The sequence below is a fragment of the Rhyacophila brunnea genome, unplaced genomic scaffold (genome assembly GCF_057557595.1).
Source record: "Rhyacophila brunnea isolate RB1 unplaced genomic scaffold, BYU_Rbru_1.0 scaffold_11, whole genome shotgun sequence".
Lineage (NCBI taxonomy): Eukaryota > Metazoa > Arthropoda > Insecta > Trichoptera > Rhyacophilidae > Rhyacophila > Rhyacophila brunnea.
Window position 1 is genome coordinate 35645755 of NW_028232763.1, and position 576716 is coordinate 36222470.

Sequence of the window (576716 nt, forward strand, 5' to 3'; positions counted from 1 at the left end):
TAAACGTGTCTGAAAGAAGTGATTTTAAGTGCTCACTCCGTCCCGAGACGGAGCCGCACGAGACCGATGCTGCAACCATGCACCGTAGTGCTTAAAGAAGAAAGTTAAGAAAGAAAATGTTTGTTTTTTGGACTGGCTCTGCTGTCCGCTGACGTTAAGCGCTTTGTGTACCCGCATACTGAGTGTCACGAATTGAAATGGATAAGTCTACAGAAGAGTCGGGACTATCCCGCTCCCCATACGACGCTGCAAATTTCTCAAATGCCGCAAAGTTGGCCTCGGTTGCTACCAGATCTCCATGACCAATTGCGGTAGGCTTTGGTATGCGAGATCAGCGCTGCCCGCTTAGTAGTGCTAATAGAACAATACACAGAACATTAAATGGACGCATGTTGGATTTATATGACAAATTATATTTCGTTCGGCATGCGCCATTTGCACCCGCGACCCGCAATCCGCGCGTCGTCTAGCCACGATCTTTTTAGACCATACTTTAACTGAGGTACAGCCTTAAATGGTAAATCCATCCCATTGGATAGGGACCTGGACTATGGAACTTTTAATGGTGATTTAACATACCGATATTGTAAGCTGAAACGTAGGTAATATTTTTTAATCTTGGAAGTGACGTTTGAAAACTTTAGATTCTCTAAAATAGTCATAGAAAACACATCAAATTGGCCCGTTATCTGAGGATACAAATCTATCGAAGATTGACGATAATAATACGACGATTTTTCACAACATATTATAAAGTATTTTCGTAGAAAATGATTCATGAAAACGAATGGTACTAAAACATCATCCGCGAGAAAAAGAAAATAACCAAATGCATCTGGGAATCCCGGCCTGAAACAGACATTCCGATGTTACCCGCTACAAACGAAAATATTATTTCCCTTTCAAAATCCGGGTCAGTATATTTGCCAGAAAGGAAATAATACAAAAAGGAGTTATCAGTAAACAAAATGATGTGTGGGTAGGTACCTAGTATTTTTAATGTGTTATCCCATACCTTTAATCAACAATGTCTTTACTGAAATAACAGGTAAATAAGAAGGTAGAAACGTTGTAATGTTGTTATCTGATGAGGATTTGCATAATTGAAAATGCGCATTTTAATGTTGTTTTGAGTGTAATTTATTCACAGATGCTAGTATGATTTATGATTTCATCTGTTGTGCCAAAAATATGATTGATAAAGTATTCACGTCTCGTAAAAAAATAGTCAATGAATGAGATTGCATTACAAGTTATCTACAGCTTTTAAGTTACCGTCTTACCTTACCTATTATGATTATCCCATACTACAAGAATTCATTCATGCAAGTACCTCACACATTATGTAAGTATTTAGCATAATAAAAAGATTTGTATTAATTAAACATTACTCTGTCAAGAAGCTGGCACGGTAATAAAATAGACAATAGCAGAAAATAACAACCGATGCACAGCCGAATAGGGATACAGACTATTATTTTGTTGTACATTTTTTAAACATTTGTTTACAAGCCGTTACTTATTTTATGTTATTCGAAAATAAATGATTGCTATCATTTTATGTACACATCAAATATTCGTCGAATTAAAATAACCGACAACACAAACAAGGACACCTCCAAATCAACCCGTCCCGCATCACACTCGGTCTTAATCAAACGTATCATGAGGCCCCATATTTGGATGGGGAAAATCAGCACTCTTGCTTACGTCTGGTAATGTCCCGGAGCAGATGCCAAAAACTGACGTCGCCACACATCCGAGTGAGCTTTGGCTGAGTTAGCAGTGACTTAATTGAATAATAATTACAAGATAAAAAGAACTTTTTATATACGTTTTTAAATTTTCTGTTGAACCATATAAACTTGACTTGACTAGCTTAAACGATCAAAAAAATTTGTACTTGACATGTCATATTGATTTCCATAGTAACGCACGTATATATTTATAATTTAGTTAATAATGGTGTCGAAATAACTTTTCATACAAAACAGAATTAACTGAAAATGAATTCAATTCTACTTAAAGATGGCTAAAAGATGGTTAAATTATTAAAAAAAAATGCATTGGCATCGTGTTCTGATATATTCTAATGGTACGTTTACATCTGACACTTATATTGTCATATTTATGTATGACACCATATTCACCAAGTGTAAACAGTAATTATATTTGTACCAGCCACTTATTTTGCGTGTGTCGACACTCACCTGTCACTTATTCAATCTACTTATATACGCAAATGTAAACACCGCGTATTCGACAATTCCGAACTTGCCGCGATATATCACCGAAGTTGGACCACCGTCTACTTTTATATCAAATACCTGACACATTATTCGTAGTTTGACAGGTACCTAGTGAATTGCATAGGTATATTTCTAAAACAACGGACAATCAATTATCATAGGTACACCATGAATGTATGCCCAACGTTTACGTCATGTTTACGTTAATAAATGTACTGTAGCGATCTGTCAAAAATCATAGACAGTGAGAAATAAATCGGATGTGCCGTGTTTTATGGATTTTGTTCGAAAATAAAATATCGCTTGTTCTCGGCACATACGATTAATTCTGATGCACTCTGTGAAGAAAAAATGCGCTTCAAATGGTATTACCTAATTCATTTTGGCCCACACCTGCACTCGTAATACGATAATATTATATTGAATATGCAATGACGATCAAGTGCTAGATATCGCAATGTTACTGTTAATCGTTCTTCTAAACTTATGGCATTTCTAAATTGTGTGTCTTATTTTTTGGCAAAAGGTCCAATCTTGCAAACTAAAGTTCACAAATTGAGTTAGATCTTCGATTTAAACTCTGACATTAAACGGAAGGCACCTAGTTCTACTCGTCGCTGAATCCATTCCCGCACCCATCTAGACCATTTTTTCTTCCTTTTTGTTGCCAAAAGACTTAAAATAATAACACTCGCTGTTTTCTTTTTTAACATTCCCATATTGACAACTGACATAACGTTTTTGAGAAGTATACAAAATAAGTGTCCGAATAAATTACAATATCATATGTAAACACCGCATATATTTATTCCAATGTTGCCATTGAATAAAGTGTCGAGACTTTATTTCAACGAGAAGTATACCAGAATTTTATGTCAGATCCATGCAGGTGTAAACAGTAAGTGAAATTTTATGTCAGACACATAAAATAAGTATAACGGTATAAGTGTCAGATGTAAACGTACCATAAAAGTTTCAAATGTCTAGCTAGTCGGGAAGTTAGTTAAAAATCGATTGCAAGATTTGTACCGGACAAAGAACCACCGGACAAATAAGAATACGAGCTAAGAAAAACATTATAAAAAGTGTATACGGCAGACAGGAGCACGGAGAACTGACGTAGAACAACGGAATCTAAATAGTTGTCATACGATACAAAAACAAAGCAATAACAATACGGATATACAAAACTACGTGAACAGATCTACTCGTGCGCGGGCCTTTGTGGTCAGTCGGACGTCCAGACGGGCCCACCAACTGGTTGGAAGCGACTTTAACATCTCTTCCTTTTCTGAATACATTCCCGGACATTCCCAGGGGATGTGGTTTGCACCCTGTAAATCTCCACCACATGGACACCCAGCGCTCGAAATGGAAAAGTTTACGAACCGGAGCGCTCGACAGTTTTCTGAAGATATTTTCATAGTTATCAAATTTTATGGGTGTTTCATAAAAATAAGTGTGACGGAGCGATAATTTTACCGATTTCACGAACAGGAACGGCGCTCCGGTGCACTCCTGTCCATTTCGAGCCCTGTGAACACCTTGATCTGGTGACAAGTTCAAGCTCTTAGAGCTTAGCCGCGAATCCACCGTTGCCAGTCAAAAATTGACTGTTGAAGTGGCCAGGAGTTAATTTAATTATTTCAAATCGGTGTTGTACTGTCGGAAAGAACAAATAAATGGTTGAAACCGCTCCTGCTTGATATTAAATTATTTTGGTTAATTCGTGTATATTTTGTTTGAATTTACTTCGATTATTTAATTATTAATTAATATGGTGCTCATTTGGTTATTCGAATTATTTTTTTTCTAGTCATTAAATCAATATTTATTATATTTCTCGAATTGCTCAGCGTCTGATTCACCATGTTTACACAGCCGGCGTTGTTCACGGAAAATATGCATACCAAAATATGGAGTAGTCACCGTTGTGCAGTACATTTAAAAAACAGACAAATTAAATATGTACATGGACTTCCCTTTCACTTCAAGCTCGAAATTTCCCTTGATCCAGTACCAAATTGTGTAAATATTGTCAAGTAGACCATCCATGTCACATATTTGACGAGGTCGTGATTATAATTGACTTCGATTCAAGCAATGACTATAATTATAAAATAATCGCATCGAATGTCTTTCCCCGCATTCCCTAACATATGTACTTACATAGTAACTATATCCACGCTTCCGTCATCTACACTCTGCCTCATGAGACATGACAATATGTTGGCAGTATAATATTATGTTATCGTTGATGCACTTTGTCTCTTCTTCTTCAATGGCGCTACAGCTAAAGTCGAGCCCTGGCCTCCTCCACCGCCGTCCTCCAGCCGGAACGGTCCTCCGCACGTCTTTTCCAGTTCATGATTTTTAGCAGCTGGTTGGCATCTTTTGTAGTGTTATCACCCCATCATTTGCGCGGCTTTCCCACTGGCCTTTCCCCCCTGGGTTTCCTTCGAGGATCTTCTTCGGTATCCGTGACTCAAGCATGCGCTGGACATGGCCTGCCCAGTTTAGCCTCTGGAGTTTTATGAAGGTGGAGAATTTTAAATCTTGGTAGGTATTAGCGGTATAGTTCCGTGTTGTACCTAATTCTCCACTCCCCACCATCAATCATCCGCCTCAGGATCTTTCTCTCAAAGCAGTCCACCATTTCAGCTGCTTTCATATTTAGCGTCCATGACTCGCACCCGTATGCAACGACTGTGCGTATGACGGTTTTATAGAGCCGGGTCTTAGTTTTTCTGTGGACATTTCTGGATTTGAATATGGGCAGCAATGAGAAGTACGATTTATTTGCAGTGGTTATATGGGCTTTTATTTCTTCCAGTTCCTCGTTCTCTTTTATAATATTGGAACCCAGGTATGTAAACCGGTTGACAACCTCAAATTGATGGTTTCCAAAACTGGAACTTTGGCCCAGTCCACTCTGATTTTATTTGTCGGCTTTGTACCATGACTTTAGTTTTGTTTTCATTTACTCTTAAGCCAATCTCTAGTGCGGCCTTTTGGAGGTGGTCAAATTCTTTCTTCACAATATGTGTGGATCTCCCATCATGTTGAGGTCGTCTGCGTAGCCAACCAGTTGCCTCGGTCTGCAATATAGTGCCGCTCCTGTTCACTTGAGATTTTGCACTTTCTCTCAGTTATTGCAATATATTATCTTAAAAAGAGTGAATGGTGGCAACAACATTAACTGAACGCCTACGAATAAAGCGATAAGCCGATGCGTTTATTTCCCAAACAGTATTTTTCAAAACCTCAATATTATTCAATATTAATTTGATACGTAAGGAATGGGGGAAAAGGGAAGTAATTTATTTCCTTGTGACCATTATCATATCTCCCAAAATTGGTTTCATTATTAGTTTCAAGTTGGACAAAAGGAATTTAAATTTCATGGGAAAATAACAAACCACAACCACGTGATATATTATATATATTTTGAGTCTTCTTCATTTGTGGCTATAAGGATACTAATCGTATGTTTATTTAACTTACTTTATCCTTGTCATACTTATAATTTGTATTTTAAAGGATTTAAATTCAAATTCCATCAAGTACCTTCGGTCGATAGTATTAATATTATATTTTATTTTATTATATATTATATTATATTTAGACCTTCATTTGGTTACGTATTTTTTCCGACTCTCCTAGTAGTGTAAATGAGAAGAGCCTGTCATGTTAGTGACTATCTAAGATAGCTATCAGTTTTAGTTCTTCCGGTGTGTATTAAAAGAATATGGCATTGATGATGCCAATATCTATGTTCAAGAAAATTGGCTCTGTTATCGATATATCCCACTTACGTGAGACGAGCAGAACGTTTTTCTATAATTTCTTCGGATAGGTTTTTAATAACTCACTCGATATACTTCCTTATGTATATTTTTACATCATAATGTGGACTATATTATGATTATTGTCTGCGGTCCCATGAAAGAATATTAGCACCAGGGAACTCAGAAATAGCACCAAAAAGAAAAAAAAAATAAGACTGACCCACTGCTATTTTCTATCATGGTTAATTAAGCACTCGAAATGGAGAATTTTACGAACCGGAGCGCTCGGTAATTTTATGAAAATATTAACATAGTTATCTAATTTTATGTGTTTTATAAAAAATAAGTGTATGATTTTTTGTTATATTATGGCCATTTTAGCTCAAATGGTAAAATTATTTTTTCCATGAGACGGAACGACAATGTTGCCGATTTTACGACCCGGAACGGCGCTCCGGTGCGTTACGGTCCATTTCAAGCCCTGGGTTAATTTATAAGTACACCATTTACAGTAAACATGTTATAAGTACCATATTTTTTATCTAACAAAGAAACAGTGTACCAATAACTTTCCTTTGCATCTTCTACTAACTATATTATTAATTATACATGGTAATAATTGACTGCTGGTTTTCTTCCAAATCGGCCGAAAGCCATATGAAAATACAATTTCAACTCGATGAATACACGATGTTTCATGGATATTATGGTAATTTTAATAATACGTCTACTCTACTTCTTCATATCATACAGACGTATAATTACGAAGCTACAAAACATTTAAAGTGCTCTTTGGATTCGTTTCGTAACGTTATTTCAACCGATTTAAGGGGTAAAAAAACAAAAACTAAAATATGCAATATTCTTATCTTCTTTCCATTGTCCACTAGTCTTTGCAAGCATACATTTAATAATAATAAATACACACCTACAACATATCGCTAAATGGATGGAGTGATGGAATGCAATGGTTTCTATTTTCTACATGAGACCACAAAATGTCTTGCGGTAATACTAAAAAACGCTCTGCGCGATATTTGATATTTTCAAAATGCCTACAAACATAATAATATGTTCAAATAATAATATATAATACGAGGGTGGGTCAATAATTCCTTAGAAAAAAGCATTAAAACAGGTTTTATTTTTGTATTTTTTTTTTATTTCTCAACATAATTTCCTTGGAGCTCAATACACTTGGTTAGACGTTTCTCAATTTTTTTTAAGCCGTCAGAAAAATAAGTTTTCGGAAGGTCCTCAAAATAAGCATTTGTCCGATCGATGACTTCTTCATTTGAAAAAAAACGTTGTCCACTTAGCCATTTTTTTAAGTTTGGGAAAAGGAAAAAGTCACTGGGGGCTAAATCTGGCGAATACGGTGGGTGGTCGACCAATTCGAACTTCAATTCTTCAATTTTAGCCATTGATCGTAAACATGTGTGAACACGGGCATTGTCCTGATGAAAGAGGATTTTTTTCCTGTTTAAATGAGGCCGTTTTTCTTCAATTTTGTTTTTTAGCTGGTCCAATAAAGATGCATAATAATCCCCTGTTATTGTTTTTCCTTTTTCCAAATAGTCAACGAAAATAATTTCACGTGCATCCCAAAATACAGTAGCCATAACCTTACCAGCTGATTTTACGGTTTTCGTCTTCTTTGGACATGGTTTGCCTTCGCAATCCACTGCTTTGACTGTTCTTTCGTCTCGGGAGTATAGTGGTGTATCCATGTTTCATCTACAGTCACAAAGCGACGAAAAAATTCATCCGGATTGCGTTGCATGAGCGACAACAGGGCTTTAGAGGCCACCACTCTACTGCGTTTATTGTCGACTGTGAGCAAACGCGGCACCCATCTTGCAGAAATATTTTTCATGCCCAATTTGTCATGTAAAATAGAAATGACGCTACCTTTTGAGATCCCTGTAACCTCAATTATCTCACTCAACTTTAATCTTCGGTCACTTAACACCATATCGTGGATTTTATTGATCATTTCTGGTGTAGTCACCTCTACAGGACGTCCTGAGCGTGGTTCATCCTTTGTTGATGTACGACCACGTTGAAATTCATTTAACCAGTTATAAATAGTTGCAAGTGAAGGAGCAGATATGCCGTGAACTAAATCCAACTCATTTTTTATTTCCTTTGCTGTTAACCCTTTTATATTAAAATGTTTAATAACAACTCTAAACTCAATTTTCTCCATTTTCCATTTTTCCATTTTCCACAAGCACAATTTTTTTTTAAATGTACGAGAAACACACAACAACCCGACCAATATGATTGAAACTTCGCAGCATACTGAATCGGTAGTGCCGCTGCATGAAAACAAACCGCTTGCAGTACTAGTCGCGCCACCTGTCGGCTTTTCTAAGGACTTATTGACCCACCCTCGTATTATCTAGTTATTTCTAATAATTGAAGTTGATGAAAAAAATCGTTATTTATAATAAACCAAAAATAATTTTATAACCGCAGACTGGGATTTTCAAATTATCTACCACTTATAAATATTATAATATAAATCACTTTGGAATATCCTAGAAGATATTATAGATCTTACTTAATTTATCGAATAATGCAATGTACATATATATTACTTAGCACAAAATTCCATCATACTTCGAAAGGGAGTAGGTACAACACCAGTCATCAATACTGTTCCCGATCGTTACCTAGTTATAATAAACCAAAAACAATTTTATAACCGCAGACTGGGATTTTCAAATTACCCAACACTTATAAATGTTATAATATATCACTTTGGAATATCCTAGAAGATATTATAGATCTTACTTAATTTATCGACTAATGCAATGTACCTACATAGTATGTAGGTACATTGCATTAGTCGATAAATTAAGTAAGATCTATAATATCTTCTAGGATATTCCAAAGTGATATATTATAACATTTATAAGTGTTGGGTAATTTGAAAATCCCATAATTAATTTTTGTGTGTGTCTCGTCTTGTATACAAATCTAACGAATTATTTTATCTGACCTTATCCTGGGCCAGTATCCTCCATGTAGCTCTGTAGCGACTAGCGGCCACCCGATCGCCGAAATTTGTGTATATCAGGACACCTGCGAACACCCGGCCTGATATCCAGGATACCCGTCGGCTGCTGGATATTGTCCATTCTTGTTTCCATCCCATAGGAGTCTAGCAAGTTTAACGAAGTTTAAAAGGCAAGTTTAAAAAATCTTGGAAGCGGATAAAAAAAACTCCAGGTAATATCGTACCTATATAATTTTAATACCTACATCATCAGTAGGCTCTACAGGCTCAGGAGGGGCCTGGCGAGGCGAGACGACCAGATAAGTGAGATAAACACATATAAAAAATTAGCTTTAATAGTAAAAAAAGTCGCCTGCGGCGCTATTTTCATTTAGCATTATTATGATTTTAAGTTATCTGGTTGTACGATACTATTTTTAATTGTGTATCAATACTCGACATCTCCATAATTCAAATGGATGTATTAAAATATACAATAAAACACTAAACATACACATTAATTTTACCGCGTACACCATTTGGAAAACGCTACTGTAGAGCGTCACACTGGCTTTATCCTTAGCAATAGGTAGGGGGGCCCGCCAAAGATCCTAGCCTGGGGGCCCGCTTCTCGATGTGGGGCCCATGACCTACATACACCATTCGCCTCATAGATTCTCCATAATCAATATTTTTTAGCGTAGAGGGGAAGGCGATGGGGTTCTGCCAGACAAATAAAGCTAAGAATATGGCATATCTTTTTTTAAATGGTCCATCGAAGTCAACATAGAAGCGGTATTAGCGTAAACAGAAATTACGAGAAATTTAACCATGATCCCCGTTTTTTACATAAATCACTGCAGTTGGTAAGAGCTAAACTCTGTTAGTTTTTATACAAAAAAAAAAGATCGATTCATAAGACATACCACATGTACTATTAAATTAAATAATTAACGCCAATTTGTTTTTAGGATAGATATATAAAAAAACACGTTTATATATTACTGCATACCTATTACCTGCCAGGCTGTATGTGTGTTATGTATGCTATGATTACCAAAATGCCAGTTCCATATAAAGTATCACTGAATTTACATATTGATGCCAATGGTATATACATATATAACATCATCGATTGATGCAGACAGACATATTTTTGTTGTTTTCCTTATGGAAAATTATAAGAACCTCGCAAGTTAACAATACTACATAATTATTATATTATAACCAACTATCTTCTGTAAGTAGGTTAGTAGGTATGGTTAAATTTACAACTAAAGCCGCGTTGACACGGTCCAAGTACGATCCAAGTACACTTGGACCGTGTGCCATCCAAGTGCACTCGTATGAGACATCTTCATACTAATTATTCCTATCCAACCTACTTGGACCGCGTCTACTCATCCAAGTTAGCTTGGATAGGAATAATTAGTACAAAGCTGTCACTTGGATGGCACTCGGTCCAAGTGTACTTGGGTCGTACTTGGACCGTGTCAACGCGGCTTAAGTAACTATGTAAAATAGTTTTGCATGATGATTGGATATTGTAGGTAGTGTGGTGTGGTCCCTACTCCCTACTGAGTACTGACTATGTATTGGCAGATCTTGATTTGGGCTCAATTTTGAAAGTTGGACATATTTTTCTAGATAAATTATTTTTATGATTTGTAAATCATATTATGATTTAATTATTTCATGACCATCACTACGATGTGGGCAATGCGGTTTTTGACCTTCTCCTGGACAAGTCTCCACTGCCCTCACTCAGTCCCAATCTCCCTCCGCTGCCTTATCGTCAGGGCTACTGTGTTTCTTTCTACACAGTCCAACCGCTACTAATCCAGGTCACCTCACCGTTATTTTCTTTCCATAAAAGAACCCTTTTGATGATAGGGTATCTTCATGGCCCCCACAAGGGAGGGGGCTGACAGGGCTCTAGCCTGGGGGCCCGGCGTGGCGAGGCTCGACCAGATAAGTGGAATGAACACACATCACAATGCTCTAATAGTAAAGATTATTACGGCGCTATTTTCCTTCAATGATATTATTTAAAATTATGTGGTTGTAAAACACAATTTTTAATTGTGTATCGATACTCAACGTTTCCATAATTCAAATGGATGTATTAAAATATACTACAAAACACTAAATATACCTACACATTCATTTTACCGTGTACACCATGTGGAAAACGCTACTGTAGAACATCACACTGCGTTTATCGGTACAGTTCGGTTATGAGGACCAAACCTAACCTAACCTAAGCTAACACAAACTAACATATAATCCAATATATCTGGTATTTTCAAAATGTGTTTTCCGCTGTATTCCTCATAACCGAACTGTACCCCTTTATCTTTAGTGATAAGCAGGAGGGCCTGCCAAAGATCCTAGCCTGGGGGCCCGCTTTAGGATGTGGGGGCCATGGGTATCTTCCATCCTGCAAACATGGTCTGCCCAACGAATTCGTCTCACGTTCAAGGTGTGAGACGATTGGGGATGTACCTTCCTATTCACGTGTCATCTACTTTGATTACGGCTCCATATACCTACCCTTATCAAGTTATTAATATCCAGTTACATATTTTTATTGCATTTTGACAGACATATTATTATAAAATGTGAATTCATAACGGTACTGAATTTCGTCAAAAATATTGCGTCACTTACTCATTTTTTTTCTTATTAATTTCATATTTTTGAATTATTTGTATATTTATTAGATATTGTATTTGTATGAATAATTTATAGGTATTGGGTTACATCATCGTATTATTTAGCCTCAAATCGTCTGTGGTTTAGTGTTTTTTATTATCATTGTATTCTTTCAAAACAGGTGCCTATATAGCGATCCATTACTTACTAGAATATTCTTTGAAACATAATATTGAATGTCAACATAATCTAACCTAACCTAACCACAAAATGTCATTGCACCAACCGCGGCTTCACATTCAGAGAGATGGCGGGATTTCCATTACCATATTCAAATACTTAGGTAGGTACTTAAATTGACTTTTGAAATTATAGCGAATATTATAATATTTATAATAGATTGTTTATGGAATTAAACTTTAGGCATAAAGCCCACCAAAAAAGCGCTCGACGCGCTCACTACTGAGTAGGCCCCCTCCCACCCGCGCATTACCCTTCACCAATGTAATAAGGGGCCCAAGAAGCACAAAATAATTATTATTACAGCGTCTCTCATAACAAAGCAATAAAACTATTATATTATTTCTAGGGGCTTGTAATTAAAATCGGACACGCAATAACTAAACAAAGAGTACACTGTTCTTATATAATGGCTTCTCGCCCGTCTTATCGACGACGCATCGAGGAGCGTGATTTTGCTTGCTGTGTTCAATGAATGAACTACGTTGTATTTTCGTTAATTCGTATCGTTGAGAAGCGAAAAACGGTGACTCATGGGGCAGGCGGGCACAACGCGTCGTCAAATCCAGTGTGCGCTGGCGTATTTGATAACGTTGTATTTCCGATGATTTACGCGCCACTTTTAGAAATTTTGCGCGAGCGCCCCACTCGCTGCGTCAATGGGCTTTATGCCTTACGGCTACCAACGATAATAACAACGATATCTTGCCATTTTATAAATGAAAAATAAAAAAAATCTATGATAGTGGTGGAAAATAGTTTGAATGGGTCAAAACGCAACTGCTCGTACGGTGACTGTCATATAATTACACAATACAGGAAGGATTGGCGCCAATATTTTAATAGGTAAACCGCATTACGCAAAGTGTTCCGGTTCCGGTTATCTCAGGTGTTTCCCGCATAATTGAAGTTAATAATATTATAACTATGCATGTGATATTTTTTCTTTTAAAATGATTTACGGTGAGTAACAAAATATTTCATATGGGATTAACCCGGCGATACTCAACCTGCGGCCCTTTAAGCTTTTATGTGCGGCCCGAAACACATTTATTATCTGGAATTTCGTATATCTTGAGATTCGTTTCGACTTTGACACACAGATAGTGACACCCGAAGAGGATTGTCATTATGGTCCACATCAGATCTGGTATAAGAGTGTTGCTATTGCACACGATTAATTTAAAAAACACGCATAATTTTTTAAATCTCAAAAATGGTTTGTAAAAAAGGGGGGTTTCATGATTTTTTTCGTCACACCAGTAGTGATGCGGCCCGCGTTACTTTACAAATATATGTATTTGGCCCGATGAAAAAAAAGGTTGAGTATCATTGGATTAACCTATGCCGGGTTCATGAATTTTATCATTTGTAGGTATCTTTTTATGAAAAAGGTGGCACTGGTAATTCGACGTAGGTATATACATACTATGAATACTCGATGCCGAATGGACGCGTTGCAACAATAATATGATAATATAACTTTACAGGTGATACGGGTAAGTAAAATAATATTTACAGATTATGATTCTCATATTGTCGTCTTATATCGAATTACAACCAAAGATAATGTAGTTACTACGAATACTGTGCATGAAGCATATACGGACAGCGGCGCACCCAGGGGGGGCAAGGGGCCCTGGCACCCTCCAAACATGAAAATTATCAGAATGATTTTAAACATTGAGATTGAAAGCCAATAAACTATACCTTGGGCTTAGACAAATAAAAACACGGCAAAAAATGATTTTAATTTCTAACATAAAAATTTCGAAACACTAAATGTCGGGTTTTTTTAGAAACCAATCCTTAATGGAACTGTAAAAAAAATCTCGGTGTCCACCCGAATTCCGGAGTGGTGTAAATTATGGCTGGGGATGGCTCTAGCCTGGGGGCCCGGCGTGTCGGGTTGACATCATAAATTAGCTTTAAAAGTAAGTAAGCTATTATACTTCATGGCCATGAACATTTTAGATTATATAATTTTGCAATATATTTTCTGATTATTATGTGTCGATACTTGACAGCTCCATTATTAAAGTAGATGTATAAGTACTCACTGTATAAGTAGATACCCTTAATTTGAACTAAAACACAATTTGGAAAACGTTAATGTAGTATTTCACACTGCCTTTAATCTTAGCGGTAGGTAGGGAGCCCGCCAAATATCCTAGCCTGAGGGCCCGTTTCAGGGTGTGGGGGCCACGCTGTAGGTACACCGAGTGCAATAGACAAAAAACTAATAAACGAGAAATTAGGCAGTGTTGTGTTGAGTAGGTTTGTGTATAAGTTAAATGCACTAATACTTTTTTTGTCCATTTTCAATTAATATTTTGGAACCTCAATATTAAAAAACCAAAAATCGACGATAAACATTCGGCAAAAAGAACGACTAGTCGTTAAGACTAGTTACCCGGTCAGTCAGATGTGAGCTGGAATCCCAAATACGCTGTAGTTTAAGTTCAATATAAAGAAAATCAAATCTTGTGTATATTCAGAATTAAATAAATCATTTCAATTTCAATTCAATTTCAATTTCAATTTTTCAATTTATTTATTTTACATATTGTAGACATTACAAATTATAAGTTTAAGACGTTCACAACATGACATTTAGAAACAAAGAAATATTATTATAACAGTTTTATGTACATAACACAATGTGTAAATACAAAAAATATTAAGTATATAGGTACAAGGAAGTACACCGGATGAGTTAAGCAGACCCTATTTTAAGAAATTAAAAAAACAACGTCCACCTAAATTCAACCTCACGTAAGTGGAATATATCAATATCCGAAGCGATTTCATTAAACATGGTTATTGCCCTCCCAATTGGCATTACTAATGGCAGGTTAGTTCTACACCGTGGGAGAACAAACAACGGATGCCCTCGATTCCTAAGGTAATTATCAGAGACACACAATCCAACACCACCAATAATGGCAGAGTTCACATTTACGCCGCGTATAAGTCTGAAACAATATGTAGCTAAATAAAGATCCCTTCTAAATTTTAAGATACAGTATGTAAGCATCCCTAAGAGAAAATCAGTCGGATAGAGCCACGGATAATATCCATACAGCCGAAAGTAAAGGAGTCTCAAAAAATTCTTTTGGACTCTCTCCACCATAAGGCCGTACTTCAACTGATGCGGGGCCCAAACGACAGACCCACTCTCAAGTCTGCTTCTAACTAAGGAGTTATAGAGAATTTTTAGTACCGTAACATCCGAAAAGACCCGGGAAGTACGCAAAACAAAGCCCAACATCAACTCAATTCAACTCAACAGCTCAACATCATATACATACATATCCGAGACATATTATATTTATTATATTAATATTATGATATTGCTAATAAACTACACCGAATACATTTTAGGCGTTTTAGTAATTTAGGACAATTATAATAACACCACACCTTATTTACTTATTGTATTTTTGAAAATCCGACGCAGTAACTTTCTATAATCTAAGGCAGTAACATATTCTTGAAAGAGAAAAATCAGTGTTAAAATAGGAACTCCAAAGTCAAAACATATCATTATACATGCACGTTTCACATGCAGGTAGACCTCTTATTATTGCAGGTATATATTATATAATATCAAGACACGTCCTTGAAATGACAATCTGATAATTTAGGCCGAGACCAATCAGTAGATGACTAGGCACTTAGAAAGCGACCTAACGGAAGTGTTTTAAATTCCTTTACATTTTACCTGCGTTATCGCTAAACTATCGTCCGTTTCCGATACCCACTTGCCATATAAGCGAATGATTTCATTTACTTGCAACAAAACGATTTTTTTATTTTAAAATCTATACATTACTGGCTGACTGATATCAAATACAATTAATGTAATAAGGCGTGTTTTGAGATTATATTCTGGCACCGAATATATACTTTGAATTCTAGGAATTACAATATACAATAACAATAGCATAATCTACCGTCAACTTGGTATAAAAGAGAAGGGATTAGGTATATCAAAAACACTCATGTTATGGGACAAAAACATAAATATTACAATTCAAGATTTTTGTATACTTATGTACGTATATTTATTAATCATCATCGTCAGCCGGGGTCGATCCACTATTATATGAAGGCCTCCCCTAGCTCCCTCCATTCTTATCAGTCCCTAGTTCTTTACTGCCACTGGGTATTTATAAATATTTGGTAGTTATTCCGAACCCGTGCCAACTAACCTTATGCAATACCGGTTGAAGGTGTGAGTGACATATGGGTGGTTCACAATAATTATGGATCAAGTCCATCAAAATGGAACCTGAGATATTTGGACATAAAGTTAAAACTCATTTTGTAAAATTCTGGAATGTTTTTCACTGGATAAGTATACTTACCATTTTTTGATAGTACATGGATCATTTTAAATAAATAGTCGAAACATAGTGTAGGTATATTCAGGCTTTATTAATATTAGTAAATTAATGTTAGCAAATCCCTCTTTATACTGTTGAAGGAACTGTCAAAATGGACATGATTTACATTCAATTTGATGCAGTGATGTCCCAAGACAAAATGCCGCCCCTAGGCAGCACCAAAATACCACCCCATTTTTTATACTTACCGTATTTTTATCATCCTTTCATGACACCAATATATAAGACATGTGTTGTATGGATACATTACCAACAAGACATATACCTACCACTAAGTCTAATTTAAATGCCATCTCTGCTTCAATAGACAAATATTGCAAGTCCACGGTTTCAGATAGGTACATTTTAAAATACATGTAACAACTTCCAAAACTCGCAGGTGACTGGTAATAATATTTTGATAAATTTTAATGTACCTACCTATAATTCAAATGTAATTCGCAAATCTGCGCATGTGATTGTTGATTACCAAGGACGCGACGTCCAAGGACAACGGAAGTTAACTAGACATCGCGAACCCGACAAAAAAGATACAGTCCTGTTAAACCTTTTATGGTAATTAATACAATTTGTTTCCAACCAGTGAGCTGATTTTTTAATGGAAAGATATCCTTTATTACTAAGTTTAGGTAGCTATTTGATTCTCCTCGATTTTCCGCCCTTCGGGTAACTGCCGCCCCCAAGCGACGCTCAATCTGCCTAACCCCACGGGACGCCACTGATTTGATGTCTTATTAATACTTGATAGTATTGCCATTAATGCGGAAAATTGTACAGCTGCGATTGTGATATTAAGGGCGGACATGCTCAGCGTTGGTCAAAATGGAGCTTTTATTGTATTTTCAAAGCATGATCCTGGACATTCCTTAAACGTTGTAGATAATCTATTCATATAATTTTGAAGCCTTATTATCGTTTATATTTATTTTAAACATTTGATGACTGTATAAAGTATTTTTATTACATAAAATAGTATTATTTTAAACCTCTCGCTCTAATGTTTTAGAATATAGTCATATTTCAGTACATACATTTACATGTGCAGTGGTGTTAAGATTTTTTACTTTTATTACTTTTTAAACGCATTTATAAAACCATTAGTATAATTATATAAATAGTATCAAATCAAAATTATATAATATACTAGCTGACCAGGCAAACGTTGTTCTGCCATATAAATTATTTCTAGTGAATATTTTGGTTGTTAAATAAAAAGTAACGAATGTATCGTAAGTGTGTGGGGATGGGATCTATGACAGAAAGAGGAATAGAGCACTGTAGACGATGACCGCCGATAAAAACAAAAAAACATCAACCATTCATTTTCTCAATTCAAAATGAGTAATGATGTTCATAATGAATGAATTACCTGTGACAGGATCTGGTTGTTTAATGTTTGTGCAATATCCGTCTTGTCCCTTCCAGAAAATTATCGGATATTGGAGAGCGTCGTATGAACGGTGTGTGTCAGCGATGAACTCCAGATTATTGTTTCTTCTTCGAATCACGATTTCTCGCGTCGATGTGCGGTCGCCAACCATGATTCCAGCAATGTCGTCAACAACAGGCACCAGAATCGACGCACGTGCTCTCCAGCTGGTGTTTTATCAGTATTGATGACAATAGCGTGATTGTCACTTTGCAATTCGTGCATGTGTGCTTTGAAGAATTTCAATAATTCATTGTGCTCATTCAACAGGGCGTCCAGTTCGCCGACGATGCACCTGGCATTAGGCGAATTGAGGCTATTGTAGCTTTGTAAAAATGTATGTGGTTCGTTTGGCATTAGCAGCAATGAGCCTACTTTGTGGTATACTTGACCTTTGATTTTGAACGTAGAACGGAATTGTTGACCATTTGCCGCAGTATTGTGAACTATTTCTGTTGCTCCGGACGAAGTCATTTGGAAGCATGCATTGAATGTGCGAATGGACTTCAGGAACAGGTTTGAATCTGGAACCGTGCCAATGAGCAAGCTGTTCAATGGTTCTGGTGGTATCTCAATTTCTGGTAGTTGCACTTTTCCTGATGCGCAACACATCCCGGCTGACTCATGTTTGAATTTGAGCGCATGACAATGGGGACATTCTTTGTCCATAGCACCAATCAGCACTTTCGGATGAGCGGAATATTCAATATCTGGCTCGTACTCGAATGCGAGACGAAGGAACGAAGCGGATGTAAATGTTCGATGTACTTGTTGGCGTTGTCGGTCATTTGCTCTGCGTGTGTTAACTACGAACCGGCGCGCTTGGCTCCGTTCCAATTGTCGTTGTTGATTTCGTTCAGCTCGTGCCTCTTGTGATTGAGATGCACGCAATTGCGACATGCTTACACGCACGTTTTTGTTATCTTGTTGGATTTGTTCGTCTGTTCTCTCTACTCTACTATTTCGCATGTTTGTTGCTTTATTCGTTCGACGGCCCAAATGGCCCCCCTTGCATCTTGCTGGCATTGTGCACTGTAATACATGCACATAAAAATAAATAAATTAAAATAAATCGTACAAAATTTTGCACGCACTGCGTTGTGATTTGCCGAATGAAATGTCAAAATGACGCGACGCTTCTCTTGAATTCTTCTCGGACGTAGTGCCATCTGTCATTCAACCACATAAATAATTTCGTTCTGTTTGAAATACGAACGACGGTTAAATTTGTTCATACAAAAATAATAAAATCGCGATTAAAAAATGGGAGGATGGGGGTAGGAATTTGAAAATTTGAGGTTATAGGTATTTTTTTATGTCAAATAATAAAAAAAATACAAAAAAAAATTGTCAAAAAAATAAAAGAAAATTTTTCTGGATAGAGATACCCTAATCACCTAGCGGTATGAAATATACTTGTTGACCTATTCTCATACCTAACAAATATACATAAAAAAAATCATAAAAATCGGTCGAGCCATTTCGGAGGAGTTCGACCACAAACATCGTGACACGAGATTTTTATATATATAGAGAAGTAAATAGATTATCTACAACGTTTAAGGAATGTCCAGGATCATGCTTTTAAAATGCAATAAAAGCTCCATTTTGACCTACGCTGAGCACGTCCCCCCTTAAGACACAATATAGAAATCTGTTTTATCTAGCCACTGAAATAAAAAAAATAGAATTTTATGAAAATTGGACTTAATAATTATTATTATTAAAATAATAATTATTGTGAACCACCCATATATAAAAAAAAACTGCTTAACAATCGGTCATGGTCACAGAATAGATAATTTCTATTCCCTGGTCATGGTATAGAAGTGTGCAAAATAGCCATACAGTTTATAGCATAACGACAAGAGACGAGAAGAGACACCGTCTAATCTCTTTACATATCGACGATGTTTTATTCAATTTTGGATGTTTTATCAAAGAGCGGCTATGGCGGGAGAAGATATGCAATTTATATGATATTTAGACTGGTTCGTCACCGTGTACCAGATGCATAATCTTTAAAAAAAATATTGGTCATGGCTAACGTTCCGGGGAGAAGACTCAAAATCCGTGCAATTGTCGTGCATCGATTGAGTCTGACTGAAGTGATCGAGTGAGACTATTGGTAGGTACCGACCTTCAATATTTATATCGCAATAAATAAATGACAATATAATGGGATGGGTAACCTTTAAATACCTACTCAATACATTTGTTTTTTTGACCATGTCCGATCCTAATAAGATCATATGGGCCTCCATAGCGTGGAGGTTTGTATTAATAGATTTTGTTTTCACGAGAAATGGGTGTCAGCCACTTGCTCAACCTAGTATGTCCATACTCTGACTCATACACAAATTGAAAAACAATATCTGTACTTGCCAGACCCAGGATTCGGACCTGGGACCCACGTCGCTATAGTCCGACGCTTAAGCCGCGCGGCCATCGTGGGTGTAACAAATAATAACAACATAATAAATATAATAGGGTTCCCTATCTATTTAGCAGAGCGGTGGAGCGGACCCTTTTTTGAGTTGCTCCGCTCCACTCCGCTCCGGGACCTAATACTTGGTCCGGCTCCGCTCCAGGGTCTGCTCCGCTCCGGGTAAATAGTTTTAATAAGTAGGCATTATATGTATACAAATGTTAAAAAAATAAGTAGTTTTAAAATAATCGTCATTTTCATTATTAATTTTATTAAACAAAACCGACAGCAAATCGTCTCTCATTATTTACCTCTTTTGTCAAAAAAGTGAGGTTATTTATAAGTCGGCAGTGTTGCCATATTTGTATGCCAGTGTTCAAAATGTGTCAAAATATACTATTTTCATTGGATTTTAGGACGAAAATTTAATAATAAAAAAAAACATTCGGAGCAGTGGAGCACTACATATTTTAGGTGCTCCGGGTAAATTCCCATTGCTCCAGTACTCCGTGCTCCTGCTCCGAGCTCCGCTCCAACTCTCTTCTATTTAGGAATTAAATTAGGAAAGAAAATAAAAATAATGCTTATTGCCAAATAACAAAAACCTGTCTAATAATATTATGTACATACTTGCTCATATATAAATCTATTTTTAAATATTGTCAGTTTACCAAAAAACCCAGCATCAAGTGTTTATTTTAATTATTATTTGTCACAGTAGCCGATCTGATGATTGATAATTTATTCTTTGTTTTTTTTTCATATTTTAAAATTGAATTCAGTGAATCAGACAAGGTCGACAGTCGACACGCCAATATCGTTATTTTATAGAATTTTCCACAACGCACATTATAAAGAATCGTAAAATCGATTCATCACATAAAAAGAATTTCATACAAAAACTCTACTTATATATTGTGTGATTTTTAAGAAAAACAGCCTTCAGGATGTCAACGATTCTTCTAAAGACGTATTCGTCATACAACATTCTTGCGGCTGAGATTTACGTAATATTGTAAATTTACAGAACATTCTGCAGGTACCAAAGCAATTTGTAGCTATTCAATAATTATTCTAGATAAAACAAAACATCTTCTATGGCTTGTACCGCCAATATTATAATATTATTTAGGTAAGTACTTACTTATTTATTACTTATTATTTATTTTGAATAATATATAAACTACATACTTACATATTTTGCAAACATCGTATTAACTAAAAGCAGGCGTAAATCTAAATTTAAAATAACTTATCGTATAGGTCGTACGTATTAGAATATCTTATTTGCTGACAGGGCCATAATGCCGCCCCATTTCTTTATCATCCGTGCTCGTGTCGTTTCTGGTCACCAAATACGCCGAAGGGCAACGGAAGTAAACTAGACATCGCGAACCCGTCAAAAAATACTGTCCTATTAAACCTTTTATGTTTATTAATACATTTTGTTTCCAACCAGTGAGCTGATTTTTTAAAGGAAAGATATCTTCGTTATTAAGTAAGTACTGCTTAGGGAGCTGTTTCTATATATACCAAATGATTCTCCTCGATTTGATGCCCTTCGAGTAACTGCCGCCCCCAAGCTAAGCTCATTCCAACTGGAACTTAGTGATCGTGATAAATGCATTTTTTAAATAGCTATAATAATAATTTATAATGTGTGAGTAAATAGATAACTTAATTTACATTACCTAATCATTTTTTTTTTTTTTTAATAAATCAATGGACTAAAATAATAGTATTTTTTAAAACTTTGAAGAAAGTCAAACATCATAACGTCGAATGGTTAGAAAATGGAATGGTAGGTAACAAAACTAAACAGGAAAACAAAAATACAGAGAACTGTCCTTTATCATTTTCATTACTTAAGAGCGTACATAAGTGAAACGGCAAATTATTTTAAACTGTAATATGTAGAACGAAATTACGGCCGCGTTGTCATTCGGAAAGCGATAGTCAAGGTGTCTGCACCTCGATTCGTTTTGTCATGGCGTCGGATAAAAATATTCTTAAATCGTGTAAAGATGACTAAAATAGTATGTACTTAAAAAAGAAAAAAATGTCAATGAATATATTATTATTATTACGAATATAATAATAAACATAACGTAAAAAGGACGCATGTTGAACTTTTATGACAAACTATATTTCGTTCGGCTTCCGTCATTTGCACCCGCGACCCGCATTCCGCGCATCGCCTAATCACGATCTTTTTAGACCATGCCTCAGCTGAGGTATATAAGCCTTAACATTTTCTTCAGCGAATAATTCGCAAGATTTAAGAATGTAACATTCTTAGCGCTTCAGTTGCATGACTTAATTTAATTAAACTAAAATAATACACTTAAGAGTTAATTTCAACGTAGCACATTGGCCAGAATCCGATGAACGGACACCATGTTTCTGAGGTGTTTACGAAGTAGCTACCTAGCCATGTATGTTTTATCATTTTGGTATCCTGAGCATATGCATCTAAAGCCAAAAATCTAAACATTGTGAGACTTGTGAATGTTTATAGGTAGCTACAGGGCTCGCAATGGACCGGAACGCACCGGAGCGCCGTTCCGGTTCATACAATCCCCAAAATTATCGCTCCGTCTCGTGCACATATTAATTTGACCGTCTGTGCAAGTTATCATATTATTAAAAAAATCTAACAATGTCTTTTTTTTAAATACATATATGTATAGAATTAGAAAAGTAGCAGTGTTAATATTTTCGTTAAATTACCAAGCGCTCCGGTTCGTAAAATTTTCCATTTCGAGCGCTGGGTATCTATAATTAACAAAAACTTCGTTTTGAAACCATTGAGATATTTTGCCCAATCAATGACTCTTCCGTTTTCATCATTCACACCATTTTTAATCTCACCCGAAATGCCAAATTCTTTTCATTTTTATTTGTCACAATGATTTAAAAATCGAAGGTCAAAAATACGTGTTTACAAAAAGCGTACAATTGAAAACAAATTACTGCGAAATAATGCAAATGACCAGTATTTAGGTCGAAGATGCTTAAAAACCTGAAAAAACAAGTATAATTAGACACGCTTCATTTTTCAATACGATTATTTACGACGTGAATGAAATGCGGTGTCAAATTGCCGGCCATTGAATGCATCGTGTCTGTTTGGACTGTAAAAACAATGGCGGATAAGTTAAACATTTTGCATAAAATGGCCGCCGATATGGTTCATGGTTGACGAAGCGCCCACCTCTCATGCATGTTTACATCCTACCGTACGTGGTGTCACACCATTGAAACAATTTATGAAACGGTTCGACCGAACCGGATGATAGATTATATTATTATCATATAAATATTAAAAATGTGATATATGGTAATTTATAATTTTTTATTGGTAGTAGATTTCTGTACAAATATTATGCAATCCATAATTCGAGAAACATGTTGTAAAATTAAATGGCATTTGTAACAAATTTATCCTCGATAGACAATTTTAGTTTCAAATTCGACCGGCTGCCAACTTACGATGGTAGATCTTTACTTATGCCGTATCCAGCCACTCAGGGAATCTTTCCCTGATATTATTATTTGGTACCTACATGAGGGAGGTTGAGCACGCCTAGAGTATACGTTTTATAACTGCACTTTTTACTACACCGCTACGTCTCATGCCTGATTAAATCGCATAAAATTAGATCAAATGATATTCACTTGTATTAATATAATAAGTATGTAGTATTAAAAAAATCGGTGTGTGTACTTATGTACGCGCGTTAGAAGTTATACTTCTTTGGCGTAACAAAACAAAAACAAAACTTGTGATAAACTAGATTCTTTGACTAGCTCTTAATTATCTTGTTAAATTACACTCTCAAGAAAAAGGACCGCTTATTGGAACGCCGTTGGCTTATTTCTATACACTTTAACTTATATTACTAAATTATATAGTGGTTTCTCGTTGTTTTTATTTTTAAAGTACCAACTATCACTCAGACGTTTAATCGTTTGTTTACGTAAGGAATTGCAAATGGCTGACAATAATAAATTCGCTGCCTAGGCAACGGAACAATTCTAAACTATATTATTATACTGTATATAATCGTCACGATTGCAGTATCATACTGTGGCGTAAAGGTAGTGCGTTCGACTGATAACCGAACAATCGGTGGTTTTTGGTGTTTAAAATGTTATTAGACTGATGGTCTTAACCCGTAGCCCGTTTAACGTAGCCCGTAGAACATTTAAACGAACATTGTCGGCAAAATCTGCCGCAATCACTAAAACAACAATGAGGTCACCTCACGTTGAACTGCACTGCATCGACACCTGAATGATGTTTTGAGCGTTTTTATCATATTCCATATGCCTACACTTTTCGAATGTCATGTCAAAATCACGATTTTTTCTTTTTAGCGGTTGGCACTATGTATTTTCTATGAGAATGTTGTCCATTATCTATAGTCACACGTAGAAACTGTTAAAATTAATTGAAATTAGGATGATAAATTAATAATAATTCAAATTGCTAATACATTATAGTAGGCACTCTTCATCAGCGACATTCTTCAGTGAATTTACGGAGATGGTGCACGTTCAAAATATTCTGCAAAATGACGAAACCATAGACTAATTTTTCGCCGCGACAGCGTGACAGTAGGCGACAAGCACCATGACATGCACCTCAATGTGGGTTGCGCTTGAGAGGCTATTCATAGACTGAAAACGTATCCGGTTTAAAACCGTGTGCCATACTAATCTTATGATTTCTGTTCATGAAAATATATTATCACTAAGTTTGTAAGTGTAAATGTATGGTATAAACATAAACGGATTTGATCTTATGATTATAATATACTTTGTTATCCCCCGAGACATAGAACATGCACATAAAGCACAAAGATTATGTCTGATTTTGGGGGGCATGTCAGGGGTCGAAATGGACCGGAACGCACCGGAGCGCCGTTCCGGTTCGTGAAATCTGTAAAGTTATCGCTCCGTCTCACGGACAAAATAATTTGAGCATCTAAGCTAGATATACAATAGAAAGATATACCAAAAAATCTAGCACACTTATGTTTATAAAATACACATAAAATTTGATAACCTTGTTAATATCCTCAGAAAATTTTCGAGCGCTCCGGTTCGTAAACTTTTACATTGTAATTACTCCATAACATGATTTCGAGACTTAAGTACTTACCAACTTTTGGCAGTAACCCCGCGATTATTATTTCCATCGAACTGGATGATATTATTGGTTTCGGACACAACATTTTAGATTTCAGAACAGCGCCAAAAGATAATTGCAAACCACTACCGGCGTTTTGTATAAATTTGCATCGCAATTTACGAACCAAAAACAGATTTGCGCTGAACAAAAAATTACATGTCTTGTGATTTTGAATGCAGAATGATTTTGTGATGAATATTTTCTTTAATAATAGCAACTGTCACGTTGTATTTTTTTATCTAAATAAAAATATAATCTCACACAAGCATAATATGAATTACACACCTACCTACTTAATTATATTTTCATATTTAATCAGTATCGCCGCCCAAAGAAACCTGTCCTTTGATTAGTGACACATCATATTATTTTTATCATTATCGTATTTTTTTTTATACTTATAGAATTATTAATAACCATGTCCTTGCTTTTTCGTACAAGGTGGTTGTTAGTAATTTTGGACAATCACAAACACCCAGGCTTTGAGACAAACACATAAATATTGTGTGTCCGGGAATCGAACCCAGGAACTCTCGGGTGGCAGGCAGGCGCCTTACGCACTGCACCACGAGAGCCGCCTTTCATAATTATCGTATTGAGTTAATTTAGTAAGTGAGTACAGTAGGCATGTCCTCCACAAAGGGAGGGGATGACATGGCCCCAGCCTGGGGGCCCGGCCAGGGGATGCCCGGCGTGGTCGACCAGTTAAATGAGATAAGCATACACCACAGATTTGCTCCAATAGTAAATAAAGTTGCCTGCGATGCGGATCGGAGATCGGACAATCAATACACTATAACATACCCATGTACCTCACAATTTAGGTGGACGTTGTTTTTTAATTTCTTAAAATAGGGTCTGCTTAACTCATTCGGTGTACTTCCTTGTACCTATATACTTAATATTTTTTGTATTTACACATTGTGTTATGTACATAAAACTGTTATAATAATATTTCTTTGTTTCTAAATGTCATGTTGTGAACGTCTTAAACTTATAATTTGTAATGTCCACAATATGTAAAAAAATAAATTGAAAATTGAAATTAAATTGAAAATTAAATTGAAAATCTTGAAGCGGGCCCCCAGGCTAGGATGTTTGGCGGGCCCCCCTACCTATCGCTAATGGTAAAGGTAGTGTGACGCACTACAGTAGCGTTTTCCAAATGGCGTACGCGGTAAAATTAAAGTGTATTTTTAGCGATTTTTTGTAGTTTTAATATGTACCTACATCCATTTGAATTATTGAGTTGTCGAGTATCGGCACACAGTTAAAAATTGCATCGTAAAATCAATTTTTTTAAATTATTAACACTATTGAAGCAACATAGCGCCATATTTTTTTTACTATTAGAGCAAATTTGTGATCTGTGTTTATCTCACTTATCTGGTCGACTCGTCACGCCGGGCCCTTCCTGAGCCCGGGCCCCCAGGCTAGAACCCTGTCAGCCCCCCCCCTTTGTGAGGGCCATGAACATACCATAGTGTTGTAATTTCATTTGATCCGCTCAACAGAAACGTTCCACCGACACCATGTTCAGGTACCTACTTTATATTATATAAGTACCATCAAAATAATGTCATCGAGTACCATGTATTCATATTAATATTTATCGTACTACCATTATTGGCTCTACAAACCGATGTAGATCTTTATCGCCTTCTGACTGAGGTTTCTGAATAGCTTTCTACGAGAATGGCTGTTCTTGATCTGAAGTTATAAAAAAAGATGCTTCACATGTAACGTAGGGTCCCGTGATATGCCCGATTAAGACCGGATGTAGTTTGGTAGGGCCATTAACTTCAATGTCCTCTATCTTAATCCAAACACAGATTGAATAGGTACTTACAACAATATTTCAAAAGTCTACCGTATTAATTAATATCATTTTGGTAAGGAAAATTAACTTACAATTTTTAATAAACTGATGCTGTTAGCTGCATGTTTTGTTGTGACCAAAAACTGTTTGTGCTATTTTTGTGTGTGAAGCCAATTGGCAGCGGACCAATGAATCCGTTGGGAGTGAAATATCGTCGATTGTTTGCATTAAATTTCTCATTTTCCATTTGATTCCTCGTTCGCGTGAGAGAGATTGACGTGGTCACTGGTCAGTGAACCACATCAATCAAAGCGTCCGCCACTCGACACCACCGCCACCGTGATTTTGTCAATTTCATGTTATTCTTTTATAATTTTGTTGTGCAATTCGCTTCACTGTGGCATACATGCGGCTACAATAAATGTCATCTTCCATCGAAATGCATTGTCCTGGAATAATAATAAATATTGTGGTATGTCCAAATCAGTAACACCGAACCTTTCATATTTTGTCACCTCAGTAATAGTATGGTGTACTTACTATTACATACAATTATACATCAAAGATGGATCTACCCATTGCCGACTCAAATAGAAAGCCGATACATTCACAACTAGTGGTCCAACTTTTTCCGCCCCTCCTGTTGTTGTCTATAGATGACCTGTCATTGTTCTATAGAGTGCTCATACTGACGCGTCTGTCGTGTTCAAACAAGGAATGGTTTGATTTGGATAGATGAGATACATGATAAATAATACACTAGCATTAACACACATTCTACAAATGTAATGCATAGATCAATGCTACATATTTTTTGGAAATCGATATTACCACCGGTTTTTGTGTGAAGGACTAGTCTGACTTTGACAGCTGATGAATAACAGAAATGTTTATTATTTTTAAATAACACTGATAGTTCATAATATATTTGATTTGAGATTGTTTTAAAATTCAATTTCAAACGAGAAAGGGCGAATCAATATATCAAGCAATCTGGGATCTAAAAAATTTGTACTTGATAGAAATAATACTGAATTGTCATTTTGACATTCATATTGATTTCCATAGTAACGCACGTATATATTAATAATTTAGTTGCTAGGACCCCAGACCCCTAGCAACCAATAATAGTGGATTGGATTACGGATTTCTTCCGAAATAACTTTTCATACAAAACAGAATTGGCTGAAAATGATTTCAATTCTACTTAAAGATGGCTAAAAGTATTTAAAAAAAAATGCATTGGCATCGTGTTCTGATATATTCTAAAAGTTTCAAATGTCTAGCTAGTCGGGAAGTTAGTTAAAAATCGATTACAAGATTTGTACTGGACAAATAAGTATACGACCTAATAAAAACGTTGTTAAAATGAGAAAGATTGGAAAAAAACAATGCTTCACACTATTAACAAAATAATTCCACCATGATCTCATACGTTTTATGGCAGTTTCATATTTGGCTGACTAATCAGATTTATGAAGCGGAAAGGCTATAAGTACACCATGATTTGCTTTACTATTTTAAATCTCGCTAACCCATTCATTAAGTCTTTACTATCAGAAACAGCAATCTCATATTAAATTCACATTATTATTTATATTACAATATTATGTACACCATTAAGCTTATGTATTTCCAAGATTGAACGTATACAATATTAACAATTAATGTCTTAAATAGTATAAATTATACTAGATTTGTTTTTGACCGATTTTATCAATGTTATTTGTAAATATAAAATTTTTATATTAACAATGGAAAAAATGCTAATCCCGGGATTGTCAAATTGTAATCCCGAAATCGCGGGATCAGAATTTTGGCTCGGGATTGGATTCCCTACTCGCGATTGTGGTGCCAACGGTTGTGCATTACTAGTAACAAGTGGGCGCTGCGTGTGGTTAAAGGCATCCATGCGATGTAATCTGACAATGCTTAATGAAGGATTTATTGGAGTCAAGTGTTCGTCATTTATTTATATCACTGCTTAATTTAAGGCTTAAATGGATATCAGATACATATAGGTATTATCATTTTCTTTCGTTTTTTATAAAGTTATATCATTTAAGTCTGTAACAATTTCAAACAAACTTTACTCGTTGGCAAAACATATATTGTTTTAATTTAAGCATAGCTGAATAGGTATATATATTATATTGTAGGTATATATATATATATATATATATAATTATGCGATAGGTACCTACACACCTATCTGGTTTGGTATTCCGTGTTTTTTCATTCCTATCTAAATGGTAACTAACTCGATGCACATGAAATAAATTTATTGTTTGTTGGCATTTTGTTGATATATTATATTCTTCTTCTTCCACCCCGTCACGTCTCAACATTGGGGCATAGGTTGGCACTTCCCTCGGTCCATCGCCAACTCTTGCGCCTCCCGCCATGTCAGACCTGCAGCACGTAGGTCGCTCTTGTAGCACCGCTGCAGGGTGAGGGAGTGCCGGACACGGCGATGGAGCCCCTGAGGCTGTGCCACAAGGGTAAGAAGTGTCGCACTCTTTGGCGGCATCCGGAATACGTGTCCCTGCCACATAAAGCGTCTCTTCGTGATAACTTCAATCACCGAAGGCTGTTGTGTCTGCTCACGAACTCGGGTGTTTGTAACGCGGTCGTACCAATGTACCCCTAAGATTCGGCGGAGACCTCGATCCCCAAAGCTCAAAAGCCGAGACTTGAAGTTTAGTAAGATGCCATGTCTCACAGCCATGGCCCCCACATCCTGAAGCAGGCCCCCAGGCTAGGATCTTTGGCGGGCCCCTCTACCTATCGCTAAGGATAAAGGCACTGTGATGCTCTACAGTAGCCGTTTTCCAAATGGTGTAGGTAAGCAATAAAAATAATGTGTATATTTAGTGTTTTTTTGTATCTTTTAATACATCCATTTGAATTGTGGAGTTGTCGAGTATCGATACACAATTAAAAATTGTATCGTACAAGCACATAATTTTAAATAATTACGTTATTGAAAGAAAATAGACTTTTTTTACTATAAGAGCAAATTTGTGATGTGTATTTATCTCACTTATCTGGTCGAGTCGCCACGCCACGCCCCTCCCTGAGTCCGGGCCCCCAGGCTAGAGCCCTGTTAGCCCCCCCCCCTATGTGGGGGCCATGTTCACAGCCATACAGGAGCACATGTAGCACGGACGCGTTAATTATAATATTACGATATATTATATTACAATGAAAATATTATTCTATGAGGTACAGTGGTAAAAACAACTGTATCATTTTGTTATCTTGTATCTGTAATTCCCATTTAAAAAATACATGACATATATTATGATTTATAATTTCCACTTTTCTATGTTATTAAAAAAATAAAATATTATGTTCAGTCAACTCAGATGAAGCAAAAAATCAATGCTCATTCACCACATTACATTTTAAATATACTTAATATCTTAATTTTGGTTATATCATAATCATAGACAGAAGAAATAACTTTTTAATCTATGAAATTCGTAGTGATGAAAGCACGAATTCATATGTACATAATACAGTATGCGGCGGGATTACTTCCACGTCGTCATGTTGTTTTCGTGCTGTGCCATCTACTGTATCCTAGGTGTTTGATACATTGATACTTTCTTTCGACCATGTCCGATCCTAATAGGATCATAATACGGGCCTCCACAGAGTAGAGGTTTGTATTAACAGATTTTGTTTTTTACGAGAAATGGATGTCAGCCACTTGCTCAACCTATTAGGTCCATACAGGGCTCGAAATGGACCGGAGCGCACCGGAGCGCCGTTCCTGTTCGTGAAATCGGTAAGTCTATCGCTCAGTCTCGTGGACAAAATAATTTGACCGTCTGAACTAGATAATCCATATAAATAGAAAATCAAACACACTTATTTTTATGAAATACATATAAAATTTGATAAACATATAAAAATGTCGAGCGCTCCGGTTCGTAAAGTTTTCCATTACGAGCGCTGGGTCCATACCCTGACTCACACACAAATTGAAAAACAATATATGTGTACATACTCTGCCAGACCCAGGATTCGAACCTGAGACCCACAGCGTGATAGTCCAACGCTTAAGCCGCGCGGCCACCGTGGGTGTCATTGTGACATTGATACAATATAAAAACTGCCAATTTCATTAGTAATATCTTAAATAATGTAGGTATGTAATTATTTTGTGACTATCCTTTCACATGACTGACTATAATAATGGTAATTTCAATGACACAATTATCTAAATTGCACAATATGCAAATGCTCCTTAAGTGCAATCAATCTTAAGTAGGATTTTGTTTATTGTGATTGTTACATGTGTATGCACTTACGCTTGTGGCTCTATTCCAGATTATGTGAAGACCCGATGTCTGCCACCATTGTGTATTAAAATACAGTAATAGTTGTTGCTTATATTTTATTTCGTAACTATATAATATAATGTTAACGTGGAAATTTTGCCGCAAATTGATTACCAGCCTGCCTTACCATACTTTTTCACCATACTTGCCTACTTTACCATACTTTCATATAACCTGCCGCCCCTGGGTATGGACCTAATAGGTTGAGCAAGTGGTTGGCATCCATTTCTCGTAAAAAAAAATCAAAATCTGTTAATACAAACCTCTACTCTGTGGAGACCCTTAATGATCCTATAAGGATCGGACATGGTCGGAAAAAAGTAATACTTGATAAGAAAACAATGCGGATATAATTGAACCTGCATATTATAGGTACATTTACTTGATTTACTCGTAACTACAATAAATTTATTAGTATAAACGAGGTAACTTTCGGAAATACAATAATTATTTGCATACAGTTTTGTTTGTAATGCTACATGTAGCAAGTGAAGCCCCTAGCATGCGCAAATTGGTTTTTATCAGTGTACAAAAATCATTTAAGTAACATGCCGGTAATAACACCTACATGTTTTTTGCATAATTTTAAGCAAATCATATTATGAATAAATAAAAACATACTGCGCATGAATGATTTTTACTTGCCCGTATGTTTGCACAACTAGTTATGTAGGTAACTAGGTACCTACTTAATTATGAAAGTTTTTTTTTAATTATATATATATAGGTACGAAGGCAGGCTGAAAAATTCACAGCCTCAAAAGAAAACCTACTTGAGTATGTTTCGAAATATGTTTATTTTTAATATGATCGATCTTCTTGGAGCTCAATGCATTCAAAAGATGGTTGATAGCCAATATCAGTTCGATAGAAGGCTTCGTCAAACACTTAAATGAATAAATGTAAATACGAAAATTATTTGCATTATTTTTTTCTTATATTTATAGAACTATTATAATACCTATCCATTGTTGCATAAAATGAGTAAATACGAAGCAAAAAGACTCGTCTCCATTTTTGAAATACAAACTAATCACTCCTTGATATCTTATATTATAATGACTTCATTATTTGTAATTTAAACAATGATCAAAGAATCTTGATACCTTCACCATAAATCTAATATAATAAAATGAATAGTGTATTAAATTTATAAATACCCACAAAATTGTCATTATTTTAATGTGTAAGTGATGGAGAGAACCCCCTTTCATTTTTACCTACTCAAATAACATTGTTATAATATTATATACAGGCCCTTATTGGTTTAGTTGTAGATTTCAGCGTCGTTGATTGCGGAATCTAAAAACATAGAAAATAAAACTTTCATGCATAATTATTATTCTAAATGCGTTCATCAATCCCGGAAAGTGGGATGGGACATGGTTTTCAATCCCTAGCCACATAGGCCATGTAAAATAATATATTGGTATGTAATCTGAGAGCGGAATGCACAATCTAAGATTTCAATCATAAGGATAAGTCGCCAAAAAGCATGACTTAACTATAGACAATCCTGAGTATAGAGTTAAGGAATCCTTAACCATAGATTACTTTTGTTATGACCACGCCCCCTTCTGTATTACCATTTACCACTGACAGCTGCTGTCAAAATAAATTCGCATGTCTATAAAACAGTCCATTCACTTAAATTCATTTAACAATGTACGAGTATCTCAATATGGATATTGATAGGGTAAATTCGTTTGGCATGTACTTGCAGGATATTATTTTACTTTTATACGCCATCCCGCAGAAATACAAAATGCCAGGTGAAGAATGACACTTGACGCTAGTGTTACCATGTTAAAAAAATATCTTGCGGTGCCTGTGGAATCACGTATAATGACTTATAACGGAAGCGTCATAAGAGTATTATTATAAAATATTAATATGTATTTATAGTTATTGCATTTATAAAATGCAGTTGTCATATTTTTGTCATCGTTTAACAATTATAAAATAATTTACCTGAACTATAGGAAAGAGAATTTTTAAATATGGTATCATTTTCAATAGAAATGATCTTAACTAAGGACAATGTTTCTGCATAGTGTTTTCTGCTAAGGAAATTTTAGTTGTGACAAATGTTTCTGCATTCCGCTCTTACGTTGTATTATTATACATAAGTATATTTTTATGTGTAATAAATAATATTCGAAGAAAAATAAACAAGATTACTCCGTCTACATTCTACAATGTCCATTACGAATTGCATGAAAATATTCTTTAGCCGCTGCGAATTGATCGTACACACTTTAAAATAACTTGGGTAGGTATTTTTTATCATTCCAACAACAAATACCATGAAATTTATTATGAATGGAAATGCAGAGTCACTTTAATAAATTAATGTAGGGCAATGCAGAACCATTTTGTTTGTATGTGCATGATTGCATTTTGCACAATGAATAAATTAAATTACTACCATAAATTATATTATTATGGTATATATAAATATACCTGAGAATATTAACATACTTTACGCGCAATTAATAGGTAGGTACTTGTCAACTATTCTCCCATCCAGCGCCATCTTTAGATTAATAAAGCCTGAGCATATCTTTTTGCACAAGCAACGAGTGGTCCACAGTTCAGCTGTCAAAATCAGATCCCAGATTGATTGACATATTGATTCGCCCTTTCTAGTTTCAAATTGAATTATAAAAAATTCTCAAATCAAATATATTAACTAAATGTATTATTAATTATAAATAATATACATTCCTGTTATTCATCAGCTGTCAAAGTTAGACCTAGTCCTTCACACAAAAAACCGGTGGTAATATCGTTTTCCAAAAAATATGTAGCATTGATCTATATTATATGAATTACATTTGTAGAAGGTGTGTTAATGCTAGTATATTATTTATCATGTAACTCATCTATCCAAATCAAACCATTCCCTGTGTGTACACGACAGACGCGTCACTATGAGCACTCTATAGAACAATGACAAGTCATCCATAGACAACAACGGGAGGGGCGGAAAAGGTAGGACCTATCGTTGTGAATGTATCAGCGGTCTACTTGAGTCGGCAATGGATCTCATTCGACCACGATGTCAGGTACGTGTTGTCCATCAAATAACTGCTCTGACGTGGAGTAAAACTGTATTCCGTCCTAATTACTCTCATAATAGTGCCCTACAGACAGGTGAATCCGTGGTTTGTTTGTTGAGCAAAATATTCTGAATAAAGAGATCCATTTTTAACACTCAATGTCTACTTTTCTTAATGTCTTATTACCCAATGTCTACTTAAATAATCAGAATACAATATCTATTTACGTATGTGCCCAATTCTAGATTACTAAATAAAAATTACAAGATAAAAAGAACTTTTTATATACAACGTTTTTAAATTTTCTGTTGAATCATATAAACTTGACTTGACTAGCTTGAATGATCAAAAAAAATTGTACTTGATAGAAATAATACTGAAATGTCATATTGATTTCCATAGTAACGCACGTATATATTAATAATTTAGTTGCTAGGACCCCAGACCCCTAGCAACCAATAATGGTGTCGAAATAACTTTTCATACAAAACAGAATTAACTGAAAATGAATTCAATTCTACTTAAAGATGGCTAAAAGCATTTGAAAAATGCATTGGCATCGTGTTCTGATATATTCTAAAAGTTTCAAATGTCTAGCTAGTCGGGAAGTTAATTAAAAATCGATTGCAAGATTTGTACCGGACAAAGAACCACCGGTCAAATAAGAATACGAGCCAAGAAAAACGTTGTAAAATACAGTATGGACTACTGGTACGTTTACTGTATCTATAACGATTCGTATTTGAAATCAAAATGGAATGTATATATAATAATATAATATGGTTTTTTTCGGTAATACTTATATTCTAATAATGGTCCTCTCAATATTGTTTTAAAAATAAACGTAATGCAGTTGATTAAAGTAATATTGACCCAGCTGTTCACTTTTTTCGTTATTTACATATTCTGATGACAACATTTTTTTTCATCAAAGATGTTTGAGACTTTCACGGTTGTTTTTTTTATCGTAATAGATTTTTGGATTTCCACCTGTGTACTTCTTCCTTCCTTTTTTCTCGACGTTTCGGGCTCGTTGCAGAGGCCATTATCAAGAGATGATATGTGAAATTATGAAGTGTAGTATTATAGGTGTATGAATGTAAACGTCGCTCTAAGAATGTCAAGAAGAATCCGATTAGTTCAGAGCAAACGTTGCGCAGAGTAATGTGTCGATCGTTACGACCAGAGATATCGGATCGAATAGTACAGTACCGGAAGCCATGACGTTTTTAACCGTACCCTATCATCCCTATTAATATTTTCAGGGTTTCTATGGATTTCGATGGCCTCCTTTACCAATCGTGTGAAATATCCTTTATTCCGACCCAGTATATTGGTTTCGAAGTCAAATAAATGTGTGTCCTATATCCATCGAGTGCTTGGCAATTGCTGACATCGTGTAGTGTTTAAGTCGGTATGCCCTCTCGTGTTCACTTATTTATACGTTTCTTTACCGTAAGTTCAGCCGATATATTTTTTCGGGCATCCTCGACAACTTAACTGGTACACACCTGCCGACTCCAAAGGCTTCGTGTCCTTTGGTGGTTCTAACATATTTCGGACCTTTATCGATGTTGAGAATATTGTTTCGATCGTGTTTCCGAAGTATCCTGGAAATGGTATCGGTAGTGTTTTTAATATAAGGCAGATTGGCCCGGCCTTTGAACTGTTTAGAACTGCGTTGAGAAAAAAGGAAGGAAGAAGTACACACGGTAGAAACCCAAAAATCTATAACGATTTCATCAAAGATTTTTTCAGATAAAATATATTAGGTATACTGACATCGATATACTTTTAAATTAAACACATTCACTTTTATGGCCTCAAGGTTTATAAGACTATAATATATAAGATAACATAGAAACACGTACCATAGCCATAGGTAGCCATATATTATATGGTCTCATAATCATTTAATTTAATTACTAATAAACAATCATATCTCACTGGAGAGTTATCCACCGGTGAAGACTCAAACCAAGCCGGCGCATTCTCGTCAGCTTGGTGGGAGGCACCAGGACTCACATACAGGACGCTGGACTAAATGACATGCTCAGTGGTTTGAAGAGAGTTAAACCCGGATGAGGCTCAGGATGTATTTACGGAGAAGCTGGACGTCTGGAATTAAATAATATTACTCAAAATATATTCAAAATGTTAGTTGAATATTAAGTCTACCCCAGGGCTCGAAATGGACCGGAGCGCACCGGAGCGCCGTTCCTGTTCGTGAAATCGGTAAAGTTATCTCTCCGTTTCGTGGAAAAAATAATTTGACCATCTGAGCTAGATAGGCCATATAATAGAAAATCTAACACACTTATTTTTATGAAATACACATACAATTTGATAGCTATGTAAATATCTTTAGAAAAAGAAAACTGTCGAGCGCTCCGGTTCGTAAACTTTTCCATTTTGAGCGCTGGACTCTACCTACACCGTAGACTGTAGGTCAATCTTAAACAAATGAGTTAAAGTTACCCGAGTTGACTATTGAATGTCCTTCTGTCATTCATTATAAATATATACGCAACTGTGAGGTATTGTAGAATATTTTACAATAGAACATCTACGTAACAATGTACCTACCTAAGGTAGAAAAATCGTGGGCGACGTTTTAGTTGACGAATGTTGTGAGTCAATGACACTCCAAGTGTCACACTTCTGACAAACACGGGGGGGGGGGGTATCACTTTTAATTGCAACATGAGATATTAAATACATAGGGTGACGCACGCAATTGTTGGCACTCCACCAATTATCAGCACCCTTCAAGTTAACGTAAAAATATAAGATATGTAAGCATAGTTAAGTTTGCCAAGTATAAAAAATGTGTTTAGCAATTAATATTGTTTACGACAAGCAACATTCATCACACCAGGATTAACAAAATAGCGAGAAAATAGTGCGTCAAAAGTGCTCCGTTGTGTTTTGTGATTTTTTCCGCCATTTTCTTTCTGCCACGGTAAGAAAATGTTTCAATAGCCTTGCTATTTTGTCTACATCTAAGTGTTTATCAATAAACTGACGATTTAAATGATTGCGGGATAGAGCCAGGCATTTGAATTTAAAATTTAATTTAAGGTTAATTGTTCGTTGTCTATGTTTAAAGGGTGCCAACATTTGGTATCGTGATTGAGTAGTTTTCCTATTATTGGCACATGTGCTAATAATTGGTTATTTTGATAAAGTATTATTTTTAACAGATTTTAATTTCTATAGCCTATATCATTAAGGCTCTAAGTAATTCCATTGATAAAAATATGTTACACTCGTTTTTTCCAAATGTTAGCCCCATGCTAATAATTGGTTTTGGCTTGTGCCAATAATAGGGTTAAATTATAGCTTGTGTCTTTATTTTCAGACTGAAGTATTCAAAATGGATCCAGTTAATGTGAAAAAGAGGAAAGAGAAGAAGAAGACTCTCGACAACACAATAATAAAAAGAAAAATATACAACCATGATAACTTGGTAAAAGCACTTGAGGCTGTAAAGTGCGGTATGAGTAAAAAACTGGCCGCAAAAACCTTTCATGTACCGAGAGGAACTATTCAGTTCAGGTTACGGAAAGTAGATCATCAAGACCTTCCAGGACCAAGTACAGTATTAACCAAAAACGAGGAAGAGACTTTGGTGAAATGGATTAAAGACTGTTGCCGCAAAGGATTCCCTAGAAGAAAACTAAATGTTCAATTGAGTGTTGCACATTTCATAAAGAAAGCAAATAGAAAGAATCCATTCAAAGATGGAATACCTGGTAATAAATGGTACCAACTCTTTTTGTATCGTCATCCCGGATTAAGTATACGTACAGCTGAGGCAGTCACAGCATCAAGTGCGGCAGTGTCAGAGCAAGATATAAGAAACTGGTTCATTGGAATTGAAACCTACTTAAAAGACAACAGTTACTTTACCATTCTCTCGGATCCAAGTCGCGTGTTCAACGGTGACGAGTCAAACTTTCAGCTATGCCCAAAAAGTGGAAAGGTTATTGCAATGAGAGGTGAGAAGGATGTTTATGAAGTAGACCATGCATCTGCCAAATCTGCTCTAACAGTTCTATTCACGTTTTCTGCCAATGGAGATACCACGCCTCCAATGATCATATTTCCGAATAAAAGGTTGCCTAAGGATATAACATTAAATGTGCCAGGAGACTGGGGTATTGGTTTGAGCGATTCGGGATGGATGAAGGCAGAGGTATTTTATGATTATATAAAAAACGTTTTACACCCTTATCTATTGAAAACAAAAAGACAACTCCCCGTTTTACTTTTTGTTGACGGACACAAAACGCACCTCTCTCTGGAAGTGAGTGAACTGTGTAAAACCTTGGACATAGTTCTGGTAGCTTTATATCCAAACGCAACAAGATTGTTGCAGCCAGCCGATGTTTCAGCATTCAGGCTACTTAAGCAAGCTTGGAAAGAAAGTGTATTGAAGTGGAGGCGTGAAAACCCCTTAGCTGCACTCACAAAAACAGATTTTGTTCCTGTGCTCAAGGAAGCTGTCGTAAACGGCATTAAGCCTTCTACTGTTATAAATGGTTTTAGAACCACCGGTTTATGTCCATGGAATTGTGATGCAATCAATTTTAACAAATGCCTAGCACGTCAGAAAACTGTTGAAAATTCAAATACCGAAGAGAAGAACAATGACAATTTCAAAGAAAAGTCTCTATCAAAAGATACGTTTTATAACATAGTGGGAGAGAAAAAATTGAATGTCTTACAAACTCTTACCGAAGACTTTCTAATAGACAGTGACAAAATCCTGAAAAAGCTTTTGAACTATTTCCAACATGATGAAAAGCACCAAGAATCAGAAATATTACATGAGGACAACCTTACAGAAGAAATCACTATAGAAGAGATGCCAATTTTATTTATGGATATCCTTGATAACTCACAGTTTGATTTAGTTACTGTGCAGAAATCTATTGAAGAAATGGGAAAAAACAAATTTGAAAGAAAAGAACACAAAACTTTGCTTGAAAGTGACTTAGTTACTTTAGATAAAAACGAAATGGAGATTCCAGAAAGTGGTTTAATAGCAACGTGCAAAGAACATGTAGTTAAAGAATGCGAGATTATGGATATTATTAGTCAACAGAAAGAATATTTAACCCCTGTAAAATTAAGTGACGTTTTAGTAAAACCGAAAACACCTCAAAGAAAAGGCGTTAAACAAAGTGAAAGAGTTTCCTTTGTCTTAACTTCAGACGAATGGCAAAGCAAGGAAACCCAGAAACGGAGAGAAAAAAGTCTTAAAGAAGAACAAGTCAAGAAAAGAAAAGAGGAGAGAATCCAAAAACAAAAGGAAGTGAAAACTAAACAAGGAGAAAAGAAAAACCTTACAAAAAAAAACAGCAGCAACGTTAATAAATAAACAGAGTAAGAAAGTGCAGTTCGGACCTGTGCAAAATACAACTAAAAGATAATGTCAAGTGGAAAGAGAACCTAATGTAAAAAAAGAGAATATGATACCCGAAACGAAAAGAATCAAAGTACTGGCCGATATAAGATTGAACAAGCCTCTGGTGCCAATAGTTAACCAACAAGTCTCGAATCCCATAGTTGATGAAGACAAGAAAAATGATGGGATTAGAGATCCTTTTGATAAAATTTTAAGCAGTCGTAAGAAATCATACACGGTGGAAGAACTTGAAGCCATTTTAAATGATGATGATTAAATATTTAAACGGTTAACATCATAAGAACTTACGTAATTTATTTTAGACACCTAAATATTTTTTGAGAATTTTTGATCTCAATTAGTTCCTGAATTTATTTAAATATAATCATTATTTCTTTTGAGGTTTTTTAAAAATAATGTTACCTAATAATAAATGTATGAATACTAGTGTAAAACGTGTTTAATTTGCATGATTAATACACTTTTTTGGATCTCTATTAACTGTGCCAATAATTGGAAAAGGTTGTGTCAATAATAGGAAAAAGTATGCCAATAATTGGAGTAAGGGCCAAACTCAGGAAATATCACAATTGTGTGCATATGCACAATACAAAAGTGTTATTGGAAGTATTCAAATAAAAGTTAAGTAAACATATTATTTAAATCAGAAACATAGGAACTTAGAAAGATAATTGATAGAATACTGTGCGAACTTGAACTGCTCAGTTCCCTTAAAGTGCCAATAATTGGGTGCATATTAAGTAAATGAAATTGAATAATGTCCTCATTGTTTTCCGTCGGTCATGGCGAATGAATTTTGTGATAAATACTGAAAACTCAAGGTACATAATATTGTATTGTGTAAATAATTGCTTTACCAAGGAAAACATAAAAAACACCGGGGTGGGTCTTAACATAATATCTGTAGGTATATTATATTTTCTTAAATAAATATACAAACTGTTTTACTTTCACATCATTATTTATATTACAATATTATTTACTCCATTAGACCTGTGACCTATGTATTTCCAAGATTGAAAGTAGGTAAGTACACAATTTTAACAAAAATGTCTTAAATAGTATAAATTATGTATTCTAGACACATTTCACCGATTTTAGGCTATACTTCAGCTGGGGCACGGTCTAAAACGATCGTGACTACGCGACGCGAAGATTGTGCAAATGACGCGTGCAGAACAAAACATAATTTGTCATAAAAAGTCAACATGCGTCCATTTAATGTTATGTTTATTGTTCTATTACTAATAATAATAATATATTCATTGACATGTTTTCTTTTTCAAGTAAATGGGTAACGCTTTTTAGTCATCTTTACACGATTTAAGAATTAATTCCCCCGTCGCCATCATAAAACAAATTGACGTGTTCACAGCTCAACTTTCGCTCTCCGATTGCCAGCCAGTCCGAAATTTCGTCACACCTATAGTTGAAAATTATTTGCCGTTTCACTGAAGTACCGTCTTAAATTTGTACTTATATATTATATATAATATAAATATATTATATTAACTATAGAAATAAATTCCAATAATCCCCGAAATCCTTGGATCAAATTTTTGACTCGGGACTGGATTCTCTAGTCATGACTCCACTGTCACGACGAGGAAGAGATAAACATATTTTTGATGTTTGAGAAAAAGAATATGTATATAAAACATAATACGAGTATCTTCATTTATATTATCTTAAAATTCATTTTAGTGAGTTGTATCACAAAATTTCAAACTTTTATGAGACACGTCATAAAATTTATTATCATCGTTTTGAAAATAACATTTAAAAAAAATATATATACAATAACATAATAAGTGTTTATTATAAAACGAAGATTTTTTGTGAAATAGACTACGCAGTGATAACAATACAGTAGTACCCCGAGTTACGCGAAATCGGAGTTACGCGGTTCTTGATTTTTTCGTTTACCATTGATTTGGAAGTCAACTCATAAAGCTTGGGTGACAGCTATCGTTTTTAGGACTGGTTTGGTCACCACTCCATACCTGAAGTCGAACCTTATTGCAAGTCTAAACATATTCCATTAAAAGTAATGCTTGAAATTCTGCGTGAAAAAAGAAGGCATCGTGACGTCAGATGAATTTGTTAGACTTTACGAAGCCATCGATATCGAAATAGCTTTTTTACGTACTTAACTCATTTATTTTTTTGATATTTTGTACATATTAATATATAAAGAGAAATGCAATTTTATTAAATATTTTTCTTCTGAACAACATTTACCTATATGCATTTATATGCAAAGTTGTGACTTACGCGAAAGATTTTCGTCAGACCCACCTATCGCCTAACTTCGAGGTATTACTGTATAATAATACCTATGTGTATAAAAATTTATAATAATAACAATAACATTTAATATTATGTATTAAAGCATTATTATTACTTATTCCATTCAAATCTATGGGTTTCATTGTAAACAATAATTATTGATGCTTTGAATATATTTGATAAGCATTCATTCACTTATTTATTGTAAATTTAAGTTGCTTTGTATGCTTGTATGATAATATTGATAATATTATGAAGAAGTATGCGTATTAGTAGATAATATCTTTCAATACATCACCATATTCTGAATAAGTAAATAGTTATTTAGAAGTTATTAATTAATTCTTAATTATTTCAATGCTTCCAAACAATGTATCGCGGGTACTTACCATATATAATATACGTATGGACCTACTTCAAGTCATAGATGGTAGGTGTTAACTAATTACGAATAATGCATAATTACAACGAATTCTTATTATCGCATCGTGAAAGAATGTCGCTCTAGTGCAATACTATTGCAGTTTAAGGTAAAAATTCGGCATGAAAACAGTCCCAGAGGCGCCATTATTCAACTATCCGGTTCCGGATGCGCGGTTTTATTAAATGGCGTCACGGTTTCCGGATTGGACTCTGGAGTCTACCTACGCTAAACGCTAGACAACTCAAGAGACGTCAAATACAATAGAACAGTGTGACAACATTGTTTTTATTTATAAATGATAAGTCAGATTGCTGTTTGTATTACACATTCAGTGAATTGTTTGCGCATCGTACGCGCCGAAATTTCTAGAACAATTGTAATGTTAAACTAAAAATAATTTGTGGTGATATTCTAGCAAAATAATACTACTAGCCAGCCGTTAACAAAAAAAATTAACAGTTGTTGGGGGTTACTACTCTAACTCGATAAGTTAATGTCATATACCTATTGTGCGAAAACATCTTCTTGGCTACGTGTTAAAACTGTGAACTACCATGCTCCTCCAATTTTTAACCGCAATTCCATTATAAAGTAACAAGCTCCTCCCATTTAGTCGCCAAAAGCGCTTCCTTGCGTAGCCAAGAAGATGTTTTCGCACAGTACTAGTAGGTTAGATATTTGTCTTTATGTCCGTTGTTTTTATTCAACGGTGTTATCAAGGCTTGTCATTGAACATGGATGGATGAACATGTACGGATAGGGGCGTAGCGAGGTGTCTCAGCACCAGGGGCAGAAATAAAAATGCGCCACTTACGTAATGCGAAACGTATACCTATGCACATTTTGTACCGATCCTATATTATACACCAAGTTCAAGTATAATATCTCAATAAACAATAATGGGAGCCGATTTTTTATAGTGATAATACAATCTAAGAGGATTTTCACCGCAGGTGATTTTTTAACATCAAAACATTTTGATCGTACTCATAAGACTGTTCGTTTCCTGTAATTTGGTCATTTTCCGATGAAAATTCCCTTTCACTATATCTACTCTTAAAATTTCCCACAATCTGGAAATACTGCGCTGATATTTAGTGAAAATTAAGATCTATAACAGCACGGAGAAGGCGGAATCCCAAGAATAGAAGTATGCTCGTTATTATTAGCTGGAATCCAATATCAAACTCCTCTCTTATTGGTATCAATTATACTAAACACAAATACTTGACTTGCTAGATAACTGCACAACTATAAACATGGTGGTACTGCATTGCCTTTTTATTAATATGTAGGTATATGATATTTTTTCTTTTACATGTTTTAATTATTTGTGTGATGTATTTGTGTATTGATTATTTAAAACTGCAAAAATGTAAATACTCCGTAAAATATAATAAATTGCATATTTCTCTTTATTTGATCGATAGATATGTACCTTCAATGAACCCATAAAAAGTACTGACGATCGCACTCAAGGGACAATAATACATCATTACTCATTCTAAATTAATGAATAGCGTAATTTTATTTTATCATACTATAATAATTATTATTAATAATTTGTATTCAATAAATCTTTGTTAAAAATGGTTGCCCTCTATAATTGAAAATGAAAACCAGTCACTGTAACATTTTCCCGCAACATCACTAGTAGCGCTAGTATGCACGGACAGATAGGTGGTCGCGATAATCAAACGCAATAATTTTTAGTGACATCTATGATGATACTTTAAAGTATTGAATTATTAATAAAACTTTTAATAGTAATTCAGTGGTATATCGTTAGAGTACTCTTGCCATAATTTTTCTATTTGATATTTATTGTATGATAATAATAATGATGATAATGATAATAATCAATAATAAATAAATAATCTTTTTTCGGTCGAGTACACAGAACAGATTTTGTATTTCCTGGTTTTGAGTGTGATTCATAATAGTTATTGTAGATACGTATACTGTAGGGCAGGGGGTATCCAACTGAAATCATTTGATGTGCCAAATAAAATATTGCAAGTTTTTGGTGGTCGCACATATAAAAAAAAACATAAAACACTCAATCAGAAATATTTTATAACTTAATAATTATATAAAGTTTTTTATATTAAAATTATACTTGTCTTTACATATTATTTGTTATTTTTTTTATATCAACTGGTAATTTAGACGTCGCGCATCGCAGTTGATTTGTTAGGTTTTCATCGGTCAACCTGTTGCGACGCTTTGACTTTACAACTATTAATTTGGAAAAAAAAATCTATTCGCAGCGATATGTCGTACCAAATGCAGATATGATGCATATTGCTAGTTTCCTTACATTTGGAAATTTGTCCTCAAGAATAAAATTTTGGTAAAACTCATGTAGGTATTTAATATTTTCCCTTCGAACATGGATTTCATATCAATGCTTGATTGCACGTCTATAAGCTCCATTTGTAAATTTGTAGGTGTAGATTCCACCTTCACGTCAAACGGGGTTAAGAAAATTGTGAAATTTCCTCATGCTTTTGCATGTATGAAAATCAGTCGTCGAATGCATTAATTAATTTTGTGATTTCATTTGCATATTTTTGAAAATCTTTACAGTCACTATTAAAGTCATTTAATAGTTTTAAATGAATGGCATTCTTTAGCAGTAATTGTTTTTCAAAAAGCTTGAGTTTTTCGACGAAAGCTTTTATTTCTTGAAAACATTCTGTAATTTATTTGTTTTCACCTTGCAGTTTCTGATTTAATTCATTTAACTTCGTTGTTATATCTGTTAAAAAACATACATCTAGATTATCATTCATAAAAATCATAATTTTTTCCCTCAATTTCCATAATCTTGATAAGCAGTCTCCACGACTAAGCCATCGAAATTTACTATAAAAAAATAGATCGGTGTATTCTGATTCAATATCGAGAAGATATTCTTGAAACGTACTGCGCTGCAATGAGATATTTTTAATAATTGAATCAACCACTGTAACAACAACTGACATCACATCACATTTAATACTTGTGCACATAGGTTTTCAAATGAACATTTCAATACCATTTGAATTTTTCTTCTGAACATTATTTGTCAATTCCAAAGAGAGTCCAATCTCTTTGGTCAATTCTGATTTTTTTTCTGGGGTGTTTATGTGTTCGAGAATTAAATTAACAGCTCCAAAATTTTTTGCAATAATCGAAGGGGCGCCATCTGTTGTGATGCCAATGAGATTTTTCAAATTTATCTTTGTGATCTTTCGCGCATTTTATGACGGCTTCTTTAAGATCTTTTCCGGTGGTTGTAGCTTTCAAACTCACAAGATCCAAACGTTCTTTTGTCACATTTGACTATCGAAACCCAATGAAAATAGCAAGCTGGGCAGTATAATTGATATCCGTCGTTTCATCCAAAGCCAACGAGAAATATACGATGTTTTCTGAAGTTGTGTTCATCAATGCCCAAATCTCTGTCGAAATATCGTTAATTTTATTCTCCTTGCCACGGTCTGGCTTGAGAGACTGATCGTGCTGCACAGGGGGATTATTTCTGGACAAATTTCTTCTATTGCGGCAACTCTTTTTGACCGTCTTTGTAGTCAACATCCGTAAAGGGTTTCATTTTTTTCGCAATAATATGAGATATTCGTAGACTGGCACTTTGTAGCCACGCATTATCAGAAATATTTTTTTGTTTTTAGGCACAATATTAAAAAATGTTCGCTACCCCTGTCCTAGGCCATAGAAGATTAAAAAAATATTTAAAACTTGATAATGATCCAAGAACTAAGTCCAGGGCGTTCCGTGATAGGAGAATTAATCATGTTATACTATAAACAGTATAAACAGTGGTTTATAATTATTTTAAAGTAAATGGCTTAGTGAGCTCGGCTTATAAATGATGGATGTTGAATGCTAAATTGCACCTCGTGCCAAATAATAGTGGTGTAATAACATTACAGAAGGCAATAGAGTTAATGCACTGAATACTAAAACAAATTAAAAACAAGTTTTGAGGTAAATTTGGAAACTTTACATAAACAAGATTGACTAATCAGAGTTAGGTGTGCATTTTTTCAGCAAACACAAAGTATCGATATATGCGTCAAAACGACTCTTATTATTTGATAATCAGAGTAATAATATAAAGAGCGTGGATATTGTTCGGCAAAATGAAGCCGTGTTTCTTGCGTACAACGCGCAGTAGAACATACATTTTATTATTATTAACTTAAATATGAAACGTTATAGTACCATGTTGCTTCTCTATACCAGGGGGGGGGGGCAAACTTTTTGGATGGAGGGCCAAATTCAAGAATTCAAAATGAGCGGCGGGCCGCAAGTAAAATTCCATTTTTAGATATACACTATTTATTATCACGAAAAATAAACATTACAAAAAAAAAATGAGAAGAATGAAACTGTTGTGCATTTTTGAACATTTTTTTTTAAATTCAGGTGTTAATTTTGTAGTTGATATTCTCAAAACTGCTTGTAAATGGGCATCGGAGATATTTGATCGTAAATAATTTTTATTGAGGTTCATGATCGAAAATGTTTGTTCAGATATATAGGTTGATTAAAAAATAATGAACATTTTTCTTGCAATAATGTTTAAGTCGGTCGAATTTGTCTGAATTAAGGGCATTGTAAAATTTGGAGATTTCTTCACGACGATGCAATTCTCTTAAATCAGTGTCACAAAGTAGATCAATAATCTCAAGTAGTAGCTCTGTCGGTACACTATCAATATCTATTGAAATCGATGTTCATCGTAGAAAATAGTCATTACATAGTGTGAGACGAGACGCAAGGAAGACATACTGAGCTAATACATTTACGAAACAGCAAATTCTTCAAATTCAAATCTATTGTCAATGTTTTTTTAAAAAAATTATAAAAAAGTTATTCGTAATCAGAAGTACAATTAATGATGGCGGGCCGCAAAAAAATACCCGGCGGGCCACATGCGGCCCGCGGGCCGCAGTTTGCCCTCCCCTGCTCTATACGAATACCAAATTTAAACACAGCATAGTTAATCATATTTTCTACAAAAGTAACTAGAAACAATAACCACTAACTTTATATATAACAAAAAAACAATAAAGTTATATTATAAACGTATGCATAGTAGGTACGAGTGGCAATGCCAATGGCAAATTTTGAAGCAATTCATTAACGCTATCGATCCATATTATTATTATGTCATTCTATTACAATTATGACATAATAATGTGGAAAAGGGAAATATGCATAATAAACAATAGCATCTGTATCTCTTTCCCGTAAAATATGAATGGTGACTGAACATCAAGGTAGGGCAAGCTATTAAAAAATGGCATCCATACTTGTCTTATTTGAAGTGTAATTTTACAAAAAATCAATGTTAATATTATGTTTTATATAAAATACAGTTTATATGTACTTACGGTGAAAATCAAAATCTGTTAATACAAACCTCCACTCTGCGGAGGCCCATATTTGGATCGGACATCTTAGGGTCAACTTACGGTGCGATAGTTACCTTTACTTATTTACTTGTAATACGTAATATTACGTTATTCTGATCTTAATAAATCTAGTACTTATACGTCATGTAAACCGGTTATTGTATGTAGGTATCTCCCAAGACCTAGAATCTAGATGAATAATTATTTGTATTCGCTAATAAGTTCTTAGTAGCATAATATAGGTACCTACCTACGTAATTATTTAATATGAATGTAAATAGTTGATTAGTTGATGTTTGCAACAAATTGTCAATGTATTATTAATTCATGTCAAACATTGTTTCAAGTATAACATTAATCACTAGCAAATATTTTCGTACATATGATTATACTTAGGTATTTAACAAGATACTTAGTTAAACTTCGGTTTCCTGTAATAATCAGCTACCACTATTAAATAATAGGTAGGATCTACTTTGGTTCTTCGATTGTGGCCCAATAAATGAACAAAAAATAAAAATTATATTGGAAGGACGCGTTTTAAAAAATGTTGCCCAGCCCTGGATGATATCGCCCAGATTAGCTGAAATTAATATCAGATACACAATGCCGTTGACCTATATAGAATATTCATTATCAGGGCTGCCTGATTTCTTGCTCACTACTACGCTGTAGAGGTGTTTAAAAATATTGTTAGTAGGCAGATCTCAATTCCTTTCGATAATTCGTAACATGATTATTTTCAGACTGCCTTTCTACAAGGCATGCTTACTTTTCACTCTCTTGAATCTCGTCGGTCTCTTCTGCTTTTGAAACACTTTTGCCTGTTATCGCGAGGGATGGTTTCCAATCATGGTGTCCTAATGAATTTGAATTTACATGCGCCTGTCAATTACCTACGTGGTCGAAGCCATCATTTATTCTGGATTGGAACCGTTTCCTCGTCTCAAGCCTATCAGGCACCATTAGCGAGGGGTGGAAGATTAGTAAATGCGCTCCCTAAAGACATAGACATTTTCAATGATGTACTTTGCATTTTGTTTTTGAAACTGTATTTTTCTGTATAAAATTGTATGTTTTTTTTGTTTTCAAAAATTATATTTTTCTGTATTAAATTGTACTTAAGTATGTTTTGATTTTTTTTGGTATTATTATTAATATTATTGTAATTACATTTTTTTCTATATTCTCTTCTTCTCTCTTGTGAGGGTAATGTTTGACTTATAATGTAAATCTCATGTGTACGTCTTGAATTTAGATTTGTTATGTCCACAATGTTTTGTATTCTTAAAGAAATAAATAAATACAGCACAACGTTTTAATGCATTTAACAAGAGAGGGACTTTTATCAATATGTGAACAACAGCTATTGCACTATATATTTGTTTTGATTTCTATATCAGTCTGTTTGCAACGCATACGTAAATATGTAGGAGAGAGCGAGAAAGGGAGAAGATGCATTAAAGGACGCAGTGTGAGAGAGAACAGGCACGTAAACGCAAATTCTTCTTCTTCTTCGATGGCGCTACAGCTCAAGTCGAGCCCTGGCCACCCTCCCAGCCACCGCCGTCGTCCAGCTGGAACGGTCCTCGACACGTCTTTTCCAGTTCCTGATTTTAGGCAGCTGGTTGGCATCTTTTGTAATGTTATCACCCCATCGTGTGCGTGGCTTTCCCACTGGCCTTTTCCCCCCTGGGTTTCCTTCGTAGATTTTCTTTGGTATCCGTGACTCAAATTCTAGACGTGCAAAATAAACTGACACGCAAATGAAAGTATCCTTCATTTGAATCAGATACACTCATAATAGTTTGACAGATGTTTACAGTGCAGTACCTACTAGCATATCGGATATATTATAGAAAGTATTAGACGACATTATAATTAATTTGTGTCAGATTGACGGATAGGTACAAAAAAGTATGGAGTCTGATAGGAAACACGATTTTCAAAATGATATATATGTCTGAAGCGTTAGAGTCCAGAACGTTGGATTTTGTAGCTTTGTGAAATATCTTCGACGAAGTGCGGGGATGCCGTCGCAAATAATCAGTAATAGGTTATTATAATATTATTTATAACTAATATTTTTTTCTAAATGGATCCTTTCACAATGTGTGCTGTTACACCCCCGTATGTAGGGCTCGAAATGGAACGGAACGCACCGGAGCGCCGTTCCGGCTCGTGAAATTTGTAAAATTATCGCTCCGTCTCGTGAAAAAAATATGTTGACCGTCTGAGCTAGATAGGCCATAGAATTGAAAATCTGACACACGTATTTTCATAAAATACACATACGATTTGATGACATCTTCAGAAAATTTGTCGAGCGCTCCGGTTCGTAAACTTTTCCATTTCGAGCGCTGCCCGTATGGTCCCCATTTGGGGATGTCTCCGAGATGGTATCAAATCCAACAAATAGTAAAGCGCTGATTATGAAAATAAATAATAAAAACAATAGAGCCCGGCAATGCCGTAGCTTATGACGGTTGAAAAATATTTGCAACGTCGCCTTTTTAACACTGCTTCTGGTTGAAAGCAAAACACAAGATGGCGGGAGAACGCTGCAAGCAGCTAAATCGCAAACACGTACATTTCGTCATCCGTAAAATAAATTATTAAAAATGTAACTATTATATAATATTAACTTAAATATACCTTGCCGTTTCCAAAACAATTCCGGTGTGTTACTTGTTCACCTCCAAATCCTAAAATCCAGACGAAAAACCATACTAAAAATAAAAGTGGCAGTTTGCTTTTCACTTTCGAAAATGGAGGGAAGTGACAGTGCGCGCCTGCATTTGACAACCCTATCAACATTTACTCACGAAATACGTAAAAATGTCACTGATGCTTAGCATCTTGTGCCAAACGTATCGGTAAAAACACTCTGTTTATGAGTTGTTATAGAATATAGATACTTAAACGAATTTTGTTAAAGTATGGCAAAATATTAAATATTACTTATTTTACATGGAACGACGATTTTTTTTAAAATAATTGTTAGTTGACCATAGATGTCCATAGTGTTCTTATCGCTTATCGCTTATCAGTGTTTAGTGAACAATACAGTTTTATGTTTCCAATACAATGACAGTATAACATGGTTTACTGTTAATTAATTTGTGAAGTTTTATTGAAATTTTAATGTAAGTACCTACATCACATATTTTTTTAATAATATGTAATACCAATCAGGGATGATTGTATTGCTTCTGGATTTATTATACATATCTAGGTAATTTATTGTTTGTAGAAAATTTTATTGGTAATGGTATATTACTTTATTAGATACCTACCTAGTTTAATATCGTGATTTTCATGATAAATAACTGATCCATGGAAATCAAATCGTCGATACAGTGTTAAAGTAAATAATTACAAGATAAAAAGAACTTTTTAAATTTTCTGTTGAATCATATAAACTTGACTTGCTAGTTTAAACGATCAAAAAAGTTTGTACTTGATAGAAATAATACTGAAATGTCATTTTGATTTTCATAGTAACGCACGCATATATTAATAATTTAGTTGCTAGGACCCCAGACCCCTAGCAACCAATAATGGTGTCGAAATAACTTTTCATACAAAACTGAATTAACTGAAAATGAATTCAATTCTACTTAAAGATAGCTAAAAGTATTAAAAAATGCATTGGCATCGTGTTCTGATATATTCTAAAAGTTTCAAATGTCTAGCTAGTCGGGAAGTTAGTTAAAATCGATTGCAAGATTTGTACCGGACAAATAAGAATACGAGCTAAGAAAAACGTTGTAAAAATCACATATTATATGATATTATTTGAGACTTCCACGGTTGTTTCTCGTAGTCTCTGTTCATTAGCTCATCATCGTGTAAGCAACGTAAGTCTTCCTTTTCCAATGTTTTGAATTCTGACACGCCGATAAAGGACACAGAATATATCTTCTAAACCTGTCAATACTCTCACAATACTTCGATAAACCACAAAGCTTTAAGATAAACTTGTCGATCACATAATGTAGTGATAAACTACTAATTACTTACCTGACCACAAAACTCACATTTTCTATAAAAACGAGGATACAATATTGCTATTCGTTGTAAAAGATTTCTTTGTTTATATCTTTTATATTTAAAAAAATATATTCGTAAAGTAATACATACAACATACTATGTTTTGGTTTCTTCCAAATTTTCTCTTAAAAATTGTTTTTCTTAAGGCTACTTATACTACAGCTGAGGCAAGGTCTAAAAAGATCGTGACTACGCGACGCGCAGATCGTGCAAATTAACATGTGTTGTTATATTAGTAATAATAATAATAATATATTCATTGACATGTTTTCTTTATCAAGTAAAAGCATAACGTTTTTTAGTCATCTTTACACGATTTAAGAATATATTCCTCCGACGCCATCACAAAACAAATTGACGTCCTCACAGCTCGACTATCGCTCTATTGGCAACGAGTGCGAAATTACATCCCACCTATTGTTGAAAATTATTTGCCGTTTCACTGAAGTATGCTCTTAAGCCATTTTCAAACAATTATTTCAAAAAAATGTATATTTATAATGTCCAATTCGATTTGTTACTTTTATCTTACAATAAAAACTATAATATTTATGTTATAAATAAAAATTACATCCTAGTACAATATTAGAATTATTAGATAATATAGATATTCCAAGTAAATAAATAAAATATAATAAGTAAGAAAAGGTGAACAAAACATGAACAATAAATACATTATAATTAAATAAAAAGATAACACTAAAAAAATTGAGTAACTCCCAAGAAACGAAGATCATTTACTGTAGGTAGGTACAGCATGAGTGCCCGAATGGAGTTATAGAACATGTCAATGGATGAATTATTAGAAAGAGGACGATTCTATCAAACTGAAGATTGCGTGGAGAAATTTGAATTATTAAATTCAACATGAAATGGGTCACACTATATTTCCATATTATTTCAAGTGAAGCTGGACCATGCCCATGAGCTCGGGGCGGTCAAGAATAAAGCAACAGTTATAAAATAAACCCTTGGATTGTATGGTGAAAATATCTTGCTTTTTCAAATTGGTTTCAGTTTCTAAACGTTCTGGAAATATTATAATTCATGTTGAAAGACATAAGAACTCAATATACCAACTAATTTTATTTTTATTAATTTTACGGCAGTTTTACAACAACAGTGTATTTTTACAACGTTTTTATTAGCTCGTATTCTTGTTTGTCCGCCGGTTGTTTGTCCAGTACAAATCTTGCAATCGATTTTTAACTAACTTCCCGACTAGCTAGACATTTGAAACTTTTAGAATATATCAGAACACGATGCCAATGCATTATTTTACTTTTAGCCATCTTTAAGCTGAATTGAATTCATTTTCTGTCAATTCTGTTTTGTATGGAAAGTTATTTGAGAAAAATCCGTAAAAAGTAAAAGACTATTATTGCTTGCTAAGGGGATGGTCCTAGCAACTAAATTATCAATATATACGTGCGTTACTATGGAAATCAAAATGAGATTTCAGTATTCGATATTTGTTTGTTTTTTATTTACTTCATATCAAGCACAAGTTTGAGCATATTGAGCATAATAATTAAACAGAAAATTTAAAAACGTTGTAGGTAAATAACAAGTTTTTTTTTATCTTGTAATTATTATTTCCTTTAATTAATCCATGTCGTTCCAGCATAAAACTGGAGTAAATAAATTATTAATAACAAATTAAGTTAAATAGGTGATTATATTATATGAAATTGACTCACAATAATTATTTTGTCCTTGCGACGTATTTATTATTATTCTAGCTACAGTTTATCGTGATACAATTTTCCGAGTAAAATCGTGAAAAACTGACAATCGCGCCGCTATTAACAAGTTGAATACCTTGTAATATTGTCTGATTTGAATAGATCGTCATTTTTATTCTTTACAATCGACTATATTACAAAGTAAGCAACATTTAATAATACTTACATTGTTATTTAATTTAATTCTAGGTAGTTATTTAAGTTTAAAATATTTAGATTTTTTTTTGCTGTTACATCGTCTAAAATGTCTATATCACCGCCATCTTTATATTAATAAAGCCTGAGCATAACTTTTTGCACAAGCATCGAGTGGTCCACTGTTCAGCAGTCAAAATCAGATCCCAGATTGCTTGACATATTGATTCGCCCTTTCTCGTTTCAAATTGAATTATAAAAAAAATCTCAAATCAAATATATTATTAACTATCAGTGTTATTTGTAAACAATATACATTCCTGTTATTCATCAGCTGTCAAAGTCAGACAACTCCTTCACACAAAAACTGGTGGTAATATCGATTTCCAAAAAATATATAGCATTGTTTTATGCATTACATTTGTAGAAGATGTGTCAATGCTAGTGTATTATTTATCATGTAACTCATTTATCCAAATCAAACCATTCGCTGTGTCAAGACAACTAGAAATATCGATTTGTAATGGCATTTTAAAACTCATATTTTTATTAGCAGTGTATCTATATTATATGGTTAGTGTAGGAATATTATGTTTTCTGAATATAGAATGGCTTGTAATGAATGAAACTGAAATCAAGTAAGTCATACGTATTTTAAGCGTATGGTGTTCTACCAATGTGTGCTACCAACGCTCATGTATGCATGTGAAACATGAACTTTTAGTGTAAAAAAATCTAATAATTACGAGGAGCGCACCGTGGGATGGAAAGGTGCATATTAGGCATAATGCGGAAAGACCACAAAATGAACCAATGGATAAGAAAGCTTACAAGAGTGCGCGATGTGGCAGAGGTCACTGAGCAAATAAAATGGAAATGTGCTGCACATGTTGCTCGGCAAGTAGACAATCGCTGGATAAATTTAAGAATTTAAGATAAAACCCAAGAGACACTAAACGACCACAGAGACAAACACAGAGCTAGGTATGGAGCAGAGTGGAGGGAGCTAAGGGAGGCAATCATCCAGCATTGGATTAATCCCGGCAGATGATGATTGTGATATCTGATAAATACATATTAGTTATAATTTTTAAATAATGAAGTAGGGTAGCAAGGGGTAATGGAAGCTTGCGGGTAATGGGAGCGACTGCAAAACAGGTACCATCTAACACTAAAATGACTCGGAAATAACCAAAACATCTTCGTCAATCGTCGGCTAAGCCCATCGATCGCTGTCGGCTGCTTAGTGGCACGTGCACGCGGGTGGCGAGTGGAAGTGTGTTTTGGGCTAGGTGCTTATATCAATTTACAATACATAAACATCAACGTAAGCAATAGCGGCCTTAAGCCTGGCAACGGGGTAGGTCAATTTTGAATATATTATTTTAATTTGCCTTTTCGTTGTATACTTAAAAGACGTATTGCAAATTAGCTTTTTATACATTATAGAAGAAGTACTATAAATTTTTATATGTAGGTTACTTATCCTTAAAAAAAATCCATTTTTCACGTTGTCAACTCATCGTTAACCGAAATTGCACCCAACACGTTATAATTTTTTGTAAATTAGGTCAAAAAATAAACTTTGTGTGTCTATTTATACACCTAATAACTGTTGTACTTAATACTATTTAAGAACATAAGATTAAAACAATCAAACACATTTAATAAAAACTCCGTTATAATACCTAGTGTTATGGAATGGCGGGATCATTTATATATAAACACTTTTTATATTTCCACTGATCTCATTAGAAGGTAACTTTATGATTAATATAGCAGATTACATTTTAATCGGTAACTTGTACACAATGGTTTAATACAAAAAATGCAGTCGATGGGTTTTAATCAAAGGTTGGATTTAAACTGAACTACAAATTAATAACATATGAAACTTTCAGAGAACAATGGTCAGTTTGAAATAATAAGCGACAACAAATAAGAATAAAAAGGTTTGCCGCACAAATGAGACCTTGAAACCACAGAACAAAACTCTTGAAACATTTAAGGAAAAATTTATATCATTCTGTTTCATTTTACATATTGAAAATAGTATAGCTGTCTCGTTTTCGGCAATGACCAAAATTTAGTGTATGCAAGCGATAAAACAATATGAAAAAAAGGCGTGTTTTGTGCTTTCTTTCCGTCTCACATATGGGAAATGAGAGAGAAAGAAATATTATTAAGAAATATGAATCTTGGCGTTCATGAAATTGACCGAGAAACGCTTGTGAGAGTTGAGATACGTGTGTGTGTATGGTGGTTAGATACACGTACATACAAATTAGCGTGCGTCACGTTACAATCGCTCGCCAAAACGGAAGAAGGCGTAGGATAATAATATATAGGAGATAATTGACATTTTATAATGTATATAGATTGTAAGATATTTATTTTTGGGAGGTCATTGACTATTTGACCCTAGGAGCCAGCCGCCCATGAACGTAAGTACTTAAAATTTTACTTATTTCATCATATTTTGTGTCCATTGTATAGCCAGATACATGTATTTTTGTTTAGTAGTTTCAGAATCAAGGTTTAAAATGGTTTGGTTACGTTATTTATCAACCTTCAAAGTGGTTGACATTCGGGTAATTGGAGCCTAGGTGGCTCCCATTACCCCTATATAAATTTCACACCTCTTTTACTAGTAGACAAGATTTTAATTGTTCCAGGTGCCCAGAAATAGCAAGCTGACGACTTTCACGGCTGGTTGGACGGTGACTTCGTTGGAAAATGCCCTCCGAAACCAGAAAGATTATATTTGTGTTTTTTGCTTAGTTCCATAACATGACGTATTGATTCTTTTTATATTTTTAGTACTAGAGCATATTTTTGTTGAATTACATTAGTAAATATTTAACATTTTATTGTACCTATGTCTGTTATAATGTGTATAAGTGTTTGTAAGCATATTAAAATATGAAACTCCCATTACATATTTGGTAAATTTTTGGCTCTCATTACCCTACATGTGGGGTAATTGGAGCCAAATGTGTTTTTTGGGAAAACGTTTTTTTTGTACCTTAGTTATAGAATTTTTGAGTGGAAATTGCAGTAATATAATTACTATGTAACCAAAGGACTCATTTCAAGTCTTAATAATAAACGATTAGAACATTTGTTACTTTTTTTCAACAATTTCCTTAGTAGGCTCCAATTCCCTCTTGCTCCCCTACCTATTAATATAGTTTTAAATATTAATTTAAAGTATTATTAAATATAATGAAACAGATAATTAGCAATATATAATTATGTTTTCACTTATCAATATATATTTGGACGTCGTATGAATTCTTTAGGAAGACATTATATAATATAACATATTTTTAATGAATAATATTTGTCATTATTTTTTATCATTGCATAAATAAAATGTTTCACAAATTATTAGCAAGTGTAAGCAGAATGCTGGGTACTCAGCCAAACAGGATGAGAGAAATATGTATATCTTCGAGAGGAGATTTTTGAGAAGAATCTTTGGGGCTGTTCAAGAAAGTGAATTTAATCCATTTTTCATAATAATGGTAAAAAGAAACGGAAGTAATACAATCACAACAATACATTAATACCTACACAAGTGAAAGAAAATATTTTAAGGTTTTATTATTCAAAAAATCTACCTAAACTCACACTCACATAATAAATATGAACATATTAATATATCAATCAGCAATCCGAAGCGAATTGCTCTCCCAATTGGCATCACCGAGTGCAAGAGAGTTCTGCTCCTTATGAGAACAGAGAATTTCGCCTAGGATCGGAAATGGTAATTTATTTTTATATGTGACGCGTAATATCAAAATGTACTGTACCTACATTTTTTTTATCGTACAAAAATATCTATAACTACCGCTTATTCACTTTCAATGTTACTTGTGAAATGATATTTTGATAAGACATTGATATATTATTATGACTAGAAAATTGACGACAGATTAGTAAATAAACGTCCTCGGTTTGAATATTTTAAAAGTTAAATATTTTTATATTCTGTTATCGGTACTTACCTAATAATTCAAACCATATTTAGCTGTCTTATCTACATAATTTGTTTTCAATTCCAGATATATCTAATGATTTTTTTAAAAATATAAAAATAAATTAATTCTCTAATCACTCTTGATAAGTTAAGGTTAGGCGAATATACGTTGACAAAACAATAATATAGACAGATATTAACAAAAAAATATTTTTAAGGTCCTGCAAATGCCCGAAAACTAAGTCCAACGTGGAAAAAAAATAATGTTTCGTCATCTTTAAAAATGTTTATTTGCGATGTGTGTGAAATAGATAAATACAGATAGTTAGTATTTGTGTGTAGGTACAGTGTAAAAGTCAATAAATCATTTATTTACATGAAAAGTAATATGAAAGTAGTGTATTTTTGTGGAAATATAAAAAAGCACCCTTTTTGCAAATGAAATATTCATGTGACATCGAAATCTTCTAAAAAGTCTTTAATTAACGTTATATTATGAATTTTAGACGTTTTTTTAGTTTGATAACCAACATTATAATATGGAAGGCAGCAATGGTGACAGAGGTGCAAAAACATCACAGATCGACGAACAAAAACAATGTCTGAATACAAATAATGTGGAAAACTACAATCACACACCTTTGAATATTACTTTTGAAAATGTGTGTTATAAAGTGACGTGCCAGAAAAGTAAGTCTTTATTTTTCTAATTTAAATAACTAAATACCTACCTTCCTATACCTATTAAGTGGCAGATATTCATGAATATGCAAATTATGTGATTTAGTGATTAGTCTAATTAAATTATAATTAAATTTCTTAGCATTGCATCATTAATCACAAATTCTAAATAACTATTTTCAGAAATATTATATAAAATAGACTTGCTTAAATTGGGCCGCATAAGTATTTCAATGTTTCGGATAAAAATGTACTAATAACTGACGGCATAATTCGACATGACAGCACCATTGTTTTATCGATATATTTTTGGCTTGTCGATTATGAATTCTCACTTGTCGTATTTAAGTTATATCTTTTACTCAGATAATATATTTTATTAATTTGAAGTTTTAACTCATTTTAATAAAAGATGATGGACTGAAGTTTGAAGATGTCTAACAACGAGAGAGCACAAGTAACGGCAATGAGTTAAATGAGTTCGCCGCAGTTTTCATATATCTAACACTATTAATGATAATATATGGGACTGATTTAGAATATGCAAAGTGGTTAACTTACTTGTGTAAAAGTGCTGTCAGATTAACTCGAATTTTCATTAGGGTACAACGGTAACAAGTAGAGTAAATGTTTATCAAAGGATTGTCAATGGAGTCGTGTCATTTCATTTGTAATTTTCGTTCAATGCATGGAAGAATATTATTATTTTCGTAGTTACGTGGTATTCACGTATGTATATGATTATTTTTTTTAGTGTTATTTGTATCATTTATCTTTTTGGTAAAGCAAATATTTTGGTAAGCCTAAAAACACCAATAAATATCAATAGTTTCTATTGGCACACTAGTTATGTGTCTTTTGAAACATGCTATTATATGCAGAATGTATGTATAATATTGTACAATAGTATATTTTATATTGACTCTCCCGTCTATCTTCAGTCGCTCAATTATTAGTATAATATAAGTAGTAGGCAACATAATATTTTGTTATAAGGTTATCGGCGCCTAAACGCACACTCGACACAATAATATCTAAGACAGTGGTTCTTAACCTTTTCGAAGTCACGGTGCACTTTTGATAATAAGAAAAAAATGCGGTGCACCAAAATCAAATGGTCAGAAAACAAAGAAAAATATGCGGACATAATTTTTATTACAAATTAAATAGATTAGATAACAGTTAAATAAAAGATATTATATGCATAAATGGAAAACTGTAACTAAAATTACCGTTTATAAAATGCAATTTATTTAATTTGAAAATCAATTAATGTGATACCTGGGCTTTTGCAAATTTCAGAAATATTAGGTCGAGTATTTGATATAGCTACCCTCAATTCTTCGTCTAAATTCGTAAGTCTTTCTCGTTTTTTAGTTTTTATATTAGTTATTGTTGAGAAACCGAACTCACACTAATATGATTTTAAATTGAAATTGTAACTGTAAAAGGATTTTCAGTGCACTCAAGTAGAGCTGGATATTCTAGGGTCCGTTAAGTGGCGCCTGTGAGGCCAACGGAAGATGCGTGCAATCGATTCGGTAAAATCGAGATCACATTATTTTGATCTTTCGTCGGCTTTCATAATTTTTCAGGACTTTTTCAGTTTTCACTATTTCGCGGATTTTTCTGCTTTTATCAATTTATTCGCGGTGCACTTGCAACAAGCCAGCGGCGCACCAGTGCTCCGCGGTGTACCGGTTAAGAACCACTGATCTCAGATAACATATATAATGTTAAACACATTTTAATTTGGTTTGTTGCAGAAAAAACAGTAAATAATATTTTGACGAACGCATCTGGAAATTTAAATTCTGGGAGGCTTATCGGAATTTTGGGTCCATCGGGTGCCGGAAAAACTACTCTGCTAAGTATTCTTGCCGGGTTTAAGTAAGATCAACTTATTTGCACAACATTATTCTTATTGCCTTGTTTTGTATCATTATAATAAAGTATCACTCTATTCAAACTGCAAAAGATTGTGACTGTAGGTTTGCTGCCATCTACATCTTGCACTGCATAAAGTGAATAAATGAAAGATGATGAAAAGTATATAAACCAATTTATGGCTAGGTACCTCTCCAAAATTTCAATACAAGCATATTTTATATATAATACAACTGCAGGTACAGACGTTTTAATCTACCCGCGAACGACGAACGAGAACGAGTATAAAAAAAATTCTTTGAGAATTGTATTAAGTACTTACATTTTCTCCCGTATTAGAAATCATTTTTTTTAACGAGCCAATGGATCGGGATATTACAAAATCTTAAAATATCGTAGAAAATTACTTAGAAAACTTTTTAGAACTGAATGTGGCTATAATTTAAGTGAGATATTTTATTTTAAAAAATTACTACTAGTAGGTATTTAACGGCCCACATGCTCAGCGTAGGTCAAAATGGAGCTTTTATGGAATTTTCAGAGCATAACCCTGGACAATCCTTAAACGTTGTAGATAATATATTTATATAATTTTGAAGCCTTATTATCCTTTATATTTATTTTAAATATTTGATTACTGCATAAAGTATTTTTATTACATAAAATAGTATTCTTTTAAACCTCTCGCTCTATTGTTTTAGAATATAGTCATATTTCAGTACGTCCATGTGAAGTGGTGTTAAGATTTTTTAGATTCATTAATTTTTAAATGCATTTACAAAACCATTAGTAAAATTAATGTTAACATTATATAGTGACATATTTACGATAAAAAATTATATTTTATAATCTTTTTGATCCCAAATTTGACAAGAATTAGGCATTTTATTATTCAAAAATGGGCACCATTAATATATATGAAGATAATTCTAAAGATACTGATTATAAGCTATGTTGTTGACCATTCAAATGTGATAAACATCCTACGAATAATGTTTGCTTTATAATAATTATTGATCAAGAATAAGGTAGTATTTTTTTGGAATACGCCATTTCTATTGGCATTTCCCAGTGGTTAAGCTACAACATACGGCTGTAACCATAAATTGACAAACGAGTAGGGAGTAAGATCATGGTAACGCGCGTGTTTGAACATGTACCGTTTTTATTTATATTACCGTAAATATTTTTTTTCGGTTAGGTAAACCACTGGAAAATGCCATTAGAAATGGCTTATTTAAAAAAAAATACTACCTTATTATTAGGTCAATAATTATTATAAAGCAATCATTATTCGTAGGATGTTTATCACATGTGAATGGTCAAATACATAGCTTATAATCAGTATCTTTAGAATTATCTTCAAATGTCGTGTAAAAATGTAAAATAATCGTGCCCATTTTAATTAATAAAATGCCTAATTCATGTAAAATTTGGGATCACAAAGATTATAAAATATATTTTTTTATCGTAAATATGTCACTATATAATTTCGACATAAATTTTACTTATGTTTTTGTAAATGCGTTTAAAAATTAATAAACATAAAAAATCTTAACACCACTGCACATGGATGTACTGAAATATGACTATATTCTAAAACATTAGAGCAAGAGGTTTAAAAGAATACTATTTTATGTAATAAAAATTCTTTATGCAGTCATCAAATTTTAATGTTTAAAATAAATATAAAGGATAATAAGGCTTCAAAATTATATAAATAGATTATCTACAACGTTTAAGGAATGTCCAGAGTTATGCTCTGAAAATACCATAAAAGCTCAATTTTGACCTACACTGAGCATGTGGGCCCTTAAGAAATATTACGATAGCTACTTACATGTGCGGAAATAATTGTATGCAACATTTAATAATGGTAGCATAATTATCATTTCACGTTGATCAGGACAACCGATGTGACCGGTGATATATTGATAAATGGAGAGCCTAGAGACCTCGACGATTTTCGATGGCAATCCTGCTGCATCAGCCAGGATTCGGCAATGCTTCCACTACTCACCGGTCATGAGACAATGATGACCGCCGCTAACCTGAAGCTACCCCATCAAATCTCTCTCAATCAGAAGGAGAGAATTGTAAGTGTACGCTATTCTACCTATTGCGTATCGTAACTTTGCGAATAAATCCGAATAGAAAATGATTTTTTTACCATTCTGCCGATTTCAACCAAATCAAATGTTCAACACACGACATCATGTTATAAGAAATCAATCTCTTTTCATTGCATGTGCTAGTTACTATAGTAAATATTAAAAATGTATACGCAAATAGTAAATTTCAAATCCAATGTTTTTGTCCTTGAACATATGTAAGTAAGTATGCATTATAACGCAGGGTTGGCGAACCTTTTTACGTACGCGTGCCAAAATTTCCCCAATAATATTTTTCGACTGACTAACGTGCCAATCAGTTTTCCATGGCGAAAAATAAAGTTTTTAAGAATTCCATTAAAATAGCTTCAAAATTACAATTGAGTTCTTAATATTCTATCTTTCATCGTATTTCTAGCCGAATGCATATCTTTTATTATTTGAATATTTAAAGAGATCGTGTAAGCATTTAAATCACTCTTCTTTCATATTATATTCTCCATCACTGAACAGTTTTCCATTTTTAGAGATAAGTTTGAGGCAAAATAACAAGCAGTTTTTATATTTGAATGACTGCCGATAATTATTTTCATAAGGTTTGTTGATTGAATATTTTTATTTTTAATTGCCCGATCATAAGGACCGACCTATGCAATTGTATATTTACATTAAGCATAATTATTATTCTTGAAAAGGATTTGCCTGCAATTTTTTTATAAAATGCGATTTGTCATTTATGCATGAATTTTGACGTTTCCGTTTGCAAAATGAAAAACCGAAGAAAATACGCATGGCTATGTCGTCATTATTTTTAATATTATTAATTATATAAGTAAATACCTACTCATATATTTATTTGTAAAACTTTTTTATAAAAACATTTTTTAAATATATATAAAATAGTAATTTCTTTTCTCTTCGAAATGAAACATTCCGTGCCATGCAAAATCGTCTCGCGTGCCACTAGTAGCACGCGTGCCATAGGTTCGCCATCCCTACATTAGGGATTGCAGTAGAATTTATTTTTTCAATCCCGGAATATTTGGCTTACAGATAAAACATGTGAACTTTTGCACAAAAAAAGTGCATATGACATATCATATTATCATAATATATCTACTATAAAACGCATTTAGATTAGTCGAGATTGAATTCGTGATTATAGTCCAAGGGAGGTAGAGCTGAAATTTGGTAAGAATGTGGCTCCGAATAATGAGGGGTTTTTTTATGTGGGGTTGAAGTTCTTTATTATGCTGTTTACGAAATGTCGTCTGTCATGATTTCTAAATCTCGTAATTAAATATTTTATATACTTATCGAGATAAAGCTAGACAATGAAGGTATCGCACTGTACCTATAACGCAATTAGATAACATAATTATTAATCAATTACCTACTCAATATACACAATAAACATTTATTAAGGCTATATTTCAGCTGGGCCACGGTCTAAAACGATCGTGACTACGCGACGCGAAGATTGTGCAAATGACGCGTGCAGAACAAAACATAATTTGTCATAAAAAGTCAACATGCGTCCATTTAATGTTATGTTTATATTTCTATTACTAATAATAATAATATATTCATTGACATGTTTTCTTTTTCATGTAAATGGGTAACGTTTTTTAGTCATCTTTACACGATTTAAGAATTAATTCCCCCGTCGCCATCACAAAACAAATTGACGTGTTCACAGCTCGACTTTCGCTCTCCGATTGCCAGCCAGTCCGAAATTTCGTCGCACCTATAATTGAAAATTATTTGCCGTTTACTGAAGTACCGTCTTAAATAAAAATTTTCAAAATCACACCAATTTCCAAAATAAATGACAAATCCGAAATTATATTAATTTTATATTTTAATCAAAAAATATGTAATACGTATCCGTTTAGATTATGCTGATTCCAATATTTTCAATTCCGGGATTCCAGAAAACGATCAGGTTCCCGGGTAGGTATGTATATAACGTCTAGAAATATTTCTACCCCTGGTGTACTCGTATTTTACACACTAATATGCAGGTATGGCTAATAGGTAGGTCGCGGCCGTTATTTAGCAACGCAAATATTGGTCGGTAATTAGGAATATTTTTCGAGCTTCACTTTATAATTCACAGAAACTACGTTTAAAAACGTCATAGCTTCCTGCACTTTCTGAAAAATCTCATTAACCACTCAGTTAACTCTGGTCACGCAAAAATTTTTCTTCCAAATTCATTTCATAAAATATAAACTTATTGTATTGCAGGTATCTGAGATAGCTGATATATTGAATCTTAAAAAAATTATGAACACGAGAGTATCAAACGTTTCAGGAGGAGAGTTAAAACGTCTTTCCATTGGAGTGGAACTTATCACAAATCCTCCAATCATGTTTTTCGATGAACCTACAAGGTAAAAACTTCCACATAATATACTTAATTACTCCAAAATATAGCGGGCATACTCCAGTTATGGCCATATTTATAATGATCCTTTGAAGTATATGATGTATGTAATTTAAAATTTATCTCGACTTTCAATTCATCCGAGGGTGGTCAGAACTAGAGATTCCAATCCCAGGATCCCGGGATCTCGAGCTATTTTCAATACCTATGAATCCCGGGATTGATAAACATAATCCCGGGATTTCGGGATTGATTTTTTTATCAATTTTTATGGAAAATAAAATAAAAGCGAAAATATAACAGAAAAAATACTTTTAATAAAAAATAACTACATTAGAAATAAACTGAGTTTGAATGAAGTTTGATTTATACCCATGTGTAGGTTGCCGATTCATTTTATTTTTTCACATAAATTATTAAAAATGAGAAAGACTGGAAAAAAGCAATGCTTCGCACTTTTAACAAAGTAATTCCACCGTGACCTCATACGTTTTACGGCAATTTCATATTTGGCTGACTAATTAGATTTATGAAGCGGAAAGGCCATAATTACGCCATGCTTATTTGCTTTCTATTTTAAATCTCGCTAATCCATTCGTTAAGTCTTTACTATCAGAAACAGCAATCTCGTATTAAATTCACATTATTATTTATATATATATATTTAATATTATTTATTCCATTAAACTTATGTATTTCCAAGATTGAACGTAGATATACAATATTAACAATAAATGTCTTAAATATTATAAATTATACTAGATTTATTTTTGACCGATTTTATCAATGTTATGTGTAAATATAAAATTTGTATATTAACAATGGAAAAAAATGCCAATCCTGGGACCAGTCCCGGGATCCCGGGATTGTCAAATTGTAATCCCGAAATCCCGGGATCAGAATTTCGGCTCGGGATTGGATTCCCTAGTCAGAACAAAGCTGTTATTGCGTTCAACTTCTTAGTAATATTATTTCACCTTTACCTTTCAGCAAACCCAAACTAACATTTTTAGGATTAGATCATAGTACACAGTAATGTATAGCGAGCGTGATTATAGTAGGTACTCACGGTTTCAATTGATAGTTGAGTATCATTATTTGTGTATATTTTTATCTATTCCAGTTCAATATCATTGATAACTTTGTTTTATAATAATATTAATATAATTTGGTGTAATAAATTTATGGCAATTGTGTATGTTTTAATTCTCTATTAAATTTTGTCTCTACAATAAAAATTTCAATAACCAAATATTATATTTATAATATATATACACATATATATATAAATATATTCTGACTCGACTAATTAAATTGGTGAGATAATTTCAGCTCTTCTAGCAATTGTGATAATAATAATATGAAACCTGTATATGCAGTCATTATGTCGTCTTTGTCTTTACTCAGGTCCAGATTATAATATCTGAATATAATTATTGAGTATTAGTATTCTTGAACACTTTAAGAAAGTTTTAAAGGTCACCGTAAGGTTAGGTTAGGTTCGCACATGCAATTGTTATAATGTTATTTTTGACTCTCCATTGCATATTATATTATCTTTGTTTGAGTTATATTATTATAATATAACACATGGCGTATATCTGTCAGTGACACAAAACTGTGTTAGATTTCACGAATCAAATCGCGAATGTATACTGCGTATACCTACTAACTGTCGACCAGCAGCCCGATTTCCTAACTATCGTCTCGTGTGGCACCAGACGACATGACGTAATTGTGACGTCAGCCAATGCATGCCGCCCGCTCGAGCGTGTATTGGCTGACGTCACAATTACGTCATGTCGTCTGGTGCCACACGAGACGATAGTTAGGAAATCGGGCCCCGGCACTGTCAGCAATCTGTATATTGTCATCATTGGGAAAACGCCAGACCGTTGGGCATAATATTTACTTTATTCTTCTTATGCTTGTTGTAGTAGTAGCAGTGACGTCCCTAGATAAAATGCCGCCTCTAGGCAGCGCCAAAATGCCGCCTCATTTTTTTATACAGTATTTTTATCATTCTTTCATGAGTCCAATATCTAAGAAATGTGTTGTATGGATACATTACTAACAAAATATCAGACTAATTATTCACAAATCCTAAAGTTTCTGAACACCAAGGACGTCGAAGGACAACGGAAGTAAACTAGATATCGCGAACCCGATAAAACCAGTGAGATATTTTTTTTAATGGAAAGATATTTGCGTTATTACTAAGTTTAGGTAGCTATTTCTATATATTCCAAATGATTCTCCTCGATTTGCCGCCCTTAGAGTAACTGCCGCCCCCAAGCGACGCTCAATCTGCCTACCCCCACGGGACGTCACTGAGTAGTAGACACTGTAGAGTAGACCATTCGATTTCTTTTTATTCAAGTTTTTGCCAAGTTAAATGTCAGCTATTTTTTCATCTTTTGTTAAACCTGCTAGTAGGACGGGTCTAATACCTAACATGCAACATGATGACGTGTTGAATCCTAGTTTTGCTCGTTCATTCACGTATGCATTCTAGAACATTCGTTGTCTTTCCCATCTGACATCAACTTTGCAAATTTATCAAATTTGTTCATTATTTTGTGAGGGCTTTACCTACAATGAATCTGAGTATTCTTCTTAATAGAATTTGCAACAAAATATCTATATTGAATTTGGCTGTATCTGCTGTTGCTTTGATTCCCATGTCAGAGTTGGTACTGTTTATTCTCATGTTTTTGTTTATCCAAACAATACTTTTTAGATATCCTGGTAGAGCTTCATCTTTGTTTACTTCATCTAGGTCAGCGCTCGAAATGGAAAAAATTACGAACCGGAGCGCTCGGTAGTTTTCTGAAAAAATTTACATAGTAAAGTTATCAAAGTTTATGTGTTTTTTTTCCATAAAAATAAGTGTGTTAGATTTTCTATTATATGGCCTATCCAGCTCGGACGGTAAAATTATTTATTCCACGAGACGGAGCGATAATTTTACCGATTTCACGAACAGGAACGGCGCTCCGGTGCGTTCCTGTCCATTTCGAGCCCTGATCTAGGTATTAGAATTTATTGGCTGGGCAGATTTATCTTCAAGTATAATATCAGAATTGCATAACCTCTATCGATGTTGTTTTTTATTATTGTTGAATGGACTTAATTGAATTTATTAATCGAATCGAGGACACCATTGGCGATCTCTGCTGTAAACTGAACGTATGTTGAATACTATAATATGTCAATACAGAAGACAGTATTGAAAGTATAGATGGAATTCGGATATGGTCAATAGTGTTGTAAATCAAATATTGATTTAACCAATATCTAACATGTGACGAAATTTATCCATACTTGATAATATTAGTATTAATTTTATTTTACTGTGTAAGGCAATATTTGGGTGATTTTAGTGTATGCTTTTTAATACACATTGAACAATTAAAAATGTAAATACATAACAGTAAGTATGTAAGTAAATAACGAAATTTTAATTATGTAAAACATCTGTTTGCATCATTTTGATCAATATAAATATTATAATGAGATGAATAATTATTATTTCATATTTTCAGTGGTTTAGACAGCGTCTCCTCTTGCCAGGTGATTTCTCACCTGCGATCTCTCGCACTCGGAGGAAGAACCGTCGTCTGCGTCATCCACCAGCCGTCTTCCAAGATCTTCGACATGTTTGATGACATGATTTTAATTTCAAATGGCAGAATTATATACGGCGGTCCTACCTGTGAAATTATACCAGTATTCGAATCCGCCGGCTTTAAATGTCCGCAGTATTATAACAGAGCTGATTTTGGTAAGGAAAACCATGTATTAACTAATAATTATATATATGTTTTTGTTTTCTACTCCAAAATCCGGAGATCAAAGTTTTATTGATTAAAGATTAAATAATATTATACTGTGTTCTATCAACAAATTTCTGCAAAAAACGTGTTATTCACAAAATAACCAAAGCGTTATTTGCGCTGCACGGAAAAGGGAATTTCATATAATAATATCACAATTATTATGTCTTCAAAATTAGATAAATAAAGCTTATTATTTTTGTAATAAGTTTCACAAGCTATATTAATAATAATTACTTATTTTGATTTTGTTTTAAGCATTGGAAGTAGCGAGTCATGAAATTGAGGGTGATATCGATTCTTTAGTAAAAACCTCAAATGCGATGAATCCAGAATTTCATTCGTTTCGTTCAAACCATATTGAACGCGCGTCACCAGGTAACAAAAAATTTTTTTTTATTATTAAACCTGTATCGCAGAACCAGAGTACCTTACATCCACTTTGGCATTTTGTCCAAATACAGATTTTGTATCTCTACATTATTATATCTGTCAGGTTTCCGTAAACGTACAGTCATTTTATGCATCTTACTTTCGATTTACATGTTGTTTCCACACCGCGAAGGCATATGGAAAAGACTTTATATTAAAATACATATTAGGTATATAATCTGAGGTGATACCTAGAGTTGGGTATTTCCCGAGAAAATCTCAATCTCGAGATTCAGGATTTCCCGAAATTATGAAATTTTGAATTCTCGAAAATCGGGATTTCCAGAAAAGAATTCTCGAAAATTCTCGAGATATCGGAAAATTGACAAAAAAACCTGTAAAATTCTAAAATCAGTGTAAAAACAGACAAATTCTAAAAAAATATGATTTTTTTTATTATTTATGTAAGACAAACAAAATAGATGTATTAAAACAAAAATAATTCAAAACATTACTTATTAAAATAGACTTTCAAAAAACACAGACTGTCAATTGCTGCACCTGACAATCGCTTTTGAGACACAAAATTCCCTGATATTGCAAAAATTGCGCTCATTTTGAGTCGACGTTGGCTTCATTGTGTGAAATACCCCGATCAGTCTTTGAACGTTTTGTGTTTTCTGTCCACTTTTTCCATATAGAAAATCGTTTTTTCAAATAATATTTAATAATGAAGAAATCCCGAATCACGAGAAAAGATTCCCGGGGTTCCTGGATTTCCCGAAATGTTAAAAATTTATATTCTCGAGATTCGGGATGGGAAATCTCGAAATTCCCGAAACCCAACTCTAGTGATACCTACTTTGTGAAATATAAACATAATCAATAACATGACGTGTTCGGGGTTTCATTGAAAGTAAGTATACTAATATACATAATCTTTTTGTCACATAGTTTTTTTATAATGTTCAATACGTAATAATTGATTGACAGAGCCGATAAGCAGCGGAAAACAAACTCAATTTGGTTACAATGATAATACAAATGGAATATACAACAAATTAGCAACACGCATTTCTATTGAAGATCTCAAAATCGAATGTAGAAAGACCTTCGCCGTATCACAATGGAGACAATTTATTATACTACTGAAAAGGTCCACAGTGTGCACATTCCGAGATATGGTAACTATAAATTTACATATTATTATAAAGTAATGTTCTCATAATCACTATAATTAAATAAAAACTATATTGAACTGAATCGTCAGAAATAAAATAATGTACTAGAAGTGTTTACCAACATTTAATTAAAGACAACAATACATATTATACGACCACTACAAGTTGTGCCTGTCCTAGTGTTCCACGACAAATTTTCCTGGATTTAGAACACTAGAGTTTGACTTAATTTGTTACTTAGAGTCTTTGTGATTGGAGACCTTCTCTCACCACAATATGATACGGTACATTTATTAAATGGCCACTAATTTTTCGTCGTGGACCCCAAGTTGCCAAAGGATCTGGTTCAACTAAATGTTGAACAGAATTGAGTAAAAGCGACATATAAATAATTACAAGATAAAAAGAACTTTTTATATACAACGTTTTTAAATTTTCTGTTGAATCATACAAACTTGACTAGCTTAAACGACCAAAAAAATTGTTCTTGATAGAAATACTAAATAAATATAGAATACTGAAATGTCATTTTGACATTTCATATTGATTTCCATAGTAACGCATGTATATATTAATAATTTAGGACCCCAGACCCCTATCAACCAATAATAGTGTTTTACTTTTAACGGGTTTCTTCCGAAATAACTTTTCATACAAAACAGAATTAACTGAAAGTGAATTCAATTCTACTTAAAGATGGCTAAAAGTATTAAAAAAATGCACTGGCATCGTGTTCTCGTATATTTTAAAAGTTTCAAATGTCTAGCTAGTCGGGAAGTTAGTTAAAAATCGATTGCAAGATTTGTACCGGACAAAGAACCAGCGGACAAATAAGAATACGAGCTAAGAAAAACGTTGTAATAAAATACAGTACATTTACCAATGGAAACTTAAAACCTTTCTGAAACTAAACTTCAATAAATAAGGAATACTGATAGTGCATACTGTTATACTTATTTTATGACCATGTTTTGATAAATCTTATTATTGAGCATAATATACTAAAAGAAGGCGACACAATGTGTGTTACCAAAAGAATATTAGTTTGCAGTGCGCTATTCAAATCTGGCTGGTAATGTTTTATAAAGGTTATAACTACTCCTTAATAGTACCTTGTCTGCAACAAAAGTGATATGCGAAGCATTTTGCTATTTCTATAAAATGAAAATAAACCCAAGTAGATAAACTAAGTAAAGGTTTTAAGCGGGCAGTATCTGATATAATGTATCGTTACATACTCATATATTAGAGACAGAGACGGTTATTAACATGACAATAAATATATTTTTGAGACTTTCTCGGTTCTATGTTATAATTGCCTTATGATCTCATTTGTCATTCCTGTACATATTCTAATGTTTCCTGTGCGAAGGAATTTCTTGATTATTCTCAAAAGGTGGAGTTTCAACTATAAAAATAGAGGGAGAAAATCTTAGCGAATAGATAATATTATTATATTTTAGAAACTGCATTTATTTCACATCTATCGTGTCTTCATTATTATTCACGCTGTGCGCGTGAAAGATAATTAACTATTAATTATGTATTTCTAGTTCTTGACAAGACTAAAGATCATAGTTCATGGCCTTGTTGGAGTAGTCTACGGACTAATTTACTACCAGATTGGAAACGAGGCTTCAATGATCACTACCAACACGGCATTCTTATTCATTATATTAATGTTTCTATTCTTCGTAAATGCAATGCTATCAATTATAAAATGTAAGTAACATACTGCAATATATTCGAGGGTTTCTCAGTCATTGTATGGCAAACCCGGGAATTACAGCAAGCGTTGAAGGGGTAGCTCTCAAAATAAAATATTTTACTTAGTATTACAAAAAAGAGGGAATGGGACAACTGGACGCCAGGACAATTGGACGCCGCATTGTCGTAGACACGTATACAGAACGTAGACGAGGAATTTCAATCAGTTTCTATCTACTACTTCTTAGTTTTAATTCATTTTACTCTTAACATAATGTTTTTTTTATTGCGAATTGAGAATTACCATGCCTAAGGCTTTATATAAAATAAAAAACTCTTTTTTCGTTGGGATAATCTATTTATATAATTTTGAAGCTTTATTATCCTTTATATTTATTTTAAAAATTACATATGCACGATTAAATCATTATTTTCGTGTGCATATTTAAATTCTCATCAACTATTAAATCATAATATAATAATTTAAATATAAATAATAATATTAAATATTTTTTTAAAGTATCTATAAGTTTCTAACGTCTATTTAATTTTTGAATTACGTCCAGTTGTCCGGCCCCAAATCGTCCTAGACCCCAAAAAAGAACAACGCGGGGGCATAATATACAATGGTTATTTTGGAGATTACAGTATAGGTACATTTTGGAGATTACAGTATAGGTACATTTCAGATTGTGTGCTTGTGCATAGTATTAGAAGTATAAAGTAAATGAAGAAAAAAATCATCACTAAATTATGGAAAAGGTGAATCTTCATTTAATCCGATCCATAGAAATGTTGTGGTAAATTTAATACTAATTTACATGAGAAATAAAATCGTATTATTGTACTTTTATCAAAGATTTATAGTAAAACGATCACTAAACGTTTTTGTTTGGTATTTTGGTGTTCATTAGATATCATTTTAATTATTAATTATGAATGGGGAGGGGTCAGTCGAAGAATATATAAAATAAAAAGGGATGTATGGGCGTATGGCTGATATATGCAGATATAATACTTTATAAATAATAATAATCATAAAGTAATATATATATATTCTTTTTACCACTACAACAGCCGTTGAAGCCCAATGACAGTCGTGTATTTAGTAATAGAAGTGAAACAATCACAAACACCCAAGCTTTGAGAAAATCACATAAATGTAATATTGTGTCTCACCGGGTCGACCCCGGAGCTCCCGCATGAAAGGCCACCGCATAACGCACTGCACCACAAGCCGCTTATATGTTTTGCTATGTCATAAAAGATGTCCTAAAGGTTTTGGTTGCTGCATCATCCAGGAGAAAAATCTCGTGCATTTTCCTACAAAGTTATGCGTTCAAAACATGTGTACTTACATGTGGCTTTACTACAAAGTACTCGTAACATATTGCGTGAACTTCACTAAAATATTTTTATACCTATTTAAATTGTAAGTTACTTGTACCTAATTATGATATTTATCAGACAAATCATTTTATTTTCAGTTCCTGCTGAAACACTGGTATTCCAAAGAGAACATCTTAATAATTGGTATTCTTTACCATCGTATTACTTTTCAAAACTGTTGGCTGATATACCTCTACAGGTAAATACAACATGATAAATTCTGTTTTATCAAAATTAGAATTAAATAATGGAGTAATCCGCGACGTCGATTAGTAATTCAGCAATTCATTGATAGCTACCTTAATTTTATATACTAAAACCGATAGCCAACCTTATAATGCAATTCGATAAGCATTTCATGTAACAACTACTACTTAAAATCGTAGTAATTATCTAATGCGCCCGTAGTTTAATTGGTAAAACATACTGGCGCGGATCCAGCAGATACAGGTTCAAGTCCCGCCGGGTGTCGTATTTTTTTCTACAAAGCGATTTTTTCTAGTGTGTATGTGCATGAGATGTTTTCAAATTCTGTATATTCAGTATATATAATGCTAAATTCTTAAATCTTGTGTCTTATTCGTTGAATAAAAGAAGTAGTCTATTAAAATTAGAATTAACAAAATAATTCTTTAAAACAGTTACATATAGGTACAATATAGTTTTCGTAAAATAGTCTTAATAATCGTATCTACTTTGTTTGTTATTTTCTAGCTCACCTGTCCGACAATATTTTTGTTAATAGCATATTTGATGACAGGTCAACCTTTTGAATTCAGTCGAATTGCTTCATTATGGCTGGTGTGTTTTATTTTTACCATCATTGCACAATTGTGTGGACTGGTGTGCGGAGTAATATTCAATGCCGAGGTAAGAACAATCTAAATTAATTGACTGATCGATCACAAAAGGGACAATAATTGACCGTTTTATCAACAGTCGTATTATCTATATTAATGTTGATTTTAAAAAGGTTTAACAGCTAATATTTATCATTTAGGAAAACAACATAGACTAAATTGTGTAGGTATGTAGAACACGTTCAATGGTAGTGAAACTTACTAATCCGATAACGCCGAAAAGGTAAAAATTCCTTTTCACTCAATATACCCCAGCGAAGCAAAAGGTTAGACAAAATATGTACCTATGTTCTAACAGAAAATTCATTGTGAGGAACGTGCTTATTTAATCCCGTAGCCAAAAGGTATCTCGTTTTAAGGCGCCAGAGTTTCGCCTTGCACCCTTCTCTATTAGCTACAGATATGCTGCATTGTATTGAATATTATCTGCATTGCCCGAGGGACGCCGCGCGGAGACTAGATATAGGATTTTTAACATTTTTTAGAAGTATACCTATTGGCATCAGTATACCCCATTGAGGCCATAGTCGGCTTTTATTTGTCATTATAATGTCATGTACCAAATTTAATATCATTTATCGTTCTATTTACAGCTTGGCCTGTTTCTATTACCTGCCTTGACGATACCTATGACGATATTTTCTGGTTTTTTCATACGATTTGAGGAAGTTCCAGTTTATTTAAGATTCATGTCGTACATCTCATACTTTGGCTATGCATTCCATGCGATAATGCAGAGCGTGTATGGATACGACAGACCGGATTTACACTGCTCCGATGTGTTCTGTTTCTACAAAAAACCAACGAAGTACTTAAAAGATATTGATATGCTAGAGGGTAGCTACATTGTCGATATTGGATGTCTTTTAGCTTTCATGCTCTTTATGCAAATATCATTATACGCAACCTTAAAATATCGAGTGTGGAAATTGCGATGATAAAAATAAGTTAACAACTTTATTAGTGCCGGTTTATGATATTTTGTATATAATAAAACAAAATAATGTAATATACCTACTTACATATATGTGATATTTAATGACAATATATATTACGCTCTCCATTATGTAAATAATAATACATATGTTTAGATAGTGATAAGGGACGGTGAGGCTACGTTGGTACCTAAAATGTATTTTTTTAATAATTTTTTTACTATATACTCGTACCTACTTATTTAATTTGATTTATTATTTGCATATTTATAGTACCTACTATCATTTCCCTCCATTTTCGAAAATGAGTAGCAAACTGTCACTTTTATTTTGTTGTCTGGTTTTTCATCTGGGTTCGGGATGTGGAGGTGAACAAATAACACACCGGAATTTTTTTGGAAACGGCAAGGTATATTTAGGTTAATATTATATAATAGTTACATTTTTAATAATTAATTTTACGGAGGACGAAATGTACGCGTTTGCGATTTAGCTGCTTGCAGCATTCTGGGCGCCATTTTGTGTTTTCGCTTTTCAACGAGAGCCGTTGTCGAAAGACAGCGACGTTGCAATATCTCAACGGTCATAATCTACGGCATTGCCGGCTCGGTTCTGTTATTATTATTTATTTTCGTAATCAGCGCTTTACTATTTGTTGGATTTGATACCGATTCGGGCCTCTCCAGATACACAAAGACATCCCCAAATGGGGTCCATACGGGGGTGCCACACTACCAATACTTATACTTTAAAATATTTTCTAAAATAATAAAATTGTGTGAATTTTGGTATGTTCTCGAAAGAATAAAATGTGCTGGTTTTGTGTAGTTCTAAGTTGAGGTACCAAATGCATTTTAAAATAAATCATAAAGGTGTGACAATTGACTAGATTGCTGATATAGCTACCTACGAACCTCCAATACAAACAAGCAAAATTTATAGAAAGACTCATGTGTAAAAAATAGTTTGCTGCATGCAAGGGGTTAGATCGAAATCCCAAAATCTAAAATCCCGAATTACCAATCCTAGAGCCATTTTTTTCTAGATGCCTTTATGGATACCTTTCAATTACTATAGAGTTTTCTATAAGGACTTAAGCACAAAAACTACTCTACTAGATGCTAGTCATATGAAAATTGTGCCGGCTGAGAAAGATGCCTTATTGAAAACCATTCGTCCACCCGCATCGGGTATTGCTAATTTGAATTAGCAATACCCGATGCCCAAGGCCCAAGGCCCAAGGCCTATGAAACCACCTTGCAACAACCCTGGAAAATTCTTTGTGCCGCAAGGCGGTGATGATTCTGAAGAATATTTCGTCGTATTCATTGGGAGCTGAGAACTGCGATTTATTGCCGAGTTTTTCCCGTGGTAAAAGAGATGTCGTATAGGACTGATATTCTGAGCATATACTTATCCTAACTGCAATCACTGGATCTGAAAGGCATGAATCATCATTACATATCACCGTTTATTATTTTAATTCTTTTTATTTCATCAATATAGAAATTAAAAAGTGCATCTCTTCTGGCCTCGTTTGCCATGGTCCACGAAAGGTCTCGAATGTCTGCATCTGGCATCTGTAATAAAAAGTTCAGGTTGTGCCGCCCCTTGCTAAAAATTGGACAATCGAGGAGTAAATGTAGAACTTCACTGGTCACTTGGTCACTTCCGTCTACGCATGGGCACTTGCTGTCAGATGTTATTTTAAGCCGGTGGAGGTATGCTCGTATGACTCCGCGAGCTGTAAGGATCTGAGTCATCTCAAAACATTGACCCTTGTGCACCCTGACGTCTCGTGCTGCTGAAATGGAAGGTATCGTATAAAAACTTTCCGGTCAACTCCTCTGCCGAAGAGTTTAAGTATTGTGAGTTCCATTATTGTTGTTCACCATATCTGAAATTGTAATTTTTATGTACCTACTCGAGAGAATATCTGGTATGGAGACAATAAAATATCGTATATACGATTTTGCTGATAATTAGTTTAGTACAGATAGGTATTTTACCTAAGGTAACATTATCTTTCATACGCAATTCTTCTTTTGAGCTAGCTCTTCCTCGTCTTCTCGATCTGACCCAGGTTCAACAGTTTCATCTTGCATATGTTTATCTTTATGACCGTCAAGTCACTTTTTATTTATATTTCTAATGGGTTCCTAAAACCAAAAAACCGAAAGTTCATGAATTGCGTTTTCCTGTAAATGTTTTTTGGGCGTACAACACACTGACTCTCATGCTCATCTCTGATGCGCATAGACCTCGAGGCCAAAATACCCACACGCGGTACGGATTTCCATCCGGTCAGGCGAAACTGAAGGCAAAACTGACCGTGGATGGGGCCCTTAAAGACGACTTTACTTGGACGGTGACACCGTGGCCCCCACAAGGGGGGGCTGACAGGGCTCTAGCCTATGGGCCCGGGCTTAGGAAGGGCCCGGCGTGATGAGTCGACCGATAAGTGAGATAAACACAGATCACAAATTTGCTCTAATAGTAAAAAAAAGTCGCCTGCTAAATATTTGATTGTACGATGCAATTTTTAACTGTGTGCCGATACTCGACAACTCCATAATTCAAATAGATGTACATATTAAAAATACAAAAAATCGCTAAAAATACACCTTAATTTTACCGCGTACACCATGTAAAACGCTACTGTAGTGGGTCATACTGCCTTTACCTTTAGCGATAGGTAGGGGGGCCCGCCAAACATCCTAGCCTGGGGGCCCGGTTCAGAATGTGGGGGCCATGGGTGACACCACCGGATTTCTGAATGTGAGAATAAAGTCGGGTGGTGAATTACTGGTTACACAATATAGTTTCATAAGTAATTTTAAATTATCCTGACTGATCGAATACAGCTATTTTAGTGTGATGTAAATATTGTTACCTATCTTTCTTTAATCTCTTTGTCAAAATAATTTCTTACAAAAACAAGCCCCCCCTTGCGGAACCTTGCGGAACCCTTAACTTTACCTGACGGAACAGCATTAAATTTGGAAAACGCTGGTCTACTTACCTATATGTGTTATTGTAATGGAGTAATGACAATAAATCATACGACATACACAGAATTCTGATATGCGTTCAGTGACGTCCCGTGGGGGTAGGCAGATTGAGCGTCGCTTGGGGGCGGTTACTTGAAGGGCGTCAAACCGAGGAAAATCATTTGGTATAATATTATACAGAAATAACTACCTAAACTGAATATTTAATAATGAAAATATCTTTCCTTTCAAAAATTCTGATCACTGGTTGGAAACAAAATGTATTAATTATTAGCATAAAAGGTTTAACATGACTTTAATTTTTTGTCAGGTTTGCAATGTCTAGTTTACTTCCGTTGCCCTTCGACGTCCAGAAACGACATGAGCACTTATATTAAAAAATATTGTATAAAAAAAATGGGGCGGCGTTATGGCGCTGCCTAGGGGCGGCATTTTGTCTAGGGACGTCACTGTATGCGTTACATTCTGGTTCATAAATAAAACTTAATATTATGCTTTGAGAAAATTCCCGTCCACTATCGTCCTCTATGAACGTACATTAAAGTTACCTGCTTGCGATTTTTCATATTCTCGAGAAATCTATAATGGTGCTAATTACGCGTATTGTAATATAATATCAATGAGAGTGGATATAAGATGTAATAAATACATAATTATATTGACGAATAAATTTTGAAAATAATCAAATGGAAATTTTTTTTAACGACATCTATGAGACTTTTTTTAATTGTTCATTTAAATTTATTTAGTATAAATACACGACAATTACATAATATTCTTTATGTGGGATGCCGGAAGAGTACTCTAGTCATAACTAAATGAAGATAATAATCCTTGATAGCTTATATCGGCATTCTTTTTATCATGGAAGGTGTAATTGTAATGCAAAATTTGAACGAGAAGCTTGCGCCTTTTTACTAAAGGACATATTGTGTCAGAAAAGTTTGACTTTTTATTAGATTTTATAAGATTCACCGTAAATAAGATGAAACCTTGAAAATAAACGTCGTGTGCACTTGAGTGCCACGACTACCTACCATATGGCCCCCACATCCTAAAGAGGGCCCCCAGGCTAGGATCTTTGGCAGGCCCTCCTGCTTGTCACTAAGGATAAAGGCAGTGTGATGCTCTACAGTAGCGTTTTCCACATGGTGTACACGGTAAAATTAATGTGTAGGTATATTTAGTGTTTTGTAGTATATTTTAATATATCCATTTGAATTATGGAAATGTCGAGTATCGATACACAATTAAAAATTGTGTCGTAGAACCACATACTTTTAAATAATATCATTGAAGGAAAATAGCGCCGCAGGCAACATTTTTTTACTATTAGAGCATTGTGATGTGTGTTCATCCCATTTATCTGGTCGAGCCTCGCCACGCCGGGCCCCCAGGCTAGAGCCCTGTCAGCCCCCCCCCCCTTGTGGGGGCCATGACCTACCACCATACCAACATAACGCTGACAATAAAATTGTCATCGACCTTTGTTTTACTTTTACAGTGTTACCCATGTCCTATTTAATGATCACATAATATTATGTCGCTCTAGAAAAACTTGTACCGGTTTCCACAGAATAACACATTAAAAAATATTGCAATAGATAAGAAGATAAGAAGAGAAAAAAATATGAACATAATTTTTAACGTATGTAATACCTTAATACCTACATACTAAAATATATATTTTAAATTAAATTTATTAAATTAAATGGAGTTAATATTTCAATAAAAATGAAGATATTATGTCAGGGTGGGCCAGCGATTCTTTAGTATTGCCACTTATCTCAGCAACAGACAAAGAATTTTATAATGTCTACCCTAATATTGGTAAGTCTCATTTTTAAACTCATCAATCTTTTATTGATTGATTATTTCTACGATTTCTATAATATTATGTATATTTTTGTGAATTAAAATATAATAGAATCTGCCGGTGACATTATTAATTAATATTACATACATACCTAATATATTTAAAGTTATATGTATAATAAATTAAAAGTAGCTAAACTTTCAAATTAAATTGTGTCATAAACACTCATTCGCAAAGAATTATTGCGCTTTAAAAATTTAACTGTATTTAACGATGTACAAGAAGAAGTATGAACAAAACTTCTAGTCGAGAATCTCGATGCAGCGATGGCCAACGTATTATTCGACTCGAATGTATTAGTGTAATACAATAAACGGTTGCGTGTCAGACTAATATCATTTTACACCTTTAGATGCATTATAAATATAGATAAAATTATACCTACCACAAAACATATATTTTCTAAATTACATAACACAAAAAATGTTTTTATTTATAATTAAGTATTTTTTATTGCTATATCCGTCACATATATATATAATTAATTATTCATCGTTTATCATTGCCTTAGAATTGTATGGCGAACATAAGGTGTGTAGGGAGGTCAATACCCTACCATCCACATGACTCGGCAGGAAACCATTCATTTATAATTACAATGTATCTTGCAACATAATATTGTTGAAATAGCAAAATAAGCAATTTTTGTGAATCAATCAATTTTTAACAGAAAGCTAATTTAGCAAAATAATTCAATAATTATATTAATCAATTATTTATAATTTACAAAATAATTCAACGATTTATCATGATATGCACAAAAAATTTTTATATGAAAATCAATCTTGCCTAATTATTAAAACTGCTTAATCGTTCAAATTAAAATCAATTATTTATAAACGAGCCATGCATTACACAATAAACCTAATAAGCATGATTATCAAAATATTCAAGTAGTGATAACAGCATTTTCTATTGTATCGAATCACTATAAAGACGCTCAGTACATGAAAACCATATTGTCAGTCAGTTATCAAAGATATAACCGTAAGGTTATCGTTCCACTCCGCCCGATCGACTTCGCAATTCGTCAAAACGCATAACCGTGATTTCACCCATCTAAATTATAATCTGTAAACGTACTTGTAATAATTAAATTAATATTTATTTGGAAGGAGATAATAAAACCAGGGTTTATTTCATTCACGCATCAATCTTCTTATTATTGGAGTCAAACAAACCTACACTGCCTGTTCCTTATATCATCTCCTAACAAAAGGTGTAAGGATAAATATCTGAATAAGGGGATAAAGAAACATAATAAGGGTATGAAATCGTTCGCAGAATAAAGTTGGACTAGAGTGCTTTTGGCTATCTGATTAATGCACTTATATACCATCCTTTAAGATTATAAAACACGAATTGTTCAAGCAGTGTGTATTTGTGGCGTGGAAGGGATCAAACAAACGTATGCGGAGTAATAGAATAGAACAATGGAAATGGGATGGATACATAGGTCAAAAAAATACGAGACAATCTCTGGGCATATCTACAAAGTCATCAAGTGATACCCGAAAGGTATACAAATTCCGATGTAAAAAAGAATAGATATCCTAAAAACTACTGGATAGACGAAATAGTATAATGATAAATTCTGTGTTCTAAGTGAACTCAGTTTGGGGAGGCCTTCACTAAGGATTAGATAGATCCAGACTTGATGACGATGTTGATAATTGAAGACTTTATCCACCTATCCAGCAGTCAAATCTTTACCAAGGCGATTTATCACACCCGACTTGATAAACTACATCAACAAACATAGTTTGCCACCCCAAGTTAGTTCAAAGTTAGTTCACCCCAAGTTAGCTAAAAACTAAATGTTTTTTTAGTTTATACGTATTGTTACATTATACAGTTAATATTAAGTACATTATTTTATCATATAAACGTATTCGAAGTAACGGGTGACTAGACTTCTACATTTCTGTGCTCATAAACAGATCACAATAATTACTTATTCATATAAGTAATATTTAGTTTTATATAAAAAAAAAATTGAAATGTTGAAAACAACATTTTGACGTTTCCGCGTATTATTGGTTCGCCATGCCCAGTCCAGAGTAACGGAATAATTATTCATTGTACCGGTTTACCAATTTTGGCAGTCATTCGAAGAGATCAAATGAATCTGCATCTTGGCGACCATCGTCATCTGCTAGTACGGGTAGGCCTTTACACATTGCAAGTAGGATACGCGCGCGAACACACTCCTCTTGGCCATGCTCAAAAAAGCGTATTTTATTAATTAAATTAATCCAAACCGCAATAGAAATGTTAGCGTTTTATCTGATCTAGAAGGTTATTTAAATATTCTATACAAATTCGGAATATTCTGTATAATGCTTTATGCAGGAAGTTTTGACAACCTACCTGTCACGAGATACAAACGTATCGAAGCGTTACCTGTTTGTGTTTTGCTCAAAAATAAAATGAATACAATTAAACGTCCAGTTTATTAAAGATAAAACATCAGTTGATCGACTACATTAACCGTACATGGTAGTGATACCAGTGTTTGTTAGCAATGGACAATATTCAAAATGTTGACACATCAATGTATCTACTTTCTACCTGTGAATTAGTTGTGAAATTTAATGCTGCACTATTTACAATTTATTCAGTTATAATTTTGGTATTGAATTACACGATAATTTATTAATTAGCAAACATCGTTAAGAGTTATTTTTCAGATCAGTTTAAATCTTGTGTCAGAAACGCAATAAGTATTGTTGACGTGTCGTTGCTATGTAACCAAGCTATTGTTTTGAATTCTAGTACGTATATCAATCCATTTTCTTTTGCTTAGATTGGTATTCTTGTTTTTTAAAAAAAGTGTTAGTAAGTTTAATAGAAACTACCTATGTAAAAATTCAAAAGATTATACTGTAACATGTAAAAAGAGTGCATTGTGACGTTTCAAAAAATCGCTATGCCATTCGTTTGGCGATAATTTGATGATTAAATTTTAGTATAATATATGTAAGAAGTAGTTTAGTAGTAAAAAAACTTTTACATGTATAATATTACAGATGTAAAATTTATTTTCTAGCATAAACCATCATAACTTTGAAGGGAACCATAATAATTGATGTGCGAATTCAAATAATTGCTTGAAAATGGACGAGTTACAATGTTTAAATACTACAAATAATGTGAAAAATCATAACAATACACCTTTGAATATCAGTTTCAAAAATATATGCTACACAGTGAGGTGCAAAAGAAGTAAATATTTTCTACAAAATATAGTTTTGTTTTATATGACACCTTAAATTCGGATATTAAATTTGCCTAAAATGCTTAAAACACATTAGCAACAATTATTGGCGACAATTCGACGCCGCTGTGACAGGTTGCAGAAAATGGTGAAAATCAATTAAGACGGTACTTCAGTGAAACGGCAAATAATTTTCAACTATAGGCGCGACGAAATTTTGGACTCTGCTGACAATCGGAGAGCGAACGTCGAGGTGTGAATACGTCAATATGTTTCGTGATGGCGATGGGAGTATTAATTCTTAAATCGTGTGAAGATGGCTAAAAACGTTACCCATTTACTTGAAAAAGAAAACATGTCAATGAATATATTATTATTGTTACTAATAGAACAATAAACATAACATTAAATGGACGCATGTTGGATTTATATGACCAATTATATTTCGTTCGGCATGCGTCATTTGCACAATCCGCGCATCGCCTAGCCACGATCTTTTTGGACCATGCCTCAACTGAGGTATAGCCTTAAGTATCATAAAATGTTTAACTGAAGTCGTTTAATGGAAGGTGTATAGTTATCTCTTTTAGATGCCAATAAGATAGAGCCCAACATAATATTATGTCTAGAGAATTATTTGGTAAGAAAGTTCGATTTCGGTTTGAATTATCGAAAAAATGATGAGCCGTTCGGTATAGATATTTGGGAAAGTAAAATAACGTAAAATGGACCTCTATCTGATATACATTTTGAAGATTTATTATACCAAGTAATAATTTTAGTAACTATGTATTTACCATCCGCCTTTTATCTTCTTTTAGACAATATTTTCTTAGTCCTACTGATACAATAATATGCCAAGTAAATACTATAAAATATGGTTTAATTTTTTAAATCTTTTGCCATAATTTATTGAAAAAATATTAACCCAAAATATTTAAATTTAGATAATAATTATTACATCAAATCGTTTGTTAACTGCGTTTTTTTCCAATGTGGCAATCAGCGGGAAGGGAAAACACATTTTATCTTTTGGAAAATTATAAATTCGTCTGTTTTGTTATATTAAGTTTATAAAATAAGTCATTATTATTTTGAAATATTAATTATTCTTAATTTGCCAATATATGACAGTATTTATACTAATTTCAGTTATAATTGGCATCTTTATAATATAATATATATTTTAGGAACGAACTTAGCGATTTAAATTTACAAACGAAAATTATCTAATATTAAAGTGTAAATGACATATTTTAATAACCGGTATTTTATTTCAGAAAAAATAGTAAACAATATTCTGACGAATGCATCAGGAAATTTCATTTCTGGGAGACTTGTCGGAATCTTGGGACCATCCGGTGCCGGAAAAACGACTCTACTTAGTATCCTCGCCGGTTTTAAGTGAGTCATCTGTTTAATAATGTATATTATGAAAAAGTTGGTCGGCGATAAAAATGTAAGTATCGATTAATTAATTATTATTGAAACTCGCATACGACTAGGTCGATAATTTCGTTTCAATGCTGACAAATTTAAAACTCATACCTACGTGCCTAAAAAACAAAAAGAAAACATTTTTTTTATTAGGTAGGTACTAAAATATATATATCATTCAATCCTCATCGAATTATTGCAAATATTATTTTGTTATGTTTGATTATACATTATACAAACAATACCTATTGCTTCAATGGAATTATATGAACAGATAACTATTGTTTATTCGTTCATATAAGATTTATTAGCGCCCCATCGTAAATCCTATTCTTATAGTCTTTCCTAAAAATTCTTGGTGTTTCATGCCAAAGAAGGTTTAAAGCAGGGCTTGCTTAAACATATGAAAAACATCAGATTTTCTATTTGATCTTGATTATGATAATTTGTCATTTAAAATTAACCGATTATTCCAATAAAAATGTTGTCTTCTAATTGACCAACCTATTTCTTTTGTTTACCTATGTTAAAAACCTCGAAAACAACTTTAGAATAAGTAGATATTATGATGTTTTGTCTATTATTAATCAATAATTATACTTTTGATGAAATTTTACTTACCAATAATATCCATACCTACCTAGGCACTAATTATATTAACGCTTTCGCTGCTGAAGAGATAATGAGATTTTAATTGCCCCCTTTAAAATGCACGTTAATTACATCGATCGGCCGCCTGGTCATTACGCGCCGTGTGCGTCTTCCGCGTCCAAAGTATTAAGTATAATAATACTAATTTGGTAAAAAAAATTGTTATTAAATTTTGACTCATATTTTTGTTTATAAGATATAGATAGTAGATATAGTAGATAGATAGTTTATAAGTGATAATATTGCTTATTACAACGTTTTCCTTAGGTCGTATTCTTATTTGTCCAGTAGTTCTTTGTCCGGTACAAATCTTGCAATCGATTTTTAACTAACTTCCCGACTAGCTAGACATTTGAAACTTTTATAATACATCAGAACACGGTGCCAATGCATTTTTTAATACTTTTAGACATCTTTAAGTAGAATTGAATTCATTTTCAGTTAATTCTGTTTTGTATGAAAAGTTATTTTCACACCATTATTGGTTGCTAGGGGTCTGGGGTAGCAACTAAATTATTAATATGTACGTGCATTACTATGGAAATCAATATGACATGTCAAAATGACATTTCAGTATTATTTCTATCAAGTACAATTTTTTTTGATCGTTTAAGCTAGTCAAGTAAGTCTATTTGATTCAACAGAAAATTTATAAACGATGTATATAAAAAGTTATTTTTATCTTTGTTTTATTGAATTATTAGTCAAATTTTATTTTGTTATTAAATAATGATTAATCATAATTAATATTTATGTTATATAATAATATTGAATTGTTATTGTCAGTGCTTTTTGCTTCATTTTTTGTTTTGTGTAATTTTAGAATATTTTTTGTAGTGTCCTTAATGATGTAGTAGTATTAAATATTAATATCCAATCGCATTAATTAAAATTTAATTATTAGTGAAAAAGTACCTACTATTGAACGGATAATGTTATATTGTATTGGTAGATTATTTATGTCGTCTTTTTTAATTTGTTTTCGTAAATACCTGTTTTATAAGTATTATTATGTTGAAAATGTCCCTCTGAGGCGGACGAAACTGGTCCAGATTTATTAAATAATACAATAGGAATAAGTTCAAATTTTTTTTTCGTTTTATTAAAGTAATCAATAATATTCTAATATAACTGATAATTAAATATGTATCAATTTCTACCAAAAAGAAACCATTATAATTTAGATTAAAATGACACCGTTTATAATAATTCCTTATTTGTTATAGCAATTTACAATCTGAATCGATTTTTAAAAAACCTTATTAAAAAGATTCCCAAAATACAGGTTAATTGTCACCTATGTAGGCGTAGATTTGTGATGTCAGTACCCGAACCATATAGAAAATAATCCTTCGTATGTAACCTGTTTATAATATAAGAACATACAGTCATGTCTTGAAACTAAGTGATGATGGCTGAAACCTTGTTGATATGTTTGTGATATCCAGATCTACAGGTGTGACTGGCGATGTATTGATAAATGGAAAGCCGAGGAACCTCGATGATTTCCGCTGGCAATCCTGTTGCATCAGCCAAGACTCGGCGATGCTACCACTTCTCACTGGACATGAGACAATGATGACTGCTGCTAATCTAAAGCTACCCGCACATATTCCCTTTCATCAAAAAGAGAAAATTGTAAGTCAAATTTATTTTATACTATATCGTAATATTGTATACAACGTGTTAATGCAACATTCTATCAGTTGACTATCCAGATAAAAAAGAATTTATTTTGAATTTTATTTTAAGATTCAAGTACCCACTCTGGATCAGGACTATAAGACTTGTCTCTTATTTGATTGACTGTGGATTCAAAATCCATGGCTGGGTCGAATTCACATCTCAATCAAAGTGTGTTGTCTTTGAATCCATCCCATGGATCCAATAAAAGGAATCTTCTTCTTCTTCTTCCACCCTGTCACGTCCCAACATATATAGGGAGGGGCATAGGGCAAGCACAAGTTGGCGCCACTTCCCTCGGTCCATCGCCAACTCTTGAGCCTCCCACCATGTCAGATCTGCAGCACGTATGTCGCTCTTGTAGCACCTCTGCAGGGTGAGGGAGGGCCGACCACGGCGACGGAACCCTTGAGGCTGTGCCACAGCGGTACGAAGTGCCGCACTCTTTGGCGGCATCGGCATCCAGAATACGAGTTCCAGCCACGTAAAGCATCTCTTCGTGATAACTTCAATCACCGAAGGCTGTTGTGTCTGCTCACGAACCCGGGTGTTTGTAATGCGGCCGTAACAATGTACCCCTAAGATTCGGCGGAGACATCGATTCTCAAAGCTGAAAATCCGAGACTCTTGAAGCTTAGTAAGATGCCATGTCTCACAGCCATACAGGAGCACAGGTAGCACGCACGCATTAAATAAACGACATTTAGTCCTCACAGAATACAGCCTTGACCTCCATGTGACTCCAAGTTGGTTGAACGCAGAGCCCGCCATACCCATGCGGATTCCAAGCTCATAAGAAATACCACCATCATCGGCAACCGTGGCACCCAAGTATTTGAACCTGGACACCAAGTCGACGGGCAGACCGTAAACCCGCAGAGGAGTGTGTGCGTGGTTGCATGCATCACTGCACATGGATTTGGTCATAGCCGCATTCAGATGAAGACCCACACGTTTCGAGTTCGTGGCGAGCCTGTTCACGGTTACCTCCAACCGTTCGATCGTCGAGTCAAACACCACTGCGTCATCTGCATACTCCAAGTTATAAGTTATAATAAGTTGAATAACTACCAATAATTCTCGAAAATATTAGCTCTTTATATTAAACATCTATACAGTTAGATTAATATGTATCCCAGAAATAGTGATGTACCTTTATATTTCACAGTGATTGGTTTTAGAGAAAATCCATAAAATCAATATATGTTCACTATTATAAATCATGAGTAAGTTTACCGAAAATAAAACCAAAATAAAATCAATTTGTTTTACTCCAAATAAATCAAATATAAAACTCTTGTGTATTACAGGTGTCCGATATAGCTGATATATTGAATCTTAAAAAAATTATGAACACGAGAGTGTCAGAGGTATCTGGAGGCGAATTAAAACGCCTCTCCATTGGAGTGGAACTCGTCACAAATCCGCCAGTCATGTTTTTCGATGAACCTACAAGGTAAACATTTTTAATATACTTACTGCAAACTTTTTTTTTTGAAACCAAGAAAAATCGACAACTGAAACCGCCAATTTGTGGGATCGAACATGCTAAATAATATATTATAATATTAAAAAATGTGACCAAAATAATTGCACTGTTAATCAGAACATAAAATAGAGGTTTCAATTTGTTTGATTTAATTTGCCAAAATTTCAGTAATTATTGGCTTCTTCAATAAATGTTCGCATACTGTTTTGTATATATTAATAAGATTTGGATTCAGAAACTTGTGTGTTGGATGGCCATTCTCCGGCTATATATTATGTACCTAATATAATAGCGTGGGTGCGAAAAATCGGATGCAGATCACTCCATATAAATTCATCGAGGCCTTAAAACACAATCACTGCTTACCTGTTAATTAATATTTAACTACCACATTTAAATATCATGTTAATTATATCTAATGGCAAGGTAATGCAAACGCGCCAGTCGCGTTGTCAGCACTAAATGAGTTAATAAATTATTTGAAATGCTTTTTATTAATCCTCACATACTGAATCACAAACATATACATTCCTACCAAGCGTATCTGTTTTTTTCTCATTAGATTACTTTTTTGCATAATAATATACTTGGCTACTAGTGTGGCATTTATTTTATTACACTGTGCTAGATTTCTACCAACATATTATTGTTTCATTTATCGCGTAAGTTGTCAACCAGTGGTCGCCAACCCTTCCGCCACCTAAGGCACATGGATACATTACTAACTGATTCACTTATTGATTTTAATATGTACTTAAAATAAAATTTAAGTATATAATTTCAACATATTTAATTAAATAATATTAAAATGGCATCGGAAAATACTGATGAGTATTTTAATCTATTAAAAATACATGTTCTGACAATTATTTCGTATATTATTATTAATTTATCAAAATTAGAATACAACCAAATTATAACAGGTATTTCTACGTCACAAAAATGTGGGGAATATAGTTTGCTACAAGGGTGTAGGAAAAAATATTTATATTTGACTATTCGTCACTGTACATGCCAATTGCCGTAACCCTCACTTTTCACCAAAGTGACACTTTGATGGTTTTGGACTTATTGCATACTCTTACACGAACTGGCCAAGTATCAAAAATCCCAAAAAAATAATTCAAAATTATTTTTAAGCTATTTGTAACTTGACTAAAAATATTCCAGCCAAATGCTGTAACCCTCTCTAAACGTAAGCCACGGGTTACGTACAGAATAAGAAGCAATTCAATTTGTAATAAAATAATATATATAAAATAATAAATAAATATTATATAAGATAATAAGTAAATCCAATGCCCACAGTTTTTTTCACTTCCTGAACAATTTGAAGGTTACGCTACTTGGCCTTAACAGTGACGAATTATTTAGGGGAAAATGTGGTGGAGTTTCTTTGCAATATGGAATGGAAGGAACTAAACTTGATGTTGATTGTGTAACCAATGAGCATCGAAGACCCTACATGAACATCGTGCTGACATTGCCCACTGAATATTATGTATATTGCATAATATTTATAAATTAATTAAAATAAACAAAATTTTGTGAAAGTTTTATTGGTGTTAATATGTTTTCCACTAAAAATTGTAATACTAATTACATTAACCGACGAATTCACCGAAAATTATTAATTTTATATAAAAATATCATTTATTATAATGCAAATTATTATAAAGTACGATTACCACTGTTGTCCAATCGCTTACTATACTTTTTTTTACTGTACATAGTTATTAGAAGCTGGTATTAATTATTGTACCTAACTATTTAAAAAAAAAAAAAGCTAAAGCCATCCACATAACAAGTTCAAGGTCTCGGAATAAAACGGATACTAGGTACGGTGTTGCGGCTGGTAAGTACTTAACTTACATTTGCCAATTTTAATATCATCTTGATAAGTACGTCTTATAATATTGGTATATTCGTGCTCAGCGCTCTGTCGGCGAACTGGAAACACTAATTTTAAAGTGGCCAATGAGAGAGTGGGAGTTATTATAAAATTATATTTTATAATGAAACATTTATTTATTTCTTATGATTTTAATGTAGTTTAAGATTGTATTGTAGTAAATCATGGTAACATATATTATATATATCGTGACTAGGGATTCCAATCCCAGGATCCCGAGCTATTTTCGATACCTATGAATCCCGGGATTGTAAAATATGATCCCGAAACTTTCGGGATTGATTTTTTTTATCAATTTTTATGGAAAATAAAATAAAAACGAAAATATAACAACATATACTTTTAATAACAAATAACTACATTAGAAATAAATTGAGTTAGAATGAAGTTTGATTTATACCCATGTGTAAGTTGCCGATTCATTTTATTTTTTCGCATAACTAAATAAAAATGAGAAATATTGGAAAAAAACAATGCTTAGCACTATTAACAAAGTAATTCCACCATGATCTCATACGTTTTACGGCAGTTTCATATTTGGCTGACTAATTAGATTTATGAAGCGGAAAGGCCATAAGCACACCATGATTTGCTTTACTATTTTACATCTCGCTAACCAATTCATTAAGTCTTTACTATCAGAAACAGCAATCTCATATTAAATTCACATTATTATTTATATTACAATATTATTTACTCCATTAAACTTATGTATTTCCAAGATTGAACGTAAGTATACAATATTAACAATAAATGTCTTAAATAGTGTAAATTATACTAGATTTATTTTTGACCGATTTTATCAATGTTGTTTGTAAAAAATATAAAAAAATTATATTAACAATGGAAAAAATGCCAATCCCGGGATTGTCAAATTGTAATCCCGAAATCCCGGGATCAGAATTTTGGCTCGGGATTGGATTCCCTAATCGTGACAAATATAGATTGAAAATGATAGAACGTCTTCTAAAGTACGAGTCGATCACAAAATCTAATATAAAGTGTTACTGAATATACCTACATATAATATGTATGTTAAGTTGAAATTGAAGTACCTACTTATATAATAATATAATACGCGTGTTCACAACATGATTATTCGAACAAATGCAAATAACCACTGACAGCATTTTGCTGTGGGCGAGTAAATTATAAATATACCTTATCTCAGATAATATCCGGGTGCATCTTAATGAGTGAAAGTCCGTAATTAATCTTATTAGCGCAAATCCCGATTCGTTACTTATTTCAGTATCGGTAATATGAGATCATAAAAAATGTCATCTTTCGTAGAAAATTGTAGGAGTAAAAGAAAATAATTACAAGATAAAAAAAAACTTTTTATATACTTACCACGTTTTTAAATTTTCTGTTGAATCATATGAACTTGACAATTCTATGTATTAATGAATACTTTTTTTGTACTTGATAGAAATACTGAATAAATATAGAATACTGAAATGTAATTTTGACATTTCATATTGATTTCCATAGTAACGCACGTATATATTAATAATTTAGTTGCTAGGACTGGACACACAAGAAAAAATATGTACTGGACAAACAAGAATACGAGCTAATAAAAACGTGGTAAAATGGAAAATATCTTCTCGTAAGAAAAAAATCTTAATATTTTTAACACAAACAAAATATTCGTGCAGGTAACTAACAGGTAAAAAATAATAAAAAAGATGACATAATAATTTTATTGTAAATTTAGTACCGTTGCGGGATTAAAACAAGTAACCCAAAGATCAATAACCGACCAATAGTATTACTTAGCAAGATGTATTTTATATTTCCAGCGGATTAGACAGCGTCTCCTCTTGCCAGGTGATTTCTCACCTGCGATCTCTCGCACGCGGAGGAAGAACCGTTGTCTGCGTCATCCACCAGCCGTCGTCCAAGATCTTCGACATGTTTGATGATATGTGTCTTGTTTCAAATGGTACAATTATATACGGCGGTCCTACCAGTGAAATTATACCAGTATTTGAATCAGCCGGTTTTCAATGTCCACAATATTATAACAGAGCTGATTTTGGTAAGGAAAACTTTCATATCCGACTTCTAGTATCCGAATATCAATAAAAGATAGTAAGAAAGTAACAATATAATGTTGAAATAAAACACATAGACACTACATTCTACTAAAGCATGGGTGGCCAACCTTTTTAACAGCCGGGCCAGATTCTAAAAATGAGACTTCCTACCGGGCCGGTTTATTATACAAAACAAAAAAGAAATATATTTATATATATATATTACATATTAATAAAATAAAACAAAAATGAAAATGCAACATATTTATTAGACTAGACTTTTTTTTGAATAATAAAAAATAAACAAAATAATATAAAAATAATAAATTTTAGTGAGAAGTTTGATTTTGTGTGGCAGAAATAAGTGCACCAATATCGATATCGAGTGAGGTTGTTCCTACACGCAAACAGTTTTCCAAATGCATATCGTTCTCACTCGGGATTTGATATGCTTCATTGATACACCTACACGAGTGAACAGCTTTTTAGCTGTTCACTCGTGTAGGTGTTTCCAAATAGCGAAGTCATCATTATAGCATGTTTGTAAAATGCAGGATATTTCTCCTTGTTCAAATATGTTTTGTAAAACTCTCCCAAACTAACCTGATGGAATTTCTCCTTCAACTGTCCATCGCAACATATTACACAATACAGATGCAGCAAAAAGCACACGGTGGTTTAATCTTGAGCCAATGTCGAATCTCAATTTGCGAAATTAGCATATCTAGCAGCAGCATTTGATATTATTTTTATTTTCTCACTGCTCCACGGGCCACAAGTTGACACCCAGTGGGCCGCATGCGGCCCGCGAGCCGCGGGTTGACCACCCATGTACTAAAGGAATGACCACACGATAACATTAACACTAGGATTCGGGATCCCGGGATCCCGAGCTATTTTCGATACCTATGAATCCCGGGATTGATAAACATAATCCCGGGATTTCGGGATTGATTTTTTCATCAATTTTTATGGAACATAAAATAAAAGCGAAAATATAACAGAAAAAATACTTTTATTAAAAAAATAACTACATTAGAAATAAACTGAGTTTGAATGAAGTTTGATTTATACCCATGTGTAAGTTGTCGATTCATTTTATTTTTTCACATAAATTATTAAAAATGAGAAAGATCGGAAAAAAACAATGCTTCGCACTTTTAACAAAGTAATTCCACCATGATCTCATACGTTTTACGGAAATTTCATATTTGGCTGACTAATTAGATTTATGAAGCGGAAAGGCCATAAGTACGCCATGATTATTTGCTTTACTATTTTAAATCTCGCTAATCCATTCGTTAAGTCTTTACTATCAGAAACAGCAATCTCGTATTAAATTCACATTATTATTTATATATATATATATATTTAATATTATTTACTCCATTAAACTTATGTATTTCCAAGATTGAACGTAAATATACAATATTAACAATAAATGTCTTAAATATTATAAATTATACTAGATTTATTTTTGACCGATGTTATTAATGTTTTGTGTAAATATATAAATTGTATATTAACAATGGAAAAAATGCCAATCACGGGACCAGTCCCGGGATCCCGGGATTGTCAAATTGTAATCCCGAAATCCCGGGATCAGAATTTCGGCTCGGGATTGGATTCCCTAATTAACACATATCTGAGGTATTCAATATTAATTGATATTTTTTATTTGTGATTTTAGTTTTATACATCCTATATTTATTTTAGTGCATTGCTTTATGTGTCTGTATTATTAAATTGGACTCAGCCATAATATTATATAAAATCACAAGGAGACACCCACACCTATGTAGATTTACCATATGACTTAAGTGAAAAGGTATACCTATTTCTAGATTGAATCCACGAATTAAAAACCATTCACGCAATAGTTTCAAAAGTGTTCACTTACTCTAATATTAATAGAGAATAATATTAGGTCCAATTTATCAGTTTTCATTTGTTGTCTACCCTCGCATCCTCATTTTATTTACCAATAACTTTAAAGTACCACTGCAGGCACACATTATTACGCTCGTATTATGGGTATCCCATAAATCCATGCCCAATGGCAGTATTATAGTGGAGTGTATTTTGCAAGGACTCAAAACCTTACTAGATTTGAAGATTTATTTAAATTACCACGAATGATGTTTCATTATAAACATAACATTATCAAACGAATGTAAGAAAAAACTTTTTTTTGCATACTTCTTGCACTTTCGAATATAAAATTACCTAGCTTAGAAATTGTTGTCAACTGTTTCACTATCTGCCTTAAAATTGGTCATAGTTCTATGTCGTGTATGTACCCACCTATATAAAAGTTCAAAAAACCGTATACATATTATGTTCATGTGCTGATTTTATTTTAAGCATTGGAAGTAGCCAGTCATGAAATTGAAGGTGACATTGATTCTCTGGTGAAAATGTCAAATGCAAAGAATCTAGAAATACATTCGTTAACATCTAATTTTGATGGAAACATTCCTTCTGAATCAGGTAACAGAAACATAATTGTATTTAGTTATTATAATATATTAAATATTAACCAAGCACATAAAACTTTTATAATAATGGGCGACCTAAATGCAAAAATATGCCAACCCATACAAGACGAATACTTAGCTACGAAATCAAACGGGTATGGAGAGAAAAACCAGAGAGTTCAGAGATTAACACTTTGGAGGACGCCTTAACCCGATGAGGGGTTCTTACAAACCAAACAAACTAATTACATACCATTGTTATATTACATACAATAAAAAATCTTAATATATATATGTATTATAATTAATATTATATAAACTATAAAATAAGTAGATAATACAACCATAGATAGATATATATACATAATAGATATATTCATAGGTTATATATATATATTCATTAGATATAGTCATTTAACTGTCATTTACTTTTGTTTGTAAGAAATAAAAAGGCTTTTTATTATTTTTTTATAATATATTAAAATATATAATTCGAAAACACTTCAAAAACACATCCATTAGAAAATAAACTTTAAAATACAGATGCCAGGCGGGTCTCGAACCCCCATCCATCGGATTCCGGCCTATGTGCTTTACCAATTTAGCCACCTCCACCGTGTCTAATTATAATGAAGTTAACTAATACATATGCAACTATTTATAGTGCCAGTAAGCAGCGAAAAACATACCCCATTGTTTTGGAACACAACTGCAGTAGATAAAAAATGTGCAGCGTCTTTTTCTATTGAGGATATCAAAATCGAATGTAGAAAAACGTTTGCCATTTCACAATGGAGACAATTCCTTATATTACTGAAACGATCCATAGTTTGCACGTTCAGAGATGTGGTAATTATGTCCTTACATATTATAATAATTTTAGTTTTTGAATCTATATAATATATTTTTAGGTAAACTCCAATGACATTATTAATGGACAACACACTCAGTACAGTAGCTAGCAAGTAATATAGTAGAAGTCGAGTCATTCCTTCAGAATATATATTTTTAACTAAAGGCGAATTCAATCATATGAAAAAAAATATTGTTTACCCACTTAATTATAAAAACAGTAATGTTGTATAGTTTTCCCTTTACAACACGTGGCATTTAATCATGTCATATTAACTCTTCTCAAGAGCGCGACAATAAATTGTAAATAATTACAAGATAAAAAGAACTTTTTATATACAACGTTTTTAAATTTTCTGTTGAATCATATAAACTTGACTTGACTAGCTTAAATGATCAAAAAACTTTGTACTTGATAGAAATAATACTGAAATGTCATTTTGACATTTCATATTGATTTCAATAGTAACGCACGTATATATTAATAATTTAGTTACTAGGACCCGTGACCCCTAGCAACCAATAATAGTGGATTGGATTACGGATTTCTTCCAAAATAACTTTTCATACAAAACAGAATTAACTGAAAATGATTTCAATTCTGCTTAACGATGGCTAAAAATATTAAAAGAATGCATTGACGTGCATCGTGTTCGGATATATTCTAAAAGTTTCAAATGTCTAGCTAGTCGGGAAGTTAGTTAAAAATCAATTGCAAGATTTGTTCTGGATAAACAACCACCGGACAAATAAGAATTGATTTCCATAGTAACGCACGTATATATTAATAATTAAGTTGCTAGGACCCCATACCCCCTAGCAATCAATAATGGTGTCGAAATAAACTTTCATACAATACAGAATTAACTGAAAATGAATTCAATTCTACTTAAAGATGGCTAACAGTAATTTTAAAAAAATTCGTTGGCATCGTGTTCTGATATATTCTAAAAGTTTCAAATGTCTAGCTAGTCGGGAAGTTAGTTAAAAATCGATTGCAAGATTTGTACCGGACAAAGAACCACCGGTCAAATAAGAATACGAGCTAAGAAAAACGTTGTAAAAAAGCTTTATTTGCAAATATTATTTTGTAATGCGAGATCCCGGTATTGCAAATAATTTATTATATCTGTAAATTTTATACATATTCTTTGACAATTGTGGGATTCTCCATTATGTCTGATAATTTATCTCGTTATAACATCACGTCGTAATATTTCTATCGAAAACTCAAGCTCGAAATATCGGGATAGAATGACATCAACACAAGCGGTGGTTATCAGAAATTACAAATCAGACAATCAAAATATTAGTATTAGTAACATTATAGTATAAATTTATTTTAATATAATATTCCCCACAAATGTGTCTTTTTGCATCATTTGAGTAGGTATATACATCATGAAATAATTATTATAAATTTCTTTCTAGTTCTTGACAAGGATGAAGGTTTTAGTTCATGTCCTCGCTGCAACGATCTTAGGACTTCTTTACTATCAGATTGGGAACGAAGCTTCGATGATTACCACCAACACGGCTTACTTATTTATTATATTAGTCTTTCTATTCTTCGTAAATGCAATGATAGCAGTCATTAAATGTAAGTTAACAATACAATATTTAAACGGTATGAAATTAATTTATTTGATAGTTATTTCATTTCCACAAATTAAGGTAATAATCAACTAAAACCTAATTTGTATAATTTAATAGTTTATTATACCTAATCGATCTGTAGTAGTGACAGTCACCTACATATTTTACTGTTGGTTTAATAATTGGAAATTATAATGGTCAAATACCCATATATTTTTTCCATACAAATAATTCGATTAGTATAATTATTTACATTATTTTAAAGAGATACCCTTCTCGCAGTGACGAAGGGTGGAAGTAGGCTGTTGAGATACGACATAAATAGTCCACAATAAACTTTGCCAGTCATTCGTATTTGTTTTCATTGAACTAATTCAACAATTTACAGATGGTGTTGGTTAGTTTTTTAATATTCAATTAGTGAAAACCAAGCCAAAATAGATAATAGTCAATCTACAAAATATGCCATTAAATCATAAGTGCATCATTTTTGATATGTATATGATAGAATAATATTTTTTTATCCACTATGATTTGCTTTAGGCAGGCCTTTGAATTTTAAATAAACTAACCAACAACATGTGTAACAAACGAAAACAAATAAGTGTGAATAAAAAAGTGTGCACTATTTTGTCGAATCCCCCATAACATACCAAAACTATTATGTTTTGGTTTAATGGTTAAGGTTTATCATTTTTAAAAACTCGTTGGACAAATCTAGTCATCCAGTGGTATCCAAGAAGTACAAAACGTCCACAAGGTAGACCTAGAGGCCGCTGGATCGATGAAATGATAAAGTTCTGCGGAAGTACGTGGCAACGCAATGCACAGGACCGAGAGAAGTGGAAGCAACTTGAAGAGGCCTTCATCCAGCAGTGGATGGATTCAGGCTGATGATGATGAACCAACGCCATCTGGAAAGTGTAGTCTTAGTTCAGGGGTCGGCAGTTTGCCAAGTGAGAAGAGCCAAATTGTCAAGGAAACAGGATTACAAAGGTACCAGAGAGCCGCATATAATATCTAATATACATATGAATAATTATGGATAGGGGAAAAATAACTGCGTCTATGCATCGCTTTTGATAGCTTTACTATATCTGGAAAATAGCTACTAATTTTTAATTGAACACATTATTGTAAATTATCATCCATTATTATGCTTCTAAGTTTATTTTTTATTTTGTTCATAGATGAGAATGTTTGTTATGTAGAGCCAAAGATTGTGAGAATACCAAAAGCTAGTTTTTTAACGGTTCATATGTTTCAGGCAAACTATTGCTTGAATCAAAAATTGTTGTTTGTATTTTAGGCAGTTGTTTTATAGCTGTCCATTTGTGCTGATAAATCAAAACTCATAAGTTATAAGGCTGCTTGAGATGAGGTGAAAATGGAGTTTATAACTAATGAGCTGAAAACGTATATGCAAAGAGCCGCTTATGCCGACCCCTGCCTTAGTTCAATAAAAACAAATACGAATGACGACAAAGTTTAATTTGCACTGTTTATGCCGGATCTTAACAGCCTACATTCACCTTTCGCCACTGCCTTCTCGTGTGTCGTAATGAGTACTTAAAACAATGTTTACGGGAATTTACGGTGACATCCCTAAAGTTACAATAATCCTTAACGGCCCACATGCTCGGCGTAAGTCAAAATCGAGCTTTTATGGAATTTTCAGAGCATATCCCTGGACATTCCTTAAACGTTGTAGATAATCTATTTATATAATTTTTAAGCATTATTATCGTTCTTCTAATTCTTGTCAAATTTGGAATCAAAAAGATTATAAAATATATTTTTTTATCGTAAATATGTCACTATATACCTAATGTTAACACTAATTTTACTAATGGTTTTGTTTTGTAAATGCGTTTAAAAAATAATAAATCTTAAAAATCTTAACACCACTGCACATGGATGTACTGAAATATGGCTATATTCTAAAACATTAGAGCGAGAGGTTTAAAAGAATACTATTTATGTAATAAAAATACTTTATGCAGTCATCAAATGTTTAAAATAAATATAAAGGATAATAAGGCTTCAAAATTATATAAATAGATTATCTACAACGTTTAAAGAATGTCCTGGGTTATGCTTTGAAAATACCATAAAAGCTCCATTTTGACCTACGCTGTGCATGTGGGCCCTTAATAATTATATTAAAAATTGGTTAGCATTTCGACTTGTGTGGCTATTTATTAGAAACATTATTTGCAGTTCCAGCTGAAGCAGCGGTATTCCAAAGAGAGCACCTGAACAATTGGTATTCTGTGTCGGCGTATTACTTTTCGAAACTATTTGCTGATGTACCTTTACAGGTAAATTATATTATATTAAGTGAATACCTATAGCTCTTTTTACTATAATAAAACCCTGCATCACAGTTTACAATCCACAAATGTATTTATAATTTGTAGAACACGAACAATTTTCATTAACTACTAACCGAATATTTTTCTTATATTCTAGCTCATCTGCCCTACAATATTTTTATTGATATGCTACTTGATGTCAGGTCAGCCGCTTGAATTCAACCGAATAGCTATATTTTGGGTGGTGTGTGTTATTTTTTCTGTAATAGCACAACTGGTTGGGTTAGTGTCTGGCGTAATATTCAATGCAGAGGTAGGAAGATACATAATCAATAATATTAATACTATCGACCGAAGGTACTTGATGCAATTTGAATTTAAATTTAAATTTAAACAGTCAATCAGTCAGTGTGTATTTGCCTTTTGGTGAGTGCACATAGAGCCTGAAGATGCCGAAAGGCGAAACCCGGGTCGCAAAAAACGACTCAAATGGAATAGTACAAAACATAAATCCATCATAATCAAGAGCTTGAAAGCACAAATAAAATACGTTATATTATTTATAAAAGGTTATGTATTACAGTATTATTACGTTTGTATATGGTATTATATGTTTTGTGATACATACGTTAAGACGGTACTTCAGTGAAACGGCAAATAATTTTCAAATATAGAGGTGCGACGAAATTTTGAACTCGCTGGCAATCGGAGAGCGAACGTCGAGCTGTGAACACGTCAATTTGTTTCGTGATGGCGACGGGGGTATTAATTCTTGAATCGTGTAAAGATGACTAAAAAACGTTACCTATTTACTTGAAAAAGAAAACATGTCAATGAATATATTATTATTGTTACTAATAGAACAATAAACAGAACATTAAATGGATGCATGTTGGATTTATATGACAAATTATATTTCGTTCGGCACGCGTCATTTGCACAATCCGCGCATCGCCTAACCCCGATCTTTTTAGACCATTCCTCAACTCAGGTATAGCCTTAATAATAAAATTATTGAATTTATAACGATAAACAGTATCATTTATTAAAATCTGTATACTGTTCGATCATGCATTGCACATTTTTTTTTAATAAATTGTGGTCGTGTTAAATGTACCTAAGACTTTATTTTATTTTTAGCTTGGTCTGTTTTTGATGCCCGCCCTGACGATACCAATGGTGATATTTTCTGGATTTTTCATACGCTATGAGGAAATTCCGGTTTATTTAAGATTCATGTCGTACATTTCATACTATGGCTACGCATTCCATGGGATGTTGCAAAGCGTCTATGGAAACGACAGGCCGGATTTACATTGTTCACAAGTATTCTGTTTTTACAAAAAACCAAGCAAATACTTAAAGGAGATTGATATGCTGAAAGGCAGTTACATTGTCGATATTGGATGTCTTCTAGGTTTCATGTTATTTATGCAAATATCATTATATGCAACGCTCAAATACCGAGTGTGGAGATTGCGGTAAATGGACGGTTCGGAAAAATTACATCTAGGTATTATATTGTCACTTCCCTCCATTTTCGAAAGTGAATAGCACGCTGTCACTTTTATTTTTAGTAAAGATTTTCGTCTGGATTTAGGACTTGGAGGTGAACAAATAACACACCGGTATTGTTTTGGAAACGGCAAGGTATATTTAAGTTAATATTATATAATAGTTACATTTTTAATAATTTATTTTACGGAGGACGAAATGTGCGTGTTTACTGTTTGGCTGATTGCAGCGTATTACCCGCCATCTTGTGTTTCGCTTTCAACGAGAGCATTGTCGAAAGACGGCGACGTTGCAAATATTTTTCAACGGTCATAATCTACGGCAGTGCCGGCTCTATTATTATTATTTATTTTCGTAATCAGCCCTTACTATTTGTTGGATTTGATACCGATTCGGGTCTCTCCAGATACACAGAGACATCCCCAAATGGGGGACCATTCGGGGGTGTAACAGTATCAATATTAATATTATGATCTTATGTGATAATCATTGAAAAAATAAAACATTATGAATACAAACTATATGTGCATGTACGTAATAATTGTATCTATTAATGGCATGGAAATTATATTTCAATTATTATATTATATTATAATGCATACTTCGGTATATATAATATATTTTATGTTAAAATTGTTAATGAATAATACCTAATAGCCATATTAATTGTTAATAAAATAGTACAGGCACAATGTTTCGGTTTCATTATTAAGTATATAAAAAGTCAAAAGTGCCTAAAGCGCAAAGTGTTCAGCCAGTGTGTGCTTCCCGTGATCACATATGCGTGTGAAACATGGACCCTAAGTAAAAGAGAGATCCAGAAACTTAGAGTAGCACAACGTGGTATGGAGAAGTGCATGCTGGGCATAACGCGAAGGACAAAAAGAGGAATGAGTGGATAAGGAAGCAGACAAGGGTTAGCGATGTAATATAGTTTAAAAGACTTAAATGGAGATGGACTGGACACATAGCTCGAAGAAGAGACAATCGATGGACAAATCTAGTCATCCAGTGGTATCCAATAAGTACAAAACGTCCGCAAGGTAGACCTAGAAGCCGCTAGATCGATGAAATGATACAGTTTTGCGGAAGTACGTGGCAACGCAATGTACAGGACCGAGAGAAGTGGAAGCAGCTTGAAGAGGCCTTCATCCAGCAGTGGATAGATTCAGGCTGATGATGATGATGATTAAGTATATTTAATGTACATATAATAATAATATACATAATATGCTATATTATATACATAATAATATGTATTATTGTTAATGAATAAAATGATGGATCAACAGTAATAAGTCTGAAAACGGTCTTTGAATGAAAGATCGTGGGGGCGATATTTGGAGTCAAGAATGAATGACCGTGGCGCATGCGACGCAACTAAGGCCGTCTATTATAGTCAGTTCCGATGGTAGTGCTAGTTTTTCTTACCTAACTTCGAATAGGTACAATGCGGTACTTCTTCGGAGTAAATGAAGATTTTTGATTGTATATTTCGTTTATGTTAATTAACGTATTTCCACTTTTTTTCAATATGAAACAATCACTATTTTCTGCAAACAGTTAACCATATTGCATTCGAAGTATAAGCAATAACTACTCCTACATCCGAAATGTACAGTTTCATGCCGCGGTCTGACTATAGAGAAACTTGGTTACAACCACGAAGTCTACGGGAAATAAGGTAAACCTAGCAAAATCAAAACCATCAAAATATCCCGACATAAAGGGTGGTCATGTTCAACGAATGGACTTGGGCCGACCAGCCCGCAAAGTGTTTGACGCAAAGATATTTGGACAGAGGACTGTTGGAAGACCGAAATTTCAGTGGTATTATGGTCTGGCCCAGGATACGTTAGCGCTCGTATTACCGGAGTAAGAGAGGATTGCGGAGAAAGGAAAACGTTTAGTAAGTTAATATCTTTGAAGGCAATAAAGATTTTTTTGACCATGTCCGATGCTAATACGATCATATGGGCCTCCACAAAGTGCATAAAGATAGGTAGGTACGTAAGTAAAATTTATTTTAGTATTATTATTATTATATACCTAAAGGAAAGGTTTTGAATATATTGTAAATACAAGGATGTTCACATAGAGATGTTTCCTGTCTAATTGCTGGTAGGTATGAAAAATCATGGTAAAATGAACTAGTAAATAACTGATAAATTTAAAATCTATTAGGTATCTACATGATAATTTATTAACAAAACTAGGAGAGACGTTAAAATATTGTAGTGTTCCTATTAAACTTATAATAAGGTTGAAAATACAAAAAAATATTGTATCATTTTTGATTCTTAAAAAAAAGTGGTAAATATATAAATAATTTATAGATTGTGTTTGATTTATAAATTCTGTTATAGCACACGCCCACGATATTCAAAACAGATTAGACAATGATTCTTACCATGCTTTCTTGAATTTATATATTATTTTTTGGAATAAAGAGTGCAAGACTGCCAGGTATTTTTTTTATTGTTGATTACTATTACGTGTAATAATGCTTATTATTACATTGCAGGAGAATTATAGAAATTGAAAAAAGTTGAATAACATAATATTTTAATTTGTTTCAATCATTATAATGATTTACAGAATTACTTATCGATATCTGACGCACGCACATAACGAATTATTAAGATATAAGAACAGTTTTTTTTTGTGTTCCTCGGATGAATTAGTACGAAATTACATTTAGTAATATGTTTTCCAAGTTAAATCCTTAGTAACTGCATTTTCACAATGTATTCAGTAAAATAAGAGTTCACAGTGGTTTCATGGTATCTCATGTCGCAGTAAAAAGGTACCTAAGTGTAACTCGTCGCTTCTGAATTCAGTTTTTTTACAACGTTTTTCTTAGGTCGTATTCTTATTTGTCCGGTACAAATCTTGCAATCGATTTTTAACTAACTTACCGACTAGCTAGACATTTAGAATATATCAGAACACGATGCCAATGCATTTTTTTTTAAGTAGAATTGAATTCATTTTCAGTTAATTCTGTTTTGTGTGAAAAGTTATTTCGATACCATTATTGGTTGCGTATAAATTATTAAATAATATATACGTGCGTTACTATGGAAATCAATATGAAATAACATTTCATTATTCAGTATTTCTATCAAGTACAAATTTTTTGATCGTTTAAGCTGGTCAAGTCAAGTTTATATGATTCAACAGAAAATTTAAAAACGTTGTATATAAAAAGTCTTGTAATTATTTTAATAATATTTCAAAACATATATATAAGTATATATATTTATGTATTCCGATTTATTTTAACACGGAATTCATGATAAATCTCTTCCACACTGGTCAAATTTATTAGTAACTTGATTATGAACATAAATTACAATGGACATTGGTGAGATAAGTAAATATCAGTAGGTATATATATATATATATATATATATATATATATATATACTGATGTACAATACATTGATAAGTGTCATTTCATCATTTATAAAAGATAACATTATTTGTTGTGTGATAATTTGAGTTTTTATACAGTAGTGAAGAAGCGCTTTATCTATTAAACGTATTTTATTCAATTTTACGAATAATTTATTTCAATACTCCCGGATGTTTATTATATGAAGCGTTATATTGACAAATACTTCATAATATAATACTCAAAATGGATAAACTTGTAAAATCTTTTAATACGAATAAACAAAAAAAATACAAAAATCCACATATAAATATAAGTTTCGAAAATGTCTGTTATAAAGTGATGTGCAAAAAAAGTAAGTAAATTCATTAAAAAAAACCATTAGTTATTATATTAAATTTATTGTCTATGTATATGCATGGTTGAAAATAATACATTCGGTGATCTTTTTATTTTAGAAAAAACGCCAAAAAATATAATAACAAATGCTTCTGGTAATTTCTATTCCGGTCGACTCGTTGGAATTTTGGGTCCGTCAGGTGCCGGAAAAACATCTCTCCTGAGTATTCTTGCCGGATTTAAGTATGGCATGTTTTACAATATTATATTTATTATTAACTTTACTAAGATGTGGTACTAGTAATAATTTTTAATAGAGAGTTGAACTTATTAGATTTGTCACGTTATTGCCAAACCCTACCAACTGCTTTACCGTCATTAAATAAAAATGTCAAGTTGAATGAAGATACGATACGGGTCACGATCTTGTAATCTTGCCAATCAAGTAGAGTTTTAAATTATAGTTCATTAATTAATCGATTCTGTACTATTCAATTTAAAATAATCTTATTTACAGATTAGGCATATTATAATAGGTATTATATTAATATAGGTAGGTACTTACGAGTAAGTTAGAATTAAAAAAAAATAATTTGTTGCATTAATCAAGTTGCTTTTTGGACTAACTTTCCTTTATTGTGATTTGACGTATACCACCGCCATCTTTAGATTAATAAAGCCTGAGCATAACTTTTTGCACAAGCAACGAGTAGTCCACTGCCATACTATTTATTCATAACGTACTTGCAAGCAGAGTTTGGTATTCTATAATGACTGAAGAGTATAAATAAGTTATTAGTTATTGTCGTTTAGAATCGACTGTCACATTGACAAACGTCCTAGTGTATTATGATATTATTATACACAGAAGAAGTTTATTTACTTTGATCGTCACTTCCAATTATTGATAACACATAACCACTAAATCAGATGAACTCCAAGGTCTCCAAGATACGTTAAATAATCTGAAAGAAATCTGATACTAAGAATACTCCGACAAGTGAATACGACAGACGCGTCAGTATGAGCACTCTATAGACAATGACAAGCAATGACAGGTCATCCATAGATAACGGGAGGAGCGAAAAGTAGGACCAGTCGTGTAATGTATCGGCTTCCTTCTTCAATGGGCAATGCGTATACCCATAAAAATGTAAATTTATCCAAAAATGTTGCGGCTTCTTAGTCAGAACGAACGTAATATTTTTCACATTGGCAGATTTGTCAATTGAATTATCCAACGATTATGTTATTATTAATGGGCAGGTCTACTGGTGTGACTGGCGATATCATGGTAAACGGAAAGAAAAGAGACCTCGACGAATTCCGATGGCAATCCTGCTGCATCAAACAGGACACGGTGATGCTACCTCTCCTGACTGCTCGCGAAACGATGATGACTGCAGCTAATCTCAAACTACCCCCTGAACTTTCTCTCGACCGAAAAGAAGATATTGTAAGCATTCTCGCGTTAAATAATTTACATATAGTTCAAACATAAATTTAGCAATCTTTTTTCAGCTTAACACAAACTTCATTTTTCGAAATCCTTTGAATTTTCCAGGTGTCGAACATCGCTGAAATATTAAACCTTGAAAAAATAATGAACACAAGAGTGTCAAATATTTCTGGAGGAGAATTAAAACGCCTTTCAATTGGAGTCGAACTCATCACGAACCCTCCAGTAATGTTTTTTGATGAACCCACAAGGTAAATTTTTCTACATCATTCCATATCACGTAATAACGTACGAGTAAAATAAAAATGTGCCTATAGGCTTATATACCTATAGCCTCATGTGTTGATATTGTATGCGTGTGTTTTTTTTTACAATGCATGTGGAATGTATCCGTGAAATGTATAAAATTAGTTGAAGCCTTTGGCTTTTTAGATAGTGTTTGTGGTATAACTCGTTACGTATCAGAGGAATTGCTACGTGCCGTCTTGTTGTCCAAGTCGACAATCAATTTATTATATATAAATATATATAATTTGTTAAACCAATTGCTCTAAATATGAATACGGTAGACTGATGTGGGTTGACACCAGTAGCAAGGAGTGGTGGTAGGCTGTTAAAATCCGCCATAAATAGTGCATACTAAATTTTGTTAAACTAATTGTTCTGAATATAAATAGGGTAGAATGATATGGGTTGACACCAGTAACGAAGGGTGGAGGTAGGCTGTTAATATCCCCCATAATTAAGGCATATGAATTTTTGTTATACTAATAATTGTTTTAAATATGAATAGGTATGGTAGACTGATATGGTTTGACACCAGTAGGTATGTTCTTAAAATCCACCATAAATAGTGCACACTAAATTCTGTTAAACTAATTGTTATAAATATAAATAGGGTAGACTTATATGGGTTGACACCATTAGCGAAGAATGGAGGTAGGCTGTTACTATCCGCCATAAATAGGGCATATTAATTTTTGATAAACCAATTGTTCTAAATATGAATACGGTATATTATATATATCTGCAGACAGATTTCTTTGGCAAATTATATAATTTTTGCAGAATATAAAATAACGAAGGTATTATTTATTAGTTAATTGGCAATTAAAATTTATCTTTATTACGAAGGTAAGCTTTAAATAATCGCGAAATAATATGGAGTCATCGCCACTGATGTACAGAAATATTTACTTAATTTGTATATTGCTATCTTCCAGCGGGTTGGACATTATCTCGGCATGTCAAGTTGTCTCCCATTTGAGGTCTCTCGCGCGCGCAGGAAGAACCGTGGTCTGCGTAATCCACCAGCCGTCGTCCAAGATCTTCGACTTATTCGATGACATGCTTCTCATGTCAAACGGTCAAGTCATATTCGGTGGTCCAATAAGCGCCATGATACCAGTCTTCGAATCAGCCGGATTTCAATGTCCAGAATATTACAACCGTGCTGATTTTGGTAAGAAAAATATTATCATACTCCATTATAGGTTTAAAGTTAAATTTTATAAGAATAGTGAACCACATTAGACTAACGAATTTTCAACATTTTCTCTCTCTACATCTTCCGAACGAAGGAAAATATGAAAATTCTATGAATTCTTGACAATCCCAGTAAAAGTTTTTCAGGAAATGAGGATGAGTTTGGATAAATTTTTAAAATAGGGAATTTTTCCATGTATCATTTTTTTATATTTACTCTTTATACCTTGCCTTCCTTAGACTATATTTATACGCTTTTTAGACTGTATATTTGTGTTTAAAAACCGTTTTTTATATTTTAGATTGTGAACATCCTAAATTTGTAATTTCATTTCATTATGTGTAAATAAATAAATTGTAATATAATTTAATTCAATAACTGAAAAACTCTAAATTAAAAAAAAATCGAATAACGGGTATAAAGGATTCTAATAATTCTCAAGAATTCTCGACCACCTCTGTGGGTCCATTCTATACATCTTATCGACCCGACCGCTAAAGTGATAAAGTGATAAATATTATCAAACTTAGGGTAGGTTTGTATCAATTAGCACTTATTGTAACAATTACAGTAAGATGGTACAATAAGTGCAAATACTTTGATAGAAACCTACCCTAAGTTTGATAATATTTATCACTTATTTTCATAGGTATCTTATAAAATGGAATTCTACCAAGTAAATGCTAACCCAATTAATCACTTTAGCGGTCGATAAGTATAGACCAACTGATCTACGTTGATTTTTTCAGCATTGGAAGTAGCAAGTCATGAAATTGAAGGTAATGTCGACACTTTAGCAACGAAATCAAGTGCAAGGATCTCAGAATATTATTCCAACATGACCAACGAAGAAATTTCTTCTGTGTCAGGTAAACTAAATGAAGTTGATTGTAGATATAATATACATCATTGTAAGGGTTAAACCTAGTATATACCTGCACGCTATATACATATGCACGCATACAAATAAACAATCATGTAAAAATAATTTATATCACCGACCGCAACAGCCGGTTTGACCAAATTGAACAAGATTTCTCTTTCGGTACACATTTCAGGACATTTTCAGAGGATATGATTTGCGGTTCCATGACAAAACAGAACAGTGACAAAACAGAACAACGATAAATATAACTATTACATTTGATATATAAATTCAATATTGAAATAAATTGTCCTATCTCTATTATGTTGATAGATTTTTAAAAGCACAGATTTTCAACATGCGCCATGATAAATCAAATAATATACCTAATTTCTGACACCCACGATGGCCGCGCGGCTTAAGCGTTGGCCTATTGCGTCGTGGGTCTCGGGTTCGAATCCTGGGTCTGACAAGTATACATATTGTTTTTCAATTTGTGTATAAGTCAGAGTATGGACCTAACAGGTTGAGCAAGTGGCTGACATCCATTTCCCGTAAAAAAAAACAAAAATCTGTCAATACAAACCTCCGCTCTATGGAGGCCCATATGATCCTATTAGTATCGGACATGGTGTGTTTTAATTTCTGCATTCCTAATCGCTAGAAAGCCTCAAATAAACGGGACTTAACTCGGTGTTGCCGGCAAGCTTAGGATATCTCATCTTAATCAATATAATATGTTCAAAATGATTGGGTGACTAGGTACAACGAAATAATGACCTAACCTAACCTAACCTAAATAGATTCCACAAAAAAATAATGTTTCATTTTTCCCCTGGCTGTTCTGTTTTGTCCGGTTACCATGATTTGCGTCATGTAGTCTCAAAAGACTCAATCCACTAGTTTTGAAAAGTCATTATCCAGAAATTTCTATAAAAGGTCGCTGTAGGCTTAATTATTATAAAAAAAAATCTTTATTCAGGGTCCACAAGCCAAGAAGAAAGTACCATATCAGATTGCCATGGGAGATTGGCCGATATACAACAAATGTTAGCATCATCCGATTCTATGAATGGTGATAGAAACAAATACAAGAAAACTTTTACCGTGTCACAATGGAGGCAATTTGTTGTTTTAATTAAAAGGTCTGCTATTAGTACAATTCGTGATAAGGTAAGATACTCCTATAATAATTTAATAATGATAATAATTACTAGATAAAAAAAACTTTTTATATACAACGTTTTTAAATTCTGTTGAATCATATAAACTTGACTTGACTAGCTTAAATGATCAAAAAAAATTGTAATTGATAGAAATAATGAATAAATATAGAATACTGAAATGTCATTTTGACATTTCATATTGATTTCCATAGTAACGCACGTATATATTAATAATTTAGTTGCTAAGACTCCCTTAGCAACCAATAATAGTGTTTTACTTTTTACGATTTTTTTCCGAAATGACTTTCCATACAAAACAGAATTAACTGAAAATGAATTCAATTCTGCTTGAAGATGGCTAAAAGTATTAAAAGAATACATTGTCATCGTGTTCTGATATATTCTAAAAGTTTAAAATGTCTAGCTAGTCGGGAAGTTAGTTAAAAATCTATTGCAAGATTTGTACCGGACAAGCAACCACCGGACAAATAAGAATACGACCTAAGAAAAACTTTGTAAAATAAGCAATATTATCACTTGATGGACAAACAAGAAATAATTTGTACTGGACAAACAAGAATACGAGCTAATAAAAATGTGGTATTAATAAGACATTCTTCTGCCATCTCCTAACGGAGGTCGGCCACAATCAGGGCGAATTTTTCTTTATAATCTACTACACAAAACGGTTTGGTAGAGCTGCACCAGTACCAATCGCGGATGTTTTTAAGCCATGACAAGCGGCGTCGTCCTTTGATACGTTTCCCATTGATCTGTCAAGTTGCGGAATGCTGTACTTTTGTCCTTTCATAATAAATAGGTATTGTAGTTTTCTGGTTTTGATACAACGCTTAGCTTTTTGGTCCCTTCCCATCCGATTCATCAGGATGCGTCATCACACCAACATCTCGAAAGCTTCAACTCTCCTGGACATCTCCTGGTTTGGCGTCCATAAAATATGGTATTGACAGTATTAAAAAATAAATTCCAAACTATCGTACTCGTAAGTTAAATATTATGATGTCTGCGGATTTACCATTTAAAAGCAACAAATATACCCAGAACCTTTTTTCCAGAAAAACTAACTTTTCCGTCATTGATTATGACGATCTATTACAAGATTGTGGCATAGGAATAGGATAGGATAATTAAATAGGAATTAAATTAAATTAATCCCACAATCTTATAGTAGCTTGCAAGTGATGATACAGGTTTGCGAGCTGTTTGAAATTCTTGTTTTATTCACATTATTAATTTTGTTTTCAGTACATGACATTCACAAAGATAGTGGTTCACGCTTTTGTTGGGATAGTCTTAGGACTTATTTACTTCCAGATTGGAAACGAGGCCTCAAAAATCACTACAAATTCAGCTTTCCTGTTCTTCGTTTTGATGTTTCTATTCTTTGCAAATTCGGTGTTATCAACTATTAAATGTAAGACATTTCATTTTACAATATTTTGTTAGACCAAAAATAAATATTGTTTTTATTTTATAAATTTTCAGGAATAAGTCTATTTTCATTATGGCATGCATTAATATTTTTATTTGACTCCCGGAGAATTTGACAGGAAGTGAATCGACGCGTTCAAGAAGTAGTGTTTACGAAGGATGCTTCAAATTTCATGAACACCTGGGATCTCAGTGATCACCATCCTCAATAATGAGAAAGGATATGAAAAAATATTTCCAATACGATGTTACCTAGTATGTTAAATTATATACATAGTTAGGTACATATCTAATTCATTGTTAAGGTCTATCCACACTGGAGAAAATATTATAATTATTACATGTTTTCAGTTCCGATTGAGGCATTAGTATTCGAAAGAGAACATCTTAATAATTGGTATTCTTTACCGGCCTATTTCTTTTCAAAGATGTTATCCGATATACCGGTACAGGTAAATTGAATTTTTCTTTCAACTGATTTTCAATTTGTTTTTATTTTAATATTATCTAATTCGGTGGACTTTTACGAATTCATTCTATAGTTTTCCGAACGACTTTATGTAATATAGAATTAGCAGGAAGTTAATATTTATCAATGAAAACTGTTTATAGTTATCCGATATGAATTATTCAGTTTTCTTCTATTGCAGGTCATCTGTCCGACAATATTTTTGTCAATAAGCTACCTTATGACAGGTCAGCCTCTGGATGCCTATCGTATATATCTGATGTGGGTTGTCTGCATACTCGTAACATTCATTGGTCACTTATGCGGACTGGCCACGGGCGTTGCATTCGATATTGAAGTAAGAATATATATGTACCATCATAATGAAAAAATCCTATTTATTGTTTTTTTTTATTTATATATACGTAGTTTTTTAAAGATTATGTTTTAAAATTGACTTTAATGACCAAATTAAACTATTGGTAAAGCCATAGAAATACTTTTTATGTCCCAGGACCATGGCCCCCACGAGGGGGGGGGGTGACAGGGCTCAGGAAGGGCCCGGCGTGGCGAGCCGACCAGATAAGTGAGATAACACAAATCACAAATTTTCTCTAATAGTAATAAAGTCGCCTGCGGCGCTATTTTGCTTGATAATATTAGTAATTAAAACTATTTGGTTGTACAATGCAATTTTTTACTATGTGCCGATACTCGACAACTCCATAATTCAAATGGATGTACTAGTACATATTCAAAATATTAAAAAATCGCTAAAAATACACCATATGCATTAAGCTACTGCAGCGCATCACACTGACTTTACCCTTAGCGATAGGTAGGGGGGCCCGCCGAACATCCTAGCCTGGGGGCCCGCTTCATGATGTGAAGGCCATGCCCAGGAAATTGAATTGTTATAATATATTATTTTTAAAGTCCGTCATTCAACACGTCAATGAATATTCGTAACATATTATTCTGATATTGTGATCGTATATATTATTATTTCAGTTTTGTTTTCTGATTATTTTTGTTATATTACAGCTCGGTTTGTTTCTATTGCCTGCTCTGACGATTCCGATGCTGTTATTTTCCGGATTTTTCATTCGGCCTGAAGAAGTTCCCTTTTACTTAAAATGGTTATCGCACGTGTCTTACTTCGGCTACTCTTTCCATGCTGTCATCCAGAGCATCTATGGCTACGACAGGCCAGATCTGCATTGCTCACAAGAGTTTTGTTTCTTTAAAAAACCGAAAAAATATTTGAAAAGTATCGATATGGTGAATGGTAGTTACATGAATGACATTTCTTGTCTGTTAGCGTTTATAGTATTCATGCAAATATCCCTATATGCTGCGCTAAAATATAGAGTATGGAAATCGCGACGGTAGTAGACTATCTACATTTTAGTCCTGGCGTCCGGGATATTTCGGCAATCTTCGGCATCCATCGTGAAATAATAGTCATATGAATGTTTCTGCACTATAATGGTCCTCTTTTTCAAAACCACCCGTCGCCACGACTAATACTTAATTACATATAGGCATAAAGTCCACTAAAGCAGGCTTACGGGGCGCTCGCGCATTTTCTATGTGAATCATCGAAAATACAACGTAATCAAATACGCCAGCGCACACTGGACTTGACGCATTGTGCCCGCCTGCCCCGTGAGTCACCGTTTTTGGCTTCTCAGCGATACGAATTAACGAAAATACAACGTAGTCCATTCATTGAACACGGCAAGCAAAATCACGCTCCTCGAAGCGTCATCGACAGACGGGCGAGAAGCCATTATTTAAGAACAGTGAACTCTTTGTTTTGTTATTGCGTGTCCGATATTAATTACAAGCCCCGAGATATTTAATAATATTTTTATTGTTTTGTTATGAGAGACGCTGATAATAATAATTATTTTGTGCTCCTTGAGCCCCTTATTACATAGGTGAAGGGTAATGCGCGGGTGGGAGGGGGCCTGCTCAGTAGTGAGCGCACCGAACGCTTTTTTGGTGGGCTTTATACCATAGAGGTACCGGAATAGATGCGAGTAAATGCAAAACCCAATAAAATACCTACATAATATTATATTGATATGTTTGTGCGATTCAAAAACATAGGAAAACGCAATCGGATCTGTTACCAGACACAGATTTAAAAAATCGGTTGATTTGCGATTGGTCATACAAGAATTTACATAATATAACATTGTAGTCATTAGGTACTATGCGATTTTGGAATCAGCCGATGGTTTAATCGTTCAACAAGTAATCTAATAATATATAGATAGGTATATAGTAATGATACTCCAATATTCATATGCCAGGATTATATTTATGTATTGTACTGTAAGAGTCTGAAATTTTAAATAAATAATATTTTATTTCTTTGCTTTTTAAAAGTTGTTTTTTTAGTTGTTATTAAATCAAATAAACGACGTTTAGTTGACTGATTTAAAATGAGCTGCAGTCATAAAGCGAGTTTATTATTCAATGTTTAAAACTGACCAGCAATATTAATTAAAACCCAACAAATAATTATGATAAGCTCCATTAATCTGTCCATATTTTCTCGTGCATAATAAAATTTTAGCTTTGGTACTACATTAAGCTATTTTATTTAAAGAGTCACATCAATTATAAATTATAATAATAATTACAAGATAAAAAGAACTTTTTATATACAACGTTTTTAAATTTTCTGTTGAATCATATAAACTTGACTTGACTAGCTTAAACGATCAAAAAAAATTGTACTTGATAGAAATAATACTGAAATGTCATTTTGACATGCATATTGATTTCCATAGTAATGCACGTATATATTAATAATTTAGTTGCTAGGACCCCAGACCCCTAGCAACCAATAATGGTGTCGAAATAACTTTTCATACAAAACAGAATTAACTGAAAATGAATTCAATTCTACTTAAAGATGGCTACAAGTATTAAAAAAATGCATTGGCACCGTGTTCTGATATATTCTAAAAGTTTCAAATGTCTAGCTAGTCGGAAAGTTAGTTAAAAATCGATTGCAAGATTTGTACCGGACAAAGAACCACCGGATAAATAAGAATACGAGCTAAAAAATCGTTGTAAAAACGTTGTAACATAAAAAAAAGAAACGAGGTTCATACAAAATTAATACAATACTCTGATATCGTTCTGATGAGCGCAGCGTCAAACACATACTTTCTGGTGTGTTGTGTGATTCTACATTTGTTTATGAATTAAACTGACATTTACGCGGTCATCTTCGTATAATGTGGTTATAACAAATTATGGTGTTACAATAAAGCATTTGTTAATTATCAAAACAAGGTTAGTAATTAGTAATTACATTGAAACGCCATTATAAAATGTATTACTGCTGTACTACATATGAACGGTGCTAGTGAAACTTACAAAAACGATTTTGCGCAAAAGCGCTTTTTTTCAAAAAAGATTTTTTCTATCGGTTATAATATATTTTCTCAGAACTGTTTTCAAAATTATGTACTAGTATGTTCAATAATTAGAATGTTACATTCTTAAATCTTGTGAATTATTCATTGAATAAAAAAATAGTTAATTAGATCATTTTATTTGTTGTCCCACGGTCCCATTGTTTGCCCACGGTGGCCGAATCGATATATCTAATGATTCTCCTCGATTTGCCGCCCTTCGAGTTACTGCCGTCCCAAAGCGACGCTCAATCTGCCTACCCCCACGGGACATCACTGTATATAACAGAGGGTAATAGATAACACCCACGATAGCCGCGTGGCTTAAGCGTTGGTCTATCATGCCGTGGGTCCCAGGTTCGAATCCTGGGTCTGGCAAGTACACATATTGTTTTTCAATTTGTGTGTGAGTCAGGGTATGGATCTAATAAGTTGAGCAAGTGGCTGACATCCATTTCTCGTAAAAACAAAATCTGTTAATACAAACATCTACTCTGTGGAGGCCCATATTATGATCCTATTAGGATCGGAAATGGTCGAAAAAAAATTGTTGTATTCCCCTGAGATGTGGAAGAAAAAATTATAAAACTGCAACCGAGGCGAAGACCACTGACGATGCGTAGCAACTGGCAAAATTCCCTGGAATTCTGGATGTATATTTCTTTTCGGTGAAAAAGCTGATTGGAAGAAAAGCTAAAGAGAAGCTTTAAGACACGCATGTCATTGGGCGGAAAAGCTAAACATATTGAAGATATTTTTTTAAGTGGAAGAGGAGCTCGTCTTCACTTAGTGTAAGAGGAAAAGCGCTTCATGGAAGCTAAAAATGCAGTCCATAATTATTTTAAAACCTTGGCATGCCACCGCCACCATTAGTACAAATAATATTCTTTTCATTTTTTGGTACCTAAGCATTAAAAAGATTTGCCTTTCTCGCATTACATAATGGAAGTAATGTATGACTTTTCGCTCGTTATTTATCATATTCATAAAGAAGTGGAAGATTTCTGCTCTACTTTATCGTGCTGCATGGGTCCTGACTCCGACATTGAAGTTAATCCCTCTAAACCAAAACCCGCCCCGCACCACACGGGGTTAATTGAGCGTATCACAGGACCCTACAGTGACGATGTGAAGCATATATTTCAATTTTTCCTGGGAATGCCCTGGGAGAAAATACCCAAGACTGAGGTTGCTACGCTCAAAGTGAGCTCTGACTGAGTTTAAAGAATTTACTCTAATGCAAGGTGCCAGGGACAGAAAAGCACATGGAAATTAAAAAAATTAATTTAAGGTATATATGACAAAGAAAATGAAGCTAATCATAGTCTTGACTCCGACAATTGAACGTAAAGTTGAGTCTCGTTTGAGTCTTCTTATATGTACTTACATACAACTAACACCCACGATGGCCGCGCGCCTTAAGCGTCAGCCTATAGCATCGTGGGTTGTAGATTCGAATTTTGGGTCTGGCAAGTACACATATTGATTTTCAATTTGTGTATGAGTCAGAGATGTACCTAATAGTTGAGCAAGTGGCTGACATCCATTTCTCGTAAAAACTAAAATCTGTCAATTCAAACTGTCCACTCAGTGGAGACCCATTTGATCTTATTAGATCGGACATAGTAAAAAAAATGTACTTATGAAACCAGTTTTATTTGCATATATTTGACAAATCTTCGTCCATCTTGCATTTGTGCCAACTCTTCATGTTTTCATCGGATCTCTTGTCGTTCAACAGGTCATACAGTTGCTATATAAATGATAATAAACGAGCTATTTTCATGGATTCATAATTGTATATACGAAGCGGTTTGGCAACTTGTAAATTCAGCATATTTTTAATAATTTCAACCATATCAAATTCAGGACATTTGAACGACACGTCCACCTCATTAAAACCGTTACAAGTAGCTGATAGGTCATGGTGCGCAATATGCGATGCAGACATTAGGCCCGTTTCAGACGGGACACCGGTGTCGCGCTCGTATTAATAAAGGAAGCCTTTGTATTCGAACAAACACGGGCCTTTGTTTTATGTTTATGAACGCCCCAGAGCTAATGAGTCAACCCGTGCCCGGTACACTTATCCGTCGGCCGCTACATTCTCAAGCCGCCGAAACACTTGTTTTTATTACCGCAGCCAGTTTTATATTCTAATTTATAACGTAAAATTATGCGTTGACTCATTAGCTCTGGGGCATTCATAAACATAATACAAAAGCCTTTTTATTCGAATACAAAGGCCTCCTTATCATATACGAGCGCGACACCGGTGTCCCGTCTGAAACGGGCCTTAGTGACTCCGTCGACTGACTGACGTATCACTGGCGATTGATATTTTTTCCTTGAAGTATATCACCAGTTTTATATATTATTGGTTTTTTATTTAACTGTATGTCGTGAGCGAAATATGTTGTTGTGACATAGGTACCTAATTGTATAAATAACCGTGAAAGTTTCAAACACTAAATAAATAAATATTATTATACTACACAACATTGTATGTATACTTACATATTATTTTGATATAGCTACATAGATGCAAATAATTGATAAATCATATTGTACAATAATTGTCTTATCAGTGCTACACTGTATTAATAATTATGAATGTAAGTACATACTTAAAATGATTTAAATTAGTATCTACAATTATAAATCATTGATTATACGTTCATAGATAAGAAAATTAACTTAAATTCTCACCTGCTAATACCTACGTCTGCACGTCATTATCCAACGAAATCATAGATAACAATGTTGATGGTCCATATTCTATGGTAATCAATCATATGTCATAATCATATTGGGGGAATTTGTTTAAACATATATCCTGGTTTAAAGAGATAAGGAAGTATGAGTAACGTTTGCTAACTGTCCTATCTCAAGTGTACCTAATCCTTTGGCTAATATAGGTATACCTAATTATTAATTCTATCAATCGGACTTTTCCCATTAATTGTTCGATTAGCCTCATTCATATTAATGTAAGTATAGTTTTTTTGATTTTTGACAGCATGCATATGAAGGGGTGGACAAGTTCACGTATCTCGGATCCAGCCTAACTACCCAAAATAAGACAGCAGAGGAGATAAAAATCCGCCTTATCTCCGGAAATAAATGCTGGCATGCCTGCAAGCGACTGGTGGGGTCGAAAATTCTAGGCCGAAGAAGTAAACTTCTAATTTATAAAGCAATTATAAGGCCAGTGGTCACTTATGGCTGTGAGACTTGGTGCTTTACTCAAAAGGAGGAAAACAAATTAGCTGTCTTCGAGCGCAAAATACTCCGCAAAATCTTTGGACCCACGTTGAAAAATGGGAACTACAGAATAAAAATGAACCACGAGTTGGAAGAGCTGATTGAACAGAAAACAATCATAAGATACTGTAAGTCCCAAAGACTACGATGGGCGGGACATGTGGAGAGAATGCCTGAATTTAGAGCGCCAAGGATCATGACGAAGTGGCTACCCCAACGGAAGAGTCCAGAGGCCGTCCAAGAAGGAGATGGGCTGACGCCGTAGAAGTGGACTGGCTTCATATATGAAGACCCGGTAACTGGAGAAGTATGGCGAGAGACCGGAGTGAGTGGAGAGTGGTTGTGGACGAGGCCAAATCCCACCCCGGGATGTAGCGCCGTGGAAGGAAGGATAGTTTTTGATTTTTAAAGGAAAATTACTACTAAAATTATAAATCATGTAAAAAAATCACAAAACAATAATTTAGTCAAATGTCAAGTCAAATGATCCAAACGTAACCGAAATATCTAACGACCAAAAAATATGAAATGTAATATTATAATAAATGACATTATATTATGTACCGTTTATGTACTACGTATCTGGGTACGTAAGGATTTATTCTGTCTTAATTTACCACCTCCACGTCTTTACTTCGGTATGCCCAATCCTCTGAGGTATATGTAAGTTTTTAATTATCAAAAAATTATACACGTAGAACAGTGATTCCCAACGTGAGGCGTACGCTCCATCGGGGTGCAATTTGAATGTTTTGGGGGTCATTGCGCAAATTATTAAAAATGGCTAAATGACTTAAATGACAGATTTCCAGATTTCAAAGAAATTGCTTTCCCACCTTAGATAACTCAACTGATGTTGCTAGATATAACTGGTGTGGCCATGCAGTATCAAGAAGAATTCTTAGAATTGCAAAATAATGAATATTTTAAAACAATTTTAACATAAAAAATACAATGGCGTGGGTTTGTATTGAGACGGAAACAAAATACCTAATTATGACAAATTTAGCAAGAAAATCACTGTTGCCATTCATATCATCATATTAAGCGCTGTAGGTACCTACATGATTAATTGTTACTGAAAAAAATAAATCATTTTGATATCACAAACCGTAGAGATTTAAGATTAAAATTGACCAAATTGGTACCTCACATAAAAACTCTTTGCACCTCACACAAAGCCGATCGCACTAATTTTCTTCCGAGTTGTACATTCTAAGTAAATATACATATTTACTTACGAAAGTTAAATTAAAAATAGTATTGCATATGTGCATTTTTATTTGAAGAAATTCATTTTTTTTTTCAGAATCTGTTAGGTAACTATAAAATTATGATAAGGGGGGGACATGGAGATTTTTTTAGCGTTGAAGTGGGGCATGGCACAAATAAGGTTGGGAAACACTGACATAGATGAAGAAAGCTATTCATTTCATTTAAGAAAAACATTTTTTTAACACTTTATTTGCATTTGATCATTTCTCACAGGATTTACATTACATAGGAACAATACAAACATATAAAAATGTAAAATAACTACTTAGATAAGTGATTAAATTAAATAACTATACGTCTATAATAATAAAAAAATATAATTGAGTGCTCAATTTCATCGCTCCAGAGAAAGTATATGCATAGCTACAGAATGCGGATGTATGTTCCACTGCAAAAATTTATTTACGACGATTTACTATTAATCATTCTCTCAACCCCTATTCAGAAGGGTAAAGTAGTTGATAGAGGAGCACATTGTGAATAGTCGTAGTCTAGATTCAAATAAACAAACGGAACACTGACAAGTCCGCAAAATAACTACACGAGTAGTTAGTTGTAGCCTCTACATTTACGTAGGCGGCTAAAAAATTGACTAATATAATATAATTTGACTTATTATCGTGATATCCATATTCTATATTTCAACGAGACGAATAGTATTATTTGCATTAATAAAATAAAGCCTATAAGACATGAGATATCGGTAATGAAATTTCCTTTTAACATGTCAATATCTTCTAGAAATTTCTTCGGTTTTTTATGAAAACAAAAATCTTCCGAGCAATTCAGGTCTGGTCTACCGTAGCCGTAAACACACTGCATTATGGCATGGAATGCGTAAGCCAAATACGAAATGTATGACATAAATCTGAAATATACGGGGATTTCTTCGAATCGAATGAAGAATCCGCAAAATATCACCATTGGTATCGTCAGAGTAGGAAATAGAAAGAGGCCATGCTGAAATTTGAAATAAAACATTTTTTTTATATATCCGTCTAGTTTCTTTTTTTTAATGTATTTAATTTATTAGGAACCATTCCCATGCTTTTTCATAAAATGTGGTTCTCCTTATTCCTTAGTCAACACATCGTCACTGTACATGTCAATTCGAGTGCTTAAAGTCAGACAACGTTATCTACAAAAAGTGTTTTTTTTTTTTGAGCTTTTTGAACATTTATGGCTACATGATAGTCAAACAACGTTATGTCAATCTTTTCTAATTTCTTATTAAATCGTCAGTAAAGTTTAACGCTAACTACATAAGTTACCCTTGTTTTCATATTTTTTTAAAACTATCCCTATAAATTTTAACATCATCATAAGCAAGATAAATGTACAATACCCAATAAATTATAAAATATTGACATTAGGTTATAAATAAACATTTCCCTTGTTGAGTTACAAGAATCTAAAATAACGATCTTTGGCTCTCCTGTAAAGTTGCACTTTTGTAGATAGTGTTGTTTGACACTAAGCCCTCGAATTGTCGTAACCTCCACTTTTAACCGAAGTGACATTTTGATGGCAATGAACTTATTGCATAATCTTACACGAACTGGACAAGTATCATAAATCCCAAAAAAATAGTTCATGTCAAAATAATTCAAAATTATTCTTTAAGCCATTTGTAACTCGACAAAAAATATTCCAGCCAAATGCTGTAACCTCTAAACATAAGCCACTGGTGTGTCAATAAAATAAAATTCTCAATTTGTAATAAAATAATAAAATAATATTATAAAAAATAATAAGTAAATCCAATACCCACAGTTTTTTTCACTTCCTGAACAATTTGATATTTGAGGGTTACGACAAAAAGTTGGCCTGTATAGTGACGATATTATTACAACAGTAAAAAATTGATTAAATCGAAAAATAATTTAATTATTAACACAGAAAACAACAGTTTTACACTAAATAATCTCCCCATTTATGATGATGTAAAAGGGCTCCATGAAACTTGTACGATATCTTTTGTATCAATGTGAATAATAATTGTTAAACATCATCATACCAATTCACAAATAGTAAAAATCCATTAATAGCTAATAACAATTTCATCAATCAAGCCTTTTGCCGACAAATTAATTTGTACTAGTTTTAAAAATATGTGTCATTTATTTGAGATAAGTTCATTTTAAGAGATGATGTTCTATCTATATATTAGACGAAGACAATTTGACATCACATATGTCATAATAATTATGGCATAATATATACTAATGTACCTACTTATCTTGTAGTCATTCTGAATGCTATTGGTGGGTTGGTAAATACGATTTTACAACGTTTTTATTAGCTCGAATTCTTGTTTGTCCGGTGGTTGTTTGTCCAGTACAAATCTTACAATCGATTTTTAACTAACTTCCCGACTAGCTAGACATTTGAAACTTTTAGAATATATCAGAACACGATGTGCCAATGCATTTTTTCAGCCATCTATAAGTAGAATTGAACTCATTTTCTGTTAATTCTGTTTTGTATGAAAAGTTATTTCGACACCATTATTGGTTGCTAGGGGTCTGGGGTCCTAGCAACTAAATTATTAATATATACGTGCGTTACTATGAAAATCAATATATGTCAAAATGACATTTCAGTATTATTTCTACAATTTTTTTGATCGTTTAAGCTAGTCAAGTCAAGTTTATATGATTCAACAGAAAATTTGAAAACGTTGTATATAAAAAGTTCATTTTATCTTGTAATTATTTTTAAATTATTTTTATAATAAATAGTTTTGTGCTACATTTTTTTTTGATAATATTATTAACGACACATTACCACTTCTACTAGGTTCTATTAATTTTGTACAAATATATACATTTTATTTTACCATTGATTTTTTGTCGATAAATTATAAATAAATGAAATGATTATAAAAAATGGCTAGATTTATTCTTACCTCAATATTAAACGCAACACCCGCTACAAATCCAAATAATTGTGTTAATATAGTTGTGAAGACACACACCAGCCATATTGAAGATATTCGGGCGAAATCAAACGGTTGACCTGTCATCAAATAGCTTACTAGTAAAAATAAAGTCGGACAGATAATCTGAAAGTCAAGAAAAAATATATTATCGAGGTATAGTTGTAGAAATTTTATTCAACACGTTGCTTCAGAAACGGGTGTTATACCAACTACAATAAAATATTCACATGACAAAAAGATTTTCATATTATTAAAAACTATATATAACGAGTAATAGTCGGTACTTAACACTAGTATGATATTTGGTTTCAAATATAATTAAACTTACTTGTAGTGGTAATTCAGCTAATAATTTTGAAAAGAAGTAAGCTGGAAGGGAATACCAATTGTTCATATGCTCTCTGTGGAAAACTGCTGCCTCCGAATGGACTGTAATACAAAAAAAATGAAACAAAGGTAATATTATGTATGAAAATAAACTATATAACCAGTGACGTCCCTAGATAAAATGCCACCCCTAGGCAGCGCTAAAGAGCCGCACCATTTTTTTTAAAAACATTAGATACCTTTTATCATCCTTTCAGGACCTACCTAAGAAATGTGTTGTATGGATACATTACTAACAAAATACCACTAAATCTTATTTAAATGCCATATATACTTCAATAAACAATATTGCGGGTCCGCGGTTTCAGATACATTTAAAAATACACCTGTCAACGTTCAAAACTCGCGAATGACTGGCAAAAATATTTCGATAAATTAATTAAGTAAGTACTTGTATATCTAAATATAATATAATTCGCAAATATGCACGCGTCATTGCTGGTCTTCAAGGACGGGACGTCCAAGAACAATGAAAGTAAGCTAGACATCGCGAACCCGACGAAAAATTACAGTCCTGTTGACCAGTGAGCTGATTTTTTTAATGGAAAGATATTTCCGTTATTACTAAGTTAAGGTGCCTATTTCTAAATATATCTAATGATTCTCCTCGATTTGCCGCCCTTCGAGTTACTGCCGTCCCAAAGCGACGCTCAATCTGCCTACCCCCACGGGACATCACTGTATATAACAGAGGGTAATAGATAACACCCACGATAGCCGCGTGGCTTAAGCGCCGGTCTATAGTGTCGAGGGTCCCAGGTTCGAATCCTGGGTCTGGCAAGTACACATATTGTTTTTCAATTTGTGTATGAGTCAGAGTTTGGACCTAATAGGTTGAGCAAGTGGCTGACATACATTTCTCGTAAAAATAAAATCATCTGTTAATACAAACCTCCACTCTGTGGGGGCCCATATGATCCTATTAGGATCGGACATGGTCGAAAGAAAGAATAGATAATTATTCTTATGAAATAAATATTGAGAGGCTTACGACTCATTAGGTATAGATAATTAATACTCGAATAAAAATACATATTCCCATTTTTCACATTTTTACATTATGCATAAAAAATCTATCTACTTATCTATTTTTCAGACAGGAATATTATGAAAATGAAGTATGTATACAATTTGAGTGTTTTAGTACGAGTTAGTAAAATCGAATGAAAAATAGTACTTTTTTTTTAAAACCTAACACTAACTTCACTAACACAATGAATTATTTTTTATCACCTGTCATAGGATTTTTAAGTTAGTTTATATTATAAAAATCGTCCCTCATTTATTTCATGCTTAATGTAATAATATGTATAATTTACAATAGAATATTTTACTTTTAACTCAATTTACTAATGTAATAAAAGTGAAAAATATGACTAAAAAGTTAAACAAATAATATGTATCTTTCTGCATCTTGTTGACTGCGAATTTGGTCTGACCCAAAAAATATTCTATTGGAAGCATGACTTATCCATTTTTGATTGTCAAATTCTCTTTTGAATATGAGATTTAAATATCTCTTCTTCTTGGTTGTGCACTCATGACTGAGGATCGTGACCACATTTAAATTTCGCCATCCTCTGAGCGACCAAGACTTTCCATCCTTCTCGATCTCCCGCTTCTCTCAGGGCAGTATGGATGGTGCCCCCAGTCAGCTCTTTCACTTGGTCACTCTATCGTGCAGACGCTCTTCCTCTGCTTCGCCTTCCTTGGACGCTACCCAAAACTACCAGTCTCTCCAGGTTGTCCGGTCCGCGCCTGACAATATGTCCAAAAAATTGCAGAATTCTTCTCAGACATATCGTCGAGAGCCGTTCGTTTATCTCCAGTCTCTGGATGATTGACTGGTTCGTCCTGTGCTCCGTCCAAGAAATGCGAAGCATTCGGCATCAACTCCACATCTCAAAGGCATCAATTGTCTTCCGTTCTCTTGCCTTCAGGGTCCACGACTCAACTCCGTATAGAAATATCGAGAACATTAATGTTTGCACAAGCATCATTTTTGTGGCAATCGAAATTCCCCAATCCTTCTATATAGTGGTAAGGCGTGTCATCGCATTTTTTGCAATCTGTGTGCGCCTTCTTATTTCCGCTTCGCATCCGCTCTTTCCGCTGATGGTCGATCCGATCGACTGTTTCGAGGTTTTGGAGTGTACTTGGTGTTGGTAGAAGGTTGGCCCGATCAACAACCATTAACTTGGTCCTATTAATAAGGAGTCCGTATTTGCGACTCTCTTCCTCTACCCTGTGTAGCAGCTCTGTGAGTTCTCTTTCATCAGCAGCGATTAGTGTGGTAGTGTGGTATTACTGTGGTTTAAATATAATACCCTACTAATACAATATGAAATTATTATTACTTAAAAATATATAGCTATGTTTTAATTAAAATGGTTTTATCTTACATCTCAGAACTGACGGCGATGAATTTGCAAAGAATATGAACATTAACATGAAAAATAAAAATGATGCATTCGTCGTGATCTTGGATGCTTCGTCGCCGATCTGGAAGTAAATTAATCCTAAGACCACCCCGACAACAATATGGGCTATGATCTTCATTCTTGATAATTGCTGAAAGGAGAATTACAATACCTGCGTTATTAAATGAATGCAGCATTTTCATGTTTTACATAATTATAATGTAGCTGTAAAGAAAACGGGCAGGTAATTTTTTGCGTATTTGGGAAACGACGAAGATGTATTCGCCATTATTTTTTTTATATAAATTAATTCATATTTTTATCCATGCATTTTAATAATATCAAATAATAGAAATGTAGGTAAATACAGTAATTAACTATATAACATAGAGATAAGTATCGTGCATAATTAACGTGACCATTTATTTTTTCCCCAAAACCGGGACACCTAAAAAAAGGTAGCTACCTATCCATTTTAGGCGTCTCACACTTTTATACAATACAATTGACAAGATAGTAATGTCTTTTTCGTGTCATAGTAGGTTGCCTATTTTATTTATTTATTTGAAGATTATCGGTATGTTTCAGTAGGCGCATAAAACGCACGATGAGTTCCCACATATATTTTCATAGTACATAATATTATTTTATGTATTAATGAAAAGTACATACAAGTATATGAATACATAAAAATTTATTCAATTCAATTCAATTCAATTCATTTATTTTTTTAACATATTATGGACGTTACAAATTATAAGTTTAAGACGTTCACAACATGACATTTAAAAACAAAGATATATAAATATAACAGTTTTACATAAAAAAAGAGATATATCAGTAGATGAATTAGATAGGTACAAGGAAGTACACCGGATGGGTTAAGCAGACCCTATTTTAAGAATTTATAAAACAACATCCACCTAAACTCATTCTCACGTAGGTGGAATATATCAACACCCGAAGCAATTTCGTTGAACATAGTTATCACTCTCCCAATTGGCATTACCAGTGGCAGGTTGGTTCTGCACCTTGGGAGAATAAAAAACTGATGGTCTCTATTTCTAAGATAGTTATCAGGGACACACAGGTCAACACTGCCCAGAATGGCAGAGTTCTCATTTATACCTTGTATAAGTCGAAAAAAATACGTAGCTAAATAAAGATTTCTTCTAAATTGCAGACTGCAGTATGTAAGCATGCCTAAGAGAAAGTCCGAAAGTTCCGAAGAACAAATTTTCTTATGTATATCAGTGGGTCTATTCTATACTTATCGCACTAAAGTGGTATTTTTGCACCTATCTTGCTGCTGTTAAAATATCGCACTTATTGCAACAATAAAAACCAACTTTGTGTAATTGTTACAATAAGTGCTAATATTTTGATACAAACCTACCCTAAGTTTGATAATATTTATCACTTTATCACTTTAGCGGTCGATAAGTATAGAATAGACCCACTGGTGTATGAAATTCTTGGCAGGATTTTTTCGAATTTACTTTTATAATTAACATTCCTTTAAGGACACCTACTTTCAACTGTGTTTTTTCACTCGTCCACAACTTATTCATAAGAGAGAAGACCCTTTCTATTGGTGCATTAAAATATATTCAATATTTATATGAAAATTCTTGTGAATCAAATTATTGGCGCGAAAGTGTTTGAACAATCCACCCAACGACTTTCGGTTGAAACATTCCCAGTGTTCCATTCAGACAATTTTTGCGGTGTCATGTAGCTAGAAATAAGTGAATACTCGTCAAATATTTCTGTATCTTGGTCACAAGTTTCTTTCTTTTCGAAAACGGGGCACTTTGGCGTTCCGAAGCTGTGTTCGGGGACACCGGGACACGCCGCCTGAAAACGGGACTGTCACGGTGTAAACGGGACGTCTGGTCAAATTATGCATAATGCACCACCCTCCCTTCTCAGGCTTTACTCACTTAATGTGGGTAAATGCATTGGACTGAGAAATACGCAATAAATGATTCGGTGGTCTGAATTTCTTATTATTTGTAGCCTTGATTATTTCTGTATTGTTGTTAATTTTATTGGTTTTTGTTGAGAGTAGACAGACAGAGACACACGTATATACGTCTGCCGATTATTCAGACCCTATCGGTCGGGTTTTCTACTGTCATCTACTTTAGAAAGTAGTGAAAATTTAGCATTAAATTATCCATTTCAGTGAATATTACTTACCTTATCGCGAAATATACAAAGTGTGGACCTTTTTAGTAATATAGTAAATTGTTCCCATTCTGATATTGCATATGTGTTCTTATAGTTGCATTTAGAATCGTCAACAGAAATAGTCACTGACAATGCTTGGCCAACATCAACATTTCTTTCACTCAAATGTGGTGAAATACTTTCTTCATGTCTTAATATGTACTCACGCTCATCTGTAAAATATAAAAATGGTTAATCATTACCGTTCATGTATACTCTAAGATAGACGACACGGATTGTTTGGAGTAAGGGATTATATTATAATTTGTTATCCAACAGTTTATGGCTTGAACCTGAACAGAACTAGTCGCTGTTCCATGCAAATTCTTCTTCTTCCGATCATGTCCGATACTAATAAGATTATATGGGCCTCCACAGAGTGGAGGTTTGTATTAAAAGATTTTGTTTTTACGAGAAATGGATGTCAGTCACTTGCTCAACCCATTAGGTCCATACTCTGACTCATACACTAATTGAAAAACAATGTGTGTACTTTGCCAGAACCAGAATTCGAACCTGGGACCAACGGCGCTATAGGCCGACGCTTAAGCCGCACGGCCATCGTAGATATTGGAGTCGCTGTTCCATGCAAATTGCTCAAAACAAACTATGCAATATAACATAATTACAGTAAGTCCATCTATCGAATCCTCTCTCACTTTATAGTTATCATGAACATATACGAAAAATACAATACTTTTCGGTCTTTTCTTGATAAGTTCCATGGCGCAATAGGAGCATAATTAATACATAACTATACAATGGATACATAGTCATGGATTCTCACTTACTCACTAATGGTGGTCTGAGAGATCTCAGATAAATATCAAAACATTTGAAAAGGCTAATCCATCCTTACGATATTTATACAAACTAAGCATTTGCAATAAAATGAACAGGTATACAATATTAAATACCTGATACCAGAGATTTTTCTTCAGTACTTTTTGATATGGAAGAATTGTGATATTGGAGTTTTGTATTAATTATAGATCTGGCCATTAAAGCATCGATATCACCTTTAAGTTCACGAGTAGCCACTTCCAATACTGAAAATGAAATCGAAATAATTCGGATTATAATAATTTAATTATAGCATTTGTATCCAAAATATTATCTATAATAAAAAACCAAGAAATGCAACAACTGTGTATCATTCTTCACAACCCGAAGTACTATATCACGCACACACAACGTAACTTCCAGAACAGATATCAATAACATCGAGGCTACCTCAGCATCTTCAAAGATACCTCTGATACATTCGACACACAAACGGTTTTAATGAAATCTAAGCTAAATATTATTATTATAATATTACATGCACACAAATGTTGATTTGCATTTGGCAAATAAACTAAAAAGTTACTTCAATGACTGACTGATTAATTACAATGATTTTTTTAATAAATAAGTCAAAATAATAATATCAATTGGAAGAAAAATGCGTACGTCAAAAATATCTATAGAGATAAGCATCGCTAATTACATAGTCTACGAAATCGACAGAAATTTTGGAATCAATGTGCAAATCGGAAAAATTTACTGCCACAGAATAGGAAGGTATGCCATGATTTGGTCGTCATCATTTGATAGATGATTGCAGAAAGAAGAAGAGAAATTATAATAATAATAATGTGTCGCTTACCAAAATCAGCTCTATTGTAATATTTCGGACAGCTGAATCCGGCTGATTCAAATACAGGAAGCATGGAATTTATTGGACCGCCGTACAAGAGTTGGCCATTTGACATTAGGAAAATGTCATCGAACATGGTAAAGATCTTGGACGAAGGCTGGTGGATGACGCACACCACGGTTCTTCCACCGCGGGCGAGAGATCGCAAGTGAGAGATCATTTGACACGAAGATACGATGTCCAAGCCGCTGAAAAATACCAAGCACCCATGAAAAACTGTAACCAGACAGAATCATTATATTGAAAACAAAGACACAAAATTTAGCTTATCGGTCGAACTTTATTTCTTATATATGCGTCTTATTTTCGCGTGTATCCTTAAGAGTTAGATTCAATAAACTTTGGACCCATTATTTAACGACATTTATTTTGAATGATCAATTTGATAGCTGCTATCAAACTCTAAAAACACGCTGCCGTATTTGAAATAATAATTCTGAAAAATTAATTATTATTATATACATAGATACTTACATATTTTTTGATCAAGAGCGGATGGAATAGTTTAGCAAAAAAAATTTAGTTAATTTTCCGACTATCAAATTTTTGTTTGGAAATATTATGGGAATAAATGTTTTACCTTGTAGGTTCATCAAAAAACATGACAGGGGGGTTTGTGATGAGTTCAACTCCAATAGAAAGCCGTCTTAACTCTCCTCCAGAAATGTCCGACACTCTCGTATTCATTATGTTTTGAAGATTCAATATATCAGCTATATCGGACACCTGAAAACAGTCAATATTTTTTAAAATATTCCCAAATCACATTTTATAATGTCCTATATTTGTGAGAAATAAATTTAAACCATACAAAATTACAATCTATTATTATAATAGTCCAAAGGCTAAGAGTCGCACAGCGAGGCATGGAGAGGCGTATGTTGGGCATCACGCGAAAGGACCGAAAGAAAAACGAATGGGTTAGGAAGCAGACAGGAGTACGCGATGTAATAGACGTTTCCAAACAGCTGAAATGGAGATGGGCGGGGCACATTGCTCGCCGAAAGGACGGCCGCTGGACAAATGCCGTCATCCAATGGTACCCAAGGGGCACGAAACGGCCACAGGGTCGCCCTAAAAGCCGCTGGATTGACGCACTGGTAAAGTTTAGCGGAAATACGTGGCAGCGAATGACACAGGACCGAGAGAGTTGGAATAAGCTTGGGGAGGCCTTCATCCAGCAGTGGATTGACCCCGGCTGATGATGATTAAAAAATGTATGTTATTCTCTCCAGATTTTAGTAATAAATGTTTGTTTTGTATAATATTCATTATATGTATGGTATTTATATGTTTTAACTTTACTGTTTTTACAGATTTTTATCGGATACGATTTTTAATAAATTATCAATATAAAATCACATACCTACTTAAGTTATTACTCATATGTTCATTAAATACAAATATGTACATACATGTGACAATATATTATAACATAACCAATAGAAAAAATCTTTTTGAAAAAATCGGTGCGTGTACTTATGTACGCGCGTTAGAAGTTATACTTCTTTGGCGTAACAAAACAAAAACAAAACTTGTGATAACCTAGATTCTTCGACTAGCTCTTAATTATCTTGTTATTTCTCGTTGTTTTTATTTTTAAAGTAATAACTATCACTTTGACGTTTAATCGTCTGTTTACGTAAGTAAATTTCAAATGGCCGACAATAATAAATTCGTTGCCTAGGCCAGGGGTCGGCAAACCACGGCTCGCGAGCCACATGCGGCTCTTTGGGTATTGGCGTGCGGCTCTTAGCCAAATTCCCAATTCCCAATTTTTACAAAACTTTTTCAAAATTCACAATTTTTATTTTTTATCATGGATTTGTACTACACTTATTATATTATGTATAATGACATTATCGCGAGACTAATTTTCCCTCCGTGATGGCTGATGCAAAAAGGTATGATTGTTGTTGTTTTGGACACGAGCACTTTTAAAATACAATTTTATTGGTGGATTTAACAAGCAAAGAGTTATGGAGCCCCAAATTTGTAGGTTTTGCCACCAAAATTGAGGATTTGGAAAGAGAAAAATGCAATTTTATTTGTAAGTGGAGCGCTCTAAAAGATCGACATAAGGTAGATACTACGATTTTTAATATATGGAATAGCTTTCCTAACTCATATTCGAGTCTACATAATTAATATGTATGTGAACAATCATTTTCAAACATTAACAATATAAATAGCATTTAGAGAAGCCAAATAACCGATGAGAATTTGGAGTCGCGCCTGAAATTAAAAACTACAAGCTACATACCAAACATACAGAAACTCTCCAAAGAAATGCAAGGAAGGTAGGTAGGTCATTGTTCACATTAGTTTTAAGAATGCGCAAAAATTGTATGTAATTCATATTCTGTAAAAATGATATTTATAATTTCAACAATAAAAACATATATTTACGTTAGTATTTTTCGGGAAATCTTCTTCGCTTAATAAATAAACACTTATAAAATATGATTAATTCATATAAATAAATCATATTTATATAAATATACGTATGGCTTTCGATTTTTTTTAACCGTTGTGCCACTCATATTTGGCTCCTTTGGTCCAAAAGTTTGCCGACCCCTGGCCTAGGCAAAGGAACAATATTTTTACTATCAAACTTACGTTTGTATACAGCTGACTGATTCACAGCTATTTTCATACTGTCGTAACGGTGTGCGCGTGCAGCTTTCAATTTCACTCTCGCCTCAAAAGAAGTATAACTTCAAAAAAGTAAGACGCCCCGCAGGAATCGAACCTGCATTGTTCGAGTATTGCGTATTGTAAATTATTCGTTGAATAAAAAAATAGTTAATTACAAATATTTACACTTATCATAAAGTAATAGCAACCTTATGGCGTATGTGTGAGTTACGATTTAAAAATAATTTCAACAAAAATAAAAGTACCTATCTACTTTTATTTAAAGACACAACATTGTTTTTTTTTTAAATTTTAATTTAAGTCATGCGGTATGACTTACAATTTTCTCTTTTTGACTGGGAAGAAGTCGGGCTGATAGCTTTAGATTAGCAGCAATCATCATCGTCTCATGGCCAGTCAGGAGTGAAAGCATTGCCGTTTCCTGGCTGATGCAGCACGATTGCCACTGGAAGTCATCAAGGTCTCTTCGCTTTCCATTTATCATGATATTGCCACTCACACCTGTCGTCCTATTCATTATTTAACGTGAAAAGCATTATGATGACTTAAAATAACTTTACAGCACAGTGCTTGTTTAATAGTATTATATCTAAATGATGAAATAAACGTTCTCCGAATAATACTTTGTTTTCATCAATATTAAATTGTAAATCTTTTAAATTTTTGCTAGGAAATTAAAATACGGGTAGCTACACAATAGTTATTTTTGAAAATACGTAGGTACAATCAAATAACTCTTATTTTTTTTAATTAATTAAATATCTGTGTAGAAAAAATATTTTCTTCAACTTCGGTAAAATTATAATATTATGTAACTTACTTAAGTCCTGCAAAAATATTTAGCAGTGAAGATTTTCCAGCCCCTGACGGTCCTAATATACAAGTCAATTTTCCAGAATTAAAAGTCCCCGATACGTTTGTAAGAATATGTTTTTCACCTTTTTCTGCAACATACAACAAACGTTTCACACAAAATTATATGCTTTGTCGCTATCATACGTTATCAACAAAAGGTTCATAAAAAATAAAATCCAAATAGATAGTCACATCATGCGTAGAGAATAAATAGGTACAAGAATGGGCCCCTCTTCCTATCGCTAAGGACAAAGGCAGTGTGATCCACTACAGTAGCGTTTTCCAAATGGTGTATGCGGAAAAATTAATGTGTATATTTATTGTTTTATTGTATATTTTAATACAACCATTTGAATTATGAAGATGTCGAGTATTACATAATTAAAAACTGTATGGTACAATTACATAATGTTAAATAATAATATTATTGAAGGAAAATAGCGCCGCAGGCGACTTTTTCACTATTAGATCAAATTTGTTGTCAATCAAAAATGTTTATCTCACTTATCTGGTCGACTCGCCTCGCCAGGCCCCTCCTGAGCCCGAGCTCCCAGGCTAGAGCCCTGTCTCGCCCCCCCCCCCCCTTGTGGGGGCCATGGATACAAGTGAGGGTAATCTCTTTATATATTATTGCTTTACAATATGTACTACTATTTTTTTAGTTTCAATTATGTGACTTTTAGTTTTTATCATCGATTCAGACCTTGATTTTAAACCATCAATAATGTTTGTTATTATCCTGATATTATACCCCTAATACCCATGTATTTAAATTTTTAGTGTGTTAAGTGATGCTAAGAATATTAGTACAGATAAATAGGTACTCACTCTGTTTGCATGTCACTTTGTAGCATACGTTTTCAAAACTGATATTTGAAGGGGTTCTATTATAGTTTTTGAGATTAATCACATCGAGACAGTTTAGTTGTTCATCCATTTTGATAAGTTGATATGTTTTTCCAACTATTTTTCTGCTTTGAGTCAAATCGATTTATTAGGTAAACTAAAAAACATATATAAGTTTTAATTGATAGTAGGTTATGATCATATATCAAATATTCTTGATTTGATGTTGCAATGTTTCATATAATATATTATACAATAATATATAAAAAAAAATGTAAAGCATTCACTAGTCTGGTAGAAAAAAAAACAATCATTGATATTTTTTATAATATGTTTATCAGCGCACCCGTTAATTCAACGATTACATAAAATATAATAGTTTAACCTACAAATACTTTATCAGAACATCAAATTGAATACTTAAATATTGAGAAATTTAGTTAGTTAGACTGGTCCACCACCACTAGACACCAGATCCGAATTATTTTTCTCCATTCGGTTGCACTCTTTGAAGAAATGTTTACTAAGAAAAATTAATTGTTTTTTAATATGAAATTTCCCATCAAATTGTTGCCTTGATAACAATTCTTTTTAGATATTATTAAGTACTTCATATTCAACCCATTATTTTGTTTTATTTACCCCATTATTCAGGGTAACATGTAAGTTGTACGTATGCAGTTAATCGCGGGACACATTCGTGCGCCGCAGTACGTGAAACATGAGTTCGTATAACATTTTATCAAATGACGATTTCTTCATTGAACATTTCACCGTGGAATACATTTGTACGTATCTTACAAAATGCAGCGATAGTTTGCAAATAGTACTGTTCCAATTAGATTAACCCTTACCTAACCTAACCTAACCTAGTAAAGACATCTCATAAAATTCGCCACATGTTGTAGCATACGTACAAATATACTCCACCGTGAAATGTTCAACGAAGAACTCGTCATTTGATTAAATGTTACACGAACTCATGTTTCACGTACTGCGGTGCACGAATAAGTGTCATGCGGTGAACGATTACGATTCTTCAGAAAGAAAATGTGACAATCATTATCGTCTTGTAGTAAGTTTGTTCTTTGTTTTTAGGTTAAAATTATGACATTTACAAGATATCTACCATAATTATGAGCATAATAATGTGTACGTTACTTACAGTTAAACGCATCACTAACTGTCATAATTTAATCCAATCGATACACTTTTATGACGAGGTCAATATTTTATTTATATTTCAATGAAATTTTCGTAAGACATTTCAAATTGATGTCACTTCTCGGACACGTGTTTAAAATCACTTATGACTCTCGTTAGATAAAATGTCTCGTTTACTGATTGTTTCGTTAGTACTAAAAAGGTACAAATAACATAATCTTATCATAAATATGATAGTAAGAACCTCTCAATACGAATTTATAAAAACGGTAGTCGATTATCTCAGTATTGTGAGGAAAGAATTGAACCTTTGATCATTAATGACGATTATTGCGATAAAATTGTTTCAACAATGATACATTTTACGTTCATGTAGATTTAATAGATTAAACTTAATTAAATTTCCTTGCGGTTTTGAAATCTGTGTTAATTATTTTATGACACAAATAATTTTCTATCATTTACATCAAAACATATCGCAATTATCATATTATTTGCGATGAAACGAAAAAGGCCGAATTTAGCAGCATTTTTTATACAACGCTTTGAAATTTTTATAAGTAACTAGCGAGTACCCGGCATGCGTTGCAATGCCACTAAAAGAAAGAAAGTGTTTGTGTTTTAGTTCTGTTTATTGAAGTGCTACGTATATACACAATACGAATAGATCAGAAGATTTTCCAATGCGTGAGTAGGCTACATACTGCTGTCCATGTGAGAAGGATGGATTTCCCAAATTTAGTGTAGAAACGCATACGAATAGAAAAAAATAGAATATAAGAAGAAGAAGATGGTTCTACTAATTCAGAAACCTTCGTGGGTATGCGCACAACAACTCACCAAATTTTCATCGCAATCGGATGAATGGTATAGGAACGCATACGGGACAGACAGACAGACATTCATTATTATATATAAGACCTACTGTAATTTACTATGCCTATAACATTTGCGCAAGTGCAAGCAATAAGTTGACAAAGTTTTATCGCAATCGGATGAACGGTATGGCAGAGCATGAAAAACGAACAAACAAACAAACGTTGATTTTTATATATTAGATATGAGCAAATATTATTTTTCACAAATATTTGACGAAACAATAAAACCCATTATTGAGGTAGATTTGTTACTTTGACGCTAATTTTATGCAAAAAATATGTCCAGTAGGTAGTTATGTGTAAACTTATTGTTTAGAGAAAATAGAAAAAGTACAATGGGCAAGTTGTAGGTACCTATGTACGAGGGTGGGTCAATAATTCCTTAGAAAAAAGCATTAAAACAGTTTTTTTTTTTGTATTTTTTTTTTTATTTCTCAACATAATCTCCTTGGAGCTCAATACACTTGGTTAGACGTTTCTCAATTTTTTTTAAACCGTCAGAAAAATAAGTTTTCGGAAGGTCCTCAAAATAAGCATTTGTCCGATCGATGACTTCTTCATTTGAAAAAAAACGTTGTCCACTTAGCCATTTTTTTAAGTTTGGGAAAAGGAAAAAGGGCTAAATCTGGCAAATACGGTGGGTGGTCGACCAATTCGAACTTCAATTCTTCAATTTTAGCCATTGATCGTAAACATGTGTGAACACGGGCATTGTCCTGATGAAAGAGGATTTTTTTCCTGTTTAAATGAGGCCGTTTTTCTTCAATTTTGTTTTTTAGCTGGTCCAATAAAGATGCATAATAATCTCCTGTTATTGTTTTTCCTTTTTCCAAATAGTCAACGAAAATAATTTCACGTGCATCCCAAAATACAGTAGCCATAACCTTACCAGCTGATTTTACGATTTTCGCCTTCTTTGGACATGGTTTGCCTTCGCAATCCACTGCTTTGACTGTTCTTTCGTCTCGGGAGTATAGTGGTGTATCCATGTTTCATCTACAGTCACAAAGCGACGAAAAAATTCATCCGGATTGCGTTGCATGAGCGACAACAGGGCTTTAGAGGCCACCACCCTATTGCGTTTATTGTCGACTGTGAGCAAACGCGGCACCCATCTTGCAGAAATATTTTTCATGCCCAATTTGTCATGTAAAATAGAAATGACGCTACCTTTTGAGATCCCTGTAACCTCAATTATCTCACTCAACTTTAATCTTCGGTCACTTAACACCATATCGTGGATTTTATTGATCATTTCTGGTGTAGTCACCTCTACAGGACGTCCTGAGCGTGGTTCATCCTTTGTTGATGTACGACCACGTTTAAATTCATTTAACCAGTAATAAATAGTTGCAAGTGAAGGAGCAGATATGCCGTGAACTAAATCCAACTCATTTTTTATTTCCTTTGCTGTTAACCCTTTTATATTAAAATGTTTAATAACAGCTCTAAACTCAATTTTCTCCATTTTCCATTTTTCCATTTTCCACAAGCAAATTTTTTTTTTAAATGTACGAGAAACACACAACAACCCGACCAATCTGACTGAAACTTCGCAGCATACTGAATCGGTAGTGCCGCTGCATGAAAACAAACCGCTTACAGTACTAGTCGCGCCACCTGTCGGCTTTTCTAAGGACTTATTGACCCACCCTCGTATCTTAAAAAGTGTTTTATCTTTTCAATCTTTATTAAACCGAAATTAGACCATTGGATTAAACCAAACAAAAATTAGATTGCATTCATAACACTTGATGACGATATATTTGATATCGTATCTGGAAATTTGTACGTAAACAGTTCACCGCAGTACACTTATTAGTGCGCCGTAGTACGTGAAATATGAGTTCGTTTCACATTTAATCAAATGACGAGTTCTTCGTTGAACATTTCACCGTGGAGTATATTTGTACGTATGCTACAACATGTGGCAAATTTTATGAGATATCTTTACTAGGTTAGGTTAAGGTTGATCTAATTGGAACAGTACTATTTGCAAACTATCGCCGCACTTTGTAAGATACCTATAAATGTATTCCACGGTGAAATGTTCAACGAAGAACTCGTCATTTCATAAAATGTTATACAAACTCATGTTTCACGTACTGCGGCGTACGAGTAAGTGTCCCACGATGAACTGCACACGTACAACTTACACGTAACCATTTGATATTGGCAATAAAATTTGTATTCTGAAATGCATCCGTCGACAACAATTTACTAATATCATGTTGAAACAAAACGTCTAATTAGAAGCGTTTTGCTTTGATTAACATTGTTGCTGAGATAATGTATATAATATCTTATATTTACCCATGAACGGATTCAAGGAAGGGAACCTGGGAGGTCATACCCGCCCCGTTGGAAGAACTCTTCATCTATGAAGTGAATCAATCTACAATTATTGCTTTTTCAATAAACCAACATCGATGCAATAATTATTGCATTACTTTCAGCGCTACGCGTGTTTGATCTCTTTTCCCAGGATTGCAGGAACTACTACAGTAGGTACACAGTAAAATAAATCATCAAACTGATTTTCCAGACTGATTTTAATTTAAAAGCAAATCATTCAAATGGTCGTTTATCGCAATAGATGTGTGTTATAAATTAGTTGATTGATTAAACGGTTGCAGTAAATATCATCTAGGTAATTAAATATTTGTTCACGCAATATTATTCAAACCCGTCTATACATAATATTTTAATATAAAGTAATTACTTGAATATAATATCTGATATCACCTGATCGTATATTCAATAAAGGTGTGGTGGTACTTCACTTTAAACTAACTAACTAAACTGAAAAATGTTGTGTAAAATTCAGTTGTGTAATATACTTATATGTAGTTGATAGTGCATAATAATATGTTAGTAATAAATTATCTATATTCAATAAAAGAATGGTACATTCATAAATATTGCGAATTATTTAAAAAAAAAAAAAAAAAGAACAATTGAATAACGTCTGAAAAAATTATAAAATGTCTCGTCTAGTAAAGATTAATATCTTAACTTCCGTTGACTTTTTACTAACACGCAAAAAAATATATATAATATACTTATCAGTATAACAAGGCATCAAAACAGCCTACCATTTTGTATGTACCCACCGTATTTGAAGACACCAACGTATATCTAAAGAATATTAATTCGTCTATGGCTAAAATATTCTGATAGTGTTGTAACAATACAGACAAGTTCATATGAATCCTTCTACACGTAGTCGTAGCTCTCAAGTAAATCAGGTGTAGGTCTAATTAAGTATAGTATGTACTCACTACTTAGTATGTATTTACTACAATGTATGTTTTTGTATTGAGGAGTCGGTTAGAATTATAAATACTCTTATAAATTATTAATTGCTTAAAAATTTCAAATGACATTTGCATTGTTAGCGATGTTTTTTGAACATTATAATTTCTCAGTTTTTTTCTTGCATCAATGTCACTATAAAATCGTAAAATTGAATATAATTAACCGTGGAGGTGTAAAATGTAGATACCTACATATCGCTACCTGAAAGCAACAGTGATATAAGTCTAAAATATTAGTTCCGAGATAATTGAACTTTAAAGTTAATGTGTGATTTTAATGAAATAGTTAAGACGGTACTTCAGTGAAACGGCAAATAATTTTCAACTATATGTGCGACAAAATTTTGGACTCGCTGGCAATCGGAGAGCGAACGTTGAGCTGTGAACACGTCAATTTGTTTCGTGATGGCGACGGGGGTATTAATTCTTAAATCGTGTAAAGATGACTAAAAAACGTTACCCATTTACTTGAAAAAGAAAACATGTCAATGAATATATTATTATTATTACTAATAGTACAATAAACAGAACATTATTTGGACGCATGTTGGATTTATATGACAAATTGTATTTGGTTCGGCACGCGTCATTTACACAATCCACGCATCGCCTAGCCACGATCTTTTTAGACCATGCCTCAACTGAGGTATAGCCTTAACTATACTTACGTTTATTTTGTTTTTCTTCGGTTTGTATGATAATGGTAGGATTTTTTTGTATACCATTATTAAAAGTGAGTTATCTCAGTTATTCCCACTGGTGCTTTAAAATTACATGAAAATTTTAATAAACGCAACAGTGACATTTTTATGTTTTACATTTTCAGTGACATGATACGTCTTATTTATATTTTATAATATCTTTATGAAAATTATAAAAATATATGAACTTACTGCAAAATATATTTTTTAAATGTGACAAAATTTAGAATAACCACATCAACTATGAGTGAGTCAATGTGCATCAAGTCATGCATGGCGAAGCCCCCTCCTCCTCCAACTCTTATCTCGGCATTGTATTTTCTTTGAGCTAAATCCTCCACTGATTATAGTGAGGATCTTCTTTATAACAATTCACTTAACGAACACCAGTTCCACCAGAATCACCAGTTTTTCAACACCTGTCACATCACGTACGCTTGTTGTACGGTTCGTTCACGATATGCCCAACATGTACCTATGATTTCATGCCACATAAGTACATAAGTATATTTTTATTATCCAAGAAAATTGTTAGGTTTATTCTTCAAACTATATATAGGATTTGAAAATAGTATATAAATAATACAATTTTTATATAAAACAATCTAGGTATATTAGATTAATTATTAAAATACTTAATCAGTAATTATTATTTATCATTAGTCTTAACAGTTATTAATTTTGTTCAATCTTAATATCATGGGTATATTATTATTTGCATCACTAATTCATTATAACATAAATAGTACGGCCACAATATTGTATAAATAAATTTAAAAAAATCTCATTCCATAAATTACATTAATTATTTACAATATAACTAAAATAACACAGCAAAATAAGTACAGTCTATCACGTGTCCATATGCAATGTCAAAAATTCTTCTATACGAAAGCCAACGTATTAATTATTGGGGAATGTCATAACCACCTCGCTTAGGATTAAAATTACACGTGGTTATCGGAAGTTTATAATCATTATTCTTCCATAAAAATGTTTAATAATGCAATAGAACATAAATCAGTAAAAATATCTAAAACTGGAAGGCAACCGAAAATTTGTTTATGATTTGATTTTTCTTTTGAGACTTGCCATCTTATATTTAATTACTATTGCTAATAACAAATCTATACTTATGCTGTTGTCGTATCATAAATTTCTCCACATCATTCTAAATATTGTAAAAAGCATGCGCATCTTGTTTATTAGGCGATACTTATTATTTATTTTCCAAGTTTTTCAATGTTACAGTTGACATGAAATTTCAATTTCAATTTTTTTATTTTTTTAACATATTGTAGACATTACAAATTATAAGTTTAAGACGTTCAACATGACATTTAGAAACAAAGATATATAAATATAACAGTAGGTATTACATAAAAAAAAGAGATAGATGAGTAGATAAATTAGATAGGTACAATGAAGTAGGTACACCGGATGAGTTAAGCAGACCCTATTTTAAGAATTTATAAAACAACACCCGAAGCAATTTCGTTGAACATAGTTATCGCCCTCCCAATTGGCATTACCAGTGGCAGGTTGGTTCTGCACCTTGGGAGAATAAACAACTGATGGTCTCTATTTCTAAGATAGTTATCAGGAACACACAGGTCAACACTGCCCAGAATGGCAGAGAAGAAGATTCGCCATTGCTTGATATACAACAATAATTTCAATTGTAAATACAACTAATCTGTGACAATTTCAAAATTAGCTTATTTAAACTACGTTTTATAATATTATTATAATATTATTGGGATTTCCATATTCGGTATTTGAGCGAGCAGAATAGTGCTATTTGCAAAAACACCATGTAACCTATAAGAGCTGAAATATCAACGGCGAAAGTGCCTTTCAGCATATCAATATCTTCTAAATACTTGGTCGGTTTTTTATAAACACAGAAGTCCCGCGAGCAGTGCAGGTCCGGTCTGTCGTAGCCGTAGATACTCTGCACTATCGCATGGAATGCATAACCAAAGTATGAAATGTGCGTCATAAACTTTAAATAAAATGGAACTTCTTCAAATCGTATGAAGAATCCAGAAAATATGAGCATCGGTATGGTCATAGCAGGCAAAGCAAACAGAGCAAGCTGAAACAAAAAAAAATATTCTTTAAATCCACTTCAAATCATTCTATGTAGGTTGTTAAATTACAAAAACAATTTTATCTCGACTCACAATGAATCAATAAGTTACATTAAAAAGTCTTGCAACTTATAAATCTATTTCAATATTACAAAACTGTATGTAAATACGTCTTTCGTAGGTATCTACGTTTATAAAGTATTATTGGACATTAAATTCCAATTTGCTGTTCGGCTCTACACTATCATAAGTGTGAAATTCCCACAGCATTGATTTAATCCTATTTTTTAGAATTATTAATAACCATGTCCTTGCTTTTTCGTACAAGGTGGTTAGTAATTTTTGAACAATCACAAACACCCAGGCTTTGAGAAAAAGACATAAATATTGTGTCCTGACCGGTAATCGAACCCCAAACTCTCGGGTGGAAGGCAAGCGCATTACGCACTGCACCACGAGAGCCGTCTAAAATTTAATCCTTAATTCTTATTTACTTAATTTATTTAAGACAAATTGTGGAGAAACAAATAATTAATTCAAGACGTCCACGATATATATTTCGGTTAAATAAGAACAGGCCACGACTAAAATACAACGCAAAAATTAATCTAAAAAAAAGACAAATATTACAAATTGAAAAACAAACATGCAGGTGATGTGCAGTCTTTATTTGTATATTTGGTGCCGGATAATCCTGACACGAGGAATAATTTTTGATCCAGAAGAGATCATGGTTACGACCACCCAGGTAATTGACAAGTGCATAGAAATTCATTTTCCCCCCAAAACATTGCGAATAAAAACCATGTCACGATTTTTAAACAATCAAAAGTGACCAACGTGGAAAAGCGATCACACATTGAAGAAATGTAGTCGAAATTTACTTTTCCTTACCTTAACATTGAAAGCAACGCCGGATACCAGTCCACATAGTTGTGATATAATGGTAAAGACCACACACACAATCCAGATCAAACCTATTCGATGGCAGTCATTCGGCTGACCTGTCATAAAATAGCCAACCAACAGGAAGAATGTAGGACAGGTGAGCTGCAAAAAAATACTTAATATCTGTTATAAATGGTTAAGAAAATTAATTGCCTTAGTTGCAATGATATCACTGATCACTGTATAGGTATGTGCCAATAAAATATAATTTGTCAGTAATAAAATGTACTAATTTGATATTGATAGCAAGTAACGATGAAAGTTTTTTTTGCATTTCTAACGACCACTAAGTAATATGTAATATATAGACCTATTCATATTGTTAGGTGGTGAATTTTTTTTTATGAGAAAATGTAATAAATAAAATAAAGTGTAATTTACCTGAAGCGGTAGATCAGCCAATATCTTCGAAAAGAAGTAAGCTGGCAATGAATACCAGTTGTTTAGGTGCTCTCGTTGGAATACTGACGCCTCTACGGGAACTGTAACAGCAGATAATAATAAAGCTATTATAATTAAATTAATAATATTATATAAAATCACATTGACGATTAGGCACAACGTTTCTTCATAACGAATCGAAATCTCAACCAAATTAACGCTCGATTGGGTAAAATTAAATATTTGATGAAGTAGTTAAGTGCTATTTCCTGGTTAATATGTCGTACCTATCATATCAGCGCTCAAAATGACCGGAGTAGAGATTCCAATCCCGGGATCCCGAGCTATTTTCGATACATATGAATCCCGGGATTTATAAACATAATCCCGAATCTTTCGGGATTGATTTTTTTTATCAATTTTTATGGAAAATAATACTTTTAATAACAAATAACTACATTAGAAATAAAGTAAGTTTGAATGAATTTTGATTTATACTCATGTGTAAGTTGCCGATTCATTTTATTTTTTCACATAAATTAGTAAAAATCAGAAAGATTGGAAAAACAATCCTTCGCACTATTAATAAAGTAATTCCACCATGATCTCATATGTTTTACGACAGTTTCATATTTGGCTGACTAATTAGATTTATGAACCGGAAAGGCCATAAGTATACCATGATTTGCTTTACTATTTTAAATCTCGCTAACCCATTCATGAAGTCTTTACTATCAGAAACAGCAATCTCATATTAAATTCAAATTATTATTTACTCCATTAAACTTATGTATTTCCAAAATTGAATGTATACAATATTAACAATAAATGTCTTAAATAGTATAAATTATACTAGATTTATTTTTGACAGATTTTATAAATGTTATTTGTAAATATATTTTTTTTTTATTAACAATGGAAAAAATGCCAATCCCGGGACCAGTCCCGGGGATCCCAGGATCGTCAAATTGTAATCCCGAAATCCCGGGATCAGAATTTGGCTCGAAATTTAATTCCCTAGACCGGAGCGCACCGGAAATGAAACCCTCGAGATTATCGTCTCGTAGAAAGAAAATTTTACCGCCATATAGCAAAAAATCTAACGCACTTATTACAACGTTTTTTATTAGCTCGTATTGAATATGTTGAAACTAACATGCGGATATTAAAAACCCACTTTACGGTATCCTAGAATATTATAATATTATGTATAAGTACATTATTTCATTAATCTTACATGAAAGAATTGTTGGCATCGAGTTGGCAAAGAATATAAACATCAATATAAAGAATAAGTATGCTGTATTGGTTGTGATCTTCGAAGCTTCGTCGCCGATCTGGTAGTAGATAAGTCCCAAGGTCATTCCAACAAGGCCGTGAACAATAACCCTCAGACTTGCCAAGTGCTGAAAATAAAAGATTTACACGTCGTTAATAACTTGATTTTGCTACTTTTCAATACAACTACGTATTCAATAATACGACGTTATAATCGTGGGGACTTTTAATCAATTCGTCATACCTATTTTAATTTGATTATCTTGTTTTATATATCCAACTTCACACGAGTATTTCAAGAGCAAAGTCTAATTTTTAGATAAAAGATATTGTTTAAAAAAAACACAATGCAATAACGGGAAATAAATGCACAAGATTGGGAGTACAAACACTATATTGAAATACAAAAAATGCATCATTTTGAGACCTTTTTTAGTGTACCAATGCCCTTCTATCTTATAAATAAATCAAAATTGTGATCATTTTGAAAGACTGGCATATTTCTCTGAATACGAACTAAATATTTTTTAAATTGTCGATTACTTATCCAAAGTTTCAATACTGACTGACATGGCCTCAATCTGTTCAAGCGGGTTTCCATTAGCTGAGTGGTGTATTTAGATAGTGATGTATTTTTGGGGAAGCTTTGTCATTCACTGTCCGACTTTTCTAGATTCATCATTTATTTCAGAAAGGCTTTTTTGATTTTAATGATTGGTTATTGAACAATCGCAAAATTCATGGTGTATCTAATTATATACACTAAATTTAATGTGTTGTAAAGACAACAAATTTAATAATTAATTTGTAAAAATGTCTTCAACCTTACCATATCGCGGAATGTGCAAATGGTGGATCTTTTTAGTAATATTAGAAATTGTCTCCATTGTGATATGGCAAATGTTTTCCTACAACTAATACTGACGTCTTCGATTGAAATAGATGTTGCCAATTGTTCTTCTTCTTCTGCGATTCTTCCACGATAATCTGATGGGGTACTTCCATCGCGGGTTATTGATACTGCGGAGCATTTAGCAAACATTAGACAGTAATAGATAGTTGTTAGTACCCGCAGTGGAGTACACGGTAGACAAAATTTTCGCCACTTTATACGTTCATTACGGGACCACAAAATTTACTCAAACGGCTAAAAACTAGTTTCAAAAGAGAACACTCCGTCAGCTGAATGCAGAACTATTCTAACTCACATTAGAAATATTTTGCAGACGAGTTTTTTGAAACAGCCTACTTCAGTTATTTATTATTTATGTAGACAAGTGTATGCACCATGTTTTTCATCAATAATCCTACTAAAATATGATGCATACATTTATCCATAAAAATAATAAATAATTTCAGTAAGTTGTTTCAAAAAACTCTCTCCTCAAAAATTTCAAATGTAAGTTGGAATAGTTCTGCATTCAGCTGACATGTCTCATTGTATAGTGAATTTATTTAACAAATGCGTATCTCTACTCGGCCAACCATGTGCAGTTGTTGTGCAAATATTTTTACTGAGCAATGAGCATTCTGCCTAGTACACTGACAGCGATTCTTCGTGGAACACTATTATACATATATGTACTGTGGACTGTAAAATTATAAATATACTATACCTAGATGTACTCACAGTACGCATATATGGGAAAGGGAAAAGGTAAGAATTGAGAAAAGTAGATGGAACAAGAGAAGATCCTCGTTCCAGAAAATATCAACCCCATCTAAAGTTCAAATTACATTGGCAAATCTAATTCATCAGGTCGACCGTCTGGCCCGATTCCCCAGAGTCGTAATCAAATTGGAATAATTCCTATTTTTTCGACACGATCTTGTCTAAGATTAAAGAAAACGTGCGTTAAGCTTAATAACAAAAAAATCGGTGTGTGTACTTATGTACGTGCATTAAAAGTTATACTTCTTTGGCGTAACAAAACAAAAACAAAACTTGTGATAAATTAGATTCTTTGACTAGCCCTTAATTATCTTGTTAAATTACACACTCAAGAAAAAGGACCGCTTATTGGAATGTCGTTTATAAATTATATAATGGTTTCTCATTGTTTTTATTTTTAAAGTACCAACTGTCACTCTGACGTTTAATAGTTTGTTTACGTTAGGAATTGCAAATGACCGACAATAATAAATTCGCTGCCTAGGCAACGGAACAATTCTAAACTATAATACTATACTGTATAATCGTCACGATTGCAGTATCATAATGTGGAGTAAAGGTAGTGCGTTCGGCTGATAACCGAACAATCGGTGGTTCGAATCCAATCGAGTGCGTTTTTTTCGTGTGAAAAAATAAATTATGTGTTACATGTCACACGCCAAAAATACACTCTGATCTGATTTCCCAAACGCGTCAAAAGAAGTATAAATTAAACAGAGGATATGTATATATTGTACCTGCTCCAGACGAGATTTCTTCAATAGTATTAGATGTTGACGAATAAAAATCTTGACTCCTCGTAATCGATTTCGCTGCCAAAGTGTCAATGTCACCCTCAATTTCAAGACTCGCTACTTCCAATGCTGCAAAATAAACCAAAATCGAATAAGTTTTTTTTACAATAAGATAATATTAACATGATAATAATATAAACACTCATGACCGAAGATTTGTTTAAAATCTCGATAATCATTTAATGGAGTATTAATTTTATTTTGAAATCAAATATATTTATAATTAATTAAGTACTTATACAGTTTTAGAATGGTTAGAGTAGGTAATTCATATATTACACTTATACTAGTTTATTCAATATTTCGAATGTACCTACATAATGATATAGCATATCACAATACACCACACATTGTGATAATTGGATGTATGCAACAGTTTTATAAAACTGCTTATTAACTAAAAATGTTGTATTTAAATCACAAAAGTAAATGGTGTAGTTATCTAAATTTCACATGTTTAATGTGAATGTTGTAATCTGTTATTGACTGTATGGAAATCCGAGGAATATAATATATATGCCATATTATGATAGGAGCCTCGCAAGTCGTATATCGTATATATTTTCAGCCGGAGTCGATCCACTGCTGGATGAAGACCTCCTCCAGCTCACTCCACTCCTCTCGGTTCCTTGCTCTTCTCTGCCACGTACTTCCACCAAACATGACAAGTTCGTCAATCCAGCGGGTTTTGAGCCGCCCCTGTGGCAGCTTAGTGCCCCTCGGGTACCACTGAATGACTGTATTCGTCCAGCGGTTGTCCGTTCGCCGTGCGATATGTCCGGCCCACTGCCATTTCATCAATTTGGTGACCTCTATTACATCTCTCAATCTTTTTTGCTTTCTTATCCATTGGTTTCTTCTGCGGTCCTTACGCGTTATGCCCAACATGCACCTTTCCATGCCACGTTGCGCAACTCTCAATTTTTGGATTTCTCGTGTGTCGTGTGTCGCAAGTATATGTTAGCACTGGTAGCACACATTGGTTGAATACTTTACGCTTCAGGCATATTGGAAGGTCGCTCTTGAAGATATTACTTAAGCGCCCGAATGCACTCCATGCTAGCTTGGCTCTTCGAGCAATCTCGTCATCTATGTTTCCATCTACAGACATTTGTTGTCGTATAGGTTGCTAAAAACTATCGATGTTATCTTTTGGATACGGTACCGATACCGATATCAGGTATCGATCTCACGCACATACCCAATACTTTCTTTATATATTCCTGTTTTTTGTTAAATGAACCTAAAAAAAGCTCTTGCGAACCAAATAAGATACTATCTCTCGATATGGCATCCTTAAATTCGTGCCATCTTCTATAAATTAAAAAGTGCACCTACAACGACTGTAGTACAAATATTTGTTTACAAATAACATTGAAGAACTATTAATACCATGAATATTATTATACGTCTAAATAAATCTTTCGTAATAAATCAAACTACAAATATGATCTTCTTTCGAGTAAAGTTTACAGCACAATTTTTCTAAACGAGACCTTCGGGTTTGGCTACATTTTCCAGTGAAACCGGTTCGCCCTTCATGCAGTTGAGTAACTGCAATGTGTACTTTGTTAGAATGGGGAGATGGAGGTGCAGCTGCAGTGTACGGTAGACATGGTTACCTTGAGTCAATAAGCCCGCCCCGACTTTGGATATTACGCATGCCAATTATATACCTAAGTACATGCAGTCTGGAGCAGGCATCAAATATACAATTAGTATCTTCCTTTGTTAGGTAGGTACTTTAGATACAATATGTGGTATTTAAGACATTTTTTGCCATATTGATAATATCAAAATAATTACATACGTTTGATTAAGAGCGTACTTCAGTGAAACGGCAAATAATTTTCAACAGTAGGTGCGACGAAATTTCTCACTAGTCGCCAATCGGAGACCGACAGTCGAGGTGTCCGCACGTCGATTTGTTTTGTCATTGCGTCGGATGAAAATATTCTTAAATCGTGTAAAGATGACTAAAAAACTTTACGTATGCACTTAAAAAAGAAAACATGTCAATGAATATACTATTATTATTATTAATATAACAATAAACATAACCTTAAATGGACGCATGTTGAATTTTTATGACAAATTATATTTCGTTCGGCACGCGTCATTAGCACAATCCGCGCATCGCCTAGCTATGATCTTTTTAGACCTGAGATTGTCATAAAAATTCAACATGCGTTCATTTAATGTTATGTTTATTGTTATATTACTAATAATAATAGTATATTCATTGACATGTTTTCTTTTTCAAGTATATACGTAAAGTTATAAGTAAAGTACACAATATACCTATGTCCTGCACTGTTGTTGTTTATTTTGTCCTGATTATCTCGAGTTTTTACACAAGAAAATAAACGGTTGTATCCATTTGCTCACTATTTTTTAACTATGATTTTGATTCACACTTACCAAAATCGGCTCTGTTGTAATACTGCCGACAATGGAATCCGGATGATTCAAATACCGGAATCATATCTCTTATAGGGCCCCCGTATATGACCCGACCGTTCGCCAATAGGAATAGGTCATCGAACATGTCGAAGATCTTCGACGAAGGTTGGTGGATGACGCAGACTATGGTTCTACCTCCCAGAGCGAGGGATTGTAAATGGGAGACCACTTGACAAGACGAGACACTGTCCAAACCACTAAAAAATAACAAATAATAATACTAATAAAAGTAGTAGTAATAATAATAATAATAATAAAAATAATAAAAATGAATTGTGTTATCATGGGGTATCTACTACTAAAGTTTCTCTAGTGGTAGATGCTTTACTCTAAGCCAGTGATATTCAACCTTTTTTTTCTTCGGGACAAATATATATATATATTTGTAAAGTAACGCGGGCCGCATCACTACTGGTGTGACGATAAAAATCATAAACCCCCCTTTTTTACAAAACATTTTTGAAATTTTTAAAATTATGCGTGTTTTTTAAATTAATCGTGTGCAATAGCAACACTCTTATACCAGATCTGATGTGGACCATAATGACAATCCTCTTCGGGTGTCACTATATGTGCGTCAAAGTCGAAACGAATCTCAAGATATACGAAATTCCTGATAGTAAATGTGTTTCGGGCCGCACATAAAAGCTTAAAGGGCCGCAGGTTGAGTATCGCTGCTCTAAGATATTATAATGGTTTACGGTGGTTAGTGACAAAGATATGAGTTATAATAAAATTCTAATAAGATAAAATAATCTGGAACGAAGATTTAGCTGACAGTTTAAAATTACATACACGTATTATAAAATATAGTAAAATGTACCTACATGATAATTTGTAACCATGCGACACTTATATTATGTTGTTTGTTTATATACATAATTATCAATGCACACAATTAGCAGAGGTTATTTTGTAAGTTTATGTAGGCACTAGGGATTGCAAACCTGAGTATTACAAATTGGAGTTATTTTAAAATACGCGATTAATATTTTTTGAATTCATGGATCACGAGAATGGAGGGGACAAATTAAATGCTATCCATTCAGTGTTTTTTTTTTTTTTAATATGAATGTATTGTAAAGAAACGGCATACCATTGGTATGTATATAAAACTTTTATGGTCATGGGTGAAAAATATATTAATCTTCTTTTTACTCCAAAACAAAAATAAGTACGTACCAGTGGAGGTAGGCTGTTAAGATCTGCCATAAATAGTGCACGCTAAGCTTTGTAACTCATACGTATGTGTTTTCATTTAAATAAGACTACAGTTTACAGATGGTGTTGGTTAGTTTTTAAAATTCAATTTATTAAACCTTGAGAAAACTAAGCCACAATAGATAATAATCAAAAGATACTCGTCTATCTATAAAATATCTAAAATTATGTAATTAAATCATACATAGCTTTGGATATTTTATAGATAGAATAATATTTTTATCTATTATAGTGTTTGATTTAGGCATGTTAATGAATTAAAAAAATGAACCAACAATGTGTGTAATATGTATTTTAATCCAACGAAAACAAATAAGTATGAATGAAAAAGAGTGCACAATATGTCGTATCGCTCAAAGTATACCAAAACTATTATGGTTTGGCTTAAGCAGGGCTTAATTGATTTTTAAAAACTAACCAACACCATCTGTAAATTGTAGTCTTAGTTAAAAAAATAAATAAAAACAATACGAATGACTAACAAAGTTTAATGTGCACTATTTATGGTGGATCTTAACAGCCTACCTCCACCCTTCACTACTAGTACGTACATTAGTTTGATTTACGATCATTATGTTAAATCAATATCTAAAAAAATTGACAACCGAGTCTACTTTATTTTCTTGTAAATATGAAATTTTTGGATTTTAATCGCTATTTACAAAGAAAATATGGTTTTTCAATCCTAGTATCTCGAAATCGAGTGGAATATCAGGTTGAAACCCCTGGTACCTGCCTACATAACCAGTGAATCAATATTTAAATATACACTTAATTTATACTTGTAGTTTGTTAGTTAACAACTGTATGATATTTTTCCAAGAATCTAACACCTTGACAAAACATCTGGAAACTGAAGACTGTCCTACCTTGTTGGTTCATCGAAAAACATGATTGGAGGATTTGTGATTAGTTCTACTGCAATTGAAAGGCGTTTTAATTCTCCTCCAGATATGTTTGACACTCTTGTGTTCATTATTTTTTGAATATTTAATATATCAGCTATGTCGGATATCTGAAAAAATGTTCATACATTCTAAAATAATAATATATAGATCCAATAATACATTGCTTGAAAATTTATCAATTGTTTTCTGCGTTATAATAGCCATATTCAGTATTTCTTTCCTCCTCTATCAACGTTTGAAGGATGCGCCAAGCATCATGCTGGTGGCGAATATCGAGAGTCTCGTGGACGAACAGACGAGTTTATCGTCAGCGAGCTAGAAACGCTCTATTCGATTTGTCTCTATATTAACTATATTTGAAGGGGGGTTATCGCAAGAAAATGATATGCCACATAATTATGAATTTGTTGATTTTGGATAAAACCAATTCCCAGGGCATACACTCACGTTTTACTTAAGACACTTTTAAAAAAAAAAATTAAAAAAAACACAGATATCTCAATAATTATGATCAATGTGTAGTTCTTACAAACTCAAATTTTGCTATAAAAATGGTTATAACAATAATATGATATGCCATGCCAGTCAAAATTGATATTGGTCAGTCATCCACGCCTTCTGCTCCAAACAGAATAATTAGATGTGAGATATATCGAATATTTTTATGAGGATAGTAATTTTTCCTCTTACTTGTTACTTGGTCAGTAAAAAACTTGGCGCACATTCGGCGTAACATATCCAACAATATTTTATATTAATATTAATTATTGTGCCGCTAACTTTACGGTAGTTAAAACTGTCATGTCGATTTTTTTCAGTGGCGGTTTTAGATAACAGGAGGTTTGGGGCGCAGATAGATTTAGGCGGCCGATTACAACAATATTTTGTTTATATGACAAACTTTCATCGGGTGTTGAAAATAATTTTACTGATAATTCAGTTTCCAAGATTTAACTCTTAGATTTACGCTTAGATTGTTAAAAATACACATATATATATCGTTTGAGACTAACACCGTTGTTTTTTATTTATCGTAATAGGTTTTTGGGCTGTCACCGTGTATTTTTCCTCCTTGCAACGGACCTGAAAGACAAGACACACGGTACCAATGCAAAATATTTTTTTGTACTTTTTGATGAATCGAATGTTTCATCTGCTTCATACAATATGACAGCGCGGTCTGTACAAATTAGACGCATATGAATTTTCTCATTAACCATCTACTATATTATAAATCTAATACCTACCACATAAGCACAGAAAAATTAAAAAGCGTTTAATAAAATTTGAGTAACTATATACTATCACATACTAATCTAAAATAAGAAACTAATTATGAAGGAATTTGGATAAGTAGCGTAGTTAGTATAAAGAAGTGAGAAAATATATTCCATACAGAAATTTACAAAACTTTAAACTCGTTTACACATATAAGGTATGTTGCGAATATTTATCTACGAGATATGTATGTATACGAAAATGTATACAATATTTTTCATGGGTAGGTAATATGTATACAAAGTGGCGGAGACTCCGTTGTATCTTTAGCTGATGCTTTCGTCTCCACAATATCTTATTCATAAAAATGGATTAACGATTTAAATAATTTATATAATTACTTACATTAATTATCCACCGTATTTATAGAAACTTTGTATAACATTTAAATAAATATGCATCAAGGAGGAATAATAAACCGGCCCTCGATTTTACTTTTGAACATTAAGGCCCGTTTCAGACGGGATACCGGTGTCGCGCTCGATATAATATAGGAGGCCTTTGTATTCGAATAAAGGGGCATTTGTATTATGTTTATGAACGCTCAGAGCTAATGAGTCAATGCATAATTTCGCCTTATAAATTAGAACACAAAACTGGCTGCGGTAATAAAAACAAGTGTATCGGCGGCTTGAGAATGTAGCGGCCGACGGAAAAGTGAATCGGACACGCGTTGACTCATTAGCTCTGGGGCGTTCATAAACATAATACAAAGGCCCTTTTATTCGAAAACAAAGGCCTCCTATATTATATCGAGCGCGACACCGGTGTCCCGTCTGAAACGGGCCTAAGATTTCAGGCAGCATCCTGTTGGTCGGATATTATTAATCAACATATTTTTACGTGATTTGTGATGCAATTAATTAAAATGAGTCTTAATTACCTATTGTTATGGTTGTTATGAGTGTTATGACTTACAGAATTTAATTTTTGGGAGTTTATGAATCATCGGGTGGTTGCGTGCTTTAGCGAGTATTGTTTATTAAATTTATTTTATTCTACGATGTAAATTAGTAAAATCATAATTTAATTAGTCATAGGTTCTCAACACTTGGGCACTTACGATCTTCTGTTTCTGATGTATAGGGAGCTTGACGGGTAGTTTGAGATTAGCTGCAGTCATCATCGTCTCGTGAGCGGTCAGGAGAGGGAGCATCGCCGTTTCCTGGCTGATGCAGCACGATTGCCACCGGAATTCGTCAAGGTCTCTCCGCTTTCCGTTCACCATGATATTACCAGATGCACCGGTCTTTCTGTTTATTAAGTGTTACGATCAAAAATAATGAGACGGCGTAATACATATGTGAGAATTCTGAATTAACATGGACATGGGCAATTTCAATATTAAATTTATATTTTTACTGAAAGACCATAGTTATATTTATCGTTGTTCTTTTTTGTCATGTTCTGTTTTGTTTTGTTCTGTTTTCCGGTCACCGTTATTTAAAAAGTGACAAAATGATTTTTGTGAATATCATAGTTTTAATGCACTTATTCGTTTTATAAAATATAAAAAAATGTAGGTAGGTACTTATCTAAGTTGATTTTTTCATTTATATCAAATCAAGCTTTGATTCAGTCAAAATACCAAAGCTCTAATCGATATAAATGAAGAGGATTTCAAGTTATATAAATTCATTTATATAAGTATTCTAGAAAAATCGATTTTTGTTTGAATTAGAAACAAGATACGTTAAAACTATCAATTTTGTGTATCTTCTAAAGAATCTATCAAACTACAGTTGAATAATATTATTGATATTCATAAATCATCGTGTGCTTTCTAATAATAATCTGACTTGCAAGCACGCACTTTTATATACTTTTCTCTAAATTGTAAGTTTATTTTTAAATTAAAATAAAATATTTTCGATACTTATGTGTTGATTATTTAAAATAAAAGTTATCAAATTGAAGTTTTCAAATTCACTCGAGGCACTACCCCATCACCCTTAGGGAAATAATACCATCTTCGATCGTTGCAAACATGCGATACAATTTTCAATCGAATGTTGGTAGACATTTATTATTATGTATATTTTTTTAATATTACACATTATTCAGATTACATTATAAAACTAAATGCCTATTTGGAGATGGACTTGTTATGCACATTAGTAGGAAAGTATTTGTGATTCTTGTATATTCTTAAATAATTCATAATACAATGTTTTAATAATAATATAAGTATATAGGTAAGTAAAATTTAAATAAACATTTAAGGGCGGACATGCTCAGCGTAGGTCAAAATGGAGCTTTTATTGCATTTTCAAAGCATGATCATGGACATTCCTTAAACGTTGTAGATAATCTATTTATATAATTTTGAAGCCTTATTATCCTTTATATTTATTTTAAACATTTGATGACTGCATAAAGTATTTTTATTACATAAAATAGTATGCTTTTAAACCTCTCGCTATAATGTTTTAGAATATAGTCATATTTCAGTACATGCATGTGCAGTGGTGTTAAGATTTTTTACATTTATTAATTTTTAAACGCATTTATAAAACCATTAGTATAATTTATGTCGACATTATTATAGTGAAATATTTACGATAAACAAATATATTGATAATCTATGTGATCCCAAATTTAGAAATAGACATTTTATTATTCAAAAAATGGGCAAGATTAACACATTTGAAGATAATTCTAAAGATACTAATTATAAGCTATGTCTTTGACCATTCAAGTGTGATAAACATCCTACGAATAATGATTGCTTTATAATAATTATTGACCTAAGAATAAGGTAGTGTTTTTTTTAAATATAAGGCTACGGATACTAAGGCTTCAAAATTATATAAATAGATTATCTACAACGTTTAAGGAATGTCCAGGATCATGCTTTGAAAATGCAATTAAAGCTCCATTTTGATCTACGCTGAGCATCTCCCCCCTTAATTAGTCTGTTATTATTAAATTTGTTAATTGAAACGTATTAAATTAATAATAACGTTGAAGATATATTTTTGTGCTAGGTATTTTACTAACTCTAATGCAACAGCAATTCATCTCAAATTTATATTTCTCTTTTGACCAATTGGCATGTCCGATCCTAATAGGATCATATTGTAGGCCTCCACGGATTGGCGGTTTGTATTACCACATTTTTGTTTTTTACGAGAAATTGATGTTAGTCACTTGTTCAACCTATTAGGTCCATAATTTGACTCATACACAAATTGAAAAACAATATGACGTGTATTTGCCAGACCCAGGATTCGAACCTGGTACCCGCGAAATTGTAAGCCAACGCGTAAGCCACGCGACCATGTATAATAATTATAATATGGAACATAAATTCGCACTGATTCCAAACAACTTTTACAAATCCTTCAAACAGCTACAGATTGTTCTATAAAATCGAATTTTCAGCTTCTTAGTATATAATAAACTGAAATGTAAACATTAAATTGTTTTCAGAACAATTAATTTCACTATTCTCTTAATGATTCCTGGTCATTAAAAATTGACGTACCTATTTTAATGTGTTTCTAAAAATGATAAATAATATTAAACACAATATAACGGTGATCATAAAAATGTGCCCTTGAAATATCCAACATGATTATTTATTTTGCCATATACCTAACCAAAAGTCAAATATTTTGTTATGCAAACAATATGAGTCGTGTATCACAAATACCTTCATGTAATATTTGCGCACAATTCATAATAATTATCTACTAAAATACATGTTTTCAAGTATTATAATAATTATAAATTCATTCATAACAATAAAAGAGCCCTGACTATAAATTAGTATTAATTATAAGAATATTATGTAAGTAAAAGTATATTAATTAGTAACATGTTACTCGTAGTACCCATACATTATAATATCAATATTATAGTTAACTAGAAATGTGTTGAAATGAAATCAAGTAAATAGAATTATCTTCCATTGAAAAATGATATTGTATATATAGTTAAAATATAACCATTTTTTAATAAAGTTTTTTTTTAATTAATTATAATATTCTTAAATACTTAACTTACTTGAAACCAGCGAGGATATTCAGTAGAGAAGTTTTCCCTGCTCCCGATGGTCCTAAAATTCCTATGAGTCTCCCAGAATTGAAATGTCCGGATACATTTGTGAGGATGTTTTTTATTCGCTTTTCTAAAAACACATTAAACATTCAGTTTCATTATGCGACATCGCCAAGTAATTTAATTGAAAAGTTTCTTTTCTGGGTCAAATATTTATTTGATAATATTTTATTGGAAGTTATCATTGCGTAAGTAATATAATATTATATTATAATAGTTTTGTTATTTTTAAATTTACAGCTTTGTATTATTTATTTATTATGTGTTCAGATCTCAATCTGATGACGCATTATAATGTTTTTAACCACAGTTTAAATATGGACCATATTCGACAAAAAGCGACTGTCCCACATTTTTTCAATGATGATCCAACGAACGACATTAATCTATTCCAGATGATATTATTTCCATAATAATTGTCGTATCAAAACCAACTCAATTTTGTCGAATTTCTATATGAAACAAAATGAATCTTATGTTTTAATACTCATTTCACTTTAAAAAAAAAACAATCGTTTTAATTGGTTGAATTCTCGTAATAATTATTAACAATACAATATTATGTATGCAGAATGTTATTAATTTACAAATAATGAGGTTTCTTAAACAACGTACATAATAGATATGTAGATATATTACAAATATATCATCATCATCATCAGCCAAGGTCGATCCAATGCTGGATGAAGACCTCCACCAGGCCAGAATGGAAGCCTTAATTACACATATTTATTATTTTTAACACTACAACAGGCCATGAGATACAATGACAGTGGTGTATTTAGTAATAGAAGAGAAACAATCACAAATACCCAGGCTTTGAAAAATTTACATAATATGTATATATATTGTGAGTGAATTGTGACCTCACTGAATCGAACTCGGGGCCCCCAGTTAATGCTGTTAATGCCTATTTTACAACGTTTTTATTATCTCGTATTCTTATTTGTCCGGTACAAATCTTGCAATCGATAGAACACGATGTCAATGCATTCTTTTAATACTTTTAGCCATCTTTAGGTAGAATTGAATTCATTTTCAGTTAATTCTGTTTTGTATAAAAAGTTATTCCGGAAGAAATCCGTAATCCAATCCACTATTATTCGTTGCTAAGTGGGTGGTCCTAGCAACAAAATTATTAATACGAGTATATACGTGCATTACTATGGAAATCAAAATGACATTTCAGTATTCTATATTTGTTTGTTTGTTTTTTATTCACTTCATATCAAGTACAAGTTTGAGCATATTGAGCATAATAATTCAACAGAAAATTTGAAAACATTGTATATAAAAAGTTATTTTTATCTTGTAATTATTTATCCCATAGATGGCGCTTTGATACAATTTATTTTACGCTCTATAATCATTATCAAATAAATAAATAATATACAATCACATACTACATATTTAATAAAGTCGTCCAAATGAACCATCCGGGAGTCCCAGATCTGGGATGAGAGATGTAATGGATATGTACAGAAAAAGGAGTAAGCGCACGGAATTAAGTCCAGGCTCGCTTTGTATTGGTAGTCCCGTTGAAGATCGAGGGGAGAAACAAATTATGTTCATATTATATAATATATCAATTTACCTTTTTTACATGTGACTTTGTAGCATAAATTTTCAAACGTGAGATTTAATCGGGTGTTGTTATAATTTTTGAGATTATTTCCATTCAGGCACCTCGATTGTTCGTCCATTTTCAGGTATATGGTATATTATGTTCTCCGGTCCTCTAATTTGGTTTTTGTAATTACTAAAAATAACACACATATAATAATTTTTAAAAAATATAACATTAAAAATATCAACAGAAAATTGTGAGATAAAATAAATCGACATTATCATTTTTATCGTAATATTTGGTAAATAAATTGACATAGGCAGACACTTGCAATACCTTATTGTCAACTAAATTTTATAAAGCACATTATTTTCAAAAATCATCATTTTAAATTAAACACGACATCATCGATTAATTATTATTAATTGAGAAATGACCACTTCGCAATTTATTCATAGAAAATTTCACATACTTACGCTTTCAAATCAAAAATGCACTACAAACAATAAGATGCGTGAAATCAAAATACATACATATGTAAGTATTTATAAATAATGTATTTTGTTCAGTTGTTGTTATCAACAATTTGAAATAATGAGAAGATAAGAACTAAAATCACGCCGTAATGACAACAAAAGTTGCCAGGTACCCAAATATCGACAATTATGAAGATTTTTAACATTCCCTGTTCACTCGTTAATATCTGAATGCGTGTATTTTTAGTTTTAAAAATAATTATAATATATAATAATTTATATCCAAATACGTTTCCACAAATATATTTGTTAAAAGTCTGATGAATTGATCATCAAGCAATCATTCAAGTATATATTATTATGTAAGTAGTACAAATTACAGTGGGTACTGGAATTCTTCTTATCGTGTGAATATAATCTATTGATTAAATTTCAATGATTTAAGATACAATATCACCGCACAGGTGCCAAATCATGAGCTGCTTATAAGCCCTCCTTATGTGTAAAACTCCTTAAACTAATTTATTTATACGGTTTTGATAGATAAGCAGGTATGTAGGTACATTGAAAAGATGCTGGCTTTTACACTTTATTAAAATTCTAATATTATCAAAATTGATTTGTGCATTTTTATCAAAGTTAATTGTATTGCTGATTCAGTTTATCCACGCCTTATTTGACAAATAAATTGACAAATAAATTAGGCATAGCATTTTTTTAAAGTTTAATATAATAACTACCTACCAAAATGTATAAGTAGTTAAATCATTCGAATTCGGAATATAATAAAAATGCTACCACATCAAATCATGTTATCGACACAGACGCATTGCGACCTTGTCTATGTAAAATGTCTTTCATCCTTTGTGTAATCAATGTAATTGTAATCCTACTTAAGTAATCAAATTAAATCAATGATCTATCTATGATAATAAAATTCAGAACTATTGAATTCAATATTTTTATATTTTCAGAAGATTAAATATACGAGTAAATTTTATATGTTAGTACAAGAAAATTATTTTTCATACTTGTGTGGGCAATTAATTTTTCTAACTATTTTTTTGCATAAATATTGATTCATAAGCTTTTTGTTTGTTTACGTGTTTTCCCAGAATTTTTAACGAAATTAAGTGCTAGGCGAAAAAAAATAACAAAACGAAATAAAAATTACAAATAAAACGCTGAACAAACATGTGCTCAAATAATACGAGTGTGAGATTAAACATTTCTCTACTGACTTCTAGCTTTTGATAATTTAATTACGAGTACCAACTATAAATGGAAAATTTTGGAAAATTCAGATTTTAATACTAAGTGTATATAAATTCCACAACCTAATCTCATGACGAGAAAAGGAATCCTCATCAACAACGATGAAATACTTATCATACTCTTGATTCAACGATATTACATTCTTATCTAATTATGGTTAAAGATGTTTCTTTGCTTATGAACTTTTAATTTTGTGAATTATTAGTACCCCCGATACAACGTTAAAGTAGCTTTAAGGGGGAGACGCATGCCAGCAGAGAACCTAGCGGAAATATACGAAGCTTGCATTTTGAGATTTTTTTTTTGATAATTTACAATTTCAACTGTATTAATTAATAAATATATATCCGAAAACATTAAAAAGATTTTTATTTTTTTTTTAAACTTAAAGATAAACTTACAATTATAAAAAAATGTAATAAAATGTGAATTCGTCGCAAGTAGGGAATCCAATCCCGAGCCAAAATTCTGATCCCGGGATTTCGGGATTACAATTTGACAATCCCGGGATCCCGGGACTGGTCCCGGGATTGGGATTTTTTTCCATTGTTAATATAAAATTTTTATATTTACAAATAACATTGATAAAATCGGTCAAAAATAAATCTAGTATAATTTATACTATTTAAGACATTTATTGTTAATATTGTATACGTTAAATCTTGGAAATACACAAGTTTAATGGAGTAAATAATATTATAATATAAATAATAATGTGAATTTAATATGAGATTGCTATTTCTGATAGTAAAGACATAATGAATAGATCAGCGAGATTTAAAATAGTAAAGCAAATAATCATGGCGTACTTATGGCCTTTCCGCTTCATAAATCTAATTAGTCAGCCAAATATGAAACTGCCGTAAAACGTATGATATCATGGTGGAATTACTTTGTTAAAAGTGCGAAGCATTGTTTTTTTACCAATCTTTCTCATTTTTAATAATCTATGTGAAAAAATAAAATGAATCGGCAACCTACACATCAAACTTCATTCAAACTCAGTTTATTTCTAATGTAGTTATTTTGTATTAAAAGTATTTTTTCTGTTATATTTTCCATAAAAATTGATAAAAAAATCAATCCCGAAATCCCGGGATTATGTTTATCAATCCCGGGATTCATAGGTATCGAAAATAGCTCGGGATCCCGGGATTGGATTCCCTAGTCGCAAGGTCAAACCTTATTACTGCATTATATTTTATTGTCATAATTATCATTAAAATTTAGTTTATTAAGTTTTAGATTTTCTGTCGCTTAGATTTTTGACTAATTCATCGTTTTAATATATTTTATATTTATATTTAAAAACATCGATCTTAATAAAAATATATATGTGTATAACTTGAAATCCTTTTTATTTATATCAACTTGAGCTTCAATATTGTGACCATGCCTAAAATAAAATTTGATATAAATAAAAAGGATTTCAAGTTATACACATTTATATTTTTATAAAAATCGATGTTTTTTTTAAATATATATAAAAAATATTAAAACGTTGAATTAGTCAAAAATCTAAACGACAAGAAATTTAAAACTTAATAAACTAAATTTTAATGATAAATATGGCCATAAAATATAATGTAATAATAAGATTTGACCCTGCAACGAATTCACATTTTATTACATTTTTTTACGATTTCCAGTTTATCTTTAAATTAAAAAAAAAATAAAAATCTTTTTAGTGTTTTCAGACACATGTTTATTAATTACTACAGTTGAAATTGTAAATTATCAAAAAAAATCTCAAATTGCAAGCTTCGTATTTTTCCGTTAGGTGCCTCTTTTCGCCTCTGATAGTATAAGCATCCCCCTTAATGTTAGCTCGAGTTACTGACTATTTCTGCTTTTTATGTTACCTGTGCAGTTAATGCCAATCTCTATCTGGTTGCTAATTATTATGGTATTTCTATCAAGCTTATGCAATTATTTTTTTATGACTGAACGGACTGAAATATATGCCATATATATATATTATATGCCAAATAATTTATGCCATAAAAAACATGGCAAAATGTAATTAAACTTTATTGATATATAACTCGTTTTTCTGCACGATTGAATTGAAAAAAAAATATGATGTCAATAAATTAATACTTTGGTTTATTAGACCCGATTCTTTCGAAATAAAATACAGTATAACCTCGTTTTTACGTGCCCGGAATTCACGTTTTCCCGGCAATTGCGTGTATTTTTTTCAGTCCCGATGTATTTCAGTACATTTAATACCCGCATTAACGTTTTTCTTTCCCGCGATTTACGTCGGAAATATTCAAAATATGTGAGTTACGCGCACTTGACAATGATTGGGTCGTGACATTCGAACGATTTTTCAATAAAAATTTTAATTGAATGTTGTTTTTTAATAAAACGTTATTTTTTTAGAAACATAAAATTTAAATGTTCTTTTTTTCAATACTTTTACATTTTCCCTCCAATTAGGGTTTTTTTCTTCAGTCCCTTAAAAAACGTAAAATAGGGGTTATACTGTACTTTAAAATAAGAAATTACGCAATCCGCCGACCATCTGCCACGATAATCTAGAAAGCTTTGTGAATCTGTTTTGGTAAATAATTTCCTTATACCATTCGCTACGTTTCCAACCCCCGCCAGCGTGTACCGTAGCGTAACGAACGATGTGCGCCTGTCAATGTTATTATGATACACCAAATGTAATTATGATGCAATGCCTACCCATTTATATCGTCATTATCGTCATCAACCTATATCAATCCACTGCTGGATGAAGGCCTCTCTAAGCTGATTCCACACCTGCGGGTCTTATAAATTTCTATTCTTATCAAAATAAGTCTATTTTGTTTCGATATAAGTATCCCTCACCGGGAAACTATAAGTATTGTTTAAAGTTAAATTTTAATTCAAAATTTGATTTTTTAAATATTATTCTACGGCTGCAAGCATTTATTTTTTTATAGACAATGAAACACAATAATGTTTAAATTTTTTTACACTGCTAAACTTCTTCTATTATCTAAATGGGACCCGCGGGATATTAATATTCACGTTATATTGGATTGCTATTTATGATAATCACATATATTGCTTTATATTCGAATGATTGAGATGTATTATTAATTATATTTAAATGCACGTGACTTAACGAAACATTTATATACCTACACATATATTTTATAAAATTGTCAGTGGTAGCAATCGCCGATTGCGAACGGTTCTGCTAGGTCTAGCAGCCTGAGGTGGTGTCAGACGACATTCCGAAGGCAAGACTCCAGAATAGACTAGGCATAGACCCCAAATTTTAATTTATATTGGCAGTGCCGACTTGCAAATCGTAAAACTGACAAATCAGTGAAATGTTAAACTGTCTAAGGTGAATGAAAATCCATCCCGAAGGGAAAACTTTGGTGCCGTCTATGCATACTTCACATTTTTATTGAAATCCAATAGCATGTCGTCATTAGGACGTCAAGACTGGCACTGCTAGTAATCTATTATTTTATGAGTTATTTTCAAAAGTATTAATAGTGCAATTTTGCATGTATATACCTACATATTTAATTATTTATTATGTTAGAATGTGAATTTGTTATGCAATATTAAACGCCAATATGTGAATATTATTTGTAGTAATCTTATATATTTATATTACCTAGACCCTATATTATATTAAGTCAACAAAGATAAGTACTCATCTATGATGGTGACGTATTAACGATAAATAAATCGTTGATGAAAATTTATCTTAATCCTGATTTAACTTATTCTGACACCACTCTGATCTCTCTTATCTTGGCAAGTTTTAACTTTGTAATCTATTAATCCCCGAGTAAATTTAATTCTATAAAAACCTGTTCTTTCCCTAATTATCGTCGTATAATCTTCAGTCACAATTAGGGAATCCAATCCCGAGCCAAAATTCTGATCCCGGGATTTCGGGATTACAATTGGACAATCCCGGGATTGGCATTTTTTTCATTGTTAATATAAAAAAAATATATTTACAAATAACATTGATAAAAGCGGTCAAAAATAAATCTAGTATAATTTATACTATTTAATACATTTATTGTTAATATCGTATATGTTCAATCGTGGAAACACATAAGTTTAATGGAGTAAATAATATTGTAATATAAATAATAATGTGAATTTATTATGAGATTGCTGTTTCTGATAGTAAAGACCTAATGAATGAGTTAGTGAGATTTAAAATAGTAAAGCAAATCATGGTGTACCTACTTATGGCCTTTTCACTTCATAAACCTAATTAGTCAGCTAAATATGAAACTGCCGTAAAACGTATGAGATCATGTTGGAATTACTTTGTTAATGGTGCGAAGCATTGTTTTTTCCAATCTTTCTCATTTTTATTAATTTATGTGAAAAAAATAAATGAATCGGCAACTTACACATGGGTATAAATCAAACTTCATTTAAACTCAGTTTATTTGTAATGTAGTTATTTGTTATTAAAAGTATTTTTTCTGTTATATTTTCGTTTTTATTTTATTTTCCATAAAAATTGATAAAAAAATCAATCCCGAAAGTTTCGGGATCATGTTTATCAATCCCGGGATTCATAGGTATCGAAAATAGCCCGGGACTGGAATACCTAGTCACAATCAACCATATTGGAAATATTAATTTAAGTAAGACATCTTTTTTTTCGATAACTTATTGTGCATCTTGATCACATATCTCCATCTCATATATGTGTTTACTGACAGGTACGAATATGTTACCAATGTAAACAAAAATTATGACAGCATCGATACTTAAAAATATGCAAATCCGTGTTTATTCACATCGTTCCAGCCAAAAGCGTCCGCTTTATTCTACGGTGATATTAATTTGCTATGAGATACGACATAGTAATATATTCCAAAACATGATGATTAGGAATACTGGTATTTCAAAACCGCTATTCCAATATTTATCTATACCGAAATATCGGCTTTTAAAATCCAAAATACCGGAATTTTCGGTTTTAAGAAAGCACACTCGTTTACGTTTTTGAAAATGAATTATAAGTTACGTGCTGCTAAAATGCAAATATATTGAGTGAATCCAACAGAGGTGGAAAAATAATTTAAAAAAAAATCATCAAATATATTTATATAAGTAATTGTCGCGATGAATAATCGAAATATTATTTCGAAATAGAAAACATCCGTGACAAAAATGTTCAATTATTCTATTATTATTGACGATTGTACAAGCATTGAATTTAAGAAGCTTTTCCTGCCGCCGGACTTATTTGCACTTGATGAACTTTTGAGAGCTTTAGTTATAATTATCATATGTATACTGAAATTATTTGTAAAAAATCACTAGTTCTACAATTATGATCAATACATATTTTAAAATTTCCACATTATAAACGTAGGTATGTATGTATGTTTTTGCTATGAAATAATATTTTTAAAATATTTTAATAGCTATATTTATTGATAAGCACCTACTTCTGTTTTTTTTAATGTTTAAGAAACACCGGTATTAATACCGGTATTCAATACTAAATACCGAAAAACCGGCATTGACATTTTTATTCAGTATTGTAATCCCTATTTACCCTCAGTGATTACAAATAAGAAATAAAGCGAAGGATGTATGTTATGAATTATAACATAAAATACGTTAGGTGTACTATATTATAAGTTGTCCTGTTTTCTGACGGACACAATATTATTATTCTAGTGGTTCAGGTCACTGCTCAACATTTTAATAAACATAGTATTTATTTCATTGTTTAACACTTAACATTACATGCATAATATGTTTAGTTGATTTATTCTTTGGGCCCATATTCCGTACGTGCAAAGCTTTAGGTTCAGAGTTAGAGTATAAAGAAAAAAACATGCATTTACGTATTTTTTAGGAGATCAAAATCTAAGATCTTAAGAAAGCAGTGGTTCCACCGCTGGATAAAGGTTTTCTCATAACTCTTTTCAACTAGCTTCCAGTAGTTTTTGGGAGGGACTGCATTTGTCTAGTAGTTGACCGCTCGCTCAGTGATAATATATTCAGCCATTTACCATTTCATAAAACATATCAACATTTAATATTCAATAGGGGAAAAGACCCTAGTTATTATTGAAATCGACTAAAATATTAAATTTAAAATAATGAAATAGATAAATTACAACCTTTTTGTTAGCAACCAACGGAACATATTATTTATAATAGCTGCGTATTTTTTTCGACTCATACGAGGTATAAATTAGAACTCTGTCATTCTGGACAATATTGACCTGTGTGTCCCTGATGAGTATCTTAGAAAGAGAGAGCATCAGTTGTTTATTCTCCCAAAGTACAGAACCAACCTGCCACTGGTAATGCCAATAATTGGGAGAGCGATAACTATGTTCAACCAAATCACTTCGGATATTGACAAATTCCACCTGCGTGAGGATGAGTATAGGTGGGCATTGTTTTATAAATTCTTAAAATAGGGTCTGGTAAGCTTATTCGGTGTACTTCCTTGAATCTAATTTATATATATTAAATATATATTTTATATATCTTTGTATTTACACTTTTCTACTGGTTTAATAACTTTGATTGGGAGGAAAAAGGTGTTCCAATAAATGGGGAACACCTCAGTCACCTGCGCTTTGCAGATGATATTGTTATACTCTCACAAGACCCAAAAGACCTCCAAGGTAGAATGCAAGAACTCGCGGATGTCAGTCAAACGGTCGGTCTAAAGATAAATGTCTCAAAGACAAAAGTGATGAGGAACTGTTTTTCGGACCCTGCGATTATCCGTATTTCTGGCACCCAACTCGAGCAAGTCAGCAGCTACGTATATCTCGGACAGCAGGTGTCCATAGACGGAAGCATGCACGATGAAATTGCTCGAAGAACAAAGCTGGGATGGAGTGCTTTCAGACGTCTGAATAGTATCTTAAAGAGTGACCTACCAGTATGTCTTAAGCGTAGGGTGTTCAACCAATGTGTGGTAATCGTGCTCACGTATGGCTGCGAGACGTGAACCCTCAACACGAGAGATGTCCAAAGGCATGGAGAGGTGTATGTTGGGCATCACGCGAAAGGACCGTAAGAGAAACGAATGGGTTAGGAAGCAGACAAGAGTACGCGATCTAATAGACGTTGCCAAACAGCTGAAATGGAGATGGGCGGGGCACATTGCTCGCCGAAAGGACGGCCGCTGGACAAATGCCGTCGTCCAGTGGTACCCAAGGGGCACGAAACGGCCACAGGGTCGCCCTAAAAGCCGCTGGATTGACGAACTGGTAAAGTTCGGCGGAAATACGTGGCAGCGAACGACACAGGACCGAGAGAGTCGGAGAAAGCTTGGGGAGGCCTTCATCCAGCAGTGGATTGACCCCGGCTGATGATGATATAATACTGTTTTAATAATATTTCTCTATTTATAAATGTCATGTTGTGAACGTCTTGAATTAATAATTTGTAATGTTCACTATAGGAAGGGGAAAAAAACAGCTTATCGACACGTATGGAATAAACTTTTATTATATGAGTGAATATTTACTCACTAATTTTATTGTAATAGAATCTTTTATCAATGTTATCAGTTATCACTTATCAGTTATCGCGTAGGTTAAGGCCAACGTAGTATCGCTAGGTCAAGTTGTCTGGAGGAAGAGAGGTTATCATAATTATGTACCGTAGCCAAAATATTTCGATTTAGTTTCATAGAGATACACGACGAATCGATTCCTGTATGAAGAAATCAATCTTCACTTATGTTTTATATTTTTTTTAAATCTTACAAAAGTTGTCGTTTAGTGGCTTAATCATGTTTGCCATTACTTTCACACGTTTAGGCTCCGATTATAATAACATTTTCTATAGGCACAGGAAGAAAACTTGTTAAGGGGGGACATGCTCGGCGTAGGTCAAAATGGAGCTTTTGTTCTATTTTCAAAGCATGATCCTGGACATACCTTAAACGTTGTAGATAATCTATTTTATAATTTTGAAGCCTTATTATCCTTTATATTTATTTTAAACATTTGATGACTGCATAAAGTATTTTTATTACATAAAATAGTATTCTTTTAAAACTCTCGCTCTAATGTTTTAGAATATAGTCATATTTCAGTACATAAATGTGCAGTGGTGTTACGATTTTTTACATTTATTAATTTTTAAACGCATTTATAAAACCATCAGTATAATTTATGACGAGATAATTTTTATATCGACATTATTATAGTGAAATATTTACGATAAAAAATTATATTGATAATCTCTGTGATCCCAAATTTGACAAGAATTAGGCATTTTATTATTCAAAAATGGGCAAGATTAACACATTTGAAGATAATTCTAAAGATACTCATTATAAGCTATGTCTTTGACCATTCAAGTGTGATAAACAATAATAATTATTGACCTAAGAATAAGGTAGTGTTTTTTTGAAATATGCCATAAATTGACAAACTATAATTGAAGTAGGGAGTAAAATGATGTTAACGCGCGTGTTTGAACATGTACTTAACCGATTTTTTTTAATGTAACAATTTTGAAAATTTCAATACAAAAAGCGACTGGGCCGGGTAAGGTCCCATTCGTCCAAATTAGTATGTTATCTTTTTTATGTATTTGACCACCTATATCGGTGGTTTCCGCAGTGAAGTTATATCTTAAGTCTTAAGGCAATACCTCAGCTGGTGCACGGTCTAAAACGATCGTGACTACGCGACGCGAAGATTGTGCAAACGACGCCTGCAGAAAAAACATAATTTGTCATAAAAAAAATCAACATGCGTCCATTTAATGGTCTGTTTATTGTTCTATTAGTAACAATAATAATATATTTATTGACATGTTTTCTTTTTCAAGTACATGGGTAACGTTTTTAGTCATCTTTACTTCGCCTTTCGCTATCCGAGTCCAAAATTTCGTCGCACCTTATAGTTGAGAATTATTTGCCGTTTCACTGAAGTATGCTCTTAAGTGGATAGTAATACCAAATAAAGCTAGGCAAATTACGAGTACCTAGTTTCAAATATTCAAAATTATGTTTTTTTTAACCTAAATTATGTTCGGTTTACTTTAATTATAATTTTTGTATATAATCTTCTGCATCTGTCGTATTTATCCAAAGTGAGGCACTGCTAATAGTTATTTTTATACAAATATTAATAACGTTTACAGATCAACAATTTCAAACTACTTAATTAAATTAACTATTTATTTTATTCAACGAATAATTCACAAGATTTAAGAATGTACCATTCTAATTATTGAACATACATAATTCTGAAAACACTCATGAGAAAATATAGCCAATAGAAAAAATCTATTTCGAAAAAAGTAAGGCACCCGGCAGGATCGAACCTGCGTCTTTTGGGTATCGCGCTCTGTCCATTACCACTATGCTACGACTGCCATGCTTAATTGCGACAAATTTTAACTATTGGATTTTATTAATACCTGCTCATTAGTGCTCTCCAAATTGAGTTACGGTAGGCGGTTGATTTTTGTATTCTAAATTAAAGTATTTATTACTTTAATTATTTTCTGTTGCAACTTACTTGAACTTGCTAATAATTTAAATTAACTATTTCTTTTATCTATTGCGATACCCAAGAGATGCAGGTTCGATCCCTGCCGGGCGTCTTACTTTTTTCGAAAAAGATTTTTTCTATTGGCTATATTTTCTCATGAATGTTTTCAGAATTATGTTCAATACTTAATTAAAGGTGTCGTTAGTTTCTACTGTCATTACTTATGGATGGAATAATAAATCTATACCCACTTTCCGTCACAGGTGTATAAAAAATTCTCGTAGGTGTTTAAATATTGTTTTTCAAGTCAAGCCGGTGTGCAATGTGTAATTGTACTCAGAGTATGGACCTAACAAGTTGAGCAAGTGGCTAACATACATTTTTCGTACCATTCCACTCTGTGATATAATTATAATACCATATAATTTTCTGTGGATCGAACATGGTAAAAATAATAGTACGTCGCCACAGAAGTTGCACGATATACTTAGGTAATGTATGATTACATTGTAAAAACTGCGTGATTTCTTCGAATCAATTCTTAGCGGATAAATTAGCACCACTTATCAATGGTATTCGTAAGGATTATTTTTATCAGCTTGTTTTTCAATTGTTTACGTCTATATAATAATTAATTGTTTACATAAGTATTTGCATTTCAGAAATAATATACTTAGACCTAGATCAAAAATATTATTATATATAATATTATGCTTATGTTTAGTCTAGTTGTATTGACTGACATTAAATTTGCTAAACTAGCTAAAAATTATCTTTGTTTTAACTAAGACATTTTTTTTTTAAATATATAGGTATTAGATAAGTCGTAATATGCTTATCGAACTGTAAATATAGGTATATATAATATACATAGGGAACCACATGAATGATTGTGAGATTCTTTAAAAATATTTGAGGGGCTTAATTATTTCGCGCTCACAATGGTCGAGTGGCTTACGCGTCGACTTATAACGTCGTGTGTCCCAGGTTCGAACCCTGGGTCTGGAAAATACACATATTGTTTTTCAATTTGTGTTTAGAGTCAGAGTATGGACTTACTAGGTTGAGCGAATGGATAACATTCATTTCTCGTAAAAAAAAAAAAAAAAAAATCTGTTAATAAAAAACTATGGAGGCCCATGTGATTCTATTAGAATCGGACATGGTCAAAAGAAAGAAAAAAATACTTAATTATTTTGAGACAATTGCAATTTCGTTATATATTATTATTATAATGTGAATAAAATCTAATAATGTTTTGGCATATAAAAAAGTTAATTTATTTAGGTACATTACATTATATTATTGTAACGGGACTTATTTGGCTTATTTATTATGTTCCGAATAAATTGACACATAATTTTTTTTAATTATTCATGAATAATTAAAGAGCTATACATTTATTAATAATTAAAGTAATGCACTCTGAATAAAACACCAACAACTACTACACAACGGTAAAAATAAACTGACTTAAATAGGTACGCTCATAATATAAACAATAAAGTGATGATAAATTATATTAGTAATAATATGTAGCATATTTTGTTCATTTACATGTTTTTGAAAGCTTGTTGAAACGATCATTATAATTTTTAATTGATAATTGTCTGGTTTTGTAATAAAAATGACGTGAAGTGACGTGAATATGAATTAAAAGTATATTAATATAAATCAAGGTTCTTCCGAGAATTATTATTGTTTTAATTGTTTCACCATAATGGCCAAAATAACAATGCCATACCGTGTTGCCATCGTTTTTCATATAATTTTACTATCTATAGTACATTTTAGGAAAAGTGGGTCAACATTATGATATATATTATATATATATCTGAAAATCTATAACCGTGTGTTGTTTTTCGTTTTTAATCGTTTGAAATTATAGTTTTTTGTTTGTGAATATTTGGCATACAATTATAATATAACTTAGTATGTTACAGTTTAAACGACCATCTTATCACACGCCAAAATCACAAAATTACATTATGTAAACATTAATTTTTCATAATGGTACATATTCAGCACTCGAAATGGAAAATTTTACGAACCGGAGCGCTCGATAATGTTGCGTAAATATTTATGTTATGTGCTTATTTATACACATGTAAATACACAGTTATCTAATTTTATGTGTATTTCATAAAAATAAATGTGTTAGATTTTTATTTCATGGCCTGTTTAGCGCAGACGGTCGAATTAATTTTACCAGAGACGGAGAGATAATTTTAGGGATTTTATGAACCAGAACGGCGCCCCGGTGAGTTCCGATCCATTTCGAGCCCTGTACATATTGTCCAAACAGAGAATGCATTTTTAAATAATCAAATCTAAAACGATAATTTTATCATAATAACAACTATTTATTCATTGTTTTTTTATCAATTTGGTTTATTCTTATCAGTTTTATGGTTATCAAAGTCTGTTAGTTATGAGTAGAACGTATGTAAATCGGGTATTAGTTAACCAAACTTAATCAGTTATACCCTGTAGGGGTAAAATAACATTGCAATAAATTATAGATTTTATATTTCTCACAAATAGTGAAATAAGATTAAGACTTATCTGATCATTATTGACTTAAATTTAACATAATATTATTCGTTGCGTTGCATCATAAAACCCCGTTTACTCGTGCATGGATATACTGTTGACAGTACGTATTATCACGGCCATAATAAGACAATTCACGTGTAAACACATTTTATCGTGCAAGTTGCAAGACTCCATGCGTGGATCAAAAAAGTTCATAAACTTATGAATTTTCACGAAATAATAATTGGTACTCGCATTGCGGGTGCGCATGCGCAGTAGAACGATAGTGGCTAACCTGCCGGAAGAATTATGAACTACACCACACAAAACATTTTGTGGTTTACCGATTATCTGCGAACCTGTCAAATGGCACCGTACAATGACAACGTCGCGTCTCGCTCGCGCTTGAAAAATGAGATTGGAGAGACAGTCGGCACTTTGACGTGTGAACAGTTATTATCGCGATAGTTTAAAATCAGGGAACTCAGAAATAATGGGAACTGAAATACCTAACGGGTAAGGCGATAGCAGGTAACCGACTCGAGGAAGGAAGAATCCGGACTAAACTTACACACGTGTCAAGAATACGTTGTACGTCGAATACTGAAAACTGCTCTTGGTTTATGTATGTATGCTCATTTAATGTTGCTGTATTATACACACTATTGCACGTACATAATGCGTGGTTCATTTTCGTAGGACACTCACACATTAAAAAACCCTACATTAACGTGCGGCGTATTAGGTATAGCCTATCGGTATTCTATTTATTATCTGTTTTGTGTTTAAAATACACACTATCGGTGCCGGTGAATCCGTGTACGTGTAATAGGCGCTATAAGGATATTGGGCTTTATTGCATTCAATAAAACAATGTATTAAGTAACTCACTTTTTATAAGGAACTAGTTTTTTTTTTAATTATGTTAAAAATATTTTGTAACATCAGATTGTGTTCACTGTGTCGAACCGGTTAGGATGTAAAACAGTACCGCAATCTTAAATAAATGCATCGCCTGCGGTAAAAAATAATGTTACATAATTAATTCACAGTGAACTAGTTTTTATGGCCATTACAAAAATTTATAACCGCATAACCTAGACCCGTATCAGTAACGAGACTCGAGAGCTCGTGAGCTACTTTTTTCCCCAAAAAATCGCAAAATATTGTGGGGTGCTTAAATTTAGTTTCCATGTCAAAAGTCTACTTTATTACCTACATATTATTGTCTACTATCTAGTCATATATAATATTTATATAATGTGTGTGGTTAAATGCAATATTTTTTTAAATAATGAATGCATAAAATGTCAATATCAATTTCCTATCGTACCTACTTACTTGCGTGTTAAATTTACATATTTTACAACGTTTTCTTAGCTCGTATTCTTATTTGTCCGGTGGTTCTTTGTCCGGTACAAATCTTGCAATCGATTTTAAACTAACCGCTACTAGCTAGACATTTGAAACTTTTAGAATATATCAGAACACGACGCCAATGCATTTTTTTAATACTTTTAGCCATCTGTAGAATTGAATTCATTTTCAGTTAATTCTGTTTTGTATGAAAAGTTATTTCGACACCATTATTGGTTGCTAGGGGTCTGGGCTCCTTGCAACTAAATTATTAATATATACGTATTATCAATATAATTTTTTATCGTGAATATTTTACAAAAATTATCTCGTCATAAATTATATTAATGGTTTTATAAATGCGTTTAAAAATTAATAAATGTAAAAAACCTTAACACCACTGCACAGTTATGTACCGAAATACGACTATATTCTAAAACATTAGAGCGAGAGATTTAAAAGAATACTATTTTATGTAACAAAAATACTTTATGCAGTCATCAAATGTTTAAAATAAATATAAAGGATAATAAGGCTTCAAAATTATATAAATAGATTATCTACAACGTTTAAGGAGTGTCCAGGATCATGGTTTGAATATACAATAAAAACTCAATTTTGACCTACGACGAGCATGTGGGCCGTTTAACGATTATAGAATACTGAAATGTCATTTTGACATTTCATTTTGATTTCCATTGTAACTCACGTATATATTAATAATTTAGTTGCTAGGACCACCTCCTTAGCAACCAATAATAGTCTATATATTATTGGTTATACCAATAATCTATAATAATATATATTATTATACCAATAATATTCTAAAAGTTTCATGTGTCTAGCTAGTCGGGAAGTTAGTTAAAAATCGATTGCAAGATTGGTACTGGACAAACAACCACCGGACAAACAAGAATACGAGCTAAGAAAAACGTTGTAAAAAGAAATAACATAAACTAATTAATCGAGAAACCTTTGTTTAAAACAAGTTGTACGATAATACTCCACCACATCCCCGTCTCACAAAAATCACTGAATATAAACAAAATTTTAACAAAACTGCCGAATTAAAAAATAAATTTACACATTTTTATTTACCTTCACTTGTATTGATGGTGTGGTGTAAAAGAAAACACATAAAATAACACGCAGAGAAACAAATTGTGATGAAGTTCTAGCAAGTAACTTCCAGTTAAATCAATATATTATCACTTTTATAACACAGCACACGTTGATTAATTTATTGATATATCAACTTGCTAATTAAATAAATTATTTTATGTACACGATATAAAAATATAAAATTTTAGACTACATTATATTTTACTTTAGGCACTGTATTATTCCGTAGTTACCGATTGCTAAAGGGTTGGTGATTGGTAGACCGAGTCGAGTGCTAGAGCGGTTACCGGCTCAACATGACTAAACACACGACTGAGAATAGTACGCCTACACTGACAACCGGTTTCTCCTCTATTAGGCATTTAAATAAAACAAACAAACACAAAATTCCGATAGAAGTGCACAGCTACGAGTGGTTTGTTTCCGTCTCCCGTACTAATAACTGATTTTTATGTCTATCACTTTCACTTTTCCACTGTGAATTATTGTAATTCAATTTTGTTGAATTGATCGATTCGGTTCATTCACCTTGTATAACAATAAAATTATAACATTTGGCAAAATAAAATATAAAACGTTGCATCGTACGCATTACTTCATATCGTCACTGTTCTGGCAAAAGACACTAATTCGAAAAAATTACATATTGAGTTAGTTATACCAAAATGTTCCTTATTTCAAACTTTACCGTCTGGAAACCTTCTTAATAAATAAACAGTCTTTATTTTAAAGTCATCCTTTTTACGATTACTTAATAAACTCGCATGATAGACCATTTCAAACATTTTAACAACTCCAAAGTCAAATTATTTAAAACTAGTATTCTCCAGTTTGTGTGTTCTGCCAGAACAGAGACGATATTATAGACAACTACTGTACATTGTGAGAGGGTTGTGTTAGGTACTGGTTATGTCAGAATAATTTTATGTTATTTTGTTTGCAATATTCACGATTTTTGCTCTATATTTTTAGTTTCGTAAGTTATACTCAGCTGCTACTCGGTTAATACATATTGGGAGTTCCAAAAATGAATATTAAAGGGCACCTTTTTTTAAAAAAATAATTAATACACTGTTTCTTCTTTGTTTCTCAAATCTTATATTATTTAATGTTTGAGACTTTCACATTTGTTTGTTATCGTAATAAATTTTTAGATACTATTAAATCAATTGAAAATAATATATTTCACATGAATGGAGACAACCAACAGTTTGTTGGTAGAAAGGCATATAAAACAATATAGATTGTATTATAAAAATATTTTTTTTTTTCAATTAATGTTTTGTTTAACTTTTAACTGGTAGGGCCGGGCCCTCAGTTCGCTATTGAATGCAGTACAGTAGCGCACCCAGGGGGGGGGGCAAGGGGCCTTTCCCCCCCCCCAAAAACATTGAAATTGAAAGCCAATAGATTAGACAAATAAAAACACGGCAAAAAAAATATTTGAAATTCTCCAGCACCCTCTAGAAAAATTTCTTAGATTTTAATTTCTAACACAAAAATTTCGAAACACTAATGTCGGGTTGTTTTAGAAACTCAATCTCTAATGGAAATGTCAAAAAATTCTCGGTGTCCATCCGAATTCCGGAGTGGTGCACACCGAGTGCAATAGACAAAAGTCCGATAAACGAGAAATTAGGCTGTGTTCTGTTGGGTAGGTTTGTGCACCTATAAGTTAAGTGCAATAATACTTTTTTTTTCCATTTTCAATTAATATTTTGGAACTTCACTATTAAAAAACCGAAAATCGACGATAAAAATTCGGCGAAAAGTACGACTACACCCACCACCATGGGCTGACAGGGCTATAGCCTGGGGGCCCGGGCTTAAGAGGGCCCTGCGTGGCGGCTCGTCTAATTGTGAGATAAACACACACCAGAAATTTGTTATATTATAAAAAAAATCACATGTGGCGCTATAGATACTACTTCATCAAAATTAACATAAAAAATATGAAGTATGATGAAAATAATATGATATACGTAACTACATGATAATAATTCACGTGTATCATTTTATATTACAATTATTTTTAGTGTTTCTAGAAAAATAAAAATGTTTATTTATCCAATATCGATGGGTCGAATGCAACTTGGCTACCACAAGAGGGGGTCGTGACCAGTGGACTATAGTATGATAACGATCGATAATATGATATGAGGTCCGACAAATCAAGAATTCAAGGGAATTATTTAACAATGTAGATAAATCCACGGAATACCATTTGGGAACACTACTGTAGAACATCACATTCCCCTTAACCCTGGTGATAGGTAAGGGGGCCCGCCAAACATTCATGATGTGGGGGCCATGCCCACCACAGTCGGTGGTGGTGTAAATTTAAAAAAAAATCATTTTTTCGGTGGAATTCAGCATAAATATTGTGGCTCTTGACCAGTGGTTCTTAACCGGTGCACCGCTGGCTTGTTGCATGTGCACCGCGAAAATAATGATAAAAGCAGAAAAATCCGCGAAATAGCGAAAACCGAAAAAGTCCTTCGTGAAATTATGAAAGCCGATGAAAGATCTAATGTGATTTTGATGTTGCCGAATCGATCGCACGCGTCTAAAATCTAAAATATCATGGAGGAATTTGTATGGATGGTGCTCCGTCAATGTTAGGCTCATTTAAAGGATTTGTTACCCTCGCAAAAACAAGAAATCCTAACATTATATCTACGCACTGTTTTATTTACACAGGGAATCTATAGTTTCGAAAACATTACAGCAGTGCTAAAACCTGTACTAGACCAACATGGTAAATTTCATCTAATCCAGACCTTTAAAAACAGGCATTTTAAAAAAAACTTTGCATTTCTATGGAAGCTAAGTACGATTGTTTGCTTTTTCACACTGAAGTGAGGTGGTTACAGTGGCGCAACCAGGGGGGGGGGCAAAGGGCCCTGACACCCCCCAAACATGAAAATTATCAGAATGATTTTAACCATTGAAATTGAAATCCAATAAGCCTTTGGGCTTAGACAAATAAAAACACTGGCAAAAAAAACACAAAAATTTCGAAACACTAATGTCAGGTTTTTTTAGAAACCCAATCCCTAATGGAACTGTCAAAAAATTCTTGGTGTCCACCCGAATTCCGGAGTGGTGTAGGTCATGGCTGAGGAGGGCTGACAGGGCTCTAGCCTGGGGGCCCAGGCTGTTGGGGGCCTGGCGTGTCGGGTTGACCAGATAAACACACATAATAAATTAGCTTTAATAGTAAAAAAAGTCGCCTGCGGCGCTAATACACTTTTTGACCATGAACATTTTCAATTACTTATATAATTGTGCAATATATTTTTTGATTATTATGTGTCGATACTCGACAGCTCCATTATTAAAGTGGATGTATTGAAAATCGCCAATTCTTATGTATAAGTACCCTTAATTTGAACTAAAACACAATTTGAAAAACGTTAATGTAGTGTTTAACACTGCCTTTAATCTTAGCAGTAGGTAGGGGGCCCGCCAAGCCTAGCATGAGGGCCCGTTTCAGGATGTGGGGACCATGGTGTGCAATAGACAACGAGAAATTAGGCTGTTTTACATTCTCCTCCTTGGGCCCCCCCCAATATTAAATCCTGGGTGCGCCACTGATGCAGTATAGTATTATTGACCTCTTTTCTATCGGAGTGTCGATATATTTGATACATCTATTATTGAATAATAAACCGTATACGTTCTTAATATTATAATGATTACTGATAATAATTATTTCTTGCATTATAAGAAATACATACGTTGTTATCACTGTTATCAGTGTTGCTGTATGATCAATGATCATTTGATGCATAAGTACTACAATATATTATTTCAAAGTGCATTTATTATCATTTGGTCGATGTATTATAAATATATCTCATGATTTATTATTCATTTTTCTCATCTAATGTGTATCTATGGATTATATTTCAATTATGCAGGTATATGAATCATTTTATATTAAATTCAGTAGTCACGATCATTCAAAGCATTGTCTTTACCACTACACACGAGGGATTATCATTTTTTACCATGTTTTTATTAGCTCGTATTCTTGTTTGTCCCGTACAGATTTTTTCTTGTTTGTCCAAGATTTTTAACTAACTTTCCGACTAGCTAGACATTTGAAACTTTTAGAATATATCAGAACACGACGGGAATGCTTTTTTTAATACTTTTGGCCATCTTTAAGCAGAATTGAATTCATTTTCAGTTAATTCTGTTTCGTATGTTTCGGAAAAAATCGTTAAAAGTAATATTTACTACTCACTATTATTGGTTGCTAAGTGGGTCCTAGCAACTAAATTATTAATATGTGCGTTACTATGGAAATCAATATGCAATGTCAAAATGACATTTCAGTATTCTATATTATTTATTAATACATTGAATTGTTAAGTTTATTATGATTCAACGGAAAATTTAAAAACGTGGTATATAAAAAGCTCTTTTTATCTTGTCTATCTTTCTCTACATATTATTACACATAATAGGTAATGCATTTCACATAGTGCGATGCTTAGTGAAAATTGTTTTAATTTTGTATCGGAAATGTACCTACGATTATGTAAATCGGTTGTGTGCTCCTTTTTTGAATATTAATAACAGGGAACTTAGAAATAATGGGAACTGAAATACCTAACGGGTAAGGGGAAGCAGGCGACTGATCTCGAGTAAGGAAGAATATTCTTTCTTACTCTTATACGAACGGATGTCTACATTTGAAGTACGGGTTTATAGTAATTAGGAACATTTAATCCTCTTAAGAGATATAAAATTATTCATTATCTTTTAAAAGTATTGAATCAATGTGAATCGCGGGTTTAATTAATTGTTTTCTTATAAGTCGGAGAAAACTGGTCTTAACATCAAAGTAAAATCTGTGGAAGAATTATAAAATAGTCTGATATTATATTATGATCACTATGACCTTCCAAAATTATATTATGCATAATTGGCATTCATAAAATTGTTATTGACTGTATTATAATATTATGCATTTTACAACCATAGTTCCGACAATTCATGTCTGGTTCTACGATAATAACATTGGCAAAAAGATGACGACAGCTGACTTACTAATAATCAGGGTAAATAAACAAAATAGATATTCAAGGTTTTTATGTAACCCAGTGACGTCCCGTGGGGGTAGGCAGATTGAGCGTCGCTTGGGGGCGGCAGTTACTCGAAGGGCGGCAAATCGAGGAGAATTATTTGGATTCTAGAGAAATAGTAATAACGAAAATATATTTCCGTTAAAAAATTCAACTCAATAGTTGGAAACAAAATGACGTATTAATTAACATAAAAGGTTTAACAAGACTGCATTTTTTGTCGGGTTCGCGACGTCTAGCTTACATCTGTCGCTCTTCGACGTCCATTGTGAACATAAACGACACGGATCATAAAAAATACTGTATTCAAATTGGGTGGCATTTTGGCGCTGCCCAGGGGCGGCATTTTGCATAGGGACGCCACTGATGTAACCTATTAATAAAACAATGAAGCTTTCTGAAAGATTAAGATTAGAGGTTGATTAAATGTTCGAGTGATGGTAATTATTGAAAAAAAATATAAAACACCTTTTAAATTAACACAAAAATCATTCATTCACGTTTATTATTATATCAAAGTGTAAAAGACAATACAGTAAAACAAAGCCACAGACGCCAACAAAAACTCACATTGTCAGAAATATTTCACATTGTAGAGGCATAGATAAAACCTCAATTAAAACATATTATTTGCACAATATTTGTTTGTTCTTTCCTGTTAAAAAATATTTCAAGGAACGCACATAAACAAACCACAAACACACAAAAGTAAATTGTGTTTGTTATCAGTAGCACTACAGAAAGGTTCTATGTTAATATGACTTGCAACAACCCTACTGAAACCGGGAGATTTGTGTATTTTTGTTCCCATTATTGGCTGAATTAATTATTGAGTATCACTGGTTGACTATTTGAAAGCACAACTGCGTCGGCCGACAATACGTTTTGGAGTTATTAGAATTAAATTATATTTAACTAAATGGATACAATGTATGTCATACACGTGAAGTTTACGTTCATTTTGCTGTGTGTCAAGTGAAAGTAAGTATTTATTATTTTATATCAATAGATACATTAAGATTGTTAAATGACATTATTCTTTGTAACTCTATTCCAATAAATGATAATATTTATTTTATGTAGACGCGTATTTTTTCCCAACAGCACAATTTTATTAGTTGCTTTACATCACATTGTAATAGGTACGTTTAAAATTACACATAACAGAAGCACATGTTATAAATTTTAATTCTATTTACGTCCCAAACACTTAACATATCTATCGAAACATAAGATTCTGACAAACAACTTACGTTTTACATTCAAATTGGTCGAAAAACAGATACCTAACTATTTCGCGCCTATTTTTATTGGACTCACTGTCAGAGGACGAATTAATCGGAACACAACATGCTGTGGGCTCCCGGTATCTTTGTACTGACGAATCTCACTGCGAGATGCGTGATAATATTATTGTGTCGAATCTCTCCCACACGAGACTTGAATGGTTCAGGCGAGCATTTGCTCCTTTCCAATAAAACTGCTTGATTAACAAACTCTTATAAACGCACCCAGTACTTAGGATATCTATACTAATATGTATAGGAACATGTAATGAGTGGGAGCAGAGGTGAACTCAGCAATGGGCGAATCTAGTAAGGTACAACTAAAGATAATAAAAACCATATTTCGTAATATTATTGTAATATCTTCATTGCTAGGGATTGCAATACCGGTATTTCAAAATGGGTTTTCGATTATTTATCGATACCGAAATACCGGTTTCATAAATCCAAAATACCGGTATTTTCGGTGTTAAGAAGGCATACGCGTTTGTGTTTCTCGAAAATAAATTGAATGTTATTTTTCATTACTTATTGTATATTAAATTTAGTGTATAACAGTAATGCTGCCTAAACGCAAATATATTGACTAAAACCAACAATAGTTATAAAACAAAATCCCTCAAATATATTTAAGTATAGAATTGTAGTGATGAATTAACATATTTCGAAAAAGAAAACATTCGTGGCAAATATTTCCATTTATTTTATAACTATTGATCCAACGCTGATAGAACATTCAACAAAAGTTGAATTTGAGAAAGATTTTCCTCTACCTGGACTAATATTATTTGTAAAATTCTCGCAGTTCTAAAATATTATTATATATACATATATAAAGGTCAACATAATATATATATATGTAGGTACTTTAGGTTGCTATAAAATAATGTTTTAAATAGATTTGAAAGCCATATTTATTGATAGGTACTTCTTTTTTTCTACTATACGTTTTGACAAATGCCGGTATTAATACCGGTATTCAATAATAAATACCGAAATACCGGTATTGAAATATTCATTCGGTATTGCAATCCCTAATCATTGCGCCTTCATAATCGGCTAAGTATGTGTTTTTCGCCAAACTATACAACTATATTAGAAAATATCATCGCTAATTTCAATTAGCGAGGTCATGGAACATGATTTTTTTTTTTAAATCAGAATATATACTTGAAAATAAATCAAACTTCCAGGATGCAGTTATTAATATTAGCTAAGTAGGTATATTGTTTGCTACCCCTGTAAATTTAGAATTCGACCATAATATGAGTAGTACAATAATTAAAGACATCAGGAGGGCTTTTTTGTCATGTAACGCGGCGGAACGGCGTTTCGGCACCTTTTTTCACGGTATGTTTAATGGCTTCAAAAGCAATTAGATGAAACAATGTTCCCGCTTATATAGTACAAGTTAATTTTCCTTAATCATTTCATATGAAAAGACATAGGTATCCTGAAAAATTATCGCGTTTGATATAATACCTATGCATTGAATTCTATTACCATTTCTGCAAGTAAATGTGAATGCGAATGTTCGCAAATGAATCTAATTATTACCCCAATAAGAGTTTCGTTGAAGACCAAAACAGTTTCGGCACTTTTGTTCGTCAAACTCGTTGGACTACCTTTGACACTTTTCGATCCTTCAAAATACGTTGATCGGTGGTTACTCAGTGGAATAAATTCGGCCATAGACTCTACACTAAGAAAGGAATCAAGACGATTTACCGGACGAATTGGACTGAACTAGCCCCCACAAAGGGTGGGGGCTAACAGGGCTCTAGACTGAGGGATCGACCAGATAAGTGAGATAAACGCACATCACAAATTCGCTCTAATCGTAAAAAAATCGCCAGCGGCGCTAATTTCCTTCAGGCGTATTAACATTTTAAAACATGTGGTCGTGTAATTACATTTTTTGGTTAATGTTTGTTAATACACTGAATATCCTTAATTTTACCTCGAACACCATAACTATAGAGCAGGGATGGCCAGTGCGTCGATCGCGAGGGTATTTTTGGTCGATCGCGGACATAAAAATATATTGTTCTGTCTTTTATTCGATTGGTTTTTGAAGATTTATGTCAAGATTTATGAAAAAAAAAGTGTAGCCACCCCTGCTATAGAGCGTCACACTGCCTTTAACCTTGGTGATAGGTAGGGGACCCGCCAAAGATCCTGGACTGGGGGCCCACTTCAGGATGTGGGGGCCATGGGAATCACATGGTGTCACAAATATATGATGTTTTGACAACTTTAGTTGATTATTTGTTTAATTTTTATGCGCTTCGTGGCATAGGAAAAGTTGCTTTAAATGATATTTGAATATTATTTTCTTTATTAGGTAAGAAGTTTGGCAAGGAATGAGTTCCGGCATCTTTGTTTTTTTTTTTTTTTAATCAGATATCATTTATTCGCGGGCGCAGGTGTGATTTACTTTGGAATGATCGAATTGCACAGAGATAAGCCGAAATCTATTATTTTTTTTAATTGAAAGAATATTTTTAGAATTGCATAAAATACGATTATACTCGTATCAATCATGGCCCCCACAAAGGAGGGGCTGACAGGGCTCTAGCCTGGGGGCCCGGGCTCAGGGAGGGCCCGGCGTGGCGAGTCGACCAGATAAGTGATATAAAATACACATCACAAAATCTCTCTAATAGTAAAAAAAAAAGTCACAGTCAAAGATACAATTTTTATTTGTGTGTCGATACTCGACAACTCCATAATTCAAATGGATGTATTAAAATATTAAAAAAATAGAAAAAACACTAAAAATATACACATTAATTCTACCGCGTACACCATTTAGAAAACGCTACTGTGGAGCGCTACACTGATTTTATCCTTAGCGATAGATAGGGGGGCCCGCTTCAGGGTATGGGGGCCATGATATAAATACATAAACTGCGATTTCTCATCTGCATCTGCGTTATGTGCACGCGTTGAACGCGGCGTGTTATGTGTACCTATAGAAAAGTCCGATCCACGCATACCCATTACGGCAATAAGTATTAAACTAGAGTTTGTCTCAGCTCCTGTTTTGGTAACGCACGCGTTCTACGTATGAGACATGTTTTAATATTATCATACTTATTAAAATGACCTCAACCTAACCTAACCTAGCCTAACCTAACCTAACCTAACCTAACCTAACCTATAATAAGTAATTCATCCCGTTCACTTGAAAAGTTATTAATTAGATAACCTACATGTCCGTTTGTGAAATAATTTGACTAAAATTAAACCACTGCGTTTAGGGGGAGAGGCACGCCAGCAGAGAACCTAGCGGAAAAATTCGAAGCTTACAATTTGAGATTTTTTTTATAATTTACAATTTCAACTGTATTAATTAATTAATAGGTATGTATCTGAAAACATTAAAAAGATTTTTTTAACAACGTAATATACCTACCGTACCGTAAAACGGGGTGAATAGGAATAACGTGGTGAATAGGAACAGTTCCCGGGAAAAGATTGAGAGTGCTACAATTACTAAAATGCTACTGTTTGTATTCCAATATGTACGTTAATTGACAGATAATGTATTTTTCTGCCTTATTGAAACTCCGATAGGTCAGGAAACGTGACCGTATGTTATTCGTCAGACGTGAAAATTTTGTTGCGATCCGCATGTTTTGCATGTCTGACAAAACTTTGTCTAACGACTCTAGCGTGTCTAGACTCTAGGCCAGTGGTTCTTAACCGGTGCACCGCTAGCTTGTTGCAAGTGCACCGCGAAAAAAATGATAAAAGCAGAAAAATCCGCCAAATAATCTAATGTGATTTAGATTTTGCTGGATCGATCTGTTTAATTTGTAATAAAAGTTATGTAAGTACGCATATTTTTCTTTGTTTTCTGACCGTTTGATTTTGGTGCACCTCAATTCTTTCTTATGATCAAAAGTGCACCGTTAAGTTAAAAACCACTGCTCTAGGCCAACGCCTCCCTTTTTTCCAACTAATCCACTGATTAAAGAAATGATACAATTAATATTTTCTAAATAAATGTTCCTTTATTTAATCATTTTTTTTTTTAAATAAAAGTTTCAGTTTTCCCTTCCCGTTCCTATTGACCCTGTTTCGTTGGTAAATAGGAACAGACTATAATTTTGGGAAAATATTGATGAAGAGTGAATAACGAGCATTCCTATTCACCAATGAATAATTTATTGCAAGCACAACTTTTGGCAAGTAAATTTAGCTTTTCGTTCATCCAGCATAGGGTTTTAGTTTAAATTGAATATGAAATCTGAAAACTGAAAGCGTCCCTATTCACTCCTGTCTACCGTACTTCAATTTAGATTCTAGAATGCTCAAGCTTTCAAATATTATTTTTATGTTTATAAACTGTAAGCTTAAATTATAACAAACATTAGTTTCACACGGCATTTAATATTCTCTGGATACTGATACAAATCGAATGAAGACAAAAATATATTTTGCACAATATTTTCTAAAAAAAATCTGTTTTGGAATAAATAATTATGTGACGCGGGTACATAATATAAAATATTTATATTACATACCGCAATATATTGTTTTTTGATTATTAAGTTATGTATCGATTTTCTTTAAGTTAGAGAAAATGCGTAGTAGTTGAAGTGTCGTCTTTCGATGGTGATTTGTCGGGCTTCGTGACAGTTTGAGTAATTTGTTAACTTTTTATAATACGTGCCTTTAGGCGCGCACACAAAACAATGGTTTAGGGGGGTCAATTTTGAAAAAATATCAAAAACATATTTTTATTAATTTTTAAGGCGGTGTGAGGGAAATTAATAAAATCTGCCAAAATAAAGGTGCCATTGACTTTCAAATTTACTCCGCCTATTAATTATTATAGATTCTCATCCAAGCAACCGCAAAATACAGCAAATTTCCAGATCATTCCCCAAACACCAAAGCACTTTGAATCTTGCGATAAATATCTGACTTGAAGGTATAGTTAGGAGTGTTCACCAACGAGTTATTGCGAGCTGTCGCATCCACGAATGGTTGTCGAATCGCGTGGCTTAACGGTCATAATTATTAGGATCGTTATGTCCGTTTGTGTTTACCGCGCTGTCTTGTCTTTTAGAAATGTCTCATGAGAATATGAACGCAAACATTGGATACCTATCATAGATAATTGAATCAATTTGAGAGGGGTGTGGCCAACCCGTTGATAGACTGGTCGATGGCCAAATCAATCGGATTACGATCCTCAGTCATGAAGTCCTGATAAAGAATAAAAAGATGTAATATTGCATTTTCCTAAATAATTTGTATTTTTTTCCGTTTCTGGGGGGGTCTGGAACCGAACATCACCCCCCTTGTCCGCGCGTCTTAGAGCCAGTATTATACAGCCAATACTAATACATTTACCAATACACATAATTAATAATAATTATAACCTAGGTGCACACGTCATAATATATTTGTCATAGCTACAACTTCTATTCAACTAGGTACTGAATTAGGTTCTCAATTATTTGGGCCCACAAAAGTATTAATACACAACTGACTGTACCTACATATTATAAAATCATGGACCACCATAATAATATTATCATTTATCAGACAAGGCGCGTCGCAACTGTGACGTTGTAAATTGTCATCTTGACCGGGCATGTCCAGAGTAATCAATGATTATTTTTTTGAAGTATGTAATATGATATGTAAATTTAGTACGTAGATTTAAAATATATAATTATATAGTATGTATGTACTTAAATATTTTCAACTTACATACATAATAATATATTACATAGCATAAAACTTATTATCAATTTGCAACAAAGAGTACAGGGATAGTTATCGTTAAACTGTATTTGTAGTGAATAAATAATATATAACTATTTTATATTAATAAATAACTATTTGGCTTCGCCTAATTTTATTTTGCTCGCCCATTTCAGAATTCGTATGTAAGGTGATATGAAAATGTGACTTCTGTTAAAAATGTTCACTTTTCCGGATTACTCCCAGCTCCAGATTTCCTTCTCATGAACGAGTTCGACAACGTAAAATATGACAACGACAAAAATGTATACTTACATACCTCGTTCATTTGTAGATGTTACGCCGAATGTGCGAAATTGACTATTACATAAAATGGGCAAAATTTTGCCTAAATCATGAAAAATGCAAGCCCGTTGCCTTATTCGTGAATTAGACAAAATATCTGCCGAGTGCGTAAATTCGGCAGTAATTTTTCTGCCTAGTTCATGCATTGGGCAAATTAGATAGTAGCGCTACGGTGGTATTTTTTGCAACTAATCCAAATGTGTCAAGTGCTCATGCATTGGTCAAAATAGATTGTCGCGCTCCGGTGGTATTTTTTGCAACTAATCAAACTAACCAAATGTGTCAAATGTCATTGATTATATAAAAATATACCGATCAATAACTACAATGACATTCATATCCATTTACTATGCCCAAAGATATCTAGAACTATTATAATTATAATTTTTTTAAAAGGTATTTTCGCGATTTGATTCGTGCTTGGGTATCAATCGTGCAACGGTCGATTGTATGTGTCCGATAGTAGGTATGATTTGATAGTTTGTTGACACTTGTTAGCTAACCTCAAAATGGACATTCAGTTGAATTCAGAATTAAATAACCTAACCTAACATAACCTAATAATAATATTATTATATTATGTCCAATTATAACTAATAAAACCATCCGTATTAAATTTACTTTTTCTACTGTCATGTTGACAGCTTAAGAATTCCATACCCTGGCGAATTCACGCACTCAGTAGATAATTTACCTACTTCATGAATATGGCAACGGGCTTGACTATTACATGAATTACCCAAAATTTTGCCCATTTCATGTAATAGTCAATTTCGCACATTCGGCGTAACATATTATACAATTATTACATAAAAAGTCGTTTTCTAAAGTCAATAAGCAATAATACGGTACAATAATTATGTTCTGACATCTCTTATTTAAATGAAATGAATAGATGAATGTATCAAAATACATTTAATAAATAGATTGGCCAAAAGTGTTTTTTTTTATATACATTTTCATTTGAGTTTGACACGTAATCGCCGGACTTTGACGTTGACTAACATTTAATCAAAACTATTTAACTTCACATTACTACGTATTAGGTATAATTTCTACTATAATATGTACTAATTTATTTAAACCCTTCATTTTTTTCTTGACTAAAATGGTACATACATATATCTACAATCATAGAGCATAATATCGATATGACAGCGAGTCGCAGTCAAAGCCTCGATAGAATCATAAAATAATTAATTCTATTTATTTGTAGATCTGCTTTAATTTCTGCACGGTTAATGTTATAACATCCTCTTGAGACAATTAAAATTACAAATATATATAAGGGTTTTTTTAATACATTTACTAAAGATCTACCATCGTAAGTTGGCAGCCGGTCGAATTTGAAACTAAAATTGTCTATCGAGGATAAATTTGTTACAAATGCCATTTAATTTTACAACATGTTTCTCGAATTATGGATTGCATAATATTTGTACAGAAATCTACTACCAATAAAAAATTATAAATTACCATTTTTTTGTTAGTTATGGTAATATTATCAATGTCATACTAGCGCCCTCGCTGAAATGCCAATTTATTATGGTAGATCTATAGTACTACATATTTCAATTTCAATTTATTTATTTTTAACATATTGTGGACATTACAAATTATAAGTTTAAGACGTTCACAACATGACATTTAGAAACAAAGATATATAAATATAACAGTATTACATAAAAAAGAGATAGATAGTATGTTACTCGTATTAAACAGTAGAAATCTGTACATACAAAAAATATTAATTAGATAAGTACATTTATATTATAGTACTAGTACTATAATCATGGGCCCAATATCTTGAAGCGGGCCCCCCTACCTATTGCTAGTATATATTTTTTTTTTGTATATTTGAATACATATAGGTATCTACCTATCCAATTGAATTATGGAGTTGTCGAGAATCAATACACAAATAAAAATTGTATCGTACAACCATATAATTTTAAATAATAACATTATTAAAGGAAAATTGCGCCGCAGGCGACTTTTTTTGCTATTAAAGGAAATTGTCGATATGTGTTAATCTCACGTATCTGGTCGACTCGCCACGCCGGGCCCCCAGGCTACAGCACCCCCCCCCCCCCCTTGTGGGGGCCATGACTATATAATAGTATACTAGTTTCCAGTTTTCGAGAGAAAGGATTTCAAGAGGTGGTTGAAAAATTGTCCAGCAACCCAGAGCGGGTACTAACTTCCTCCACCCACCCCTCCTTTCCTGCGCCAGGTTTGCACCGGCCCCACTCTAGCACTTAAAATGCATTCCCCTTCATTGCTAGTTTCGAATTGACTGCAGTGAGGTACCTAATTACCTATTATGTTACTTATTTTCGGCGTTCTTAAACAGATAACTAAACCAAAAATCTTTCAAAAAATAATTAGGCGAAACTCACTCTCAAACAGTGGTGATTTTAGGTACACGGAGCTTAGTGGCGCTGACAAATTTGGAGGCACTCCTGTGAACAGTTTGTTTGAGTGATTAACCGCCATTGCAACAATATTTATGTTAGGATTTTTTATGCTTCGATTATAACTTTTTAATAAAGCGTCGGCATCGTCTGCTATATGGAAAGCCACCACTGTTCTCAAAAATTGTAGGTAATATTTGTATTCCTTCCTTCAACGTGCCGCCCCTATGCAACGCCTGACATGCCTACCCTCACGGGACGTCACTGGCAGTATAGCGCAAAATTCACAAAAATCCAAAATAAAATCATAAATTGTCTTAAATTATATGGTTGTAATAGTTATTTATTACATTAGGTACAATTATTACAACAAACCTATATTCATTATTGCATATTTTGATAATTTTAGTGTAATATGCGTGGATGTACAATTATTATTATTAGGTGTGTCACGAAAATTGTATAATTTCAATAGTGTGCCGTGACACGAAAAGGGTTGTCAAGCACTAACCTAAGGTACGAGTACTTACCTAATTGAAAAACCTTTCGTAAAAAATCTGTAATAGTACTTTAGTAATTATAGTACAATACTATAATTTTGATTCCGCGAAAAATGCAAAATATTATAAATATGTCCAAAAATACTAAGTATAATTTAAAAGGATTCAAAACGAAAAACGTTCGTGTACTACTTGCAGTTTTTTTTTTCAAAAATAGTATATTTTTTACTTCTTTGTACTACAATTGAAGATCTTGGCATAAAAACATCAAATGTCCACTTTTTTCCATTTTCATTTTATTGCATTTCTATATTCCCTGTGTATGATTACATACAACTGTGCAAAGATACATTTTTAAAAAAAATTATAAGTCCCTCAAATCTGCTCTCGAAAATATGCCACTTTTCTAAAAACCGCAATAGTCCAGGCATTTTTGTGTGAAAACAGCAAAGGTCCAGTAGTTCTACACTTTTATCACCAGGCGGCGTTAGTAATGTTAGTATACATTCCATACAATTTAGTGTCTGAGCTGTCAAATTATCCTTGATTCGTTTAATTATTGCTTTTTATAACGTTTTCTAATGATTGTTTTTATATTTTATCATGAATATTCCTAGCAAGACATCTGAAACGTCTCGAAAGAGAAAAATTAACAAAACTATGCAACGTTTTTACCAAATAACGGTGACTTTCATTATTATTCAGTTTGATGCAATAAGGAAAATTCTGGGCCCTTCATTATAAAATCTAAAGAGACCGGAGAAAAAATTTTTTTTAATATGAAATATAGGTTATTTGTAGGCTAGTTATAATGTACAAAATAGACCAGGCTAGTAAGGGAGAAGTGCTTTGCGAACATTTCAGTTTCTCTCTAGGCTGTGGGATTGATTCAATGTAGTGAATAAAAATCAAATGCAAGTCACGATTGCATTTAAAACAACATATGGTGGATTAGTTCCATTGAAAGTAGCTTAATAAAAAAATATTTTAAAATTAGCTAAATATTTACAAAACCCAATAAATGTAACGTTTAATTTGCTGATAGTGAAGGTGTCAGACGAGGCTCATCGGTTTTCTTTTTTCATGTTAACTATCAATTCATGGTAGAAATCCATTGTGTTAATGATTTAATTTATTAAAACACATTTTTTTAGTACTTGTTCCACTTTTAATAAATAAATCTGGATAGGTTTCGTCCACCTTATAGGGACATTTTCAACTGTTGAAAACAGTTGGCAGAAAAACAGAGGCGGACGAAACCGGTACAGATTTATTTATTAAAAGTGGAATAAGTAGATACTAAAAAAATGTGTTTTATTAAATTAAATCAAAAATAATAATATGAAGCTAATCAGTATTAACCCGCACATGATTAAAACATTTTTTCAAATATTTAATTCTTGATTTTTTAGAAACATTGAAGTCGTTTGTTAATAGGTAAATAATATGTCCAAACCTTATTAAAAGTTGTATTATGATAAAAAAATAACAGAAATATATATTCTTTATTTTATTTAATAAAATTATAGTTTTAATCATACTATTTACATTTCGATCTTTTCAATTTTGCAATAAAAACAACAAATGTCCAAAAATTGTGTAAAAACAGCAAATGTCACACTCATTCTTTTTTAAATATCTATTTAACCGAAATACATTTAATATTTTTTTTACATTCATATAGTGCATATACGGTTTCTCTATAATTTCTCATTGTCAAATTAATAAAATTTCTTTTGATAACCAAGATATTATGTTTTTACCCTCTCCTGAAAAAAAAGTGTTTTGTGACATTTGCTGTTTTTATGCCAAGATCTTCAATTAGTTTATAAAAAGATGGCTACACAAGTTTATGGTAACCACAGTATTTTATTTTTTATAACAATGTTTTTATAAGATTGTATTTACTATTTAACCTTCATCGTAAGAAATATTAAATGAACCAGTTTTTATTGAGTTTTTTTTAAACACACGTTATATTATTTAATATGAAAATGATCAAAACATTATTTGGCTTGCGAAGATATAATATTATAGATCAGAGATGGCGAACCTATGGCACGCAGCCACCTGTGGCACGCGAGATGATTTTGAATGGCACGCGAATCTTTCATTTTGAAGAGAGAAAAATACCTACCTACCTATAATTTAAAAAATATTTTTTTTTTATAAAAAAGTTGTACAAATAAATATACTTAGGTACCTATATAATAATTTAAAGAATAATGACGACGTAACCATGCGTGTTGTCTTCGGTTTTTAATATTATTAAAAAAATAATAATATATAACCAGTAATATTTACCAATCGATGTGCAAACGGAAACGACGAAACTCATGCATAATTAATTGACAGATCGCATTGTATATAAAATAGAAGGCAAATACTCTTCAAGAATAAGCATTACGTTTAATGTCAATATATAATTGCATAGGTTTGTCCTCAACCTTTATGCATCACGCATAATATTATCGCACTGACCTCATCAGGCGGCGGAGAAAACCGTATTGCGAACCTCTGATTTTGATCGATTTACAATTTTTAAGACCACTGTAACGAGAGAATGACTCATGCCGATTGGAGTAATTCTGCTGCCAATTTGTGCGTACAAAACCAAGCTAAGTAATACAGTAACAAACAATTTCATTGCTACTCACAAAAGTGGTTGTACCAAAAATAAGAAACAAAAACATACTGGAGCTAGTAATAGTAATTCTGGCAGACAGTGAAAATGGAAAACCGTTCAGTTATGGGTAGGGATCCCGAGCTATTTTCGATACATATGAATCCCGGGATTGATAAACATAATCCCGAAGCTTTCGGGATTGATTTTTTTTATCAATTTTTACGGAAAATAAAATAAAAATGAAAATATAACAGAAAAAATACTTTTAATACCAAATAACTACATTAGAAATAAACTGAGTTTGAATGAAGTTTGATCACCCATGTGTAAGTTGCCGATTCATTTTAATTTTTCACAGAAATCAATAAAATTGAGAAATATTGGAAAACAATGCTTCGCACTATTAACAAAGTAATTCCACCATGATCTCATACATTTTACGGCAGTTTTATATTTGGCTGACTAATTAGATTTATGAAGCGGAAAGGCCATAAGTACACCATAATTTGCTTTACTATTTTAAATCTCACTAACCCATTCATTAAGTCTTTACTATCAGAAACAGCAATCTCATATTAAATTCACATTATGATTTATATCACAATATTGTTTACTCCATTAAACTTATGTATTTCCAACATTGAACGTATACAATATTAACAATAAATGTATTAAATAGTATAAATTATACTAGATTTATTTTTGACTGATTTTATCAATGTTATTTGATAATATAAAAAAATTATATTAACGATGGAAAAAATGCCAATCCCGGGACCAGTCCCGGGATTGTCAAATTGTAATCCCGAAATCCCGGGATCAGAATTTTGGCTCGGAATCGGTTTCCCTAGTTATGGGGAATATATGAAAGAAGAGTGGTTTAAATTCTCCCACGAAAATTGAAAACAAGGAAAATAATATTCGAAAAATAAAAGATACTTATGCTTTCGGCTAGAAACATGTTGAAAGATAGAATCTTAAGAACTAAATTGTAATTTTTAAACTTTTTTAATAGAATTCTTAAAAACTACTTCCTAGTAAAATAAAATAATAAAAATAATATTTGGGAAATTTTGGCACGCTTACGTAAAAAGGTTCGCCATCCCTGTTTATAGATAGACCCACATGTAAGTGCATATTATAGTTAAGGCTTGCGATACTGGAACTAAATGCTGTACAGCACCGGTACGTTTATAATATTATATTGTTTTCTTTTGTATCGGGAATCAACTTGTTTAATACAATATGTTTATTTTAATGTCGGCTCAGAATCAGCGCTCGAAATGGAAAAATTTACGAACCGAAGCGCTCGACAGTTTTCTGAAGATCCATTTCGAGCCCTGCTCAGAATGCATTCTTCGTCGCGTAGAGTCTTCAATGGCTACAGCCTCTACAGGTCACAAGGTCTCGCTCCATCAGTTGGCAAAGGTAATACCATTATCTTCAGGTTGTATACTCTGGTTGAAATTACATTTTAGCGGGCATGCTTTATGCTTTGCTTTTCAATAATTATTGTAGACTTAGTAATCGTGGTGCAAATATGAATATTTCTACCAACCAAAAGTATATAATTTTCCTTCGTTCTTTGAATTATGTAGGACCTACATACCACCTTCTGAAAACGCGTCGATTGTATTTAATTATATACTCAGTATGGAATTTGCAAATTACTCTTGCAGGCAGTGTCATAGGGGTGTAGCTCAAATTGGGGCGCAGAAGTGGAATTTTATTGAACATGCAGACACAAATATCATTGTTAATTTTCATTTGTAGAAAACTAGTGCTTACTTTATTACAAATCACTGGTCAACGAAACGTGTTTCAGAACAATGTCTGCACATTTTAACTTTCGAAAATGTTAATATAACGGCGGCGATAATATAACAAAAGAGTTATTGGACGTATTAGGCCAATGGTTCTCAAACTGGAGGCGCCGACGACTACATGGTCGTCAAGGTTTTCCCAAGGAGTACTTGGAAAAAATCTACTTTATATTATTGTAAATTTTTCAACGGAGCATTTTTAAATAGCATTATACCTTACCATTTGTACAGTTGACCAGTTAGTAAAAAAATGTTGTTCACATCATCGTGTTCAGTTAAATCGAAACAAATTGGGAGACCCTTGAATTTCTTGTTCAGTTTCAGGGGCCGTAAATACATTTAAAATACCTATATAATTAGTTACTTACTATAAAAAAATACCAGGTGGCGGTGCTCCTTAAGACGATACATCAGTGAAACGGCAAATAATTTTCAACTATAGGCGCAACGAAATTTTTTGGCTCGCTGGCATTCGAAGAGTGAACGTCGAGGTGTGAATACGTCAATTTGTTTCGTGGTGGCAACGGGGGTATTAATTCTTAAATCGTGTAAAGATGACTAAAAACGTTACCCATTTACTTGAAAAAGAAAACATGCCAATGAATACATTATTATTGTTACTAATAGAACATTAAATGGACGCATGTTGGATTTATATGACAAATTATATTTAGTTCGGCATGCGTCATTTGCACCCGCGACCCGCAATCCGCGCATCGCCTAGCCACGATCTTTTTAGATCATGCCTCAACTGAGGTATAGCCTTATAAAACTTGTCTATACATCACAGAAAAAAACTTAATTAACTTAATTTTAATAATAAACATGATTATAAATAATAAGATGGACACATAGCTCGAAGAAAGGACAATCGTTGGACAAATTTAGTCATCCAGTGGTATCCAAAATGTACAAAACGTTAGCAAGGCCGCTGGATCGATGAAATGAAAAAGTTCCGCAGAAGTACGTGGCAACGCAACGCACAGGATCGAGAGAAGTGGAATCAGCTTGGAGAGGCCTTCATCACGCAGTGGATAGATTCCGGCTGATGATGATGAATAAGATGGGATCCTTTAACGAATTTATATTTTATAAAGCTTTTTTTTTAAATAATTGGAGTTTAATTTCAGACTTTAAATAAAAAAATATTTTTCTTTTAAATTGTACTAAATACGTATTAGTCACACACGGTAGCCGCGCGGCTTAAGCGTTGGACTATAACGTCGTGGGTCCCAGGCTCGAATCCTGGGTCTGGCAAGTACACACATTGTTTTTCAATTTGTGTGTGAGTCAGGGTATGGACCTAATAGGTTGAGCAAGTGGCTGACATCCATTCAGTCACGTCACGTGGGGGTAGGCAGATTGAGCGTCGCTTGGGAGCGGCAGTTTCTCGAAGGGCGGCAAATCGAAAAGAATCATTAGGTATAGGTATATAGAAATATGTACATAAACGAAGTAATAACGGAAATATCTTTCCATTAAAAAAATTAGCTCACTGGTTGGAAACAAAATGTATTAATTAACATAAAAGGTTTATCAGGACTGTATTTTTTGACAGGTTTGCGATGTCTAGTTTACTTCCGTTGTCCTTAGACGTCACGTCCGTGATGACCAGTAATGGCACGTGCAGGTTTGCGAATTATATTTGAATTATAGGTAGGTACATAATTAATTTATCCAAATATTTTTGCCAATCATTCGCGAGTGAACTCGCAATATTGTCTATTGAAGTAGAGGTGGCATTTAAATAGATTTAGTGGTATGTATAATAGTGTTACTTATGTATACATGCAACACATTTATTAGATATTGGAGTCATGAAAGGATGATAAAAAAATGCTGTATATAAATGGGGCGGCATTTTGTCTAGGGATATTTCTTTGGATACTGCATCCATTTCTCGTAAAAAAAAACTGGTAATACAAACCTCTACTAGGATCCCATATGATCCTATTAGGATCGGACATGGTCGGAAAATACGTATTTATTAATTTAAACACTTTAAAATTTAAATTATCAAAAACATATAGTCTCAAATTGCAAGCTTCGCATTTTTCCGTTAGGTGCCGCCGGTAGGTAGATTATTAACCTTAATACTTTCACTATAGGTACTCACTACTCGTTGAGTCAATATCCTAGTACCGCACTGTATGCATCTGTCAAACTATTATGAGAGTATCCTATCATTTGTTTTCTTTCATGAGCCGTATATTGAATATTGTTTTTTTCTTTATAGACAACCAGTTTGCACCCCCCAATTTAATGATGAAAGTATTATTGTACTACTGATAGGTATACTTAATTACTCTGCTCATTCAGTACAATGTTAACTTTTATTTCATATATTCAATAATAAGACCACTCAAGTTCAAGTCTTGTTCTATCTTTGAGATCTTGTCGATCAATATTTTTGACGATAGATAAGAGCATATCGTCACTATTCTGGCAGAAGACACTAATTCGAAAAAATGACATATTGAGTTAGTTATACCAAAATGTTCCTTATTTCAAACTTTACCGTCTGGAAACCTTCTTAATAAATAAACAGTCTTTATTTTAAAGTCATCCTTTTCACGACTTAATAATTAAAACGACTTAATAAACTCACATGATAGACCATTTCAAACATTTTAACAACTTCAAAGTCAAATTACTAAAAACTAGTATTCTCTAGTGAGTGTGTTCTGCCAGGACAGAGACGATATTATGTGTATTGGTAATATGTAGGTATATTAAAATTATTATATTTTTTTGGGGTCAATTTGGCAAACATGGCCACATTTTATTTTTTCTTCTTCTTATTGTGCCATCCCCTAGCGGAGGTCGGCCACCATCAAGGCGATCTTGGATTTGTTGTCTGCTACCCGGAACAGTTCAGTGGAGCTGCACTCGTACAAATCACGGAGGTTCTTAAGCCATGAAATGCAGCATCATTCTCTGCTACGCTTACCATTGATCTTTCCTTGAATGACAAGTTGGGGAATGCTGTACTTTTGTCCTCTCATAATGTGGCCGAGGCATGGGCCCCAGATCGTGAAGCGGGTCCCTAGGCTAGGATCATTGGCGGCCCCCCCTACCTATCGCTAAGGATAAAGGCAGTATGACGTTCTACAGTAGCGTTCTCCAAATGGTGTAGGTATGCGGAAAAATAATGTTTATATTATTTAGTGTTTTATTGTATAAGTATTTTAATACATCCATTTGAATTATGGAGGTGTCGAGTATTGATACACAATTAAAAGTTGTATCGAAGATACAACCACATAATTTAAAATAATAATATTATTGAAGGAAAATAGTGCCGCTGGCGACTTTTTTACAATTAAATCAAATTTGTGATGTGTGTTTATCTCACTTATCTGGTCGACTCGCCTCGCCGGGCCCCTCTTGAGCCCAGGCCCTCAGGCTAGAGCCCTGTCAGTCCCCCCCCTTGTGGGGGCTATGGGCCGAAGTACTGTAGTTTCCTGGTTTTGATCCTACGTAGAACTTCTCGGTCCTTCCCCATTCGATTGAGAACTTCAACATTTGTCACCCGGTCAGTCCAAGGAATTTTGAAGATGCGTCTATACAGCCACATCTCGAAAGCTTCAAGTCTCCGTGACATCTCTTGGTTTAGCGTCCATACTTCCATACCATAGAAAAGAATTGATAGAACATAACAACGTACAATACGCTGTCTCAGACCTAGGTTAAGGTCTCGTTTGCTAAGGAGGCGTCTCATTTTGAGAAAGGCACTCCTTGCGATCTCAATTCTAGTTTTTATTTCCTGAGACTGGTCCCATTTTTCATTGACCCATGTACCTAAATATTTATAATGGGTCACACGTTCAATTGGTTCGCTGTTAATGAGAAAATTTGTGTTGGTGTCTGGTGTCGCTATTTTTGATAATAGTAATAGTTTTGTTTTCTTGTGGTTCATTTTTAAGCCATAAGAATTACTGACCTTTCTACCTTTCTACCAGTTGATGTAAACTCTTTAAGCTATCAGCAATCAGCACCGTGTCATCGGCATATCGTATATTGTTAATATGTTTCCCATTAACCAAAATACTCACCGATTCACCTTGTAAGGCTTCCTTGAAAATAGCTTCTAAGTACAGGTTAAATAGCAGAGGTGATAATATACACCCCTGTCGTACACTTGGACGAATTTTTAACTCTCCACTGATTTCGTTTTCGATCTTAGGAGATAAATTTCAGATGGCACCTTTTCCTAAACGTTGAGGACATCATGTATGCCAAGTTTTGTGGTCTACCGAGAGAAGCTTTTTTTCCTTAGTCGTACTCTAACGGAAGGATATAATAAAATTAAAAATTTCAATGATGAAATTCAAAAAAAGTTTTTAATACAAAGATTTTTTATTATAATTTTATTTTTCATCTCGATCGATGATCGTGGCACATTCAATTTAAATAATTCGTGACACATAATTTCAACGAGGGTTTATTATTAAGCATTACAATACAAAGTACAAAATATAACAATATCTTAAAACCTGTGACCTTAGAGTACCTACAAATATAATCATTATCGATAATATACTTTATTAATATTTAATGACATTGACATATAATAAATATAATATTGTATAACACAGACATTGAATTATCACATTCAAAGTAACATAAATAAAATTATTGCAGAACCACTGTTGATTAGTGTAAATTTGTCAAAGTTTTATCTGAGACTACCTAATATGTTTTTTTATCGAATGCTAGGTGTCATTTTTACACCTGGCCTTAGTAAAAAATATTTATAAAAAACTTATAGCAGGTATCATACTCTTTGGTATGCAATCGAATCAGCAAAAATTGACCACAAAAAAAAATATATGACTGTCTATATCAAATGTTTATATGTGAGGCTTCTATTTGCAAATGCGGCTTGTTCCAATATTCTTGAAAAGTTAACCTTGAATGAATTTTTAGATAGTAGCTTCAAGCCCGGCTTAATTACATACATAATATCAAATCAAAATAACGCGAAACTTTCAAATGTGGCTTAATCCACGATCATTTTGTTTCAGAGACGGCTTGTTTCACGTTAGCCAATTAGGAGTTCAACTTTTGGGTCATGTGACTAACATTTTAGTGGTATATGACTGTTTGGATACTTGCATAGGTGGTTAATTCAAATTGTTAAGTTGCAGAAACGGCTCAGTCCAACTATCGCTTTCATACCCGGCTTGATACAAGCATTAAAATGTAAATAGATTATTTATTAACATAGAATTGAATAAGTTTCCCTTTGTTTTCTATTTTAAATGTACTACACTACAAATGAATGAAGAAATCAAATAAATTAATCTTTAACAATTAATCTGTAAAACAGTTTATTGCATTTTGCTGCAAAATATGTTTTTGTGGAATGAGCCATGTTTGCAAATAGTAGCCGCAAGTATTCAATTTAAAACTCGTTTAAAACAGCGATAATATTGACAATAATTGAATAGGCAACCACATTGGTATAAAAGTTTTCATAAATCTAAAAATACAAATTGCTGAAAGTTTCATTAGGACCTATTATCTATTCGAATTTATATACGTACAGGATTTATATCCTTTGTCATTGCATAATTATTGATTATTGTCTTCCATCCGCTTCAGCACTGTTCTTTGTGCGAAACACTTAAGGCATTTATTTTCATTTGTAGCAACTATATACCCCCAATTAGGGCCATGGCACATGGTGTTACTATTTGCTTGCGACTTGACCCTTACATATGAATTAAATATAGAAATTGATATTGCATTAATTGTATATTAAGATATATGTACGAGGGTGGGTCAATAAGTCCTTAGAAAAGCCGACAAGTGGCGCGACTAGTACTGTAAGCGGTTTGTTTTCATGCAGCGGCACTACCGATTCAGTATGCTGCGAAGTTTCAATCAGATTGGTCGGGTTGTTGTGTGTTTCTCGTACATTTAAAAAAAAAATTTGCTTGTGGAAAATGGAAAAATGGAAAATGGAGAAAATTGAGTTTAGAGCTGTTATTAAACACTTTAATATAAAAGGGTTAACAGCAAAGGAAATAAAAAATGAGTTGGATTTAGTTCACTGCATATCTGCTCCTTCACTTGCAACTATTTATAACTGGTTAAATGAATTTAAACGTGGTCGTACATCAACAAAGGATGAACCACGCTCAGGACGTCCTGTAGAGGTGACTACACCAGAAATGATCAATAAAATCCACGATATGGTGTTAAGTGACCAAAGATTAAAGTTGAGTGAGATAATTGAGGTTACAGGGATCTCAAAAGGTAGCGTCATTTCTATTTTACATGACAAATTGGGCATGAAAAAAAATTCTGCAAGATGGGTGCCGCGTTTGCTCACAGTCGACAATAAACGCAATAGGTTGGTGGCCTCTAAAGCCCTGTTGTCGCTCATGCAACGCAATCCGGATGAATTTTTTCGTCGCTTTGTGACTGTAGATGAAACATGGATACACCACTATACTCCCGAGACGAAAGAACAGTCAAAGCAGTGGATTGCGAAGACAAACCATGTCCAAAGAAGGCGAAAACCATAAAATCAGCTGGTAAGGTTATGGCTACTGTATTTTGGGATGCACGTGAAATTATTTTCGTTGACTATTTGGAAAAAGGAAAAAAAATAACAGGGGATTATTATGCATCTTTATTGGACCAGCTAAAAAACAAAATTGAAGAAAAACGGCCTCATTTAAACAGGAAAAAAATCCTCTTTCATCAGGACAATGCCCGTGTTCACACATGTTTACGATCAATGGCTAAAATTGAAGAATTGGTCGACCACCCACCGTATTCGCCAGATTTAGCCCCCAGTGACTTTTTCCTTTTCCCAAACTTAAAAAAATGGCTAAGTGGACAACGTTTTTTTTTCAAATGAAGAAGTCACCGATCGGACAAATGCTTATTTTGAGGACCTTCCGAAAACTTATTTTTCTGACGGTTTAAAAAATATTGAGAAACGTCTAACCAAGTGTATTGAGCTCCAAGGAGATTATGTTGAGAAATAAAAAAAAAATACAAAAATAAAAACTGTTTTAATGCTTTTTTCTAAGGAATTATTGACCCACCCTCGTATATAAATCCAAATAGATAATAGGTAATGAAACTTTAAACAGCTTTTATTTTGTCAGCAATTTGTATTTTTGGATGTATGAAAAATTTTATACCAACAAGCTTGCCAATTCAATTGTGAAAATTATTGTTGTTTTAAACTTTGTCAGTCATACTTATTTATTTTCGTTGAACTAAGAATACAATTTGCAAGATAGTGCTGGTAAAAATTTTTTTTATTTTATTTAATTTAATTAAACACTGCCTAACCAAACCATAATAGTTTAGGTAGATATAATAAGGGCAATTCGACAAAAATAGTGCACACTTTTTCAGTCATACTTATTTGTTTTCGTTGAATTAAGAATACATATTACACATGGTGTTGGTTAATTTTTTACGTTTTTATTAGGTCGTATTCTTATTTGTCAGGTGGTTGTTTATCCGGTACGAATCTTGCAATCGATTTTTAACTAACTTCCCGACTATCTAGACATTTGAAACTTTTAGAATATATCAGAACACAATGCCAATGCAATTTTTAATACTTTTAGCCATATTTAAGTAGAATTGAATTCATTTTCAGTTAATTCTGTTTTGTATGAAAAGTTATTTCGGAAGAAATCCGTAATCCAATCTACTATTATTGGTTACTAGGGGTCTGGGGTCCTAGCAACTAAATTATTAATATATATGTGTGTTACTATGGAAATCAACATGCATGTCAAAATGACATTTCAACACATATACGTTTGACTGACAGAGTTCAGTGTGCACTATTTATGTCAGATCTTAACAGCCTATCTCCACCCTTTGTCACTGTAATATACAGATCATTATCTGAAAGTCATGCATTATCGGATAATATATACTTTATTCTGTATAAAATATACTTATTATTGTTTTATTAGTAAATATATGAATATATTTATTTCTCAAAAAATATAGGGGGTAGTTATAAAAATATTTTCATTTTGAGATAAGAGTATCTAATGGATTTCATTTTTGCATGATTATTCATTTTTTTAATTAATTTTTTAAGACAACCTTCATACATTCCCAAATTAAATTTTTACAGTAGGTAATTTATGCAATCCCCAAATCCAAAGCTTTCATATATTCATCCAAAATATCCTATTTTAGGAAGCATCACATATTTTATATATAAAATGGCTACATTTATTTATTACAAAGAATTATTAAAATATTGCAAAAATTTAACTCAGCTTGTTTGTACATTCATTTTATTATTATGTGATTATTCGTGATATTAGTGATTGTCAATCTATTTCATTTCACGGCGCCTTTAGTCTATAAAGATATTTTTCCAGATGCTTGGAACAATGCCAATAAAAAAAATTGTTTACAGATTTGGTAATATTTTTATTTTTAGCTTTTGTTATCGGCTGGGATGTGAAATCATATCGGGCTTTGGCTTTGCCTCCCTGCATAATGTCGCAATAGGAGAATAAAAAAGGGGTGTAAATTTTCTCATCCGCCTGTAAAAAAAACTATTGTGATCTTGCATAAGCGCATTAAATATACATTTTCTTCGAAAAACCTGGGAATTTTTAGATTTCAGACACATTTCTACTTTCTAGAAAAATCGATGTTTTTAAATAAAATAAAAAATACATTAGTCATTCAAAAGTCTCAATATCTTTTATCTTTTAAATATTTTTAGATAAGTACCTATTATTTAAAATACCTTAAATGTACCATTTACGCGTAAATTGTATAGAATTTCATCTTTGCAATTCTGTGGCCAGATGCCCCGAGTAGCACTACAATCCCCCTTAAAGATTGCATTAAAAAAAGGCTTGTTGATAGTAAATATTGACTAATGTGTGATATTTTTGGAATGCAGGACAGGAATATATCTGCCAGATAAATTGTTATAAAAATTTGACACAAAGCATTAAAAAAAAACAATCAAAATGTTTAAAAATGATGTCATTTTTCGATATTTATAAAATAATAATAAAACTAGTGTGTAAAGAGTTCAATTACAATATATATTGGCATATTGATTTATTGAAATACCAGGCTCTCATGTTTTCAGGATCAGGATTGAAAATTTCGAGATTAAAACTTCTGTCGGAATTGTAATACCTAGTACCTACCTACCTGCACAGTCAACCTGCTATGTATTAATTTAGCAAGTATTTAAAAAAATATATACAACTGCTGTTGTAATTAATCGTCTATTACTATACTGGTATATTATTATACAACTATACTTTTAGATGACGGACCAAAAAAAACTACATGGGATTTTTTTTTATCTCAATACATCAATCGATCAATTAGACATTATTTAAAGTCGCAAAAGCTGTTGCGATGCATGTTCGATCGTCATAGAATTTATGTTTGTTTTATTTAATATACATACCTAATATAAATAGCCATAAAAATATATTTTCATTAATTTGAGCATTCCTTTTGGGATTGATAGAATGAATGAATCCGATACTAATGCTTATACATAACTATGTAGAAAGTTACTTCTAAGTAGTCAAAGAATATGGTGAGGAGTAAAACTACTAAACTCTAAATATTAAAAAAATATTTGATATACATACTATTTTATAGTTCAAATTATACAGTGTACCTAACCTTAAATGATCTATCATCACTGAAGCAATCGTTGTATACGCGGGGTGGGGTTGTTAATTTGTATAGCTTAGTCTTTTATTTATCAAAATTGAAGGGGTTATCGCAAGACAATGATATGCCACATAATTACAAATTTGTTGATTTTGAATAAAACAAATTCTCAGGGCATACACTCACTTTTACTTAAGACACTTTTAAAAAAAAAAAATACACTGAAGTCTGAATAATTATGATCAATGTGTAGTTCTTACAAATTAAAATTTTGCTTAAAAAATGGTTATAACAATAATATGATATGCCATGCCAGTCAAAATTGATATCGGTCAGTCATCCACGCCTTCTGCTTCAAACAGAATAATTAGATGTGAGATATATCGAACATTTTAATGAGGATAGTAATTTTTTCCTGTTACGATAGTGAACGAACAAGAACATTAAACTGCTGATATCTCCAAACTATGTTTCTGTGGCATATCATTGTCTTGCAATAACCCCTTCAATTGTAAATTGACGTGTGCCCCGAACAGAATTCTACTTAGTCCTCAATTTATTTTACTTCACAAAGGTTCACTGACACTCCTTAACTGCATTATCTCTACTAAACGAACTGACTCTAATAATTTTCAAAAGGAATTTCCATTTCAGTATCGGATACGGCGCCAATTGGAGGAAAAGCTTAGCACGATGTGTAGTTTAATTAACGTAAATTTAGAGACTGCGACGGTTAAGTCACAATCACCGTAAGAACAATCATGTGAATATCAAATAGAATAATAACCAATAGTCCTGCGGGGTGCAACAGCGGCAGGCCACAACTGCAACGGTGACTACTATCATATGCCCGGGGCACCAAATTATAGATCCACTTTGACAACTCAGTATAGAGGCAGGTAGAGAGAATTACCGGAGAGAAACAGAAGAAACCAAAACCCACACCCGGTTAACATGCTCCTAAAGACGATCATGTTTTCTTAATAATCTTTTTATTTCGTTGTTTCTCATATTTAATTATTCGGAATCTTGATTAAACAAACTGATAAAAAAATTATATATAATTAATAATTTCTGTGTATAGGTAAATGTGCATAACTTTACAAGGAATTAAAATATTAAGGTTTAGGTAGGTACCTACTTTAGAAAATGTCTATAAGAAACTAAAGATAGAAAAACTTTAAATTTCAGTCTTGTCCTTGGAAATTGATAATCACTGTGGTAAATTGTTATAATTATATTGTGGTTCTTTTACAAATTAATTATTGCTAGACATACTTAATATAAGTGTATTTTTCCATGAATACAATTAAAATAATATGTACAAAACCTATTAAAGATGCCTTAGAGAATGTTACCGTTACTGTAATATGATATTAAACTATAATACTTAAAGCCTCGATAAGATAGAAAAAGAATACATTAAGATTGCCACTCCTTTGACAAGCAATTTCACAAAACGTACCTACAACAGGTTTCCAAAAAAAAAAAAAATATTTGGTACACTATGACAACTGAGAGACCTAAAATAACCAATCTCTTTCCAAATACATGATATTATCTAATATTGAGGCAAGTTTATAAAATTAAGTATTTTTGCTATAACTTGTTATTTTTTTGGGAAGCATAAGCACAAGAAAATAAGTACTTATATTATTACGATGCATTTTATTCTTACTCTCTAGTACCTACTTAGGGTATATACAATCTTTCATTCTTTAAATAATGTAATAATAAGATAATAATTCATTTTATCACTATGAAAGATTAATTTAATAATATTTCTTCAATTCTCATTTTACCCACATAATTGCATTTGACTAGCAGGCAACTTACTATGGGCACATGCTGAGTTTTCATGAAAATTTTAATTGAGCAAATACATTGTGTTCTTTCATATCTAAAACTCATTATGTGCAATAATAAACTTTGTTTTAAAATAAAACCATTAAATGTAGGTATTTCTACCATGTAATAAACACCAATTCGATTAATAATAATAAACTATTGCACTTAATGAATTATACATCTGGCACTTCAGGTAACTCTGACCCATCCGCCTAACTTTGGCCTACATTGTTTTCTCCGTATATATTATAACAATTATGTACTTACTGGGGATACCATTATAGGTTTTTAGCAAACATCACACATCCCTGTTTGAATCCTAATCCAATTATTCCATATGTTTATTGTCCTTATGGCCGGCATGCGCCTCTCCATAGTCAACTGTGCCACTTCCGGATCTCTCTTTTACAGAAGGTAAATGTTTCGCAAGCGTATGTAATTACGGGTACGCGGTGATTAAACACATTTGCTAAAATGAAAATGGTCAGGGCACAGCTCGAAGACGAGACAATCGCTGGACAATCGCTGGACAATCGCTGGACATATCATTCAATAGTACCAGTAGTAGGGTGTAGACAACGTCCTATATATACACCTGGAGGACCCTGAATTAATCGATTGGTTAAGTTCAGTATGTCAAAAGCAGCGCAGAGAACTGAGAGGAATGGAATCAGCTCGGAGAGGTCTTAACAGTGGACCGATCCAGGCTGATGACGATGAAGATATTAAATAACAAAATAATTACTAGTGAAGTATGAAAACAAAGTGAAAAACCTGTGAACTAATGGAATAAAGTTTTGAATTTCCATACCATAATATTATATGACATTGGATCACAGTAATTTAAGGTTCATGGAAGAGTATTAATTATATTTAAGTTACTACACATTTCAAAGTGTGATATGTAAATATTTACTTTTGTTTCAGCACCTTATAGAAGTCTATATTTATTTTATATGAATAAGAGGTAGACAAAAAACTGTTAATACAAAATGTTGAGTTCCATTACTTACTTATATTATTGATAAAAATATACATAAATCACAATATAAATATAAATATCTTTCAATGAAACACTATAGGACGGTTTAATTGGATGCATTTAAATGCAGTGTTCGACTTTTTTTCTTTGTGCATCTGCTGACATATGGTTACGATCACTGAGTTGACATGAAGTTAAAATCTTTATTTGTAGTATGGAGAGTGTACTATGCGTCAGCCGATGATGAATCTGCTGACAGGTTCTTACAAGAATATAATAATATGTAGTACATACCTATATGTATCAAATTATCAAAACTGTCCAAGAAAAGATTCTTCTAGTAATGTAGATTTGGTAATACCCATAAACAGCTGAGTCAGAGAGCATAAGAATGATGAATTATGTAAGTACCTACATACTGAATAATCTCGCATGCAAGAAAGTATGCGAGTAATCTTTAAAGTTAAACGCCATGCCACGCACACAGGTATACCAAAGAAACTATCACGAAAAATAGAATAAGTTATAAATAGAACGTTACAAGGTAAGTTATGTATATAAATATATATTGTATATGTATAAAATTGTTTGATTTTTAAGTCATTATAGCACATGTTTGGTAACATTATGGTGACAATGATGATAGAACTTTTATTTAATAAATGAATATTCATTCAACATAAATTACGATAACAGAAAGATTCAATACAAAAATAATAATGCTTCAAATACACTCTATGACGATCGGTCATATATATGTCGAAAAACCCGTTTCTTATGTTGGCGTCCTGTGTCACAGAGTGTAAATAGGATGTCATAGCTGTCATACAATATGTATGTATAATATGTCGTAATGGCATAGATTTGATCATAGATACTAAAACGCTCTTAGCATATATGTGCCCGATCGTCATATAGTCTATTTGAACCTTAAAGAATGTACAATTAATGGGTCATCTTTTCGGTGTTGCCCCATTAAAAGTAGTTATGAAAAATATATAATCAAATAATAATCACATTTACGCTTTTATAAAATAAAAATTGCAACTATTAAAACTAAATGGTCCTTAATTTAAAATACGTCTACAAAATAATGTTAATATTAGATTTTTTCTTAAATATTCCATGATGGGGGTCAACGTCTTCTATGTTTTAACCTATAGTTTAACGTGTAGTATGTCAGCATTCTCACAAACACGCACAAAATACACAGGGCCAGCACTGAGTAACTATAGCTGGCGTCGTCCATGTCCACTTCTTTGAGGAATTTCGATGGGAATTTGTAATGGCAGTATATTTCAGAGCAGGCCAATTTGTCACGGCTGTATCCGAATATGCTAAGCATGGCACCCTCCAGACCGTATTTGATGTACGAGGTGTGAAAGAGCCACTGAAGAAAATAGGGGGCGTCGTTTAGGCGTACAAAGAAGCCCGAGAATATGGTAAACGGCAACATAAATAGTGGTCCAAATATTACGCCATTCTGAAAATAAATATGTACAATTTATTGTTAATCTGTGATATATTCATTTTTTCAAGAGTTAGAACAGTCTTTCTTAAAGTGGGCGATAACGCCCCCTTATGGGTGCTGGAGGCTTTCAGGGGGGCAGTAGAAGACTCAAAGAAAATTATTATTAATTAAGGAAATCTGAAATAGTTCTGTGCAAAGACGAATTGATGAGTTGGCTAAAAACTTTGAAGAATCATTGTGCAATAATCTTAAGACTTGTCAATTTTCAATTCAATTGTTAAGGGTTTTTCAAGGTACAAAGACTTCATACTTATATTTTACTGCCAAAAATAGTTGTATAATAATTTTGTCATGGAATAACTCTTGCTGATAGAGTTTCGGCAGGGCTCGAAATGGCTCGGAGCACACCAGAGCGCCGTTCCGGGTCATAAAATCTGCAAGATTGTCGTTGCGTCTCGTGAAAAAAATATTTTTACTGTTTGAGCAAGAATAACCATGTAACAAAAAATCTAACACATTTATTTTTATAAAACACACATTCAATTGAATTTTAACTATGTTAATATTTGCAGAAAGTTATCGAACGCTCCGGTTCGTAAAATTGTCGATTTTGAGTGCTGAGTTTCAGGACGCTAAAAATAACATTCAAAATAATGTAACCCTATAAATAATTATTTTTTTCTAACCTAACCTAAACCCTCGAGTGGTGAAAGCTTTTTATGAAGAATCATTGATAGTCATTCGGCAAACCAATTGAGTTTACACTCTGGGTCAACATAAACATTCAAAAAACAACATTATATTATGACTTTGATGTAGTCGCAGTACTTCATACCTGCTACCCACTATTACACTACAGGTGGCTAGTATTTTGAGTTACGTGACGATATATAACGATCAAAAGAGTAGTTTTATAATTACCTGAATATTAAAAATGGCACCGTTGAATAGTCCAATTCCTTGAGCAACAAACGACACCAGTAAACAAATAATAGAAAAGTACCATATTCTGAATATTTCTATTGGCTGCCCTGTCATTAAATACGTGATGATGGCGTAAACAAACGTGCACAGGAATTGGACGGGCGCATCCGACACAGTTATGGCAACATAGTACGCCTTCAATGAGTACCACCGATTAAAATGCTCTCTAGTTATTATCGGTAACTCCAAAGGAACTGCAAAAGAAGGTAATTTGTAGATTATTTATCACTAGGGCCCGGATTTATATGCTAGTGCATGTTTTGTTAGGGTGTATGCACAGCTATGAGAGTTGCACAGAAATCTGTTTTGAAAGACACAGAATCCATAAATAAAATTTTATTGTGCATATAAATGCATATTTGAGACGTTAGAGCATATTTGAGACATTAGTGCATATTTCATAAATAAATGCATATTTTAGAGCTTTTGAATTTATAATTTTAGTTTTTTAAATTATTTTATCTAAATATAACTAAGTTAGGAAGGAAGATAGTTTAGATGCACTTGCATTTTTAATGCCGTCTCCGAGCTGTGGATTTATCAGTGAAAAAAGTGAAGTTAACTCGGGCACTATTATTTAAAGTTTGCCCAAGTGGACGTTGAGAGGTGGTTTTCCGCATATAAACAAAATACTGACAGATACCGGAATATGCGGAAAAATTTAATGCCAGAGCATAATATTGAAAAAAATAATGAATTTTTTTTTTGGACAAAAAACAGAAAATAATATTTAGGAATAGTTAAGTGTGTCGTTTTTGTTTTTTAAGTTATGTTTGGTTTACATTGCATTTATTATTCAATTGTTTGTAGGTACTTGTGAAAAAACTATTTTGAAAATTGTAATTGATTAACTTTATATTCTTTGTTTGTGTTTTTTGTTCTGATATCGTATTATGTTGAAAAATTATTAACTAGTTATTCGATTTTTTTGTCAGTAATGTTGGGTAAAGTGGGTATTTACAATTTTTTCCCACAAAAAATGTCAATTTTTAACTGCATATTTCTTCGGTTTTAGTGCATATTTTATTGATTTTAAGTGCATACGTGCATGCATATAATCATGTTTTTTGTTGCATACAAATCCGGGCCCTATTTATCACATACATCATTTTGTATTCCAATACATGGTATTAATAATTACATGTTATATGATAGTATTCAACAATGAGTAGAGTATGACATATTAGTACTTATCTTTTTTACTCATAAACATTTTTAGTGCATAATATAATTTTAATGTTATTCTAATGAAATCTTGTACCAAAGAAGTGACAATATATGGGACTATTATTTATTTTTTATTCAATATTGAATATACGCAAGGTTGTAAGAATGTATAATTCTTTATTGTAGAAATAACATAATTTTGAAAAACCTCCAAAACATACATATTAGAAAAAAAGTGATAGTAAGTTAGAAGATACTTACATGTTAACATCATCGAGTTGAATGAAGTGAACATCAAAAACATGATTGTAAAAAAGACAAAATTGAAATTATCCATCGTATACTTGGCATCCTTGCCAATTTGAAAATATAATATGCCCATTATCAGAGCTATACTCATGTGTATGAAGAACCTCATATATGACAGAACTCGATCTCTGGTCAATATCTTTAGATTCCTCACTATCAGAACGGAGAGTTGGGTTAGGAAACTCGTCGGATATCTCTGTTCGTCTCGGCAATACTTGCTGGGGCTGATTGTTAATGTTTTCCTGAAGGGGTTTTTGAGAAATTTCTTCGGGTTGAAGGGCGGAGGAGAGAACGGAGCCGTCTGCAGTTTCGGTGCTTGTACCGGAGTCAGTAAGCCGCTTGACATCATTTTGTCTGTGAACATACATGAAGAAAGATTTCATTAACATTTCAAACCGAAACTTCCTTATATTATGATGTGTTTAGTAACGATATCCATAAAATTATCCTTTCAAATAATGTCCATTTCCTTTATTTTGTTAACTGTCAATTCATGGTGGAACTGCATTGTATTGTTGTTTTAATTTAATAAAACGCAATTTTTTTTAGTACTTGTTCCACTTTTAATCAATAGATTAGGACCGGTTTCGTCCGCCTCAGTGGGACATTGTCAAATTGAAAATGGACGAAACCGGTCCTAATCTATTGATTAAAAGTGGAACAAGTACTACAAAAAAATTGCGTTTTATTAAATTAAAACAACAATGTCCATTTCCATTTATGATTTTAGATATTTTTATATAAAGCAGATAAACCGCAACGTGGTATGGAGAGGTGCATGTGGGGCATAACGCGAAAGGACAAAAAGAGGAATGAGTGGATAAGGAAGCAAACAAGGGTTTGCGATGTGATAGAGTTCATTAAAAGCCCCAAATGGAGATGGGCTGGACACATAGCTCGAAGAAGAGACAATCGTTGGACAAATTTAGTCATTCAGTGGTATCCATGAGGTACAAAACGTCCGCATGGTAGACCTAGAGACCACTGGATCGATAAAATAGTATAGTTCTGCGGAAGTACGTGACAAAGCAACGCATAGGACCGAGAGAAGTGGAAGCAGCTTAAAGAGGCCTTCATCCAGCAGTGGATATATTCAGGCTGATGATGATATATAATTTGGAACTTTGTAATCGTTCCTAAATTAGGCTGTAGTTATGACATTGTCTAAAATTCTGCATCAAACCGTGTCAATACCCATTGGCGCACAATCATGCACACTTTAGAAAAAAAATTAACAGTGTTTGATGTGATGATAATAATTAAAATGGAAGACAGATAAGGCTATACCTCAGTTGAGGCATAGTCTAAAAAGATTGTGGCTAAGCGATGCGCGGATTGCGGGTCGCGGGTGCAAATGACGCATGCCGAACGAAATATAATTTGTCATATAAATCCAACATGCGTCCATTTAATGTTCTGTTAATTTTTCTATTAGTAACAATAATAATATATTCATTGACATGTTTTCTTTTTAAAGTAAATGGGTAACGTTTTTAGTCATCTATACACGATTTAAGAATTAATACTCCCGTCGCCATCACGAAACAAATTGACGTGTTCCCAGCTCGACGTTCGCTCTCCGAATGCCAGCGAGTCCAAAATTTCGTCGCGCCTATAGTTGAAAATTATTTACCGTTTCACTGATGTATCGTCTTAAGTAGGACTAATGTTAAAAATGTTAAATGCTTACGTATATGTATTATGGTATTGATTTGTGTAGAGTCGGGTCTTCGTCTCCTCCAGCCATCATTCTTTCCATTGTTACATTTTTCTATTAATTTATTATTGTGATATCCATATTCACCTGTGGCTACTTCCAAAACTGAAAGAAACACATACTTAACATTATCTAAACAAAAATATTACTGGTTTAAATTCTTATTTATATAACATAATATCGTCACTGTTCTGGCAGAAGACACTAATTCGAAAAAATTACATATTGAGTTAGTTATACCAAAATGTTCCTTATTTCAAACTTTACCGTCTGGAAACCTTCTTAATAAATAAACAGTCTTTATTTTAAAGTCATCCTTTTTACGATTACTTAATAAACTAACATGATAGACCATTTCAAACATTTTAACAACTTCAAAGTCAAATTACTCAAAACTAGTATTCTCCAGGTAGTGTGTTCTGCCAGAACAGAGACGATATGAAGCTATCGGTTTGTCGAGCACATTTAAACGTTAAAGCGTGTGATTTAGTTGAGATTCACAACACACAGGTAACTTAATGTGCTGCCTCACACAGTATGGGCTGATCGGCACGACATTGTTTGTTGGAAGGATGGCTTCCGACGGCTGCATGTTAGGTTACCATATTGGTTATCACACAAAGAAATTTTTGTCGATCAACTACCTTTCCACAAACAAAGTTGAGCAACGTTTTTGTATATTGCAACACATAATTGGTATAAAGACTCTCATGCATTGGCTTCAGCCATTTAGGTTGACCACCATAATCTTTTTTATATCTTGCCTCACTTTGCTCATGATCCATAAATAAAAAAATTCAATAGAAAGGCTTGAAATGGCTATTGATATAAACCAAAGCCGTTTTATCTACCCTGCGTATTAGCATTATTTCTATTCAATTGTACAGAACTGTCAACAGTCAAAGTGATGTAAGTGGGGGTACTTACTGACTCCAGGTATTACTTATTTTGCTACTGTGCATAGAAACAATAGGTAATCAACATAATTTATTATCTTTGGTAAAGGCAAAAATTTGATTACTTATATTATATTGTATTAAGATTAATAGATAAAATTGTCATAAATTTTAAAATCTCATTTAAGGGGACGCTCTACAGAATCGGCCTTGAGAATTGAAAATATGATTTTTTTACATGTGGTCCATAATAACTGGTCTACTAGTTAATATAAAAAGGTTGCCGCCAATGTTTGTCTCAATAAACTCCCTCCAAGTGAAGCTTGTGAAGTGAAGCTATGGGGTGACCAAAAAATAGTACTTTCTAATAAATGTTACTAAATTCAATATGTTTATCAGTTCTTTGGTGGGAAGTATTGGAACCTGATATGATGGATATGATAACTTTTTTGATTGTGTTAGCCACGATATAAACTTAATAATATATTAATAACTTTTTAACCTGAAATTGTCCGAGAACTAAACATACGAAGGATGTTGAAATACATATCTACCTACATTTTTATTTCATGTGCTATCCAAAAAACATTACTAATGAATAGTGTTTATTTGTAATGTTTAGGACCTACGTATTAAAAATAATAGGTATTGTTTAATTCTAATGCATATTTTTTAAAATGTAGAATTTAGTGTCTGCCTATTATAAAAAGAAAGCGACTTTTTATTGCCTGCGCAACTTCACTTTTATACTAGTGAAACAAGTGGTAGGTAGTACCATTATTGTATGTAAAGCCAATGGGCGAAATAATTTATATAATGAGTGCCTAAAAATAATTATTAACATACAGTCAATATACACATTACTTTTTTATTCGCCCATCCGATTGGCGGCGGCAAATAAAAAATGACGCCAGGGCTGTCGACGCAATTAATTGTTTTGTACTTTTTAAATTTTATTTATAATATATTTTATTTAAGTTTTGAGCATCTAATGCCGGGTCCACACTGGCAACATGTCGCGCGACAACCTCGATAAATTTTACGAAAATTATCATACTTATCGTAAAATTTAACGAGGTTGCCGGCGACATGTTGCCAATGTGGACCCGGCATAATATCCACTGTGGTTCACGTAGTGGAATGGACCTGTTGTTTCTGGGGTCAACTAATTCAAGAAGTAAGCACCCATGATAGAATTTTTCCAGTTTTAGTTGCATCATATTCCAAAACTCATTTCCGATTTTATAAATGGAAACTTCTTGGTGTACATAGTAAACAAACCTACGAATAAAAAAAGACAGGAAGGAACATACTGATTCATCGCCATAAAAACTGGCAACCAAATTCGCCATTTTGGAAAGCGATGACTTTGCGTAAACAAATATCGCGTGGTCTGCACGTGTGGGGTAAACTTAAATAGGTAATTTTGTGTATCATGCGTTGTTGGCCATATTTTCCGGCCTTTCTTGATTGCCGTGACACAATATGTTCCTATTCATAGAAAAAAAACAGTATGTTCTATTAGTTATATAATGTATTATGAATTTGTAATAAAATAATACACAATTAAAATCTTTTCAAATGGAAAAAAAAACACATTTTCCAAGCTTTGAGCTGTGCTCACTCATGAATGTCATTCTTCATTTAGGTAAGTATATACAAATTTTGATGTTATCTTGCAAATTAAACAGGTATCTGACCTTTTCACTATATTATAGATGTACCTACATGCAAATGTAATGTTTTCAAATAATTGATATGGATTATATACCATCGTATTATTTTCTCGAAATCATAAACATACTATAATAGTATTTGAGTATCAACCTATGCTCAATTTGAATTGGGTAATAATAATAAAATACCCGTAGATATATCAACAGTATGTTTGCTACGATATCCACCCAAGTTATCAGTATGTACTTGCACGGTGTTGATTAAAAACTATGATGAAATTAACATTTTAAAAATATTAATTCAAGTATTATTTTGACAGCCCTGTTTTCTGATGACACTTGCAGGTGTTTATCAAATAATAATTTGTAAGATGGCCGACAATACCAATAACAATAATAAATTTTTTTTTTTTTTAAATAAAATCTCCGATGATTAGTGATTTTTGCGAAAATATCGATTTAAATTAACGCCCTAACGACGCCGATGTCCTTTTTATACTAGATTATATTTCAATCTCCTTCTCTTGAGCCCACTCTTAAGATGTTGCACATCTGTTACAGTGTAACATATCAACATTTTGAAGGTGCCCCATTTTATCTTGACACAATAGAAAATCTGGTGTTAAATAGATTTAATAATGTTGTTAATTAGGTAATTTGATTATGAAGATAACAAATGTACGCACAAGATTAACTTCCGTATTAGTTATATCTCTCTTCTGCAATGATTTCAGTTTCAAGACAACTCTATGTCTCAATGCACACTGACGGTCGACTCGACACCGACAAAATCCTAACTTAGAAATGCCTATGAATACAAACAGTGGCGGCTCGACGACTTTCTAGGTGGTGGGCTAGTCATTAATTATCAAATATATTTATTATATACAAGTATCTACCTACCTACATTCTCATATTATTATAGGTACATTATGTATGAAGCTACTTATAATAATATAATTTTATTAATGAGGAAATGATTAATTTTTCAGAATAAATAATATGATTATCTGAGTCGTTACTTAATCACATCTAAAAATTGTGCTTAAAAATATAAATTTAATTAATAATAGTAATTATTATAGATTTACTATCATCATTCATCGGTTTTGAACAAAAACATACAACGAGCGTTTTTACTTCCTAGTCCCTAGTATGCGTATAATAACGCTAATGCATTCACATACTTTGTAAAGAGATTTGTACTGCAGCAATGGGATAGGACTGAGTGACCCCTATCAGCGAAAAATAGACACCATAGCTTTCTTAATTTGTACATAGGTGTCACTGTGAAATAGGGCGTATTTAATTTAATAAGTTATTAATTTTTAATACCGCGTAATCATTATTTTATTATTACATAATTTACAATTATTGCTTTATTTATTTGTATAATAATAATAAATATCTCTCTAAAATTGCGACGGGTTTAGATAGATGAAATAAATTAAATAATTCATTTAATCATTTAATTAAGTCGGTATATTATGACAATGATAAAATTATTGTACGTTTTTTATGCATTCTCCACATGATAACGATGTGATGATGGTCCCTATGGACCCTTAAGGTAGAGCCGCCCCTGAATACAAAGTTACATTCACTCCTGCATAAACATGTGCAACTTATTCCATAGAGCCGAAACATCAAAACATTAACTGTCATAATTCAAGATATAAATGTCATTGTACATCAGACAAATACACAATGATTATATTGTATTGGCGCTTATAAAATGGCGAACATAAGAAATATACAGAAATAAATATTGCGTAAATTTAACAAATAAAAATCAGTTTTGCTCTATATCAGTATGATTCGAAAGGAAACACCGCGCACTATGAATAGTATATTATATTCTATGGATGATGACGGCGCGGCGGCTTTTTGAGATATATGCTGAACATTTTCAACTATGCCTTATGTGCCAATAGATGTTTTTCCAACTGACAATGTTGCATCAACACTGTGTGCAATATTAAGTTACATGTGTTTTGTGAATGCTAACGAATATGGGTGTATGTGCTACCCTCTTATATGGAAGATTGACCGAGAGTGCCCGTCGGAGGGAGGAAAGCTATGGGTGATTGAAAAAAATATTTCATAGATGGACACTCATACATACTGGACATAATAAGAAAATAATATACTGCAATATTAGGACACATTAATGACAATGGACCAATGAAATTAATGCATTTTCAAAAACTCATTGACAATAGAAATTTAATTTAAATTGTGTATTTGTTAAACAATAATCAGGTAAGTAATTATTTTAGTAGACAGAAAATATTGAACAATGAATGTAGTAAATAATAATTATTATAGCCTGGATTTTAAGAGTTGAAAGTTTTGTTAGTCAACAAGCTAGAAGTTTCTGACTGAGCACCTATCGATTTCTAATGAATTCAGTGACCATGGTCACCCATATATTTCATTAAAATTACATAAATGCCACTGTGGCTCATTTAAACATGCAGAAATATAATATCAGATTACACATTGTGGTTCATTAATTTTCAGAATAAAATGATTTCTTTACAAGGCAAAGTAGGAATTGTTCGCTATCCAGGCTTGACCACTGGTATTTATTAAGGTAAAAGGTAAATAGTCACTTAGGAAGGAGTTTGCGCCACTGATAAGCAGTACATAGTAGTAAATGCATATTGCGACTAAAACTAAATAAATTGAATATATAAATCTATTAGTTTGGAAATACTTACAGTAATCTGCAGGATTATGGTATGGTGGACAGTAAAATTCCAAGTCTTCGAGATAAGGAACTAAACCTCTAATACTGCCTTGGTATATACATTGACCATCGGCGACTACATACAGGTGGTCGAACATCTCCAAGATGAGAGCGGACGGCTGGTGGATGGTGCACACGACCGTTCTGCCTTCTAATGCCAGCTGACGCAACAAGGCAATGCATTGTTTCGACGTCGAACTGTCTAACCCACTGAAAAGATTAAAAAATATAACTTTTATTATTCAATTTTCATGATAGCCGAGCCGTAACATGTTGGATTATAATGTCACGGGCTCCGGGTTGGAATCCCGGGTTTGGCAAATTCATATCTATGCATACGTGTTGTACCCTTTCTAATGCTCGTTCAAAATAATAATGTTGTGTTACTATACCCATGTGGGGCCCGAAAGCTCGCTAAATAAAGTATACTTAATTGCTGAGGAGAAAAGGTTTTCCAGATTACTATGAATTAAAATGCCTAATAATAATAATAATAATAATAATGCATAGATTATGTTCACTTCCTATAATATCAATAGAGTCTGAAATATGACCCCCACAAGGGGGAGATGACAGGGCTCTAACCTGGAGGCCCGGCGTGGCGGGTCGACTTGATAAGTGAAATAAACACATCACAAATTTTTCCTAATGCGGAAAAAAGTCGCCTGCGGTGCTATTTTATTTATAGAGTCAGGTATATCTGGTTGTGTGATGCAATATTTGATTACTGTGTGTCGATATTCGACAACTCCATAATTCAAATGGATTTATACAAAAAATCACTAAAAATACACCGAATACCCGTAATTTTACCAGTAACAACATTTAGAAAACGATTCTGTAAAAAGTCCTACTGCCTTTAACCCTAGCGATGGGTAGGGGGGCCCGCTTCAAGATGTGGCGGCCATGGTCTGAAATGTTGAATTTAATGTACCTATACGTGAATGTGATTTTTCGAACACAAATCATGAAGAGATCGGCATGTGTTAACACTATTTTTGTGCCCAAGATGTATATTAGATGGTAAATTCAGCCCTGCTCAAACAGTATTGAATATTAGTTGCAATATATTTACCCCTAAACTATTACATACAAAACAATCTGAGGCTCTGGCAAGTTTTGAGGCCTCATTGCGAAAATTTTGCTTGTACTAAGCCACTACTCCATTGTGAAAAATATACATTTTTATAAGATTCCTAATCTGCTTCATGGAAATCCGCCACTGGGTCAATTAATATTCAGATTAGGTAGCCCCGGGGTCCAGGCTCCGGGTTCGATTCCCGGTAGGGTCACAATATATTTATGTGGTTTTCTCAAAGTAATCATTTTACTTCTATTACGGCACTACTGTTTCACTACACTACTGTTTTTGGACCTAATGCCCTATTATATTTAGATATTATATTGAACATACGGTATTTGAAAACATCTCATGCATACCCACTAGAAAAAAATACAACACCCAACAGGACCGTAATTAAGTAGGATGCCATTAGCTTAATTGGACAAAAAGCGCACTGACGGGAATCTAGCGCTTACAGGTTCATGTCTAGTCGGGTGTCGTATTTTCTTTCTAAAAAAGATTTTTTCTAGTGTTTATATGCACGAGATGTTTTCAAATTATGTATGTTCAATATATAGAATGTTACTTTCTCAAATCTTGTATCTTATTAATTGAATAAAAGAAATAGTTTATTACATATATAGGTGAGCGTGGGGTAATGGGGGCCGGCGAGTAATGGGAGCGACTGCAAAACAGGTACAATCTAACTCTAAAATGACTTGGAAATAACCCAAACATCTTTGTCAACCATCGGCTAAGCCCGTCGATCGCTGTCGGCTGCTTAGTGGCACGTGCACGCGGGTGGTGAGTGGAAGTGTATTTTGGGCTCGGTGCTTATACAAATTTACAATACATAAACATCAAAGTAAGTACTTAAAATTTTACTTATTTTATCATATTTTGTGTCCATTGTATAGCCAGATACATGTATTTTTGTTTAGTAGTTTCAGAATCAAGGTTTAAAATGGTTTGTTTACGCTATTTATAAACCTTCAAAGTGGTTGACTTTCGGGTAATTGGACCCTAGGTGGCTCCCATTACCCCTGTATAAATGTCACACCTCTTTTACTAATAGACAAGATTTTAATTGTTCCAGATGCCCAGAAATAGAAAGCTGACGACTTCCAAGGCTGGTTGGATGGTGACTTCGTTAGAAAGAGCGATAAAGGAAATAAAAGATGAAATAAAATTTGTACGTAAAGTGGCACAGGAGTCAGGTATACCTTACCGTACTTTAAAGAGAAGATAAAGAGCAGCAATTGACAATGATGCCACACACAGTCGCCCTCCGAAGCCCTCCGAAACCAGAAAGATTATATTAGTGTTTTTGGCTTAATTCCATAACATGACGTGTTGATTCTTTTGATATTTTTAGTACTAGAGCATATTTTTGTTTAATTACATTAGTAAATATTTAACATTTTATTGTACCTATGTCTGTTATAATGTCTATTAAGTGTTTGTAAGCATATTAAAATATGAAGCTCCCATTACATAGTTGGTAAATTTTTGGCTCTCATTACTCTAAATGTGGGGTAATTGGAGCCAAATGTGTTTTTTGGGAAAACGTTAAAATTTTCTAACTATGTAATCAAAGGACTCATTTCAAGTCTTAATAATAAACGATTAGAAAATTTTGTTACTTTTTTCAACAATTTCCTTAGTAGGCTTCAATTCCCCCTTGCTCCACTACGTCTATAAATTATAATATTTATTATCATATTAATAATTACCTAGTCGGTTCATCGAAGAACATCACCGGTGGATTACTGACGAGTTCCAACGCGATGGCCAATCTCTTCTTCTGTCCCCCCGACAAGGTCCCCGTTCTAGTCTTCCTTGTGTCATAAAGTCCAATGGCCTGCAGGATTTGTTTTATCTGAAAAATTAGTAAAACACACACTGTATTAGTATCTAGATACCTAGTCTTCTGTAACAAGTACCTAGAATCTAGAATCTAGATCAGGGGTTCTTAACCTTTTTGCGGTAGCGGGCGCATTTGAGATTTGGGATTATAGTGGCGGACGCACATCGGATTTCTAAAAAAACAAGATTTAGGTAAGTATTATGTGTTACAAAATTGCTGGAATCTATTTTCAAATTGCTCTAAAAGCGTCTTAAGGTGAGTAATAAAATCGAGTCGAATCGAGTAAAAGAATTTCGAAAAAATATTTATCCAAAACTGTATTTTAGCTCTGAAGGCTTTTATAGAATTAATCATTTCTGCTATATCTTTATTAATTTTTTACTGAAGTTCAAAATTTAAATTGTTTAATTTTTCACAAATATCAGTCAAAAACCAATGTCCAATTAGTGGAAGCGGCGGATTATAGTGCATACACACAAACTATGGTAAAAATTAAAACAGGTAAGTATTTCGTAAAAATAGTTTTTTTGTTAAATTTGTACTAGCAAATTACGCTTTTATTTACAATCATCAAGTAATTACTAAATTAAACATATAGTGAGGCAGATATTCTTGAATGGCTTAGGATTCCTGACTTTCCCTATGACCAAAAGCTTCATTTTGTGTGTCCCGGTTGCATTGGAGTACAGCATAATTGTGATGCAGTCCTTGGGCACTTTCCTCCCTGGTACATTACTTTCTTCGCACGATGAACATACGTTTTACGAAGGAGAAGTTTCCAAAATAAACCCGTCTCATCTGCGTTGTATGTACGCGGCGGACTACTGAATTTCTGAAAGTCCATCAGTCAACCAGAAAATTTCTGAAAGTCCATCAGCCAATGACGGTTATCTAATTGTTCAAATGTTTGACCTTTTGAAATGAAATTTTTTTAATGTCTTCCAGAAGATAAAATAAGAACTAAGAGCTATACCCTTACTTAACCATCTTATATCTATATGAAAAATAAGGTCAGCTTGTGAGGAATTGTCCTTTTCTACAGAGGCTTTAATTACTCTGTGTGATAAAGGATTTTTTCGTATATGTAACCTTTAACTCACTGACAGTGGAATTAAAACTTATTCGTAACATAACAAAAATATGGTTTTTTTGTTGCGATTTCAATAAAGAATTTTATTAAAAAATAAAATTATTTTTTTTCGTTATTTAATACTTTGCAGGGGGCGCACGAAACTGGCTCCGCGGGCGCACATACGCCCGCGGGCACGCGGTTAAGAACCTCTGATCTAGATGATAATAAAATTCCACCAGATGATCAATCTTGAAATAGGTATTATGATATTGTCACTATCAGCAAAATTTCCAGTAAAATACATAAAACTATTACGATACACACACACACAAAGGGTAAATGAGTTGTCAATCAAGATAATGTGTCTTTCATACATGTTATAATGTCATAAATAAAAATATTTTTGTTCTGTCACTGTTTGCATACAAAATTATATTATTATTTTGATAATATTGTGATTCTTTGAATTCATGCCCTACTCTATGCCATGCTAGTTAAAAGAAATTAAATAAACAACTTGATAAAATTAATCGTGTAGGTATTTGTACAAAGGCAAAACATTAGGTAGGTAACCATGGCCCCCACAAAGGGGGGGCTGATAGGGCTCTAGCCTGGGAGCCCGGGCTCAGGAGGGGCCCGGCGAGGCGAATCGACCAGATAAGTGAGATAAACACACAACACAAATTTGCTTTAATAGTAAAAAAAATAAGTCGCCTGCAATAAAACACTAAATATACATATTATTTTTACCGCGTACATACTGCCTTTATTCTTAGCGATAGGTAGGGGGGCCGCCAAAGATACTAGCCTGGGGGCCCGCTTCACTATGTGGGGCCCATGTAGGTAACCCACCTAAGTACAATCATTAACGATTTCGGAAAATTAGTCACTCCGATATTTTGTGAATTAATAATATTATATTAATTGATTCAGTATTTGGATGAATTCCATTGAAAGAAATGGTAATATAAAATATTACTAAATTTTACAGGTGTTTTTTTCAAGTCGATAGTTATTTCGTTTATAATACTTAACAAGGCTAGTTACTAGAACTAGGTAGTCTCAATAATATAATGCGGGGTCCACACTGGCAATATGTCGCCGGCAACCTCGTTAAATTTTACGATAAGTATAATAATTATCGTAAAATTACTTAAGCAATTATGATAATTATCGTAAAATTTAACGAGGTTGCCGGCGACATGTTGCCAGTGTGGACCCGGCATTATACTGACGAAAACGGATAAATTAAAATATATTACGGACTACGGAGTATCGCGAAAGAATCAACAGACCAGAGAAAATTGCGAAGTTAAGGATGTGGTCAGACATGGAAGACAATTTTGAGGTAACACACCAACAGGATGAACAAAATGACGAGCCCACACACGCAAAGAAGACCCATGTGTCACCATCTTCTTATAAGATCTCCCAAAAGTTGCAAAGATAACTTACTGATCTACGCACAAGACCATTGACGTCCCGTGGGGGTGGGTAGATTGAGCGTCGCTTGGGGGGCGGCAGTTACTCGAAGGGCGGCAAATCGAGGAGAATCATTTGGAATATATAGAAATAGCTACCTAAACTTAGTAATAACGAAAATATCTTTTCATTAAAAAAATTGGGTTCGCGATATCTGGTTTACTTACATTGCCCTTCGACGTCCTTGGTGACTAGAAACGACACGTGCAGATTTGCGAATAATTAGTCTGATATTTTGTCAGTAATGTATCCATACAACACATTTCTTAGATATTGGACTCATGAAAGGATGATAAAAATATTGTATAAAAAAATGAGGAGGCTTATTGACGCTGCCTAGGGGCGGCATTTTATCTAGGGACGTCACTGCAAAATACAGATCTACTGTCTACAGCAAGAATACAAAAAAATAAGAAAAGTATCACGCACGCACATTTTTGAAAAATAAACCAAATTGATTTTTATCTAATTAATTATGATTTAGCTACTCAGGTCTCATCATTCACAGTGGTAAACACAGGGCTCGAAATGGACCGGAACGCACCGGAGCGCCGTTCCTGTTCATACAATCCCCAAAATTATCTCTCCGTCTCGTGTAAATATTAATTTGACCGTCTGAGCGAGATATGTTATATTATAAAAAAAATCTAACACGATCGTTTTTTTAAATACATATATGTATAGATTTAGATAAGTAACAGTGTTAATATTTTCGTAAAATTATCAAGCGCTCCGGTTCGTAAAATTTTCCATTTCGAGCGCTGGGTAAACATTAAAATCTTGATTTTATAAAATTTGGTCGCTTACACATTTTTGTTTAGTGTCATTCGAGACGTCGGAACTGAGTTTGAGGTTGGCGGCGGTGTGCATCGCTTCCTGGACGGTGAGGTGCGGCTGAAGATGGTCGTCCTGCATTATGTAACACGACTTCCGTCGAAACCGTCTCAGATCTCTCTCTTCATTATTCACTGTGATAGATCCTGTCCACGAAGTTCTGAAAAGATAATATTGTGCAGATTTATACAAACGCAACTAATAATATAATTTCTCCCGAGCCGACAAATTAAATTTCCCGGCCCGACGAATGGACTCGGGCACTGCCCACTGAAGAACGAAGCCAATACATTACACGACTGGTCCTACTTTACGCCCCTCCCGTTGTCTATGGATGACCTGTCATTATAAAGGTTCAAATAGACTATATGACGATTGGGCACATATATGCTACGAGTGATTTAGTGTCTATGATCATATATATGCCATTCCGACATATTATACATATATATTGTATGACAGCTATGACATCGTATTTACACTCTGTGACACACTGTGACACAGGACGCCAACATACATAGATGTCAACATAAGAAACGGGTTTTTCGGCACTTATATGACCGATCGTCGTATCTATTTGATTCTATTTGAGCCAATGACATTTATATGGACGAAGCATCTGGAAAAAATGATACTCACTTTTTTGTCGGGTCTGCCGAATGACATTATCTGTTCTAACGCCATTACAATAAAGATGATATTGCTATAAATTCCCGATGCTTTTTGTCGGATCTGCCGAATGGTTCGGTTCGAACGGGTTTGCTCATTGACACTAGAAACACTGTTCTAACGCCATTACAATAAAGGTCATATTGCTATAAATTCCCGATGCGTGATATCGCATAATGGAAATTGCGTGACGTCTACCTATACATGTGCAAATGTCGCTATGCGCGAATATACTTGCAAGCTACTATATTGGGTGCGTTGTCCATTTAATAATGTCATAGGTTTGAGCCAATAGACTCATACTGACGCGTCTGTCGTGTTCGCTTGTCGGAGTATTCTTAGTTTCAGATTTCTTTCAGATTATTTTAACGTATCTTGGAGACCTTGGAGTTCATCTGATTTAGTGGTTATGTGTTATTAATAATTGGAAGTGACGATCAAAGTAAGTAAACTTATTCTGTGTATAATAATATCATAATGCACTAGGACATTTGTCAATGTGACAGTCGATTCTAAACGATAATAACTAATAACTTATTTATACCCTTTAGTCGTACGTACGTTATCAATAAATAGTATAGTATGACAGTGGACCACTCGTTGCTTGTGCAAAAAGTTATGCTCAGGCTTTATTAAACTAAAGATGGCGGTGACTCGGGTCGATCAAAGCGTGGGTTATCGGAATCTCGGTGTCTCGGTTTGGATGTGGATGGCGGAGGATGAACCGGACTGAGAACGACCCATCCCATTGAGGAGGACGGGACCCGTCCACTAGTGATTTTTATCGGACATAAATCTTTTACTTAGACATGGATTCATTCGTTATTTGTTACGGTATAACAAGATACAGTATTATTAGTTGTGACAATTATTGAAAGCATTTTTTTTGTCTCATAATGGCCTGTAAAAGTTGAGGTTTTCGAATAACTCAGTTTACTTCTCAGGTCGAGATTATACATTTAACTAGGTATGCAGGTAGGTACCTACTTAATAATAGTCAATGAATACTGTCATCTCTGTAGGTATCTCTTTTAGAATCATAGTTTAACTTTGACTTTTTAATTTTTGACTTTCGATTTTGATGAAATCTTTCACATTTTGATATTATCATGATTTTTTCACTATAATATACTGCAATAATTAACCATGTTCACTCGAAACTTTTTTTTCTATATGGACCATACGGATTGCCTAATGGTTATAATTTAATGTGAACAGTGTGAATGATACGTGAATAGGTGGTATTGCCGAATAAAAAGTATTGGGGATAAACTTTTTTTATTGCGGTATGGTATGTACCTATACCAAATTTCTCAATAAGAAAATAAAGTAAATACGGTATTCCGTGAGAAAAAAGCCTGTCGTCTGATTCGAAAGACGTAAAAGAATACGGAATCTAACCATGAATTAACCGTGATTACCAGTTGCGCACGTCGACTTTACGCCAATCCGGCCAACAATATTCTCATCCATGTAGACGCTGACCAATAATTTGACTCGAACGTTTGAATTTAAGTAAAAGTATTGGCGACCTACTCATTCCCTGCATATTCAATCGTTTATTTATTGTAGTATATTATGCAATCTATGGTAGTAAGCAATATTCCCTGTAAGGTGTGCGTGTGTGCGCACGCACACCTACCAAAATGTGTCCGCACACATGTTTTCACCCCCCGCACAGTCCTCACACAAAAATATTGTAAAAGAACGTTTCCTTTGCCAGATTTTAGTTTTGCTCGAATGCACAAAACCATCACATGCACAATTCTTCGACTCATTTCTCGGAAGGTCAAGTGCGACTAACGCGAGCACGCAAGCGAGCACCGTCGAGCGGGATCACTAAATGCGTCCCATTCTACTTCATTTACTTCAAAAATTATCGGTGTTTGTGTTATTATTAAGTATATAAAATCACTGAAGTTAATAAATACCTTAAAAATATACGTGTTAATGAAAAATTGTATGTGTGTGTTCTTGGGGGGGGGGGGGGGTGTAAATTTACCGCAACAGGCGACGGCCCGTCACTGACGGATGACACCAACCCTAGTTACGCCACTGCTCAGATGCGTTGATGATTCGCACAAACAATAGAAAAATTAGAGGGAACGTTGGTAGTAAGTATACTCATATTTTAATTCTTGTCTTTTAAGTGGAATAGATAGAAGGAGTCTGAAAATTGAGTAGGTAGCTAATTAGGTATATAAAATCGAATCTCTCGAATCCATTAGTTAAAAAATGTTAACCGCCAAATTGCTATGTGCATATACCTATATCTTTGTAGTAAAGTAATTAAGTATTTTGCAAAAATAATACATAATAAATTTTATTCAGTCAAAAATTGAAAAGCCAACGAACGTTGTATAATATCATTTATGTACCTAGTAGGCACGGAACAATGTTGTTTAGTTTACTCATAGCAATCGTTGACAGGGTAAACAAGATTGCAGATTTTACATAAAATAGTAAGATTTAATGTAGGTCAACATTGATTAAATTTATCTATCCATTACACCATAAAACTTTCGTGTAGGTACTCATTGTAAATTACGTACCCATGTGGGCGGAACTACAACTAAATTCTACGATCTACATTACTATTATATACCATACCACACCCAGTCAAATAAATACGACCAATTGATAAGATGTAAGTACCTACTTAAATTGAAAGCGTTTATTTCTTTCCTTTTGATCTGAACCCGCTATAAAGATAACATCCAAAGTCAAGGATCAATATCTACAATTATTTTTAGTCTATATTTTATTAGATGGCAATAATTATTAATATCTGTACAAATATTTTACCTTGCACTAGAGATAGGAAAACTGGTCGATTTTGAAGACTAAGTATGCTTACTACCAGTATAAAAAATACTTAGTATAGAAACTTGTTCCAAAATACTTACTAGTATTATTTGGAATACTATATAGAGCGTTTGGCGTGGGTAAAAGTTTAATACCTACCCAACTGAAACTAAAACCAACTCCATATTAGTATTTGAAATACGTATCGGCTCAGGGAACTCAGACTGTGTATCGGCTTCAATAGAATCGCTAAAAATACGCTATACTCCGCTTGTCGAATAGTCCCATTTATTATAAAATTTTAAACACATTTTAAATTGAGTTGTTTTTCTGTTAGGTTACAATATTCTTGTTAACAAAAATGAATAACGGTGATTTTTTTTTAAATTTTAATCGTGTTTTGAGCGGTCATATAACAAGCCTAAGCCTGTGCGTCATCTCACCACTGTGCTGCGACACAAAATGTATGACCTATTATTCATACATTCGAACGCAATAATATTATAATAATATAACAATAATATATATAATAACAATAATATAATAATAATATTATAACAATAATATAATAATAATATTATAACAATAATATAATAAATTAAAATATACCTATATTAAAGTGCTTTTTCGTTCGTGCGCATTTAATGTCAATAGTGTTGAAAGTCTACAAACTGGCGAGTGCACAGAACAGCGAACCGCGATGATATCATCACAAGTTTTTTGGAATAAGTTTATTGGGCCACACATACTGAGTATGGGTAGTTTCATCCGAAACTTGAGTACACAAACTGGTGACGGTATTTCCAACTCACCACTACCTTGCACTCTATAGGTAGGTACCAGGGAACTCATAATACTATATACCTAACTATATAACGTTATAATACTACTTACATAGATATTATTTATATTCTTCTGCAAACTGCAATAACTTTTTCATCACAGTATTCGAGTCATTCATGCAATTTGGTACACACATACAAATACGCTTATACAGTGTAGGTACATACCGATCTTGTATTATATTACGACAAAGAAACAATTTTCAAATTATAATATTATGATTTATGACAATTTTACGTGCAAATTCTATTATATTATTATAACTACCTACCTACCTAATATAATCGATTCAATGAGTAATTTCTGTGGGCGTCTTGACTTTTGAAGGTGCAGGTTACTTTGAATAGCCATTATTTTTAATTTTACATTATAATCATGACGTTTTAGTTTTGAAAGCAAAAATTGCTTATAGTTACGTTAAACTACATAATAATAAATATAACATGACGTGATCAATGAAAATCTTAATACACTACGCCACTCTTCTTATTTCCCACTACTTATTTCAAATTATAATATTATTTAGTCAGTGTACATTTACAACTGAAATTAATTTTAAGAGTAATGGGATCCAGATATTCAAATTACTCCGAATATCAAGACGTCATAGATTTACTTCTGATATTACAATTATTTGCTGAACCAATATTATCGAATTTATGAAACAAAAGCTCAACAATGACATAATTACCAAATCCGATTAGGGTTAACAACCTTTTTTTTCACGACATTTTCAAGAAATTCCGTTCAGACTTTTTTTAAGCTTTTCCGGCTAAAGAATTTTCCGGGATATTCAAGAAATTCCGTTCGCAATTATTAAAGATGACACCGTTTTTTGCTCTTCCGACCAGGAAATTCCGTTCATCGGTGATTTCTCGACAATTAAATGACTAATTTAGGAAAATTTGATGCTTTTTCTAAAAATCCTGGATATGTACCTATTGTGCGACCTGGGAAAGCTCAAACCAGGATCCTGGACGGGGATATCAATTTCTGGACAATCGGGATAGTTGACAACCTTAATTCCAATATTGCTAATATAGTAATATAGGTACTTCAATCAGAATTCAGCGAGACTTTAAAAACTTGTGGCAACTCCAACTTGCCATATTTTGTAATAAAGTCAGTAAAAAAGCAAGGTTTTCAGGTGACATGTATCGTCCAGGTAAGGGCTACAACCAAAAAATATTGGGAATCACAGTAATAAAGTACTTGCGTAGCTACTTAAATAATAATAAGTAGGTACATACTTACTACGTAATGCTTGAAAATATCTAACAACTATACCTAGGTAGGTACATAGGTTATAAAGTAAAAAAACATGTATCTGTCATTTTATTATAAATACTCAGTAATGAGGTTTTTTTTTTTAACTTAGTTCGGTTTGAATAATAATGTTATTATTTTGGCTCCATTTCAATTTAGTGACAAATTGTCTGTAGTGCATGTGCACTCAAATGTCCTTTTGGAAATATTACCAGCGATGGATAACCTGTGGTTCTTACATTTCACTTTACCAAACAAGTTGGTCTACAATCGGGAGCATAATAATAAGTAGGTATTATAAACTGAGTACTGACAGCCGAGGATACTTACCACTAAGGAATAGACTATTCACTATGGATAAACCTTCGTCCAATAGTGGACCGACCTACGCTGTTGAAGTTGATTATAATTAGGCTTACCATATTTATGAAACTCGGGAAACTTATGGAACGGGATATACGGCAATGAAACAAATTTAACCACCCAAAATTGTTTTAAAGGATGTACAAAAGAAGAATGCAAACCTTCTGCAGCAGAAATTTTAATGTATTTATTTATTCCACCAGTCGTACTTCTCGCTGGAATGAACTTTTTTCGCACCCTCTACCGGCTATCTCATCACATATTATACCTACGCTAATTCGGCCAATCATATCAATTTCTTATTGATAATCATTCACATGCGGAACAGCTGGGACAAAATGCCAAACCGGCCGGGACCAATGTGTGAAACCGGGACAATCCCGGTCAAACCGGGACGTATGGTAAGCCTAATTATAATACAGGATACAGGTATCCATATAAAATGATTAGCCTTGCTAATGAAAATATCGGTAGATCAAGCAACAGCAATATAATATTGCTTTTACCATAATGTTGACGGGACACCTGTTTATTAGAATAAATAAATATGTGATTTTACGTAATATTGCGACAGAAAGCTCCGCAAATGTTGATCACATACCAGGATGAAGAAGGTTGAGGGTTATCGAACAAGTTTAGCTAACTACTTGATATAAAAACCAACACGTACTCACAGCCTGGAAAACTATGGCTCGGAGACAGAAAATACACTTTTAAAATTAACAGATATTAATAATGTACTAAGTTGAAGACGTGGTCATACGTGGAGAATAGGGAAGTAAATTCTGGAATGCACGTGGAAATGATGAGCAAAACGAGGATGCAACCCATCGCGATGCACGGAAAGCCCGCTGGCCATCGGCCTCCTGGCAGACCACCCAAAATATGGAAAGATGGCCGAGACTCAACTTCGCAAAAATCAATAACAATACATTTATTATAATATATAATAATAATAGTATAAGTAAGTACCTAATACAATCCATAATATAGTGTATTTTATTACGAATATTAAAAAAATTACACGCTGATTACACAAAAAAGCTCACACTATGGTAAACAATGGCCCAAAAACTCGTTTATTTAGAATAGTATGTAAATATTGGGTGGTTAAACAGAGATTGAAAACTGTTTGAAACAGTACATATATTATAAATTAAATATAGGTTATTAAGAACTGTGATAATATGACTGTGTTATCCGTTCAGTGACGTCCCGTGGGGGTAGGCAGATTGAGTATCGCTTGGGGGCGGCAGTTACTTGAAGGGCGTCAAATCGAAGAGAATCATTTGGTATATAAAAATTGGAGTCATGAAAGGATGATAAAAATACTATATAAAAAAATTGGGCGGCACTTTGGCGCTGCCTAGAGGCTGTATTTTTTCTAGGAACATCACTACATCCGTTGATTATAATTTTGAATAATTTAAGTTTACAGTCAATTAAATAGGCTACAACAAGAGATGTTTATTTTTATTTATTCCTGAATTAAGGGACAAACATAAACAATTGAAAGAAGTGAAATGAAAGTACAAGTCAATATAAGCACTTAAACAAATAATATGTTTTGACTTGTCAGGAGTTTCATGGAAAATAAGTTAGCAGCGGTATTTTGTTGTTAAAATATCATTACAAATGTTGCCAAGTTTTGTGAAGAGAAAGGCGACACGGATCGCCCTTAATTCATCAAGACGAAGCAAATTAATGTAAGTATCACAAAATGACATGTAAGAAGCCGTTAAGTTACCAGCGTCCAAAAAAATCCCCACTTTTGAGGAAAATATATTTATAATTTTTGTGGTACCTATATATTTTGTTAGTAACGTATCCATACAACACTTTTCTTAGATTTTGGAGTCATGAAAGGATGATAAATAATACTGTATAAAAAATATGGCGCTATTTTGGCGCTGCCTAGGGGCGGCATTTTGTCTAGGGACGTCACTGCCAACAGGGGATTATAAACTGAAATGTAGTTCTACGAAAAAAAGATGTCATTTGAATATAAGTGTATCTAGGTAGGTACTCTAAATAAGATACAAGGTACTAATACTAGGTAGATGAAATCAGATATGAAGATAGAGAGATCGATTACAATGTTTTTTTGACGAATTCCACTGGTTTTGGATGCATGGCTACTGAGTCACCTGTTTCGGTGCACGAGAACTCGGCAAACGAACTTTGCCTCGTAGGCTTTTGTGGTGAGGAGTAATACTCGGTGCACTTAAGTACGAACGAGATACCACCAAAACAGACTGCTTCTGCACTCTTCTTTCCCACACAAAGAACGGACTCGGTGCACGTGCACCGGGAAATTGTGAAGCGGTTAGAATAAAAGAGAACGTACCCAACGACCCGGTTATTCATCAAATTCTGAGTGCAAGCGCACTCAGAATGCACCGAACACTGCCAGCTGCTTGATAGTAAAGATAAAATTTAATATATTAGCTACATGCTAGCATAATATTATTGCACAATGGCAAAGGCAAATGTTGTACCATATTGAGTATTGCTCTTAGGTGCTATGACCGTTTTTATAACGTTCTAGCCAAGATAGTGCAAATTTGTGCAATGGATACTTAATTGATATTATAATTCCACACCTGACATGACAACAAAATCATAGAATGAGAATAGTACCATTTATACAGGGCCGGCCAGGGAACTCAGAAATAATGGGAACTGTGGGTCTATTCTATACTTATCGACCGCTAAAGTGATAAAGTCTTAGATTATAGAAAAATATAGATAGAGCTATTGCATGTGTTTGTCCTTCAAAACATGACGAACTTTTTCATGCACTTGCCTCGCCCCCTTCACGCTTCCTCCGCGACCCTTTCCAGGGTTATTCGAAAATATGTGTGACAGTGTGCGTGTCGTAGTGTTGCCAGATATCGAATATTTATTCCAATGTTATAATTTTACAAGCGATGTTTTTATAAATTATATTATGGCAGCACTGGAGTGTTGGCTATGCACTTGGTAAAACATTACTCACTAAAATCGGCTCATGCGGAGGGCTTGGATAAAGTGATAAATATTATCAAACTTAGGGTAGGTTTGTATCAAACTATTAGCACTTATTGTAACAATTACACGAAGTTGGTTTTTATTGTTGCAATAAGTGCTATATTTTAACAGCACCTATCTTGCTGCTGTTAAAATATCGCACTTATTGCAACAATAAAAACCAACTTCGTGTAATTGTTACAATAAGTGCTAATATTTTGATACAAACCTACTGACATGACCCGGCTCACGGCTAGCTCAGTAATGCTACCGGGCCGTCACTGAGGAGACTAGTGATGAACTAGGAGAGGTGGATCTCCTTTGTAGTATCACAACTTTTGAATTCCCAAATAAAACTCTCAGCTGGTGTGGTGCCGAATTTATTCAGGTTCTAGAGTTCACGGTTTCACAATAAAGTTAACTGTCATTGTTCCCATGATTAAATCTCATTAAAGTATCAGTAAACTATTTATTTGTTCACTATAGGATCTCTGTGAAATCTTTCACAAATTTCCAAAAGTCACACCTAACTCGGAGAATGTATACGCAGATATTCTTTGAATATTTTTATTTCATGAAATATTTTCCCGTAAGAAAATATAAATTGTTCTTTAGTCACATAGTGTTGGGTTTATAAAAAAGAATAAAATTTATTTTATTGTTGTTTATAAAATTTATTTATGTTCACAGTATGTTTACAAATATTTATTTGTGTTTACAAACTTGTTTACAAAAGGTTTGTTAATGTTTACAATTTTATTTACTAAAATTTATTTTTATGTTTACAAATTTATTTACTAAAATTTGTTTTTATAATTATGTTTACTTAATAGAGTTTCAAAAATTTATTTTATAATCCCGAAATGATTTGTAAAATTTATTATTACAAACTGAGTTTATTAATTTGTTTTTATAAAACAAATCCGATCGCGTAATTTATCTCGATTACGTCACCTCGTATGATGAGTAATGAAAAATAAAATTACTCCGCGAGCGCGTCACTATCGACAGATACGTGGTATTCGTGCTACGTTTTAGCGGCCGACGTCACTACCGACAGATACGTGTTATTCGCGCTACGTTTAGCGGCACACGTCACTACCGGCAGATACGAGATATTCGCGTTACTTTTTGCCCGCCGATGGGGACTTATTGTAGGTAAATTTCACGAATGTTACTGAGAACCGTATCTCGTATCCGCGGAAGGACTGCTGCTTAGTAGGAGATCGCTGGTGAGAAGTGTAGAAACTAATGATTTTACGGAAAAAGGATGTCACCTTTTATACCCTCTGGATAGAGGTTTAACAGGAAACAGTCCGTAAGGGATAGCAGATGTATATCTTTCTCTCACGGGATAAATTTACGTATATCTCCCGTTCCTGGCAACTTTCTAATAGAGATATCTTCTAATTAAATCGGGTTAAAATTACTCTACCTTATTTTCACAAAATAAAGTTTCAATAGGGGTGTTTCAAGCACCCTCTAGAACAAGTCCCTTAAATGCGTAGCTACGGTGACGTCATCAAAATAGTTGATTTTATATGATTTTTCGTGTTCAAACGAAGGGGAAAGTTTTTAGCTTTCCAACGAGGTATCGGAATAGGTACTCGTGTACTAGATAAGGGGATGGCAGTCTTTAAATTTAAAACGTCAAAACGAAAGGTTGACACCCACGTACTAGTCCTTTCCACCACTCTTGGCCTTTTTAGGCCAATAGAATTTTACTAAGTTTTAATAAAACTATTTGGTCCCGCAGAAAACGTTTCATTCGATATTTACCTTTCGGACGAACATTATTACGTGAAAATACTATAATATTATACTTAACATTTCAACTTAGATATATAAATGCTTAATCCTAACAAGATGTTAATTACAAGCGACTACAAATTTATTTAGTCTTTAATAGTGGCTTTTCCATAGTAATCTAAACGTAACCTTGAATCTATTTTTATCTGGCAACTCAACACAGCTGGGCCGTAAATTCTAGTCGAACAGAATTCAGTTAAAGTTCAAGGTCACACGTCAATTTGTATTTTTAGTTGTAGTATTTGTTTCTTTTATTACTTAGAGTGCGATTAAGATTTATTATTGTTTATGGGTAGAAACCCATCTATACCAGAATCTTAAGTTTTTCCAATTGTTACTTTTACAATATTTATAATGGTTAGCGAGTTATAGCATTAACAAAATCTATAATTATAATTACGCGTCTATAGATATAGATACGCGTTTACAATATTTTTATAACGGTAGTTCGCCTCTATCTTGTGCTGATAAAATTAATATTAAAATTCTTTATTCACAATTATACAGTATATAAATTTATAAATATTCAATTTTCTTTTCCAATTTTCACACACTTCCATTATAGCTATAAAAGTTATTGAAGCATGTACTTGCTAAATTTTACGTAAACAATCTCTTCCATAACTTATTTTCTAAGTTTAATGGAGATTTCCCGGAAATTATTTCCAAATTAGATCGCGCCAAATCTACGCGACGTGTCATTTCGAGGCCTGTGGTCACAGCGTTCCAATTACACTTGAGCAGTCTCGATTCTCCGAGGCGAAATTTTTTTACGTAAAATTTTATTACATTTACAAAGAAAAGGTTAACAACATACATTTTACTTCCTAATACTAAACGATTACGCTACTGGTTACCCGTTCATGGTCTTTTTCGACCATTTCTTCCCTGCTTCTTCCATAGTTTAGGACCATGGGACTTATATATTCTGTTTGTACCTTGTCGTGAGGTTGTCGCACGGCTATTGAGAAGTAGAATTGACTACAAGGCTAGATTTGTATAGTTATGTCGTTAAACCATACTCTGCCATAAACACTAACTGAAGGTCGGCGTTTTTGTTCGTGTCACTACCCTAAGTTTGATACTATTTATTACTTTAGTGTTCGTTAAGTATAGAATAGACCCACTGAAATACATAACGGGTAAGGCGATAGCAGGTAACCGACTCGAGTAAGGACGAATCCGGGTTAAACTTACACACGTGTCAAGAATACGTTTTACGACGAATACTGAAAACTGCTCTCGGTTTATGCATTTACGCTCATTTAATGTTGGTGTATTACACACACTATTGCACGTGCATAATGCGTGCTTCATTTTCGTAGGACACTCACACATTCAAAACCCTGCATCAAGATGCGGCGTATTGAATTATAGCCTATCGGTATTATATTTATTATCTGTTCTGTGGGGCCGGCTATGTGCAGGTCCAGGGAACACAAATACAAATTATGTTCTTTGGCGAGGTCCGATTTGAGCATTGCGCGAATATCATCTTCGTTTCCAAAACGAAGGGGTGAATCGATTAGCAGTGCGAATAGTTTAAAAAATCTAAGTAAGTATGTACATTATTAGTATATAGGTAGCGTATACGAGTGATACGAAAATAGTAAGTATTTTTTAAAACCAACCAACAACATCTGTAAATAATTATTGTAGTCTCAATTCAACAAAAACAAATACGTATGACTAACAAAGTTTAATGTGCACTATTTATAACGGATCTTAACAGCTTACCTCCACCCTTCGCTACTGAGTACCTACTAATAATACTACTGAAATCCACTTCTCGTAAACAAAAAACTGTTAAGTGCATACATAACATACCTAACCTCTTCGTGAGGCGGTCAAAATCATCATCGGATTGTAGAGTAGAGCCAATGAAAAAATATTACTAACCTAGGAATATCAATATGATATTTTTTGTTCCCTATAAACCAGCAGCAATCATATAATTTTAGAAAATATAAATTTCTACAATCTTCAGCAATGATTAATTATTGGCAGATAAAATTGGAAGACAGTACCTAATTGTTTTATACAACATCAGTCACGTCACCTATGATACCGATAATTGAATATTATGAATGTGTTTTTCGAGAAAGTGGTTCTGAATATTTGTATGAGAAATACCTATGTTAAAAATGTAATAATGCGATCGAATTCTACAGTAGACGTGCCCTAGATTTTAAATATTTTACAAAAATATATTTGTTTAATAAATATTAAAAAGCAACCTGTCTCTTGTCGATTCATAATTTGTTTATTTTTAATTGCGACGTCCAAAGTCGTCACCGGGTGCGTCGCCTCCTACAACGAGAGACCAATCGGTCCGATCCTAAGTATTTATGGTGACAACGCGTGACCACTAGAACGTCAGGCCGTTGCGTCTTGATCCCGCCATATCCAATACAGACCTCGCTCGACTACTTAACTGTCAACCCGACCTTCTGGGGGTGTTTTCTGTAAGGGGTATAGCGGGCAAGAACCAACGCCCGACGTTCTAGTGCAGCGATACTCAACCTGCGGCCCTTTAAGCTTTTATGTGCGGCCCGAAACACATTTAGTATCAGGAATTTCGTATATCTTGAGATTCGCTTCGACTTTTTCGACACCCGAAGAGGATTATCATTATGGTCCACATCAGATCTGGTATAAGAGTGTCGCTATTGCACACAGTTAATTTAAAAAACACGCATAATTTTTAAATTCTCAAAAATGTTTTGTAAAAAAGGGGGGGGGGGTTTCATGATTTTTTTCGTCACACGAGTAGTGATGCGGCCCGCGTTACTTTACAAATATATGTATTTGGCCCAAAGAAAAAAAAGGTTGAGTATCATTGTTCTAGTGGGTTAGCGCCATCTCTAGATTAATAAAGCCTGAGCATATCTTTTTGCACAAGCAACGAGTGGTCCGCTGTCAAACTCGGACTCCAGATTGCTTCGCATATTGATTCGCCCTTTCTCGTTTCAAATTGAAATATAAAAAATTCTCAAATCAAATATATTAACTATCAGTGTTATTTATAAATAATATACATTCCTGTTATTCATCAGCTGTCAAATTCAGACTAGTCCTTCACACAAAAACCGGTGGTAATATCGATTTCCAAAAAATATGTAGCATTGATCTATATTCTATGCATTACATTTGTTGAAGGTGTGTTATTATTGTGTATTATTTATCGTGTAACTCATCTATCCAAATCAAACCATTCCCTGTGTCAAGACAGCTTGAAATATCGATTTGTAATATCATTTTAAAACTCATATTTTTATTAGCAGTGTATCAATATATGAATGAATAGTGTAGGAAAATGTTTTCTGAAAATGGAATGGCTTGTAATGAATGAAACTGAAATCAAGTAAGTCATACGTTTGAAAAATTGATCTTCACATTCTCTTATTATTCGCTTCCAATAATTATTAATAACACATAACCATTAAATCAGATGAACTCCAAGGTCTCCACAGGGCCAAATGTAGTTGTGATCGTATCTATACCTCGGATATAACTGTGCAACCAATGCATTATATTCCATTCGATAGTTTTGATATAGATAGATAATATAAGTACCTACCTAAGTATACCAAACGAAAGGTCTCATAAAACAGGATCTGATATTATATATAGATATAACCTCAATAATATTTAATAAATTAAATGAAAATGAACAAATTCTTTTAGGTATCTACCGAATATTGAAAAGCTCTGAGGACAACACTGTGATAAATACAACATGAGAGGGCGCCAGGAATTATTGAGTTTGATCTTATTTAATAGTATATTGGGATCTTAACATGCGTTTTTCACGAATTACAATGTGTAGGTGCATAATTATTATGTTTAGATAAATACATTTGGAACTGGTCCGTCTACCAGGATTCCTTGCGATAAATCGCAGGGCCAATCCACTTCTGCATACGTCATGCGAATAAAGTAAAATTAATAATATTGAATGGAAAACCGGACAAATTTACTATTATATACAACTTTATATAGAATATAATGAATATATGATGATAAAATTGATAGTATAAAAATTCATTGAAAAGTTTGAAATACTGTGTCCGTCATTGTCAACATACGTACACTGCGCGTATGCAGGCATCGATAATAAATTATTCACAGTTTATCATTTTTAGTCATTAATTACTCATTAGTCATTATTACTGATTCAATTTTCATAAATTCATTACTGATTGGGCTCACAACAGTAGATGCATTAAAATCTCACAAATATACAACTAATGACTAATAATTATTGTATTATTTAGGACATTTAGGTGCATACTTAATGTGACCAGACGTCCCGTTTTCAGGCGACGTGTCCCGGTGTCCCCGAACACAGCTGCGGGACGCCAAAATGTCCCGTTTTCGAAAAGAAAGAAACTTGTGACCAAGATACAGAAATATTTGATGAGTATTCACTTTTTTCTAATTGCATTACACCGCAAAAAGTGTCTGAATGGAACACTGGGAAAGTTTTAACCGAAAGTCGTTGGGTGGAGTTGTTCAAACACTTTCGCGCCAATAATTTGGAGCACAAATTTTTTCGTATAATTATTGAATATATTTTACGTCTGCCCGGCACTAATGCACCAGTAGAAAGGGTCTTCTCTCTTATAAATAAGTCGTAGACGAGTGAAAAAACACAGTTGACAGTAGATGTCCTTAAAGCAATGTTAATTATAAAAGTAAATTCGAAAAAATCCTGCTAAGAATTTCATTCGTTTTTGAGATCAACACCAGATACCTATACCTACTAAATTTGTTCTTCGGAAAAATATAACATCAGATAAATTTTCAAGTATTCATACCTGTGTGTACTTTTCATTAATAAATAAAATAATAATATGTAGATATTATTAAAAAAATATGTAGGAACTCAAGCGTTGTATGCCCCTACTCAAACATACCTACCGATAATCTTCATATAAATAAATAAAATAGGTAACCTAATATGACATGAAAAACATTACTATCTTGTCAATTGTAATGTATGAAAGTGTGAGACGCCTAAAATGGATAAGTACCTACCTTTTTTAGGTGTCCCGGTTTGGGGGAAAAAATAAATGGTCACGTTATGCATACTAGTAAAATGTCATCCACGAGTAGGGTTACCAAAACAATAACTGCGAGTGGAGGACAAATCACTTGGAAAGGAGTACGGAACAATGAATGGCTGGCAGCAGAAAATGTGTGGTATCCACCTACCAAGATCACAGAATTTTCTTTATTTAGGCCGACGTATAAACAAAATTATAGTCTTTCGATACTTTCGAGAGAGAATCAAGTTAGAAAATACTGGCATTTAAGGGAAAGAGGCATGCCAGCAGAGAACCTAGCGGAAAAATACGAAGCTTGCAATTTGAGATTTTTTTTGATAATTTACAATTTCAACTGTATTAATAAATAAATATGTATCTGAAAACATTAAAGAGATTTTTAATTTTTTTTTAATTTAAAGATAAACTTACAATTGTAAAAAACTGTAATAAAATGTGAATTCGTTGCAGGGTCACATCTTATTATTACATTTTATTTTATGGTCATATTTATTATTATAAATTTATTTTTGACTAATTCATCGTTTTAATATTTTTTATAATTAATTTAAAAAACATCGATTTTTATAAAAATATAAATGTGTATAACTTGAAATCCTTTTTATTTATATTAAAATTTATTTTAGGTATATAAATAATATTGAAACTCGATTTGATATAAATAAAAAGGATTTCAAGTTATACACATTTATATTTTTATAAAAATCAATGTTTTTTAAAATAAATATAAAAAATATTAAAACGATGAATTAGTCAAAAGTCTAAACGAAAGAAAATTGAAAACTTAATAAACTAAATTATAATAATAAACATGACCATAAAATAAAATGTAATAATAAGATGTGACCCTGCAACGAATTCACATTTTATTACATTTTTTTACAATTGTAAGTTTGTCTTTAAATTAAAAAAAAAAATTTAAATCTATTTAATGTTTTCAGATACATATTTATTAATTAATGCAGTTGAAATTGTAAATTATCAAAAAAAAAACTCAAATTGCAAGCTTCGTATTTTTCCGCTAGGTTCTCTGCTGGCATGCCTCTCCCCCTTAACTGCCGGAGTTTTTAACGGAATATTTAACTATAACGGATTCATAATAACGAAAAGTTAATAATTTTCAATGTAATAATATTTCGCGTATAAATTATTGTTTAGTTGGAAATTATTTTACAATATTTAATGAATCCAAATATTTACATAATAACACCCCCACGTCACTGGTTGATACCTAGTTGCTTAACCGTATCAAATTTTCAATATTAAACTTCACGTTTTAATTGGCGAGATTGAGTTCATTATGTTTAATGTGAAAAACAGGACGTACTTAATATAAAAAAATGCGTAATGCGTATCATTTTACGATAAGCTTAAATGTACCAATTCGGTAGGTAGTTAAAAAATAAACATAATTAATAACTGTGACATACATGTAACCGGCTAATATATCCATTAGTGTGCTTTTTCCGGCGCCAGAGGGGCCCATAATGGCTGTCAGCTCGCCGGCATGGAATCTGCCCGACACTCCCTGAAGAATCTTGTACTGCCCTGGAAATAAGAAAAAAATACATATTATAGTAATTATTCTATAAACACGTGTGGTATGAAATTGGAAATAAATAGGTAGGTAGTTACTAATAAGTCGACGCGGAAACTACCGAATACGATTTTTTTGGATAAGTACCTACCTACCTAATTACAATGAAATTAATTAGTTACAAAAATGGAAATTGTAGATAATTACAAATAAACACACACGGATGAGTAATGATTGGATAGGTACCTACGTAGTTACTAGTTACATCATTCAATATCAAATTATAAATAATATTAATATGTTCTCCCTTTATTAATCTGAAACCTATTATGGAAATTTGCTTAGAAGTTTGTATTCTACCATTATTCACACTATTCACATCTTAAATAAAAGTTTGTTTAAAATACGTTAGTATACCTATAAGTGGTTATTTTCAGAGCGTTGGAGCGGAGCTTGGAGCAGGAGCACGGAGCAGTGGAGCAATAGGGTGTTACCCGGAGCAGGAGCGGAGCCAGAGCACCGAAAATGTGTAGTGCTCCACTGCTCCGGATGTTTTTTTTATTATTAAATTTTCGTCCTAAAATCCAATGAAAATATTGTATTTGACACTTCGCAACACTGGAATTATTATAACACTGCCTATATAGTGTTTATGTAACTGTTTATATAACACTGCCGAATGATAAATAACCTCACTTTTTTAACAGAAGAGGCAGACAATGAAAGGCGTTTGCTGTCGGCAAATTTATTTTATAGAATTAAAAATGAGAAGAATGAATAATAAATCTTATTTCAAAACTACTTTTTTTAAACATTTGTATACATAGATATACTTAATATTAAAACTTTTTACCCGGAGCGGAGCTGGAGCGGAGTAACTCTAAAAATGGTCTGCTCCAACCTCTAGTTATTATACCTATGTGACAATCGTATATGAATTGAATGCGTACATTCAAATGGCAGTGATTTTACTTGTGCATGCGATCATCGCACACGAATCTAAATTTTGTGCATTTTACTACCTATGCATTTTGGCTGAAATATTGAAATGCGATGATCGCAATCGATAATATGTTTTGATGGCGATTGCGATAATCGGATTCAACCGAATTGAATGGGTTTCGATCGAAATCCCGAATGCCTAAATCCCGAAAGCCACAATCCCGAAGGCCGAAATCACAAATGACCGAAATCCTGAAAAATAAAATATTATGGAATATCCCTTGTTTATATGCAAATTACTTATCTATATGTCGACACTCTTTGGCTCATTACTAAGCATTGTTATTACTAAAATGCCAAATAAAAAGATAGTAAATATACAGTAAGTTATTGTATACATAATTTCATAGGTAGGTACTCAAAGTGAAGATCTATTATACGCATTTAGTTGAATACACACTATAACAGTGTTTCCTATTTTTTATATCCATCTGGTGCAGGAAGGAAAATTACAAAACATAATCAACATGTTATGCCTATTAATATCTTACTTTATTTAATTACATTTCGAATAACAACTAATTAAGCAACACATATACCTAATATGACACCTCAGGCGAAAATTTTATCACCGAAACGGAATCTATTCCGAAAAGTTATATTTGTTAGTCGCATTCCCCCTTAATTTCGTGACCTGTTACAAAGTGCCGCTCCGAAGCAAAGCATTGTAAATTTCAATGTTTTTAATAATAATTATTATTGTTAGTTTGGTTAACTATCGATTTTGATTCTTCGTAGGATCGAACATGATTAAAAAATGAATGTTTTGACCAGGCAATTAAAAAACCAGTCTGAATCATATTCGAAACCTTTTTAAAATGCCTACTTACTTTTCTGAGCCGTCAATTGAAAATAAACAACACACGAACACAGTGGTTTTGAAAGAAAAATATATCGAGATGGCCCAGGGCTAAAATAAAGGTCATCGTAATAATTATAATACGAGAATGCAATTTGGTAACATAGTTTAAATTTTTTGAAGTCTAAATTTTACAGCCACCGGAGAATACAATATTCTATCATTGTATCATACCTACATCAACGTTTGAATTTGTTATTATTATTATTATCCTTTTCTGCCAGCCTACGGCGAACGGGCATTGCCTACTCGGAGTCACATTTTGAATAGCGACTGCTCTACGCATATGCGTGTAGGACTATTATAATCCAGATGTCTACGCAGAATTTACAAGTAACAATTGAAACCTATATAAACAATTCATTAACAATATTATTCGACCGTGTTTAGGAAAAAGGACGTAACCCTCACTGAACAAATTTTACAGGAGACAAAAACGTTTTTTGAGAGTTTTTAGTTTAATATTTAAAAAAAAAAAAAAAAAATAGGCACAGACATTGTGTGCATGATGATTGATGATTTGGTGTAATATATTTTCGATCTAATAATAATTAAAGAAGTTATTACAGAAAAAATATTAAAATTGAGGATGAATGCTTTTTTCCATAAATTAAAAATTAATTAATCTCAATTAAAACCTGAATTTAGATAATAATTCGGCATTTGCGGCTTACTTCCTTTAAATAGAACGTGTATTTAGCTGTATACATTGTTAATATCTAATAAAACCACTTTTCGAAAAATCGAGGGTTACGCCCTTTTTCCTAAACACAGTCGTATGTAGTTTGTCTTAACTTTGTAAATACGACGTCGAATGTACCTATCAATTTAGATATTACAACTTTGTATAGTATTTATCGTATGAATAATATAATAGTTAGAAGGAAAACAATAAGTTATGCGAAAGAAGATAATATGGGTGTCATGATAGGCCCGAGAGACATAAATTATATGATCTTCTTCTTCTTTCACCCTGTCACGTCCCAACATTGGGGCATAGGGCAAGCACAAGTTGGCGCCACTTCCCTCGGTCCATCGCCAACTCCTGAGCCTCCCGCCATGTCAGACCTGCAGCACGTAGGTCGCTTTTGTAGCATCGCTGCAGGGTGAGGGAGGGCCGGCCACGGCGACGGAACCCTTGAGGCTGTGCCACAAGGGTACGAAGTGCCGCACTCTTTGGCGGCATCCGGAATACATGTCCCAGCCACGTAATTCGTCTCTTCGTGATAACTTCAATCACCGAAGGCTGTTGTGTCTGCTCACGAACTTGGGTGTTTGTAACGCGGTCGTACCAATGTACCCCTAAGATTCTGCGGAGACATCGATTCTCAAAGCTCAAAAGCCGAGACTCTTGACGCTTAGTAAGGTGCCATGTCTCACAGCCATACAGGAGCACAGGTAGCACGCACGCGTTAAACAAACGACATTAATTGGTCCTCACAGAATACAGCCTTGACCTCCATGCGACTCCAAGTTGGTTGAACGCAGAGCCAGCCACACCCATGCGGATTCCAAGCTCACTAGAAATACCACCATCATCGGCAACCGTGGCACCCAAGTATTTGAATCTGGACACCAGCTCGATGGGCAGACCATAAACCCGCAGAGGAGTATATGATAATTAGGTAATAAAAATGAGATTAAGTAATTATTAATTATTTATTACTTAAAAGGATGTTTTTTCAGAGTTTATACATATTTTTCGTGACACAAACGGGGAGGGTTCATTATTGCAGTGGTCTCCAAATCGTATACAAGGGACGACTCACGACTACAATTTCTTACAAAAATTATAAATAGTTGGAATGTTAAAAGTACCAAGTGTTATGCTCTCATTAATATGAAAAATACTCCAACATATTATATGTAAATCTCACCAATGATACATCGCCATGTATACCATGCCTATCCGTGGCTTTATCCAACTGACTTTCTCTTAGGCATGCTTACATACTGCAGCCTGCTATTTAGAAGAGATCTTTATTTAGCTACGTATTTTTTTCGACTTATACGAGGTATAACTGAGAACTCTGCCATTCTGGGCAGCGTTGACCTGTGTGTCCCTGATAACTATATTAGAAATAGAGAGCATCAGTTGTTTAATTCTCCCAAGGTGCAGAGCCTGTGGTTTCAAACAAAGTGGGAGGGCGATAACTAGGTTCAACCAAATTGCTTCGGGTGTTGATATATTCTACTTGCGTGAGGGTCAGTTTTAGGTGGACGCTATTTTATAAATTCTTAAAATGGGGTCTCAGCAAACTCGGTGAACTTCTATAGATGTATAATTGTATTTTCACTGCTTTTGTATGTTTATATTATGTTCTCTTTTTATATTTTCATTTTTATCGCTTTTATTACTTTTTTTTCTTCTTTATAATAATGTTTCGACGTCTGTTGTGAACGTCTTAAACTTATAATTAGTAATGTCCACAATATGTTAAGAAATAAATAAATTGAAATTGAAATAAAAAACATCAGATATTTTATGATTGCAAACAAAATTTCTAATGATCGCTCGGATTTTCCATTAACAACAATTTTGACATCTTGAATAATAAATACTGATAGGTACCTAATACTATGTAATTCAAATTGGTGAATATATTAAAAATGAAGAATTAATTACAAGTAATAATAAAATACAAAATAGCTATTTAAGTACCTATTCAACTTTATGATTCTGACTTCTAGGTCACCTTAATGTTTTTATAGATAATATATTATTGGCGTTAACATTCACGAGTATATAACATCACCGTTTTAGCAAAACCATCTATGTGTCACTTTTATCAAAAATGACTTTTAAATACCAAGTCATTCCTTATTTCGTCACCGTTTTAGCAAAACCATCTATGTGTCACTTTTATCAAAAATGACTTTTAAATACCAAGTCATTCCTTATTTTTTTCTCTATAGGCCAGTAAAATGATCTATGTGTTGGGTAAACTCGCTCCGAAGATATTTCAAAAAATAAAAAACAGCTATGTGTAAGGTTCAAAAACCACGGTTCACAAAAACAACTATGTGTATATATAGTAACATATAGATGGTATTTTGATATCGAGAGTGTAATGTTTTTTTACAGTTTGGCTACACATTGTTTGTTTCTATGTTATATGCTATGCATTATGGTCTTGCACGACGGTTTGAAAGATGCTTTCTCAAAAAGAGAGACAGGAAATATTCAATAATTTCTGGAAGATGCCTACATGGTCAATAGGGTATAGGCGAGAATTAATTTAAAAGTTGGATAAACAACTACAAACGTCTCGATGACAGTGGTCAATTGAAAGCAACAATGACAAGTAATAAGAATCTGACTGAAGATAAATAATTGGTAGTGCAACCAAAAATCAAAACGGAGAGATTTGTGGAAAAATGTTACATTATGGTTGGATCTAATTCCAAAGTTCCCAGCCATTATTGCAGAGAAAATACCTCCAGGGTGTATGTGGAATTGTGTTTCCGATTCAAAATACAAATGCATGATGAATATAAAAAATGGTCTCTGGAAAATGGTCATAAAGCAGCAGAATATACTCCAGTATATTTACCACCAAAAAATCAGTATCCACCAACCACGTAAAGATCAGTGTGCCATCACTGCCATCTGCTGTAGTTATAAAATGAAGAATGTTTCAGAAATGGAATACAATAGCCACATTATTAAAAAAAAAAAAAAGATGCTAGAAGACCAAAAATGAAATGAAGGAGAGTACCAGAAGTATTACTGGACGGTTAGTAATCACAATGGATCTCCAAAGTGTGCTGCTATGTCCAAAACACAGGCACAAATGTATTATAAACAAAAGCTGCAACTACACAATTTCACCATATACATTCTTCATAATGTATCTTCTAATGAATTTGTCTCATCTCATCGAAAGCAGGACAATACAATGAAATAATTCTAATATCGGATGGGTGTGGATATCAAAACCGAAATAAATTATTCGCTACTGCTCTAAGTTATATCTTTAGAGAGAAAAAACATCGAGATTCAACAGCTTTTTCTGGAAAAAGGCCACACCATGATAGAGGCCGATAGTGCACATGCCACCTAAGAAAAGTATTTTAAGCCTCCAATATATTCACCATCTGATTATATAGCACGTATGCGGCTAGCAAGACCAACACAACCTTATAAAATTAATGTCATTGATTTTTAATTTTTAAGAATTATGGATAAGATTAAATCTGGATTAAGTTCAATCAGACCAGGAAAACGAATCGGAGATCCTGTTGTATATGATATTAAAATGTTACAGTATCTACCAGATGGAACAATCTTTTACAAACTCAACTTTATCAGTGCAACCGTTTGACTGCCTTTGTAATATATATAATGAATCATTGCCAATATCGCAGTCGAAATACATACATCTTCAGGAATTAAAAAGTGTAATAGAGAAAGATCACCACTATTTCTACGATAACCTAACATTTAAACCTGCTAATAGAAAGTAAACGAACTTATAAATATAATATCATCTCACTATTGCATTAATAATTAATAAAATGATATTGCAATTTATCACTAACGCACTATGTATATTTCAACTATTATTTATGTAACAGTTTTTCATGAATTTATTATTATTCACATTTTGATGAATAAATTAAAATATGTGTATTTACAAAACGGTCAAAACAACTTATGTGACATCACAAACTGTATTTTTATTATTATTGTATTAAAAATAAAAGATTTTTGTAAACAAAATAATAATCTTAGACCATTTTCTGATTATAATAAAGCATTCTTCATAATTTTAATGTTTAAATGTAACATTATTTTTTTATTCAGTTTTATCCTTCTCCTGCACAATTTGAGAAAGTGCACATAGATGGTTTTGCTAAAACGGTGACGATAAATAACATGATGAAACAACTACGGAATAATAAAATGCCTATATAATATTAATAACATGGGTACTATAATAGCATTAAACTTGTTTACCATTTACATACCTATATATGTTTCACATGTAGATTTTTAAAATTTGAAACTACAACAGAGTCAGTGTCTTAAAATACATCAATTAAAAAACCTAAATGGTAGTTTAAAAAAAACATTTGAAAATTGCTACTTATAAAGTGGACAAACAAGAATTTATTGATCAAGAATTGATCACTGATTCTCAAACCCGGAGGTCATGGCTCCCAGGCTTTTTTCGGGTAGCCGCAACATGTTGCAATGTTTGGAAAAAATCTACTAAAATGTACAAATTATTAAAAAAAACGCATCACTAAATAACACAGTCCATGTTTATAGCATTCATTGCACTTTCTTCATTATTTGTATAAAGTAAAAAAGAAAATTATTCAGTTGTTTATTTAGTCTAGGATCCTATTTCTCTCACTAAACATTAGTGCAGTGTTGTCAGATATCGACAAGATAAAGCTTAAAGCTTGTACATTATGATAATAAAAAAACCAATAGTTTAGTGTAATTTGTCACAAATTAGTTATTAGGTACATACCAATACCGTCTATAATCAGACTGCGGCACTAAAAAGCGAGATCCGATGGTAGTGCTAGTTATTGATTAACCTAGAATGCAATGCGATACCTAACCTGTTCGCAGTAAATGAAGATTTTCGATTGCATATATTGTTCATATTAATTAACATCCAAACTGCATTTTTTCTCAATATGAAAGAACCATCATTTTCTAACAAACAGCTCGCCATATCGCATTCGAAGTATAAGCAATAACTAGCACTACGATAGAATTCACAGTTTCGTGTATATACAAAGGTAAAATATTTTCAATTGGTGTCTATCCAATAGTTAAATATACAAAGGTAAAATGTTTTCAATTGGTGTCTATCCAATAGTTAAATATACAAAGGTAAAATGTTTTCAATTGGTGTCTATCCAATAGTTAAATATACAAAGGTAAAATGTTTTCAATTGGTGTCTATCCAATAGTTAAGTACATTTTGTTCGGTTATAACTATTTTTGTCGCACAGTGAAGAACAGTCAACATAATAACTACAATCTGTAATAATTATTATCAATATGATTTTTTTTAAATCGAGAAGCCTTGAACAAATTATGTTTTAGTTAGATTTACGGTACCGTACTATGAAAAAGTTTATGAAGCACTGATATAATATATCATTCTTTATAGACAGCGCTTAAATTTAGAATTTTTGGTTATATATTATTTAATTTTATTAACAAGTTATTTACTCGACCGAAATAGACGGCCAATAGTCACCTTCGGAAATTACATATCTACTTCTTATATACCCAACTAAGAAGATACTCGCGATGCCGATTATATAATTAATAGGCGATTGAGAAAACTGACGGAAAAACGAATACAAACAAGCACATGCGCCGATAGAATATATGGCTAAGTACCTGCACGAAAATATTTAAAAACCAAGAAACACGATTCGCAAAGGAGCTTTATGCCAGCCTTATTAAATTTGTGAAGCAAACCAGACAGGTAAATTATATAATACAGAGCGATGAATGTGAAAAAATAAGTACCTAGGCACATATTTAGATTTTTGTATCAAGCCATCGACTTAAGGCGATACTTCAGTGAAACGGCAAATAATTTTCAACTATAGGCGCGACGAAATTTTGGACTCGCTGGCACTGCTGGCAGTCTGAGAGCGCACATCGAGGTGTGAATACGTCAATTTGTTTCGTGATGGCGACGGGGGTATTAATCCTTAAATCGTGTAAAGATCACTAAAAACGTTACCCATTTACTTAAAAAGAAAAATGTCAATGAATATATTATTATTGTTACTAATATAACAATAAACAGAACATTAAATGGACGCATGTTGACATGACAAATTATATTTCGGTCGGCATGCGTCATTTGCACCCGCAACCCGCAATCCGCGCATCGCCTAGCCACGATCGTTTTAGACTATGCCTCAACTGAGGTATAGCCTTAACAATACGCATTTATAATTCAGTTTGGTACATCAAATGAAAATCTGCCATATGCTGACGCAATAATAAAAGAAATAGAACTAGTACTATATTGTGATTTATTTAAATTAATAATTAGAAAAAATCTTGAAAAAAATATGTGTCAAACGAAATTTAAATCCGCAACCATCGGATTCCGGTAATGTACTGAGATGTTTCCGAAATATGTAAGTATGTTTAATGAAGAATGTTACACTCTTGAATCTTGTGAATTATTCGTTAAATTAAATAATAGTTTTCCAGATTACGGCTATGTAGAGGGGGTGAGAATTGTAAATAAGAAAATCTTAAAATCAGGATTTAATTAATAATGTCTAAAAATCTAAACTATTCATTTTAAGAATAAGTATACATGGTAATGTTTTTTATGTGAAAGAAATGAGTGCAGTATTTTATTACTTTGAATGTGGTGAATAATTAGATAATTATGACGTTGTATGCAGGCACCTAAGTACATATACTTACATACTATATCAAAATAAGATACCTACATGTTTAATTATCATCATTAAGTAGAACATTTTTGTATTTATGTAACTTAAGGACCCATACGGACGATTTTTGTGATATTATTATCATTTAGAATAAAATCGATGAACAGATTATCATACCACCTGCTGATTGCAATGTGGAAATCAAACTTATATGCCAAAAATTTAGTCATTGGTTATTATCAGTAGGTATTATTACTTGTTATTAACTTATGATTGTGCCTATAACAAATAAATGATAAAGCACACGTGCGGCTGGGCATTATTTATTATTTTTGTACAAATGCAACTATATGATTAATGTTATCAGTGTTATCACTAATTATCAGTCCGGATCTTAGGGTGAGTGGACCGATTGGGCACAGTCCGACCTCGCGTTCTACCTCTAGTTAGACCTAGACGTGGCAAGATAAAACAATACTAAATAAAAATAAATATTATATTCTAATAAAAAAAGAAGCCATATTGTGCAGGCATTTCAACCACAATGCACATTTAAATCGGTGTGAATGAACAGTTTATAAAATGCATCACCGTAAAGAGCAGTCTCCTGGAGAAAAATTGAGTACAATGCGCTGGAAGAAGAAGTAGAAACATTATGGTTAGACCTTAGAGCAGCGATGGCAAATACGTGGCACGGGTGCCCAACTTGGCACGCTAAAAGTTTTCGACGGCACGCCAAAAAAATAATTCCTTTCATTTTTTAATATTCAAAACGTTTATAGCGGAAAAATATTACATCAAACGAAATCATGTTGATGTATATTTATATTGTGGCAACACTGGATAGTTGATGTTATATATTGAAGCATGTGCATTCAAAGACTAGAAATAGGTTGACAAAGGAAAATTCAGCAGCATGTATTAATTTGCAATCAACGACATATTATCAGCCTGATATAAAAAAGCGAATAACATGAAACAGACAACCTCAAACAAAAATTAGTGTGTTATTAAATGTTTTTATATTTCCTTATTTTCTTTCATTTTGTGTGTATCATTTTTGAAGTTATACTTCTTTAGGCGCGTTTGGAAAATCAGATCAGAGTGTATTTTTGGCGTGTGACATGAAACACAATTTATTTTTTCACGCAAAAATAAACACACTAGATTGAATTCGAACCACCGATTGTTCGGTTATCAGCCGAACGCACTGCCATTACGCCACATTATGATACTTTAATCGTGACGATTATACAGTATATTATAGTTTAGAATTGTTCCGTTGCCTAGGCAGCGAATTTATTATTGTCAGCCATTTGCAATTCAATACGTAAACAAACTATTAAACGTCATAGTGGCAGTTGTTACTTTATAAATAAAAACAACGATAAATAATTATATAATTTAGTAATATAAGTTAAAGTGTATAGAAATAAACCAAAGGTGTTCCAATAAGCGGTTCTTTTTCTTGAGTGTATAATTTAACAAATAATTAAGAGCTAGTCGAAGAATCTAGGTTATCACAAGTTTTGTTTTTGTTTTGTTACGCCGGAGAAGTATAACTTCTAACGCGCGTACATAAGTACACACACCGATTTTTTTATATATTTAATAAACAATATAGTTACCAATCTACCCACTTGTTTTTTTTTATATTAAATAAATATGATTTAGATTATAATATAATGTGTAGGTACACTTAAAAAAGAATGGCACGCGCCACTAATTTAAAAAAAAAAATCAGCTTAATTTGGCACGCCGATCAAATGCTATTTCCCATCCCTGCCTTAGACCTAAGTAAATATTATTCGCAATATAACTTTCAATAATACATACAACCAGCGGCGGCTCCTCTAACACCATGCATGTGCGCTGCACTGCTTTTTCCTAAACATCACTCAATGTGCAACAATGCTATTCATAAGTCATCACTCGTTTATCGCAATTTAATCCATGTAAATTTATACCACAAGCATGTACTCAGTGAACAGTCACCATAATCGAGCGCTCGTGGTAACGCACTAATATCGATCTTAGTTTGCCATTCATATTACATTGGGTAATAACAGATCAACCCGATACGTGAAACTCATAAACATGTTATAAAAACCCAAGATTTTATTGCTTTCTGGGACGCCGACCAGTTCATGAAATTCGACACAGAAAAAAAAAACAGTAGGAATACGCGGAAAAGTGTAGTAACTGAGATTTAGCAGGATTGATAAAAAAAAGATTTTTTTAATTTAAATCTCATATAAATTCATAGGAAATAGGCTGATATTGAATACAAATTGACTATCAACATAAAAATTATGATTACGATCCTTAAATCGTTCTATATTTGCAAATATTTGATTATAATTTATAAAAAAATAATATCTGAGTTATCATGTTCTTTTAGGAAGTGAGTGAACATGATGTCATATGTTTAACAATACCCGACTCGCGTTAAGTTTTATTGCCGACGCAATTTTTTAGACTTTATTTTTTGTAGACGAAGAGTCTGACGCCTTGTCGTCGATAATTCAATATCCTGTGTCGAAAAATACATATTCAAAACAAACGATTTTTTTTATATTGTATTGAAAAATTATTGCAGTTTAGTTTCTGCTGCCGCGATGTATAGTCACGTTCTGTCTATCACTTTATTTCGATAATTTTCTTCGTAAAAAGAAATTATGAATAATATTAAGTATATGATTGTTTAATCAGTGAAGTGTGTGTGTTTTAAAATGATATCGATAAATGTAGACTATATTAAACATAACAAGAGTTCCTTCGAAGAAAGAATCAAAATAAAAAAGGCTGGTCCACCGAAGCCTGAATTAAATAATAAAAAAATATGTGGATTAAAACAAAAAGTCTTTACACGTTCTTTTCGAAAGGAAATGTATGACAAGGCTTTATGGTTATGTGGTTGTGAGAAATTGAATACATTTTTTTGTTTTCCTTGTCTAATTTTTAAGGATACAGGGTTAATTTTCCTGAGAATGATTTTAAAATGACCCTGGAATCATATGACTTTTTGGATAAATTTAAACTTAAACACGAATTATCAGTTATTTACAATAGGGACGATTTTAAAAACGCGGATGGTGCTATAGCTATTTTACAATTGTTTTATAATAATAATTTAATGACATCATTTTCCCAATGTACTAAACTTTTAAAAATCATTTGTACAATTCCGATGACATCTGTGGAAAGTGAAAGGTGTTTTTCAACCCTTAAAAGAATTAAATCGTTTTTAAGAAATACCATGAACCAGGACAGACTTAATTGTCTATCTGTGTTAAGCATCGAGAAAAAACTTTTACAATCAGTTCCAGACTTTAATGAGAAGGTGATTGAGGTGTTCGCTAAGCATAAACAACGCCGAATTGATCTTCTTTTTAAATAAGGTAAGAAAGTTTTTAGTGCACCCCCTATGAAAGCAATTTTGGTAACCACCGGCCGCCACTGCATACAACGATGAAACAGCATCTTTCAATTTTCTAAGGGGGAGAGGCACGCCAGCAGAGAACCTAGCGGAAAAATTCGAAGCTTGCAATTTGAGATTTTTTTTGATAATTTACAGTTTCAACTGTATAAATTAATTAATATGTATCTGAAAACATTAAAAAGATTTTTAATTTTATTTTTAATTTAAAGATAAACTTCCAATTGTAAAAAAATGTAATAAAATTTGAATTCCTTGCAGGGTCACATCTTATTATTACATTATATTTTATGTTCATATTTATTTTTAAAATTTAGTTTATTAAGTTTTCAATTTTTTGTCGTTTAGATTTTTGACTAATTCATCGTATTAATATTTTTTTAATTTATTTTAAAAATATAAATATTAATATAAATATACATATAAATGTGTAGGTATAACTTGAAATTTTTTTATTTATATCTTCTCTTAAAGATTATCTTTACGAAAAGAGACCTATCAATGGCATGCAGCTCTTATAGGTGAAGAACTACAATCTATATTTACCTAGGGAAAGCAATGTAATAACAGCGGCGAAGGGTGGAGATAGGCTGTTAAGATCCGCCACAAATAGTGCACACTAAACTTGGACAGTATTTGTTTTCATTGAAATAAGACTACAATATACAGATGGTGTTGGTTAGTTTTTAAAATTCAATTAAACCCTACGAAAATCAAGCCATAATAGATAATAGTCAAAAATATTCGTCTATATATAAAATGTTTAAAATTATGCAATTAAATCATACATAACTTAGTATATTTTATAGATAGAATAATATTTTTTATCTATTATAGTTTGGTTTAGGCAGGGATTCATGAATTTTAAAAAATGACCCAACAATATGTGCAATATGTATTCTTAATCCAACAAAAAAAAAATTAATGAAAAAGTGTGCACAATTTTGTCGTATCGCTCAAAATATATCAAAACCATTATGGTTTGGTTAGGCAGAGTTTAATTGATTTTTAAAAACTAACCAAGACCATCTGTAAATTGTAGTCTTAGTTCAATAAAAACAAATACGTATGACTAACAAATTTTAATGTGCACTATCCATCCTTTGCTACTGTGTAATACAATTTGCTAAAAACCTTAAAAGGACACATAGCTCAAAGAAACAATCGTCAGACAAATATAGTCATCGGTGAGAACGTAACGGATAGGACCGAGAAAAATAGAATCAACCTGGACCAGCCTTCATCCAGCAGTCGACAGATGATGATGACGAAATAATATCCGAAGTAAATATTATGATTATAATATACGAGGGTGGGTCAATAATTCCTTAGAAAAAAGCATTAAAACAGTTTTTATTTTTGTATTTTTTTTTATTTCTCAACATAATCTCCTTGGAGCTCAATACACTTGGTTAGACGTTTCTCAATTTTTTTTAAACCGTCAGAAAAATAAGTTTTCGGAAGGTCCTCAAAATAAGCATTTGTCCGATCGATGACTTCTTCATTTGAAAAAAAACGTTGTCCACTTAGCCATTTTTTTAAGTTTGGGAAAAGGAAAAAGTCACTGGGGGGGCTAAATCTGGCGAATACGGTGGGTGGTCGACCAATTCGAACTTCAATTCTTCAATTTTAGCCATTGATCGTAAACATGTGTGAACACGGGCATTGTCCTGATGAAAGAGGATTTTTTTCCTGTTTAAATGAGGCCGATTTTCTTCAATTTCGTTTTTTAGCTGGTCCAATAAAGATGCATAATAATCCCCTGTTATTGTTTTTCCTTTTTCCAAATAGTCAACGAAAATAATTCCACGTGCATCCCAAAATACAGTAGCCATAACCTTACCAGCTGATTTTACGGTTTTCGCCTTCTTTGGACATGGTTCTCCTTTCGCAATCCACTGCTTTGACTGTTCTTTCGTCTCGGGAGTATAGTGGTGTATCCATGTTTCATCTACAGTCACAAAGCGACGAAAAAATTCATCCGGATTGCGTTGCATGAGCGACAACAGGGCTTTAGAGGCCACCAACCTATTGCGTTTATTGTCGACTGTGAGCAAACGCGGCACCCATCTTGCAGAAACTTTTTTCATGCCCAATTTGTCATGTAAAATAGAAATGACGCTACCTTTTGAGATCCCTGTAACCTCAATTATCTCACTCAACTTTAATCTTCGGTCACTTAACACCATATCGTGGATTTTATTGATCATTTCTGGTGTAGTCACCTCTACAGGACGTCCTGAGCGTGGTTCATCCTTTGTTGATGTACGACCACGTTTAAATTCATTTAACCAGTTATAAATAGTTGCAAGTGAAGGAGCAGATATGCCGTGAACTAAATCCAACTCATTTTTTATTTCCTTTGCTGTTAACCCTTTTATATTAAAATGTTTAATAACAGCTCTAAACTCAATTTTCTCCATTTTCCATTTTTCCATTTTCCACAAGCAAATTTTTTTTTAAATGTACGAGAAACACATAACAACCCGACCAATCTGATTGAAACTTCGCAGCATACTGAATCGGTAGTGCCGCTGCATGAAAACAAACCGCTTACAGTACTAGTCGCGCCACCTGTCGGCTTTTCTAAGGACTTATTGACCCACCCTCGTAGCTAATGCGAGAGAAAAAGTTTCAAATGTTCAAATAAGTAGGCACGTCGTTTATCAGACCATTTTACATAATGGTTCACATCATGTGCTTTTCGCAATAAAAGTTAATTCTATGGCTATGGTCAAAACCTGTCTTGGTGCATTAACCTTCTTTTTTTACATCATTCTGATTAGGTTATTAGTTTCTTTACGTTATGGATAAATTGTTTTTTTTCTGAATTAAATATGACTACCTATAATTTATTACAAAATAATTTTCAAGTATATTATTCGAGGACCGAACATAAATTGTTATAGTTGAACGCTGGACGAAGAATGCAACAAAGACTATGATAATGTGGTAGTTAATAAAAATAAGCTAGAAAATAAATTACATAATATTGATTGATATTAAATAATATGGACGCATACAGTGGTGTTTGTCAAATCGCTTATCTTCTTCTTCTTCTTCTTCGACCCTGTCACGACCCAGCATTGGGGCATAGGGCAAGCACAAGTTCGCGCCACTTCCCTCGGTACATCGCCAACTCTTGCGCCTCTCGCCATGTCAGACCTGCAGCACCGCTGTAGGGTGAGGGAGGGCCGACCACGGCGACGGAACCCTTGAGGATGTACCACAAGGGTACGAAGTGTCGCACTCTTTGGCGGCATCCGGAACACGTGTCCCAGCCACGTAAAGCGTCTCTTCGTGATAACCTCAATCACCGAAGGCTGCTGTGTCTGCTCACGAACTCGGGTGCTTGTAACGCGGTCGTACCAGTGTACCCCTAAGATTCAGCGGATACGTCGATTCTCAAAGCTCAAAAGCCGAGACTCTTGACGCTTAGTAAGGTGCCATGTCTCACAGCCATACAGGAGCACAGGTAGCACGCACGCGTTAAACAAACGACATTAATTGGTCCTCATAGAATACAGCCTTGAATCGCTTATAGAGACGTAATATTTTTTTATTGTAATATTGTTAGTGTTGGGAACTATGATACTTCCATATTATTGATAATGAAAAAAACAATCATTATAATTAAAATAATTCGCCATTTTAGACACCTGTGGGATATGACCACGGTTATCTAGATTTACTTGTCAGGTGTTACCTTTTTAAACAAACACGATATCATTTAGGTACTAATGATTATTTTCGTGTAGGTACCTATCTAATAAACCAAATCTGTCGGAAACGGTACCTGCTCTACTAAATCTACGACATATTCTACGTCTTGGTCTTTATAGAATGTAAGACCCACTTCTATGGAGGTTTGAAAATTTAAAATAAGTATATATTTAAGATTTTTCTGGAAAGCTAAATTTTACGGAATTTTGTAACTGGTATTTATAAAAAGTACAGGTGTTAAATTAAAAGATATAACCATGGCCCCCACAAGGTGGGGGGGTACAGGGCTCTACCCTAGGGGCCCGGGCTCAGGGGGGGGGGGGCGGCGCGACGGGTCAATCAGATATTTAAGATAAACACATACCACAAATTTCCTCTAATAGTAAGTAAAAAAGTCGCCTGCGGCCCTATTTCACGAGAGAGAATTTTACATTTAAAAATGTGGTCGTTAGATGCATTTTTATTGTTTTGTGTTGATACATTATTCAATTAGGTGTATTAAAACTACAAAAATCCCTAAAAATAAACTGAAGGCCCTTACTTTTACCTCTAAAACAATTTTGAAAACGCTTCTGTTGTGCGTCACACATGCCATTAAACTTAGCGATAGGTAGGGGGGCCGCCAAAGATCCTGGCCGGGGGGCCCGTTTTAGGTTGTGGGGGGCCATGGATATAACACACACGTTCATAAAATATTATTTTGAAAAAATCGGACACGGAATCACGGACATCTGATGTACTTACCAAATATTGCTTTATTCTCAATTATTGTCTCAACACGACATTTTACCTCTTTTATGGTATTAATAATATATTTCATGTGATCATAATCAATAATGAAAGATTGGGAACCCTAATCATATAAAATCTACAGTATTTAGGCTAACTTTGTAAATATACCCCCAAATTGTTAAATTGTTACCTTTATACAGCACTATGGCCATTTAGAGCTTTAAAAACATATATTTTCTTTTTTTAATTTATACGTTGTTTCTCACTGAGATTAGTTATCACTTTTATCATTAAATAATAATTCATTTAAGTAATATGTATTTTTATTATGCAAAGGTTTTTTAATATATATAGGAATAAACATTAATTATTTGAGTAAAAACTGACGACTCACGAATTAATATTCTTGTTGTGAAGGTAAAAAAAACACTAATAAATAACAGGATATATTATTAATATTATTATATACCTAAGGTTCCAGTGTATATGGGATCGGCCTGGTTTGATGACGCGAAATTTTTCTTGAAAGCCATTGCTAAAGATAAGAAAAATTCGTGGTGCAGGATGCACCCAGACAAAACTTGTTATTTATTATAATATACCAAATGTGGGCATAGTATAATAGTGCTCAATAATTATCACTACCCAAGTCTTTATTATTATTCTTTTCGTTTTTTATACACTAGGGTAGGCGAATTTTTTTACGTGCGAGTGCCAAAATTTCCAATATATTATTTGTCGACTGTCTGACGTGCCGAGCAGTTTTTCTTGGGGGAAAAATGAAAAAAAAACTGTTTTTAAGGATGCTATTAAAAATTATAAAACTTACAATGAGTTCCTGAGATTCTATTTTCACTGTGTTTCTAGCCGAATGCTAATCTTTTATTTTTATATTATTTGAATAGAGATTGTGGAAGCATTTTAACTACGGTTCTTTCATATTATTATATTCCACATCATTGAACGGTTTTCCATTTTTGGTGATTTATGTTTGAGGCAAAATAATAAGCAGCTTTGAATGACTGTCGATAAATTTCATCAAGTTTCTGGGTTGAATATTTTTATTTGTAATTACCCGATTGGTTACAATCATTGTAGATCGATCAAAATCAGAGTGTCGCGGCGCGGCTTTCCCCGTCGCCTAATTAGGTCAGTGCGATAATATTATGTGATGCATAAAACCTAAGGACCGACCTATGCAATTATATATTTACATTAAACGTAATGCTTATTTTTGCGATCTATCATTTATGCAAGACTTTCGTCGTTTCAGTTTGCGCATCGATTGGTAAATATTATTGGTAAAAATAACATTAAAAACCGAAAAAAATACGCATAGCTATATCGTCACATTTTTTTAGTATTATATACTTAAGAGCATAATACATAAGTGAAACGGCAAATAATTTTCAACAGTAGGTGGAACGAAATTTCGCAGTCATCGCCAATCGGAGACTGACAGTCGAGGTGTGAGCACGTCAATTTGTTTTGTGATGGCGTCGGAGGAATATATTCTTAAATCGTGTGTCTTAAATCACGTTCCGCGTGTACTTGAAAAAGAAAACATGTCAATGAATATACTATTATTATTATTACGAATATAATAATAAACATAACATAAAAAGTACGCATGTTAAATTTTTATGAAAAATTATATTTCGTTCGGCTCGCGTCATTTTCACAATCCGCGCAATGCCTAGTCACGATCTTTTTAGACCATGCCTCAGCTGAAGTATAGCCTTAAGTACTTATACATTTATTTGTAAAACTTTCTTATAATTTTTTAAAATTATTATAGGTACCTACTTAATTTTTTTCTCTCTTCAAAATAAGACATTCGTGTGCCATGGGTTCGCCATCACTGTTATAGACGTCACTGAAATAATACAGTAGGTTTATGCAAAACTTCTCCTTGGTATTTTCGCTGCCAATGTCGTCAAATTGACCACCATTGAAATAAGTCGTAACATAAACATATGGATCGAATAACAATGATTATCGATTTACATATTAATATTATTAACATGATTTGTGTCAATGTTAAACTAAATCCAACAAGTATCAAGAATGCACATCGACCTAGCTATATTAAGTTCGCTTCTCATTCACTATACATAAAATAAAAGAACTACACCGGTCTTAATTTTTACGTATGTCTTTCTAGACCAGATAGACTGAAGACAGACTGTTGGTCTGAGTATACATACTATTAGGGAGGCAGTTTATTTTGTGAGTCATCTACCTGAAATGAATAGTCGTGATGCCAGTCCCGGAAGAGGTTGTGGATCTCACTCCTCGTTTCCGTAACTTGGTACTTCAGGGGCACCGCACGCACGCCTCGGTTTCTTATGGATAATATGAGAGACGCATTTTCTTTTGTTATTCGTCTACGTGAGACGATAGTATAAAAGACGAGTCAAGGTTCCAGGTCCAGAAATGGTCGTGGATCACGCTCTTCATCCCCCTAACTTGGTTTTTGAAAGGCACGACGTGCGCGCTTTTTCTCCATGTCAAACGCGTACCACTCTATATTGTTGTGTCAATGTGCGTATCTCGTACATTGAATTGTGTTATGTGTTACGTAAGTACATATTGCTTGATAACGTTATTCTTCTTCTCCCTCGAGATTATGGCTGAAGATCCGGATGATTTTGCCATCGGGCAGCAGTCTTATCCGTGGCTCGGCTCTACCACTCCTGTGATAAATTGGCATTCGAAAGCTGTGTCAGTGGAAAGTCCGTGTGACACTCTTAATTTTACCCATCCATGTGGCTCTTGCTCATCCTATTCGACTTCAATCTCCGGTTGTCATCCTTCCTATGTGACTAAAAAAAATGGGAAAGCCCAGCACAGGCAAATCAGGCAGACGACCATTGGTTTCTAGATACATGTTGCCAGGCAGGTGGCGGTTGCTCTCGTGGTGCAGTGGGTAAGGCGCTGGCCTTCCACCCGAGAGTTCCTGGGTTCGATTCCCGTCAAGACACACAATATTTATGTGTTTTTCTCAAAGCCTGGGCGTTTGTGATTGTTCAAAATTACTAACAACCACCTTGTACGAAAAAGCAAGGACATGGTTATTAATAATTCAAAAAAAAAAAAAAAAAAACATGTAACTAGGTATTGATATCATAGTATTCTAAAGAAATCGATTCACATCGATAAACATAGCATAAATTTTAATAGTATTCGCGAAGCTTTTCTATCAACGCCTCTTAGAATAATATGCAAAAACATTATTTATAAGATAATATCTATGTGGAATCCGAAAGTCACGATCGAAAACTGACCAATTGTGTGAAATACGACAGATCCTAGATTAATGCCATGCATTTGACATTTATACTCACCACCTATGCATAGACTTCAGGGCAGTGTATATGGTAAACAGATTTTGAACAGACAGAACTGAACAGACAACACTTTGGAATGTAATATAAGAGTTTGGATTCGCCCCAAAGGTTGTCAGATTAACTTGACTCACCCTAGCACAAGAGCATAGTCAGTTCAGAATATGACGTCGATGACATTTGATCCCAACAGGCCTCAGACATGGAGGACCACTGGTCACATCGCTTTTTAATATAGTGTTGGAAAAGGCAGAGAGAATGACCGACATCAATGTCAAATAATAGGTGAGTAGGTTATGTAAGTATATTGTGTATAGTGTATACGTTTCTTGAGATTCGAGATTTATCTTTTCCGATTATTTCTAGATCACAACCTCTACCTATAGGTACATAGGTATCAGTACCCTCATATTATGTGAAGGATAAGAAGATCTCACTCGAATATATTGTATTTACCTATTGAATTACAGGTGGCTATTTACCTGTATATACCTACGTCTACCATAGGAGTAAATAATATAATATTGTGTCAACACGATTTTTTACTTAACCGTTACCTACCTATTACAGTGAAAATATCCCTGCTTATGTGTCAAAAACGAATGCAAGTGCACCGGTGACCAATCTGTATAAATCGACTTTAAATTTAATTAAAATAAATACGATTGTAAATTCTAGACAACTGTTTAAAATTCCGTAAATGATATTTTGTTCTCAAATGGTCCATCATTACTATTATAAGATAAACTATTGTTATTTCATTATGATTAGTATTGTTTTGGGTGATTTAGTGATAACCCCCGCATTTCATGGTTTAAGAACCTCCTTGATGCATTATAGATGTAGAGTTGGGTATTTCCCGAGAAAAGCTCAATCTCGAGATTCGGGATTTCCAGAAAAGAATTCTCGAGAAATCTGGGAATTTCAAAAAAACTTGTAAAAATCCTAAAATCTGTGTAAAAACAGACATATTCCAAAAAAAATATGATTTTTTTTTATTTATGTAAGAAGACAAACAAAATAGAAGTAGGAAAACAAAAATAATTTAAAACATTACTACTTATTAAAATAGAATTTTAAAAAACACAGACTTTCAATCGCTGTGTCTGACTTTTGAGACACAAAATTCCCTGATGTTGCAAAAATTGCGCTCATTTTGATTCGACGTTGGCTTAATTGTGTTAAATGCCCCGATCAGTCCTTGAATTTTGTGTTTTCTGTCCACTTTTTCCATATAGAAAATCGTTTTTTCAATTGATATTTGATAATAAAGAAATCCCGAATCCCGAGAAAAGAATCTAGAGATCCAGGATGGAAAATCCCGAAAACTTCTCGAGAATTTCCGTCGGGAAATTCCCAAAACCCAACTCTATATACATGTGCAGTTCCATTGAACTGTTTTGGGTAACATACGATAAAAAAGACCGCCCTGAAAAGTGATCGAACGAGAAGAAGAAAACGGAGTGACAGATGAGGTCAAATCTTACACACATTGTTATGAAAATAGTAACCACATTTTATACATAGAAGTCAAAGGTTATGATCCAATCATGGCCCCCACAAGGGGGGGGCTGACAGGGCTCTAGCCTGGGGGCCCGAGCTCACGAAGGGCGCGGCGTGACGAGTCGCCAGATAATAAATTTTCGTACAAAGCAGATATCTACATAATATTTAAATCTTGTTTCACACAATATAGTCGTTTCTTCCCGACCACAGCTGGCGGACGCAGAATTTTATTATAGTAGTACTTTTCTATTATAGTGGACAGTTTCCAGATATGAAAATGTCGAGATGGTACCGAGGACCTTCTGCATTTTTGACATTCTAGAATCTAGGCATATGAAATTTCTTAAACTTTGTTTACTAAATTTAACCACTAACTCAGATTAAGACCACGAACAATATGTTGACGTATGAAAAGGAATGTACATATTATTTAGTATTATGTCAATATTTTTTTATTTAATGCAAAAGCACTTGTGTGAGTCAATTCAAGGCAACGCGTACCGCGACCACAATCATTGTGTTGAAGTTTTTCTTTGTCCGTCACAAAGAAGCAATCTACCATTTATAATAATATCAAAGTTCAGGCAAGTCATACAGTGACTAACACCACCTACTTTTACTATCAAGTAGCGGAAACAGTATCATTGTGAATTATCTAAGTAAAAACGAATAAAATAATATTGTACTTACATATTTTTGTTTATCTCACAAAATGACACAGAATAAGTATTTATAGATAGTAGTATAGATTGCTTTACCACACTCCACAGTACAGTATTAAACATACATTATGCAGATAAGGTATTCAAATATTATAATTTATAATGATTAATGAAACATTCATTAATTAAGACAGTTTCGGGTTTCTTTATTATATAGTGCAGGATCCCATAGACTTCTCGTATACATAATATGCGGAACGCATTCTGACAATTGGAATAGGTTTTAGGGGTCACCAAGATATATAATGTCGATGTTGCCAGGCGATATTAGTGGTCAATTTTTTTTTATTGAGGTTTTAATTTTTTTTCTTATAACCCACCAAAAATTGTTCTGAATTTTTCAATAAAACCAAGACCGAATCAGGGATTGATTGAAAATGCAATAATTGTACCATGCCATCGGCATGGTCGTAGAACGGTTCGTCCCATTTGAAAAAATAAAAATAGCGGGTAGTGCAATGTGATCAAAATTATCGATTCTTAGGATCCTCCTTGGCTTAAATTATTTTATTTAGTAGCATTTTTGTATAAAATCACCCAGATTGGTTTCTTTACTATATCTATGCTTATGACATTAGTTTTAGTATTATGGTTAATCCAGAAACAGTGTAGGTTGCATATAGAGGTAGGTGAATAAATAAAATAACGATAACCACTAACCACACTAAGTACACATTTATTAAAAAAAAGAAACAACAAGTCAAGTGTTCAAACCGCTTTAAGTAAAGTATCATGATCACAGTTTTTACAAACACTACTTACACATTTGCACAATGATATACATGTCAAAGCCGATTTCTTATAACTACATGATAATGTACGGCAGTTAGAATTACATTTGCATGGTTTAACTAAATAATTTGTTAAAGGTTCATTCGTGATTAATTATCTTGGATACAAATTATTTTCTCGTAACTCATAGCCAAGTTGAAGGAAATAAATAGGCTCAAATAGTGGATCAGGTGAGCTTTTCCATAAATAAACCTGTGCTGAAGCCTTTAAATATTGTAAATACGATGAATCATATCACTCTTGACAAATTTAAACTAAATCCAATATTTTGGGAAATAAATTTATATCGAAGTTCATCCGCTGTTGTTTTTTTGTTTATAAATGAGTAAGTGCAAACTTTTTCCAGGTCTTGTAACTGCTGTGGTCTCCAACAATCCATTTCATAAAGCTGAAAGTGCATCTTGGACAAAACTCATTAACGAGATGGTTACAGCTTGTTTTTTTTGTACCTATTCGACTAGTGGTGTCGCAGCCGGTTAAAGAATGTAATGCCGGCAAAATATTACAAATATTTCAAGAGATTCAGCTGCCAAATGGCATCCTAAAATACGGGATTTCTTCTGAGATCTCTTAAACCATAATCCACGGCAACCAATCGTTGCAAGTTTATTCCAGAAATAAATGCCTAAGATTAAAACATCTGTATCGGGACTGTAATAATCTCCAATTTTTGCATTTTTACAGCATGAAATATATGAGAGCATTCTAGAGTCTGCTTCTAAATGATTTTTATTTTAAATCAATGGCGTCAGTGAAAATTGATCCCTTCAATTTAAACCATAGTGTGTGGTCGTAGAATCCACCATAAATGTACAGCTCACTTTCTTCGTTGATTTTTGCAAATGTGAAGCAAAAGCAAATAAATTTAAAAAGCTGTAATTTATTTTGAGGGCTCACAAAAAAATCTTTGCAATTAATCCACCACATCTAAGGGACGATCTCCAAGGCTTACATATTATAAGTATTTACACTGTTTAAGGGCTTCAGCACAAGTTCATTTAAGAAAAAGCTCATCTGATCTACTATTGAGCCTATTGATTTCCAATAACTTGGCTATGAGTTACGAGAACATAAATTGTATCCAAGACAAATGACGAATGAACCTCTAACAAATTATTTAGTTAAACCATGCATATGTAATTCTAACTGCCGTACATTATCATGTAGTTATAAGAAATCGGCTTTGACATGTATATCATTGTGCAAATGTGTAAGTAGTGTTTGTAAAAACTGTGATCATGATACTTTACTTAAAGCGGTTTGAACACTTGACTTGTTGTTTCTTTTTTTTAATAAATGTGTACTTAGTGTGGTTAGTGGTTATCGTTATTTTATTTATTCACCTACCTCTATATGCAACCTACACTGTTTCTGGATTAACCATAATACTAAAACTAATGTCATAAGCATAGATATAGTAAAGAAACCAATCTGGGTGATTTTATACAAAAATGCTACTAAGTAAAATAATTTAAGCCAAGGAGGATCCTAAGAATCGATAATTTTGATCACATTGCACTACCCGCTATTTTTATTTTTTCAAATGGGACGAACCGTTCTACGACCATGCCGATGGCATGGTACAATTATTGCATTTTCAATCAATCCCTGATTCGGTCTTGGTTTTATTGAAAAATTCAGAACAATTTTTGGTGGGTTATAAGAAAAAAAATTAAAACCTCAATAAAAAAAAATTGACCACTAATATCGCCTGGCAACATCGACATTATATATCTTGGTGACCCCTAAAACCTATTCCAATTATTAGAATGCGTTCCGCATATTATGTATACGAGAAGTCTATGGGATCCTGCACTAATAGAATAAACCGACAATATCGTGACTGTCAGCGCGAGCTCACAGGAACATCGAAATGGCGCTAGTCTAAATATAAACAAAATTAGATTTATTAAAAAGGGGATTTTAATGATACGTATGTTTGTTCATCGTTTACGTGTCGGATCAAGTAATGGATGATGAACTTGATGAATGGTGATGCTTAAGCCAACTTATCTTGACGATAAATGAAAAGAGTATGTGTACAATATTAAGGCTATACCTCAGTTGAGGCATGGTCTAAAAAGATCGTGGCTAGGCGATGCGCGGATTGCGGGTCGCGGGTGCAAATGACGCATGCCTAACGAAATGTAATTTGTTATATAAATCCAACATGCGTCCATTTAATGTTCTGCGTCATAGAAAGCGGCCGTGCATATCCACGGCAGTGCATATATGACGGGTGGTGGTTAACGTATGTTCTATTAGTAACAATAATAATTTATTCATTGACATGTTTTCTTTTTAAAGTAAATGGGTAACGTGTTTAGTCATCTTTACACGATTTAAGAATTAATACCCCCGTCGCCATCACGAAACAAATTGACGTATTGACACCTCGACGTTCGCTCTCAGACTGCCAGCGAGTCCAAAATTCCGTCGCGCCTATAGTTGAAAATTATTTGCCGTTTCACTAAAGTATCGCCTTAATCAAATCAGTAAAAATCTAATAAATATATCAGTGTACCTATTTTGGTAATATATTAGGTAAAGTTTATCATCGATGTCGGGATACAAAAGTGTAAAATAAATAAAAGTCCGTCAGCGTATGATCAAGTTGTGGACAAAAACCACCTCGCTGGAATGTCGTTATATTCCCCTAATGTGCCTACCACTGCCTTATTGGTCATAAATAATTTGCTTATTATCAAAAACTAGTTGTGAGCCTCTGCTTTAGACATTATCTAAGTAATGTAAACCCCGTGAGATATTCTTCTAATGATTTACCAGTGGCGAAGGATCCATACTAGGCGATTATTTAAAGCCTACCTTCTAAGAAAAATATATCTTCAAGTATTTGATTTATATTAAAATAGGTAAATAAAAAATATGTATGCAAAATATAAAACAATTCAGAGTCATCTATCGTCAGAATTTAGTTGAGTTTCGAATAAAAAATAAGTGGCCACAAGCGCCATCTATTTTCAACTGAATTAGCTTCGGATTCCGATCGACAGAATCCAAACTACATTTTGTATCGCTATGACGTCACATAACATCAAGCATGTCTGTAAATTTGAACCGAATCTACAAGCGCTACAGAATACGCTTACTGTAAGCTCTACACTCTTTAGGAATGTGTTTATTGTCGATGTCTGTCACTTTAAGCAAATAATAAATACATAAAATGATTTTAAAAAAATAACTTTTATTGGATTCAATGAGATATAATTAAAAATTGATTTTGAAAATTAAAAATAATTGTATCATTGTGTTGTGTACATATTCATCAGTAGTAATATCGGATTATCTCCTTATTACCCGTAAGTATATCTGACAAGTATATTTTTTTCTCATACCTCCACAGCCTATCTCTTTCCAAAAGTCAGCCTTCGCTACTGTGATTTACTCACTATTACTAGAATTGACTAGGTAATTCTTTTAAAATTCAGTGTTCGTATATACGAGGGTTGTCCAAGAATTAAAGACCTTTATTGATTTTTGACGATGTGGATGTTATTTCTCAAAAGATGGCAGCACTGGCTTGTAGCGTAGACTTCCCTCTCCAGAACGAGTGCTGAGCCGGCTCGGTAGCTACTTCTATATGACCTTTTCGTACGTTTGAGATGGACGCTCCGCTGTCGAATCCCGCCGAATTCGAGGTGCGTTCAATCATTCAGTTTCTCAACCAGTAGGGAGTCCACCCTGTTGAAATATATCGTCGTCTCACATCCAATTATGGTAATGTGATGAATCAGCGCAATGTCAGGAAGTGATGTACTAAGTTTTTGAGTGGTAGAACGAGTATTTATGATGAGGAGGGGAGAGGAAGGAGGTCCTCAACTGGTGAAGTTTTGTTGAAGAAAATCAACGATAAAGTTCGTGACGATCGCCGTCTGACAGTCCGTGAGCTCGCAATTTTGATCCCAGACGTCAGTAAGTCTACCATACAAACGATTTTGAGGAGAAAATTGGGGTATGAAAAGGTGTGCTGACGGAAGCTCACAAACAAAATCGTGTGAAAAGCGCTAAGGTCTTTTTGACGCTTTTGGACTCATTCAAATGGGATGTCCTCCGTCATCCTGCTCATAACCCCGAGCTGGTGCCGAGTTATTTTCTTCTTTTTCTTCATCCGAAGCAACATTTGGCCAGAAAACGACCGACGAGGACGTGGAGGATGAGATGAGAATATTTTAAGGTCGGCGGGGTCGGAGTTCTACTAGGGAATCGAGAACCTAGTAAATACCACCAAGTGCATCGATCGTAACGGGGACTACGTCAAAAAAAAAAGTGGGGATATGTACCTAAAATTTCCTATGCTTTTTTTGTAAAAATAAAATTTTCCTGATTTTTAAAATAATAAAGGTCTTTAATTTTTGGACAACCCTCGTATTATAATGTCAATTATTAAAAATGCTAACAGTACTCTCAGACAATAGTCTGACGAACAATTTTGTAGTTACGGTATCGTATCATAATTTATAAATTTATAACTATAGATATGCTATTAATTATAGACTAAATCACTAAAATAATACAGGTGTTAAGTTATTTCGGTAATATCATAATCTGTCGATTCAAATCACAAGGTTCTGATAAGATAACCACTAATAATATTATAATATAATATCAAAGTGTGGAAATTTTAAGGGGGGACATGCTCAGCGTAGGTCAAAACGCTTTTGTTCTACTTTCAAAGCATGATCCTGGACATACCTTAAACGTTGTAGATAATCTATTTATATAATTTTGAAGCATTGTTATCCTTTATATTTATTTTAAACATTTGATGACTGCATAAAGTATTTTTATTACATAAAATAGTATTCTTTTAAACCTCTCGCTCTAATGTTTTAGAATATAGTCATATTTCAGTACATAAATGTGCAGTGGTGTTAAGATTTTTTACATTTATTAATTTTTAAACGCATTTATAAAACCATCAGTATAATTTATATCGACATTATTATAGTGAAATATTTACGATAAAAAATTATATTGATAATCTCTGTGATCCCAAATTTGACAAGAATTGGGCATTTTATTATTCAAAAAATGGGCAAGATTAACACATTTGAAGATAATTCTAAAGATACTCATTATAAGCTATGTCTTTGACCATTCAAGTGTGATAAACATCCTACGAATAATGATTGCTATATAATAATTATTGACCTAAGAATAAGGTAGTGTTTTTTTGAAATACGCCACTTCTTTTGGCATTCCTCAATGGTTAAGATACAACATACGGCCGTAGCCATAAATTGACAAACTATAATTGAAGTAGGGAGTAAAATGACGTTAACGCGCGTGTTTGAACATGTACCGTTTAAAAAAAAATCGGTTAGGTACATGTTTAAACACGCGCGTTAACATCATTTTACTCCCTACTTCAATTATAGTTTGTCAATTTATGGCTACGGCCGTATGTTGTAGCTTAACCACTAGGGAATGCCAAAAGAAAAAGTCATACAAAAGGTTGTTTGCAAACCTGTCTGAAAATATGAAGACTAATTATTTCATAATACCTTACTTCTATACTATTGTGAAGCGCGCTGGCTATCTCAGGATGTCGGGCCCATGATAGAATCCATTTGTCAATGAACGATGATGAATTTGGATTAACTACTATTACAATTGATTGTGCTAATAAACAAGCACATTCGTCGCATGAAAAACAAATTAATTTAAAAATGAGTATAATATAAGTATGTAGTAAAAACTTATTTTTTTCCATTTTTGTATTTAAGTATGTAGGTACATTGTTGACTATTTAAAAAGGTGTCTGTATTATTTAATGAAATAAAGGGGGGAGGCGCCAAGATTAGATTATTTTTTTAAAAGGGAGGCGGAGTAACATAAAGTTTGGAAACCACTGATGTATGCCATGTTTGATGATCTCCTCAAAAAGTGTTGCATTTTTCCCATACTCGCGCGACTAGTGTACCGCATGCGTAGATAAATTAATATTGTATAATGTGGAAATACCCCAGTACCATAATATATAACATGTTTAGTATAATTTAAATAACAAAATGAATGACTAACTTCAACGAAAATATAATTAATTATCAAAAATATATACTTACTTAAGTATATACACTATTATATTGTATAAGTATGATCCTTTCAAGAGATTTAGTGATTATTCTTCACAAAATTTAGGCATCTATACCTATTAAGTTATGGATCTATCACTTGGTGTCAAGTAATCGAAAAAAGAATCATGTTAAATATATTTGATATATTACAACGTTCAAAAAAATAAAACTATGAACTAGTCAAAAATCTCTTAGGTAGGTACAGCATAGAAACTTAATAAACAAAATTTTAATAATAAATATGACTATAAAATATATGTAATAATAAGATGGGGTCCTTTGACAAATTCACATTTTATAACATTGTTTTAAAATAGTTGTAAGTTTATCTTTGACTTCAAATAAAAAATATCTTTATTTTTAATGTTTTCAGATACATTTAAGGCTGTACCTCAGTTGAGGCACGGTCTAAAAAGATCGTGGCTAGACGATGCGCGGATAGCGGGTCGCGGGTACAAATGACGCATGCCGAACGAAATATAATTTGTCATATAAATCCAACATGCGTCCATTTAATGTTCTGTTTATTGTTCTATTAGTAACAATAATAATATATTCATTGACATGTTTTCTTTTTCAAGTAAATGGGTAACGTTTTTAGTCATCTTTACACGATTTAAGAATTAATACCCCCGCCGCCATCACGAAACAAATTGACGTATTTCCAGCTCGACGTTCTCTCTCCGAATGCCAGCGAGTCCAAAATTTCGTCGCGCCTATAGTTGAAAATTATTTGCCGTTTCACTGATGTATCGTCTTAATAATTAATACAGTTGAAATTGTAAATTATCAAAAAAATGTCTCAAATTGGCTCCGTATTTTTCCGCTAGGTGTCTCTGGTAGGTAAAGATATCGCCTGAAGCCGTCTAAAATATTTATAATAATTTATTCGACTGTTCCACGTATTCCCTATAATTATTCTTCCACGTTGATAATGTAAGATGTGTCAGTTCCGCTGCGCCCGACACTGACTCGGCGTCGCAATTTTTTGTACGTTTTATTACAGATATGATTAATAAATACAAACACTTTACTAAAAAAAACTCTATGCTTGCACTCGAGAAAGTCGATAGTCCTATTAACTATTAATTCACAAGAAACACCTTTATGTACCTACGTAATTAGCATTAATTTAATGCACAGCCCATTTTATTTTTGTAAGTGGCAAGTTTCATATAATTTCATTAAAAAATAAAGCAATGTTTAATTATTTTATAATAAATAACAGTAAAGTGTTTCATCTATAAAATCCGAATGCATATTATTTACAATTTAGTTTGTTGCTTGATAAGAAAAGTAAATATTTAAAATACATCAACGCAAAATTGATTTAATAAATACAAATAAACCAAGTGCATGGTAGTAATCGGTTGATAGGTAAGATGGGTATTAATTAATTAATTTTAATTATTTTGTAAGTATTTTGTAACTTAAATCAAAATTTAGTGCAACATAATCATAAACAATTCAATTGAATTTACTTATCAGCTGTGTCTTTCAAAATATCCAAAGTCTAAAGTAAACAATAATTATATTATACAATGTATGCTAGTAAATGTATATAATTGATTTAATAAATCTTTGTTGATAAATTGAATTAAGATATCAAATGGTTTTGTAACGCATGCAAAATGCATACGGAATATGGACCCTCAGTGCTCCAAAAGTGGGTTACGTGTAAATTGTACGTATGCAGTTCGCCGTAGCACAGTACATATGCAGCTGTTCTATCATTGGATATAGATGGCCGTATAGAATTGAGATAAAATAATGACGCATTATTTGTGGAGTATTTCACCGTGACTTTTGGCGAATTTTTTAATGTAAAAATTAAATCTTTAAGATAAAAATACATATATTCAAAATTATAGTATTTTGAGCGTACTATACTTTTTAAATATCGTACATAGTACGCGGACCAAAATTATAGTACGGTTGACAACACTGCTATAATGAGCAGGGGTGTTGGTAGCGGACAACCAATTAATATTATAAATTAATCGCTTGGAATATACCTACTACTCGAGGAGGTCTGGACGGGGGTTTCGCCAGCCATGGAGTGTGGAGCCAAATTATTATGTAGTAAAAATATGATATTAATTACTAACGAACATTGAAAACAAGAACAAAAAAAAGTTTGGTTTTAAATGTAAATAAAATCTTTGACGTCAATGCAGAGTCACTAATTTAATCCATATAAAATATTAATCACGTCACAATATCAAGCGATGCCAAACATTTTCTATATTACCTACATGAAATTTACTATAATATAATTCTAAACAAAAATACATGTGTGATGTGTTAGGTGCTCTATCAATATTTTTTTATAAATAGAAAAATGGATTTGTAATTTCTAATATTATTTGTAAAGAATTTATGTAACAGCTACACTGCTACATAATCCTAATATTTCATTAGGGAATTTCCCCACGGGATTTCTCCATAAATTTTCGAGATTTTCCATCCCGAACCTCGAAAATTGAAATTTTTAACATTTCGGGAAATCCTGGATCTCGGGAATCTTTTCTCGGGATTAGGGATTTCTTTATTATCAAATATCAATTGAAAAAACGATTTTCTATATGATAAAAGTGGACAGAAAACACAAAACGTTCAAGGACTGATCGGGGCATTTAACACAATTAAGCCAACGTCGACTCAAAATGAGCGCAATTTTTGCAACATCAGGGAATTTTGTGTATCAAAAGCGTACGCGATTGTCAGACGCAGCGATTGACAATCTGTGTTTTTTGAAATTCTATTCTAATAAGTAATGCTTTGAATTATTTTTGTTTTCCTACTTCTATTTTGTTTGTCTTCTTACATAAATAATAATAATAAATATTTTTTGGAATTTGTCTGTTTTTACACTGATTTTAAGATTTTTACAGGTATTTATTAAATTTCCCGATTTCTCGAGAACTCTTTTCTGGAAATCCCGAATCTCGAGAATGCAAAATTTCATCATTTCGGGAAATCCCGAATCTCGAGATTGAGATTTTGTCGGGAAATACCCAACTCTAATTGTGACGAGTGAATGTTCAATTTTTGCTGGTTATGAATAAAATTATTATAATCAGGCCATCTCTTAGCACCTTATCCCATTCATAGTATATAATTCTGTATAGTATTTTTGTGTATAACTGTGATCGAATACTCAGTTGCGTGAGTCGTGTCACAAAATTAGTATAGGTATTAATGGGTCGTGAAATATATATACTTAGTAGGTATATTATTTAGAAAACTAATACATATGTAAGTATACTATACTATGTATACTTGTATATTCCGAAGAAGATATCTTCAAATACAATTTGGTAAGGATACCATTTAATTGTGAAGTAAATAACACGCACAGACAGACTAAATTAATATACTCGTAACACCATATTCGACCCTAAGAGGATCATATTATAAGCATCCATGGAAAAATTTATTGAAATACGAAGTAGGTCGATATACATTGAGGTCAGTAAACGAATCACAGCTACTTACCTTTGCAAATATGTACATCATGGCCCCCACAAGGGGGGGGGGGCTGACAGGGCCCTAGCCTGGGGGTCCGGGATCAGAAGGGGCCCGTGAGGCTAGTCGACCAGATAAGTGAGATAAACACTCATCACAAATGTGCTATACTAGTAAAAAAAATTCGCGCTATTTTCCTTCGATATATTCATTATTCAAAATTATGTGTTTGTACGATACAATTTTTAATTGTGTATCAGTACTTGACTACTCCATAATTTAGATGGATATAAGTAATAAAATATACAAAAACACACTAAATATACACATTAATTTTATCGCATACACCATTTGGAAAACGTTATTGTAGAGCGTCACACTGCCTTTATCCTTAGTGATAGGTAGGGGGGCCCGCCAAAAATTCTATCCTGGGGGGCCACTTCAGGATGTCGGGGCCATGACGTACATATATATCTGCGAGTCAGGGTTTTCAAGTCTATGACCTAAGTTGCAACCTATCTTATATAATAAATATTCGAAACCAATGCAAAGTTATGGTTCACATTATTAAGATGTAATATTGTTTAATACTAATAGTATTGTATTTTCTTTTATTATCATAAAACAAATTTATTTTATGGTTATCTGTATAACCAAAACTATTATCCTTATAAGGATCACGAGTCACAACCGAAAAAGGTTGCGATACCTTACCATAATGAATGAATTTAAAAGATGTAAATTTAGCTAATCATGGCGCCTGCGAATGCATCGATATTCTGACGCACATGTGGCACAGGTTCGCCATCGCTGATCTAATCAATTATCATTCATAGTGAAGTCGGCTGAATATAAAAACAGCACTATCAATATTTAGAAATAATAAATCAAATATAATTATTATTGAAAAATGTAATGTAAATAATTAATATTCTTCAGTCTCTTTCAATCATTACAGTTATTTTATCGAACACTTGAGTCTTGACACGAAATTTATTTTTACTGCTTATAGTGTAAGTAAACATAGTCAACTGATTTATTTTTAACAACCTTAGAAATTTCAAGATAACGGATTATGTACTTCACTTCGTGGAGATAAAATCAAACATAACACATTATGGAATATCGCAGTTAAATTATGATATATAAAATACTTATGCATATTTTTGTTGTAATTATTGTAATATTGTATGTATATCATAAGAACCGTTCAGAGTCTTTGGTTTTATATATGCATTTGTATTGTAAAGAGACACCCTTTTAAGAAAAACTATGTCCTACGTTGGAAAGTATAATTTTCTAAATTGTTGCCCACTAACTTATTGATGAGTACCTATTCTAAACTAAACTATAATCGACAGTAGTAGGATATGCTGGATATGAAGTATGTTTTTTCAAACCCATTCTTGAATAATATTTAATAATTATGATCATCAAGCCTTTGTTTGAACTAAATTGTCAGATATTAAAATACACAGATTACCAATAATATTACTTGAATTCTTATAAGTAGATTTTTTTTATTGAAATACGTACAATAACTGTTGTGCTGATGAAGATTACCTAAGTATATATGTATTTTATTTATGATAAAGAATATAAGATGCTCATTTTGATTTAAGTAATAAAAGTCAGTATGATTAAATAACAAAACAATTTATTGTAGGTACATAGCCTACCAATAAAAAAAATACAATTTATTAGGAATGAATTACATCAATTATTAATAACTACAATATACTCGCATAATAGCACTGCAACAGTCATGCACCTCCATGTTTACTTATCTGTTTCCAAAGGTTTGGTTTTTAATTTATTGATAATCAAAAAAACATTTATGCCTTGAATGTTTTTACAATGCGGAAACATTTTCATAGCGGTTGCTATGGATTCGGTGTATCTATAATACTTTTCAGTCATCGGAAAATTTACCTGATTCACCTTAAGAAAATATGTGTTTGTAAAATGTAATTACGGAATTATATTACTTACACCAGGGATGGCGAACATTTTCTACAAGTTAGTGTATCAAATTATACCTACACCAAAATCTTAACAAAAATACTCCGTGCCAGATAAATAAAATAGAAAAAAATGAATGTACTTTTCTACACAATGGTTTATTATACTTTTTATTTTAATTTTATTTATTTATTTGTGGTTTACTTATAATTTATTGTTTTTTTAAGATAATTGAAGACACGGTTACAAAGGAATCCCTACACATGTGTTAGTCAAACCTTTACCAAAGCAACGTTTTACTTTAGATTTGATAAGTAGTTCATTGGCGAAAATAGATTGTTTACGCAAACACAGTAAACATAGCGGTTTGCTTGTATATAATTATTTTAAAAATACATTTTGCAATAGCCAATATAACACTTATTTTTTACACGAAATTCATAAATTGTAACCAAAGACAGACCATTAAAACATTTAAAACCGACTACAATTTAACTATGCATATACATTGAATTTAATGGCCCTACTAATCCACACCATCTAGCACCACACCCATTATTAAGCGTTCGTATCACGAGGCACTACGTCTGGTGTGAAGCATCATTTTTTATGGACTAGTGTCTCAGGAGCATTTACCCAAGACTGATGTCGCAAAGCATTCAAATAAACTTGACTGAATTTACATGACTTTAAGTCAAGAGTACCCATGGGAGAGAGGAGCACGTACAGTCAATATTTTTTTTTTGTTTACTATTTAGTAGCTGGCAACCCAATAAAAAAAAACCTTGCGACTCCCTTTGGATCGCGACCAATAGGCTTAGAATCTATGTACCAGATTCTAGAAATATAAAACCGATACTAAACACCTTTCCATACCGATTTTAAACGCTTTGAGGTCTTCCCTAAGTACTTATACGTTTTTTAGTTGCTGAAATGAAAATGTTTTTTTTTCAGATTTTCATGAATTTAACATTACTTTAAGCACTACTATTTCATTTACTAAGTCAAGTGTCAAATTCTTAAAACGTCGGATTATAATGCAGTCATGCATGAATTTAACAAGTACATACATAAAAAATAGCATCTTATATCAGTTATATTTATTTTCAATGTTTCCCCCCATCATTAATACCAATATATTAAAATTATATCAAGGTCAAATTCTTGCTTGCTTCCTTGTAGTATAAAAAATCACATACTGCAAATTGTTAATGCGCAATAAAATTGAATATTAATATATTTTATACCCATAAATACATGAATATAATGTAGGTATGTATACACCAGATTTAAGAAGTCAATGTTCTTTTACTGATAGCATAGAACATATTTTTTAATATATTCTTTAAATAAAATATATGATAAAATTAAACTAATCTTACTTATTATTTTTATAATTATAATAAGTAGGTACTTATCCAATAAATTAAGTCGTTATATCTCTACAACTCCATACACTAGCAAAATAATAATGTTAAAATTATGACTAATTAATAGTACATTACTACTATGTTGCAGATAATAAATTAGTATCATATTATACCAATTTTTGTTGGCCGATAGAACCTATCACTTTACTTTGGAGGCCTTCATATAGATGGAGCTAAGCTTTCAATTTTGGAGTAACAGTGTTAGTTTCAACAATATATTAATTTATTGTTACTGATATAAATCACCGATGTACCTATCCTACACCCATGGCCCAAGGGGGGGCTGACAGGGCTCTAGCCTGGGGGCCCGGCCTGGCGGATCGACCAGCCAAGTGAGATAAACACACATCACAAAATTGCACTAATACTAAAAAATGTCGCCTGCGGCGCTATTTTACTTAAAGCATAATAACAATTAAAATTATGTAGCAGTGCGATGCAATTTTTGATTATTGTTTGTCAATATTCGATAACTCCATAATTCAAGAGGGTGTATTAAAAAATATAAAAAAAACGATAAAAATACCCTAAATTTTACCTCGAACTCTATTTGGAATACACCACTGTAGATCGTCACTGCCTTTAACTTTAGCGATAGGTAGAGGGGCCCGCTTCAGGATGTAGGAGCCATGCCTACACCATTACCTACTTTTTGAGTATTGAAATTAAAATAAAATATTTATTATATCATATGTATGTAGGTTGGTAGGTATATTGGTATTTTAAAGAACCGGAACTCGATTCCGGAATCAGAGTTACGATTGGAGAGTTGATAGAACCGAGATATTTCCATTAGAACCGGACCCGTAAAAATGAGGGTTTTAACAGCTCTACTATAATAGGGGAATCCACCACTTTATCATTACTTCTAATCTTATCTTTTGAATGTGGAATACCATCGATATGACGTGTAATGTAAATATGTACCTACATTCAATTATAAATTAAGAAGACTGCCCAAATTAGTGTAAGTATTTTTATTATCTCAAATATTTCTTCGAGTCATAAAATGACCTTTGTATTACAAAAAAAAATGATTTATTAATAAGAATTTTTATCTGAATAATATAAAGTTATAAACCTACACCCGGACAAGGTCGTTTATGCGTGGTATAGGTATAGTATGCTTTATCTAAAAGAGGATTAATAATGTGCAGGGGAAATAATAATCTTCGACCATACCACCCAAAGATTACTAAAGCGTCAATTACATTGAGCTTCTTTACGAGCTGTTTGTTGGCGAATTTATAATCTGCCTGTAAAGTCGCCCAGTGTAATCATCGAACAAGCTAACAAGCAGGTTGTAAACACTCACTCTACCGAGAAAAGTTGAAAGCCGGTCAACTTTACACGCTACACGCCGGCGTGTGGGCCTACTGCGTCTGCGCAGTAGAGCGCAGTAGCAACCTCCCGGTAAAAAAACGAACTACGTTCTGTCAAAATAGTCGCAGGCTTGTGGCTTCTCAGCGAATGGAAAGTTTTGTGTGTAATCATAAAATCGCAGTAGCTTAATCGTCCGCTTTTAAATTCGCCAACAAACAGCTCGTTAAGAAGCTCAATGTAATTGACGCTTAGCCCCGCAAATAAAATTAAATAAACAAGACATAACATTATAATATTAAGCAACAAAGTATTTCATCAGGGAACACAGAATTATTCGTGGTATTCATTTTATTTCTATAAACTACGATGTGACGATGGGTATTGGCATGGCGCCCACAAAGAGGGGCTGACAGGGCTCGAGCCTGGGAGCCCGGGCGCTGGGGGGGCCCGGCGTGGTGGGTTGACCTGATAATTGAGATAAACACACATCACAAATTTGCCCTAATGCGGAAAAAAGTTGCCTGCGGCGCTGTTTTATTTGTAAAGTTTTAACATTTCAAAATGTCTAGTTGTGTGATGCAATTTTTGATTATTGTGTGTCGACATTCGACAACACCATGATTCAAATGGATTTATTCAACAATACAAAAAAATCGCTAAAAACACATGAAATACGTTTAATTTTACCTGAAACAACATTTTTTAGAAAACGATTCTGTAAAAAGTCCCACTGTCTTTAACCCTAGAGATAGGTAGGGGGGCGCCAAAGATCCCGGTCTGGGGGCCCGCTTCAAGATGTGGGGGTCATGGGTATTGATATTAATGGTAAAATAATGACGATTAAAAATAACTGTCTTATGTACCTATTGAATTTTAATTTCGTGGTGCTTACTAAGTAACGGTTGGCACTATACTACATACTACAAATTAATAAAACGGTGTTTCAGCAATGATTGACAGAAACAATCAATCTCATTTTGTGGCTGACCATTGCCGGCTAAAGTAGAAAGCCGATACATTCACAACGACTGGTCCTACTTTTTCCGGCCCTCCCGTTGTTGGCTGTGTATGAACTGTTATTGTTCTATAGAGTGCTCATACTGACGCGTTCACACAGGGAATGGTTTTATTTGAATAGATAAGTTACATGATAATTAATACACTAGCATTAACACATCTTCTACAAAATATGTAATGCATAGATTAATGTTACATATTTTTTGGAAATCGATATTACCACCGGTTTTTGTGTGAAGGACTAGTCTGACTTTGACAGCTGATGAATAACAGGAATGTATATTATTTATAAATAACACTGATAGTTAATATATTTGATTTGAGAATTTTTTATAATTCAATATGAAACGGAAAGATCGAATCAATATGTCAAGCAATCAGGGATCTGATTTTGACAGCTGAAAAGTAGATCACTCGTTGCTTGCGGAAAAGGTTATGCTCAGGCTTTATTAATCTCAAGATGGCGCTGGGCTGACACATCATCGACAGATTGGAAAAATATTGTCGTCTGGTATTCTAGGTAGGTAAATAGCACATTCAAGTAGGAAAAAAAGTCTCCTAATACTGTCAATTTTTTCATAATATATCGCAACGCCACGACGGCGGCCATGACACTTCATGTTATAATTTTCGCACTCTAGATACAGACTTACAAACTTATCTAAAGAATGGATGGGGGAGCCACTGTTGAAAACTACCCAATCAAAACTCGCAAGTGGACAGAATCTGACATTCGAATGACGTTTTCAAAATGGCGTCCATATGGTAGTTCGTAGTTCCATTTTTGACCGTTCTTTAGATAAGTTTGTAGGACTGTAGGTACGTCATGCTCATAGGCTCACTACATTCTCTCTTCTCTCTACCTTGTGCAAAGGCCGTTGGAAGCAGCGTGGTGGCTCTACCCGGAATTTTCTGAATAAACAATATTATGTTTAAACGCAGACAATCGAGCACATAATTTTTAATTATTTTACCACGTTTTTAATAGCTCGTATTCTTGTTTGCCCGGTACAGATTTTTTCTTGTGTGTCCAGTATACATTTTTTCTTGTTTGTCCAAGATTTGTATTGGACAATTGAAGATTTTTAACCAACTTCCCGACTAGCTAGATATTTGAAACTTTTAGAATATATCAGAACACGACGACAATGCATTTTTTAATAGGTACGTTTAGCCATTTTTAAGCCGAATTGAATTCATTTTCAGTTAATTCTGTTTTGTATGGAAAAATATTATTGTTCGTTGCTAAGGGGGTCTTAGCAACTAAATTATTAATATATACGTGCGTTACTATGGAAATCAATATGAAATGTCAAAATGACATTTCAGTATTCTATATTTCGTCACCGTTTTAGCAAAACCATCTATGTGCACTTTCTCAAATTGTGCAGGAGAAGGATAAAACTGAATAAAAAAATAATGTTACATTTAAACATTAAAATTATGAAGAATGCTTTATTATAATCAGAAAATGGTCTAAGATTATTATTTTGTTTACAAAAATCTTTTATTTTTAATACAAAAATAATAAAAATACAGTTTGTGATGTCACATAAGTTGTTTTGACCGTTTTGTAAATACACATAGTTTAATTTATTCATCAAAATGTGAATAATAATAAATTCATGAAAAACTGTTACATAAATAATAGTTGAAATATACATAGTGCGTTAGTGATAAATTGCAATATCATTTTATTAATTATTAATGCAATAGTGAGATGATATTATATTTATAAGTTCGTTTACTTTCTATTAGCAGGTTTAAATGTTAGGTTATCGTAGAAATAGTGGTGATCTTTCTCTATTACACTTTTTAATTCCTGAAGATGTATGTATTTCGACTGTGATATTGGCAATGATTCATTATATATATTATAAAAGCTGTTGAATCTCGATGTTTTTTCTCTCTAAAGATATAACTTAGAGCAGTAGCGAATAATTTATTTCGGTTTTGATATCCACACCCATCCGATATTAGAATTATTTCATTGTATTGTCCTGCTTTCGATGAGATGAGACAAATTCATTAGAAGATACATTATGAAGAATGTATATGGTGAAATTGTGTAGTTGCAGCTTTTGTTTATAATACATTTGTGCCTGTGTTATGGACATAGCAGCACACTTTGGAGATCCATTGTGATTACTAACCGTCCAGTAATACTTCTGGTACTCTCCTTCATTTCATTTTTGGTCTTCTAGCATCTTTTTTTTTTTTAATAATGTGGCTATTGTATTCCATTTCTGAAACATTCTTCATTTTATAACTACAGCAGATGGCAGTGATGGCACACTGATCTTTACGTGGTTGGTGGATACTGATTTTTTGGTGGTAAATATACTGGAGTATATTCAGCTGCTTTATGACCATTTTCCAGAGACCATTTTTTATATTCATCATGCATTTGTATTTTGGATCGGAAACACGATTCCACATACACCCTGGAGGTATTTTCTCTGCAATAATGGGTGGGAACTTTGGAATTAGATCCAACCATAATGTAACATTTTTCCACAAATCTCTCCGTTTTGATTTTTGGTTGCACTACCAATTATTTATCTTCAGTCAGATTCTTATTACTTGTCATTGTTGCTTTCAATTGGCCACTGTCATCGAGGCGTTTGTAGTTGTTTATCCAACTTTTAAATTAATTCTCGCCTATACCCTATTGACCATGTAGGCATCTTCCAGAAATTATTGAATATTTCCTGTCTCTCTTTTTGAGAAAGCATCTTTCAAACCGTCGTGCAAGACCATAATGCATAGCATATAACATAGAAACAAACAATGTGTAGCCAAACTGTAAAAAAACATTACACTCTCGATATCAAAATACCATCTTACTTATATGTTACTATAATATACACATAGTTGTTTTTGTGAACCGTGGTTTTTGAACCTTACACATAGCTGTTTTTTATTTTTTGAAATAACTTCGGAGCGAGTTTACCCAACACATAGATCATTTTACTGGCCTATAGAGAAAAAAATAAGGAATGACGTGGTATTTAAAAGTCATTTTTGATAAAAGTGACACATAGATGGTTTTGCTAAAACGGTGACGATTTATTCAGTATTTCTATCAAATACAATAAAAAGTATTTATTAATACATAGAATTGTCAAGTTTATATGACTCAACAGAAAATTTAAAAAAGTGGTAAGTACCTATATAAAAAGTTCTTTTTATCTTGTAATTATTTTAAATTAAGAATGTACAGAGATATGTAGCTACAGTAGCAGTTCTAAATAAATAACTGTCACAATTTACATTATTTACAACTGTTACTAGAAAAGTGCATACTTACATTATTATAATACATTTACACTTACAATAATAAATTATCAATGAATATATTTAGCATTATCATGCACTAGTGATTACCATAATTTGTATTTGCTAATAGATACGTTACTGTGGAAAATCGCATGTTAATTAAAATACTTATGCGTAAATACGTAATATTCATTAGGTACTTATTCTAATCTTTGCATTGCAGTTTTTTGCATTGAAATATAGAAAGTGAAAACATCACGTACGTGTGCGAATTGTCCCATCTTTTATTATTTAAGTTATTTTGAATTTATGTTATGTACTTATTATTAATACGTTATGTTACGTACACAGATAACAATGTTATCATTTATGCGGTTCGTGCATGCATTATCGAACACGCCCGTGTGCATACAATGTAGCGAGAGAAATACTGCGCATCGTTGTTGAGAGAAAACTGCGCTTGATTTGAAGGAAAATAACACTGGCACGTGTAATTAATTGAACGGAAATGTAAAAAATATGCGAAGTAAACATTTTAATGATTCAGTGTCCGCTGAATCTCACACAAAATGTATCATCTACTTCTACTAACTAAATTACTAAATGTACATATTGTCATTAATCGTTTTGAATCTAATGTCGAATGACCTTTTCCAAAAATTGATTGAGGGGCTGATGGCTTTTGTACGATTTTTTCGAATTTTTTCATATCACCATATCATTATCATCATCAGCCGGGGTCAATCCACTGCTGGATGAAGGCCTCCCCAAGCTTCTTCCAACTCTCTCTGTCCTGTGTCGTTCGCTGCCACGTATTTCCGCCGAACAGTTCGTCAATCCAGCGGCTTTTAGGGCGATCGTGTGGCCGTTTCGTGCCCCTTGGGTACCAGTGGATGACGACATTTGTCCAGCGGCCGTTCTTTCGGCGAGCAATGTGCCCCGCCCATCTCCATTTCAGCTGTTTGGCAACGTCTATTAGATCGCGTACTCCTGTTTGCTTTCTAACCCATTCGTTTCTCTTACGGTCCTTTCGCGTGATGCCCAACACACACCTCTCTTAGCCTTCGGCTATATCACCATATAAATATTATAAATGTATATAAGTACTCGTATGTATACTTAGGCGTGAAAAAGTATACAAATGTGGAACTCATTATCTTTGAATGCAAACATAAAAACTTCTCTCAGCATAGTTCATATTAATTACTAGCTGACCCGGCAAACGTTGTTCTGCCATATAAATTATTTATAGTGAATATTTTGGTTGTTAAATAAAAAATAACGAATGTATCGTAAGTGTGTGGGGATGGGATCTATGACAAAAAGAGGAATGAAGCGCTGTAGACGATTACCGCCGATAAAAACAAAAAAACACGAACCATTCATTTCCTCAATTCAAAATGAGTAATGATGTTCATAATGAATGAATTACCTGTGATAGGATCTCGTTGTTTAATGTTTATGCAATATCCGTCTTGTCCCTTCTAGAAAATTAGCGGATATTGGAGAGCGTCGTATGAACGGTGTGTGTCAGCGATGAACTCCAGATTATTGTTTCTTCTTCGAATCACGATTTCTCGCGTCGATGTGCGGTCGCCAACCATGATTCCAGCAATGTCGTCAACAACAGGCGCATTGAATCGACGCACGTGCTCTCCAGCTGGTGTTTTATCAGGATTGATGACAATAGCGTGATTGTCACTTTGCAATTCGTTCATGTGTGCTTTGAAGAATTTCAATAATTCATTGTGCTCATTCAACAGGGCGTCCAGTTTGCCGACGATGCGCCTGGCATTAGGCGAATTGAGGTTATTGTAGCCGCAACGTGCATCCACACGATTGATGTCCTCACCGTCCATGAAGTAGATTTGTAAAAATTTATGTGGTTTGTTTGGCATTGGCAGCAATGAGCCTACTTTGTGGTATACTTGGCCTTTGATTTTGAACGTAGAATGGAATTGTTGACCATTTGCCGCAGTATTGTGAACTATTTCTGTTGCTCCGAACGAAGTCATTTGTAAGTATGAATTGAATGTGCGAATGGACTTCAGGAACAGGTTTGAATCTGGAACCGTGCCGATGAGCAAGCCGTTCAATGGTTCTGGTGGTATCTCAATTTCTGGTAGTTGCACTTTTCCCGATGCGCAACACATCCCGGCTGACTCATGTTTGAATTTGAGAACATGACAATGGGGACATTCTTTGTCCATAGCACCAATCAGCACTTTCGGATGAGCGGAATATTCAATATCTGGCTCGTACTCGAATGCGAGACGAAGGAACGAAGCGGATGTAAATGCTCGATGTACTTGTTGGCGTTGTCGGTCATTTGCTCTGCGTGTGTTAACTACGAACCGGCGCGCTTGGCTCCGTTACAATTGCGTTGTTGATTTCGTTCAGCTCGTGCCTCTTGAAATTGAGATGCACGCAATTGAGACATGTTCACACGCACGTTTTTGTTATCTTGTTGGATTTGTTCGTCTGTTCTTTCTGCTCTACTATTTCGCATGTTTGTTGCTTTATTCGTTCGACGGCCCAAATAGCCCCCCTTGCGTCTTGCTGGCATTGTGCACTGTAATACACGCACACAAAAATAGATAAATTAAAATAAATCATACAAAATTTTGCATGCACTGCGTTGTGATATGCCGAATGAAATGTCAAAATGACGTGACGCTTCTCGTGAATTCTTCTCGGACGTAGCGCCATCTGTCATTCAACAACGTAAATAATTTCATTCTGTTTGAAATACGAACGACGGTTAAATTTGTTCATACAAAAATAATAAAATCGCGATTAAAAATGGGAAGGTGGGGGTAGGAGGGTGAAAATTTGGGGTTATAATTTGATGCAAAATAATAAAAAAAATACAAAAAGAAATTTTTAAAAAAATAAAAGAAAAAAATTTCTGGATAGAGATACCCTAATCACCTAGCGGTATGAAATATACTTGTTGACCTATTCTCATATCTAACAAATATACATAAAAAAAAATCATAAAAATCGGTCGAGCCATTTCGGAGGAGTGCGACCACAAACATCGTGACACGAGATTTTTATATATATAGAGATATTCCGGAGACTTGCACGAGTATTACAGAATATTGTATTATTATTTAATACAAGTCATTCATTCAAATTTTGTGACGTCAAATTTTTTCGTTTGACAGTAGGTAGTGTAGTGAAACAGTAGTGTAGTAAGTAATAGAAGTGAAACAAATTACAAACACCCAGATTTGAGAAAATCACACAAATATATTGTGGAATCGAACTCAGAACCTTACGCATTTCACTACAAGGTCGGACTGTCGGGTGGCGTTACTCACTTACTTAGGATATGTGCAACTTCTGGGGCGCCTCGGCGAGCTTAGGCCTGCATCCCCTTTATATGTGGTTACTATCTGGAGGGTTGCATGATTTTTGAGTGAAAGCTGGCCTCGGTGGCTTCGCGACCGACGGAGGCCAGTTTGAAGGTCTGAGTGAATTTATCTCTAGTAAGTTTTTTTTTTTTATTTTAAGAGTTTTTTCTTGTGTCCAAAACGATCCTCGATCAAAGTGGTTTGGTATTTATTATTTTTTAATACCTAGGGTAGGTGGGTTCTGAGACTTAACTGTGGACTTAACAATGTTGATGCGGCCAGAAACGAGTGAATATGTTAAATATACATTATTTAGACATATTTTTCTGCAGTACGAGGGTGGGTCAATAAGTCCTTAGAAAAGCCGACAGGTGGCGCGACTAGTACTGTAAGCGGTTTGTTTTCATGCAGCGGCACTACCGATTCAGTATGCTGCGAAGTTTCAATCAGATTGGTCGGGTTGTTGTGTGTTTCTCGTACATTTAAAAAAAAAATTGCTTGTGGAAAATGGAAAAATGGAAAATGGAGAAAATTGAGTTTAGAGCTGTTATTAAACATTTTAATATAAAAGGGTTAACAGCAAAGGAAATAAAAAATGAGTTGGATTTAGTTCACGGCATATCTGCTCCTTCACTTGCAACTATTTATAACTGGTTAAATGATTTTAAACGTGGTCGTACATCAACAAAGGATGAACCACGCTCAGGACGTCCTGTAGAGGTGACTACACCAGAAATGATCAATAAAATCCACGATATGGTGTTAAGTGACCGAAGATTAAAGTTGAGTGAGATAATTGAGGTTACAAGGATCTCAAAAGGTAGCGTCATTTCTATTTTACATGACAAATTGGGCATGAAAAAAATTTCTGCAAGATGGGTGCCGCGTTTGCTCACAGTCGACAATAAACGCAATAGGGTGGTGGCCTCTAAAGCCCTGTTGTCGCTCATGCAACGCAATCCGGATGAATTTTTTCGTCGCTTTGTGACTGTAGATGAAACATGGATACACCACTATACTCCCGAGACGAAATAACAGTCAAAGCAGTGGATTGCGAAAGGCGAACCATGTCCAAAGAAGGCGAAAACCGTAAAATCAGCTGGTAAGGTTATGGCTACTGTATTTTAGGATGCACGTGGAATTATTTTCGTTGACTATTTGGAAAAAGGAAAAACAATAACAGGGGATTATTATGCATCTTTATTGGACCAGCTAAAAAACAAAATTGAAGAAAAACGGCCTCATTTAAACAGGAAAAAAATCCTCTTTCATCAGGACAATGCCCGTGTTCACACATGTTTACTATCAATGGCTAAAATTGAAGAATTGAAGTTCGAATTGGTCGACCACCCACCGTATTTGCCAGATTTAGCCTCCAGTGACTTTTTCCTTTTCCCAAACTTAAAAAAATGGCTAAGTGGACAACGTTTTTTTTCAAATGAAGAAGTCATCGATCGGACAAATGCTTATTTTGAGGACCTTCCGAAAACTTATTTTTCTGACGGTTTAAAAAAAATTGAGAAACGTCTAACCAAGTGTATTGAGCTCCAAGGAGATTATGTTGAGAAATAAAAAAAAAATACAAAAATTAAAACTGTTTTAATGCTTTTTTCTAAGGAATTATTGACCCACCCTCGTACCATATTTATAAATAATTTATAATTTTTATTCCTGTCGGTCGGGGAAGCTTTGACATGTCTGCCAGACATATTTTTTGCCAACCGTACTATAATTACAGTATTTGTACTATATTTTTGGTCCGCGTACTATGTACGATATACTTATCGGAAAAAATACATTGAAAAAACACACCAAAAATACCAAAATTACGCTATTTTCTTCATAATTTGGTGCGAAGTACTATAATTTCGTACTTAATAGAGGACAATTTATCGAGCCGAGAAAAACTATAATTTGGTGACAAAAAGATGGGAACATTGATGTCTGGTGTAGTATTACCAACAGTATAATATTATAGTATTTGTACTTTTGGTCCGTGTACCATGTACGATAATAATTATAGATATCTTAAATGAGATGTTACCAAAAAGTCTGTCTGATAATAAAAAAGGCGCAATTTTACAACGAGTTTATTATTTTTTATAAAAAAATATGGTTTACGATACAATTTTTTGATTATAGTGTGTCGATACTCGAGAACTCAATACTTCAAATAGATGTAGGTACTCAAAAATAGTGGTTACTTTTACTAATTTTACCTCGCGGAACTAACATTTGGCAAACGCTGTTGTAAAGCATCACAATGTCTTTAACCTTAGCGATAAGTAGGGGAGGGGGCGCTTCAAGATGTGGGACCATGACAAACATATACTATAGGTACGCTGAGCTAATCAAATCGGACCGTCTGGGAGGGGGCGTTTAAGTGTGTTTTTCATAAAAATATCTTCAGAGTTTCCCAGGAGGTCAAAAGGGGAGAAATTAAAATGATGATTCTGAATGCACCATCGCATTGCCCACCGAAGAAGGAAGCCGATACATTACACAACTGGTCCTACTTTTCGCCTCTCCCGTTGTCTATGGATGACCTGTCATTGTCGCGTTGTTGATGACGCGTCTGTCGTGTTCACTTGTCGGAGTATTCTTAGTTTCAGATTTCTTTCAGATTATTTTAACGTATCTTGGAGAACTTGGAGTTCATTTGGTAATGTGTTATTAGTTATTATTGTTATTAATAATTGGAAGTGACGATCAAAGTAAGTAAACTTCTTCTGTGTATAATAATATCATAATACACTAGCACGTTTGTCAATGTGACAGTCGATTCTAAACGACAATAACTAATAACTTATTTATACTCTTTAGTCATTATAAAATACCAAACTCTGCTTGCAAGTACGTTATCAATAAATAGTATGGCAGTGGACCACTCGTTGCTTGTGCAAAAACTTATGTTCAGGCTTTATTAATCTAAATATGGCGGTGACCATCGCCAACAGAAACAATAAACTACTTCGAACAAGAAAATGAAGGTAACACTATCAACAATCCATCAAAAAATAAGCAAGTAGTATATACCTGATCGATAGACACCTGTATATTTATTAAAAATAGATTTTTTCAACGATAGTTTAAATTCCGAATGACGATAATTTACCTCATTTTTTGGAGCTGCTGAAGATTAAATTATCATAATTAAAGTATCAACATATACTTATCGATGTATAATAGATAATTAATTGTTATAAATTAAAATGATGTAACTGACCTCAATGATAATGACGCGGATCATTTAAATTAGTGATAACGCGAAGATAACTACAGAGTCCACGTGACTAAACTATTGTTCTAATCAATGATTAAGATTATTGATTAAATTAGTAATCTACTTTGATTGGATTAGTTTCATTGTCGTAATTTTACTTACCGTCCGATAAATCTTGAAGATCATACTATTCGTAGGCACCGATATTATGAGCATGTTATTGCATATTACATTGTACCTACATCCACATCTGATACTGATGAGATGATGAACGTGATTAATGATCAGACGTACATAATGCCGGGTCCACACTGGCAACATGTCGCCGGCAACCTCGTTAAATTTTACACCTCAGTTGAGGCATGGTCTAAAAAGATCGTGGCTAGGCGATGCGCGGATTGCGGGTGAAAATGTCGCATGCCAAACAAAATATAATTTGTCATAATAAATCCAACATGCGTATATTTAATGTTCTGTTTATTGTTCTATTAGTAACAATGATAATATATTCATTGACATGTTTTCTTTTTCAAGTAAATGGGTAACGTTTTTAGTTATCTTTTCACGATTTAAGAATTAATGCCCCCGTCGCCATCACGAAACAAATTGACGTATTCACACCTCGACGTTCGCTCTCCGACTGGCAGCGAGTCCAAAATTTCGTCGCGCCTATAGTTGAAAATTATTTGCCGCTTCACTGAAGTATCATCTTAAGTAAGCTGCCACTGAGTACTAGAAATACAGAAGTTGTGCTAAAATATACATCTCTGTCTATGTTTAATGCTTTTTGAGGAAGCGTGCGCCTCCTGCGCTTCATTATAGTTAGCTACTAATTATTGTTGAGATACCGCAATTCGCATGGGTGTGAGATCAAATGAGTAGCTTAGAATCATAACTCACATATTCCAAAAATCGAGTTTTGAGATAATCGCAAAAAACCACCAGAGCACTATTTTTAGTAATTAGAAGAAAAGTATTGAACATACTTGAATATTAATGAGTGAGTGAGTCGATTGACATTATTTTTTGTATATATATAATACTCCTAAGGTTACGGGAAGCATTTAAAAATTTTATAATGTGAGTTTTGACACCAACTTTGTGAATATGTGAGTTATGACCCCAAGGTGTAGGAATAATGTGAGTTTTGATTCCAAGCTACATAAATATTAATACATGTATATAGTAGATGCATCATACTTTTTATACAAATTTGGTAGGAATGATTGGATTTTCGAATAAAACTAATTATTGTAGGACATTCTGTCATATTTTATTTTGTTATTACATAATTATTAGCAGTAATTATAAATTTTATTCTAAATAATATTAGATCTTCATCCTAATGTGACTCCAGACACTGAATTTAATTGATATCACATTTTTTTATTATCAAATTCTTGCATTCTTCTGATTCACAACGGTTTGCAAAGATTAGCTCCTTTCTGATGTGTACATAAGGGATATTATAGGCATTCCACTTGCCTTGTATCTGAAACCAAAATAAAACAAACCAACTTAATAAACCCTTGGAAGTATTTGCCCTTTATTGTGGAACAAAAGGAATACGTAGATACCTACTAATATATAACTAGCTCTAGACTAAAAATAAGTCTCACTCATTGTAAAGTTTATTTTGATAACTCAATGGAATCTTTTATAGGTATTCATGGTTATAAAGTTAATATATCATTAAAGCATTGAGCTGAATTTATTTGACAGTGTCATTGTGCAAAGTAATAAAATAACTAATAATACATACCAACTTATTTTAACATAATATTATAACATTGTTCAAATGTGTATACTAGTTTAAAACAATTTTTACAAACTCATGTGACTCTTGTCATGTCAAACAATAGAGCCTATAGATCCAGAGCAAATTGGTTGGCAACAGCTAATGACAAATTCTTTAAAAGGCTTAATTAAGATACTGAGACTGCTAAGAATAATTATTAAACTTTATATTTTATACAGAAGGTATAAGTGATGACAAAACACAAGTTATTATCAAAGGAAATTCAATATCACATTTTGGTACTGACCTGTCAATCTTGGTATTATTTTTCTTCCAGTTTCAGGCACTTTCTTCTCTTCCTTACGACTCCATCTGCTACTGGAGATACACTTATATCCATATTTAATAATTCTATATTATTTTTAGTCAACTTTTAACAAATAACGCCGAAATTATCAAACACAATGACTACACAAGTGAACAGCAACTTCTTTTTGAGATGCGAAATCCGCCATGACACTTTGGGGAATAGAGCTCTCTGATTGGTTAGAAAGGCCTTGGAGTCAAAACTCACATTATTCTTTGAATTATGTGAGTTTTGATTCCAACAGTGAACTTTGTCAACGATTTTCACATAGTTTAAAGTGACTTTTGATAACCAACTATTTTCTGTATGTAGATTAATGCATTTAGAATCACTTGGCATACTTAACTCAAAAATGACAAAAATGCAAAATGTGAGTTATGATTCTAAGCGACTCAAATGCGGTTTCCTCGCCTCTACTACGTTTTTTTTTAAAATTTCAATACGTCTCACAATAATTACTCTTACTTGCAAATGAGAAAAGTTATTTTGATAAAACTTGAAACCCGTTTTCTTCCCGTTCGGTGGCGTGCCTTGGCCAGGAGGCTGAGTAGGTTGGATTCCAACACTAATTGTTGCGGAGAACGGTATTTATCAATTGAAGTTCAGTGGTATACATAGCGTAGATATAATGTTGTTGAGAATGTAGCCGGGCACGTATCGGCCGAATGATGATAGCTGATAAGGATCTGTGTGTGAACGGGTAACATGCAGTGTCCGAGTTATGCTGTATTTTTGGAACGTCCGTTGGGTTCAATATTGGACGCCACTGAACCCATCCTCCATTGCCGTGCCGCACACACAATTACACAATTACATATACATACTTACACATATTACTTTTGGAATGCTGAATTTAATTAGGTACCTACTTACTTTCATGACGTCGGATTCATGTTACCAATAATAAAATCATTATTTTTTGCGTTTCATTGCGTTGTCACCATAGCCCCCACATCCTGAAGCGGGACCCCAGGCTAGGTTGTTTGGCGGGCCCCTCTACCTATCACTAAGGGTAAAGGCAGTGTGACGCGCTACATTAGCATTTTCCATGGAGTACGCAGTAAAATTAAGGTGTATTTTTAGTGATTTTTTGTATTTTTAATATGTACCTACATCCATTTGAATTATGGAGTTGTCGAGTATCGGAACACAGTTAAAAATTTTATTGTACAATCAAATATTTTAATTATTAATAATTACTGAAGTAAAATGGCAGAAGAACATAAATATGTGGTCTGTGTTTATCTCACTCATCTGGTTGACTCGTCATGCCGGGCCCTTCCTGAGCCCGGGCACCTAGGCTAGAGCCCTGTCAGCCCCCTCCCTTGTGGGGGCCATGGTTGTCACCCTCGCCATGTTCTTTGTCAAAACTGGGTTAGAAAAGTTTGAAAACGCTGATCTATTAAGCGTATAATATTTGATAATTAATGAAAATTAGATCGCTTATAGTAATTATTATTAAATGTGTCACTAAGACGTACCTATCACCGACAGATTATTTTATTTCGATTGTCTTTTTACAACAATTTGTCTTGCCTACACATTGATTAAATTACAATAATTTATTAATTGCTAGAATTCCATTTACTGTTAAATTCATTTTTTTTTTAAATTTTCTCTACAATCACTGAAAACTTTTTATCATAAACCTAGAATATTGTACCGGATTTGGTTGAAAGTCAACATGTTGGTTTTTTGTACCTTACATCTTATAAATTTAATAAAATGTTACTCGTACATAGAAAACATAATGACTTTTTTCTTATCTGCACTCATTTTAATTTTATGATTTTTTAGTTGTAAAATACGAAACTATTCTTCGACCTTTGTTCATGTGAAAACAGTGTTAATAATTATGACATATTTTTTTGAAATGCTAATTTTCTAGACCATGGTTTCCCAAACTATGGGTCGCGACCCACTGGTTATATATATAATTCCTAAAAATTAGTAGTTTTGAAACACTTGAAACTTTTATTATTGAAAACCAAGTGCAGCCTAAGATGAACGTACTGTCTGAAATTTCCAGTCATTGATCAGTTATCACTGTTGATAAATAACTTTGACGACTATTTTGGGGAAGAGATGAAAAAGTTTGATTCGTTGCGTTGGATTTGTAACCCATTTCAAGACGACTTACCAACTAGTATGTCAACAAAAGCAAGTGAAGAACTCATTGATTTATCAGAAGATACGTCACTGAAAAATAGTTTTAAACGAAATTCTGTCTCTCAGTTGCTGATAATTATCCTTGCCTGGTCGATGAAGCTATGAAAGTCCTCCTCCTCTTTACTACCTCATATCTATGTGAGGTCGGATTTTCGGCTATGGTTAACATTAAAACTAAATACCGAAATAAATTAGATATATCAAACTCACTGCGATTAAAAGTAACTAAAGTTGAAGTTAATGCTAAAACTGTAATGAAGAAAAATAAGAAACAAATACATCCTTCCCATTGAAATAACTTTGTAAAAAAACCTTGCAGGTGTAGGTATTTAAGTAATATTTTTTTTTTAATTTAAGTTGTGTTTCTTATTTCAACAGTCTTTCATTCATATTGGTAACACTTATAAAAAATATTTTTTTTATTTCAATTAGAACAAATAGACAGCATTAAGTAGTTCCACGACTCGCCACTAGGGAATCTGAGCATTGCCAATATTTATGCCCTCTTTTCTCTAAGACAGCTAAGAGGTGGGTCCCAAGATTGGAAATTTTTGTTAGATGGGTCGGAGCCCAGTGAACTTTGGGAACCACTGTTCTAGACAGTTTTTGAATATTGAGAATATTTAGAATTTTTTTTCTGCTATCTAGCTTATTTTTTACAACGTTTTTATTAGCTCGTATTCTTGTTTGTCTGGTGGTTGTTTGTCCAGTACAAATCTTGCAATCGATTTTTAACTAACTTCCCGACTAGCTAGACATTTGAAACTTTTAGAATATTTCAGAACACGATGCCAATGCATTCTTCTAATACTTTTAGCCATCTTTAAGCAGAATTGAATTCATTTTCAGTTAATTCTGTTTTGTATGGATAGTTATTTCAGAAAAATCCGTAAAAAGTAAAAGACTATTATTGGTTGCTAAGGGGGTGGTCCTAGCAACTAAATTATTAATATATAGGTACGTGCGTTACTATGGAAATGAAAATGAAATGTCAAAATGACATTTCAGTATTCTATATTTGTTTGTTTGTTTGTTTTTTATTTACGTCATATCAAGTACCTACAAGTTTGAGCATATTGAGCATAATAATTGAATAGACAATTTAAAAATGTTGTATATAAAAAGTTCCTTTTATCTTGTCATTATTAACCCTATATTTTAGAATAACAGCAGACAACACTGTTAGCTATGGACCATACGCGTACACAAGTGCACACGTTATGCCGGGTCCACACTGGCAACATTCGCCGGCAACTTCGTTAAATTTTACGATAATTATCATAATTACACAACGAAGCGTATGAATCTATACTAACATAAAACATGGCATGTAGGTAGGCACGTACCTACGCCGAACTCTAAATTAATCGAACCTAATTATTTAAAATGAACGCATTCGTATTTTTCTTCTTCTTCGGCCATATCCAGCCCGTAGTCGGAGCATATGTACACTACGCAGCGCCTCCAAGAATCCCTGTCTCTCGCCAGTCTTCTTGCTTCGTTCCAGGTCAAACCAGCATCCCGTAGCTCCGCCGTATACACTCTATAGATAGTATTTAGCGGCCTTCCAAGACGCCGGGATCCGGTCGATTTGAAAACCAGGCAAGTGAGGTGCCTCCGAATTCCTCGACTATTACTTACATCTTATTTATTCGAATTTAATCACTGCGTTGTGTGTCGATTTGTTATATTAGAATCTATGTTAATTTTGATTATTATTACGTCGTTGTTATATATACATTCTTACCATCACTCTTCTTGGTCCTTATGACCGACTTACATCTTCCACAGTTCACCCTGAGAAGTGGCGGGACCTACCAGAGCAAACTGCGGGACTTCTACATACATTTACATATTGCTCTGCTTTGTCGAGGGTCATAGTCACATAACCGGTGGCACATTGACTACTAGGATCAGACCGAGCGGCTGGGTGGCACTACTCCTTATGGGAGTGCCCCCACAGGGGTCTGTAAATTAGGTGCACGACACAAGCCAGGTTGAGGTTCTCTTCTGGCATCCGCATCACGTGGCCGAGCCAGGTCCAACGTCGTCTCTTCACTCTCAGCGTAATGAGAGGCTGCTTGGTGTGTTCCTTATCTCCACGTTGCTCCTAAAGTCATACCACTGCACACCCAGTATCCGTCGCAAACATCTGTTTTCGAAGCTCAGTATACGGTTGCTCTGAGCCTTCGTAAGGTGCCATGATTCGCTACCGTAAAGCAGCACCGTCAGAAATCAAGCGTCAAATAGGCGCCATTTGGTTTTGGGTTATTTCGAGTATAATCGTGAGTCCCAGACACTCCGCATCGAGTTGAATGTTGCTCCAGCCATTCCCATTCGGATAGCGAGCTCTCTCTGTAAAATGCCATCTCCCGTGATGTGTACCCCCAGGTATTTGAAGCTGTCGACGCTCTCGATGTTTTGCCCTTCGCTTATTAGAGGGCAATCTGGATCAGGACAGGTGCTATTACACAAGGCCTCGGGAGCGCTGTGCTAATCACCTTGCCCCCTTAAAAACAACCGATTAATATAACACCATCACAGCAGCCTTGTATTTTTACCGCGGGTTAAATGAGTTAATTTCTATCGAAGAAATCAATCAGCGTCTAAATCCGTCACGTACTTGCCACCACCGCTAACTACTGGACAAATGTTCTATATATGTACACTCTTGGTGATTTTTTTCGCGGTACCCCCAGTTCGTTCCTTTTGATGAAAAAGTAACCTCAATTATAAATAGTAGGTACTCCGAAAAAAATCACGAGTAATGCTGTTCGAACGTCATATTAATTAATGATTTGTAAACGAACCCACGAGGAAGAAGAAACGAGACTAACGGAAGGTATCGTGTAGTGTACAAAGAACATTTCCCAACACATCCTTTATACTCTATGGCCCAAATCTGGTAACGGTTTCGTTACACAAAATATACGTAATAAAATAGTTTGAATAAATTTTATTTAAGTATATAAATGGCCTCCGCACTCAACCTTCATTAATTCGATAAAATACACCGTCGGTTTGACAACGTTGTTTTGTAATCGAATTAAAAAGTTCTTTCTGCATATACATGAAAGTATATGCATGTTCATCGTATTTATTATGAAAATAAAAGGAATAGTATATAATATTATATGCATAGAAAGCAGTTATTACATATATTTTTTACTATTCCATCCACAGGTATTGTATAGATTATAGAAACATGTTTAAATTGCAATATACAAGTACCTAGTAATCATTGGGCTTGGAGTTACAAATAAATAAAAAAAGTTCATTGCAATAAAAAATGATTTAACTGGCGTGCATTTTTTTAAGGAAGGTAAATTAAAGTTTTTTCTCTCTTCACATGAAAATAAAAATAAAAGTTTATGCACGTTCATCGTATTTTATTAATATAATAAAAAAAAACACTAAGTAATATTTATATAATATGCATAAAAAACGGTACTTATATTATTATTGGCAACATGTAATTTACCATCACTTTATCCACACACTGGTGACAAGTAATTGGGCTTGAAGCTACATTTGTATACAGGACGTGTACTTGGATCGGTCGTAGCGAACCTTTTTTACCGTAGGTGCCAAAAACTAAAAAAGTGCCAAACGATTTTTAGTTTCGAGGAAGATTTAAGGTCGCTTTTGCGAAAATTGCCTACAGAATAACAATATAATATACTTATTCTCTTTTCCTAAACATTTTTTCGCATGATTAATTCTTTTTTTAGCTCTTCTCAAAAGAAAATTTCCGACTGAAACTGATAGCTCCTTTATTAGGTTTCCTTCTAAAAAAATCAGATTTTCCAACGAAAGTACGAGTACATATTATGGCTCCAAATTCTGAGTCGATTTGCCACTTTTTTGTCAGGTAGGTACTAACTATAATTTTTATACTGTCGAGTGTCTTTAATTTCAGAACGTTTTTGCGTCTAATCATTGCCCACTGAAGAAGGAAGCCGATACATTACACGACTGGTCCTACTTTTCGCCCCTCCCGTTGTCTATGGATGACCTGTCATTGTCTATAGAGTGCTCATACTGACGCGTCTGTCGTGTTCACTTGTCGGAGTATTCTTAGTTTCAGATTTCTTTCAGATTATTTTAACGTATCTTGGAGACCTTGAAGTTCATCTGATTTAGTGGTTATGTGTTATTAATAATTTGAAGTGACGATCAAAGTAAGTAAACTTCTTCTGTGTATAATAATATCATAATACGTTAGGACGTTTGTCAATGTGACAGTCGATTCTAAACGACAATAACTAATAAATTATTTATACTCTTATGTCATTATAGAATACCAAACTCTGCTTGCAAGTGCGTTATCAATAAATAGTATGGCAGTGGACCACTCGTTGCTTGTGCAAAAAGTTAATATGTTCAGGCTTTATTAATCTAAAGATGGCGGTGATTTAATCCAATAAGTAACTTAACTAATTCATTAATGATAATTCAATTAATATTGGTAGATACTTTATAACTTTAACTGATTAGAATTCCTTTGTAGTAAATATAGTGATGTAAATAGCTATAATATTAAACTAATTCACTGCTGACCAGTTAATTATCACAACTCGGTTAATGAATGCTAGAGACACGCCTGGCGTGTAGCAATTAGCATGATAATTAAATGGATTTCACTCCTGAAAACTGAAATCACTACTGAGTAAATAAAACAAAAATTGTAGAATTTAATACTTTATTCTTTCGACCATGTCCGATCGTAATAGGATCATATGGGCCTCAAGAGAGTAGAGGTTTGTATTGACAGATTTTGTTTTTTACGAGAAATGGATGTCAGCCACTTGCTCAACCTATTATGTCCATACCCTGACACACACAAATTGAAAAACAATATGTGTACTTGCCAGACCCAGGATTCGAACCTGGGACCCACTGCGTTATAATCCAACGTTTAAGCCGCGCGCCCACCGTGGGTACTTTATATCTATCTATTAAACTAGGTATTGTAATATAAAATTCCACTGTTGATCAAAGATCCGAAACAAAGGTTGTTTGCTAATATTAGAGTATTAGGGGCCCAATTTTACAATTAATTTGTTTGATTTAATGGCGATTGCATGAATGTATTGGTATGTTTTAATATTTAATATTATCGATATCAACACATTTTGCAAAGTGAAATTAAAATTATTACTTAAGTACCTACTTACTATCATCAAAAATTTCCTAAATAGGTATTATTTTTGTTGTGACAGAGATTGTTCATTCGAGTCCCAATGCTCCAGAATCTCCAGATAATAATGATCTATGAAATGAGTCATTCACTCAGTCAATCACAAGATAATAAAAAAGCATCACTGTTTTATACGGAAACAGTATATTCGATAGCTTATCGTAATAATTTACAACATTATTTCATAACACAGTAACAATCATTTTCAAATTAGCCACATTGCCGATATTGTAATTCTGAGCATATTGTGATAATAGTAATTGATTATTTGAATTTCACTCACGATAATTATTTTGCTAAGCCTTCATTGGTATCCATTTAAAAATGAAGGTCGATGAACGCTCAACAGCCGACTCGGTCCGATCGGAGCATCAGACGACTTCTGTCTTTATTTGTCACGTCTCCCCCCACACTATGTTAAATAATTTGTGCCATATATTAAACATAATATTTTGTAACTTTTTATTTATATTTTATTAAGAAATTTTACAAATTATTGAATATATTGGCGTATTTCTCAACATACTCGTTCATGTGACCGTGGACTTAGTGACATATTATAGTCACCATTAAAATGATTATGGGTCAAGTCATACAATTCACCGCCGCGGCCAATTGTACGCGGGCACCGATACGTGTGCTTGGTTTTATATTATTTTTTTTATCGTGGGGGCCTCAAAATCAGGCAATGCTTCGGACCTCCACCACCCTAAACGCGCCACTGGCTACAAGGACCATCACCCATCATACAACCCACACGATGCAGGTTTGAAATGAAAAACTGCTCACCCTATTCTCTGACGGCTTCGTTCTCATACTTAGCAGTTGCGGATATAATATTATTTTTGTTAAGCTGATCACCGCGCCTATCTATCATGAAATTCCAAAATAAATTGTATAACAATTAATAAACTTTATTACGTGACCGGAATTTTATTTTTTAATAAACGAGTTTGGTATCAAAAAAACATTATCTATTTATTGAGGGCATACAATGAATGAAACGCCTTAGGCAAAATGAATAAATACGGCTTCAAATTATTCGGTAAGTAGGTATATATGTATATTAAAATATGTACAGCAAGTAGCTTAATAAAAAATAGCAAGTATTTTATTAAAATAGTAGCAATTATGTAATGTCAACAGCAAGTCAACAATGACCACTTGGAGTATTTAAATAAGCATGGGGAATTATTTAAATACTTAATGTTAAGTGTAAATATCAGTTTGTCAGAATAAAATCTAATATTGACAGATTTCTTTTTTTGTAATAATAACTTATTTAGCAGCTTTCGTATCATGTTAAATTTAGTATGATAGTATTCTTCTTGTCTGGCTCTCCAGAACAGGTTGTACATTGGCTGTTACTACTACTTAGAATAGTACATATAATTTTTTCTATATTATTATCTCATCTCTTACACCTATTTTATTAGTGTTGGAATTCTGTACATATTGTAAATTAAGACGTAATCTGTGGTGTCCACTGTCCCGTGGTTCATTCAACCATGGTTCAATAATATTATTGAAAACTGATCATACTATCAATATTTTTAATCCTTATAATATGTACCTTCATGCAGCTAAAAATTATTAATATTTTATGGAAATAATATTATAATAAATTGAAATAATAAATCCCTTTTTTTAAATATTACCTATTTTGAAACGCTCGTGCTTGCGGTACATTACTATATTTAAAAAAATAATCATTCTTAGATTGCCTGTTGTTACTATAATAAATTGACAATATATAATTATCTGATTCGGAATTTACACTAATAGTAAAATATGGAATAAACTCAACATATTAGATTATAAGATACTTATATCAGTAATTTCCAAGGACATTGAAGAAACCCGTTTTTGTTGTGACGATACGATAGATAGAACATACGATTGAGGTTATTTGCCTTTCCTGTGTAAAATGTTCTTCTAGCTCCTTTTTCTGCGACTTCTTAGTTGGTCTTTTTGTAATAAATGTAAAGGTTGTTCGTACCGAATATTCATAAATGTTGCTGCGAAAAGACACTAATATACTTTATATGAGAGGATGGTAACCCTAAAATCCTGTTGAATGTTTTTTACTTAACATAGCAAAATAGTGATGGATATGTGTTTTGTCTATTGGCTGATGTCATTTAAATAATGTCAATTAAAAAAATAACTGATTGTTTAATATTATTACTTGCTGAAGCATTATTTTACATTCAACATTAAAACTGGCGTCCTTAAACCGATAATGAATACTTACCGTTTAATTAAAATTCTGACCTTTTGAGTTTAAAAGGGGTTGAGGGCACGGCCTATATAAAGCTAAGAGTCAATACAAAAAAATTAGATTCCTACACGATTGACGTCTCCAGTACGACATTTCTGTGGATGTGATTCCTAAATACTAGTTGAAGACAGATGGCTCTGTTGGAATATTTTTCACCTTTGATACGAATTCTAAATTCAATAACGGACCATCAATAGCAGCTTCCTATATGTTAACTGAAGTATAGTTGAATTGAAGATAACAGCATAATAACGTAGGTAATAAAATACTATTATTTGTTAATATGTCGACAATACGATATTTTTACAAAGTACATAATAAGAATCCACCCCCATTACCATGGACGGCACGATACAGATTATAGGATAACAATATGACATTACTAACGTGAAAATAAAATACTAAGTATTGAATACATCCACCCATACACAATGCAAGTCCAATTTTATAATACCAAATGAATGAATTGATCTACTTTGTATGATAATATTATATAGGTACAGACATCGCTGCTGATGAAAGAGAGCTCACAGAGCTGCTACACCAGGTAGTGGTAGAGGAAGAGGGTCGCAAATACGACCTCCTTATTAATAGGAATAAGACCAAGTTAATGGTTGTCGATCGGGCTAATTTTCTACCAACATCGTGTACAGTGGACGAATTTATAAATCTGGGATCGACCATCAGTGGAAAGGGCGCACACACATTGCAAAAAATTCGATGACACCTCTTACCACTAGTAATATGGAAGGATCGGAAAATTTCTATTGCCACAAAAACGATGCTTGTCCAAACATTAGTATTCTCTATATTTTTATATGGAGTCGAGTCATGGACCCTGAAGCCAAGGGAGCGGAAGGCAATCGATGCCTTTGAGATGTGGTGTTGGCGCCGAATGCTTCGAATTTTTTGGACGGAACACAATACGAACCAGTCAATCATCCAGAGACTGCAGATAAAGGAACGGCTCTCGACAGAATGTCTTTGATGCATTCTGCAGTTTTTTGGACATAAATTGTCCGACGCGGACCAGACAACCTAGAGATACTGGTGGTTTCGGGTGGCCTCCAGGGAAGGCGAAGCAGATGAAGAGCGCCTGCGCGCTGGAGCAACCAAGCGAAAGAGCTGACTTGGGGCACCATTCATTCTGCCCTGAGAGAAACGGAAGATCGAGAAGGATGGAAAGTCTTGGTTGCTCAAAGGATGGCAAAATTAAAAAGTGGTCACGATCCTCAGCCGTGAGCATACGACCAAGAAGAAGAACAGACATTTACTTAACATTATTTTCCTTTCTAACAGTTTGGAAGCAGTATAAAATAGCTAAACATTGAAGCAAGTACATAGGTAAGCAAACAATGATAAATCAATAATAATTATGAGTTATTGAAATGCGGTGTAACAACTAAACTAGACTAAATGGTCCGTACGTGTCGTCGAATTCACTGGGATGAGATATTACACATCACATATTATGTAGTTGCCTTCTAAAAATTTTGGAGAACGTAAGAACTTGTTTATCTTGAATGAAAACAGTCGTACTCAACCGACGCGAAGGCTCTCCGAACAAATCACCAATTTGCCAAGTAAATGTATATTTACAAAATTATCTCTTACTTCACAATATGCCAAAGAAAGCCTTCTTCTAAGCCTTAGCGTTAGGTCAAATAGAGTTTTTATAATATAATATAGAAGAGAACGTGAAATTATAGCTAATACGATCAATGATTAAATATACTACATTTCGCATTGCAGATTTATTTGAATTAACGGTCACACTAAACTTGTGCATTATAATTTATTTGCGCGGTTTACAGTGATAAAAACGCCTTGCAGTAGTGTCACATATAGGGTTATCATTATCAATTAAGACACTATACTGAAATTGTATCTAAATAATTTGATTGTGTTATGTATGGCATGTTGAACTATATTCTTCGAACGTCATATCTTCCAAAACAAAATCGTCTAACTCACGCCAGTAAAAAACAGTAATCATGTTTATGTAGCGTTCTCCATTGACCATCGTCCATCTCCAGTATCGTTTTCAAAAAAATACGGTCCAATTACACCTCCGGAGTCCGGAGCATAAGCCACACCAAACTGTTAATGTGTGTGGATGTAAAGGTGTTTCAAGAATAGCATGTGGGTTTTCCTTACTCGAAATCCAAATGCGACAATTTATTGTGCTTGTTTACAAAGCCATTTAACAAAAAATGAGCTTCATCGCTGAAGATCAGCAAAATTTCGACGCACTAATGGTCATTAGGTTTAAATTTTTGTGGTACTTAACTGTATTTTATACGCCTTCAAATGCAAATCTTTATGTAGAATGTGCCAAGTTGTTGAAAACGACGTGTAATTGATTGCTCTGGATTTTCATCCACACTTTAATTCACAACATCGATATTTTCGGTAGTACGTTTACGCTTTTGACGGATTGGATTCTTAAAATCACAAACTTGGCTCGAATAAATACTTTTATTAATATATGGCGTAAATCGAATGGTGCGAAGATGCACACTTTTATGAGCGAGCCTCAAATAAAAATGTTGAATCTCACTGATTTAGTCGATAAATTATTTTACGATAATCGTACATAATGAAACTGCTCTAGTTTTTAACAAATCTAATAAACCCAGACATTATTATGTGTTTTTCTTAAATCACATCATAAGCGATTGTATCTGCTGTCTTCTGGTTAGTAGGGAATAGGTAGGTACAAAAAATCATTAAAATTACCAATTGTATTGATTGAACTCGCGTAAATTAAATTGCGTAGACCTCGATGATATATTATACTGATGACAATCAGATGTTTTAGTGCAATAATTACAAGATAAAAAGATTTTTTTATATACAACGTTTTTAAATTTTCTGTTGAATTATTATGCTTAATATTCTCAAACTTGTACTTGATATGAAGTAATTAAAAAACAAACAAACAATCAAATAGAGAATACTGAAATCGTCGCTTCGCTGTAAGATTGGTTTGTCAAATAGACCAAATGTCAAATGTTCAGGAGACGAAAAACAAATTTCATTATCATATATTTAAATACAAGGAGGTATTTAAATTGTTGTTTTTCCAGCATATGAATGCTGTTTTCATTACAAAGCAATTTAAAGAAAATGATGGTTCTGGTCCATTTGGATACAAAACATCATTTTGCATTGAAAGGTCGATTTCGACAAAAATGGATATTCCACAAACCAATCTTATAGCGACGAAATATCATTTTGATTTCCATAGTAACGCACGTATATATTAATAATTTAGTTGCTAGGACCACCCACTTCGCAACCAATAATAGTGGACTGGATTACGGATTTCTTCCGAAATAACTTTTCATACAAAACAGAATTAACTGAAAATGAATTCAATTCTACATAAAGATGGCTAGTGCATTGGCATCGTGTTCTGATATATTCTAAAAGTTTCAAATGTCTAGCTAGTCGGGAAGTTAGTTAAAAATCGATTGCAAGATTTGTACCGGACAAACAACCACCGGACAAATAAGAATACGAGCTAATAAAAACGTTGTAAAAAATGGAAGTGGGTGATCGCACTGGTTAACGCAAGGGAGTTCCAAACCTAACCCAAAATACAAACGAATATGAATGGTACGTCATGTCTACGCAGTACTTGTATCTATTTCATTTTAAATTAATTGAATACAATAAAACCAACGTGAAGAGTGCAACATGTATTATGATAAATGATGCATTTAGTTGTAACAAAAATTTAGTTGGCTTATTTTTTTTTTCGTAGGGTCTCCACGTACTGTGACACCCCCGTATGGTCCCCATTTGGAGATGTCTTTGTGTATATTGAGAGGCCCGAATCGGTATCGAAGCCAACAAATAATAACGGCTGATTGTGAAAATAATTAAATACTGTTTAATATCTGTCTAATAAATATCTGACCGGCAACATTGTCAAAAAAAAATACGTATGGCAACGCCGCATTTTGTGCACAGCTCGCAAGTGTGACGGTTTTTTTTGGCGGGGAGAAGCTTCCTTGACAGCACGCAGAAAACACTGCTCGCGCGCGCTACGCATATTTCGTCATCCAAAAAAAAAATAATTATATAAAATGTAGTAATCTAGTATATATTATCATCAAATAAACTCGTCGTTTTCCATCATAATTCCGGTGTGTTTATTATCTACCTCCAAATCCTAAAATGCAGACGAATAAACCAGATACTAAAAAATAAAAGTGACAGTTTGTTTTCACATTCAAAATGGAGGGAAGTAATAGTACCTTAATCCGCCACTGACAATATCCATTATATTTGAATATTACTCCGACAGGTAAACGAGTAAGAACAAAAGTTGTTTTAGTACCTATTTAAAAATTACTGCTAAGCTGAAACCCATAAAAAATCTATATAAAATCGACATGTTTACCCGAATTGACACGAGTAACAATCCAATTAAATCATTCATTCATTACCTAATTACATAGTATTGTACTAACACGTGACATTAAATGACTAAGTGTTTGTTTTTGTAAAATATAAATGTTTTAAGTTCATCTAAAATAGTGGCGAAGGGTGGAGGTAGGCTGTCAAGATCCGATATAAAATTGTCAACACTAAACTTTGTCAGTCAAACGTACTTAGGTGTTTGTTTTCATTGTACTAAGACTGCAATGTGTATAATAAATAGTGTTTGTTATTTTTTTTAATTCGATCGTACGGGGCATCGAAATCAGTCAGTGCCACGGATTTCCACGTATCTTAAACAGCCACTGACTATATACCCCCTGCTACTTGTGTCACGGTGCGAACATAATATTTCCATTAGATAGTGTCTTATCTTAAGACCTAACTCCAACTTAATTAGAAATTACTGATTTTTTGACGTGTTCATGTATTTCATTTTCTCGGGGGACAGATACAGGATATTTGAGTATTCGGAATCCACGACATCATAAACGGAAACTTTACAACTCGCCCACTGCGTGCATTTAAAAAATATGCCTTTCGAAATCCTGCGAATTATGTTTGATCATAATATAATGTTTGAGGCTTTCACGGTTGTTTTTTATCGCAACAGATTTTTGGGTTTCCACCGTGTGTACTTCTTCCTTCTTTCCTCGACGTTTCGGGCTCGTTACAGAGGCCGTTATCAAGAGAGTGCAGATCTGCAACAAGCTCGAAACGTCGAGGAAGTACACACGGTGGAAACCCAAAAATCTCACAATATTTTTTTAATTATTAAGGACTTGTGCTCTCTTTTATAGAAGTATTTACATAAATATACCTTCCTATTTAACATGAATTGGGAGCGCTAATTACTTTCTTATATCAGTGTACCCCTTGGCTCTTATTCTCCGGTAGGTACGCCCCTGGTTACAGTGTAGCACGTGTAAAATGTTATAGGCAAGTAAAAAAATATCGTGGTGGTATCAAGTTATATTCTTATCATATCAGTGATATGAATGATAAATGATAATAATATGATACCATATCGTATGTACCTTCCATCAGATTTCCAATATTGGTACCCAACCATTTATCGCTGATATTAATTTGGTTAATAATTATTATGAAGGTCTCCAGGTGACCCTTCCTTGTGGTTTCCTGTAGCGGACCCCCAGGCTAGGGTCTTTGGCGGGCCCCCTACCTATTGCTAAAGATAAAGGCAGTGTGACGCTCTGCAGTAGCGTTTTCCAAATTATGTACTAAGTAATAAGTACCTACACGGTAAAATTAATGTGTATATGTAGTGTTTTTTGTATGTTTTAATAAGTACTTACATCCATTTGAATCATGGAGTTGTCGAGTATCGATACACAAAAATTGTATCGAACAATCACATAATTTTAAATAATAACATTATTGAAGGAAAATAGCGACTTTTTAACTAATGGAGAGAATTTGTGATGTGTGTTTATATCACTTTTCTGGTCGACACGACACGCCGGGCCCTTACTAGAGCCCTATTAGCCCACTCTTTGTGGGGGCCATGTCTTTAACATTATCGTGTCGTCAAATTTTAATATGTTTAATTTTTATTCTTAAAATGTTGAAAAATTCAAGATTTCATCCAATTTTTACTTTTGCCAATTTTGAATAATGCAGCAACCATAAAATAAACAAAGAAACTTAACTTTGTTTTTTGTCAGCGTTCAATAATTATTGTCCACTGCGGTCAATTTTACGTGAGTCGAGAAAAGAGACGTATAGGTTTGTATGTGCATAGGTATGTGAGAGAAGGATTACTATAATATTATAAATTACCAGTGACGTCCCTAGATAAAATGCCGCCCTAGGCAGCGCCAGAATGCCGCCCCATTTTTTATACAGTATTTTTATCATCCTTTCATGATTCCAATATCTAATAAATGTGTTGTATGGATACATTACTAATACAATATCAGACTGTAATTACTTGCAAATCAGCACGTGTCGTTTCTGGTTACTAATGACGTCGAAGAGCAACGGAAGTAAACTAGATATCGCGAACCCGACAAGACCAGTGAACTGATTTTTTTAATGGAAAGATATTTTCGTTATTACTAAGTTTAGGTAGCTATTTCTATATATTTGAAATGATTCTTCTCGATTTGCCGCCCTTCGAGTAACTGCCACCCCAAGCGACGCTCATTCCGCCTACCCCCACGGGACATCACTGTAAATTACTCAGTATTATTTCAAGATAAACTTACTCTTTTTGAAGATCCCTGCGTTGACGGTGTACGAGACATCTGAGAATCCAATGTCGAGAGGCTTTATAGAAGAATTGAATTCGATGGTCGGAGAAGGAGAAGTCTTTAACGGCGCCAATTTCTGAGCAGCCGGTCTTTTTGAAGTTAAACTTCTCACACTACTGCTAAATTTTACTTTCACATCACTAGCGCCTGTCAAATCACTGTTATTGTCAGGTCTGCGCGCAGAATCTAAACACCCGACGCTGCTGAATTCGTTGAGCTTCGGGGCCCCGTGGTTGTGGATTTGGTTCACCCCGGAGCTGTGATACCGCCTGTGTCCGATGGAGTCCTGACTCCTAGGAGCCGATTCCTCAGTCTCGCTCTTCGCCCTGGACGTTCGAGACATGGTTCTCGATAAACACGTCGGCGCCGCTCACTTCCACTCGCGCTCACTCACGTCTGGCAACTGATTTGAATCTCGATTCTCCAACGAGAGTTTGTTTTGTAAACTAACACAACGCGAGCCAGTGCCCTCGCCGTTTGAATAAGCATGGGATAACTTGTTTTGGAATCAAATCGAATCGCTCACTAAATTAGTTGGGCGATCAAGGCTTTTCGCAAGCTAACAGTATTCCAAAATAATCTTGATTTGTGATACACTGCTATGTTTATAGTGTTCATTGTGCACATTCATTAATTTTAACGGCGCGATTTTTTCACAAAATATCTACATACGAAATAATATAATTAAGTTAGTAGGTATTTTAATAGATACTTAATGATTATAGGGATACTAACATCAAGTACCTACGTCATACAGCAGAATTTGGCACAAGCTTAGCTGTGTATTTGTATCTAGATTTACATCCTACAATCAACAAATTTGTAAAATGTAAACAAATCAAAATATGACAGCTACGATTGTCTTTTTTTCGAATACCATAACCATAAAATACCTACCTACATAGAAGTAGATTATTACTATCGACTATAGCGCTTTTATTTTACTTGAATTCCTTTGTCTCAGTTGTTATAATATTATTATAACGCCGAGCGCGACTGCAGACAGCAGAGTAGAAATAGAAAATTATAATCGTGTGTTAAACTTGTGGCCCTTGAGAGAGTCACATATTCACACAATCAAAAAATGCGCGCGAGTGATCGTTGGTCGGTTGCAACTGCAGTGTTGCCATGTCTACTGAAATTTCAGTACAGCTAGGGATATTTTTGCCAATATACTGAATTTTTTATTTTTTTTCGAAATTCAAGAAATATACTTACTGATATTTGTGTTTTTTTTTTCCATTATTGTAAGTTAACTGATGATTATTTTAATAATAAACTTGAAATGATTTAGGCACGCCCTTTTTTGGTGTGACACTTCTACATTGACAAACCTACTAAACTCTACCCAAGAGCGCCATTTTAACCATTAATATCATCATTGTTTATAATAAATTAATATTATTAGCTACTGTTATTCTTATTAGACTTAAATTATATCTAATATACTACATTTTCCAAAATCTACTGATATTTTCTGAAATCTGAATTCTTGTTAAAATCTAGTGAAATTTTAACTTTTGACTTGGCAACACTGGTTGCAAGTGTTGCAACAGCTGGCCGATTGCAGCGCATTCTGTCGACGGTTACCTCAAGCACTGCATCTGTCAAATCCGTACACTATTGTGTACAAACAAAGACACAATGTAAACAAAGCGTTGCGTATCTTTCAACCTTTGATTTCTGCTTATCTATTTGACATATTAACAGACCAAAAAGTGTGCCTAGAGAAAGAATTTATATCGTTTAGTATGCACCACTGGATAGTAAATATTATCTCGGAATGACTTTATAATATTATTATATTTATTAAAACACATCATACGCAAGTCCACTATCACATACCTAGTCACACAAACAATGTTTAATGCAATAATTACTTCAAAATATGTTTTGTTTCTTGGAATTTAAATTGATCAGTTGATAAGTATATAAATACCTAGCAAGCAAAATCGATTTTTAAAAATGTACAAAAAATATTGCACTGTATCGGCAAACAATATTTCCCGCAGAAAAATTATCTACGATAACATAACTACAAGATAAGACAATCACCAGGTAAAGTAAAATGAATATACCTACACGTCAAATATGTATAGATAGGACCTACCATTCGATTTACATTTAAAAAAATATATTCACACAACGAGGACAGAGTGGTTTAAAGTTTAAATCAACGTCTGAAACACAATGATCACTAACTTTTAATGAATGATTTATGTTACTTACACATTTTCACGTATTATTATGTAGGTACATATACATATTATACCTACTGTTGGACTTCACAAACTTGTTTTTATTTCTGTGCCTACACGATTCAAATAAAATAATATGGTGGCAAGACGCGTTATTAATTTGACATTTTTGTACATGAGACGCATACGGAGTAATTTAATTTAATTAATTTGGTATTGCGATATTATAAAGTTCGAACCCCGAATGTCATCTCATGCTCCCGGAGGACGCGAGTGCCGAGTTCAACTAACTAGGATTGAGCGCTGCCGACTGCGCGACTGACAGTCACACCGATCAAACACTAAACTCAATAATATACGACTTGACACTGCAGAGCGCAATCAAATCAAGTTTCAAATCGTATGTAATATAATGAAATTAAGTTCTTCGTTTCTTTATCTATCAGCTGTCTCGTTTTTATCAACTCGTTCCGTTATCACAAGCACAAAGGTAGAGATTATTTAGCTAGAGACAATGCCTTATTTTTATTTGGAAAGGCCATTAGTGAACAACTCAGGATTACCTTGTAAATTATTGTACTCTTTCATTACATTTCGCCGTCTCACAGTTCATCGTGAGCTGCCGTACCGGGAAAAGCGGGCATATAGCATTTAGATAAAGAAAATGACGCGTTGTTTGTGGAGTAGGTATTGCAGACAGTTAGTAGGCAATGCTCCAATTTTATTAGATTCAATAGTAGGTACATACTTACTTAACATTAATTTCATATTGATTGGTACTTAATACCTGATACTTAATATCTGATACTAATAACGATGTCATTAGATCAGATATTGATAGGTACTATGACATGATAGGTACTTATGAGTGGGTAGCTACTTGCTAACCTACTTTTGAATAATTAAGAAATCTACATAAATAATTTATTATACTAATAGAATTGCTTATCTTTCCCTTGGACTCCGGTGGTTTTTATTAACTAGTTTTTGAGTGTTTTATTTAGATATGAATTTGATCCCAATACTATACGGCTATCTATATCCGAATGGAGTATTACGTTGTCTTCCTCTTCATCAATACATCATGCTTAAAGATCGTGACCCAGGTAATTTGGCTGTCGAACAGCTTCTCAACAGGGTGGCCCCACTCCTCTCGGTATTCTACTAGATGCAATACATGTGTCAGTAGAATACTCTCATGAATTGGTGCAACCATCTGAGGCATTAATTAATGTTTGCTTTAAAATTATGAATCGACATGGTTAAAAGACAAGACAAAGCGCACGACATAAAAGGACACGAAAGATCATAATTACATTATTGTGTTCCCTGGTAACCATAATATTATTGTAGATGCGACATCTCGTGGAAAACGAACTAACCGTTGTCTTTTTATTAGGTACCTACCACTTTAGGTTAGAGAGACCATATTATTATTTAGGCCTATTATATTGATCCCCCTTGCCTTTACCTGTCGCAGAAATAAAAGAAAAAAGTTGAAAATTCAAAGTTGGGTTATCCAGGTAAATGGAATTAATTGGGGCATAATTTGACTTTTAGTTTTAGGATAAGAATTTAAAAAAATGAGGTTTTTTTTCGAAAATAATAATTATACCTCTATGTTAAAAATGGTTACACATTACTTGCGTGGGTTTTTTTTGTGCTGGCAGCACTCTACGTTGAACTTTGAAATGTCAAAATAGAAATATTCTGATCTGACGTTTGGAGTTATTGATAAATAATTGTTGGTATTAATTCTATCCATGCGAAAATGGATTGCCATGAGTAATATAAACGTTTTGACGCCATACAAATATTATTTAAATTTTAATACACACCATTCTTCATGATGTGCTATAAAACATTATTTTTCGATTGCGAAAAGTCTGTTTCCGTGAGCACAGCAAGATTTGCAGTCAAGCTAGTTTTTCCTAAATTTAACTCATACATTTTCTTGATTCATTTATGGATTCGATATGCCACTCAGTTAGAGCGAAATAAACTTTACAAGAAAGTAAATATGTCAGGCTTCGCTCTGAAAACAATTCCAGAACAACTTCACAAGAAGATAGTGCGAAAATATTTTGATAAAACGACCTGTGACAATTTTTATAGTCCGCACATAATTATAGTTCCGAGAGTTCATTTTGACTTGTTATATTCAGAAAATTTGTATTACCGTGATGGAAAAACTCTATGGATGTCGATGACGCTCAACCGATCGAAGGATATTAAGAAAGAATTAGAAATAAAAAATGATTTTCAAAATATAAAGAGATTCTTGAAATATGAAAGCAAGAGCTCTAATTCTAACACCGAATTGAACAGCATGACCAAGTCTTCTTTTTTCGTGAATAATGAAACCGACGAGAGCACTTTCACCGAAAGAATTGTACAAATCGTTCCTTGTAATATGAGCAGCGAAGAAAATGTGTATGTGACAGAAGTAGAATTCTTTAACATAAAGAACAGCATAGTTTCAAAACATTCTCAACGGAATTATAGTATAAAATTTATTCCGATAAAATCAGAAAATGTTGCGCCGAAAATCGCACAGCGTATTTCTGTGCAAATGGTCAATACTTCGTCCAACATTGGAACTGATTTAGTGGACGCCGTCTTGACAAACTATTTTAAATCACCCCAATTTCTACACGAAAATGATTATTTTACAGTACCGTTACAAGAAAAATATATGGGCCCTTTATTCTTGAAATATTCTAATATTGTCAACAGCATTCAAGCCTTATATTTCAAATGTACAAAGATGGAGTGTTCGCCAATTAGTACCTATGGTGCGAATGAAGTTAATCTGAAATCGTCTGTTAATACCGGATGCTTTGTCGTTAGAGGCGAAACGGATGTGCTTCAAGATCAAAATTTCAATTCGTACATTCCGGCGATTGTGTACTTTGAATTGAACTTAAAGGAAACTTCCTCAGAAACTATAGATATTAATAAACATATGATTGAAAATTGCCCGTATGGCTTGGACACGTATTTTGCAGCTATGAAAAAATCAATAGAACCTTTTTTATTGGATAAACAAGGTGATTAATATTGACAAAATAAATCAATATAATTTATATACTTTTTTTTTTTTTTTTGTGATTTTACCGAGGCTTTGACTGCGACTCGCTGTCATATCGCCTCTTCTCTTCTAGAAGGGGATCCGTCGATCAGGTCCTCACTCCTATTCTGTTAAATAACTTTACAATTTTGCCTAGCTCTTCCGTCTTACCCACCGCCAGGACACCCTTCAATTCGTCGACATTCTCATAGATATCTGCAATTCGCAGCTGTACTCTGTGAACTTCATATTTGGGGCATTGCAGTGCTATATGTACAATGTCCTCTAAAACATGACATTCATCGCAGAGCTGCGATTCGCTTCTTCCCATGAGGACATCAAATCTTTTGCCCATGGTGTGCCCTGTTCTTAGCCTCAGTATTAACTTAAGCTCATTCCTCGTCAAAGAAGACTCTACAAACCAGGGCACCTCTCGTGGTGTTGGTAGAATCGACTTACTCCATTTCCCCTTTTCTAATGATGCCCTATGGTGAAAATCTATCCACATACTATGGCACATTTTCTTTATAGCCTCATTCCAGTCCAGGTTTTCTGGTATCCACTGATATGGTACCCCTGTAAAATTTATATACTTACGTAAGATCAGTTTTTACATTTTATGTACAAACATCATTCTAATTATTGATCTAAGTAATTTACCATTCCGTTTTAATCATTTTTAGCGACGGCATCTTCAGACTATAAACATTCACCTACATCTTAAGGTATGTAAATATATAACTGAAACAGAGTTCTATCACTTACTACTCGCAGTTGCTTTTTCTTTTCTTTTGACCATGTTCGATCCCATCTGGCGTCCGGCATATTTTCCATAGGTGAATGTTCATTGTGCTGAAAGATGATATTCAAGATGCCAAATTTGATTCAAATGGAACAGCTTAGATCGATTAGAGTTAAATTAAGTACCTTCAGTTGATTGTAATTTTTTTTGCATTCTCCCAAAGTTATATTATTACATATACTTATTTAATTGGATTTTATACGATGATGATTTATTCAACTGTTAATGTAAATTATCAGTCCGAATGAGATGATGAAATAATTGTATTGATGGGTTTTTTATATTTGCCAGTAAGTCCACTTCATACAGAACTGAAATGTGTGCTGCGTCCAGTATTTTTGCTGCGCGGAGATTTAGGGGCCGGCTGTCATCTTCTGATAACGAGGCTGGCGCAGAATTTCGGGTTGCATTTCTTTGCAACGTCCTGCCGTAGTTTGACCGCTTCCACTGCCAAACAGACCGAAGCTAAACTCGAGGCTGTGTTTCAGAAAGCTAAAACCACTGCTCCAGTTTTGATTCATCTCCAAGATTTCAATGTGATTACAATTTGTTATTCATCATCATTGTTAATAGTAATGCGACTTAACTTGTATATTGCGTAACACTTTCGCGGAAATTTAATATCTTTGATGGTATTTTGGCTATCATCGTGTGTTCTTTCTTTCTCAACGTTTCGGTTTCATTTCAGAGGTCATTTACAAGAGATGTAGATATTCCTATTACTATAATTTATCTTCGATATAGATATCGACCAGCAATTTTTACTCTGAGCAATGTACAATGTTACATAACCGTACCATATTTTGTTGATCAGCATTTGCCAACCTGAACTAACCTAACACTACACTTTACCACATCTCTCGAGAATGGGCTATATAGAGAATCTGAAATGTCAAGGAAGGAAGGAGAACAAAGAACACACAGACCGCTAAAAATATTTTATTGTGTTATGTTTCACGTTAAAACTGTTTTTCTATTCGAGATAAAATTTATTTTATTGTGTAAAAAACATGATAATATTATGATATATGTTTTTGATATATCTACGGGATACACCATACCATACAATAGTTAAAAGTTATAGATAACTGTTAGAATCACCCTTATTGCAATGTACGTAGACTTCAGTTTTGTGTATACAATATGTATTTTTAATCTCTTTAAAATATCTCATAAAATTTAATTATTTTCTTTTATTGACGTACACAAATTAACGCAGTTTGAAAATTGAACCTCATTACGATGCAGGCAGAACTCATTTTTCCATCTCTTTGATTTGTATTTATTATCGTCTGTTTATTGCAATGAATAAATATTTTGTGGAATGATTCTGACTAACTGAAATTCTAATTTTCACACGCTTCGTCTACATAATAATATGTCAATGTGTATCAAGGTGTTTACACATTTTCAAGACTATGCTTATCTAGGTTCTAGGGTCTCAGGTTCGAATCCTGGGTCTGGCAAGTACACATATTATTTTTCAATTTGTGTGTGAGTCAGGGTGTGGACCTAATAGGTTGAGCAAGTGGCTGACATCCATTTCTCGAAAAAAACAAAATCTGTTAATACAAACCTCTACTCTGTGGAGGCCCATATGATCCTATTAGGATTAGACATGGTCGGAAAAAAAAATGCTATTCTGTATTCACAAGACTACTTTTTTTTATATCATCTATTTAATCGTTGTATTTCACTATTAAGTTTTTTAAAGAAAGTTATTTATTTTTTGTAAAATTTATTATGAAATAATTTTTTTTCTTTGTTCCTTTTATAGACATTTGGAGTTGACGCTGAAAATAATGAAGATTCAAGAATTGTAGAGAGCTTAATTCAGAAATTGAAAGACCTCTATGACAATTTTACTAAATTTCCAATTGTCATTATCGCAAGTTGTGAGAATTCTATTGAACTTAAACCAAATATTTTAAGAATATTTTTGGAAACATTTACAATTAAGAGTCCTAATCGGGCTGACAGATTGGAAATGCTGAAATGGTTGGTGCTTACAAAAAATATGTCTTTCTGTAATGAAAATTTCCAACCGTTATTATCAATTGACGAGTCAATATTATCTATGACTGAGGAAAAAAATACATTTAACGTGAATACAGTAGATGCAGAATCAAACCGTCGAACTGACTCAGATAAAAATGAAAATAGTCCGAGTTCTGTTAGGAAAGAAATAAACAAACCTAATGACTTTAATGAAATGAGAAGAAGGAAAAATAAAGATAGCACTGGGAAAAAAACGAAAAATAAAAGTTCAAAATATGCCACAAATTGTAATGATAAGAACGAAAGAGAAAATTATGAAGAACGAAAATCTGCCGAATTAGCTGTCGAAATGGTTTCCCTTGAAAAACGTTTATTACATACTCCAATTACGAAAGAAATAACGACAGTTAAAGATATTCAGAATGAAATTATCTCAACTGGCACAATAAATGATTCTAAGAATCTGTCTAAGAAACAATCTCACAACTCTTCCTCATCAAAGTTGGAGATAAACAAGAAAGTGTCCTCAATTCTTGATAAGCTGTCCTCCAAGACGGACTCATTTGTATACGGGGACTTGGATATGCTAACAAATTTGGCATTAAAAAATGCATACATAGCAAACCATAAAGTGAATACAGGGAATGACATAGCTGCACCTTTTAAAATGGGCATGATTAGAGAAATTGATTTTGAAAATGCTTTGGGTAATAATTATTATTATTTATTAATTATTCACAACTAGTTTTTATACAGTTTTATGTTTCTATTCTTTTTTAAAGCATTTTATTCAATATTAGAAAGCTACTATGAATTAATTTTAAATTACAAAATGTCACAATGACTTACTGACGTAGTACTGTTTTGTAGATTTAAATCAAGTTGATTTAATTTTTTTTTATGTACCTTTAGAGTCTCTACGATTGATGCAAAGTAAAAAACTAGGTTCATTGAAAATTCCAAACGTTGAATGGGAAGACATCGGTGGATTGGAGGATTTGAAAAAAGAAATATCTAGGACTATAGAGTTGCCTTTGAAATTTCCACACTTACTAGCCAACAGCGGGTTAAAAAGATCAGGTTTGTGCTATTTATTGATATTTAATTTTTTGCAGTTTGCATGTAGGTATTCTAATCGAGTTAAGTTTAGTACTTTTCCATTTGAGTCATAATTTGGACATCATCGAAACATCGAGTTTATAAAATATTCATAAATTCCGCCGGGTGAGACACAGAAAGAATGGATAATAGATATCAGCGTCAAATCTCTCATCGTTGACAGAGTCTGAGAGACAATGACACGACCGTGACTCCAGTGACTGGAGGGAGTAGAAAAGGACTTCCAGGCTCTCAGTCTGTCCGACTGGCGTTCCAGAGTAAGGGAGAGGAGACTGTTGAGAGTGACATTGGGGGTGGCCGGGGTCCACGCAGGTTTGTAGCTCTATTATTAATAATGATTTCACTAATTAAAGCGTAAAATGTTTGTACTAGAACTAGAATAACATTATAATACTTACAGGTTTGCTGTTATGGGGACCACCAGGATGTGGAAAAACGTTAGTTGCGCGTGCCGTAGCTTCCCAGTTAAAGGCAGCTTTCCTCAGTGTTAAAGGTCCCGAATTACTGGATATGTATGTGGGCCAATCAGAAAGAAATATGCGCGACAGTGAGTCTTCATTTGTTTCACATTTTTTTTGACTTACTTTACTTTCCGGTATTTTATTTACATAGATAGATGTTGTTTTAAGCTAGCCGTTCGTACCAAGCGACACAACCATTCACCTTTGACACTACACTTCGATGTAGTAGTATCGGGTGTATCGAGTTCGAATTGCTAGCTTTAGATTGCGTAAGTATTGAACTAGCTTTAAGGCCATGCATTAGTTGAGGCACGGTCTAAAAAGATCGTTGCTAGGCGATGCGCGGATTGCGGGTCGCGGGTGCAAATGACGCCTGTCAAACGAAATATTATTTGTCATATAAATCCAACATATGTCCATTTTATGTTCTGTTTATTGTTCTATTAGTAACAATAATAATATATTCATTGACATGTTTTCTTTTTAAAGTAAATGGGTAACGTTTTTAGTCATCTTTACACGATTTTAGAATTAATTGACCCGTCGCCATCACGCAGCAAAGTGACGTGTTTCTGGCTCGACGTTCTCTCACTGAATGCGAGCGAGTCCAAAATTTCGTCGCGCCTACAGATGAAAATTATTTGGCGTTTCACTGATGCGTCACCTTAACAAATAATCTAAAAACTATGTGCATCTTGTTGTCAAGCCTTCATATTAAGCTCCACTGTGGCATGTCTGATATAGCGCCTTTGAAGCTGCGAGCATAGGTACAATCCTGCATCTGGCACAAATTACATGTTGTTTTTTCAATATGTGGTTGATCCAGACCATGGACCGAATGAATTCGACAAATGGGTAACCATTTCTTGCAAAAAAGTATGTTAATGTAACCTTCATTTCAGACCATTCGTCGTTGAAACTGGAAAAATTTGTAACTCCAATAACACTATTTCGTCACCGTTTTAGCAAAACCATCTATGTGCACTTTCTCAAATTGTGCAGGAGAAGGATAAAACTGAATAAAAAAATAATGTTACATTTAAACATTAAAATTATGAAGAATGCTTTATTATAATCAGAAAATGGTCTAAGATTATTATTTTGTTTACAAAAATCTTTTATTTTTAATACAAAAATAATAAAAATACAGTTTGTGATGTCACATAAGTTGTTTTGACCGTTTTGTAAATACACATAGTTTAATTTATTCATCAAAATGTGAATAATAATAAATTCATGAAAAACTGTTACATAAATAATAGTTGAAATATACATAGTGCGTTAGTGATAAATTGCAATATCATTTTATTAATTATTAATGCAATAGTGAGATGATATTATATTTATAAGTTCGTTTACTTTCTATTAGCATGTTTAAATGTTAGGTTATCGTAGAAATAGTGGTGATCTTTCTCTATTACACTTTTTAATTCCTGAAGATGTATGTATTTCGACTGCGATATGTGCAATGATTCATTATATATATTACAAAGGCAGTCAAACGGTTGCACTGATAAAGTTGAGTTTGTAAAAGATTGTTCCATCTGGTAGATACTGTAACATTTTAATATCATATACAACAGGATCTCCGATTCGTTTTCCTGGTCTGATTGAACTTAATCCAGATTTAATCTTATCCATAATTCTTAAAAAATCAATGACATTAATTTTATAAGGTTGTTTTGGTCTTGCTAGCCGCATACGTGCTATATAATCAGATGGTGAATATATTGGAGGCTTAAAATACTTTTCTTAGGTGGCATGTGCACTATCGGCCTCTATCATGGTATGGCCTTTTTCCAGAAAAAGCTGTTGAATCTCGATGTTTTTTCTCTCTAAAGATATAACTTAGAGCAGTAGCGAATAATTTATTTCGGTTTTGATATCCACACCCATCCGATATTAGAATTATTTCATTGTATTGTCCTGCTTTCGATGAGATGAAACAAATTCATTAGAAGATACATTATGAAGAATGTATATGGTGAAATTGTGTAGTTGCAGTTTTTGTTTATAATACATTTGTGCCTGTGTTTTGGACATAGCAGCACACTTTGGAGATCCATTGTGATTACTAACCGTCCAGTAATACTTCTGGTACTCTCCTTCATTTCATTTTTGGTCTTCTAGCAACTTTTTTTTTTTTAATAATGTGGCTATTGTATTCCATTTCTGAAACATTCTTCATTTTATAACTACAGCAGATGGCAGTGATGGCACACTGATCTTTACGTGGTTGGTGGATACTGATTTTTTGGTGGTAAATATACTGGAGTATATTCTGCTGCTTTATGACCATTTTCCAGAGACCATTTTTTATATTCATCATGCATTTGTATTTTGGATCGGAAACACGATTCCACATACACCCTGGAGGTATTTTCTCTGCAATAATGGCTGGGAACTTTGGAATTATATCCAACCATAATGTAACATTTTTCCACAAATCTCTCCGTTTTGATTTTTGGTTGCACTACCAATTATTTATCTTCAGTCAGATTCTTATTACCTGTCATTGTTGGTTTCAATTGGCCACTGTCATCGATATGTTTGTAGTTGTTTATCCAACTTTTAAATTAATTCTCGCCTATACCCTATTGACCATGTAGGCATCTTCCAGAAATTATTGAATATTTCCTGTCTCTCTTTTTGAGAAAGCATCTTTCAAACCGTCGTGCAAGACCATAATGCATAGCATATAACATAGAAACAAACAATGTGTAGCCAAACTGTAAAAAAACATTACACTCTCGATATCAAAATACCATCTATATGTTACTATATATACACATAGTTGTTTTTGTGAACCGTGGTTTTTGAACCTTACACATAGCTGTTTTTTATTTTTTGAAATAACTTCGGAGCGAGTTTACCCAACACATAGATCATTTTACTGGCCTATAGAGAAAAAAATAAGGAATGACTTGGTATTTAAAAGTCATTTTTGATAAAAGTGACACATAGATGGTTTTGCTAAAACGGTGACGATTTACAGGAGAGACAAAAACAAATTGAACAAGTGAACAAAACAAAAAGTGAACAAATCTATGGCAATGGAATTAAATCGTCCATGATTTAACTCTTTTACTCCCAGCTGATTTAGCCTAGCATATGCGAAAACTCCCAAGCGTTTTTTGACAAAAAATCGTCGATTTAGTTTTTTTTAAATAACTAATTCTACACATGTTTAAAAATTTGAAACTTTTTTTGTGTGTTCTCAATGGTGTATAAAGCAATAATAAGTAATAATATTGATAGTTTACATCAATAAAACAAAAGAAAAAAATAATGTATCAATATTTATTTAGAAATGAACGGATAAAACTATGTTTGAACAACAAAACAAGTGTGACAACATTTTTTTATTTATAATTGATTTATCAAATTTTATAATATAATCTATCCTTATGTAGTAACAGAAAAAAAAATAAACAAATTATTATTTATCTATGAAATAGAATTTTTATAAAGTAATCAAAAAAAATCGTAGTGTCCAAGGTATTCAAGAATATTATTCAATTCACGAAATCGCAAGAGAATTCGATACAGTATCAACGACTAACTGATATGGAATGAAGTAATTTCAAAAAATAAGTCTCAAAGCACTAAATCATTTATAATAATATTTATATTCATGTATTTTTTCACCATCTTACCAAAAGTACAGTGGCATCCATTGTTAGTTCAAAAATTACAAACTTCATTTTGTAATGTGATATATGAATCGTAAAACAACTAAAAGAAATATCAGAATTTAAAATGTGTCATAAAAATAATGTTTTATTATTTTTATGACCCTCTTTGGTCTCAAGTTCGACAGCAGAGCAATTATGACTTGTGAGTTAATAGGGTGTGACATAATTATAAATAAAGCCGACACTAAAATAAATGTTACTCACACTCAACACACAGTGAATATAATGATTCGTCTACACGAGACGAAATATGACGGGAAAAAATTTGGAATAAATCGTAAATTTGGTTCCAAACTTTCGGCCGATGGATCGGCCCAGATGGAGTTTTCGCATAGGTATGGTGGGCCGAAATATCGGCCCCGTGGGAGTAAAAGGGTTAACAATGCTGCAATTTTTTTTGAAATTACATTGCATGCAAGACGGCTAGATATTAACAACGGCCACTAGATGGCATTCAAAATCAATTTTCAATTAAAATGGAGTTACTACATATTTTTCTAGTTTTCTAGTTACGACAATATACGTGGAGTGAAAATGGTAATTTATCTGTACTTCATATTAGGCCAACATAATCAAATAAAAAGGGCGAAACCTTACACTTTACAGGTTTAGATGGTTTACCAGACAATGACAAAATAGAATTATGTTAAAAATTATCATTGTTCGGAGTAATTATTATATGCTGGATGTTTTCATTTCTAATTTTATTTCTTTTTATTAAAATATTGCTAACTGAGATAAATTGTGCATTATCAGTGTTCGCGGCAGCCAGAGCGTGCGCGCCGTGCGTCATATTCCTGGACGAAGCGGAGGCGGCCGCCGGCAGTCGAGGTGCCTCCGGAGATGCAGGCGGGGCGGCCGATCGCCTGGTCAGTCAACTCTTGGCAGAACTAGACGGTGTCGCGGCACTTCAAACAGACACCCAAACTGGTAATTGCGGTCGATTGCGTAATTCATTTGATTAATGTATGAGTGAGGATCAGTGGATTTTTCAACGACATCTTGAGGAATATAATATGTGCTGTAATTATTTTTTCTTAGTAGTCGTCTTCTGTTGTTAAAATTGGCATATACGTAATACCATAAAGTATTTTGATCAGCGCATCTATTCTCTACACAAGACTGCTTTCGGCTGCTACGGCAGCTATCTAGGTTAGGTTTGTATCGAAGTATTAGCACTTATTGTAACAATTGTGCTAATACTTCGATACAAACCTACCCTATATAGCTGCCGTATCGGAAAAAACCGGTCTTGTGTATAGAATAGATGCGCAGGTGTACATTACTATTTATTATGGGTTTACATACCTACTTTGGTGGGTTCTAATTAAATAGATGAGATACGATTGTTCACTCTGTGTTGAGTATGAAAAAATATTTCCTCATAGAAAAAATTTTATATCTCGCCATTTATTGGTGGAGTATCGGCAGAGCATCAATCTTTCATGCCGCGGGTTGCAAGTTAGAATCCTGCATATTTCAAATTCATATATATATTGTCTTCCGACGTGTGTTTGATCCACAGCAAAGACCTTGTGGGTTGAACGAATGCCTAACAATCATTCTTCGTTAAAAAACTTTCAAGATTACAACCACTATGTTAAGCTGTCCGCTGTGTAGCCTAAATTGGTAGTTTTTTACTAATCTCTTATCTAATTTATCTCTAGGAAGAAGAAACATAGTCATCTTGGTGTATTCGATAACATCAAATATCCTGCCCAAGTCTTTCTAATAATATTTTTTAAATATCCTTTATAGTCGATGGCCGAGAAGATGTTACTATCTTGTATTGTCACATCTCACAATGACGTCACTCGAGAGAAATTAAATTGATCATCATCCAAGATTGAAATAATCATTTTTTTTCAGGACCTGTTATTGTCATTGCCGCAACAAATCGGCCTGATCTAGTTGAGCCGGCCCTACTGCGACCTGGCCGACTTGATAGATTGCTCTATGTCGGACCCTACAAAGGAGAGACTAATAAAATCCGTGTTCTGGTTGCCGCTTGTCGAGGGTAAATAAATACTAACTTAAGTATTGAAAGTATGCATTACTTGTAGCTAAACCTCATACATATTATGTGTAACAAATTTTAATAACATACCGAACTTATGGTAGCTCTACTTTCACTCATTCTGTATACTAGTATCATCAGAAAAGAAGAAGAGACTAAAAATACACCCAACTATGCTTCAAGAGTATTCAAGTAATATTTGGTATATTTATTTGCATGACGATTTTAGTACATAGTATGGTAAAACCTCGTTAATACGAATTCCACGGGACCGAAAATCGAAAAAAAATTCGAATTACGAATTATGAAATGTATGGGGGAAAAATATTAAAATTTAAAATTTTTTTTTTTTTTTGGTTTTCATCAATATCGTTTACGATCATAGATGTGCCTAACAAATTTCCGGTTCCGTGTGTGTTAATGGGTTATAAAATGTCAGGATTATTTTTATTACCTTCTTAAAATAAGTAATTTATGATGTTTTATGAAAAGTCTGTCACAATTTTCAATGACTGGCTCATGGAATAGTGTACTTTATTACGATTTATTAAATATTTTTATATGCCAGGACTTTTCGAATTAAAGGTATGGTTTTATATGAAAATAATGTTCAAGGAACTTTTTTTTCGCGAAAATGTCGAATTACAGCGAATTTAGAATTATCCGTGTTCTTATTAACGAGGTTCTACTGTATTATTAAATCAATATTTACAAAAGACTTTCAAAATTATATTTTTATACTAACTAATTTACTTAATAATTATAATTTTACGATCGTTTTTATGAAGCTGTGGCAAATTGTCCACTGTCTTTAAAGTAGTGGATCAAGGTTTCGGCAATGTTATTTTTCAATGTGTGTTTGTTTTAGAGGAAGTAACCGACGGGTTTTTTTTTCCTTTCCAAAAGGCCTCCACAAAGTGAAGATTTGTATTTTTATAACAGATTTTTGTTTTTACGAGAAATGAATGCTAGCCATTCGCTCAACCTATTACGTCAAACTGACTCAAACACAATTTGAAAAACAATATGTGGTCTGGTAAAATATACCAACGGGTTTGGCGAATGGTTAATAACCATTCATTGTAAAATGTCTGGTAAGAAAACATCCAACCTGCGGCCTATATGCTCTACAAAATGTATACAATTATTAATAACTATTAAAATATATTACCGTTAACATTTTCAGATACAACTTAGCAGAGAATGTAAAATTGAATGATATATCGGAGAAGCTTCCGCAGAAGTGCACGGGAGCCGATCTGTCGGCCATCGTCAACACGGCGCGGAAGTATGCATTGGCTCGGGCGGTGCAGAGAGCGGAATCAGGTCAATGTTAACATAAATTATTATTGGAACGTATCATAATGTATGCGCCCGCCTAACGGATGTCGCAATAAAATTGAACAATATCTATTTAAATTATAGTATATCGTCGATTTTTTTTTTTCAGGCGAAGTAGAACCCTCCAAGTTATCAGAGGAAGATATAATAATTTCCGTCCGAGATTTTGAAAAGGCAGTCATCAATTTTGTACCGTCTATATCCGAATCAGAAATGAATTATTACGAATCATTAAGAAGTAAACTTTCATAGTGAAGTGCGAGTGTTACATTTATTATCGGTTGAATTTAATTGTTGCGGCAATAAAAATGGGTGTAATGTTGTGTCATTCATGCAGATGAATTAAAATGTTTTTAATTTATTATTTTTTAAAACTGTTTTGTAAGGAATGTATGTATCATGAAATATATCGACCATTTATTTGAACATGTTTTGTTTGTGTGTAAAAGCTTTTAAATGACATGAGAGTCCCGTCTGCGAAATGAATTGGTATTATTTGAGAAATCGGGTATTAATATAAATTACAAATAAAACACAGGATTTCATAATTGATATCATTTATTAAACCTTTGGTAAAAATAGGCAAGACACGTATTACCCGAAGGCCTTTAATTAAAAAATATGATCCTATTGACATGTATATTATATAATTGATAAAATAAATTATTTTTGTTTTACTCCTGTTTTTCAAGATACAAAAAAATACAGTAGATACTTAATCATTACAAGATATCCGGCTTGAAAAATTAGAATATAATATTGAGACTCTTGCAGCCTTTTTTTTCAATACTCGCCTGCCACAATTTTTAATTAATAAGGACATCAGAATGAATGAATGTAATGAATGGCGCAGGAAAAATATTGTATTTAAACATTTAAACATTCAGCATGATACATAACATTTATAATATGTATTAAGTACGTTTGACATGGAACATCAACATCAAAACACTCACACAAACATTAATTAATTAATATACGTTGTTCAAATGCTAGGCAGCAAAAATGTTGTTTTAAAAAAAAATACTTTGTGCTTAAAAATATGCTGCTTTTGATGATTTTGATGAATAACTTACTTATAAATGAATTTTTTGTTGCTTATATTAGATATATTATATTAGATAAACATATAGAGAATAATATAAAAAACTACAGATTCATAAGAAAATATCGGTATTTTGGGCGTCTTTGGGAATTATTATGATCACGTAATAAATTAATATTACCTTTATAAAACAATTAATTACAAATTAAGTGACGTGCCCGGGCCTATACTAAAACTATCAATAATAATATAACATACAGACGACTAGAGGTTGAGAAGCCAAATTGAAATAGACAAAAATTAATTGCGTATATAATATTTTGTATGATAATTTAACGATTCAATCGTAATTTGCGAAAAGTATCGGCACCGATTTTGCTTTGCTACCTGTCATATCAATTAATTGAGTATTATTATGAATACAAAAAATTAACAGGTAAATAGTCCACATGATTTGGAAAAAAATACGTGTACACCTTAGCACCGTACCGACCGAATTGCTCAGGTGAGATGAGACCTGTCATTAAAATTTAAATATACAAAGGTCAACTATTTATTGTTTAGAATTTTCTACTCCGACAAGTTTCAATTCAGCTCGACAAACGCCGGTCATCTTGTACGTGTGAAAGTAAAATAAGTATACATATAAAGCATTTCAATGCACCTGCACATTTATGAGATTTCAAATCAATAAATTACATCTACATACACAATACAATTACTAAGGCAAATAATTTAACCTAAAATCCCGCATAAATAATAAACATAATACAACATTCATGAGAAACATCGATCACTTACGCCAGGATATCTTTATAACCTCCAACAATCAGTCTTATATTCATTCGCAATTTGCGCTATACCAATGACAGCCGTAATCCGTCTCAAAAGTTACAAAAATGTGCATAACTGGCTTTTTAATAAACAATAGATTCACAGTATATTTGTATAATACAGAGAGATCACACTCATCTCCTGTTGAGTCTGCACCACAGGGCCCCGGCCGTAGCAAAGTGCATGATGACTCCCAACCCTAAGACTAATCCTAGATTACCCCATATATCGATATCTACAATATCCATCTCGCGGAGAAACTTTTCAGGAGTTCTGTAATGGCAGTATTTGAGACCTTCGCCGAGGCAATCTAATTTTTCTCGAGCCAAGCCGTACACGCTGTACACGAGGCTGTGGAATCCGGCGCGGAAATACGAAGCGTGGAAGAGCCACTGGAATATGACGGGCGTGTCCACGAGGCGGATGCAGAACCCGAACACCGAGAATAATACCGCCAACACTGGACCGATGAACACGGCAATCTGAAATGGCAAAATACAAATATGTCAAACGTCGGCATCAAATCATCCTGTTCACACGCAGAGTAAAATTTATCAGAAGAGTATCACTAAGGTGTAGTTTTTAGAATCAACAGATTGAATGAGTTCCTCAGGTTCGGGAGTCCGAGATTGCAAATCCAAAATATATATATGCGGTTTGAAATGACGGAAGCTGGGGCATAGGTTTTTATATAGATATGAAGGCCATGAAGAATTTGCATTCCCCAAATGGGTGTTACAGTTTTAAGAACAAATGAGAATATGTTATTTATTTATAGATCGTACAATGTTCCTACTCAATTCATCCTTAATTTGAGGTAATGCCTTGGACACATAGTTCTTAGAAAATTTCAGTGAGATTAGTATCGCACTGGTCAGTTAATTGTTAAAATACATCGCACAGAATGTGATGAATGCGGGTTCATGTTCCCTTCAATAATTTTCTAAAGTAAGTTTCTGAGGTTTTATGTACATATATAGTATTTTTATTAAAAATATAGACAAGCACAGTTTTCAGTGTTACGTTGTTAAGACAAATAGCAAGTACATTTATAATAATTGTGTTTAAAATGGTGTAGATATTTACCTTAACTGGTGTAGTGGCTCCTATGAAGTATCCCCACGATTGTCCACAGAAACTCGTCGATATCACAATAATGAAGAAATAAATCACACGGAACTCCACCAAACGATTGCCTGTCATAATATAGCTTATCGATGTATACGATAACACGCATATTATCTGAAAAGAAAATAAAAAATATGGATATTTAAATATCACTCAATAAATGATTTTTCATATTGATTATTGGGAAGAACTTCTTTATGGGCTGTTATAAACTTTAAATGATTTTTTTTATTAATTTGTCCAGTATGTGAATGGAATGGTTATGCATTTATAGACCGAGCAGCATACTAAAAATATTAGTTAAAATTTTAATCTGGCAAACTATATGTCCATATTATATTCTGTCATTATTAATTGAGATGTCAATTTCATGATAATATTACATTAAAACCTCGTTAATAATAACACGGATAATTCGAAATTTTCGCGAAAAAAAAGTCCCTTGAACATTATTTTCATATAAAACAATACCTTTAATTCGAATTTCGTAATTCCATTCAGAGTCCTGGCATATAAAAATATTCAATAAATCGTAAAAAAGTACACTATTTCATGAGCCAGTCATTGAAAATTGTGACAGACTTTTCTTAAAAGATCATAAATTACTTATTTTAAGAAGGTAATAAAAATAATCTTGACATTTTATGACCCATTAACACACACGGAACCGGAAATTTGGTAGGCACATCTATGATCGTAAGCGATATAAATGAAAATCAAAAATTTTTTTTTTCAAAATTTTAATATTTTTCCCCTATACATTTCATAAATCATAATTCGAATTTTTTTTCGAGTTTCGGTGCCTTGGAATTTGTATTAACGAGGTTTTACTGTACGTTAATTTAATTTTACAATACATAGTATAATAGTATTAACTACACACTACTCAGAGAAGTCAGAGGTGATCAATAAATGAAAGTAGGTACTTACTTGAAATGGTATTTCGAGCGCTAGTGTAGAAATGAGATAAGGGCCTAAGTTATACCATCTGTTGAAATGTTCTCGTCTTAAAATATTCATTTCAAGCGGGACTGAAAGAAAGAAAAAAAATATTGATATTACAACAAATGAGTAGCAATGGATTTTTTATCTCATTAACGCGAGACATCAGCGACTCAGGAACAATAAAATTTTAGTATGGTTGAATTTGTAATCGTGTTAGCAGCATTGTTTACAAATAAAATAGAATAGCGACCTCTGTTTTGACATTTTCATTTGATTACTTGGATACATACTAAATCTAAATAATGGCACATTCTATATAAAACCCTTTTCCCAGCTTGTAACTATGTACATAATATGTGAGGCATTTTTATCAATGCTACAAATGAATCTGCAGTATAAAATATTGTAGCCTATTTGATCATTTTAATTTAACTTTCACATTCATATTCAGACTTCATTTTTGGTCATAATTTACTAGATATGTCAGCAGTTTTATGAAATGAGTTTTTAACTTACATGCGAGAGTTACGGACATCTTTCCAGTGTAGACGACGAGCAAAAGTGTTCCATAAAGATATACATAATTCGCCAATACTGTTTCCGCATTCTGACCAACGTTGTGATATAAATATCCAAACAGGAGAGCGATCGAGACGTGCGCTATCAATCTATACAGCATTAATGACTGAAAAAAAATATTAAACCTATTTCAATATGCTTAAAAAATCATGCGGTTGTCGATTTTTTTTCATGACGACACGTCAAATGTATAAAATCAACCAACCAACCTGTATGTTCATCAGAAAATATCATTGATTGTATTAAAAATTTGAGTTTTACAGAGACAGTCACGTATTTTCAATACCTTTTATAATAAAAAGTTAATGAATGACTGAGAGGTTAACTGAAAATTTCTTAAATCATCAGATATCTGACAATTGTGAGATTCCTCAGTTTGACATTATTACTGCGACGCTGGGTTAGATGATAAACAGTTGAGATCTCATAAGAAATAACACTTTCATTATTAAATATATACATGGAATGTTTTCAATATTGTTTGACAGATGGCATTAATTAATTGACACAATGTTTTATCACTTTTTTTGTTTTAATTATGGTATATAAAATTATTTTTGTAAAATCAAACAATGAGATCAAAATAATATTCGGTAGGTATGTATACGTCATACTCGATTTATTATTGGAAAATGAAATAACAATAGACGCAGTTTCAATTCCATAAGACAATTTTTGTTGTTTCGGTGGATATGTATGTATCTTAATAAGATTTCCTTAAATATGTATGTACTTACATAATTTCTCCTAGCTGTCAAAAAGTTTCTCTTAAAAAGTAACCACGTCTGTCGTAGAAGATTTGCGGGAGGGTAATTTTGCTCAAAGATGACATCGTCTGAAGATGAGGTGACGCTGCTGTCTTTGGTGGTGAGAGATTCGTCAGCATCTGAATGGAGTGCGTTTAATTCCAAGTCTGCAAAAACACATTGGCACTGATAATCAAATTTAATAACAAAAATAAGGCGAGTCATAAGAAAGAACTACATATATAATTTTAATATATTACTATATTTTTTTCACTGTTTTTTTGGTGGAATGACATGGTATTAAGGGGCGGCTGAAGAGCTCCGTATTCAAATATAATTTAGTATGAAATCGACCTCTGCGTGTCTTATGCGTTAATTTAAATCGATCTTTTGGCAAAAATCACTAATCATCAGAGATTTTATTTAAAAAAAAAACATTATTATTAGTATTATTAACGTGTCTGCTGATCAGAAAACAGGGCTGTCAAAATAATATAATATTTGTAAAATGTTAATTTCATCATAGTTTGTAATCAAACCTGTGCAAGTACATACTGATAACTTGGGTGGATATCGTGGCAAACATACTATTGATATATCTACGGGTATATTATTATTATAACCCAATTCAAATTGAACATAGGTTGATACTCAAATACTATTATAGTATGTTTATGATTTCGAGAAAATAATACGATGGTATAATTAATCCATATCAATTATTTGAAAATATTACATTCGCACTTTGCACAAAATTACAAACACATTCGAAGTTTGCCGCACACGTACAGACCACGTGATATTTGTTTACGCAAAATCGTCGCTTTTCAAAATGGCGAATTTGATTACCAGATTTTACTGCGATGAATCAGTATGTTCCTTTTTGTCTTTTTTTATTCGTAGGTTTGTTTACTATGTACACCGAGAAATTTCCATTTATAAACTCGGAAACGATTTTTACAGAAGAGTTTTGGAATATAATGCAACCAAAACTGGAAAAAAATTCTATCATGGGTGTTGACTTCCTGAATTAGCTAACCCCAGGTCCATGCCAATACGTGAACCACAGTGGATATTAAGCCATTTCCACACTGGCAACCTCATTAAATTTTACGATACTTACCATAATTGCTTAAGAAATTTTACAATAATTATCGTAAAATCTAACGAGGTTGCCAGCAAATTAACTTGTTGCCAGTGTGGACCCGGCATTAGATGCACAAAACTTAAATAATATATATTATAAATAAAAATTTAAAATTATAAATATATATTATGATTTATGTCGACAGCCCTGATGAAATAAATGTGAAATATGAGTAGGATCAGTCACAGAGCAAATTTATTAACACAGACAACTTTGACACAACCTTTTTATATTAACTAGTAGACCAGATATTATGGACCACATGTTAAAAAATCATATTTTCAATTCTCAAGGCCAATTCTGTAGAAGTCCTCTTAAGAACAAATAAACACTTTAGTTAGGTACTTAGTTATTAAATGTCTTTTTTTTATCGAAATAGTGCTACATAAATATATTACTTATTCGACTTATGAAGTCGATAAATCGAAATGCATTGACACAGAAGTTGATATTGTAGATACATATCGATACCTCAGTTCAATAGGGGAACAACTCAAAATTTAATGGTTTTGAGTTAATAATGCCATTCGATGCATAAAGGTCTTCTCTTTATAATTCAGCAAAAAAGAGAGTCAATAATTTCTAATGTGTCATAAAATCGAATAACGCTTTCTGAGATTATCAGTATTTCCGTTTTATACTGAAATTTATTTGTTAATTCCTTATTAAACTGTACAATTTCATTGTGCATTGCTGAATTACACTAAACTAAATATAAAAAACATTCACTTTCGGTAAATCGAGGCTTTAAAATTAAAATGAGAATTTCTGCAAAAAATTCAAACGCCATTATTTTGGAACAAGGTTTTTTGAGTTGTTCCCCTATTGAACTGAGGTATCGATATATAGGTTTTACAAAAATAAATAAATTTCCACCCACCATTAGTGCGCGGAATGAAGGAGTTTCTTGCTATGTTTGATTTACTTTCCTCGGCAGCCTTTGAAGCGGCATCGGCCAATTCCGCCAGGTCCACATTATGTTCACCAATTGCTACCTCGATAACTGAAACAAAATAATATTATAGTCAGTACATAATAATATTAACTGTACATATTGTAAAGAAAGAAATATAAAATACATTTCTTGCCGATATGAAATAAATAATAATAGTAAGCTTACGGAAATCAGCTGGGTTGTGAAATGGCGGACAATTCAATCCTTGGTGACCCAAAAACGGGACCAATTGCTTGGCCGGTCCTCTGTAGATGCAGAATCCGTTAGCCAATGCGTAGAGTTTGTCGAACATGTCGAAGAGAAGTGCCGAGGGCTGGTGGATTGTGCAGACGACCGTGCGACCTTCTTGAGACAGACGCTTCAGGAGCGCTACGCATTGTGAACATGACGAACTGTCCAACCCGCTGAAATATTTTCACATAAGATAATATACTTATATTAAAAAACTACACTACTGACTTGAGAGTATTTGTTAAAGATGTACTTTTAATTAAAAAATTACTAAAATTATCATAGATAGTAAAACACTGCGATAATTGAGGTAAATCAAAGTGTAGGTACTTTATATGGCAATTAAATTACATCATAATAATGGTGTTTCAGAACTCTTGTAATTAGTTACATTATTACAAGTCAAGGGTAAACATTAAATAACATTTAGTAATGTCTTTTAATCTTCAGTATTGATGGACAGCAAACCTTTTGTTGGAAAAAACAAAACTTCCAACAAATAGCAAATTACATAGGAAGGTCTCCCTCTGCAGACCTTTTACATATTGTTCATCAGAAATCATTATAAATAAAGTTGATCGCCATCTAATAGTGAATATTAATTTAAATAGTGACTTACGTGGTGGGTTCATCGAGAAATAGAACCGGAGGATTTGATAAGAGTTCGAGTGCTATCGCCAGTCGTTTTCTTTGACCTCCGGAAAGTTTCCCCGTTAACGTATTGTAGCATTCCTCCAATCCCAACATTGCCAATGTATCATCCACCTGTAAAACGAAAATAATAAAAATCACATTATATTACGGCCATTGCAAGTTGTCATCGAGTGAGAAAAATGTTGTCATTGAGATATATTGCTTTGCGGATATTTTTGTAAACATCAATGGAAATCTTCAATATTTTGAGTAAATCTCTCATCTATATTTAAATAAAAGTTTTGACACAATAATATATTGGATAAATTCCTTTTGAACACCCAATATATTATATAAGTAGCAATAAATTGACTCTATCTCGTCTAGATATTTTCAAAATGACATTAATTATATTCCAAACACTTGTTCATTACATGGCTACCGAATGAATTCAACTCCATTTATTATAATCATGGCCCCCACATCCTGAAGCAGGCTCTCAGGCTAGGATCTTTGGCGGGCCCCCTACCTATCGCTAAGGTTAAAGGCAGTGTGACGCACTACATTAACGATTTTCAAATTGTGTTTTAGGTCAAATTAAGGGTATTCAGTTACTAGCGATTTTTTGTATTTTTATTATGGAGGTGTTGAGTATCGACACACAATAATCAAAAATTACATCGCTCAATCATATAATTTAAAATGTTAATGGTCATGCAGTTTTTTTTACTATTAAAGCAAATTTATGACGTGTTTTTATTTCATTTATTCAGTCAACCCACCACACCGGGCCCCTCCAGAGCCCGGTCCACCAGGATAAAGCCCTGTCAGCCCCCCCCCCCTCCCTTGTGGACCATGATTATAATTATAAAAGATTAATTTTGAAATATCACAAAAAAAAGAACAATATTTATTTATACGCTATATGGACATGGGGAAAAGTATAGTTCTAGAATAATATAATTATCTATGGCCTATGCGATAAAAAATATGAATGGAAAGGTGTCATTGTCAATGTTAATACGTGATATATTATAATATGTGTCGCATGGAATGAATTCTCAGCTCAAAGTGCGTTAGTATTACGGCATTCCAATTTTGTTATGTAGAAGAGAAAACACTTCCTTGTCGTGGACTCAGTGCTTCTCAAAGATGTATTTTGACAGCTAAAATTTTAAATATCTGGAAAAACGTGACAATAGCTAGTGACTGGTGACGTATCCGCTTGGAAAGTCGACGGTCTCGGGTTCAAATCCCGGGTCTGTACAAATTCATATATTGTTTTTCAAAGTGTGTGAATCCAGAGCACGGATCTAGGGTCTAGGACGATTTGGCACCGCGAACTGGCCTCCGCCGATTGGCCTCCGGTAATTGGCCGCCGGTACAATCGGACGCCGGCCCAATTCGACGCCGACCCAATTGGCCTCCGGGAGGATTGGACGCCGCACAGTTGAATTAAATGCGCAAAGGAATAGACGTACGGTACGATTTGTTGGAGTAAATAAGCAAGTCAGTTTAATATGCTTCTATCTTCTCAGTAGTTGTACCTTATACATTTCGCGCTTGACACATTTTTAATATAGATTGAGAATAATTATTATGCCTTATGATGTTTATTAAAAGAAAATAATTCTTCCCTCGATAAAACTTAAATATGTGCATAATCAATTAATTTATTGTCTATACATGGGTACTTATTTATATTTACAACAAATATTAAAAATAATGTTAGATGTTAGAATGAAAATTACATTATATTTCAGCGTTTTATCGACTTAATATTATAATAAAGCTTAAACATGTATAATATTATGCATAAATGCGTATTTTAAGATAGTATGAAATTACAAGCAAAATAATAAGTAAGTTATCTGCTAAGTATAAATGTTTCAGTAGTTTGATTGATAAACTACTTAGGTACTGGGTGCCGGACGAAATCCCGAAGGCCGAAATCCCGAAAAATAAAATAAATACAAACATCAATAATTGCGCAATTTTTGCAAGAGACACAAAAACCCATTTTTTGTGAAAATATAAAAAAAATGTAAAATACAAACACCAATAATTGCGCAATCGTGAATTGCGCAATTTTTGCAAGAGACACAAGATCCATTCGTTCTACAAAATGGTCTCTCCTGAAAAAAAAATTGCGCAATCGGGAAAACCCATTTTCCGCAAAAATGGGATTTGTCTCTTTCTGTCGCTCACGATTGCGCAATTATTGATGTTTGTATTTTACATTTTTTATATTTCCACAAAAAAATGGGTTTTGTCTCTCTTGCAAAAATTGCGCAATTATTGATGTTTTTTCGGGATTTCGGCCATTCGGGATTTCAGCATTCGGGATTTCGGCCTTCGGGATTTCGTCCGGCACCCAGTACCTAAGTAGTTTATCAATCATACTATCTTAAAATACGCATTTATGCATAATAATATACATATTTAAGCTTTATTATAATATTAAGTCGATAAAACGCTGAAATATATTGTAATTTTCATTCTAACATCTAACATTATTTTTAATATTTGTTGATAATATAAATAAGTACCCATGTATAGACTATAAATTAATTGATTATGCACATCTTTAAGTTTTAGCGAGGGAAGAATTATTTTCTTTTAAAAAACATCATAAGGCATAAAAATTATTCTCAATCTATATTAAAAATGTGTCAAGCGCGAAATGTATAAGGTACAACTACTGAGAAGATAGAAGCATATTAAACTGACTTGGTTATTTACTCGAACAAATCGTAACGTACGTCTATTCCTTTGCGCATTTAATTCAACTGTGCGGCGTCCAATCTTCCCGGAGGCCAATTGGGTCGGCGTCCAATTGGGCCGGCGTCCGATTGTACCGGAGGCCAATTACCGGAGGCCGATCGGCGGAGGCCAGTTCGCGGTGCCAAATCGTCCCATTCCCCGAATCTAATAGGTTGAGCAAGTGGCTAACATTTTTCGTAAAAAAAAGAAAACTAATTCGTGAGGTGGCCACGATCTACACCGGATAGCCAATTAAAAAAAAATTAATATGAACTATCATCTCTGATAAAAAGCTATTGTATAGGTCAGTGATTCCTAAGTGAATTTCCTACAAGCCGTGTCAGGGGTTCTGTGAGAATTTGCAAAACATGGGAAAAATTACAATATGAACAGTGTTACAAAACTTATTAGGCATGTCATTTAGGCAGACGATCCCAAGATTTATTGACCGATTTAAAAAAGGTTGGGAATCACTGACAGATTATAGAATAAAGCAAAGAATGTGCTTATATACTTAATCTATTTTAATGATAACTGTCAATTCTTGGTACAATAAAACAAAATATTATAAACAATGTAGTCAAGTAGATGATCCACATAATTAATATAATGTGTACTGCTATCATTAAATACCTGATATGAGTAACCTTGACACTGTAAAAATTATTATTATTATCTCTGTGGTTCACTATCCAATAAATCAAAGGTACTTAGATAAAAATAACACTCGCTAATCTTCTTAGATACTACATCTACATTATGGGTTGCTGTGGGATTTTATATTCTTTTTTAATGATAGGTGACCCATATATTATGATGTGATTTGATGATTCGTCTGATTTGTGACGATTTGGATAGGGGGATTTAATCCGCCTCTGAGATATTGGTCATCCACCGAACTGATAGAGGAGGACAACCAATAAGCCGAGAGAAGTTATAGGTATCATAAAACGTCTACATACTTCAGCCATATTTTTCGCAATATGATTTACTCTAATTCATAATTCAGGCAAAAGTATTGGGCACCATATTTATTAAGAGCATACTTCAGTGAAACGGTAAATAATTTTCAACAATAGATGCGACGAAATTTCGGACTCATTGCCAATCGGAGAGCGATAGTCGAGCTGTGAACACGTCAATTTGTTTTGTGATGGCGTCGGAGGAATATATTCTTAAATCGTGTAAAGATGACTAAAAAAACATTACCCATTTACTTGAAAAAGAAAACATGTCAATGAATATATTATTATTATTATTACTAATATAACAATAAACATAACATTAAATGGACGCATGTTGAATTTTTATGACAAATTATGTTTTGTTCTGCACGCGTCGTTTGCACAATCTGCGCGTCGCGTAGTCACGATCTTTTTAGACTATGCCTAAGCTGAAATATAGCCATAAACCATTGAAAATGCAATTGATATACCTAATGACATATTATGCAGATTTCGTCACTATTTAATTAACACTAACATATTATTGTATCTAATATTATAAATGAATTTGTTTTTCCTTTAAGAATAAATAGAGTAATAGTGAAAGTAAAAAAATATAAATTTAATGTAGTTTTATAATACAACATAATAGTCATATTAGTTTTAAAAGTAAATACATATTTGCATCTAACATATTGAGGAATTCTGCATTATATGTCATTATGCGAATTGCATTCTCACAGTGCATGCAATGTAGGGATATTACAGCGCGGATAGATAAGAAAGAATGACCTAATAATAAAATAACATAATATTGCAGTGACTCTAACAAATAATCAATATTTCAAGGCTGCTCTGATAAAACACTTTACAATATAAAACGTAATATAGGTCGTAATATATAAAATGACTGGATTAATGTATATGTATACACTTATTGCTGTATTTTGAATTTGTAAAATAGTTATTATTGTTATTTTTGAACAACAAACAGATCAAACAACTGAACTCTGTTATATTACGTGATTTATATTACTGACATCTGTTGAAAGAGTACAGGATTAATGGTGATTAATTTATTCGGTTCACAAACCGAAAATTTCTGGTTCACAGCCTTACGATAAATATGCATATTTTCATCATAATTATTATTATGTTATTGCAAGAATAATTAATTGAATTAATTAGTATGCCAGTGAGAGAAAAATTCGTAATCATTTTTTGTTCTATCTATATTATGAAGGCAGCGGCAAATTGTTCATTTTTATAATAATGGTGTGAAAGGAAAAACACATTGACTTAAAAAATAATTTTAAACAAATTATTTTGTAATTAATAAACTATTGGATAATTGTACGCATTATACATAGATATGTGGTTACATGAGAGAGAGAGATTTTCAAATGAAAGACCATTGTGCAGTGCAATATAGATTGCATAATAACAAATTATCTCATTATTGTAAAAATTTATTTCACAATAAAGATGGTGTAGTGGTAAATAAAATAGTACCGTCCCCCACTTTCTCTGCAGCCCATGTTTTCATATTTCAACGAATACGCGCTGAAAATTTCATAACAGTCATGACGATTGTCAATAGACAAAAAATCAAAGCGATGAGATGCTGTAGATCAATACATATTCCCGTAATCACTTAGGAATTGAACTGACCAATTGCTTCAATCACATTTATACGCTAAGTTTACTGGTTCTCAAAAATTGTCCAGGGACATAATTTTCTTTATTCACATAACTCAAAACTATTTCGTGTAACATAAAATTGATGAAAAATGTCTGGCGAAGTGTCGCAGCACTGCCCCACTGTTTATAGCTTGTCAACATAAATATCATAGACTTTAGAAAAAACCTTATTTGCAGTCGTATGGAGTTTTTATGTGCGACGCCTTAGTCACAGTATTAACTTCAGTTTAAACTTAACTTAACTAAAATTACCGATATTGAAAAAACTGACTTGGGGAGAATTAAACAATCCAATAATATAGTATAATATGTTTTGCTGTGTGTTGTAGACATAAATAATGATATTTTTATGGAATGATGAGTAAATTTTAAATGCAAGATAATTATTTATCTGTAGCCAAGCTGAGCGGAAGGTAAATTAGCATAATATGAAGCGATTGACCTCAGAGGTAGAGATATACCACAGCAAGTGACGTTTGAATATTGTTTATATTAAATAAAAATGCATTTCATGTAAATTGGCATATCTGTTCAGATATATGCAAACGTTGCAGATATTAATTTATAATTTAGTTTCGGTTGAACATCCCAATGACGCCACAGGTAAAATAATGCTCATGTCTCATAGTTGTAAACAATATTTTTTAGTTATTAACAAACTAATAATAATTAAGCCTTGAATTAGTAATTACCAAGGCTCTGATTTCTCAAAATAATAAGCAAAGTTCAATAGTCTAAAAATATGATTGTCTGAGTTATTATTTTGGGGAAAAAATAAATTAAGTTAATAACAAAAACACTGGCCAGTCATGCTCACTGCACATACATAATATAATTGGCAATTTGAACATTTCAAACGGTAATATTATTATTACTTGTCAGTGGCGAAGGGTGGAGGTAGGCTGCGGAGATCCTACATACATATTACACAATAATTATGGATTTCCACCGTGTGTCCTTCTTTCTTCTTTACTCGACGTTTCGGGCTCGTTGCAGAGGCCATTATCAAGAGATGATATGTTTTATGATGAAAATGTAGTGTAGGTATGTGAATGTAAACGTTGCTCTAAGATGTCAAAAGGAATCCGATTAGCTAAGAGCAAACGTTGCTCATAGTAATCTAGTAATCCATCATCCTTATTAATATTTTCAGGGTTTCTATGGATTTCAATGGCCTCCTTTACCAATCGTGCGAAATATCCTTTATTCCGACCCAATATCTTGGGTTCAAAGTCAAATTTGTGTCCTGTATCCATCAAGGGTTCGGCAATTGCCGACATCGTGTAATGTTTAAGATGGATTACGGTTAAAAACGTCATGGCTTCCAGCACTATCAGCAAAATCCAATATTCGAGCCGGTATCCCTGGTCGTAACAATTGACAGATTACTATGAGCAACGTTTGCTCTTAGCTAATCGGATTCCTTTTGACATTCTTAGAACAACGTTTACATTCACATACCTACACTACATTTTCATCATAAAACAATTAATCTCTTGATAATGGCCTCTGCAACGAGCCCGAAACGTCGAGTAAAGAAGGAAGATGGACACACGGTGGAAACCCAAAAATCTACTACGATAAAAACAATCGTGAAAGCCTCAAACATTATATTTCATAATAAACTTCGTCATCATATGAATGTTTATTTGATAACATTTTTGGTTATAAGTTTACAATTGCATTTAAACTAATCTTCATTTTTAGATAGACCTGTTTAAAGTGACTACCTAATCAAAAGAATAAAATTATATTAATTGTATGTTTTGTAATTTCATTACTAGATGTCACTTTCAAATATTATACTACACCACAATAATATTATTATTATCTTGCATTGCTATGCAGATTCATTAAAAATAACATAAAGTTTCTCTTAGGTTTGCTTACATACTGTAGTTTAAATGCTAGAATATATCAATATTTCGCCACGTATTTTTTTCGACTTGTACGTGGTGTAAATGAGAACTCTGGTGGTATTGACTTGTGTGTCCCTGATAACTATCTTAAAAATCGGGAGCATCAGTTGTTTGTTCTCCCAAGAAGCAGAACTAACCTGCCATTGGTGATACCAATTAGGAGGGCAATAACTCTGTTCAACCAAATCGCTGAGTGAGGATGAGTATAGGTGGACGTTGTTTTATATATTCTTAAAATAGGGTCAGCTTAGCTTTTTTAGCTTTATCGTCAGATGACAGTTTTGAGGAGTTGAATATGTCAATGGATTCAAACGATAATGGAATGGTAACTCGCCTGTTTACTCTTGTGCTCATCAGAAAAGGAGTAGCCTAGCTTGAGATGGGCGGCGACCGTCATGGCCTCTCCGGCAGTGAGATAACTGCGGAGATCGTCGTCCTGTTGAATGTAGCGGGAGAGTCTTCTGAAGCGCTGCGGTATTCTTGGAGCGCGAACCGTTCCGTTCACCACCACTGTTCCGGTGACGCCTGATGATCTGCCAACAGAAATTGATAATTTTAGCGATGCTAACCAAATGATGAACAACCCTATTCCATGGGGATGGAGCTAATAGAGCATAGAATAGTTTTTTTTTTTTAATCTACATAGTTATTATTGCTTTCACACCTTGCTTAATTTTTGTCGCTCGCGGCAGTTTTGCTATATTTATTTTGACCCACGACTAAAAAGGTTGCCCGTTCCTGATTTAAATGAACAATCGGATAAAATCGCAAATAAATTAGCAAAGCAAACGCAACAACAGCGGATCGCCATTTACAAACAATGCATTCAGTTGTGCCAAGAAAAAGTGGCTTTTTTATGGTCACCAATTAAACCATACTAAGATACATTAAAATAGTTCAATAGAAAATATATGTGTAGGCACTTTTGACAGTTACGATGTGCGACATAACGACAGCTGCGACAACCGCCTTTCCTCATCATACAGTTATGATATAACAGCGATCTACACGCCACAGGATTGAAATAAGCGTCGGACTGGAGTGTGACAAGGTGAGATAAGTAGAGTACACGAATCATTAAATTTTCATCAATTAAAACCAATTTCATTCAATATAATAATCTATTATTGTATTAGCTCTGTAAATAAATCGATGACGTGTGAGTAGGTATGCATTTTTGGCGTGAATGTGTATATGACACGTCAAATAGATAATAATTTTCGACCGGCACGTGCCGTGCATCGTGCATCTACCTATAATATGTCATAGAACTCATAGCATAGCACAATATGACATAGATAGTAATTATTATGCAATGTAAAAGAAAGATATTTATAGTTACCGTTATGTTATATTATAATAAATGTGACATAGTATGAGCTTTAATTGTACATAAGTCATGACCCAGTAGCCTGTCTGCCTGTTAAATACAAAGTGCTGACTGAGTGACGAGCTGTGCCCTTTGTCCAGTCTGGATGATTTAAAGTTCCACATAAAGTACCTACGGCTTGTTGGTAAACCGGTAAACAGTAAACAATCGCAAGTACTTAACTATTTTATTATCGAAATTATCATCCGGCAGTAGTGTAGGTAGTATCTCTAATGCAAAATGTATTATAGAAAAAGTAAACACATGATTATGCGCATCAATTTGAATGACGTTATAGGTACGATATTGTAATGCATAAATTCTTTCATTGTTCTGTTCTGTGCAGTGACGTCCTTATATAAAATGCCGCCCCATTTTTTATATGGTATTTTTTATCACCCTTTCGTCGCATCTATTCTATACACAAGACTGCTTTCGGCCTTTACGGCAGCTAACTAGAATAGGAAAGTATCGGAGTATTAACACTTATTGTAACAATTACAATAAGTTAGCCGTCTGAACTGTCAATACTGTATATCTCTAAAATTTATCACAGCCAAGAGAGGTGCTGTTAAAACATAGCACTTATTGTAACAATTACAACTAACTTATTTTAATTGTTACAATAACTGCTAATACTTGGATACTTTCCTATTCTAGATAGCGGCCGAAAGCAGTCTTGTGTCTCCAATATCTAATAAATGTATTGTATGGATACCTACATTACTAACAAAATATACATCACTAAAACACAAAATTTAATTTAGATATAAAAAGTGAATAAACATAATATACGTAATTACATTATACACTTACCCAAATCATCAGAGTCTGAGTTTCAATTTGGTAGATTTCTGACACATTTGGTTTGTACCATTTAGCAATACACAGATTTATTATTTTCACGCCATTTTGCTATGCTATTATTGTATAACATGTAAACAAAATAATTTTAGCTCTTTCTATATACTATTATACCAAATGATTCTCCTAGATTTGCCGCCCTTCGAGTAACTGCCGCCCCCAAGCGACGCTCAATTTGCCTACCCTTACGGGACGTCACTGGTTCTGTGCATTCGCAATAGTTTATTATGATACATATTATTATGTATGTAGTTACGTGCATTTAAAACAATAGAGATACATTTAAAATGAGATACCTACATAAAATTAAACTTGCTTGTACCGAAAGGAATCATAGCATTACGATATCAAGAAATATCTATAAACATGCGAAAAACAATGACGCATTTTTACGGGTGATCGATAGTTTTCATGGTCCCACCTTTGTCGCGATCCATAAAATAATAAATGCAATTTTATGACGCTATGTAAGTACAATTCAATATTGATAGAACATAATGAATAATGCAAAAATATTATGATATTACGATCAGATAGCGGTGTGGGTTCGTATGAAGTTATGACGTGTTTGGCGGAAGTATGTAAAACCGAAGAGCTTAGTTAGATTTCCCCATAAAGCCCACGCTTTATTTTCATATATTCTTCTTTGTCCATTTCCGCTCGTTAAGCTTCAATTACATTGAGCTACTTTGCGAGCTGTTTGTTGGCGAATTTAAAATCAGGGCGATTCAGCTACTGCGATTGTGATGATGACACACAAAACTTTCCATTCGCTGAGAAGCCACAAGCCAGCTTACTATTTTGACAGAACGTAGTTCGTTTTTTACCGTGAGGTCTCTACTGCGCAGACGCAGTAGGCCCATACGCCGGCGTGTAGCGTGTAAAGTTGACCGGCTTTTAACTTTTCTCGGTAGAGTGTTTACAATCTGCTTGTTAGCTTTGTCGATGATGCCACTGGACGACTTTGCAGGCAGATTGTAAATTCGCCAACAAGCAGCTCGTAAAGTAGCTCAATGTAATTAACGCTTTAGATAGACAATGCTGACACCTCGTGTCGCCTCTTGCGCAGTCTTCACTCTGTATGTAGATGGTATGCAGTGATCTTCTAGGATACCGAAGTCCTCTTGGCTTGATAGGTCCAACGTCGCATTTCCACCTTAGCTGTGGTCAAATGCTGCATGTTTCACTTTCTTATCTCCTCGCTTCTCACAAAACCATAACTACCAAGGCCTGAACAAAAACGATGCATGAGTGCGAGTGAGAAAGTATTGGGCACCCTTATAATCTCTGCGACACGCGCTAGAGTAAGATAAAAGGTCTACATATTTTAGAGTCAGTTTCCAAAAGTATCGCTAGCAAATCGTGGTGAATCGCTTCACGTAGCATCGATAATCTGCGAGTTCGTGTTGCTAAATTTGCTATTTTTTGTGTTAAACACAAAGTCAGTGGTATATTTTTTAGTTAATTAAGTAGGAAAGGTGGTTCTGCGTGTTGTATTAAAATATGGTAGCCGTACTGATAAGCAAGAAGATGGTATTACGTTTCATAGGTAAGTTGATACATGTTCGTGACAATGTATTTGTATATTATTATTTATTTTAATATCAGTGACCTAGTGTTTCTTTAAAATAACTTAAATTATGGATATCTTTACCTAATGGTTTCATTTTGGCCGCTTAAAAATACTATATAACGTAAAAAAAATAGAAAATTATATTTTAATTCTGAGCGTCCAGTGCGAGCACTTTGGGCGAGCACTAGCGAAATGGTCTATGGTCTCGAAAATTTGTAGGCGAATGCGTTCGCTCGCCCACAAACCAAACGCACGGCACGTAGCTTCATTTAGCAATGCAACGGGTGGTGTCTAGATGTATCTATAGTCTATGATACCTACTGATTTCGAACTTCCGCATAAGGTTGTTCTGTCTTCGTAAGATGTCATAACTTGTCTCCGTAATGCGGCACGTCTGAAGTCTTCAAATTTAAAATTTAGTTTGATGATGATAACTCACCGGATAAATTTCTTTAACAAAGTAATTTTTGAAATTTTCATAGTTTGAGCGTACCTAGCGTATTATTTTTTTATTAAATGAACCAGCGTTTACGACCTTCACGTGAAAGAACTCCATTACAATGGTTTTGAAACAAAGTTATTTTAGTTAGGTAACTCTTAATGGAGTCATTTACGTTGACAGCTGTTTCGGACTATTACCCCATCATCGGAACGATCAACACTGAAGTTAACATGCGGTAACTCTCGGGTTGTTGTGATAGAGCGAAAGGGTACATATGACGTCAATATCTTAATAATTATTTATGCTTCTCATTTCTTCTTATTCACGACAGTGGCGTAGCATCCTATGTTATTATTTAACTATTAATATTATTTGATTTTTATCACCCACCTGTGTGTATGTATATATATTATATAATACTACAAATAAACCTAAAATATATATATATTAATACTACCTAACTTGATTTTCTTTTACTATAAAGGAGGTATATTTACGGTGTTATACCAAGTCGTCACTCTTCACTGAGCATGATATGCATTATCATTATCTTATCATATTATATATTATATTATATTATATATACACATTTATCATACCTACCAGTGTGGCGGATTTCCGCTGATTTTATTTTTTAGGAGAGGCACGAAGTCATTATTTCGCCATATTAGCTTATTCATTGTTTTATTAGTATTGCCCTACTCCGCATTACATTGATAGAATTAGATAGTGAATAATCTTTATTATGTTAGATTTAACAACGTCAAAACGATTTCTAATGGCAGTTAAGTGAAATATAATTATAAATAATTCAAAACCAATAGTTGTAAATAAGTAGGATATGTTATAATAATGTTAAAGAACCTCTCACAGAACAGCCTCTTAAGGTTAATCGCACACGATAACCACTTGTAGATACGAACGGTCGCAGCGATTCGTAGGGTAAATGCAATGGTTCATGCGAAGAGGCGAGATGAGAAAAGAAGTCAGCGGCATCGGGTACTTATTGTGGACTCTCCGAACTCCATGAATCGCACCCGGCGACAGCAACCACGTGGTTATGACCGATTAAAAAAAATATTCTTAGTAATAAGTTAATAAGTCTTAAAAATGGCAGCACTTTCGATCGCCAAAAGCGACGTTGCCATGTTATTTGTTGATTTGGTAAACAACTGTCAACTATGCGTAGGGTTTAGTTTAGTCAGTTAGAATTAAATAACATCGACAACTTTGCATGTGGCTATTAGAAACAGGATATAGTAAAATGATTACTTTATGAAGCATGGGCAACCACTAGCTATTATTAGTATAATCGTGCTTAGACAATAAACTATGTGCAAACAATTTTCCCACACTTCACGCTAAAAATGAACTTTAATTAAATTAAGCCCTGTGGCCCAATCAATGGAAGATTTATGCAAGCAAATAGATTTATTTGAACACGAAATGATTATTGATAACAAATAATATTATTATAAAATGTCGATATTTGTCAACAATGGAAAATTAGTGGTTTGCTGTGACAATTTTCCATTCCGATTAATACGTATGACAATATTAACAAATTCCAATTTTGTTTATAAAAAAAAATACAATTACAACTTATTTGAATCCAATCGTATTGATTTAAATAGAAGATTGGAAAAATACTGTGAAAAATTTAGTGCTTTTCATTTAACCAAATTTCAATAAATATTGCAGAAAACATTCAATTATTAAAGTTTATTTAGTGTTATTTTACTTTCATCAGAATGTATTAAATATTTACCAATATCTGTACATATTGGGAAATTATAATTATATCACCGATTATTGTATGGAGTATCAACCAAGTTAGCAACAAAAAAAATCGTATGTAGTGTCAGGTCAAAGACACTTCACGAGCTGTTTTGTTTTATAATAATAATTATAATGTAGAATTATGATTTCACAGTTTGTATAGATAATGTATGAAATATTATGTAGGGCGTAGGCGATATTAACCGTCATCCGGTTTATTACCCAATATTTATATTACCAATCATCCCAGATGTAATCACTATTATTGACACCCTAATTGAATAAATTGGTAAACAACTGAAAAAAAATATATGAATTAATGATAGAAAGGTTTCTCCTGTATACCTAATGAAAAATAGTCTTGGATTAATCGTTATATAGTTAAAATATGTATGGACATTTGGGAGTGCCCTATCCAACTGTAAAATTCCATTGACCATTGGTAAGTTTTATAACAAGCTAAATCAAAATCAAGTTTGGGCAAAATTTTCAAACGCCACAATCTTAGAATTGGGATTTTTGAGTTTAATGCTTGCACCTGTAGCTTGAAATATAATATTTTTGCAACAGACGAGTTCTATAAAATACTCATTAATTATTAATACAACAAACGTTGAAATACATATCAAGTACATTAATAATATGAAATATAAATATGCCAAGTCAGATAAGCATAAAACATGTATCTACCTATTATGAATAACTTTGCAAAGAATATATTGAGATAATTGTTTCAGCTAAATATATAACTACAATAATTTGGGCAGACAGACAAGTGAGAAGATCGAAAACTCTTATATTTAGACTATGATATAGGTATATCCGTTCGGCATCATGCCCAACTGTTCGAAAGTTGTAGATATAAAAGATCATTAAATTTACGTTCATTTCCGAACACTAATCCATGTATCTATGTTTTACGACGCGAATGGGAAACATTGTAATCTTATACAGATCAGATACTATGTATTTACTGAAATATTATGTACGTGTAAATAAAATTGTGAATTCAGGACGTTTACAGCATGACATTTAAATGTAAAAAGAACTGGTAATAATAAAGCAAAGATTAATCTCAGAAAGAGAAGAAAAATACTTTAAATACGTTAAACAATAAAATAAAAATTTAAACCAAAACAGTACATACATCATTGAAAATTCCTGTCTCCGGCAACCCATTAACTAGTTTCACAGCCCTTGCTATTGAGTGATACCTGATAGGCCTCTATCGAGGAAACAGTTTTGACCCAGAAAAGGTCGTGGTTGCGAACATGCGGGTAATTGACTTAACTATTGGTATTGAATTGATCATTGAAATCATTGAAACGATCTACGAGCTGCAAGAGAGTGAAAAGCGAGATGTTCTTCACCTGGATTAGTCTTTCAACTAAGCTTAAATGGTCAAATTTTCAAATGGCTTGAGAACCTAGTTCTTCTTCTTCTTTGGCCATATCCGCCCCTTAGTTGGAGCATATGGAGAAAACGCAGCGCCTCCAAGAATCCATGTCGCGCGCCTGTCTTATTGTTTTGTTCCAGCATCCCGTAGCTCCACCGTGTACACTTTATAGATAGTATTTAGCGGCCTTCCAGTTCAAGTTCTCTTCTAGCATACGCAGCACGTGACCGAGCCAGGTCCAACGTCGCCTCTTCACTCTCAACGTGATGAGAGGCTGCTTGGTGCGTTCATACCCACCGCACATCCAGTATCCGTCGCAAACATCAGCTGTTTTCGAGGCTCAGTATATGGATTCTCTGAGCCTTCGTAAGATGCCATGATTCACTATCGTAAACCAGCACCGTCAGAATGCAAGCGTCGAATAGGCGGCATCAATGACCATTGGGCGGCATACAAGTATACCTAGCACGTAGGTATTGTAATGATTTTGAAGGAAACAATTTTTAACTAATAATAACCAATCTCGTACAAAAATAAATAATGTATAAGTTTGACTACTTACGTATATCCGGCCAATATGTTCAGAAGAGTGCTTTTCCCAGCTCCCGAAGGTCCCATAATGGCAGTCAGCTCCCCAGACTTGAAGTGACCTTCGACACCGTGTAGAATTTCCCTCGTGGCTGTGAACAAGGCAATAGATACCATAAATTCTCGTGATTAACTTCGATAAAAAAAAATACACTAATATATCGTTTTATCTTATCGTAGAGGTCAGACATTGAGTCAAAAATAATGTTGACTACATTTTAATGATTCGGAGTATCGATACAATGGTCGTTGATTGTTCAATTAAAATTAATTAACCAGATCAAAGTTGCAACCTTAAAAGTATAAAGAAATTTATAAAAATTCACGTCATAATATTATTTGATTTATTAATAATACCATTTTCGTATTTTTCGGGCAATGTACTCTTACAGATAAAAAATAGTGTTGATAAAACAAAATATAAAGAACTTTATCCATATTGTAATTCAATAACGATCACTACCAGTTTCGTCTGCTGAAGAGGTCAAGTTGATTTCGAAATCTAAATAAATATTGTTTACATACCAAAATATTGTGGAGTTAAACTGAGAGAGTACATAACTACCTAACTCTCATAAAGATCTGATCTCTGAACCCACCGAATTAGGAAGACAATAAGTTATTGTTTAGGTATAATTTTCTTAGGCATACTACATTCACGGATGGTGGAAAACCATCGCCCGTGGTAAAAAGAATAACATGTTTTTTTCTACTTCTTCCCTAAAATAAAATAATACGTAGGGGAACACGAGGCTAAGAGGCTATCCATGGACTGAAACCGTATGTAGTTTAGATCCGTGTGTCATACTAAACTTATGATTTTTGTTCATGAAAATATATTTCCACTAAATTTGTAAGTGTAAGTGAATGGTATAAACGGATACGATCGGACGCTTATAATATACTTTGTGAAAATATATTTCCATGAATAGAAAAGATAAGCTTAGTATGGCACACGGTTCTAAACCGCATATGGTTGCTGTCCATGGATGGCCTATAAATCTGACTCTTGAAGCATAACGGAAACCCATTGGTAAATCAGAAAAGGTAAAAAAATAAAAAGAATTTCTTAATCTGTTGATGCCAATTAAAATAATGATGTAGACTGCCTGTTCTGAAGGTATTTATATGCCAATTCAACAATTATGACTGGGTTATATGAGTATATTTTACATAAAATGCGTCCATTGTTCACGTCCAAGAGAAATTGACGATGGCGATGGAAGCTCTCTTGTTTCCTCACATTTTCTTTCAAAGTGATGACTGATCCACATCTTTTGCCTCGTATACGGAACATACTGGACATTTTATATATTATTTAAAATTTATGCACAGTTACAGATTAAAATAAACCTTTACATGCTTTTGTATGACACCTAATATAAATATTTATTATTAGATATCAAAGAATACATTCGTATTGTATTGTTAAAATACTCGATTTGCACCCACTGTTACCTGGTTGGTGGAGTGGCTGTCTCTGAAGCCGAGGGTCCTGGGTTCGATTACCATTATGCCCTGTGTTCCCCTACATAAAAAATATTATTGAATCATTTCTTGGATACTGCACTGAAAATACTGTATCGTAAAAATCTCTAATAATAAGTATCCACCTACAGTCCAGAGGATTTAACGATTTAACAGAATCTAAGTACCGTTAAATACGTGAGTATATTCTTATGAGTTATGACATTAAAGATATATTATTATTCTTGCATGTCACCAGCCAGAGCAAACATCTAAGTGACATTTACCCAAAACAAAGCATATGATTAGCGACGACTCGAATTTCTATTGTTGTCTCAAGAGAAAACAGACAGATCACCAAGTCTTTGGCAATTGCCATGACATGGAGTACTCAGTAGGTACTAACACAACACATCACTTGTCGCTTTCTATTTGTACAAATGAAAACACAACTTAATATTATTTTTAACAAGTTTTCTTCCGTGCATCTAAAGACTTCGGTTCTATATAGGTAACTTTAAAATTTATGAATTCACGGAATACGGTAGAATGTAAATATTGGGGTAGGTCCTAACTTAACGTAAAAAAAAACTTTCGAAGTCAGTGGCGAAACAAGAACCCACGGATGGGGTCCCATTTATAAATGAAAACACATACTCATGTGTTTATTTTTTTTAATAAGAAAACTCTATACATCATTCCTATCACAGTTTATTTAAATATGTATTAAATGTGACTCAAATGCATATTATTACACGAAATATGCATACCTCAGGTCTAACAAGGCAGTATTGAAGATTCGAGAATTTTATAAATAGGTAGTAGGTAAATCAAAAAATAAATGTGCCCAAATTGACCATAAAATGAAAATTATTCAAGAATAGTGTTTCAGAAAATATTTAGTCGCATTGGGTCGTGGGCCACGGATTCTAATCCAGGGTCTGGCAAAAAAAAACTTACATCCATTAGAATATTGTTTTTCAATGCGTGCTTGGGTCCAAAGTATGGACTTAATAGGTTGAGCAGTGGCTAACATCCATTTCTCGCCAAAACAAAAATCTTTTTTAATAATATATTATGTAAAGTAAAGTTAAATATTTTTTTTATGACAATGCGGAATTTAAAGTGCGCTACTGTTTAGATGTTTAAAGCTAACTTTAAATGTTACGCATCTATTAATTTTAGTGTAAACTATGGTTAGTGGACTCGTGTCATTCTTGTGGCATAATTATTATGCATTGTGTGAGAATTTTGTTATATTAAACCTCACCCAACATAACTTTGTGGTTTGCACGCGAATTATTATCGATTTCATACACACATTAAATTTACCATCTGTAGTTGCCACATTAAAATACGACTGATTTCGATAATAACAAATGTTTAGTTGTTTCAGATTTTTTTTAAATGACTCTAAATTTTATATCAAAAATTAAATGTCAGGGTAGGTGTCAAGATGCTACCTCGACACGTTACTGTGGAAAATACCCCTTCACCCGTGCATACAAAGTGAACAATAAATACCTACGTAAAAAGTTACAAGAACTTTGGCATGGAATATTCTTTTTAACGATAACATTTCTACAGTTTTTAATATTATACGTAGGGAGTGTAGGGACCTACATCATCAGTTAAATTAAAAAATAATTACTGCAATCCAATGTACCACCTACACTTTTGTTTACGAATAATAATTTACATACTATGCATAATATGTAGTTATCATTATTACATAATATAAAATAAAGTATGTATTTACAAAGAGCTTTAAAAAAGCTTAGCTTTATTACATTCTTGGAATGCTAGCGGGGTTATTGCTTAATTAAATTTCAATGAATAGGACATAGGTGTTGGTATATTCCACGTTTTTAATTTTTACACAAACATACTATGTCAAAGCTTACTATTGATAATGGTAAATATTACGATGAGTTAAATAGAATATTTTCTTTATTGATTTCTAATCGACTTTGTATCGATTATCTATAGTTGATATCGATTCGTGTAGTTTCTAGTATGCAAGGAAAAATGCATTTCACCATGCGAAATAATGTTTTGTGATAAATATTGATATTTACCTATATAATTACGGCGAAATCAGATGCACAACGATCAAAAAAGTACCGTGAAAGAAAAATGAAAAAAACTTCTAAAACATTGTATAAAGGCATTAAATCGTTTCCATCGGATGTGCTCTTACACGCATTCATTTTTTGTTTGTTATGAATGATTTAGATTAGAATATTTATACTTAAATTAATTATTAATTTACCACAATTACACGTGGCGTGATATATGTGATTTCCCTATTGTACTTACAAAAGGCATGGCTTGAATTCTTGAAAGGTTTAATCGATATATTATATATTAATTAAAGCACGTTTTATTGTTCAGCCTTATTTAAATAAATGAAAATGAGAGCGTCGCGTGATTCACGATCCTACCATATAATATGAAATGATGTCCAATAAAGAGATTCTAGACAAGACTGTTCACTTCTATGAGATATGGACTCATGAAATGAGATGCACCTGATGGTCGGTAGATAGTAGTTAAAAAATCTTCAGTAGTCACCACACGCGCTATCAGGAATGTGCGGAATGAATATTTGCATTTAATTAACATAAACAGTGATGCACAAATCGAGGCCCGGCGGGGCCAAAATGGCATTTGTTGCGGCCCAAAATAACATGTAGGTACTTCATCACCAATGTGTAACTATTACATTAGAAATAATAAATTATGTATCTTGTCAAGTAGTATAATAAATCATTATTTTTCAACACTTTTACACACTGCGGTCGGTAAAAGATTAGAAAATGGATAAATTGGACCTTATTTCAAATAAGTTGTGCACCACTGACGTAAGATAATTATCCAAATAGTCCGACACCACTATTATTGATTTTGTGATCATCACTGCAAATTCCTAAAATCACAATATTTTCATGAGATTTGGCAATTACGATAATTGATGATAATTTATGAAATGTATTAATTGAAATAACGCTTACGTGGTAGAACTCCATTATAACAGTTTACTAACAAAGTTTTCTGTTAATTTTACGATAATTGAGTTATTTATGTTCAACGCTATGCGCCTTCAGAGCGTAACTAAGATAACAAATTTTCTAAACATAAAACGAAATGCATGTAGCTTACAAGAGCTTTCCTGTCGCAGCTCGCATGTGTGTACGGGGCATAATAATATTCAAAGTTGTATTTTTTTTAAATACAAACTGCGTTGCAGTACGTACTAAAAGAACAATTCATTCATAAGTGACATTTATGAATGTCATTTACTTGCGAAAAACATTCGAATTTTATATGACATTTAAAAGAAGAAAAAAAAACAATCCAGAATATTAATCGATGCAGATTTATTTCAATATCGATACACATTAAAAAACCGATAAAACTATATTTCATAATATGCCTTTATAGTACGATTATAATCATCATCATTAGCCTTGGTCAATCTACAAACGAATGTAGCCCTCTTCTGACTAATCCCATTCATCTCAGTCCTGTGCGTTGCGTCGTAGGTACCTACTTCCGAATAATTAACTATCTCGTCGATCTAACGTTGCCTAGGTCCAGCTTTCCCAACTCACCGCTTTTCTTGCCAAATTTAATATATGACGTTAAATCTAGCGTTTCTTTAATATCACAGACAGCTTTTCCCATATAAAAAATAGACTATAGCAACGCGCAATTTGTACATAATTAAATCATTATCTTACCAATAAACTCAATATAACATACTATATTTAAGTGATTACGATGACCATATTATGTTGTATTTGCATTAGTTTTTAGTTGTATGAGTTTTTTGTTAGTTTCGGCACAATATTTTTTCTTCAATCTTTGGGCTCTTCGGGCTGCCATGTCCTCATTTAATGTGTTAAGAAAACTATGTCACATCACATACCGTTGTTTTTCGCCTTATATAATTAATCCTTTCACGTGTTTTTGATAAATAAATAATTACAAGATAAAAAGAACTTTTTATATATCTACCACGTTTTTAAATTTTCTGTTGAATCATATAAACTTGACAGTTCTATGTATTTATAAATACTTTTTTTTGTACTTGATATAAATACTGAATAAATATTATAGAATACTGAAATGTCATTTTGACATTTCATATTGATTTCCATAGTCACGCACGTATATATTAATACGACCCACGGTGGTCGCGCGGCTTAAGCGTTGGACTATCACGCCGTGGGTTCCAGGTTCGAATCCTGGGTCTGGCAAGTACACATATTATTTTTCAATTTGTGTGTGAGTCAGGGTATGCACCTAATAGGTTGAGCAAGTAGCTGACATCCATTTCTCGTAAAATACAAAAATCTGTTAATATAAACCTCTACTCTGTGGAGGCCCATATGATCCTATTAGGATCGAACATGGTCGGAATGAATTAATATTAATAATTTAGTTGCAAGGACCCCATTAGCAACTAACAATAATAACTTTCCATACAAAACAGAATTAACTGAACATGAATTAAAATAATGCATTGTCGTCGTGTTCTGATATATTCTAAAAGTTTCAAATGTCTAGCTAGTCGGGAAATCAGTTAAAAATCTTCAATCGTCCAATACAAATCTTGGACAAACAAGAAAAAAATTGTACGGGACACACAAGAAAAAATCTGTACCGGACAAACAAGAATACGAGTTAATAAAAACGTGGTAAAATGACAGATAATATAAGATTGTTTGTAAACCTCCTTATTTCAGTATTTTAAACGTGTTTTTGTGAACAGAGTATTATTGACTTTTTATTATTCAATGGTAAAATAATTATTATTAGCATGCATCGTTTCACTTGACTTAAAAATAAAAACATAATATCCGGTGTTAATTGTGTCACAAAATGACAATTTAAATTGTGACGGATTGATGATTTTCTAATAACTAGTTGGCTGTTACTCGTTGACACCGTCGACGATTTTAAAATTATCGATTTATAGAAGAAGAAACCTTGAGGCGTCGACTCAGCGAAAACGATTTCCACAAACCGATCAAAGCATGATGAATGACCGGAGGCTTTTATTGTGCGGAAAATGTTGTAGGTACACAATTGCATTTCGAAATCGGTACTCAATGCACAATACTTAATCTTAATTATCTAGGAATCGTTAAATAGCAACGTAAACAAACATTTTATACTGCAGTGTTTCCCAAGCATACTTAGGTCGCGAAAAGTAACTTAGCCATACGTACGTAAAGAGCATTTAGCATGTGCCAAAAATGGGAATAAGTCTTTTTCTTTCGGAAATCATTTATTTTTTAAGTAATCATTCTTTTAATATGATTACAAATTTTAAAATCCGACATTTGAATTAGAACAAGAAGTCCTAGAGATTGATAGGTATAAATTTTTGCCAAATTGTTAAATGATCAATTGAATTTTGTGTCATCTCCGTTATTGTAACCTATCTTATTATTGTATAATTGTATTATGTAGGATTATCTTATTAATTTAACATAACTTCATAGATCGTACATTATTTTTTTTTCTTTTGAATCATATTAGAATTACTACTGCTTCTATTGCTCGTTCGTCCATCAAGTGGTAATAATGTATTTTACAACGTTTTTCTTAGGTCGTATTCTTATTTGTCCGGTGGTTGTTTATCCAGTACAAATCTTGCAATCGATTTTTAACTAACTTCCCGCTTAGCTAGACATTTGAAACTTTTAGAATATATCAGAACACGATGCCAATGCATTTTTTTAAATACTTTTAGCCATCTTTAAGTAGAATTGAATCAGTTAATTCTGTATTGTATGAAAAGTTATTTCGGAAGAAATCCGTAATCCAATCCACTATTATTGGTTGCTAGAGGTCTGGGGTCCTAGCAACTAAATTATTAATATATACGTACGTTACTATGGAAATCAATATGAATGTCAAAATGACATTTCAGTATTATTTTTATCAAGTATATTTTTTTTTGATCGTTTAAGCTAGTCAAGTCAAGTTTATATGATTCAACAGAAAATTTTAAAACGTTGTATATAAAAAGTTCTTTTCATCTTGTAATTATTTTATTGTAAATTTATAAACGAATTATTAATCATAAATATTTGTTTGGTGATATATTATAATGTGTTATTGTCAGTGTTTATTGCTTTATATTTAGTTTTATGTTAATAATTTAGAATATTTGGTTTAGTGTCCTTGATGAGTTTATTATGTAATATTAATATCCAATTTCACTAATTGTTATTTAAATGTTATTGACAAAATATTATTGGATGGATAATTCAATGTATTGGTAGATTATTTGTGTCATCTTTGAATTTGTTTTGATAAATGCCTGTTGTATAAAGATTATTTACTTGAAAATGTCCCTCTGAGGCAGACGAAATCGGTCCAGATTTAATTAATGACAGTGGAAAAAGTACCTACTATAAAATTTGCGTTTTATTAAATTAAATTACTAATATAACGCATTTCCACCATGAATTTACAGTTGACACAATAAAAGAAAAAAATATGTAAATAAGACGTGGTATTATGCGTTATCAAGCAAATTTTCGCGAGCATAACATAATATAATTGAGAGCGAATGGCTCCCGCAAAATGGAATCGTAGGTTACAGGTGTAAACAGAAATGAAGTAAATATATGTACAAACAAATTAAATTTGTATTGGGTACTAATTATCTACTCAAACACCAATAAAAAAAAGAATGCATAATTTGCATTTTATTTCGATTTAGTATAATTTTTCAATTTATATTGTGCAGTTTTCATTGTAGGTACATATGTCATTAACATCGATATCTTTTAATTTGTCCGAATAGGATCTAGTAAATTGCGAAGAAGGATAGGTACTTCTCATGAAACAACGATACGAACAAATTAGTGGTCAAACTAGGACATTTAGGACTGCACGACATTAACGATCTCGGTAAGTCCTTCCTGGGACGCCTTTGGTCCAATTTTGTAGGGTGATTCTTGTTTGTTACGCCACTGTATACGGTCTAAACTAATCTTATGTCTATTAGCTTGTGGAAGCGATCTATTTTTAAATAAGTAAATGAAAAAACTACTTAAAACAGCACACTATAAAAACGTTAAATACCTGCCCACTTTATGCGATCTAAATAATACTGGTTATTTCTGGCAAGGTCGACTGGTAGATATAATATGTTAATAGTTTTAATTATTATCATTATTTCTTAAACCGATCTATTTGACCGTTATATTATTATGTAATAAAAATAAATCAAAATAGTATTTTCCTCTCAAGGATACGTAGGTGCATATATAGCAATGATCATATTATTAGAAATTCAGAATGATATGTTAATATTTTCTACTCTCGATAGTAAACGTTTTTATGATTATGTTATTAGAATGATGTAATTTTAAATTTAAAACATACAAAAAAGTACTATTATTCAATTACTTCGTTAATTATTTTTTGAAAACGAAGAACTTAAAGATATTTATATTTAAGACTCTTAAGAGACACATCGTTAGTACCTACTAATTTACTTAAGTACTAATACAATCATGGCTCTCACATCCTGAAGAGGGCCCCATACCTATCGCTAAGGTTAAGAGCAGTGTGATTTTCTACAGTTGTGTTCCCTGAGTGGTTTCCACGGAATCCCAGGGTTAAAGGTATTCTGTGGATTTTTAAATAAATCCGGATGATTGATAAGTAGATATAGTTGTCGGCACCCAGGATAATATTATGACGGGTCCACTCCGGCAACAAGTTGCTGGCAACCTCATCCCTAAAAGTGCGGCCACACCGAAAACAAGTCGCGCGACAACTCGTTAAATTTTACGATAAGCATGATAATTATCGTAAAATTTCTTAAGCAATTATGATAATTATCGTAAAATTTAACGAGTTGTCGCGCGACTTTTTGCCGGTGTGGCCGCACTTTAACATACCTGCCACGATCATGAGTCATGACACAAGTTTCAAGGTGACATAATTAGTACTTTAAGAGCGGAATGCAGAAACATTTGTCATAACTAAAATTTCCTTAGCAGAAAACACTATGCAGAAACACTGTCCTTAGTTAAGATCATTTTTATTGAAAATAATACCATATTTAAAAATTCTCGTTGGGTAAATTAGGTAAATTATTTTATAATCGTTAAACGATGACAAAAATATGACAACTGCATTTTATAAATGCAATAACTATAAATACATATTAATATTTAATTATAATACTCTTATGTTTCCGTTATAAGTCATTATACGTGATTCCACAGGCACCACAAGATTTTTTTTAACATGGTAACACTAGCATCAAGTGTCATTCTTCATCTGGTATTTTGTATTTCTGCGGACTGGCGTATAAAAATAAAATAATATTCTGCAAGTACATGCCAAACGAATTAACACTATCAATATCCATATTGAGATACATTGTCAAATGAATTTGAGTGTATGGACTGTGTTATAGACATGCGAATTTATTTTGACAGCAGCTGTCAGTGGTAAATGGTAATACAGAAGGGGGCGTGTTCATAACAAAAGTAGTCTATAGTTAAGGATTCCTTAACTCTATACTCAGGATTGTCTATAGTTAAGTCATGCTTTTCGGCGACTTATCCTTAGGAACGAAATCTTAGATTGTGCATTCCGCTCTAAATCTATAAGTATATGACAAATATTTAGTATGCACCTGTATAAAATGGCCTCTGCACGTGGACAAAGAGACCTTGGAGAAGTACACGACTACTAAAAAATAATTGAACCGTCTTACCAGGTACCTAACCTAAGGCCGATCGATGTGGGTCAACTGGGTCCATAATGATGAATATTTTTTGTCTTCAGAATAAGTGTACCATCGATGTGCTGTCAAAATTTAAAAAAAATAAGTGCGGCCGCGCATACAAATTCAACGCAACCGCAACTCAGCAACTACTATGTAATTTAGTTGACCTTCAAAAACACACAAATTCACTATTGAACATAGAGTCGATTCAACATTGTTGATTAGGAAGAAAAATAGTTGAGAGTGCAACTAGCTTGATAGAAATGCGGCATGCTTGTCGCTTTCGGCTAAAGATAGTATGGTTAACTCCTGTAGGGTATCTATTAAAGTTAAACGCACAGTAAAATAATCGCAATATCATTTTTGACAAAAAGGTTGAGAAATGTCGTTGAGCGATATACATTAATAATATTACCTGTGATTGAAAAATGCATAACATATTTCCGCCTACATCTTACCTGGCAATATTAATGCTCCTTCGTCTGAGGTCATATTGATAAATGACGATGAGACAGTATTTTTGTGTCTGACTGTTGAGTCGATATTGACGTTATGATTATGGAATAAACCACGCGTATGTATCGATCGGCAAAAGCAATTTTGATGGTTTAAGTTTACACGTGCATGGATTTACTGCTGACAGTACGTATTATCGCGGCCACAACAAGAAAATGCACGTGTAAATACGAATTATCGTGAAAGTTGCAAAATTGCATGCATGGGTCAAAAAAGTTCAGCGGCTTCTGAATTTTCACGCGATAGTTGGAACTTGTGCGATATCTGCACCTGCACAGTAGAACGACAGTGGTGAACGTACCGGAAAAAATACGAACTACGAACATTTTGACGTTTACCAATTTTCACTACCTATTAAATAGCACCATGCAATGACAACGCGTTTCGCTTACGCTTGAAGAATGGGATTGGCAAGACAGTCGGCAATTTTGCGTGTTAACAGGTTATTATCGCGATAATTTAATTTACACAGTATTGGTGCCAGTAAATCCATGCACGTCGAGATCGCGTCGATTCGCGATGTGCGCGAACGACTTACAATAATATTATAACAGCTGTTAATATTCTTTTCATTGCCATGTGGTCGTCATTTAATCAAATTGTAGGTATTTTATGGTGTCTATTGACCCACTATCCATCGAGCACTTACCTTCTTAGGTACGTAATGATCAATGAATAGAGGCGTAGCGAAAGGATAAGTTAGTTATTTTATTAGGTTGTAGGTATGTAGGTGAGATATTATTTATATTATGTCGTAATACTACGATGCAGAACTACCGCATAATGTAATATAATAATTGCATCATTGTTAATCCCTTTATAGCACTGTGAGCGCCTGACTCCATACCAGCTGAGAAAATTGTATACCTACATATAAAAGTGGACATGAAGTGGTAGTAAGTCAATATCTCAACCCTCTGTCAGGATAGTGTTATAATTTTCATATGCAAATACTTTACTAATATGAAAGTTTATGGTTGCGCTTATCCATATCCATAATACACAAAAGCGTGATATTAAATTCGTATATAAGAAACAAATCGTGCATCTAAATTTTCCTTTATCTTTCGTCAAAGACGAAACAGCGCTGCAGGCAAAAAAGTGTCATCAATCTGCATAATTGTCACATTGTTTTCAATGTTTTGACACAAAGTATTTACATTTCTCTAGAATACATAATTAATGCATGGTACTATTACATTGACACCCACAGTGGCCGCACGGCTTAAGCTTTGGACTATCACGCCGTGGGTCCCAGGTTCGAATCCTGGGTCTGGCAAGTGCACATATTGTTTTTCAATTTGTGTGTGAGTAAGGGTATGGACCTAATAGGTTGAGCAAGTGGCTGACATCCATTTCTCGTAAAAACATAATCTGTTAATACAAACCTCTACTCTGTGGAGGCCCATAATAATATGATCCTATTAGGATCGGACATGGTCGGAAAAAAACTATTAGTAATGAAAAAAAATGAAGACTTAAATGTGATAGTCAATAAATAACAAGTGTGCCCACAAGAGCATACGGTACAAGTCCTTTTTTTAAAATCAGTGTCCAACTGTCCTGTTTGCGAGGTAAGGCTAATATATAATTTCCGATAAAATTCAAATAACTACCCAAACTATGTTTGCAGTTACACATATGCTCCGTGCGTTAATAAAAACAATAAAGGACATCTAGGTATATTGCAACAGAAAACTTGAAAGATAAATGCGTGGGTTTAAAAAATGAACAATATTTTTCTCTTCATTTCCCTTTTGAGTAGTGGGAAAAAATATATCTATCGTTATCCGCAACACCTCTACTCTATACAGCATGACAAAATAGACAAATTGGCCCATCTGATTAAAAGATTATGCATCACTTCTGGAGACGGACTGCTTTTGATGGTGATCAGTGATCATTCGGATTAGGAATTTTAATTTTACGCGTCCGTATAAAATGCAATATTGTTTTGTTGCTCAATTTAGTACAATTAGTTGAATAATTGTCATCTCATTTCAATATTAGATTTAAAAATAACCGTAGCATTGTGAAGAAGCACACACATTAAACAGTCAATACCACAGAAAAGATTATTTCCCTGGTCAATACGTTCATTTTATTGTATATGTACGATTAAGTACCTATTTACAATAATTTGTGAGGAAATTAAATGAATTATTGATAAACATAGAGCATGCCATCTTGTCGGGTCAACAATAATTATCCGCAAAGATTGTAAAGATTGCCAACAAATAACATAGCTTCCGTAGTGTATAATATTATTTAAACAAAATGGATAAATAGTATCAAAGGCAAAACAGGCCAAATAAAATGCATTATTATCAGGGAACTCAGAAATAATGGGAACTGAAATACACAACGGGTAAGGCGATAGCAGGTAACCGACTCGAGTAAAGAAGAGTCCGGGTTAAACTTACACACGTGTTAAGAATACGCTTTACGTCTAATACTAAAAACTGCTCTCGGTTTATGCATTTACGCTCATTTAATGTTGGTGTATTACACACACTATTGCACGTGCATAATGCGTGCTTCATTTTCGTAGGACACTCACACATTCAAAAGCCTGCTTCACCATGCGGCGTATTGAATATTGCCTATCGGTATTCTATTTATTATCTGTTCTGTGATTATTATCAACAACAACAAAAAATATGAGAAAAATAAGACTATTTACATAACGTAATCTCGAAATGATGTTGCATGATATAGATAGACTGAATAATAACAATAAAAAAACGTGTTAGGCCTATTTAGTTTAAAATATAGTTAAATGCCATCGATATTGGACGTTTGAGATTCAATTGCAATTCAATTCATTAATTTATTTACATGAGTGAACTTTACAAATCACATCAACAGTCATATGATTCACGGTTACATGTAAATTGTACGTAAAACATTTCACCGTGGCACAGTTCACCTTGAGCTTTCTTATCGGAAAGAGATGACCGTATACTATACGGTCTCCAATTTTATTAGATTCAATATGAACATTAATTCAATTTTCATAGCTGATTTTGGCAAAATTCATGAATTCAAGAATGAAAACCTAATCTAACAAATAATCCAGTATGTCGGCTATTTTGAAAATTTGTTTGCTGCTGGCTTCCTGTAAAGCATGGGTGGCCAACCTTTTCAGCAGCCGGGCCAGATTCTAAAAATGAGATTTCCTTCCGGGCCGCACAACCGATTTTTTTATTATACAAAACAAAAAAGATATATATATTAATAAAATAAAACATAAATGAGAATCAAACATATTTATTAGATTAGACTTGTTTTAAATAATAAAAAATAAACAAAATAATATAAAAATAAGAAATTTTAGTGACAAGTTTGATTTTGTGTGGCAGAACTAAGTGCATCAATATCGATATCGAGTGAGGTTGTTCCTACATGCAAACAGTTTTCCAAATGCACATCAGTGATTCGTGTTCTCACTCGGGATTTGATATGCTTCATTCGACTACAAAGCTATTCACACGTGCAAGTGTTTCCAAATAGCGAAGTCATCATTAGAGTATGTTTGTAAAATGCAGGATATTTCTCCTTGTCCAAATATGTTTTGTAAAACTCTTCAAAACCAACCTGTTGGAATTTCTCCTTTAACTGTTGATCGCAACATACTTCACAATGTTCCATTTGTAAATTTCCCGGTAATAAATTCACGTCTACGGAGAATGGCGTTGCAAATGCAGCAAAAAGCACACGGAGCTTTTTAAAATCTTGAACAATATTTGATCCCAATTTGCGAAATTAGCTCATCTAGCGGTAGCATTTGATTTATTATTATTATTTTCTCACTGCTCCACGGGCCACAAGTTGACACCCAGTGGGCCGCATGCTGTAAAGGTGTAAAATGTAAACCGACAAGAACGGTGTTTTATTTAGACATGGATTTTATGTCAGTACTATACGACCCAAAGAGGTTGAACGGTCTTTAATACACGGCCATATATTTCCGATACAACATTTCACGGTGAAGTGTGATACGGCGAACTGCATACGTACAAGTTTCCGGACACGGTGATTCACATCTCATGAAACATTATGCGTATTTCCGTCGGTGGCATTGTCTTCATGGCGGTTTAATTGCCTGTCTTAATTCCAAACTATTGAAAATGATCAAATTTAATATCGATTCGTGATCGAAGATTTCAACTGCTTTCGGATGAGTCGGATCAAAGTGACACTAGTGAGTGATAAACAATATTTCTGATGAAGTGTCAATGATACGATGTTAAATTATTACGTTTTACATTATTTGTTTAATCTTTAATTAACTATTTCTTTTATCCAACGAATAATTCACAAGATTTAAGAATGTACCATTCTAATTATTGAACATACATAATTTTGAAAAACACTGCTGAGAAAAAATATTATAACTAATAAAAAAAATCTTTTTGAAAAAAGTAAGCCACCCGGCTGGAATCGAACCAGCATCTCTTGGATTTACGCCCCGTCCGCGCATTATCCTCTATGCTACGAGGGGACATACTAATTGCGACAAATTTTAACTATTGGCCTTTTAATACCTGCTCATTGGCGCTCTTCTAAATCAAGCTACTTTGGCAATCGGTTTTTGTTTATTAAATCAGGTAGGTAGGTACCTACTACTTCAATTACTAACCGACGTCACGGATTTATCTTTATTCAACGAATAATTCACAAGATTTAAGAATGAACCAGGGCTCGAAATGGATCGGAACGCACCGGAGCGCCGTTCCGGTTCGTGAAATCGGTAAAATTATCGCTACGTCTCGCGGAAAAAATAATTTGACCGTGTGAACTACATAGGTCATTTAATAAAAAATCTAACACATTTATTTTTGTAAAATACTCATAAAATTTGAAAACAACGAGTACCTATATTAATATCCTCAGAAAATAGTTGAGCGCTCCGGTTCGTTAAATTTTCCATTTCGAGCGCTGGAATGAACCATTCTAATTATTGAACATACATAATTTTGAAAATACTTCTGAGAAAATATATTATAACCAATAGAAAAAATCTTTTTTAATCGACCGGTTCTTGGCCATAACTGTTTGAGTAAAAGCTTTAAAAATAAATATATTTTATTCAAATATTAGAGCGGTGTGCCATATATATCCACTTAATTGAAAATAAATCTATTATTTTGTAATTTTAGTTTTATTAATGACACGCTCTGATAAATTTACTATGGGAAGTCGATATTTTTTATACAAGTGATAAAATTATTCTAAAGGTAATGTAAGGTTCTTTTAAAGGCAATGTTGTTGATATTTAGTGTGTGGAAACCTACATGAACAATATGTACCTACTTACGGGATGGTATTTACGTAGGAAACGGAAAATTTAATACATAAATTTTAATAATACATATTTGATAGATAATAAATCAAACAATTTCATATTATGATTTTAAAAAAATAAATGGAAATATAATTAAATGGTACATAATAAATAGATAATGTTAAGCAAATAGTTTTTATTCGCAATACTACGAAGTTATGTTGCTATCGTAATCTTGCCCATATACCGTGATAAAAGTAGTACCTAGGCCAGCTGTACGAAAGCAGTGGCTCGAGAGTTACATTTTGCATTTGAGTGAAACATGCATATCCTGCATGTATATTTTTAAACATTCAAAACAACATTTGCGTAACTTTAGCGTGTGCAAACGTGTCGCACAAAATGTATGAGAAATGCAGTCTTAATCGAGAAGCTGTCACCGGTCACAACCACGAGTGGTTATATTTGCGCTAGGCCTTATTCGCCGGCTAGACGACAGCGACTTGCCTGTGCGGTATAGTTTGGTGCAAAAAATACGTAACACTTTTACAGCGCTTTTCGGTTTGCGCGAGCTACAGTTTTCCCGTCCATACACACGGGCATCCATATACAAACCGGTCTGCGCAGGTGGCGGTGAAGCATGAGCGTGTAGTCGGCGCCGACTCTCGTCGATTTAAGTGTACTAAACCCTCGAAGAACGGAGAAGATGTTCCGAGTCATATATCTGGATATAATTAAAAGTGCTACGGTGTTTATCTTATTTTATGGGGCGACCGTGTTCCAAAATGCCGAAAGGTGTGAAGTCAAAATGCAAATAGTGCTGCCCGGAATTACATTTATATACTTACTTACTTAAGAAGAAAAGTTAAAGTACAAGTAATAACAATTTAATTTAATATGAATTCTTTCCACAATCAATGTATGTATTTTTCTTAATTACTTCAGTGACATTTTGCAGCTATATGTAGGTAGGTAGGTACTTCATCTTGTTTTGATTTTCAACAAGATATGTTACCACTGACGTAATCTATGCACAATTAAAATTAACAATACAAACAAAAAATAATGCGTGCTATTCCAGGTTTACTCATACGAGAGAACAACATATAGGTACACAATGATTGAACAACAAAATACATAGGTACTGAGTATTAAATGAGAGAATAATTTAATTTTTAGAGATAAGCACGTACATGATCACCAGTTGACCTCCCTCGAATGATCGACAGGCGCATGGATTAAATTTAGTATGAAAAATCGACTGTTTCGATCACAATTGAAAATTATTTTGTTATAAGTACTAGTATTATTTTACTAAAAACACCATTTGAATTCACGTAAGCAAGTGCTTCGGCGCAATTCATTGAGTAGGTATGCGAACGATAACAATGGAAAAAATATTCAGGTAATGACGACCATAAAATAAATAGTTTGGATTAATAAAAAAAGAGACCCCTTCAAACTGTCGTTTATGGTTGAATAATTGGTAACTATATAAAAAATTACTGTTTTAAGTGTTGGTATTCTTTGGTTGACACTCTTGATTTGGTTACTTCCATTCAAATACATTATTATTATAATGATGGTTCATTATATAAAAAAATATTCTTATGGAACGCAAAAAAACAGAAGAAACAAGGAGTGTTCTACATAGAAATTTTGCCATAGAATTAAAGGTAATAATTACAAGAACAGACAATTGTAACACACAGAGCCATCAATTTTTGTATTTTTTTCAAACGGGACAAATCGTGCTACAACCAAATCTGTGATTTGGTAAAAGTCACCGCATTTTAATACGACTGATGTTTCGCACTTCGCTCGCACTAAATAGGGTTTGAGCTTATACTCAATTGTAGTTTTAAAAATCTGTTGTATCGTATATTTACTTGTAGTTCACAGTGACGTCCCGTGGGGGTAGGCAGATTGAGCGTCGTTTGGGGGCGGCATTTACTCTAAGGGCGGCAAATCGAAGAGAATCATTTGTAAGTATGTACCTCAACTTACTACTTAATAACGAAAATATATTTCCATTAAAAATTTTCAGCTCACTGGTTGGAAACAAAATGTATTAATTAACATAAAAGGTTAAACAAGACTGTCGGGCTCGCGATGTTTAGTTTACTTCCGTTGCCTTTCGATATCCTTGGTAAAACTAAAGATGCACCTACCGCTCCTGATCAGCGATTTTAGTCTGTATCGAAAAGTCATGCCGTCATTATATCGATTACCGATTTAATAATGCCTACACCTTTATTATTATTGCAAATGTTTTGTGAAGAAGAAAGGCGACACAAATCACTCTTAATTCCTCAAGACAGAGCAAATTAATGTATCGCTAAAATGACGAAAAGAAGCTACCTACTGTATTACCAAAGTTAAAAAATCCCCAAATTTAGGGAAAAAATATTTATAAATGTAATTTTGGTGTTTTTGTGGTGTATATTTTGTTAGTTATGTATATGTTACGCCGAATGTGCGAAATTGAATATTACATGAAATGGGCAAAATTTTGCCTAAATCATGAAACATGCAAGCCCGTTACCTTATTCATGAATTAGACAAAATATCTGGAGAGTGCGTGAATTCGGCAGTAATTTTTCTGTCTAGTTCATGTATTGGACAAATTAGATAGTAGCGCTACGGTGGTATTTTTTGCAACTAAACTAAATGTATCAAAATGCTCATGCATTGGTCAAAATGTACATATATTATCTATGGTCAAAATAGATGATCGTGCTCCGGTGGTATTTTTTGCAACTAATCAAACTAAACAAATGTGAAATGTCATTGATTATAATATAAAAATATACCAACCAATAACTGCAATGACGTTCATATCCATTTACTATGCGCAAAAAAAATCTAGAACTATAATATGATAACGGAAGAATTTTATTGAAAAGTATTTTCGTGATTTGATTCGTGCTTGGTCGATTGAATGTTTGTGATAGTTTGTTGACACTTGATAGCTAACCTCAAAATGGACATTTAGTTGAATACTTTAATTCAGAATTACAAAACCTAACCTAACGTAATAATAATAATATTATATTATGTCCAATTATAACTAATAAAACCATCCGTATTAAATTTACTTTTTCTTCTGTCATGTTGACAGTTCAAGAATTCCATACCCTGGCGAATTCACGTACTCGGCAGAAAATTTGCCTAATTCATGAATAAGCCAACAGGCTTGACTATCACATGAATTAGCCAAAATTTTGCCCATTTCATGTAATTGTTAATTTCGCACATTCGGTGTAACATATACATACAATACATTTCTTAGATATTGGAGTCATGAAAGGATGATAAAAAATACCTACTGTATAAAAAATGGGGCGGCATTTTGTCTAAGGACGTCACCGGTAGTTCATAATGTGCTCCGCCTGGAAATGATATAAGTAGTGAAGAATCCTAACGCATATGAATGTGCAATGTGTTGTAAAAATATCATATTCCACATTCGTTCGATAGTAAATCAAGAAGGTAAATATTAGTTATGGATCGATATTTACACGCGAACTAATGACAATAATTATTATCTGAGTGACATCACTGATGTATTACTGCGTTAAATGCTTCGAGCTAAAGAAACGACCTTAGCATTGAAATTAAAATGCAAAAGAAGTCGAAAAATGCGCAAATCCGAGCTCACGTAATGCCTTCATTAATTTATATTTATTTAACAGCCAGCGAGTGATTGAGTGAGTAGTTGCTTCCGCTGGATCTGCCCTCAACCGCGTAGCCTACTTTCGCGTCAGAATGACTTGCGCGGGAAACCGGTCCGACGAAGTTGACGAAATAAATTAATACAATATAGACAGGCCCATGCAAGTTGCGTCACTGCGACGACAATGCACGGGGCGCATCGCACCGTCACTTTCTCGGCACCTGCATCGCGCATTGCACACCGTGAAAAGAAACACGGATTTTTGACACGGGTTATGACCGTGCCAGGTGCAATCGCGAGGTTTGCACAGGTAATGTAGCAAATGCAGTGATAATTGGAACGCAGTTATTGCGTTATGGACGGCCGCGTTCCATGTTGCGTTAGTGCAGTTGGTAAATAATGGTGCATCGGTTACTTTTTACGAGTTTAACCTAGTACTTTTACTGACGATATGGGTAGTCAGTGACGTCCCTAGAAGAATTCTCCAGACCCAGAAAAAGTCAAAATGCCGCTTATTTTAGAATAGTTAGTAAAATGTTATATATATATATATATTTTTTTTTTTAAATAAATATGACGACGACGTAATATAAAACTATCATTCACAGATTAATTGATTGTGATTAATTAATAATTGGGGAGTTGAGGATTAAAGTAAACACGAGTTAAGAGTAGTTTTCACATACGTCATATTTATTTATGCGTGAAAAGGATTCGATCATGCAACCTCATTGATATACGCTTCATATACCTACCTAAAACTGGATTCCTTGAACAACGTGTACCTACACGTGTATAAAATGTTGTTATTATTTTCATAGTAAAGTATCTAATTTTAATGTTTTTTACTGATTTGTACACCTTCAAACACTAACAAAGAAAACTTTAAAAAACCGTTAACTCCTAAATTGTTCGTATTTAGTATTATGAAGAACACTGGGGTGATTAAATCAAGAATAAGATCGGCTCTTCATTGATGTCGGTAATCCATTCATGAATAACTGGGTGAGAATAGTATCTGATCATAAATATCACGATCCTCAATAATGGGGAAAGGACTGAAAAGAGGAATGCAAAAAAGCGAAGTGCCACATACAGATATTTTTTTAAAAATACACTATTATAGTTTTATAATAAACCTAGAATGTACTATGTACCTAGTAGGTATATTATAATACACAATATTAAATATATATATTTCATTTATTTATAGTAAAAAATATATACCTGAATGCATACGAATAATTTTGGTTATCCCTATAAATAACTTGGAAAGGCCTCCGAGACCAACCTAGGCATAAAGCCCATTGACGCAGCGAGTGCGGCGCTCGCGCAAAATTTCTACAAGTGGCGCGTAAATCATCAAAAATACAACGTAATCAAATACGCCAGCGCCCACTGGACTTGACGATGCCTTGCGCCCCGCGTGCCGCATGAGTCACCGTTTTTCGCTTCTCGGCGATACGATTTAATGAAAATACAAAGAAGTCCATTCATTGAACACGGCTACCAAAATTACGCTGCTTGAGGCCTCGTCGATCGACGGGCGAAAAGCAATTATTTAATTACAGAGAAGTCATTGTTTAATTTTATTGCGTGTTCAGTTTATCGCTGGTTGAATAATGTCGTCGTAAATATTAATGACAAGCCCCGAAATAATATAATATTTTTATTGCTTTGTTATGAGAGACACTGTAAAAATAATTATTTTGTGCTGCTTGGGCCGCTTATTACATAGGTGAAGGGTAATGCGCGGGAAGAGACGTGTGATTATGGTTATGAATAAACACTGCATTCGCCGACTTCGCCCGCTCGACGCGTTCTATGAGCGCTATCGCTAATAATAGGAAAATCTTGGACGGAGTAGGATGCGAAAATACGTTTCGCTTGTCGGCCACTGAGAATTTTCCTAATATATTATACTATGTTAGTGAGGTTTTTCCGAGTTATGTATTTCAATAAATAAATATGCACTGCATTATTGCATTATAAAAATATTGTGTTTAATCATTCAGTCTTGAATAAAAACAGTAATAATGGTTATTCTTCTTGAGGAAAATTGACAAAAAATATCAAAATACCATTAAATATATTAACATGTTTGCCTGTGAAAAGCGTGTAATTATAACTTGCTTATACTACACGGGACGTCACTGTCAGTAGTTCGAATCGCAATTTACTACGCAAACTTGTTCCAGCATTAAAATGAAGAATTCAACTTCATTTCAATGTGAAATCTGCCTGTTTGACTACAAATAATTAGTACCTACACCCATTTGGCAAAGTTGAAACAAAGAAAATTGCGTCATAGGCATTGGCGTGGACGCAGCAAAATAAAAGCGACCCTACTAATAGGTATGTGAGTCTGGTTATATAAATTTCATTTATTCGCAAATAAATACCTACATAGTATTATGTTATGAGTTTATGAGTGTTATGTTTTGAGTTTTATGAGTTATGTTATTATGACTGTGGTTGAAAAATGAACTCTACCTATATATTATAGGTAGAGTTCATTTTTCAACCATTTTTTCAATTGCACGGTCGTCAATTACTTTTTAGTATTCTTGTCATAGGGACATGTATTCCGGAAGCCGCCAAAGAGTGCGGCACTTCGTACCCTTGTGGCACAGCCTCAAGGGTTCCGTCGCCGTGGCCGGCCCTCCCTCACCCTGCAGCGAGGCTACAAAATCGACCTACGTGCTGCAGGTCTGACATGGCAGGAGGCGCAGGAGTTGGCGATGGACCGAGGGAAGTGGCGCCAACTTGTGCTTGCCCTATGCCCCAACGTTGGGACGTGACAGGGTGAAAGAAGAAGAAGAATTCTTGTCATATTCAGCTAACGCTTTGGTGTCCGCTTAAATATTGCAATTTATAAATATGATACACACTTTATTAGGATATTTAGAAAAAACACCTACCTACGTTGCAATATGTACTTACTAGTAGGTACATATTGCAAATTCGCGTTTAAATCTTTGGCTTCTTCTGCTAACTTGTCCACTGCTTATCAGTATCAGAGGTCTGGCGATAGGACTACAACAGTGTCGTCATGCAGATTTGTCGAAGGTATGTAGGTAAGTAGGTACTTACTTCAACGAAATTAATCCAATAAAAGTAGATTACTAATCTAATCATTGATTACATTTATAATAACGCTTATCCATTGGTTATTATAACTAAGTTATAACAACCATAATATTATGATTCTGATGATGGTCATTTTAATATACCTACTGCTGACGAAACGCTCCTGGAGACAGGCCAGGCCTCCGATAAAAATGTGATCGTTCTCCAAGGCTACATTTTGTGAAAGATACGGTTACAACCGGTGGAAACACTCGTTGTCCTTACTATCATGTTCTTATTTTTAGATTGTTGCAAAAAACTTTTGCATTGATCCACCTTGCGCAAAAACAGTTACAAACGAATATAATATAATATTATCTTAATTTTAATCGAAGGATGAAGTCAGACTTATAAACGAGTATTTTGAGCTATGCATGGGAACTAGTCATTCACTCACTTTAGTCACAGTCTTTCACTCTCTTGAATCTCGCAGGACACTTCTGCTCTTTAGACATTTTTACCTGTTATCGCGAGGGATGGTTTCCAATCTTGGTATCCTAAAAAAATGAATTTACATACGCCTGTCAATTACCTACGTGGTCGCAGCGCAGCATTGGCCTATTCTGGGTCGGAACCGTTTCCTCGTGTCAAGCCACCATTAGCGAGGGGTGCACTACTAGTTAACGCGCTCTCCAAAAACATAGACATTTTCAGGGACATACTATATATTTCGTTTTCAAAACTTTATTTTTCTGTATAAAATTGTACTTGTTTTTTTATTACTTAGATATATATATTTTCTTCTCTCTTGTGAGGGTAATATTTTTGTTATATTGTTAATCTCATATTGTGATCGTCGTGGAGATTTGATATCTCCACAATGTTTTGTTCTCTTAAATAAAAAATAAATAGATGTAAAATAAACTTATTTTAATAATAATTTAAAAAATAAATTATTTGTGATAAGTACAAGCAGTAACATACTATTATCGTGTCGTGATCTATTACCGTAGTATTGAGAACTACTAATTTTCCAAACCGCAGAATGCCAAATTATAGTTGTCAGTCGGTATCTAGAATTAAATATATATTAAATCATAAAAAAATACTAGTATGTAAACACTTAAGAGGATGTGTCAAATGCTAATTATTGACAACGTGTCAATAAGTGTTATCAGATTATAATTTAAATACTTACTTACAAAAAAGCCGATGTAAGACTAGATAATAAATAAACCGGTCAAATGGTTCTTCTTATAATATTGTATGAATTGGATTAGGTATATAATGTATATACCTATATCGAAATATTTGTCATTCACCCTCAAACAAAAGTAACTTTCAAGGCCGAAAATACTATAGTCAACAAAGACAGCTATAAGTAGGTACACAATATTATTGTAATAATTAACGAATATTCAAACATTTGAAACGAGAGAGAAAAAACCCGTTTGACGTACATCTTGATCATAATTTAATTTAATCATACCTATTATCTAATTAAATTATTTATTTATTCAGTCAATAATAATACCCTACAAGATTTAAGAAACCAACGTGGAATATACATAACTTTGATTTAAATTTACAAAAGATAGTCGCAAATATTAACCGAATTTGGTAAAACACCTAAAATTTAGGAAATTTTCGCGTGATTAATAATTGCATCGGTAGCTTGATCGGACAAGCGCGCCTATCCGAATGCGACGAATGTGGGTGCAAGACACACTCGGTGCATCACAGTTTAGGTTTTTTTCAATACGTGTGTTTATTTGGGTATTCCCAAAAGATTTTTAATCTGCATTTATTGTCGATGCACGTCGATTACACGATCTACGTGCGCTCTGAAGTATATTTCATACATGTCATGTCTCTTTATCTATAAAACCTCACTTGACCAACAGAACCTACTAGGCAGATGCTTATTCCTAGTTGTGTTAAGACGGTACTTCAGAGAAACGGCAAATAATTTTCAACTATAGGTGCAGCGAAATTTTGGACTCGCTGGTAATCGGAGAGCGAACGTCGAGCTATGAACACGTCAGTTTGTTTCGTGATAGTGACGGAGGTATTAATTCTTAAATCGTGTAAAGATTACTAAAAAACGTTACCCATTTACTTGAAAAAGAAAACATGTCAATGAATATATTATTATTGTTACTAATAGAACAATAAACAGAACATTCAATGGACGCACGTTGGATTTATATGACAAATTATATTTCTTTCGGCACGCGTCATTTGCACAATCCGCGCATCGCCTAGCCACGATCTTTTTAGACCATGCCTCAACTGAGGTATAGCCTTTAGCTTGGGTTGGCCTTTGTCTACCGAATTTATCAAGTGGCGCGAAAACCGTATCATATCATTATTATTGCGCCGGGCCTTTTAACATGTAGCTTTTAATCGTATGTCTGGGAAATGATCATATCGAAAATTGTTACATAATATGCGTATAGTTACAAATTAATTAACATCATTATAATGAAGATCTACCACGTAAACTCCAATTCGATTGGCGACTATTAACACCTACACTCATGTTGAGATATACGATCTCCCATTAATCAAATACTTTGTTAGTTAAACTGGTTTTTAAAAAAATACTAAATTATAATATGACGCAATACAATACCGGCGCAAAAAAATATTGCGATGTTTTAGCATCATCTTGTTAGATGAGGTTTATGATTTATATATCAACTTTGAATAACAACAAAAACATCTTTATAAACCAGTGATACCGAATTGTTTTAGGTTTGAATGACATAACATTACTTTTATTAAAAGAAGTGTTCCCCATGGACACCATGGCATGCAGAAATTATTTTATGATATTATCCAGAATGTAAGGTTGTCTTTTCGTAAAACATTAAAGATAAAAGATTAAGGCTCGTGAAACCGCATGTGGTTTTTAACCGTATGCAATAATAGTAAACTTTATATTGATGTAATTATAATATGTTCACTTTATAAGCGTACATGTAATTGTAAACGGTATATAAACGGATATGGTTAGACGTTTATATTATACGTAGTGCAAATATATTTCCATGAACAGAAATCATACGTTTAGTATGGTACACGGGTCAAAACCACGACCGGTTTCAGTCTGTGGAAGGCCTCTTACCCCGGCATAGAATTGTGTATACGGGGAATGGGCGCCAGAATACCTATGCTCCCATAGTCCAGCTTTGAATAGCTAAAACCAATGGCGGAATGCGTGCCTAGTAAGATATTTTCATTGGATATAATAAAATAAAACTATTTAAAAGTATCCAGAAAAATTAGCAACTATTAACCCATGCGTTTTTTTTAATTACAAATAATCGTGTTAATCAAAATAATCTCGTATACCGCTTCTGGCACGCATACCGTAGGTTCACTAGTAAGATTGCAAAGTCGTGGTTTTATATAGTTGAATCTCGTTTATGTTTATGAGTTTTCCCATTAATGACAGACTCAAAAAACAAATATTTGCATAAGATTCAACGTATACTCGGAGACGATGCATGCACAATTTAATTCATTTGGCAAGAGTAAGAAATGTCGAAAGGCCTCGAAAGAATTTATCCGCGGGACCCATGTATTGTAAAAAAAATCCTCCCAATTCCAAGTCTTACAACTGACCCAATGCCCAATTCCATGGCTCCCACATCCTGAAGCGGGCCCCCTACCTATCACTAAGTTAAAGGAAGTAGGCATGGCGCTCTACAGTAACGTATTCCAAATGGTGTTCTAGGTGAAATTAAGAGTATTTAGTATATCTTTTAGTAATTTTTAGTTGTTTTAATACATCCAGTTGACTTACTGAATTGTCGAGTATCGGCACACATTAAAATTGCATCGCATAACTACATGTTTTAAAACCATAATCAACATTAATATTTGAAGAAGAATTAACCCCGCAGGCGACTTTTTTACTATTAGGGTCAATTTGTGATGTGTGTTTCTCTCACCTATCTGGTTGACCCACCACGCCGGGCCCCCAGGCTAGAGACCTGTCAGCCCCCTCCCTCTTCTTCTAAGTCTTACAAGTGGCCCAAGGCAGGGATATTTCTGTAAGTTTGTCAGCGACCGTCCATAGAAGACAGCACCGCCAAATGTTGAGATTTCGGGTTTCATGTGCACCTCCAGATGTCATCCCCGCGACTTAACACGTTATATTATGAAGTGTAAACCATGACAATATTATATGTTGAATAATTAATTATTTAACCGTATTTACAAAATGTGGTTCGGTTTCTACAGCCTCCGACTGAATTTAATTTAAATTTCATAATAATGTACATTAGGTTACAGTTATAATTAATTACTTTATAAAATAGATAAGACTAGAAAGTGATTCATATAAATAATGGGAGGAAATAGTGGCTGGTGAGTAACTAGATACCAAATCAAATACAATGTGAATAATCGTAATATTGTTTTGTATCTATAAATTTATAATTGGGAACTACGCTTTTGTTACTTGCTGTAGTGAACAAGGTCCAGAAAATGGCGATTGATGGTGACTAAGCGATGATGAATTCGCGTGATAAAAATATTTTTATTTTTCCAATATATTATCTTATCATAAATATTATTTTTTATATGAAATATAATATGTGCATAAAACTACACATAAGGAAAAATTTACAAATACATAATAAATGTATATAAAAAATAGTTGACTATCATCGATACACACTTTGATTTCAGGTTTGCTACTTACCTAAACCCATGCTGAATGAAGAATTTATAAATAATTGGATGTCTATCAATTGTAATAATTATGTGATGTATTTTATTCGAGACCAACTAAAATCGACAAAACGCCTAAAAATATGTTGGCAGTGTTGGCACTGATAATTTTTCAATAAACTCACTGAAACGTAATAATTACATTTGAAATGAAAAACTACCATTTCACAATAGTATGTTCTATTCCCACATCAGTACGCGGTCCAAACTACAGAATCGTATAATTTTTCTTTACTATGACGTTACAGGTGAATGTTTTTGTAGGTATATTTGAAGTCAATGTCAACGGTGAAGGGCTATCTCAGGTAACTGAAACTCCATCATAAGATTCTATGTATTCGACAACCGACAGTTTTTACTGAGTATGAGATATTTTGTTCGTCAGTGCCACAGTATTCAAGGTTTACTTATTGATTACAGTGTATGATTTCAGGAATATGCAACCATAATTTTCTACTTTGAAAGACTTCAAGACAATCATACGAGAGTGGAGTGAAAACACATTTTTTTATAAACTTATTGAAGACCTACTTATTGTGCACGAATCGTCTGTCTTCTAATAGCTACTAACGTAGTCTTATTGCTTTCGGTTTAAGAGAAAACGTTCATGTAACTAATAATCTTATAACTAACTGTACAACGTTCAAATGTTTGAATGTAAAGGCCCACCCATATTGAGGTGCATGTCACGGTGCTTGTCGCCTGCTGTCACGGGCTGCCGCTACGGGGGGGGGAAAGTGTGTAATGTTGTTCTTGGTGTTTTAAATCTTATCAGACTGATACTCCCACCCCGTAGCACATTTTGAACCTCAGTTGGCAAAATCTGCCGTAATCATTAAAACAAGAATGAGCGCACCTCACGTTGAACTTCACTGCATGATTCAATGAACGACAATTGAACGTTTTTATCATATTCCACATGCCAAAACTTTTCGTCTGTCACGTCAAACTGTCAAACTGACGTTATTTTTTGTTTTTAGCAGTTGGCACTATGTATTTTCTATGAGAATGTTGTCTATTATCTATAGTCTGCAGGCTGTGTTCTATCTATGAATGTCATGCCGCATGTATTTTAACTTACGCATACGTAGAAACTGTTGAAATTAATTTAAATTAGCATGAATAATTAATAATAATTCAAATTACTAATACATTATATTACGCAATCTTCATCAGTGTCATTATTCAGTGAATTTACGAGATTGTGAACGTTCAAAATATTCTGCAAAATGACGAAACCATAGACATTTTTATCGCCGTGATTTCACGTGATAGTCCGCGACATGCACCTCAATGTGGATAGGCCTTAAAATACACCATGCCCGTAGTTTACATAATATTATATCCACGTTGCTCACATATAAATGGATTCTGTTCATTTTATTGGATAAATTACAAAGAAATAATTAAGACTAGGTACCCACTAGATAAAAAGTAATCGATGCTACAATTTTAACACAGTCCGACAGTAAATCAATAATAGTAATAGGCTGCATCATGATGACATTGAATGGTTACATTGTTTCCAACAAATCTACACAAATTTCGCTTACAATATTACAACGTAATTATCACGTGTGGCGATATAAAATGTGATGTACAATGTGACATTATGACGACATTTAAGGGGGGACATGCTCGTCGAAGGTCAAAATTGAGTTTTTATTATATTTTCAAACCATGATCCTGGACACTCCTTAAACGTTGTAGATAATCTATTTATATAATTTTGAAGCCTTATTATCCTTTATAATTATTTTAAACATTTGATGACTGCATAAAGTATTTTTGTTACATAAAATAGTATTCTTTTAAACCTCTCGCTCTAATGTTTTAGAATATAATCATATTTCGGTACATAACTGTGCAGTGGTGTTAAGATTTTTTATATTTATTAATTTTTAGACGCATTTATAAAACCATTAGTATAATTTATTACGAGATAATTTTTGTAAAATATTCACGATAAAAAAATATATTGATAATCTCTGTGATCCCAAATTTGACAAGAATTAGGCATTTTATTATTCAAAAAATCGGCAAGATTAACACATTTGAAGATGATTCTAAAGATACTCATTATAAGCTATGTCTTTGACCATTCAAGTGTGATAAAGATCTTATGAATAATGATTGCTTTATAATAATTATTGACCTAAGAATAAGGTAGTGTTTTTTTGAAATACGCCATTTCTTTTGTCATTCCCCAGCGGTTAAGCTACAACATACGGCCGTAGCCATAAATTGACAAACTATAATTGAAATAGGGAGTAAAATGATATTGACGCGCGTGTTTGAACATGTACCGTTTAAAAAAAAATTAAAAAAAATTCGGTTAGGTACATGTTCAAACACGCGCGTTAACATAATTTTACTCCCTACTTTAATTATAGTTTGTCAATTTATGGCTACGGCCGTATGTTGTAGCTTAACCACTGGGGAATGATAAAAGAAATGGCGTATTTCAAAAAAACACTACCTTATTCTTAGGTCAATAATTATTATAAAGCAATCATTATTCATAAGATCTTTATCACACTTGAATGGTCAAAGACATAGCTTATAATAAGTATCTTTAGAATCATCTTCAAATGTGTTAATCTTGCCGATTTTTTGAATAATAAAATGCCTAATTCTTGTCAAATTTGGGATCACAGAGATTATCAATATGTTTTTTTATCGTGAATATTTTACAAAAATTATCTCGTAATAAATTATACTAATGGTTTTATAAATGCATCTAAAAATTAATAAATGTAAAAAATCTTAACACCACTGCACAGTTATGTACCGAAATATGACTATATTCTAAAACATTAGAGCGAGAGGTTTAAAAGAATACTATTTTATGTAACAAAAATACTTTATGCAGTCATCAAATGTTTAAAATAACTATAAAGGATAATAAGGCTTCAAAATTATATAAATAGATTATCTACAACGTTTAAGGAGTGTCCAGGATCATGGTTTGAAAATACAACAAAAACTCAATTTTGACCTTCGACGAGCATGTCCCCCCTTAAGACATTTTGAGGGCGATGATAATGATGATCATTGATCTTGACCAAGAACAAACCAATTATTTTCATACAACAGTTAAGATCGTATTATATAAGTTAATTATTGGCATGGATCATATTATTTAGAATATAATTCAACCGCTTTAAAATCTGCAATTAGTAAAGCAACTTTTTATTTACTTAATAGTATATAGAATATAGCCGGTATAATAACATTAATTATATACCATGGAGAGGTGTATGTTGGGCATCACGCGAAAGGACGAATGGGTTAGGAAGCAGACAGGAATACGCGATGTAATAGACGTTGCCAAACAGCTGAAATGGATATGGGCGGGGCACATTGCTCGCCGAAAGGATGGCCGCTGGACAAATGCTGTCATCCAGTGGTACCCAAGGGGCATGACACGACCACACGGCCGCGCTAAAAGTTGCTGGATTGACGAACTGGTAAAGTTCGGCGGAAATACGTGGCAGCGAACGACACAGGACCGAGAGAGTTGGAGAAAGCCTGGGGAGGCCTTCATCCAGCAGTGGATTGACCCCGGCTGATGATGATGATGATGATATACCTCGGAAAAAGATGCATTTAAGGGGGAGTGTGGTGACTAGTGACTAGCAACATCTACGTTGAGAGACGCAATTACGAAACATACAGTTTAATACAGTGTTTCCCAGCCTTCTTCATGCCATGCCCCACCGTAGCCTTTTCAAAAGTCAAATGCCCCTCTAGCATCTTTTTTTAATAAAACAGCAGGTAAATTTTCAAATCATATTGATGAGGGAAAGGGTAATAATAATTTTCTGGCATGCAAAGTAATATTAGGATATTTTGTGTTGGCTTCTTCGCAAATCCATGCCATTATTCCTTTTATATTAAATAAATTTGTAATCGAATCATCATTTTGCATTTCTGAAAGTTCCTCTTGATACAGTTGTTCATTTGAAATATCTACCAGCATTGGTTGTGTCAACCAAGCTGGAAAATTTATTTCCTTTAAATCAGCAAATCGTTCTTTAAAATCAGTTAATAAAGTTTGCAGATGGTCGAAAATAACAAGTTTAGCATTATCAGTCACTTCACATTTTTTGAGCCAGTCAAATTTTTCAAAATTGTTGTTTAAAATATATTTTTTTAGACAATTCAATGAAAGTAGTGAATGCAAATATCTTTGCTTTTGCATCGACAAGTGTTTTCATCGATCCTTGAAGTTGGCTATTTAAAATATTTAACTTTTCAAATATATCTGTCAAATAGCTTACAAATGCTCTACCGTCGACCGTCATCAAAAACTTCATATCAGGTCGGCTGCTTAAAAAATCACTATGGATATGGAATAATTCCATAAATCTTTTTAATGAATTTCCTTTTGAAAGCCATCTTACTTCAGTGTGAAGTAACAGTCTAACGTACTCCGCATTTTGTTTTTCACAAAATAACTTGAAGAGACGATTTGCGTTTATTTCAATTTTGTACATCTCAGGCATTTTTTTTGTGTGACCGATGAGTATTCCACTTTATATGTGAAATGCCGACGTGTCTCATCTCTGAAACGTGATGCCCCACCTCTGAGGCGTCATGCCCCACCGTGGGAAACACTGGTTTAATACAATTGCACGAAAATTTTCGATTTAAATGGTAATTAATAACCAATACGAAGTATTAAAAAAACGTGATGTTTGTAAATGGTAATTTTATTTTATTTTACGAACATCAATTTTTATAGAAAATGTTTTTTTTTTAAATTTTATTTGGGTAGGTGGTATGTTGGAATAGGTTTCATTGTTACAATACAAATAGACCCTGCGTAACTATTTTGTATGTTTAAAAACCAAGTATACCAACAGAGATAAATAATCAGATTAAACAGACCTCGTAAGCACTGACAGGTCAAACAACATTTTATGCAACAAAATAATAGTTATGAATATGCTAGCAACACCTTGAAAAATGCAAAAAATATTGATCCATGGTCATTTGAGAAAGTTTTGAATTAATAGTCATCGCACTGATTGCAAACATACATAATTAAAAATACGAATAACTTTTTTCTGTAAGTAAACCACCAAATCATTTATCTTTATAGTCTTGATAACGGAGTGGTAACCGAAATATCTATCGGCATAAAAAAATATTTTTAGTTAACAGCCATTTTTTTAAGTTTGACAAAAATGTTCGAATTAAATATGTAAATAATGTGAAAATTACCTACAATATGTTACGTAAAATTTAACTAACAAAATAATATATAATTATAAACGATAATAGGATAATATATCAATGACATTAATACGGACGAAGCATCTGGAAAAAAATGACACTCACTTTTTTGTCGGGTCTGCCGAATGGCATAATCTGTTCTAACGCCATTACAATAAAGGTGACATTGCTATAAATTCCCGATGCTTTTTGTCGGTCTGCCGAATGGTTCGGTTATAAGGGTTCGCTCAATTTTCAATTTCAATTTCAATTTATTTATTTTACATATTGTGGACATTACAAATTATAAGTTTAAGACGTTCACAACATCACATTTAGAAACAAAGAAATATTATTAAAACAGTTATGAACATTGACACTAGAAACACTGTTCTAACGCCATTAAAATAAAGGTGATATTGCTATAAATTCCCGATGCGTGATATCGCATAATGGAAATTGCGTGACGTCTACCTATACATGTGCGAATGTCGCTATGCGCGAATTTACTTTCCAGCTACTGTACTGAGTGCGTTGTCCATTAATAATGTCATTGTAATATTCTAATAGAATGAGTTTATGTGAACTTGTTTTATAAATTATTAAAATAATGTTCACTACGTACATAATATATGAAAAATAAATATATTTGGATTAATATCGACTAATATTGTGTTGCTCGAGCCTCGAATAATGACCAATACATATATATTTGTAAATAACGTCTGATATTTTTAAAAATCTTACTAAATGTAACTAAAATGGCAATAGCGCTGGACAAAACTTAATGTGAAATAATATCTGATTAATAATAAACATTAAATAAAGCTTAGGCATAAAGTCCACTAAAGCAGGCTTACGGGGCGCTCGCGCATTTTCTATGTGAATCATCGAAAATACAACGTAATCAAATACGCCAGCGCACACTGGATTTGACGACGCTTTGTGCCCGCCTGCCCCATGAGTCACCGTTTTTGACTTCTCAGCGATACGAATTAACGAAAATACAACGTAGTCCATTCATTGAACACGGCAAGCAAAATCACACTCCTCGAAGCGTCGTCGATAGACGGGCGAGAAGCCATTATTTAATAACAGTGAACTCTTTGTTTAGTTATTGCGTGTCTGATATTAATTACAAGCCCTGAGAAATTTTATAATATTTTTATTGCTTTGTTATGAGAGACGCTGATAATAATAATTGTTTTGTGCTCCTTGAGCCCCTTATTACATATGTGAAGGGTAATGCGAGGGTGGGAGGGGGCCTACTCAGTAGTGAGCGCACCGAACGCTTTTTTGGTGGGCTTTATGCCTTAATCTATAGTGTTTGCTTATGAAAAAATCTAAACAATTGCCAACAACGACGGCAAAAAAATGGTGATTCATCTAAAAAGAACATAGAATTAAAATAAAAATTATATTATTATATCCCAAAGGCCAATTAAATCGCCGAACTTTTGACATTCGAAAATGGTGCGTAGTTCTAATCGATTTTTAATGAAATACGTTATGGTATGTACCTTAGGTATAATTATTTAGTTAGAGTTTCAAGGCGAATGATCATTAATTGTAATAGAGATGATAACCGCTTCCAAGGACAAGTGAGATTATCAAAATAATTTAAAAGGCGTATTTGTCTATTAGATTAAACAAATTAGTAAAAAGCACTTATCTTAGTTACCCACCTAATTATAAAATAAATAACTAGTGTATATTGACAACATCACAGTGTTATCAAAAAGAAATAAATAATATTATTGTGATTACTGATTAGCATCTCGTAGTTATTAATTTTATTTATTTTCCGGACGCCATTAAACCTTGGATATCAATAATAATATGTACCTACCAGTAGAGTCAAATAAATAATTAAATACCTAAATATTAGTTTTAAAAAAATTAGACCCAACCCACGTGAGTATTTAAAAATTCTTTTAATAATTTAATTAAAATGATTTGTCTTTAGAATATAAAAAGGCACCTAAGCTTTTCGTAAGAGAATTTACCTAATGATACATAGTGCATGTATTTACTGTTGACAGTAAGAAAATGTATGGGTAAACATGTATTATCATGCATATAATGTTTCAGGCTTTCACGGTTGTTTTTTATCGTAGTAGATTTTTGGGTTTCCACCGTGTGTCCTTCTTCCATTATCATATCATCTCTTGATAATGGCCTCTGCAACGAGCCCGAAACGTCGAGTAAAGAAGGAAGAAGGACACACGGTGGAAACCCAAAAATCTACTACGATATTATCATGCAGTTGGCAAGATTACATGCATGAATCAAAAATGTTTGGAAGCTTTTGGATTTTCATGCGAGAATAAGATTTATTCGATTTGCGCCTGCGCAGTAGAACGATAGTGGCGAAAAACGAACTACGAGCGAATTTTCAGGTTAACCGATTTTCACTACCTGTCAAATAGTACGAAATAGTACAATAAAATGACAACATCGCGTCTCGCTCACTCATGAATAATGAGATTGGAGAGACAGTCAGCACTTTTACGTGTAAAAAGTTATTGGCACGATAGTTTAAAATACGCACTATTGCTGGCATTGCTGCTAGTGTACGGATGTTATTATTCTATCTCACTTAATCAAATTTCTCGTAATTTGATGAAGTCAATGAGCAAACACAACAAAGCTCGTGAATCTATGTCATATTAATTTACACTGCATATAAATAATTGATGTCTTTGGCGAACCGTAACCCAGAACTGTTACAAATCGGGGTCACCGGAATCTGTTAATATTATATTATGGCAAACGGTAGGCAGTAACAAAATGCACTTTTAAAAAATCGACAGTAACAACAAAACAGTCAATGAAACGAGGCAAGATGAGAGCAAAACGACGATGGTGACTGCGTATTCAATTCCTACAAACGGTGCCTTTGGGCTTGACATAGCGGTGAAAGCGCTCACCATTATCTTGTATGACTCACGGCTACAGCCACAGCATTATTGCAAGAAAACTTACATTTACATGTTATTATTAATTAATAGTTAAAATAAAAAAGTAATTTTTGGTTAAAAAAGGGACAGCCGTGATAAAATCTCCCGGATGCACGAGATAATATTCCATTCTTCCGAGATAGGGCACGAATACGAGCTTCAAGAATCAGTGGCGTAGATAGAAATATCGACACTGTAAAGTTCAAGTCATGGTATTGTTTCCTTCGATGCTTACATATCGACTGTGGAAAGAAAAAGGGGCGTAATCCACACAAATCAATTTTTACAGGAGGCATAAAAATGTTTTTGTTTGTTTTGTTTTTCAGTCAAAGTTAAAATACAGAATAGCCATAACCTTGAAGTGCATGACAATTAATAATTTTGTTTTTACATTTCTAATCTGTTATTAATTATTGATTATTTTTTAAAAAAATCATCAAAAATGATGGTTAAGCCATTTTTCCCACGTCACTTACTTCTTTTTTTTTTTAATTACTAGCTAAATTTAGATAATAAATCGGCATTTGCAGCTTATATCTTTTGTACACAACGTATATTTAATCGTGTACAACGTTATTATGCATTAAAACCTTTTTTTTTAACCGAGGGTTATGCCCTTTTTCCTTTTTATGGTCGATATTATGAGATGCAATAATTTTTTTAGTATGTTTGTAGACATACGTGATTAAAAGAAAATAGATTTTGATTTACTTGCTGATTTTTATTTTTCTTTGTCCTTCCTGCCATGTTCACAAAATCACGGATAAATTGTTTAAACTTTATTTTCAACGATTCTTTACGTTGAATATTTTACAACTAAAAAAATAATAATATGTACCATAAACACCATTTCACACGCAACGAATATTATCGCGCGACCATTTTGCACAACACACGTCGCGCGATAACATTCGCCGCGTGTGTAACGGAGGTAACCCGACATGAGAAATTCCGTTCGGTGTAATGTTTTATTATCAAGATATAAGTACCTACCGATCTACATCTATACCTAATTATTGCAAGAGACACAACTGTTTAAGATGTATGAGGTTTATATTTTTAAGCAATATAAACTTTGTGAACAATATGATATGTTTTGAATTAATAATTTCATTCATTACAATCAAATATCCGTCTTAAATCTTAGCCTCCTTGTCCTACAGGGCCCCAATAATTTGAATCGAATCGTCTTTCGATATTGGCCAAACTTTATATTGCCGATAACATTTTTTTTTAAATATAAAATGTGATAGTTGTTTGAATTATATTATAACTACTAATAGGTACCTAGCACAAGAAGTAATATAATTATTTTAAATCATTTATTGGTGCCATGGTTCTCGGATGAATGTCCTCCAAATATTAATGATGATTTATCGGTGATAATTAGTATTGATATCATCATCTTCATTCGTGGCACAACAGCCCGGGTTGGTATCTGTTTATCGTCACCATTCCGATCTATATTTCGCTGTCCTCGTACAATTCAAGGTGCAAATTGGTTTCACATCCTAGGTTACTATGTCCAACCACCCTAATTAAGGGATCAAATAATTGATCAGACGGTAATTGAACAAAGAGCTAGTCGATCTACATACATTCGTTGGAATAGCTGAATTTATGAACAACCTTTTATAAAAGAAATGAAAATATAATTAATATTAAATTCTACAGGTTTTTTTACAAAAACGTTTGTCGATAGCTATTTCGGTTGTAACACCATTGTCAAGACTATATCTATAGGTATATCTAGATAGTCTTGATAATGGTGTTACAACCGAAATAGCTATCGACAAACCTTTTTGTAAAAAAACCTGTAGAATTTAATATTAATTATATTTTCATTTCTTTTAAAATGGAATTCTACCAAGTAAATGCTAACTCAATTAATAACCTTTTATAACATACATAATTTGAAAACACTTCAGAGAAATATATAACATTTGTTTTTAAAGAAGACACTTAGCAGGATTCGAGCCTGTGCCTCTCGGGATTCGCATCCATCTTCACTATGTTATAGGTATCTCCTTAATTTAGTTATTCAATTCGTAGAAGAATAACTAGAATTAATAATATATCCAGTAGTTAAACACATATTTGTGTTGTAACTGGCTGAAACAAGTAGAAAATTAGTTTTTATGATTTTCCTGTTATGTATGCACCATTAATTATTGACACTATTATGGAGGGAGAGTGTAGGCAGTTAGAGCAAGAGACCAAATTTTAATATTATATGCCTTCTGAAATGAATGCATTAATAATATTCTAATATTGTCACTAACTTGTTTGTACTGTTATTTTAAAATAGATAGGAAATTAGAGCAAAATCAGACGAAATACGTAAACGAAATTCGGTTTAAATAAATTAACAATAAACTTGATTAGTCACGTCACGTTATAATAATATGTAAGTGGTAGTCAACCATAATAGACGAGATTATTCACGTCCAGTTTCATTCACGAACTGTATATTGATAATAATATGATATAATTTTTTATCGTCGCCCATATGATCAATGGATGGTTGAGAGCTGGTTTGTGTGAACTAATATGACTTAAAGGAATTTTTTACTACGGCATCGAAATGTTATCTTTTACAAACCGGTTAAAAATTTGCTACACGTAAGTATTGTTATTAAACTGTGTTTTCTAAATTTCATTTTCATTATTACAATACATAGGTAGCGTATTATTATGAACAAACTAGATATAACAATAACGGTGATAACACTGATAACAGTGATAACTGTAAATTCGTGGTGGAAAAGTATTTTTTTATATTACCTAATTGAAATATTATCACTGTGATCACTTTGGGGGACGTTTCAATACTCAAAACGGTTAAATAATACAAATCGATACATACATACTTTAAAACCCTTGCCAGGTTTGAATAATTTAATTTGATTTAAAAGTTATCAGGAGTCCTGAGATGTGTGATCGGGGATTTTCTCTACTGTGTATAATTATTTATGTTTTAAGTGGTAAAACCCTCTGCTTGTATAAGAATAGATAGATACTTATCGCATTTTTAATAGTTTATTTATTTTAACTAATGTAGGTATTTTATTTTCGACAAAACTTATAGGGCTTATGAAATATAATCGTACGGTGTAAAAGGTGGAGATACTCCGATAAAGTTTGAAAATTTTTAGCTTAAACGGAAGAAAGTAGGTATTATTAAACTCTTTGATGGTGCTCCGTCATGTTGTATTTCAATTATTTAAGTACACACAGATATGTGGGGGAAAATGCTAATGTATTTTTGGAAGCGATTAGATTTTAACATTTAATCATATTATGATTATAATATATTAAATTATTGTTAATTAAAAGGAAATGGAATACCGGAAACCAGGAGTTTCAATAACTTCTTTATGGTCACACGACTCACGAGAGAGAATGTCTTCAAATAATGCTGTTAACTATTTGCAGAATTCCTCGACTTGATGCTATTTTTTACAAAGGCGTACATTATAATAATGAAATATATACAACATAATATATATTATTTTTTAATCGGTATTCGGAATATGATTATTCAAGTACTGATTAGGCTCATATCAATACAACCCTACGCGATAATCCAGGATATTTCAAATATTAAACACATGTGACGTAACAAAGCTATGGATCAATCGGAATAATAACATCTCCGGCCAATTGTTATTTAAGGATTTCAATAGTCAAAATAATTAAAAATTAAAGAAGAAGTAATATTCCAATTACATATTTTTCTGTTTTTGTGTGCGCACCTGTACATAAATGTATTATCAGATGTACGAAACTACTATTGCCTTAAGGTGATGTCTCTAGGTAAAGTTGTTATCGAAAAATAGCTAGAAAAGTTTATTAATCGGTAAATATATATTCAAAAGTAATGAGAAAAATAAAATAAAAAATTAAGATGTATCGTGGAGTTCTATATACCAAAAATACGTGTCAAATTCGGTACATTTATATCGGGTGGTAAGAATGAATGACAAAAGATTTATTATCAAAATTACGATAAAAATGTACGTAAATCTATTACCTAGGGAAACGCTAAACGTTAATTGGAATTTATTATATCCTTATATCTTTTTTTTCAAATTTAAAAAAACATCGATTTAGAGGTTAGAAAGCATGCAATTAAAATCGAAACATCTCGGTTCAGACGTAATTTATCGCAAAAAACGCTTAGCGTTTCTATTAAAAATATTATTTATTAATTTTTAGGCTAGTTATTCAAATTAAATCTTGTATTTTTGTATATTAACGAATCGATTGTAAATAAAATGAATATTTGACAAGATTTTATCGACATGTGCTGCTAACGCGGAAATAAATCGAACCATTTTTGAAACAGTACTTGCATAGATTAAAAAATACATACACACACACATACATTGAAAATAAAGGTTCGCCAGGTACGAAGACAAAGACTGTGTTAATTCTGCTGTCAATAATTTTTGTTTGCGATATTGGAGCATATGTCAATGGACTACATATATCAACCTCCACTTTCTGAAATAGTGTTGTGTAATTATTTCAGATATTTATTACTGTTTTGACGTACCTACCTTTTATAAAGCGATTTTAAAATAAATATAGTTTCATAATAATATAAAGAAAGCATACGAGCGAAAATGCCTAAGATACTTCTGACACACATCAAATTTAATCTTTGTCTAGTAACTGTACAATTTATCCATATTTATGTTAAGTGTTTAAAATGTTATAAGTAAAAAAAAATCGTCTATTCACGTGGTAGTCGCGAAAATTATGAACAATATACAATGTTAAAAATAATAAGAATTGTTAAAATTTCTAGTCACAATATTATTCAAAGACAAATTAACCCGATCAAAACAGCCTCGACAAACTTCCACTTCACTAACTTTTGTTCTATATGTTTATCCTGGATACAGCGGCAAACACATTTTGAAAATAGCCGATATACTGGATTATTTGTTAGTTTGGGTTAGTTTAGGTTAGATTAAGTTAGATTAGGTTAGGTTAGGTAATCCTAACAAATAATCTAGTATATCGGTTATTTTCAAAATGTGTTTGCCGCTGTATCCAGGATAACCGACTTGTACCCTAACTTTAATTACATACATACTAGTGTACTATATTTGGGCCATCGAACGTTCATTCCTGGCTACGGCCTTAAAATTATTATCTACGTGCCTATTATAACTGTCTGTCATCAAAAAGTGGAGGTTGATAATTTAGTATGCTAAGAATAGTAAAGAATATACGCTAGCTAGGGTAAACAATTCAGTGAATGAACACATAAGAGATGAATTTGAATTCAAATAAATTAAATTAAAACAACGATTAAATTAACTAAGAAAATTATAACAATAGGTAGGTACAATAAATTGTGTATAACCGTAGTATTACTAATTTTATGCCGTGATGCTTTGATAGTTGGACTTTTCATAATATTTGGATCACTATTTAGTTGCTCATTTATCTGCCACATCATAAAGCCGTAAATATTGTTTTTTTTACGAAGCAATCATAAATACAAAAAATTAAGATCTACTTTTCAATCATAGTAGATACTTAGGAATATGGTATAGGTGTTGATAATTTTTAATTATTTATTCGAGATCTTCAGGGAATTACAAAAGTCCACACCTAGAAACTACTGGGCCAAAAAGGTTTCTTTTTATATCTCCAAATCCATTTCACTTACATAACATAAGTAAAATAAATATAACTATCTTTTATTTTATCTTGCATTTTCGTTAAAATCGACATTAGAATTTTTCAACGAAATAACGTTCTGTCTTTATCTTAGAATATTATGTAATCAGTGGTGCACTTACCTCAAATTCTAAATTTTTTTCTTATGTTTTACAATTTTTTTTTAATTTGTCACTTAATTTGTCCTTGGGTTTGCTTATCAAGATTTGTTCCCATGTTTATTTACGTTTTTTCTTACTTCCAACTTCTTTTTTATTCAATGCGTTACGTGTCTTACTTTATTTTTATCTCGGATATAGTTAGTTAGTTAATACAAACCTTCTACTCTGTGGAGGCCCATATGATCCCATTAGGATCGGACATGGTTGAAACGAAACGAATTGGGATGTCTATATATCGACTATGTCATAATTATTATAACAACTATAGTCGAACTCGGTTATTACAATCTCGGACATAGCGAGATTTCGGATGTAATGAGAAAACAATCGTTGACATTTGGTATATGATTTTCTCCTTAGATTTTTTTCACTGTTATAACGAGAAACTTATCGGATATACCGAGCTAAAATACTGTTAATGTGTTGATCGTTTAAAAACATTTCGACCCTAAGCAATAAAATCCGATCGGACAAGATGCCGCCGGAGACGGATTACGTTTATGACACTAGTTAAATGTCTAATTGTTGTTTTCGCCGACAATAAAAATACCTATTCTCTGATATAACGAGTACCGCTTATAACGAGCAAATTCAGCCGGTCCAACCTTCCTCGTAATAACCAAGTACGACTGTATATTCCTTATTTTGTTTAATAATATTTCGAATGGCATTTGTTTTGCTATTCATTTATATCCTTTTTTTATTCCACCTCTATAAATTCGATGTAATTGTCAATTGTTCAAGATTAAACTCAATCTTATAAACATTTGAACTTAAATGTTCATTCACTACTATAAATAAACTTTACTGTAGAAAAATATTTATATTAGTATTGACAACGTAAAAAAATCTGGTTCATTGACTGGAGAGGTTACCCTTTATTGCCAGTGTAAAAAAACTACGGTAAACAAAATGAAAAAATCATAAACACTTTAAATCAAATCAAATAGACATGTGAGAATTGTAAATATTTTATGGGATGAATATTAATTGTAAATATTTTTACATAGGTAAGTAAATATATAATAAATTTAAATGCATTTTTATCAAGCTTATGATTTTTAATATGTGGCGACACTCAACATTTTATTTTAAATTTTATTGCCATCTGGTTGCGATCGACCAAAGTTTTTAGTAATCATTTTTAGAAATTCATGGTAAGACGCCTTTAGATGGCGTTGAAGTCACATTTCATCGTAAATTGAGCCAAAGGCTTCACCTTAATAGTAGTTGTAGTAGCAGTGCAGATATACATGGCATCATAGACACCTTATTTAAATATTACACTTACCAGCATAGTATGTACGTAATAGGATTTTTAATATCATTGTGATATCATTTAATTTCTTTTATTGTGTTAACTGTCAATACATGGTGGAACTGCATTGTATTATTGATTAATTTAATAAATTTGGACCGGTTGAAAATGTCAATTTTAGGCGGACGAAACCGGTCCAAATGTATTAAATAAATAATATCATTTAAAGCAGGGGGGGGGCAAACTGCGGCCCGCGGGGTATTTTCTTGCGGCCCGCCATCATTAATTGTACTTCTGATTACGAATAAGTTTTTTATAATTTTTTTAAAAATATTGACAATAGATTAAAATTCGGAGAATTTGTTGTTTCGTAAATGTATTATCTCAGTACGTCTTCCTTGCGTCTCGTCTCACGTTATGTAACCACTATTTTCGACGTTGAACATCGTGAAACATTTAAATACTTATAACTCCGCGTTGCAAGGAAAAAAATATATGCACATGATATGGTAAAAAGTTTGAATGGATTTCAATTAAAACTCAAGTTATTCCTTCGAAAAATATCGAATAACAACGAGGACCACTTTCCAACTTTGAAATTGCTGAATATACCAGAATATAAATTTGAAGAATATGGTAAAATTATTAAAGCTCTGAATGACAATTTTTCACAAAGATTTGGTGACTTCCGAAAAATTGACAAAAGTTTAGAAATAGTACGCGATCCATTTTCAATAGATATTGATAGTGTACCGACAGAGCTACAACTTGAAATTATAGATCTGCAGTGTGACACTGATTTAAGAGAATTACATCGTCGTGAAGAAATCTCCAAATTTTACAATGCCCTTAATTCAGACAAATTCGACCAACTTAAAGATTATGCGAGAAAAATGTTCGTTATTTTTGGATCAACCTATAATATGTGAACAAACATTTTCGATCATGACCTCAATAAAAATTCTTTATGATCAAATATCGCCGATGTCAATTTACAAGCAGTTTTGAGAATATCAACTACAAAATTAACACCTGAATTTAAAAAAAAAATGTACCACAGTTTCATTCTTCTCATTATTTTTTTGTAATGTTTATTTCTCGTGATAATAAATAGTGTACATCTAAAAATGGTATTTTACTTGCGGCCCGCCGCTCATTTTGAATTCTTGAATTTGGCCCTCCATCCAAAAAGTTTCCCCCCCCCTGATTTAAAGTAAATCAATGATAGTTAGATGACATTTTACAGCAAAAAAAAACAAACGAATACAATGATTAATATAAAATTTAATTAACAAAATAAAACACGATAGATATGTGACCGCCACTGTGTTTTGACAGTGATCTTTGTTTTGTCGAGGTAAACACAAGTTTCTGTGTGCAATAATAAATGTGGCGCAGAAATGAGCGCAGCGCGAGGAGAGACCGTTGCCGTTGGTGGTAAGTGGTTTTCGCCTTGCATCTTGCATTTTGCTGCGAAGAAAGTCATTCACACAACGTGCCAGCGGCGAAGCCTCTTTACTAAACCATAATTTTATTATTATTTAACGTTTAATACCGAATTGATAAATTAGTTTCGGAGTGTATTCAAACGTTTTGCCTACAAATAAATACCACATACTTAATTGTTTTTTTGATCGAATAAACTGATATTATTTTAATTGCAGAAAAATAAATTTTAAGGCAAAGCTGTGGAAAGCCCCATTATGGTTACAATGTTCATGAAATCAAAAATCGGAACACTGGTTTCAGAGTTCGGTTCCAGATTTTTTTGTAACAATAATTTACACTTGCTAATTTCAAAATTATACACCCACGGTGGCCGCGCGGCTTAAGAGTTGAACTATCACGCCGTGAGTCTCAGGTTCGAATCCCGGGTCTGGCAAGTACTTACACATATTGTTTTTCAATTTGTGTGAGAGTCAGGGTATGGACCTAATAGGTTGAGCAAGTGGCTAACATCTGTTGATACAAACCTCTACTCTGTGGAGGCCCATATGATCATATTAGGACCGGACATGGTCGAAAAAAAATCAAAATCTGTTAATACAGTCCTCTACTTAACTCTGAGGAGGCCCATATTATGATCCTAGATCGGACAATATTTCAAAACTCAAATATGTGCTTTCAAAACATCTTATAATAACATGTCAGTTGGCCTTACCAGTGGGTCTATTCTATACTTATCGAACACTAAATTGATAAATAGTATCAAACTTAGGGTAGGTTTGTATCAAAATATTAGCACTTATTGTAACAATTACACGAAGCCGGTTTTTATTGTTGCAATAAGTGCGATATTTTAACAGCAGCAAGATAGGTGCTGTTAAAATATAGCACTTATTGCAACAATAAAAACCGGCTTCGTGTAATTGTTACAATAAGTGCTAATATTTTGATACAAACCTACCCTAAGTTTGATAATATTTTTCACTTTATCACTTTAGCGGTCGATAAGCATAGAATAGACCCACAGGTGGAGCATATTATGGACATCATAATTTTAAAATATTCAATCACATTAGTTAAAAAAATCTTTTATATAACATTACGTCGGAATGTGCGAGTTATTATTATTAAGTATTTAATAATACTTATTTATTAGAGTAACTGACCCCAAACAAGAGCCAAAAATAGATAAGAATTGTTTAAAAAAATTGGTTCCGCCGGAAACCCAATTTTTTTAAAAGGATTTCGGATACGTTTTCGGGTTTTCAAGATTCGGATTCAAGGGTTTAGTATCGATTCAAAAGAAATTAATAACATGCTCTTGGGTTTTAGGGTACGATTCCGGTTCCGATTTCATTGTCAGCTTCGCTTTAAATGTGGTCGTATTAAAATATTTATAATAAGTATTACAACAATATAATATAGTAATTAGTAAGTATACATGCTTGATGGCTATTTATCGAATCTCTTAATGTGTTGTATTTAGTGATATTTGTTCAAATAAAATTAACATTTTCACACAAGTATCTTGTCCAACATGATACTTGTGTGTAAATATTATAAATAAAGAAATTTACACAACAGTCAATAATTGCAATATCTTACTGTCAACCGGTAGCTACGATAACCTTTAATAATGTATTAATTGATTTATTATTAACATTGATGAATGAGACTCATTACATGTTACGTTAATGATTAATTTGTTGTAACAATTTCACTTAAAATGATCTGAGAAATACTTGAATAAAAATAGTGTAGGTACTTACATACAGATAGTTTAGTTAGTTTTTAAACCTCCATTTTACATCACGAATCAAGAGTTTATATTATTAGGGGCATAATATATTTGATAGGTACCTACTTGTGCAAAACAAAAACTCGATTTCGTCAGCTTTCATTTTTCTCCATTATGTTTATTTAGCTGGGGTATTCCAATGTTGGATTATGCCATTATATTATGCTGGTCACGAAAAGTACCAACAAGATTTAAAAAAAATAGAAACGTTGTTAGAATAAATTGTCGAATTACGAAGTAAAATTAACTTCTCCCAGAAAAACGTACTTCATGTTAAATTTAACGCCTATCTTTGAATCAGCATCACGCAGTGTCAATTCAATTTATGATAATTCTTTTATGGAACAGCGCAGCTATTCTTAACAGTTAGCACTTTAGCACGTTTCCGTTATTTTCATTGGTCCAAATTAACACGAGAGATTCTATACACAATGCGATATTGACGGCTATCGTCGGTTATCTACAATAATTGGTAAATTCGTAATACGGCGAAAATTTAGGTTGGTAGACATGTCGGACAAATTCGGGTATGTTCGTGCTCGCGTATTCACCCGAACCCCAAATTTTGTATTAAAACGTCAAACATATCAATATAACCTACAATTTTATAGTCATTGCGATTGCAGCATGTAGTAAAAAAAATATTATGTTACCACTAATCACTCGATATTTGACAGCTCACGGGGAACTAAGCCGGCGGCCATGACGTAATTATTTTTCAAAACAGTCGTATCTTGCATCTCAATTCTCAATATGTAAAATTGGCGTAGGTATTCTATCTCGCTCTAAAAGTTAACACAGCCAAGAGAGGGCTGTTAAAATATAGCACTTCTTGGCAGTACGGACGGTTAACTTATTGTAATAATTAACTGCCTGAATAAGTACATAAAGCGATAAATGTGATATATTTATCACACGTAGATTTTTTTGGATGTTAAGTGATATGTTAGAATAGCCTCGCTGAGATATTAAATACATATTAGGTATTAGTTTATGTACCGTTATTTCTTTGTGACAAACGTGGAAAGAAAAAACAAGCCAGTTTTTCTACATTCTGTTTTATAAAATACAGTCAGTTTCGTCTTATGGCATTATGAGTAGTAAAATTACTTGTGAATGTGACTACATAATTGATAATGTCATAACACGAAACCCGTCTTGTTATTTTATAAATGTTGAAAAGTTTATAAAACTAAAAAATATTGCAGACATAATAAATTGAAATGAATTTAATTCAAGTAGGTATAATAAATTTAGCACAATACAAGGTCATCCAAGGTTACATTGGATTAGCTTATATTCATAGAAGAGATAATATGCAAAAAATACACTATACGGTAAGCTAAAAAATACTAACAAGAATCCGGTTCCAGATTTAATTTATAAATGGACGCGTGATGCCATGTCATAATAACCATGCAGGTGAGTTTGCTCTGTAGCTAATTACGTACTAATACTATTTAGCTATGGAATCTATATAATATTCATTTCAATAGTCTACTCCAGTGGTGGCCAAACCGTAGTGCATTGGATGATTACAAGTGGCGCATTGCATCTTTGCGCCTACTTATTCTTTTGAAGTACGCGCCATAACTGAATCCATCTTCAGATCAAAATGATTCTCACATAATTAATTTCTAGCGTTCATTAACCTGTGAACATTTCCCAGAGCTAAGAAAATTTGCAAAAAGTTATATATTATGTCGCTTTGGATCGACATACAGATGTGAACAAGCATTTTCATCCATGAAATTGATTAAAAGCAAAACAAGGTCGCGAATAACTGATTCAGATTTGATAAATTCTCTGCTGCTCTCAGTAACAAATTTAACACCAAACATTGAAAGACTAGCGAAATCCAAACGCTCAAAAGTTCTCAGTGCTCCATCCCGCTCAGAGCTCTCTCTATCTCATCACATCCAACAACTGTGGTCCAGAGTTATCTTTAGCAACCGAGACTCTTCGGCAGCTGCAGCACCAACAGCGGGGTCCACGACAGCGATCACCCTCTCGTACAAGAGATCATTTCTGACAATTATAGATTGGTGTTCCAATAAACGTGTGTTTTTTGAATTGGCATAAATTAATTAATTTAATTGTGTGATTGAGTTATACCTTTTCCTCCCCTAAGCGAAGCAGATCCTACCACTATCCCTATTTTCCAACCCTAACCGTGAACGCAAGAAGGTAGAAAAGGTGCCCATTACTCCATAGCTTTTGAAACTCATAGAAGCCTCAGATTACCCAGGAAACAAAATACCAACCGTCAAAAACCTTATGTTTAAATGCAGCATGAATAATAATGAAGGTCGTGTCAATTATAATTTGAGAAAATAGCATGGATAGGAAGATACTTATGCCGAATAGCCATATATATAATATTCAAATATAATATAATGATGAAACTACGTCATATTGTAAGCCTTCGTTCAGTCGTGATGTAAAATAATAATGTCCAATCATTGTTAGATTCCGCGATTTAGTGACTAATGAAAATACATTATTGATTGTATGCACACACCAGTCATCGAAGCGTCATGATTCGGTATGAACCTGGTTTTATAGGGAATGAGATGTATTAAAATAAGATGACACACACATACCTACATGTTATCACGCCATGTACAGTAACGGGTACGAATATTAATAAAATTATGGACTAATTTTATTTTGTTATAAAAATACATTTGAAGGTTATATGGATTTTTTTTATTTATTTAAGTCAACCAACAGGATCAATCACAGAGCACAAAAATACTTATACAAAAAAATATCTGATTGTCCCAATAACAGGTGGACACAAAAAGCATAATAAATCAAATTAATTTGGGTTAAAAGTAAATTTTTTGTGTTATTTTTTACTGTATCAAGTTTTATCGGGCTTAAAAAATACATTTACATTAATTACTACACTCCATTTACTGTTTACGAATTTCAAGTGCGTAGCTATGAAAATATCTCGTATCGTACCTATCAATCACCGAAATATATCATTTGCCTTACTTTTTTGCATCACATTAATTAATCACAACGAAAAAAAATATTACATTCTAAAAAGTACAAATACAACCATGTATAAAAAGTAATTTTAATTGATTCGACATTCAAATCAAATGTTATATTTTTTTCTTATATTCAATGAAGGAGGTTGAACTGTGATGGCTACTAACTGAAGGGTTTGCAAAGAGTCAGTAAAAAGCTATCATGGCCAGTCCAAGGCCATGATTCGCAAGCGTATTATCGCGGACATCAATTTCAATATGAAAAGCAATAGCCAGGTACCTACCTACCATTTACGACAAATCACTAACCGTAGGTACATTGTGAATTTATACGAGACAGTTAGATACCGTTTATCAATTAAACAGTAAATAAATATAAGATTTGACCAATGCAATATCAAGCGGAAAATATACTTACATTATACAGTATTATACACTGTGGTTAAAAATTCTAATTTCCTTTTCTAACCTAAATAATATAAAATATAAGCTACAGTTTCGTGTCAAGTCTCGCCAAAAAAAACCTTTTCGCCCAGTTAAAACTTGAAATTCGATATAATACATTCTACTATTTTGATAATACCAATACCATACAACGTCCATCGAGGACCCTCGTAGGAAGTCTGGCATTTGAATCTGGTAAGAAGCGGCCAATATACAAATAGCACAGCGGATTCTATAGCAAATATAACAAAATAGTCGACAGTATTTACATACATACACCCTGAAACATTTTACAGGTTTTCTAACTGGACGCCATAACATTCACCTTCGGCCTGCATGTTTCATGTTTCTGTTCATGTATTGCGATTTTATTCAGATCTTGGCTGCTGCACAACACTGACAAAAAAGGTTGGAACCGATCGAAGATCGATTCATGCTCATAATTTGAATTATTTTCAGATGACTAAGAATATTGTCGACCAGCGACTAAACTGACAGATGACATATTATTATTATATACGAAAACAATTTGTATCGCAGAGCAATGACTAGATTTGTATAAAACAAGAATAACAAACCATAATTGACATGATGCTTTCATGATGCTGTGTATCGTGCAATTAGCTTATTTGATGGCACCATAAAGGTTGATTTGTTTTTTATTAACTATATAATGTTTGTGGACGTATCAAATAGGTTAAATATATAATTGTATATATTATCATGTTTCTTTAATATTTACACATGCTGTCTTTTCTACTTTCTTGTTATATTAGTTGTTATTTGTAATTAAGATATTTTTATATATTTGTATTTATTATGTATTATGGCGCATTGACCAATCGCTGTAATGCCGTAATACTCTTTTTCTAAATAAATAAAATAAATAAATGTTACAAGTAACAGCTATTTAGTTTCAAAGTATCCAGATTATTTTGGATTTACGCATGCGCACAAAATACGGAAACTGGATTAAAACTTAATTAGTGGTTTAGAGCGGGAACAAATGTAACTCAAATAAGTAGTTGCAGTATTGTGTAGGTACTTTGTAATTTTTCGTAATATGTACCTTAATATCATATACCAATTTCGTACTTTGGAATCATTCCCATAAAAACTTGTAAATGCACTGTACAAAAAATAAGTATATTAATAATTGTACGATTGTAGATTTCCGTTTGTCTGTAAATTTATAATGAATATGTATAACCCGTATTCCCGAGTCACCGGGTATTTTGTTATCAAATAATGTCTGTCGATGATGAAACCCGTAAAAAAAAAACCCACCCCGTACAAAAATAATAACAATGAAAGTCTTTTCAGCTTTACTTCTGCCCAAAAAAAACTGCCAGAATCTGTGAATATGAATTTTAAAATGTATAGCATTCGCAAAAAAATATATAGTATGTACGTAAATATAGATCTCTCTTCGTCGAATTCTTTTCCTCATCTTCGCACCCCCTGTGGGTGTATGCACTAGGTTGGCTGTACGTAGAGTTGGATTTCGGGAATTTCCCGACGGGAATTCTCGAGAAATTTTCGAAATTTCCCATCCCGAATCTCGAGAATTGAAATTTTTAACATTTCGGGAAATTTTGGATCTCGAGAATCTTTTCTCGGGATTCGGGATTTCTTTATTATCAAATATTAATTGAAAAACGATTTTCTATATGAAAAAAGTGGACATAAAACACAAAACATTCAAAGACTGATCGGGGCATTTAACACAATTAAGCCAACGTCGACTCAAAATGAGCGCAATTTTTACATCAGGGAATTTTGTGTCTCAAAAGCGTATGCGATTGTCAGACGCAGCGATTGATAGTCTGTGTTTTTTGAAATTCTATTTTAATAAGTAATGTTTTCAATTATTTTTGTTTCCCTACTTATATTTTGTTTGTCTTCTACATTAATAAAAAAAATCGGTACTGTTCGGTTATACGGAATACAGCGGAAAACGCGTTTTGAAAATAGCCGATAAACTGGATTATTTGTTAGTTTGGGTTAGTTTAGGTTATGTTAGGTTGGGTTAGGTTAGGTTAGGTTTGGTTAGGTTAACCTAACAAATAATCCAGTTTATCGGCTATTTTCAAAACGCGTTTCCGCTGTATTCCGTATATAAACTGGATTATTTGTTAGTTTGGGTTAGTTTAGGTTGGGTTAGGTTAGGTTAACCTAACAAATAATCCAGTTTATCGGCTATTTTCAAAACGCGTTTTCCGCTGTATTCCGTATAACCGAACAGTACCAAAAAATCATATTTTTTTGGAATTTGTCTGTTTTTACATTGATTTTAGGATTTTTACAGTTTTTTTTGAATTTCCCGATATCTCGAGAATTCTCGAGAATTATTTTCTGGAAATCCCGAATCTCGAGAATTCAAAATTTCATCATTTCGGGAAATCCCGAATTTCGAGATTGAGATTTTCTCGGGAAATACCCAACTCTAGCTTTACGTGAACTAGCCCAATATTGAACAATTAACATTGTTAATGTATTCAAGTGAAATATCACGTATCGCAGTGCAATGATCCGATAAAAAATAAGCCACATCGACTCATCTCGATGTCATTAACAACACACCGAGAATGACACGAACGGACGATAAACACGATCTGCTAAAAGCGCAATATTATATTATACGCTCAAAACACAATAAGACATAAATTAATTTACATGTCGTCGAATGCGGTAGGCGAGGGTTAGCAATTATAATAAACAATAATGATAAATGTCAACAACCCGAGATCTGACACACCTGAGATGAGGAACAGGTAAACGGTAAGTTAATAATTGCTGCAGCTAGGGCGCGGTGAGAATGATAAAAATAATGATTATTGTCCGAGTCGACGACCGACGATCATTTTTATTATGCAAGTAACTAGCGATCGAGGTCTTTTCCTCTGAAAACATGCTGTTACCATTTATAGTCAACTAGTAAAGAAAACCGTCCAAGTTAATTATAATATGCACACAATATATTAAATATATTTAATTTACTGCAATTTAAACTAATCAATAACATTGGTAAAGCATACATATCTTTAATTAACAGTAGGTATGCAATTGACAGTATAGATATATCAGGGATGGGCGTACATGAGATCAAAGAGAGCCACATTCTGGATTTTCATATATATAAAAAGCCACACCATAGTCACGTTCTCACGGAGTATTAAATTAAATACACAAATTCAAATTTAATTAAATTAAAGGACAATTATTATTAATAATAGTAAAGTATAATGGGGAAAGAAAATACCTATATTTTTATCAAAAGATATTGGGAGCCGCACTTAACCCAACGAAGAGTCGCATTTGCCCACGTCTGGTAGGTATATATTATATATTATTTAAATAACATGGATGCAAAAAATTTTAATAAACTATTATGTAAATGTAATACATTCTGAAAACGATAACAATGATGACTTATAAAATAAAGTGGGCAGTTTCAGTTACAACTAACTTACAATGTCCATTTTATTCTGAAAGCCAATAGTGCTTTAATTATTTAAAAAAAAAATCGGTATGTGTACTTATGTACGCGCGTTAGAAGTTATACTTCTTTGGTGTAACAAAACTTGTGATAAACAATATTCTTTGACTAACTATTAATTATCTTGTTAAATTACACACTCAAGAAAAAGGACCGCTTATTGGAACGCCATTGGTTTATTTCCATACACTTTAACTTATATTACTTACTAAATTATATAATGGTTTCTCGTTGTTTTTGTTTTTAAAGTACCAACTGTCACTGACGTTTAATCGTTTGTTTACGTAAGGAATAGCAAATGGCCGACAATAATAAATTCGCTGCCTAGGCAACGGAACAATTCTAAACTATAATATTATTATACTGTATAATCGTCAAAATTGCAGTATCATACTGTGGCGTAAAGGTAGTGCGTTCGGCTGATAACCGAACAATCGGTGGTTCGAATCCCAATCGAGTGCGTTTTTTTTCGTGTGAAAAAATAAATTATGTGTTACATGTCATGTCACACGCCAAAAATACACTCTGATCTGATTTCCCAAACGCGCCAAAATAAGTATAAGTAACTTCAAAAACTACCAAGGAAATTGATGTTGACCTAAGATTGGTGAATATGTAGGAGTTAGGTATTTCCTTCCCAATTTCTCATATACTATACGATTTATTAATAATACAGAATTACATTAAGTGTATGTATACTTTTGTAAACCATTGTAAAGCAGAATAGCCTTCCATTCAGAGAAGAGCTCAATTGCTTCCAAATAAAGAAAAAAAAACTATACGATTTACCAAGTCACGCTAGAGTTGCAAGTTGGTGTAAAAACCAGATGACTTTAGCGTTACTAAGCATAACGAGTCAAGTAAGTTTAACATACATACAGCATCCTGCATCCAAGTCATGCACATACATACGCACAGAAAGGTGATCGTTGATCGTTGATCGAGATAGTAACAGCAAACGCATTTCATACGGCGTACGCAGTAATAAGGTACTTAGTAATATTATAAATTGACATCTCGTCCCATGTAGTGGTAATTGTTCAAGGGGCAGAGGCATGCCAGCAGAGAACCTAGCGGAAAAATACGACGCTTGCAATTTGAGATTTTTTTTTGATAATTTACAATTTCAACTGTATTAATTAATAAATATGTAGGATCTGAAAACATTAAAAAGATTTTTTTTAATTCAAAGATAAACTTACAATAAATTGTAAAAAAATGTAATACAATGTGAATTCGTCAGGGTCATATCTTATTATTACATTATATTATATATTATGGTCATATTCATTATTAAAATTTTCGACGGTTTAGATTTTTGACTAATTCATCGTTTTTTATAAAAATATAAATGTGTATAACTTGAAATCCTTTTTATTTATATCAAATCATTTTTATATAATACATTTTGATATTAATAAATCAGGCACCATTAGCGAGGGGTGAAAAATTAGTAAATGCGCTCCCTAAAGACATAGACATTTTCAATGATGTAGGCACTTTGCATTTTGTTTTTGAAACTTTATTTTTCTGTAAGTATAAATGTAAGTGTTTTGTTTTCAAAATTTTATTTTTCTGTATTAAATTGTGTTTTGTTTTTTTTTGTTTTTATTATTATTATTTTCTATATTCTCTTCTTCTCTGTTGCGAGGGTAATATTAATTGTTATAATGTAAATCTCATGTTGTGTACGTCGTGAATTTAGATTTGTTATGTCCACAATTGTTTGTTTTCTTAAATAAATAAATAAATAAATTAATTAATTAATAATTGTTAATTTCTGTGGATATTCAATATAATAATTAAATTTAAAATGCGCTACACGTACCTACTTATAAGGATGTGTTATACTTCCTTTATGAAATTTGCATAATATTGTATCTTTATAATACGAATGCGTCATTTAATTGCGTATGAGTTATCATATCACACAAACTATCTACATATTAAATGAGAATAAAATGGGTGTTGCTAGCTATAAGATATTACTATGAATTTTAATTACATGAAATATTTTCAAATGATTGATGGATGACCCGGCGTTGAAATCGTCACAAGTAAATTAAAACTTCGTGCATGTAAGTATGTACCTGCATTTTAATGTTTTGAGATCACATCAGGTACATTAAGTATGACTAATGACCTTAATTATACCTTCGTAAATATTTGCCTACTTACAAAAATGCTTGTACCCAGCTAACGACTAAAAATCGCAGGAAACACGCCAAACCCCCTAGCTAGGCCGACGAATAATTGAGTGAACATTTTAAAATCAAGAGAGGTGGAAGGAACTATAGGAAGAGCCGATGATAATCGCCCATGTGATTCAGTCATTTGCTAGTAGGCATAAGATACATTATTTTGTTACAAGCAGTAGGATGTAGAGATGGGAAAACTAGTAGATTTTGAAGACTAAGTATACTTAGTACCAGTATAAAAAAATACTTAATATAGAAACTTGTTCCAAAATACTTACTAGTATTTGGAATACTATATAGAGCGTTTGGCGTGCGTATGCGACAAAAGTTTAATACTCAACTGAAACTAAAACCAACTCCATATCAGTATTTGAAATACGTATCGGCTCAGGGAACTCAGACTGTGTATCGGCTTCAATAGAATCGCTAAAAATACGCTGAGCTCCGCTTGTCCAATAGTCCCATTTATTATAAAATTTTAAACACATTTTAAATTTATGAGTTGTTTTTCTGTTAGGTTACAATATTCGTATTAACAAAAATGAATAACAGTGTTTTTTTTAAATTTTAAACATGTTTTGAGCGGTATATAACAAGCCCAAACCTGTGCGTCATCTCACCACTGTGCTGCGACTCAAAATGTATGACCTATTATTCATACATTCGAACGCAATAGAGTAATAAATTAAAATATACCTATATTCAAATGCTATCTCGTTCGCGCGTATTTAATGTCAATAGTGTTAAAAGTCTACCAACTGGCGAGTGCACAGAACAGCGACTCGCGATGATATCATCACAAGTTTTTTGGAATAAGTTTATTGGGTATGGGTAGTTTCATTCGAAACTTGAGTACACAAACTGGTGACAGTATTTCCAACTCACCTCTAGTAGGATGTACCTAACGACACTGATGCAATGAGCAAATAGGATCTCATACATTATGACGAGACGTATTTACGGTGCGAGTATCGTTATTTTACATCTAAAACGTATTTTAATATTGATACTGATATTATTCTGTATGAGAATGGACCTTACTAAAATATGTCAAAAAATGACAAATAATAATAATATTCTTCTCATAATATCATTAATAATAGTGGGGTTTCAGACTGAAATCGATATTAAATAATTACCTATGCATGCTTGTATTTTCAGTTATAAATAGATAATGATATGATAATCACCTTTGCACTTAAAAAAAATGTATAGAGTTTATTTTGATGCTTTTCATTGCATTTACAAATGCCACAAAAATGTTTTCGAAATGCGTGACCTTTAGTACCTATACTGTTTTGGCCCGACTGCAAACTATCAATAAGCATTTCGTTAACATAATATGTAGGTAAATGAAAAAAAAAATGTTAAGAAAAAATACTTAATATTCATTATTATCAATTATCATTCGATAGAAAAGTATTTTTAAATAAATATTTCCGTATTGACATGAATAAATTACGCACGAACAATCATAGGTCTGTCTACTCATAGAATCCTTTGGTGAGTCAATGTCCTGGAGGTATTGGGAACAAAAAATATTGAAAATGTAAATCTAATTAAGTTCAAACTTTTTACATACATAAGTATAACATGAATAAATTTTACGGCTTTTAGTCATTTATAGTACCTATAATTTAATTTGAATCCAAACACGTGCAAATCAATGCCTAGATGAAGCGAGTCGGGATGTGACTGTGACTGGAAAAGGCAGCGAGCAGATGTAATTAAAGATGGCGAAGTTATCGTCGTATATCAAACGCCGTACAGGCAGGCGTGCGACCCATGGTGCCATCGTAGCGGCGTTGTGAGTAAAATATACAATATATTCCCGACTCGCTAAAAATCTACAATTAATAATACACATTTGCCCAACGTTGGAGTAGTTGGCTGAGCTCCCGACTCTCTCAAGCCCTTTTTTCAATTCCCTTGAATAACTTTATAGTACTATCGAAGAATTCCATCATCCTCGATACCAGAGGACATTTTAGTTACACGGTATCCTCAAAAACATCTGCCTCTGTCGCTCTTTGAGCATTGTATCGCGTACGATGTTTACATCACAATATCACATTCATCGTTTAGCTGCGAATCGTTTCTCCCCACGAGAAGAATACATATTTTATCCATAGTGTGGCCCGATCTGAATCTCAATATTAGTTGACTTGGCTCAGGTAATTAAGCGTAAAAAATAATCACTCTTTCCGATCATGAAAAGTCGGAAAGATTTTTTTAATAACGGCCCTGTATCAATAGTAGGTATTATATTATATATTAATAAGTAGAGGCCAAGAATAATTTTAAAAGTAAGAATTGAATTACATTCTATTGCTGTTTTTTTTACCTATGAAAAAAAATATTTTAGATTTATTTTGATAACAATTATTATTAATGGTTGGCTTTACATCTTTGAGGTCGAATTAATAATACTATCTCATCGTTATTCTGACAAAAGTCACTATCGATAGAAACAGCGGTTTCAGTTAAATATATCATTGAATACAGAAAAAATATACTTTACTTAAAGTTTAAGTGATACCAAACACTGAAAACAAGAAACGTGTTTCCACAAAAACCTCTAAAAATTGATTTCTCAATCACCCTTACTGGCCAAGAGAAGATAATATCCAGAGCGTTGGAGCGGAGCTCGGAGCAAGAACACGGAGCAGTGGAGCAATGGGATTTTACCCGGAGCAGGAGCAGCGAAAATTTGTAGTGCTCCACTGCTCCGAATGTTTTTTTATTATTAAATTTTCGTCCTAAAATCATTATTTTGATCAAATTATTTATTTTGACACTTTACAACACTGGAATTATTTGAAATACGGAATACTGTCGAGTGATAAATAACCTCACTTTTTTGACAGAAGAGGTAGATAATGAAACACGATTTACTGCCGGAAATTTTGTTTAATACAATTAATAATGAAAATTATGAATAATAAGCCTTATTTCAAAACTACTTATTTTTTAACATTTGTATACATATACCACGTATTACAACTTTCTACCCGGAGCGGAGCAGACCCTGGAGCGGAGCTGGAGTACCTAAGTATTAGGTCCCGGAGCGGATCAACTCAAAAAATGGTCTGCGCCAACCCTCTGGTAATATCTCAAATCAATGTCTTGGTCGATAGTGCTTTTTGTCTGAACAGCGTCGATTATTGCATATGTCGGAAGCACAAAATAATATTTTCTCCAATCATAAGTCGGAAAGTCAGCCTCCAATGCCGCGTGTCGCGGGGTCGAACCTCGCGGTTGGCTCAAAATACACACATTATTTTAAAATGTGTTTCAAATAGCAAGGAGTGCAAAGACCTAATAAGTTCGGCGAATGGCTAATATCAATGCTTCCGATTGGACCTAAAATTGCTATTACACCTTCCCGTATAATGTTATATATTATGTATGTTCAATAATTAGAATGGTACATTCTTAAATCTTGTGAATTATTCGTTGAATAAAAGAAATAGTTAATTAAAAATTATTAGCAAAGTAAGTTACATCATAAAATATTGGAGAAATCCGTGACGTCGGTTAGTAATTGAAGTAGTAGGTCTCTACTTTGATTTAATAAACAAAAATCGATCGCCAATAGTAGCTTGATTTGGAAGAACGCTGATGAGCAGGTATTAAAAGGCCAATAGCTAAAGTTTGTGGTCAGTATGTCACCTCGTAGCATAGTGGATGATGCGCGGATTGGGGCGTAAGCCCAGGTGATGCAGGTTCGATTCCTGCCGGGTGTCTTACTTTTTTTCAAAAAGATTTTTTTCTATTGGTTATAATATATTTTCTCATAGGTGTTTTTCAAAATTATGTATATTCAATAATTAGAATGGTACATTCTTAAATCTTGTGAATTATTTGTTGAATAAAAGAAATAGTTAATTATATATATTAAATAATATTACACAGATTTTAAAATATTATAAATGCGAGATTAACACTTACTAGACCATTTACTTTTAGTGATATTTTAATTAGGTAAGTTTTTAATACATTCTCTACTGTCAATCATTTAAAATTTGACATCGATACATTTTCTTTTTATGTATATCGTATTGATAGGCGATTTTTTGCAGCCGTATCGACAGCACAGACCGAGACTTCTTGGCAATGCGGACACTAATTTCTCTTTACTCTTTGCTATGGAGAGCAGATAATTAATTATACTTAGAATATTAGTATGCATGCATTTATAATAAGATCAATTATTCATTCACAAAAACAATCCATAAAAAGGTTGATTTTGTTTAGGCATGAATAATGATGCACTAGTGACTAGTAGACTAAAAACTTAACCTGATTCGGAAGAAAAAAATGTAAAAGTTTATATAACCAATTGCAGTGCACAAAAACCATCGAAAGTAGGTGATGTCAATCAACCTTAGCTTTTTGTGGCCAAGTACACAACTAAATACTTTAGTTCTTCACTCCTCAGTCCTTAAAGTCAACCGGGGATTTAGTATCGTTTAAACGAGACCCCGGGGTATGTATCTGTCTTTAATTCAACGTAACGCTCAAAACAAATTATACACATGAGTCGCTTAGAATCATAACTCACATATTCCAAAAATCAAGTTTTGAGATAATCGCTAAAAACCAACACAGCACTATTTTTTGTAATTAGAAGAACAGTATTGAACTCCCTAGAATATTAATGAGTGAGAGAGACGAATAACTTTTTTTTTTTTAATATATATACCTAATACTCCTAACGTTGCAAACATACACCATACTATGAGAAATAGAGCTCCCCGATTGGTTAGGAAGGCGTTGGTGACAAAACTCTATTCTTTGAAATATACGACATATTACACCAACAATGAACTTTGTCAACAATTTTCACATGGTTTAAATTGACTTTTAATACTCAACTATTTTTCGGTATATAGATTAATTCATTTAGAATCACTTGGCATATTTAACTAAAAAACGACAAAAATGCAATATGTGTGTTATGATTCTAAGCGACTCATATATCGATATCAAGCTATAAGTATAACGAATTCATCCAAAGTATTAATCATATTACCACCAACGCTGCCTTATCAAAAAAGTTACAATTCTGTTATCGGAGAGAATTGGAAAATCTCATTTGACAGCATGGGAATTGACGTTGTATATAAATGAGATATATCTACGAATGTGATACTGCTGCATTTATGCAAACAGTCGATAAAATAATATTAGTATGCATATAATGCTGAAATGATAGTATTGACGACTTTCAGACTCACGTCAGCCGTCGTGCCGTGAGTAATCATAATCAACCGTCAATACATCAATATAAATAACCTACTTCAGTATTGCTACAAGTACGATACATGCTCGACAGCATATTTATAGGTATGACATGGCAATTGGAGAGGGACGTGGGGCTGGACTGAAGGAAATGCCCTTTAGTATTAATAGTAATACAGACACAACAATTATTCAGATACCAAATTGGATCGTTTCGGTACATTATGATTGGTTTTCCGTTTGTCTTTCAAATACTGCTAATTTATATTACTGTTAATTAAATAAAAATAAGTAAAAATAAACAGTCTTTCCTAGATGGCGTTAGTAATCACGATTAAATTTGAATTAAACATTTTTTTATTAATGAATAATACACAATATGTAAAAATGTAGTAGGTATACGTTACGTTATTCTTACTTGAAAAACATATATGTATTAGAAAATAAATATTTTAAACAATATTTGTCCCGCATGGGTGTTTCTGAGATTTTACAAATTATACAATATGTCTAATAACGGATGCTACATTACGTGCGAATTATCCAATGCATAAAAAATAGTTTTATTAATTAGTAGTTAACATCTCGCGACCCATGGGTTGGGAACACGAGCAGTAGACTCAAATAGTAGGAAGTCGGACATCAGTAGTTAGTTGCAGTAAAGTTGTTCAATGCAGGGACGGTTTGAGAATATAATGGTGGGATACGCATGTCATTCCGATAGAGGAATGCACCCGACTACGCACAAACTTGACAAGGTAGGCGAAGTGTAGGGATTCCAATCCCGGGATCCCGAGCTATTTTTGATACCTATGAATCCCGAGATTGGTAAACATAATCCCGAAACTTTCGGGATTGATTATTTTATCATTTTTATGGAAAATAAAATATAAACGAAAATATAACAGAAAAAATACTTTTAATAACAAATAACTACATTAGAAATAAACTGAGTTTGAATGAAGTTTGATTTATGCCCATGTGTAAGTTGAGGATTCATTTTATTTTTTCACATAAATTAATAAAAATGAAAAAGATTGGAAAAAACAATGTTTCGCACTTTTAACAAAGTACCTAATTCCACCATGATCTCATACGTTTTACGGCAGTTTCATATTTGACTGACTAATTAGATTTATGAAGCGGAAAGGCCATACACCATGATTTGCTTTACTATTTTAAGTCTTGCTAACCCGTTCATTAAGTCTTTACTATCAGAAACAGCAATCTCATATTAAATTCACATTATTATTTATATTACAATATTATTTACTCCATTAAACCTCCATTAAATGTATTTCCAAGATTGAACGTACACAATATTAACAATAAATGTCTTAAATGGTATAAATTATACTAGATTTATTTTTGACCGATTTTATCAATGTAATTTGTAAATATAAAAATTTTATATTAACTATGGAAAAAATGCCAACACCGGGATTGTCAAATCGTAATCCCGAAATCCCGGGATCAGAATTTTGGCTCGGGATTGGATTCCCTAGCGAGGTGAACGAAATTAGTTGTCCATGCATGGTTCTTAAATCACAGGTACATGCAGGTACATGCAGGTAATATACTCGCCATTTATTTTATGATATTAGCATTGAAGTTTGAGCCTAGGATACAAGATAGTTTATGATACACGTGAAGTTATAAACATTACTTTGTTTACTTACTTAATTTTTATGTTATATAACCAAATAGATTTATACTTTGTACGCATTTTAAAACAGGAAATGCTCGCCAAGTTGATATATGAAGCACATGTGATAAAAGACGTGAATACCCAATTATTTAGGCATTAAGAGCTATTGTTCGTAACAAACAATGCATCAGCAACAATAAAATATACACATACTACCGATGATTTGGGGCAATTATATACAAAATGTACGTACCTACAAACAACAATAAATACAGAAAAAAAGAGTAGATACCAATGTAATATATTAATCAAATTAATACTCCTAAAATAGATAAACTTCTTCGTATCTTGGTGCAGTCTTCTATAGAAGGTTAGCTATCTCTATATACCTATATCTCCCTGTCCTGGGTCACTCGTACTCGATACCAAATGCTTTGGACATTGAGACACTGACGGAGGTTGCGTAGGTTCGGTCGTGATGGTGACAGGGGTGTTAATTCTTAAATTGTGTAAAGATGACTAAAAAACGTTACCCATTTACTTGAAAAAGAAAACATGTCAATGAATATAATGTTTGAGGCTTTCACGGTTGTTTTTTATCGTAGTATATTCTTGGGTTTTCACCGTGTCTCCTTCTTCCTTCTTTACTCGACGTTTCGGGCTCGTTGCAGAGGCCATTATCAAGAGATATGTTTTATGATGAAATGTAGTGTATGTATGTGAATGTAAACGTTGCTCTAAGAATGTCAAATTCTCTGATAATGGCCTCTGCAACGAGCCCGAAACGTCGAGTAAAGAAGGAAGAAGGAGACACGGTGAAAACCCAAGAATATACTACGATGTCAATGAATATTTGATTATTGTTACTAATAGAACATTAAACGGACGCATGTTGGATTTATATGACAAATTATATTTCGTTCGGCACGCGTCATTTGAACAATCCGCGCATCGCCTAGCCACGATCTTTTTAGACCATGCCTCAACTGAGGTAGCCTTAAACATAAGCATGAAGTTCGATAGTTTTCACAGAAAGTATGAAGTAGTTAGAGCGATGCCGAGCAAAAGAAAACGATACGACAGACTTCACGTAAAAGCAGTCTTTCTTTCAGTTTTTTTCTCGATTCGATGTAGACACAAACTGTATAGTATACTATATATAAGAATAAATTGAAGAAGAATATCGTCACCGTTCAGGCAAAAGTCACCAACCCTGAAAATGACAGTTTTGAGTTGAGTATGTCACCCGAAGCGTAAAATTATGTTCTTTAGGATGCAAAACTCACCTCGGTACATTAGTTAGTAAAATTTTGCTTAAATCCGAATTATTTGTTTTTCACTAAATGACTTTCGATAAAATCTTAACAAGCAAAAGTCATTATAGGTGAATAGACATTATTGACTCTATAAAAAAAAAATCCTTCGTGATAAATATACAAGCAAAAGTCACTATACTATGGATGGTGAGTTTTACTGATGCTTCTTTTGGCTAACATTGTTCAGATTATTAACAAGCAAACCATAATTTGAGCTACCTTGCCTCCTTTAAAACCTTCCAGATGTTTTAATTAGCATCAAAAAGTAAAAGTACCTTAAAGAAATTATTAAGAAGACATGAGAAAATAATTTAATGTAGATAAAACCTTAAAAACATTAAAATCTGATTTTTCCTGCATTTTCAAACTTTCAAATTGCTATATCTCAAAACTATGTTTTTAGGGTTGGTGACTTTTGCCTGAACGGTGACGATATATGATTTATACTATTTATAGAAAAGATTTAACGTGAAATCAGATCTTCGATTTCACCATGAATTATCTGTCGATATCATCATTTACAATATAAATTGTTAACCTGTTGTTATAGAATATTAATAAATAATATTATATAACATTACATACGTTTGTTTTTACAAACAGCAAACTATAATGATATAAATCGACGTGTTTATTAATATCCTAACAACAAAAAAGCTGGGATTAATATGACATTGAAAAAGATACTGTTTATTTTTTGTATAGAATTATTCACACACAAAATTTATATATGTATTATGCAAATAAAGGCAATAATATGTAATACTATAACCTTATCAATTTTAAGATAATTATTTCCAGCAGTAGATTTTCCTCCTGTCTGTTATAATTAAATCAGAATTATTTAGATACAAATCAACAGACTTAACAGCTTAATGTCCGTACATATACGTATGATACATATTATGTACACTGTTAAAAGTGGAAATCACCTGCTCAGGTAACGGAATAAATATATTATAATCAAGGAAAAATAATGATTCTAAATACCTAATACACCTACTAATATTATAATGACATGTAAAATGCCAGGATAAAATAAATCATTTAACAATTTTTATTCATTAGGATTTTTTTGTTTGATTTGATTTAATTCAATTTGTTTGAATTGATTCAATTTTGATTCATAAACAAATTATTATACAATCAGGTTATATAAGTATGTTATTTCTACTGTTTTCGACAATGAGAAGTGTCAAAACGTCCCAGTAAACATCCTGTGGCATTCACAATTAATTATTATCTAACATACAACTGACAAAAATAAAACGATTCAGACAATTTTATACCGTGTCTGATGATGCTAAAAGGTGAAATCAAAGTAAAAAACGGTCGATATGTTTTAATATAAATTCAATTGCCAACAATTAGTCTCATCAAGCAACAATATTAATTTAGTATAATAAATTGTCTTTCTTATGCGGTAGTATTAATAATTCAAACTTGTGTCGGTGAGCGTATACTGTCACAAGTTAACAGCATAAAATAAAATAGTAAAATTACCGTAATAATATAATAAGTATGTGTCTTTAAAGAGCACCTCAGAGTTAATACATGATTTTTAAATCAACTATTTTGAATTACTTGGGGTGAAGATCAAATGAGATGGTAAATCTAATACCAAACTGGTTTGCAAAGAAGCCTCGCTTTCGATTGAAAATTGCAAGAGAAACACATTCAATTAAATACATATCTGGGAATTCCAATCAGTGGCGTCCCTAGACAAACTGCCAGTGGCGAAGGGTGACTTTTGGAAAGAGATAAGCTGTGGAGATCAGAGAAAAAGAGCACACTTGTCAGGTAACTTACGGGAAATAAGAAGATAATACTTACGATATTACTACTGATGAATAGGTGCACACTAATGACAACGACACACTGGTCATAGGTTTCACCGCTGAATTTGTCAAATTATTTAAATCACTTTTGGCAGTAGAATTCCACGCATACTTTTCTTTACCAAACAATACGCATCGCCAACAAAAAAGTTTGTTTAATGTATAACTGCCAGTTAAAAACAAATATTTATCATATAAATTGTTGTGAAAATGTCTAATATAAGTTTTTTTGCTGTATTCAAATCTAAATGACCCCTTGGAAGGTCAAGCTTTAATAATTTTTAATTTTTGAAGAAACGTCAATCTCGGGAATGATTTTTTTTAAATGCAATCGTTCGCACATTTTCTATCGGGACACTATACAATTTAATAAATACTTATATATTTAAAGCACTGGCGAATGATTTCGGTACAATATGAGATAATTTATCCACATTCAAAACACAGTAACACATTGAATTTTGTATTAAAAATAAACCTTTATCACCGCTTTGAAATGTCAAAATGACATGAACTGTGAATAGCATGTTATGTTTGTCTATGACTGAAGAAACCTAAATAATAATCGCGAATTAATACAATATTTATTTTTAATAACAATTTATAAATTATATGTGATCGTTAACACAATAGTTATTATTTTTTTTAATCATCCTTATTATTTATTATTTGCTTTAAAAGATAAGCATAGACAATAAACAAATCAACATAGCGCATAAGCTTGTCCTGTTTACGCTTCCGAGTCAGGAACAAAAACGCAGACATGCATGAAGTTGGCAACTGAATTGCGGTAGAAAATTCGGCTTGGATTATCGTTGAAATAATTCTAAAAATAGCACTCACGTTGTGACGTTCCGTCATTTATTTTTTATTCGGAACTTGACTAAATTAAACGCTCTACTTATAAATAACGACGATAGATGACAATCAATATTTTTATTATAACCTACAATATAGATAGGTATTTATTTATTTAAATTAAATACTTGAAAATAGAAGGTAAGCTTTAAATAATCGCTTAGTATGGAGCCTTCGCCACTGCAAACTGCCACCTTTAACAGACTTTTCATTTTTACTTTCAAATTTGCTAGATACTTACCTATCTACCTACATATTTTATTAAGTACCTACTTATTTTCGACTACCTTAAACAGACAAAAACGCCAAAAATATTTAATTTAATGTACACACAATCAAGTGATAATATCAGAGCATTTCCACTAAACATACTCTCAAACAGTGGTGGTTTTAGTTACGTGAAGGTCTGTGGCGCTGGGTAACCGGACAAAACAGAACATGACAAAACAAAACATGACAAAACAGAACAGTGACAAAACAAAACAAGACAAAACAGAACATGACAAAACAGAAAATAACAAAACAGAACATGACAAAACAGAACATGACAAAACAGAACAGCCAGGAGAAAAATGAAACATTAATTTTTGTGGAATCTATTTAGGTTAGGTTAGGTTAAGATTTTTTAGATTTATTAATTTTTAAACGCATTTACAAAACCATCAAACCACTGCATATAGACGTACTGAAATATGACTATATTGTAAAACATTAGAGCGAGAGGTTTAAAAGAATACTATTTTATGTAATAAAAATACTGTATGCAGTCTTCAAATGTTTAAAATAAATATAAAGGATAATAAGGATTCAAAATTATATAAATAGATTATCTACAACGTTTAAGGAATGTCCAGGGTTATGCTCTGAAAATACCATAAAAGCTCCATTTTGACCTACGCTGAGCATGTGGGCCGTTAAAGACACCCACAATCTGGCCTGCCTTTACTTCACATCAACCAGATTTGGGAATTTTAGAAAAGTCACTAAATACAATCCATCGCTTATGGTTTACGGTGAAGATACGGGATAGGACTAAGGAAAAATAACAAATAAATTAAATAATGTAGTTCACTTACTGCATTCCAGTTTCATCAGCTTGTATTCCCGCACGGAGAATTTGACGTCCCTGAACTCTATGTCGACCGGCCTCCGCTTGAAGAACTTGAATTCTTGAAGCAATAGCTGATTTTGGTTGAGATCCAGCTTATCGAAGGGCGCGTCCTGGGGGAACGCATCCTGGGCGAACACGTTCGGCGGGTCTTTGGAGATGGTGTTGATCCCCTCCTCCGCGGTAGACAGCGAGGAGTCGGAGTCGCGGGAGCAGCAGGCCAGGGGCCGGCCCGCTTTCTCTTCCTGCTTTAGCGTCTTTTTATCCATTTCCGAGCTCGCGGCGGACTATCCACCGGCCAGGTATTCAACTCGCCCGTTTTCTCTATCTCGCTCGTGACGAAGCGCTCGAAGCTCGCGAACGTATACTGGAAACACAATCGACGTAGGTATAATAAAAAACATATAACATCAATCCGGCGTTAATACGGAAATCATTAAAATTCACCATTAAACGGCTTTTTAACTACACTTTTTAAATGTAAAGTAGGTACAACAATAATAAGTTACGAATAATGTACTTATACAATTATTATTAAGATACCGTAAAAAATCTCACTTGCCACCAAAAACCAATGTCATACGGTACATGGCCTTGATAATGGTATAATAATCGAAATAGCTATCGACTCATTTGTGAAATTATATTTTATTCCGTATTGAAAAATGATGTTCTACAAAGTATCTACGTAAATATTAATATTTTTTTTTATAAACTTGTTATTTTTTCTATTATACCCTACCTACACACAATACATATTTTACTAAATTTTAACTTCGAACCAATCTTATTTAAAAATAATTACAAGATAAAAAGAACTTTTTATATACAACGTTTTTAAATTTTCCGTTCAATTATTATGCTCAAACTTGTACTTGATATGAAGTAAATAAAAAACAAACAAACAATTAATATAGAATACTGAAATGTCATGTTGATTTCCATAGTAACGCACGTATATATTAATAGTTTAGTTACTTAGCAACCAATAATAGTGGATTGGATTACGGATTTCTTCCGAAATAACTTTTCATACAAAACAGAATTAACTGAAAATGAATTCAATTCTACTTAAAGATGACAAAAAGTATTAAAAGAATGCATTGGCATCGTGTTCTGATATATTCTAAAAGTGTCAAATGTCTAACTAGTCGGGAAGATAGTTAAAAATCGATTGCAAGATTTGTACTGGATAAACAACCACCGGACAAATAATAATACGAGCTAATAAAAACGTTGTAAAATATATCTTTACACGATTTAGTGTTGTGCAAGCTCCTTCCAACACGCACAAAGGGGATTTAAAAAAAATGGAGAATTTGGAGTAGATCAGAGGTTTATGCCGGGAAAATCGTAGGGTAGATACTTATGTCATTATGATGCTCTTGTTCCAAGACTTCGAGGAAATGTCTAATTTCTTACTCTATGGAGTAAATTCACATTTGGACAATGAAAAATCTCGTGCTACTAGAAAATTATATTTCTTGATATTATGCAATAAATAGTTTTCTTATTAATTCAGCATTGATTTAATAGTAAAGATTATCTTTAAATAATAATAATTGTAACTAATTTATCGTAGGTAGAAATATACATTGCAATTTCTTCCAAATTGCGGGTCAATTACCAAATTCAATGTGTTGATGTTACTTTGAAAATTGTAATAACTACGGATATCTTATTAATAGTTTAGATCAAAGCTGTTTATATTGAGAAAATGGTGTGGCAAATAATGACACAATATCTTTTCTACAAAGCTAACTGATTGTTTAGATTTAAATCCGAATTATAGTCATAATATTACCTAATAATATTGTTGGACATCAAAGAAGTGCTATTTTGTACAATTGTGTTAAAATGTGTTTGTGTAAAGACTGTAAAGTCAAAAGTATTTATTAATTCCGAATATTCATTCAGTTGTTCATTTTGAGAAAATTTTCAAACTTGATAAATAAAGAGGAAGGAAGTTTACCACACATGAAAATGTTTCCTATTCATATGAATTGGTGTCTTTTTTAATGAATGATTTCTTTTATAAATGACACAAGCAATTAATTTATTCATAATATTATGATAATTACATAATAATTAGTAGTATTAGAGAAAAAGTAAGTTAATTTTAATGACATTTTTTATCACTTTAATATATTTATTATATTGTAATTGTTTTCAGTGCCTATTTCATGGAAATTAATGAAGAAAAACCACCATTAAATAGCTATAGATATGAAAATAATGGATTATTTTTCATGACACGTTTGGTTATTATTATTACTGAATATATCAGGGTCCATTTTTAGCCTATTGATTTTTATTAAGTACTTATACCTACTGTCATATAGGTATTTAAACTTTAATTGAACATACATTGCTAGGTAATCAAATCAGCATGGTGCGCGTTTATAATATCACAATTTGCTCAAATATCCGGCGTATATTTGGTACCATTCCCAGAAGTGTTACTTTTGTTTACAATTTGGACAGTATTCCCACATATCAAGAATTAACGGCCAGGTCAAAAAGGTACATTTAATAATTGATAAATACCTAGTACCCACCCCACAGTGCATGGCCCCCACAAAGGGGGGCTGACAGGGCTCTAGCCTGGGGGCCCGGGCTCAAGAAGGGCCCGGCGTGGCGAGTTGACCAGATAAATGATATAAATACACGTCACAAATTCTCTCTAATAGTAAAAAAAGTCTGTGTAAGATACAATTTTCATTTGTCCATAATTCAAATGGATGTATTAAAATAAAAAAAAAAACACTAAAAATATACACATTAATTTTACCGCGTACACCATTTGGAAAACGGTACTGTGGAGCATCACACTGCCTTTATCCTTAGCGATAGGTAGGGGGGGGGGCAAAGATCCGAGCCTGGGGGCCCGCTTCAGGATGTGGGGGCCATGCCACAGTGACACTGTGATGTGCAAATGTACCCTTGTCGAGCAATGATTTGACAGAAATAAAACGGACAATGCGTGGAAAACGGCGACGATTATTTCTTCCTTTTTCGTTATTCTCTTCTCCAAAAAAATCATGTTAGTTGAATAATAAATGTTGACATGAAATCTAACAAAGCTAAACTTTAACAATGCTTCATTGCTTGAAAGTAGATCACATCAAACCCTGTTTTACTAAAAAAATGTTCAAGCCTGTACTTTTCTCGTAACCTATCGTAAAATATCGTGGAACCCCTAACACGACTCGCAGATCACCAGGGGTACGCAGAACCTGTTTGGGAATCCCCGTGTTAGACAAATACTATTTTAAAACATAATACTATGACAATTAATAACACTAATCCGTTTTTTCTAGGCTAACTTGAAAAACAACACATTTAGCACCATAAAAACATAAATACAAATTTTAGGCTTATCTTAAAAACAAACCTACACGTAATTTAACATTTTGTAACGTTTTTTTTTTTCAGAAGTAAATAATATATTCTAAATTATGTAGGTACATTTATCTAGTATTTCTGTCAGAGCATTAACTTAATATCTATGACATCTATGTCACAATAGGTACTCAGCATTGATAAAATTATGAATCCTACCTAGAACGGCGTTTTACATTGATTTATTTGGCAATGAGATTGGTAATTAATTCGTAATAATAAGTAAACAAGAAATGCGAATTTTTAATCTCCATTAGTTTTGGCCTTTTCCAATGACCCACATAAATATCGTAAACAATATAAAATTAAATTATTCATATTTTATCTACACTAGCGGAATTAAATAAACAATACTTCCGACTTAATTTACGTTCATTGCACATGGGCTGACATGTAAAATTGATCACCAGTTGAATACGCTAGCAAAATAACAATGAATTATTCGATATTACTCAGTCTCACAATCTACCGGTATTTTTTTATAATGCACCGGTGCTGTCAAAACAGTGTGTCACAATATGGCACGGTTCGGTACACGACTGTATTATGTTATTGTTATTACTTACATTATCATGTATCATCCACTGATAAGGCGATTAAATGTATGTAGTGTTACTTTGTATCATTGGCCTTGAAAGAGTTGCGAAATTCACGGAGATGCATCGAATTAAAAATAAATAACTTAACGAGGAGTTCCGACTTTCCGAGTGATAGGTTATATAGACCGATTTGTAACGGGACTATTAAAATAAAGTTATTTGCAAGTTTGTTTACCTATCCTCGATATTATTAATTACATCAATATACTATTGAAAAGGTCACTGTGTCTCGTAACGAAGTCTACGATAACGCGGTATCAACAAATTAGTAAGTATATTATTTGGTACTATTAGTCGGTCAATCTATTCGATAATCAGAAACAAATAGATGACCCATTTATTTTAATTTAATAAGATATGGCCCAATTTGCGATAATAGACTTGATTTTGATTACGCTATCATTGTACTTTAATGGTTAATGAATGCATGCATCGGCATTTCGCTGAGACAATGATCGTAAATCGAAATATACGCAACTTGTTTGCGTACAAAAAAAACGCAATGCAATTCTAGAAGTGCACAAATACAACGTACCTAATTACAAATCGTGCTGCAATAAATTATGAACATTCCACAATCATATTAATATCACTCATAAAAAAATCTACACCAAATTTAACCATAGGTACTCAAAAAACAACTGTTTAAGGTGTTTATAACATAAATTCTATGCTACAGTTTTTTTCAATTAGACGGTTAAGGCTATACTTCAGTTGAGGCATGGTCTAAAAAGATCGTGACTAGGCGATGCGCGGATTGTGCAAATGACGCGAGCCGAACGAAATATAATTTGTCATAAAAATTCAACATGCGTCCTTTTAATGTTATGTTTAGTATTATATTCGTAATAATAATAGTATATTCATTGACATGTTTTCTTTTTTAAGTACATACGCAAAGTTTTTTAGTCATATTTACACGATTTAAGAATATATTCATCCGACGCCACGACAAAACAAATCGACGTGCAGACACCTCGACTGTCGGTCTCCGATTGGCGACTAGTGAGAAATTTCGTCGCACCTACTGTTGAAAATTATTTGCCGTTTCACTGAAGTACGCTCATAACCAAATAATAATGAAAGAACTACTGATGAAGATAATATGAACCGACTATACCACTTCATTCACTGTTTCTTGTATTAAATAAACTTAAAATATTTATAAATTAACTCATGGAAAAAATTTACAATATTTATTATTTACCGTAAAAAAAACAACGTTATCAGGGCGAAAGATTGCAAAGAAGATAATAATATCACTGGTTTCATTCACGAACTATTCGAACTGTCGAAAAAATCACGAAACGTATTTACCGAAAAACTTAAAATGAATCAGGGCGATAGCGAAAACAGCAGATAGATATCGGAATGGAATGAAATGTCAATATCATCCATTCGTTATATCGCGCCGGAATCCGTCGGCGGCCCGCGGTACCCTTTCGGCAAGTGAAGAGCCTCGTCAGATCGAGTCCACTATGATTTCCCGCGCTGACTGTATACGGAGACGCGAGTGGGAGGGGTGGCCTGGCTTGTCTAGGAAAATATTACTTAGCAATATGTATGATTCATATAATGCTATTAGGGTAGCATAAGCACAGGCAGACGACTTGGCTATGGCTCCGATATAGCTATTTTATTTTTTACGTGCCTGGCCATATTATAAATGATTTCTTGAAATTTTAAAAATATCTATTGTAAATTCTGATGGATTTAAGTTTAGTACTATTTCCATTTGAGTCGTTTTTTGCGGCAGGTACTATGTATAGGCACTCACCAAAGGCAAACACACACTGACAACGAACACTAACTCTAACTTATATAATATATCAATACAATAAAGTAGGTAAAAACTTATTAGTTATATCACTTACCTATTAGTCAAGAATCCAATAAAAAATATATAACAAACAATTATGAATAGTTGAAGTGTTTATAAAAAACCCATACCTTATCTTCGGATCAATAATAATACATTAGATAAGCTTATAATAAATCGTCAAACCTAATAGATTATTAGTACCTAATTATAAACAATAAAAATACTACACTCAAGAGCAGGGCTAAGATCAAAATTAATTAAAATTCCTCGTCTACTTTCTGTATCAATTCCTAACGAACGTCCATAGCCCCCACATGGGGGGGGGCTGACAGGGCTCTAGCCTGGGGGCCCGGCCTGGCAAGTTAACCAGATAAATGAGATAAACACATATCATAAATTTGCCCTAATAGTAAAAAAGTCACCTGCGGCGCTTTTGTCCTTCAGTAATATTTTTACACAGTTTCTGTACAATGTTTAATTGTGAATGGATACTCGACATCTCCATAATAATGAAAATGGGTGTATCAAAGTGTTAAACTATACAAAAAAAAAAACACTAAATATACACTACAGTACAAACACCACTACAGTACTACACTACTGCGTACAGTGTACGGTACACCATTTGGAAAAAGCTACTGTAGAGCGTCACACTGCGTTTATCCTTAGAGATATGTAGGGGGGGGCGCCAAAAGCCTGGGGGCCTGCTTCAGGTAGTGGGGGCCATGCGAACGTCTATTTATTTATCACAGTATCTACCCCATTTTCTAATTATTTCATTTTGTGTCTACCATAGCATGCCCTTTTCCACGTGACACTCTGCTAATCGACTGATATTTTACTAATGACACCGTGTTTCGCATGAAAATACATAAATGTAATTACGGGGGGTACACATAGACTGGTCTGGTTGAAAACTTCGCGTATGAGGCAAAATTTGAAAACATTATTCAAGCAGCCAAACCCAGTACAGGTGTCATTATCACCATCAGTTAGGGTCGATCCACTGCTGACTGAAAACCTCCGTCAGCTCTCTCTACTCTTCACGATTCTATTTATTCGCAGCCACGTGTAAGTACACCATGTTCATGAAGGTGGCAGCGAAAGTTGGTTTACCTACCTACAAATGATTTATTTTTTTCACGTAGAAACTTGCCGGTCTTAACAGACAGATTATTACTTAAATTAATGTGTGAACCGGTTGTGACAAAATGATTTTGTTGTCAAATGCAACATACGTGTTATTACTTAATAAACGTGAACAAATGTATTTACTTAACCCATATAGTTGACCTTTAGATAGTTTCCTGAACTGTCGACTGCATCAGATACCGGGTCCTACTAGTACCCACTTACATATCTAAATATACGACTTTTTTAAATTGAGATTATTTGTTTTTACCAAACAAAGTATTACATAATATCGACAAATTATACTTCCTGATAACATGAGTGTCAGATGTAAGTCATCGTGTCATATAAATAAATAATATGTGGAATACCAATGAGTGGTGATGATTAATCATATTCATCATCAGCAATCTCCGTCTGATATAAGAAAGCGTGGTAGCTATAGCAGAGCTTTCCCACTAGTGTACTGCCTGTGCTCTATTGGCACGCAAGTCAGACGATTTACAGTGATCGGAGCAGAGTGCGGACTGTTAAATCCGCAGACCAGGCTCCTTGGATTTCAAACATGTTTGATATTTTACTCTCCGAGTTGCCAGAATTCTTCCGCCAATCACTACGTAAATTCGATTTAAAATACGCAATCATTCGGACCGAAAAGAATCTGTAATTGTATTAAACATTATCATTGATTAATTTATTAATACACATTAGAAAATGAGAGATTTATCAATTATTTTTTTTATTTGTATTTTCGTCTCTGTTCTGGCAGAACACACTAACAGGGGAATACTAGTTTTGAGTAATTTGACTTTGAAGTTGTTAAAATGTTTGAAATAATGGTCTATCATGTGAGTTTATTAAGTAATCGTAAAAAGGATGACTTTAAAATAAAGACTGTTTATTTATTAAGAAGGTTTCCAGACGGTAAAGTTTGAAATAAGGAACATTTTGGTACTAACTCAATATGTCATTTTTTCGAATTAGTGTGTTCTGCCAGAACAGTGACGTTAAGAAATTCATAAAAGAAAACGTAAAATGTATGTTGTTGTTTTCACTGTTATATTATTTTATGCAAGTCTACATATAAATAACACAAAATTCAAAGACATTACGATAATCGCAACTTTTGACTTTTGACAGCTCGATTTTTTTATTCGTTCGTTGATCAGTAGCAGCAGTGCTCGAAATGGAAAATTTCACGAACAGGAACGCTGTATAATTTTCCAAAACTAAGTACTTATGCTAATCCTTTCTTTACGTACGTACTTTTGATATAAAAATACGTGGATCTATATTGGGCAGGTTGGTAAGGATTGTCAGCGCCGCAGGCGAAATAATCTTGTTTTAACAAAGTATACCGTCAAAAATTGTATTATTCTTTATTCTTACTTTATCTACCACTATAACCAGTGCATTATACCTCTACCACCACTCGTCACTGATTATAACTTATATTACTGTCTCATTTGGGATAGATAAGTTTGTAAATAATTAGTCATAACAAACAACATATCCACACAAGTACCTTATAGATTCAAATTAAAAATTTATTTACGTACTTATAGAAAATTTTACGAATTCCATTTAAATACGAGCACAGAATATCAAACATCAAGAAATAGTATTAAAATAGTGTTTAAAAAATAAAGAAATAGTATTAGAAAAAACAGTAAGTGCCTACCTATACCAAGAATTTATAAAACAACGTTCACATAAACTCGTTCTCACGCAGGTGGAATATACGATTATCCGAAGCGATTTGGTTGAATATAGTTATTTCCTGTCCAATTATCATTAGCAATTATTGCACCTTGGCAGAACAAACAACTTAGATTATCAAAAAAGTTATAAAATATTATATAATAAAATCAATACTAAGTACCAATAATGGCAGAGTTCTCATTTGTACTGGGTAGATATAAGTTGGAAAAAAGTACGTGGCCTAAATACCTAGTTCTCTTTTAACTTACGTAAGTATATAAGCATACGTAAGTATATAAGTTATATGTAAGCATACGTCTTGAGAAATCAATCGGATAAAACCATGGATAGTATCCACTATCCACACAGCTTTAAAGGATTCTCAAAGATTTTTTTTGAACCTTCTCCACTATAAGGGGGCATAAGGCCGTACCTACATCTAATAAAAGTTTCAAGTCATCCAAACAACGTAAACATAGCATTATTTGTAATTAAATTACCAATGGTGTGTCATTTTCATTTATATAAGATAAAACACGACGGAAGGTGAAACTCAGGTTGCTAAGCGCGATTCTTATAAAATAATATAAAATTGTCATTAATTAGTACCTACTATATTCAACATTATAAGGACTAATATTGTATTGTATGCATGTTATGTTACAATGGTGATGCTTTGGTTACCATTATTGTAATATACATCTACCACCGTATTTATTTAATAATCTATGACTAACACCACCTAAAATAATTAGATGTCCGCACTGGACACATAGGTACCTAATTTGTTAGTACCTACTTATTCTAAACGATTCAATCTATGTTGTTTGTCCTTCCCTACTCACATTATTATTGCCATGGAAACGATAATAGGTACCTACATACAATACAGATATTATGATAGTCGTACATTTTTATTGAAAGATATTCCTATTTTTTTTTAAACAAATTTACAAACAAAAATTAAGTAAAAGTTCTCTACACACTACCTATGTATTATTTCTATTATTTTTAAAGTCACAAGCTACAATGCATGTAATAATAATTGTAATACAATAGGAACGTCCCAAATAAATAAACTCTGCAGAAGGCTATTCAATATTTTTTCTGCCCAAACCGTCAATGGCCCAAACACATTTTTGTAGAAAACTTCATTCAATATTTATTGTAAAAATTGGGGTTTACGACTTTTTTAACACGAGTCAAGTTGTTGAGATGATAATAATTATTGAATCACAGAACAGATGTTGCCACTGTATTGTCCACCGGAAAGAATTCCTAATGTTTTAGCAGATTTACACGAAGTACCTACTACGTAATTAAGCCTTCATTATTTTTATAAATATCCACAAAATTATCAAATTGTGCGTGTGGCCAGAATTATCTTAAATCAGTTTGGATACCAGCGATAATAGTATATAGGAATATATTATGTAATAATATAATTATGTAAAAATTGCGAATTTGTATCCCACAGGAAAGTACTTATTAAAAACGATAATTGTAAGGGTGATTATCCACCTAGTGTTACGAATAAAAAGCGAATTTAACATAATAGACTTTTTAAAATATTATATTATAAAGCCTATTATAAGAACAGTATTCATCCACAGGTAATTAATAAATAAATGTCAAAGGTTAAAAATCCTCCTCCTGTAAAATAGTATTTTGGTTAATTCGCCCTTTTTACAATACACCGACGATAATTATAAAGGTATTCGTATCGCCTGCTGAGAATTTTAACCAACTTTTAAAAGAAAAAATTGTTATTTAAAAATATGTTCAACACAAAGTTAAAATTAAAACACAAAACTTACCAGAAGTAACAAAATTCACTTACAAAAAAGTATAGTCATCATGACCTATGGCAAATAAATAAATGAATGTAGTAGTTATATCACAGGATTTATTGTACTATAGTCGCAATTCAACAATAATGTAAATTACAAAACAAATGTAAACATCGTAAAAATAGGGGTTTACGACACGTCATAAACTTTTTTTTAACAAAAGTCAATTGTTAAGATGAATACCATCTGTTGCCACTTCAATGGTTATTGGAGTGAATTCCTAATGTTATGTGGTTTTAGCAGATTTACACGAATTACCTACTACTTTATTATACCTTCATTATTCTTATAAATAACCACTCAATATCATTTTTTAAATGATCAAATTGTGTAGGTATGTGGCCAGCGTTACGTTACCTGCGACAAAATATTTTTCAATAGTTTCGGTTAACACGTTTCGCCTGATGACATTTTTGACCAACTTTTAGGAGAACAATTTTTTATTAAAAAATCAAGTTAAACACACAGTTAAAATTAAAACACAAAACTTACTAGAATGTAGCAAAAAAAACACCAAACTAATAATATAAACAATTTAGTTTAGAAACGTATTTATATCTTAAATAATACAAAATATTTTAAAAGGCAACTAATTGGAATATTATAGCGGAATTGCACGAGTCAAATTATCAAACTTTTTTATATTAATTTATTTAACCACCGAAAACACAATTCATTCATTCGAAAATAAATGGCGAAGTAATAATTTTTGTCACTCCGAATAAAATAATATAATAAATTAGTAGGTTAGTAAATGAACAATGCGTAATAATCAAAGGCAAGATTGTATTAAGATTTGAAATGTTTCGTCCTTTAGAAATTATTAAACAATGTATACTTTATTTTTTAAGAGTTTTCAAATAGTGTCAGCAAGGCACATTTTTTGGGTAATAAAGTAATTTACGCTTGCAGCTGGTTGTTTCTTGTTATTTAGACAATGCATTAAATTTAGGCATGAACATATCGACACAAAATAAGAAGGTTGAAAGAAATTTAGGGATGTCATAATTTTTATTTTTAACCCTTGCACGCCCGGCATAACATAACTTCGTTAATTTTTAATTTTGAGAAAAACTTTAAAAGATACATTCATATATAATTATCTCAATCTAACGAACCGCAACGCAATTTTAAATGAATCCACGAGCCGGAACGGTATATTTTGGAATTCCACGAACCACAACGGCGCTCCGGTGCGTTCCTGTCCATTCCGAGCGCTGAGTAGCAGAGCATAGACAAATCGGACGATTTATTATCCTCGCACTTTTGGCTCGCCAATGGAGCACCTGCATACCGTAAAATAGTGCTTGGTCTTTCAAGAATTTTTTTTTAAAATAAACTGACTAAAATCATCAGCATCCACTAAAATACTATTAAGGGGGGACATGCTCGTCGAAGGTCAAAATTGAGTTTTTATTGTATTTTCAAACCATGATCCTGGACACTCCTTAAACGTTGTAGATAATCTATTTATATAATTTTGAAGCCTTATTATCCTTAATAATTATTTTAAACATTTGATGACTGCATAAAATATTTTTGTTACATAAAATAGTATTCTTTTAAACCTCTCGCTCTAATGTTTTAGAATAAAGTCATATTTCGGTACATAACTGTGCAGTGGTGTTAAGATTTTTTACATTTAATATTTTTTAAACGCATTTATAAAACCATTAGTATAATTTATTACGAGATAATTTTTGTAAAATATTCACGATAAAAAATTATATTGATAATCTCTGTGATCCAAAATTTGACAAGAATTAGGCATTTTATTATTCAAAAAATCGGCTAGATTAACACATTTGAAGATGATTCTAAAGATATTTATTATAAGCTATGTCTTTGACCATTCAAGTGTGATAAACATCTTATGAATAATGATTGCTTTATAATAATTATAGACCTAAGAATAAGGTAGTGTTTTTTTGAAATACGCAATTTCTTTTGTCATTCCCCAGTGGTTAAGCTACAACATACGGCCGTAGCCATAAATTGACAAACTATAATTGAAGTTGGAAGTAAAATGATATTGACGCGCGTGTTTGAACATGTACTTAATTCTACTTAAAGATGGGTAAATGTATTTAATAAATGCATTGGCATCGTGTTCTGATAAATTCCAATTCAAATGTCTAGCTAGTCGGGAAGTTAGTTAAAAATCGATTGCAAGATTTGTACCGGACAAAGAACCACCGGACAAATAAGAATACGAGCTAATAAAAACGTTGTAATAAATAATAAAACTCCATGGCATTTTGGCGCCAAAAGTAATATGAAACACAAATGTTCCTTATATAAATTACTAGATACGTGGTAAATACCAAAGTTTAAAAAAAGGGTTTTACTATTTCTGTGAAAATAATTTAATAGTGAGTATTATTAATAAACATAATTGCAAAATCCCATACACTATACTATAGGTTCAACACAATATTGTGCCTAGTGTGGTACTCTAGGATCGCCTATATGGAAATACCTTGAATAACTTAAGAATAATGCATAGAGTACGTTAGCTTTAAAATATGTAGAATTTATTATAAAAGTGTAAACATTAATATGTTTTATTTAACACTATTCCTGTATATATGTGTGTGTACTGTGTAGGTACAAATTGAATCTCTCGCCTGCAACTTTCTCCGAAGAGTTCAAAGAGATTATTGTCAATGTAGTTTGCAGTTCAATATACCTTACGATAATGATCGTGTTATGTTCGTGAAGAAAGAAAGAAGTCGACCGCGACCTTATTACAGAGATCTTCCGTTCGTTGAAAGGAAAAAAATGTGACATAGCAATAGACTCTATTATAAATTTACAATTTACACAGTCGCACAGCTGCGAACCTAGTATTTATTACATTTATTGACATTTTTGTAACAAACTATAATATTAGTGCATTTCGAAAATCTAATGAATATAAAACATAATGTAAGACGTACCTATGTTTCCGTGGACACTAATTTCAAATTTCCGTTTAGTTATCATAATATCGACTGAAATCGACGAAAGGAAAAATTACATAACCCTCAGTTTTTTTTAAATAGGTTTTATTTGATAATAACGTTGTATACGCCTAAATACACGCTGTGTCCAAAGGATGTAAGCTGCAAATAAATGCCGATTCATTATCTAAATTTAGCTGAAAGTCTTTAAAAAAAGAAGAAAGTGAAGTGGGAAAAACGACTTTACCATCATTTTTGTTGGTTTTTCTTTAAAAACTCAATAATTAATATTAGATTGGTAATATAAAAACCAAATTATTAATTGTCATGCACTTCACGGTCATGTCTATTTTACAACGTTTTTCTTAGGTCGTATTCTTATTTTAGTTGCTACGGGGTCCTAGCAACTAAATTATTATAAATAATATTTACGTGCGTTACTATGGAAATCAACATGGATTGACATTTCATTATTCAGTATTTCTATCAAGTACAATTTTTTTGATCGTTTAACCTAGTCAAGTCAAGTTTATATGATTCAACAGAAAATTTAAAAACGTTGTATATAAAAAGTTCTTTTTATCTTGTAATTATTTTATTTTAACTTTGACCAAAAAACATAACAAAAACGTTTTTGTGCCTCCTGTAAAATTTGATTTTTGTGGATTACGTCCTTTTTCAATTCTATAGTCGAAGTGTACTCATGTACATGATTTTTATCTCATTTTATGCTACAATCGGCGCGGGCCCAGTTACACAGTACATTTGTAGTTTTTTCCCATTTGTTTCATCGGAAATACAACAGTAAAATTGGAAATAAAACATGACAAAAACTTTATGCTTCCACTTGAAAAACAAAGCATTATAACGATATTGAAAATGATGATAGTTGAAAATCTTCGGTTGACAAACAAACCAATAGAGAATTTTTTAAAAATCGCAGGCATCTCTACATAGGAGGTAAATAGGTACTTCCGGAATGCATTTGAATATTTTATGAGTAATTATGACGCCATGGAATGCAAATTATTTCACGATCGTAGTAATTCACCATTTAAAAAAAAACTGACGATGGATGTCCGCAACAAATTGATGTTTAGATTTACATTAATTAATACATTTAAATTATTTGATCATAACGACGTGACCAGATCACCTACATATTAAAATTTTATTCAAATGTAAAATTTAGCACCAGGTACCCAACCATCGAGTTTTCTTAGATAAATATAGCATAGACATAATATCATGACAATGGTGCATAGCAATGTCGTTCAGCGTTTTTCAAACTGTGTATGCTCACGAATAAAATACACATTCAATCGATCATTGACACAATATTCTAAGCTAGGAGCGTGTCCAAATAGGTATCCGAAGTAATTAATCTCGTCTCGAACTTTTTCCGAAATAATTTCATTTAAAGTTGAGCCTTCACATAACATAACTTTGGAAAATATTATAAATTGCTTACGTAAACAAAGATTCTAATCTATTTTAATACTTTGGACGCTGAAGACGCACATGCGCGTAATGACCAGGCGGCCGATCGATGTAATTAACGTGCATTTTAAAGGTGCTAATTAAAAAATCATTACATAGTCAGCAGCGAATGAGTTAATGTCCTATATTTCCGTCATAATACAGTCACTAAACTAGTGTTCAAGTAACTCTCAGATTATTGACCCTTGGTTGCCCACAAGTGGACGGCATAAGGCAGTTTGAGGAACGCTGTACGACGGACGGAGTATCTGAGAGACAGGTAAGCTTTACGAGGTATGTATATATGTAATAAATAATAATATATTAAATATCAACATTATGACAGATGATAATAATATGTTAATAGTATGAATTCTAATTCGCAAAGGGCTTTGTCAATAAAAAAAAAACTAATAAACATAAGCCACTTGGAATGATAATTAATACACTATAAAAAATATTATTCCTTCCATAATTTGGCGGCCCTCGTAGTCCAAAGCGTAAAAGTGGGGCCACACCGGCAACAAGTCGCGCGACAACTCGTTAAATTTTACGATAATTATCATGCTTATCGTAAAATTTAACGAGTTGTCGCGCGACTTGTTTTCGGTGTGGCCCCACTTTAAGACACCGGCTTCTGATATCGGGGATTCAGAGTTTGATTATCAGTGAGATCACAATTCATATTAATGTGATTGTCTCGAACCTGGGTGTTTCTGTAATTGTTTCATTACTGTAATAAGTACCATCGAGGTTAATTAAAAACATACTATTTAGTTAGCTGCTGCTCATTGAATCTATGTGTAGGTACGATTACGACATCAGCATGATTTGGAACAAGATAATTACATTTGAAATGTAAAGCAATGGTTAACTCATCGTGCATATGCCATCGTCATAGATGAGGACGTTTTCGTATCATTGCATCAGCGCTGAATGAATATGATATGCGGTTATAAGTTTTATATTCAAGTCTAAATTATCAATTATGCTTAAACTTTTCTGTTAGCCTTTGTCGTAATGCGCCTTCCAGTATTGAAGATTACTTTTAAAAAGAATAAGACTGTGTTAAGCCTCAATAACATTGAGCTTATTTACGAGCTGTTTATTGGCGAATTTAAAAGCGGGCGATTCAGCTACTGAGATTTGATGATTACACACAAAACTTTCCATTCGCTGAGAAGCCACAAGCCAACGACTATTTTGACGGAACGTAGTTCGTTTTTTTACCGGGAGGTTGGTACTGCGCTCTACTGCGCAGACGCAGTAGGCCCACACGCCGGCGTGTAGCGTGTAAAGTTGACCGGCTTTCAACTTTTCTCGGTAGAGTGTTTACAACCTGCTTATTAGCTTATTCGATGATTACACTGGGCGACTTTACAGGAAGATTGTAATCTCGCCAATAAACAGCTCGTAAAGAAGCTCAATGTAATTGAGGCTTTAGTCATCATTGTAATTTGTAGTAATTCAGATCTTTCTTGATTTAAAAAAACTAATATCTCATCGATTGAATTTTACTGGAATGTATTTTAAATATGAGCAATTTACTCAGATAACCCCAAACTCACCTGTCAATCGGTTTTCACACTAGACCAGAAGGTTTTGTAATGTGTTTGTCTTCAGAAACTAGTTGCCTCCCACTTGACAGACAAGTTGAATTTAAACTGACGAAATGCCCGGTTAACTCGATGGGCTCATACCGAATTACCTATAATACAACAATCCGTTCAATAAATACATGCTTGTATAATACTATACTACTTAAGTCATTTACATAGTATTATTATACAGTAAGTACCTTTATTTAAAAAGGGTTAAACAAATTTATTTAAATTTTATTCTCATCTATGGTGGAAGCGTGGCATAGTGTTAGCAAGTGACCTGAAATTGTAGGCAGCGAGTTCCAATGCCGATATATTATTTTTTGTTGCATATTGTGCGTTGATCAAGAGCAGTGCTTCTCAAACTTTTCTTACCACGGCCACCGAAATCAGAAAATAAAAATCCAAGACTCCCCCCAAAAATTGTAGTCTTTAGTAACCAACAGTACATACTTTATTTACCATTCATTGTTATTATGGGTACGTTTTTACTAAAGATAATAGAACATTTCATTTACTTTATTTACATTTACTCTAAGCAGAAAAATAAAAAAAAACTTTAAATTATCGGCCTACAAACACAATTTAATGAGAGGGGAATGATTGCATATTTTTACATTATAAATGAATATCCGGTACAATGTTTGAAATGATAATTCGCAGGGTTTGCTTCAAAGTCACCGCTGAAGACATGCTGTGTTTATTTTTTATTACCAATTATGATGAAAATGCTGTTTCGCACGGGTATGTTGTCACAATTAGGTTAATATATTTTTTTTATAATATTTTGTTTAACTAAAAAATCAAAATAATTTATAAATATTAGTAGATTATTTATCCATATCGGAAAAAGTATTGTCATCGCATGAAAATTCGACCTTGCGTCGTCCAGTGATCACAGTTTTATGATTTTTTTTTTAAGCGCTGAAACATTTCGCGGCTTCCTAACAGCAGCTCCAGGCCCTCCTAGGGGACCGCGCCCCCCCAGTTTGAGAAGTACTGATCTAGAGCAGTGTCTGCCAAGCTGTGTGCCGCGAAAGTAATCTGTGAATCTGTCCGCATTGTGTATTACAAGTTACATTACTGTGGAAAAGAAAAGTTAAAAACTTATATCTCGGTTGCTTTCTAGGCGTAGATACTGCCGCAAACAAATTTAAAATGGTGTCAGAAGTGCAAAACACAGCAGAAAACCTCTGCATTTCGTTACCTTACTTTGAAAAGGATCTAATTGTAGTTGACCATGTTTTGGGCTAAGAGCGTTTGAAATTTGGAATGGTCATATTTTGCATATAAAAAGACATGTGGATAGAACTCCGGAATACTGCTATTTCCCATATTAGACAATAGATGACTCTGAAATGAACGAATATTATAGAATATGGCTAATGAAACCTTTTTACACCAAAAAGTAATTTTAGGCCAAAATGTCAGTTAGAATTATTTCAAAGTAAGGTAACGATTTGTCAAGTATTTTCCTTCGCTTGATTATCAAATGTATGAGTGGATCTTCAATCCTTTTGTAAGATATGGCGGTACACAGGTGACATTAACAGTGGAAGGAAATTTAATTGACCGGAAAAACAACCCTGTGCACAAAGCGTCATTTTCTGAACTAGAATTGTCAGCATTTTGGATTTCTGTTTAGATCCTCGATTAATTTTTACAGCCATTAAATCTCTATGCAGAGCTTAATGAATTGAAAAAAAACCAACTCCATAATACAATACGTACTCTTAATTCAACGAAATCAAATAGGTATGCAAGAAAAGTGTGCACTATTCATGTCGGATCGCCCATAGCATACCTAAACTATTATGGTTTGGTTAGGCAGGGTTTAATTGATTTTTAAAAAACTAACTAACACTATCAGCGGGTCTATTCTACACAAAAGGCGACTATCGACCGCTAACGTGCTAAAGTGATAATGTGTTAGTTTTTGTTACATACATTTTACATTGAAATATTGTAATTGTATTGTAATCAGTTAATCAGACGAAACTGTCTCTCTCTCGCTCTCTCTCTATCGCTCATGCTCTAAATTTTAGCACAGGCAGGGGGCATGCCGTTAAAATATATCATTTATTGCAACAATTAATACCGGCTAATTATAATTGTTACAATACGTGTTAATAATTTGATATAAACATACCCTAGTTAGCGGTTTTAGCGGACGAAAGCAGCCTTTTGTATAGAATAGACCCGCAGCAATGTGTAGCCTTAGTTCAATAAAAATAAATACGCAAGTATGACTGACAAAGTTTAGTGCGCACTATTTATATCGGATCTTAACAGCCTACCTCCACCCTCCGCCATTGGGCGATAGTCATAGATGGTATACTAAACTCAATTTAAACCAAAATTATCGTTGACACTATTTTATCACAGACCCTTAAATCCGTGCATATTTAAACACATTAAGATTTTTTTATTAAAATAACCAATATAATAACATATTATGTAATTGACTATGAACAAAACTAATTTGTGGAATCAAATAAAATTAATATTAAACTGCAATATTATGCTATAAATAGATCACATTAGAAGAATTTTATTTTGTTTACATAACTTGACATACTTGGGTAAAACTTTAGGCCGTAAGCCAAATCATTACGTTCCATAATGTTATTAGGCCAATGATGGATAGACAGATAAATTAATGACTGGTGAAACCATTATCAAATTAATTTTAACATTGTAAAAACCCGGTCAAGAAATTAGCTAGATATGTCGTATTCAAAACATACTAATATATTGATTTTCCCGGGTTACGTCGAACGTCAATGAATATATTATTTTAATTATGCCGATTAGGCGACGTTGACTTCCTTACAAATCCTTTGATAGTATAACAACTTTCCACAGTAGAGGAGATCGTCAAATGATTACCGATTATAATGTCAATATTATCAAGAAGTACCTACATAGTGTAACAATTTAATTCTCAGAATGGACGTTTAAAAAAATATACGCGTACAATTATTGTAAACTAGTGGGTACTATTACCTTCAAGTTACTACGCTTATGTATATAAAAATAAATAAAATATTTTTTTTGTAATTATTTATATAGTGCAGTGTACCTGCTAGTCACTACTAGGGATTCCAATCCCGGGATCCCGGGATCCCGAGCTATTTTCGATACCTATGAATCCCGGGATTGATAAACATAGTCCCGGGATTTCAGGATTGATTTTTTTTATCAATTTTTATGGAAAATAAAATAAAAGCGAAAATACCTATAACAGAAAAAATACTTTTAATAAAAAATAACTACATTAGAAATAAACTGAGTTTGAATGAAGTTTGATTTATACCCATGTGTAGGTAGCCGATTCATTTTATTTTTTCACATGAATTATTAAAAATGAGAAAGATTGGAAAAAAAACAATGCTTCGCACTTTTAACAAAGTAATTCCACCATGATATCATACGTTTTACGGCAGTTTGATATTTGGCTGACTAATTAGATTTATGAAGCGGAAAGACCATAAGTACCTACACCATGATTATTTGCTTTACTATTTTAAATCTCGCTAATCCATTCATTATGTCTTTACTATCAGAAACAGCAATCTCATATTAAATTCACATTATTATTTATATTACAATATTATTTACTCCATTAAACTTGTGTATTTCCAAGATTGAACGTATACAATATTAACAATAAATGTCTTAAATAGAATAAATTCTACTAGATTTATTTTTGACCGATTTTATCAATGTTATTTGTAAATATAAAAACTTTATATAAACAATGGAAAAAAATGCCAATCCCGGGACCAGTCCCGGGATCCCGGGATTGTCAAATTGTAATCCCGAAATCCCGGGATCAGAATTTCGGCTCGGGATTGGATTCCCTAGTCACTACTGACTAATATTGATTAATTGCCATTTCCACGGGTTATTTTTTCGAGCTGGCTAGTCCAAATCTACACAGGTTATCACAAAAATGCGGTATCTCATATGCAATGTTCCCTGTAAGATGTGCGCACGCACCTACCAAAATGTGTCCGCACACATCGCACCGTGAGTGTAAAACCAAGACATCTGCAAATTTTTCAATTTCGAGATTAAATGCAAAACAACTGCAAAAGTCGTGAACTTGATAATGTAAAGGTGAAGTAACTGAAAGAACATGCAATATAATGTAGATGTAAACCAAATATTATGGTTTTTTTAGAACTAGACTTCAAACCCTAATATATCCAAAATATGTCTTTAGCAGATGCCTTGGTTTTACACTCACTGTGCGACATGTTTTCATCCCCCGCACAGTCCTCACACAAAAATATTCTAAAATTAACTTTCCTTTGCCAGATTTAGTTTTGCTCGAATGCACGAAACCATCACAATATGCACAATTCATTTCTCGGAAGGCGAAGGTCAAGTGCGACTAACGCAAGCACGCAAGTTAATAAATAAATATCTTCAAAATATAAGTTTTAATGAAAAATCGTATCTGTGTGTTTGTGGGGGGGGGGGTGTAAATTTATCGCACCGGGTGACACCAACCCTAGTTACGCCACTGCTCAGATGCGTTGATGATCCGCACACACAATAGAAAAAATAGAGGGAACGTTACTTATATGGCGACCAGAGCATCGCTCTGCAGGGCCAACCCCAACGAAATTCCAAAGCAAGTTACCACAGCATCTTCACGGTATCTACCGCGTTGTTGTCGTTATACCGTGAACTGCGAGTGCATGTGGGCCGACCCTAAATCAGCATATCAATTAAACATGGGTACTTAGGTATTTTATATTTTCGTGGTTCAATTAGTGGATGATAAGTATATTTTACACATATCATTTATTTTTCTAAAGTTAATGATGATATTATGCACACCGATAGCCATCTGCGTTCAAAAAGATGTATGCTTCTCAAAATAATTGACATGAAATTCACTCAATCTTATTATACCTATTTATTATAATGTAGGTAGGTACAATGAGATAATGACTCCTGCTCTTATGGAGTAATAAGAAAAGTCGATATTGATATGGACCTCCAAGAACTGCAAATGGAAATCAAAAGTGATGCAAAAGTAATCAACCTTAAGAGGTTGACAAGAAAAGGTGATACAGGAGAGCTGACAAAGACCTCGTCAGTCAGTATTAAATTTGGGGAGAAAATTTTGCCGAGAACAATTTACATATATGGAGTCTCTTTTGCTGTAGAACCGTATGTATTCAGGGTTATGCAATGTACAAATGCTGGCGATATGGGCATATCGCGAACAATTGCGGACGTACAGTAGAAACGTGCCCTAAGTGTGGTGAAAACCACAAAACCTGCGAAAAAAATGAGGAAATTACGTGCATCAATTGCAAAGGTAACCACGCGGCAAACAGCCAAAAATGCCCAAAGTGGCAAGAGGAAAAGAATTGCAAAGAAGCAATGAAAAAAATGAACATACCTTTCAAGGAAGCAAAAAAAAATATGTTAAATAATAGCTATGCTGACATATTAAAACAAAAAAAAATCGTAGGAAGAGAAGAAAGCGAAACAATTCAAAAAACTAAGGAAAACAAAAAGAAAGAAGAAGCGGTGGTAGAAGCTTCAGGCTCAACAATAATATCTACAGGTAGTAGCGTAAAGCCTACAAAAAATAAGAAAAATTCAAAGGGGAAGACAGAGGTTAACGCGATGGGAGAAATTATGAAAGTCTTGCTGAAAGGGGGAGACTGGCAGCAGATCATTAAACAACTAATAATTAAAGCAGTGGACTGGGTATGCAAACAATTCAAAGAAGGACACTTAAAGGAAATTCTAGGGGAGGTTCTGGAGCAAAATGGATAATAAAAAACAAATTAGGATTTTACAATGGAATGCCAGAAGTATGAAGCAAAAAAAGGATGATATAGAACTCTACTTAATAAGACAAAAAATTTCAATAGCATTAATCTCAGAGACTTGGCTGAGGTCTGAATTAGACTAACTGAAATTCAATGATTACACGATGTATCGAAAATACAGAAGGGATGGATACGGAGGAGAGCGATTCTGGTGCATAAAACACTGGCGTCTAAAGAAGAAAGAAAGAAAGACGGAAGAGCTAGACAAAATAATTATAAAGCCATTTAACAGAATAGGAGTGAGGACCTGATCGAAGGATCCCCTTCTAGAAGAGAAGAGGCGATATGACAGCGAGTCGCAGTCAAAGCCTCGGTAAAATCACAAAAAAAAAAAAAAAAAAAATAACAATACGTATGTTGATGGACATTGTATACAATATATTTATTATTATAATGTGCAGGTACATTGTACCTGTCAAATATTTGATGTTTGAAACAGGATCTAAATCTTGATAAAAAAAGTAGCATTACAAATATTATCCAAGCATAAAATTGTTATTGTGGTAATGATAATGTGATGCAAAAAAATATTTAAATTATATATAAATTCTAATTGTACATGGCTTCATGAGACCAAAATTACTTTAACTACTGTTTGACTAGGTACTATCGTCAAATAATAAAAAAAAAAAAACATAATAAAGTAAGTACTCAATCCACAAAATGTAATAAATACCAATACAGTTCAGTTTATTTTTATAAAATTTCGTCGCATTCCTATAATATAATATAAATTACATATTATATAATACGACAAGTGCTTCGCTCACATAGTAAGCTTTATTGAGTATACTAATGTAGGTACCAATATTCTACATATATGAATCATATCATAAATATTATCAATGTGGGGGGCGGGGCTTTTCTTCGCGATTTTCTCATTAAAAATTCCCACCCCACATCGTATCCCTGTCTCCTTTTCACTATTTTTCTATTCTTGAACCAGTATTGTGATGCTAAACAAAAATGCCCATGATGACCGAGCGGTTATCGCGTCGGCTTATAATGCCGTGGATCCAAGGTTCGAATCCAGAGTATGGCAAATACACGACATATTGTTTTTTTCAATGTGTGTTATGAGTATGGACTTAATATGTTGAGCAAGTGGCTAACATCCATTTCTCGTAAAAAAAATCTGTTAATACAACCTCCACTCTGTAGAACCGTAATATGATATTCTTAGGATCGATCATGCCTTTAATTATAAGCAAGTATAGTATTTGAATAAAAAAAAACATGAAAATAAAGCAGAATATAAATAATATTTTGTAATTAAAGGAGACACGGCAATATTTATTTAGTGTCAGATTCATAGCAGGCAGTCAGAAGTTAGCCATGTGGTCAGTAAATCGATGCAAGAGGGATGTAAACGATTGTAATGGATCAAAGCCGGCTCAAGTACATGGCGGATATGAATTACCTCAGTTAATATCTAGGTTGGTGCTCCGTCGTTGACAAAAAGTGACGGAGCGTCGGGGTCACAGGACCAATCCCGTTGATTTAAGACTCTGATGTTTTATTTTTCCCCAGGCTGTTCTGTTTTGTCACTGTTCTGTTTTGTCATGGAACCAAATAATTGATGATTTAACTTAAAAATTGAAATTTTTTAAAATATTAAATATTTATATTTATATATTTCGCAATTCACAAAAAATAATGTTTTATTTTTCCCCAGGCTGTTCTGTTTTGTCATGGAACCGTCTATATAATATATCCCCTTTCTTTTTACGGAACAGTGACAAAACAGAGCAGCATTTTATCACAAAACCATTATTTTGAAAATAATGCATTCTTTATATATTTAAACTTAAGTTTTATAAGTATGTACCTATTTAATTAATAAATAGATTCCACAAAAATGAATGTTTTATTTTTCCCTTGGCTGTTTTGTTTTGTCGTGTTCTGTTTTGTCACCGTTCTGTTTTGTCATGTTCTGTTTTGTTCGATTACCCTTTTTACACACAGCATTGTGACAAGTCTTGCAAAGCTTATTGCTGATAACGTGATAACCACAGAACAGATAATAAAAATAGAATACCGATAGGCTATATTCAATACGCCGTACGTTGAAGCAGGGTTTTTGAATGTGTGAGTGTCCTACGAAAATGAAGCACGCATTATGCACGTGCAATAGTGTGTGTAATACACCAACATTAAATGAGCGTAAATGCATAAACCGAGATCAGTTTTCAGTATTATACGTACAACGTATTCTTGACACGTGTGTAAGTTTAACCCGGATTCTTTCTTACTCGAGTCGGTTACCTGCTATCGCCTTACCCGTTGGGTATTTCAGTTCCCATTATTTCTGAGTTCCCTGGTGTTAACGCATAAAAACCGAACAATGAACTACATATTATCTCTTACCACTATCTCTTATTTATAGAATTTGAGTCATGATGTGCCACTAAACTTTGACTGGTACGGGAATATTCTTCATTGATAGACTTATATATTAATTTATCACAAGGTCAGATTAGCGTTATCCTAATAATGATTCCAAGTTCCAAAACAAAATTATAAACTTGACTATATTATTGACTAATTCGAGATAATTTTATATTAAGTATGTAAATGTAAATCGAAGAATAAATATGCACTTATAGGATACTTACTTAATTGTTTTTTTATAAGTAGGTACAGAATAAAATAAAATACCAGATTCATATTGTTTTAATATATAATTATGTATTTAATGCATTTTTGGCACGCGAAGAAGTAACTTAACTTTGGACAGGAAATGAAACTAATTGACCGTTCATTAGTGATACTATTGACTAAAGTATGCAAGAACAACAATGAACTAAGTAGGTACCTACCTATTTATCTACCTATGTCAAAATATTGCATAATATTCATCTGAAGAAAGTCACGGACATCTCACAACAAATGTAGATTCATGAAGTGAGTATTATCTATCTAGGCAATAATATACATACACAAATACACATGACATAAATAATTACGATTCAGTGTATTTGGCTGCCTTTCTTATATTCTTGCATAGTCTACATTTGAATTATAATGTGAATGCGTTGGTTCCGGTACAAGTCAAACATGCTTAGTGTTCGAACGCATGAATACACGAACACAACGCTCAGTCAAAGTTATGTTAGTTTCATTGGGGGGGGAATTCCTCGTCACGTCATCTTTGGCGATAAATGTACTGGTGAAAATAAAGTTGGGAACCCCTGCACTTGTCAATTGATAATATTATGAAAGTGTGGAAAGAAATGTAATTCTTCTCAGAGTTGAAAGTATGGCAGAACGCAGAACTCAATGCGTCGTGTCGATCAGAATATGAGGCAAAATAAAATGATTCTTGGCCAAAGACGTTGATCGTTTATACATTTCCTGTATGGTGGGAATTTGACTGTATAATGAATAAGGCATGAATAATTTAACGTAGATATTTATTAGTCATATTAATAGTCAAATAAATGTTAAGTAAGTTTATTTATTATTTATAATACCAATGAATTATCACTTATCGGTTATTTTATTACTGTCACTATAAAATTAATTATATGAACTAGTTAAGACTAGCTAAGCTATAAACACACAGGTGTTTTCTTGAATTTTCATTTCGTTATTAAACGTCCAGATGGTTTTTTTAAGTTACGTCAAACGAAAGTGTGTGTTTAAATATCAAAGAAATGAAAGCGGTTATTTTATGTTTTGTATACTTGCTATACCTTAATAATATTGAATTATACATGGAATATTAAGTCGTCTTTTTAATTCGCTAAGAAAATATATCATTAAGGCCCGTTTCAGACGGGACACCGGTGTCGCGCTCGATATAATATAGGATGCCTTTGTATTCGAATAAACGGGCCTTTGTATTATGTTTATGAACGCCCCAGAGCTAATGAGTCAACGCGTGTCCGGTACTCTTTTCCGTCGGCCGCTACATTCTCAAGCCGCCGATACACTTGTTTGTATTACCGCAGCCAGTTTTATGTTATAATTTATAACGCGAAATTATGCGGCGACTCATTAGCTCTGGGGCGTTCATAAACATAATACAAAGGTCCGTTTATTCGAATACAAAGGCCTCCTATATTATATCGAGCGCGACACCGGTGTCCCGTCTGAAACGGGCCTAAGATTTTTCATTACACTGCGTCCAGCGTGGAGAATTAATTTTTTTTGGTCACGGTTGTAAAAAGGTTGACGATCGTTAGCAACGCATTTCATTTACTTATATGAAATATAATAATAAAATAATTACTTGCAATACAATCATATTATCCTCTCACTCAAAAAAGAAAATATTCCAATCAATATTAAGTATATTCAAGTATGAAAATAACGATGAGAAACAACGATAAGAAACAACGATGCGAAACAACGATTGGTTTAGATTTGGTGGATGTTTAAAAAATATTTTATCACCCCGATGAGCCAAGGTCACGCATCATAAGTTTGTATAGGGAGAGGATCACGGATATTATCACAATATGAGGATATCCGTGACACATGAATTAATGAGACGTTTCAAAACAATTATTTCGAATACAGTCATACTACAATATTATAATAATAAATAATACAAGAGAAAACTACTTATCAAGAAGTCAAAAATATTTTGACCTGTAAAATATATAACAAAACGTTATCATCAAATATAAATAAAAAAAACACGAGGGATTTCCTTGTTTTGCCGCTCCTCTACAGTGGTGTGCACGTACAACTACATAATAATAATAATATCCGGCTTGTCCCACTTCTTCACTAGCCCGCCAGACAACAAAAGCTTATTTTTTTCTGAAATTTATAATGACCATTCAGTGCTCACAAAAAATACACGTGAAATATAAATTACAATAATTTAAAAAGAATTAAGCATTTAATAAGAAGATTTAAGATTTATTTTTAATAAGTTAATATTTTTAATATTACAACACAATGTTCTAATAATTTAACATGACCTGCGAGATTATTATTTTTCGCAAGCGCAATTATGTAGGTAGTAAAAGTTAACGTACCTAAGTAAGACGAAGTCACTAGAGATGAGTTGGAAATACTGTCATCAGTTTGCGTACTCAAGTATCAGACGAAACTACCCATACTCCGTAAGTGTGGCCCAATAAATTTGTTCCAAAAAACTTGTGATGATATCATCGCGAGTCTCGCTCGCTAGTTGGCAGACTTTCAACACTATTGACATTAAATGCGCGTGAGCGAGATAGCACTCGAATACAATTATTATATTTTAATTTATCTATGCATGCTAACGACATCATCTTATGTATGAACAATAGGTCATGTAGCAGCATATTCCCTCGGGAATGTAGTGAGGTGACTGAAGTGACGGCAGTTTCAAATAAAAAAATCATTGTTATTCATTTTATGTTAATAAGAATATTAAACATAACATAAAAAACAACTCATAAATTGAAAATGTGTTTAAAATTTTATAATAAATGGGACATTTTGAAAACCCCAGCTTAGTGTATTTTAGCGATTCTATTGAAGCCGATATTTCAAATACTAATATGGAGTTAAGTTTTAGTTCCAGTTGAGTGTGAGACTTGCGTCGCAAAAAACGCTCTATATAGTATTCCAAATACTAGTAAGTATTTTGGAACAAGTTTTCATACTAAGTATTTTTTATACTGGTAGTAAGTATACTTAGTCTTCAAAATCGACCAGTTTTCCCACCTCTAAAGCACACTCTTCATCAGCCGTCGACCCTTACGCTTTTGCTAATTGCTAGAATCGCTGGGATAACAATGTGTTACCTGATACATTGGTGTATTTATAATATTAAATAAGTTAAATATATATGGGTTGTTCATAAATTAATATTTACTTTGATGAAATTATAAATAAAATTATCTAGGTTTTACGCCACGTGTTTTGTTTACATCAGCGGTCATTCGTGGAGCTTTATCAGCTAAATCTCGCGGAGTGTAAAATAATATTTTTCGGGATTTGGTATTTTGTACTTGGTTTTTTCGTAAGGTCGTCTTTTAAAGGGAAAAAAATCGTGTGATTGAGAAATCTCGAGAAAATCTCGAATCTTGAGAAGTATTTTTCCAAATTATCTGTTCTATAATTACTTACCTATAGGCAAAACTATCAAAGGGAAGTTGAAAAGGAAAAAAAGAATGCTAAGTACCGACCGGAAACGGAATTTTAAAAAAATCACAAATTTTATTTTTAAAGAAACCCGAAAAATGTGTCGAAATTGGTCTGAAGCGGATTTGGCCGGCAGAAAATTTGTGCCGGGTGAGTTAAAAATATATTTAATAAAATAGATGAGTATTTCTCGAAAATTCTCGATCGAGAAATCGATAAGTAAATCAATCTTGAATTTTTGAGAAAATCGAGAAACCACAAGTTAGCTCTAGATGTGAATCGCAGTAGTACTAAATTAAAGCATACAAAACCTCACATACAACATCTGTGCACTAATGGTACGTTTACATCTGACACTTATACCGTTATACTTATTTTATGTGTCTGACATAAAATTTCACTTACTGTTTACACCTGCATGGATCTGACATAAAATTCTGGTATACTTCTCGTTGAAATAAAGTCTCGACACTTTATTCAATGGCAACATTGGAATAAATATATGCGGTGTTTACATATGATATTGTAATTTATTCGGACACTTATTTTGTATACTTCTCAAAAACGTTATGTCAGTTGTCAATATGGGAATGTTAAAAAAGAAAGCAGCGAGTGTTATTATTTTAAGTCTTTTGGCAACAAAAAGGAGGAAAAAATGGTCTAGATGGGTGCGGGAATGGATTCAGCGACGAGAAGAACTAGGTGCCTTCCGTTTAATGTCAGAGTTTAAAATCGAAGATCCAACTCAATTTGTGAACTTTAGTTTGCAAGATTGGACCTTTTGCCAAAAAACAAGACACACAATTCAGAAATGCGTAGAAGAACGATTAACAGTAACATTGCGATATCTAGCACTTGATCGTCATTGCATATTCAATATAATATTATCGTACCTAATACGAGTGCAGGTGTGGGCCAAAATGAATTAGGTAATACCATTTGAAGCGCATTTTTTCTTCACAGAGTGCATCAGAATTAATCGTATGTGCCGAGAACAAGCGATATTTTATTTTCGAACAAAATCCATAGAACACGGCACATCCGATTTATTTCTCATTGTCTATGATTTTTGACAGATCGCTACAGTACATTTATTAACGTAAACGTTGGGCATACATTCATGGTTTACCTATGATTATTGATTGTCCGTTGTTTTAGAAATATACATATGCAATTCACTAGGTACCTGTCAAACTACGAATATTGTGTCAGGTACTTGATATAAAAGTAGACGGTGGTCCAACTTCGGTGATATATCGCTCCAAGTTCGAACTTGTCGAATACGCGGTGTTTACATTTGCGTATATAAGTAGATTGAATAAGTGGTAGGTGAGAGTCGACACACGCAAAATAAGTGGCAGATACAAATATACTTACTGTTTACACTTAAGTGAATATGGTGTCATACATAAATATGACGATATTAGTGTCAAATGTAAACGTACCATAACCCATAGATATCATGATTCAAGAACGTACACTTTAACGCTGAATCATGTAAAAAGATTATTCAATGTAAATGTAATCTTTTCGAATGATAATGAATAAAAAAAATCATTCGTCATTCAACCAGAATCAAAAATTATAAATTCGAAATTAATGAATTCTTTTGCTAGCAACAGCTATGGTTATTGTTATTTTGTCAACAAAACATGACATTATTAAAAGTAGATTATTCACCACAAAAACACGTGATCATCTCTATTAGAAATTATATATAATTATAATACAAAGGTAGCTATTACCTAACTACGATTTTAATAAATACCATTGAACGGGATATAGTTTTTATAATATATATTTTTTTGTTTTATAATTTATCGTATCCAAAGTACACACTGTGACAAACTATAATAACATTGTATAATTAGGGGATATGGGTAAAAACATGATCAAAGTCAACCGTTTAAAACTATACCTACTAGGCATTATGATACGGACAAATCAAAATACATAATAATAATAATATAATATGCGTATTATTAAGTTATTAAAACTAATTAACCTACGTGTTAACAAATTGTATAATATCTAATCCTAGGACTGGTGTCGTACCTACGCTTACATTTTAGACCGGTGGTCCACAAACAATTGAAGCGCCTAGCTTCAAATTCCCCTAAAACGGTTTTTGAAAATGTTTATTTAGATGGATATTTTTATTACCTACCTATATGATGGCCAAATGAACTTTAAAAAAACGCCAAAAACCGGCAATACGGATGATGATGAAAAATTAGGGTAAATTTCAAAACCCGCTAAAATGGTTGGGTGTGCTTTTCAAATATCCCTAAAATGGAAAGCCAAAATACTCTTTAGAATGTAACGAATTAAAAAATAAATACAGTTCACAGATTCAATAGATATGAGTTTTTCTCATTTTTCTCAGAAAAACTTGAAAAACAAACAGATCAAAAAGTTTGGATTACTGGAAGTTATTAATTTGAAGTTTCTGTTCCATAATGTTTTTAGCGTGGATATAAATTGGGAAACAGAAAAATAATACACTACAAATTATACATAGCGATAATAACGTTTTATTATAATGTATAATGGCGTACTGTTTACGATTTTTTTGAGATTGATCATATTACGCACGCCAATTTATAGACAATAGTAGATATAATTTATGGACTCAAGGTAAAATATAATTAACCAGATAAAATGTGCTGAACTACTGATTAAAAGCTTAAAATATATAGGAACCTACTACCTAACCGATTTTTTTTAAACGGTACATGTTCAAACACGCGCGTTAACATGATCTTACTCCCTACTTCAGTTTTAGTTTGTCAATTTATTGCTACGGCCGTATGTTGTAGCTTAACCACTGGGGAATGCAAAAAGAAATGGCGTATTTCAAAAAAACACTACCTTATTCTTAGGTCAATAATTATTATAAAGCAATCATTATTCGTAGGATGTTAATCATATTTCAATGGTCAAAGACATAGCTTATAATTAGTACCTTTAGAATTATCTTCAAATGTGTTAATCTTGCCCATTTTTTGAATAATAAAATGCCTAATTCTTGACAAATTTGGGATCACAGAGATTATCAATATAATTTTTTATCGTAAATATTTCACTATAATAATGTCGACATAAATTATACTAATGGTTTTATAAATGCGTTTAAAAATTAATAAATGTAAAAAACCACTGCACATGTATGTACTGAAATATGACTATATTCTAAAACATTAGAGCGACAGGTTTAAAAGAATACTATTTTATGTAATAAAAATACTTTATGCAGTCATCAAATGTTTAAAATAAATATAAAGGATAATAAGGCTTCAAAATTATATAAATAGATTATCTACAACGTTTAAGGAATGTCCAGGATCATGCTTTTAAAATTAAATAAAAGCTCCATTTTGACCTACGCTGAGCATAGGTCATACTTAATAAGAATTAACACTAAAGATAATAATTATTGTACATCAAATGACTTAGTTTACTAGACTCATATGCATATACGAGTGAAAGAAATTTGTGAGAAAAGTGTATGAAAAATAAATAATTATTGGGAGCCTCTGCAGTATTTATACGGTCATATTATGACATAGAATCATTTAAAATTTTAAATCATGTCCCATGCTAATTGCACAAAACCGCCCCTAATCTTATAATAAAGACGCATGGTTAATAATCAAACCCTCAAATGGTTCATCCACTGACATGCCTGTTACCTCCTCATTCGGCACTCAAACAGTTCGAAAACTTTTTGGGTATGTACTCTAATTAATTAATTGTTTATTTACAAAATTGCAGTGGCGAGAGGTGGAGGTAGGCTGTTAAGATTCGACATAAATAGTGCACACTAAACTTTGTTAGTCATACGTATTTGAATTCATTGAACTGGTAACGCTGGTTAGGTTTAAAAATGTAATTAAACCCTGCGTAAACCAAACCATACTAGTTTACATACGCTATGAGCGATCCGACAAAAATGGTGCATACTTTTTCAGTCATACTTATTTATTTTCGTTAAATTAAGAATACACATTACAGGTGATGTTGGTGAGACTTTTAAAATTCATTAAGCCTCGGCTGTACCATTCCGTAATCAATCGATTAAAACAATTCTTCTATCTATAAAATATCTGAAATGATGTATGATTTATAGATTACTAGCTGAACCGGCAAACTTCGTACCGCCTCAGAATCAATAATCTTGTGTTAACTTATTAGCTGAATTAAATTCAGTTTTTTATTAAGTTAAAATGAATACTCATAATGAATAAGTTCAATAAATGTGCAAAAATCAAATCAAAATGAAACGTATTTTAATTATATTGAACTGTACACACACGATGACCGCGTGGATTAAGCGCCGGTCTATAGTGTCGAGGGTCCCATGTTCGAATCCTGGGTCTGGCAAGTTCACATATTGTAATTCAATTTCAATTCAATGATGACTACCGAGCCAACCTTCAGTCGTAAATTGTGCGGTGGCAAGCCAGGCAGATCCAATGAGTTTAAGAATTCAGTTGGATAGTTGGTTGCTTCGTCTTCGTTTGTTACACATTCGATACTTAGATTTGAAGGAATGCAGTGAACCAACGATTTGATTTTGAATTGTGAAGTTTAAGTGATCCACATCTTTGTTCTTTACCGCAAGAATGCTCGTTCACTCAACCAATTGTCATGTTTGTGATTAGCAATGATGTTCGGTAACACTTTGTTGGTGAGTTCGTGCTTAGTTGAGACGAAATTGGAAAAATTCAGCGGAAACGAAATCAATCCGCTCGATTCATCGACAGGAACACGGCCGTTACCGATAGTCAGCAATTGCTTGGAGAAATCTTCGGCAGATGGATCGTTTAGCAATGCAACTCGCATGTTTGTCGTCAGCTGAAGTGTCTTCACATAGCACCACAGAGTCGATGATTTGAGGCAAGCGCTTATTTCATCAGCAGCGGTCGATCTTGGAATGACTGATAGTGTTTGGCGAAAATCGCCAGATAGCAGAATCATTGCGCCTCCAAAACTTCTTGAGTCATTGCGCAGATCTTTCATAGTTCGATTGAGTGCTTTCAATGCGCGTTTGTGCGCCATTGTGCATTCATCCCAGGTGATGATTTTACTTGCTAACAAAACTTTGGCCATTGCTGAGTATTTCGCAATGTTGCATATCGGTTTTTCAGTCGGCAATTACAACGTTGAATGAGGCGTTCGGCATCCTTATAACAACGTGGCCGCTATCTCAGAAGAAGCAACTGCTACAGCATTTTCGGATCTCGCACGAACAGTAGCCAAAATCAATGACATGAGGAATGTCTTCCCAGTTCCATCGGGCGCGTCGAGGAAAAATAAGCCACCATTTCCATCATCAATTGCCTTTATTAACGTATCGTACACTTCCTTCTGTTGAGGGTTCAACAGTGGTACATTCGTTCGAACTGATTGGTTCAATGCATCTCGATCATATTCACGATCACGTTCCAATTCTCGATTGAAAGCGTCGTTCATTCCACGATGTGGCGTTGGCATTCCTAACTTGACTAAAAAACTGCCGCACATGAGGTAACACATGTATTCGATCAAAAGCAAAGCCTGGTTATGTATCTCCTCATTCACCTCGAGATCGGAATTCTTTAACTGACACTAATTCGATGTAAAATGTCTTCTGACATGTCATCCTTTTACTTGTTCCACAGTTCAGATGGATTCGATGGGAAGCATGTCGAAATAATGATATCAAATAATGTGCGTATCTGACTTGGAGATGCAGAAACAATTGCTTCAGCGATTGTCATATCCCAATGAGTATCGTTTTCAAGCAAATTGACCTGTTGACATGAAGCACGAAATGTTGGGCACACTACACCATTTACAGTTAGACATTTCGACTATCATTCTTTCTTTTGTTTGTTTGTTTCTTCTTTATTGTTTCTGTCATGTATCAGAGATGGCGGTGTATACGGATTAAAATTTTTGTGATTTTCTTTTATTTTCGAATGCGCGAGGTTTTCATCGTTCAAATTCATCGATGTCAGTCAAAAGCCTTTCCATACAAAATGTATGAGAAAATGAATTTTCTTCATAATTTATTTTTTCCGTGATTTATCCGATATTTTAATAGTTATTCTGCTATTCGGAGCGGAGACAAATCCAACAAATTAAAGATTATAAAAATTGGTGCAGCCGTTCTTGAGTTATAAATGGTGTAACTAACCCGACTTTGTTTTATATATATAGATTTATAGGCATAATTTTAGATAATTTATAGATAAACGAATATTTTTGACTATTATCTACTATGGCTTGGATTAGGCAGGGTTTAATTGAATTTTAAAAGTAACAAACACTATCTACAAATTGTAGTCTTAGTTCAATGAAAACAAACACGTTAGACCAGGGGTGGCGAACCTATGGCACGCGAATGTTTCATTTTGACGAGAAAAGAAATTACTATTATATAATATATTTAAAAAACGTTTTTTTATAAAAAAAAGTTTTACAAATATAAGTAGGTAGGTACTTACATATAATATATAATATTAAAAAATAATGACGACATAGCCATGCGTAGTTTCTTCGGTTTTTCATATCATGTTTATTTTGCCTCAAACATAATCTCTAAAAATGGAAAACCGTTCAGTGGTGGAGAATATACTATGAAAGAAGAGTGGTTTAAATGCTTCATAATAATTTTGAAAACAAGGAAAAAAATATTCAAAGAATAAAAAATATGCCTTCGGCTGGAAATACGGTGAAAGATAGGATGTGAAGAACTCCATTGTAATTTTTAAACTTTTTTAATAGAGTTCTTAAAAAAACATTTTTTTGGGAAACTTTAAAAAAAACTTTTTTTTCGTCATAAAAAACTGCTTGGCACATCAGACAGTGGAAAAATAAATTTGGGAAATTTTAGAACGCGTACGCAAAAAGGTTCGCCAACCCTGCGTTAGACCGACAAAGTTTAGTGTGTACTACTTATGTCGGATCTTAATAGCCTACCTCCACTCTTCGACACTGCCAAATTGTAATAGTATATTATATCTACTCATATTTGCCACGTCGATTATATTTCACTATACCCTTTTTAGTTTTTTACTATGTACCTATGTACATACTGTTTCAATTGGTGATTAAAACGTCAATTACATTATCAAGTAGGTGCATCGTTCATAAACAAAATAAAAAACTAACCTAATATTAATTAATAACCTTGAAGATCGTAGATCAAATCTTTAAATGCTTTTATGCGGTTAGTTTCAGTCAGATTAATAAGTATTTTTTGCCGTGATTTCATAACCTAGAACTGCCTACATACATATTCACGAAAACATTTTTTTGTTCATAAATGTTGGTCTCACACAAATAGGTATACGTAGATAGGTACATAAACAATTATTTGAAACGCATGTCAATACCTGCAAATATTGCTATCTAATTATAGTTTTGACAGTCCTCATCGTTAAAAATGTCGTACCTACTTCAAAACAACACTCCGCGAGTTCACGCATCGCTACTTTCAGTGAAAGAATAATAATGTCCAATGTTTGTACATAGTGAAAACAAAAAAAAACACGCACATTTGAATTAAAATATTTAAAATAATTATTATATGTAGACAGTTTTTTGTGCAACTTTTAAACAGATTACTTATATACATTTTTCGATACGATACCTATACCAACGCATCTATTCTATTCACAAGGCTGCTATCGGCGGCTACCGAGGGTAGTTTATCATATCTATGTATTGAAGCAGTTAATTGTTACAATACGTTAACCCAGGGTCGGCAAACCGCGGCTCGCGAGCCACATGCGGCTCTTTGGGTATTGGCGTGCGGCTCTTTGCCTAATTCCCAATTCAGATTTTTTACAAAAAAGGCATGATAGTTGTCGTTTTAAATCCGCCCAATCCAAATGTCGACAAATTAAATTTTTCTCCATTTCATATTGACACGAGCACTTTTGAAATAGGTTTTTTTAGTGGATTTAACAAGCAAAGAGTTATGCAGCTCCAAATTTGTAGGTCTTGCCACCAAAATTGAGGATTTGTAGAGAGAAAAATGCAATTTAATTTCACAACACAGCGGAGCGCTCTAAAAGATCCACATAATAAGGTAGATACTACGATGAACAATATATATATCATTTAGAGAAGCCAAGTAACCGATGAGAATTTGGAGTCAAGCCTAAAATTGAAAACTACAAGTTACATACCAAACATACAGACACTTTCCAAAGAAATGCAAGGAAGGTCATTGTTCATATTAGTTTTAAGGAATGCGTGAAAATTGTATGTAACTAATTTTCTGTAAAAAATATATTTATAATGTCAACAATAAAAAAACTTGTATTTGCGTTAGTTTTATTCGCAAAATCTCACATTCACTTGATAAATAAACAATAACATTCAGTGAAATAAATCATATTTATAAAAATATATGTGTGGCTCTTGAAAAATTTTTTAACCGTTGTGATACTCATATTTAGCTCTTTTGGTCCAAGAGTTTGCCGACCCCTGCGTTAACCGTCTGAAGTCTGAACTTACAAAAAGTGCTATGTTTTAATAGCACCTCTCTTGGCTGTTTTAACTTTTAGAGCGATATAGACAGTTTAGACGGCTAACTAATAATTGTCACAATTATAATACCTCAATACATAAATATGATAGACTTCTTTCAATAGCCACCAATAACAGCCTTGTGTATATAATATATGCGCAAGTATCTATATATTATCCTTTCTTTCAATATTATGACGTAATTATTATGTTAGTAGGTCTTTTAGTACTAGATTAAATTATTGAAGCTTGTCCGATATAATTTTCATAATAATTATATGGTCACAATAGGTATCACTGTAGGTATTCATTTTATTTTCTAGAAAATCGATATTTTTAATTAAATATAAAATATATTAATTATTAAAAATCTCCCTGTAACCTTATTAAATTGAAATGTAATGATAAAAATAACAATACCATACCATAATAAATAATATAATATAATATCGACGACGACCACACAACGAATGCACATTTTATAATGTTTTTATTAAATAATGTAAGTTAATAATGGAATCTAAAAAATACATTTTAAATGTTTTAATTACAATACGTACCTAGGTACTTCAACATTTCATTATGTAAAATAAGTAAAATTTGATCTGAAAAAAAAAAGAATTTGTGACATTTAAACATTCTAGGTAAGTACCTACTGAGCTGAGATGCTTTAAAAACTACCTATTGTGCATCATGTAACTTTTACATTGTATTGTATTGTAAAATATGACGTCGTGCACAAATAAACCGGCAGGCCCTGCTCGCCACGCAGGTGCCTCATTAGAAAAAACATAGGTATTGCAATAAAAATGCAACCAGTCTGGCAAAGAAAAATAATACACACTTAAAAAACTAGTCCTACCACAGAGGGTAGGACTAGGTAGGCAGGACTATAGACTATAGCAGGGGTGGCGAACCTATGGCACGCGAGATGAATTTGCACGGCACGCGAACGGCACACGATGGATCATGTTAACGCGCGTGTGTCATCAAATGTTTAAAATAAATATAGAGGATAATAAGGCTTCAAAATTATGTAAATAGATTATCTACAACGTTTAAGGAATGTCCAGGATCATGCTTTGAAAATAGCATAAAAGCTCCATTTTGACGTACGCTGAGCATGTCCCCCCTTAACTAAAATACAAGGAAATATTTATACAGTAGGCAATTAATTCACATACTTCAATCATAAAGGCAAGTTTCGTCAGCTAACATAGCGATGGCTTAGAGTTAAAATATTGTATCTCCATAAATCATAATATTGAGAAAACTGCAATTGAAAGTTTGCAAACCTTGGAAAATTAGATTTTGTGATATAAAAATAGGTATATATCTTTGAAATGGTAGGTTTAGAAGATGCAATATTTTAACACATAAAAATATAGGCTATATTTGGTGCATTTCAGTACTTAACTCATTTTCGACCAAAACTGGAGATACAATATTTTAGCTCTAAGCCAATGTCTATTAGACATTGTAAACTTCTGGTGTATACCCGAAACTAAACAATTTGCAAAAATGTTGACACGTCGAAACAAGGAATTTTCTAAGATTTAATCTGAGTGATAAAACATATTCAATTTAACCCAGAATCAGTAATGATATCCTTAGATTGACAGGAAAATACTCGCCAAAGTAATTAGCATGACGCCGACCATCCTCTTTGGGATTTGCATAATCGATCAGTGCACGGAAAATACGTTTGAAAGAACAGGCTAGGAAAACTTATGTGGAAGAGCTAATAGGCAATGAGCGCAGATTTCGAGGCGGACAATGTTATGGTAAATACCTGAATACCAATAAAGAACATAACATTCAATTTTACCTCGGTATGTAAATAATATTAGCCGGAAGTTTCTTCTGGTATAAAGGTAAAAAGCGCAGATAAATAAATGCAAGGAGGTAATCTCAACTGTGTAGTGTAGAATTACCAAAAGTCACTGGAATACGCAATGACATTATTAATGGACGACGCACTCAATACAGTAGCTATCAAGTAAATTCGCGCATTCGCATGTATAGGTAGACGTCACGCAATTTCCATTATGCGATATCACGCACCGGAAATTATAGCAATATGACCTTTATTGTAATGGCGTTAGAGCAGTGTTTCTAATCTCAATTTTCATTTGAGCGAACCCGTTCGAACCGAACCATTCGGCAGAGTCAACAAAAAGCATCAGGAATTTATAGCAATATCACCTTTATTGTAATGGCGTTAGAACAGATTATGCCATTCGGCAGACCCGACAATAAGGTGAGTGTCATTTTTTTCCCAGATGAGTCGTCCATATTAATGTCATTGGGGATACGTCAATTAAAATAATAATTGCATTTATTTATTTTAGTAAAGCTACTAAATAAATAGTTTACTAAAACTAATGATTACATCAATGTTACAAGTGTAGCACAAATTTTATAGGCACAATAAACTAATTCATGTCTAAACAAAACACTGAATAATTACACGATAAAAAGAACTTTTTATATTTAAACGTTTTTAAATTTTCTGTTGAATCATATAAACTTGACAATTATATGTATTAATAAAAACTTTTTTTGTACTTGATAGAAATACTGAATAAATATAGAATACTGAAATGCCATTTTGACATTTCATATTGATTTCCATAGTAACGCACGGATATATTAATAATTTAGTTGCTAGGACCCCCTTAGCAACCAACAATAATAACTTTCCATACAAAACAGAAATAACTGAAAATGAATTCAATTCTGCTTAAAAATGGCTAAAAGTATTAAAGGAATGCATTGTCGTCGTGTTCTGATATATTCTAAAAGTTTCAAATGTCTAGCTAGTCGAGAAGTTAGTTAAGAATCTTCAGTCGTCCAATACAAATCTTGGACAAACAAGAAAAAAATAGTATTGGACAAACAAGAATACGAGCTAATAGAAACGTGGTAAAAATATGTAATAAAAACCACCAGAATACAAGGAAAAGATAAAAGAAAATAGGTACGTAAGAAAATTAAATAACAACAATATTATCGTATATATTTATATCTGAATGATTTCAAAGTATGTTAGCAAGTAGGTGCTCATTTATAAGTATCAAATATCTGATAACGATATCAATGACAATGTTATTATCAGATGATATTTTTGATACCAATCAAAATCAAATCAATGTTCAAATTATCGAATCTAATAAAATTTAAACATTAGGTACTGTTTGCAATGCTCCACGAACAACGTGCATTTTTGATCTCAATGCTATACGGCCAGATTTTTCCAGTACCTCACGGTGAGTTGTGATAAGACGAAATGTAATACGCACGAAATTTGATAGGCATTTTATGTATAACCTACTAGTTTAAATTATCGTTATTAGATAAGAGTCTCGTAGCACAATTGCACAGATTGGCGCGACACGGGTTATACGGGTTCAAACCCGTCGAGGTTCGTATTTTTTTCAAATTTGATTTTGTCTAATGGGTATGTATCTGAAGTGTTTTCAAGTTATGTATGTAATACGTACAATTTACATGTAAACCCCGAGACTGGTTCTATTAAGGCGATACTTGTGATACAGTGAAACGGCAAATAATTTTCAAATATAGGCGCGACGAAATTTTGGACTCGCTGGGCGCTGGCAGCCTGAGAGCGAACGTCGAGGTGTGAATACGTCAATTTGTTTCGTGATGGCGACGGGGGTATTAATTCTTAAATCGTGTAAAGATGACTAAAAACGTTACCCATTTACTTTAAAAAGAAAACATGTCAATGAATATATTATTATTGTTACTAATAGAACAATAAACAGATCATTAAATGGACGCATGCTGGATTTATATGACAAATTATATTTCGTTCGGCATGCGTCATTTGCACCCGCGACCCGCAATTCGCGCATCGCCTAGCCACGATCTTTTTAGACCATGCCTCAACTGAGGTATAGCCTTAATCCTCGTCCCAGAACGTTAGATATTTATATTGGGCCACGCGTTCAAGTTGACAAAGTTTGTGGCTACCGTCGTTATTCTGGATATAGTAAAAATGTAACTAACAAATTATATAACGCTGTGGCAAGGTTATTGTATAAAAACCATGAACAACATATTTCTCTACGTCTCTTTTTTTATTATATTTCAATGGTGGCGGCGCACTCGCTGGTATTACTGTAGGACAGGCGGAGCAGCATTCCTGTGAGATCTCAGGACGAGGACACACACCTTGGTGAACTGTCTCTAGCCATGAACTCTGAGAGGATGTGTACCTATCAGAGTATGTACGCAATATGCCTAGGTACTTATTATTTATACAGCAATATTACAATCCGTTTCCCGAGAGCGACAAAGTACCTACGCATAGGAATGGATAAATATAGCCATTGAATAATTTTATTTATTGTACGGCCAACCTTATTAACCATTGGACGGCGTTGTGCATTTACCAGCGGATCTCAACCAGCGGTATACGAGACACGACTGGTGGTAGGTACATGGGAAATTTCTGAAATACCTATACAGTATAAAAAAATATCATCAAACGGTAGATAGATACTTAGTGATTAATACTTATTTATAATATTATAGCGGTAGGCAACGTTCCCTCTAATTTTTCTATTGTGTGTGCGGATCATCAACGCATCTGAGCAGTGGCGTAACTAGGGTTGGTGTCACCCGGTGCGGTAAATTTACACCCCCCCCCCCTCCCCCACAAACACACTCATACAATTTTTCATTACGGAAGCTCCGTCTGATGTAAACATACTCTATTGTCACTGTAAGTTATTTACGGTTGAAAAAATGCTATTGGTATCACAAGAACACAATTGTATTATTCCCGCAAAAATAGTCTTGTAATTCATCCCGTACCTATCGATATTTGACGTACCAAATTAGCATTTTTTGCACAGATATATCCGTACTTTCATCAACAATTAATTAATGTATGAAACCGAGAGTTCCGTAATTCGTCAAAAAAAATATTTTTTTAATAACTGCATTAATGCATTCGACATTCGAGCAAAACCAAAATCTTTCAAAGAAAACTTTCTTTTAGAATATTTTTGTGTGAACTGTGCGGGGGATGAAAACATGTGTGAGGACACATTTTGGTAGGTGTGCGCGTGTGCGCGCAGGGAACATTGGTGGTAGGTAGGGAATCCAATCCCGAGCCAAAATTCTGATCCCGGGATTTCGGGATTACAATTCTGGTCCCGGGATTGGCATTTTTTCCATTGTTAATATAAAATTTTTATATTTACAAATAACATTAATAAAATCGGTCAAAAATAAATCTAGTATAATTTATACTATTTAAGACATTTATTGTTAATATTATATACGTTCAATCTTGGAAATACACAAGTTTAACGGAGTAAATAATATTGTAATTTAAATAATAATGTAAGTTTAATAGGAGATTGCTGTTTCTGATAGTAAAGACTTAATGAATGGATTAGCGAGATTTAAAATAGTAAAGCAAATAATCATGGCGTACTTATGGCCTTTCCGCTTCATAAATCTAATTAGTCAGACAAATATGAAACTGCCGTAAAACGTATGATATCATGGTGGAATTACTTTGTTAAAAGTGCAAAGCATTGTTTTTTTTCCAATGTTTCCATTTTTAATAATTTATGTTAAAAAATAAAATGAATCGGCAACCTACACATGAGTATAAATCAAACTTCATTCAAACTCAGTTTATTTCTAATGTAGTTATTTTTTATTAAAAGTATTTTTTCTGTTATATTTTCGCTTTTATTTTATTTTCAATAAAAATTGATAAAAAAATCAATCCCGAAATCCCGGGATTATGTTTATCAATCCCGGGATTCATAGGTATCGAAAATAGCTCGGGATCCCTAGTGGTAGGTACTAAGTATTGAAAGTTTTGATTTTTTGTTTTTGAGGACCGATGCTATATGATATTATGCAATATATTTGTGAAACTGAGATAATTAGCTTTGAAGTTGTATTTTGTATAAAATCAGTTTACTATTTGGTATGAATCACAATAAAAAAGATTTACGTCTCGCGTTTCGCTCACAGGGTGAATCCTACTTGAATATTCCACATAATAAATAAAAAATGAGATTAATGCAATTAAGGAGGAGTATAATGCTACTAGCCCCCTAGTAGCCTAGCGGCAAAGTACGAAAGACGCAATATAAAATATTTTGTAGGTATTGTAAATTTTAAAATAAGTATCTTAAATGATGTAGGTATGTACCTATCTAAAAATATTAAAAATAAAAATATAATGATAAAATAACATTAAAATTAATGAAATTGTTGTGCACAAACAAGTGTGTTGTGCACATACAAGTGCACATTCTATAACTCAATATTTTGGTTAACTATTTCTTTTATTCAAACGAATAATTCACAAGATTTAAGAATATACGAGGGTGGGTCAATAAGTCCTTAGAAAAGCCGACAGGTGGCGCGACTAGTACTGTAAGCGGTTTGTTTTCATGCAGCGGCACTACCGATTCAGTATGCTGCGAAGTTTCAATCAGATTGGTCGGGTTGTTGTTTTTTATTTTCGTACATTTAAAAAAAAAAATTGCTTGTTTACAAAAATGGAGAAAATTGAGTTTAGAGCTGTTATTAAACATTTTAATATAAAAGGGTTAACAGCAAAGGAAATAAAAAATGAGTTGGATTTAGTTCACGGCATATCTGCTCCTTCACTTGCAACTATTTATAACTGGTTAAATGAATTTAAACGTGGTCGTACATCAACAAAGGATGAACCAGGCTCAGGACGTCCTGTAGAGGTGACTACACCAGAAATGATCAATAAAATCCACGATATGGTGTTAAGTGACCGAAGATTAAAGTTGAGTGAGATAATTGAGGTTACAGGGATCTCAAAAGGTAGCGTCATTTCTATTTTACATGACAAATTGGGCATGAAAAATATTTCTGCAAGATGGGTGCCGCGTTTGCTCACAGTCGACAATAAACGCAATAGGGTGGTGGCCTCTAAAGCCCTGTTGTCGCTCATGCAACGCAATCCGGATGAATTTTTTCGTCGCTTTGTGACTGTAGATGAAACATGGATACACCACTATACTCCCGAGACGAAAGAACAGTCAAAGCAGTGGATTGCGAAGGCGAACCATGTCCAAAGAAGGCGAAAACCGTAAAATCAGCTGGTAAGGTTATGGCTACTGTATTTTGGGATGCACGTGGAATTATTTTCGTTGACTATTTGGAAAAAGGAAAAACAATAACAGGGGATTATTATGCATTTTTATTGGACCAGCTAAAAAACGAAATTGAAGAAAAACGGCCTCATTTAAACAGGAAAAAATCCTCTTTCATCAGGACAATGCCCGTGTTCACACATGTTTACGATCAATGGCTAAAATTGAAGAATTGAAGTTCGAATTGGTCGACCACCCACCGTATTCGCCAGATTTAGCCCCCAGTGACTTTTTCCATTTCCCAAACTTAAAAAAATGGCTAAGTGGACAACATTTTTTTTCAAATGAAGAAGTCATCGATCGGACAAATGCTTATTTTGAGGACCTTCCGAAAACTTATTTTTCTGACGGTTTAAAAAAAATTGAGAAACGTCTAACCAAGTGTATTGAGCTCCAAGGAGATTATGTTGAGAAATAAAAAAAAAATACAAAAATAAAAACTGTTTTAATGCTTTTTTCTAAGGAATTATTGACCCACCCTCGTATCATTCTGATTATTGAACATATATAATTTAGAAAAACACTTTCTGAGAGGCAAAAATCGATTGCCAAAGTAGCTTGATTTCGAAGAGCGCTGATGAGTAGGTATTAAAAGTGACCAATAGTTAAAATTTGTCGCAATTAGTATGTCACGCCGTAGCATATTGGATAAATGCGACGTTTGGGGCGTTTACCCGTGGAGATGCAGGGTTCGATTCCCGGCCGGGGTGGCTTACTTTTTTCAAATAAGATTTTTTCTATTGGTTATAATATACTCTCTCAGAAAGTGTTTTTCATAATTATATATGTTTAATATTCTGGGTTAATCTCTAATAAAATTGTAATCTTTTCAATGTTTTAGATACCTACCTCTGATTTTGAATACCTACTTAATTAAAACACAGATAATTAAAATATAAATAATCAATACATTGTCTCAAATTGCAAACTTCGTTTTATTCTGTTAGGTGCCTCGGGTAGGCCGAGCATTCGAGCACTTACTATAAATGTAGGTGGGTAGGTACCCTATTTAATCTTGTTTTAATGAAACTTAAAACATTTGGCTTTACAACTCTTTCTAACAAAATTATACTCAATCACATAGGTACCTATCTAAGTTGCTTACTTACAGCGTATTTTTGTAACAATTTTAGGATTTGGTTTTGTATTAATAATTATTATCAAAGAGATTGAAGACTACTTAGTAAGAGGGAACATGTCATCATTTACGTACCTATGTATAAAGTATTAAATTTGCCAGTCATTAGGTACCTGTTAATACAATGGTTCCTGTATTAAAAGATTGTAAGTATTGCTATAATTAATTGTTATTGACTACTAAATTGTATTACACAACGTGGGGTCCTAAAGAGCTCGCTATCCGAATGGGAATGGCTGGAGCAACATTCAACTCGATGCGGAATGTCTGGGACTCATGATTGTACTCGGTCAAAACCAAATGCCGCCTATTCGACGCTTGCATTCTGACGGTGCTGCTTTACGGTAGCGAATCATGTCACCTTACGAAGGCTCAGAGCAACCGTATACTGAGCTTCGAAAACAGATGTTTGCGACGAATACTGGGTGTGCGTATGACTTTAGGAGCAACGAGGAGATAAGAGAACGCACCAAGCAGCCTCTCATCACGCTGAAAGTGAAGAGGCGACGTTGGACCTGGCTCGGCCACGTGCTGCGGATGCCAGAAGAGAACTTCAACCTGGCTTGCCTGTTCTTCAAGCCGACTGGATTCCGGCGTCCTGGAAGGCCGCTAAATACAATCTACAGAGAGGCTAGAATCTACGGCGGAGCTACGGGATGCTGGTTTGACCTGGAACGAAGCAAGAAGACTGGCGAGCGACAGGGATTCTTGGAGGCGCCGCGTGGTGTCCATATGCTCCAGTTAAGGGTCGGATATGGCAAAAGAAGAAAAAAAGAAGAATTGTATTACAATAATAGGGTTGTCAACTTCTCTGAAACAATTCAGGGACAAGTACGTACCTTTATAACTTATAATTTGGTATAATATACCATATATTATATTGACAATTGAGTTTTTTCCAATATTTTCCACCACAAAAAAAACCGTCCCCAGATCAAGTAGGTACTTTTTATTTAGGCTTGCCTGCCAAAATTATCTCCTTCAAAACGATGTTACCTACCTATCCTCTCTAATTTTGCTTTTCTAATGTAGGTACTACGATTCGACCTTACCTACGTCTTTTGAAAATATCCGGTCGGTGGTCTCAAAAATTCCGGGTTATCGTGCGTAAATTTGGAGTTCAGCCGAAATCCGGAGCAGGGTCTTCTTTTTCAGAACGATCCCGGCTAAAACGGGACGGTTGGAAACCCTGGTTATTCTAGGTATTCTGTTAAATATTACTATTATTATTTATACGCATAAGCAGTTTGATATTTTCTATTACGCACAAAAAGGATAGGTAGGTACTTAGTTAACCAATGAGTTAATCGAATACGAATCTGAAACGTAAAATACACGACAGTTAAGTCAATAACCGCAGTGTATCCGAAAAATGAAGAAGTTTACTCACGGAAGAGAATGATGAATCTGCACAAATGATAAAAGTCTTTTGGCACATGAAATAGACAATGATAGGAAAGAAAATTAAATTACATTGATTTACCTTTTTATTCCATAGCGTTTGTTACACCCGCGACACAAACATGCGAAACTAGTTATTACTGTCTTTATAGAAAAAACAATGCAATTTTATATTATTCAACTGTCAAAAAATTGCAAGTAGGTACCTACACCTTGTGAAAAAATATATTAGGTACTTTCACACATTTCACAGAAATAACGAGACGCATTACATATTAATTCCCTGCATATGCAAACATACACATACATTTTATACTAAACATTGCACATTAATTAGAAACACAATGAAAAAAAATCATGACACTTGACGTTTACAATCCATCGAGTAAAAAGTCCTTTTTCAACAATGACTCAAAATGGGAGCTAATTGCAACTGTCAGTATGTGGTGCTTAGTGCGCAGGCGCATTCCATATTATTCCAGAATCAGCTGTTTTTAAAAGCATAGATAATTTTTGTTTTATTGTAGGGATGCAGCATTTTTGTTTTATAGGTCTACAATAAATATTATCTATAAAACCTGTCCAAGAACCACAAATTCTAAAATATAATTCAATGGTGAATTATAACAAAATAAATTGTAATAAAATTTATTAATACTATTCATTCACCCACGATACTGAAATTTGCACTATTGATCAGCCACACACGCACGGCTGCCGCAACTTGCGGCATTTTGCGGTAGCCTACACACGTTCACATGCATTTCATTATCACACATAAATAATAATAGACACCGATTCATAAAGTCATCAATTTATTGCATGACAATGAGAATACTTAAGACCTGCCATTAAAATCGGTCATCTTTTCCGAAACATGCTAGGAAAGGTGGGAGACAGCAAAGGCGTAGGTACGTAATAGGTACGATTATCTTGGTTACTCAATGTTAATCTGATATTATGACTGGCCCAAGACATCCTGCAATTTGATCGCTAACTTTACTGTCAATAGAAAAAAGCACCAAGTATTAAAAAATCATAAAAACGGAATGGATTAATTTGAAATTGTAAATTTGCCGCTAATTTATAATAACGGAATTTTATAATAATATCCATTCAATAATAACAACTGTAGTGTAGTATATTGAATATTGCACTGCCATCTGTTTCTATACTGTTTAAAGATTTTTTGTATATTACGAGCTAGCATAACCACCAACCTATTGGTATGTTCATTGCCGACTGAAGAGAAAGCCGATACTTTCACGACTGGTCCTACCTTTCCCCCTCTACCGTTGTCTATGGATGAGCTGTCATTGCCTGTAATTGTCTATAGAGTGCTCATACCGACGCGTCTCTCGTGTTAACTTATATATGAGTTAAATGATATTTTTTTTTTTGACCATGTCCGATCCTAATAGGATCATATGGGCCTCCACAGAGTGGAGGTTTGTATTAACAGATTTTTGTTTTTTACGAGAAATGGATGTCAGCCACTTGCTCAACCTATTAGGTCCATACCCTGACTCACACACAAACTGAAAAACAGTATGTGTACTTGCCAGACCCAGGATTCGAACCTGAGACCCACAGCGTGATAGTCCAACGCTTATGCCGCGCGGCCACCGTGGGTATATGTACCATGTATATATGACAAATGTAATGCAAAGATCAATGCTACATATTTTGGGAAATCGATATTATCACCGGTTTTTGTGTGAAGGACTAGCTTGACTTTGACAGCTGCTGAATAACAGGAATATATAGTATATATAAATAACACTGTCAGTTAATATATTTGATTTGAGAATATTTTATAATTCAATTTGAAATGAGAAAGGGCGAATTAATGTGTCAATCAATCTGGGATCTGATTTTGACAGCTGAAAAGTGGACCACTCGTTGCTTGTGCAAAAAGTTATGCTCAGGTTTTATTAATCTAAAGATGGCGGTGGTATGTTTCATTCTTGATTTACCTACTGTCACGACCTCGGACTTCGGGTCTTATACCTGGAGTACCTTTTAGGGGTGTAGAGTGGCCTGAACACGCCCTTTGCCTCGTAGTCAAGTAAACTGCACCGAGCCGCACCCTTGACCACCCAGAGGGACGTTTCTTTCCAGAAATAAGTCCCACGACCCGTGTCTTTGAGACTGAGGACACGGTTCATGGAAGACCAGGTGTGAATAAGTAAGAAAGTATGCGAGACGACGAATGCAATTGGGCTTCGCCACTTAAACAGTATAAAAAGTGACCAACTGTCGCTAACAATTATAATGTATGAAACATGTCAGTAGAATGTATAAAAAAAAAACCGCCAATAAATTGTAATACCATGTATAAAGAATGAATGGGAAAAATAACTTGTATTGCGACTGAGAGGGAGGAATGTTAGATAGTGCAAGGAGAAGAAAAAGAGTTGTTAGAAAATAATTAAATAATGTTGAATATCTGCTGGCAACAATACCATAATTTTGACCGTTGGAGATATTGCAACGTCGCCTTGAAAAAAACCGTTGAAAGCGGAAGACAAGATGGCGGCAGTGTTCGGAAAACAGCCACACAAGAAACGCACAAATCTTGTCCTCCGTAAAACAAATTTTAAAAAAACGTAACAATTATATAACATCCACATAAATATACCCTACCGTTTATAAAACAAATTCCGGTGTGTATTTCTGCCCACCCCAAATCCTAAAAACCATACTAAAGATAAAAGTGACAGTTTACTAATTACTAACCAAAAATTATGATCCCCACCTTCAAAAAAAACTGAAACTGAGCTAGACCTGAAGCGTGGTGGTTTATCACTACATATATACCTATTTGGATTTGGAAAACCTTCATTTTTTTTCAAATAATATGTATGTTTGTGAGATTTGTCAATTTGTAATTCAATATCGTACAGTACCTAAACACATATAAAAAGTCATTTTTCTCAATATGTGGACTTCATGACATTTGATATCAATCAACACAAATAGTATGGTCAACCTGGTGGGTAGGTAGGTAGGTACTAATAATAAATTAGTCATTATTCGTTATTGACTCTGAGTCCCTTGCGATGTTGATCGTATTTTTTGTCTTGTGTTCTTCTGTGTTGGCCCCTTTTTCTTCTTGATCATTTATCTCTCTGGTTGCTCATCTTGTTTAACAGGCTGGCAGGAATTGGTGGCGTCCTTTGTCTCTGCTTATTCATTAGTTGATTGTTTTTCCTATGTTCAACAAGCGGAAAAATGTGAGTCTTACTAAAGTACAGTTAAAATGTGAAATTGTGCATTAACATGAAGCGTAATGAATACAGCAACGTCGCGGGGACTGGCGATGGAGACCGACTCGAATGGGTCGGAATTACTGATGGAAGATCCAGTGGGTGAGCTGAGGCGTCAGTAATGTCACTGGATAATAAGGTACTTATCGCAGATTTTTTCAATCTTGACACAACAGAGTCTGCCCGCAGTGGTACCTACTTTGCAGAGGCCGACGGTAAACATCGACTCTCCGGTAAGTTTTTTTACGGCCGCCCGCAACGCCCGAAACAGCGGAAAAACCCAACAGGATTCCGTTGCCTGTATTTTGTGTCGTAGTACAGGAGCTTCTTCTGCTTTACCGACGCCAGACAAAGCTCGGGTAGCGGAACTTACCAGACTCCAACTTTTCGACACAGATAATTGGGCGGGGGTTCGCTATGCTGAAACCCTAAAACAGTATTTGGCGGCCCCGTCTTTCGTTGAGTTGGGACTCAACGATGAGTTATACCCCTACGATCGTTCATCGCAAACCATACATCTAATGGAGCGTACGATTGCCGACCTCCAAAATGCGATGCTCGCTCAAAAGGAGTGCATTCGAGACGCGTTACAGCGAGTGGTCGTCTCTGTCAGCGACCACACCATTGGTACGGCTCTTTTTGAGACGGTCGTAAATTAGTTCGGGAACTCGTCAGCACTCAACAAAGTGTATGAGGACGTCACCCGAATCCTTTGTGGAAAACGGGCAGAGTTGGTTCACACGAGGCGGCAGAAAATCCTCTCGGTAATAAAAGACACCTTTACGCGAGAGGCTCTTAACAAGATCCCACCTAGCGCCGAACATATCTTCAACAAAGATAAACTGGCGGTATTCCTAGAAAGAGGTGGCGGTCGCGAGAAGGTCTTCGATCAGACCACCAAAGTGGTTTACCAGGGCAGGGAGAGTCAACCTAGTGCTTCGTCAGGTAGACACAAGGACACCTTTCGGAGGCAGGGATACACGAGGAGGATATCAGACCAGGTTAGGGGTGGCTTGCCGAGAGGCCCACGCCCATCCAACCGAGGTTTTCCCAGAGGTAACCGAGGTGGTGCGAGGGGCACTAACCCTAGACGCAGGTGACCGGGTCTCACTCACCACGTTCACAGGGGGACGCCTCCAGCATTTTCAGGAAATCTGGCAGGCCAAGGGTGCACCACCACCATTATTAAAAATAATAACGGGAGCCCGTATTCCGTTTATAAAAAACTCCCTCTAATAATGCCTTCCGTACAATTCCAGACGGATTTCCAAACGCGACAATCGCCGGAGATCACATCACAAATCGGGATTATTGGAATCAGCAGAGCCATCTCCGAGTTTCCTCTCAACCCTGTTCCTAGTAAGGAAGCAAGACGGCAGTCAACGCCCGTCTTCAACCTAAAACACCTAAACGGTTTCTTACAACCAAGGCCGTTCAATCTGTTCTACCATTTCAAGGTCCCAACATTCCTGCAAAGGGAAGACAGGTTAGTAAAAATATACCTAAGCCAAGCGTACTGTTATATCCAGGGACCTGGTGGCTAGCTCAGGATGCCGGGACCCGGGATTCACAAAAATTAAAAACTAAATTGGTATTTTTCTCGTAATTTTATTTGTGTCACTCCGAGTCGTGAGAGTCAGATGTCAACCCTTTGGCTCGCTACCATAGACTGACTAGCAGTGTTGCCATCCTCCCCTCACATACTCCTTATTATTAATTAAATACAATAATTCTTACGTGCTAAGTACAAGTTGAATATTTTGACAGTTAATCAAGGAATAATGGACGTACGCACGCCCATTGTTGACTAGGAGGTCAGGTGACATGGTTATACCTAATAATTAATTTTATCTATCGGGAGAGGCCCAATGATCATGGATATGACAGTACCTACATGTACTTATAGCTATACAACATCGCCGATTCCTTCGGCTAGTTTACCAAGGAGAACTCCTTCAATTCACATTCCTGCCGTTCGGACTGTCGGCAGCACCAAGACTGTTTGCCACATTAACAAACTGGGGGGCCGAACACCTCCGGGAAAAAGGTATGAGAATCGTCACTTACTTAGACGACCTTCTGATGGTCCAGTCCAGAGAGATTCTTCTGTCGCAACTGACTTATATGATAGATTTCATGCAGGCACTAGGCTGGATAATCAACAAGAAAAAATCGTGTCTAATTCCTAGCCAACAGTGGGAGTTCTTGGGTATCACGTGGGATACTCACAACAATCGGAAATATCTATAAACAGAGAAGTGCACATCACTTCGTCACCACCTGCAATTGCAGATCCAAAAGGGCAGTTGGTCGCTCAGGCAGGCCCAACGCCTCCTTGGGTGACTCAACTTTTCAAGGAACCTGAATCGGCTGTGTCTGTGGTGAGGAAGTGATTGTAGGTTGCTTTGTGAATCTTTCCTGAGGATATCACCGCTCGAACACACCACATGATGTCCTCTCGAGCTTCTGGTGGATTTGATGTTGTTTTGTGAGGGTGGCTCCTTGATAATTGAGCGCTCGTACGTTGTAGACGTCGGCAATGCAACCTCCCCTGTGGAGTGACGAAGCTTGCAAAGTTGAGTCACCCGAGGAGGCGTTGGGCCTGCCTGAGCGACCAACTGCCTTTTTGGATCTGCAATTGCAGGTGGTGACGAAGTGATGTGTACTTCTCTGTTGATAGATATTTCCGATTGTTGTGAGTATCCCACGTGATACCCAAGAACTCCGCTAAATACCGCTGTTGGCTTGGAATCAGACAAGATTTTTTCTTGTTGATTATCCAGCCTAGTGCCTGCATGAAATCTATCATATAAGTCAGTTGCAACAGAAGAATCTCTCTGGACTGATTTGCCATCAGAAAGTCGTCTAAGTAAGTGACGATTCTCATATCTTTTCCCCGGAGGTGTTCGGCCACCCAGTTTGTTAATGAGGCAAACAGTCTTCGTGCTGCCGACAGTCCGAACGGAATGCACGTGAATTGAAGGAGTTCTCCTTGGTAAACTAGTCGAAGAAATCGGCGATGTTGTATAGCTATAGGTACATGTAGGTACGCTTGGCTTAGGTCTACTTTTACTAACCAGTCTTCCCTTTGCAGGAATGTTGGGACCTTGAAATGGTGGAACAGTTTGAACGGCCTTGGTTGTAGGAAACCGTTTAGGCGTTTTAGGTTGAAGACGGGTCGTTGACTGCCGTCTTGCTTCCTTACTAGGAACAGGGTTGAGAGGAAGCTCGGAGATGGTTCTGACGATTCCAATACTCCCGATTTCTTCAGTTCCGCGATTTGTGAAGTGATCTCCGGCGATTGTCGCGTTTGGAAATCCTTCTGGAATTGTACGGAAGGCATTATTAGAGGGAGTTTTTTATAAACGGAATACGGGTTCCTGTTATTATTTTTAATAATGGTGGTGGTGCACCCTTGGCCTGCCAGATTTCCTGAAAATGCTGGAGGCGTCCCCCTTTGAACGTGGTGAGCGAGACCCGGTCACCTGCGTCTAGGGTAAGTGCCCCTCGCACCACCTCGGTTACCTCTGGGAAAACCTCGGTTGGATGGGCGTGGGCCTCTCGGCAAGCCACCCCTAACCTGGTCTGATATCCTCCTCGTGTATCCCTGCCTCCGAAAGGTGTCCTTGTGTCTACCTGACGAAGCACTAGGTTGACTCTCCCTGCCCTGGTCAACCACTTTGGTGGTCTGATCGAAGACCTTCTCACGACCCCCACCTCTTTCTAGGAATACCGCCAGTTTATCTTTGTTGAAGATATGTTCGGCGCTAGGTGGGATCTTGTTAAGAGCCTCTTGGGTGAAGGTGTCTTTTATACAAGAGAGGATTTTCTTCCGCCTCGTCTGAACCAACTCTGCCCGTTTTCCACAAAGGATTCGGGTGACGTCCTCAGACACTTTGTTGAGTGCTGACGAGTTCCCGAACTAATTTACGACCGTCTCAAAAAGAGCCGTACCGATGGTGTGGTCGCCGACAGAGTCGACCACTCGCTGTAACGCGTCCCGAATACACTCCTTTTGAGCGAGCATCGCATTTTGGAGGCCGGAGATCGTACGCTCCATTAGATGTATCGTTTGCGATGAACGATCGTAGGAGCGTAACTCATCGTTTGCGTAGCATAGCGAACCCCCGCCCAATTATCTGTGTCGAAAAGTTGAAGTCTGGTAAGTTCCGCTACCCGAGCTTTGTCAGGCTCCTGTACCACGACACTAAATACAGGCAACGGAATCCTGTTGGGTTTTTTCGCTGTTTCAGGCCTTGCGGACGGCCGTAAAAAACTTACCGGAGAGTCGATGTTTACCGTCGGCCTCTGCGGAGTAGGCACCACTGCAGGCAGACCCTGTTGGGTCAAGATTAAAAAAATCTGAGATACTTTGTTATCCAGTGACATTGCTGATGCCCTCCGTTCACCTACTGGATCGTCCAACAGTAATTCCGACTCATTCGAGTCGGTCTCCATCGCTAGTCCCTCCGCGACGTTGCTGGCTTCATTACGCTCCATGTTAATGCACAAATTTCACAATTTAACTGAACTTTCGTTTGACAAAATTTTTTCGCTTCTGACAAAGGAAAAAAATAATCAACTATTGAATAACCAAAGACAAAGGACGCTACGATAGAAGCGTCAGTTCTGCCAGCCTGCTAAACAAGATGGGCAACCAGAGAGATAAATAATCGAGAAGAAAAGTGGGTAAAAAGGGGCCAGCACAGAAGAACTCAAGGCAAAAAATACGATCAACATCTCAAGGGACTTCAGAGTCAATAGCGAATAATAATAATTAGTATCATAGTATAAAGTCGACAATCGCTCGCGACGATCGCTGGGTCTGTTTTGTCCAAAATTCAAATTATTTCCATCAAATAAATGGTGCTCGAAACAATATTATTTTATAAGACTATTAATTATTATTGTATTGAAAATGAGAGATCAACAAAAATTAGGATATCGTTTAGTTTGCTCTCTCTTTTGCGCAGGTCTTTTATCAGGTTTGAGGGAATCGAACGACGTTTATATTTTAAAAATAATTATTTATACTTGTTTATGGTTTGTTTTCAAAATTCATAGACTATGAACGTTTTTTTCCCGAATGACATTTGTTTTAAAAAAATGGAAGCCTTTAAAATCGCCGAGATAATGTAATAATAATTAATCAAGCAGGGCTCGTAAATATTATATTCTTAGAGGATACATATTGTATAAGCTATATAACTCGATGTGTTATTATCGGTGATCTTTGCATGATTTGGAGATGCGAAATCTGTAATTAAAATATTGTATTGGCGGACAACATAAATTGTGCACGCTAAGTAACTGGATGTGTTATTATTGGAATTATTTGCACGATGAAGAAATATAAATTCATCGACAGTGACTCGGAGGATGTCACTGAAAAGTCCCGTTTATCCAGTAAGAAACGAATCATGATTGATGCCTGTCTGTCGTCTAGTTATCGGCGAGGTGGTGTTTCCTCGGCTGTCATTTTTAGTGAGCCACCGGTTCGTTCGGATAGTAACCATCTCGACAATTCTCTTCCGAAAGACTCTGTAAGTGAATATAAGTTGAGAACTGAACCTCCTCCTAATCCTAATGAATATTTTCAACACGACAGATGCCCTTTAGTGAAGTCTAGGGAAGAAATACAATTCTGGGTGGACACGTCTAGACCGCCGTGCTTATATTATTCTGACGACGATAGTCCCAGAGAAGTATTTAAGAATGGTCTCAAGCGAAGACTGAACAGTGTGCAAGAAATTCACGCTGATAGTTCAGATTCTAGCGTGGAAAATAATTATAAAACGTATTGTAATAAGATGAAGAAAAATAACAAGATTGGTCTTGAATCGGTCAGAAATAATTTCCCCGTACAGCCCAAAATAACAGTAAAAGTTGAATCTAAAACTAAGACAAATCCGACTACTAAATCTGAAGGAAGAAAAGAATTGTTTAAGCGAACCCAGTCGGTATGTGTTGATAATGGTATTACTCCTAAAATTCTTCTTCGTAATAAGAATTTAAATGATGCGTCTATGCACGTTGAAAGAGGTTCGTTCAATTTTAATGATGGAAAATGTCAACAAACACTTAAACGCCGTAATCCAGTTTCAATTGAAACGTCTGTAAATGAAATTCCTTATAAGAAAGCTGTACAAATAAAAGAAAATGATTTCATTGATGATTTTGACAGCGGTAGCTCTGTGTTGACAATTAATTACATCAGGTCAGTTAATAATGCGGCTAAATTGAATGGAAAGAAGCTTTCAACCAAAAACAATAAGCATTTTTTAATACATGACAACCGTAAGAGTCCTCAAAAAAGATGCATGGCTGCCGACATGTACGATTCTACTGTGGATGACTGCAAAGTTTTACGTCGCAATCAATGTGAAAATTATGTCCAAAATAAAGAGTCATTGAATAGAATGAAATCCAAAGATAAAAATCCCATGTTCACTAAAAGTGCTAATAGGGAGTTACCGAGAAGGCGTATAAACCGTAATGAAGATGAGTATTTGAATGATTCGAGAAATACAAAACCTTCCAGGACGTCTATTTATCCGTCGCATGACGAATTGAAGAAAACTAATGAAAAGTTTCTCGAAAGCTGTCGAGAAAGTTCTTCGTCTATTGAAAACGAAGCATTTAACCCTCGCCGTAATAAAGTAACGAAAACAATAGTTTCACAAGTAGTTTCTGTGAAAACTATCACTTCAAACATCATCGAGCGAGACAATTCATATTCTGATGATGATGACAGTTCCAGTGGAAACAGTGACAGTCAAATAAACAGTGTAAACAAGTCTAAGAATCGAACGATTCACACAATATCATTCTCCAAAGTTGCAAACATACAATATGTTGTGAATCATTAATATACTTGGATTATTTGATTTAAATGGCAGAGTGATTATGACATAGACTCGGTAGATCTTCCAATCTAAATTAACCATTGCCAGAATTTGGAACTGACAACACTTTATCGAAAAATGACTGGATGTAAGAGTGATCTGTATTTGATGTCACCATAATTTGTCCTGCAGTAAAATATTTAGTGTTTGATTTGAGTTTTTCTGTTTCCAATAATCCTGCATCTGTGAGACATCGGTAACAACATTCGTGTATCAAAAGCATAATATTATATTAATTAAGAAGTAAGAGTTTCAAAAATGATACTTTTCATAATAGAACACTTTAGTGCCATTTATTAAATTATTTGTTTATTAGTATTTGTAAGCTACGAAATATTGTGTTGCATATTAAACAACTTTATTATTGTTTTCTGTAGGATGATGTAAGTATAAAACCGGATCGATATGATTTAAATATAATGTAACTATCTCATGCAAATTGCCACACAATGCCATATATCTCTCTGGCTGGCATTGATCATATTATACCTACTCTACACCAAGATACATTGGTTCGGTGAACATTGTCTATAAACTGTTCGAAAGTTACTTACATCAAACTTGTTCCCAGATACTAACGTTCATTTTCGAACATTTAACATGTTCTGATACAATTGTCCGTGTATTTGTTTTTCCGACAGAGATGGAAAACACTTCGTCTACAGATGTTCTCGGTCTGAACTAGACTTTAAAGATTGTTGATATTGGTATAAAATAAAACAACTCGATTGTCTGTGTCCGCAAAAAGACATGGATCTAATCTAATAAAATAAATAGTTAGGTTTTATAATAATTATCGCAGTATTATTTTGAATGCTGTAGCTTAATGTAAGTTTTATCAAAAATAAGCCATGTTATTTCAAATCTAGTCTTTGTAAAAAATAAATTGAGGACTGACATAAGAATTCATTCAGAATAAATTGTTGATTTTTTTCTCCTTCAAAAATATTAAGCATGTTAAATTTTAGCTGAATTAAGTATCTATGTAATTACATTGTTGTAGGTTTTGTAGGGTTACTCCTGGGATGTTGATATTAATGTTAATGTTTTTTTGTTTTTGTTAAGTGGTTTCTTTTTCTGTTCATAAAAATGAATATTGATAATACTACGATTGTAATCTCATTTATTCGGTTTGTGTTTTTGTTTATCATAAAAATATCTGTCATCACTCAATTTGTTAAATCTCCAACTAAGTATATTAACTAATTGGTAGGTCACTGTTATTTATAGCAAATTATTTCCATGTAAATGTGAAGCTAATGTTTTATAATACTGTGAATCCTTGATGGAAAATATTTATTACAATTAATCTGAAATAAAATAAGCAATGTCATGAACTACTTGTGTACAAAACATAAAATATTCTATTCACTTTAAATTTGAGGTTGGTTGTAGTTGCCGGAAGCGACTTATATCAGCAAAATCAGCTATGTCTACTCAAATCAGTTTTCTTCTTGACTTTTTCACATATTTGTGTCTGTTACACAGCACTGAACTTGATCACGCCGTTAATGTAGATCTTATGGCCTTTCGTTGTGCTGACTGTGTTTATCCAGAGATTATCCACAAATAACATTGTCAAGTCCCATTCCAGCCACGTGTATTCTCATAGTTTTGTATATGATACTTGTGCATTATGCCTAACTTGCACCTTTTCATTCCACATTGGGCTACTCTTCATTTTTGGATCAATTTTGTATTGTATTGTACATAATAGAAATTATTTAAAATAGATAAAAATAATGTGAAATCAACATGGATACGTTACTAAACTATCAACTATCATGTTATTAATCATTTTCTTTTTATAAAATATATAAGTACTAAAAACTATTATTTTATGTTACAATGTAATATTAGTACTTATAACATATTATAAATGTGAATTCGAAGGTTTCCTCACAAACTCATCCGGTTTCATCTATTTAGAGGCCGTCCATCCACGGAAGTCACATGTGGTTTTGTATCGAGTGAATTACTAAATTTATAATTTCTGTTCATGGATATATATTTTGACCAAGCACATAAGCGTCTGACCTTTTGTTTATATACAATATACATATTATACTTAATGATATATTAGTTTTCTTTAACAATGTCTGCTCCTTAGTTAGAGTATACGTACGCCACACTTTGCCTCCGACAATATCTATCGCTCGCCAGTTTTCTTCCATCATTCCAGGTCATGGTAGCATATCATAGCTCCGCCGAATGCACTCTGCAGATAGTACTTAGCGGCCTTTCGGACGCCGGAATCTGGTCGTCTTGAAGAACAGACAAGCTGGGTTGAAATTCCCTTCAGACATCCGCAGTACGCGGCTGAGCCGGGTGTAACGTCGTTTCTTCACTTTCAGCGTGACGAGAGGCTGCTTAGTTCGTTATCTCCTCATTACTCCTAAAGTCATACCACGTGACATGGTACAAAGCGTTTCCGTCGATCGATGGCTTCTAGAACACCAGACAAAGACAAAGATAGTGATAATTTGATTATACAAAAATACTATTTGATGTTAGGTAAATTCCTGATTACAAACCTATCGCCACTTCATTTTTTTCTCACCAGTTTTCTCTTATGATTTCCATTTTTCTTTTTAAAGATTTTAAAGATATCACTTCTCGTTTTGACGACATCCTGGTGGGTATTCAATGTGATATTTCTGTATGACAGGTAAATTACGGTAAAACCGTATTGACAACTTTAAAAATGGGACAAACTAATGATTTATCGCTGTAGATAAGATTTATGGTTCCTAAATTTTTTTTCTTATAATATACCTTTTGTTTTGTGTTCTTTCTAGTTCAAATTTTTTTTTATTCCAAGAGATTTTCATTTTTTTCTTTGTTAAGAAATTTGGAGTTACTGCTATTTACTGCTAACGGACAAAAAATATATATTAACATGTTAATTCATTTTCATAATATACAAACTTACCATAGTTTACATCTTTCATACAGATTTTATTAATTGGTTCTAATAAAATACTCCTATATACTAAATAATGTGTCCCGAACACAAAATTTACTAAGTTAAATAAATGAAGTAAAAAATCTCACCTCATGAGGTAGTTACCTAGAATGCTGTTGGCGACATTGATAAATAGAATTCTTGTCTTTCTTATTGTGAATATAATATATTGTGAAGAATATATTATGAATATTTGTCTTATGTATTTTAATACTCGCTAACAAATCGGTACTGTGATGGCAAATGGTTATAACTGCTGTTTACACAATTTCACAGGAGAGCAAAAACAAAGTTTTGAAATCAGTCTGACAGGAGTTGGTTTATAAGATATTTTGAAGTATTTTATATCAAAATAAGCGGAATTAGCATCCCAACACAAACCTTAAATAACTTCTTTTTAAAAAATTGAAGTTTTATTTATCCTGCATTTTAAGCACATATATCTTTTTGCCATTTCATTTTTTTTTCACATTTGTCAGATACAGATATCTTTTAACGTTACTTTGTGACCAATAAGGTTGTAGCTCTATTATTTTGCTACATCAAAGAATATATAATTTGGAACATATTATGGAAGAAAACTTTAAAAGTGAAAAACTGCAGTAATAACCGTCTGCTATTGCAATACCGAAATATTTTAAAAATCAATTTTCGTTATATTGAGTTTGTTTTTTATAAAGAACATTATTTTTTTGGTAGTTATTGCCCTATCTAATTCCTTCACATCACTGTAAATAAATTTTATTGTATAATCTAAGTGCATGGGCGAGTACAAGTGCATCAGTGACCAAGTTGAGTAAATCAATTGTCAACATAAAAATGTGATGTCCATGGGATATACTCCAATGTTGGGAATAAAATGATTATATCTTTACCTACAATGCAGACATGTTTGAAACCTGTTCCTAACTCATTTTTTAATTATAATATTTTACTTGTTCTCGTTTAATCCTTAGCACTTCAATTATTGTTGCTTGTTTCATGTTTATTTGTTCCTAATAATGATTTTTTTGTATTTAAAAAATGTGGTTAATGTTAAGGCTTACATAACTCCTTAGAATCTTTAATAATTAATATGAAAATATAAAACATGAACATCAATTTTTTATTCTTTTATTTTAACTGGTTGACTTTAGGTAGGTATATAATTTTACAGTAAGCCCAATGTGGCAAAGAATATGCACAGATCTATTAGATCCACCAGTATAAGTTGTCTGCTGATTGAGGGTGCCACATGCTAGCATTTTACATATCATTCATAACTTTTTATACTGTGATGAGCTTAGTTCAAAATTCGATCACCGGACGATTTATGATGGTAGATCTAGATATACCATCATAAATTGTCCAGTGTTCGAATTTAGAACTAAGCTCATCATAGTATAAAAAATATTACATTGTGTGTCAAATGTTAGCATGTGGCGCCCTCGCTCAGCGGACAACTTATACTGGTAGATCTTTTTGTAGTGGGTAGTTCTAAATTCGGAATACATTATAGTAGTGTTCGGTTATAACGAAGCGTTGGCCGGGAAAAATTGTTATATGTGATCGGATTCCTTTCGACATTCTTAGAGTGGCATTCGCATTCATATATCTACACTAATCTTCATCATAACACATATCTTGAGAATGGCGTCTGCAACGAGCCCGAAACGTCGAGGAAAGAAGGAAAAAATACACACGGTGAAAACCCAGAAATCTAAAAATACGAGTTTTATATTTATTTACGAATACGGATAATTTATTTTTTTACGCAAAGAACAATTCAGAATACTTGAGAATGTAACATTCTTTATTGAACATAGATAATTTGGAAACACCGCCCATTCCCAAATCTTGTGAATTATTCGTTGAATAAAAAAAATAGTTTATTAAATTATTAGCAAGTGCAAGTATGTTAAAACTAAAATTTGGAGAGATCTGACGTCGCTATGAATCAAAGTAAGTACCTATTATTGATACCTGATTCACACCACGGAAGCAAAAATCAACACAATTTGGGTTGGATGCAGGTGGTTGAATGGTAAAGCAAATTGGCTTGAATTTGATAGATGCGGGTTTGACTGCTGCCTGATCTGTAGTGCTGTAGACAATGTGATTTTATGTTACTGTGACTGTGTTTGTGGTTTTGTTAATGTATATCTTAATGCCGTCGTCGCTGAAACCCTGTCACCATACAATGAATGATTTACTGTGGAAGCTGATCAATGAAATTACAGGTGTTGTTTAACAATCTCCTTACATGTGAAGGGATCCTACACTGAACTTGTTACTTCAGTCGCTTTCTTGATGACGTCGCTCCATCTTGGAGGTGCATGTCCTCGTAACCTTTTTCCTTCGACACCACCAGTTATCACTCTCCAGGTTGCTCAGATTTATTCTATCCAAAGTAAATTATCATTTTGTCCTTTCGGGCTTTAGCCGTAGAGTAGAAGTTGTGTAATAGATAGAGAAATGATGGTTGGAATCCGTCCAACCCATTGGTTTCTTACTCTGGAGCATAGACTAATACACCTCTGGAATAAGTGAAAGTTGAAAACAATTGATAGCTATTAATTAACAATCATTTAGATATTTTTCTGTACCTCCCTAGGTAGACTTTCCACATGGTATTACGAATTATAATGCCGGGTCCACGCTGGCAACATGTCGCGCGACAACCTCGTTAAATTTTACGATAATTATCATAATTGTTTAAGAAATTTTACGATAATTATCATACTTATTGTAAAATTTAACGAGGTTGTCGCGCGACATGTTGCTAGTGTGGACCCAGCATAATAATATCTGTATCTCAACATTTCTACTTTTTCTTTTATGCATATTTATAAGAAATTTGCTCTGAATATAAATTTTACTTACCTATCTACTGTGACATGTGCATGTTTGGGAACTACTGTCTTATGTGTTGTTATGAATAGAGAAACATTAATCTGTAATATTGTCTAGGAGGATTCTAAGAATCAATATAACTAATTTGCAATTACAGAATTAAGGCTATACCTCAGTTGAGGCATGGTCTAAAAAGATCGTGGCTAGGCGATGCGCGGATTGCGGGTTGCGGGTGCAAATGACGCATGCCGACCGAAATATAATTTGTCATATAAATCCGACATACGTCGATTTAATATTCTGTTAATTGTTCTATTAGTAACAATAATAATATATTCATTGACATGTTTTCTTTTTAAAGTAAACGGGTAACGTTTTTACTTATCTTTACACGATTTAAAAATTAATAGCCCCGTCGCCATCACGAAACAAAATGACGTATTGACACCTCGACGTTCGCTCTCAGACTGCCAGCGAGTCCAAAATTTCGTCGCACCTATAGTTGAAAATTATTTGCCGTTTCACTGAAGTATCGCCTCAAGTACCTACTTACAGTTTTAGATATCCAGGATGGTATTTTAAATATGGGTCGATCAAAATCTTTAGATCATTTCAAAGTTCTAGAGAAAGTACCTATGAATGTCATCGTGGCAGCCACATTTTTTAATGAAGAAAAATAATCAGTATTCGAATTATTCACTAGGTATTTAAGTTTGAATAATATATTATAGTATTTTATTTTGCAATAAATATTTTATGAGATTGCAATAATTTAGATATTCTAAAAATATGGTTAATAATGTATCTGGAAGTTCTATTTAAAAAAAAATCTTTATTGCATAATATTATTGTTCATCTTTATGTAAAAGTTGTACCGCCCAATTTGAAAATCGTATATCTTGCATATTATAATATACACAAACCTATACAATAAAAAAATTGGATGATACATTAGCCTGAAATATGTGTTGACTGCCATCTATGGAAATATCATTAAATTTTAAATTTTAATAATTTGTGACAATAAGTTTGCAAGCTTTTACTAGATGACAGTATTTGCAATAGTGGATAAGTTCACGGCTAATGCGTGGTAAGGTAGATAATTCAATTATATTGTTATTGAAGCAATAAACAGATGGCGATATGATACACATAATAACAAAAAAAAAATTGTTAGGATTAGGTAACGGACTAACTGCTTTATCAGATTATTTTACGATCAATGTAACTTTTATATTGTATTTTGAAATTTAAATAGATAGGCAGGGCCGCAAGTGCGAGGCCCCTAGCTATGGGCCGCCAATGATTATTATTTTCCATTCAAAATACGGTTGGCGTGGCCCAGAAAACCGGGTATGAAAATGCGAAATAAAGAGTATTGCAACCCAACGTCGTCCAGGTGATTATAGGAAAATCTATAGTATTTTTCATTTCAAAAGCATTACTGGATTTAATTATTCATAACAATCTTCTTTGATACACTGACCATATGGCTAACTTCCAATGACATTATTAATGGACAACGCACTCAATACAGTAGCTAGCAAGTAAATTCGCGCATAGCGACATTCGCACATGTATAGGTAGACGTCACGCAATTTCCATTATGCGATATCACGCATCGGGAATTTATAGCAATATCACCTTTATTGTAATGGCGTTAGAACAGTGTTTCTAGTGTCAATGTTCATTTGAGCGAACTCGTTAGAACCGAACCATTCGGCAGACCCGACAAAAAGCATCGGGAATGTATAGCAATATCACCTTTATGCTTTATTGTAATGGCGTTAGAACAGATTATGCCATTCGGCAGACCCGACAAAAAACTGTGTGTCATTTTTTTTCCAGATGCTTCGTCCATATTAATGTCATTGCTAACTTCAGATTGACTACGTTCTAAGACCCTTAACCCCCCCCCCCCGGAATCCATACCGGCATACAAAATTATAGGACAGATGAGTGGTACCTACAAAAAATATTACAATTAATCAATGCTCCCGAACTTTTTTTTTAAATTTAGCACTATATCTACTGCTTCTTGATATAAACTATAAAAACATATTTTCATTCATAAAAAAAAAAATCTAATATTTATATCACGGAAACTATTTTAGACAATTATTGATCCAAAAAAAATCTTGGCTTCGATGGCTGATGATGAAGATCCATAATAATGAAATGTTGTTAAATATATTATGAAGATGTTAACATAAATTCAATAAGCAACATTGGTGCATTGTTGGCCATCACCATGTGGCCAGAATATAGGTAATTCTTTCTCGGCGATTTCTATGCGCTGAGTGCAGCAGGAATAGATATTAATATTCAGGATGATGAATCAGACCAATTTAAATGGACACAAAAGAGAGTTGTGGATACCCTGGATGTATAGAAAGATTTTCCGGGCCAAACTTCATAAAGGCGAGACGGGATGGGGAGTGGAGGTCAAAAGGAAAGTCCTGTAGGCGTTCAAAGTCGATGGACATCATAGGCTGATATGAAGAAGTCGAAAACCATAAATTCACAATATAATAAGTTTTATATAAGTAGCGTCTATCTATCCGAAGCCACCAAATATGTCGGTTTCTTCACAAGTGGTGTGTCTTTTATATTCTGGTTTTGCTTTATAAAGGTGTGCATTTTGTATCCAACAAACGCTTGACTCTTTATTCAATAGCCGATGATCACCGTAGCGTGGAAAATGGGCTCTCGTTATGTTATAATATCTACCTTAGTAATTCTGGTATGTCTTACCTTTACCCAGTCATACACAGGTAGATTTTAAGAGGTTATTAATAATGTTTTCAATATGTAATCTATAGGTACTTACATTATATAGGTATATTCATTATTCATAATATTCTGTGTCAGGAGTTTTGTGATACAATAGGTACAAAATGCATGGCCCCCAGGTTAGGATCTTTGACGCCCCCCCCCTACCTATCGCTAAGGTTAAAAGCAGTGTGACGCTCTACAGTTTCCCAAATGGTATTAGAGAAAAAACTAAGGGAATTTAGTGTAATTTTAGCGTTTTTTGTATCTTTGGAATTATGGAATTGTCGAGCATCGACACACAATAATCAAAAATTACAACGAACAACCGCATTTTTTAAAATGTTAATACGCTGGAAGTACCTATTACTATTACAGCAAATTTGTGATATTATGTGTAGGTCATATCACTTATCATATATCACTTATCTGGTCGATCCGCCACCCCGGGCCCCCATGAGTTCCAGTTCCCAGGCTAGAGCCCTGTCAGACACCCACTTGTGGGGGGCATTCTGTTCCCGCAGCACCAACCGCTAATAAAAATAATACAAACAGCTGTTGTAAGCGATTGGGATCAGCTGGTGGGTACTTGGAGGCTTGAACTGGTTTAATACGACTGTTAATATTGTCAACCATGAATGTCAAACTAACAGATGATATAATCTGGGTACCTAAATAGGTAAAAACGTAATGATGGAGTCTCAATGCTACGATAACGGTCAGAAAAGGGCAACTAGGCTGTCTGGGGACTAGGGAATACAATCCCGAGCCAAAATTCTGATCCCGGGATTAAATAAAAATTTTATATTTACAAATAACATTGATAAAATCGGTCAAAAATAAATCTAGTATAATTTATACTATTTAAGACATTTATTGTTAATATTGTATACGTTCAATCTTGGAAATACACAAGTTTAACGGAGTAAATAATGTTGTAATATAAATAATAATGTGAATTTAATAGGAGATTGCTGTTTCTGATAGTAAAGACTTAATGAATGGATTAGCGAGATTTAAAATAGTATAGCAAATAATCATGGCGTACTTATGGCCTTTCCGCTTCATAAATCTAATTAGTCAGCCAAATCTGAAACTGCCGTAAAACGTATGATATCATGTGGAATAACTTTGTTAATAGTGCGAAGCATTGTTTTTTTTCCAATCTTTCAATTTTTAATAATTTATGTGTAAAAATAAAATGAATCGGCAACCTACACATGGGTATAAATCAGACTTCATTCAAACTCAGCTTATTTGTAATGTAGTTATTTTTTATTAAAAGTATTTTTTCTGTTATATTTTCGCTTTTATTTTATTTTCAATAAAAATGGATAAAAAAATCAATCCCGAAATCCCGGGATTATGTTTATCAATCGCGGGATTCATAGGTATTGAAAATAGCTCGGGATCCAGGGATCCCGGGATTGGAATCCCTACTGGGGCGATATCGGAGACCTAAAAATATTAAAATATACGTGATTATTTGGCGGCTTATTTGGTTATAAGGTCAGAGTGGACGAGGAAGAACTTTTTCCAGATTGATGGACCAAATGAAGAATGAAACGGGCTTACAATTGATTTACACTGATGAGGTTCCGACGAAGAAGAGAATTAAAAAGATCACCTACCTATATTCATTTCTGCGGTAAGCTACCAACAATGTTTTGCGCAGTGTTCCTCGACAATGACAAACCAGTCACGTAATTAATTTGAGGTACAGTGGATGGGTTGCATTCCCACATATAATATTTCCGTGTATGGTCTGTGCACTATTATAGCATTATACAGTATAAATAAATCTGTGTGGCGAATGCGACATGTCACTAACGCCGGCCAATGGTTTCAGATAAATGACTTCATTTGTTGAAAATATTCCGAGATGATTCTTTGATACGCGCCGCCACTGATACACGTATCGGAGATCCTCAAACTTTCGCATTGCTGAAAAATATTAAAATAATGTTTTGTGATTATTTGATGCGTTATAAGCAATGATTGTTTTACTTCATCCGTTGTTGAATGTGACAGATATTATATGGCAGATACATATGCATAGTTAGTTATACGTCATGTTAAGGTATTAATTCTCTGATCTGATGATTCCTCAGATAGGTAAATCTGTTAAAATGATAATATATTATTATTTGATCATAGATTGAGTAGAAGGGCACGAAGAATAGCTTCGACACAACCAATAATGTACTGAATAAATCAAGAGTGCTACGGGGTTTTTCCATGTACAAAAATTTGCTCAAAAATCAAATCGTCAAAGATTCACTTTCGAAAATTTGAAGCATTATTTTATTATTTATTGTAATAAAACATTTTCTGTTTGTGAATAAATAATAAATTAAACTGTTAAAATATATATGATTATAATTAATTATAATACTTACTTAAATTTTTAGCACCTATTTTTGTTTTTTAGCACATAATTATGAAATTTTAATAAGATACTCGTATTTTCCAATTATATCTACATATTTTAGGTACCTATTATTCATTTTTAGCACCTAAAAATCCTAAGCCTAGTTATTACTAGAGTTGGGTATTTCCCGAGAAAATCTCAATCTCGAGATTCGGGATTTCCCGAAATGATGAAATTTTGACATCCTAAAACAAATTCTCGAGATACCGGTAAATTTAAAAATGGAAGTAGGAAAACAAAAATAATTTAAAACATTACTTATTAAAATGGAATTTCAAAAAACACAGACTGTTAATCGTTGCGTCTGACAATCGCGTACGCTTTCGCGTAAGATTCTCGATTTCCGGGATTTCCCGAAATGTTAAAAATTTCAATTCTCGAGATTCGGGATGGAAAATCTCGAAAATTTTTCGAGAATCTACTCTAGTAAAGTTATTACCTACACTACAGAACTTTACTTGCTTGAGAATAATGGTGTGATTTATATAATTTATTTTCAATACATCAAGATCCAATAAGATCACCGTTTCCTTTATCACTCCTCTAAGCTACTTTACCTTTATTGTAGTAAATTTCCAAAATGACTTTCTCTCCATTATAGTTCTTAGCCTTAGATCGAATGCCTAGACTACATGGTGGCTTATCCTCTCACCGCAGGAGATATTTTGATACACGTCGAGCTGGGTAATCCGATTTGTAGATAATACCTAACACTTATTGCATTATTAAAAAATAAATAAGATGTTATATTATTATTACAAGTATTTTCAAAGAGTTTTCTGACTTCATAAAAAAATAATATAAAGATTTTCGCTAAATTGATTAAAAGTAAGTCTACTGACGTTGGACATTACAGGACCAGACTGTGATACTTTTGGCTGAGTGCCTATTTTAGTGGCTTTGTGAAATAATATCTATCAATAAGAAGTATGTACTTATATTGTTTACATTAAGAGATAACAGCGTTAGGTACATAACAATGGCGAAGGCTGGAGGTAGGCTGTTAAGATCCGCCATAAATAATGCACACTAAACATTGTCAGTCATACGTATTTGTTTTAATAATTTAAGAAGGTGGTGTTGGTTTGTTTTTAAAATTCAATTAAACCCTGCAAAACCAAGCCATAATAGATAATAGTCAAAAAATACTCATCTATCTATAAAATATCTAAAATTATGCAATTAAATCACACATGACTTTGGATATTTTATAGATATACTAATATTTGTATGTATTATATATATTATAGTTTGGTTTAGCCGTTTAGGGTATAATGAATTTAAAAAATTAACAAACAATAAATATGTAATTATGTATTCTTAACCCAACGCAAACAAATAAAAATGAATAAAAAAAGTGTCCACAATTTTGTCGTATCGCCCAAAATATACAAAAACTATTATGGTTTGGTTAAGCAGGGTTAAATTGATTTTTAAAGGCGCGCACACAAGGAGGGGGTTTTCAGGTCGGGACCCCCTTGGAAACTTAAAAAATACTAATCATGTAAGTAAACGCAATATTACTTCTTCTTATTCTTCATCAGTGCCTCGTGACTGAGGGTCGTGATCCGGATGATTTGACAGTCTTTTGACCTCTCTACATTCTACAACACGCGAGGCCTTTGGCCACTGGATGACCCGTGGACCGTGGTACTCAAAAATTGATGCAACTATCTGAGAAATCCAATGTTTGCTTAAATATTCCGATGTTTGAAAGACAAAATAACGCTTACGACACAAACAGACACTTACAATCCAAATAATCATGACCGTTAAGCCACGCGTATTCGATAACCACTTGTGGATGCTACACTTCGTAATAACTTGTGGGTGAAGTGTACAAACGTAGTTATGGCTTCAGGCCAGGTATCCATTGGTATAGGTACTCAAAGTGTGGAGTGTCTGGGTAAGACGAATGTACCCGTATCCATCTCGTCTTTGGTAGACGGGGTAAATACGGAAATCAGTGGTAGTGGTACCAGTTAGGTTTTGTGAATGCCGCCGCCCTAAAAACAAACAATAAATTATAATGGATATTTTTTCGAAATGCAACCCTCTATCTATACCATTTTTCTGTGTGTGCGATTACTACTATAATACTTACCTAATGTATTATGTTTCTTAACAGAAGAGACATTCGTCTGAGGCGGCCCTGTTAAATAAAAATAATTGACCCATTTCAAAATCGAATTCCATTGAAGATGTTCACCAGAGCAAAATAATCTTATATGGGGCGTCCATTTTAATATTTTGTCAGAATTTTGAATACGTCTGGTGATTGCCATTTATATATTTTCGACTAACTTCTGTTATTATTATGTTTATGATTGATCTTCATAACAAGTACAGGCAAACTGCATCGAGATATTGCTATATTTCACATAATACCTAATATTATTTAAGTACCTAAATAAGCACTAATAATTTTGATTACAGGTACCTACCTAGGAAAATGCTTTGAGGATTTTAAAATTTTTTATAGTTTGGCTGGCTTTCCTTTTTTTTACTCGGCTTTACTAGATTTGATTCATATTCTATTTTTTTACATACCTATAGTGAACATTACACATTATTAATTTAAGGCGTTCACAACATGACATTTAGAAAAAAAGAAATACTTATTATTAAAATAATATTATAATTATAAAAAAAAGAAATAGATCAGTATAGGTAGGTACCTATTTAGTTATTAAACAGTAGAAAACTGTAAATACAAAAAATATAAATTAGATACAAGGATGTAGGTACACCGAATGAGCTAAGCAGACCCTATTATAAGAATTTACAAAACAACATCCACCTATACACATCCTGGCGTAGGTGGAATATATCAACATCTGAAGCGATTTGGTTGAACAGAGTTATTGCCCTCTCAATTGGCATCACCAATGGCAGGTTAGTTCTGCTCCTTGTGGAAACAAACAACTGATGCTCCCGATTTCTAAGATAGTTATCAGGGACACACAAGTCAATACTACCAAGAAAGGCAGAGTTCTCATTTACACCACGTATGAGTCGGAATTTTTTTTTTTTGATCATGTCCGATCCTAATAGGATCACATGGGCCTCCACAGAGTAGAGGTTTGTATTAACAGATTTTTTTGTTTTTTTACGAGAAATGGATGTCAGTCACTTGCTCAACCTATTAGGTCCATACCCTGATTTCCTCACAAATTGATAAACAATATGTGTACTTGCCAGAGCCAGTATTCGAACCTTCGAATTTCGAAAAAATACGTTGCCAAATATTGATATCTTCTATACTTATGTTGTACCTACCTATTTCAGTAAATAAAATAAATTCAAAATAAAATTTGGATGCATGTAGGTACCTAATAGTAGCTTAATCATACAATGATTAACATACTAACTAACTCAATAATGAAAATTCAAACTACCATTATGAATATTATTATCTCTAGGGAATATAGTGACCTACATTTTTTAAAAACACTTTGGTACACGTCATGTCAAAGTAGGTTCGGAGAATCTCGAAATTTTTGAAAGATTGAAATAATAACACTAACTCGGGAATAACGGACGTTCTTAATAGTTAATTATACCGATACCCCTTAAATCTTCTAATTTTGATAAAAAGTTAAAATTTCTTACAAAATTTGTTTCTTGTGGCTAATGTTTCCTCATCTTGGTAAAGTAATTGATCATTATAAGTTAAAATTCTGCAGATTATCTATTTTGCACGCTTCATCTTTACGGTTCGGGAATAAATGGTTGCCCGATGCCTTTCAAACTAGGCATGATTTTTGAATACTTAAAAATGTGTTATTATAATTTTATGTCGTCCTCTTTTGAAGGCGGACGTGTCGTTAATTCGAAATCCGTTTTCAGATGGAGTTATTTTGAAAACATGACGGTGTCAATGGCGAAACAAACATGCTTTGTTGTGAACACATTTGTAACGATATCATACGTGAGAAAAATCTCAACACACAATGAACTGCCGAACGTCAAATTTTGTCATCTCATCTTTAGTAAATTAAATTATGCCAAAATTACTAAGTCAATCGGTGATATGAAATAGGTAAATATTATAATAGGCACCTACCGATTTATTTTAGGTAGGCACCTTACTGACAATAGGAATCAGAGTTATTCATTTCGGTTCCAGTATAAAAATCAAACGGAATTCGTTAATAAAGCACTTAGCTAATCTACTTATACCTTCCCAGCTAGATATAGCGACCTACATAATAATAGGTATACGTAATGGATATTTTGTATTAATTTATATTAACTCAAAAAGTATGTAGGTATGTATACATTATTTACACGTATATATATTTATCATCAGCATCAGCCGGGGTCAATCCACTGCTGGATGAAGGCCTCCCCAAGCTTCTTCCAACTCTCTCGGTCCTGTGTCATTCGTTGCCACGTATTTCCGCCAAACTTTATCAGTTCGTCAATCCAGCGGCCTTTAGGGCGACCCAGTGGCCGTTTCGTGCCCCTTGGGTACCATTGGATGACGGCATTTGTCCAGCGGCCGTCCTTTCGGCGAGCAATGTGCCCCGCCCATCTCCATTTCAGCTGTTTGGCAACGTCTATTACATCGCGTACTCCTGTCTGCTTTCTAACCCATTCGTTTCTACGTGATGCCCAACATACACCTCTCCATGCCTCGCTGTGCGACTTTTAGCCTTTGGACATCTCTCGTGTTGAGGGTCCACGTCTCGCAGACATACGTGAGCACGGGCAGCACACCTTGGTTGAACACCCTACGCTTAAGACCTAAGACAGTAGCGTTTTCCAAATGGTGTAATGTGTATGTTTAGTGTTTTATTGTACTTATAAGTATTTTAATACACCCATTTGAATAATGGAGATGTTGAGTATTTTAATACACAATTAAAAATTATAGCGTACAACCACATAACTTTAAATAATAATATTATTGAAGAAAAATAGCACCACAGGCGACTTTTTTTTTTACTAATAAAGCAAATTTGTAATGTGTGCTTATCTCACTAACCAGTTCGACTCGCCTCGCCGGGTCCCCAGGCTACCTTGTGGTGGCCATGAGTATAGTTATCGCCTGGAGCCGGCCCTGCACACTCAAAAAGTCAATGATATGTTGCGTTACGTTAGCTTAGGTACCTACCACAATTCTGAAAGACATTTATGTGGTATAATGTTATAAATTGATAAGTAAATAAGTCTACCAACATAAATCAATTGAATACATATTACATACTTTTATTCAATTATTTATCCCAAGCCGAGAAATTATTGAGGAAAAATATATCCAAGGGCGTCTCGTGTTTCGAAGCTTGGCCCCTCAGTAAAACAGGCAGTAAGGATTTATGCGTGTTTTTATATTATTGGTTCCACGGGGACAGTAAATATTTGATACGCAAGGATTCGATATCGTCTAACTTTGCTCGGGAAATCTGACCGCGTTGATGATAATCCCACTGCTGGGATGTGTGGGGTAACATGATCCGCTTTATGGCAAGGAGTAAGGACCTAATTATTTGCGCAATACCTACCTGATATTTTTTTCTTTTATGATTTTTATTTATTGGTGCTTAACGGCTGAGGATTTATAAATTGGAAAGCAGGTATGTACCTAGTTGTACCTACACTTAATAATTGTTGAGTGTTTAAAAAACGCTTCTTTATTTTAAAATTTGATACAACTTTTCTTTATTGTACTCGTATCTGTAAGAAAATGCGACATGATAGATATTATTTTGTTGGTAGGTATTTGAAAATATATTTTAGATATTTCAAGAAATCGATACTAATGTGCAGTGATGTAGGTATTATACCTACTTATATTTTTTATAAGTGAAAACATATTGGTTATAAATAAACTAAAAACCATTGGATTAAATTATTGTATCAATTCGTAAACAAGTAAACTATGCACAAACGAATTTATTGTAAACGGAATGGTCAATCTTATTCGTTAAGTTAATTCACAAAAACTAAAAAGGTACCTACATATGTAGGTACCGACAATTATTGTTAACTGTCTAGTTGAAAATTATAGCGTTAGGTAATAGGTTAACATTTTAAATGTTTATCAAGTAGAGATAGTTTTTGGAAAAATATTAGGTGAGAAAGTCAATGTCGATACTCAAAGATAACATTATTTTCGTCTTTCTAGCACTATTTTATATCGTAGATCGTTGACTACGCCCTCTACGCCGAAGACTGTAGAGTAATAATATTTTGTAATACCAGTGGGTCTATTCTATACTTATCGACCGCTAAAGTGATAAAGTGATAAATATTATCAAACTTAGGGTAGGTTTGTATCAAAATATTAGCACTTATTGTAACAATTACACGAAGCTGGTTTTTATTGTTGCAATAAGTGCTATATTTTAACAGCATCTGTCTTGCTGCTGTTAAAATATCGCACTTATTGCAACAATAAAAACCAGCTTCGTGTAATTGTTACAATAAGTGCTAATATTTTGATACAAACCTACCCTAAGTTTGATACTATTTATCACTTTAGTGTTCGATAAGTATAGAATAGACCCACATGACGTTCTATTATCTACATAATTGTGGGTCAATCAACTCATAATAATTATTAGTTACTAGAATGTGTTTGTTTTTATTCACTAGTATCATCATCTTGTCCCTTCTCGATCCACTGCTAGATGAGGGAATTTCCTCCTGCTTCCACTCTTCTCGGTAATAGTATTTTATTAAAATGTAATCCCACTGAACTTTATTATCCCATCAATTTAGCTTGCTCTTGATCGCTCGATGGTTTAATTTATCCAGTGATGGTGTAGTCTTCGAGCGACGTAGTCCACCCATTTAGATATCTATAGCATCGTCCTGAAAGAATAAATTGATTATAACCTTAACTATTTGTTTATATTTACTCTTATAATATCACATCACGTCAACAAAAAGCAGCACGTTAGCACGTGTTATCTCTATTGTATTTAAAAAATGATTGGATGGCATTGACTATAGAGTTAGGCTAAGGCCACATAGGCATGTGCCTTGCTTGGTGGCTACGTGCTAGGTGACATACCCTAGCGAACGGACGCACACTACTATCGCAATGGCCACACTGCACGCTTCGCGCATTGCTACGTGATTATTAGTCACCTCGTGAGTCTCCCGGCGAATAAACGTGTGGTTTTTTTTATTGCGTCACCTAGTGATTTTGCCATTATCTATGGATTTTGCAAGATGGCGGATGTTTTTTGAGTATGAAAAACGTCAAACACCGTACATTTTGATGTTATGAATAATGACGCATGGGATGAATTGATATTATGCACCCAACAAGTTCGAATTTGAGACTTTCGAAATTTTAAACTTAAATTCTCTGTAAGAAGTAGCTTTATGGTTGTTTTGAGAGTGACATATCGTTGTTGACTTGAGCGCTCCCAAATGTCAAATGAATTTGTACCTAAGCACGTAGCGTGCAATGTGGCAGTTGTGTTTTTAGTAGACAAGCATAGCACCTAGCGAAGCACCAGCTGCCTATGTGGCCGAAGCCTTAGAAATAGATGTATGGAAGTTCATAACGACAGTGCGACAAAATATGCAATTTAATCATTAAGTTGATGCTTACCTCTATGTGCAATAAAATAATAATAATTGGTGTTGGAAGGTTCGAACACGGGTGCGCTGTCGTCGCGACTCGCGACAATGAAATGAAATCGTTTCCAAGTGCGCGCTGCGCAGGTGGCAAAGCGCAACACTAACGAACGTTCCTTTATTCGAAATTCAAACTTCCAAAAGGCTTTGAATTGTTTGTATTGTCGAGCAAGCAATGGCGGCGCAAGTTCTTTATTTTTGGTTTATTGCGTGCTGTGTAAGTGTAGTATGTATAAAATCAATAGAAATAAATAGGCCATCCGCAGCTCACACTTAGCTTTTTGCATCTCTTTTGAAGTTGTCTGCCTATCTCCTCTGGGATCAGGGGGAGAGATTGTTATGGGTCATATGTATCTACCTACATCTGGTGATTTACATAATGTACCTTACCTGGAAATGTTTTTAATCAATAAAACGTCTCAATGAGTCGAGCCACTGCATTCTTGATAATTTCTGGAAGGCAGTGGTTGAGAATTTTCCTAAAAAATCTATTAAGCTGACAGGGGCATCAAGTGAAGGCTCATATGTTCCGTTAGAAACTAAAACTATAATGTATCACTTGTATCATATTTTTAAAATATATAAGCACTAGAAGATTTAAAATACATTTATCATATGATTTTTCAACTTTTTAGCTCTTCTACTACCTACGCCACTGGATACAGTACTGGAAATTTGATGAAAAGACAAACACGTTTTCAAATTTGGAACACATTGGACTTTTAATGCACTTCAGTTTCCCAATAGAGCTGTTATCCTATTTTACGACGTAAACTTCGTAAACAATTTTGCACATGCCTTTTTATGTACTTAATATATTGTTTCTAAGGTATGAAAGAATAATGATATTTAACTATAGGATAGGAACCATTAAAAATGAGAATTCAATTAATAAATAAATAATAACAGCTGAGAATAAGCCAGCTGCAGAATTTTATAGAGGTAAGCGTTTCCAGATTATTAATTATTTCTTTACTACAAAAACACTACCTATTTATTTAAAAAACATCTAATTTTATGTATAAGTACTTACCTAGTACATGTATTTTAGGTACACCATAGATATTGTTGATTTTACTTCCGAATTCTGCCGTTATATTATAAAAAAATGTATACTTCATCATGCGTCAAGCACAGCCAAAAGTTGGTAAGTCGATAATTTAGGTATTTAGAGTAAACAACGGATTATGTTTCAATGTAAGTATAAATAATATGTATGCCAGAATAAAAATTCAAGGCCATTCGATGTATAGAACATGCACATAAAGCACAAAGAAATTAGAATTACGCCTGATTTTAGAGGGTCGGTACCTATGTCAAACTTCAAATTGCAATTAGGTACTCCATAACATGATTTAGAGACTTGACCTGACCTCACGGATGTACTTACGATTTAGTGAATGTGTCTATTAATTATGTTATTTTCATTTTAATGTAAAGTTTATAGATTTTAATATTAATCCGTCTTGTAGTTTCCGTATGTCGTAAGAATTTTATGGCAGGACAAAAAAATAATTGGTTAAAAATTCCACGCGAAGAAGGAAACTTTATATATTTGAAATAGGAACACAAATTTTACGGCTTGCAATAAAAACGGGCGTTGCACAAATTAAGACATCAACCCTGCAACACCCCGCTTCCGCTTTGGCAGAAGACACGAACAATGATTGTATCGAAACGTCATGTAAGCTTTTTGAATTCAGAATACATAGTACTTTATTCAGTGTTGCCACTCGCAAATAAAGAAAATCACATTTGAATGAGTAGGTATTGTAAGAGGCTAATTCCAGGGGGCTATGCCTATGACATATCTGACAAGGTGCCGCCCGCCCGCTGCCAACTTAACAATAAGATAATCTAAAAAGATATGGCCTCGTTAGCTCGCCAACAAAAGTTTACTGCTGACATTCAATATTGACTGATGGTCATTTTGTGGACATGGATTCCGGATAGGTGTTATAAAAGGTATTCGTATTTGTGAGGAACACGTCAGGGGCGCATTGCGCTTAAAAATAAAACTAGGCACAATAGTCGATTTAAAAAATATGACTATACCTATCCACAAACAATAGTGGTTGTGATCGAGAAATCTCGCCTCGAGAACCCTCGATAAATAAAAAGAAAATGTGAATCTCGAATGTGGACAAATAAATTAACAATGACAATGCATATTAAATAAAGAAAAAAAGTACTTATCTAGCGGTAAATGCAACATTGAATTCAGAAACCCTACTCGCAGCAACAAGTAATTAAACTAGTAGGTACCTACCTAAATTGGCGCGAACAGTGAAACCTCTCATTAGTCTTAGATGTAGGTACATTTCTTAATTATGTATAGGTATGCAATCAATATTCTCTGATCAGGTACCTAATAATTAATTTTTAATGCTACTGCTAACTGCTTCATAAAATGACATGAATTATGTGAAATATCGATTTAATTAATTCACTTTTCTTCTCCTACTTCACAACTATGTGTCACAGATGATGGTCCTATATAAAGAGCCTTGTTACAGACTGTTTTAATTGATTACGTTAACCCATTATAATATTATAAATCTGCATTTCCTTTTGAAAGCCATTAGAAGTTTATTGTATCATTTAATATCTGTTATGTTTGTTGCACTGAATGAATGTTCACTGTTTTGAATACTATTTGATATTGTTATTTATGAACTTTGTTGAAGATTTAACTTTTCACAATTCGAGAATAAATGTTTTGTGAGATGATTATAATTCTACAGCCGTTAATAAAATGTCATCATTCATTATAGGTATTATGAAAAAAAAACATATTCACGTTGGGTTGCTAAGGACTTGACCGATTAGTTTTAACCCCTTGTCAGGGCATGGCCATACTCTTGCGCGCACTCAGAGTAACTACCGATAAATTTGCCCCTGGTCAAGATGTTTATATCCTTTATTTTTTCCCTCCAGCATGATCCACGCTTGCATTCTCGTGCACAATTTATTTTTCTTGCTTGGGCGGTCCTAGTGGTCAATATTGTTAGTAGTAACTACAAAATTTAAATAAAAAAATACGGGAGATTTCTTATCGTTTTCATTATACCCACATAATATCTTTGTTTTTTGTGGAGCTAAGCCCGTGGGTCTTGGCCGCCTCCAGCAGAGTCCTTTATCTTCCTTCTCTAGTTGATGACTCCCAATGCTCGCAATCGCAAGTATTTCTGCATATTCTATCTGTATGCCATCGTACCACGGTATTTGCAGTCTTTACAAATTTCATTTTTCCTGGTTTATTAAAGGCGAAACGTTTCTTCAGTGGTTGATCATCCATTTCAAGATATTTTTTAAGAATTTTTATAATACGTATGTATTATCTAAAATGAAACCGTGTAATTAAAATGGTCAAGGATTCTCTTAGTCAATTACAAGGTTTTATGATGTTCTCAACAACATAATATTCCTCATTCGAATATAATGTGACGTAAGTAGGGTTGCAGATTTTTATCAATGGGTACCTAAGTATAATTACCAGTGGCGAAGGGTGACTTTTGGAAAGAGGTAGGCTGTGGAGATCTGATAAAAAGAGCACACTTGTCAGGTATACTTACGAGAATAGTACGATATTTAATACTAATGAATAGGTACACACTAGTAAATGACAACGACACACTAATTCAATGAAACTTCAAAAACTCATTGTCGACATAAAAATGAGCGATGTGTTTAAATTACGTATTTTTCAAAACATGTATACCCGCCAAAAATCAATAGATAAAATTTATTTTTATTTATAAAAAACAATCTATACTTACTTATTTATTAATATTCGATTAAACGCCGTTGAAATTATTTTTTTAATTATCTAATTATTAATGATTTTCGACAAAGTGCGCAGTCGTGACAACATTATTATGCGAGAATGTTTTAGGCTCTGTGATAGGAGCTTACTTTATTTCGTACAAATCAGCAGACTTGCTGAGGTTACGAGACGTAAAGTCCATAAGAAAAAAAATCAGAATTATATAACATAATCGGAGATTTATTTACGTCGAGACGTCGCGGCGTTTTTTATTTACTTGTGGTATATTTTTTTATACCTTTGCAGTTGTTTTGTAAACTGTGTAATACTGTAATACATTCCTACATATACGACATCTATCGTTGGCAAAATAATTTATTTTTATACCTATAACATAAAATAATGAAGTGATTAAGTATATAAATATTTCAATATGCAATTAAAAAATATTTTTCTTAAGAAGGTAGGCTTTAAATAATCGCCTAGTATGGAGTCTTCGCCACTGATAATTACAATGAATGAGAGACACGAAGCGAAGGTCTAATTTTTGAATTTAGACTTTCTTATACCTACGTAAATTATTGAGAGATGTAGCACTTAATACCTAATTGTAAATTTATTTGTGTTGTAGATATATTTCTTGGTTTTACCCTGTAAAATATGTAGGTACCTATTTGACGTCAAGCCGTGACCTTATTCTTTAGAAAAATGTAACATTTATATTATTTTCTTTCAGTTATACCTTCCGTATTATTTGGCCAAACAAAAATAACGCCGCTTGCAGAAGTTTTCAATCTCTCCATTTTGCACATTTAAAATAAATTAGAGATTGCATTGGAGATAAATGAATTATTTTTATAGAAAGAAAATTTAAATAGTTTATTAGTCATTGTTCCTCACTGCTGACGACCGCGTCATCCATTGACGGAACAGTATTGAGTATTGATTATCTGCCAATGTCCAGTATTGCTAAAAATGTGCGCAATAATAGCTTTGATAGAAAATAACACTGCTCTTCCCTTATTGTGCTGCATCGAAGTCAGATAATATGAGACTTCACTTCCGAATAGCCAATTAACGATCGACACCTTTCATAAAACGAAAAATCAATTAAACTCTGATTCCAAAAGGAAGCTAGGGAACGTATGGGTTACCACACAATAAAGTGGAGGTTATATTGACACACTTTTTTATGAATGGTAATTATTTGCCAATCACCCGAAACTATGTGATTCTTGCTCTGAATTAAATATTTATACATTATACTGTAAAATACCGTGTCCGGAAACTTGTACGTATGCAGTTCGCCGTATCACACTTCGCCGAGAAATGTTGTATCGGAAATATATGGCCGTATATTAAAGACCGTCCAACCTCTTTGGGTCGTATAGTACTGACATAAAATTCATGGATATACTGGATTATATGTTAGGTTAGGTTAGGTTTTCATTCTTGAATTCATGAATTTTGCCAAATTCAGCTTTAAAATTTGAATTTATGTTCATATTGAATCTTATTAAATTGGAGACCGTATATCTAGTACCTATACGATAATCTCTTTCCGATAAGAAAGCTCATAAAAAAATATTACACAGACTGAAAAAATATTGCTCGATTGTTCACACCTGGCTTGACCGAAGAACATCGTGAATTTCAACAAAAATTCGGCAACAAAAGGTTATTGAAAGAGTATGTCAGGCTCGTGCTATATCTACCCAGCGCTAACCGAAAGGTGCGTTTTGTATAATGATGTTTTCTCAATACATAAAACATAATGGGGACATTTTTTATATACCTTCCAAAAAAGTCATAAACATCTAAATCAAACCGTCAATAGGCCAGACTGATTTTTGTGTGTTAGCTATTCTGTTGTTCGTTTAGATTGGCGACATTGGTATATCATTAAGGCTATACCTCAGTTGAGGCATTGTCTAAAAAGATCGTGGCTAGGCGATCCGCGGATTGTGCAAATGACGCGTGCCGAACGAAATATAATTTTTCATATAAATCCAACGTCCGTCCATTCTGTTCATGTTCTGTTTATTGTTCAATTAGTAACAATAATAATTTATATTCATTGACATGTTTTCTTTTTCAAGTAAATGGGTAACGTTTTTTAGTCATCTTTACACGATTTAAGAATTAATACCCCCGTCGCCATCACGAAAGAAATTGACGTGTTCACAGCTCGACTTTCGCTCTCCAGTTGCCAGCGAGTCCAAAATTTCGTCGCACCTATAGTTGAAAATTATTTGCCGTTTCACTGAAGTACCGTCTTAAGTACATATTGTCTGGTAAATTTGCTTCAAATCTAAATTAGGTATAAAATGATGAAAATTATGCAAAAGCAAGTACAAAAAACAATATATTAGATATTTGAACCCATTATTATGGCCCCCATATCCTCGAATTGCATCCGCATCCGCATCCTCGAGTACTTATCATTTTTAAGGGATGTTGGAATTACGTTTAGTAACCCGATGTTTTTTTATATAGGTACCATGTCCAATCCTAATAAGATGAAATTATTATGGGCCTACAGAGTGGAGGTTTTGTATGAACAGATTTTGTTTTTACGAGAAATGGATGTTAGTCACTTGCTCAACTTATTAGGACCATACTCTGACTCCAACACAAATTTAAAAACAATGTGTATATTTGATTCGAACCTGGGACCCCACGACATTATAAACCGACGCGTAAGTCCCTCGGCCATCGTGGGCGGCTTGCCCAATATACTCATACATTTTTAAATTGATTATAATCTGCAATATTTTTAAAATTTTTTTCAAAATTATAGGTTTGTCAAATTTTTCTTCTTCTTTGATGGCGCTACAGCTCAAGTTGAGCCCTGGCCTCCTCCACCGCCGTTTTCCAGCTGGAGCGGTCCTCCGCACGTCTTTTCCAGTTCCTGATTTTTAGCAGCTGGTTGGCATCTTTTGTAATGTTATCACCCCATCGTGTGCGTGGCTTTCCCGCTGGCCTTTTCCTCGCTGGGTTTCCTTCGAGGATCTTCTTCAGTATCCGTGACTCAGGCATGCGCTGGTCATGGCCTGCCCAGTTTATCCTCTGGAGTTTTATGAAGGTGGAGAGTTTTGAATCTTGGTATAAGCGGTATAGTTCCGTATTGTACTTAATTCTCCACTCCCCACCACCATTCATGGGTCCGTATATCCGCCTCAGGATCTTTCTCTCAAAGCAGTCCACCATTTCAGCTACTTTCATATTATTTAGCGCCCATGACTCGCACCCGTATGCAACGACTGTGCGTATGACGGTTTTATAGAGCCGGGTCTTAGTTTTTCTGTGCACATTTCTGGATTTGAACATGGGCAGCAATGAGAAATACGATTTATGTTTGTCAAATATCTTAAATTTTCTCCATTAATGCATAACATTACGATCGCCTTCTATAAAATTCTTTTGAATTGACTTCAAATCAAAGAGTGATTAGACTGATTGCATACTGGGAAAATGATTTAAGCAAAAAATTACACGTTTCCATAATCCGTTTGTTTCCATAACGAAATGTAAATTGGATAGTTATCGCCCGAGTCCGGTGTAATTGTAAAAAAAAAACTAGAATAGGCTTAGAGCGGACTTACTCGTGAGATTCTAATGACGTGGGGGGCCCCCCGTTGTGCGCCGCCCCGCTTTTTTTCATATCAGTGTAGTTTGTTCGGCAAACAATGTAAAAAACGAAATAGTGCGTTACGCAGGTCTCAATTATTATTTTCGTATTTGTTTACCGCGGCTCGTGGAACGGAATAATTCAAAATATTTTGAAAACCACGCGCGCCTTTGCGGGAATATTGATTTTGAAAATAGCTGTGCGTCGATAGTTTTTTCCTGAAATAAAAAAAAAAAAAAATATTTTCAAGGCATGAGCTGGCGCGAGTGGAGCTCCAGAACTTTTACGGACAGTTTTCATCAATATTATGTTACAAGTTGAGTCACGTGAATAATAAAAAGTATGTCGCTGTTATTTTTAATTTGAAAACAATCGAAAACCCGTAAACTGACCATAAAAATGTGAGAGGATGTGATTAATCAGTATAATTCCTAAGTGGAATAGGAAAATGTATGGATATTTCGCATCCTGTCACATTGCTTCGATTTTTTTTTGTCTATCGATAATCGTTGTCATTGGTGTTAAGAATTTTTCGGAAGGTAGGATATTGTTACACTCACAAATGGTCCCCATTTGGGTATGTCTCTGTGAATCTGGAGAAGCCCTAATCGGTACCAAGCCGACAAATAGTAAGGGTTGATTACGAAAATAAATAATAATTATCCGGCAACGTTGTACATGGTTGGCGCCAAAAATTTCATATTGGAAACGCCGCATTGGTATCACTTCGTAAGCATGCGTTTTTTTTGGCGCGACAGAACGCTACAAACAGCCAAATCGTAAACATATACATTTCGTCCTCCCTAAAAAAAAAATATATAGAATGTAGTAACCTAGTAGATATTAACGCAAATAAAACTCGTCGTTTCTGACCACAATTCCGGTGTGTTATTTGTCCACCTCCAAGTCCCGAACCCAGACGAAAAACCATAAAAGAATAAAAGTGACAGCATCTTTACACTTTCAAAAATGGAGGGAGATGACAATATCCTTCGAAATATTAAAACACGTGCTAAAAAGGTGGATGGTGGTACGGGGAGAGGATTAAGATGTTTAAAAACTACGATCTAGCATTATACCACCGTATGAATTTATTTCGTCTTTCCTTTGTCACGCTATATCGGGATAAACCTTGGCTGCGTTAAGCGTATTCCTTGATTTTTGTCAGTATTTCATACATCTCCAATTGATAGGTCCCACTATTCACAAGACTTTTTATGATATCAATCCACCAATATAATCTTTTTTGCTTTTAGCATTCCGTTTTATGTCTGATCCAGTATATGAAGCGCTATATCAGTGTTTGATTATTCGTATAAGTGCAACCGTATACTGAGTTTTGAAAACTGATGTTTGCAATGGATACTGGGTATGTGGTGACTGGTGGTATGACTTTATGAGCAATGAGGAGATAAGAGAACGCATCAAGCAGCCTCTCATCACGCTGAGAGTGAAGAGACGACATTGGACCTGGCTTGGCCACGTGTTTCGGATGCCAGAAGAGAATCTCAACCTGGGTTGTCTGTTCTTCAAGCCGACCGGATTCCGGCGTCTTGGAAGGCCGCTAAATACTATATATATAGAGTGTGTACGGCGGAGTTATGGGATGCTGCTTTGACCTGGAACGAAGCAAGAAGACTGGTGAGTGACAGGGATTCTTGGAGGCGTCTCGTGGTGTTCATGCTCCAACTAAAGGGCGGATATGGCCGAAGAAGAAGATTATTCGTATTTGTAACTACGCGTGAACGGTCCATATTTGGGAAAGTGCTGTGTAATGATAAATCATACATATAGATAGACAATAGAGCTTAAAACCTTTACGTCACCAGAATATATCCTTGCAGATGGAGCCAAAAGTTAAATTAATGAAAACCTGATGAAATTTCATTCAACATTCAGAAGGTTTCTGTAAATGATGAAACTATATTCATGCATAAATTACTACAGCCAAAATATTATCGACGCATGTGTGACGTGATATAAAAATAAAGACAAAACAATGATCATAGGTAAATAAAATGCGACGGCACACGTCTGCCGGTCGCCCAAACAAAACACTAATGATCTGGGCGGCTGGCCAGAATCCGGCCTCCTCCTTCCTCCCTCCACCTTCTCAAAGGTTTACGGTACATCCCTACGCCTCTCGTTTTATTCACTCACGTTACAAAAAATAAAATGTATGGCAACACATTCTGTTCCCAAAACATAATTTTGTCATTTTTGAGATCGAGCAGGTATCCATATCATCATCATCATCGGCCTGGCTCACTTCACTAATGTATGAAGGTATCTCTGAGTTGATTCTATCCCATTAGGTCCTATATGTGTAGATTCCACGTATTTATATAGAATTTAACTATTTCATAGTTAACTTGCTGACTAGATTTATTCAGTGTTTGTCTCTTCTTTGACCTATGCTAATTTTCATTTTTAGTTTTTAGTAACTCTATTACATCGCCTTATTATGTAGGTTATAAGTATAGGTACCTTGTTTGTTTTTTTTTTTTTTGTTATTACACGTTATATATGCTCAGTATGCACATGTACATACCGCGCTATGTTATTCGAAGTTTATGGATCTATTGTTTACTGCTGGTCCATGTTTCTTACGCATATAAAGCCGTATTTAGACCAAGCAAGCGAATGTTTGTTCTTCCTCCACTCCAGCGAAATTCTTATGCTCGCTCTACAAAAAACGTTTACGTCAAGAGAATTTCGCTGGAGTGGGGAAAGAAAAAACATTTGCTCGCTTGGTCTAAATGCGGTTTAATATGATTCACTGATTACCGCAAGGACCTACCTAACATACCTACTTACTAGTTGATCACTGTGTTTTAGGAAAATAGGAGATCAATTTTGAAGACATTTTTATAAACCTACTTAATTCTTCACATATGGGTAAATAAATTAGACATATAAATTAGCTAACAATTGCAAGTGCCTTTGTATGTATCAAAACTATTGAATTTGGTGGTGTAGTGGAGCAGAGCCCATCAGAACGAAACGGCGCTCCGACATTTCTTTAAACAGTTCTAAATAATGTTATGTTACACATACAATACTATTGAATCACGTGAATATAGAAAATTGTGTCATATAGATTAGGTATATATTAGGTTTAACTTACATGGATCATAAATAGGTCAACAGCTCCGGGGCTAGAACAGTTACCCGGATAGTGGATAGATAATATTATGTCAGGTTCGAGTCGTTTTTACCACGTTTTTCTTAGCTCGTATTCTTGTTTGTCCGGTGGTTGTTTATCCAGTACAAATCTTACAAACAATTTTTAACTAAATTCCCGACTAGCTAGACATTTGAAACTTTTAGAATATATCATAACACGATGACAATGCATTCTTTTAATACTTTTAGCCATCTTTAAGTAGAATTGAATTCATTTTCAGTTAATTCTGTTTTGTATGAAAAGTTATTTCGGAAGAAATCCGTAATGCAATCCACTATTATTGGTTGCTAAGCGGGTGGTTCTAGCAACTAAATTATTAATATATACGTGCGTTACTATGGAAATCAAAATGACATTTCAGTATTCTATATTTGTTTGTTGGAAAATAGCAAAAAAATGTTTTTTTGACAATTATTGCCTTATTTGTCCTAAATACATAGAATTGTCAAGTTTATATGATTCAACAGAAAATTTAAAAACGTGGTATATAAAAAAGTTCTTTTTATCTTGTAATTATTTAAGGATTGTTTTCTAATAGGTACTTATGTATGTTTTTTGAGGTGGTATTGTATTCGGAAAATTTATCGGTGTTAAGGAAAAGAATAATACTAGATATTTATTAGATATGTCAAAACATTTTCCGGAGGTTTTTTTTTCATTTGGGAAGAAAAGTTAAAGTCAAGCCTGAATGTGGATGGATTTTTTTAGTTTAATATTGATACCGGACTAGTCTCGAAGGAAATAGTTGGCAATCCTATGTGTAAATCAAGTTCGTTTCGCAATGTGTTAACCAAATAGGGTGAGCGTTACCCTCTCGCCGCGGGAGGTCAGTCATAGTATTGTTTCCCTCTCTTATAATAACATTAGGAAAACAAAGATGCGAGGACTGACACAATGAACTGGGCGAGTAGGTAACTGGGCCTACTGCGTGAGAGGGTTCAGGACATGTGCCAAACGACTGGTTTGTGTTATCATTTATCCGATCGGATTCAATGTTATTCTTTGTGGGTGTGTTAATGCCTTCTTTATTTTGCTCCATATTATTTACCTTGCTCTTCAGTTTTGGGAATTTAAATGGTATTACGAAATATTTATTAAACATTTAAACAAAGTATGTGCTTAGGTACCCACATCAATACATGGTGGGGGTTTTCAAGATTTTCAGCGTTTGGTAATTCATCATAAATTATAATACCACTTTTTCAGTTTGTATTTTTGATTAAACACGATGATTACAACATACAACATAATTTCAATATTTTACCCTACTTTAGATACCATTAATAAATAATTAAAAATAATATGTGTACGGTTTCCTTCTTATCGTCTTCGTTTTATCTTTCCGTGTTCTAAGGGTGGGTTCATAGCCCAAAACAGATGTCAACAATACATCAATATTATAAAATTAACAAAATTAATCCAAAATAATACCATGCCAGATAAAAGAAACTGTGATTACTGTTAAGTATAATAGCAATCTACGCGAAGACTTACCGAGAGAAGATTTATGAGAATTTATAATGTAATATGAAATGATAATCCACATGTAGGTACAGTTTTATTTTAGGATAACTTTGCGATTCGTGTTAATGTAGCCACGGGTCGCAGATTAGTTGGCTATTACAAAATGGGATCGCAGCATGAAAAAGGTTGGGAAGCAGTGTTTTTAGAGGCCAAACATTAATCCATAGCGTGAATAAGTAAGGTACGTATATACCTACTCACTCCTCTTTCTGTAATAAGAAATGGAAAATATTAATTTGTTTGCATCTAAAAATAAATATTGTAGAATGTAATTCAGATTAATAATTATTAAGCTATACCTACCAAGGTCAATTAACTCAGTGATAATATCTTTTATTTTGTTAACTGTCAATTCATGGTGGAATTGCATTGTATTGTTGTTTTTATTTAATAAAACGCATTTTTTTTGAGCGAAGTTGAAAATGCCCCTCTGAGGCGGACGAAACCGGTCCTAACCTATTGATTAAAAGTGGAATAAGTACTACGAAAAAAAATTGCGTTTTATTAAATATAAACAACAATTCAGTGATAATAGTTGACAGTAAGAAGGAGCCGATCTGTCTGTCACATTTTTCGGTTTGCTATGCACCAGTATGCAGGTGTATTAATGCAAGAATACCTAAATGCTATTTTCATTGATTTCACCCGCAATAGAATAACGGATAGAGGATTAGAACCACGTGACAGAATCAAAAGGATAATTTATTTTAAAATTCGGTACCTATGTGTTTGCATTCACATTTTATGCATTTATTATGCTCATATTTGGCACACACACTATATAATGTAAAAAAAATGGTTATTGAACTCTACAGGACAGGTCAACTTACTATAAAATGTACTTATGTACAACAAAATAGTTGGTTTACAAGTTTCACCTACAAGCAATTTAAGAATTCACATTGCATTGATTTCGTTCTCTGTTCATTTTTGCGGAGGAGGTAAATTGAATTTACAATGTTAGGTACCTAGTCGCCTATTTGCTGGGATACTAGTAGTTACTTATCTATATACCTACACATTAGTTTGAAAATAAAAAAATACATAAGCACCTAGGTACCTCATATAAAATGAATTTTTTTATATTTTGGTTACGTCTTGTACTTTCACATTTCTGATCGATCACCTCACGTTATATTTTTAAATACATCAGTAACACTATATCGTATTAAGTGAGATAATAATATATGGACAAGAACAGAAGACTTCTGTAGGCATTTAATGAGCTTTATCTCGAATTACATTGCACAGATAAACTTGACCGCTGTGTTGGTTAATTTATAACAATAATCCCATTTTAGCCAATACTACAATATTTTGAACTGTGTGCCATACTAAACTTATGATTTCTGTTCATGAAAATAATATATTGTCACTAAGTTAGTCATGGCCCCCACAAAGGGGGGCTGACAGGACTCTAGCCTGGGGGCCTGGGCTTAGGAGGGGCCCGGAGTAGCAGGTCAACCAATTAAGTGAGATAAACACATGGTAAATTTATAAGCTCTAATAGTAAAAAAAGTTCCTGACTAATAAAAATGACTATTTATCCAACATGGCGAAAGGTCACATGTAACTTGGCTATCACAAAAAAGGGTCGGCATCACTGCTTCATAATAATATGATCATGAGTGCCAACAATTTAAGCTGATTTATTTAAAATACCAAAAATCGCTAAAAAAATACACAGAATAATCCTTTATTTTCATTTTCACATTAAAAAATATACGGAGTTCCGCGGAATATCATTTGGGAAACACTACTATAGAACATTACACTCCCGTTAATCTTAGTGATAGGTTGGGGGGCCCGTCAAATATTGTGGCCTGGGGGCCCGCTTCAGGATGTGGGGCTACGAAGATAGTACATAAAACTTAGGTAGGTACCTACATGTTTACTTAGGTAGGTACCTAACGGGTGTAGAGTAACAGGCAATCGATCTCGAGTGTGGAAGAATGTGGGATAAACACTTAAACACGTATCGAGAATACGCTTATATTTTGTTCTGACAACTACTCTCGAGGACATTCACATATTCAAAATAAATAATCTGTTCTGTGGGTACAAACGAATTAATAAAAGAAAACTCAGTTTTTTACGATAATGCATTATTTTTTTCAAAATACCAACTATTTGTATGTTCCTTTGTAGGTACCTACTTATTTGTGTGGCTTTACGTATATTGTACCTAGATAGTATTCAAAAGATTTTTTTGCAGCTGTGAGATTTTTCAAGGATCGGTGCAATTACGTATTACGGAAATAATATATTATTTTGTGATAAAAGTACATACGGATGTTATGAGCGTATCGTGGTGAAAATATATATTTATATACGACAATTGTTATTTCAATATTATTTAAAGAAAATATTTTTTATGGATTTCGGTCAACAAAGAAAAAAATGTACTAATGTCCGTAGACTAAGATCATTATAGAAATGCCTGTTCTACATAGGCAATTATCAAGCCAATTAGACCCACATTCTTAATACCTGTAAGTATACTATATTGATATGATTTATTCTAGCATTGGATAAACCCTGGTATACTCAGAGAATTTCCATAACCGTGAGTAGGTAGGTATTTATAATGTTTGAGGCTTTCACGATTGTTTTTTATCGTAGTAGATTTTTGGGTTTTCACCGTGTGTCCTTCTTCCTTCTTTACTCGACGTTTCGGGCTCATTGCAGATGGGGAGGGACATTCTTAGAGCAACGTTTACAGTCACATACCTACACTACATTTTCATCATAAAGAATATCATCTCTTGATAATGGCCTCTGCAATGAGCCCGAAACGTCGAGTAAAGAAGGAAGGACACACGGTGAAAACACAAAAATCTACTACGATAGGTAGGTATATGATAAAATTAGGTATAATAATTAGTTCACACTGATGTAACGAACAAATAAAAGTCCTCAACTATGACGATGGCGTGGGTATTTACGATGACTGTATTGTTTAGACGTCATCGCCGTATTGCTTTACATTTTAAATTTAGTTTAGGTTTGAATTACCTTTTGAGTTAGTTATATTACCCGTCAATTTAATGAGCAAATATTTCTTTTGGCTTAGAGAAATGATTTTCTGAAAAACAAAATACAAAACAATTAATATCGATGTAATGGTTTAAAGTTGATTGGTAACCGTTACACTGGGTATGCCAGCTATGATAAAATGCGCTCCACTGAGATTTAAAACGAATTTAATTTGACCAGAAGAGCACATTGTTGACTGAACTTTTGAGAGCACAGTTCAAAATAATAAAAAATCACAAAAGACCCAAACAAGCGACATAACACAGACTGGGAGACTTAATATGTGTATTTTTTTTGTATTTGACTATCCGACATTTTATTTGGACCGAGGGGTATTGATTACTTATTCAGAGTGGTGATTTTTCCTCCAAATTGCACAAATATCAAAGAATTTTAACAAAGGGGCATTACCAACACGTAATAAGTTGTTTTTTCTCGTACTGGATAAAGCGCTATTTCAATTTGTGGGTTGGAAAAGGTGGGGAAGTTTGTAGTGAGTGTATATTTTACTATGCGTTGTTATAAAACGTTGGTCTGCGAGCATATTATAAAAATGATGAATTTATTAAAAATAAAAAACAAATGAAGACGTATAAGATTGTATGCATTTATATTTCTGCCATAGTTTCTAATATTATTATTTACCAGGCTATTACTACAGTATATTATAGATAGCAGTGGCGAAGGGTGGAGGTAGGCTGGTAATATCCGCCATAAATAGTGCACATTAAACTTTGTCAGGCATACGTATTTGTTTTCATTGAAATAAGACTACAATTTACAGATGGTGTTGGTTGGTTTTTTTTAAATTCAATTAAACCATGCGAAAACCACGCCACAATAGATAATAGTCACAATTAATAAAAACATAACTTTACTTTTTATTATCGATTTAATATTTATTTATGCATTTTATTGAGAAAAAAACTAACAGTTGCATTGAGTATAAATAGATTAAAGAGAAAATGTTGCAAGCAGTAAAATTTTCATCGATGATAATAATAATAATAATATAATACCTAAGCCCTAGCAAGGTTGTAAAAATAAATGAAGAATAGCGATAACATAAAATAATACTTATACAAAGAAATAAGAAACCAAAAATATATATTATAACTAACAATTATTATACAATGAATAGGTAGGTACCTACTAATATTATTAAAAATACAAAAAAAATTTAATACGTAATTAATAATAATTTAGATACATCGGTGGTATTATTAAAATTGATACGGTTCTTGTCGGCTTAAGACGATACATCAGTGAAACGGCAAATAATTTTCAACTATAGGCGCGACGAAATTTTATGCTTGCTGACATTCGGAGAGAGAACGTTGAGCTGGGAACAAGTCAGTTTGTTTCGTGATGGCGACGGGGGTATTAATTCTTAAATCGTGTAAAGATGACTAAAAACGTTACCCATTTACTTTAAAAAGAAAACATGTCAATGAATATAAATTATTATTGTTATAAATGGACACATGTTGGATTTATACGACAAATTATATTTCGTTTGGCATGCGTCATTTGGACCCGCGACCCGCAATCCGCGCATCGCCTAGCCACGATCTTTTTAGACCGTGCCTCAACTGAGGTATAGCCTTACGGGAAGCTAGCGGCAAACAAATTTTGAAAATAATCTCTGTATTGGATTATTTGTTATGTTAGGTTAGGATTTCATTCTTGAATTCATGAATTTTGTCAAAATCGGCCTGGCTTCCCGTAAACCGACTTGTGCCATTAATTTTATTGAATAGTTAGTTTTATTGGTTCACTACCCCTGTAGAGATATGAAACGTTCTAACTTGCTTTGTAGTATTACGCAAGTTGGTCTTTTGTTCAAATTAACGTCGGTGTTAATGATAGCTCTTTGTTAGCGACCAATTTGTGCGCTCCACCTTTGTGTATATTGGGGCGACAACAATCGAGAAATATTTGCGCTAAATATTTGAAAATTCCCACAATATTTTACGCAAAACATACGCAAATACGACATTTTGTTAAATGGGTCGTTTCTTATTGAGAAAATCGTTAAAATAGATTTGCTTTGCGATGCGGAATAATACAACATTATACAATGACTTTTGAAATGAACTCACATCGTGTAATTCATAATTAACTATTGATCTAATATTTATCAATTCTCAATGTTTGTAATCGATAAGCGTCGTTAAGCATGGATAGGTATGTCATGTGTTCAGCAAATGTATCTATCGAAAACTACACATCCATGGTTTGGTTTTCTAGAGTGTCTATAAGAATTTTTGAATTGCTACTAGGTTGTAAAAGCTGGAGAAAGAGAGCACAATGTGGGTGCTAATGGATTTTACTATACTTATATTCATAGTTGTGACCTCGCATTATTTGCAGCGTAACGGTTGGTACAATAGTATGTTACAGCAGTTATGTTACAATACTAAACTTATGATAGGTGCGGATCCGAGGTCCGCATCTCGGTACAATCAGATGTTGGGCGAAGCGATATAGAGACTGCGATGGTAACAGACTGGAAACGTATATTCGACTGACATTTTGATAAATCAGTATTCGTAATTTATAAGTAATACCTAAACATTATATTCTAGTACATAATTATATTGAACGAGTCAGCGGCTTAAATACGAGTAGCTGTGAATTTTAGACTAATTTTCCATTGCGATACCGTATCTAATATCGCCAATCAATTTGCTGACACAGGTAAACAGTTGTTTACTGGTATATGAGTCCCTGGGAATTTATTATTGCTGTCGAATAATTTGATACATTAAAAATAGATATTTGACCAATAATATACTGACAGCTACATTGTCATAAATAGTTTTCACAAGATTAGTAAGTGTCTATAAATGTGAAGCCTCATTACAATATACCAGCGTATTTATATTGGCTTTGTTGATTTTGTCCGAGGTAGATATTCAATATCCCCAGAAAAATCATATATGGCGCATTTATCAACGATATTAAAATGTTATAGGGTTTTGATTTCTCAATATGATATATGCATATCGGGTATGTTCGCAACGTATGAGGTTGAGGTTCCATTTATTTCCGGATGAGTTTAACACCAGATGTGAGTTCCTCGTCCTAGATGCGAATATTAATACATTTGGAAATTTGGATAAGAATAGATAATAATTGAAATAATGGTTTTTCACCAATCGTCGTAAATATAATATTTCGAAGTCAATATTTTGAGGTATGTAGGTAGGTATATACATAATATGTGTGTGGTGAAAATTGTAATTTGTTCGCGAAATAAAGGGCTATGTCACGGCGTAGCAGATCGTAGAGGATACCGTAGATCACCCGCGTGTCACAAAAATAACTACGATATGTTAAATTTATAATTTGACTTGATTCAACACATTTCCACGTATATATGGCCACTAGCTTTGAAAAGTATAATTTATAAATAATTTATAATCAGTCAATTTTTTTTCAAAATCAAACTAAAATAATTTACCGAGGATAGCTCAAAATTGCCGCTTATCCACAAATATAAATACTCATATGAATATTATGTAATTAATTTTATTTTCATCTAAATATTTGTAGGTGTTTGTGATACTCGTAGTTCAAAAATACTAACCTAACTAACCTTGTACGAAAAAGCAAGAACATGGTTATTAATAATTCTAAAAAAATACGACTCAGCTATGTTTTTTATGTACTTAATATATTTTAATACAATTATTGTTATAAATTGTTTTTCCTGATTATCGGCCACCTCCGTAAAACCTGTCTACCATAATATCATGTCGCTAATAAAATAATATAAAATATAGTTTACAGTTACACATCATTCTCGACAGATGCATATTAATGACCGTATATAATAATAATTGTGTCGTTTTTCTTGTTTAGAAACAGTTATGATTCGATTGATACACTACGAAAGCCATTATAAAATGTGCAGAAACAAAGTGTCTGTTTTTGTGATTTCTTTTTTTGCGCCCAGGGCGCCTGACTGTTTCCCGCCTTGTTTTGTTTGTATCGTTTTGTTGGCAGCACTTGTTTGGTTTGTTCTGGCTGCGTGGGCCATACTGAGCGACACCTAATTGCTTCAATCGCGTGAAAACACGTCGCTGGAGAGAACGCGCCATAGCCAGGACAGTCTATGGCCAGGACAGTTGTGTCGGATATTTTGTTATCGGTCATTATTTTCATTGTGGACCATGAAGTAAAAAGACATTAGAGATAATATAAACCGCCATCATAATTAAAACTCCTACACACATTTATGGCATTCTTAGTACCTACCTATCAATGGTGAATGGAGGAGGTAGGCTGTTGAGATCCATACATAAATAGTGTACCTACATTAAACTTTGTTAGTCAAACGTATTCGTTTTCGTTGAAGTAGGTAGTACTACAATGTGTAGATAGTGTTTGTTTGTTTTTAAAATCTAATTAAATCCTTACTAACCCAAGCCATAGTAGATAATAGTCAACAAATATTTTATAGATAGAAGAATATTTTTATTTAAATTTAAATTAAAATTTTATTGTGGTTTGGTTTAAGTAGGGTTTAATGAGTTAAAAAAACTATCTAATACCATCTGTAATATGTGTTCTTCATTCAACGAAAACAGATACCTAAGTATGCAACATTTTTGTCGAATCGCTCATAGCATACCTAAACTATTATGGTCTTGTTTAAGCAGGATTTAATTATATTTTAAAACCTAACCAGCACCATCTGTTAATTGTATTATTAGTTCATTGAAAAGAAATGATTATCACTAACAATGTTTAGTGTGCACTATTTATGATATTAACACAGAATACTTCCACCCTTCGCCACTAGTATGTACCTATGTATGAATTGATTGCACGAATGTCCAATCAAGCCATCACGCACATTGGATTAATACGTTAGCTACGGCATGAATATACTACTGTACTAATATACTAGACTGCAAGTAATTTAGAACATTTTACGCATACAACACATACTTACAATTAAAAACAATGTAAAAGCTAGTGTCATGCTATCACGTGACCTAGTATTGTTTGCTACGCTACAATGGCCATTTTAATGCAAGCAATCATTTTTTTTCCTCCACCTTGTTTTTCTCTAGTTGATTTATTTGTACTTTTTATTCTAAATGTCATATTGTGAACGTCTTGAATTAATAATTTGTTAGGTGCTCAACGTGTCTTTTTTTAAATATAAAAATACAATTGTGAATCGTCTTTTCCATATCTGAAATTATTTTAGAATTACGTATCTTTAAAACTAAGTAGCACTAGTACAACACTGACAAATCGTACCTATCTAAAAATTATAAAACTGTAAATTCCAGAATTTCATTTGTAAAGTATAGATATATTAGATTAATTATATCATGTACGACATGTACGTATTCATAATATTTTGTAATGTCATGTAATTATTATGTGTGCATAAACTATAATTATCGGTAAATACAAATAATATACTAAAGTGCTTTCAGTAGGTACTAGGTATCTACTTATTAGGTTAGTTGCAACTTCAATGCACAATATCCAGAAATTGTAGTTGCAGGGAAGTCGAAAATCGCTGACAAAGTAAGTCGCTGGGCGGCGTCGGCAAACGAGGCGTCGTCATGTGACGTCACGTCCGGCGTCGTCGCTTTCTGGACGCGCGCCAAAGCGGAAATGCGAGAGGGATGCAGCATCAGATTATTGGGAGATTATCTCTCTGTCATTACGTCATTAGCGAGGGATATTGCCGCGTGATGTTCGCCATAATACCACTCGGGTTATTCCTTCGCAATAATGTTGTACTTCAATAGACACGGGCCACAGCTGCTTGTGAACACAATGCATTTTTTGTACACTGAAAACTTTAGATACACGGCAGGGGTATATTTTTAATGCCAATTTTATCGTACGTGTAATCTGTAGATAAGTATGTAGGTAACATACGTATTAAGTAACACCCCATTAAATAATATCAGTATTTTTTTTGTGAAATAAACTAGTTTAACACTATAAGACAGTATAGAATAATTTGAATATATCTACCGAGTACCACACTGTCTTAAACCAAATGGTATTGATAACTGATTATAATTATGAAAAGTTAAATTAAACGAAAAATCAACAAATGAAGCAGGATCTACTCTGTTTAGGCTACCAACGTGTGTTCTTCTTTGTTCTTCTCTCCACCTATATTGAGGGGGTCCCAGTCCTATACAACACTTCTGATCATGGCCCCCACATTATGAGGCGGGCCACCAGACTAAGATGTTTGGCGGGCCCCCCTACCTATCGCTAACGGTAAAGGCAGTGTGACGCACTGTAGTAGAGTGTTCCAAATGGTGTTCGCGGTAAAATTAAGGTGTATTTTTAGAGATTTTTTGTATTTTTAATATGTAAATCCATTTGAATTATGGAGTTGTCGAGTATCGGCACACAGTTAAAAATTGCATCGTACAACCAAATATGTTAAATTAGTAATAACATTGATGTAAAATAGCACCTCAGTCAATTTTTTTTACTATTAGAGCAAATTTGTGATCTGTGTTTATCTCATTTATCTGGTCGACTCGTGACGCCGGGCCCTCAGGCTAGAGCCCTGTTAGCCTCCCCCCCCTTGTGAGGGAATATCGGTTTTTTATATAAGCAACATTTTTGCAGTGATTTTTTTCGGACCACTGTGTTTTTTTGCAATTTCATGACTTCATACAAAATCAATAAATTTTATTATGATTCACAAAACTTATACACTGGTTTAGGCAGTAATCGTATTCAGTAAGAATACACAATTTAAAATAAAATATAACCGCATAATTCTAATTTAGGCTCAAATGAAATTCTCTTTTTTATCTCTGCCACTCAAAGAGACCACCAGCTTTTGCATGAAACTTCGCCCTTTCGGCCATGCTTCTGATACATAACCGTCTAAATATTGGAAAATGTGCACTATAAAATCGAGGGGGGTGGTCATTAGATTTTTTTAAAACAGCGACCTGGCACTATTACCTATGTTTAGCAAACTTTGGTGGCACCACATAACCAAATTTGAAAGAAGGAGACAGATCTGTTATTTAATTATTATCAGAACCGATTTCGTCCACTTCAATGAAGATCGTTAATTGATACAAAATATTCAATCTTACAGATAAAAAGAAATTTTAAAGACAATATTATTTAATGAATATATGTGCAATAATTATTAAATGAACTTATTTAATAAACTATTTCATTTATTCAACAAATACGGCACAAAATTTCAGAACGTAACATTCTATAAGATACTGAATATATATAATTTGAAAACATCTCATGCATATACACACTAGAAAAATTCGTTTTGTAGAAAAAAATACGACCCTACCATAATTTAATATAGGTACTAAAACCGATAGCCAACCTTATAACGCAATTCGATAAGCATTTCATGTAACAACTTTGTTACTAGTAAGTTAAAATCGTCGAAATTATCTAAGGCTCCCGTAGTTTAATTGGTAAAACATACTGGCGCGAATCCAGCAGATACAGATTCAAGTCCCGTCGGGTGTCGTATTTTTTCTTTCTACAAAACGATTTTTTCTAGTGTGTAGGTATATGCATGAGATGTCTTCAAATTATGTATATTCAAATGAACTTATGTTTAAAGATTAAATCATTTATTCAGCGTTTCTTGCAGTGTTTTATTTTAATTAATGCAATATCTTTCCACCAAGAATTGAAAACAGTTAACACCATTAAAGAAAGAAAATTATTTATTCTATCATACACCATGCACTAAACCATGGGTGGCCAACCTTTTCAGCAGCCGGGCCGGATTCTAAAAATGAGATTTCCTACCGGGCCGCACAACCGATTTTTTTTATTATACAAAACAAAAAAGAAATATATATTAATATAATAAAACAAAAATGAGAATCAAACATATTTATTAGATTAGACTTTTTTTAAATAAAAAAAAAATAAACAAAATAATATAAAAATAATAAATTTTAGTGAGAAGTTTGAATTTGTGTGGCATGCATCAATATCGATATCGAGTGAGGTTATTCCTACACGCAAAAAGTTTTCCAAATGCACATCAGTAATTATTCGTATTCTCACTCGGGATTTGATATGCTTCATCCGACTAAAAAGCTATTCACACGTGTAAGTGTTTCTAAATAGCGAAGTCATCTTTAGAGCATGTTTGTAAAATTAATTAATAAATTAATTCACAATGTTCCTTTTGTAAATTTCCCAGTAATAAATTCTTGTCTACGGAGAATGGCGTTGCAAATGCAGCAAAACTCACACGGTGCTTTTTATTTTCTCAGTGCTCTACGGGCTTCGGCCCGCGGGCCTCAGGTTGGCCAACCATGCACTAAACTAAATAAAGGGAAAAATTAAGATGAAATGACGTAGATGTCTTTTATTTTGTATTTTACTTACGGATTCTCTATACTTTTAAAGTATTATTGAAGTTATACTTCTTTTGGCGCGTTTGGGAAATCAGATCAGAGTGTACTTTTGGCGTGTGACATGTAACGGATAATTTATTTTTTCACATGAAAAAAAACGCACTCGATTGGATTCGGACCACCGATTGTTCGGTTATCAGCCGAACGCACTACCTTTACGCCACAGTATGATACTGCAATCGTGACGATTATACAGTATAATAATATTATAGTTTAGAATTGTTCCGTTGCCTAGGCAGCGAATTTATTATTATCGGCCATTTGCAATTCCTCACGTAAACAAACTATTAAATGTCAGAGTGACAGTTGGTACTTTAAAAAACAACGAAAAACCATTATATAATTTAGTAATATAAGTAAAATTGTATAGAAATAAACCAACGGCGTTCTAATACGCGGTCCTTTTTCTTGAATGTATAATTTAACAAGATAATTAAGAGCTAGTTAACGAATCTAGTTTATCACAAGTTTTGTTTTTGTTTTCTTACGCCAAATAAGTATAACTTCTAACGCGCGTACATAAGTACACACACCGACTTTTTTCTATATATTATACGTAGGTACTTGGGCTTGCACCTGTAAGACAGATTGAGAAATCAAAATTAATTATAGATACAGTAAATTCGGCATACGGACTATGCCAACCATATCTGAAACAGCTTTCAATTTCAGTATGCGAGAGTCTCTATTTTTACCTACACGATTATTGAAACAATATAAACTTAAGTTTTCCATTCCAGTTATATTCTAATTATTCTAATACTTGCATTGTCATACGATGTAACGATTCCTACTTTTATTTTGATCTTTTTTATTATATTACTGTGGATCCCTCTTTTCTGATCGTCTGTCAGTGGCAAGTGGCAAGTACTGAAGAGACTTGCATCACGAAACGACGAGGAGAGGGTGAGAGGGTTAGGAGTGGCAAACAGTCGAGATCAGTGATTTCACACGTCCTTATTTGCAGATTAACCGATTTAAACGCTTTGTCGATGATTCCCTCGTAACTGGGGAGGGAATGCTCACACAACATAATAATGGAGCACCCACTCTGCCTCATTATCGCGTCTATTTTTTGTTCATTATTGTGCTGTCACGTGCGGACATATGTCACACTTGGCTTCATCCAAATGTAGTAAATTTAAATAGTTTATAAATATCTATTATTTTAGTGTTATGTACAAATTGTTATATTGAATAAACCTACTAATTCATCACTAGAAATAAATAATACATTATTAAGAAGGTACTTATATTGGTATCAGTATATATGAACTCTGCCATTCTTGGTGGTGTTGGCCTCTGTGTCTCTGATAAAAAAAATACTCATTTCCTCATTAATAAAATCATATTATTATAAGTAACTTGTTACATAATGTGCCTATAATATGAGAAAGTAGGTAGGCATGTGATATTTAATAATTAATGGCTAAACCCCACTACCTAGAAAGTCGTCGAGCGGCCACTGAAATGAAGAGATGATCTGTAAATGAGAACTCTGCCATTCTTGGTGGTGTTGGCTTGTGTTTCTGATAATTACCTTAGGAATCGAGGGCATCCGTTGTTTGTTCTCCCAAGGTGCAGAACTAACCTGCCATTAGTGATGCCAATTGGGAGAGCAATAACCATGTTTAATGAAATCGCTTCGAATATTGATATATTCCACTTACGTGAGATGAATTTAGGTGAATTTTGGTGGACGTTGTTTTATAAGTTTTTAAGATAGGGTCTATCAATAGTTCACTCTGTGTCCATCTACTTTTACTTTTACTTTTATTTTTGTTATTTTCTTATTTCATTTCTTATTTTATTACTTATTGTATTATTAACTCACATTTCTCTGTATTTTTATTTAAAAAAATGTTAACACTTATTTTATGTCATGTCGTGAACGCTTTGAATTTAAAATTTGTTATGTTCATTATAGATAAAATAAAGAAATTTGAATTTGAATTTGAATGAAAAACATAATCACACATTTATAGATAAGTTCAGTGACATCCCTAGACAAAATTACGCTCCTGGGTAGCGCCAAAATGTCGCCCCATTTCTTTTATACAGTATTTTGTATCATCCGTGCACGGTATCGTTTCTCGTCACCATGGAAGTCGAAGGAAAACAGAAGTAAACTAGACATCGCGAATTCAACAAAAAAAAAACACAGCCCAGTTAAACCTTTTATGTTAACATTTTTGTTTCCAACCAGTGCGCTGAATTTTTTAATGGAAAGATATTTTATTTATATTATATATTTTATTGCGGACAAACACAGTAGCTAGCTATACGTAGAACGATTATTCAATTGAGTGATTATTTGTAAGCTGCTTGATTGAAAAGTTTGATATCTAATCAGTTGTGAGAATAATTTACTTTATTTTTTCAATGCTGGTTTTGTTATAGGTACTTACTTAATTGTTCAATATAAGTTTACATCACTAATTTTTAATCAGAACGATCATTTGAATGTGTATTAACCGCTGTACTGGGTAGATATTTAGGCTTACTATATAAATATAACACAAAATGTTCCCTGTTTCCTACATAATATTATATTACGGTCAAATCACCCAAAATGTGTAGTGGAATACCTACGAATATAACATACATAGTTAAAATTAATATCTAGGCGAATGAACCTAGGTATTTTTCTGTAAAACTCAAAAACTGAGAATCATTTATCACGATCACACGATATTATACTTAGGTACTGAGTAATTGGTTCATACTAATATACCTACATACTAACCCATCACAGATGATAATCGAAAGTTTAAATCTGTAAAAAATAAAGACACACAAATAGTGTGAAATTGAAAACGTTCTAAAAAAGGGAAAAAATCAAGAGTGGATACCTACTCAAGGAGAGCCCTTGTTTATTTTGTTGCAATCAAAAAACAGCTTCTCGCCTGTTTTGGATTAATATAATAACAAACTAAACGGAAACAACATTATAATGAAAACAAACGCAGAGGTAGTCAATCAAGTTTATTAATATGTATGGAACCAGTCTAGTACCTAACTTAATAGGTAATATTCATGGGTACATTATAATGGTTATTGTAACCAATGTCCAATACCTAATAGAATTAATAAACTAACGGAAAAAATTGCAAACCTATGTAGATTAGATTATACGATAAAGGTATTAATTAAATATACTTTAAAATATTCAAAGTAGGTATATACTATTTTCTTTATTACTTTACTTCGTGTCCAAAAATTTGTACGTATCGTCGGCCTAATATGCAAACCAGGGAACTCAGAAATAATGGGAACTGAAATAGGTACATAACGGGTAAGGCGATAGCAGGCAACCGACTCGAGTAAGGAAGAATCCGTGTCAAACTTACACACGTGTCAAGAATACGTTTTACGTCAAATACTGAAAACTACTCTCAATTTACGCTCATTTAATGTTGGTGTATTACACACACTATTGCACGTGCATAATGCGTGCTTAATTTTCGTAAGACACTCGCACATTCAAAAGCCTGCTTCAACATGCGGCGTATTGAATATAGCCTATCGGTATTCTATTTATTATCTGTTATGTGATGCAAGCCTTTTAAGCCTGTTTTATGTAAATGTTCAGGGGAGAGTTAAAACGTATTATTTATTACATTCTTCTATAAATAAAAAAGTTTTAAATTTATGATATATCAAAAAATAGTGAACTTTAAATAATATCGTAGAAAAATCTTTTTTATTAATGGAATAAATGCATCTATTATAACATTTACATACAACATACATATAAGGTTTGCATAATTAGCCGACGGTATGCAGTTGTGCGTATCACAGTTCACCGTGAAATATTGTATCGGAAATGGATAGCCGTATTTGGTATTGAGATCAAAACATATCCAAATAAAGCACTTACAAAATACGTATAAATATAATAAACTCGACCGGAATGCAATGGAAAGACAGTAGAAAATAAATTAGAAATACGACCATGTTTGATATAAGGGAACAAAAAATTAATGGGTATTGGATAAATCTACTGGGTATATAACAAGCGTGGAAAAATATGGGATGTAGGTACTAGGTAGGTACTCCTATTCATGGCCCCCACATCCTGAAGTGGGCCCCCAGGCTAGGATTTTTGGCGGCCCCCCTATCTATCGCTAAAGATAAAGGCAGTGTGACGCTCTACAGTAGCGTTTTCCAAATGGTGTATGCGGTGAAATTAATGTGTATATTTAGTGTTTTTTTTTTGTATAGTTTAATACTTAGTTGTCGAGTATCGATACACAATTAAAAATTGTATCGTACAACCACATTATTTGAAATAACAACACTACTGAAGAGAAATAGACTTTTTTTACTATTAGAGAGAATTTGTGATGTGTGTTTATATCACTTATCTGGTCGAATCACCACGCCGGGCCCTTCCTGAGCCCGGGCCCCCAGGCTAGTACCCCGTCAGCCCCCCCCCCCTTTGTGGGGGCCATGCTATTATTACATGTGTTGAAGAATATGTTATTTTCAATAATTACCTACGTCTGTATCATAATACCAGTATGCATTCAAGTTTGTTACGTAAATGAAACGCACATTCAATATTTGAGGACAATCGGAACCCTTTGTTTTACATGGATTTTATGGTCTGATCGCCATAAAGTACCCTACTTCAAAACCTTGGTCCATGGCGATGGCTTTCATAATTTTATATTATTAATCTGTTATGTGTTTGATACCAATCAATATCAATCTGATGTTGTTATTGCACTCCCAATTAGCAGTGCCTACCGATGGAAAAGTAGTTTTGCACTTTATGAAAACACACAACTGATAATAAGTAAATAAAACAATAAAAATATGACACAGCTGAAAATTGCACCCGAGATCGTCTGAACGTCAGGCGAGTGCTTTATACCTATTGCCACTTAACAGTTTGTTAATCAAAATATTAATTAAAAATAACATGATAAGTGATAAGTTTTGTGAAATTAAACACGCTGATCGAATAAGCACAAGTCTTGCAACAAATGGAGGCCGAGCTCTCAGGTAGCCGATGAAGATCCTCATCATCATCAGGACTGCTGACAGGCGTTCATCATGAGCTAATTGGCGAGGCATGCGTTCTCCAGCAACCCTAACAACGCACACTGTGTTATTTCTGAAAGATGATACGTTACTTTTCAATTATTGCTAAGCTCAACCACGCAGTAACTAACTGCTAAGTAGCTATTCATTATAGTGTATTCGTATATACAGAAGGAGAGAAAGAATCAATCTGTTTTCAGTGGTTGAATATCTTTTCATAATAATATTGCGTAACTAGTTATTTTTTTTAAAATTTTCACAGTATTAAATCATTATTGACATTACGACTACAAGGCACCACTTAATTCAATCACGCTCCAGTGCCGGAGCATATGACAAGCACGAGTTCGCGCCGCTTTCCTCGGTGAATCGTCATGTCCTGCGCCTCAGTGCGTAAAGCACTTTTATAGGACCGTTGCAGGGAAGGTCAGCCATAGCGACAGAATCCGTGCTGCTGTATACACGAGAGCAAAGTATCGCACTGTCTGGTGGCAACCAGAATACAGGTACAAGCTCCGTAAATACCTCTTTGGGATTATATTGTTAATCAAAGGCTGATGTGTCAGCTCTTGAACTCTAGTGAAACACTTAAAAAGCGGTATTTAGTCCTCATACAAAACAATGTTGACCTCCAAATTGGCTAAATGCAGAATCCAACCATGCCCGCGCGAATTCGAATTTCACTGGAAAGAAGCGGAGTGAGCTTGTGTCAGAAAGAAGGCTTTAGAAAGGTGACCTGGAGATAACTTAGACCTCAGATTAAGTTGAATAAAAAAAATCGGGTGTTTCTATACTTAGGTACCTACTTATAGGAATACTACAAAATAGTTTGCCAGAGAATTTAAGACAATTCCAAAAATCGATAACGCTGAAGACATGGTGCTTCAATGCTACATTCATACATTTTTTAAACGGGACATTCTATCTTACGACCTTGCCAATAGCATGGTAAAAGATAACGTGCTTTCAACCATTTATCCTCCGAACGTTCCCGAAAACTTTTCAAAACAGTTCAAACCATTCACACAATTATTATTAAATTATATCTACCCCTGAAAATCCCTTTAACGCAGCGGTCCCCAACCGGTGGTCCGTGAGAGAATTTTGGTGGTCCGCAGAGTAATTTGAATATATTTGCAATTTTCGTATTTATTAAAAAGTCATTGAAACCAAGAATCCAACAGCTTGTTTCAAACAAGCAGCAACAAAGGTCACACTGATTATCTTTCTGTTACCTGTAATTAATCTTTTATGCCCCATCTATGTCGACGTAGAATTCATATTAATTTAATAATTGTATTGATTCTTTTTTAATAAAATGAAATTTAAAATGTTTTTTTATTTTGCATTTTTTGTAATGAATATCTGTGTTAATAAGTTTATTTATTATAATTCTTTTATCATTATACTGACATATCGAATTTTTAACAAGTGTGGAAAAATTACGTGGTAGTGGTCCGCGGGATTCTAGATTTTGAGTTTAGTGGTCCGCGAGGTCCAAAAGGTTGGGGACCGCTGCTTTAACGAACACCAAAAGTGTCTATGGCATAACCATTCAAATATATACATAATTGTATACAAAAAAAACACAACTATTAGGTATTATGTGTCATCTTCAATAATAATTTGATAAGAAACAGATAATATCTATATTGTTATTTTTATTAAGGACATTGGTAGTTGGAGTTTATAGATTTTCACTATTTATATTTGGGGTCATCAAAACCTGTCTCGGGCCTTCGTGTCCTATATATTGGATAATGTGACAAGTCTTATTATTGATTGTATTTGAACAAAAACCGATGGAATAGTATGAAAGCTTGTTTTATTTGTTTACTGAATTTTAGTTTAAGATTTTCCAGCACGATGAAGACAATTTATAAAATTTTAAGTGGGTATGTTTATATTTTAATAAATTAATTCGAGAACCACCTTTGTCGATTACTGCTTCTCAGTTTTAAAAAGCCAATAAGAAAACAATAATAAAAAATGCCAACGGGCCACATCCTCGTATTGAATTTCATTCCTTGTTACAACAAGAACAAAACACGGATCTGTGTAATGTTATGAAAAATTTAACACCATTTGCTTATTTAGCGGTATCGGATCTTGTTCGTTTGCAACGGATACTTCAAAGAAACTTCTCAAAGGAAATCTCGCTTTGGCTCTAAACAAAATAAACACATTTGATTTGCGCTTAATATCTATCTACCAATCTCTATACTGAAAGAATCGTAATACATAGATACATACTCCAAAATAATAGAAGCACTATAATAATACTATAGTATTTAATACTAGCCAACATTTTAAATACCAATGCAATTAAAATTCAATGTACAAGATAGACTAGTAGGTATAGTTTATCTAGCTTTCAAATTATGTAGATTTTATCGAATAATAAGATTTGTCACAACCATAGCAAAACCAATGATGAAGAAAGAGTCGAACGTTATATTTCTTTTATTTTGTTAACTGTCAATTCATGGTGGAACTGCATTGTTTTTTTGTTTTAATTTAATAAAACGCCTTTTTTTGTAGTACTTATTCCACTTTTAATTAATAGATTAGGACCGGTTTCGTCCGCCTCAGAGGGACATTTTCAACTGAATGTTTCAACTGAATGAACTGAAATTTCAACTGAATGAAAATCAGTTGAAAATGTCAATCTGGGGCGGAAATAAGTGGAATAAGTACTACAAAAAAATGCGTTTTATTAAATTAAAACAACAATAGAATGTTATATTATTTAGTGAGTACCTACATAGGTATATCAGATCATGCCCCCATAACCTGAAGCGGCCGTCTACCTATCGCTAAGGACAAAGGCAGTGTGATGCTTTATAGTACGAGTACCTACTTTGCGTTTTCCAAATGGTGTTCGAGGCAAAACTAAGGTTATTCTGATTGTCATCATAGCGATTTTTTGTATTTTTTAATACATCCATTTGAAATAATATCGTATGAAGTTGTCTAGTGTTTAATAATCAAAAATTGCATCTCACAATCACATATTTAAACATTTTAATAGGTAATTTCCAAATAAAATAGCGCCGCAGTCGACTTTTTTTACTAATAGAGCAAATTTTGAAATGTGTGTTTATCTCACTTATCTAGTTTTGACCTACCAAACCGCCCCCCCCCCCACCCTAATGGGGGCCATGTATCAGCTTGTGACGTATCATATTGTCCTTCATCGACGGTTATAGATAATATCGATATGCATAGTATGTCTCCGCAGAATTTCGTAGACCAAGAGTATCTAATAGAAGTAAGTGGAGATATTCTGATGATCCCGATAATAAATTACTTATACCAAAATCTCACAAAAATTATAACATAACCATTCAAATAGTGTAAATATGTAATTGTACTCAAAAATTCACCATTTATGTATATTATTAGATATTTGTAGTCACTGCCATCATCAATAATAATTAATTTTAGTTATCGGATATGATTCTAGGAAACGGATTGGTACCTAGATTTCACATTGATATTTTTACTGGTATTGGTACTTTTAATTTATGTATTATTTTATTTTTATCATTGGGGCGCCTCAACATCAGTCAGTGCTTTTAGCCTCCAAGTCTCTAAGCCCATCACTGCGTTCCAGCTATGCCATAGATAACATGTTGAAACATGAAAGTCAATAACGCAGCTATACACATATATTATAATAGATAATATCTAGGTAGAATGTGTGGATGATTTTCTTATAGATTTTTATAACAATAGATATGACGCACAGTAGATACTCATACCAACCACACTCAGTAGGCAATGTTAAATGACTTCAAAACCATAAGTAGGTACCAAATAGCCATTCTATCCCTTTGTTATTATATCTATGGTCATAACTTTAACTATCTTTATCGTATCTACAGTACCTATTTATAGTAGGTAGTAAGGATTAATTAATGATTTTACAATTTGTAGAAATGCTAACTTTACAGAAAACATTATATTACTCTATTACCTCTTACTAGGAGAAGAATTCTTCGAGCTTTTAATATGGCTAATGTAAAATAGAAAATTTGAATAAAGAACAGGAAACTCCAATATGAACTCGAGAGGCGCGACAAAAGATGTCGCCCTCAGCACATTGTTCCCGCCCAGCCGGAAGAGGAAGCTCTCGAGTCGCGGGTAACATAACCTCACATCTAGCTGTCATCTCTTTGCAAGCGCGGGAAACAATGGCGGGCTCGCTTTCAAAGAGCCCTTCACAAATATTGCTACAATATTAATCAATATTTCAAAAACACGCTCGTGGTCGCGCGAAGACAATAGACTTGCGAGTATAAGAGGCCAATGAAGAAGCTTCGACGGAAGTAGGTATTATGAAAACTAGTATTTCTGTGGATATTATGATAGTCGTTAATTAAATTAACAATGAATATATGTCCATAATATTTGGTCTACTTCAAATTAAGACTAGTAGTGTAGCATTGTAGTGGGACTAAAGTGCTCCAGAACTTTTTCTTATTACACACAATATCTGCTGCACAGAATTCGATCGACAGCGATCGGGGTAGTTCCGGTAGAAAACAATGCAAAATTGTGATAAGCCTGAAAGCTTTAGGCTTAGGGGTTTTTGTGAAAGCTTAAAATACAAATAAAAGTCGCATATTAGTATGTAAGTATATTAAAAATATCATCTTCATTAGCGGGGTTCGATCTACTGCTGGATGACTACCTCAAAGTATTAGAATTTATTTTTAAAATGCTCACGCTGAACCGACAATCGACATAGACGTTGCTGCTTTTTGCAACAACGCTAACATCCTACAGATAGGTTGGACCCCAAAGACATTGCTCTGATAGCAATGTAGTTTTATCAAAAATGAAATAACACCATTTTTTAAATTTGATATTTAGGTATTAAATAATAAATTATTTCAGTTTTTCAATCTCCTTTAATGTTTTTACGTGTGCGATTCCTATCGTACCTATATATTATTACAGTGGCGAAGGGTGACTTTTGCAAAGAGGTAGGCTGTGGAGATCTGATAAAAAGAACACACTTGTCAGGTATACTTACGAGAAATGAGAAGATAATACGATATTACTACTAATGAATATGTACACACTAATGACGACGACACACTAATTTAATGAAACTTCAAAAACTCACTGACCACATAAAATTAAGCGATCAGTTTAAATTACGTATTTTTTCAAAACATGTAGGTATACACATAAAAAATCATTAGATAAAAGTTCTTTTTATTTTTAAAACAGTCTATATTTATTAATATTCGATTAAATACCATAGAAACTATTTTTTAAATTATCAATTATTTAGTTTTAGGCTCAGCGATCGGAGCTTACCTTAGTTCCTACAATTCGATAGACTGGGCCGGGCTACGTCATAATCCGTATAAAAAAAAATGAGAATTATTTGAAACATAATCCGACCTTTATTTACGTCAAGACAGATGGCGCGCTGTGGTATATTTTTAAAACCTCTGCAGATTGTTTTGTAATAATCAGCAGTGTAATACATTCCTACACATACGGCGTCTCTCGTTGGCAAAATAAATTATTTTATAGAATATATAATGAAGTGATTATATAAAAAAAGTCAATATGCAATTCAAAAATATTTTTCTTAAGAAGGTAGGCTTCAAATAACCGCCTAGTATGGAGTCTTCGCCACTGATATAATATTATGTGTGTGTGGTTTTATAAATGACACCTAGAGACAATTATTCTGATGGTAATGTTTTGAAATAGGTATTTTTGTTAATTTCTACTTTAATGGAGTTATTTAGGTTGACAGCTGTTTCGGGCTATAAACCTATCTTCGGAGCGGTCGGCTAAATATAATGTAAATGACTCAATTAAAATAGAATTAACAAAAATAACTTTGTTTCAAAACCTATAGTTATAATGGAGTTATACAACGTAAACGCCAGTTCAATTAATTACGTAATATGATTATTCTCCATTTTAAGGGTAAAAGCTTGTTTTTATTTACTCTGAAATCTAGGTGGAATAGATTTATCATTAATTAATATAAATAGATTTTGGGTAATACAAAAAAAATGCTGAACCCTGAATCTGTATGTGAATTGAATCATGGTTATTTGCATAATCTTGGTTGCTACGCTTTTTATATTATGCACTTATCATAGGTCCTACTCTAAGGTCCTACTACTCTCCAACAAGAAGATTTAGGCAAACTCCGGAAGGCGCTGTTGTCGACTAAAGGGAGGAGCTTGTTTGTTCACAGTTTTAACACGTAGCCAAGAAGGTGTTGTTCGACAGTAAGCACAACACTAACAGAAAACTCCACATAATGGAAGTTATTGCATATAGACTATGGATTACATACTTTCAGTACTTATTGTGTGCCAGTGTACCTACTACAGATTATATAATTATGTTCCTATACCTAGTGCCTGTATAGAAAATAGACATGTTAAATTATAATTGACAACACTTACCTACCTAGTAGTTGTTTAATACTCTTCTCATTTTTAATTGAAATCCAATTTTGCCAAGTATTGTTAAATGTTTATATTCATGAAAATAAATATTGTCTACTTTTCTCAGTGAAAATAAGAATACCACATTTCTGAATGATAGGTGGGGGCGGTAGTTAACTGTCAGCACGCGCCCTCTGCCCGCGGAAAGTCGGTTGGATGGGAGATGGAGAGGCCCAATACAACGGTGAGGCAGGAACGTGCCAAACCGCAGTTCCTGATTCTCCACTTGTTCAGGGTCGAGGAGTTGCCACTTGTGAAGCGTCTGCCGCCTTTCAAAATGCATGCCAATAAAATAAAGATGATAAAATCTTGCTTGAAGCCAATCTGATTATAAAACGGAAGCATTATTATTTTTATTGTATAATGGATGCACGCTTGAATGGTTATGTTTAAAGTGATTGTACCTACCTACTTTCTGCTTTCAGACAATAAATCTGGACCCGATAGACTAGAAACAGATGTGAAAAATCAGCTCATTTATAAAGAATTAAAGCAACAAACGAAATTATCTCAAATAAATGATCGCAAATGATCGAAATGTATAGAATTATTCATTTTCTTTAATAGCGATACAATAAAATCAAGCCATGGGCTCTTCAATTGTCTACTTCCACAATACTCGGTCCTCTACTATTCTCCAGTAGTCACCAGCAGAAGCTCCTTGACAAACACCCCCCCCCCACATTATCTCCCCTGAGTCATTTTATATCTATTGCAGGAGTCCAGACTAGGGAATCCAATCCCGAGCCAAAATTCTTATCCCGGGATTTCAGGATTACAATTTGACAATCCCGGTGATTGGCATTTTTTTCCATTGTTGATATAAAAAATTTATATTTACAAATAACATTGATAAAATCGGTGAAAAATAAATCTAGTATAATTTATAGTAGATACTATTTAAGATATTTATTGTTAATATTGTATAGGTTCAATCTAGGAAGTAGGTACATTAGTTTAATGGATTAAATAATATTGTAATGTAAATAATAATGTGAATTTAATATAAGATTGCTGTTTCTGATAGTAAAGACTTAATGAATGGGTTAGCGAGATTTAAAATAGTAAAGCAAATCATGGTGTACTTATGGCCTTTCCGCTTCATAAATCTAATTAGTCAGCCAAATATGAAACTGCCGTAAAACGTATGGGATCATGGTGGAATTACTTTGTTAATAGTGCGAAGCATTGTTTTTTCCAATCTTTCTCATTTTTATAAATTTATGTGAAAAAATAAAATGAATCGGCAACTTACACATGGGTATAAATCAAATTTCATTCAAACTCAGTTTATTTCTAATGTAGTTATTTGTTATTAAAATTATTTTTCTGTTATATTTTCGTTTTTATTTTATTTTCCATAAAAATTGATAAAAAAATCAATCCCGAAAGTTTCGGGATTATGTTTATCAATCCCGGGATTCATAGGTATCGAAAATAGCTCGGGATCCCGGGATTGGAATCCCTAGTCCCGACCATAACAATCAGAGGATTAATTTGTGTATCTATGGAGAATCAAGAATCGTTTTATATCTCCTTATAGATTTCAGTGGCGCAGGGAGAAGATAGGCTGTTAAGATCTGGCATAAATAGTGCACACTAAACTTAGTCAGTCATACATATTTATTTTCATAGAACTTATACTACAAATTGCAGATAGTTTTGGTAGTTTAGTGTGCATTTTTTAATGTCGGTCATTAACAGCGTACCTCTACCCCTTGCCACTGCCATATATATACCTACCGATACCGTAAAAATGATGTGGATGTGTATACCTATAACACTATTAATATTAATTGCCAAATAAACATATTTTAACGAAAATAATAACTGAATTTCTCAGCTTGTTTCAACTGAAAAACATTCAATCATCCTACTGTCTCCAGCAGTGACGTCCCGTAGGGGTTGGCAGATTGAGTTTCGCTTGGGGGCGGCAGTTACTCGAAGGGCGGCAAATCGAGGAGAATCATTTAGTATATAAATAGCTAAAATTATTTTGTTTACATGTTGTAGGTACTATAATAACATAGTAAAAATAGTGTGAAAAGAATAAATCTGTGTACTTGCTAAATGGTACAAACCAAATGTCTCAGAAATATCCACCACATAGAACCTGAGACTCGATGATTTGGGTAAGTGTCTAACTTCTTCGTATGTTTTAGTGGTAGGTATATATTTTGTTAGTACATAATGTATCCATACAATACATTTATTAGATATTGGAGTCATGAACTGATGATAAAAAATACCGTATAAAAATGGGGCGGCATTTTGTCTAGGGACGTCACTGGTCTCGGGTGTAAGTCACAGTAGAAGATTTAAGGTGTATTTAACAAAATTTTAAATTAAACTATTAACAGAGTGTCATCAAGTACCTAGCTACTCATAAAATACGTGAAAGGACCATAAGGAATGGATTGGAGGTCTTCATCCATCAGTGGATTAATTCAGGTAATGATGGTGATATTATGGTGGTAGATAACATTGTAGTATGTCACTAGGTATGATTTTCATCAATGGATCTACAAATTGTGGATATTGGCCGCGTCCTTAAGAGGTTTCTTAAAGGATTTTTACGAGAAGTTGTTACTAGAACGAAATTATCATATTAGATCCAACCAAACGTATTCGAGTTTTCCATATACGAGATTCGTACCCGCAAACAGCGACTATTGAACATTTTGTCATGTAGGTACCTACCCCATCCACCGCGGGTGCTATACATATTATAAGGAATAAATTAAATGTCATTTGAAATGCGTTAGAAATTCCATCCCTAATTTATAACATGTGACTAACCAGATATTGTGATGTAACCTAATGAAATATGTCATAAAGTTAAAATTTAAAAACGAATGATAATACAATGAAGTCACTTTATTGTAATAACTTCGGTACTTCATAAACTGCATACGTCGTCATGGTGTTTATAACGCGATCCATCCAGTTTTTGTCGCGGTTGTGATTTCAGATAGAAGTGATTGTGTGTTCCGGGTGTCCCACGTGTCCGCTAACCGGTCGCACGTGTCAAAAACCACCCTCGGCGGAGCACAATGCGATGGAAACGTGTGCAAGTGCCGCGATGGGAAGATATACTACCCCGCGAATCTTCCTAACTGTCAATCCGGAATGTCGATTTTTTGTGTATTTTTGTGTGGCACATAAATTAAAAACTTATAAGAAAATATGGTGACTTCACCGTACGGAACTTAAAAAAACCAACACGTAAAACAATGTAATATTTTTTTTTTTAATATTATTAATAACCATGTCCTTGTTTTTTCGTAAAAGATGGTTGTTAGTAATATTGAACAATCACAAACACCCAGACTTTGAGAAATCACATAAATATACTGTGTCCTCACCGGGAATCGAGCCCAGAGCTCCCGGATGGGAGGCCAGCGCCTTACGCACTGCACCACGAGAGCCGCCTAATACATATCTAATTTTATGCCACTTTAAAATGATGATAATGACTTCTGTCCCATTTTCCACCGAAATTATGAATAGCTTGCTATGTGGCAGTAACATACTAAGAACTGAGAGGAGTGGAAGTAGTTGCAAGAGACTTTTATTATCATCATGATCAATGATGATGATTAAATACATTTTGGAGTCAAAAATCTTGACTCAAACCAATAATATACTTATAGGTTAAAAGGTACAAATTTACCTTTTTTCAAAACACGATTTATAAACATATTTTACATATTATTAAGATTTTTAGTCGTAATCGGTCCTACAAAATTATAATCACCATAAAGAAAGTGGTGATTTTCTTTAACGGAAATGAAGCAATCGATTCATTATAAAATCCAAAAGGGGGACGCAAAGTAGTTCAAAAAATGAAACTGTTAAACCATACGAAAATCTTAAAAATATGCCTATTATTATATTTACCGCAAATTGAGTATAACACGTTGCTAAAGGCATAATAAAATCCCTAAAACTAACATCAACGGAGCCATAACAACTCAACTCAAGCAGACTTTACCTACGTACTTTTACTAAAAAAAATAACCATTAATATTATTATATGTCATCATCACTGTCATCTTCCATAATTTAGTTACAGAATGTGATTGTAGGAAAGAGATAAGTACGTTGATATTTTATTAGGTTACGGTGATAGATGGAATTCGTGGTTTTTAATTATTTTTTGATCGTGAGGGCCTCAAATCAGTGCCTCGGGCCTCGATAATTAAATGTACTAAGGTAGATAAGTGGACATTAAAATTAATAATAAAACAATCGAAATGCCTTTTCAATTGAAAATACTATTAAAACATTTTTTTTCCGATGTATATTCCCAAATCTAAAAATATTTTCAAAAAGCGTCGAGCCTTCATAGGTACCTAAACAGTATCCAAATGCCAACAAATAAACACATGGTGGACTGCGAACGCAAACCGAATCGTGTTTTTAGCACGATTGAATCAATTAAGCCGCTAGCTTTGTAGAAAACAATACCGCAGCTGGATTCGACCAGGTTTGCCACCCCTTGAACAGGCAGCAGGGGTTGGAAACGTCCACCCCTCTGACACTGCGATCTCTCCAAAGCGTTTATTTTATTTTTTAATGCGACACAAAATACACACGTAGGTATTATTCAAACTGCTGGGTGATATTTAAAAAATCAATAAACACACACCTAATTGATACAAGATTTTAAAAAATCAGAATAATTTGGTTTTATGGGTTATACAATATATGAGGCGTCTAATTACAAAAAGCTACAAGTCCACAATTCGATATTTGCGGGAAACAACGTTTTTATGTTTCAAGCTTCAATTGTTTGTTTTAACGTAAGATTATTTTATCCGTTGTATTCAATGTCAAAATTAGAACCAAATGGCAATTTGTTTCAGCCGATAAACTCTTAAATGTAATAAATATAGGCAAAATAAAATTGGACGTAGCGCTACTTGTACCTCACTTTTTAATTTATTCCGCATAAGGCACATATTTCCGAGGCACTGTCATGAGTTTACCAGATGCTACAGCATGGGAGACGCCATTTACAATATTGAACGTTCCCTCATTGGTTGACATAAATACGCGCGAAATCAACCAAGCTTTAAATAATATGAAACATGGACTTGGCGCTTTTTGTAATACATCGAGACTTAAAATATATTTTTTCGTAGGGTTTTGTCGCGTTTCGGAATTTATAGATCAATACGTATTGCGTAAAATTATACAATGAATACGTGCGTATTTTTTTCTCGATTTTGACCAAATGTGTACTTTTTGGAATTAGACGTCTCATATGTAATATGTATTTTACCTACTTAATAAGATAATTTCTTCTTTAATTTATTATATCCACTTAGCTGAAAGCCTTGCCCTTGCTACGATTCGTTCGCTTGTTATCGGTTACCTCCATTCCTTAGTGAAAGCAATATATTAACCACTGGTCCTCATTGTCCTACAAGGCAAGTGGATGAGTAATGGGTAGGTATATATCCAGAATAGATCGGTTACATGTAAATTGTATGTAAAACATTTCACCGTAGCACAGTTTGTCGTGAGCTTTCTATCGGAAAGAGATAGCCGTATCCTAAGTATACGGTCTCCAATTTTATTAGATTCAATATGAACATTAATTATACAATTTGCATTGCCGATTTTGGCAAAATTCATGAATTCAAGAATGAAAACCTAGCCTAACCTAATAAATAATCCAGTATATCGGCTATTTTCAAAATTTGTTTACCGCTGCCTTCCTGTAAACCGTAAAGAACCATGTTTTATTTAGCCATGAATTTTATCTCAGTACTATACGGTTCAAAGAGGTTGGACGGCTTTATATTTACGACCATATATTTCCGATACAACATTTCTCGGAGAAGTGTGATACGGCGAATTGCATACGTACAAATTTTCGGACACGGAATATTATCATTAGCCTCTCCCTTAGGCATAAAGCCCATTGGCGCAGCGAGTGCGGCGCTCGCGCAAAATTTCTACAAGTGGCGCGTAAATCATCGAAAATACAACGTAATCAAATACGCCAGCGCACACTGGACTTGACGATGCCTTGTGTCCCGCCTGCCGCATGAGTCACCGTTTTTCGCTTCTCGGCGATACGATTTAATGGAAATACAAAGAAGTCCATTCATTGAACACGGCTACCAAAATCACGCTGCTCGAGGCGTCGTCGATCGACGGGCGAAAAGCAATTATTTAATAACAGAGAATCATTGTTTAATTTTATTGCGTGTCCAGTTTATCGCTGGTTGAATAATGTCGTCGTAAATATTAATTACAAGCCCCGAAATAATATAATATTTTTATTGCTTTATTATGAGAGGCGCTGTAATAATAATTATTTTGTGCTGCTTGGGCCGCTTATTACATAGGTGAAGGGTAATGCGCGGCACGAGACGTGTGATTATGGTTATGAATAAACGCTTCATACGCGGACTTCGCCCGCTCGACGCGTTCTATGGGCACTATCGCTTACAGAGAACATCTATGCGTGGTGTCAGCACCGGATCTAGACTGGGAAAATAGAAAAATGGAAAACGTTTTATTTAATTAAATAAAAAAGAGCGAATCGGAACGCCAAATCAACCAGGATATGACGCATCCTCAAAATTCCTTGGACTGACCGGGTGATAAAGTTGACGTTCTTAGACGAATGTGAAAAGGTCGAGAAATTCTGAGTAGTAGGTACCTATTTAAATCAGAGAACTCACATTATGAGAAGACAAACGTATATCATTTCCCAACTTATCATCCGAGAGAATATCAATGATAAACGCTACATTTTGTGGATTAAGAACCTCAATAATATGGACGGGTGCAGCTCCACCGAACTGATCCGGGTAGCGGAGAATAAATTAAAGATTGCCTTGACGATAAGGAATTTCAATACATTGTATGAAATTATACATAATATAGGTGAAGCAGGTAAAATAAATTGTTTTAATTTTCGAGACATCTGGGAATTTCTAGTTTTGATAAATTATTACGTGCCAAGATTAAATAAAACTCTTTTAGCAACTTTACAATATGTGTATCACTATTTTAGTAAAATATATTTATATATATTATATATTTAGTGTATTATGTATAGATATGGCGAACAGTTAGAAATAAACTTTTAAAAATCACAAGTGCTTTTATTATTACATAGACATACAGATTGAATTCGCCAATCCATTGTATGGCAATTATCGCTTCACCGGTCCATGAAGTCAATTTCTTTCACACTTGTTTACGCGGGGTAGTTTTTAAAACAGCCCCCGGCAGGAGGGCTCCAGAGCCCTGCAGTCAGACCCGGCCGGGTGGGGTACTTCCCGGGGAGGTACAAGAGCGCTCCTGTTCACACAGAGTCACTGGGGCGGTAAAAGACTGCAAAGAAATCGTCTTTACTTGACTGGAGACGGCTGCTCGATTTCAATGGAGTTCAGCCAAGCCAAGACGCTGATGGCCAGTCGCATGGAATGGACGTATAAGATGATGTGCATTTTGCTCGCTGACTCGAAGAATTATTGGCAAATTGTTAGATCATTTGTTTAGTTAGGGGTAAGTAACAGAGAGAACTTAAATGTATAATGCACTTAATTGTGCGAATTCTGAATTTAATTGCATGGGAAAATTTTGGTTTTATAAACTAGCATATATTTTAATACAATATTCCGACATAATGATACTTTAACTATCGTCAATTATTGCACTATTTGAAAATGCCATGTTTTGAATAATGATAAAAACCTCTCGAAGCTTTTGTAAAATTATTGGTCCCAGCCCTGTCAATTTTTTTTTACAATTAATTGTCTTTCGTGTTCTTGATTATTGGTTGTATTAGAATTTAGAGCTTTGTGGGTATTTTGGTTGATGATTATAATTATACTATTTGCCTATATGTATATTATTTAACATAGGTGCCTACAACATTTTGAAAACACTTCTGAGAAAATATGTTATAACCAATAGAAAGAATCTTTTTTTAAAAAAGTAAGACACCCGTCAGGAAGCGAACCTGCATTTCTCGGGTTTCGCGCCCATACACATAGATCACTATGCTACAGATACAGATTCAAGTCCCGTTGGTTATTTTCGATTTCGTCGATTTTTTTAGTGTGTATGCATGAGATGTTTTAAAATTATGTATATAAAGTACTATTGTGCAATTATACGATATTTTTTACTTAATCATACTTCTTTTAATGGTTCTATAGTAGTAATATTATTTTTAGAATATCACTTCACGCCACTGGTAGGTAGGTAGGTGCCTACCTTTAATTCACATTTATTGGAGACTACACGGAGACTTGAAGCTTTCGAGATGTGGCTGTATAGACGAATCCTCAAAATTCCTTGGACTGACCGGGTGACAAATGTTGAAGTTCTCAATCGAATGGGGAAGGACCGAGAAGTTCTACATGGTATCAAAACCAGGAAACTACAGTACCTCGGCCACATTATGAGAGGATAAAAATACAGCATTCCCAACTTGTCATTCAAGAAAAGATCAATGGGAAGCGTAGCAGAGGACGGCGCTACATTTCGTGGCTTAAGAACCTCCGTGATTGGTACGAGTGCAGCTCCACTGAACTGTTCCGGGTAGCAGACGACAAAAATAAGATCGCCTTGATGGTGGCCGATGGCACAATAAGAAGAAGATTGTAATTGGGTTGTTTTTGAAGTCAAGTTAAAAATAGTAACATGTCAAGTTATCGCGTTTAATATAGAAACTGTTTATTTAAAAAAAAACTCGAGTTAACTATCTTTTATTGGGACAAATTAATATCTATACTTTACTTATCTTAATAAAATATTCTACAACTTAACTGTTTATTTTGTATGTGTTTTAAAATAATGTAACTGAGTAACTAACATACGTTTTGTTTAACAGTTGTCTGTTGTATATTACATGGGTTGTTAGATATGTAGGTGGGTTGGTGGGTACTCTTAGCCTCTCGCTTATAGTTTGTTATTTATATTTCATTTCGAATGTGATGTAAAATAATAATATTGAAACAAACTCATAATAAAGATGGCAATATAATAATGAACCGGTATAACAAAACCTACCCCAATCCAATAATTCCCGAATTAAATGCCGCGAATACTTCACGGTGGCACTAATAACAACACAAAGTGATAATAACCCTTCTCAATAAACCGAGCTTTTGTGAAGGCCGCACCACTGTACGTGAATGCTTTGTGTCTTCATATCGACTCCCCTAAACGCCATAACTACATACAAAACCTCTTCATTAGAAGCTCTAGTGTCAGGGGAACGGGTGATAATATCTCATGCATAATACGAATGGAAAAATAATATACCCACCTATGCGATGTGTGCTGTTTCCATATCCATTTCGATAGCGAAATTATAACTCTGAAGAACAGATTAGTTTTTCGATTCCGTGGAATATAGTAAAACAACGTTCATTTAAATTCCTATATCAAAATAACTTAGTAAAAACAGGTAGGCAACGTATCTATTAATTGAGCCAGCATTTACTTGGTACCTACCTAGAATTCCATTCCACAAAATAAAATAAATTATATTAAGTATTATATTAAAAAGTCTAACACTACAGGTGTTTTTCTTAAGTTGATAGCTATTTCGGTTGTAACGCCGTTATAAATTAGTCTTGATAATGGAGTAACAACGTGTCGTCGTGTTAAAATACAGGTTTGATTGAGCATTAGGTACCTAGTAGGTATTTTAATCTTATTCTGAAGAAGATCTAAAACCTAATTTAAGCCGAGAGTAACTATTTGATAATAATAATTTCAGTAGCTTTTACTTTTATGATAACTGGGATACCTATATTTATATTAGGTACTTAAATCAATTAGAATTTTAATTATATAAATGATCAAGCGCGAACACAAGGGGGACGTCATCAGGATTGGAGTTCAGACCATCCACGAACGAAAAAGAAATAACAAATTATTTAAATTAACGGAATATTACTTGTTTATACTCTTCACCGGGATTTTATATATTATGAGCAACGTGGCCAGGATGATTTTGTCTTCTCCACGTTTTGGCTCTATATCTCTCATCATCCTGTGGCACGCACCTAAGGCCTGTTTCAGACGGGACACCGGTGTCGCACTCGTATGTAATAAGGAGGTATTTGTATTCGAATAAAGGGGCCATTGTATTATGTTTATTAACGCCCCAGAGCTAATGAGTCAACGCGTGTCCGGTACACTTTTCCGTCGGCCGCTACATTCTCAAGCCGCCGATACACTTGCTTTTATTACCGCAGCCAGTTTTATGTTCTAATTTATAACGCGAAATTATGCATTGACTAATTAGCTCTGGGGCGTTCATAAACATAATACAAAGGCCCCTTTATCCGAATACAATGGCCTCCTATATTATATCGAGTGCGACACCGGTGTCCCGTCTGAAACGGGCTTTAGGCTTGTCAGTGGAAAATCCATGACATTCTTGATTAAAATAACCAACATGTAGTAATTAACATAGGGCATTCAAGGCTGGGCTACTCCGGCTGATATCTACACAATGAATCAATGCGAGTACCTAACTAACACTGAGGATAGAAAGTAGTGTTGTTATAGTTTCTGAATAAATATTTCAATGAGTCCTATTATTGTTGATGCTCTGAAAAAACATTGTGGTCCAATATTATTATTTCGATTGCACCCGAGGGCCAAATAACGCATCATGCGTTAAAACCCTTTCGTCTTATTTCCCATGGACCTACTGTAGAAGGGTTAAGGGCGCACCTATCTATGCTTATGATGTAGTATGTACACACTAAGTCCTGTCATATTGTTACAATTTATATGTATATATTTACGTTAATGTTTTCAATAACATCCTTGTTATTTCAATAAACAGTGTATTTTTGGGTTTTCGGAATGAAGGAGAGATTAAATTGATAAATTGTATGTATTACAAACATTAATTCCCATTCAATTTCCCATAAATACCTATGCATATTTTTGAAGAATATACTTTTCTATGCTAGATATAGAATAAATATTCCAGAAAAATAATGGTTTTATAATACATACATACCTAGTAATCTTTTTGATATTAAGGCTATACTATACCTACAGGTATTTACCTTACATTTACAAAGTCTATTCCCCTATATTTTTTACACAATTCAGGTTTAGATTAAGTTAACTATGAAAATTTATGGAAGGTAAACCGGACTGTTAGATCCAAAAAATAAATGAGTGAGCTGTGGCTAATTATGCCAATTGGGAGTGCAATAGCTGTGTGTAATCAATGTCCTTTGAATGCCAATATTCACATACGTGAGAGTAAATCTATATGAACTGTTTATAGAGTTTTGTTTTTTAGTAGGGTCTGTTCAACTCACTCGCGTTGTCTCTAGATGATTTATCGCCGCCTGTGGTAGCGTTTGTATGTACCTATGTGTGCTGCCCTATATATACTCAATACCACGCCAACTGGCTTCTACATTCCCTGTGAAGGAAGGGTGGACAAATGGGCGGGGAGTCGAACGCAGCGTTTGGTGGTTCATGTTTGCGACAGCATAAGCCGAATTAAGATCTCCTTAAATTTCAGCATTAATATTGAACGAGTATGTAAATTCATAAAACCGGCTAACAAAAATGGATAGATACATACCTACAACAAAAATATTTAAACTATTGATGTGCACTCTTATCTGCTGACTTTAGTAGATACATTTTCAAAATAATCTCTTTATCACAAAATAAGCTCTGAAGATATTATATTTTCGGTGCATGGCTATCCTACATTAATCGGACGTCACTGCGCTAATGTTCCTAATATAAATCCACTTAGATATCTAATTTTATGCACATTTTCAATAATTTCAAATTTTGTAATGTCTATGATACGAGGGTGGGTCAATAATTCCTTAGAAAAAAGCATTAAAACAGTTTTTATTTTTGTATTTTTTTTTTCTCAACATAATCTCCTTGGAGCTCAATACACTTGGTTAGACGTTTCTCAATTTTTTTTAAACCGTCAGAAAAATAAGTTTTCGGAAGGTCCTCAAAATAAGCATTTGTCCGATCGATGACTTCTTCATTTGAAAAAAAACGTTGTCCACTTAGCCATTTTTTTAAGTTTGGGAAAAGGAAAAAGTCACTGGGGGCTAAATCTGGCGAATACGGTGGGTGGTCGACCAATTCGAACTTCAATTCTTCAATTTTAGCCATTGATCGTAAACATGTGTGAACACGGGCATTGTCCTGATGAAAGAGGATTTTTTTCCTGTTTAAATGAGGCCGTTTTTCTTCAATTTTGTTTTTTAGCTGGTCCAATAAAGATGCATAATAATCCCCTGTTATTGTTTTTCCTTTTTCCAAATAGTCAACGAAAATAATTTCACGTGCATCCCAAAATATAGTAGCCATAACCTTACCAGCTGATTTTACGGTTTTCGCCTTCTTTGGACATGGTTTGCCTTCGCAATCCACTGCTTTGACTGTTCTTTCGTCTCGGGAGTATAGTGGTGTATCCATGTTTCATCTACAGTCACAAAGCGACGAAAAAATTCATCCGGATTGCGTTGCATGAGCGACAACAGGGCTTTAGAGGCCACCACCCTATTGCGTTTATTGTCGACTGTGAGCAAACGCGGCACCCATCTTGCAGAAATATTTTTCATGCCCAATTTGTCATGTAAAATAGAAATGACGCTACCTTTTGAGATCCCTGTAACCTCAATTATCTCACTCAACTTTAATCTTCGGTCACTTAACACCATATCGTGGATTTTATTGATCATTTCTGGTGTATTCACCTCTACAGGACGTCCTGTGCGTGGTTCATCCTTTGTTGATGTACGACCACGTTTAAATTCATTTAACCAGTTATAAATAGTTGCAAGTGAAGGAGCAGATATGCCGTGAACTAAATCCAACTCATTTTTTATTTCCTTTGCTGTTAACCCTTTTATATTAAAATGTTTAATAACAGCTCTAAACTCAATTTTCTCCATTTTTTGTAAACAAGCAATTTTTTTTTAAATGTACGAGAAACACACAACAACCCGACCAATCTGATTGAAACTTCGCAGCATACTGAATCGGTAGTGCCGCTGCATGAAAACAAACCGCTTACAGTACTAGTCGCGCCACCTGTCGGCTTTTCTAAGGACTTATTGACCCACCCTCGTAGTTTAAAATATACGAACTTAAACCGATACTATCTATCTAACTAACCTACATATTTCTCTAATTAAAATGTTTACCTATAATGTACCTACGATGTACTACATTTATATGGGTTTATTTGTTTTATCCAGTGTCAATCTCCTTCGCCGGAGCCTTGGGTAAACAACGACACAACAAAACCCCACAAATGCTTATTTAATTCATTAGCTGAGAATCTAGAATCAACAAAGTGTCATTTAATTTAAATGGACAGGCAGCGTCAAAAGTTGACTTCTGAAAAAAGTTAAAAAGAGAAAAAATACGCTTAGGTACATATTATTAAGATGCGATTTCATAGAACGATACTTTTTTATTAAAATCTTAATATGTTTCACGCACGTCGATTTTCTGAACATGACAACTTAATAAGTTATAGGTACCTCTATCCATTTAAAAATAAACCCTATAGGTAGATAAAGTCGATAAGCGATTTCTTCAGTGCGGAGGAAGTCTATCACTGCTATAGTCGACTGTGCTACATCGCACCCATTGTATCGCTTTGTCTCTCCCGGAGCTAGTTTAACTATTTATTGCACTCTGCCAAAAGTGTCGAACCTTAGAGTAATGCGATATATTTATAGGTAGGTACGAGTCCACTCCTATTTTTCTAGCTAGGTATCTACCAACAGGTGGAGTTGGGTATTTCCCGAGAAAATCTCAATCTCGAGATTCGGGATTGCAAAAACAGACAAATTCCAAAAAATATGATTTTTTTATTTATGTAAGAAGACAAACAAAATAGAAGTAGGAAAACAAAAATAATTCAAAACAGTACTTAATAAAATAGAATTTTAAAAAACACAGGCTCTCAATCGCTGCGTCTGACAATCGCGTACGTTTTTAAGACACAAAATTCCCTGATGTTGCAAAAATTGCGCTCATTTTGAGTCGACGTTGGCTCAATTGTGTTAAATGCCTCGATCAGTCTTTGAACGTTTTGTGTTTTCTGTCCACTTTTTTCACATAGAACATAGTTTTCTCAATTAATATTTGATAATAAAGAAATCCCGAATCCCGAGAAAAGATTCTCGTGATCCCGGATTTCCCGGAAATTCCCGAAACCCAACTCTACCTACAGGTAGATACATGTTATTGAGAACAGGTCGATTCGAGACACGAGTAGGTATAAAACATTCATTTTATAATAATGCAATACTTAGGTTCTGACACCAGTTCATTATTTTACGTTATGTGGACTATACAGTGGCGTAGTGTACGTCAACCTTGAAAATTATGCTGAGAGTGTCTCAGGAGCAACTTGATCTTGAATGTTGTGCACCAGAGTGTGCGTAATTAATATTTCAAATTGCATGTATTACGACCATGATTATAAAAGAGAAAATACCTTCTTGCTCGCCATAAAATATCGTAGAGTTTTTGAAACTGATAAGTAGGTACCTACCTTCCTATATTTTTCTTCTTTCTAAGTCGCAATCAGACCTCATGTACTGACCTACGCTGCCAGTTTTACGAGTACCTAGGGATTGCAATACCGAATGAAAATACTAATACCGGTATTCTTGAAATATATGGAAAAATAGAATTATCTACTAATAAATATACCTATACTTACTTATACTTATTATATATAAAAAGGTCTTTAAAATATTAATATTTCATAGAACGTTCCATTACTGGTCTTCAATGGCGTTGAAGGGCAACAGAAGTAAGCCAGGCATAGCGTAACTCGACAAAAATACAGTCATATTCAACTTTTTTGTGTTAATTAATATGTACATTTTGCGAATATATCGGTATTGTCCGATTATTAAAACCAGAATTTCGGTATCGATAAATACTGGGATACCGGTATTGCAATCCCTAGTTTCACCAGAAGAGCATCTTGCGCCTGTTATCGGCAACACCCATCATGAAGGTAGCTCAGTGGGATAAAGCCCGTGAGATGGATCTACGATAACAGTGTAAATTAATGAATAAAAAACTGTTAACATTGTTAATATCTCTATATATATAAAAATCTCGTGTCACGATGTTTGTGGTCGCACTCCTCCGAAATGGCTCGACCGATTTTTATGAAATTTTTCATGTATATTTGTTAGGTATGAGAATAGGTCAACAAGTATATTTCATACCGCTAGGTGATTAGGGTAACTCTATCCAGAAAAAATTTTCTTTTATTTTTTTGAAAATTTCTTTTTGTATTTTTTTTATTATTTTGCACCAAAAAATACCTATAACCCCAAACTTTCACTCTCCTACCCCCACCCTCCCATTTTTTAATCGGGATTTTATTATTTTTGCATGATCAAATTTAACCGTCGTTCGTATTTCAAACAGAATGAAATTATTTACGTTGTTGAATGACAGATGGCGCTACGTCCGAGAAGAATTCAAGAGAAGCGTCACGTCATTTTGACATTTCATTCGGCATATCACAACGCAGTGCGTGCAAAATTTTGTATGATTTATTTTAATTTATCTATTTTTGTGTGCGTGTATTACAGTGCACAATGCCAGCAAGACGCAAGGGGGGCCATTTGGGCCGTCGAACGAATAAAGCAACAAACATGCGAAATAGTAGAGCAGAAAGAACAGACGAACAAATCCAACAAGATAACAAAAACGTGCGTGTGAGCATGTCGCAATTGCGTGCATCTCAATCACAAGAGGCACGAGCTGAACGAAATCAACAACGACAATTGTAACGGAGCCAAGCGCGCCGGTTCGTAGTTAACACACGCATAGCAAATGACCGACAACGCCAACAAGTACATCGAGCATTTACATCCGCTTCGTTCCTTCGTCTTGCATTCGAGTACGAGCCAGATATTGAATATTCCGCTCATCCGAAAGTGCTGATTGGTGCTATGGACAAAGAATGTCCCCATTGTCATGCTCTTATATTCAAACATGAGTCAGCCGGGATGTGTTGCGCTTCAGGAAAAGTGCAACTACCAGTATTTGAGATACCACCATTGAACGGCTTGCTCATCGGCACGGTTCCAGATTCAAACCTGTTCCTGAAGTCCATTCGCACATTCAATTCATACTTCCAAATGACTTCGTTCGGAGCAACAGAAATAGTTCACAATACTGCGGCAAATGGTCAACAATTCCATTCTACGTTCAAAATCAAAGGCCAAGTATACCACAAAGTAGGCTCATGGCTGCCAATGCCAAACGAACCACATACATTTTTACAAATCTACTTCATGGACGGTGAGGACATCAATCGTGTGGATGCACGTTGCGGCTACAATAACCTCAATTCGCCTAATGCCAGGCGCATCGTCGGCAAACTGGACGCCCTATTGAATGAGGACAATGAATTACTGAAATTCTTCAAAGCACACATGCACGAATTGCAAAGTGACAATCACGCTATTGTCATCAATACTGATAAAACACCAGCTGGAGAGCACGTGCGTCGATTCAATGCGCCTGTTGTTGACGACATTGCTGGAATCATGGTTGGCGACCGCACATCGACGCGAGAAATCGTGATTCGAAGAAGAAACAATCATCTGGAGTTCATCGCTGACACACACCGTTCATACGACGCTCTCCAATATCCGCTAATTTTCTGGAAGGGACATGACGGTTATTGCATAAACATAGATCCCATCCCCACACACTTACGATACATTCGTTATTTTTTATTTAACAACCAAAATATTCACTAGAAATAATTTATATGGCAGAACAACGTTTGCCGGGTCAGCTAGTAATACATATAAGTATATATACTTACCTGCTTAGATAGGTACGTACCTACCTATTTAAATAAAATTTTAATCTTGGTTTCATGGCGACATTGATAAAATGACAGCAATTCTAAGGTAACTCCCAATATTTTATCACAATAAATATGATCAATAAAATAAATAACCCTTTCTAAAGAGTCGGATGGGCCGAACCCGTCCCGCGCTTATATCATGCGTGAATATCACAATTGGGGATTTTTTTGTCAAACAGAATGCGACAATGAAATCTGTTTTTAATGTTTAGTTGACACGTTTGTATCCCAGCGTGAAATGTCATATGAATAAAATCCGCCATAATGGATCTGCCGCATTTCAAATTTCGAACGCGCGCACAAAGGGTTGTCAATGTTGTCACGTTGACTTCTTTCAAGAGGGGACGATTTGATTTGATTTTATTTATTTTGCTTTGAATGATACAAATTGGTGACATACTATCACCTGCTTATATGTTATCAGTTATATCGACGGCTTATCGCTATCTTATAGGTAATAGGGTAATTTATCTAGATACCCTACGTCGTTTCTGTTAGGTACCTACCTAGGTAAATAACTACTCAAGAATTTCTAATTGAAATAAGCATCTATTTAATAATCAATCAATACTTTTGTCTGACATCATAAGTTACCTACGAGGCAGTGATGACTCTAGCACTTTTCAGATGGCAGGGTCAGATATTAGGTACATTCTAAAATCTAAAGTAGTTTAGTAAATTTTACCATACATAGCATAATATTATTAACAGTAATTTTTCGAATATGTCTGTTGATGCTCAGCATTTACACTCTACAGCATCCATGCACTGCACACCATTGGTATCATTTTAACATTAATTCTTTACTAGTTTGCAGGAGAAAATAAATGGAATTATTCGGGTTTATTAAATGTTGTTTTCAAATAGCGTTGCAGGCTACCAAGCACCCGTGAGTTACCAGGTGAACATCAAAGATATAAAAAATAATATATAGGTACATGGTGGTGTAGTAGTGTGATAGTGTAGTAGTGCAGTAGTTTTAGAGACGGTGTAGTAAGTGTAGTATCAAACTTTCTATGGTTCACTGCTGGTTGGGAAGATGTTCCATGACGATAATTTAATAATAAAAATAATACAATATCTAACATAACTTAAAGTTGATGTTTAAATTTTCAATGAATTCACTTGTTGGGTAAAGTCAGGAAAAACAAAGGGTTTCACGATTTCCTTTTCTATTCAGAGCCCAGGAATTCATACATAGGTATAGTTATTTATAAGTAAAAATAGTCGATGGTCGACTTAGTTAAAATGGGAATGGGACGACTAGCCTCCGGACAATTGGACGCCGCACTGTCGTAGACACGTGTAGACGAGGTATTTTAATCAGTTTCTATTTACTACTTAGTAGTTAGAATTCATTTTACTCTTAACATAATGTATTCTGTATCGCGGATTGAGAATTACTATGCCTAAGGCTTTATATAAAATAAAAAAAAACTCTTTTTTCGTTGGAACTTAAACATAAATGCACGATTAAATCATTGTTTACGTCTGCATATTTACATTCTCACCAACTATTAAATCATAATATAATCATTGAAATATAAATATTAATATTGAATATTTTTTTAAAGTACCTATAAGTTTCTAATGTCTATTTATTTTCGAATTCCGTGGCGTCCAGTTGTCCGGTGCCAAATCGTCCTAGACCCGTTAAAATCTCAATGATTTCTGAATAATGTTGTCAACTATTGCGCATGTCAAATATTAATCACAATGTATTTAAAATTTATTTTATCTAATGGAGTGGCTACTGGCTACCACACCGCCCCCATATCTGTACCTCTCTCCCTACCTCTAGTTCGCCTATGATTTAATTTCTTCGTGTAATGGTTCAGGCAGTGGCGCACCCAGGGGGGGGGCAAGGGGCCTTGCCCCCCCCAAAAACAATGAAATTGAAAGCCAATAGATTAGACAAATAAAAACACGGCAAAAAATGATTTGAAATTCTCCAGCACCCTCTTTAGAAAAATTTCTTAGATTTTAATTTCTAACACAAAAAATTCGAAACACTAAAGTCGGGTTTTTTTAGAAACCCAATACCTAAGGGGACTGTCAAAGTCCACCCGAATTCTGGAGTGGTGTAGGTCATGGTTGGGGAGGGCTGACAGGGCTCTCGCCTGGGGGCCCGGCGTGTCGAGTTGACCAGATAAACACACATCATAAATTAGCTTTAATAGTAAAAAAGTCGCCTGCGGCGCTATTACACGTCATGGTCATGAACATTTTCAATTACTTACTTATATAATTGTGCAATATATTTTTTGATTATTATGTGTTGATACTCGACAGCTCCATTATTAAAGTAGATGTATTGAAAATCACCAATAATTCACTGTATAAGTACCCTTAATTTGAACTAAAACACAATTTGAAAAACGTTAATGTAGTGTTTCACACTGCATTTAATCTTAGCGGTAGGTAGGGGGGCCGCCAAATATCCTAGCCTGAGGGCCCGTTTCAGGATGTGGGGACCATGGTATAGGTACACCGAGTGCAATAGACAAAAGACCGATAAACGAAAAATTAAGCTGTGAAGAAGAAAAAGAGCCTATGGGACTAATTTACATTCTCCTCCTTGGCCCCCCCCCCAATATTAAATCCTGGGTGCGCCACTGGGTTCAGGGAAGCAACACAGAAAGTCATGGTAATGCTTATTATTATTCTATGATTATCTTCCAACTAAATATACACACGCACATATATATTTATATATACCAGCGCATTTTTCTTTAAAAATTATGCTGAATTTATTATTATTGTATCTGATGACAGAAATGTCTTCTGGCACGCTCCATTTCGCGTTAAACAAATAATAAACGCTACACGGCTGTCATCCAATATTATGTTTTGTGTTTTATTTAAATAGATAAATACACGGCCATGTCACATTATGACAAATTTAATTTTCTTACGGAAATGAACAGATAAATAAAATGTTGAAAGTTCATTTATGTGTTCTGATATTTTTAATAAATAAAATATGTTTGGCATCCTCCCTTGTACATACTTTCCATTTGAATTCTAAATTAAGAATAGGTTGACTGTAAATTCTTGGTGAAAAGAAAGTATTATTGTATTAATTAAAATAAAACACAACAATATGCACCTAGTAAGTACGTAAATACTTACCTATTCCACATTGTTTAATGATATATTATATAATAATAATCATGACCTGTTTCATTCGCTTTAATGGGACATTGTTTTTTGTGATTATAAATCATTCTAGTCTACAATGGGGGAAAAATAAAAGCTAGAAAAATACAAAAAACTTAATTTTTTGAACTGATATCTGCCCGTCTTCTATATGGCATTATTCAAATAATTGTTTAAGATAAACATACTTATGGTCTAATATTGAGAACTTATAGCAGTCACGTTTCAATCTTCGATATTACACCATCGATTGCGAGAATAACGTAGATACACAGTGACGTCCCGTGGGGGTAGGCAGATTGAGCGTCGCTTGGGGGCGGCAGTAACTCTAAGGGCGGCAAATCGAGGAAAATCATTTGGAATATATTGAAATAGCTACATAAACATAGTAATAACGAAAATATCTTTCCATTAAAAAAATTCAACTCACTGGTTTTGTCGGGTTTGCGATATCTAGTTTACTTCCGTTGCCCTGTGACGTCCTTGGTGACCAGAAACGACACGTGCAGATTTGCGAATAATTAGTCTGATATTTTGTTAGTAATGTAGTACAACACATTTCTTGGATATTGAACTCGTGAAATGATGATAAAAATAATGTATTAAAAAAATGAGGCGGCATTTTGGCACTGCTTAGGGGCGGCATTTTATCTAGGGACGTAACTGTAGATACATATAGCATATAGCAGTCAATAGACGATAATTTTATTGCTAGTAGGTACCTACCTACCTACTTAGGTTTATGATTTGTATGTGGTCCCTGTTCATATGTATTTTAACTTTGGATGGTGTGTATTAGGTACCTATATCGCGTGCAGATATAATATCTTTATAATAATGCCATTAAATTAAATGATTGTATTTAAGTATAGGTAGATATTTTGGCTTTATTCGATAATTCGCCAGAGGTTAGGACATGGGAGATCATGAAACTAAATTTGATGGTTACTAGCTAGACAGTAAACACAACCATACAAGTAGGTTGGGATTGTTTTATTAAAACAGATGGTCAATTAATCCATGTCCGACCAATGTAGTAGACATCAGAAAATTATGAAGGCTGATGTAGATTAAATTTGTATGAATAATATGTGGATAAGGCACAATTTTTTTTAGTAAGCAGGTAGGTATAGTTGGTACCTATACGTTTTCTAACTTTGTACTTCTTATTACACTTATATGCCTATTTGCCTGTTTACCTCGCATAAAATTTGATCAAATGATATTCACTTCCATTAATATATGTAGTACCTACCTAATAATTGCAAGATAAAAAGAACTTTTTATATACAACGTTTTTAAATTTTCTGTTGAACCATATAAACTTGACTTGACTAGCGATCAAAAAAATGTGTACTCGACATGCCATATTGATTTCCATAGTAACGCACGTATATATCAATAATTTAGTTGCTAGGACCCCGGACCCCTAGCAACCAATAATGGTCGAAATAACTCTTCATACAAAACAGAATTAACTGAAAATTAATTCAATTCTACTTAAAGATGGCTAAAAGTATTAAAAAAGTGCATTGGCATCGTGTTCTGATATATTCTAAAAGTTTCAAATGTCTAGCTAGTCGGGAAGTTAGTTAAAAATCGATTGCAAGATTTGTACCGGACAAAGGTCCACCGGACAAATAAGAATACGAGCTAAGAAAAACGTTGTAATAAATAAATAATACCTACTTAAGTATAAGTATGTAAAAATACTATTTTTAGAATATCTTACATCATTTTCATCCTGGAGGCGGAGTGGAAAGTTATGAAACATAATATACTCTAGCTAGGAGTTTAGATAGGTACTTAGTTTCTTCCTTGTTTATTACTTATACCTAACGATATATTTATAATAACGTGATATTGTTTATATGTGGTCATTTGAAATAAAATCAACTCAAAACCAAGGTATCTACCAACTTAGATAGATACTCAGTTTAAGTACCTACATACCTAACTACCTGTGTTGGTATAATAATATATAGGTATTGAGGGCAGATTTATACTTAAAGAGGCCCTGGCCTAATAGATATTGGGTACCCAAAAATACAAAACGTAATACAAAATAAATTAAAAAATGATCAACCTTAAAATATAACAGGTAGGTACCAAAGAACCTACATATGTACCTAATTTTTGTTGTTTTATTCTAAAATCACTTAGGTATTATTAATTTCATTTGAATGAATTTAAGATTGCTATTGAAATTTGAGCATTTGGCCAATGGACAATGAGAACCATTCATTGCCCTTCGATTCCGCAAGTATCTGCACTAGGTGCATACCTAGGTTAGAAAAATGTTACTAAAATGGTACTAAAAGGAAAAATGTAAGTAAAAGGAAAAAGGTTAGAAAAAAAATATTGTTATTTTGATATGATTCATAAAATTGAACGGTCATTCATTAACTCATGGATTTAAAAAAATGTGGATCTTACCAATGGGAGTTATGTTCTAAAATCGATTTAGTCACACGGCAGTGTCGAAGGCACCATTCTAGGCTATTAGTTAAAGTCTACCTTCTTTTGAAAAAAATGCCTATTGAAATAGGTACCTAATTAATTAACTTAATTATTTTATATTCTACAATCTAATCCCAAGGCTTTGAGAAATTTACATAAATATACTTATGTGACTTCACGGAGAATCGAACTCGGGCCCCCGGATGAAAGACTAGCGCCCAACTAACCGACACATACGTGTAACTAATTTATAATGTAACCTACTTTATTAGCTTATAAATAATAAGCCAATATAATAAAAAAGCTCCAAGTAATTTCGAACATTTCACGCATACAACACACACATACGATTACACACGTAATATTGTTAAAAACACACACAATGTAAAATATTAGGTATATTTTTGTTCGGTAAATTACTGAAGATGAGCAAAATTCAAATTCAAGTAGGTAGGTAGGTACCTACTGTAAACATGGCTATCCTAGGACTTTCTTCAGTTATATGCCACATCATAGGTTGCCTTCTACATGCACCTTTCGCACACTGTCAGTGGCGCACCCAGGATTAAATATTGGGGGGGGGGGGCAAGGAGGAGAATGTAAATTAGTCCCATAGGCTCTTTTCTTCTTCACAGCATAATTTCTCGTTTATCGGTATTTTGTCTATTGCACTCGGTATACCTACACCATGGTCCCCACATCCTGAAAAGGGCCCTCACGCTAGGATATTTGGCGGGCCCACTACCTACCGCTAAGATTAAAGGCAGTATGAAACACTACATTAACGTTTTTCAAATTGTGTTTTATTATTAATTAAGGGTACTTATACAGTGAATTATTGGCAATTTTTAATACATCCACTTTAATAATGGAGTTGCCGAGTATCGACGCATAATAATCAAAAAATATATTGTACAATTATATAAGTAATTGAAAATGTTCATGGTCGTGAAGCTTAATAGCCCCGCAGGCGACTTTTTTTTTTTAACTATTAAAGCTATTATAACTAATCTCACTTATCTGGTCAACCCGACACGCCGGGCCCCCCACAGCCCGGGCCCCCAGGCTAGATCCCTGTCATCCCTCCCCAGCCATGACCTACACCACTCCGGAATTCGGGTGGACACCGAGAATTTTTTGACAGTTCCATTAGGGATTGGGTTTTTAAAAAAACCTGACATTGTGTGTTTCTAAATTTTTGTGTTAGAAATTAAAATCTAAAGAAAAGGGTGCTGGAGAATTACAAATCATTTTTTTGCCAGTGTTTTTATTTGTCTAAGCCCAAAGGTATAGTTTATTGGCTCTCAATTTCAATGTTTAAAATCATTCTGATAATTTTCATGTTTGGGGGGGGGCAGGGCCCCTTGGTCCACCCCCTGGGTGCGCCACTGCACACTGTTATATGGTACCTAAATCCAGTCCTTAGGTAGATACCTATTTGCTTGCAACTCAAGGCTTCTACCTATAACTAATTGTATCATGGTTACAAACAGTAGGTACCTATATAGATAGCTACCGACCTACTTATTTATCTATTCAGCATTGTTGCATCATTGAATGCGCACAGCTATGAGAAGTAAAATCTGTTTCCCGGCCATCGTATCCGCTTGGCGCGTGTTTTTTAAACGATTGAGCCAATTTTCGTCCACACGACGTGTTTCCGGCATGAAAATATATTCACTTGTTTGCTACAATAATATTTTTCAGTTGGCAGCATTTCGCGTGAGAGGTTTCGTGCTTGTTTTACATGTCACAAACTTGCAAATAATGTTGGCGGTAAACACTCTGAAAGCTTGTGATGGGAAATTTTATTCCAAATTCAAAACTCATACTTGATAGACAGCAATTATTGTGTACATTTTAATTTAGGTAATTTTAGATTTGACATTAGCATGGTAGGTAGGTTTACCTACCTACCTCACGTGTGTAAGTACCTAGGTACCTACTGCATTATGTATTTTATAGGTTCCTATTAGGCTACGTATCTTATACCTTATACATAGGTCCTATTTTAAATTTAAAATTTTGCCATTTTGGAAAAAAAACATTACTTATAGATTTATCAATAGTTTTATAATGTGGCGGGAGGGAGTGGTAACTACCAGGCTTGCGAATTACACCGCATATTACAGAGGACACTCGCACTTTTCCGGGTACGTTACCCATAGCCAGACACTCCGAAATTTGAGTATGGCGATGAGCACCTGGCTTGCGCAGCTATCTAGGTATAGCCAGGAGTTATTACGACCTGTCGCATCTAGGTGATTATCGAATTCATGCCACGGTCGTTATGATCGTTAAAGTCCGCTTCGGTCGTCCGCACTGTTTTGTCTTTTGGACATGCCGCATCAGGATATGAAAACAAACATTAGATGGATTTGATTGTTGATTCACAAGGGGGGGGCTGACAAGGCTCTAGCCTGGGGGCCCGGGCTTAGGGGGAGGGGGTGGCGTGGCGGGTCGACCAGTTAAGTGAGAAAATAACAGAGTAAATACAAACCACAAATTTCCTCGAAAAGTTAAAATAGGTGCTATGTTGCTCAAGAAATATTTACATTTTAAAATACCTACATGACTGTGCGATGCAATTTGATGTGATATGAATCATAATTATTCATCAGTAGAATTTTATTTTATGATTATTTTAAGTGTGTTATATTTTATCCAATAACTATGGCGAAAGGTTAGGTACATGTTATACATTATACTTACCTACATTATACTTGGCTACTACAAAAAGAGTAGGTACCTAGGTACCTACTTCATAATATGATGATGGTTCCGAAGACTCAATAATTCAACTGGATTTATTTAAAAATTGCTGAAAATGCACAGAATCACCGGTGTTACGAGGAAACCATTTTTGGAACACTACTGTAGAAAATCACACTTCCCCTAACCTTAGCGATAGGTAGGGGGGGGGGACGCCATACATCCTGGTCTGGGGGTCCACTTAAGAATGTGGGGGCCATCAGGGACGTCCCTAGATAAAATGCCGCCCCTAGGCAGCGCCAAAATGCCGCCCCATTTTTAAATTTTTATCATCCTTTCATGAGTCTAATATCTAAGATTATGAGAAATGTGTTGTATGGATACATTACTAACAAAATATCACACTGTAAATATTCACAAATCTGCATGTGTCGTTTCTAGTCACCATGGGCGTCGAAGGGCAACGGAAGTAAGCTAGATATCGCGAACTCGACAAAACCAGTGAGCTGATTTTTTTTAATGGAAAGGTGTTTTCGTTATTACTAAGTTTAGGTAGCTATTTCTATATATTCCAAATGATTCTCCTCGATTTGCCGCCCTTCGAGTAACTGCCGCCCCCAAGCGACGCTCAATCTGCCTACCCCCACGGGACGTCACTGGGGGCCATGGTCTTCCACTGACACAGGTCTGGCGTGTCGTAGAATGCCGGGAGGAGAGAAGCCAATACGTTGAGAAGACTGTACGATCCCCAGTCATTGGGCCCTGACAAAGAAGCAGGTAAGTAGTAGGTACCCAATATTACAGTCACCTAAATAAATTTGTATTTTTTTCGTTCCTGGGGAGGGGGATTCCTGTCCGAACCCCCCCCCCCCCTTGTGGACATAAGTATAATATAGAATCCATGATATCACGAGAATAATTAATTGTTGAATGTGGTTTTAAATCTCTTTGCCAAGGAACGTCACTGTTGATTTTATAATTTGCGTTAAATTAGATTGCGATCAGGTTGTTCAAAAATCGAATGGGCCCTAGCGGCGAAATTGGTTTCTGTTCTCTCTGTAAGTAAGCAATGTTGGGGCAAATAACCTTTCAGCGCGAGTTCCGTGACATCAAAGAAAAGGATACAACAAAAAACGTTTCATTGTGATATCCGAAGCGCGCGACCACTTTCATATAAAACGAGTGCATCATTGTGCCGTTTGCCGGTCGTGATAGGCGGGAGTGATTTCCCCTCCATGCTGCGGCGGTCCGCCTACATTAGCCCCTGATTGGGCTGAGCGTTGGAAGGGCGGCGGTTTTGGATGCACTGCCCATCGACTGCAATCTTTGATTTTTGATAACTGCTGTTTTTATTGTTTTCATACAAAGTAGTATGTAACTATTGTAATTATAGAATACATTTACACATTTTCTTTGTTGAATTTACAAACTTTTCGTGATGTCTCGAACAGTTTTGACTTAAGATAGCATACTTAATAAATCACCATGATGAGGTAGGTAAGTACCTACCATAATTAGGTTACCTAATTAAGATTGAAATCAAATGTAAGTTTTGGCCTCAACCCGTTAGAGATTCCGTATTTCAGTTTCTTTTCAACAAGATATGCTTGTTCACCATTCAACATGAATCCACCGTGGGCAACCTTACGTATATATTCAAATAGATAAGTAATCACAGACAGTAAATGCATAAACCGAGAGCAGTTTTCAGTATTCGACGTAAAACGTATTCTTGACACGATGTGTAAGTTTAACCTGGATTCTTCCTTACTCGAGTCGGTTACCTGCTATCGCCTTACCCGTTATGTATTTCAGTTCCCATTATTTCTGAGTTCCATGCAGACTACCATCGTACCTATTCTTATCTCGACATTTCGCACTCATTACAAATGTGATTCCAGAGATATTCAATTAATAGATAGGTAGGTACTTATTTATAGTTATCCAAATCATTGGTGAGGATCCACATCAAGCTGGAAGGTGACATTGAAGAAACTTTAACTAGATTCACTTCAAGCCGTAGGTAGGTACCTACCTACCTATCTAGCGTCTACTTATCTAGGTAGGTACGTAGGTACTTAGATTATTTTGTAAAAATCTAATTAAGTAGATAGGTACCCACTATCTAAATATGTATCTACCTAATAAGTAGGTGTGTAATGTAAGTAACCACCTTGTACGAAAAAGCAAGAGCATGGTTCGTAATAAATTAATTTAAATATAGGTAGGTAGGTATTTAGATAGGTAGATACTTATATCTACTTATGCCTAAGTACCTATAGGTAGGTATTATGTAAGTACGTAGAGTCTGTCTTCTATAAGCTGGCGTGCCGGTTTCCCGCTTCAGCATCCATCTCGTTCCCTCCCATTGAAAACTTGCAACAGTTGAACGCGATGGCACAATGCTTTCCGTGTGACGTGTACGCCAGTTTATAGAATTCAGGCTCTAGGTTGGTAGGTACCTACTAAGTAACATAAAAATCTTTTGTTTTATTTAAATATAAGTACCTAAGTAGCAAGTAGGTATATGTAGGTACCTACTTATCACTTAATCATGTAAGTACCTACCTATTTTTTTTACACATTGGTACACAGCTTAGTTTTATTGCCCACTACGCATAAATGTTAAAAATATTCCGTTTTTTGGTAATAACGATTTTGGTAATAAAAGCTGGCCACTTTTTATTTTAATGAAAAAATCAATGGGAAAATGCCGCTACAAATTTTTTAGCTTTATGAGTCAGTTAATTTTTTGAGCCCTTTTCAATGCACATAATCAGGTACCTAGGCACCTATACTTTTGTGGAAGCGCTTTTTTAAAATAATTATTAAATATTTAGTAGGTAGATATTTACCTATTAATAAAAAAACATAGGTATGTAATATACATGACTGACAAAAAACGTTTTTTTGTCAATTACCTACAGTAGGACACTGCTATAAAAAAAGTGTTTCCGGGATTTTTACCGTTCCATATAATATCATGCCGTCCGAAACCTGGGTATCCTAAGCACACCCGCTTGGAGCAGGCCTGGAGCTATGGAAAAATATTGTCTGCATTTTATGATTCATAAAAATTTAAATAATAAAAGACGAATAAAAACATTAGCCCACATCGGAGACCACTGAACTATGGCAGAGTAGAGGGCGTGCCCTGAGGTCCACGTCACGTAGGTGAACCTGAACCCGAACCTCTTCATTGCGAGGTCGGAGTCGGAGTCAACTGTCGGCAGGTTAGCGAATGTCTCACGCAGACGTGCCAGTGGAGGGGCCGCGGTCCGCGCGACCTTTTATTGCCTCGACAGATGCAATTAACCCATTGTTGCTTGAATCGTAAAAATTGTAACCCCATCTGAATAATTGACCCAAACTAGTAAGTAGTGGCTACAGGAATAATTCTGATATACCTACCTAATGCTACACGAGAACTAACAATCAGTAGCGTAGGTAGCTGCCATACATTAGAAACCTAAGCAGGTAGGGATGAACTTTATATTATATTATGTAATGGTAAGATTGTCACTTAGTGGTGTAGGGAGTCAGTTGAGAATGTCCTGATGATCTTTATTAAATAATGGGGTAAATGCCTCAAATAAAACACAATATGTAGAGTTCACCTATTTCACATAATTTATTATAAACAGGACCGGTTTCGTCTGATTCAATGAGACATGGTCAACTGATATCTACATACCTATAAGTACAATATTAGACCTATTTATAATAACAAATTTGGATAATAATTAAATAAAATTTTAAGAAATTAACTATTCATAAATAAATCAATTAAATTTAATTGGGTTATGAAAATAGGTACAATGACAGGTAATTAAAGCAAATTTGTGATGTGTGTTTATCTCACATATCTGGTCGACTCGCCTCGCCGGGCCCCTCCTGAGCTTGGGCCCGCAGGCTAGAGCCCTGTTAGCCCCCCTTTGTGAGGCCCATGATGATTACACAATATCACGGTTTATTTTAATGAGTGTTAATACAATCTTGGCTCCCACAAGGAGGGGGGAGCTGACCGGGATCTAGCCTGGGGGCCCGGCTTGGCAGGTCGGTCAGCTAAGTGTTATGAATTGAAACAAAAGCGACTTTATAAAATATTGAATTTTGTTTTTCTTCATAAGAAAGGTAAACGAGAATTATTCCTAATTACCTACCATCTGACGTACAAATAGTTCCAACCTTCGCACAAGTCCACACACATACCTACATTTTGTAGAAAGTGGTGTGTAGAGTAGAGGGATGGATCTACGTAGGTATACGGTATCACATGTTTTACTAGGTTAAATAGCTTAAGGTGAATACTCCACCTACCAGAGGCACCTCGTGTCCGGAAACAAGTACGTATGCAGTTCGCCGTATCACATTTCACCGTGAAATGTTTTTTCGGAAATATATGGCCGTATATTAAAGACAGTCCAGCCTATTTGGGTCGTATAGTAGGTACTGACATAAAATTCATGTCTAAATAAAACACGGCTCTTGTCGGTTTACAGGAGGTTAGCGGCAAACAAATTTTGAAAATAGCTAATATACCTACTGAATTATTTGTTAGGTTAGGTTAGGTTAGGTTTCCATTCTTGCCTGAGCATTATTGTCTGCAATGCTCCACAAACAACGTGTATTTTTTTCATCTCGGTGCTATAAATAGAGATAACCGTATAGTACCTACCTATACGGTCATTTCTTTCCGATAAGAAAGCTGACGGGTTACAGTTTACAAGAAGCCAGCAGCAAGCAAATTTTGAAAATAGCCGATATACCTACTGGATTATTTATTAGGTTAGGTTTTCATTCTTGAATTCATGAATTTTGCCAAAATCAGCTGTGCAAATTGAATTAATGTTCATATGGAATCTAATAAAATTGGAGACCGTATAGTAGGTAGGTACCTATACGGATACGGTCAACTCTTTCGGATAGAATAGAGAATAGAAAGATCACGGCGAACTGTGCCACGGTGAAATGTTTTACGTACAGTTTAGGTACATGTAACCGAGGCACCTAAGGAGAAAATACGAAATTTGGATTTTTTTATATAATCTACATTTTAAAGTGGTTTAATTTTATTAATAAGTACCTACCTACGTAAGTAAGTATTAAAAATATATAAGTGTATTTAAATTCGAAGATAACTCAGGGACATTGTCTTGGACACCTTATCAAGAGAAGATATGCAAGTAAAATCGTCTCTGTATTAAATTGTTCATTTTGGTTCACTTTTCATGTTTCCTATCAAACATGTTCTAAATCGTTGTTTATTTGTTGTTATTATCATTATGTCATCCATCCAACATCACTCTGGCGGCAAGGAGTTACTAAACCTCAATGAGGTAAACAATTCGCATTTTCCCTTTGATCAGGCCAACATCAAACGCGCCCAGCGATGGGATGTTTATTTCTCTTATGATGTTACGCAAACCAAAGCATCTTATGAAGTACCCACCTACCTAGAAAGCTCTTGTGGCGGAACAGAAAAATAAATAAATAATAATTATTAAAATATTTATCGGCGGAGCTTTTTTATTTGATGAGAGCTGTCTGAATTATTTGCGAAAACGTCTGTGTTTGAAGATTTTTTTTTATATTCTTCCACGAAACAAAATTGAGTAGTTACTCAGGTAGGTATCTACCTACAGTACTATATAATACCTACATTTATGTATGTTTGACAACAAATGCCACTGCGTTGAAATTATCATCTACCTACGGTGTTTTTTTATATCATCTACGGTGTATCCTCGAGCAACATCTTGACACTGACGGCTAACAGAGCTCTAGCCTGGGGGTCCGGGCTCAGGAAGGGCCCGGCGTCACGAGTCGACCATATAACTGAGATAAACACAGATCACAAATTTGCTCTAATAGTAAAAAAAGTCGCCTGCTTACTTCAATGTTATTAATAATTTAAAATATTTGGTTGTACGAAGCAATTTTTAACTGTGTGCCGATACTCGACAACTCCATAATTCAAATGGATTTACATATTAAAAATACAAAAAAATCGCTAAAAATACACCTTAATCTTACCGCGTACACCATTTGGAAAACTCTACTACAGCGCGTCACACTGCCTTTACCCTTAGCGATAGCTAGGGGGGCCTGCCAAACATCCTAGCCTGGGGGCCCGCTTCAGGATGTGGGGGCCATGGTTATAACTGTGAACGAACAAGCTCCTCCCATTTAGTCGACAACAGCGCCTTCCGGCTTTTGTCAAAATCTTCTTGTTGGAGAGTAGTACCTATAGATACTATCCGTGGCTTTATCCAACTGACTTTCTCTTAGGTATGCATTCATACTGCAGTCAGCAATTTAGAAAAGAACTTTATTTAGTTTCGTATTTTTTTCGACTATAAATGAGAACTCTACCATTCTGGGTAGTGTTGACCTACCTGTCCCTGATAACTATCTTAGAAATAGGGATTGTCAAATTTCAATTGAAATAAAATTGGAACAATCGCCAAATGAACATAATATGTAGTTCCAGTACATATCTATAACGGTTTGTTTTTGATGTTTTAAAGCCAAAGTTTGTTATAAAGCAGGCGTCGTCAACATTTTCGGTAAATCACACTGGCGCTGTGTTCATTGTTGTTAGTGTCTGATGCCACGGTGCAGATCAAAGGCGGTCCATGATTATTTTGCTACAATATCAAACATTTCGAATTTTCTGACGAACGCCGACTTTGATATTATAATACTTTAAGTCTGCTTGTTTACCGCTCGGCGAGGATGATTTACAGTCTGTTCAGCGAAAATAGACCATTCAGTTATAAGAAAAATATATCGACTAGTTTCTCTTTTAAACGATCGAGTCAATAAAATGTATTTTGATCTAAATCGATTCAGCCGACTGTGTGGTCACCTTTTGTGAGACATGATTAATTAATTGATTATTGCATATTACAATTTTACCTTTACTAAGGAAAAAGGAAGATTTACATTACACTTAGGTACACAAAATTTATATTTTAAAAAGATTTTATTAATCAATAAGTAGGTACACGCATATGTATTACCTCTTATTATTACGTCATATTAATTTCATGGTTAAGTTTATCTATTTAAAATTTTGAGATTTTTGGATAATCCATAGTTTTAAAGTACCTACGGTACTGTTCGGTAATACAGCGGAAAACGCATTTTGAAAATAGCCGATAAACTGGATTATTTGTTGGGTTAACCTAACCAAACCTAACCTAACCTAACCCAACCTAACCTAAACTAACCCAAACTTACAAATAACCCAGTTTATCGGCTATTTTCAAAATGCGTTTTCCGCTGTATTCCGTATAACCGAACAGTACCGTACATACCTACCTATCTATTTCATGTTTTTAAATAACCTACTTTTATCCAAAAATAAAAATGTGTAGGTTTAAATGAAATCTTTCTTTATTTAGGTACCTACCTATATCGAATCAAGTTTCGACTTCATTTAAGTACCTAATTACATATGTTGTAGGTACAGGTACCAGTAGGTAAGGGTGGAGGTTGACTGTCAATCCGCCATACATAGTGCACACTACACTTTGTTAGACATACGTATTTGTTTTTGTTGAACTAAGACTACAATTTACATATGGTATTGGTGGGTTTTAAAAATCAATTAAACCCTGCCTAAATCAAACCATACCTAATAGTTTTGGTATATTTTGGGCGATACGACAAAATTGTGCACACTTTTTCATTCATACTGATCTGTTTTCGTTGGATTAAGAATAGGTACATTATTTACACATACCTATTGCTGATTTGCTTTTTTTTAAATTCATTAAGCCCTACCCATACCAAACTATAATAGATAAAAAATATTATTCTATTTATAAAATATCCAAAGTTATGTACCTACTACCTATGTATGATTTAATTGCATAATTTTAGAATTTTATAGATAGACGAGTATTTTTTGAGTAGGCATTATTAATTATTATGGCTTGATTTTAATTGAATTTTAAAAACTAACCAACACCATCTGTGAAGTAAAGTAAATCTTGTAGTCTTATTTCAATGAAAAAAAAATACGTATGACTGAGAAAGTTTAGTGCACTATTCATATATTATATTATGGCTGAACTTAACAGCTTACTTTGCCACTGCTCCCTTCAACGGGAATTCTTCGCCAATTATACTTGAAATAGGTATGTTATGTTATAACAATAATATATAACGGTCATGTAACTAGAATATTATTATGTATAGTATTTAACTGAGTGACAATTTGATGCAACAGTAATTTTTACGACGTCGCTCGCCAACCAGATGTTGCGAGATTCTCTCGTAAACAGTGTTGTCGGAGCACGACATTGTCGATTATAAATAGGTAGGCCAGTATCAAAATGGAGTGTATATTATTCTCTATGGTTAGGTCATTTGTAGAAGCGGCGAACAACAATCAAAGACACTTCATAAATCCGAACTAACTTGGCATTGCGATAGTATTGCGGTTGTGATACAAAACAGATTGGGCGATAGTTTACAATACAAATTTGACTCCTAACTTCTGCAATCTACATACATACTTTGTAAAGATTACTTATTTCAGAATTCAGATGTAAGTACTTACCTAAAATTAAAGCAATGCTTTTAGATACGAAATTACATAGACAGGTGCTTGTCAAATTTAAAGTAGTACTTCTATCTTCTCTACTTCTACGTAAAAATGTTAAAGACTCCATTCAACAGACCACAGACGTGTGAGTCAGTTTTGTAACTGTACTCCAGAGTCCCAGCCTAGGATGTGATACCAGCTATAATATAATACCTTGTTGGCTAGTTTTTAAAATTCAATTCAAGAGAAAACCAAGCCATAATAGATAATAATCAAAAAATACTAACTAAAAATATAAACTATCTAAAATTATGCATTTAAATTATACTTAGATAACTTTGGATATTTTATAGATAGAATAATATGTTTTACCAATTAAGTATAGTTTGGTTTAGGCAGGGTTTAATGAATTTAAAAAAGGCACCAACAATATATGAATGAAAAAGTGTGCACAATTTCTGCCCAAAGTATAGGTACTTACCAAAACTATTGTGGTATGGTTTATGTAGGGTTTAATTGATTTTTAAAAACTAGCCAACACCATAAAATATGTAAATTGTAGTCTTTGTTCAATAAAAACAAATATGTACATATGGCTAACCAGTGGCGCACCCAGGTAGGGAGGGGGGTGGGGGGGCAAGGGGCCCTGGCACCGCCCGAACATAAAAAATATCAGAATGATTTTAAATATTGAAATTGAAAGCCAATAAACTATACCTTAGGCTTAGACAAATAAAAGCACGGCAAAAAAATGATTTGTAATTCTCCAGCACCCATTTTAGAAAAAAAAAATCTTTCAATTTTGAAACACTAATGTCGAGTTTTTTTAGAAACCCAATCTCTAATGGAACTGTCAAAAAATTCTCGGTGTCCATCCGAATTCAGGAGTGGTCTAGGTCATGGCTGGGGAGGGCTGACAGGGCTCTAGCCTGGGGGCGCGGGCTGTGGGGGGCCCGGCGTGTCGGGTTGACCAGATAAGTGAGATAAACACACATCATAAATTAGCTTTAATGGTAAAAAAGGCGCTATTATTCTTCATGGCCATGAACATTTGAAATTATATAATTGTGCAATATATTTACTGATTATTATGTGTCGATACTCGACAGCTTCATTATTAAAGTAGGTAGATTTATTAAAAATCGCTAATAATTCACTATATAAGTACCCTTAATTTGAACTAAAACACAATTTGAAAAATGTTAATGTAGTGTTTCACACTGCCTTTAATCTTGGCGGTAGGTAGGGGGCCAGCCAAATATCCTAGCCTGAGGGCCCGTTTCAGGATGTGGGGGGCCATGGTGTAGGTACACAGAAAGCAATCGACAAAAGACCGATAAACGAGAAATTAGGCTGTGTTGTGTTGAGTAGGTTTGTGTATAAGTTCAATGCAATAGTACCTACTTTTTTTGTTCATTTTCAATTAATACTCGTATTTTGGAACTTCAATATTAAAAAACCAAAAATTGAGATAAACAATCGGCGAAAAGAACGACTACACCCATTGCAGTCGGTGGTGGTGTAAATCAAAAGAACATTTTTTCAGTGGAATTCGACATAAATATTGTTGCTCTCTAGACCAAGCGGGTAGCACAGCCGATATTATTATTCGAGTAATGTTTTAGCATACCTACTAGGCGCACATGTCCAGCATGGTCGTTGTTAGTCACTTCCAATCCGCCAGTCGCTGATGACACGCTCAACGGTTACCGCCACTATGCCTCCAATTTAGTAAAAACTAGCAGAAACTGTACAAATATGCAGCCGTGTATTGTGAAAATATGTAAAAATAAATATATGAAGAAGAAAAAGAGCCTATGGGATTAATTTACTTTCTCCTCCTTGCCCCCCCCCCAATATTAAATCCTGGGTGCGCCACTGTGACTAACAAAGTTTATGTGCACTGTTTATGGCGGATCTTAACAGTCTAACTCCACCTTTCGCTACTGATATAAGGTCTCGAAAATAAAAGTAATGACTAATGATAAAGAGTTTTGCTGAACCAAAAGCGATCCTCATCAAGTGTACTCAAATCAAGCGAGTCACCGACTGCGTTTATCTTGGACAACCATAATAAAATTGTTAATATTAATTATTAATGTTGGCGAGATTACTGGCAGAACCATACTGGCATGGTGAGGATTTGTGCGCCGGAATAATGTTATGTTCAAAAGTAACCTCCCATTGTGCCTTAAGTGTTCAACTAATGTGTGGTATAGTTGCTTCTTCCTTTGCACTCCCGACTCTATGATGAAAATGATGTAGGTACCTCATATATTCTAAAAATATTTTTTTACACGTAGGTAAGTATTATCTATTTACTTTACAACGTTTTTATTAGCTCGTATTCTTGTTTGTCCGGTGGTTGTTTGTCCAGTACAAATCTTGCAATCGATTTTTGACTAACTTCCCGATTAGCTAGACATTTGAAACTTTTAGAATATATCAGAACACGTTGCCAATGCATTCCTTTAATACCTACTTTTAGCCATCTTTAAGCAGAATTGAATTCATTTTCATTTAATTCTGTTTTGTATGGAAAGTTATTTCAGAAAAATCCGTAGAAAGTAAAATACTATTATTGGTTGCTAAGAGGGTGGTCCTAGCAACAAAATTATTAATATATACGTGCGTTACTATGGAAATCAAAATGAAATGTCATGATGACATTTCAGTATTATATATACAATCCCTTGGGATGGGACATGGGGATGGGTGACATGACCCGGCTCACGGCTAGCTCAATAATGCTACCGGGCCGTCACTGAGGAGACTAGTGATGAACTAGGAGAGGTGGATCTCCTTTGTAGTATCACAACTTTTGAATTCCCGAATAAAACTCTCAGCTGGTGTGGTGCCGAATTTATCCAGGTACCAGAGTTCACGGTCACACAATAAGATTAACTGTCATTGTTCCCGTAATTAAATCTCATTAAAGTATCAGTAAACTATTTATTTGTTCACTATAGGATCTCTGTGAAATCTTTCACAAATTCCCAAAAAGTCACACCTAATTCAGAGAATGTATACGCAGATATTCTTTGGATATTTTTAATTCATGAAATATTTTCCCATAAGAAAGAAAATATAATTTATTCTTTGGTCACACAGTATTAGGTTTATAAAAAGAATAGAATTTATTTTATTGTTGTTTATAAAGTTTATTTATGTTCACAGCATGTTTACAAATATTTATTTGTGTTTACAAACTTGTTTACAAAAGGTTTGCTTAATGTTTACAAATTTATTTACTAAAATTTGTTTTTATGTTTACAAATTTATTTACCAAAACTTGTTTTATAATAATGTTTACTTAATAAAGTTTCAAAAATTTATTTTATAATCCCAAAAAAATTTGTAAAATTTATTATTACAGACTGAGTTTATTAATTTGTTTTTATAAAACAAATCCGATCGCGTAATTTATCCCGATTACGTCACCTCGTATGATGAGTAATGAAAAATAAAATTACTCCGCGAGCGCGTCACTATCGACAGATACGTGGTATTCGTGCTACGTTTTAGCGGCCGACGTCACTACCGACAGATACGAGATATTCGCGCTACGTTTTGCCCGCCGAAGGGGACTTACTGGTACGTATGAATCGCGAATGTACTGAGAACCATGTCTCACAACTTTGCAGTGAGGACTGCTGCTTGCTGAAGATCGCTGGTGAAGAGTGTAGAAACTAATGATTTTACGGGAAAAGTGGTCGCCTTTTATACCCTTCGGATAGAGGTTTAACAGGAAACAGTCCGTAAGGGATAGCAGATGTATATCTTTCTCTCACGGGATAAATTTACGTATATCTCCCGTTCCTGGCAACTTTCTAATAGAGATATCTTCTAATTTAGTCGGGTTAAATTTACTCTACTTTATTTTCGCAAAATTAAGACTTAATAGGGGTGTTTCAAGCACCCTCTAGAACATGTCCCTTAAATGCGCAGTTAGGATGACGTAAGCAAAATAGTTGATTTTATATGATTTTTCGTGTTCAAACGAAGGGGAAAGTTTCTAGCTTTCCATCGAGGTATCGGAATAAGTATTCGGGTACTAAATAAGGGAATGGCAGTCTTTAAATTTAAAATGTCAAAACGAAAGGTTGACACCCATGTACTAGTCCTTTCCACCACTCTTGGCCTTTTTAGGCCAATAGAATTTTACTAAGTTTTAATAAAACTGTTTGGTGCCGCAGAAACTTTCTCATTCGATATTTACCTTTCGGACGAACATTATTACGTAGAAACTCTATAATATTATACTTAACATTTCAACTTAAATATATAAATGCTTAATCCTAACAAGATGTTATACACGAGCAGTTACTAACTTATTTAATCTTGTATGGTAGCTTTTATGTAGTAATTTGAATGCAACCTTGAATCTATTTTTGTCTTGCGACGTGAACCAGCTGGTCGGTACTTTTGACCGAAATAGATTTTCTTTAAAGTTCAAGGTTGAGCGATAATTCGTATTTTTAGTTGTGATTTTTGATTCTGTTATTACTTAGGATGCGATTAAGATTTATTATTGTTTATGGGTAGAAACCCATCTATACCAGAATCTTAAGTTTTTCCAATTGTTACTTTTACAATATTCATTATAGTCAGCAAGTTATAGCATTAACAAAATCTATAATTATAATTACGCGTCTATAAGTATAGGTACGCGTTTACAGTATTTTTATAACGGTAGTTAGCTTCTATCTTGTATTGATAAAATTAGTATTAAAATTCTTTATTTATAATTATACAGTATATAAATTTATAAATATTCAATTTTCTTTTTCAATTCTCATACATTTCCATTATTGCTATAAAAGTTATTGAAGCATGTACTTGCTAAATTTTACGTAAACAATCTCTTCCATAACTTATTTTCTAAGTTTAATGGAGATTTCCCGGAAATTATTTTCAAATTAGATCGCGCCGAATCTACGCGACGTGTCATTTCGAGGCCTGTGGTCACAGCGTTCCAATTACACTTTAGCAGTCTCGATTTTCGGAGGCGAAATTTTTTTACGTAAAATTTTATTACATTTACAAAGAAAAGGTTAACAACATACATTTTACTTCCTATTACTAAACGATTACGCTACTGGTTACCTGTTCATGGTCTCTTTTGACCATTTCTTCCCTGCTTCTTCCATAGTTTAGAACCATGGGACTTATATATCCTGTCTGAACCGTGTCGTGAGGTTGTCGCAAGGCTATTGAGAAGTAGAATTGACTACAAGGCTAGATTTGTATAGTTATGTCGTTAAACCATACTCTGCCACAAACACTAACTGAAGGTCGGCGTTTCTGCTCGTGTCATGGGGATAGGATACAATCCGTGGCTTTATCCAACTGACTTTCTCTTAGGTATGTTGACATACTGCAGTCTGCAATTTAGAATAGATATTTACTTAGCTACGTATTTTGTTCGACTTATACGAGGTATAAATGAGAACTCTGCCATTCTGGGCAGTGTTGACCTGTGTGTCCCTGATAACTATCAGAAATAGAGAGCATCAGTTGTTTATTCTTCCAAGGTGCAGAACCAACCTGTCACTGGTAATGCCAGTTGGGAGGGCGATAACTATGTTCAATCAAATTGCTTCAGGTGTTAATATATTCCACTTGCGTGAGGGTGACTTTAGGTGGACGCTATTTTATAAATTCTTAAAATAGGGTATCCTTAGCAAACTCCGTGTACTTATTTGAACTTATGTTATACCTATGTATAATTGTATCTTCACTGTTTTTTGTATGTTTATATTAAGTAGTAGGTACTTACTTACTTATGTTCTTTTTTATATTTTCATTTTATCGCTTTTGTTACTTTTTTCTTCTTTATAATAAAGTTTAATGTCGTTTTGTGCATGTCTTAAATTTATAATTTGTAATGTCCACTAAAATAAATTAAATTGAAAGTTGAAATTGAAATGATAAATACCTAATTATAAAATATTTTCTCAACGGTCGTTATTTAGGATATAAAAAAACAAGATAAGTACCTACGATATAAAACGATACAAATTATTCATAACAACATTATTTTCGAATTCTACACATTTATTATTCGAATAAATAAATAATAAAAAACACAGTTTCCCAAACATTCTGAAACAATTTTATTATTGTCTGTTGCACGGGGATTAGTTGTGTCGCAGGCGATATATTAGAAAATAGCACAAGTAATCCCTCAACCCAAAATACTTTTAAATATTTATAAAAGTAGACAGAGAAATAAATAAGAGCGCGTCAACTTGATCTTGAAGGAATAAATCTTTTGAGGACGTCCAATAAATTTGAAAGGGCTTTGTACGCCACGGGGTCCCACATAATCCCACCTCAATTTTAATAGGCCTTACGCCAGGAGAATTAAACTCGCAGCGTTATTTTTGGGATTTTTAAAAGTTTATTTTATTATGACTAATTTTCTTTGACAGGTCCAAGTATTCGGCAGAGAAAAAAAATCTGTACAAAGTCTTTATGGAGGCAGGTAGGTAGGTACCTGTACCTAACTGAAAAAAAATGTTACCCTATGTACCTCCATCATTCTTCTACATTAAGACGGTACTTCAGTGAAACGGCAAATAATTTTCAACTATAGGTGCGACGAAATTTCGAACTGGCTGGCAATCGGAGAGCGAAAGTCGAGCTGTGAACACGTCAATTTGTTTTGTGATGGCGACGGGGGAATTAATTCTTAAATCGTGTAAAGATGACTAAAAAACGTTACCCATTTACTTGAAAAAGAAAACATGTTTTAGATTTGGACAACACAAAAATTTTAGATATTTTGTAGATAGACAAGTAGGTATTTTTGACTATTATTTATTACTTATGGCTTGGTTTTAATTGAATTTCCGCTTCAAGCTTCAAGAATTTCCAATCAATGACGTCCCTAGACAAAATGCCGCTCCTGGACAACGCCAAAATGCCGCCTCATTTTGTATACAGTATTTTTTATCATCCATGCACGCGTCATTTCTGGTCACCATGGATGTTGAAGGTAAACGAAAGTAAACACATCGCGAACCCGAAATAAATGACAGTCCTATTGAACTTTTTATGTTAATTAATACATTTTGTTTCCAACCAGTGTGCTGATTTTTTAATGGAAAGATAATTTCATTATTACTAACTTTAGGTAGGTGGCAATTTCAAATGATTCTCCTCGATTTGCCGCCCTTCGAGGAACTGCCGCCCCCAAGCGACGCTCAATCTGCCTACCCCCACGGGACGTCACTGTTTCCAATCACAACTTGCAGACAACTAATAGAACTTAAATCGTTTTATGAAAATATTGTTTGAAGTGCTAATATAATTATTGGTAATAGAGGAACCATACGTTTAAGACCCCTGCAATGACTTTAATCCACTACAACAGTACAATGTTGGCCTTTCTTGGAAATACAATTTCTTTTATGCATATAAATCATTAAAATGTGCTGCATAAAAATAGGGAATGCGGGCAAGTTTGCAATGACAGGAGAATGATCAAAATAAAGACAAAATCAAGAGTCGTATCAGATATGGAAAGACACTGAGGAAGCATATAGGAAGAGAATCGACGTGTTCGAGATGTGGTGCTGGCGGAAGATGTATTGCTTTACACGATTTGGTTACATGATTGTACGTAAAACATTTCGCCGTAAGCTGTCTTATCGGAAAGAGATGACCGTATACTATAAGGTCTCCAATTTTATTAGATTCAATATGAATATTAATTCAATTATCTTTGCTGATTTTGACAAAATTCATGAATTCAAGAATGAAAACTTAACCTAACCTAACCTAATAAATAATCCAGGATAAATCGGCTATTTTCAAAATTTGTTTGCTGCTGGCTTCACGTAAAGTGTAAACCGAGAAGAATCGTGTTTTATTTAGACATGAATTATATGTCAGTACTAGATATATGACCCAAAGAGGTTGGACGGTCTTTAATATACGGCCATATATTTCCGATACAACATTTCACGGTGAAATGTGATACGGCGAACTGCATACGTACAAGTTTCAGGACAAGAAACAGTCATACGGCGTCTTATGTACCTAATGGGTTTAGGTATATAGGAAAAGGTTGGCATCAATTAATGACTTTAATCTACTTGCAATAGATGGGTTCTACAACAACCACATTGTTGGAAGAGCTCCGAGTTGTCTGGAGAGGAGGGTGATCACTGGTAACAAGATCAGTGCAGGGTTGCTCCAGATGGAAGGAGATCAGGCGTGCACATAAAGGGTGAGGGGGATACAATTTATTTTGGTGAATGAAGTTTTACTTTTTCTTCCTCTTCGTCAGGACCTCGCGATTGATAATTGTACCAAGGATGATTTGGCTGTCGAACGGCCTTCACAATGGGTTGGCTTGATTCTTTTCACCATTCTACGACACGCAAGGCATGTGGTCAATGGAAGACATGTGGCACTCATGAATTAGTGCAACCATTTGTGGCATCCAATATTTGCTTTAATATTCTGCTGCCTGAAAAACAAAACGGCGTGGACGACATAAACGGTCACTAACAACCCTAATCATAATTATGACCGTTGGGCCACGCGCTCTATAATCACCTGTGTATGCGACAGCTCGCAATAACTCGTATTCGTAAGTGAGGACCCGTCGTTATATCAACCTGCAATCCAAGGTAAGTATTTATCACAAGACTCAAAGTTCGGAGTGTCTGGGTATGGGGAATTTACCTGGAAAATGGGATGAGGTCCACGATTGAAGTGGCTGTAGGTGTGGAAGTCAGTGGCACCTTCTAGATATCCTTAACCCCTCCCTCTTCTCTGTCTTCAAAATCAATAATTAATTATTGTAGATTTTTTTCCGAAATGGACCCCTCAAACCATATTTCTATGTGCGCGATAGTTGTAACGTCTGTACTTTCGCACGTGGAAGTTCAGTGATCACCATTCTTACCATCTAAAAGGCTATGCGGATTAAAGTAAATACCTACGTCATATACCTACTTAGTACCTAATTCTTCATAGAAAAAGTTCATCGCTTATTAATTTCTAAGCTTATCTACCTATATATTAACGTACATAATAATATATGTATACTTATTACTATATAATATAAATTAATCAAAGGCATTCTTCAATTCCTCGAAAGTAACACATGTCCATCGAGAATTATTGGTCATTAAAAAGTGAGCAAGCATTAATAAAAATATTATTATACTATTCACAAATCTAACCTATTATTTTTGATCACGACTCCACTAAAAAAATATTACTTTTAAGATCAAATTATTTTATTTAAGATTATTTTTTAGCGATCTCAAATATTATTAACTGATGATAAAACATGTTATATTGTTGCTGTTATGTTTTTGTAAGTTTTATGTAGGCGTTGTTTTTGTTAACTAATAAAAGTAACCATAATTCTAGTGTTCTCAGCTTGTATTTTAGTATTAAAGAGCGCAAATTCGTTATAAAACATGTTTTATGACACACTTAACCGTGAATTTACCAATGAAGTTGTGTTATACAATACACGACCGGTTAATGGTGAAAATAAATTAAATTTTTATGATCCCGATGTATTTTTTAACAGTGCTGTTAAAAGGATGGTTTGCTAATGTGATGTAAACGTGACTTTTATTTGGATAATTGAAACGAATGAAGAAATAATTTCACAGCTATAAATAATATGATACTCTTAATACTTGGTGCTTATTATTATTCAATGATTTTCTGTTCTTTCTCATGGGTAAAAATACCTGCAATATATTTTATAATAATAGCATGGCTTTTTATGACTTATTGCAATATCAATCATTACCATGAAAGTCTTTAATAATGATACCTAATGCAATTGATTCGTCAGAAGATTTCAAAGAGGGCCTCGAAACAGTGGTTATCTTTTGTTAGTTGCAGGGATTTTCTTATGCTTTGGGAATGATTTTATACTTAACCAGTGATGTCCAGTGGGGGTAGGCAGATTGAGCGTCGCTTGGGGGCGGCAGTTACTCGAAGGGCGGCAAATCGAGGAGAAATAGCTACCTAAATTTAGTATTTACGAAATTACCTTTCCATTAAAAATTCAGCTTACTGGTTGGAAACACAATGTATTAATTAACATAAACGGTTTAACAGGACTGTAATTTTTTTGTTGGGTTCGCGATGTCTAGTTTACTTCCGTTTCCCTTCGGCGTCCTTGGTGGCCATAAATGACACGAACAGATTTGCGAATAATTACAGTCTATATTTTCAATTTTGTTAGTAATGTATCCATACAACACATTTCTTAGATATTGGAGTCATGTAAGGATGATAAAAAATACTGGACAAGAATGAGGCACCATTTTGGCGCTGCCTAGGGGCGGCATTCTGTCTATCGACGTCACTGTACTTAACTACGTAATTTGTGAGAAGTAAGCATCTCTGTTAATGAAAATCGCTTCTGCAAACAGTGCATTAAGTTACATTTGTTTTGTAATGTCAAATAATAAACTCAGCGACGTCTCTAATTAAAGTGCAGCCCTAAGGGAGACTTAGAATGCCGTCTGATTTAATTTTTAGTCTCAAATTGTATGCAAAAATGTTAGGTGCTATTTTATTATCTTAAACTCTTAAATTGACAATTGCAACAAAAAATGATATCGATAAATACATATGTACCTAGATGATCTACGGAGGATTAGAGTATTTCTACGAAACCTACTCTCAAAGAGCGGTGGCTTTATGTAATGACAAGTTTTGAGGCCCCCTTAGTACTTATTTAAAAAAAAACTGATAAGTCGGTACTTTCTAACGAAGCGACCAGATCATCAGCTTCATGGAAAACCACCACTGCGTTCAATTGTTCTAATGAATGTATTCGTTCTTTTGTTTGCCGCCCATAAACAATGCATGACCGGACTACACCCATGGGACGTCACTGACTGAACTAGGTAAGTGAGTAGATATTGATAATGTTGACGAGGAGTCACCATTGAGTCTTTTTTATATGCGAGATAGTGCAGGATCCCATAGACTTTTCGTATAAATAATATTCGGAACGCATTCTGACAATTGGAATAGGCTCTAGGGGTTACAAAGATATATAATGACGATGTTGCCAGGTGATATTAGTGGTCAATTTTTTTTTATTGAGGTTTTAATTTTTTTTCTTATAACCCACCAAACATTGTTCTGAGTTATTCAATAAAACCAAGACCAAATCAGGGATTGATTGAAAATGCAATATTTTACCAAGCCGTCGGCATGGTCGTAGACCCGTTCGTTCCATTTGAAAAAATAAAAATAGTGGGTAGTGCAATGTGTTCAAAATTATCGATTCGTAGGATCCTCCTTGGCTTAAATTATTTTATTTAGTAGCATTTTTGTATAGAATCACCCAGATTGGTTTCTTTACTATATCTATGCATATGGCATTAGTTTTAGTATTATGGTTATTCCAAAAACAGCAGTGGCGAAGGGTGCCTTTTGGAAACAGGTAGGCTGTGGAGAAAAATAAAAAAAGATTGACCACTAATATCGTCTGGCAACATCGACATTATATATCTTTGTGACCCCTAGAACCTATTCCAATTGTAAGAATGCGTTCCGCATATTATGTATACGAAAAGTCTATGGGATCCTGCACTAAGAGCAACGTTCATTAAAATACATGTGAGCCGTGGGAGTATATTAAATTTACCAACACCCTTACATAATACGGTAAGAATTGATCCATATGTTTGCAACATAAATAGCAGGTACTCAATAAACAACATTAACTAATTTCATTTCGTCTTCGGAATTACTAACGAAGTGACTAGGTACTTATAAAGAATATGTGTTAATAAATTGAGTCAACAAATCCATGGATTAACATTGATAGTGCACACGCGGTCCTTCGCTGACATTTCATTCCGCACTCCTTATACAAATAAACGTAAATCTGTGTCAAACTTTTGGTTTCAGGACATATGTCGGGATTTAGACAGAATTCCAGTTAGTGGAAATATTATGCACTGGAAAAAGTAAGGGTCGAACTCAGAGTAGGGTCGAACCACAGAAAAAATTAGCCAAGACATTTCTCAATATTGTTATTTTTCTAAAAATACGGCCACAACGATGAACGATGCAGAATTAATTATTAATGCCTACTAATTTATCGTTATAAATAAATTATTATTTTTTGTAATTTGGTTATTGGTCGTAATCGTTTGTATTAACTGTATTAATAACTGTAAATAATATTTTTGATGGGTTTTGCAGGTTACTTTAAAATAAATTAAAATCGTTAGAATATTTAAAAAAAAAGTTTAGTTGATTTACGTCGTTTACAAGAAGATATATATGTATTCGCAACGGTGTTTTTCTTTAACGTAGATGACGCAATCGATTCGTCAGAAGATTTTAAAATGGGGCCTAATCACAGTTCAAACCATTCATACAATTATTATTAAATTATACCAAAGTCGTACTTCTCACAAATTGAGTATAAAATATTACTCTAATATTAGCACAACAAAATCTCTCAACTAACATCGGCTGTTACTTCCTGTGATTTGTGGTTGTGTGTAGTGATTGTAATAGGCAATGAATGTAAACATAGTTTATGTTAAAATGAAATCGATTCCATAAGTAAGTGACCTTTGTAGCTTTGGGCTTCCACTCAAATAAAGCGTATGTCTGAACCATAGATTGAAATAAATGGTCTGAACCGAATCTGCATCGCGATTTCCTAACTATCGACTCGTGTGTCACCAGACGACATGACGTAATTGTGACGTCAGCCAATACACGCTCGAGGCATGCCGCCCAGCGCACAGTGCTCACCGTAGATATTATTATGATGAAACACCTATATGTGTATGGTGACAATGAATAACGCCGCTGTCTGACCAGCGTTATTTTCTCGAGTGCTATTATCACTCCGGTGGTACGTCACAATGATGTCATATGACGTCATGTCGACCGGGAAGCTTGCACTCGCAAGTTCTAACATAGGGCCGCTGGTGAGTTATATTATGCATAAGTGGGGCTTGAAATAGTCCCCACTTTGTGAGTGTGGTGACTGGTGATATTCAGACCAAGGAGCATGTATGCCATCCCCGGAGGAGTTTCAGTCATACACCAAACAAAACCAGAAGCATTTGCATGGATTGATGCCTTGATGGTCCCACTGTGACTCTGACTTGTTATTTGCCTGGTTCTGTGATTTTATTTTTGTGTTTTTGTTTTCTAATGTATTTTTATTTTTCAACCAAGTATCATTTTTCACTATCTGAAAAGTGAAAAATCCACATTTTACAACTACATGTACATTACCATGGCACGTTAATTAGTGTTGTTTTTAAAATAATTTAAATATTATCACAAAGTAAACTAATTATTTTATACGCATGATTATAGTCTGTTGATCCACACCTTTCAAAAAAGCGTATGTAGGTAGTGTTATATCCCGGGACCTGGTGGCTAGCTCGGGATGTTGGTGGGACCCGGGATTCACAAAAATTACAAACTTAATTGGGTTTTTTTCTCGAGTTTTATTTGTGTCACTCCGAGTCGTGAGAGTCAGATGTCAACCCTTTGGCTCGCTACCATATACTGACTAGCAGTGTTGCCATCCTCCCCTCACATACTCCTTATTATTAATTAAATACAATAATTCTTACGTGCTAAGTACAAGTTGAATATTTTGACAGATAATCAAGGAATAATGGACGTACGTACGCCCATTGTTGACTAGGAGGTCAGGTGACATGGTTATACCTAATAAATAACATTTATCTATCGGGAGAGGCCCAATGATCATGGATATGACAGTAGGTACTTTGTATTTTTTTTAAATTTTTATTTGGTTGTTTTCTACTTTCTAGAATCTGTAAATCTTGAAAAACTACAAAATTGAGTATGTAACATTTATTGAAGCATTCTATGTATTAGCCCGAACAATAGGATCGTATTATGGATCGAAGATCTCATTAGAGCAAATTGGTTTGTTTATTGACTAACAGAATGATGGCTATCTGATTTCGAGTTGTTTCGCCAACCGAGCCAGATCTCGACTGGGAGCCGGTAGTTATTTCGCTTGGTCGAATAACCTCTTCTCAGGTTACTAATTTGGTGGAGGTATGTGTGTATTTGCAAAACAACATAAAATTATGGGGAAGCTGGTCGGGCAGATATAGGAAACCGTTTTTGAATTATAGTCAAAGAATCGTTTGATCAAACGTCAATGTAGTTTCCTCTTACATCCTTCTCCCTAGAAATAATATATTGCAATAGAAAACTTTGTACGTCCCTACCTGTGTTTTAAAATATATCATCATCAGTTTGAATCTACCCACTGCTAGATGAAGGCTTCTCTAAGCTGAATCCACTTCTCTCGGCCATGTGTGTTGCGTTGCCACGTACCTACTTCCGTAGAACTTAATCATTTCTTCGATCCAGCGGCGTTTGAGGATGTTTTGTAACTCTTGGGTACGACTAGATGATTAAATTTGTCCAGCGATTGTCCCTTCTTCGAGCTATGTGTCTTTAAAATATATATTGAACATTAAACACATCTTGATGAACACCATAATAATATCTTTTATTAAATCTGCAAAAATGTGCTACTTGAATCAATAGCTTAATAATTTAGCCGAGCACTCGCAATTCTAATCGGTCAAATATTTTTTACCTACTTATTTTGTTTCTTTATTCATCATCATCGGCACTACAACCCAATGTGGGTCTTGGCTGCCTCCAGGAAACGTCTCCACTCCCCTCTGTCTGCAGCAAGCTCCCTCTACCGTCTCAGTCTCAGGGATATAGGGTCTCTCGACCTTCCTTTTCCCTTCTTGTCTGTTGAAAAGAAGCCTCTTTGATGGTTGAGTGTCTTCCATCCTTAAGACATGGCCTGCCCAACTTGTTTTTTTTATTGTCTGATCAAAATATCATACCTGTGAAATGTTGTCAACCACTATCAGAAAGCAACCCCTCAAAAATGAGTCAGTTTTTCGATCTTTATTTTATACATACAAAGAATGGCCAGTCGTCTCTGGGCAAAAAATGTTTTTGTATTTGCCAAAATTAATGCTTTTAACGTCAACAGTAATCCAATACTTGAATCATTATTGAGGTAAGTGAGTGGGTAATGTGATACAGGTATAGTATTTATTTGTTAAATTTCAATAGGCACAAACATATAAGTAATTACTTCCTTATATTTTCCTCGTATATTTAAATAGATACTCTATTCTACGTAGCTACATTGCAAAGAAATTTAATACATTTTTATTCTCTAATTCTATTTTTACATGTCTATCTACTTATGTAGGTATTTACCGATTTTGTGTCTACAGGTGGAAAAAATTACCCAAACTTAGGAAATATGCACATATACATCCGATTCGATTATTGTAAATCAGACGAAAAAAAGTGATAATGTTTTGACACAAAATAAGAATCAGACGTTTACTATTGGGTACATTCATCAATTAGAAATATACCAAAGCACAGTGTTTCAATTGTTGGAATGATGGGAATATATTTTTTTTAAACTTGAGGTGTTATTAAGTTATTATGATTGCAGATCATTGATTGTCATTTTCATGTTAGGTATGTGCGATTCGC

The 576716-nt window shown here is 33.7% G+C and overlaps 8 protein-coding genes and 1 pseudogene across 16 annotated transcripts; 5 read left to right on the forward strand and 4 right to left on the reverse strand.

Moving 5' to 3' along the window:
* The first annotated feature begins 37358 nt into the window (after positions 1–37358).
* LOC147078685 (uncharacterized) lies at positions 37359–40015 on the forward strand. Its single transcript, XM_085960495.1, has 2 exons — positions 37359–37591; positions 37991–40015. The coding sequence occupies exon 2, from the start codon at positions 38006–38008 to the stop codon at positions 40013–40015; it is 2010 nt and encodes a 669-aa protein (XP_085816621.1). The 5' UTR covers positions 37359–37591; positions 37991–38005.
* An 11030-nt stretch (positions 40016–51045) lies between these two features.
* Positions 51046–75534, forward strand: LOC147078686 (ATP-binding cassette subfamily G member 4-like). 2 transcript variants are annotated; one of them, XM_085960364.1, is made up of 12 exons: positions 51046–51348; positions 58624–58807; positions 60565–60688; positions 62592–62781; positions 65047–65192; positions 68731–68969; positions 69280–69399; positions 70387–70577; positions 72128–72296; positions 73769–73869; positions 74385–74540; positions 75124–75534. In XM_085960364.1, the coding sequence occupies exons 2-12, from the start codon at positions 58657–58659 to the stop codon at positions 75466–75468; spliced, it is 1932 nt and encodes a 643-aa protein (XP_085816490.1). In that variant the 5' UTR covers positions 51046–51348; positions 58624–58656; the 3' UTR covers positions 75469–75534. The 2 variants fall into 2 exon arrangements, with proteins under 2 accessions (XP_085816490.1, XP_085816491.1); XM_085960365.1 differs by having other exon boundaries at positions 58636–58807.
* Positions 75535–76001: 467 nt separating this feature from the next.
* On the forward strand, positions 76002–101641 carry LOC147078687 (ATP-binding cassette sub-family G member 4-like). Of its 4 annotated transcripts, none has more exons than XM_085960373.1 (12): positions 76002–77281; positions 83402–83577; positions 84850–84973; positions 87106–87295; positions 88651–88796; positions 92547–92785; positions 95148–95273; positions 95925–96109; positions 97544–97712; positions 99929–100029; positions 100181–100336; positions 101164–101641. In XM_085960373.1, exons 2-12 carry the CDS (start codon positions 83469–83471, stop codon positions 101506–101508), a joined length of 1890 nt encoding a protein of 629 aa, XP_085816499.1. In that variant the 5' UTR covers positions 76002–77281; positions 83402–83468; the 3' UTR covers positions 101509–101641. The 4 variants fall into 4 exon arrangements, with proteins under 4 accessions (XP_085816499.1, XP_085816498.1, XP_085816501.1 ...); XM_085960372.1 differs by lacking the exon at positions 76002–77281 and adding an exon at positions 82507–82650; XM_085960375.1 differs by lacking the exon at positions 76002–77281 and adding an exon at positions 82510–83126.
* A 4924-nt stretch (positions 101642–106565) lies between these two features.
* Positions 106566–106988, forward strand: LOC147078688 (ATP-binding cassette subfamily G member 4 pseudogene; annotated as a pseudogene).
* A 942-nt stretch (positions 106989–107930) lies between these two features.
* LOC147078689 (ATP-binding cassette sub-family G member 4-like) lies at positions 107931–135489 on the reverse strand. 4 transcript variants are annotated; one of them, XM_085960369.1, is made up of 12 exons: positions 135330–135489; positions 134147–134321; positions 133284–133407; positions 132783–132972; positions 130386–130531; positions 129755–129993; positions 129024–129155; positions 128077–128279; positions 125857–126025; positions 123396–123496; positions 123035–123190; positions 107931–108186 (listed from the first exon to the last, which is right to left on the reverse strand). In XM_085960369.1, the coding sequence occupies exons 2-12, from the start codon at positions 134253–134255 to the stop codon at positions 108106–108108; spliced, it is 1650 nt and encodes a 549-aa protein (XP_085816495.1). In that variant the 5' UTR covers positions 134256–134321; positions 135330–135489; the 3' UTR covers positions 107931–108105. The 4 variants fall into 4 exon arrangements, 3 of the variants coding, with proteins under 3 accessions (XP_085816495.1, XP_085816492.1, XP_085816493.1); XM_085960366.1 differs by lacking the exons at positions 107931–108186; positions 135330–135489 and adding an exon at positions 120285–121086 and having other exon boundaries at positions 134147–134360; XR_015072202.1 differs by lacking the exons at positions 107931–108186; positions 125857–126025; positions 135330–135489 and adding an exon at positions 120285–121086 and having other exon boundaries at positions 134147–134360.
* A 5337-nt stretch (positions 135490–140826) lies between these two features.
* Positions 140827–181721, reverse strand: LOC147078690 (ATP-binding cassette sub-family G member 4-like). 2 transcript variants are annotated; one of them, XM_085960371.1, is made up of 12 exons: positions 181485–181721; positions 158917–159081; positions 157269–157392; positions 154324–154513; positions 151944–152089; positions 149812–150050; positions 147334–147459; positions 145754–145944; positions 144884–145052; positions 143647–143747; positions 143212–143367; positions 140827–142322 (listed from the first exon to the last, which is right to left on the reverse strand). In XM_085960371.1, the coding sequence occupies exons 2-12, from the start codon at positions 159023–159025 to the stop codon at positions 141978–141980; spliced, it is 1896 nt and encodes a 631-aa protein (XP_085816497.1). In that variant the 5' UTR covers positions 159026–159081; positions 181485–181721; the 3' UTR covers positions 140827–141977. The 2 variants fall into 2 exon arrangements, with proteins under 2 accessions (XP_085816497.1, XP_085816496.1); XM_085960370.1 differs by lacking the exon at positions 181485–181721 and adding an exon at positions 175112–175437.
* A 26731-nt stretch (positions 181722–208452) lies between these two features.
* LOC147078691 (ATP-binding cassette sub-family G member 4-like) lies at positions 208453–309848 on the reverse strand. Its single transcript, XM_085960362.1, has 9 exons — positions 309205–309848; positions 241987–242104; positions 224697–224883; positions 221202–221347; positions 218377–218615; positions 213055–213186; positions 211317–211718; positions 209826–210082; positions 208453–208916 (listed from the first exon to the last, which is right to left on the reverse strand). The coding sequence occupies exons 1-9, from the start codon at positions 309590–309592 to the stop codon at positions 208569–208571; spliced, it is 2217 nt and encodes a 738-aa protein (XP_085816488.1). The 5' UTR covers positions 309593–309848; the 3' UTR covers positions 208453–208568.
* Positions 309849–313118: 3270 nt separating this feature from the next.
* Positions 313119–326376, forward strand: Pex6 (peroxisomal biogenesis factor 6). Its single transcript, XM_085960361.1, has 9 exons — positions 313119–314497; positions 315611–315855; positions 317097–318024; positions 318230–318397; positions 318837–318983; positions 323349–323522; positions 324462–324609; positions 325796–325935; positions 326060–326376. Exons 1-9 carry the CDS (start codon positions 313294–313296, stop codon positions 326200–326202), a joined length of 3297 nt encoding a protein of 1098 aa, XP_085816487.1. The 5' UTR covers positions 313119–313293; the 3' UTR covers positions 326203–326376.
* A 1441-nt stretch (positions 326377–327817) lies between these two features.
* LOC147078693 (ATP-binding cassette sub-family G member 1) lies at positions 327818–463871 on the reverse strand. Its single transcript, XM_085960376.1, has 12 exons — positions 463561–463871; positions 416723–417121; positions 349506–349623; positions 341855–342053; positions 334180–334325; positions 333495–333733; positions 333255–333377; positions 331219–331394; positions 330419–330587; positions 329888–329988; positions 328916–329071; positions 327818–328311 (listed from the first exon to the last, which is right to left on the reverse strand). The coding sequence occupies exons 2-12, from the start codon at positions 417021–417023 to the stop codon at positions 327964–327966; spliced, it is 2076 nt and encodes a 691-aa protein (XP_085816502.1). The 5' UTR covers positions 417024–417121; positions 463561–463871; the 3' UTR covers positions 327818–327963.
* Positions 463872–576716: the final 112845 nt, after the last annotated feature.

Bases quoted from the DNA above. Each gene is read 5' to 3' on its own strand.
- LOC147078685 (XM_085960495.1), top strand. From the start codon at position 38,006: ATGGATCCAGTTAATGTGAAAAAGAGGAAAGAGAAGAAGAAGACTCTC.
- LOC147078686 (XM_085960364.1), top strand. From the start codon at position 58,657: ATGGAAGGCAGCAATGGTGACAGAGGTGCAAAAACATCACAGATCGAC. The intron at 58,808-60,564 runs GTAAGTCTTTAT...GGTTTGTTGCAG, and splicing joins TAAAGTGACGTGCCAGAAAA to AAAAAACAGTAAATAATATT. The intron at 62,782-65,046 runs GTAAGTGTACGC...ATTGTATTGCAG, and splicing joins TCAATCAGAAGGAGAGAATT to GTATCTGAGATAGCTGATAT.
- LOC147078687 (XM_085960373.1), top strand. From the start codon at position 83,469: ATGGACGAGTTACAATGTTTAAATACTACAAATAATGTGAAAAATCAT. The intron at 87,296-88,650 runs GTAAGTCAAATT...TGTGTATTACAG, and splicing joins TTCATCAAAAAGAGAAAATT to GTGTCCGATATAGCTGATAT. The intron at 100,030-100,180 runs GTAAATTATATT...CTTATATTCTAG, and splicing joins TTGCTGATGTACCTTTACAG to CTCATCTGCCCTACAATATT.
- LOC147078689 (XM_085960366.1), bottom strand. From the start codon at position 134,255: ATGGATGAACAACTAAACTGTCTCGATGTGATTAATCTCAAAAACTAT. The intron at 132,973-133,283 runs GTAAGTTACATA...AATAATGAATAG, and splicing joins AATATTTTTGCAGGACTTAA to GACGACAGGTGTGAGTGGCA. The intron at 129,994-130,385 runs GTAAAACATTTA...GGTATTTTTCAG, and splicing joins TTTTTTGATGAACCTACAAG to CGGCTTGGACATCGTATCTT.
- LOC147078690 (XM_085960371.1), bottom strand. From the start codon at position 159,025: ATGGACGAACAATCGAGGTGCCTGAATGGAAATAATCTCAAAAATTAT. The intron at 157,393-158,916 runs GTAAATTGATAT...ATGTGTTTTTAG, and splicing joins CAAAGTCACATGTAAAAAAG to AAAAGCGAATAAAAAACATC. The intron at 145,053-145,753 runs GTAAGGTTGAAG...TTTTATTTTCAG, and splicing joins TTTGCACATTCCGCGATATG to CACTTGGCAAGTCTGAGGGT.
- LOC147078691 (XM_085960362.1), bottom strand. From the start codon at position 309,592: ATGTCTCGAACGTCCAGGGCGAAGAGCGAGACTGAGGAATCGGCTCCT. The intron at 211,719-213,054 runs GTAAGCATTTAA...GTATGTTCACAG, and splicing joins CAATACCATAATACATATAC to ACAAAATGATGTCAAGCGGC. The intron at 210,083-211,316 runs GTAAGTATCTTC...CTTCTTTTGCAG, and splicing joins CAACTCGATGATGTTAACAT to TTCCTTTGGAGTTACCGATA.
- Pex6 (XM_085960361.1), top strand. From the start codon at position 313,294: ATGATGTGCTATAAAACATTATTTTTCGATTGCGAAAAGTCTGTTTCC. The intron at 318,025-318,229 runs GTAATAATTATT...ATGTACCTTTAG, and splicing joins TGATTTTGAAAATGCTTTGG to AGTCTCTACGATTGATGCAA. The intron at 318,398-318,836 runs GTTTGTGCTATT...TAATACTTACAG, and splicing joins CAGCGGGTTAAAAAGATCAG to GTTTGCTGTTATGGGGACCA.
- LOC147078693 (XM_085960376.1), bottom strand. From the start codon at position 417,023: ATGGATAAAAAGACGCTAAAGCAGGAAGAGAAAGCGGGCCGGCCCCTG. The intron at 349,624-416,722 runs GTAAGTGAACTA...CCTTGTTCACAG, and splicing joins GCTGATGAAACTGGAATGCA to CCACGAGGGAAATTCTACAC. The intron at 330,588-331,218 runs GTAAGTACATAC...ATTTTTTTTCAG, and splicing joins TGACAGCTAGGAGAAATTAT to TCATTAATGCTGTATAGATT.